This window comes from Spodoptera frugiperda, chromosome 24, assembly GCF_023101765.2.
Source record: "Spodoptera frugiperda isolate SF20-4 chromosome 24, AGI-APGP_CSIRO_Sfru_2.0, whole genome shotgun sequence".
NCBI classification, from domain to species: Eukaryota; Metazoa; Arthropoda; class Insecta; order Lepidoptera; family Noctuidae; genus Spodoptera; species Spodoptera frugiperda.
This window is the reverse complement of record NC_064235.1, coordinates 1,716,586-2,260,591: the sequence shown is the minus strand read 5'-3', so window position 1 is coordinate 2,260,591 and position 544,006 is coordinate 1,716,586. Positions and strand designations below refer to the sequence as shown.

Here is a 544,006-nt window from a genome sequence, read left to right as displayed (position 1 = left end):
AACTGAGTTGGGTTCAAAAGACTTTGAACACTAAAATTGAGTCGCAGTCGTACAAAACCGTATTTAATACTTAAGTATGTGCCTATAACTTTCTACTTATAACTACTGGCCAGTCAATCAGTCCGATATAATAAGTCAAGTAGAGTTCCTACAAATCGTTGTACGAGCAATAAATAGCAAATATCTTCATAAATACAGACGGACCGAGTCCCCGGGGGCCGCGGGCCGGGGCGCGCAGTAACCAATGTACCGGTATTAGGGTACATATGTCGGGAGAATTCATTTATAAATCGTAAAATAGTTACTTATAAACGTATTACCTATGTTTATAACGTATCAGTATAAGGTCGTGGCCCGGGTATAAGACGCCCGCTTCTCATGCATGAGGATGCTCAAGTTCGAAACTTAGCAAGTACCAATGTGACTTTTTCCAAGCTATATGTACTTTCTAAGATTATTTACACACCACTGACAAACGGTGAAGGAAAACATCGTGAGGAAACCTGGGCTTATAATTTCTAATTATAAGTTTGAAATCACCAATCAGCATTGAGCAATCGTGGTGATTCATGTTGAAATCTTCTCCGTATGAGAAGAGGCCTTTGGTTAGCAGTGGCCACTTATAGTCTGATGGATCACACCATCAGGTGTGATGTGAAGTCAATTTTATTTGCAGAATAATTCGGTAGAGGTTATCACATGCAATATCCCCTTGTATAGTTTTCATATTAGGTACTTGTAATGTTATCTTGTTTAAACACGAAAATCCATTGAAAAAATACGATTCAGAATTGGGTAGTATCCCCAATCAAACATAATTAATTATTTTGACTTTTCAATACAGTAAAATATTAAAAAATAGTCACACTATGTTTTGTTACAAACAAAAGTTACTTGTTGGAGCGCCTGCGTGATTAGCGTTAGCAACCAGTTTCGTTCACCCCAGTTGTTACTATTACTTTAGCTATGTGCTTAGTGCATACGATATAGCCATCCTTGTCATTTCCTTCTCTGGAGTGATGTTCTACGCAAGCTATGTCTTTACTTAGTTTCACATTTACGACATTTAATGACGACAGCGGTTAAAAAATTCTAAATAAAGCAAGAACAGTAATTAATACGTAACTTAAAACTTTGAACCGGAAAAAATAATTAAAGACGATTGAGCAATAACTGCTTGTGTTTGGCTTCTCTACGTAACGAAAAAAATAATAAAATAAAATAAAAACAATGAAAGTACGACCCTCCTTGGTAATGTCGCAAATAGTACCTACACAGTAACACATCAACCTATACAATACCAGTATAAACTGACTGTCGAATGTACGGGAATGTCATAAAAAAACACATGAGGTTTGTCTAGTGTAATAGGGTAGACGACCATTTTTTTATTTCAATATCCGTCTTGTAGATTATTTAAAAACGTTAAACAAGTATTTTTTATCTTCTTACGGAAACAAATACTTTCGAAGATCGATTTGATATATCATGTGAGGTCACTTTTAGGTACATTTTATACGTATTTGCTTCCACTCCCAAACTTTGATTCGTTTTATCTAAGTATTGTTATCTTATATGACCAAATAAAAATACGTGTCTAATATTGTTTCATTACCTAACTGACGGACTAAATAGGTTTTTAATTTTCATACCCCGTCATCATCCCTATTGTTTACTTACAAAAGTTTCAAATGCCAGAAATAATTTTATTAGGAACACGATTGAGCAACACTCGTATTGTTGTCAGCAAGTAACAGGGGCCTACTCCGGTTCTCGAATCCGAAGTTTCGTTTAATCTTCAGCCGTAGGTTTTATTGATTTACTAATAAAATTACTTAAAATAACGTTTTATTTTTAATTTCAAATCAAAACCTATTTATTTATCTTCATTTCATTCGTTCATTTTTGTTCAGAAAAGTTCGCTATAAATGGAATTGTAGTACAAAATTTGTGAAGTCTCGGACGAAACTTCGTTCTTTGTTGAATTAGAGTAGACCCCCAGGCTTCATCACGTAACAAATTAAAATTAAAAAAGTACAAATAAAGTTGATGTAACTACGACCCCCTCCGTCTACGGCTGGAGTATTACAAATAGTATCCGTGTCGACACGGGGCCGGCAAACACAGGAACTTAGTTTGGGAAGATGTCGTAAGATGGCGCGTCATACTTCTTACGTAGTATTCCGATTTCGTTCACATTCACAGTTAATACTGCGATAATACCTCACTTCTTGGTTTTTACAGTTATGTGTAATTTTGTCCACCCATTCGGTAAATAAAACGTGAAATATGAAAAAGGAATATATTTATAGAGCTACTAGCTTCTGCCAGCGACTTCGCCTGCGTTCCCGTAAGATAAAAAGCGTCCTATCATCGAAGTCTGCTCATATCCTGTCTGTATACCAAATTTCATCAAAATCCGTTCAGTAGTTTCAGTGTGATTGATAGACAAACATCCTAACATCTAAACAAACAAACTTTCACATTAATATAATATTAGGGTGATTGAGCCCACGATATGCAAGCCTACGCGATATACCTGGAAAACGCTGCTATGCACTACGAGCTACGTACTACGTGCTACGAGTTACATACTACTAGCTACGCGCTACAAGCTACGCGCTACGAGTTATACGCTACGAGACACGCACTACAAGCTACGCACTACGAGCTACGCGCTACGAGCTACGTGCTACGAGCTACGCGCTACGAGCTACGCGCTACGAGTTATGCGCTACGAGATACGCACTACAAACTACGCGCTACAAGCTACGAGGCACGCACTACGGATACACTTACGAACTACGCACCATGAGCTACGTGCGACGTGCTACGCTCTATGAGGTACGTGCTACGCACTACGAGCTACGCGCTACAAGCTACGCACTGTGAGCTATGCACTACGAGTCACGCGCAACAAGCTACGAGCTACACACTACGCGCTACGAGCCACGCACTACGGACTATTATCTACGAACACGAACAGTGCGCTACGAACTGGGAGTTACGGACTACGCGCCACAAGCTACGCGCTACGAATTACGAGCTATGACTGTAGTATTTCACCGCTACATTACTGTACAATTAGGTCTTATAGATTTATAGTTGGACATATAGAGTTAGACTCTTGGCTCTGCATGGGATCCAATTACTTATTGACTGCGTGAGTTATATTGCATTGACAACACTTTATATGACAATGTATGTTATGACATACAGACCTGCTTTCTGACTCGTTAATCACCTGAGGGTACTTGACTAACAGGACAGCAGTAAATCTATACTTAAATATTATAAAGATAAAGAGTTTGTATGTTTAGATGCGCTGATCTCCGAAAGTGTTAGTTCAAATTTTTTTTGTGTTGTGCCACTCCTTGAAAGGCCGGCAACGCAGTAACGCCTCTGGTGTTTCGGGTTTCCAAGGGCGGCGGAGATTGTTTACCATGAGGTGATTTGACGGCTTATGAATCACCTGATGGTAAGCAATCGCCGCGATTACGATCATACCATAAAAAATATGTCGAAAAGGGCTATAAACCATGACGCTAGCATTAATAGGCAGTTATACAATGGTTAACATCAACTGCACAGTGCCGTGACATCGCGACAGTGTGCCCCGGGCATTAAGTTATCGATTGTCACTAAACGTACTGACTATACTTTATACTATACTATTGTACTTCACAGTGGTCGCCTTGTACTCGAACATGCAGATTTAAGGAAAGCATCACGGCCTGTACAGACGAGGGACTTTTCTTCGACTGATTTGATACAACCTCATTACAGGGGAATATACTCGTACCTATAGGTTTCCTCGCTAAGTTACACTAGTTACGTAAGTGAGCTGTGAAACTTAACTACTTAATTTAGTTTTCTTCTTGAGTTACATATTTAGGTTATAAGTCACTTAAATTATTTTAAACTTATAGAAAAACTTACAAATAACAAATTTTACATAATAAAAATATATTTAAAGGTTGGTTAAAGTAATTTAGAGACGGCGTGTGACTCAAATATAATTGATATTACCAAAAATGTTTTATACTCAATACTCAATACTTTATTGCTTACCATCAGGTGATTCGACGTTCGTTTTAAGTATGACAGTGAGGCGAGAGGGTGTGTCAGACTCTTACTGACTAAAAACCACACCGTTCCTACTCCTGCTTTTGAGCCGGAGCTCCGGTGACCCTCTATGTAGTCCGTAGCTTCTGGTCCAGTATCAGCCCTACTATGCGGTGCTATGCTGTTACTTACTACTGTGGTGATCTGATGGATCTTTGACGTGCATGGGTCTGGTTCTGGTCGGACAGTGAGCTACTCTTGCTCGCCGTCCGCAAAAGTAAGTGAGTTGAGTCAAACTATCTATATCAATATATCTCAGAATTTTCTTCACAAACCTGAATTGTATTTTACCCTCACTGGACGAAAGTCCCTCGTCTGCACAGTCCCATAAATGACGATGATTTGTTAGCAATATAAACTCGTGCCGCTGGTACAGGCAACTACACACGATACACCAGTATATCATGGACCCGCTTTGTATGACCTTTCCGAACATTCGCCGGTCAGTTTATACTGGTTGTGTGTAGCTTGATGTGCCTACGCAGCGTTGGCTTATTCGGTTGCCGGGCAACGCGAGGACGCAACATGGAATCTGAAGTATTTATCCTAATGGTTTATGAGCGCCTGGTACTCGCTCCGAATTAAAATTTAAATTCGTACAGGATGCTTGCATATTGGAAAAGTTTCGCGTGTTTCTTTTTTTATACAATACTCGTACATTGTACAAGCGTTGGGTACAGGGACTGTCTCGTTACTTGGTGAATTGTATCATGTTTATACAGACATAGGCTGGCTACGAATTATATTTTCAAACACTATGTAATTGAGTCCTTTGCTGCTTTCTGGGTTCGATTCTCGGTTTGGACAAAGTATTACTGGGATTTTTTTGGCTTTTCGAAGAAAATCTCGGTAGTAGCATAGTTATTGTTGTTAGATAGTTCATTTATCGAGGCAGTCTATAGGCTACAAAATATCACGCTACAATCAATAGGAACCGAATAGACCGGATAGAACCGCGCAAAAGTAGCGTTGTAGCGTTGTATAGTAAAAACCGAGCCCAGCAATATTTTGCCCGACCCGGGAATCGAATCCGAGACCCCTTGCCCAGCAGTCGCACTTGCAACCACTGTGGACTAGTATTTAATTGGAATATTATACTCAAAGGGTCATTAGGAATTGACTGTCACTTTGGTTCATCTTTTTTAATAATTGACAGCTTCAAAGCCTTGAACACAGGCGCAAGCCTTTCTGTTTTTTACCGGATACATTTCGGAGAGTGTGCGGGGGAACTGCACAACTTGATTCCCCCTAGTCCTTTCCATCATCGAACCACAAGACAATCGGCGAGGCGTCACCGCTTCATGGTAGATATCCCACCTACTCGTACGAAGCGCTTCGCTTCAAGCTTCCTTGTGCGAACTGCTAGGGAGTGGAACTCCTTGCCGGAGTCTGTGTTTCCTGATGGGTATAACCTGGGTGTCTTCAAAGCCCGAGTGAATAGGTTGCTTATGGGCAGACGTGCTCCATCGTAGGCCCCATCATCACTTACCACCAGGCGAGATAGCGGCCAAACGTCGGCCCATTTAACATAAAAAAAGGTATGTGGATCTTAATAATAATTTAAGTGTGTGCCACGTTTGCCCATGTGTGGAAAAAATAGAGCGCTGGTAAGCGCTCTGGATTCGCTACTTAAAACATATTTTGAAAGTAGCGAAAACCTCTATGATACACACTCGATCCTGTACTGTGGGGCGGTAGCAGCTTGTCGAGTGGCTAACGTCAGATTCTCGAATCTTGACGCAGCAGTCCGACCAAAACCAGCAGTACCAGCCTGGCAGTGCAGGATTGAGCGTCGTATCAGTGAGGCCAGGGTGCTTATCGGCAAACTATCCTGCTTCAGGGAGGGCAATACTCGTCCTAGAGTGATGCGCTTTGTAAGACGTGCATTTGTAGGGACTGAAACCAGTCCTCATGAATACATGTCGCGTGTTACAGAGCGCATCGACTTCCTGAAGCAGAAAGTCTACGCATGGGCAAATCGTATCAGGCGGTACAAAAAACGAGTTGAGCGATATACTCAGAATCGCATGTTCCAAAGAGATCAGAGGTGGGTATATAGAAATTGGGAACGATCCAACCAAGATGTGACTGATGGGCGGCGACCGGATGATGAAGCCACTAACACATTTTGGCGCAACATCTGGTCGGTGCCTGTTAGCCACACAGAGGATGACTGGATCTGTGATGTTGAGCGAAGGTGTGAAACTGTGCCAGAGATGGAGGAGGTGATAATCACCTCCTCTGATGTGAGCAGTGCAGCCTGTTCGGTCCCAAATTGGAAATCACCGGGGCCAGACGGGCTGCACAACTTCTGGCTCAAATGGTTCACCAGTTCACACTCTCGCTTAGCATCGCAATTCCAGGCAGCTTTAGAAGCTGGATCGTTGCCCCAATTTCTAACAACAGGCGTTACCCATCTGCTCCATAAATCAGGTAGTTCCACTGAACCCAAAAATTATAGACCAATAACATGTTTACCAACGGTCTATAAACTTCTTACATCTATTTTGAGAACAAAAATAACAAAACATATTGAAAAACATTCCATTATGTCTGTATCTCAAAATGGATGTAGGAAGGGGTCTCGTGGAACTAAGGAGCTACTCCTCATTGATATGGTTGTAAGCCAACAGGTTCGTCGGTCCCGAAAGAATTTGTCTACATGCTGGATAGATTATAAAAAGGCATATGACTCTGTGCCACATACATGGCTCATGAGGGTGCTGGAGTTGTATAAGATAGATGCAACTCTACGCGCCTTCTTGCAGTCATGTATGAGGCAATGGAGTACTGTGCTTTGCTATCCGGGATGTAGACAAATCCAAGGGAGTGAAGAACCTGTAAGGATAGTGCGAGGAATATTCCAGGGTGACAGTCTGAGCCCACTATGGTTCTGCTTGGCCTTGAATCCTCTCAGTACTTTATTAGAGGCTTCAGGGCTAGGCTATCCTTTGCGGAGAAGGGGTCTAGTCATATCCCACTTGCTTTACATGGATGACCTCAAGTTGTTTGCTCCAAATAACAAACAACTGATGGAACTACTGAAAATAACTGAAAAATTTAGTAGTTCCATCAGAATGGAATTTGGAGTAGATAAATGTGCTGTCATGCATGTGAAGCGAGGAGGATTGTGGAATCTGAGGGTCTAGAACTCTCAGATTTCACAAAACTAAGAGCGCTCTCCGCAAATGATACTTACAAGTACCTGGGTATGTCAGAGGGATTAGGCATTAATGGACCGGACATGAAACAATCGTTACGGGAACGCTTCTTTGGCCGCCTGAATAAAGTGCTGAAAAGTTCATTATCAGGCGGAAACAAGGTGCGAGCCTATAACGGTTGGGTCATGCCGGTTCTAATGTATTCTTTTGGTATACTCAAGTGGACTCAGACTGAACTTGACACTCTGGATAGGCGAGTCCGAACACTGCTGACTGCAAATCGTATGCATCACCCTCGTTCATCGATCATGAGGTTGTACATTCCGCGGAAGTGTGGGGGTCGAGGCTTGTTAAATGCTAAGACCCTTCATAACCGTGAGGTGTGCAACCTCAGGGAATATTTCCTGAAAGTAAACGAGGGTATGCATCGAGAAGTAGCAGCAGTGGACAATGGATTCACTCCACTATCTCTAGCAAAAGAGAACTGGCGCAAACCTGTGGTACTAAGCGTCAATGACCGCAAGGAGGTATGGCATAGCAAGGAGCTCCATGGACGCTTCTTCCGGGCCCTTCATGGACCCAGTGTAGATTTTCTGGCGTCCGTATCTTGGCTACGATTCAGTAATCTCTTTGGAGAAACTGAAGGATTTGTCTGTGCAATTATGGACGAAGTTATCCTTACGAATAACTACCGGAAATATATTATTAAGGATGGGACCGTTGACATATGTCGGGCATGTCGTAGTCCTGGTGAATCCATAAGACATATAATTTCTGGTTGTGGTCGTTTGGCTAATGGTGAATATTTGCATAGACATAATCAGGTGGCCAAGATTATCCACCAGCAACTTGCTTTGCACTACCAACTTGTTGAGTTTGAGGTTCCATACTACAAGTATGCGCCCGATCCAGTTCTCGAAAACGGCCATATCACGTTGTACTGGGATCGATCTATCATCACTGACAGGACCATTGTAGCCAACAAACCTGATATAGTGGTGATAGACCGACAAGCGCGCCGCACGATGATAATCGATATTACCATCCCTCATGATGAGAACCTCGTGAAAGCTGAAAAAGATCATCATCAGCCGAGAGACGTCCACTGCTGAACAAAGGCCTCCCCCTTGGTCCTCCACGTAGAACGACAAGCCGCCACCTGCATCCACTGGCTCCCCGCCACTCTGACGATGTCGTCGGTCCACCTAGTGGGAGGTCTGCCCACGCTGCGTCTTCCGGTCCGCGGTCGCCACTCAGTCACCTTCCTGGCCCAGCGGCCATCAGTCCTCCGAGCGACGTGGCCTGCCCATTGCCACTTCAGCCTGCATATTTTGAGAGCTATGTCTGTAACTCTTGTTCTTTGGCGAATTTCCATATTTCGGATTTTGTCGCGCAAAGATACTCCGAGCATAGCTCTCTCCATCGCGCGCTGGGCGACTCTGAGCCTTTCTAAAAGGCCAGCAGTTAGGGACCATGTCTCGGTACCGTACGTCATCACTGGCAACACACACTGGTTGTACATCCTGGTCTTCAGACACTGCGGGATTTTTGACGAGAAGACTTCATGCAACTTCCCAAATGCTGCCCATCCGAGTTGGATTCTTCGAGCGACCTCTTTCTCGAAGTTGGACCTACCTAGCTGGATGATCTGACCCAGGTATGTGTAGTGGTCTACAACTTCGAGTATATCGTTCCCAACGACAACCGGTATAGGTGCAACATGGACATTTGACATGATTTTCGTCTTGTCCATGTTCATTTTAAGGCCCACCTGTTGGGAAACGGTATTGAGGTCGCTGAGCATGGTGTTCAGCTCTTCCAGCGACTCTGCCATTACGACTATGTCATCGGCGAAACGGAGATGAGTGATGTATTCGCCATTAATGTTGATGCCGCGTCCGCTCCAGTCCAAGAGCTTAAAAACGTCCTCCAGTGCGTTCGTGAACAGTTTCGGAGATATAACGTCTCCCTGTCTCACGCCCTTCCGCAACTGGATTGGCCTCGTAGTCTCTTCCTGGAGTCGGATGCGCATGGTGGCGTTGTTATACAAACACTTCAAAACCTCGATGTATCTATAGTCGATGTGGCACCGCTGGAGAGACTGCAGCACCGCCCAGGTTTCGATTGAATCGAAGGCTTTCTCATAGTCCACAAACGCCAAGCATAGTGGCAAGTTATACTCCTCGGTCTTCTGTATAATCTGCCGCAGCGTATGAATGTGGTCTATGGTACTGAAACCTTTTCGGAATCCGGCTTGTTCGGGAGGCTGGAAGTCATCAAGCCTGCGTTCGAGACGGTTCGTGATGACCCTCGAAAACAGCTTATACACATGGCTCAGAAGTGAGATAGGTCTGTAGTTCTTTAGCAGACAGTTGTCGCCTTTTTAAAGAACAGAACCACCACACTCCGTTGCCATGCTACCGGCGTGGTTCCCTCGAGTATGACGGAATTGAATAGCTTCTGGAGGACTAAAAGTATCGGTTTTCCACCCGCTCGCAGAAGTTCCGACGTGATTCCGTCATCGCCCGGCGCCTTGTTGTTTTTAAGCTGTTTGAGAGCCATCCTAATCTCGTACAGGCTGATGTCTGGGATATCCTCAGTGTAGTGCCGCGTCAGTTTAGCTCTTGGGTCCCGAGCTGTACCGACGATGGGTTGCCGTGTTGAGGTGTATAACTGTCCGTAAAACCTCTCGAGCTCTCCGAGGATCTCGGACTTCGACGAGATGACGCTGCCATCCTCGGTCTTCAGCCTCGTCATTTGGCTTTGCCCAACAGACGAATTCTTTGCGAAGACTTTTGAGCCCTTGTTTCGCTCAATTAAGTCTCTGACTCTTGCGGCGTTATAGGCCCGCAGGTCACGTCGCATGTATTTCGAGATTCGTCTATTGAGCTTGCCGTATTCAGACATATCGTCTGAAGACTGCAGCCTCATCTCGCTACGATCCTTAAGAAGTTTTAAGGTTCCGTCGGAGAGCTTTTGGGGCCTGTTTCGGCGGGGGTCTTGAAGAAGTCTGACCCCACTGCTCGGACAGTTTCCACCAACCCATTATTTATCTCGTCCACGTTTCCACAATCAGCTAGACACTGGAAGCGATTTTGCAGTTGGAGTTGGAACTGCTCGGGGTTTTGGATCTGGGCACGTCCAGGGCGGAGCGTGGACTTCACCAGGCGTGACCGCTCTAGTTTTACATTGATGTTCAGTGTGCCCCTGACAATACGGTGATCGCTACCGGTTTTCACCTTCGCTATCACAGAGACATCACTGAATATACGTCTTTCGGTCGCCATGATGAAGTCGATCTCATTTTTGGTAGAACCATCAGGGCTTATCCATGTCCACTTCTTGGCCGGTCGCTTCTGGAAGAAGGAGTTCATCAAATAGAGTCTCTCCCTCTCCATAAAGTCGACCAGCCGCTGGCCCCGATGGTTTCGCTGCCCATATCCAAATGGCCCTATTCTCAACTCATCGCTATTCCGTGTGCCCACCTTTGCATTGAAATCCCCCATCACAACGGTGAAGTGTGTTTCGGAGGAGTGTATGGCTTTTGAAATTTCCTCATACAGAGCCTCTACTTCGTCGTCACAATGTGTCGAGGTCGGCGCATATACCTGTATGACCTTCAGCGAATACCGGTTAGATATTCTGAGTATAAGGTACGCTACCCTGTTCGACACACTGTCGACCTCACACACGTTGTTGACGAGAGACTTGCGGACGAGAAATCCGACACCACCCTGGGATTTACGGTCTCCTTCCCGGAAGAAGAGCAAGTTGCCGGAATCTAGGATTATCGTATCCTGACCCTCTCTTCGGATTTCAGATAGTCCCAAGATGTCCCACCGCATTTTGCTCAATTCTTCCTCCAGCTCGACAATCTTCTCATCAGTCCGCAGTGTGCGGATGTTGTGCGTTGCCAGGGCCAAAGTTCGTCGGGGGTGGTAGCGCTTTCTCTGCCGGGGATTCTTAGCACCCCTGCTCCGCCGTTACCTGATCCGCTACCTAGATCAGGAATAGCGGAGCTGCCGGGGACTGGGGGCCGTGTAATTTTGTTGTCGCTCATAGTGAAAGGGGGGGTTGCCATAATCCCCACGCTTGGCAGGCGGCTTGGGGATCGCAGTTAGGTCACCGATAAATTTTGAGAATGCTGCTGCCCATTCCTCGGTGGCTGGTCGCAGTTTTAGGACGTACCCGGGTCCTGAAAAAGATAAACAAATAAAATATCTTGATTTGGCTCACGAGGTTGTCGACATGTGGAATGTGGATTCGGCTATCGTTGTGCCGATAGTCGTGTCGGCCAACGGTTTAATACCCAACAGCCTCGACAACCACCTTAGAAGGCTGGGGTTGGGCGGATGGATCAAGGGCCTGATGCAGAAGGCAGTACTTCTCGAAACGGCACGTATTGTGAGGAGGTTTCTGTCTTTGGAGCCCTAACCACCGGTAGCTTGGACCATGCTCCCGCTACTGGTTGGCTCCTATTTTTATATTTTTAAATGTTATTTTGTTTTTTATTTTTATAAGTAATGTTTAAAAATATAATTTTAGAGTGTTTTAAATAAATATATGGAAATTTAAGTGTAATATAATACATACCTGAGTACATAGGTAACTAGCTACACCTACGTGTCAGAGTGCTTTGCCCGCGCGCCGCGTGGGCTCCGTACACTGTACTGACAGTATCCTGACCTGTCAGGCTGTGCTGTGATTGTCCATTCGACACATTCGAAGCGAGCTTGATCGCGGTCCGCCATGTCATTGGTTGTGAGAATAATCTCAACCAATGACGAGTGAAAATACGATCGAACTCACTTCCAATGTTTCAAATTGACAATTACAAAATACTCGTAGTTTTTTTGAGGGGGAAAATCACCCAATTACTTCTCCCACCTTGGGCGAGGCGAAAGGGAGTGTTAGACTTACCGACTAAACACCACCCCGCTCCTACTCCTGCTTGTCGAGCCAGAGCCCCGGTAACCCGCTAGGTAGTCCGCAGTCCCAGCGATATAGCCATGTTACTTGCTGGCTTGCTAAGACAAGTTTTTAATAAATCATATAAAATCAGGTAAACATGTAACATTTACTTGTCCTCATTGAGGAAAACATGTCTCCGTAATATTGAAAACCCTAATTATTATTCGTATCGTCACGCTTTTTATCCCCGAAGGAGTAGGTAGAGTTGCACATTACGGCACGTAATGCCGCTATACAATGTACACCCACTTTTCACCATTTGTGTTATAAGTCCCATGTAATAAAGGGTGAGTCTATTGCCATATACCGAGAATCGAAAATTCGGGTCTTGTCAAAACTTGGGTCGGAGACCCCTTGCCTTGAGTATGACTGCCGATACTTGCGACTACTCAACCAACGAGGCAGTCTTAATTTTTTCATTCGTACCTGAGATTCCTTACATAACTGTAATATTGCAATTAATATTTTTCAAAACAATACAGACTGCAATATTCAACTAAAAACAATAGGGTAACTGCACCTATAGCCGGCACACGTCACAACAGAAATATTCCAACATTAAATATTTTAAAACATTTTTTTTTATAACTTCACGCCTTTTAATCCCCGAAGGGGTAGGCAGAAGTGCACATAATGCCAATGTACACCCACATTTCACAATTTTATATTGTACGTCTCATGTAATAGGTGGTGAGTCTAATAGCCATATACCGGGCACATTTCCAGACTCCGTGCTACCACTGAGAAATTTTCGAAAATCCAAAAAAAGCCCAGTAATCCTTCGCTCGAGCCGGGAATTGAACCCGAGACCCGTTGCTCGGCAGTCGTACTTGCAACCACTCGACCAACGAGACAGGCATTACATACATACATATCATCACGCCTTTAATCCTCGAAGGGGTAGGCAGAGGTGCACATTACGACACATAATGCCACTGTGTACAACCCACTTTTCACAATTTATAAGTCCCATGTAATAGGTGGTGAGCCTATTGCCATATACTGGACACATATCATATACGAGGCAGGCATTTTAAAACAAATAATAATATGTGTAATAATTGAATGTTTGCAGAAACGCGTGCAGTTTGCGGAGTCGTTGACACAGTGTTGTATAGTTTCACACGGAGGTCGCGTCACTCCGACACAGCTATAGCTTTGTTTACCTCGCCGAGCCGATAGATAAATTGGAAACAATCATCTGTCATTAGCCGCGAGCCTTCACATCGCAGGTACTTGCAGCCGCGGGCACTTCCTGGTGTAGACGTATGTATTTCTAGTTGTCTAGTAAATGTACTGCGATGGTAGACAACAGATATTATTATGCTCCTAATGAACTTATGATGAATTATTTGGGACCATATAGAATATAACGACAACGCACTCGTTACCCCCATTCCCAATCTTTCCAATCCCCGATTCCCCAACAATCCTTAAATTCTTAACCCCCAAAAAGCCGGCAACGCACTTGGAACGCCTCTGGTGTTTAGGGTGTCCATGGGCGGCGCTGATCGCTTACCATCAGGTAACATGTCTGTTCGTTTGCCCCTATTCCATAAAAAATACTTACTTAGGACGTGTATGCAATTGTATTCTTCACACTAAAACTCTCGAATTAGTTTAAAAATACTTTTTTTAAGAGAATCCAAGAGACAAAGTACGGAGTTGATGCAAAAAATTTGATTGTTCTCCATATAAAGTAGTTTTTGTCCTAGCTGTGTGTACTCGCTTCTTGTTTTGGTTCCATCGCAGCCGTTTGGCCGTGACTCGTACGCGCGTGATTCTTCCATCGCCTCATGTAATACAAGCTGGCCGCGCGGCTCTGTCCGTGAGTACCCTCGACCTTGCGGCGGGCGCTGCACTCCTCACAGCTGATCCGCAGCACCCTACGGCCGAGGCACGTCCATATTTCATAAGCTGCGAGCAGAGACTCGTGGAGGTCACTGATGAATAAACAGTGGGCTGCTGCCTGCCTGCCTGGCGGCGCTCCGCGTCCGGCGCGAAGCCCTACCGCGGAGGGGCTGCGAGCCCGACCGAGCTGCTAATACGCATCGACGCAATATCCTTTGTAAGACATGCTGCGTCCCGCTCGGCCACGGCGCGCGCGACAGGGACGGGGCGCTACGGTTGACACGAAGAAGCCTAGCTTAGCGTTCCGGGCGTGACGTCACGGGGGCGCGGGGTACCGCGGCGCGGCGGGCGGGGGGCGCGGGGTGGCGCGGGGTGGCGCGGCGCAGCGCCGGCAGTGTACGGCCGGCCGCTACATCGCGCGGACGGGTGCACGATGCGCGCGCGGTGAAACAAACAATCGCGATGCTGTTCGAGAGTCCCAACGCGAAACTGTACCCGGCGTTCAACATCCCGCCGCCCGTGAGGCTCAGGTGAGCAGTGTGTGCCGGCGTCGCATGTAGTGCCAGTGTCAGTGTTCTTAGTTCTGCCGAAGCCATAAAAAATGCGTATAAAGTGTTGTTATGTCGGCGGGCGCGCCGCAGCCGCGACAGTGCGTCTGTCCAGTAACGCTCCAGCGCCCGACGAATGAAACGTCGATACGCCGCGCTCTTATTGTTTCTCACAGCGACCATTATCGTGTTCCGAGTGATGTTGTTGTGCCCGTGTCCACAGCGCACCTGCTGAACTATGGCGCACGAACATGTCCGCTGGCGCCCGCTTCCAGCGCGAGATCCATTGCATCGGAAGCTCCGTCGCTTCTACTATAAATAGTATTCAATTCCGTTCAATTGCCGACTGATCGAGACAATCGATTCGAGTCGCGGCCGAGGTTGGTTCCAATCGAGAATCGTTCCTGATCGCTTTGTCTCCACTGAGAGCCTGGAGCCTGGAGACGGAACTGTTGCTTCAGCTCGCCTTGTGTGGAGGAGTTTCTGTCAACAAATCGATCGATGTCTGGTGTAGTGTGGCTGGACGTGTGCCGGCTGGTTCTGGGAACGTGTCGCGTCGTCGCCGTGTCGGTCACGTCGCGGCGCTGTAAACACGGCGGCTTCCTGTTGCGCCGGCCGCATAGCTCAGCTATACACTATACAGGGCTTCACTCACTCGAGCTAGAACAAATCGTTAGTCCACTGCGGTGGGGCAATGCTTCGTGCGGCCTGACTATAATTTGTGTTGCCCGTCAGTTTTGCTCGGCGAAGTTAATCCGACAGTAAGTAGTAGTTTCGGGCTCTTTACGGGCCATTTGGCAACGTGATGCCATGTTTGGCACTGAAACGAAGCGTTTAGGGAGTTGTTAACTTTGCTACAAGATCAACTGTGCACCAATGAAGGAAACACTAGTAATTGCCCTTGTACACGGCATGTAATCCACAGTTTGTGTCAAATAGTCTGCATGACAACACTCCGGTCCTGTGTGGACAGCTCGGAGTGTTTACCGCGACATTCAAGGGGTCGTTTACCCATGCAGACTGTATCTGGTGTAGCGATCAGGCTCCGAGCCACAATACTAACTACGTAACTACGGTTGGTCCCTCCTCCCTCGTCCTCTACAACCCAATTCCCTCATTTGGCCAAACAAAGCCCTCTGAACCACTTTTTTATTGTTTCGTTTTGTGAACAATCGTTTGTTCGTTTTGTTGTGGCCCTCCTGCCTCTCTCCTCTACTCGTAACTACACACAGGACGATGCATAGCGCCCTCTCTCGGGAGAATATCTTCGAAACGTTTGCTATTTACGTTTGTTGTATCTTTGAAACTTCCGTTTACTAGAAACCACTTACGCCAGCATTACAATCGCCAATGTATGACCGATGTGGATCTCTCTCAGGATAAAAATAGATTTTAAGAGCACTTCACTAGAGAACAAGTCTTTTAAACTGACGGAAGAAAATCTAATTGAGTTTTCACAACTGTCGAGTACAGTTTGGAAATAGACAACTTCTTGTTTGTTAAACATAATTTAACCGCATCTTTGATGCACTTCAAAAGACCTATTAGTGAAAATCAAAAGTATTTATTTCAAATACACCAAGAAGGCACTTTTGAACGTCAAAGCAAATATTATAACAACATTAAAAATGTCAGCCTGTCGGTCAGTCCTCTAGTTACTCTATTTGCTCGTTCCAAAGTGTAGATTCCTATGGAGAAGAACGAGCAAGAAACTCCATAGGTTACTGTTTTCCAATCAGGTTCACAATACAATACTTGGTTGGTTGGTTCAACCACGTCTGTTGGAGGAGACTGACTTCCCGAATCGAATTGGGTAGTATCCTCGGTCCAAAATAAATTACAATGAAATATCCAAAAACAATCACACTCTCATTCATACATTTGATGAACTACTTAATTTTCCATTTTTTCTTGCTTAATTTCTAGAAATAAGTCTGCTACTTGACGTCAAAATCTGACGACGTCATAATAGAGTATTTCACACAAAGTTCATAGAAAATATCGTTTTTGACGTTTCGAAAAAAGTATTGAATTTGACTAGTAGGAAACTAGCGTATTGGAATGATGTCGTGTGAGTGTGTGTGTGTCGATAATTGAGTTGCGTTTGATTGTGAATCACTTTAACGCCAAATGTTAACAAATGAGGTTCCCTTTGTGCGACATAATCCGACACTCGGAACATGTATCCTCGACTTGTTACGGAAAGCGCCACAAAAGGCCAAATTACCTTATTTTTGAATACGGTCACGATTCCTATTATACGCCGGTTATTACGACAGCGTGTTTTTCTATCAAAAATTGACGAAAACTGTATTTAAAAGGAAATGTACTACAGTTTCGTTGTGAGTTTCAAGCTAAGTGCTTATAATTGCGGCACGTTTACGATAATTGTATTGCAATCCGTTATTTTTAAATTGGAAATACTTCTCACGGCGAGTAAAACGACATGTTACTAATAACTTACTATTTTCTACTAAAAAGACATGAAAAATCTTTCGGTTTGTCGAAAATTTCTCAGTAGTAGCACGGAGTCTGGAATTGTGCCCAGTATATGGCAATAGGCTCACTCCCTATTACATGGGACTTATAACACAAATGGTGAAAAGTGGGTGTACATTGTACAGTGGCTTTACGTGCCGTAATGTGCACCTCTGCTTACCCCTTCAGGGATAAAAAGCGTGACGATACATAGAAAATTCTTATTGGGAAATCAACTACAAAAAACGAAAAATATCAAATGACAGTTACAAGGCCTTTTACCCTAAAACATTGGTGTCACGAAAAAAAAACACATTACAGTATTATTTCCCGTTAAATACGTTGACACGGACATCTGATTTATTGCAAAGACAATTTTATATAATTCCTATAAACATATACATAAAATATATGTAAAGTATCATATCGACGGTTAAAAGGAAATAGGGTATAAGCGACATTTTGGTCAAAAATGAGTTTATTATGCTATTCTACGTAAAATTTCTCATGGCTCTACGATGACATTTTTGGCGTTTATACCCTAGCAAAAAAAAAAAAAAAAATCCTAGTATTCTTTCGACGACCGACGAGTTTAAACGACTTTCCTGAACATTTCATTTTTTGTCGCTTATACCACCCTAAAGTCAAAGTCAAAATTATTTATTTCAATTAGACCAGGAAGGCACTTTTGAACGTCAAAGCAAATATAATAATAATAATAACGTCTGTCTGTCGGTCAGTCCTCCAGTGAAGCTATTTGCTCGTTCCGAAGTGTAGATTCCTATGGAGAAGAACGAGCAAGAAACTCCATAGGTTACTCTTTTCCAATCAGATTCACAATACAATTCTTGGTTACATTGTTTTGATTGCTTCAACTATGTGAGAATTATTTCCTTTTAAACGTCGTTATGTAAATACTATCTAGCTAGACACTTTGTACCGCGCACTGGACAACTAGCTAAATTAATTCGACCGATATATGCGATGCGATTGCTATTGATGGTAAATCATTGGAAACTGACACGTGTTTAACATACATACATACAAACATACATACAGGTAATACTAGCCATTTGTATATAATGTATTTATGTTCAGAAGTAGCAGGAGTAAGAAACAGTATTTATTTTCAAGTACCAGGATAACAGAAATTAGCAGTAGGTCTTCTACTAACGTAGTAATTTCTACGTGAATCAGGATAAGTACTAAATAACCTATTACATATTTCTATGTCAACTTTCATTAAAATATTTGTGACTAGCGACCTGCTAGCTTCGCATGGGTGCAATGGTGATATATTATGCATGTATTATACATATAAACCTTCCTCTTGAATCACTCTATCTATTAAAAAAAACCGTATCAAAATCCGTTGCGTAGTTTTAAAGATTTAAGCATACAAAGGGACATAGGGACAGATATAGCGACTTTGTTTTATACTATGTAGTGATAATTGTACGTAACAGAATATATTTATGTCAGTGTATCCGCGAGCGAGGTACCAGGAGCGCATAACATCCAGGATGTGTGCCGCAAACATCAGTTTCATTAGAAAATACATTACGAGAGCATTAAGGTTCTACGTTTTAAACAAATGGTGTAGCAAGCATTAAACATCGCGTGCCTACCGCGATACACTCAATGTTGCCGGATTCATAAAATGAAATAATATTATAAACGAGAAAGTTTGTCAACATAACAACGATTGTTTATTAAACACTGACATGCTAAATAGCTGAACAGGTTTTGATGAAACTTGATTTACTAATACAGATTGATTTTAAAAGAATTTAGCGAAAATCACTACACAGTATAAAACAAAGTCGCTTTCTCTGTCCCTATGTCCCTTTGTATGCTTAAATCTTTAAAACTACGCAACGGATTTTGATGCGGTTTTTTTAATACATGCATAATATATCACCATTGCACCCATGCGAAGCTGGGGCGGGTCGCTAGTGGTACTGTAATTACTTAGTGTATTTACATAGAAACAAGATCCAATTTTCATTGAAAACTAGAATCCATTAATCAATGGGCAGATTGTGAAGAAAAATAATAAAAAAAAATCTCACAATAATGACTACCGCAAACTTCCGCAGATACCAGGCGATCATAGACGCCAAGAATGTTATGCTTCATCTACGCGTACAATAGAGAAAAGTGTTAAATAAAGCCGAGGGTTTCATAAACAATAGGAGTTGCTCGTCCAATGGGCAATTGTTGTAGAAATGTGGAGGACCGCGCGGCTGACATCAGCGCGTGGAAGCCGAGCGCTTGTTATTGCAAACATCGTAATTATTGAGATTCACAAACGACGTGAGAATTATTAGGAAAATAAACAAACACTGTTATTGAAATAATTCTTTATTAATACGATGCTGCGACGGAGCGAGCCACTGCTGAGAAAGAATGCTTTAATCACAGGCTTTATTTCATAGCATCGATGAATGAATGGTATTAGGTCCACCTTCCACCAAAATCATGTCTTATAGGCATAATAACGGGGTATAAAAATTAAAAATCTATTTAGTCCGTCAGTTAGGTAATGGAAAAATATTAGACACGTATTTTTTTATTTTGTCATATAAGATAACAATACTTAGATGAAACGAATAAGTTTAGGAGTGGGAGCAAATACGTCATTTCTACGTATATAACGTACCTAGAAGTGACGTCACGCGATATTTGAAATCGATATATCTTCGAAAGTATTTGTTTCCGCAAAATAATACGTGTCTAATGTTTTAAAATAATCTACAAGACGGACATTAAAATAAAAAATAGTCAGCCCTTTTGCTGTATTCAGATACATTTAATGTTTACTTAAACTATTCCTTAGTAACGATGACCTCACCCAAATTTAAAAGAACCTCTAAGCTTATTTTTTCACCACTGACACCTAACAGTAGAAATAAGGGGTTAGTTTAGGTGCTACATCACTTTAAGTAGCTTCTAGTTAAGTGTCAGTTTAGGAGTGAAAACGGACACAAATTAAATAGTTAGACATAATCTACCCCGATAAATAAAGTATTAAAACCATAATCCAGTATTACTAAGTAAAATCCAAAGCCTTTCTTACACAAAGTACCAGGACAACAGAAGTTAACAGGCAGTTAGCAGCGATCCCTCAGTATTCAATTATGCAAACTGGAGCTAATACCCCGCGCCCACTATTCCTTATAATTTGATTTGATCATAATTTCGCTTGACGACTGGCTGTGGCTCTACGTACTCATGTGTTCCTGGTACCTGCAATGTAAACAATTATGGTGTCATCTGACTTTTCTTAGAAATTCAACATTATTTTCTGTGCGAGCGACAAGTAGACAGAAGGTTCCATATAAATGAAATGATGTACTTTTAACCGATTTAAAAAAAGGAGTATCTCAGTTTGATCTCTATGTATGTTTGTAAAGTATTGTTCCGTACGGGAATCGAACCCGCGGCAGTTGGTCGTCCAGCCACACAACGTGGAGGCATAAAATACGAATAAACATACGTTACATACACCAAAATGTCATTTTTGTTCAATATTTGTCTGTCTGTCTCGCTTGTTCTAGCTTATCTCTGAAATGGCTAGACCGATTTTGACGAGACTTTTACTGGGAGGTAGCTAATACTAAGGAGCAACTTAGGCTACTTTTTACTTTAGAAAACATATTTTATTCCGTAGGTTACAAACGCGAGTAAAACCGCACGCATCAGCCAGTCCGTCATATAAGCCAATAACATAATAGCCAAGTGACTAGGAGCTCATAAAATGTAAGCGTACACCCAGTGACTCCCGGGCGGCAGGCGACGGGCCGGCGACGATTCCTTACTCGTAAAATCGGAACGGTTCCCGGCACCGTTTACGACTGCGTTTATGTTTATTTACGCGGTATCAATATTGGGGGCGGGGGTGGGGGGTGGTCCCAGCGCTGGGACCTTGTCGCGGCTACTGAGGAGCTACGGACTGCTCAGTGGGCGTAAAAGAATATAAATCGCGTACAAATCTGTTCTATCTATATATTGTGTGGGAGAGCCATGCTTCGGCACTGCTGGGCCGGCTCGACCGGAGTGATACCACGGCCGAGCAGTACACCGACGTGGAACAACGCTTGCGTTGTGTGAGTGAGGTTACTGGAGGCCCAATTACCTCATGAATATCAATTCCCCAACAACCCTTAAATTCGTAACCTCTAAAATGCCGGCAACGCACTTGTAACGTCTCTGGTGTTTCAAGTGTCCATGGGCGGCGGCGATTGCTTACCATCAGGTGATCCGTCTGCTCGTTTACCAGCTTCACTACATAGTATAAAACAAAGTCGCTTTTTCTGTCCCTATGTCCCTTTGTATGCGAGGTTTCGTAGTTTATCCACTACCTACTAGTAGGTTTACACCAATTAATGTTTACTATAAGGCTCGCTTCAGTAAACACCGGCGTATGTACTATGTATATATAAAACAATTTGTAAAACAAAATACGCATCGTATGTTGTCATAGTGTTGTTTACGGCAAGCTAACACGTGCTCGCGGCATACTGTCATACTATATGTGTGTACATATAGTGTAGATATAGTGTAGAGATGTGTAGAGAGCGCCCAATCAATACAATCTGTGTAATTGTATCGCGCATCCAAATAGTACACTGCACAGGTGCATTGCAGAATGTCAACTTTACACAGACATTGGTTTGTTATTTGTAATCCCTTATACTGGTAACGCTTTTGTAATTCCTCTGGTGTTGTGGGTGTAACGGTGTCCATTTTCTTTACAATCCATGCTCCTCTATATTGTAGTAGATTCTTAATATTTTTTTTTTAAATCGTTGCCCTACTTTAGTATTTTCTCCTGTGTCGTGGGTGCATACAATACACATTACACCCAGACCCAAAACAAAAATTTGTGGATCACACAATAAGTTGCTCCGTGCGGGAATTGAACCCGCTATACGTTGCGTGGCATCCGATTACCCTGCCTCCTGTGGTATATGAATATGAAGTCTTAAATCGTGCCCGGTATAAGGCAATAGGCTCACCCCCTGTTATATGAAACAGCTGATAATAGTACTTCTGTTATCAATCTGTGCTATTGGCTGCAGGTGTGCACACACACACACACACACACGTGGCGTAGTTTACAACCAGCTCCGAATTAAATACACGCACACATGTTATCATAATACATTCATACATCTGATGGTATACAGAAACTACAGAGCGCCACCTACTACGCTCCTTACATACTTCTTTAGCTTCCATCACATTCATACATCTGATGGTATACAGAAACTACAGAGCGCCACCTACTACGCTCCTTACATACTTCTTTAGCTTCCATCACATTCATACATCTGATGGTATTCAGAAACTACAGAGCGCCACCTACTACGCTCCTTACATACTTCTTTAGCTTCCATCACATTCATACATCTGATGGTATACAGAAACTACAGAGCGCCACCTACTACGCTCCTTACATACTTCTTTAGCTTCCATCACATTCATACATCTGATGGTATACAGAAACTACAGAGCGCCACCTACTACGCTCCTTGCATACTTCTTTAGCTTCCACCAATTTTATATCAAAACTAGCTACTTCCGCGCGGTTTCACCCGCTCTGCTCGGCTCCTACTGGTCATAGCGTGATGTTTTATAGCCTATATAGCCTTCCTCGATAAATGCACTATCCAACACAAAAATAATTATTCAATTCGGACCAGTAGCTCCGGAGATTAGCGCGTTCAAACAAACAAACAAACTCTTCAGCTTTATAATATTAGTAAGTATACATAGATTAAACTCATAAAATCTATCAATAAATGCAATTATGATTTATGCGCGCCGCTTGGCGTTTAACATAAACAACATTACAAGTCGCAATGACAATAATTCACAGACCAAGTACCAGGGTACCATAACCAGATGGAGTATAAATACTACAGTTTCGTGTAAACCGACTGTCGAGTGCCAATGCGGCGTCCGTCAGAACATCTGCCTGCTCCTTCGCAGCCGTAATTAATGGACGCGCTAAAATTATGCAGCATTTTGGCAAAATAATATGTTTGGATCATTATAACTGATGGCTCCAATAGATAACACGTCAGATCTAATCAAAGTTATTAATTATTTGCGTTCTACTGCAGTGGAAGCTAAACGCTTCTTGACTGGACAATCTCCTACACTACATGAGCTCCTGGTACTGACGATACCAGCGTACGTGTGTCACTGGACAGTGAACCTCGCTACCATTAGTTGACTGGACAATCTTTACACTACATGAGCTGCTGTTTACAATAATGTCTGTCTGCGATAATCTCTAAAACTGCTGAATGATTTTTTGTATGATTTTTACTAGTGGATAGAGTGATTCTTGGCAAAAAATTAAGTGGGAGAGTCATGCTTCAGCACGAATGGGTCGGCTCGACCGGAGTGATACCACGGCCGAGCAGAAAACCAGGCAGAAACTACCAAAGCGTTGTGTTTCGTTGTATAAGTGAAGTTACTGGAGCCCCAATTCCCCAATCCCCGATTCACCAACAACCCTTAAGTTCCTAACCCCCAAAAGGCCTGCAACGCACTTGTAACGCCTCTAGTGTTTCAAGTGTCCATGGGCGGCGGCGATTACTTACCATCAAGTGATTCGTCTGCTCGTTTACCGGCTTATAACATGTGTATAAAATGCATCAGTTTTCGAGGCACTGTAGACGGAAAATTTAGTGTTAAATAAAGTATGTATGACACATTTAAGGTCATAAAAAAGTTTAAATTGTCAATGCGTCACTTGCATTAAAACTTATTAAAACCCCGCGCACGCAGAATCGAAGATTTCGTCGGAAGGTCTTGTATTTCGCATAATGTACTTATTTCCCCGATACACGGCCATTGTCCTGCCACAAAGGAAAACAAAATGATATTTTTTGTTAAAACCGCGCTTCATTTTGTAAGATATTGTAACAACGCACAAAGCGACGCTGTGTCGATACAATACTGGGACATTATTCATAACTTGAGGCTGGAAGTCATCGGAGACTGCGCGTCCATCGTCTACCAAACATTTAATATATACCTACATACATACATAACCTCACGCCTGTCTCCTATAGGGGTAGGCAGAGACAATGGAACGCCAATTGCTACGAATCTTACACACCTCTTTCGCTTCATCAACAGTCATCAGTCTTTCCATGCATGCTCGTCGGTTAAGGTTACTTTTAATTTGGCCCTTCTTTAATATATCGCCAATCTGGTCGCTATAATTTATGCAATTTAAAAATATAATTCACTAGCTTGTTTTCAAGGCTTCGTCCGTGTTCTCGGGATAAATAGTAGCATATTTGTTTCTGAGCCGTCTCGACCGGAGTGATACCACGGCCTCACTGAAAGCCGACGTGAAACAACGCTTGCGATGGGTGAATGCGGTTTCCGGATGCCTAATGACCTCCCTTCCCAATCTTTCTTATCCCCAATATCCAAACAACCATTAAATTCCTAACCCCCAAAAGGCAACGCACTTGTAACACCTCTGGTGTCCATGGGCGACGGCGTTTGCTTACCATCAGGTGACCCATCTGCTCGTTTACCGGCTTATACCATAAAAAAAACCATTACAAATGTTTAAAAATTCGCGAAATCGTTTATGTTAAAACCGGTCGAGTAGCGTCCGTACTCCGTAGCGTCGGATACACAAAAAATATAAACCTCATTGGGTTTCGTCCGCAACGCGCGAGACACTGTATGGGACAAAAAATATTCGCACTAATTTAGTTCTATTCTTATAAACTGATACACTATCACCACGCTGCTTTATATATAGAGCGAGAGAGACACATATAGAGAAACTGTATCTTCTGTCTTCTTTCTTTTTAACCAACTGACTGACTGGACGGTGGCTAGGCAACTGGCTGTCCTACAACGGGTAGTAGGTTCTTCCCGCGCGAAGCAACTCTTTGTGATCCACAAATTGTTGTTTCGGGTCTGAGTGTCATGTGTATGTGAACTTGTATGTTTGTAAACGCACACACGACACAGGAGACAAGCCTAGTGTGGGGAAATATATTTAAAAAACAACAAAAAAGAATAGAGTGAGCGAGACACCCCATGAGAAACTGTATCATCTGTCTTCTTTCTTTTTTACTGACTTGAAAAATAGGTAGGTTCTCAGTTTTACCTATGTATGTATGTATGTATGTATGTCCAACATTATCTCACGATTAGCTAAACCGATTTCGGTAACGTTTTCATAAACGTGTTTGTTACACTTAGGAGCAGGTTTTTAGATATTGGCTAACTGACTTTATTATTAACCGAGGTTCAAAAAAGTCAGATCTTTTAAATATAATTTAAACTACATTGATTCTTTAAAATGAAAAGGTTTTATAAGATTTGTTGGAGATCGCAGTATAAAAGGTTCAGGTTTATCAGAGAGCGCTGCTGCCACGGTGTCTGTCTAATGTGTAGTCTGTTATTCGGCTTATAATACCCGCTGTACGAGTAGCGCTAGATGTACAAAGTTACCAATATTTGAAAATTATACAAATATGATTTACTTTCAAACCGATTTAGTTTTAGTGTATCCAATATTTTATGCAGAGGTAGGCAGGAGTGAAGGAATGTGATATTTTAAATGTCAGAGAAGCAAGCATAGTGTTCATTCCTTCTCTGTGTGAGAAGAGGCCTTTGATCAGCAGTGGTCACTTATAGGCTGTTGATGATGATGATTTAAACCATATAGATGATCTTCTTATTGCCAAAATCAATCTCTCTCTCAATCGAAGAATCTGATCATAAAGAAATGATCTCTGCCTACCCCCAAACCTCGCTATTAATCAAAAACCGACCAAGTGTAACAAAAAACCTCAATGCAATTCTGCACCAAAGTACTAGGCGCGCAGAAACGCGAGCAGGTCGAACGTAATCACAACAATATTACTAGAGCAACGGCAACGCGGCGACGGTTTAGAAAGTCCAATTCAATATCGATTTCGCGAATTGGTTTTGATGTAAAAAAACAAGTAAAACAAAACGCCGGTCAAGCACGAAACGAGAGCAATTTATAGACGCATTGTGTTTTATATTCAGGTTACTTTCCTAGCAACCATCGCGGTTACATTGGAAGTAGGTAATCGGCAGAGAACACGCTATTTGACACGTGTCTCTTGAATACATTGAAACCATCCAATGACTTCTCTCGCCTTGGGCGAGGCAAGAGCGAGTGTCAGACTCTTACTGACTAAATACAACCCTGAAACTACCGGTCCGATTTGAATAATTCTTTTTGTTTTGAATATTTCGTTTATCGAGGAAGGCAAAAAGGTATAAAAAAAATTACGCTACGACTAAATTAGGAGCCGAGCAGTGAGTGAAAAAATGTGTAGTAAATACGAAAGTAACTGATGTTTCTGTCTATTCTTTACTACTAAACAACTGTACCGATTTGGATAAAATTGTGCATATTAGATAGTCCATTTATTGAGGAAGGTTATAGGCTATATAACATCAAGCTACGCACAATAGGAGTCGAGCAGAGCAAGTGAAACCGCGCGGAAGTAACAAGTTAATTTCATAAACTAGGTAGTGTTTCATCGCCGAGGTACTAGGAGTTCATATTGTAAAGGCGATAGAAAGTGGAGTCCATTGTGGTGGCCACTTTAATTACCGGCAGAAACTCTATTAAAGGCTGAATAACTTGTGTAGTCTCGAGACTCGTTTGTGGAACAATCGGCGATTCTTTCATTTTCATTGAATACACTTCGTTTATTATTTATAGGAAACAATAGGATAGCATAGGTATGAAGAGGTAAACACTTTATACTATGACTAATAGAAAATTTCTAGCTTTTTCTATGCGTCTTTAGTTGTTTTAGAAATCATCGTTTGTCCTTATACGCGATGTATGTATGTTTGCTGCTCTTTCACACCAAAAATACTGAATCGATTTTGATGAAACTTGTAGTCTGAAACAAGTATGACGTAACAGTATGGAGATCACTCATATGACTTAAATGAAACTACAAGTAGTCCACAGAAACATAATACAAATAAATATTTCAACGAAAATAATAAAAAAAAAACATGCGGCGCGGCTGTTATAATGCCGTATTTGTAAAGAGTATTCAAATTAGCTCAAAGAGAATAATGCACCTTTTGGCTTACCTACTGGGCCTATTTCGCTCATTTTTCGTATATCGTCAGCCAAGATGATAACAAAAATGTGGTTTAAATTAAGTCATAAGAGGTTTCCCCATACGGTATAGCCTACTTTTAGCTTGATAATGCGAGCGGAGTCGTTGGCAGAAGCTAGTGCAAGGGACCTTACCCAAACCACATAAAATTCTCTCCTTTTCTTACAATTTCGAAGCTTCTAAGGACAAAAACACCATTAGTTTTAGCGTTATCTTCTAAAAATGCACTTAAGTACACACTTATCCCATGTTCCTTTATCTAAAACCAACTTCCTCACTACTCCTGTTATCCTGGTACTTTGTACTACACAACACACGCGTGTTCTACACTCGACTCAATTAGACCACTAACCGAGCGCCGATTACTTCACAATCGACTACTAATCGATCGTAATCGATTCTAAGAATTAGTCAGTCGATTAGGAAACGTTGTTACTGACATATGGTTCCGTAGATTTAATGAGTAGGTAGCGAGTCAAAGGTGTTGTTGGGTGAAAAAACTAAAATTGTGTGAAAAAACTTCGCGTTTTTTACTTATTATAAGTACCTAGTATTGTTTTTGAATACTTATTATTGTCATTATGATCAAACACGTCATTGAAAGATACTAAATTTAGTACTACAATAAAACTAAAAGAAAATAAAGTATAGCTCACTGTTCACATATTTTATATGTCTGTCTGTTACTTCCGCCTAATCTCCGAAATGGCTGGACCGATTTTGACTGGACATCTATTGGCAGGTAGCTAATATACTAAGAAGTGACTTATGAGAAAAATATTAAAAACTAGCGACCCACCCCAGCTTCGCATGGGTGCAATGGTGATACATTACGCATGTATTATACATATAAACCTTCCTCTTGAATCACTATACCCAACTAACAATTTTGCCCTATAACCAAACCTTATATCTCAAAAAAGCTGGGTAAATGATGTATAAAGGTTTTGGTGGTGACTGATTGTTGTGTAAAAGCGTTTGACAACACAGTTTGGCTCTATAAGTTTATATAGCAAAAACGACCTATTAATAGTTGATGTAAAGGTTTACTTCACGACTTTATATAGCTGTTATAGTCAGGCGTTATAGCAACCTCCATTGTTACTAGTATACAACTATTGAACTTCATAACAGTTTTGACTGTCACCCTAATGCGCCCAATTTGTGCAATAAAGGTTCGAAACGAACTCCTATGTGTCGTTTGTTAAAGTAGAGATGACAACTCAGGAATAGGACGATATTACGATATTGAGGGTTTTAAGATCATCGTTACAGTACACAGTAATATAGTGGGCACAAAAAGTCTACATCGGAGTGATTTGGTGATACAGCTGAGTTTCAAATTATATTTATATAGCTTAATTGTCTTATAAAGGGTTGTTAATGCCCATTATAGCTGTAGTGATAAACTTATATCACAAATACACTTTTTAGAAGCAGATTGTTTTTTTATAACTATTATAGTTCCTCTATTACGCAACAGTACTATAACGGAGATCTTATGTGTTTTAAAACATTATTATTGTGTATAAAGTTAGGCTAGCAATGCTTTTAAATGATAATTCCGTTTTGTAAAAGCACTTCTATCGCTCTTCTACAACAATATTGACATTTTGATTCAGTGTAATTAATGCGACAATATTTTTATCTATACTAATATTATAAAGCTGAAGAGTTTGTTTGTTTGTTTGTTTGTTTGAACGCGCTAATCTCCGGAACTACTGGTCCGATTTGAATAATTCTTTTTGAAGACCCAATTATAGAAAATGGTTCCGTACAAAATACAGTTCACGTCTGTGATGAAATGGAGAATAATTCATTTGTGGACAGCGATTCCAGGTGTGACAGTTTTTCAGATTGTTTGATTGATTCAACTGAAAAAAAAACCAGCAACTACGAGATGGTTTGAAGCATTGGGCTATTAATTATAATATTTCACACGAAGCAATAAAAAGTCTGCCTCGTTGGTCGAGTGGTTGCAAGTGCGACTGCCGGGCAAGGGGTCTCTGGTTCGATTCCCGGGTCGGGCGAAGTATTGCTGAGCCTTTTTCGGTTTTTCGAAAATTTCTCAGTAGTAGCACGGAGTCTGGAAATGTGCCCGGTATATGGCAATAGGCTCACCACCTATTACATGGGACTTACAATATAAATAATTGTGAAATGTGGGTGTACACAGTGGCATTACGTGCCATAATGTGCACCTCTGCCTACCCCTTCGGGGATTAAAGGTGTGACGATATGTATGTATGTAGTTATACTTCTCTGACGTCATACGTAGTACCTACACAGATTTATAAACCATAACATTTATTCATTAACAAAAGTAATCATCATATTTATGGAATAAGGACAAAAAATAAAACAAAAATAACAAACAAGCTCAAAAGGAACCCTAATTTCATGTAATGGTGGATGTAATCTATCATAATGAGTACTATAGTAGAGTTAAGGAAGCTGGAACTATGTTTATAACTTAAAATAAGAAATTATTTTAGTAAAAGCTCATTAATTCGAAGGGGGCATTCAAATATGTCGTAAATCCATACATAGTTTATCAGTAAAATTACAGTCGCACAACATTTTCCTCGTAAGAGACGAATAATTCGATTAAGTACAAAATAATATCTTAGTCACCACGATACCCTGTCACTTTTCTTATTTTTTTATTTCTCTTCTAAAACACTGAGACACTGCAGCGACGTGAACGAATGTAAAATGAATGAATGATGAATTTTAGTGATGTAATGGAATCATGAACTCTTTTACAGTACCCAAAAACACTTTAGTAGTGCTGCGGTGGCTTATATATCACAAAATTGTCATGCCTGATACCCTTATAGTTCTACTTTAACACTGAATGGAGATATAATTGCGCCACTTTCTTTGTAGATGCACCTTCTTTGGCCTTTTATTTGACCACCGTTTAGTTTTTACAAAACGTTCTATGGCCTTCTATAAAACTAACTTTTGTTGGTTGGGTATCTATTAAAAAAACCGCATCAAAATCCGTTGCGTAGTTTTAAAGATTTAAGCATACAAAGGGACATAGGGACAGAGAAAGCGACTTTGTTTTATACTATGTAGTGATACGCGGACGAAGTTTTGATATAAAAATGTTACAAAATGAGTAAAATCTGTCAGTAAACACAGTCTGTAATAAGTGAGTGTCGCTAGCGTGGCCTTGGTCCTCACTAGCGAGCGTTAGTCAGCACATTCCTCGCACAACGTGGGTAAGCACGACTGTACTACTTACCGGCAGTTGCTTTTTTAAGGGGGGAAAATCATCCAATGACTTCTCCCGCCTTGTGTGAGGCGAGGAGTGTCAGACTCTTACTGACTAAAACCACCCCGTTCCTACTCCTGCTTTTCGAGCCGGAGCCCCGGTTTGTGCTTGAGGGTGGTGTTTAGTCAGTAAGAGTCTGACACTCCCTCTTGCCTCACCCAATTTTAGTGTGGGAGAGCCATGCTTCGACACTGCTGGGCCGGCTCGACCGGAGTGATACCACGGCCGAGCAGTACACCGACGTGAAACAACACTAGCGTTGTTTGAGTGACCTTACCGGAGGCCCAATAACCCCCTTCCCAATCTCCGATTCCCCAATACCCTCAAAGGGGTAGATTATGGTCTGGAATAAAATATAGGCTACGTTTTGTCCCACGGCAATGAGGACGGAGCCACTAGCAAAAGCTAATCGATTCTTATAATATCACCTATTAAACATATTAAGGTTTAAATACTCAAGCTGAAGCGAGCAATAATACTTTAACCGACTTTGTACAAAAATCACGTGATTTTTCGAAGTAATCGCGCTAACGAGAGGTATTCAGAAACAATGAATTATTGCAAACTACACAATAATAATGAGTGGCCAATCAAAATAAATAATAATATGTATTATCATAATATAATAATACACAATGCGAGCGTGTGCGTGTGTATTATTGTAAATATTTATGTGTGTGTGTGTTGTGTAGTAAACAGCTTTCATGGAGATTATGTAAACAGCTGTAATTAATAAATATTATTATTATATTAGCCTTGAGTGGCTCAGTGGTTAGTAACGCGATACTCAGACGTCCCGAGGTCGATGCCTGACGCGGACAAATGTGTTTTTATATCATTTTTCATGATTTATCTATACATTCATCATTTATAAATCAAAAATATCATAAAATTTATTATATTTTTTTCTTAAATCTATCATTTCTGAAGGGGGCGTACCAGGGCGTCAGTTTATTGAGGAGTTAGTTTGAAATGATCACACGACATGTATCTATGTGTAATATATGTCAGTCTGTATGTATGTATGTACGATCGATCAAAATAATCCGACCTAAATATTATTCCGGTATAATTTTAGTTCTGAAATTAATTTACGCAAGCAAGCGAAGGAACGTTTTATGAATATTTATTAAGAAACTGTTTCTAGTATAGACGGCAGATCAACCTATACTAAATAGGCCTTCGATTAATAGATTTTCAACTTTAACTGTTAAGTAATAAAATTGAAATTGTATTGACAGTTTCGAGTGAAACCTTTAATGAAAAAGTATGACCTGAAAATCGCTTGCATTGTAAAACTACAACCTGACTGAGGAAACTTATAATTGAAATTTTATTCCTAAATATCTTAAAAAAAACCGCTTCGAAACCTACCAACGGCAAGTACCAATGTGACTTTTTCCAAGTTATATGTACTTTCTAAGATTATTTAGACACCACTGACAAACGGTGAAGGAAAACATCGTGAGGAAACCTGGGCTTATAATTTCTTATTATAAGTTTGAAATCGCCAACCCGCATTGAGCAAGCGTGGTGATTAATGCTCAAACCTTCTTCGTGTGAGAAGAGGCCTTTGGTCAGCAGTGGCCACTTATAGGCTGTTGATGTGATGTGATCTTAAAAATAGCCATGCCAAATTTTCATCCCAATCTCTTCAGCCGTTTTGACGTGATTGAGTAACAAACATACACACAAACTCACATTTTTAATATAGATGATCTGCTAAAACGCACGGCACGCGTCCCATACAAGAAATTAAAAAGTAAAATTAAAAATAAACTACTGACCACCCCCTTTTGACGTTCAATGCAAAACGTCAGCCGGTCGGCTCCCCTCACCTGCGCGCTGTTGCCGCTGCGTGCACGCCGCGCGGAGCGGCAACCGCGCAGGTGTCAGGTTCCCTGTGTGTAGTTGTGTACAGGGATCTCCTGTGCCCTCTGCGGCCCTGGTACTTGTTGTGGTAATTTTAAAGCCAATCTATACTAATATTATAAAGCTGAAGAGTTTGTTTGTTTGATTGTTTGTTTGAACGCGCTAATCTCCAGAACTACTGGTCCGATTTGAATCATTATTTTTGTGTTGAATAGTGCATTTATCGAGGAAGGCTATAGGCTATAAAACATCACGCTATGACCAATAGGAGCCAAGCAGAGCGGGTGACACCGCGCGGAAGTAGCTAGTTGTAGTTATATGGAACGAAATAGTGACGGTATTTTGTATGAGGTAATTAATAATTACGTAGATAAAGTCTAATTCATTAATTAGGTAATCTAGATTCTAGATTATTTTAGTTCTAAGGTTTCTAACAGTTTTATAATTTAGCTTGCTCTGTTTGTTTGTTTTGGTCAAATTAGTGTGCTTTTCTACCAGAGATGTGATATGTAGCTATGCTACGAAGATTTAATAGCTAAGCTGTGAAACTATGTGACCGTTTCCACTGATACTAAGCTACGTAGCTGTGCGAGGAAGATGCGCAGCTCGAGTATGCGATGTATCGATAGTAGGGAAGCCATCCATAGCACGCATCTTTCCATATAAAAAAACATAGCTTAACTGAGTCCGTTTCCACCAGTGCTAAGCTATGTATGTGTACCAATGAATATGATTGGTGGAAGCCAAACGCATTGACAGCAACGTAGCATAGCATATCTCTGGTGGAAAAGCGTCCAGTATATGGCAATATGTTCACCCCCTATTACATGGGACTTATAACACAAATGGTGAAAAGTGTGTGTACATTGTATAGCGGCACTTCTGCCTACCCCTTCGGGGATAAAAGGCGTGTCAACCTAAGATAAACCTAAGATTCCAACACACACAATACATTTTACCGACAATCGCCACACGTCTCACGATTGTGACCGACACAATCGGACACGAGTGCATATTTATTTATTTCTTTCCAAACATGCATTCAGCAGGAATGCTCTCAACTGCAGTGACAATGCGTGGGGAAGTGAGTCAGCCGGCCAGGTCGCAGTATGCACCCGGTGTAAACAAATACTTCACCGAATATTTCAGGTCACAGCACCTCAAGATATACTTTAAATGTGTAATACATGCCTGATCCGGAGCTGCGGACTACCTAACGGATTTACCAGGGCTCCGGCTTGAAAAGCAGGAGTAGGAACGGGGTGGTTTTTAGTTAGTAAGAGTCTGACACTCCCTCTCGCCTCGCCCAAGGCGGGAGAAGTCATTGGATGATTTTCCCCCTTAAAAAAAAAGTGTTTCTTATTGGTTGTTGCCAACCAAAATGTCACCTATATTAGCTTAGGAGTTTCTTAAATTTAAAAGAGGTTGGTGAAATCAATTACTCATAAACCTACCCCAAAACATTTAAACCCTGCATTCAACTTTCAACCTTAACGACAAGAATATAAGATTAAAACCTGCTTTTCGAGCCGGAGCCCCGGTAAACCCGCTAGGTAGTCCGCAGCTCCGGAATAAGTGACACTAAGAGTACAAATAAGTTAAGATAGTTTAAGGGCAGATTGGTGAAAACAGCCATTGGTAGCGTATTTCACGAGAATAGTAATTTCAATACCATACTATATTAATTCGTAGAATCCTTCGGTTCGATTACCCGGTCCGCCACGGAGGTCAATCGATACTCCTCAGATTTCCGATGCGACCGTAATTGACGGGTCAAGGTCTGATATAACAGATATACATATAATTTCGATTTATTTACAAAACTAGATGTTCCTGTATTATTTCACTCGCTGCTCGGCTCCTATTGATCGTAGCGTGATGTTTTATAGCTTATAACCTTCCTTGTTAAATGGACTATCCAACACAAAAATAATTATTTCAAAAAGAATTGCACCTGGCTGCCGTGCAACGTGTAGCGCTTTCGATTCCCGTACGGAGCAACTCTTTGTGTGATCCACAAATTGTTGTTTCGGGTCTGGGTGTCATGTGTATGTGAACTTGTATGTTTGTAAACGCACACACGACACAGGAGATAATATTACAGTTTACGTCCATATAAAGTTTTTCTAAAAAATAAAATATTACGTATTTATAACAAATTATATTTTGTATACAGTTTTTCTTTAAAAAAAAAAGTAATCGGTCCAGTAGTTTCGGAGATTAAGCCTTTGAAATAACCCTCCTTCTGGCGCAGTCGGGTAAAAAACAAACGAATTCTTCAGTATTATAATATTACAGTAAATTATATTAGAATGTAGAGTTCCCGAGAGAGATCCGTCAGTTAGAAATAGATTTTATGACATATGCGCAGTTAATTTAATGACAAGTGACAATTTCGTGGTTTTCATTACAATCACTACAACGAGCTCTCTTTTCTCGTCTCCTCACCGTAATGAAGTAATGAAGTACTCCACAAACAGCGTGACCCACAAAAACCCCCAATTACTGAAAAACCCCTTTGTTACCGAAAATTAATTAGCGACGGGAGCGACCAGCGCCGCGCTCGCAATCTCAACAAGAAAGTAACAACACGACGAAACAAACGCTTTACCAAAACAACCCTTTTCAAACTTTTACAATGTATAAAGTGGCCCAAGAATCGTACCCTGGGGGACGCCCAACAGGTATCTCTATCCCTTTCATTCTCGACTTGAAATTTCTTTTGTATAACACCGTGCGAGCGAGAAGGAAGACAATGGGATAGTTGCGCGAGGTGTGTAGTTGAACAGATGTGTCTGACACGACGATAGGTGGCGTTGCCGTGTCGAAGGCTGGCGACGGAACTGAGATGTAGTACAACGATTGCGTCGGATGCGATAGCAGAGCGCTCCATATCAATTCCTATAGAAATTATTACAATATATATCGGAAATGTTTGAAGACGGTAAATATTTGTAAGAAATGATGTGTGTGAGTGAGAGGTGAGGTGTGAGAGGGACAGGTGTAGTGCAAGTGGTTGGTCGAGGGGTGGTGTACCGGGGTAGTGTCAAGGGCAGTCGGCCTGAATATAAGTGATGGCTACTAGCAGGAGTTATGACATAAATACAATGTCACTTTAAGTTGCGGGCAGTTGAGTTAAACTGAAGTAATGGATGGTGGTTAGTTACAATTGATTTATACGACAGACGGACAGAGTTGTTTAGATATTTTATTGATTGTATTTTTTATTAGTATGTTTATACTTTTTTACCGAATTATAGAAAAGTGGTTTTCAGTGTGACCCGTATGTATGTATGTATGTTTGTGTGCGATTATCTCCCGTTTGGCTGAACCGATTTTGATGCGGTTTTCTGCATAGTGTTTTTCGGATTTAGGTAGGTTTTAGGGATATTTATAATCTGACTTTTAAAAAAATTGAGCCGGTAAAGAAAATTAAAGGCGTTTCCTATTTTTTTTATACTATGTTATTTCAGACCCCTTGTTCCAAATTTCATCTCGATCCCTTCAGCAGTTTTGACGTGATTGCGTAACAAACATACACACAAACACACAAACTATCGCATTTATAATATTATAGTAAGACTAGCCTTTACCGCAGCTTCGCTCACTTTTCCGTAGGACACAAAGTAGCCATGTCTTATACCAGACCACAATCTACCCCTGTTCCAAATTTCATCCCAATCCCTTCAGCAGTTTCGAAGTGATTGCGTAACAAACATACATACACATAAACTAATACATTAGATACAGCTATATACCCCACATTTACCATGAATGTGCCACTATCGAAGTAGGGCAAGCCAGCCAGCATGGTGTTTGGACTGTTTGGCAGCGCGCCCGTCAGATAGCTAGCCTATGTTCGGGCAACCACCGCCGGCTGATCGACTGAAATAAACCTAATTTCCTCTGTAATTAGGTCGGTATTTACTATCCAGTATAGATAGGTCACAGTATATAGATTTTAGGTATACAGTATTTTGACTTTTTTCAAATTGAAGTAATCGAAGTTTGACACCACTTCTAGTCTTTCCGTGGGTTCAAACAAGCTTATTAAGCGATTCCACATATTTGATAGAGACTCCGCTTTTTTTAAGGGGGAAAATCATCCAATGCCTTCTCTTGCCTTGGGCGAGACGAGAGGGAGTGTCAGACTCTTACTGACTAAATACCACCCCGTTTCTATTCCTGCTTTTCGAGCCGGTAAACATGTTAAGTAGTCCGCAGCTGCGGATCAGACATCAGTCTTATTAGGCCTCATCTGTGGTGGTCTGATGGCTCTTTGAAGCGCTCGCGGAACGCGACGGGTGCCACGCATGGGTCTCTGGTTGGGTCTCCACGCTTGGCAAGCGAATTGGAGATCGCAGTATAAAAGGCATAGGTTTATCAGAGAGCGCTGCTGCCCGGTCTCTGTCAATAATTTGTATAAAAAGCAACCGAAACCAGGTTACAAAACTAGTTTTCTTGTGTATAATAAATAAAAGAAAATATAATAGGAAACTTAATTTTAATCAGTTTGGTCGAAGTAAAAATGTAATCAAAGTTACCAGGGCCGCAGCAACAGTAAAGAGTTCGCTCGCCAAGTTTAATGGGAATTATGATAACTAGGCGACTCGGTTTTATTACGTTTGTTTGAGTGGACGCGACGCTGCGCCGTCTGTACTGTTGGATGATAGCTCTTTATAACTTCTGCGGTACTGGTACTTAGTGTTACACTTCTTTGTCAATTAGGGGGTAGGCAGAAGAGTAAGAAAGGGTAACAAAAATAAAGAGAGTCATGCTTCGGCACTGGTGGGCCGGCTCGACCGGAATGACACCACGGCTTCACAGTACACCGACGTGAAACAACGTTTCGTTGTGTGAGTGAGGCTACTGGAGGCACAATTACCCCTCTTCCCAATCTTCTCTATCCGCAACAACCCTTTAATTTCTAACCCCCAAAAGGCCCCGTAACGCACTTGTAACGCTTCTGGTGTTTCGAGTGTCTATGGGCGGCGGCAATTGCTTACCATCAGGTGATCCGTCTGCTCGTTTACCGGCTTATACCATTAAAATGTGGACAATTGGCAACGTGTGTGTAGTATGGGACCGCTAGATGGAACATAGAGAGGGGCGCGGTTTGTAACGTCCCGCGCTCCCCGTAAAGTGTCACGCGTTATGTTAAAGGGACATCCAGTTATGACATCTCCTCTTTGTATTTGCTTCAGAGTGCTTTCCACCAGAGATGTGCTATGCTACGTTGCTGTGGATGCGTTTGGCTTCCACCAATTATATTCATTGGTAAACATAGCTTAGCACTGGTGGAAACGGACTCAGCTAAACTATGTTTTTTATATGGAAAGGTGTGTGCTATGGATGGCTTCCCTACTATCGATACATCGCATTGTCCCAAAAAAAAAAAAAATGATGAAACATGAAAAGTATTTGTCACAAATAAAAGTTTATCAGCCGGGAATCAAACACCGCGGGTGTGTACCAGGGCATCATGTTTAACGAGCGCTATAATTTATGTGTGTCGTTTGAAATACTAGTCTGTCTGTCTGTCTGTCACGCTGTAGTTAGGATGGTTTTATAGTCCGTCCTTTGATGATCTATCTACACTAACTAATGAATAAAATTTGAGTGTTTGGTTTTAATATTGAAATAACTGCGTGTATGAATATACATACGATTATATACCAAAATTTTTTGTCTGTCTGTCTGTTAGTTTCGGCTAATCTCTAAAATGGCTGGACCAATTTTGACGGGACTTTTATTGGCAGGTAGCTGATGTATTAAGGAGTAACTTAGGCTAGTTTTGTTTTAGAAAACGTATTTTATTTCGTAGGTTTAAAAAATCCTTTTTATTATTGTTTTTTCCTGTATGTTCTTTGAGTTGTTGTAAACTGTGACTGTCAAGCAAGAGGTGTTGGATTCAACTTTTGGTTTGTATAAAGTACAATTAAGTATGTCACTTATTCGGAAGTGTTAGGTCGAGTGTAAAACAAGAGTGTCAAGTTTTGGCTTCGATGCCCGAGTCGGGTAGGAATTTTACGATTTGTCAATTTCTCACTAATAAATAGCATGGAATTTAAAATTGTACCTGATATAAAAGAAGTAGATATATTTATCACCACATTTACTCTTCCCATGGGTGTCACAAACCCGACCAAAGAACTACACAATTGACAGAGACTGAACAACAGCACTCTATTATAAACCTGAACCTTTTAAACTGCAATCTCCAACCCATTTACCAAGCGTGGAGATTATAAAAAAAAAATCGTGGAGATACGTCCAGTAGTGGACTATCAACTAACTCACGATCAAACATAACATTACTTCTATCAACATACATCTCTGCTCACCCCATTTCTCATATAAACAGTATAATTATAACAATCAATCAATTGTGAAAAAGCGTGCGAGATCAATAAAGTGTACTGTTTACATTGCTGGCTCGCAATATAAACAGATACAGCGATTGTTTGTATAGCGCGCAATGTATATCGAACGCGCAATGTATGTCGAAGCGGGCGTTTTTATTAATATTAACTTGTTAATGAACTGCGCTTCGGAGAACGCTTGTTGATCACTTGTTTATTGGATTTTAAACTCTATTTCTTAGTGTAAATAGGTTGTATTTTCGCTTGATTGATTATATTTTTTTTGTTAGTAGTTTAGGTTTTTGGATTTTAAACTCTAATTCTTATGTAAATAGGTTTTATATTCGCTTGATCGGTAATTTTTTTTTCGATATTGGTTTAGTGGTTTCCTATTTAAAACTCTATTTATTATTGATATAGGTTATATTTTTGTTTGGTTATTTTGTTAATGGTAGTACTTAATAATTTTCTTTAGTGGTTTGTTCCTAAGAGTAATGGGATGATGATAGATGTTTTAAAAACATTTTTAAAATAAGACTAGCTCGTTAGTTTTGTGGTCGCGGGTTTGATTCCTAGGTCAAGGATGGACACTCAAAACATGGTTAGGAATTTAAGGGTTATTGGGGAATGGGAAGATTGGGAAGGGGGGTAATTGGGCCTCCGGTAACCTCACTCACACAACACAAGCGTTGTTTCACGTCGGTGTACTGCTCGGCCGTGGTATCACTCCGGTCGAGCCGGCCCAGAAGTGCCGAAGCATGGCTCTCCCACACAAATAGGTATTATAACTAACCCTGGACTCAAACCCAGCCTACACTATAGCAGTAAAACTTTACAACCGACAAAACTCATTAAATAAATTTGTCCGAGCCGGGAATCGAATCAGAAACACATGTCCAGCTCGTTCCACAGCTCACTAATGTGGTGGGAACATGAAAGCGAATTCATTTATTTATATAACTCTAGTGTTGGGAAAAGATGTTTTATCTGGATCCGTAATTGTAACCGAAACTATCGGATATCTCTTTGCACATATAGGAATAGCTAAAAGAGCTGCGATCCGAATCAAAGTCAATGTCAAAAGTTAAAATCATTATATTTAGACAAGAAAGGCACTTTTGAACGTCAAACTAAAAAATTAACATGGACACAATAGATTCTCATGGAAATATAATAAATAACTAGGAAAAAAATTGTGGTAATCCATATCTGTGGAATATTCAAAGCAGACGAAGTCATGCGAACAAGTAGTCCGAAAGTCCAAAATAAAAAACCTATCCGTTTATTCGGTTCAAACTTTCGGATTCGGTATAAAACTATCTAAACAATTAAAAATAATATTGGACTCTCGACAATCATCAGAATAATAATATTCTTTAACAAAATATCTTTTTCGAACTATTAGATATTAACACATCGAACGCCGTGGCGGTCACCGGTGACCGAATATTAAACACAAAACAATTTTACACGCGAAACCAAAAGTGTTAAGCTTTATCTACATCCATATCCAGATCCGAACCCCCATACAATATCCGCAACATCCCTAGCCCGTAGTATGTGACCGTGCGGCCAGCTGTAACGCGATGCAAACCGCGACCGTCGCGACACGCGGGATCGTCTTTACTGACTGACTAGTATCTACTGTCACACCGAAGCTGAGCATTAAATCGTTGTTTTACATTTAATTATGTATAACTAGTTACTTCCTCGCGGTTTCACCCGCTCTGCTTGGCTGCTATTGGTCATAGCGTGATATTTTATAGCCTTTGGCCTTCCTCGATAAATGCACTATTGAACACAAAAAGAATTATTCAAATCGGACCAGTAGTTCCGGAGAATAGCGCGCTCAAACAAAATCTTCAGCTTTATAATATTAAGTACTAGCTAACTACCTAGCGGATTTACCGGGGCTCCGGCTCGAAAAGCAGGAGCAGGAACGGGGTGGTTTTATAGTCATATAGAGTCTGACACTCCACTCGAATCTCGCTCAAGGTGGGAGAAGTAGTGGATGATTTTCCGCCCTCAAAAAAAAAACGATATCTATTTTGCCAAAAAACTAAATAGCCATAACTTTTAACACACACTTAAAAAAACCATTTAACACAAAATTACTGTGTATATCTCCGAATTAGCATAAACATACAACATTTTATTATACCTACGGAATAACATGCATACATTAAAGCGCTCGTCCGTTGCGCTACGGTGTGACAGGCGGACTGGGCGCTATTAAATGGGTCAGGGCTACGGTCTGACATCGGGACTGTTGTTGTAGGACAAATGCAGGAATATTACATTAATACTGTCATAGTATTTTATGACATATTTGATTGTCTAGCAAAGGATCTAGTGTTTGATTCTCGGGTTGAGTAGTGTCTTATTTTTGTATTTTCGAATATTGCTGCAATTTTAGTGCAATTGACGCTTCTAATATTCATAATCCGCGATATCTTTAAAAGATCGCAAACGCTTTTCTAACGCACTCGTAACACTATTTTTCCGGAGCTGCGGCGATTGCTACCATCAGGTTTACCGGGGATTCCGGCTATACCATAAAGCATGCGAGTAGGAACGGTGGGTTTAGTCAGTAAGAGTCTGACACTCCCGGGCCTCACCCAATGTTGAGGGTAGAAGCATTGGCTTTCGAAAATTTCCCCCTGCACTATTTTAGAAACTAGATCGATTTGTGCCCGGTATATGGCAATAGGTTCACACCACACTTACATAAACCATTTAGACTTACTATGTATATCATCAGAATTAGCATAAACATCCAACAGTTTATTATACCTACGAATAATGTTAATACATTAAAGCGCTCGTCCGTTCATTACGCTACGGTGTGACAGGCCTGGGTTACTAGATGGGTCAGGGCTACGGTCTGACATCGGGACGGCTGTTGTATTGCAAATGCAGGAAAATTACATACAATGACTGTTATAGTATTGGTATTTTATGACATTATGTGACTGTCTAGTGACTCTACTGACTCATCACTCCGTTGAGTACTATCTGCTTTTCAAGCCGGAGCCCCGGTAAACCCGCTAGGTAGTCCGCAGCTCCGGATCAGTAACAAAGTCCCCTACAAACGTTTTGAACCACTAAATCAAAGATCAGTAACATGGGAACCGGGTCAGTAGCGCATTGATATCCGCCGGATATCTGTCGAATATCTGACGGATGGGTGACAGATAGCTGACAGACCAGAGATGTCAGCTTAGCTAGTGATACTGAACGGGTATATTAAAGGACTTTGAAATTAATGCTCCTTTCTGTATGTGACCTTCTCTGTATGAGAAGTAACTTTCGTTTAGCAGTGGCTACTTTTATAGGCTGTTGTAATGGACATGTACGAATTTAAGTTTTTAACCGACTTCAAAAAAGAGGCTATTCTCTGTTTGACTTGTATACATATATGTATGTGTGTCAGCGATTATCTCGCGTTTGGCCGAACCGATTTTGATGCGGTTTTTAGCATAGCTTTCTTCAGACTTAAGAGAAGGTTTTTAGGTTATCCGACTTAAAAATAAATAAAGGTTTGGCTACGAACCGGGTCACTAGCGCATTGATATCCGCCGGATATCTGACGGATGGGTGACAGATAGCTGACAGACCAGAAATGTCAGCTGGCACGAGGAATAGGGATAGCAACTTAAAAGGTTTAGGTTTATCCAAGAACGTCTATGTTTCTGTTTTCTGTCAATTGTGTAGTCCGTCAGTCAGTTTTTACCCAGGAGAAGAGTAGCAGTGGATTTTTTCTGGTATACGCCTGCAAATAAGCAGACGGATCACCTGATGGTAAGCAATCATATGCATACCCACAATACCAGAGATGGTGGGTGACAAATTCCAAAGAAAGCCTATACAAGGAAGAGTTACCAGGAGCTCATAAGATAGTAAGAAGTTGCCACAACGGGTCGATGTGGCTTGCATTATTGAGGAGCAGCCGTGTTGTGTCGCGCGGTGAAGGTCGCCGGCGACGCAGTTCACTGGAAACTGAAGCGCTTCGGGAAATATTGATGATGCCCTAGTACACACGAAGCTATACAGAACCAGTATAACCTGACCTTCGAATGTATTGAAGTATCATACAAAGCGAGGCCAGGATATACTGGTTGTTATAGCTCGATGGGGACTTATGTTTAATATTTACTTGGAAGATCATTTCTACGTCAGTTCTAACCTTGGCAGCGTCTTTATTTCGTAGGCAATAAGGGTCAGTTTGTAGTTCCGTGAATTTGTAATGATGAATTGTTGTCGTGTTATGTCTACCTGGTAGGAGACCTTGCTATGTTATGTTTATGATATATTTGACTGGGTAGCGCTTATTACTTTATACTTAGCTTCTGCTAGCGGCTTTGCCCGTGTTTCTGTGGGATAAAAAGTATTCTATCACCCAAGTCAGCTCATACCCTATCTGTATACCAAATTTCATCAACATCCGTTCAGTAGTTTCAGCGTGATTGTCGGACAAACATCTAAACAAACAAACTTTCACATTATTTTAAGTGTGGTTTGCAAATCTCTCCTTTTTTCTTAGAGAGCTCGGCTTGCAAGAAACTTGTAATTCCTCTAGGGATTTGGGTGTCCATGCGTGATTGCTTACCATCAGGTGATCCGATGACATGGACACCCGAAACACCAGGGGCGTTACAAGTGCGTTGCCGGCCTTTTGGGGGTTAGGAATTTAAGGGGATTGGAAAGATTGGGGGGAGGCGTAAGGGGGCTCCGGTAACCTCACTCACACAACGAAACACAACGCTTCGGTTGTTTCACGTCGGTGTACTGCTCGGCCGTGGTATCACTCCGGTCGAGCCGGCCCAGCAGTGTCGAAGCATGACTCTCCTAGATATTTCGCACATTCTCAAGTAAATTCTTTCGAAATAAAAATAACAATTTTCTATATAAGTATTATTGAGTAAAAGTAGTAGAAGCCTAAAATTTATAGCCAATATTTAATGCTGTACTTACTGAAGTGGGTCACATAGCGGCTCGGCCGGCCAATGAAGTATCGAGCTTACATCGAGTATTGTTTAGATTTATGCTGCCCTAGTACATCGGTTATTGAACATATTTCTTATTGGATGGAAATTCACACAAAAATAGACCTTATTTAGAAGATAATTCGACATTCTTGTCAAACCTTCATGAAAAGAGGGCGTTCCAGCAACGTACTTGTGACGCCTCTGGTGTTGCGGGTGTCCATGGACGGCACTGATCGCTTACCGTCAGGCGATACGTCTTCTTGTTTTCCTAATAGAAATTGAACGATTTTTTTTAAAGAAATAAGATTTTGTACTAACCTTTTAAAATTGTTTAAAAAACTTAGTGACCTGTATGTATGTATGTATGTATGTTTGTATGCGATTATCTCGCGTTTAACTGAACCGATTTTGATGCGGTTTTACATGTATGTGTGTTTGTACGCAATTATCTCGCGTTTAACTGAACCGATTTTGATGCGGTTTCATATCATAAGTTAAGTTTAAAAGATCAGCTGTTTGATTCATGTTAACCGATCGTCGATCTATACCCGCGCAAAGAATTAGGCTGCTAAAATTCTACTTTGCCGTCTCTAGTTTATGAAAGTAGTCACTTGGAAAGTACTAGCAATTAAAATAATACTAATTAAATATTATATCATTAAAACTATAAGTAACTACAAATCATTATTTTCGCACTAAGTACAGTCAGCTAAGTTATTTTGTATGCAAGTATCATATAAAATCTGCCGGTCGATCTGTCTAACTAGACTAGTCCACTACGCAGGAGATATTATAGTGCACAAGTGTGTGCGCAAACAGAGGTGCATTCTCTATTCTCGCACTCTCTGAACCCGATAGAACGGCACACGGACACGACCGGGGGGACAGGTGACAGGCGGGACAAACGGTTTTACGTACGGGCTTTTTTTTTTTTTTTTTTTTTAAGGGTGGAAAATCATCCGATGACTTCTCCCGCCTTGGGCGAGGCGAGAGGGAGTGTCAGACTCTTACTGACTAAAAACCTCCCCGTTCCTACTCCTGCCCGTCGAGCCGGAGCCCCGGTAAACCCGCTAGGTAGTCCGCAGCTCCGGATTAGGCATCAGCCCTACTGGGCCCCATCTGTGGTGGTCTGATGGCTCTTTGAGGCGCGCGCAGAACGCGACGCGCCGCACGCACGGGTCTGGTTCTGGTCGGGCGGCGAGCTACCCTTGCTCGCCGTCCGCAGACCCGCACTTACGGTGGCCGGAGATCGTCGCGCGATCCCCGACGCCCGGAGTGTCTCTCGCGACGGCTGGGGCGTGAAGAGGTTCGTTCTCTCACGCGCCCCGCCTCCTCCTTAGCTAGCATGACTGCTTCGCAGAAGGAGGAGACGGCATCCCAGTCCCCCTCGCTCCGCACCATGGCTTGTATCAGTGCCGGACGCGAGAGGGCGCCGTCGCCGACCACATCCCTGAGGACATGTGCTCAGCCCACGCAGGGCAGACCGCAAGCGTATGTTCCACCGTGTCCTCCGGGCGGTCTTCGCAGTGATGACACCCGGGCGTTTCCTCCCGCCCAATCAGAAACAGGAACCTACCGAAGCTTCCATGTCCGGTAAGCACCTGCGTCAGGCGGTAGGTGAGGACGCCGTGGCGCCTCTCTAGCCACTCCTCAAAGAGGGGACTTACCGCTGCAATGACAGCGAGCCCAGCCCTCGGTTGCGACAGTCGCTGTTCCATTCCGCCATGAGATCGCGCCGGAGCTCATCCCGCCACGCACTAATCTGGCGCGGCAGTGGAGTTTCGCCCCGGCGACGCGCGTCGGCGCGCAAACTAAAGACGCGCGCGAGCACCTTCGCCTCCAAATCCCACGGCGGGAGTCCGGCAAGGAGGTTAGCCGCCTCTCCGGAGATCGTGCGATATCCGCGGATCACCCGGATGGCCCTCTGAGACGTGAGCAGCGTCCGAGCTGGTCGCCGCATCAGGGTCGGCGCCCACACAGGGGCGCCGTAGAGGGCCATGGACCGCACGACCCCCGCATACAACCTCCGGCAGGAGGCATTTGGCCCCCGAGGTTGGGCAGGAGCCGCTTAAGTGCAGCCCCCGTCCGTTCCAACTTAGGAGCCAAACGTCGGAATTACGTACGGGCTAATTTTCACTTTTGGCCAGCGCGGGAATCGAACCCTTGCACAGCAGCCTGACATACAATCACTGTTCTGTTCCAACCGTGCAGACACTAGAGACAGTAACCATTGGTTCTCTAGAGCCGACCAAAAGACTTAAGTTACGTTAAAAAGTAGATACAATATTTTATATAAAAAACCAAAGCCATATGTTTCGCGCTGTAAGTCATCGAAGGCCCAATTATCCCCATCCCCAAACCCCAAAAAGTTGGCAACGCAATTGTAACTCCTCTGGTGTTGCAGGTCTTCATATACAGCGCCGACTGCTTAGCATAAAGACTAGGGAGTGTGGGATTTTTACCTCACTTAAAACCACCCCGGTGGCCACCTTCAGCACCGATAAGGGGCACCGAGACCTCTAACTAGACCTGCTCCGGAGCCCCTATGGTGCAACGCCTGTTACGGCACATCCCTAGGGAGACGTGTACCTCCCATAAGCCTCGCTGTGCAAGTTACACGGCAGCACGTGACCACTGTGCTACCGTCTTCCCTGAGGTTGGGCCTTTACCGACCCATCCTAGAAAAAATCGCAATACCTACTACTATCGCTTGTATTAAATCAATCGTTTATTTTCTTACCTGTTATACTAAATAAAGTGGCTGACTGTACATGACGTCGGTCGCGTTCACAGCGCTATGCACTCGAAACGGAAAGTTAGTGAATTAACATAAAATTCATCCGAACATACTCATTATTATGTAGAGGTATTTACAATCATATCTTTGTAGTAACTTTTTTATAGTATAAGTCGGTAAACGAGTAGACGGATCACCTGATGGTAAGCAATCGCCGCCGCCCATGGACACTTGAAACACCAGAGGCGGTATAAGTGCGTTGGCGGCCTTTTGGGGGATAGGAATTTAAGGGGAATAATCGGGGATGGGAAGATTGGGAAGGGGGAGTCATTGGGGCTCCGGTAATTTCACTCACACAATGCAAGCGTTGTTTCACGTCGGTGTACTGCTCAGCCGTGGTATCACTCCGGTCGAGTCGGCTCATTCGTGCTGAAGCATGGCTCTCCTACTATCTATAATAGCCTTCCTCGATAAATGGACTATCCAACAACAAACACAATATTCAATTTAGACTAGTAGTTCCGGAGATTAGCTCGTTTAAACATATAAACTCTGCTTTGAATAGCTTATTTTCTCTCTCTTTATTTTACTTGAATAAAATTTCATCAAAATCGATGCAGCAGTTTCTGAGTACAATTGTAACAAACAACTGAGTGTAATGTTACCTAGCGTAATATCACTGTAATATATGTAATGTTATGTTATTTATTAAATTAAATCACCAGGATCACATGACTGCTTGACATTAGAACCATATTTACCGCTCTGCTTCCCTGGTACTTACTGAGATTCTCATCTTACTGACAAAACGGTAACATAACACAGCTACCAGGCGCACATAATTGCCTAGCTGTTAACTAAATTATAAAGAAAATTAACACAAATTATCTTTATTTTATTTTACCAGATTTTTCTGTGTAATTCCAAGAGTACCAAAAAGGCGGCCGGCAACGCGTCTGTGACACCTCTGGTGTTGCGGGTGTCCATAGGCGGCGCTGATAGCTTACCATCAGGTGACCCGTCTGCTCGTTTGCCCCCTATTCCATTGCAAGTCCGCCACAACCCTCCAAAACTGCTACAACTCCTGTGTACCAGGATCTACAGTAGATACAACTATGAAAACAACAGAATACTGAAGTCCTATGCGTCTCAGGGTCCCTAGGTCTTACTTAGGTCTTTGTAATAATACCTTTTATACCAACGTCACGCCTTTTATCCCCGAAGGGGTAGGCAGAGGTGCACATTACGGCACGTAATGCCGATATACAATGTACACCCACTTTTCACAATTTGTGTTATAAGTCCCATGTAATAGGGGTGAGCCTATTGTCATATACTGGGTACAATTCCAGACTCCGTGCTAATACTGAGGAATTTTCGGAAAACCGAAAAAAGCCCAGTAATAATTTACCTAATCGGGAATCGAACCCAAGACCCCATTGTCTGTTACCACTCACACTTTTAACAATTGAAAAGTCAACGAACAAACAAAATATGTATGTATGTATGTCCATCATTCCAAGATCAAGTACTAGGCGCCCATAACAACGTAAGAGCCTCACTCCTGACCTTACAAGTTTTTGCTACATTTTTTCTCGAGCCATTGTTGCACGGCAGCCGCGTGTGAATCCTACGTCGTCACTCGACGTAAGCCGATAAACCAGTATAACTTGACCTTCGAATGTGTAGACATCTCATACAGAAAGAGGTCAGGATAAATTGGTTGTGAATAGCTTGAGTTGTGTACGCCTATGTACAGCTACACATCCAGTGTAACTTGACCCGTTGAATGTATAGACATCTCATACAGAGAGAGGTCAGGATATATTGGTTATGTATAGCTTGAGTTGTTGTGTATGTTTCGATAAATAAATTCATGTAATACTAATCAAGGACGGTAATTAATAAATAACAGATCTAATTACGACGAGTGTCCGTTTGTGAGCGTGTTCCTAGAAAAACATTGTCTTGTTGATAAAAACATCTCATGTTTATGCTCGCCTAGTACAATTTTAGGTAAATAAGGAAATTATTTTTATTTTTTTACATAACAAATGTTGAAGTCAAACTTATTTTTGATTATGGTAACGGTATTTTTATCCCTGAAGGGGTAGGCAGAGGTGCACATTACGACACGTAATGCCGCTATACAATGTACACACACTTTTCATTTCACAATTTGTGTTATAAGTCCTATGTAATAGGGGATGAGCCTATTGCCATATACTGGACACAATTCCAGACTCCGTGCTACTACTGAGACATAAAGCTGAAAAAAGTCCAATAATACTTGGCCTGCCACGGGAATTGAACCCGAGATCCCTTGCCCGGCAGTCATAATTACGTCATAATTATCTACTCGACCAACGAGGTAGTACGCATCTCATCGAATTATTTTCATAGATCCCAGAATTTCACGTAAGAATTCCAATCAGTACATAGAAAATACAAATGCTACAAAGGAAATAATTATAAAAAAAACAATAAAATAATTTAATTATTCGTCGCGCATAGGACACGCTTGTTGGAATAATTACATTAAACGCTACGGCGCATGCGTAGCGATTAAAAATTACGATTTACGCTTATTACAAACGAAAATATGCGTGGCACATGGAAATGTGTTATACCTATATACCTAACATATATATGTAGGAAACATGCGTAAGAAAGTATAAACTATAGGATATATCTATACTAATATTATAAAGCTGAAGAGTTTGTTTGATTGTTTGTTTGAACGCGCTAATATCCGGAACTACTGGTCCGATTTGATAAATTCTTTTTGTGTTGTATAGTGCATTTTTTAAGGAAAGCTATAAAACATCACGCTATGGCTAATAGAAGCCGAGCAGAGCGGGTGAAACCGCGCGGAAGTAGCTAGTAACTAATAATATAAATGCGAAAGTTGTATGTTTGTTCCACAATCACGTCAAAACGGCTGAAGATATCATGAAGAATGTAGATTATGGTCTGGAAAAACACATACCTAGAGTATTTTTTTACAAAGGTGGAACATACGGTGGCGGTGTGCCCTGCATGGGCTGAGCACCGCCGTGTCCTCAGGGATGGTGACCTCTCGCTCCGGCATTGGTACAAGCCATGGTGCGGAGCGAGGGGGACTGGGATGCCTCCTCCTTCTACGAAGCAGTCAGGCTAGCTAAGGAGGAGGTGGGGCGCGTGAGAGAACAAACCTCCTCACGCCCTAGTCGATGCGAGGGACACTCCGGGTGTAGGGGATCCCGAGACGATCTCCGGCCACCGTAAGTGCGGGCCTGCGGACGGCGAGCAAGGGTAGCTCACCGCCCGAACAGAACCAGACCCGTGCGTACGGCGCCAAGCGTCGCGGGCATCTCAAAGAGCCATCAGACCACCACAGATGGGGCCCAGTAGGGCTGATGCCTCATCCGGAGCTGCGGACAACCTAGCGGGTTTACCGGGGCTCCGGCTCGAAGGGCAGAAGTAGGAACGGGCTGATTTTAGTCAGTAAGAGTCTGACACTCCCTCTCGCCTCGCCCAAGGCGGGAGAAGTCATTGTATGATTTTCCCCACTAAAAAAGGCTACTTTTTACATAGGATACTAGTAAGGACATGATTTTCAATTACCAGGGCATCAGAAACCTACAGCATATTCTTTTGACTCGCCTCTACTGATCGTGTGACAAACATACCATCCGCGTGCACTGCTCACAATATTTATGACTGGGCCCAATCATTCGGGAGATTTATTGCGCAATATAAAATAATTCGCAGCAAAACATCTGTTTAGTCGAGCGGACAGCTTCGATTCACTATTATTAGCAAACGGCTTGACTGACTGAATTAAATCATTTGAGACACGAGATGCGTGGATGCACATAGAGCTATACACATACTGTCATTTATTTTTCAATCTTATCACCTTTGGTATAGAATTGAAAGTCATTTGACAAAATGTGGTAGGTTTACGTGCTGTAGTAGTAGAATAAATATAAAAAAAAATGCACTCAAAAGTTTTCAAACATGAGGAAAATTAAAGTTGCAATGTTTCATTCGTCGATAGGGTAAACCCCAAGGTCGATTTTTTCGTCGAAAACCTTGACTTATGATTGTAATTATTACCAAATTACCTACGCAGATTATTATATACTTACTTCAAGAGAGACTTCTAACTAATAGCACCTTCTTGCATTTTCTGTTATCCTGGTACTAATTTTCAGGATCCCTCGAATTGCCATACTTAAGAGTAATTTAAAAGTTACTTAACCCAGTCCTTAGCAATTGTTTTCAGAACAAAATGTCGTTACTAAGGAATAGTTTAAGTAATCATTAAATGTCTCCAAGTAACTGTCTTAAAATACTACCAACCATTACAATTTATAAATTTTAAAATCGCAAAAGACAGAACATTACCTAAGTAGAACTAGCAACTCCCACTGCTCGGCTCCTATTGTTCATAGCGTGATGTTCCTTGATAAATAGACTGTTCAACAAAATATATAAAAAAAAAACCATTTTCTTTACCGCCTCTATTTTTTTTAAGTCAGTTAATATCCCTAAACTCTTCTCCTAAGTTTCAAAAACTATTACGCTGAAAACCGCACTCAAAAACGGTTCAGCGAAACGCTTCAGATAATCCCGTACACAAACATACATACATACAGGTCAAACTGAGCACCACAATTTTTTTGAAGTCGGTTAAAAATAATCATTAAATTCGGACTAGTAGTTCCGGAGATTAGCGCGTACAAACAAAAAACTCGATACATGATCTACAATACTAGCTACTTCCGCGCGGTTTCACCCACTCTACTCGGCTCCTATTAGTCCTAGCGTAATATTTAATAGTCTACAGCCTTCCTCAATAAAAAAGCCTATCCAACACAAAAATAATCATCCAATTCGGCCCAGCAGTTCCGGAGATTAGCGCGTACAAACAGATCTCCTATATTAGTAGGGTTGACCTTCTGAATCGCAGCGTACATTGTATCTGCCTCGCGTTGGCTTCATTTAAATTACTGCCAAGGTCGCGGCCGTCGGTCGCACATTCGTAGCTCGCAGCCTCTCGCCGTGTCAGTCAAGTCGAGACACACATTTCTTTTTTAAGGGGGGAAATCATCCAATGACTTCTCCTGCCAGGGCGAGGCGAGAGGGAGTATCAGACCCTTCACTACATAGTATAAAACAAAGTCGCTTTCTTTGTCCCTATGTCCCTTTGTACGCTTAAATCTTTAAAACTACGCAACAGATTTTGATGCGGTTTTTTTAATAGATAGAGTGATTCAAGAGGAAGGTTAATATGTATAATACATGCATAATATATCACCATTGTAGCCATGCGAAGCTATCCGGAGCTACGGACTACCTAGCGGGTTTACCGGGGCTCCGGCTCGAAAAGCAGGAGTAGGAACGGAGTGGTTTTTAGTTAGTAAGAGTCTGCCACTCCTCGCCTCGCCCAAGGCGTGAGAAGTAATCAGATGATTCCCCCCCAAAATCCATGCGAAGCTGGACGGTCAGACGACGGTCGACGGGTCATGTAGTGAGAACTAGTCATTGTCGCCATGTTCACTAGTAAATGTGAGCTGAACATTAGTAGCAGTAATGACGTGTTAAATTACATCATTAGCATTTCATTATAGAGGTATTTTTTTAGTAGGATTTTGTTTCTGGTAATTTAAAGTTTGGGCTATTGTGCGTATGTCATGTGGAATGGTCCCAAATGTGACTATTTAGCTAAGATTTTCGATCGTTATCACCTCATGGTAAGCAATCGCCGCCGCCCATAAACACCCGAAACACCAGAGGGGTTACAAGTGCGTTGCCGGCCGTTTGGAGGTTAGAAATTTAAGGGTTGTTGGGGAATCAGGGATTGGGAAGATTGGGAAAGAAGGTAGTTGGGCCTCCGGTAACCTCATTCACACAACGCAAGCGTTGTTTCACGTCGGTGTACTGCTCGGCCGTTGTATCACTCCGGTCGAGCCGGCTCTCCCACACTTAAATGACTAAAATTTTTTTCTGAATTTCCAAGTCAATTTAAATCTTAGAGATGGTCGATCAGTTCAGTACTAGGCAAGCATACATGAAACTTTCCACGGAAACTACTAGGAGCCCATAAACCTACACTAGTCACTAGACGTAATTACAATAATTTTAGTCAATAAATATCGCGCCTCGAAGGACTGAACGTTCATTGTAGGTGAGAGAGGCTAATGACTCTTCCTACTCATGCTACCCTGGTGACCTTAATGTGGAGACCTAAGTTTGTTCACCTAGGTCCTTACTTTATTACCTAGGACGAAATCTGGTTTCATTTTTGTAAAGACTTTTTTGTCTTGAGTTTGTGTGTATGTTTGTTACTCAATCAATTCAAAACTGCTGAAGGGATTGGGATGAAATTTGGAACAGGGGTAGATTATGGTCTGGAATAACACATAGGATACTTTTTATCCCACGGGAATATTGGCAAAGCCGTTGACAGTAGTTAGTTCAAAATATATTTTGATCAGATTGAAAGCAACAAAAGAAAATTTAAAACCCAGTTTGATGGTTAAGGCAGCCATTTTTAAAGGCTTTAGTCGTGTGAGATAATGCCATCACAATCCTGTCTATCCCTTACTAGGCGCACAGACGTGCAAACAGCTAAGACAATACAAAGATCGCAATCAGCGCGATCTCTACCGACCTCAGTACTCCGTCGCCAGCGCGCTCGAGTCGACAATGAACTCGAGGGTCATCGACCTCGCTCACGGTCGACCGGTCCTCTCGCGTCGCTGCGGCCCTGGTAGGACATTGCACGTTATTGCATATTTTTATCACTTATCATCATGCAACAAAGCCTTTGAACGTAGAGTTTGGTTTGGAAGCCAACCTTGACTTATGACAACTTAGTTCCTTCTTCCTACTTCTGAAGTCCTGGTAGATTAGTCATAAACTTGCTTTAATAAATTGTGATCTTAAAGTAGCTTCTGGACTACAGAAGTCATAAATAACGTTACAGTGTGTGGTGACTGCAAAAGGTCAGAGTAGCACCAACCTCACTCTTCCCGCGGGTATAATAAGACTTAAGAGTCTACCAAGGGACCCATGATACATAAACAGAGAAAGGATAGCAGCGCTCTCTAATAAATCTGATGCTTTTAAAATCTCCAGGTTACTTGCTAGGCATGGCGATTATGGCAAACCCCTGTTTTGTATAGAAAGCCCATCATAGTCCAGCAGTGGACTCATATAATGTACTTGCGGGATAAAATATTAGCTATCAAAAGTAGCTGCGGACTACCTAGCGAGTTTACCGGGGCTCCGGCTCGGAAAGCAGGAGTAGGAACGGGGTGGTGTTTAGTCAGTAAGAGTCTGACACTCCCTCTCGCCTCGCGCAAGGAAGAAGTCATTGCTTGCTTGCACTGCTGGGCCGACTCGACCGGAGTGATATCACGGCCTCACAGAAAACCGACGTGAAACAACGCTTGCGTTGTGTAAGTGAGGTTACCGGAGACCCAATTACCCCAATTCCTGATTCTCCAACAACCCTTAAATTCCTAACTCCCAAAGGGCCAGCAACGCTCTCGTAACGCCTCTGGTATTTCGAGTGTCCGTCAGCGGCGGCGATTGCTTACTATCAAGTGATCCGTCTGCTCATTTACCGGCTTATTCCATAAAAACATCGAATAGCGTTTACCGAAATACATACAACTATGTAGGCCCAACAGTTTCGGAAATAAATGGCTGTGACATACGGACGGACAGACAGACAGGCTCCGTTATTTGCTATTTGGCTACGGAGCCTTAAAAAACCAATAAGGTATGACTATCAAAAGTCATTTTCAATACCAACCTACCTCGTCCAGGTGACAGAAAGTTCAACCCTACGAAATAATGCATAACCTCTTGTACCCGGCTGCTTGCCTGGTACCCAGCTAATCGATCGCTCCTGACTTCGACGGGGTTCATCTATTTATACCACCAAGGCTCTGCGACCAGACGGCTCGCTTGCATTATGCACGCTGCAACACTACTGCATTCATTGCCATTGATTTTGAAGTGCAAAGATGTTGCAGTTTATGCCTTATTTGGGTCTAATTATGTTTGTTTTTACTATACATAAACAATGGTTTTAATGACAAATAATAGTTGTTTACTCACGTCTTTTATCCCCGAAGGGGTAGGCAGAGATGCACATTACGGCACATAATGCTGCTATACAATGTACACACATTTTTTATAATTAGTGTTATATGTCCGATGTAATAGGGTGAGCCTATTGTCATATACCGGACACAATTCTAGACTCCGTGCTACTACTGAGAAATTTTCGAAAATACAAAAAAAGCAATACTTTGTCCGACTCGGGAATCGAACCCCATATACCCCTTGTCCGGCAGTCGCACTTGCGACCACTCGACCAACGAGGCAGTCAAATTGTTTCCTAGGAGTATTAAAAAGGTGATGCATTTTACACTCTCATAAATTATGCATTCCTGGTATGCCAAAAGTTATTCTGGTAGATTTTCTTATTTAAAGAAAAGATATTACTCCTATTTAAAAGGTAACAACGCATTAGTGACTCCTCTGGTGTTACGGGTGTCCACTGACAGCGCTGTTCGCTAAACATAAAACATTTTTTTTTATCAAAAACTCCACAAACAAAATCGAACCCTTGACCTCAACCAGGTCACAGTATGACACAAAAGCACGGAAGTGCACGGCTCGTGCTTACCCCGGCACACGTAGCGTGGCGTGACGATACAGGTCAATGACCTGTCACTCGTCACATGTGATCCTAGTAACATTGATGATAATCATTAATATCCATTGATTTCATTAACGAAGAGCGCGTTCGATACCTACCAACGGCAAGTACCAATGTGACGTTTTCCGAGTTATATGTACTTTCTAAGATTATTTAGACACCACTGACAAACGGTGAAGGAAAACATCGTGAGGAAACCTGGGCTAATAATTTCTTATTATAAGTTTGAAATCACCAACCCGCATTGAGCAAGCGTGGTGATTAATGCTCAAACCTTCTCCGTGTGCGAAGAGGTTTTTGGTTACCTAGCGAGTTTACCGGGGCTCCGGCTCGAAAAACAGAAATAGGAACGGGGTGGTTTTTAGTCAGTAAGAGTCTGACACTCCCTCTCGCCTCGCCTCGAGAGAAGTCATTGGATGATTTTCCCCCCTCAAAAAAGGCGTGGTGATTATGGCAAACCCCTCTTATGTAGAGGAGGCTCATAGTCCAGCAGTGGACTAGGGCTATAGATGTTTTCTATATAAAAAGGCATATTATGGCAGAAATAACTGGCACTGGCTGGCAAAAATGTATTTTAAACCTCCTGATTGATTCTGGACTCCTAGTACCTAACTATTGAATGTATGTATTAATATTTGTATTTATATTGTTTCAGGTAAGCATCCCTCCCATTTAATAAGGCGTGATGGTATGAGCAGAAGTGTCTGCAGCTCAGACAACGAAATAATTAGTATGTATTATGAGTGTTTATGTCTACATATCTCCTAAATAGCTTGACTGGATCGGACCAAATGCTTGCGAATGTCAAATCTTCTTTCATTCTTTGATCTCCTAATAAATAAACATCACACTTAGAGGAACAACAATTTTGTGAATCACACAAAGATTTGTTCCGTGCGGGAATTGAACCCGCTACACGTTGCACAGCAGTCAATTTCTATATCAATAAAAGGTTTCACTATTATTAGCTCAGTAGCTTACTGACTGGCTGCTGTACAACGTATAGCAGGTTCGATTCTCGTACATAACAAACAAGATATCTGACTCACACAACTATAACTAATTGATATGCAAGAAGCATTCACTGTTTACATTATGTTTAACCGACTGTGACAAAGGAAGAGGTGTTGTGTTTACTTTGTATGTGTGTTAAGGACATATTGATGACTCATAGTCGGTCGTTAATCCTTTTATGTATATGCGAAAGTTTCTTTATTTATGTTTGTTTGTCTTTCTTGACTAACTGTTGCCCGCGACTTCTTCCGCGTCAAATAATGATTTCAGATAGCATTTGGGTCTTTGATTTTTTTCGGAAATTAAATATTATGTTTTCTAAAATAAATGTAGCTTAAGTTACTCCTTAGTACATCAGCTACCTACCAATAAAATTGCCGTCAAAATCGGTCCAGCCATTTCAGAGATTAGCCGGAATAAACAGACAGACAGACAAAAACTATACAAAATGTTATTTTGATAAATGTATCGTATGTATATTCATATGTATGTAGTAAAAAGCGGTTATGTCAATATTACAAATAGACACTCCAATTTTATTTATTAGTCTAGATATACTAAATACTAGACTAGATTTTTAAGGGGGCTATTGGGCAACAGTTCTTTGGCTAATAATGGTGAAGTAGTCAGCACTATCCTATCTCTACATCACTCATGTTTGCCTAGTACATGCAAATGAGCAGATGGATCACCTGATGATAAGAAATCAGCGCCGCCTATGGACACCCCGCAACACCAAAGGAGTTACAAGTGCGTTGATCTCTTGGGGATTAGGTTAGGTTTTTGGGGGATGGTGATTTGGAGGAGAGGGATAGGGGATGAGGAAGGATTGTGTCTCTGATACGTGGTGAACCTTACTCACGTTGAGAAACGCTTTAGTAGTTTCACGTCGGTTTTCTGCTCGGCCGTGGTATAACTCCGGTCGAGCCGGCCCATTGCGGAGGAATTGCACAACTTGATTCCTCCTAGTCCTTTCTATCATCGAATCACAAGACAATCGGCGAGGCGTCACCGCTTCATGGTAGATATCCCACCCACTCGCACGAAGCGCTTCGCTTCAAGCTTCCTTGTGCGAACTGCAAGGGAGTGGAACTCCTTGCCGGAGTCTGTGTTTCCTGATGGGTATAACCTGGGTGTCTTCAAGGCCCGAGTGAATAGGTTGCTTATGGGCAGACGTGCTCCATCGTAGGCCGCATCATCACTTACCAGCAGGCGAGATAGCGGCCAAACGTCGACCCATTTGACATAAAAAAAAATTCGTGCCGAAGCATGACTCTCCCACATAATTTGTACAGCTGATAATTTGCCACCTCTTTCCCATTCATGATAGCCTGGTACCTACTACCTAGTAGCACAGTGGCGCGTGCCGTGGCTCGCGAAGGAAAGCCGTCACGCTCCAATCGGGCGTGACTTCGGTTCCTGATTCCGGTACACTATAACATCGTGGTATCGGTACACATGTTAGTTTTTTTTTAATAATCACTGTACGTAAACTAGATTTGAATGGGGCTGTCGGTAGAGGGCGCTTTAGACGGACAAAAGACGACCAGATTGACGATATATTAAAGAAGGTCCGAATTAAAAGTACCCTTAACAAGTATTGTATTGTAAATCTGATTGAAAAAGAGTAACCTATGGAGTTTCTTGTTCGTTCTTCTCCATAGGAATCTACACTTTGGAACGAGCAAATAGAGCAACTAGAGGACTGACCGACAGACAGTCGTTAATAATATTATTATATTTGCTTTGACGTTCAAAAGTACCTTATTGGTGGTGGTTTGTCACTCAATTACGTCAAAACGGCTGAAGGGATCGGGATGAAATTTAGAACAGAGGTAGATTATGGTCTGGAATAACACATAGGCTAGGCTACTAGGCGAGTGCAGCCGCAGACAGAAGTTAGTTTAGTATACCAATAGCTATTGTCTCTGTACTGAATCAATTCTTCTTCTTTATTTTCTTACCTGCGTAATTATTGATGTGGGTGTAAATTAACTAGTGTTATGTATGCAACGGTTCACGTAATGAGAGCGACGGAGCGCGCCCGTCTGTCTGTCTGTCACGCCGTTGCGCAGGCGCACCCTCGTCTTACATCACTAGGTATTTCAAGGAAGCAGACGTATATGGGTAGACAAAATATCCAATACTAACTGTCCGGAGCTGCGGACTACCTAGCGGGTTACCGGGGCTCCGGTTCGAAAAGCAGGAGTAGGAACGGAGTGGTTTTTAGTCAGTAAGAGTCTGACACTCCCTCTCGCCTCGCACAAGGTGAGAAAAGTCATTGGATGATTTTCCCCCTTAAAAAAAAAAAAAAAAAAAAATTGTAACTGTACAGGCAAATTGGTCGAGTGGTCGCAAGTGCGACTACCAGGCAAGGGGTCTCGGGTTCGATTCCTGGGTCGGGTAAAGTACTACTGATCTTTTTTCAGTTTTACACATCTATGACTGCCTCGTTGGCTGAGTGGTTGCAATTGCGACTACCGTACAAGGGGTCTCGGGTTAAATTTCCGGGTCGAGCATAATATTACTGAACTTTTTTCGGTTTTTCGAAAATTTCTCAGTAGTAGCACGGAGTCTGGAATTATGCCCAGTATATGACAATAGGCTTACCCCCTATTACATGGGACTTATAACACAAATAGTGAAAAGTGGGTGTACATTGTACAGTGTGCCTCCTGTATCTACCCCTTCGGGGATAAAACGAATGCTTACCATCAGGTGATCCGTCTGCTCGTTTACCATCCTACCACAAATATTCACTTTATTTACTCAACCATACATATCTATAATAGGGATATACATAATAATACATTAGCTACCTTTTTACCACGAACAAACCCACATACAAAAACTAGTTTACCTCCATATTGGCACATACAAATTGAACGAGACTATCCCAATAAGATGACAGAGCATTACTAGTGTGGAGGGTGTCTGATTAAAACGGCCCCTACAATGTATGTCACCCTGGTACCCGCGGGTCATTTATACCCGCCGCGTCAGGGTTACAGGGTCAATTAATTTGGGGGTCCACACGTACCTAGTAGTAACACAGATGGTAGATTAAGGGTCGGAGAGTTACCGAGATTTTTTGGTACAAATTAATAGGCTAATTTCCTAACTAGTACGAAAGCTACTCAATTTTAAGTTGTACATACTTAAATATCGTGCCATATCTCTCATTTTATAAAGAACTAGCTACTTCCGCGCAGTTTCACCCGCTCTGCTTGGCTCCTATTGGTCATAGCTTAATGTATGATATCCTATAGCCTTTCTTGATTAATGCACGATTCATCACAAAAAGAATTATTAAAATCGGACCAGTAGTTCTGGAGATTAGCGCGTTCAAACAAACATGCAAACAAACAAACTCTTCAGCTGTATATTATTAGTATAGATATTTAATTTAATTTAATTAATAGATTAGTATAGACGGATAGAGACAGAACTATGAATGAGAGTGTGATTATTTTTGAATATTTTATTGTATTGAAAAGTTGTAATAATAATTTATTTTGACCCAGTCATCATCCCTATTTTTATTTCAATGTCCGTCTTGTAGATTATTTTAAAACATTACATACGTATTTTTTATTTTCTTACGGAAACAAATACTTTCGAAGATATATCGATTTGAAATATCGCACGAACAATAAATTGGAGAGGAAAAATTCGGGAAATCGGGTTATAAATGTGAAAGTTGGTTTGTTTGTATGTTTGTCCGTCAATCACGCTGAAACTACTGCACAGATTTTGATTAATTTGGTTATATAGACAAGGTATATGAGCTAAGAGAAGTAAAAAAGTGGCTTTTTAAAAAAAAATACTATATATCTATATAAGAAATTCCCCCCCCCATTTTTAATACCGAAATACCCCAAATTCGGACAAAACCGAAAACCGATAGTCCCTCTCACAATGTAATATGTGAACTGATTAAGAGACCTTAGGAGGTCAATCCTCAATCCCGCTGACTGGGAGGGAGTGAGGGAGGCGCTAATTAGAACATTGATTAGCTACTAGCTACCAGGCGCCCATGACACAATGGAGCTAGCGGGTAGCGGGAGCATGGTGACATATTAAATGTTCATTGGGAAATTTATTAACTCTTCGCATGTATGCTGCCTTGGTAGAATAGTTGGAATAGTATTTTTTTATTGGAATAATATCTAGCTTTTTACTTTGCAATTATTGATTATTATTCAGAAATGCCTGTCCCAGGAATCGAACTCGAGACCCCTTGCTCAGCACATCTTTTTTTAAACTTGTGACATTTGATCAATGAAATATTTTATAACGAGGTTCTCAATTTGATTGGTATGTATGTATGTTTGTGTGCAATTACCTCGTTCGACCAAAATGCCGGCAACGCACTTAAAACGCCTGGTGTTTCGAGTGTCCTTGGGCGACGGCGATTGCTTACCATCAGGTGATCCGTCTGCTCGTTTACCGGTTTATACCATAGAAAAATGCACCTCTGCCTACCCCTTCGCGACACATGACAAGTCAAACTGAACGTCCTAAGTTTCCTAACTTGTAAGAGCATAGTTAGTAAGTTATCAAGTTTCGGTTAAATATAACCGAGTGGCAACTAACTGACTGCTGACTAGTTATGCGCGCCTGGTAATTGCACCGCTAATTCAATATAGAAGCTATGTCGCTCTTGATAGCTACTGCTCTCCTAGTCACTGGTAAAAGGGGATGGTGTTTTTTAATGGAATAAGCAGACGAAACATCTGATGGTAAGCAATTAGCGTCGCCCATGGTCACCCGCAACACAGAGGCGTTACAAGTGCATTGCAGGCCTTTGTGAAATGATTCGGAGCTGCGGACTCCCTGAGCTTTTACCCGGGCTCCGGCTCGAAAAGCAAGTAGGAACGGGGTGGTTTTTAGTCAGTAAAAGTCTGATTTCATTTCGCCTCGCCCAAGGCGGGAGGAGAAGACATAAGATGATTTTCCCCTTATAAAAAAAAGCATGGAGATTTAGGTAAACCCCTCTTATGTAGAGGAGACCTATATAGCCTTTTTTTTCAGTGGGGGAAATCACCCAATGACATTTTCCGCCTTCGGCGAGGCGAGAGGGAGTGTCAGACTCTTACTGACTAAACACCACCCCGTTCCTACTCCTGCTTGTCGAGCCGGAGCCCCGGTAAACCCGCTAGGTAGTCCACAGCTCCAAATCATCCCACAAAGGCTTGCAATGCACTTGTAACGCCTCTGGTGTTGCGGGTGATCATGGGCCGCTGATCCGTATAGCCTAAAAGTGGAATCATAAATAGATGATGATGAATGATGAGGTAAATCATAGAAGTAATAATCAAACATTTTACTTACCAAGTACCAGGGCAGCATAACCCATAAGTAGCTACATAGCTACACATAGTTACCGCGACCCACTTCCCGTACTAGGCAGCTCGCAGGAGAAAGCCCTGCCCAGACGGGTCTGTGAGATTACATGCTATGCCCGTGACCACTTTCTTACTACCAGGGCACCAGAGCAAGGTTAGAGTATGTATGTAATGTCAACCAACTTATCTATACCAATATTATAAAGATGAAGAATTTGTTTGTTTGTTTGTTTGTTTGTTTGAACGCGCTAATCTCCAGAACTATTGGTCCGATTTGAATAATTCTATTTGTGTTGAATAGTGCATTTATCGAGAAAGGCTATAGGCTATAAAACATCACGCTATGGCCAATATGAGCCGAGCAGGGTGGGTGTAACCGCGCGGAAGTAGTTTAGTATATAGGTAAGAAATTAAAGATTGGTTCAGTACAGAGATAGTTCCTCTACATATAGTCTCACATGCACAGTTGGCGCGGTGACTGATGGTAGCGGGTTCGTTTTCCACATAGAGCAACTCCTTGTGTGATCCACAAATTGTTGTTTCGGGTCTGGTGTCATGTGTATGTGAACTTGTATGTTTGTAAACGCACACACGACACAGGAGAAAATCTTAGAGTGTAGCAAAGGTTTTGAAAAAAAAAAATTAAACATAGTAGAGATTTACTATAATCTCCACGTTTAGCTAGCGAGTTGGAGATTGCAGTTTTAAAGATTCAGATCAAGAGTGCTTTTCCACCAGAGATGTGCTGTGCTACGTTGCTGTGGATGCGTTTGGCTTCCACCTATCATATTCATTGGTACACATAGCTTAGCATTGGTAGAAACGGACTTAGTTAAGCTATGTTTTTTCAATGCAAAGATGCGTGCTATAGATAGCTTCCTTACTATCGATACATCGCCTACCCGTGCATCTTCCTCACACAGCTACATAGCTTAGTATCAGTGGAAACGGTCACATAGTTTAACAGCTTAACTATTACATCTTCGTAGCATAGCTACATAGCACATCTTTAGTGGAAAAGCACCCTGTAGTTAGTCGGGTCTGACATACCCGCGGCAAGATTAAGAGTGGTGATAAAGATTGTTTTTTTTTTCACACACACACACACATACATAGATACGTACATTAGTGGATAATTCCACAGAGGCAATGCTTTCCGCTTCCGGTTGGCGTTCAAGGTGAAATATTTCGGCTCAAATGATTATTATTTTACATCGCAATAACTATTACAGCACTATTCGTAATAATATACTATTACATGAGCCGAATCATAAGCGTGACCTACTACTGGGTTCGATTACCGAGTACGGTAATTTTATTTGAACATTTTCAAGTTTACATTATAATATTAGTAAGATGTGTTAAATAACTGCTTCGTTGGTCGAGTGGTTGAATGTGCGACTGCCGGGCAAGGGGTCTCGGTCTCGGGCTCGATTCTCGAGCCGGACAAAGTATTGCTGGGCTTTGAAAATTTCTCAGTAGTAGCACGGAATCTAGAATTTTACCCAGTATATGGCAATAGACTCACCCCCTATTACATGGGACTTATAACACAAATGGTGAAAAGTGGATGTACATTGTATAGCGGCATTACGTTCCGTTATATGCACCTCTGCCTACCCCTTCGGGGATAAAAGGCGTGACGTCGCTTTTTACGACCAAACGTCATTCTATACATATAATATAATATTTATTATGACAATAAGTAAGTCGACGTACTACCCACCATAGAACGGAGCTGCGGACTACCTAGCGGGTTTACCGGGGCTCCGGCTCGACGGGCAGGAGTAGGAACGGGGTGGTTTTTAGTCAGTAAGAGTCTGACACTCCCTCTCGCCTCGCCCAAGGCGGGAGAAGTCATTGGATGATTTTCCACCCTGAAAAAAAAAAAAAAAAAAAAAAAAAAAAAAAAAAAAAATTTCCACCATAGAACACACAGCCAAAGTAAATACAGCCATGTCACAAATACGCACAATTTATTTATAAAAACCAGTTAATTTATATCATTAGTCGAGGGCCGGGAACACAGAGAATCGATACCGTATCGATATATAATCCGTTCATTTCAATAAACGTTTTTTAATCAGTTCCATGTATGGAGTGCCCCCCTTAAATTTTTGGTCAAAATTTGAATAGCGGTTACCAGAATACATCAACCTACAAAGTTTCAACTATGTAGGCCCAACAGTTTCAGAAATAAATGGCTGTGACATACGGACGGACAGACAGACATGACGAATCTGTAAGGGTTCCGTTTTTTGCCATTTGGCTACGGAACCCTAAAAACGATGAAGGAAAACATCGTGAGGAAACCTGGACTTATAATTTCTAATTATAAGTTTGAAATCGCCAACCCGCATTGAGCAAGCGTGGTGATTAATGATCAAACCTTCTCCATGTGAGAAGAGGCCTTTGGTCAGCAGTGGACACTTATAGGCTGATGGCGAATATAGAAAAACAATCGATATATATCTGTCTCTATTAATATTCTCCACATTTTCCCATCACTCAGTTTGGAACGCAGCCAATTCGATATTCGAATAAATAAAAACAATTTGACAGCAGATAGTGATGTCTGTACTGTCTGACTCCGGGAACGTCTAGCAATGTCCGGGACTCCGGGACAAGTGTCCCGGGGTTGGTGGAAATTATTTTAAAATGTTATCTTTTAGTTTGCAAGTATTTGATAGTGTCAGTAACGGATGCTGTCATCATATATCTTTTTTATATTTTTTTTATTAGTTTTTCTTGATTTTTCTATCTAGTATTTAGTGTTTTAACTGTTGATTCTGTTCTGTGTAGGTTTTTGAATTACCTGTAATGACAAGGAGTCTGGAATTAATTATTATGTTATCGGCTTACTCACGTAATGTTTTGACGAGAAACTCGACTAGTTTCAAGCCATGCTAGCGGCTCATATTCATGAGCAGCATTCCGCGACACATAAATATGCAATTGTGAGTAAGTCGATAACATAATAATTAATTTAGTATGTCTCACGAAAGTGACAATAGAGTCTGGAATTATGTAAGGTGTATGAAAATAAAACATTAGTTACAGGAAATCTTAGTTTAATTAGCGAAAATAGGGAAGATGACTCATTTTTATTTCAATGTCCGTCTTGTAGATTATTTTAAAACATTAGACACGTATTTTTAATTTTCTTAGGGAAACAAAATTAAATACTTTCGAAGATATATCGATTTGAAATATCACGTGACGTCGCTTCTAGGTACGTTTTATACGTAGAAATGACGTATTTGCTCCCATTTCTACTAAACTTTGATTCGTTTTATCTAAGTATTGTTATCTTATATGACAAAATAAAAAAAAAATACGTGTCTAATATTTTTTCATTACGTAACTGACGGACTAAATAGATTTTTAATTTTCATACCCCGTCATCATCCCTATTCAATATTGCGTGCTATGGATTAGTTTAAATATATGCTTTATCTTAGAAAACAATACAGACAGACTGCCTCGTTAGTCGAGTGGTTGCAAGTGCGACTGCCGGGCAAGGGGTCTCGGGTTCAAGTCTGGCGAAGTATTGCCGGGCCTTTTTCGGTATTTCGAAAATTTTTCAGTGGTAGCACGGAGTCTGGAAATGTGCCCAGTATATGGCAATAGGCTCACCCCCTATTACATGGGACTTACAGCATAAATTGTGAAAAGTGGGAGTACAGTGTATATTGTACGTGCCATTATGTGCACCTCTGCCTACCCCTTCGGGGATAAAAGGCGTGACGATAAAACAATACATTAAAACTAAAATTAAACATAAGTATTAAAACGCAAATTCACAAACTACATCACAACCCACCAACAGACAACACCATCTCATTAGTAGCGAACAATATTTTTCTAAACCGCCTCACTCACCGTAATCCCGTTTCCCGGGACCCCGGGACTGAGCGGCGGAAGTGAAGTCCCGCGCAGTTCCGCAGCGGGGCAGCCGTAATGAGCCGGCGGTCGATGGAGCGCTGCAGCGCTGTACAGCGGCTGACCTTCGCTGAAAGCGCTGAAATATCGGATGTATGAGAATGTTTCATAGTTATACACTATGAAATGTATATGTATTATAGATTTTTATTTTATTCTGAAAGGATGGATTCAAGCAGATTTACGTAAGAAAAATATAACGCGAATATTAATGGGGCCCGACCAGATTGGCGATATATTAAAGAAGAGCCAAATTAAAAGTACTCTTAACCGACGAGCATGCATGGAAAGACTGATGACTGTTGATGAAGCGAAAGAGGTGTGTAAGATTCGTAGCAATTGGCGTTCCATTGTCTCTGCCTACCCACATGGGAGACAGGCGTGAGGTTATGTATGTATGTATGTTTAGTTTGATGAGCATTAAAGACAAGAATACAATGTCTTTTAATTTCCGAAACGATAGACGTCAATGAGATAGGCGAGAGGGATAGACGGTTAAGTGTTGGAGAGCCATGCTTCGGCACTGCTGGGCCGGCTCGACCGGAGTGATACCACGGCCGAGCAGAAAACTAACATGGAACAACGCTTGCGTTGTGTTTCGTTGTGTGAGTGAGGTTACCGGAGGCCCAATTATCCCCCTTCTCATTTTCCAAATCCAATTGTTCAACAACTCTTAAATTATTCACCCCTAAAAGACCGGCAACGCATTTGTAACGCCAACGACAATGCTTCGGGTGTCCATGGGCGGCGACGATTGCTTACCATCAAGTCGTCCGTTTATACCATAAAAAATCTACAATTCATAACAGAAATGTAATAAAAAAACTGAATTAAAATACCAGGACAACATCAACATGAAAGCATTTAATTAATACAAAGTTTCATTAAAACAACAGCAACTCCAATCGTTTCATGGACGCCTAGTACTTTTGTGTAAAAACGTACCTTTTTAAACACAACACTCACACATACAAAGATAGTTTTTGAAAAAAATATCCGCAGGACATGGGAATATTCGAGTCCATAGTGCGGAGCTGAGATCGCGAGCTGATGGAGTAGGGATGTGACACGTGGCGGATATCCGCCGGCTTGAATATCCGCCCTTGTTCCACTTTTATGTCGCGTTGTTGAGTTTTTCTTTTCAAATATGAAGTGTGTATTGTATTGAAAATGTTTTTTTTTGCTTCCTTGCAACGTCACGCCTTTTATCCCCGAAGGGGTAGACAGAGGTGCACATTACGGCACGTAATGCCGCTATACAATGTACACCCACTTTTCACCAATAAGTGTCTTATAGGTCCAATTCCCAATCTTCTCAATCCTCGATTTCCCAATAACCCTTAAATTCCTAACTCCCAAAAGGCCTGCAACGCACTTGTAACGCCTCTGGTGTTACGGGTGTCCATAGGCGGGTGCGATTGCTTACCATCAGGTGATACGTCTTCCTGAGACCCCTTATGTAGAGAAGGCCTAGTGGAAAGTTAAAGTCAAGTTAAAAGTCAAAGTCAAAATTATTTATTTCAAATAGACCAGGAAGGCACTTTTGAACGTCAAAAGGACTATTACCCATTGTTATATCAACAATGATATCGGATTAATATTTTTTAAATGGACAAGCTAACTCTATATTTACTAAAGAAATAAAATAACATACAATTAGCTCAGCTAATTCCCGACGTGAGAAACAACCGCATGGCCGCAATTAATGACAATTTATTAATAACAGCATAAACACAATCGTAAACATTACGAACTAACTACTTGTAATAAAAAAATGACATTAAATAATATAAATTGTACTTAGTTGGAGCTTTCTCTACAAAACACTATACTTGTTAACATCACGTCTTTTATCCCTAAAAGAGCAGGCAGAGGTGTACATTACGGCACGTAATGCCTGCTGTGGTATGGTATTTTTTCAAATGGAAAATATCAATGATATGATAATTTTATGATACCGTGAAACCGACGTTGTTTCGACTACTAAGTGAGTTATCGGAGGCCCAATTCTCCTCATACATACATACATAACCTCACGCCTGTCTCCCATGGAGGTAGGCAGAGACTATCCCAATTCTCCTCCTCCATCCTTAATCCCCGAATCCCTAACTTCAAAAGGTCGACACTTATAACTCCTTTGGTGTTGAGGGCAACTTTTTTATCAAATTGACAGACGGGTCACCTGATGATAAGTAATCAGTGCCACCTATGGATACCCAAAACACCAGCGGAGTCACAGGTGCGTTGCCGGCCTTTTAAAAAGAGTACGCTCCATGTCGTATCCATGGTCGTCAGCTCATGTACCGCTACAACCTTTAAAACCAAATAAACTAAATGGTATGCCGGGAACATAGATCTACGTGAGACACAATGTGTTATGCAATGTGTCTCAAATATAGGGAGACAAGAGGTTAAGCAATTCAAAAAATGTGGGCGAGCCATGCTTCGGCACTGCTGGAAACGGCTCGACCGGAGTGATACCACGGCCGAGCAGAAAACAACGTGAAACATCGCTTGCGTTGTGTTTCGTTGTGTGAGGTTACCGTAAAAAAAATTGTATCTTTCATCCGCGCGAATATCCGCACTTATTACCCGAATATCCGCGCCCACCCCGTCCCTAGTTCACAGTGGCTGAGTCCGCAATATATTTACTGGCCTTTTAGCCTCGATTTTATTTTCATTCCGTGAAAATAGCCGGCTCCGGCTCCGGCTCGGTAGCCGGTTGACCTGAATCGGCTATGAAACTGATGTTACAAGCCACCTTTATATCCGGACGGGGAGGGGGGAGGGGTGGCAGGGTATATTCTAGCCTATATTTAGTTATTGAACTAATGTTTGTGCTTGCATTTTGAGAATAATTATTAGAGAGAGTTTAGGATTAGTGTGCTTTTCCACCAGAGATGTGCTATGGTACGTTGCTGTGGATGCGTTTGGCTTTCACCAATCATATTCATTGGTACACATAGCTTAGCACTGGTGGAAACGCACTTGCGGGTTAGGAATTTAAGGGTTGTTGGGGAACCGGGGGTTGGGAAGATTGGGAAAGTAGGTAATTGCTCACTCACATAACGAAACATAACACACGCGTTGTTTCGCGTTGGTTCTCTGTGGACCAGGCTTCAGCTTGCCAGGCAAACTTTTATTTTAGAAAAAGTACTGTATTAAAAAAAATAAGTATCAAATTCTGTCAGTTGTCACTATTCTACGCGGACGAAGTCGCGGGCAACAGCTAGTTGTATACAAATTCTATAACTTTAGGCTTCTGAGGGGCACTAGGGATTCGAGTTTGATGCCCGTGACGAGCATATACTTAAAGCTTGAGTCGTGTGTAATTAATTATTGAATTTGTATTGTTTCAGGTAAGCGCTCCGATCTCTTTACATGAGGCGTGAAGGTGGCATCAGTACCCCTAGTATGAGTTAGCTTTGAATGCGCCCGGCGCTCTGATTGGTTGGTTTATTCGAGCCGGCCCAATCAAAACGCCGAACGTGCTCTCGTTTCAATTACTTTAAACGTAAAGTAAACTTGTACTAAGGGTACAGGGATTTCAGGAGTGTCTCTTGCAGCTCACTTCAGGCACTATGTAGTAAGTGTACCTACTTCTTTCTTATTACTCCTATTGCCATTAGCAGTAGGTAGCGCGGACTACCTAACGGGTTTACCGGGGCTCCGGCTCGAAAAGCAGGAGAAGGAACGAGGTGGTTTTTAGTCAGTAAGAGTTTGATACTCCCTCTCGCTTACGATACGATTTACATACGATTTAACTTTGAATCATATTATTACCGAAACTGTTCACCTCACCCTTTCTTAGCCAGCACATAAAAACATTCAATCAAATCTCAACCGTACCACTAACGAAATAAGTTACAAAATCACTTAACATAAGTAGTATAGCTTTACATACTGTGAACACAAGAGAGTGCCACACACACACATGTAAAGCACTGCACCCACACAGACACAGTGATGGATGTGTAGTTACGTAGGTACGTTAATTTCACGGTCGCCAACTGATGTATTAGTTCATCAAGAAGACATTATGTATGTATGTATTCAGAAGTACCACTTTGGACAAACTCGCGAGTAAGTACTGGTAAATAATACTATACAATATTATATAGCAAGCGACTGAAACAGCAAGGGCCGAGCAAGGGTCTCAGGTTCGATTCCTAGCATTTTGTTATTTGTGGTCTCCGAGTATGATAATTATGCTAATATCTGTGGTCTACAAACATGAATGATATGATAATTTTATTATCCTCATAAATAGTTACAAAACTTTTTATTAAGGAAAGCCGCCTTCTATTTTATTTGCAACCTCCATCTTTTACAGTCAGGTAATATCGTTTAACCCTTCTCCTAAGTCTGAAACGTGCTGAAAACTGCATCAAAATCGGTTCAGCCAAACACGAGATAATCGCGCACATACATACACACAGACATACAGTTCAAACTGAAAACCTATTTTTTTTTAAGTCGGTTAAAAATATAGAATTCCAACTCGTTACCTTGAACTAGCCAGTCACACTTATACCCACTTAACCATTGCTAACTATAACTTATAAAACTGTGTACCTTCTGCATATACATACAATGTGACTAGTACTTGGCCGCGGATTCACTCGGGATTTGCTAAATGTCATTAATTGTCCATACGTCATTGTGGGTGAGAGATTGCTAACAGGTGGGAATCGAACCGCAGTACTACAGCACTCGCCATGCAAATATAGCTCTTATTTCAATAGAGCTAAGGTCGCTTTTAGTAATTAGATCGTTGCACGTGTCAACCGCAGAGTTACCGATTAATAGTTGTACGAAAATAACTCTTATGTGTATTAAAATAGAGTCGCTTTTTGTATATATATATTTTGCTATGTTTAAATCTGTTTGTCAATAATGTTGTCATATTTATATGAAACTCTGTTATCGGCGCTTTTCAGTTGAAAATTTAATATTTTTATATTAAAACTAGCTTCTGCACGCGGTTTTGCCTGCGTTCTGGAGTGATAAAAAGTACCCTATGTGTTATTCCAGACCATAATCTACTCCTGTTCCAAATTTCATCCCGATCCCTTCAGCCGTTTTGACGTGATTGAGTAACAAACAAACTCACAAATTTTCTTTTATATCTCCTAATAGTTTATGCTTTCCTGGTACTTCTAAGACTCCCCTTCCCAATCTTCCCAATCCCCGATTCCCCAACAACCTTTAAATTCCTAACCCACAAAAGGCCGGCAACGCACTTGTAACGCCTCTGGTGTTTCAAGTGTCCATGGGCGGCGACGATTGCTTACCATCAGGTGATCCGTCTGCTCGTTTACCGGCTTGTTACATAAAAATCATCGTCATGAAGAGATAGTTCAGTTGTCATAGAAGTAATTAATTGACGTGCATCGTCACGCCTTTTATCCCCGAAGGGGTAGGCACTTTTCACAATTTGTGTTATAAGTCCCATGTAATAGAGGGTGAGCTATTGCCATATACTGGACACAATTCCAGACTCCGTGCTACTACTGAGAAATTTTTGAAAAAAGCCCAGTAGGACTTTGAATATCGGCCTATGTCCAGCAGTGGACGAGATAGTAATTAATACTTTGCCCGACCCGGGAATCGAATTAAAACACCGCCGTACTTGCGACCACTTGACCAATTAATAAAATTTGATGTTCATAATATATTTGTATGTTATTTAATGTGGAGAGTCCCACTGGAGGAGTGCCAAAACCCTCTTTGATATATGAAAAGCACATCAAAGTATACTTTATTACAAAATCCATAATCAGATTTCAACTTTAATCTGTTGTAATAGGGATGAATATCCATTGACAGTTTTGGGTTAGTTTTATATGCGACCGCAAATCTAGGTATCCGTAGTTGCAAAATTAATTATTTGCAACTTTAAATGTTAATAATTAGGATTGAATATCTTTTGACATCTTCTTACTAGAATAATAAATGCAAAAGTTTGTATGTATGTTTGTTACTCAATCACATCAAAACGGCTGAAGGGATCGGGATGAAATTTGGAACAGGGGTAGATTATGGTCTGGAATAACACGTAGACTACTTTTTATACCACGGAAACGCGGGCGGAGGCGCTGAAAAAAGCTAGTTATTGTATATTGTATGATTTATATAAAACAATATTTCATAACAATTACCCAACTAAAACCACTAAATCATACATCTATCTCTTTCTAACCCACAATAAAACAGTCACGTGCGATAGAGACAGCATGCATAACTAATGGATTTTACATTTACACGCCTATCTCTCTCAAACCTAGAGATTAGTGTAGCGTGCGAGCGAGACAGAGAACACGTGCGCAAGAGTTTAATAATAGCTGCAGAAAGATCAATGATCTATAAAATTGATGTTGTTTTATAATAGTGTTGTGACTGGACTCATTTGTTGTGTGTGTGTGAGTATGTGTGTGTGTGTGTGTCAATATTTTAGCACAATATAATATTAATACTAGCTTTCTGTCTGTGGTTTCGCCTGCGTGGTCAAAGAAAAATATTCATTGGTACACATAGCTTAGTACTGGTGGAAACGGACTCAGCTAATCTATGTTTTTTATATGGAAAGATGCGTGCTATAGACGGCTTCCCTACTATCGATACATCGCATACTCGAGCTGCGCATTCTCGCACAGCTACATAGCTTAGTATCAGTGGAAACGGTCACATAGTTTTACAGCTTAATTATTACATCTTCGTAGCATAGTTACATAGCACATCTCTGGTGGAAAAGCACAAATTATCCATTCATAGCTGCCCTTGACATAGAAAAATCCGTAAACGACAAAACGGATCACCTGATGGTAAGCAATCAACGCCGCCTATCTAAACGAGGATGGGGTAGATTGGGAAGGGGTGTAATTGGGCCTCCGGTAACCTCACTCACACAATGCAAGCGTTGTTTCACGTCGGTGTACTGCTCGGCCGTGGTATCACTCCGGTCGAGCCGGCCCAGCAGTGCCGAAGCATGGCTCTCCCACACTTAAATAAATAAATCCGCGCTTCACATGACCACATCCCTAGCACAACTGCTATCAAGCCGTGAGTCGCGGATGTAGCCGGGTATAAATCGCGTGCATCACTAAAATAGACCAGATCTGGCGGATAACACGACATTGCTTGCGTCATACGTTCACTGGTACACAGTAATATTACTATCAGTTTTCTTATTATAAACATTTCCTTTTAAACTGCAATATCTAGCTACAGCTAGTTTGTTCGATTCCCGGGTCGGGAGGTTCGAAAATAGGTTCGAAAATGTCTCAGTAGTAGCACAGAGTCTGGAATTGTGCCCAGTATAAGGCAATCTCACCCCCTATTACATGGGACATATTTTTTTTTCTTTTAATATTAAACTCTAAAAATATAACTCAAATGATGAAAAGTGAGTGTATATTGTATAGCGGCTTTACGTGCCGTAATGAGCACCTCTGCCTAACCCTTCAGGTATAAAAGGCGCGATGAATATAAATAAATACTTTTTCAAATGTAAAATATTTGGTACTTTTCTAATACATAAGCTTCAATACATAAGTGCTATGTACTCGTCTGGTGGAGTGCTCACGCTATGCGCCGAGTGGGCTCAGCAGAGCGTGTGCTCGCATTGTCATACAACCACTTCGCAATATCTTAAGGCAGACAAGCTTCCACGACATATTTCGAGAAAGTACGCCTAAATGCCTAGATGCCTACATGAACATCGCGCTAGACAATCGTAGCTAGACCTCACACTTGCAACCATTGGATAACTCGGGAAGTATCGTGAACAATGTATACTTAATCTAAATATTAACTCAAATGTGACTGACTGACTGTCGTAGTGATCTATCAACGCATAGCCCAAACTACTAGCTAGATGAATCGGGCTAAAATTTGGCATGCAGGTAGATGTTATAACGTAGGCATCCGCTAAGAAAGGATTTTGATCAACTCTACTGCCAAGGGGATAAAGTAGGGGATGAAAGATTGTATGGAAACTATGTCAATTTTAAACCGATAGGTGTTTCGGATATCCGTGGGTGGCGGTGATTGCTTACCATTAGGTGATCCATTGCCACGTTTACTGGCATATACCATAAAAAAGTGCAGATTATACATAGACTTAAAAACATCACTATAGCCTATAGCTAGTATATGAGACCGGGCGTCACTTGCACCGGAGTGGCGCTCGAAAAACTCGAACCCGACTACTACAAGTGAAGTGGCCACACTTTGCTTGTCGTGGGAGACTGTTGGCTCTACACATAGTGATATTTGTTGATAAACAGACTGACTTAATGATGTATTTATTATACAATGTGATAAGCGTGGGACTTCTAACCCGTTAAGGCTGAGTACTACATCTAATTTTATCGACAAAAAAAATAATATGGGGAGTTGAACCCCTAATGGAAAATATTGGAAAATAGTGATTTTTTCGGTAAGAATAATTCACAAATTATTTTTTTTCTCACCAAAACATTTTCAAACGTATGAAAAAAGTAATGAATTAGATAGCCAAGGTTATTAGCTACCGTTTGCCGTTTTTTTTTGTTTCTACGACGCATACAACCTTTGATATCAAAAAAAGTAAAAAAAATAATTTTTAGGGGGAAGGGATTCGACCCCTTCGACCCCCGACTTTTGTCGATAAAATTAGACGTAGAACTCAGCCTTAACGGGTTAGAAGTCTCACCCCTATCACATTGACTGGTATTAATTACTGGCTACTTGCGCACGGTTTCTTGGTAAACACAAAAATAATTTTTAAATCAAACCCAATCAGTTCGAGAGATTAGCGCGTCCAAACAAACAAACACCAATTTTAAAAAGGCGCACACAGCGCCCTCTTCCTATAAGTTCAACATTAAATAATGTTTTGTTATCATGATAAAAATAAAACGAATGAGTATATAACAAAAGTTTCTTTGTGAAAGTTGTTTGTAATCACGAGTACAATCACGTGTTTAAATATCGTTCACTAATTACCTGTCACCCTATATACCCAAAAAAATCAAAATTTTCTGTGACCGGGCTTTTAAAAAGACCTACTAAAGCCTACGCTTTTTTCTTTTTTTTCCATTCATCTAGAACTCTACACAATTGCTACTAAGTCGGCTCTACGTAGAGTCTTTAAGTATCAATAGTAGTGTAGACTCGATCGAATGCTTTCTTGCTCTATACGTCGAGAGTTTGCACAATAGTGACTGGCATCTAATGGTGGTCCGTCTCAGTGTTTCATAGAGACCCGGACTGAAGTAGGGCGGGGTATTGAAAGCTGAACTATTCTTATTGGTTTTCTGCATTTTAATACTCTCCAAACTAGAGTCGCCATTGCTACGGCAATTGCCGTGTTCTAAGGTAATACGCTAGTTTCCTACTAGTTAGTCAAATTCAATACATTTTTCGAAACGTCAAAAACGATATTTTCTATGACCTTTGTATGAAATACTCTATTATGACGTCATTTAGCAGATTTATTTCTAGAAATTTTGTTAGAAAAAAAACTAAAATTAAGTAGTTCATCAAATTTATATGAATGAGAGTGTGATTATTTTTGAGTATTTTATTGTATTGAAAGGTTGCAATAATTTATTTTTGACCGATGATAGGTACTACCCAATTAGACCATGTTCTTGAATAATCTACGGTCTACGGCAACAAATGTTTTGCCGAAGTAAATTTTACGGTAATTTCCTACTAAAATAAGGAATACATTAAGTAAGAACATCCACAGTGAGGGTGTATTTAAAAGTAACCTTGGCCTACTAGTCCGGTCAAATTAGACCAAAAATTAGGGTGAAATTACATAAATTCGCAACAAGCTGAATTTTGGTACAATTGTTCAAAACACGATTATAAACAATAGCTGAAAGTTCCCCATCATTCCCGTGTGTGGAAAAAAAGTTATTCAAGGTCAAATGTCAAAAAAATGAGCTTTTCGCGATTTTCAGCAAAACGGTAAGTTTTATCAGAAAAATACCTCAGACTAAAATTGTAGATCATTAAATTATCTATAAAAAATATATCAATACTTTTTTCTTCATTGTTCCAAAGTGGAAAAATGAGTGTCACCCCGACACTAATTTTTCCACTTTGGAAGCGTCTAACTTTCAAACGGTTGATTTCGACGAAAAATGGTTTTAGGAACCTTAATGTCTTTTTTAAAGACCTATCCATAGACATCCATAACGGATACGTTAGCTGAAAAAAAATTTTTTTTGAAACAGTTCCATGTATGGAGTGCCCCCTTTAATTTTTAAATTTATGAATTTTTATTCAAAATTCGAATAGCGGTTATTGAAATACATCAACCTACAGAGTTTCAACTATGTACACCCAACAGTTTCGGAAATAAATGGCTGTGACATACGGACGGACGGACGGACAGACAGACAGACATGATGAATCTATAAGGGTACCGTTTTTTGCCATTTGGCTACGGAACCCTAAAAAACGCGCTAAGTACACTACCTCATAGGTGGCGTGGAAACGTGTGCATTTTATGATAATTGCAACTGTTACAACTTTTTACACTGCGATATCTCCGAAACGGTGTCTCGTGAGAAAAAAGTATTATATATTTTTTATAGATAATTTAATGATCTACAATTTTAGTCTGAGGTATTTTTCTGATAAAACTTACCGTTTTGCTGAAAATCGCGAAAAACTCATTTTTTTGACATTTGACCTTGAATAACTTTTTTCCACACACGGGAATGATGGGGAACTTTCAGCTATTGTTTATAATCGTGTTTTGAACAATTGTACCAAAATTCAGCTTGTTGCGAATTTATGTAGCACCGAATGTCTAATTTGACCGGACTATACATCAAGAATCTTTTAATTTGGCCCTTCTTTAATATATCGCCAATCTGGTCGCTATATGTCCGTCTAAGGCGCCCTCTACCGACGGCCCCATTAATATCCGCCTTGTATATTTCTTTCGTAAATCTGCTTTCATCCATCCTTTCTACATTTATGTATACATAATATAAATTATCCTGTCTGTCTGTCTGTCCGTATATGAATGAAGCTACCCGATATTACATTACCGCCGTGGTAAATGCAGGAAATTCATGTTTCCTTATTAGTAGGTACTGGGTCTTAGGTTCGATAAATAATGCATTAAGTTATGCAATTATCTTCATAATTTACTTAAAACCATGTTTATTATAGAGAGGCATTGATACCTTCTGATTATAAGTTTGAAATCGCCACGCATTGAGCAAGCGTGGTGATTAATGCTCAAACCTTCTCTGTGTGAGAAGAGGCTTTTGGTCAGCAGTGGACACTTATAAGTTGTTGATGATGATTATGGGAACACGGCCATGTCCCTGGCAGAAACTGAGAGTAAACTCCAATACAATAGGCTAGTTTCCTACTAGTCAAATTCAATACTTTTTTCGAAACGTCAAAAACGATATTTTCTATGAACTTTGTATGAAATAGTGCGTTATGACGTCATAAGTTTTTGACGTCAAATAGCAGACTTATTTCTAGAAATTTAGCTAGAAAAAATAGAAACTTAAATAGTTCATCAAGGAATGAGAGTGTGATTATTTTTTAATATTTTATTGTATTGAAAAGTTGTAATAATTTATTTTTGACCTAGGAAACTACCCAATTATGTGCGCCTGGTACTTCCAAATAGTAAATGGGTACTAGGAGTGGATGAGTTGTACGGAGCTAAATAAATACAAATTCGTACGTGTTTCGGTTGCCGTTCCATTAGTCACGTTCCGGCATTTCGAATAGGATTTCCAACGTATTTTCGACAATAATTAATTTTATTGGGTTATTGTTCTACTGTAGGCTGTAGGTACAGTCGAAGAGATTTCTCGTTAATGTAGGCGACCTACTTTTTGTTTATGAAACCCTGGTACCTCTGTAGATATTTATTGATTTGGTTTTTATACTACGTAATAACAGAAATTCTAGATTATAAAGTTATGTTCTTAAAGATAGATTTCCACAATCTTTTCCTTTTTTTTTTGTGGGAGGATTATCATCCAATGACTTACTCCCGCCTTGGGCGAGGCGAGAGGGAGTGTCAGACTCTTAATGACTAAACACCACCCCGTTCCTACTCCTGCTTTTCAATCTGGTAATACATCTGGTCTTCCACGCTTGATCTTGCTTTACCTGTATGAAACTTTTATGATTTAAGCCGGTAAACGAGCAGACGGATCATCTGATGGTAAGCAATCGCCGCCGCCCATGGACACTTGAAACACCAGAGGCGTTACAAGTGCGTTGCTGGCTTTTGGGGGTTAGGAACTTAAGGGTTATTGGGAAATCAGGGATTGGAAAAAATGAGAAGAGGGGTAATTGAGTCTCCGGTAACCTCACTCACACAACGCAAGCGTTGTTTCACGTCGGTGTACTGCTCGGCCGTGGTATCACTCCGGTCGAGCCGGCCCAGCAGTGCCGAAGCATGACTCTCCCACACTTAAAATAATTCACGATGAGATTATTTCTACAAAATTAATGCACATCTACTCGTCTGCTAGATGCTGGTAAATATTTTGGTCGCTACCTCGAGATGTAATCTTGTCGTATAACTCAGTCGGTCGCGTCTCATAACCTCAATCTTAGAGATGAATTTGTACTTCGTATCATTAAATGTACGTAATTTCTCATTTCCGTTGCAGATACGCTATTTTATTTCTGAAAAACATGAAATACTAACGTTTTAACATCTATACTAATAATATAAAGCTGAAGAGTTTGTTTGTTTGAACGCGCTAATCTCCGGAACTACTGGTCCGATTTGAATAATTCTATTTGTGTTGGGTAGTGCATTTATTGAGGAAGGCTATAGGCTATAAAACATCACGCTATGACCAATAGGAGCCATGCCGGTTGCCCAGTCACCGTGCAGTCAAATGATTGAGTAACAAACATACTCACAAAATTTCTTACATTTCATTAATTTAATAAAGAGATTCTTAAATTCCTAAATACATACTTGAACTTCACTCACCTACAGGCAAATTTCAAAATGTACTAAGCCTAAATCTTTATGCCTAGCATACCTAACAAGACCTAGGTATAAAGTACTACCCATACCGTGTGGTCACACCTGTGCCCTGACAATTTGACAAATGGCTACTGGCCGGCTCCTAACGACGCGGTCGTGAACATATAGGTATAGATACGAGTATCTACGCTTGAAGTACTAGGCGCCCATAATCGTTAAGGAGGTGTGTGTTACCGCAGTATAGGAGGTGGTAAGGCACTTTATGAAATGAATCCCTATTTGCTTTGGTCACGCGTGAAAAGAGCTTTGTAGATTATTTTTATAATAAAGAAATGTTGAGAAAGGAACTTAAAATACGGCAAGCAAAGACAAATAACACTTCAGGTGCCTACACAATACGTAGTCCCAATGTGTCTTTTATGTTTATATTACACTGTATTCACTTTAAAAATCTTATAAAAACAAAATTAGTAAAGCTTGATGATCGACTGCTGACCAAAGGCTTCTTCTCACACGGAAAAGGTTTGAGCATTAATCACCACGCTTGCTCAATGCGGATTGGTGAATTCAAACTTATAATTAGAAATTATAAGCCCAGGTTTCCTCACGATGTTTTCCTTCACCGTTTGTCAGTGGTGTCTTAATAATCTTAGAAAGTACATATAACTCAAAATCAACGGTAAAATATTTTGCACATATCTTTACTTACTTTATTCTTAATAAATTATATATTTCTTCGCTATGTGGCACCTACCTATATATACTTACTATGTAACGGTTCCTATGTAAGTAGTGATACATCAATATACTTTACACAAAGAAAGCCGATGACTATAAGTTACTGTCAACACTTAACCTCAATTCTAAAACAATACAATTAAACTAACTTGTACAAGGTACAGTTAAAAGAGAATACTAGTTAAAAGTACCTATTGTTTTTTATAGAACAACGCCATCTATCGGCAGATACTTGTAAACTAACGTTGTTTTATGAGCGAGTGTGATGATTTATTGGATAATAATTATTAATGCATACGGTGTAGAGTATAAATTCCTGTTACATTCCAACCGTGTCTAGGTTAAGTATTTCTTCAGTCATTCATTATTTATATTTATTTGCATAAAATGTGGTACAGCGTTGTTTCTTGTTTTACAATTCAATTTTCTTCGCGTCTCTCTTCCATTACTTATTTTATTATGCAAATCGTTTACATCCCGCTATTTGAATTTACAATTAAACTAAAAAAGAAAGACACAAAAACGTTACATTTTGACGAAAACACTTACCATAATTTGCGGTACTAATTCAATCATAATGATTCACGGTGTCAACTAACAGATGTCGCTAATTCACAAATGGAATACAAATTAGCGAGCTTACATCAACGCGACCGCGTGTATCGACAAGTCGTTCATCACCGAACACATGCGACTAGTCGCGCGGTTGTCGCAGGCTGTTGATCGATCGGTTTTACATTTTAAATTAATTATCGAAGAGTGTAGCTTCCGACATGTAGCGCCGATGTGCGGCTGTTGCAAAATTGTGGGATAATTGAGTTGGCGCGGGCGCGGCGGCGGATGTGTGCGATCATCGCTCGAGACTTTTCCGACACCAGTTTACGTAAAATTACTTTTGTGGAAGCTGTCCGTTTTGTTTGATTCGATATTCGTGTAATGACCGCTCGGTATTCGTGATTTATTTATTTATTACTTTGTTTGTATTTTCCTTTTTAAGACGGAGGCTTATAAAGTTGTCGTTCATGTTTACGTTGAATGTAAATTGTCTTCCTGCTTCGTTGTTGGAGTGGTTACAAGTATGGCTATAGAGCTCGAAATTTCAGTAATATGGTCGATCAAAAGAATGCTGTATATATAATGTATTGACTTAAGTTGTAAATGATTTTGACTATTCGTTGGTCGAGTGGTCACAACTGCGACTGCTAGACAAAGGTTCTCAGGTCCGATTCTCAGGTTCAAGCAAAGTATTACTGGGTTTATTTCGGTCTTTCGCAAATTTCTCAGTAGTAGCACGGAGTCTGGAATTGTGCACTGTGCTGTGTTAACCTGATTGGAAAAGAGTAAACTATGGAGTATCTTGCTCGTTCTTCTCCATAGGAATCTACACTTTGGAACGAGCAAATAGAACAATTAGAGGACTGACCGATAGACAGACATTTTTAATATTATTATATTTGCTTTGACGTTCAAAAGTGCCTTCCTGGGGCCTTAGTCTGCTATTACAATTGTGTCAGAATGGTTGATCATTGAGCAGTGCAAGAGGGACGGAGCTATGTAGGTTGTATAGCTGCCATTCTGACACAATTGTAATAGCAGACTAAGGTCCCTGGTCTATTTAAAATAAATAATTTTGACTTTGACAATATACATCTCCACCAAATCTATACCTTATTCATATGCACACAATATCCATACTACCTATATATTATACCTACGTACCTACGTCCCACGGGCGTCTACATTAGCTCATTAATTTAGTGACGAGGTATCGCGCAAGGAGCGTTTACTTGCACCCGCTGCACCGGAGTTATTGGCTACACACACATACACATATACACGGTGTAACAAAGAGGGGGTATACATATCAAGTGCACGGTTTCTAGACAACATAACAAACGATACGGGAAGGGTTTTTTAAACTCATGTTTTCATGGAACGAAGTTATGAATTTTTCCAATACATAAAATTCCAGAAACCGAACATCAAAATTAGGTAGATACTGGTACTAGGCGATCAGATTTACAGAAGAAATGTTTCGTAATATTAGCGAGTGATCCCTGTAGTGTTGTGATACGTTTGTATGATTTATAAAATCAAGAACCATGCGACACCAAGTATTTGGTACCAATTTTTTTAAACGTATTTTAAGCTGAAACTTTGTGTAGAGATTCTATTCAACCTGTATTCTTCAGTGCTTCTTGATGTATATGGGTATTATGTTACACGCTGTATACACATATACACACACACATACTGCTGTTCGCCTTAGTTGCAATAATAGCCATTAATAGTGAACTAGTAACAAGTTGAAGTTGTAAAGTGCTTTACTCGGGAGTAGTTTAGTGTTTTTCGTTGATTACAGTTCGGACGTCAGGTTTATTGGTATCATAGTAAAGTGGTAGCAGCTTTAATATTATAATATGTAGTATATTCCTTTTTAAAAGGCCCGCAACGCACCCCTGACTCTTTTGGTGTTGCGGGTGTCCATGAGTGGCGCTGCTTGCTTACCATCAGGTGACGCGTCTGCTTGTTTGTCCTCTATTCAATAAAAAAGTATTGGTCCATTATCTACCTATGACTGTGACATTCATTAGTCACACAAAATTTCATAATTAGAAAAAACTATGTATTTTTTATATTATATATAGTTTGTTGTCCACAACCGTGAGTTGGTACTCTTGCCATAAAATTAAAGAATTTCATTTTAAAGAGTTTAGGTTTAGGCTTAAACTCTGAAGTTGTTTGGGTAGGATACACCCACGGGAAGAGTAGAGGTTGTGAACTGGTTACAGATATTTCTACACTACTGTCATCACACAACTAAAACTACAGCGACACTATTAAAACGAAATGACAAATATTCACATTTCCCCATATACCTAGTACTGAACTACTCATAATGTAAATATTGCAGGGAGGCGTTGTTTGTCGTGCATTAGAGGAGTACCTCCACAGAGGATCGGACACTGGCACTCCGCCAGAATATTGTATGACGAAGAAACGGCTCTTTGATTTGTTGCCACTTTACTGGGTGGCTTTCATGTTTTACGTGTTACATATCTTGTATGAAGTCTCTTTTGTTGATTTGAGTAATTGCTGTAGTTATAGTTTTAACTGATGATGAACAGACATTCACTAAAGAGCCGTTTGATTCTCTTTTTTTCTGAGGAGGAAAAAATATCTAATGACTTCTCCCGCCATAGACGAAGAGGATCAAAAGAATATGCTGTAGGTTTCTGATGCCCTGGTTATTAGAAATTATGTCCTTAGTAAAAACATCTACCTGTATTAGCAATGTAAAAATGAAGTCTTTTAGGGAGAAAATCATCCAATGACTTCTCCCGCCTTGGGTGAGACGAGAGGGAGTGTCAGACTCTTACTGACTAAAAACCACCCTGTTCCTACTCCTGCTTTGAACCGGAGCCCCGGTAACCTGTTACGTTGTCCGCAGCTCCGGATCGGGCATCAGCCCTATCTGTACAGTTTTAAATTTTTGTTTTCGATTTTCAATCCTCACAAAAATGTGAGTCATTTCACATAGTGGTTACTAACCGATGCCCGCGGCTTCGCTCGTATGAATTTGTTTAACAACCTATATCTACTAACGGCTGGGAATAATATATGCTTCTCCTTTCTTTTATAGCGCGCCCTTTACTATAATATTTTTATCCAAAGAAAAATTCCAACCCGAATCAAATTGCTTTACATCCGATCGCTTAGTTAGTATACCGTATCTTACAGTCGATCCTACATAAACGAGTTAACCGGCAGCCAATCCAAACAACTTTGTCGAACTATGGCTTATCCAACCTCTTTCATTATAAAGTCCAGTTACCGAGCGATACTGAGTAGCTATTATAAAAGTAGCTAGCTTTACTGTAGAGTTCCTGAGATATAGTTTAGGTTAATTGATTTCTAAATATTAGCTCAACAGTGTTTTATTTAATTTGAACCAGCGAAACAATGTTGACTGTACGGTTGACGCGGTGACTGGGGAACTGGTTGCCGCGTAACGTGTAGCGGACTCGATTCCCGCACACTAGGAGTTTCTCCTGTGTCGTGGGTGCGTTTACAGACATACAAGTTCACATACACATGACACTCAGACCCGAAACAACAATTTGTGGATCACACAAAGAGTCGCTCCGTGCGGGAATCGAACCCGCTAAACGTTGCCTGGCTGCCGGTTACCCAGCCACCGCGCCCGCATTCAAACTGTTGCATCATTTGTGTTGATTTTCATTCGTTCACATCAACCCGAAAATATCGTTTTAACAGAACCACTTTAGTACTTAAATAAACAATACAAGTTTTGCTTAACACTCGAATCGTGAACGACTTACAAAGATTAGAGTTCAGCTCAAGATAATCAAATCAATTGTGTCTCAGCTTCCGACCGACGGCCGAGGCTTACATCGCTTGTGTTTTAACTTTTCAATCACAATCTATTAAAGGCGCTAAGTGGCGGACTTTGTTTTATGTTTACTGGTGTCAGATACTAGATGGCGTTGTTTTAAATGGGAATTGTTTTAAGTGGGATTTGTTTGGTGAATGGCTTTTATAGCCTTTTATTGAATGATTTAGATAAATTTTGAGATTAGTAGCTTTAAGCACAATTGCCCGGTCAAGGTAAAGGTTCCAGTTTTGATTCCTACACGGGCCTGATTGACTATTTTGATATTTTAGTTTACTTAATGTTAATCTGGGAATAGACGGTGTATCATAGGTGTATATGGTAGATCTGTAGGTAGCCTATAAGTGGCTACTATTGACCAAAGGCCTCTTCTCACACGGAGAAGGTTTGAGCATTAATCACCACGCTTGCTCAATTCGGGTTGGCGATTTCAAACTTATAATTAGAAATTATAAGCCCAGGTTTCCTCACGATGTTTTCCTTCACCGTTTTTCAGTGGTGTCTAAATAATCTTAGAAAGTACATATAACTTGGGAAAATCACATTGGTACTTGCCTGTACTCTCATGCATGAGAAGCAAACGTCTTAAACCTCCAGACCTTTCACAATTTGACCAAAAATTTCTCTGTGTAAAATACTCTGCCAAAAATAACCTCCAAAAGCTTTCAAACAATGAATATTAACCGCCGATTCCCTCAGCCTCCTACATGACGTCACACCTCGGAACAGCCAAGTCTAGCCTGACCCATATCCACGTGCTATTGATCTAGTCAAGTTATTCATAGCTCCAGCCTCGCGGCGAGCCATCTACTTCCTAACTTGGAGGCAAGTTATCGGAGAGATGGCAGTCAGAGAAATGCATCGCGGAGTTTGTCGTCGGCGGTATATTATGATGTTTATGTCAGTCTAAGCGTGTGATAGAGACAGGTATATATTTGTTCACTACCGTTGCTATTTCCGCGGGTTTCGTAAGATTAGGAGAAAGAGACGTGTTTTTTTTTTTTTTTTTTTTGAGGGGAAAATCGTCAATGTCTTCTCCCAACTTGGGTGAGGCGAGAGGGAGTGTTAGACTTTTACTGACTAAAAACCACCTCGTTACTACTCCTGCTTTTTAAACCAAAGCCTCGGTAACCCGCTAGGTAGTCCGCAGCTCCGGTTTATATGGGTTCTCTTGGGCCCCATCTGTGGTAGTCTGATGGCTCTTGACACGAACGTATTCGCAGACCCGTATTTACGCAGGCCGAAGAATGTCAGGCGATCCCCGACGCCCGGAGTGTCTCTCGCGATGGCTTGGGGCGTGAGGAGGTTTGTTCTCTCACCCTTCTAATGTCAGCAATGCTTTAATAACACCTCTAGTGTTGCGAATATCCATAGGCTGCGTTGATTGCTTACCGTTAGCTTCCTATTCTATTATAATTCTCACTAAAATAACTCACACTACACCCGGTTTAAGTATGAGACGTTATTGTTTCTCAAAATTCTTAACAAACGAACTATGCCACTATATCATACTACTTAATACCCCGTCACATGGTGCCAGTTCGAGTCCCGGGCGAGGCATGCCTCACTAAATAGAAAAGCCTAGAATTTCGCACAATATTCGTGAAGTAGTGTGCCATGCAAGAGGTTGGCGTCTTGCCAGGCATCGCTCGTAAATAATACTTTACGAGGGCCGTCGGTTCGGTTTCCGGCCGAAGCAAACTTGGGTATTAAGTTATTTTATTAATTTTCTTAGTGGAAGTAAATTAAAATTGTGTTTTAAGACTTTTAGTGGAGAGGTGCAGGTGAATGGAATTTGGAACTTAATTTAATATGTTTATGGTGCGAAATTGAATAACTTAGCGTTTAGTGCTTGGACTTAATACTCATTTAACAATGAAATATGAAGTCACCTCTGGAATGTCAACTATACCATTTTATTTATATTTTGAGTGAAAATGGTAATTAATGTTGAAATGTACACATTGTATATGTGTATAAATAAGTGTAACTTTTCGCCAGACATTATTATACGAGTCCTATAGTATTTTTATGGTATAAGCCGGTAAACCAGCAGCCGGATCACCTGATGGTAAGCAATCGCCGCCGCCCGTGGACAATTGAAACACTAGAGGCGTTACAAGTGCGTTGCCGGCTTTTTGGGGATTGGGAATTTATAGATGGTTAGATCGGGGAATGTGAAGATTTCGAAGGACCCCCTTCTCCCGCAATTGGGCCTCTGGCCTCACTCACCCAACGCAAGCGTTGTTCGACGTCGGTGTCACTCCAGTCGAGTAGGCCCAGCAGTGCCGAAACATGACTCTCCCACACTTACACACCTACTGCGCTCCTTAAATACTTCTTTAGCTTCTATCCATTAGGCACGCATTAAATATTTAAAAAAGGTTTTTAAAATAACTACGTTTTTAAACAACTACTTTAACACAATGTATGTATATACGTTTGTATGTATGTATATACAAGCAGTCCACATTACATTTTATCGCGTCTATCGCCTTCATTATGTACTTAATGAGAATTTTAATTGAAACTCATGTTCCTATACTTGCTACATGTGTTTTCAGACTAATGTGTAATGCCTTACAATTGCTAGCTAGTTAAATGATTAGAGTTCCATTCTCGAGTTTAACGTAGAAATTACTTCTTTAAAAAAGGTTTAGAATTGTTCAAGTTTAAGTGTGGGAGAGCCATGCTTCGGCACTGCTGGGCTGGCTCGACCGGAGTGATACCACGGCCGAGCAGTACACCGACGTGAAACAACGCTTGTGTTGTGTGAGTGTGGTTACCGGAGACCCAATCACCCTCCGGTTCAATCTTCCCAATCCCCGATTCCCTAACAACCCTTAAATTCTTAACCCCTTAAAAGGCAGGCAACGCACTTGTAACGCCTCTGGTGTTTCAAGTGTTCATGGGCGGCGGCGATTGCTTACCATCAGGTGATACGTCTGCTCGTTTAACGGCTTATACCATAAAAAAGAAGCGTAGTAGGTGGCGCTCTGTAATTTCTACCAACCATTGTATGTAGGGCTCTAGCTATAATAATATATAAGCCTCTCTAACCGCCCCATAAAACAATTACACAACCGTAGACAATGAGCGAAATACTTCAGCTCTATAAATCAAACCCAGAGCCAAACCATTAAAATTATTGAGTTTGACTACAATACAGGGTGATCGCCGACCGCTGTTATACAGGGGGCGCACAATACACCGACTATTAATTAGTTATAAATGCGAGTGACGTATGGACTTGGGTACCGGGCTTTTTAGCCGGGAATGGAGGGGGCGACCTCTAGTGAGTCATTTTGTAATTACATGATAATGTATAGCACAGATTTATTGGTGTAGTTATACCTATTGCACGGTTGGTGCGGTGTAGCGGGTTCGATTCCCGCACGGAGCAACTCTTTGTGTGATCCAAAAATTGTTTTTTCGAGTTTGAGTGTGATGTGTATGTGAACTTGTATGTTTGTAAACGCACTCACGACACAGGAGACAATCCTAGTGTGGGGCAATGTTTTTATATAAAAAAAAAACTCACTTATTTAGCTACTACAAGCGGCTTGGATCGATCTACTATGTGCGACCTCTGTCATGTAGCATTGATTGTCATATATTGCCACAATACATAATAATGAACACTAAATAACATGTCAATATCTAAGAAAGCCTAAATAGTGTCAGTAATCCCTATCTAACTACGCTGAAACGAAACACTGACACTACCACACACACACAACACTGACATGGCAACACACCTATGACTCCTCTGGTGTTGCGGGTGTCCATGGGCGGCGCTGATAGCTTACCATCAGGTGAATCGTCTGCTCGTTTGCCAACCATTCTTTAACACATTGAACGCCGTGGTGGTCACCGGTGACCGACGTTAGCGGAGGATTTGCCTTCAACAGTTTTCTATTGGCTGTCAAAGACTTAAAAAAGAAACTATTTTAGGGAACAGAGAGTAAAGTTCCCTAAGAAAAGGAGGATCCTCCGACCAGGCGAGGTGATCATGCCTGGCGGGCTTTCTGCCCAACGGTTGTTCGTTGGGATTTTCTATCCGTGTTAATTCGCATGTAAACATCGTATGTGCGATGCAGGGTATTTGTGACGTCATCCATTGATTTGCTCGTCGATAGTCTATGTGCGACTACTGTCATCTGTCACTTGTCAGAGTGTCGCCACATCACTCCCCCGACCGGAGGTCGATCCTGTTGAGACGGCTGTCGATGCTTGAGATGAGCGGTGCCAGAGCCAGTGAAGAATGTCCCTAGTTCCAGTGAGTCGGAACTGTGCCGCTAAATGCCCAGTGAGTCGGGTGCGCGGTGCAGGGTGATACTCCAGTTAGTCGGAGTAGTGAGGCTCGCAGTGTCCCACGGTGAGTCGGGGAATTAATGCTGCGAGGGTAGGTGCGTAGTGGCTGGCGTCTGCGTTGACGGGAGGAAGACGTCCTCAGACCGTGTGCAGAGTGCTGTGCCTAGACGCTGATGAGGCCGTAGGGAAGAACCAGGCTGCATATCTTCGATGTAGCGTGTGGTGGTCCCTGATGAGGCCGAGGATGCTGATTGGCTGCGATTTGATAACTGCTCAGCGGAGAAGTGATGGGTGAGGTAGATGGCGACGAGGATGACGGTGCTGATCTGCTCTGTGAAGGTTGGTTTCACTCACGTCGGGGGTCACCACTTTAGGGAACAGAGAGTAAAGTTCCCTAAGAAAAGGAGGATCCTCCGACCAGGCGAGGTGATCATGCCTGGCGGGCTTTCTGCCCAACGGTTGTTCGTTGGGATTTTCTATCCGTGTTAATTCGCATGTAAACATCGTATGTGCGATGCAGGGTATTTGTGACGTCATCCATTGATTTGCTCGTCGATAGTCTATGTGCGACTACTGTCATCTGTCACTTGTCAGAGTGTCGCCACACTATCACAGAAATATCAGTCTTTTCAAATACGAACAAAATAAAAAACCTAACTTTGCATCCATTTCAAAATGTATTTTCCGGAAACACACGAAAATAGCCGAAGTGACGGCGAATTGGTTTTGCCCTGCCATTATTACGGTTTGCCCAAATGCCAGGCATACCCACCCCCCATAGATCATCCCCGTACGGGGCGCGGCGGACAATAGGCGGTGTATTCATAAACAGCGGGAAAGATGGATGGTATCGGTTATAGTGCAGCAGTTTTTGAGAAATGGGCACCAAATAGAGTCAGTTTATTGAGCAACTGCATCTAGGCGGAATAAAGGATCGATTTATGTGTATTTTTTCGTTTTTATAAAAAGTAAAATATGCATTTTTGTAATATCAAGTCAGTTAGTCATATACATATAATATCAATAGCCTATTAGTGGCTACTATTGACCAAAAGTCTCTTCTCACACGGAGAAGGTTTGAGCATTAACCACCACGCTTGCTCAATGTAGGTTGGCGATTTCAAACTTATAAATTAGAAATTATAAGCCCAGGTTTCCTCACAATGTTTTCCTTCACCGTTTGTCAGTGGTGTCTAAATAATCTTAGAAAGTACATGTAACTCGGAAAAAGACACATTGGTAGTTGCCCAACGAACCTTAAATTCCTAACTCCCAAAAGGCCGGCAACGCACTTGTAACGCCTCTAGTGTTTCGGGTGTCCTTCAGCGGCGGCGATTGCTTACCATCAGTTGATCTCTGCTCATTTACCGGCTTATACCATAAAAAAAGAAATAAATCACAAAGGCGATAAAATAAATAAAATCTTCACATTACATTCTTTGTCACACAATAAAATTAGACATTCCCCGCGCCCCAATCTAATGAAACACAGCACCCTCTTTACTTGCACAGTTGACACCAAAGATTTACATCCAATCTCCAGTTTACGGGTTGCAAATAAGAGATGGCGCCACGGGTACAATGGTTAGGAAAATTTATCACTTTTTACTTTACAGTGGGATTGGCCCGTTGAAGTGAATTACCTGAATTATTGCCTATCCCCCCTACTCCCCTATTGTACGAACGGTGTGTGTGTATGTGTAAGTTATTCGCGTTCCAAGGGGCGTCTATTGAACTCTTTGAGAGTTATGGGCGCCTGGTACCTAGTTTGGTATAATGAGCGAGTTTCAGGTATAATTTTGTGGATGGTTGGATAAAAATACGTGTTAAAAAGAATTATTTAATTAAAATACCTAATTCCGGTACAACGTGTAGCGGGTTCGATTCCCGCACGGAGCAACTCTTTGTGCGATCCACAAATTGTTGTTCCGGGTCTGGGTGTCATGTGTATGTGAACTTGTATGTTTGTAAACGCAAACACGACACAGGAGGATATCCTAGTGTAGAGCAACGTTAAAAAAAGTGCTGTTTACTTTTCAAATAAATAAAAAATCTGAAACAATAATTTAAGTATTTAACCCAACCTAGTAATCGAACCTGAGATACATAGTTTACCAGTCGTCTTTATGACCACTACACCAACTTGGCACTTACATCAAATAAATAAATATACTTACAACTATCAACACAATAAGTAAATACATTAATTTTCCAGTAAGTTATTTAAAAACATCGTCCCATCCATTTCGCAACCTTCACTACATACGCTGTACTTCATACTAATCTATCAGTAACGCGCATTAGCCAAAGTTTCATGTAAACATTATTCCCATATTATAAACTACCGACCCGCTAGCTTCGCATGGGTGCAATGGTGATATATTATGCATGTATTATACATATAAACCTTCCTCTTGAATCACTCTATCTATTAAAAAAACCGCATCAAAATCCGTTGCGTAGTTTTAAAGATTGAAGCGTACAAAGGGACATAGGGACAGAGTAAGCGACTTTGTTTTATACTATGTAGTGATACGTATGTACTGAAATTTCATTCACTGATCAGCTCCTATTTATCAGCTCTGATTTTTTATGTCATCAGCCTATAAGTGGCCACTGCTGACCAAAGGCCTCTTCTCTCACGGAGAAGGTTTGAGCATTAATCACCACGCTTGCTCAATGCGTGGCGATTTCAAACTTATAATAAGAAATTATGAGCCCAGGTTTCCTCACACTGTTTCCTTCACCGTTTGTCAGTAGTGTCTAAATAATCTTAGAAAGTACATGTAACTCGGAAAATGTCATATTGGTACTTGCTGTTGGTAGGTTATCAAAAATCTCCGGGCGACTGAGTGTGAACCTAGGTTATTGCCGTTTCATTGAACACAACCGCGGTGATAAGGACAAAAACAGAGCTCATGTGAGCGTACTGTACGCTGTATCAGCTGTTCCGCGCGACTGAGCGGCGTGGCGCCTTGTTCAGTATTTTGTTCACAAATCTAGGTATCCTAGGTCGTACATACGTAGGTAGATACTATGAGTATATAATGATGTGCTTTATAAAGCCATCGACTGCCTCGTTGGTCGAGTGGTCGCAAGTGCTACTGCCGAGCAAGAGGTCTCTGGTTCGATTCCCAGGTCGGGCAAAGTATTACTGGGCTTTTTTCGACTTTTCGAAAATATCTCAGTAGTAGCACGGAGTTTGGAATTGTGCCCAGTATATGGCAATAGGCTCACCACCTATTACATGGGACTTATAAAATAAATGGTGAAAAGTACATAGTACATTGTATAACGGCATTAAGGGCCATAATGTGCAGCTCTGCCTACCCCTTCGGGGATAAAAGGCGTGACGTTGCGTTGCGTATAAAGCCATAAATTGAATAATTTTAAAGGATTATTAGAGCTGCGGACTACCTAGCGGGTTTACCGGGGCTCCGGCTCGAAAAGCAGGAGTAGAAACGGAGTGGTTTTCAGTTAGTAAGAGTCTGACACTCTCTCGCCTCGCCCAAGGCGGGAGAAGTCATTGGATGATTTTCGCCCCTCAAAAAAAAAGCATGGCTTGAAACTAGTCGAGTTCCTCGTCAAACAGTTACGTGAGTAAGCCGATAACATAATAATTAAAATAGTCTAACCACAAAATATAAACGTATTTCTAATTAGAGTAGCTAGCTAGCGGCCAATCTGACAGCTTTACCGTCTACTCGTCAATTACTCGGCGATGAGACAAGGACGTTGTATTTATAGACAGACAGCGAAATTATATTCATGTGTGTTGTGTACTATATGGGCCAATATGAGTTACATAAATTATGATTTTATGAAGTGTGGGAGAGCCATGCTTTGGCATGAATGGACCGGCTCGACCGGAGTGATACCACGGCCGCACAGAAAACCGACGTGAAACAACGCTTGCGTTGTGTGAGTGAGGTTACCGGAGGCCCAATTCCTTACCTCTACAATCCTTCTAAAATGGCCAGCAACGAACTTGTAACGCCTCTGGTGTTGCGGGTCTCCATGAGCTGCGGCGATTGCTTACCATCAGGTGATCCGTCTGCTCGATTGTCATAAACAATACATTTGCAACTCCAGAAGGTTTTCAGAACATGTAGGAAAGTGTGCAACTGCAACTACAACCGAATTCGATAAGCTCCAAACCAGGAGATTACGGCCAAGTGTGGAGATTATAGGAAATCACCATGTTTAGAGAGGGACTATTATAGTCCAGTAAAAGACTGTCACTGACAGACTGACTGGCAGTTTAAAAAACTTTTACAGAAAATACTGACAGACAGATTACCAGGGATTCATCACGGGCGAAGAGTTAGCCGTAGTCATTATAATTAGAGGCAGCCAATTAGTCGAATACGTCGGCCGTGGTACATTAGTGACCACCTGTCGCCTCATGTCAGCCTGGTACATTAAGATGTGGCGGCTTGCTATATTCGTACCGGCGACTTCGCTCGCTCCATCTAATTAATTAATATTTGCATTTCCTGGATTATTCTGAAAGATATAATATTTCTGTATGTATGTTCATACTTATAAGTTTGTATGTTTGTTTATTTTTTATGGAATAAGCCGGTAAACGAGTAGACGGATCACCTGATGGTAAGCAATCACCGCCGCCCATGGACACTTGAAACACCAGAGAAGAGCCATGCTTCGGCACTGCTGATCGGAGTGATACCACGGCCTCACAGAAAACCGACGTGAAACATCGCTTGCGTTGTGTAAGTGAGGTTACCGGAGGCCCAATTACCCCCCTTCCCAATCCCCGATTTCCCAACAACCCTTAAATTCCTAACCCCCAAAAGGCAGGCAACGCACTTGTAACGCCTCTGGTGTTTAGGTGTCCATGGGCGGCGGCGATTGCTTACCATCAGGTGATACGTCTGCTTGTTTACCGGCTTATACCATAAAAAAATGGTGGATATTTTCCCAAAATTCCTTCAGGCATGTCAAGAACCAGGAGTTTTTCATACGTAAACGAAGTCGCGCGCAAATACTAACTCTCTAGTGATCCACATGTTAATTAAATGCGTCGATATCGATCGTCGGATCGACTCCCGCGCATGTATTTATAGCTGCCTATGACGCCATTGCGTCGTTACATGAAATCGCCAGACAGTGGCACGGAGACGTGTTTTTTTACTAAAACTAACTTCTACACGCTACTTCGCTCGCGTTCTCGACTCTGCGGACTACCTAGCGGGTTTACCGGGGCTCCGGCTCGAAAAGCAGGAGTAGGAACGGGGTGGTTTTTAGTCAGTAAGAGTCTGACACTCCCTCTCGCCCTGGCGGGGGAAGTCATTGGACGACTTTCCCCACTCTGCCGACTTCTGTCATCTGTCATGTGTCGCCACATACTGAATTTCATCCCGATCCGTTCAGCCGTTTTGACGTGATTGAGTAACAAACATACACACAAACTTTCACATTTATAATTATTATTTTACTAATAAAATATATTTCTACTTGTTTCAGGTACATTTTAAACAATCTTCAGACTACATGCATCTCCGTAACAGTTGCCTGAGTCGGGAATCGAACCCGTTACCCCTAGCTCAGTAGTGACCGTTGCCAAGTACTCGTGAGTCGTATATAAGAATAATATATAAATTGAAAGATATATATTTCCTTCAAATAATTTAATTATTTTCAAACGAGCTGTCATCACCGTTTCATATAAATATCTTGAAGATTTTTTTTTCTAATTGTAGGAAACACGTGGAAAGCTATCTCTAGACTACTAAATTAAAATTGGGAGTGTCTGTTTGTAATATTGAAATAACCATCCAATGACTTCTCCCGCCTTGGGCGAGGCGAGAGAGAGTGTCAGAATCTTACTGACTAAACACCACCCCGTTCCTACTCCTGCTTTTCGAGCCGGAGCCCCGGTCAACCCGCTAGGTAGTCCGCAGCTCCGGGCTTTTTACTACATATACCTAAATCGATTTTTTTACAAATGTTTGTCTATCTGTTTGTTTCGGCTAATCTTTGAAATGGCTAGACCGATTTTGTCGGGAGTTTTATTGGCAGATAGCTGATAAACTGAGAAGTAACATAGACTACTCTTATTTTAGAAAAAATAAATAATAAAAAATGAACTCAAATTCTTACTATTTATTATTCGATATTCTATGCTACGGACGAAGTCGCGGGCAAGAGCTAGTAAACATATAAAAATAGTAGACTATGTCTGTTTGTAATACTCAAATTAAAATAATAACAAACTTGAGTGGGAAGCTCATAAAATACTACATCGCGTTGGAACATAAATCAATTTTATTTTTAGAATTTATTATGTTTTGTGTAAATCTCCGAAATTGTTGGACTGATTTTCATGTAGTTTTTATAGGGAGATAGATTATAATCAGGAGCAAAATATAGACATGCATACATAACCGTAAGTACCGAAGCAGGAGTAGGAACGGGGTGGTTTTTAGTAAGTAAGGGTCTGACTCTCGCCTCGCCCAAGGCGGGAGTAGCCATTAGATGATTTCCTCTCTCAAATAAACGGGTGACCTCAAACAGCTAAAATAGAAATACATACTAACTACTCCATTCGAAACTACAGTTTGGAATCTAGCTTCACTGACTGACAGACTGATGGACAATTCAATTTGACGTTTCAAAAGTGCCTAATTTAGAATTAATTGAAATAAATGCTTTGTCTTTGATTATTTTTAACATTATGTGTGAGCAAAACTATCTTAAAAAATATAAAATACATGACGAGAGAAGCCACAGCAATAGCTAGTATACGATAATATATTTAATGAGGATAAATAAATAAGATTATATTGACGCAATCAGAGTCGGAGCGACGTCGCGTCACGAGTCTGATATATTTAGATACATACATACATACATACATAACCTCACGACTATCTCCCATGGGGGTAGGCAGAGACAATGGAACGCCAATTGCTACGAATCTTACACACCTCTTTCGCTTCATCAACAGTCATCAGTCTTTCCATGCTCGTCGGTTAAAGGTACTTTTTATTTAGATATATTATGTTATATGTCTGCCTCGTTGGTCGAGTGGTCGCAAGTGCGACTGCCGGACAAGGGGTCTCGGTCTCAGGTCGGGCAGTGATACTTATTACTGGGCATTTTTCGGTTTTTCGAAAATTTCTCAGTAGTAGCACGGAGTCTGGAATTGTGTCCAGTATGGCAATAGGCTCACCCCCTATAACATGGGACTTATAACACAAATGGTGAAAAGTGAGTGTACATTGTATAGTGGCATTACGTGCAATGTGTACCTCTGCACACCCCTTCGGGGATAAAAAGCGTGATGTTCCTTTTTTTTCTGTTATCTACTGACAAATGGTGAAGGAAAATATTGTGAAGAAACCTGGGCTTATAATTTCTAATTATAAGATTCAAATCGCCAACCCGCATTGAGCAAGCGTGGTGATTAATGCTCAAACCTTCTCCGTGTGAGAAGAGGCCTTTGGTCAGCAGTGGACACTTATAGACTGTTGATGTGATAGATATAATATGTTTATAGCACTTAACCTCACGTAAGGAGTTTGTTTAGGTGCTAAATCATATTTTTTTAAGGGGGTAAAATCATCCAATGACTTCTCTCGCCTTGGGGGCTAAATCGCACTAAGAAACTCCTATTTAAAAAGTATTTTAGGGGTGGTTGACTCATGATAATGGCTATAAAAGTTATTTCAACTCGTCACGTCAAGTACCAGGCGCGCATAACGACAAAGAAGCAATTCTTTCATTAAGTACGTTACATACATACGTGTAACTCGCGAGGTGAGACTGCCTCGTAATTTCTGCGCGCCTAATGAAATACCTCATTACGCTCGCTTCGTACCCGGCGTCAGCAGTCGTGTGATAGAATTACACACGAATTGAATTTATATTGTGATTGTTTGAGCTTTATGGGAGAAGGGGGGCGTTGATAGTTTAATTGTTATCTACGTATTTATAAAGAGAAGTAGGGTAGACGAAAGTATTATACTGCTTTTAACCGAATTCAGAGACGAAAAGTGTAACTATGCTTTTACATCATTTAAATAGAGTTATGCAGTTTTTGTTTTGAGCGAGGTAAATCATGCAATTACTTCTCCCGCCTTGGGTGAGGCGAGAGGGAGTTTCAGACTCTTACTGACTAAAAACCACCCCGTTCCTACTCCTGCTTTTCGAGCCAATACTTTTCCACCATAGATCTGCTATGTAGCTATGCTACGAAGATGTAATAGCTAAGCTGTGAAACTATGTGACCGTTTCCACTGATACATACTAAGCTATGTAGTTGAGCGAAAAAGATGCGCAGCTCGAGTATGCAATATATCGATAGTAGGGAAACCATCCATAGCACGCATCATTCCATATAAAAAACATAGCTTAACTGAGTCCGTTTCCACAAGTGCTAAGCTATGTATACCAATAAATATGATTGGTGGAAGCCAAACGCATTCACAGCGACGACGTAGCATAGCACTTCTCTATAGAAAAGCTTACCCCTTAAGGGTTTAAAAAGGGGAAACGGTAACTACATCATCTCTAATCAGAAATCTGCGAACGTGCTCAAACAGCTATAACAAAATCTTCCAATATTATAATGCATTCTAAGCACTTGCTTTATCGCGATTTAAAAGTTAAGAAAGTGCCTAGGTACATAAGATAGGGCATGCTCAGCTACCCTGAGGCACTAGACTGGTACTAGAGTGGCACTAGAGCGTCTTATGGTACTTTTAGCCCCACTGGACTGAAGTGGTGTTCGATTCTTCGCGCGGGATTAGTCGCGATAAGGGTCGCTACACACTCGTAGTTGTCGCGTCGACGCGCGGGCGACAAGCGGTTTTTGTCGCTCAAGTGTGCTGTGAAAAGATTGTATTAAGTATTTTAGCAAATTTTGTGAGTGGTTTTAGGATATTGAGAGTTCCTGTATTGATTTTTCTTTTGTGATTTATGTGTGGGGAATTGTTTTATAATAGCTTGGTCGCGCGCGTTTTGCTCGCTGCTCGGCTCTTATTAATAATAGCGTGATGTTATATAGTCTATAATCTTCCTCGATAAATGGACTATCTAACACAAAAATAATTATTCAAATTGGTACAGTGGTTTAGGCGCTAATTTTTCACCCACTGTTCGGCTACTATTGGTCAAAGCGTGATGTCTTTTAGCCTATAGCCTTCTTTAGTAAATGGCCCATCTAACAACATAAGAATTATTCAAATCAGATCAGTAGTTTTTTTTAGCTAGCGGGTTACCGCGGCTCCGGCTCGAAAAGCAGGAGTAGGAACGGGGTGGTTTTTAGTCAGTAAGACTCTGACACTCCCTCTCGCCTTGGCCAAGGCGGGACAATAAAAAATCGTGCATATTTTTATTTTATTTTGTAAGTCTGTTACCAAGATCGCTTACATAAATCTAATTAAAATAAATACAATAGAAAATCACACATTACCGACATCACTCGCAAAACTTACATAAACCATGAAAATACAATAATAACAGCGAAAGTAATTACTCGTCTACTAATATATAACAAACGACGTACGTACGACATACGTACGACGTATGTGCGTACGCCTTGTTGCTAATTAGCGCGAACTACTTGTTGTGTCTACAAACACACACACAACAGGTCTCTGAAATTATGTGGCTAAGTTAAAAGGTACACTTTGTAGTACAAGTAGGTTTTACATGTGGATTTACTTGCGTGAGTTATGTCTGTGTTCTTGTTACTAGTAATACATAAAAAAATATGTTAAACGGTTCTAATGAGCCCTATTCTGCTAATCAAGCCCTTTCATTTGATATCCATAATGGAAGTAGTTTTTTTATGGTATAAGTCGGTAAACGAGGAGACCGATTACCTGATGGCAAGCAATCGCCGCCGCCCATGGAAACACTAAAGGCGTTACAAGTGCGTTGCCGGCCTTTTGGAGGTTAGGAATTTAAGGGTTGTTGGGGAATCGGGGATTGGGTAATTGGACCTCCGGTAACCTCACTTACACAACGAAATACAACGCAAGCGTTGTTTCACATCGGTTTTCTGCTCGGCCGTGGTATCACTCTGGTCAAGCCGGCCCAACAGCTGAAGCATCGCTTTCCCACACTTAAAAACACACAAGTGTAAAAAAAATAGATTAAAGCTATTTATAGTCATCAAGATTAAGAATGTGTACCAAATATAAGATCATTCTGTCGTCAGGAAAGAGGTGGAATTCCTAGGAACAAACTAGGCAAGCGTAATTAAACCATTTCTATATATCTGTCTATTAGTCTCGCTAAAACTCGAGAACGGCTGGGCCGATGTGGCTAATTTTGACTTTAAATTACTTGTGAAATTTAGGGCAGGGGCAGGTTTAAAAGGCGAGACAAAAAAATGTTTGAAGCGGTACGAAGTTTGTCGAGTCAGATAGTTTAATAATAAAAAACCGCGCGTCTTCTAGCCGCGAGATTCAGTGTATGCGAACCTTAACTAATAATAAAACGCCAGCTTATATTTGATGGTATCAGCAGGGAGGGTGTCTAGTGTTGCACTTGAATATATTACCGCATAGCTGACTAAGATCTTACAGAATCAAGTTATCTGATGTGAATCCTAATAGGGATGATGACGGGGTATGAAAATTAAAAATCTATTCAGTCCGTCAGTTAGGTAATGAAAAAATATTAGACACGTATGTTTTTATTTTGTCATATAAAATAACAATACTTAGATAAAACGAAACAAAGTTTAGGAGTGGGAGCAAATACGTCATTTCTACGTATAAAACGTACCTAGAAACGACATCACCTGATATTTCAAATCAATATATCTTCGAAAGTATTATTTTCCCTAAGAAAATAAAAAATGATGAAATTCGAAACAAAACCTTCCCATTGTGAGAAGAGGCCTTTGGTCAGCAGTGGACACTTATAGGCTGTTGATGTGAAACCAGTTTAAAGTATTAAAATAAGTAGTAGGTAAGTAAGTAGGGCGGTAGGTTGTTAACTTGATATACCAGTGGGTAGGGCTTCGCGCAGTTGTAGGGCTTCGCCCCACCTGCCTAAGGCCGGCCGGCTTACTGGGTAGGAAGTATTTTATTTCACATTGAAAACCAATTTCGAATCAAGTGATATTTTATTTACAAAACTAGCTTCTGAACGCAGCTTTGCCCGTGTTCCCGTAGGATAAAAAGTAGCCTATGTGTTATTCCAGACCATACTATCTCTGTTGCAAATTTCATCTCAATCGCTTCAGCTGTTTTCGACGTGAAAGAGTTACAAACATACATATTAACTTTCGCATTAATAATATTAGTAAGATGTGTTATATTTATCACAACCGCTATTCTTCTCGCGGGTATATTGTGACAATGCAAAACTTGAATTCAATTCCTTGCCCTGTACTAGCGACCCGCCCCAGCTTCGCATGGGTGCAATGGTGATAAATTATGCATGTATTATACATATAAAACTTCCTCTTGAATCACTCTATCTATTAAAAAAACCGCATCAAAATCCGTTGCGTAGTTTTAAAGATTTAAGCATACAAAGGGACATAGGGACAGAGAAAGCGACTTTGTTTTATACTATGTAGTGATGTCACAACCGCTATTCTTCCCGCGGGTATATATTTACACAATGCAAAACATATAATGTCTAATTCCTTGCTCTATACAAGAAGCAAAAACAAATCCTATAACTATTACAAGACTTGTAAATCTATTCGCGTTAAAAATTACATCTAAATACGTGCAGCTATTTTAGAACAATGATCTAACAAACATACATACATACATTCACAAAGATTCTATATATATTTTACTTGAAATGTATCATACGAACAATATACAGGTACTAGGAGGCCACGACACACAAAGAGTCACCCGACTCTCGCGGTCTACAATAGTAACGCGATACTCTTCGCAAGGTCTGCGCGCCTGGTACCTCGCATTGTTTCAATACTATTCATACTAACTTTATTCACAGTAATAAATGCTGGACTATGAGCCTCTTCTACATAAGAGGGGGGTTTTTTAAGGGGGAGAAATCATCCAATGGCTTCTCCCGCCTTGGGCGAGGCGAGAGGGAGTGTCAGACTCTTACTGACTAAAAACCACCCCGTTCCTACTTCTGCCTTTCGAGCCGGAGTCCCGGTAAATCCGTTAGGTAGTTCGCAGCTCCGGATCAGGCATCAGCCCTACTGGCTGCGATAATCTCCGCTCTTGATAAGCGAGCTGGAGATTGCAGTTTAAAAAGGATCCAGGTTTATCAGAAAACGCTGCTGTTCAGTCTCTGTTAAAGAATAGTTGGGTGGGTATATGACACCCGCGGGAAGATTAGAGGTGGTGACAATTATGTATACGACTCTGCTAAACATTGTTTTTCTTATTTAAAGTCAAATATTTACTTACTGTGGAGCCACACTAACGTTTATTTAATATTAATGGCATTTCCCGTTAATGTGGCCCCAACATTACAAGTATTTCTGTTCAAATTTTCTAAATTCCAATACAAAATTTTCTAACAAACTTAATTCTCAGTTATGCCAATGAATTTTCACATCTATTGCTTTGAAAATAAGAGATACAGAAACTGCAAAATTAAGTTAGCAGTAATCAATACGCATTTTCTTTTTCAAATAACAATCTTATTTTCTAGGGAATAGAACTCAAAATTGATTGGCTGCTAAAATACTATTATGAATTGATTGGTATTTGTTAAATATTTATTACTAAACATATTCATGTCGCGTGCTACGACGCTACGGCGTAGCAGTGGCCATGTCTACGCATCTGCTACGCTGCTACGAGGCTTGCAATAATGATGATTTATAAATTGATAGGCTCTTGTGTGTTTCTGGCGCCCTGGTACTTTGTGGTCTAAAGGGGGGTAAGCAGAGAGGTATTGGGTATTATAAGAGAGGTATTGGGTATATATAAGATTTGTATACTAGCATTTTTTTTAAAGTAAATGTTATTCTGATCCGTCTACTGTAATCTCCAATCCATCAGCCAAGTGTGGAGATTATAGCAAACCCTCTTATACTTAGAGGAGGCTCATAGTCAAGTCCGTAATAGGTTGGAGATTTATGAAATAAGCCCAGTAGGTAAGCCAAAAAGTGCATTATTCTCTTTGAGCTAATTTGAACACTCTTTACAAATACGGCATTATAACAGCCGCGCCACATGTCCGTAACATTCCTAGACAACCTACAACATTACAGCTCTTCTGTGGTCAAGGAACATGGAGCTGTTTACACAGAATTTATTTTATTTTTTCATTTTCGTTGAAATATTTAGTTGTATTATGCTTCTGTGGACGAGTACTACTTGTAGTTTCATTTAAGTCATATGTGTGATCTCCATACTGTATTTCTTACTCAATCACGTCAAAACGGCTGAAGGGATCGGTATGAAATTTAGAACAGGGGTAGATTATGGTCTGGAATAACACATAGGCTACATTTTATCCCACTGGACCGCAGGCAAAGCCGTTGGCAGTGGCTAGTATATATATATGTCAACAGAACGCATTACGGCGCGCATATACGCGTCTCCAAATTGCACACATCACTCAACCACGGCTGCCGCTGACGTGGACGTCACCCGGGCAATTTAGACAAATGTTACATGGGCACATGGGTATATGACCACATAGCTTGTGGTCGCATGGCGATACATGTAATAATTGCTATGCGTGCTATGTGATGAACAGGTAGGTAGAATTAAAAAATTAAGAATTAAGAAGTTGTAAATAAAACTTTCTTTTTTAAAAGGGAACCGCCTTCAATATACTTTTAAAATCTTGCAATATACTTAAATTTTTCTCTTAAAGCTGAAAAATACTGTGCTGAAAACCGCATCGAAATTGGTTTGGCCAATTGTGGGATAATCGCGCACATACAGATAGGTCGAACTGAGTCTTTCCTTTTTTTTTAAATCGGTTAAAAACAGCTCGGCATTTTATGGTCATAATAAATAGAACATTCTGTCTTATGGTCAATTAATCGCAATTATATTGAACAAGAAGTGTCAGGTTCGATTCCCGGTTCGAGCAAAGTATGATTCAGATTTTTTTGTTTTTTTGAGCCCAGTGTATGACAATATGCTCCCTATTACATGGAACTCATAACATTACTGCTGAAACGTGAGTGTTATATTGTATGAGCACCTCTGCCTACCCTCTTTTGGGAATAAAGCGTGACATGCTCAAAATTCAAAGCACGTAATCAAAGTTACGCAATTTACTCGACCATTCCATTTTAAAACTTAATTAGAGTTGTATTATAGCTTATAACACCTCGTTAGTACATACATTCATATACGCGTCGGCGATTTATTACCATTTCGCTAATGGTACTGTTAGGCGTGTATCATAATGTCACAAATTATACTTAACATGTCATCTATGTAATTCGTTACACCTTAATTAAGTAACGAATATTATAAAATTGCTAATTGCTTGCTCAAACATAAATAATCGTTGTTCCAATAAATACAATGTGAGAGTTTTATTGAATTTTAAACTTTACGTATAAAGGAATAAGGTTGTAAATTGTTTGACATTGTTTTGTATGGAGTAATTAGGTGGGTAAATTAAGTTAAATTGTTTAATAAATTAAAGCTTTGTAAAGTCGACCGCATTGGAACACGTGGCTTTGCGAAAAGATACCTTATTTATTAGTGGTTAAAGTCTAAATTGCCGTGTGAAACTCTGTCTTTTATTTACGCTACTTTTTCTTTTAAAATGGGATAGGCAGTAATGTACGTATAGTAAGTGTTTAGTCATTATAGTATTAGAAAATTAAATTATCGCATATTGTCATGTTTATGTACCTCAAAGGGATAGGCAGAATAGTGCTTAATTAAATAAGACACCTACTTTTGCCTGAACCGGGAATCGAACCTGATAAACTCATACCAGACAATGACATCTTTATCAACACTAAAGACAGAATGTTTAATTACAACACCCACATTTACCTGACCCGGGCATCGAACCCAAAACCCAAAATAATTTACGCTTCACCAAAATCCCCTACGCGAATAAAAAACAGACAGCCATCAGGAACAGACGCTACGTTCAATTAATCAAAAGTTACGCAGCCGAGCATCGAACCTGTCACCGGCAGGGAGGCGTGTCTAGGACCTATCAATAATAACCACTGAGTCGGACAGTAGTCGCCCGAGGGTGGACATTGGCCGCAAATCAAGGTATACTGAATTAATTTAGGCAATTTTGGGCTGTATTTTAAAGATTATAGAGTTGAAATTGATTTAAAGCTTATCGTGTATTTTAAGCAATAATGACAGTAGGTCACGGTATACCAAATAATGTAGGCAATTTTGGGCTGTATTTTAAAGACAATAGAGTTGAAATTCATTTAAAGCTTATCATGTACTATGAATAATTATGTCCGCATATGAAGGAATACTGAAGTCATTCTTGGATTCTGAACTCTATTGTATTAGAGAATACGATTGAAATAAGGATGATGACGGGGTATGAAAATTAAAAATCTATTTAGTCCGTCAGTTAGGTAATGTAAAAATATTAGACACGGTTTTTTTATTTTGTAATACCGAGATAAAACTAATCAAATTTTAGTAGTGGGAGCAAATACGTCATTTCTACGTATAAAACGTACCTAGAAGTGACGTCACGCGATATTTCAAATCAATATAATATATCTTCGAAAGTATTTGTTTCCGTAAGAAAATAAAAAATACGTGTGTAATGTTTTAAAATCTCTCGATCTGTCTGATTGGCCGGTGCGAATGAACGAACCAATCAGAGCACCGAACGAACTCATTTCTTTTAAGTTAAACGTAAAATAATGGAGTCTGTGTTTCCTGATGGGTATAACCTGGGTGTCTTCAAGGCCCGAGTGAATAGGTTGCTTATGGGCAGACGTGCTCCACCGTAGGCCGCATCATCACTTACCATCAGGTGAGATAGCGGCCAAACGTCGACCCATTAAATGTAAAAAAAAAATTATACTAAGGGTAGTGAACAAAACGGTCACCATAGCAACAGCATCGTTATTTCGATATCTTGAAGTATAAAGTATTGATTTCCCGGGAGGTGAGCTACACAGTACACGGGATTATTTTTGTAGATCTACCTTATAGCTGCTTAAAAAGCGTGTTTTTCCACCAGAGATGTGCTATGCTACGTTGCTGTGAATGCGTTTGGCTTCCACCGATCATATTCATTGGTACACATAGCTAAGCACTGGTGGAAACGAACTCAGCTAAGCTTTGTTTTTTGTATATGGAAAGATGCGTGCTGTAATGGCTTCCCTACTATCGATACATCGCATACTTGAGCTGCGCATCTTCCTCGCACAGCTACATAGCTTAGTGTCAGTGGAAACGGTCACATAGTTTTACAGCTTAGCTATTACATCTTAGTAGCATAGCTACATAGCACATCTCTGGTGAAAAAGCACTTTAAGGAAAAAGACTTTAAATAAAGACTGGGCACTAAGCGGCAGCGCTCTCTGATAAACCTGAACCTTTTACACTGCGATCTCCAACCCGCCTGCCTGCGGAGATTATGGCAAACCTCTCTTATGTAGAGGAGGCTCATAGTCCAGGAGTGGACTATATAGGGCTTATTAAACAAATACTGCAACAATACTTATGATGATCTGCCAATGGCCTTATAGCCAAAAGCCTCGACCAACACCTGAGTAAGCTAACGTTAGATGGTTGGATCAAGAGCCTGATGCAGAAGGCAGTACTTCTGGACACGGCGCGTATTGTCCGGAGATTCCTCTCTCTTGAGCCCTGACCGCCGGTAGCTTGGATTTATCCCGTTAACAGTGGGCTACTGCTTTTTATATTTTTAAATGTTATTTTTTTTCTAATTAAATATTTAAAAATGTAATCAACAAGTAAGGTAAATAAATAAATGATTGTAATTAACTTATAATATAACTGATCGCTATTATATAAAAAAAAACGGTAAAAATAAATGCGACAGCGACAACAACGAATGCACTCAAATAACTGTTTTAAAATTAACTAACGTATGTATAACTGTTATCGCAACGCATAACGTGACAATCCCGTTGTCCAACCGTTATTGCAAGTTGTCAATAACGTTTAATAACTGTATCGGTGAAATAAAATTATTGTGATGTGATGTGATGACGTGGGTGGTCGCGGTTATTGGTTGTAAAAGTCCGTGTTTTGTAGTGAAAAGTAGTGGAGTGTAGGAGGTTTTTTTATGTTATAAGTCGGTAAACGAGCAGACGTATCACCTGATGGTAAGCAATCGCCGCCGTTCATGGACACTTGAAACACCAGAGGCGTTACAAGTGCGTTGCCGGCGTTTTGATGGTTAAGAATTGAAAGGTTGTTGGGGAATAGGGGATTGAGAAAATTAGGAAGGGGGAGGGGGTAATTGGGCCTCTGTCAAATGAGTAATCCCTTATTCGGGTATAACACACCCGCGAGAAGAGTAGAGGTATATGCAAATGTATTCAACCGTATCTACACGACAAAACAAAGAAATACTGCAGTATACTTTAAAAAAAAATCTCATTAATATAAAAATATTTAAATATAAACAAAAAGAAACGCAACTTACAGCAAATTACCAAGTCTGTTCTCAAGTCTCCGCCGACAGATGGCGCTGTAATTAATTTAGCATTGCGCGCCGATTAGCGACGCCTTCGCGAGTTTTTATCTAACATTAGCATATTACGAGAGTGTCTTACTTCTGTCGGCTCATTTATAAATATTCAAACAAGATGCTGGAGCAACGAGGAACTAGGTTGGGTAATAGGTTATTAGGATTTTTTACTACCTAAGATTATTAAGACACCACTGACAAACGATGAAGGAAAACATCGTGAGAAAACCTGGCCTTATAATTTCTAATTATAAGTTTGAAATCGCCAACCCGCATTGAGCAAGCGTGGTGATTAATGCTAAAACCTTCTCCGTGTGAGAAGAGGGCTTTGGTCAGCAGTGGCCACTTATAGGCTATTGATGTGATGTTTAGGCACGTCGAAACTACCTATCAGTGTTCTTTTCGCATAAAATTATAATAATATGATTAAAGTATTGTACTTAGGTTTGCTTGAAACAGGTATTAAACCCAGTACTTCATACTTAAAAATCACATTTATAACTTATAACGACTACACCAAATTTACCCCGACTGTAGAAAGAGTATTATTACGTGTTTTTTTGTCAGATCAAATCCGAAAACAACACCATCTATCGGCCTAAACTTTCATAAAAATTCCATTCCCACATTTTCATTTAACGAACAAAATACAACACCTTAGAATCAAACTCCATATACTTTCACCCCCAAATAACCCATCATTCTCCCCCACTCATGGGGATATAAAGTCTATGAAGGTACTAGGGCGACATAACATTGAGGAGGTATCAACATAAAGCAGGATTTGTTCCCGAAATAGCAAATAGGCAACATACATGGAAACAATATGGGATTTTACATAAAAGCAACGAGAATGGCAACTCTTGATGTTTATGTGTTCCTGATCTGGGTGATAGGAATGCCAAATGTTTTTTGTTTTTATAGAAGTGTAAGGTTTATTTGTTTCAACGCTAATCTACGGAACTACTGGTCCGAATTGAATAATTATTTTTGTGTTGGATAGACAATTTATCGAGGAAGGATATAAATATATGAAACATCACACTACCATTAATAGGTGCCGTTGAGAACGGGAGAAACTGCAGGTATAGCTAGTTTGATAGACCTATTTGACTATTTCTTTTGAGGGGTGTAACTCGATTAAGATCAACCTATGACTTCTCCCACCTTGCGAGGCGAGAAGGAATGGCAGACTCTTGCTGACTAAACACCACCCCGTTCCTACTCCTGGTTTTCGAGCCGGAGCCCCGGTAAACCCGCTAGGTAGTCAGCAGCTCCGGATAGACCTATTTGACTAGGGTTTAAAAGTCATGCATTAGAAAAGATACGAGCTAAAAACTAAAGCTTTTTTCATTTCCCACTATTATCGCTTCGCTATCCATAACAGATATGCAGTTTACTACTAACTTTCCCAACAAACCTGTGTCGATAATGTGTCAGTATGAATGCATACATGTCTACACATGTAGCTAAAAACCAATATAACATGGTCTTGCTATATACTACCTTTCCACCCATTCAGGGGTCAGTTTACACTGGTTCTGCATAACTTGATGTGTCGCGAACATAAATCGCAGCTATCTCATTACACACGAGCGGGGCCCGTTAATCTGCACCGCTGTTTATCTACGCGACACTATCTGTGTGGATTTGTGATGCGATCTCTGTGTTTGTTCTGCTGCCCTGGTACTTCGGAATATTGGTCTTTCAAAGCTAGATGCTAAGCGTGACGAAATAAAAGCCCGACCACCAGCGGCAATCAATTACAATTATGTTAATGGTGCTCTCACGTGTCCACTCTGCGGAAGAACATTTGTAAACAAAGGTGGATTTGCCAGCCACATGAGAGCCCATGATAAACGCCAGTAGTCAAGAAACGGTCGCCGTAGCCGAAACCGGCATGGAAGGATTTATTATTATTACTTCGGAATAGTACTAGCGAAAATATGCAGGATTTTGGAAAAAAAAAGTTCTTAACTTTATTATATGTATTTGACTGCTCGGATGCACCTGATGGTAAGCAATCGCCACCGCCCATGGACACTCGAGACACCAGAAGCGTTACAAGTGCATTGCGGGCTTATTGGGGCTAAGGAATTTAAGGTTAGTTGAGGAATCGGCGATTGGGAAGGAGGGTAATTGGACATCCGGTAAACTCCGTGAAAAGCGGAAAGTAAACCTACTCTACCTATCTACCCCTTCTATTAATAAGAAGCGTGATACACACTAAAAAATAGTACACTAAACTTAATACTAACACATTTTCATAATTTCTGAAAAGTAATTTTACACTTTAAGGCCCCATTTCATCCCCCTTTTGGGAACCTATTGTAATGAATAAAGTATAAAGTATGTTTACAACACCTTGTTAGTGGGCCTCAGCCGGGAATGCAACCCTGTACCTTCCACATTCAGTATTAACTCGCGAGCTCATCGCATATTTATTGGACCCCTGAAGAATTGTGTTCAGGAGGCAGGAGTTTCAGAATTTCAGTTTTCTTACTTGTAAGCAGTGAGTAGGTAATATTTTTGTTATGAAGCTGAAAATTTCAGTCGAAAACTGCAATTTTTCCTCGAAAATTATTTTTGCATTTTATAGCAGTTGTAATATTTTCAACTAGCCTGATTTTCTTCTAGTTATATTTTTGCCAATTTTAGACTAAATTGGAAACCTAAGCCTAGGAAAAAATGCTGCGGACTACCTAGCGGGTTTACCGGGACTTCAGCTTGATAGCAGGAGTAGGAACGGGGTGGTTTTTAGTCAGTAAGAGTCTGACACTCCCTCTCGCCTCGCCCAAGGCAAGAGAAGTCATTGAATGATATTTCCCCCTTAAAAAAAAGGCTAGAAAAGAATGCATTTTATCACCAACTTAACCACATTTAACTTTTTGCTTTTGATTCTTTGAAGTCGGTTTTTAAATGCATCTCATAATTTTTATACTATTCACTTTTAATAAATTCTTATACATACATATTTCATTAGCATAAATGAATAATAATTTAAAGAAAAAAAATCATCCAATTCCAATGCTGCATTGCACGATAAAACTAATCAACTTATAACATTGGCTACGATCGTGTCTCTGCCGGCAGTAACTTTGTAAATAGCGTGATGGTACAGATACAGATTACTGTTGGAACCGACACGCCAAGCCGCGATATCTCCGCGTATCGACTTAACTACGGTTCCCATTAACTGGCAGTTTATTTAAACGTGTATCGTGAGTTTGAAGGTTAGATAATATGTCGGTAACTTTTATTGTATAGTGGTATTCTTGATCGCCTTTTCACCGTCTTTATTTTAGGGCGGAAAATCTTCTAATATCTTCTCCCACCTTAGGCGAGGTGAAAGAGAGTGTCAAATCTTATTGACTAAAAACCACCCCGTTCTTACTCCTGCTTGTCGAGCCGGAGCCCCGGTAAACCCGATAGGTAGTCCGCAGCTCCGGATCAGGCATCAGCCCTACTGGGCCCCATCTGTGGTGGTCTGATGGCTCTTCACCAACTGTCTAGCTATTAGATTACCTATCTAACTTATATCTCACTAATATTATAATAGGGTTGATGACGGGGTATGAAAATTAAAAATCTATTTAGTCCGTCAGTTAAGTAATGAAAAAATTTTAGACACGTATTTTTTTTATTTTGTCATATAAGATAACAATACTTAGATAAAATGAATCAAAGTTTAGAAGTGGGAGCAAATACGTCATTTCTACGTATAAAACTTACCTAGAAGTGACGTCACGCGATATTTCAAATCGATATATCTTCGAAAGTATTTGTTACCGTAAGAAAATAAAAAATACGTGTGTAATGTTTTAAAATAATCTACAAGACGGACATTGAAATAAAAATTTGTCATCTATCTTAATAAGTGTATATTTGTTACTTAATCACGTCAAAACAGCTAAAGGGATCGAGATGAAAGGAGATGGCTAAATGACTGACCCAGGCATAATAACAAGAATACGAATTTCACGCTAACCCGTATCATTTAAATATTCACTTATGAATTATTTTGTGTTTAACTAATTCTTATAACTTGGTGAACAAAAATTAACAAAAAATAAGTTTCATAATTGATTTTTTTCTGTTGTGGTTTGACATGACAACACGGAAGTAGGTACTGCAAGCTATTATTAGGACATTAGTTTCCCCGAAAATCAAATCGAAATAATTAAACGAACATCAATTTTTAATAACGGCGTTTTGATGTACCTGAGCCGAAAGTTATTTATATATGATAGATAGGTAAACAATTCTGCTTATACTAGATAATGAACACAAAGTAACCATTATATAATGACTTTTTTCTGAAACCAAATAATTGTAAATGTTTTGATCGACACAAAATATATATTTTGTATAAGATTGCACAATCTTACTATATATTTTGTGTCTGTCCTTGGTTACTTTGTGTTCATTATCTAGTATAAGCAGAATTGTTTACCTATCTACCTCATATATAAATAACTTTCGGCTCAGGTACATCAAAACGCCTTGGTAAAAGTTCAGAGCAATGTTATATTTTGAAGTTTTTGTAACGTTGTTTGACGTAGGAGCGCTACTTTATTTTCAGGATTGCGCAGATATGCCAAGTTTCTGGACCTTCTTAACTACAAAATATCAATCTTTAATTATGCGGCTTTATTTATTGCTAGGTACCATATTTATACAATATTTATTTGTACGGGTTACGACGTCCATACTTTGGTTTAGCCATGTCCTTTGGAACACTGGTAGATTATGGCCTGGAATAACACATAGGCTACTTTTTATCCCTTGGAAACGCCGGCGAAGCTAGTAGCATATTTGAATGATAAAAGGTGCGAGTTCATTACCCAGCTTTGCAAACACGTTTCCAAACCACATTTTAACGTTTAAATTCGGTCCAAAAGCATGGATAACACGGCCACTGATTTATAGATCGAATCGGAACATCTATTTCCTATGAAAATGGATGCCGAGCGAGATAAACTGCATTTGTAGACATAGCATCAAATCAGTTACGAACACCAGTATAACCTGACCTCCGAATGTGTCGCAGAATCGTAGAATGCGAGACCATAATATACTGGTCGTTGTACACCAGTACATTGGATCAGGCTGTTCATATACTTGCTGCGACTTTATGCTAGCCTGGTATTTGGTGAGGAAATTGTATGTTTAGGTCGCAATGAGATACCTTTCTTCTTTTGGTCATCAAAAGGCGTATCAGTAGTTGTTTGTCCACTAGAGAATTAGCTAGTGTCAAACCATAGATTTTTTTATAGCTTCTGTTATTGGATGAACTGACTATGCGTCACATTCACTCCATTTTGTGGGCAGAAGATGGAAACGCCAATTTTAAGAAATTCGAGTTGAAATATCAACACAATATATTTTAGACCTAACGTTATTTTCAATAGGAATCGAAAATGTTAACAACTAACCTTCCATGGTTTTTTTAAAGGGGGGGGGAAATCATAAAATGACTTCTCCCGCCTTGGGCGAGGCGAGAGGGAGTGTCAGACTCTTACTGACTAAAAACCACGTCGTTCCTACTCCTGCTTTTCGAGGCTCGGAACACCGGGTTTCGGGCTAGGTAGTCCGCAGCTCCGAATCAGGCATCAGCCCTAATAGGCCACACTTAAGGTGGTCTGATGGCTACCCATCTTTAGTAAAAGCACTCGCTATTATACACTATAAAAAATATTTCAAAGGCACTATTAACACTAAACCAATACCTAGACCAAACCACATGGTTTCCACAGGGGAACCAGTAAACCAGGTGATACATTACGTTATGTATGTATGTTTATATATATATATGTGGGCGACCCTTGAATCAGTGCGGTTGCTAACCCCGGCCCCCCAATTACCAGGATCGCATAAATACGAACAACTTACAAACATTTCATCTGGTACTTAGTAGGGAAGGCAAAAGGTTCACTGTTTTATTTTTCGAGGAAAGAATAAGTTTTCCTACAATTTCGTCTCGTCCGTGGAACGCAAATTTAACTGGGAGAGCCATGCTTCGGCACTGCTGGGTCGGCTCGACCGGAGTGATACCACGGCCGAGCAGTACACCGACGTGAAACAACGCTTGCGTTGTGTGAGTGAGGTTACCGGAGGCCCAATTACCACCCTTCCCAATCTTCCCAATCCCCGATTCTCCAACAACTCTTTAATTCCAACCCCCTGCAACGCACTTGTAACACCTCTAGTGTTTCAAATGTCTATAGGCGGCGGCTATTGCTTACCATCAGGTGATCCGTCTGCTCGTTTATCGGCTTATACCATAAAAAAAAACAACCAATCAGAGCGCAGAACACGAGAAACTTTATAAACACTGAAACTTACCAGTACTTTCCAGTAAGAAATCTTTCCATCAACTACTCCTTAAAAAAATATCTCCTGACCAATGACAAGGCAGTATATTTATGTATGAATCCGGAGCTGCGGACTACCTAGCGGGTTACCGGGGCTCCGGCTCGAAAAGCAGGAGTAGGAACGGGGTGGTTTTTAGTCAGTAAGAGTCTGACACTCCCTCTCGCCTCGCCCAAGGCGAGAGAAGTCATTGGATGACTTTCCTACCTCAAAAAAAAAAAATGTATGAGTAGATAGATATCGCCCAGAAAACAGACATAAACCAATGTCATTATACCAAGTACACATAAATGTAAGGAGCACGAAAAACTCCAAAACTTTTTCTATAACAACTTTAGTTTCCATACAAGTTCTCAAGGACGGTCCCGAATGGTATTACTCCCTACACTTCCTGCTGCCCTGGTACCGGCGCCCGACTGTCTGGCTATATTGATTGCGTACTCCCGCGTAGTCGCGTACTACGCGTCTCGGCGTACCGTACGTGTGTAGCTAGCTTGCGTTTTGAAAGATTGGAGTATTGATTAATGTTTTTTTCTATTTTTAGTTATTTGAAAGAGCTGGTAAATGTGTATTGAATTGATTTTTATATATTGGATAGTAAATAAATAGCATTTTTTGAGAAATGAATCATTACATATATAGATAACCTCACGCCTGTCTCCCATGGGGGTAGGCAGTGACAATGGAACGCCAATTGCTACGAATCTTACACACCTCTTTCGCTTCATCATTAGTCTTGAGGAAATAAATCATTCTTTCCTCTATTAGTATTTTTTTTTATAAAACGAAACTGGCTAAAGTTCGCGACTTCACTAGCGTTCCAGTGCGATAAAAAGTAGTCTATATATTATTCCAAACCATAATTTACTCCTATTCTAAATTCCATCCCAATCCCTTCAGCTGTTTTGATGTGGTTAAGTAACAAACATAATCACCATCCTAGTGATGGTGATTATTTTTTGTTAATGTATGGCATTAGAAAAAAAAATCAACGAAAGAATGAATAACACACACAACGTCATTCTTTTTATCCCCGAAGGGGTAGGCAGAGGTGCACATTGCGAGACGTAATGCCGCTATACAATGTACACATACTTGTGCTACTACTGAGAAATTTTCGAAAAGCCAAAAAAAGCTCAGTAATATTTTGTCCGATCCGTGAATCGAACCCGAGACCCCTTGCGAGTGCAAGTGCAACTGCAATGAAATATGTCTGAGAAAAAAAACCATATTTTTATGTAAAACGAAGTAGTTTTCGAGTTAGTAGCATAAACACGACACAACTTTGTTTTGTCTACAAGTACCAGGCAAACATAACAGTCTAGGAGACAGTTTCCATTAACGCCTATCAATAAACAATCAGTAGCAGCGCAATGTGTGAGCAATATGCAGTAATGTAGTCGCCACGGTCGCATCGACACGTGCGCTCGTAAACATCGCCTGCGAAGGTGGTATGTTAGCGACCTCCTGACAGGTCGTGATCTCCTGGTACTTTATGTGCGTAGATAGTCAATATTGTTTGGTTTGGATTTGAAATTATTGCATTCCATGTTTAATGAGATGTTTGTGATTAAGTAGAGATGACTGCCTCGCTGGTCTAGTGGTCGCAAGTGCGACTGCCGGACAATCGGGCTCGGGTTTGATACCCGGGTCGCGCAAAGTATTACTGTAAATATTTCAACTTTACTATATAATAAACAAATAATGAAATGAATCAAGTATTAAATTCTGTGTGAACAGCTCCATGTTCCTTGACCACAGAAGAGCTGTAATGTTGTAGGTTGTCTAGGAATGTTACGGACATGTGGCGCGGCTGTTATAATGCCGTATTTGTAAAGAGTGTTCAAATAAGCTCAAAGAGAATAATGCACTTTTTGGCTTACTTGGGTCTATTTCGCTCATTTTTCGTATATTGTCAGCCAAGATGATAACAAATATGTGGTTTAAATTAAGTCATAAGCAGTCTCCCTATACGGTATTATATGCTTTGATTTAAAAAAAAAATGAAACCAGTCCTTACACATAAATAAATAAATAAAAAAAAAATCCTTGACAACCCAAAAATATATTTAAACCAAATCAACCCACATCACATCAGGGACCTTACATTAAAAATTGATCCAAAAAAAAGGTGACATTTTAAAAATAAATATAAAAATAAAATGTCACGATGTGATGTCCAAAATACCGATAGCATCGTGTGGGCAAGTGTGGGCAATGTGTGGGCAATGTGTGGACATGTATCGGGGAACGATTTGCGACAGCTGAATCAAATTAGCTAACGGTAGAGAAAGGTGAGGCCGTGAATGTAACGTGGATATACTCGCTAGATGCGGCAAGGAAAATAGCGACAAGTAAATTTTATTGTTGCAGATTGAGCTTTTAGTAACTATTTTGGAATACGGATGATGACGGGGTATGAGAATTAAAAATCTATTTAGTTCGTCAGTTAGGTAATGAAACAATATTAGACACTTATTTTTTTTTATTATTTTGTCATATAAGATAAACAAAACTACGAATATTTTTTGAATGGGAATTAACTACGTCATTTGTATATAAATAACGTACCTGGTAGTGACGTCACACGATATTTTTTCACACCCGCTTCACGAATCGCTTCGCTCCAAGTTTCCTTGTGCGAACTGCTAGGGAGTGGAATTCTTTGCCGGAGTCTCCACACAGAATAAAATAACCTCAAGGCTCACGTGAATAGGTTGCTTATGGGCAGACGTGCTCCATCGTAGGCCGCATCATCACTTACCATCAGGCGAGATAGCGGCCAAACGTCGACCCATCAAATGTAAAAAAAAAATACGAAATGAATTTTATTCTTTCTATCGATACATATTACATGAAATAATTATGCTATATTTATATGTGACTTCTATGTATATTGAAAACAAATCAAGAGACAGCAAAGATGGCCATATTTACATTTCTTTTTTAATTTCAATATTTCTCTTGTAATTTTTATTTAATGTTTTAGTAGTGTAATTGGTTTTTTGTACCGTTCTTTATAATTAAATAAATAAATATATTTCCCACAGCACTTCGCGTACCCCATCTAGTATCTATACATCACCCCCCTGACCGCTGACCGGTCCGGGTCGGATCGGATCGGATTAGAATATCCCCCCATTACCGCACACGTGTCGGTAATCACGCCGGTAATGGTATACTTTTTACGGTCAATTACCTATACCATAACCAAACACCATGCTTCGGCACTGCTGGGCCGGCTCGACCGGAGTGATACCACGGCCGAGCAGTACACCGACGTGAAACAACCGAAGCGTTGTGTGAGTGAGGTTATCGGAGGCTAATTACCCCCTTCCAAATCCCCGATTTCCCAACAATTCTTAAATTCCTAACCCCCAAAAGCCCGGTAATGCACTTGTAACGCCTCTGGTGTTTCAAGTGTCCATGGGCGGCGGCGATTGCTTACCGTCAGGTGATCCGTCTGCTCGTTTACCGACTTATACCATAAAAAACCATGATAATAAAATATTCTAAATTGTTAAAAATAGTGATCAACTTTCAACTGTAAACTTTAACAAATAAAGCTCAAAATCAATTGACTGACCGCTGGTTATAATTTTAACGACGGCAAATCAAGGTATCCTACGCATTCAATAGAATTTCAACTTTAATTTTGAACGTTTAAGGTTTAAAATTCTATAACATAATTTAGGGTAGTTTAATGTGCGACCTCTGTGTATGATAGAGTAGCGAATAGGTCAAAATGGTACACGAATATTGAATATTTTGATCACAATTTGCATCTATTTAATACATAAACAGCACATAAAAATACCCCTAACATCTTCAATGGATTTTCAACTCTTTTACCTTCAACATAAAGTCGATATTCTCTCGAAAGTTAAGAGTACTTTGATGTGCGTAGCATGTAAAGACACCCCGAGTATGTTTAATGAATTTTCAACTCTATTTTCTTAGAAATAAATGCGAGAATCTATTGACAGTTTGAGGTCAGCTTGATGTGCTGTTCTGCACGTGTGGGGTCTTGAGTCTGTAATGAAGTAGACAGAGGTCCAAAGGTGGTACTATTAAAGGAATATGAGATCGCTATAAAATACACCCGCGGTTTTACCTGTGTCGTGGGTGCGTTTACAAATATACAAGTTCACATACACATGACACCCAGACCCGAAACAACAACGTCAAGGCATTTATTTCAATTAATCCTTAATTAGGCACTTTTGAAACGTCCAATTGAATTGACCGTCAGTCCGTGCGTCAATGAACCTAGGTGCTCGTTCCAAAGTGTAGCATCGAATGGAGAAGAACGAGCAAGAAATTCCATTCGTTACTCTTTTTAATCCATCAATTTATGGATCACACAAAGAGTTGCTCCGTGCGGGAATCGAAGTCGCTACACGTTGCACGGCAGCCAGTTGCCAAGCCACCGCGCCAACCGTGCAGTCAAACTCTTCACCTAACTATAAAAATATAACTCACACTTTATACTACCAAGCACATCACTACATAGTATAAAACAAAGTCGCTTTCTCTGTCTCTATGTCCCTTTGTACGCTTAAATCTTTAAAACTATGCAACGGATTTTGATGCGGTTTTTTTAATAGATAGAGTGATTCAAGAGGAAGGTTTATATGTATAATACATGCATAATATATCACCATTGCACCCATGCGATGTTACCTTTTAAAACTCATAAAACTGTAAATAACGTAGATAAAATAAGCTACAACGATTTAAAACCGTAAACGGCAACCGTTTACAAGTTATCTCAGTAATTGTACCGGACCGGGCCGTATCCGAGCCGGAAAGGGCGCCGGACGGTCTGCAGACGGCAAATAGGTTAGATACGTGTCCAAATAATTGGGTGATGTGGTTAGAAGGTAGTTAAAATTGTTTTAAAATATATTTTTGAGTAAATTCTACTGGGATTTTATAGGTTTTTAGAAAATGTCTCAGTAGTAGCACGGAGTCTGGAATTGTGTCCAGTATATGGCAATAGACTCAACCCCTATTACATGGGACTTATAACACAAATGGTGGAAAGTGGGTGTACATTGTATAGCGGCATTACGTGCCGTAATGTGTAGTTGCACCTCTGCCTACCCCTTCGGGGATAAAAGGCGTGACGTTGCTTTATAGTATATACATGTTTTGGTATATAATATTCTAAGATAAAAAGGTTGGGAAAATGTGTTAGATTTTTCTATTTAGATCAAAAATTACTGGACTATGAGCTTCCTCTACAAAAAGGGATATGCCATAATCTCCAGACTTGACAAACTGATTGGAGATCGCAGTTTGAAATGTTCAGACTTCACCAGACAACACTGCTGTCTAAATTTTGTCTAATGTGTAAAGTCGGGTGTATAACACCCGCGGGAAGAGTAGAGATGGTGGCTAAAGTATTTGTACTCGCATTTTAGAGAAAAGGGGGATCATCTAATGCCCCCTTTTGAAGTCATTTGAATACGCTGTCACGGTATTTCATGACTTAAAACAATATACATAAAATTTAAGTTAAAATATTTATCGAAATATTATTTTTAAGTACCAGGAGTCCATGAACGACCAGTAGTAAGTTGTAAACAAGTAATTCACATGAAAACAAAATGCATTCAGTTTTCTGCATAGAGCACTTTGCTACGATTATACTACGGCGTAGTACGCTACGATTATCCGTAGCACTGCGTCTACGAGGCGTAGCAAAATAAAAAAATAAATTTTTAAAATATGTTTTCTTAATACTGTAATGCGATATTTTGAAAGCAACATTAAGTCAAATGAAGTAACGCGCCTGATCAATATCATTCACGGGATAACTGCGCGACGAAAATTCAATATTATAATACAGAAAATATTTGCGAGTAAAATCAATATAGTATCATGTCAATGGGGGAATCCGTTTTGTACATTATACGATTCGTGTCAACAGTAAATTTCGCACAGGAACATATAAATAGTCTGCGAAACGAAACGCTTTCACCCACCCCCTCGGCCAAAGGCGTAAATCAATATTTCCATTGTTCAACCAAACTTGCGTTCTGCGCCATCTAGTTGTGACTACATGTACTATTGTGGAGTGTTGGCTACGTGACCGGAAACTTTTTGTTCGGAAGTTTTAGCCGATAGATGGCAGTGTACTCAATATTTTGTTTTGTTTTGTTTCAGGTATGGTTCGAGTATTTGTTTGGTTTGAGGCTGCGTCTGAAGGCTTTGTACAAGATAAGTCTTTAGTAAATATGGCAGAGAAACATTTTATACAACTTTTGTTGAACGAAGTTTGTAAAGGATTCTCTTTATTTAATTTCCTTGCTTCAATTATTTTGTAATCTGTTGTATTTCAACTGTACTGCCTCGTTGATAGAATAATAGGAAGCTAAACCGTCGACTTAAGTATCTTCGGTTTAATTCCCAATTTATTCAAAATATATTGCCGATATTTTCGTAGTGATATTGTGATGAAAATCAAAAAGTCAACATTATTTATTTCAAATAGACCAAGAAGGCACTTTTGAACGTCAATGCTAATATTATAATATTAACAAAGTCTGTCTTTACGTCAGTTCTTTAGTGAGACGATGGAACGAGCAACTACATAAATAAAAAAATATTATAATTGTAGTTGTGAGTTGTTACAAGTCCGACTGCCGGTCAATGGGTCTTGGGTTCGATTCCCAGGTCGGGCAAAATATTACTGGTTTTTTTTTTCGGTATTCCAATAATTTTTCAGTAGAAGCACTTAGTCTGAAATTGTGCCCAGTATACGGCAATAGGCTCACCCCATGGGACTTATAACATAAATTGTGAAAAGTGGGTGTCCATTGTACAATGGCATTACATTCCATAATGTGCACCTCTGCCTACGCCTTCGAGAATTAAAGGCGTGACGATATGTATGTATATGTATTATAATTGTTAAATTTTGGACGTATTGATAAGTTTCAATGTATATTCTCAACCGTGCCCAAACACAGCCCTGTAGCACGCACTCTGCAGCTAATTCGAATTCGATTTCCCATCAGCAACTCGTAAATAAATGGAATCAACCGTTTATACGTATAACGCGATTCCCATTCTAATTTGACCCTAATTGGATAATGATAGATCTTATTTTGATATATTTTGTATCTGTGGTATATTTCCAGTAGATAATTTTGAATTAGATAATAGGAATGATGACGGGGTATAAAAATTAAAAATCTATTTAGTCCGTCAGTTAGGTAATGAAACAATATTAGACACGTATTTTTTTATTTTGTCATATTATAAGATACTTAGATAAAACGAATCAAAGTTTAGGAGTGGGAGCAAATACGTCATTTCTACGTATAAAATATACCTAGAAGAGACGTCACGCGATATTTCAAATCAATATTTCTTCGAAAGTATTAGTTTCACCATCTAACTCAAAAATAATTATACGATTTAGACCAGTAGTATCGGAAATCTCTGGAGCTATTTTAACGGGACTGTCATTAGCAGCTGATGTACTAAGGAGTAACTTGAGCTACATTTACTGTAGAAAAATAATTTTATTTTGAAAATAAAATGCATTTTCTGTCAGGAATCGTTATTGTTTGTGTATATAGTTAAAAAAATAAATAGAACATACATTCATTTCCCATTACAATATTTCACAAAACTTTCAGTCACTAAATACTCCCCCGACCCCATAACAAATCACCATCTAATACTTTCATATACCTAAAGTATTACTGAAAATGAAATATTCGAGACATTACCATCGCGGACCGCTGTAAACAGGCTGAAACCAATCGTAATGGCTCATTAACCGGGTCGTCACAATCACAGCGGACTGAAATATAATTTCAGTGATATTAGGAACACATTACAGGAGAATTTACAGGGAAACGTAATGGTTATGTCATTTTGATATAAACGAACATTTATTTATTATAGAAGCCGTAATTTACAGGTTTTAAAAATAAATATGACTGCCTCGTTGGTCGAGTGGTCGCTAGTGCGACTGCCGGACAAGGGGTCTCGGGTTCGAGTATTACTCAGTTTTTTTCGAAAATTTCTCAGTAATAGTACGGTGTCTGAAATTGTGTCCAGTATATGGCAATAGACTCATCCCCTATTACGTGGGATTTATTACACAAATGGTAAAAAGTGGATGTACATTGTATAGCGGCATTACGTGCCGTAAATTGCACCTCTGCCTACCCCTTCGGGGATAAAAGGCGTGAAAATTAATAGAGAAAGACTCTACTAGTTTCGAGTCACAGAGGGACTCTTTATCATGAGTAACTTGCTCAGAGTTTAGTAGAGCTTTTCTCCATTAATGTACGTGAGTAAACCGTGATATTTAGTTAATTTAGTATCTTACGATAGTTATTATAGAAAAATACACCAGTTACATTATTTGTAGGTATAGCGGCATTACATGCTGTAATGTGCACCTCTGCCTACCTCTTCGGGGATAAAAGGCGTGACGTTGCTTTTTAACATTATTTGTTTACAAAAAAAAAAAGCTTGGAACCTCATCTTCATCCAATGACTTCTCCCACCTTAGGCGAGGCGAGAGGGAGTGTCAGACTCTCATCTTCATACCCCTAAAACAAGACTTAATAATTATCTATCCACAAACACACAAAAACTAACTCCCCACCCTGCCTATAAAAAGCGCAGTCATCTCACTAACTTTACAGATCCGCCCTCTACTTCATAAAGAGGTCCCTCCCTCCCTGGCCGCCTGTACCCTCCCCCCTCTCATATCATTAAGCACAGATAAGGTACGTTATGAAAAATGACCTCGCACCCTTTAATGTCAGGCTGGCATTGTCTCTGACACTTCGACGCGACATAATCTGTGGCCAAACTTGGTGGGTGGGGGGAGTAGTGGGAGCGATGCTATAAATATACTAATAATATTATATATGCGAAAGTTTTTATGTTTATTTGTTAGTTTCGATTCGAAACCTACCACCGGCAAAGTGTCAATGTGACTTTTCCCATTTATACGTACGGTACTTTCTAAGATGATTTAGACACCACTGACAAAGGGTGAAGGAAAACATCGTGAGGAAACCTGGGCTTATAATTTCTAATTATAAGTTTGAAATCGCCAACCCGCATTGAGCAAGCGCGGTGATTAATGCTCAAACCTTCTCCGTGTGAGAAGAGGGTTTTGGTCAGCAGTGGCCACTTACAGGCTGTTGATGTGATGTGATGATGAATAGAAACAAACTTATAAACATACATAGCACCTAATATATCTAACCTATCTCTGCCAGCCTCCTCTAATAATAATATCTTCCGATTTATTTCGTTGCGGGATCCAAGACAATCATTCATGTCCCTGGGACGCGGGACTTCAATGTGCCGGTGTTTGCATGGTTGTATCTACTGTAGATCCTGGCTTACAGGAGTGGTAGCGGTTTTGGGAGGCCAAAAAAAAAACAATGTAGTTGACTGCACGATGGGCGTGGTGGCTGGGCAACTGGCTGCCGTGCAACGTGTTTGATTCCCGCACGGAGCAACTCTTTGGGTGATCCACAAATTGTTATTTCGGGTCTGGGTGTCATGTGTATGTGAACTTGTATGTTTGTAAACGCACCCACGACACAGGAGAAAATCCTAATATGGGGCAACGTTTTTTTTTAAAGAAAAATACAATGTGTATAGCCTATTATAGCTGAGCATAGCTCGCCGCAGCCACATGCCGCTGTGTGCCGAGCCCTCGCTGCCCGTCACCCACAGACAGGGGCGTGTGAAACAAACGACCATCGCTCATGGTAGAACGAAACTGGACGATGTCTAATGTCTGTTTTAAATAATAATCTGTCTGTCTGTAGATTTGGTTGTCAGAGACAGAATTTCGATATGTTTTGTGTGGAGTTTGTGTTGAAATTATATTGCTAGTATGCAAATGTTTAAGTGTGGGTGAGCCATGCTCCGGCACGAATGAGTTGGTTCGACTGCAACGATACCACGCCCTCAAAGAAAACTGACGTGAAACAACGCTTGCGTTGTATAAGTGAGGTTACCGGAGGCCCAATTACTATCCTTCCTAATCACTGATTCCCCAACAACCCTTAAGTTCCTAACCCTGAAAAGGCCGGCAACGCACTTGTAACGCCTCTGGTGTCCATGGGCAGCGATGGTTTTTTTATGGGACAAGCCCGCCACAACCTCCCATACCGCTGCAACTCCTGTAAGCCAGAATCTACAGTAGATACAACCATGAAAACACCTGAACACTGAAGTCCGGCGCGTCCCAGGGAAATGAATGACTGTCTTGGATCCCGCAACGAAACAAATCAGAAGATGTTATTAGAGGAGAAGAAAAAAGGGCAGCGATTGCTTACCATCAGATGATTTACCGGGTTATATCATAAAAAAATAATAACTTTAATACACATAACTAAGATTCACTCCTCTATACCAGTCCACTTGTACTCAAGAGGTCCTCAAAGATCTGTGTGAACAATAAAATCTGGAGGGCGTCACGGAATATATTAATAACAGATCCCTGATTATGGAACCTGCTGACGACGGCGGGTTTATGGCGCGGAAGAGAACAGCGATGGGGCGGCGATGGGTGAAGCTATTGAGTTCAATCGTTAAGGAGCAAACGATGATTTAGGGCAGATTTTAGGAGTATGCCGTTTATATCTATAGCAGTGATTTGGGAGAGACTTGTAGTGTCACAGACGTATATTTATAAGTTACTAGCAAACTCGGTGAACTCCGTTTCGCCACCAATGATTTTCCCTGTTTTCCTGCGTTTCTCTTGATTTTTTCCTAATTTTTGTTTGCTATAAACCTCACGGAGCCCGTGACCTTTCCAACGAATGCAAAACCGTGCAAATCGGTTCGTGCGTTCTGAAGTTAGGTATAGTGTTAGGAAGGAAAACCCGACTTATTTTTATATTACTTAATACTAGCTCCTGTCCGCGGCTTCGCCCTCGTTCCTGTGGTATAAAAAGTATCTTATCACCTAAGTCAGCTCATACCCTGTCCGTATTATACCAAATAAACACCCAAAACACCAGAGGCGTTAGAATTGTGTTGCTGGCCTTTTGACGGCTAGGAATTTAATCGCTGTTGGAGAATTGGGGATTGGGAAGAGGGGTAATGGGGTCTACGGTAACCTCAAACACACAACGCAAGCATTGTTTCACGTCGGTGTACTGCTCGGCCGTGGTATCACTCCGGTCGAGCCGGCCCGGCAGTGCTGAAGTAATTTCAGAATGCTCTAGCACACATTAACCTGTACTCTCTTCATTGAACAATTTCTAAAGACTCGAATTACAATAAAAACTGCACAATAATCAAACAATCATAAAAACTATTTCTACACCCAGCAACTCGTTTAAATTCTCAGCAATTTCATAGCGAAATATCTCCAGATACTAACCAAACTAGATCGGAAATAAAATACAATTTCCTTGCATCGGATCGTCCTAGATACGATACCCGCGCGATCATTTCCCATCCCTCGTTACTCCCAACAAACTTTTTTTTAAGAAATATCCTCCATTTAGTCTTTTCTCACTTCATTTACTTGAGAACCAACTTCAATTTGCCGTCGAACAACTTAGATGTCGACTCTAAATCAAAAGTATTAAGGTTGGTTTTTCAATGCATTGTTACTTTATTAACAGCAGATATAAGTTTGCAAAGATTACTCGGTAACAAACTTTGATTTGCCGTTGAAAAACTTAGATTATCGACTCTAAATCAAACGTTTTAAGGTTGAATTTCCAATGCAATGTTACGTTATCGACAGCAGATTATAAATTTGTAGAAACGTCACTTGACAATTTGACATGACGCAGCGGTTTTGTTTTTTTTTTTCTAAAATGGAGTTTGGATCACGGTGATTTGGCCACAATGGAATTAAGTTACACTGAGGGCTTGTTCGAGCTGTTTTTTGCAATTTTCTCCGACTTAATGACGCAGTAGCTACTGCTAGTAAGTGAAAATAGTTTTTGTGAAAAAAACAAAATGGTTGTGTGGTGACATTAAGTTTTTTTTCTCGTTCATTTGATAAAAGACGATGTATAGGAGGCGTTATTTCGTCTAGTTTCTACTTGTTATCCATTTATCAGTCTGAGTGCTACTATCTACTTGGAAACTATTTCTTTTTTTTTTGATGACGTGTATTTTCGTGATTGTCTCATTGGTCGAATGGTCGCAAGTGCGACTGCAGGACAAAGTATTGCTAAGTTTTTTTCGGTTTTTCGAAAATGTCTCAGTAGTAGCACGGAGTCTGGAATTGTGTCCAGTATATATGGCAATAGACTCACCCCCTATTACATGGGATTTATAACACAAACGGTGAAAAGTGGGTGTACATTATATAGCGGCATTTCATGCTATAATGTGTACCTCTGCTTACCCCTTCGGGGATAAAAGGCGTGACGATATGTTGTGTGTATTTTCGTGTGAGGTAGGGGAAGGTCTTTCTAAATAAATTATAAATATTATACATCACGGTACTTGTTGACAAAAGTTAGCTTAGTACATTTTTTTTTTCTTAAAAAAACGTTGCCCCCTCTTTAAGCTTTTCTCCTGTGTTGTGAGTGTACGTTTACAAACATACAAGTTCACATGCACATGACACCCAGACCCAAAACAACAATTTGTGGATCATACAAAGAGTTGCTCCGTGCGGGAATTGAAACTGCTACAGGTTACAGCACCAGTTTCCCAGCCACCGTGCCTACCGTGCAGTCAATATGGAGCATTAATTCCGATAAATAAAATATATTAGAAAGGTCTCAGGTTCGATTCTCGGGCGGGGAATCATTGAAACCAACTTTGAAACTAATTGAATGATTTTATCTTTTGATTTCGAATAGCTACGGATTTCTAGATATTTATTTTCAGTAACTTTAAAATCATGTCCGTCGTTAGCTATACAGAATAATTATGTGTAAATATTTGCACCTCTGCCTACCCCTTCAAGATATTTATTGATATTAACGTGATGTTATACAATTACCAGCCTTGAACTAAATAATACTCACAAACAAAAAAATAAATTATTACATTCATACAACTATAACCACTATTTTCACACAAATAAAGTCTACTTTTCTATGACAACCAAACATCCACATCTACCACTCACACACATATAAACAAAATTAGCACCTATCACTTAAGCAATAAGGTCGATTTTCGCTTATCAAGACAAAAATATAATACTAGTAAAGAAAAAAATATCTAATTTGTACAGGGATAGTTTTTGTGTCCCAGATTCGAATCCGTGCCGTTAACCTAGTAATGTGATGTCATCTACCAGAGATAGGGTCTTGTATCGAAATGGAAGGCTTTACTTAGTAATGGAAAAAGTTATCTTCATGCTTTATATTCCCTGAAGGGGTGAGCAGAGGTATTTGAAGAATAGTATAATTTGGTATAGATGAAACATCGCTTGCGTTGTGTTTCGTTGTGTGAGTGAGGTTACTGGAGTATCAATTACCCCCTTCCTTATCTTCCCAATCCCCAACAAGCCTTAAATTCCTAACCCCTAAAAGCCGGCAACGCACTTGTAACACCTCTGGTGTTTCGGGTGTCCATGGGCGGCGGCGATTGCTTACCATCAGGTGATCCGTCTGCTCGTTTACCGGCTTATTACAATGCAAGATTAGCAAACATTTATACAATGCAACATTAGTCTTAAACACTTTCTGACAACTAATATAACATAGAATAAACATTTGAATTCCTTTTGTTTTGCTATAAATAGTTTTTTACCTTCACCCGTTTGCGGCTGTATTTGTTAAGGACATCAGAACCCCAATACTCTAGGATTTAGCAATTATAACCTCTCGACTAATCAAACACTTACTTTTTAAACACTATTTAAAAATATATGATCTTAATTAAAAACTTTAAAAACATATTTTCTCAACACATATTAGTGCTACGCCATGTACTACGTCACGTCATCCTGCGTAGGCATCGTAGCCGACGTAGCGCGGCTACGAGCTGTTGCTACGGGCTACGACGCGTAGCACTAATTCATTTCATTTGATTTTAGTACGCTAGGTTTTAATTATTATCTTAATAGCTGTTTGTAATATTTTATTTCATATATTTATTTTAAATCCTCTAAGATCACATTTCTAAATACTGCTTATAAAAAAACAAAATAAAATAATATTTAAAAAATATAAATAGGAGCCGACCAGTAGCAGGAGCATGATCCAAGCTAACGGTGCTTAGGGCTCCAGAGACAGAAACCTCCTCACAATACGTGCGACACCTCGAGGAGTACTGCCTCCTGCATCAGGTCCTTGATTGATCCGCCCAACCCCAGCTTCCTAAGGTGGCTGTCGAGGCTGTTGTTTGTCATTATATTTTTTTACTACCTTAATTTAAAATTGTTAGCCCCTAAGAGGCCGGCAACGCACTTTAACGCCTCTGGTGTTTCAAGTGTCCATGGGCGGCGGCGATTGCTTACCATCAGGTGATCCGTCAGCTCGTTTACCGGCTTATACCATGAAAAAAACAACCCATAATCTAGGAATTCTCCTGTATGGTGTGTGCGTTTACGAACATACAACGTGGGAATCGAACCCGCAACCCGCTATGTAGTAGCCAATCGCCCAACTACAGTGCCAAACGTGTTATATTGGAGACAATTATAATAATTCAAATTGAATTGAATTTAAACTGCACAGTTTTCTGCCTCGTTGGTCGAGTGGTTGTAAGTGCGACTGCCTAACAAGGGGTCTGGGGATCGAACCCAAGACTTTAAGTTAATAATTATTTTGCTTTGATTCAATATGTGTCGCTCTGTTTAACTTCCTAACAGGAATAAAGCGTGCAAAGAAAAAATAATATTTGTTTAAAATAAAATAATTTATTATTGAACGCCTAACCGCTGTACTCAGAGTAATTTAACGGTTACTTAAACCAGTCCTTAGTAATTGTTTTCGGAACAAAATGTCGTTACTAAGGAATAGTTTCAGTAATCATTAAATGTCTCTGAGTGCAGTATTCACTATATAAACTAACTCTACTGAAACTAACCTACTATTTCTTTGACATCTCAACCTAATATTTCACACCCATATACTAAAAAATACACACCATTCACCATTAACATTCACATATCAATATAAAAATACAACATAATGATATAAACTATATACATATAGCAACGTTACACGTTTTATCCCCGAAGAGGTAGGCAGAGGTGCACATTACGGCACGCAATGCCGCTATACAATGTACACTCACTTCACACTATTTGTGTTATAAGTCCCATATAATAGTAGTCCCATTAATTATGTATGTACCACCAACATATAGTAAGGAGTGGTATAAAATATAGTCGTGAAGATTCAAGCGACGTGTCTTCCCCGTCGCTTAAGAGCGCCATGGCAACGCCCATGTCGCTTTCCCATAGAATTTTAGTATAAAGAAATCTATATATGGGTTACTGGGTATAATTTTAACTATAACAAAAACAAAATTAGTAATAAAATCTATGAATTTCACATCACTATTTAATAAAAAATAAAATTAAATGTTGTCTATGACTACGACACATCTCTACACTACACAACACTAAACAATAAACAAAAAAAAATCGACTAAAAAATAACTAAACAAATCGACTAAAATAAAATAAACATCGAATCCCAGCCCTAAAATGAAATAAAGCCAATCGATTACTATATTTACTTATCGTACAACGCCCCCTAAAGTACATAAAGACGTTTGTTCCTACTTTGGGAATATAGTGCAGAATATTGTCCCATGTCGTCTACCCAGCGGGATGTCGTCATCGCGCCTTGACAACGCCTCACCCCACACTAAAAGCTTTCTAACCTATTAAAAAAGCTAGTAAAAGCTGTATAAAAAGTCTAAATTAATTATTTCAGGCTGTATTGACCCGCTGAGGGCAAGGACCTCTCCCCCGCCCCTAGCTTTGTTTATGCGAAATGAAATAATAAACGGAGTGCTATACACTACTCTACTGTGTGCGTATAGTTATTAAACTAATTTATACATGTGTGTGTGTGTGTGTAGCTCCTGTGTGCCTCTCTCGGTATCTGTGGGATTACTTAAGGAAAACAGTACAGAGATTAGATATAACACAAGTATATTGGTCTGCCTGCTACAGGCGATGCTGGCACCATATTGAGACAGTTTTCTTGAGCCCAGATCACTCGCCCGCCGTCTCTGCCCGGGTAGAGGGCCCTTACAAATCAATGAAACGAAAACAATACATATAGGATAGGAAAAACAACCTAAACATAACACATACAAGATACAATTTCCCCTAAAATCGAATAGACCACGATTCGCGTAGAAAATGGCCGGAGTTTGGAGATGCAGCGAAAAAATGTGGCGCGCATGCGCAGTGCGCCGCTCGATATATGCACCCTCCGGTGATCATGTGTTGAACCACTAGCGCGGGCGACACGGCGACACGGCGACAAGGCGACAAGGCGACACTGACACTACACACGACACTAAACACAGGTGCAGGGTACTAGGCTGACATAACCTGCAAGAGACATGTTAGTACAGTTTACACAAGGTGCGGCTCGCTGGTGGTGGCTCCATGATGCCATGATGTGAGTGCGACGCCACGGCCCGTTTGTCCGGACGCAGCAGTAACAGTGCACGTACTGCTGTGACAGGACAATATGGTCGTGGCGCGCGAGCGGGGCGGCGTCGCGCGGCCGAGTGAGGCAGCGTGGCTCGCCGCGCCGCCGCGCCCCGCCGCGCCCCGCCGCCCGCCGCCCCGCGCACGCGCCAACCCCCCCCGCAGCCGCCACGACACCCTCAATGAACGCCCACAATCAACTATCGATTTTCCAGTAAAAAAAATGCTTTAATTCATCAGCACGCATCTTTAGGGGTTGTCTGTGTTCCTTTCTGATAAACTTTCGAATCACTTAGTCGATTTTTTTAGTGACATCACTAGTGACGAAGCTTTTAACGTCTAGATTCCCTAAAAACATAACGCCCTGCGTCCACCGCCTAACCAGCCCAAAATCCCTACAAATTATCTAAGAAAAACACCAAAAATCATCATCATCTGAGCACCTATACAACCATCCATAACCAATCAGCTACTACATATAAAGTAGACAGAGAAATAACCTACAAACTTGTATACAACTTGAACAATGAAACAGCTACAGTACCAGTATCGTTCTACTTCTATTTCCCATCGAGTATTCGAAGCTAGCATTGTGAACAACTGGCATTTTATATTAAAACTTCCATGTCTAACTGCCGTACTCAGATTCATCTAATGGTTAGGTACTTAACCCAGTCCTTAGCAATAAGCTAGTTTCCTACTAGTCAAATTCAATACTTTTTTCGAAACGTCAGAAACGATATTTTCTATGAACTTTGTATGAAATACTCTATTATGACGTCATCAGATTTTCACGTCAAATAGCAGACTTATTTCTAGAAATTCAGCTAATAAATCAAATTTATGAATGAGAGTGTGATTATTTTTGAATATTTTATTGTATTGAAAAGTTGTAATAATTTATTTTTGACCCAGTCATCATCCCTATTGTTTTCTATACAAAATCGTTACTAAGGAATAGTTTAAGTAATCATTAAATGTCTCTGAGTACGGCAGTAAGCTCTCACACTTCGCTGACCATTTCTTAACTGTACGCAAGAGAATGAGATATTAAATAAATTTTCAAACAAAAAAGATTTATTTCTGTCAAGATTCTGCTCGGATAATATAATCTACGACTAGAGATGGGTCCTGACTTCGTCTGGTCTCGAAATGCTTAATAAAATATAAAGTCAAAGTCAAAGCATTTATTTCAATTAATACTAAATAAGGCACTTTTGAAACGTCAAATTGAATTGTCCGTCAGTCTGTCTGTCAGTGAAGCTAGGCGCTCGTTCCAAAGTGTAGCTTCGAATGGAGTAGAACGAGCAAGAAACTCCATAATATAGTCTTTAATATATAAAGAACTGATGAATACTGTATGTTAATACATTACTTAGGTATCTGTGCTAACCTAAGATCAATGGTGACGGTCAAGTCATTCTTCGTCTGTTTTTTTTTTAATGGCAAATTGAGCCGATGTCGACTATTCTGCCAATGTCAAAAGTAAATTGGAATAGCAAGAGTGAACACAATTATGATTCAAAAGGAACTAAAATTGTAATAACTGCATGTAAGCATAATACTCTTCAATTGATACAGTTGAAAGGTCTGAAATTAAAATACGTGAATAGTTTATGACTTTGACATCAACAATAGAGGATTCTACGTTGCTGGGTTGTGCCAAATACTGACGATGATAAAATATCTTATTGAGAGGCTTATTGCCCTTTTTTTGATGGTGGAAAATCATCCAATGTCTTCTCTCGCCTTGGGCGAGGCGAGAGGGAGTGTCAGACTCTTACTGACTAAACACCACCCCGTTCCTACTCCTGCTTTCAGAGCCGGAGCCCCGGTCACCTGCTAGGCGAACGTCTAGGCTTTAGGCTAAATAAAATGCATGTAGTTGTAAACGCGAGTTTTAATAACGCTTGCAATGCTAACAGTTAGAAAATTACATTTAGCATTAGTTCATGCATATATACTAGTTTCCTACTAGTTAAATCCAATACTTTTTTATAAACGTCCAAAACGATATTTTTTATGAATTTTGTCATCAGATTTTTACATCAAATAGCAGACTTATTTCTAGAAAATTTGCTAGAAAAATTGGAAAATTAAGTAGATCATCAAATCTATGAATGAAAATGTGATTATTTTTGAATATTTTATTGCATTGAGAAGTCGAAATTATTAATTTTTGACTGAGGAAACTACCCATACTCTTGCCTACACGTTTGTCAAATAGAAGTCACTGTACCTACATATTTTTAAATAGTCTTACATTTTTCCCTAACATCTACCATTCTTATAAAACACCAACACAACCACATCAACATACACCAACCTATCAATTAAAATTCGACTTTTTACCAATAGAATAAAATAGAAAATCTATTACCACAGCGGTGTAGCTTGACCTGCTGTTGTGTGCAGTAACTCCCGAGAGTTGGTAGCTATGGAAAGTAGGTTAGCAAGGGGCTCGCGTTGCTATGGCAACCGACCCGACTATGGTACTACGTACAGAGAGACGTCTCATCTGTGCTGATACTGTGATACAAAGATGTGTTATTGATAACAAAGATAAGATTTTCTTTGTGATAATAAGTAGTAATGTCTCGTTAATTAAATTGATTGAAAGGGTATTGGATTTAATTGCTGGTAGGACTTAGGTTTTTATTTATACGCTGAACAGTCGAACTGCACAGTTTTATTTTATTGTGCAGTTTTACGTTCAATACACTGTACAGTAAATACATACGATACATACACCAAAATGGATTTTTTTGCAATTTTTGTTCTGTCTTTTATTTTTTTGAGGGGGATAATAAAATTACTCCAAAGAATTCTCCCGCCTGGGCGAGGCGAGACTAGAGTGCTACCGACTTTTGTCTGACTTCAGTTAAACTGTATCCGGTTCCTAGTCCTACTTTCGAGCCGGAGTACCCCGGTAAATCCGCTAGGTAGTCTACATTCTTCGGACTTTGTTTGTCATCAGCCTGCAGCCTGTGGTGTCTGGTGGCTTAATGAAATAGCGTACTTTATTGGCAGGTAACTGATGTACTAAGGAGTAACGTAGGCTACACTTATTGCTCATACAGTCCATTTTATTAGTCACCCACGTGACCAAAGCCGCGAGCATTAGCTAGTATGACCTGTGGTATGACTTATAAAAATATTAGAGTTCATCCACATTGGGAGCACCTAGTGTATGATTATAAGTATCTATCTATTATTGCAATATCTCATAGCGTTATGAAGATAAATAAACACGTAATTTCGTCTCCAGCCCACGCAGCACGCTCTCTATTCAGAAATACGTCAATGTTTCTCAGAAATATGTTCGTGCACAAACAGCAAGTCTGCCTGTCTTTGGAGACTGTCTTGTTTTATATTGCTATCGGTAGGAATAAAACTTACTGTAAGTCTGTCTGGTAAGCGGTTCAGATCACCACAATAGGGCTAGGGCCGATGCCTGACCGGAGCTTTTGACTGCCTAGCAGGTTTACCGGGGCTCATGTAAAAGCAGGAGTTAGGAACGGGGTGGTTTTTAGTCACAAGAGTCTAACACCCCTCTCGCCTTGCCCAGGCGAGAGAAGTTATTGGATGATTTTACCCCTGAAAAATAAAAAGCGGACATACCGTAGTCTTAAGTATACCTACAACACTAGATGTATCGCGATTACGTTGTCGACTATGAAGGAAATGGTTTATTGTCGCTTTTTATGGTATAAGGCGATAAACAAGCAGACGGATCAACTGATGGTAAGCAATCGCCGCCGCTCATGGACACCCGAAACACCAGAGGAGTTACAAAGTGCGTTGCCTGTCTTTTGGGGGTTAGGAATTTAAGGGTTGTTGGGGAATCGAGGTTTGGGTTAATCGGGAAAATCCACATGATCACAACGAAACACAACGCAAGCGTTGTTTCACGTCGGTGTTTCTGCTCGGCCGTGGTATCACTCCGGTAGAGCCGGCCCAGCAGTGCCGAAGCATGGCTCTCCCACACTAAAAAGACGAAGGCTTCCTAAATATGATGGTGTTCAGATGGTAATTCGGAACATTTGCTTACCAGGTACACTAAACCTGAAACGCACTTGTAACTTAATTATGGATGTTAACGGCTTACTCACGTAACTGTTTGACGAGGAAAGCTCGAGAGAGCAGCGCGACTACTGCTGATGAATATGAATTCCTGCTAGCATGCCTTGAAACTAGTCGAGTTCCTTCACACAGTTACGTGAGTGCCGATAACATAATAATTAATTTAGTAGGCCCTTGTAACTGGAATGAGCGACGGGAATTGCTTACCATCTGCTACCATTCTCATTTACCCTATAAAAAATGTGTTGAGAAAATGCAAAATTTTTCTAGCACATACAAAATTGCATGTAGAATATTTGAAGTCCCTGCATTACTATGTGCGGTCACGGACTCGTCCGCTTGACCTGCTCCGGATGGGAGTGAGAATAAAATCATCACGCTTGTGTTGTGACAAGTGGAGAGGTAGGCAGGGAATAGGCTACTTTCCTACTAGTCAAATTCAATACTTTTTTCGAAACGTCGAAAATAATATTTTCTATGTAACTTTGTATGAAATAGTGCGTTATGACGTCACAAGTTTTTACGTCAAATAGCAGACTTATTTGCTAGAAATTTAGCTAGAAAATATCGAAAATTAAGTAGTTCATCAAAACAAAAATGAATGAGAGTGTAGATTATTTTTTAATATTTTATTACTATTGAAAAGTTGTAATAATTTATTTTTGACCGAGGATAATACCCATCATCACGGTCCACGTTATGATAAGAAAAGCCTATTATCATTCGGTACTGCGGACTACCTAGCGGGTAACCGGGGCTCCTGCTCAAAAAGCAGGAGTAGGAACGAGAGGTTTTTAGTCAGTATGATTCTGACACTCCCTCTCGCCTCACCCAAGGCGAGAAAAGTCATTGGACGACTTACCCCACTCAAAAAAAGCCTATTGTCATACAAAAGTCAGCGTTACTACTTGAGTTTTCGAATCCAACCAAAATAACGCCTTACCCGACCCGGGAATTGTTCCCAAACCTCTTATTAAGATAGATTTAACTAAAAAATCAAAACTAAAACAAACAAAAGTAGCAACCCTTTTAAGTCATACCGCCGTACTTCAGAGTCATTTAATAACAGTTACTTAATCCAGTCCTTAGTAATAGGGATGATGACTGAGTCAAAAATAAATTATTACAACTTTTCAATACAATAAAATATTCAAAAATAATCACACTCTCATTCATAAATTTGATGAACTACTTCATTTTCGATTTTTTCTAGCTAAATTTCTAGAAATAAGTCTGCTATTTGACGTAAAAATCTGATGACGTCATAATAGAGTATTTTATACAAAGTTCATAGAAAATATCGTTTTTGACGTTTCGAAAAAAGTATTGAATTTGACTAGTAGGAAACTAGCCTATTATTTTCGATACAAAATCGTTACTAAGGAATAGTTTAAGTAATCATTAAATTTTAATGTCTCTGAGTATGGCAAATAGACAATAATCCAAATTAATCACGTGCCTGTATTCTCGTTGCGCGGAACGATCGCGTTTAGTTTCGTCACTCATCCCCGCGATGGCGGCGGGGTCATTGACCCGGCAGGACAGCGGACAGATATTTGCAAATACAAGGGGTAGCTCCGGCTATAGTTGCCAAACTCGTATTTTGGAATAATGTGTTGTAATATGATAGATAGTGCATGTTGTTTGTTTGTTTCTTTCAAAATGGAGCGTTATAATGGTGTATTTTTTATGACAAAAGATATTTCGTCGGCTTATTGCAAGAAATCATTAACTGCAAAAAATATAGTGGACTTATTTTGACAATTTAAGATAATATTACTTCATATTTTTACGTTTGTAAACTTTATTTTTACCGGTCGTATTGGAATTCTTACTAATTTTAAGCGGTATTGTTTCAAAAAATAATATACTGGGCGCACTGTCTTTATAATAAGAAAAAAAACGTAACAACTAAACGTTATGTTGCGAAAACTTTTAAACATTACTAAATAATCTTGCTTTTATCATTCAGTTTTTTTCAAGTCCGAATAAAAAAAGGCTACAAATATAAATAAATAAATCATATTGCTTAGACATTTAATAATAAATTTAAGAATACAATGCTCAGTAGTAAGTTCGCACAAAGTAATTATTTTTTATTATACATACTTAGAATTTCATCGACCATGAATAAATAAATAATATAATTTTAAATAGGTATTTATAGTAATGCCCTAAAGTAATATAAAAATACTTTTCCCACTCACCGATCATAGTAAACATTTTGACACTTCAATGGCGTAAACTATTGAAATATTGACTAACTATAGAATGTAACAGTTTACGTAACCTTATTTATTTTATTTTTTCCCGTTCTGTAATATTTTCTTTTTATTTTAGGAATAGCTGAAAATATTACTCGTTAATTTTGTCGATTTAGTCACAGAAATAATAATTTTCATTGTAATTAACGTGACTAACAGTCGTACTCAGAGACATTATTTTAATGGTTACTTCACCCAGTCCTTATTAATTGTTTTGGAAACAAAATTGTTACTAAGGAATAGTTTAAGTTCTTATTAAATGTCTCTCAGTAAGTAAAGTAAATCATCAATTATAGATAAAACCACAAGCCCCACTCGCAAATCGTAGAAACAAATCTTGGAAAACGATTTAAATGCATGAATGATTCGTTCGGTCCCACTATTGACACTGCGTAACAAACTGCTGCCCGCCTCGCCTCTGACCCGAACGCAAATTAAAGAAACTATTTGTCAGCGTTGACGTTTTTCTCACTTTACGGCGTCTTAATTTATCGAAATTGAATCTATTGTAGTAAAACTATGCGTCATTCGGATGAAAGAAGTAGGTGTGTAAGTAGATAGTATTTTTTGCATGAAATTTGTCAGCGCTTGACAACTATTTTGAGAAAAAGACGTTGCTATGACCTGTATTGTAACAACGAATTGAAATTGGATTTTATAACCCAAGTACGATTACTAATATGTGTGATGAATTCAACCTTCAACAAATAATTATACTAATTTAATGAATTTCAACCTTCAACAAATAGTTATACTCATTAATGAAGATTAAAACCCATGTAAGTAATTAGTAATTTAACAATAAAAGCATTTCCAGTGAACTAGAGCTCTCACACGTCATAAATCAGACATGATATATGTATTTCTAACGACTAGATTTTACGTGACATTTTTATTACCGCACAGAAAGGTTCTCGAGTTCTATTATTTAGTGAATTGTGTGAGGATGTGAGGAATGGACCCTACATAGTGATCATACGAGATAAATTGCCAGATTCCTCCCTGATTTATAGCAGGACAGGGGCTTTCTTAAAAGATTCCTGGGGAAAGGCGCGCATCTATCAAAGTTGGCGAACAAGATTATGCCACTTAGCATTTCTTAATTTGTATAAAAGTGGGGATTTAAAAGTTTCCGAGGCAGATGTGATTAATTTATGCTTAGTATGAAAAATGTAAGCTTAAAGTTTGTATGAAGAGAAAGACGAGTACTAATGGTTAAAAATAACTTAACTTAGCACAAAACTGTATCTGTTTACTTCGATAACAGACGTTGCAAATTGTATTCATACGCGGTCATTAGGGAAACTACTATACTTAGCATTCCATTACTTACTGGACACGAAGCGTGTCCGCCTGTTGCCAACTGCCCCCGAGCCTCGAGGACTTGCCCTCCACTCCATACCACACCCTCAAACTGTGAGTGGGACAGTACACTCTATGGCTATAACCGATAGCAATAGCTATATTAGTTTCAGAGCGAGACAGCGACACATTTATTACGACCAAACTCTGAGTTGAAAAGAGATAGCGATATCCTCGTGGAGATGAAATGCGCAACTCGTAGGAGGGCAATTTTTGTGGAGCAGCTGTACGGATAAGTTCATTTTCAATAAAATAAAAGCTTTTCCGGCGGCGGCGTGGCGTGCGCTTTTCTATTAGACTACAGTTTTAACGTCTAGAATTTTTTAAAGGATATTATATTACTTGGAAAGCGATTTTAAATTTATTATTTTATTTTGTAATGGAACAAGGAGTTGTACACTTATGATATTATGTCAGTTTCTTGGTAACTTACACAGTAATTACGATTAATAAAACTATTATGCAAAAAAGGGATGACATTAGAAAGTTTTCTTCTACAAAACCCCAAAAATAACCTCGCACAGCAAAACTGTGGAATGAGCTGTCGTCCGTGATATTTCCGAACCGATACGACCTTCAAACCTTCAAGAAAAGAGCATACTCCTTTTTAAAACGCCGACAACGCACCTGTGAATCCTCTGGTGTTGACATCAGGTGACTAGTCTGCTCGTTTGCAACCTAATACATAAAAAAACAGGAATACCTATGTCATTAAATTACACATTGAAAAAACATATGTATGAAATATATGTAAATGCCTCTAAGGTATCTCTAATTAAAATACACATTTTATCATACACTTAAGTATACGAGATTGAAGTTGTATAAATTTTCCTACAAAATGGATAAATCTCAAACGAGGCGTCGGATATCAAATTTGCCTTCTGTTTCATCTCTTATTCAAATATTTGCGTTTGGCTCCCTCGCTCGGAGATTCTAAATCGAATAGAAAAGACGCGACGTTTCATCACTGAAGTAATTAAGTATTAAACATGTGAGGCAACATTTTCAAGTTACGCAAACATTTACATTCTCTCGCAAAATTTTGACATTTCTTTTCTTTACTGTCATTGTCACAATAATGACAGTAATTATCATCAATTTAAAAAAAAGCGTTGGTGGTAAACAATAGATTTTCGAATTACAACCTCCTTTGATTAAAATCTAATAATTACAAATGCTAGAAATGTTCGCTATTTGTGAAATGTAAATAATTATTACAGTAATTATGTCGTACGCAGTAATTCAATGAATATCAATTTATTTGCCAATAATTAGCTTCGAAACTTAATTCGTTATAACATTGGCGGGAAATTCGGATGAATGTAAACAGATCGTGTTTTGTTTTTTTTTGTCGTCGCCACAAAAGTGAAAGCGTCGTTGGACCGAATCCGACTCGTGATTCGGCCATCGATATTTACGTAAATTTAACGTAAATAATTTAGTTGTTAGCCGTGTACTGTTTGGTGCGGTAGTGACAATGATGGGGTTGTATTCTAGTGGGGCGCTGGGCGGTGTGGAGGTGCTGGATGGAGGGCTGGTGGGCGGCGAGCTGACGGCTCACGTGCTGAGCGCGCAGGCGGCCGCGCACGCCGCCGCCACGGCCGCCGCGGCCGCGCACCAGCAACACCAGCAACAGCAGATTGCTGTGCAGCAAATCAGTGAGTACCTATTTAGATTCCATTTCTCTATTTCTCATTTCTATGCCTCAAACACGGAACAGAAATACAGTTCTATGGACAAGAATAACATGGAAAAAAAAACAAATGAATGCCTTCAAAGCCATTTTATGCTTGTAAATGCATTGTGATGAATATTTCATGTATGCAGATTGCTTTTCCATACACAAATATACTGTAGAAACATCAGTTTTCTTGTTCCAACCAAGTTTGCATCTCTTGCAGTGCTTTACTTGAAGTTGTTTAGAGTTTTAAACTGTTTAAATTTGTTTTTCATAGTGGTATTGGAATTTTAAATAATGCTTATAGATATTGTAGGTCTTTTTCATTGTTTTTTCTTTTGAGAAACTAAGTAAAAGTGTTGCAAAAAGTGATTGAGATCACATTTAAATCATGACTAAAAACTAGGTTGAATGATTTTAAGTGGTTTTTGTTCTGAAATTGTGGAAAGCAGACATATTGGGTAATAAACCAAGAAAAAGACATTACAATGCATTCTACTACAGTAGAACTCCAATTATCCGAACTCCGACTATCCGAATCGCCGATTATCCGAATCACAAAAATTGTCCAAAAAAAGTCTAAGTGCGCTATTATTCTCCCCCGCGAAGCCAGTGTTTGCGCGTCAAGTCTTGACTTGACTTGTCTTAACTTGCCGTTGTGCCTACACAGACTTCCCCACAATTTAATTCAATAAAAAAATAGTGCAATATCAAAACATAGCTTTTATTCTCTTCAAAGGCATTTTTTTTTAAAAAATCCGATTATCCGAATATTTGATTATCCGAATGGGTCTCCCCATTAATTCGGATAATTGGAGTTCTACTGTATTATAATTTTATTATAACTTGTTATTTTGATAAGTATATTATATTACTGTATAAAATTATAGTCCACAATGTACACTATGGATGCAATAAAGGATTTGATTTGATTTAAATAGGTTACAAAACAATAACCTAATATTTATTCAAACATTATTATAGCATTGTAATAATTTCAATCAGACAATTCTCTTGTTCCATCACTTTTAATTATTAACTTTAGTTTGATAGACAATAAAAGAATAATCATTTAATATTTCAACTAATGATAAAAGACATACATAATTAAGTTGTTAAAACCTTTTTTTCTTATTGTAATAGTTACCTACCTTTCTCAGTTACATCTTTCTTACAACAATACCAAACACCGAAGCCCTAACCAAAGACCATCACAACATTGACCCCAGACCCCTATTTCCCAACAGAAACATCCCCGTCATCTGGGCGGTCTACCCCAGTGACGTCACAAGCCAATGGCACAGCCCCCGCACCCACGGGGAGCACCTCACCGTCGCCGAGCAAGCTGTTTGTGGGCGGGCTCAGCTGGCAGACTAGCTCGGAGAAGCTAAGAGAGTATTTTGCCATGTTCGGACCAGTTACCGATGTGCTGATCATGAAAGATCCTGTGACACAGGTGCGTTTGTAGATTGCTTGGTTTCCTTGTGTGATGTAAAGGTTTTGTATTGGTGTTGTGTGGATTGTGGAAGCCTTATTAATATGGGTTGAAGAGATTATAGTTTTAAAAATAATGTATTAATGTTCTTTTGAAGATACCTGTTAGTTGTACTATCAAGTAAATTGTATTATTCAATGAATTTTAAATTGATAATAATGTTATGTTTCCTTTTTTGGTCACAAATGCAACTGCTAGACAAGGGGCTCAGGTTTAATTCCCGAATCAGGCAAATAATTGCTGGGGTCTTTTCGGATTTTAAAAATTTTGTTTTAATTTGGCTTTTTTTATGAAATTTTAATAATCTTTATTCTTTTAAACTAAGTTATCAATTCTAAGTAACTAAATAGATATATTGTTTAGGTATTTTTATTACATAAACTGTCCACACAATACCAATACAAAAGTTTTGCATCTATCCTTAATATTATGCCATTATTTATGTAGATTTGAACTTAATTTAAACAAGAATGGTCCTAGCAACATGCCTATATGTACAAATATACTAAGTAGGTTTTATGTAGATAAAAAACTAATTCTATTTATACTTATTATAAAGAACTAGGTTTAAATCAAAGTCAAAGCATTTATTGCAATTAATCCTTAATTAGGCATGTCAAATTGAATTGTCCATCAGTCTGTCTGTCAGTGAAGCTAGGTGCTCGTTTCAAAGTGTAGCTTCGAATGGAGAAGTACGAGCAAGAAACTCAATGCGTGTTGGCGATTTCAAACTTATAATTAGAAATTATAAGCCCAGGTTTCCTCACGATGTTTTCCTTCACCGTTTGAGTAAAAAGTTCCTTCAAAGTATGTACATATAACTCGGATAAAGTCACATTGGTGCTTGCCGTTGGTAGGTTTCGAAGCCGTCCCTTATGCATGAGAAGTGTCTTAGACCACCGGACCATCTAAATTTTTTTTTATGAATATAATTTTTATAAACGGTCGACGTATCACCTGATGGTAAGTAATCGCCGCCGCCCATGGACACTTGAAACACCAGAAGCGTTACAAGTGCGTTGCCGGCTTTTTGGGGGTTAGGAATTTAAGGGTTCGGGAATTGGGGATTGGGAAGATTCGACAACGAAACACAACGCTTCGGTTGTTTCACGTCGATTTTCTGTGAGACCGTGGTATCACTCCGGTCGAGCCGGCCTATTCAAGCCGAAGCATGGCTCTCCCACACTTAAAAATAATAATACAATATTAAAACCTATTAATAACAGATTGAATTTAACACAGAATCGATGCTAAGCGCCGTAATGGCGGATCGAAAGCGTGACGGAGGCGATTTTTTACCAAGCATGAGATTTTCGACACTTGCCTCGGTCACTGTTGCCGCCGACATCTAGTCGTTGGTACTTAGTTGACCCATTGACTTTCTATAAGTTACTTCGATTCTTGTGTTGAGAACATTGATATTTTTTCTTATGGTATAAGCCGGTAAACGAGCAGTCGGATCACCTGATGGTAAGCAATCACAGCCGCCCATGGACACTTAAAACACCAGATGCGTTACAAGTGCGTTGCTGGCCTTTACAACGTAACACAACGGGGGTTTGGAATTTAAGGGTTGTTGGGGAATCTGACAAGGGTAAAGTTAAACTGTGATTGTACTCATTTTCGGTAACCTCGCTCACAGTTTTGTCAACGCTTCGGTTGTTTCACGTCGGTGTACTGCTCGGCCGTGGTATCACTCCGATTCAGCCGGCCCAGCAATGCCTCTGCACCCTGAAAAAACAGTACCTTTACTACTAACGGGCTCTTTAAAACTCATATTAATAAATGCTTAGCATTCCTTCGAATAATATGAAGACGTGATGTTATTCCAAACAAAATGCACAATACAATGTGACCGCAAAATATTTATTATAAGTAATCTATCGGCAAAAATGTTCATTGACTCTGCGGGTGATTGATCGCGCCGAATGCTGAATTAAGCAAAAACTATCCGCTTGCCAATCTGTGTTTATTGCGTAACTCGATAATAGTGTCGTCACCAACTAGGTATTTGTTGATTTTGTGAATTTTTAACCTTTTTTGGAGCGATTACGTGATCGCAGTCTATGAAATAGAAGTCGCAAGATCGACTGTTTAGCTTAGCTTCGTTGCTTAATTAGTTTATTGAGAAAATACTTACTATTTTCAGGTTTTTCATTGAAAATCACTACATAGTATAAAACAAAGTCGTTTTTTCTGTCCCTATGTCCCTTTGTATGATTAAATCTTTAAAACTACGCAACGGATTTTGATGCGTTTTTTAATAGATAGAGTGATTCAAGAGGAAGGTTTATATGTATAATTCATGCATAATATATCACCATTGCACCCATGCGAAGTTGGTGCGGGTCGCTAAGTTTTACTTGTAATACTTCTACAAAAGAGTTGTTTCAATTTGTCAAAAAGACGGTCTTTGATTGTACATAAAAATATGTAAATATAACATTACTGTTTCTCAAATTAACTATATGATAACATATTATTTAATTTTATACCTAAACTAAGGCATGTTGCTAAGACCAATATAACAAGGTTTCTTTAGTCGATAACTTTATATATTTTAAATTAACTTTGACCAATAAAAGTTTAAAGTTACCATAAAATAATGGTGCGTTTTATACGAAAATAGTAATCAGTTACTCAGAGTCATTTAATGATTACTTAACCCAGTCCTTAGCAATCGTTTTTGGAATAAAATAGTTACTAAGGAATAGTTTAGGCTATCTTTAAATGTATCTGAGTGTGGCAATAAGTTATATTAATAATTATTCGCTGTACTCAGAGTCATTTAATGGTTACTTAACCCAGTCCTTAGTAATTGTTTTCAATACAAAATCGTTGCTAAGGAATAGTTTAAGTAATCATTAAATGACTCTGAGTGCGGTAGTAAGTGAAGTTACCAGAGGCCCATGACCCTGCATTTGTAACTCCAGTATTGCCCAAAGCCGGCTATTGCTTACCATCAAGTGATCCGTCCACTCTTTTACCAACCCATCCTATAGGTATAAAATCTCGTATAAAACCACCATGCTTTCACTAGCCATTAAATTTGTAATATTTGTACAATTTAACTCACTAAATGAAAGTTATCGACTAAAGTGAAACATGAAAAATATAATATGATTACTATAATAAAGCTAATTTAGTTTTTAAGAATATAATAACGCAATTTTTTCAAGACAGCGGTAGGCTGAAGAAGGAGCGATATCGGTCAGTTTTAGTAATTTTGTATAGGTTGATTTGGTCTAGGTAGATCGTAGGTTCGTGCCGAGGTACCACAGGCCATATGCAAAAAATTAATAGTACGTTTTTCATTTTATTACGTTGGCAACATTTTATTTTCTACCGTTTTTTTTTTGGTCTGGCAATACATTTTTTGTTATTGTTTTTTTTTTGTAGCACCCTATTTCTATTAATTTAATAATATTAATATTCCCTATGTTATTTATTATGCAGGTAAGAAAATATATTGATTTAGTACAGAGACAGTAACCATTGGTCGGCTCGGTATCCAAACAATGGTTACGAAATATAATACTTTGTTATAAAGCAATTATTTTTAAGGGGGGAAATCATTCAATGACTTCTCCGGCCTTGGGTGAGAGGGAGTGTCAGACTCTTAATGAAATAAAGACCACCGTGTTTCTCTCTTGCTTTGGGATCCGGCTAGCCCCGGTAGTCCGCAGCTCCGGATCAGGCATCAGCCCTACTGGGCCCCATCTGTGGTTGTTACAAAGCATACAATTTAGTATAACAATAGCTACTGTCTCTGTACTGAATCAATCTTTATTTTCTTACATGTATACTAATTGGCTAACTCTTCACAAGTTTATGTTAATAGCCTTCTTTGTACATTTTATTTAACACAAATGTCTTTAGGAACTCCTCATATTTTAACAAACTAGAGAGTTTTGTAGTATGATTAAATAAATAGTAGGTAGAACTCATATCCCTTTGTATTATAACTTGTAATCTAATTCATTCTGTGTTTAATCTAACTTTTCTATACAAATGTTTAACTTTTCTCAAGTATATTTTTCCTTAATTCAGTAGATTTTTATATTATACTTACCTTAGATTGACAAATTAACTTTAACTATGTAGGTAATAGCTTACTCAGGTTTATCTATTTTAAAACTATTGGAATCTTTTAAACGAATGGTATAAGCTGTATTCAGCATTAAAACCCATAGTATGCTTTTTTAACATTGTCCCACACTAGGATTTTCTCCTGTGTCGTAGGTGCATTTACAAACATACAAGTTCACATATACACTCCTGTAGGTTATACCCAGACTCCTATTTTTTGCATATGGACCAAAATCTCGGCACATAGTTGGGCTATGGTTGATCCAAAGTAACCTATGAACACTAATAAAAGTATATCCATTAATATAACATAGACAACCGGCATGCTAGACTCACTAACATAGAGTTAGGTCTAGATTATCTATGGATTTGATAAAATACTCCTTCTATATTGTCTTCTATTATTTGATCTGGTAGTTCCCCCTCAGTCGGTGTTGCCATGCTTTTGATTTTTCTACTGAATTGGTAGTTTTTTTTGTGTAGTGTTTTAATTAATTCGGTTTTTGGTTTTTTAATTGGTCACAGTTGATATAAATACTTGGTGTATATTTTTAAATTGATTATATTATTCGTGTAGACTCAATTCGTAGGAAATTTTGTAGTTTGCTGTAATTTGGCCTAAAAGTACTAAATTATGTAAAATTTATCTTATTCTATCATATTAAGTTATTGATAAAAGTTGTAAAAATCTGTTTATACAGTATAATTATAAAAATAATGTGCATTCTCCAAACTGTAGATATTTTCTTTTAGACAGCTATGTATGATTCAAATATATACAGTAGTTTGATTATATTCATGATATTATTATGTGGCCACACCCCAAAATTAATAGTTTTTAAACATAGCAACACTGACTTCACCCCTTAATTATCTGCAAAACCTTTACAAACTTGATATTTCTACTAATTAATTAATTAATAGTTTTAGCTAAGATCACAGAATAGATAAAATAATACTGTTTTTTGGTAGAAAACAAAGTAAATAGTATTGTCACTGAGGTAACACTGATGCTCAGATGAGATTGGTAGAAATTTGGTTCACGTTGAGGGTAACATTGCTCGGTTAGACAGATTCGTGCTAATATTAAGATTATATAGTTGTCTGACTTGTAATATTTATTATTATTAGTATGTATTACTGTGGCCATTTTGATTTTCTTCTTTTTTACTAAAAATGCCTTGATACACTAAAGCCTCGTCCCCACTAGGAACATTGTCGCCGGAGACATTTGCCCCAGAGACATCGGCCGATGTCAGACGACATCGCCGCGACATTGTTGAAACTGTTCCTTGTCGCACAGTCAACATTGTCGCCCGACATCGTCCGATGTCTCTGGCGACACATGTCGCTCGACAAATGTTCCTAGTGAGGACGAGGCTTTACTAAATTAAGTAAGTAATATTCATGTGGATTACTCGAAAATCTGTGTTACGGGTATGCTCGACTAGTTTCGAGCTTGACCGGAGCTCTTAAACTTTAGAGTAAGTCACATGAATACATTAAAATGTACATTTAACTTATAATTATAACTTTAAATGGTAAATAAGTCGAAATGGTGACAGATTGATCACTAATTCCAATTAGTGTACCAGTGACGGACGCATGAAGTACGTAGGCCGACCCGTAGGCGTACCTAGTGTACTCAGTAACGTACGTGTACTACCCTCATTTTATATAACAATGTTTGTGATTTGCGAATATAGCTCTTGTTTGCGGGGCCATAGTGTCTGTATTGTCGTGTTGGGCCGGTGTGGAGATGAAGTACTTTACCTATATTATTTTTTGTCTTAATACTCGGTTGTGGCTTGGGTCTTGGGAGCGTTTAAAAATGATTGATATCATAAGATTCAGAAGTTCATCGCACACAGATTCCGATTAATTTTTAGATCATTAAATTCCACAAATGCAACGATTCTATGCAGTGCAGACTGTACAGATTAAATAGATCCATTTTTTTTATTTTTTTTTATTTAGTAGTCATTATTTCCAATCAGTTTCCATGAACAAAACAGTATTGTATAGAAGCAATATATTGATCAAAATTGATTTAATCATCTATAAATTGTTGCAAATTAATTTTTGTTGCTATGTCTAATTGGCTTCAAAATTAATGATTTAGTTTGACTTCATCTCCGCACCGAGTGGACACTGACGGAATCTAACAGCGCCAGTCAAGAGCGTATATATTATACCCTGCGTAGTGTATTATATACTGAGTCTACTAACTAAAGCATAGCCTAGTCACTATGTACCTCACTCTCTACCGTACTACTAGACATCTAGCGTTCATTGGCAACACATCAATCTATTCTCTACTGTAGCAACACTTGTATACGCTCTTGATGAAGTAAACTTATAACATTAACAGTTGATGTCGAGTTTGTTTGCGACTCGTAGTCCTCGTGTCACGTAGGCATAGGTGTAAGTCACTAAACCCCCGCTCACCCACACTACAGCGCCGGGACACAGCTCCATCACACTGTCCGTGCTTCTGTTGTGTAAGCATGGAGCTGTGCCCCGGCGCTGCGCCCCGCGTCCGTGAGCCCCGCAGTAACAGTGGCCGCGCGCAGAGATCGCGCGGCTTCGGCTTCATCACGTTCCAGGAGGCGTCCTCCGTGGACAAAGTGCTGGCCGTGCCGGTGCACACGCTGGACGGCAAGCGCATCGACCCCAAGCACGCCACGCCCAAGTCCGCGCCGCGCCCCGCCAAGACCAAGAAGATATTCGTCGGCGGCGTCGGCCAGGACACGTCCGCCGAGGAGGTCAGGTCTTACTTCTCACAGTTCGGGCTCGTCGAGGACGCCGTCATGCTCATGGACCAGCAGACCAAGCGCCACCGCGGCTTCGGCTTCGTCACCTTCCACTCGGAGGAGGCGGTGGAGCGCGTCTGCGACATCCACTTCCACACGATCAAGAACAAGAAGGTGGAGTGCAAGCGCGCGCAGCCCAAGGAGGCCGTCGCGGCCGCGCCGCTCGCGCTCGGCAAGCGGCTCGTGCTGCGGCCCGGCCGCGGGCTCGTGTACGCCGCCAGCGGCGTGGGCGCCGTGCCCGCCGTGGGCGCCGCGCACGCCTACCGCTACGCGCCGTACGCGCTGCCCACGGCCGCCACGGCGGCGACGGCGCTGGTGGCGCCCCCGCAGCCGGCGCCGGCGCCCGCGCTGCCGCAGTTCGGCGCCGCGTACTCGCTGGCCGGCGTGGACATGTCGTCGTTCCAGGGCGTGGACTGGGGCGCCATGTACGGCCTGCCCATGTACATCTAAACGGTAACGAGCAATATTCACATGAAAACCCCACCCGCCTACAGAGGTTAGGTTCTTAGCTCGGCTATTTTATTTCTTACGATAGAGTTCCTACGTACTATTTTTGTTTAATTAAGGTGTTTGTCTTGCCGCGTACTCGCAGTGGCCACAAGAGGGAATGATCAGTATTCGAACGTAGTTAAGATGTTTATTGGCTCATTAAACTTAGTGTAAGGCAGTTACAAGCAATACTTTGCCCGCTACGGGCGTCAAAGAGAACGCATTTCATTTTTTTTTTATTAAAAAGTTAATTTATTAAGGCGACTCCCAACGGAGACGCTGCAGTAGGAGACACGGCCCACGTTGTGTCGTACCCGAGTCACTCTGTCTAGTAGACGCGTGTGACTCGCAGCTACACTAGTGCAGGCGTCGTGCTCTGTCCGACAGCTCGCGTCGTTGCGTGTCCCCTTAACTTTTAAATATTAAGGCGAAGATCTCAAATAATTTAGTTGCGATAAAAAAAAACTAATTTTTTTCTTATATTTTGTCTTTGATATTTTGTAATTTAGTGTAGACGTAGTGCACGATTGTTTGGCGATACATTAACCGTTTGATATTATTTATGATGACTCGACTGTATTTTATGAATCTCATACGCAGCTGTATTTTTATGGTAAACGATATAGGATTTAATATATACCTCTCTATATATACATTCGCGGCGAGAATGACGCTGTGTGACTGCGCTAACTCTCAATTATAATTATTCTAAAATAATATTTAAACATCTACCCTCAAATTTAAAACAAAATTAGGCAATTCTATTGGATTACTCTCATCCCGCACTCAGGCGCGGGACTGTAGATAAATTAAATTAAAAAAATATATAAATAAAATTAGGCTAAAAAAAAAGTATTAAAAACTCAAATGATTAAAAAGGAAATGGTAGAAAATGTCAGTATTATTATTAACGGTGCCATTTCGCTAGGAACATACGTTTGTGCCAAATTTCGCTCAGTTTTGTGTTTAGAGAACTCTTTTTTAATTAAGCTTCTATCATGACGAATGACAACTACTGTCAGCTGTCAGCTGTCAACTTGACATGTGTCAAAAGCTGGTTTGTGACGTCACAAGGCAGTCCCGCCAAGCGCTACGTCACACGGCGTCGGCCGCTCTGCTCACGACTCTCATACATATCGGACGAGCGGAAAAGCAATCTCATTCTACAATAGTATTATAAATTGACATACGTAGATATAGTACTCGCGCTATCCTGGTACATTTTGCCCTTTAAAAAGGCAGCTCTACTTAATAAAAGGCAATATATCATATACTTGATACTGATATCCAAAATTAAGCAATATTTTCTTCAAAAATTTTGGATGGAAAAGGCGAAAATGTACCAGGATAGCAGAGGTTTAGTTTACATACAATTAATTTAGTTTAGCGTGTATGAGTGTGCGACTAACACCTGTGTAACGTGACAATAAGCTAAGTATATAAGCCGCCGTAGATTGTCATGGCCGCGCGACTTCGCCCCCACTGTCCTATGTTTACATTAGAAAGTAAATAACTTTGGTTTTTTCAAGCCTACTGAGCTGGGCCCGCGTTGGGCGCCAATTTGTTGGGTGTTGTCTTTGAAGATTTTAATATTGTTAGAAAAGTATCTGAATCTTTTTAAATGTGACAGAGATGAAAATGTCTTTAATATTAGTCCAAATATAAAATCTGAACTATCTGAGCTATTGAATATGCAAGTAAGAAAAGAAAGAATGTTTCAGTACAGAGACAGTAGCTATTGTTATACTAAATTATTATGGTTTTTGATGAAGCCATCGCCCGAATACTCAAACGCTACTCAATTTTAAGTAGTACTAAAATATCGTGCTGTCTCTGTCATTTTATAAAGAATTGAAGCCATCGCCCGAATACTCAAACGCTACTCAATTTTAAGTAGTACTTAAATATCGTGCTGTCTCTGTCATTTTATGAAGATAGTGACAGAACTACATTTGAAAGCGTCTTTAAATTGAGTAGTGTTTGAGTATTCGGGCACATATCTTTTGAAGTAACCAAACAGTGGTTACTGTCTCTGTACTAAATCATGTTTATTTTCTTACCTGCATTCTAAACTAAAAACTATTGAAATATATATTGAGAAAAGCTCAACTAGTTTTGAGTCACAAAGGGACTCTTCTACACGAACATTGAGCACAGACTTCCAAAAGAGTGCTAAATCTCTTCCTTTTTTAACCCCCTATTACATGGGACTTATAACACAAATGTTGAAAAGTCGACTGTAAATTGTACAGTGGCATTACGTGCCGTAATGTGCACCTCTGCCTACCCCTGACGTTGCTCATCTTTCTTCTAAGGCAATATCCAACAAAATGTCCTCAGGAAGCATGTTTACGTCCTTATTATAGAGAGTACTTAATTTATCAAAACGTAGCTTTAGACTCAAAAGCAATATAATGTGATTAGTGTGTGTAAAAGACAAAGATGGTTGTGTTTGTGCAATTCCTAGGTTTAAGCGGTGATCTGGACTTAGTCCTAAGACCAGCAGTATTAAAAACCCGGACGTGACTTTTCCAAAATTTTTTGGTCCCCCCCCTAACTCTAAAATCTATAAAGTTTCCTAAATGTGATCTTGTACTTAAAATATTTACTCAAAAATCTCAATAAGTTACATTAAAATATCTCATACTTATTACTTGGGACTATCCCAAAAGATATCACAATAAAAAACGGAGAATTTCGTGTAACGTCTATTACTAAAGTACTTAAATTCCCTATACATATTTATATTAGCGTATATTTTGGACGCAGGCGAGGCCGCGCGGCAGGCGTAGTGCAGTATGCATGGTAGCTTGGTCGGCTATATTCCTTACCAGCCGACGCACTTGTAACCGGAGCGTGTGGAAATTTTAAGATAAAACAAAATGAGGGTAGTTGGGTGTGTAGTGGTCCCATGCTGGGCGCCAACAGCCAATATGTAGACTGCACTCTTCATACAGGCTAAACTGTTCTATTTATTGTTGCGGTGAGTGATATTATGTATCTGTTATTTATTTATTTTACTCTGTGTTGTATTACGTGTCGTATCGAGACAGTTTCCACACGCCACGGCTACCGTATGCTATGATATTCACATTATGTATACACATACCTATCCTTACTATATAGCAGTATTCTAGCATAAGTAGGATTAGAAACCTCCTGAGATTAATCGGCACGGCACGCGCTCTCTCCTTATATACTATATAACCAGATTGTGTAGACTCGAATGTTTTATTGTGAATAAACTCAGTAACTAACATGGTCAGGAATTGATTTTGATACTTGTAATGATTGTTTAACGGTAGTCTGACAGCGCGTGCCTGCGTCACCCGACAGATACACCTCTTGTACATTAGCGGTCGATTCCTGAGACACCAGTAGAGTGGTTGACTGTGTCATGTGACAGCCGCGTGCTTCGTATCTTGCCAAATTAGATAGAGGGCGGCCAGTGTGGGGACGCGAAGGAGCGACCAACGAGACTGCGGCCTGTCGCCCGTAACTCTGTGTACATTGTAGTAGTCGCCACTAACGCATGCGCAGACCATCCTCTACATCTCTGCCTGTCACACGTTGCGTCCACTTCCCCCGCGCCCTCACACGAACGTTGTAATGTACTTAACTTTGTTTTCATATATTGTACTGTTCCGACTTCCCTACGGGTGGAGCCAGCACCCTTTGGTTACTGGTGGCCGGCCCCCCGCGGCCGAGTGACGGCGCCCCCCCCCGTGCAGTGTGCCGTGCCGTGCTTGGGTAGAGGAGCACGGAGCCGACGTCACTCGGCCGCGCCCGCCGGCTGTAGGCTTAGTGTAGAGTTAGAAGGAGTTTGCCCGCTGTAAGATGGAGCACTTAGTAAACCTGATGTGTCATTACATGGATATAATATTAGAAATTAAAATTGTGTGTTTTATTTAGCGTGGGACTTCCTGCTGGGTTTGGTTTGTTGTATTTTACACTACTTTTTTTATCTTTCTAGATAGTTTGCACGTTGAACTTGTAGTATTTAGTTATGGGGTTGCCATCTACACTTGGCTTTAAAACTGTGATTAATTACATTTTAATGTTAGGGCGATCCCGACAGGCACTCGATGGAAGTTGTAAGCTATCTACTAATAAGTTGGCAACCCTAGTGCGATATCGCTCGGTATAGGAGGGTGGGACTCCTGGATGGTAAGTGCCGCGAGTCGCGACCAGCATGCGCGTACCAAATGTGATGTACTCGTGACTAACTCAAGACTTGACGAGAGAGAGACAGCATGGTCGGCATGAGGCGATGAATGATACGTAATCAATTGTAATCTTCCATACAATATACTTCACTGTCAATTTACTAAGGCAAATGCCACACGTTGGTTGTGATGCGTGCTATTAAAATATTCCTTTTAAAGCGTAACTTTAAAAGGAATATTGTATACGTAGACACGTAGTTTAGACCTATAGACGCTTCGCTTCGGGCCCACAGGTCTTCCTGATGTGACGATTGTTTTGCCAAACGAAACAGGCCAAACTTTAGCCAAACGTTAATTTTGCTCAACGTTGCGAGGTCGCAGTCGTGTGTACATGTGCGAGGACTCGCGACACGGGATATTTTGCCAAACTAAACAAACGGACATACGCCAGAGTAGCTTAAGGACGTGACAATAATAGTACGGGATGTTGCCAACTCGACGCTGGTACTGTTTATCTCTCGGTTGCCATATTCGTCAATACATTCCTCTCTAGTCATTTTTTTTTATTTATTTTTCTTAAAATTTGGCGGGAAACTGATATACAGAGTCTTATCTTGCTCAATACTTATTCTTGCCTAGTTGTAGTTAATTTCTATCGATAATAAGCTTGACGCAGTAGTGATGTGCCATACACCAGATATGCCATAGCACGCAAACGATAAACTAGTGATGTGCTTGTTCGCTCCAGGCTCACTGGACCAAATGTAAACAGCATTGGAAAAAAATATATTATATATTCTTAATTATGTAAGATTACTAAGATATACATAAATATACAATTTTTGGATTGGTATAATGTTAAATTGAAGATAAAAATACTATGTTGTGTGTTTTTAATGTATGGCAATGCTAGAGTAGTGTTGTAGCGTAGACATTTTGAAGTTTTACATAACATATGGTAAATATGACTAACCGAAAGCAATAACATTTAATATTACTACAGCACGCGCGCGCTGCGGCTTGCACGAGGACTAGTGGAAATAACGATAAGTTGGACGTGTGTCGGTTGATGTTGCCAGACTAAAATATTCAAAAACTACTAACATTCAACTAAAACTATGGAAAAAATGCATTTTTATACACAAACGGAATCTCTAAAAGAGTTTTGAACGTCAATGCGACACACAGTAAAATAGAAAATTAAAGATTTAAGTATAATGCACTTGGCTAAGTATCGACTGGGCACGGCAGCGCGCGCATCGTTAGAGTTATTATAATTATACACACATGCATACAAATACAAATATTTTTGTATAATTAGGTATCTGTGTAACGTAGAGTGTTGATTAAACTTGTACTTTTTAATGGTAAGCGATACAAGACGAGTTGCTTGTGTTCGCCGATAGATGTCACTGTTATATAGTACTGTTGTTGTGGTCTTGAATTCTTAGCCTTTTTTTAAGAGGGAAAATCATCCAATGTCTTCTCCCGCCTTGGGCGAGGCGAGAGGGAGTGTCAAACTCTTACTGACTAAACACCACCCCGTTCCTTCGAGCCGGATCCCAGGTAATCCCGCCCTACTGGGCTCCATCTGTGGTGGTCTGATGGCTCTTTGAGGCGCCCGCAGAACGCGACGCGCCGTACGCATGAATTCATAGCCTAAATCAATTATATCAATGAATGGTTCCTAAGCCCCCGAAAGAGCGGCACAGCTTTTGTAACCAGAGAAGTCTGGTTATGCGGTCCGTACGATGCGGATCAGTGGACGCAGTTGTATGAGTTTCTATACAAGACAAACTAAAATCCGTTGCGTGCGATGCGTACGATGCGGGCATGTGGACGCTTACCTTTAGATTGTGCGGACTGTAATATTAAACTCATTTATAGTTTCGTCTTTAGAGTAAAAGTTTCTCGATTCTTTGAAATCCATTTCCTATAACATGGATAGCCAATTACTGAGAGTTGAACATAAAAAGACTCCTCAAGTCCGCAAATTACGGTTTCTAAGATTGCGTCTCCTAATTGGAATTTTCTAATTAAATCCCAACGTTTTGTTTCTGTACCCTTAGTATGAGTTTGTTTTACGTTTTAAAGTAAGCTCTGATTGGTTGGTTCATTCGAGCTGGCCAATCAAAGCGCCGAACGCGCGGTTTTCGTTCAACGTAAAGAAAACTCTTACTAAGGCTACAGAACACCTTTTCCTGCAAATTTTCTATAAATAGTTTGGCCTACTTGTCATGTTTTGATGACTTTTTTGATAGAAATAACTTATGCCAAACTCCATAATTTAGAGCGTTCATATACACCCATGCAGACAAAAAGCCTAAAGCGCCACCTATAACTCTTTCGCAACAAGTACGTACTATAATATTTAGTCAGTTTTTCGGCTTTCACGTAACTGTTTGACGAGGAACTCGACTAGTATCAAGCCATGCTAGAGGCTCATATTCTTAAGCAACATACTTCTTTAGCTTCCAACGTATCTAGGCAAACTTCCTTGTGCGAACTGCTAGGGAGTGAAATTCTTTGCCGGAGTCTGTATTTCCTGATGGGTATAACCTGGGTGTCTTCAAAGCCCGAGTGAATAGGTTGCTTATGGGCAGACGTGCTCCATCGTAGGCCGCATCATTGCTTACCATTTGGCAAGATAGCGGCCAAACGTCGACCCATCAAATGTATAATTTTCCGAATTCAAGATCACTCGAGAATTCTATAACAGTGACATCATCACGACACAGGCGACGCGTAAATGTCGTCGAGCCGATATTATTACATTTTACATTGTTGAATAAGCGACAGAGTGTGGCGCAATGTTTATTGTGTAGGGCGCTCGCGCCGACGCTTGAGCGCGTGCGGCCATGTTTCTTTTAATGTCAAAGTTTTCTTTTTAAATCGCGTCGCGGCACGTTGCCCTTTAGCTATGCGGTATTAGACTTTCAATTTTATATGATTATGATTATTAAATGGTTTTTTTTTTGTTGTTGGGAAATCGTGTGTTAAAATATTCAATCGCACGATTTCTAATTTTTTTTTTTTATTGGTGTTCGGAGTCGGAGGGACTGTTTTTTTAGTTTTGATTTTGAATGATCTTTCAAAATTCTGTGATAAATGCCGGACAGAGTCTGGCTATGTACTTGTAGTATTGTTATTTATTTTAGTTTTAGTATTGTTAGCGCAACCTGCCGCGACGTGATCGTTATTTCCTTCAGAAACTTGGTGGCACTATGGATTTGCGTCCAAACTCCGCGTAGTCATGTCTACATTCCTTTTATGTATATTTTTAACGGATTACTGCATTTTATTTATTATGGTAGTTATAAAAATTATAGTTTATCATAGACAATTTAGTGATGGGCTGTTTTTTTATTTACGTATTATCCACCGGCTATAATAGAGGTTTCCTTGTTTCTGTTACTAGATGGCGCTAGTGTGACCCGAGTTTTCATTGTTAGGTGTACTTAGTTGTAAAATACAGTTTGAAATAAAAATATTATTGTGTACTCTGACAAAGTTGTAAACATGTTTGGCCTAATTTTTCTATTTAGGATAAACGAATGAGCAATAAATAAAGTAAGTTTGGATGTTCCGCTGTCGGCTTGCGGTCACGTGGCGCCATCTAGTGGCCACACTATGGAAGTACTCAGTTTGTGCAATTGAACAGAGTTACTGTATGTATATGTTGCGGTACCGCGGTACCCCGTAGTTACGGTTGGGACGGGCGCGTAGCTGCGTAGACACATTCGACTACGCCAGACTACGCGCCCCAAGCATAGTGTGGTGTAATGTCTATGCGCAGGGAGTAAGCTTTGCCGCAAGGAGTATTATTAATGAATGTTTTGTATAATTAATGTAGAATATTATTTTACAACGTTACTAGGCATAGTCGGGCTCTCTAGCCCCCTAGCTAGTGGACGCAGTAGTGCGCCGGCCGCGCGCCTCCTTCAGCCATTAACAATAATATGGTTCATCTTCACTTAGAGACAAGTATTAGAAAAAATAATAAAATGGTAACACAACACAGCTGTTCTTTCATTTATCCGCTTCTTCGTTAGTTTTCGTACCTCTTCGTTAGTTAAAACCATTAGTTTGGAAAAGAATTGACATTATTTTTTTATTGAGAATCGTAGTATTAGAGCTTTCGGCCCCACGTTGGGCGGCAGTAAGAGTTTTCTTAGTCGATCGACCCCAAGTCAGTAGTTTTAGTAATGTTTGGAGATTCGACACTGTGGTTGGACATAGATGCATGACGTCATAAGGAGCTGAGTAGCGGTGGAGTGTGCATGCCTCGGTGTCGCCGCGCTGTGCTGCCCCGGACCGAAGACGAAGACTTTCATTTTTATACGGTGAGACAATACTGAAACTGGTTCCTATTGTCTAATCTCTTGTCATTTTCGAGCCTCGTTCCCTCTAGGAACATTTGTTGAGCGACATGTGGCCTTGGAGACACAAGCGACAAGGAACAATTTGCCCGATGTCTCTGGAAACACATGTCTCTCAACAATTAATGTTCTTGATGGCGACGAGGCTTCATATTGGCTCCATTTGCTAACATATCACAAGCTAATAAGAATTGTAAATGAAAATATTAACGTTTGAACAGTTGACAAGACATTAGATGATAGTACAATGAATAAATACTGAGGGCATGGTTTTAAAAATTGTAGAATGGTGAAACAGATGGTTGGTTTACGTGTTTGACAGGCATATATTTAATTTTGAAAGTTATAATCACCATTTTGTCGCGACGGCCATTTTAACTCGCTTCCCCCGCGTTTCCGTGGCACAAAAAGTAGGTACCAACACATCAATAGCCTATAAGTGTCCACTGCTGACCAAAGGCCTTTTCTCACACGGAGAAGGTTTGAGCACCACGCTTGCTCAATGCGGGTTGGCGATTTCAAACTTATAATCAGAAATTATAAGCCTCTAGCATGGCTTGAACTAGTCGAGTTCCTCGTCAAAACATTACGTGAGTAAGCCGATAACATAATAATTAATTTAGTATGTCTCACGAAAGTTACAATAAAGTCAAGCAATATTATTGAAAGGGCATTTACATACATAACCTCAATCCTGTCTTCCACGGGGGTAGGCAGAGACAATGAATAGAATGAATGGAAGAGTTAATGGCTTTAACATAAATGATTAAGACAAGTCGTTGTGCATGTCAGGAGGGAAGGGATTGACGAAATCATCTGTTGGGGAGCATTTTAGAGGCTGATTTTAAACTTAGAGAGCGCAAACTCCTCTTGGAGGGGCCTATAATATAATTCGTTTTGGCACTCAGAGTTCCTCGTCAAAACCGCTGCCGTAAGAGTTCGTTATGACGTCTTCAGATTTTTATGTCGAATAGCAGACTTATTTCTAGAAAATTTATAAATCATTAAATCTATGAATGAAAGTGTGATTATTTTAAATATTGTATTATTTTGAAGAGTTGATATAATTTATTTTTGACCGAATTCCGCAAACAACCAACTGTTTCGCCATGAATAAACGAGAAAGATCAGTATTGTCATTCACATTACCAAATCTGCTGTTGAAAATATCGCTTAGTTTTTATCTCTAGTACCCATCTCCAGTAAAGTGCATCCCAGTAATTAGTCAAGTAGATTATAGACAGATACCGGTGCTGGGTTCAATTCAAGTCGTAGCTTAGTTGAATGGTCGAGTCGATTAGTTGGACATACAAGAATAATAATTGTGATGTATAAAACTCCATGGGAGACGCTTTTAACATTTTTTTCAATTTTAAATAAGTAGACTAGAGTTTTTTAGTAGCATTAGATGGAGGAACCATATCGACAGAAAGACACAATCGTATTGTGCCTTAATAGTTTGTTTTATTACGATCTTGCTTTGGAAACTAGAATCTCTTAGAATACGGACCAAAAGTTCAATTAGTTTGGAAATATAAAGAAGAAATAACATATTTTTTGTACAATTTACTTTTCCGTTGAACGATGTTGAGAAAATTTTTCAAAGTGACTTAGCTGTCTCGGTAGTGTTTATCGAATAGTGGCGATATGTAATCGAGTTTACAATGAACGTAGGTGACCCGTTTTGTAGTAGTACAAAGTAATTTAAGTATTTTGTATCTGCATATTGTTAAAAAGTCTTCCTTAAATACTTAAAAATAGACTGAGATATTAGTGACCCATGTAATTTGCGTTTGATATCCCGTTTCGCTGGGATGCACTAGATTTTACAAACAATTATTTTGTAAAGGGCACTTATTTAGATCTCTTACTTTAACTTTTGACATTGACAGTCATTTACCCGCGGTTTTATCTGTCACTCCGTTTTTTTATTAATCTGTAACTTGTTTGCCAAAGTAAACTAATCAAACAGCCTAACATGAAAGGGTCTGAAAAAGTGCTGCTTTGTAATTCCGAGAGTATTTGATAGTCCTCTCACTGTAGTTGAAGTGTTCAGTAGAAATAAAGCCCAGTACAATGAGTCTGTGTACGGAGAGTGCCTACGTGTGACAATATTCTTATCACACTTATTTTCATTCTAGTAAATGGTCACTCGAGTTAGATAAGTAAACTGACGGGTGATTCGATAGAGTAATGGTTTTGCTCGAGAAATTGACAGTTTGTTCAGCTGTGATACTGGTTTTTGGGACAATAAAGTTAGTGGCGAGGAGACAAACTTGTTAGCTGTGGTTACTGATGCATTATTGAGATAGAAATGTTGGAACTAGAATTCAAATATGGCTGAAGATAGAACGAGAATTTTAGACAAAGCGTTCTCTTTCTCGTGTGAATCAATCCATTCAAGAGTAAATCTCCAAAACGGGCGTATTCGTGTGATCACTCTGGCGCTTTGCAGATGTAAATATTAAACGAAAATTATGCATCTCATTGAAAATAACAAAAAAGATTATTATTTTCATTGAGATACATAATTATCATTAAACATCTTTATCTGAAAAACGCTAGAGAATTCAATGCATATTTCTGGTACTGGGATCCATTCTATTTGTCGAATCTTGGTACATAAACTCATATGACAATTGTCTTTCTATTAAATCTTTAATCTTGTATGCTTTAAAATATGCATCAAAGCATTACTGATAGTACAATCAATGCATTTAGGTAGTACCTTAATAAATCCTTCAATTTCTCGAGTAAACCCGCAGTGACCAAATATATAAAGTCAGAAGTAACGTTTGGTAAATAACCGCATTTAGTTTGATCTAACTACATAGTAATATCTAGTCAGACGAGAAATTGTTAACTTTCTGTTTTAAACCATCGATAGTTTATTGTTTTCTTTTAATATTATAATCTGTCGCACTTTTATCACTCCGAACGTTGTTTTTGAATATTCAAGATGGCGATTTGACATTAGAAAAACTGAAAAAGCATTTTTAAGTTTAATTTTAACGTAAAAGTGTGTTGGGAGTGATAAAAGTGTGAAACAAAATAGTTGTTTCTACAAACTTTGTACATAAATTAGTGTAAGATTGTTATTGAAATAATATTGTGTGGTGTATTTTATTCGTGTATTGAACGTTACTCGTCTAGGGTGGTTAGTAATTAGGTATATGTATCTTTCTCTCGTTTTAATATTTCCATTTGAAAGTAGCTCTCCTTAATTATGAGGGGATTAGTGGACGAAAATATTGACAAATAAGCGTAAAAATGAGCGATTTGTTTGAAGTAAACTTTGGAAAATAAATCTTTAACTGTTTTAAAAGAAATCTCCACTAGTCCCTATCGGTATTGAATCTCTATATAAATAAAGTGCCCCACGAATTTGTAAAACGTAAGTTCATTGTTCTATTTACAGTCTTTAGGCCGTAGTTCGTGATTTGTAATTAATCCTTTGGACGGAATGTATAGATTTTTTACTATATCTTACATTTTGAGAGGTTGCAGTGTCGTGGTCCGCTATGGTCACTTTGATGACAGTTTTTCACAAATTATCAACTAAATTTGAAGCGAAAATGCTACTAATAAGTCTGTAATTAGACTTTCATATGCTCAAAGTTACATTAAATTTTAAATACTTGAAAAATAAAACGTTTGCTAAAAAAATATCAATGTAATAAAGTATTAAATTGTTGAAATACCCTCAAAGCGACCATAGCGCCACCTATAATCGTAAATATACTAGTCAGTGTAGTTTTTTAATTGTGAAGAAAAATGATATAATAATTATGTACGAGAGTTTCATGCTTCTTATATATTTATTCTAATTATTTACGGGCGGTGGCAGTATGCCGGCGCCGCAGTTTGAACGAAACAATAAATGGTTTACATTCATCCCTTCGTTTTATTATCTGTTGTTGTATTTTTGTATTTGTTGTTGCTGTTTTGTGTATTAGTTTCACGTCAAACGAACCTAGTTTTAAGTTAAACCATGATCAGCAGTAACTGGACTGAAACTCTTAAATTTTAAGGGTAAATACAAATTAATATCGCCGACAGTAGATAGATAACTCATAATACTGACCAGAAATAGTTTGAAATAATCTTACAAATACTTGATTAAAGATATCGCTTTCGTTTAGTTTAAAATATACCATATAATATCACATCAACAGCCTATTAGTGGGTGACCACTACTGACCAAAACCTCTACCCGCAATAATCACCACGCTTGCTCAATGCGGGTTGGCGATTTCAAACTTATAATCAGAAATTATAAGCCCAGGTTTCCTCACGATGTTTTCCTTCACCATTTGTCAGTAGTGTCTAAATAATGTTCAGAACTATATAAAATATATTACATGTATTTGATAGGTACTCGCACACATTACAAAAAGAAAAATATGTGTAAAAACTCACAGCAGAACCCTCTAAACAAATGGCCCTCAAACGCAAAAAGTCAATGGGATTGACACAACCATTCGACAAATGATGTCAAACATTCCCCTCTCAAAAAAAAAACAGCGGTGTTCCTGTCACCGGCGGCCGTTCGAGATGCTGTGCAGTATATGGTGAAACCTGTATTAGTCTACAAGCGTGAGTATATAAAACTAGCAGCCCATTCTGGCTTCGCACGGGTATAATTATATAGGTAGTAAAAGAAATTACACAATGTTTTACAGTGGGTTTCTTAAAAATTACTTACATTCATAGAAAACTAAACAACTAAGATAGATAGTATGTAGTTTTGGAGCCTATTCTTTTCACACAAAAACAAAATATTAAACCTTTCCTCTTTATAATATTAGTATAGATAGATGTATCTGTGTACATATCTATGTATGTTATCTACTTAACTGCCGCACTCTAGAGACATTTAATGATTACTTAAACTATTCCTTAGCAACGATTTTGTATCGAAAACAATTGCTAAGGACAGGGTTAAGTAACCATTAAATTACTCTGAGTACGGTAGTAAGTCGCAAAAAGAAGAGCTATATAAGTATACATACATATCTGCCTCGTTGGTCGAATGGTCGCAAATGTGACTGTGACGTCGCTAGGATCAATTATTGATGTCACTGGCCAACCGGCAGCTGCGTAACGTGTAGCGGGTTCGATTCCCGCACGGAACAACTCTTTGTGTGATCCACAAATTGTTGTTTCCAAATATTTCGAAAATCGGAAAAAAATTACAACAAAGCTTAAGTTGTCGTCATTTTTATTAAGAAATATCTATACTATAATATTATAAAGCTGAAGAGTTTGTTTGTTTGATTGTTTGTTTGTTTGAACGCGCTAATCTCAGGAACTACTGGTCCGATTTAAATAATTCTTTTTGTGTAGGATAGCGCATTTATCGAGGAAGGTTATAGGCTATAAATCATCACGCTACGATCAATAAGAACCGAGCAGAGCGGGTGAAACCGCGCGGAAGTAGCTAGTATTACAATACAATTGAGAAACTTTAGTGAAATAAATCTGTAAGGGTGCTTTTTCATCAGAGCTGCGTATCTACCTCGCACAGCTACATAGCTTAGTATCAGTGGAAACAGTCACATAGTTTCACAGTTTAAGCTATTACATCTTCGTAGCACAGCTACATAGCACATCTCTGGTGGAAAAGCATAAGCTTCGAGTTCGCTTCGTCAAAATCTTCTGAATGCTACAAATGACTACGCCGCCGTAGCTCGTAGCAAGCGTAGCAAATGCTACGTCCGCTACGTTACTACGCCGTAGTACGCGTGTAGCATGTAAATATGAGCCAATGGACACACGATTGGAGGAGAGGGTGCTATGACTACACAGTTGGTGCAGTGTTTTAGTAACTAAGTAACAGCTACGTGTCGCGGGTTCGATTCCTGCACAAGGCAAAACTTGCGTGTTTAATCTTAAGATTAAGATTAGTGTTGTCGTTACACCTTTTGTAGTACTTTTTGTAGTTATAATTTGAGAGTTGTGGTTAATTGTAGTGTGTAAGGTAAATACCACATTGATAAGATTTATTGTAAAAAGAAAAACAAATTGTATGACAAGGGCACGGACCAAGAGTCCGTGGAGAACAAATGTAAATAAACATATAAAAAAAAAGTAGTACTTTTCCTTGTAGGGGTAGGTAGAGGTGCACATTACGGCACGTAATGCCAATAATTGTACAATATAATATACACCCACTTTTTACAACTCCCATGTAATAGGGGGTGAGCCATTATACCGGGCACATTTCCAGACTCCGTGCTACTACTAAGAATTTTTCAAAAAACCGAGTGAAACTCAGTAATACTTCGTTCGACTCGGGAATCGAACCCGGCACCCTTGCCCGGCAGTAGCACTTGCAACCACCCGTTGCAAAAAAATAAATTTGAACTAGTATACCTACTCCTCACTGACCCACATAAACAAAATACTTTACCAAACGTTAAAACCAAATCAAAACAACACGACAAACGGAAAATCTCTTCAGAAATATGTGAACAATGACATTCCCGCCGTCAGCACGCGCGTCACGTGTCACAGCAGACATGTTTGTTATACTTTTTCTAAACAATGCGAGCAGTGGTCGTTACTGGGGGAGCCAGCGACGACAACTTTTTTTAATTAGATTTTAATGTTACGATTTATGTATTTGACATGGCAAAGTTGAATACATTTCATTACCTCTGCTTTTGGCGTGGGTATCAAGCAGATACCGAGTAGCAGTGCTTTCTGATTAACCTGAACTTTTTAAACTGTCTTTTTTATGGTATAAGCCGATAAAACTAGTAGACGGGTCACTTGATGGTAAGCAACCGCCGCCCATGGACACTTGAAACACCAAAAGCGTTACAAGTGCGTTACCGACTTTTTGGGGGTTAGGAATTTAATGGTTGTTGGGGAATCGGGGATTGGGAAAATTAGGAAGTGATAGGGGTAATTAGGTCTACGGTAATTAATCTCAAACTTACCTGCCAAACGTGGAGATTATGACAAACCCGTTAATGTAGAGAGTTGGTAGGTTTCGAACCCGCACTCTCATGCATGGAAAGCGCTCGGTTTTCTGCTCTCAAACCTCCGGGCAACCGCGACAAGCCAAACGCACACGCTTGAACTCACACAAACAAAATCACAACTACAACTCAAAAATAAAAACAAACATTTTTCCATTCGTGTTTATGGCGGCGACATTGTATTTCACGGCTGGCAACACTTCAGTTGTGGCGGGAAACATTGCTCAAATGTCAAAGACAGCTGTTAGCAGTCGCAATGGCGGACTGTGATGAAATCGAGCGACATTCATTGACTAGCCGTGTAGAAACATCACGCTAACATGCTTATATAGGGACAATATTTTTGCCTGCCTCGTTGGTCGAGTGGTCGCAAGTGCGACTGCCGAACAAGGGGTCTCGGGTTCGAGTTGCCGGGCAAAGTATTACTGGGTATTTTTTGAAAATTTCTCAGTAGTAGCACGGAGTCTGGAATTGTGTCCAGTACTTATATGGCAATAGGCTCACCCCCTATTACATGGGACTTACAACATGAATTGTGAAAAGAGGGTGTAAAAGTCAAGTCAAAATTATTTATTTTAAAATAGACCAGGAAGGCACTTTTGAACGTCAAAGCAAATATTACAATATTAATAACGTCTGTCTGTCAGTCAGTCCTCTAGTGAAGCTATTTGCTCGAACCAAAGTGTAGATTCCTATGGAGAAGAACGAGCAAGAAACTCCATGTTCATTGTGTAATTGCATTCCGTAACCTGGGTATCTTCAAGCCCCGAGTGAATAGGTTGCTTATGGGCAGACGTGCTCCATCGTAGGCCGCATCATCACTTACCGTCAGGTGAGATAGCGGCCAAACGTCGACCCATCAAATACCTATTTTTAAAAATACCTACAATACAGTAGAAAATCCTAGTACGGGGCAACGTTTAAAAAAATATATAAAATTAATATCTTTTTTGCAAACAAATCACAGACTAGAAGCACGCAGCACCCAGCGCCCAGCGCGACCCATTAGAATTCCCCACACATTACTCTTTAATACCCGCCCCACCGGGCAACAATAAAAATATGCTCCAAAACTCACAAATTACCAAACAGAATGGCCACAAAAGGCAGGTGCCGTCATCAAAATATAATAATTAAAATGAATCGCATTTTTCCTTTCAGAAAAATGTAAAAGTTTGTCCTTACGCAGGGACGTAACTAGGTAACCTCAACTAGGGCCCTGGAGCAAGATGGGGCCCAGTAGGGCTGATGCCTGATTCGGAGCTGCGGACTACCTAGCGGGTTTACCGGGGCGTACCGACTCGGAAGGCAGGATTAGGGGTGGTTTTTAGTCAGTAAGAGTCTCCCAGTGTCCCATGAGGGTAGGCAGAGACAATGGAACGCCAATTGCTACGAATCTTACACTTCTTTCGCTTCATCGACAGTCATCAGTCTTTTCATGCATGCTCGTCGGTAGGATAGTGCATTAGTTTTAAATATTTCTCTTCACATTGTAATACTATGATCACCAGGTATTTCAGCGAAATCAAATGAATTAAGTTTATTTTGCCTTTATTCTTGAAAATGGGTATGTACCTATACCACATTTCCTTACAGTTTGACAGGGTTTACACTTAAAATCTCTGCTAAAGCATGAATTTGAGGGCCCCTGAGCTAGAGGGCCCCGGGGCCCTGCCCCACCCGGCCCCTGACTAGCCGCGCCACTGTCCGTACGTACGTGGAAATAATTTAAATGGCCGGCTATTAGTCTCTGGTCGCGTTTTGCCGCCAAACAAGAGAAGTTTCGTAATCTGTGGCCGCTGAGCTGTCATCTGCGGGACCGAGAATGTTTTGGAACTTTTTTTTTGTTTGTTTGATCATTTGATGCGATTTTACATTTTTACGGCTTGTGTTTTGATTTTTTGGGAGCGGTTTGATAAATCTAACATCATTTATCCATTGGTGGATGGTGGATGATCCAATATTAAACGTTTTATTTAATATTGTGTATTATTTTCTACTTCATTGATCAAGTGGTCGGAAACAAGTGCGACTACCGTGCAAAGGGTCTCGATCCAAATTCGATCAAAGTGAAATTTTTTTTTTGGTTTTGTTGTCACATGTAATGTTCTTCACTCTTTTTTTGTCAAACTTTACAGATTATCACATCAACTGTCTATTTAAGTGGATTTGTTATAATCTCCACGTTTGGTACGCGATTGGAGTTTAAAAACGTCGAGGTTTATCAGAAGTAACAAGTCTACAAGAAGTGGACTTTTACTATACCCGATAAGCAGACGTTTCCTTTTTATATAAAACAACTTCTGCCGCCGGTAAACGAGCAGACGGATTACTAGATGAGAAGCAATCGCCGTTGCCCATGGACACCCGAAACACCAGAGGCGTTACAAATGCATTACCGACCTTTTGGGGGTTAGGAATTTAAGAGTTGTTGGGGAATCGGGGATTAGAAAGATTGGGAAGGGGGGTAATTGGGCCTCCAGTAACTTCACTGACAAAACGCAAGCGTTGTTTCACGTCGGTTTTCTACTCGGCCGTGGTATCACTCCGGTCGAGCCGAAGCATGGCTCTCCCACACAAGTGCCAATAAATGTAAATATTCTACTCTACAACAACCCGAATAAGCTAATTATTATGTTATCGGCTTACTCACGTATTTGTTTGACGAGGAACTCGACTAGTTTCAAGCCATGCTAGTGGCTATAACATAATAATTAATTTAGTATGTCTCACGAAAGTTACAATAAAACCCGAATATACCATTACAAACCAACACCCCGCCAGCCGCTGGTCTGTACGTAACGCAATGAGTAATGCGCGCGAGATGGCGCAACAAATGACGTGTGATGAGATAATCCGCGCACCGAGTTGTGGCGCGTTATGAGTTATGGCGGTAGCTGTAGCTGTAGCTGTATGTACACTGGAGTAGTACTGGAGTCTGCAGTTACAATATACGGGGTGACTGGTGAGATACCTTCAATACTTATGGAGAGTACCCGGTACTCGATTCTCGTTAACTTTACTTAATTTTTTATCGAAATACCTCTAAAAATAAGTGAAATTTGGATAGGTCTCGATGTAGGTAGGCAACAGCTGTACAGTGTAGGTACCTATGTATTCTGTGTTGATAGCGCGTGTCCAAGTATTCCGCAGTTAAATAAATAAATAAATACTGGACTCTCGGTGTACTGTGTACGAAGTTAAATATTTCATTTTTTGTTATTTTATTTCATGATATATGTTCGCATACTATCACGTCCTCAAATATTGAAGGTATCTCACCAGTCACCCAGTATAGCTGCTTGTAAGCTTTTACTGGTAATGGTAGAATTTCAGCTTTTTAAAAAAGTCTGCGACAATTTCAGGCAACGATAATTTTAGGCTTCCCAAACCTGAATGAACAAGGTGATACGATATACGATACGACGGTGGTAATACGATGATAATTCATTATGTTTTTGCTTGATCTTGAAACCAGATTTAAATTTTGTTTGATTTTATTTAACTTTTAGATATAACGGTTGGAAATCAATTGCAATTTTTTGACGACGAAATTCGTCGAATGACTTTTCCTGCCTTCGGAGAGGCGAGAGGGAGTGTTAGACTCTTACTGACTAAAAATCAAAACGTTCCTACTTCTAACCTTCGAGCCGAAGCCTCTGTAAACCCGCTAGGTAATCCGTAGCTCCGGAATAGATATACATATCTGTACTACCATGAACATAACGAATACAGGATTACTAACTATACAATTTCACATCAAGTAAGCTTACATCACACTAGGTACTACTTAGCTAGGTGCCCCACACCTGCTAAACGGGCCACTAATCCACCACCTTACCTGCCGGCCCCAGGTGTGGTGTCCAGCACGAAGCTCCTACTATTAATCATAGGGCAACACAACAACTATACAAACCAGTATAACCTGACCTTCGAGTGGGTGAAAGGGTCATAGAAGTCGAGGCCAAGATACACTGGTGTATCTAATAAAACCAGTATAACTTGACCGTCGGATGTGTGAAAGGGTCATAGGACGCGAGGTCCTGATACACTGGTTATGTGTAGGTTGATGTGTTTGCCGTGTACAGCGTGATGGATGGGTAGCTGCTTAGGTACGTGTATTAATTACTATCCTTCTTATTTTGGGGTTAGGTCCATTAAGTGGGATGAAGAGTGAATTATTCTTGTTTTTTTTGTAATTAAATGTTGTGTAAGGAGTATTTTTTTTTTAATTAAGACGTTGCCCCCGCTCTAGGATTTTTTCCTGTGTCGTGAGTGCGTTTACAAACATACACATGACACCCAGACCCGAAATAATAATTTGTGGATCACTTAAAGAGTTTGCTCAATGCGGAAATCGAACCCTCTACACGTTTCGCGGCAGCTGGTTGTCCAGCCACCGCACCAACAGTATACTTTTATTTTTTATTACCAAAACTGAAGAGTTCGTTTGTTTCTATCATCACTTAAGAATTCACATTCACAAGCGAAGTCACGGGCATCAGCTAATCACTACATAGTATAAAATAAAGTCGCTTTCTCTGTCCCTATGTCCCTTTGTACAAGTTGGTGATTCAAGAGAAAGGTTTATATGTATAATACATGCGTAATATATCACCATTGCACCCATGCGAAGCTGGGGCGGGTCGCTAGTATATAATACAAATAAGTTTTGCGGAAACCAAAAATACTCATAATAAAAGGGGATAGATACATGTCATCATTTTTCATCCCATTATACGTTATCAGTAATGTAGTTGAATGCATCCGGTGGACCCACAAACTGTTGTCACCCTTTGCTGTAATAAAACAAGGGTTGATAATGTAATGGAGCTTATTAGCTATGTTTTTCAGTTACCTATCTGATAAAGTACTATACAACTTCTAAGATAATAAAAAAAGTAAAGTATTTTTATCTCGTTTAGGTACCCACACGTTTAAGACAAACTACGTCACGTCTTTTGTCGGTTAGCGGGGCTCTAGCTCAAAGCAGGAGTAGGAACGGGGTGGTTTTTAGTCAGTAAGAGTCTGACACTCCCTCTCGCCTCATCCAAAGCGGGAAAAGTCATTTGATGATTTCTACCCTCAAACAAAAAAAGGGACTTGAATAACTGTTTTGGATCCGCAACGAAATATATCAGAAGATATTATTAAAGGAGAAGAAAAAGAAACATAGTTACTTGTAACTCTTTAGATATTGCGACCACCAAGAGCGACCCATCACTTATCTACCATCGACACCATTCTGCCATTTACCCATTAAAAAACCCACTTTATATCCAGCCACACATTATTATATCCCCGTTTCCACATTTACCTATTCGCATCCAAACCCGAAACACCACATCATGCAGCCCAGCATCCTGAATGAATGAATAAAAACATAATAAACGAACAAAATGGCGGTGTTTGGTCGCCTCGCTGTATTCCATTAGTGAGCGCGCGACGCCGCAGAATGGCCGCTGGTAAATGAGCTGTGAACTTGATAAGTGCAGGGTGCTGTTACAGTGGGGAGCGGCGCGAGTTAGTTGTGATAACATAATGATTAGACAATTGTTAGCTTATTAATAATTCTGTTAGAAGTCAAGACTTCTGACTTCTTCTTCTGCCCATGACGTGGTGGCCCGGAGGTTTAAAACGTCTGCTTTTCATGCATGAGAGCGCGGGTTTGAAGCATGCAAGTACCAAATGTGACTTTTTCCGAGTTATACGAAGATTAATCAGTAGTGTGTGATAAACGCTGAGCGGAAACATCGTGGGGAAACCTTTTTTTGGGGGGCAAAATCATCCAAATACTTAGAGTTAGACTCTTACTGACTTAAAACCACCCCGTTCCTTCTCCTGCTTTGAGCCGGAGCCCCGGTAACCTGTTACATTGTCCGCAGCTCCGGAATCGTGAGCAAAACCTTTTTTTTTTTTTTTGAGGGGCGAAAATCATCCAATGACTTCTCCCACCTTGGACGAGGCGAGAGGGAGTGTCAGACTCTTACTGACTAAAACCAACGTGAGAAAACCTGGACTTATAATTTCTAATTATAAATTTGAAATCGCCAACCCGCATTAAGCAAGCATGGTGATTAATGCTCAAACCTTCTCCGTGTGAGAAGAGGCCTTTGGTCAACAGTGGCCACTTATAGGCTGATGATGTGATGTTTTCTCATCTTATTAAGAAGAGTCATAGCCCAAGCTGTAACCTATCACTGAATCTAAACTAGGCTCTACCGCTCCCGCTCCCGCTCCCGCTCCCGCTACCTCCCACCACTGCACCCGAGCCGTCACCAAACGGAGATGATCCGCAGCACGCGTCACTTGCTGCGAGGTTAAACGGTCCGAACCTGCTGATACAAAGATATATAAGGATATAAAGATATAATGGTGTAATGGTGATGCCGCGGTTAAATACCGCTTCATTAAAATCACTGCGCAGTGGACGCATCGAGGGGGGATCGGTGATGTTTATTGTGATAGGATTATTGTAGCAGTATTTGTTGGAAATTACCGTGATAAATGAAAAATACTGTGGATATTTCAGCAGATTTAATTATTCTTCAAGCGATCATAGAAAATCTCACACGAGAGACACGAGAGCGAACAAAAGAAGAGAACCGGCTGTCAAAGATGACAGTAGACTTTTTCTTCATAGTGACCAGTGATACTTTATAATAAACTAGCAAACCCGGCGAACTCCGTTTCGCCACCATGATCTTTTTTCCCAAATTTTCTTTGCTATAAACCTCACGGAGCCCGAGACCTTACCAACGAATGCTAAACCGTGGAAATCGGTTCGTGTGTTCTGGAGTTATAGCGTCAGGAAGGAAAACCCGACTTATTTTTATATTATAGATTTAGGTTGTGTTTACAAACCAGAAACAATATTTCCAACAGTATTTTGGTGGATGATGTTTATTATAGAAGATAGGTACCTACATTCACCTAGCTGCACTGACAGACAGACTGACGGACAATTCAATTTGACGTTTCAAAAGTGCCAAATTTAGGATTAATTGAAATAAATGCTTTGACTTTGACTTTCAAGCGGTGTCACCCGCTCTGCTCGGCTTCTATTGATTAAAGCGTGATATTTTATAGCCTTTCTCAATATATAGACTACCCAAAACAAAAACAATTATTCAAATCGGACTAGTAGCACCCGAGATTAGCGCGTTCAAACAAACTTTATTTTCTGCCTCACACAGCAAAACCGTTGAATGAGGTGTCGTCTAAAAGAAAAGAGCATACTCCTTTTTAAAAAAGGCCGGCAACGCACCTGTTACTCCTCTGGTGTTGCGGGTGTCCATGGGCGGCGCTGATCGCTTACCATCAGGTGACTCGTTTGCTCGTTTGCCCTATTCCATTAAAAAAGCAGAGTGCTCTCTGATGAACCTGAGCCTATTAAATTGCAATCTCAAAACTATCTGCCAAGCGTGGAGATTATGATAAAATCTCTTATATAGGCTCCAGAAGGAAGGTCCTGCAGTAAGCTATCACATGTTATTGATACTTATCCTACTGGGAATTGAATCCACTACCACTGTACAGTCGAACACACAAAATCATCAAGTAAAACAAAGTAGGTATCAAAATAAAAACAACAAAACTACAGTAAGGCCCATATTCCCTCACAACAAAAACACAAACCAAACCAAAAAGACTCTGCAGCTAGCTACTTCGGACAAAGAATAATGAACTTTAAGAGCACATTCAACAATGCACAGTTGCCAAAAGACACTTTGTCTTTAGGCTGGCTTTTAATTAGCTAACAGCTTCGTGGCAGCATTTCATGCTATACCTTAAAGCCAAACTGAATTTCAACTCTAATACCTAAGTCATAAAGACCAATATCGATTGAAGGGTTTTGTTAGTCATGGGTATGTTGATGTGCTTGCGATTGTACCTAGATTATGGTACCTAATTAGGTAAGTAGGAACACAAAATGGAGTGCTAATGCTAATTACAGTTGGTTTACTTTATTTTGTACTAGTTTTGGCTTGCGGCTTTGATCGTAATACGAAATAACGTAATGCAACGTCACGCCTTTTATCCCCGAAGGTGTAGACAGAGGTGCACATTACTTCAAAGAGCCATCAGACCACCACAGATGGCCGGCCCAGTACCGGAGCTGATACCTGATCCGGAGCTGCGGACAACGTAAAAGGTTACCGACTGCTCCGGCTCAAAGCAGGACGCTTGAACGGGGTGGTTCGTTGTAGTCAGTAAGAGTCTGACACTCCCTCACGCCTAACCCAAGGCGGCAGAAGTCATTGGACTGATTTACCCCTCTCAAAAAAAAAAGAGGTGCTCGATTACCACACGTAATGCCACTGTACAATGTACAAACACTTTTCACTATTTGTATTATAAGTCCCATGTAATAGGAGGTGAGCCTATTGTCATATACTGGACACAATTCCAGACTCCGTGCTACTACTGAGAAATGTTTGGGAAATCCGAAAAAAGCCCAGTAATACTTTGCCCGACCCGGGAATCGGACCTGAGACCCCTTGTACGGCAGTCGCAATTGCGACAACTCGACCAATGAGGCATAATACGAAATATGTTAAACTTCTAGGATAAAGTTGCATAAATATGTTAACGAAATATGTTAAACTTCTAGTGATAAACTTCTAGGATAAAGTGCGTGTTTATCTCTAAGATAGGGCAAAGTAAAATTGTGTTTTAAATCATCAGAAACTGAGAAATGATATGCCCGCTGATCTGTGTATGACAAAATCGCAATAGACTCGCTAAGCTAGATATACTTATTTAATTAGATTTTGATGCAGTTTTTATCATAGTATGTATTTAAAAAATAAGAGAAAGTTTTAGTTTCATCATCATCATCAGCCGAGAGACGTCCACTGCTGACCAAAGGCCTCCCCCTTAGTCCTCCACGTAGACCAGACCTCCCAATAGGTGGACCGACGACATCGTCAGAGTGGCGGGGATGCAGGTGGCGGCTTGTCGTTCTGACATAGAGGACTAGGTATATTACCTGACTTAAAAAATGAAGGTCGTAAAGAAAACTGATGGCTTCACCTTTTGAAAAAATAACATGTATTATTATTAACTAAAATTAATATTTTTTTTTTATTTTATTCATCAATTTTAAATCTCTATTAAACCTACTACACACAACGCACTTACTAAACGCAACATCAGTTTGACAACTTTGACATTTCATAAACAGCTGACTTCGGTAACCTAAAAATCCTGCTCAAAGCGAAATATAAACAATAAAAAATCTGCAAATATATAACAGAATGCGATACTTATCCAAGTTGTTTCAGCCTGTCATCACTATACCAAAGAATGCTAAGATTAAAAACACAGAAATTACATGTAAAAGTCAAAAGGTAAGTTATTATACGTAACTTTTATTTGGTCGAACTTTTTTACATGTTTTGAAAGATATTATGAACAGTTTTAATGCTTAATTAGCATATATAGATAATTGTTATTGTGTTTTATGTTATTAAGTGTGTTAAACATATGAATATTCACGTTATAAGACGATTATTACATCCAATCTAGCTACTACTTTGAAATTATTTAAGCTCTAGATATTTGTGTTTTCAAACTTGCTTTTGCATCATTTTAGCAACATCACGGTACCTATATCTAACAGAAATACTCACCTAACCTTTTCACTGAACATCTCTTCACTAAAATCATAATAACTCTAACCTAAAATATAATAAATTAACTAAAAATCACGGTTTACTCACGTATGTACATTAAAACACGGCGACGTCGCGCAGCCTACTCAGTAGGCTCATGCGCACCCTACTTATGATGAAGAGTCCCTCTATTACTCGAAACAGATAGTAGTTTTCTCCATTAATGTATGTGAGTAAACCATTGTTTTTAGTTAATTTAGTACCACTATAATAATTATTATAAAATACTAGCAGTTACCCGCGACTTCGTCCGCATACAATAATTACTTGTGGCAGAATTTGGGCTTATGAATTATATGAATTTTCTTTGCTATAAACATGAGAGACTGAGACCTTTCCAACGAATGCAATACTGTGGAAATTGGTTCATGTATTCTGAAGTTATAGTGTCAGGAAGGAAAACCCGACTTATTTTTATATAATAGATAAAATATAAAAACAATCTCATAATCCATTCCAGCTACTCCTAGAATGCGGCCTCATCCGTCCGACAGGGCCCGGCCTCTTCACCATCCTCCCACTAGCTCGGAGATCACTGGACAAGCTAGAGAACCTCATCAGATCATGTATAGAAGCTGCCGGTGGTCAGAGGATGGCCGTACCATCCCTCACTTCTGCCACTCTATGGGACAAGACTGGCAGGTTGCAGGAGATCGGTCCCGAGCTGATTAAGATGGAAGATAGACATGGGAAGAAGTATTTGTTGGCACCGGTTTGTTTTATTTGTTATTTGAGTAATTATTTAGTAGTCATTCCAAATGGCATTTGGCTTTATATATTTTTTAAATAGTCACAAGTTATAACGATAGTCTTTTGGCTTTCAACAAACTCACTCATAGTCTGACAACTGAAAAATCTTTTGAACACTGTTGAGGATTTTGCTTCATGATGAAATGTAACACCCAATTTTTCCAGTTTTGTTTTTAAATTTTAATTATTGAATGTTACAGTGTCACTTACGTTGTACCAGTTATGTTGCGATTGATATAGAAGGCCTATTTATAACGCTAAGCAGATTATATTGCAATAACTGAGAAATATTGATGACAATGAATCCTCAGAAATTCTATTGACTTGGAGTGGATTAAAATAGTGCATTTTAGTTACTTAGCTTCTATTATATACAAACTATGAGTTTTCATCCTTTTATTTGTCTTAATAGACACAATTAAACAGAATGAGAACCAATCTAACCCATAAAATTATATCTTATATCAACTTTCTTGTATTCCAGACACATGAAGAAGCGATAGCAGACTTATTAGCAGATGTGGGGCCACTGTCATATAAACAACTACCACTGTTACTCTACCAGGTATATTAAAATCAAATCATTTATATATAGTAACTAGACACCACTGACAAACGGTGAAGGAAAACATCGTGAGGAAACCTGGGCTTATAATTTCTAATTATAAGTTTGAAATCGCCACGCATTGAGCAAGCGTGGTGATTAATGCTCAAACCTTCTCCGTGTGAGAAGAGGCCTTTGGTCAGCAGTAGACACTTATAGGCTGATGATGTATGATGGTCAATCTTCAATCTTCAGATTGGCAACAAATACCGCGACGAAGCTCGCCCCAAGCACGGGTTACTGCGCGCACGAGAGTTCTCCATGTTGGACGCGTACGGCGTGCACGAACACGAGCAGTGCGCACGAGAAGTGTACAGTGCAGTCACTGATGCATACTATACGCTGTTTCAAACGTTGGATTTGCCTGTGCATAGAGGTAAAAATTTACGCATTAATCTGATTTTCATACTGATTAAATGTATTTTCTTTTTATATGACGGATCACCTGATGGTAAGCAATCGCCGCCGTCCATGGACACCCACAACAATGTCAAAATCAAAATCAAAGCATTTATTTTAAATTAACCCTTAATTAGGCTCTTTTGAAATGTCAAATTGAATTTTCCATCAATCTGTCCGTCAGTGAAGCTAGATGCTCGTTCCAAAGTGTAGATTCCTATGAAGACTGTTATAGTATTAGACACTACAATGTATGTACTTATTAAAACACTGAAAGAGGAGTTACAAGTGCGTTGCCGGCGACTAGAGAGATTGGGATTGTAACGGCGCATTCCAATAAACTACGGATCGGTAGATGTGCCTACGAGCCGTAGAATTTTGACACATTTTGTATGGAGCTTATGTCAAAATTCTACGGCTCGTAAGCAAATTTACCGATCGGTAGTTTATTGGAACGCGCCGTAAATGATCCAAATAATAAAATAATACATAATATAGCTTATAGCTTTATATATTATAGTTGTAACTTAAGACCCCCATTTAAAACCATCTTCTCCCCCTTCAGTGGAAGCCCCCTCAGGCGACATGGGTGGTCCCCTATCACACGAGTGGCAACTCCCGGCCCCCGCCGGGGAGGACAGCGTGTATGTGTGCAATACTTGCGCACGCGCAGCCTTACAGGAGGGACCGTGTCCCAAGTGCGGGGGGGAAACTAAGGAGGTTCAGAGTATTGAGGTAAGTGGTTATTGGATGATATACAATACAATACACACAGTATGGAGATCACTCATATGATTTAAATGAAACTACAAGTAGTACTCGTCCACAGAAGTATAATACAACTCAATATGTGAATGAAAATTTTCAAACAAAATAAGTAATATAAATAATAATAAAAATTTATTCAAAAATAATGTTTACAAAAAATGTTTAAAATTTGTCCAACAGAAACAAGGTTTCCTATTACAATAATGATACAGTTATAGTGCTAAAATATACTAGAACTAAAATATTAATAACAGTATAAAACAGTAATTTGGAAATGCATTATTTGATAGTGGACCGCCCGATCTAGGTTTAAAAAAAATATAAATGAATCAAGTATTAAATTCTGTGTGAACAGCTCCATGTACCTTGACCACAGAAGAGCTGTAATGTTGTAGGTTGTATAGGAATGTTACGGACATGCGGCGCGGCTGTTATAATGCCGTATTTGTAAAGAGTGTTCAAATTAGCTCAAAGAGAATAATGCACTTTTTTACTTACCTACTGGGCCTATTTCGCTCATTTTTCGTATATCGTCAGCTAAGATGATAACAAATATGTGGTTTAAATTTAAATTAAGTCATAAGAGGTGTTACGGTATGCACATACCTATAAATATCGCGGCGCGAATTCCGCTTTGATTATGAATTAGAATCAATGCACGATTTGGTCCCCTGGACCGTCATAGCGCGTCCACACAATGGGCTCAACTACGCCCCCTTCAGTGATCTAACCGAACTATTGACTCAAGGATATTATGACGTTATCGTCTTTAATGGGGGAGTACTGTAGGACGCCGTGGCTAGAGGGGGGCTGATATGCTGCATAAGATGTGCATGCAAGAACATGTGTTATACATACAGAAAGCATCGTTTGTGGAAACTATCGTTTTCTTTTTCTTCTCTTCTAATAACATATTCTGATTTGTTTCGTTGCGGGATCCAAGACAGTCATTCATGTCCCTGGGACGTTGGACTTCAGTGTTCCGGTGTTTTCATGGTTGTATCTACTGTAGATCCTGGTGCACAGGAGTTGCAGCGGTATGGGAGGTTGTGGCGGGCTTGTCCCAATAAAGATACTGTATGTATGTAGTGTATGTACAATTACGGATTGGAAAAAAAGAATCAGAGAAATTGTAAACATGTATTTGTTAAAAGAGTAACGAATGGAGTTTCTTGTTCTCTCAAAGAGAATAATGCAAAGTCAAAGTCAAAATTATTTATTTCAATTAGACCAGGAAGGCACTTTTAAACGTCAAAGCAAATATAATAACGTCTAATAATATTAATAACGTCTGTCTGTCGGTCAGTCCTCTAGTTGCTCTATTTGCTCGTTCCAAAGTGTAGATTCCTATGGAGAAGAACGAGCAAGAAACTCCATAGGTTACTCTTTTCCAATCAGATTCACAATACAATTCATGGTTACATTGGCTATTTGGCTTACCTACTTCGCATTATTATAGCATGTAATATGTTATTATATGGTTGCTATCTCCCCTGCAGGTGGGTCACACGTTCCTACTCGGCAGTAAGTACAGCGCGGCGCTGTCGGCGCACTGCACGCCATCTAGCGGCCCGCCCGCGCCGCTCTACATGTCCTGCTACGGGATTGGTATTACTAGGTATGTATCTATGTAGCGTATGTATTTTTTTAAGTTGGGAAAATCATCCAATGACTTCTTCCGCCTTGGGCGAGGCGAGAGGGAGTGTCAGACTCTTACTGACTAAAAACCACCCCGTTCCTAATCCTGCTTTTCAAGCCGGAGCCCCGGTAAACCCGCTAGGTAGTCCGCAGCTCCGGATCGGGCATCAGCCTTACTGGGCTCTATCTGTGACTTCTTACTGTCTTACTTATAATATTATAAACGCGAATGTTTGTTTTGGATCGGAATGAAATTTAGAACAGTCTCGATAGTCGCATTAAAACTGATATCACTACATAGTATAAAACAAAGTCGATATTTTTGTCTGTTTGTCTGTACGCTTAAATCTTTAAAATTACGCAACGGATTTTTAATGCGGTTTTTTTAATAGATAGAGTGATTCAAGAGGAAGGTTTATATGTATAGTACATGCATAATATATCACCATTGCACCCGTGCGAAGGTGGGGCGGGTCGCTAGTAATTAATAAATTGAATGTATGAACATTTCCAGACTACTATCGGCGAGTATAGAAGCGTTGTCGAGCGACAAGTGCCTGCGTTGGCCGGACACCATCGCGCCGTACAGTGTCTGCATCATCGGGCCCAAGGTAAACACAACCTTATTCAATTGTAATACAGTACAAAATTCTATGAAAATACTATTTATTTTATGTGTCTGTGTCGCTTTAAAGAAAATCAAGGTTTTTAAGGTATAAGCCGGTAAACGAGCAGACGGATAACCTGATGGTAAGCAATCGCCGCTGCCTATGGACACTTGAAACACCATTAGGCGTTACAAGTGACGTTGCCGGCTTTTTGGGGGTTAGGAGTAACAAGGATTGTTGGCGAATCGGAGAGTTGGGAAGATTGGGAAGGGGGCTAATTAGGCCTCCGGTAACCTCACTCTCACAACGCAAGCGTTGTTTCACGTCGGTGTACTGTGAAGCCGTGGTATCACTCCGGTCGAGCCGGCCCAGCAGTGGCGAAGCATGGCTCTCCCAGCTTCCATACTTAGAAATAATTATGGATTACACAATTCTAGTTTGATTTCACTTTTTTTTTTAAGGTGGGAAAATCATCCAATGACTTCTCCCGCCTTGGGCGAGGCGAGAGGGAGTGTCAGACTCTTACTGACTAAATACCACCCCGTTCCTACTCTTGCTTTTCGAGCCGGAGCCCCGGTAACCCGCTAGGTAGTCCGCAGCTCCGGATCAGTTTGATTTCACTTAGAAAACCTTGTCACCTTTACAGGAAGGTTCCCGAGAGTGGCAGACGCACGGTATCGGCGCCATATCGCAGCTGTACCAGACACTGGAGCCGGCCCGACCTGGTGACGTCATTGTAGATGACAGACACCAGCTCACTATTGGGAAACGACTCATGATGGCGGACAGGTATACAGACTTATTACATACATGTTACTCATGTTATAAATGCGAAAGTTTGTGTGTGTGCTTGTTACTCATTGACGTCAAAACTAGGGCTTCCAATCTCGATATACCGAGATCTCGGTATTGCGGGATCCCGCGTCCTTTTCCACTCCCGCGTGATGCGGGATTACGGGTGCGGGATCCGCGAGATTTGCGGGACTGAAAAAAGCGTGCATGCGACCTCTCGCGAGCGCGATCGCGCTAATACACTTGAGTCCATTATAAAAAAAGAAATGACTGTCTATGAATCTGGGGGGTCAATGGGAAAATTTCTTACATTTACATATAAAGCCTTAAAAGGAATACCGCCGACAAGTGTGGAAGCCGCAAGGGCATTTTCTACTGCTGGCTATATTGCTTCTAAAATACGCAGCAGTTTGGCAGATGACAGTTTAGATATGTTGTGTTTCCTTCGCAAACATTTTCAATTACTTACCTAAAAGCTTTAGAGCTAGATTATGGTCTACAATAATGCATAGGCTACTTTTTATCCTACAGAAACGTGGGTAAAGCCACGGGCAGTCCTATCTGTTACTCCAAACCATAGTCTATCGTTATTTCAAATTCCATCCAGATCTCTTCAGCCGTTTTGATGTAATTGAGTAACAAACACAAACACACAAACTCTCGTATTTATCACCTTCTATCTCCGAAGCGGTAGGCAGAGGTGCACATTATGTCACTGTACAATATACACCCACTTTTCACAATTTGTGTTATAAGTCCCATGTAATAGGGGGTGAGCCTATTGCCATATACAGGACACAATTCCAGACTCCGTGCTACTACTGAGAAATTTTCGAAAAACCGAAAAAAGCCCAGTAATTCTTTGACCGAATCGGGAATCAAACCGGAGACCTCTTGCCCAGTAGTCGTGTTTATACCCTAGCAAAAAGAAATAACATTTTCCTAGTATTCTTTCGACGACCGACGAGTTTAAACGGCTCTCCTGTACATTTCTTTTTTTTTATGAAACACGCCGGTAATCAAGCAGACGTATTACCTGATGGTAAGCAATCGTCGCCGCCCATGGACACTTGAAACACCAGAGGCGTTACAAGTGCGTTGCCGGCTTTTTGGGAGTTAGGAATTTAAGGGTTGTTGTTCGGGAATCGGGATGGGGAAGATTGGGAAGGGGGGAATTGGGCCTCCGGTAACCTCACTCACACAACGAAACATAACGCAAGCGTTGTTTCACGTCGGTTTTCTGCTCGGCCGTGGTATCACTCCGGTCGAGCCGACCCAGCAGTGCCGAAGCATGACTCTCCCACACTTGTCTCTTGATAATACCTGTTTTTTTATCCCCCCAGAATGGGCTACCCCTACATAGTGGTGATAGGCAAGGCGGCCCTGTCCGACCCGGCGCGGTACGAGGTGTATCGAAGCTGCGCCGCCACCGCCAGCGTGCAGCTACTCACAGCCACTGAGCTACTGGGGCTACTCACTCATACACACACGCAGAGAATTCAAATAAATAATGTGGCTTAAGAAATGTGTTTGTTTTATTATTTTAAAATGCTTTTATCAGGTCGACGTGTAACGAACTGTTATAAAATCTAAGTGTGGGAGAGCCATGCTTGGGCCCTGCTGGGCCGGCTCGACCGAAGTCCCAGTCCAGTCCGGTAACCTCACGTTATGTGGATGAGGTTACCGGAGGCCCAATTCTCCCCTTCCCAATTTTCCCAATCCCCAATTCCCCATCAACCCTTAAATTCCTAACCCCAAAAGGCCGGCAACGCACTTGTGATGCCTCTGGTGTTCCAAGTGTCTATGGGCGCCGGCGATTGCTTACCATCAGGTGACAATACGTCTGCTCGTTTAAAAAAAAAAGAATCTGAATGACACACACTTGTAATTGTTGTATCGTCGGGAAACTTGGTAGTTGTGTGTAGATTGGATGACAATACACTGTTATGGGGCCGTCGAGCTGGTCTGATGGTGGAATTGGAAGGTCGCTGATGGAACCTTTAGCTACTATATAGTAAAAACACTAACAATTAAATAAATGGTTAGTTTCTATTCCCTATAAATGCTCACGCAACACAACACTCACGACACGTAACAAGACACCACTCCACGGAGCATCTTCAGGAGTTTTCGACTCGGCGGCTCCCGCAGCTCGAAACTCGAATCCAAGCTGCTATTGCTACTGAAAATACATCTACAAGCGGAATTAAAACTAAAAATCTAATGTATTGTTAGTGTGGCATGGATTTCCGCAAAGTAACGCCTGATTCTATTCCATATACTAGAAGATCATCAAGACATCTAGTTGGGGCTCGTTAGATAGGTTCATTTCTCCTGATGACGAGAACATAGTCTGAATAATAGCGTGTTTTTAGTTTTCTAACTTCTTGCTCCAAGTTCATCCGTCCATGACTTCAACGGCCATGACAGTCCACTGCACTGCTAGACTACCGGCCTCATTTACATAATAGGCCCAATTTCTCCTCTTCATTCCCAAAACCCAACTCCTACAATTCTTAAACCTTAAAAGATCACCAGTGGACTTGTAACTCCTTTAGTGTTGTTCACAAGCGGCGGTGATTGCTTACCATCAGGTGATTCGTCTGCTCGTTTACCGACTTATAAGTACCATAAAAGAGGAGTTTCTCATAATCTTCTCGCTTGACAAACAGGTTGGAGATCGTATGACACCCACATGAAGTGTAACGGTGGTAGTTAACAAAAATTTCTACTTTGCCGACAAAATACAACCGTAATATTACATAGATCATTACAATGCATAAAATCATAGCAGTCTTGAATAACTTATTCATAAAAACAACGGCTTTTTTATGAAAATTCGTTTTATTTAAGAAACCCCCGTTATGTTATTGTACTACCTTCTACTGACAGTTATATAGTTGTCGGTGAGAGTTACCGCTATCTGTGTTTACTTTATTTCTATTTATTTTTGTAATTATTATTGAAGTAGCCACGGGTTTAGCGATTAGATCGAGGTTAAGCTACCGTATTTGAAACGCCATCTGAATTTTTAATCCGATTTGTTTATTATCAAGTTCTACAGATAAATCCTAAATGTTGTGTTCTTTTAAAAAAACATTACAAAACGACGAAAACATTATAAAAACATAGTTTCACAGCTTAGCTATTACATCTTCGTATCATAACTACATAGCACATCTCTGATGGAAAAGAACTCTAAATCCACAAACCTAGACAGTTTTTTAATGCAAAGTTCTTAATACCCAATCATCGTTTACGATACGATGCAAACTCAATATGTCATTACTATGCTACTGCGATGTTTCAATTGATTTATTTCGTCATCACATGCGTGGGTCACAATCGATTAAATTGATGAATATATTATATTGTGTATACATGATTAAATTAAATCGATTATATATAATATACCTGCATCAACCGTAGATACATAAACTCATGATTTTAAGGACGTAATAGACTTATAAAGGATTTTTATGGTATAAGCCGGTAAACGAGCAGACGGATCACCTGGTAAACAATCGCCGCCGCCCATGGACACTTGAAACACCAGAGGCGTTACAAGTGTGTTACCGGGGTAAAGAATTTAAGGGTTGTTTTACGCGTTGCCGGCCTTTTGGGGATATGGAATTTAAGGGTTGTTAGGGGAATCGGGGATTAGGGTGATTGGGAAGGAGCCCAATTACCCAATTGGGCCCCGGTAACCTCAATCACACAAGGAAACATAACGAAAGTGTTGTTTCACGACAGTTTTCTGCTCGGCCGTGGTATCACTCCGGTCCAGCCGGCCCAGCAGTGCCGAAGCATGGCTTAATCTTTGGTAAGAGCGGTCTAGTCGGCGGCTCGAACTCGCTTGTCCTCCCTAAAAGTGTGCAAGTGAGACGTATTCATTCAATAGCATATGAAAATATTTTTCTCCGCGGGACAAAAAACGACAAGCGTTATACATTGAATATGCCGCGAGTCCCGCTAATTATAATGACACTCCCGCTTTGGGTGAGACGAGAGGGAGTGTCAGACTCTTACTAAACCAGCCCGTTCCTACTCCTGCTTTTAGTCGGAGCCGCGATGACCTGTAGGTAGGCTACTCCGGTTCTCGAATGCGAAGTATCGTTTAATCTTCGGCCGTAGAAAAAGTATGTATGTTAGGTCCCTATCAACAGCCTATAAGTGTCCACTGCTGACCAAAGGTCTCTTCTCACACGGAGAAGGTTTGAGCATTAATCACCACGCTTGCTCTTAGAAATTATAAGCCCAGGTTTCCTTCACCGTTTATCAGTGGTATCTAAAGCCGGGTCCAGACGAGTGTAACGTGTAATGTAATCCACCGTGTAATGTAACACGAATTCTTCAGCGCGAGTGTTACATGTAATGCTTGTACTACCGTCCACACGTAGAATTCGTGTTACATTACACGGTGGATTACATTACACGTTACACTCGTCTGGACCCGGCTTAAATAATCTTAGAAAGTACATATAACTCGGATAAAGTCACATTGGTACTTGCCGTTGGTAGGTATCGAACCCTCATGCATGAGGAAAGGGCGACATTTTTTTATTTTTAACCTTTTTTTTTAATCCTTACCCTGCATTAGGATTCCTGTGTCGTGGGTGCGTTTACAAACATACATGTTCACATACACATGACACCCAGACCCGAAAGAACAATTTGTGGATCACACAAAGAGTTGTTCTGTGCGGGAATCGAACCCGCAACACGTTGCACGGCAGCCACCGCGCCAACTGTGCAGATTTAAACCTCCGGGCCACAACAACAACCATAAATAACTCTTGTCATATTTTCGCCCGAATCGAACCTAAAATCCCTCAGGTACACTGCAGTACCTCGACCAACGAGCCGGTCCTGCAATTAACACAAAGTAAAAAACAATTTGCTAACAACAATCTCTGTAATTGTTGCATATAATCCTGCCAAGTTAGGAAGGCGAGTGAACAATGAGACGTTGGTAAAACGATGGTATTCGTAATTTGGTCGGGTTGTACTTGTTGAGAGTATAAGGAAAGTTGCAGACGAACGACTTTTTGCTGTAAGAACCTGCTTGTACGATGTAAGTTAGGGCTTGTCTATAGTTTGTTTGTTTAATTGACGTATAATTTGGAGTATTTTCCATAAGAAGTGTGTCAATCGACTGCATGGTTGGTGCGGTGGCTGGACAGCCGGCTGCCGCGCAGCGTGTGGCGAGTTCAATTCCCATACGGAGCAACCCTTTGTGTGATCCATAAGAGTGGGGCAACGTTTAAAATATCTTCAGTAGCAACTATGTCAGATATTGCGTAACAAATCTTGTGATAAAGAAAGGAAAATTGTAAGTTGTTCCTCGAAAGACAACCGAGAAGTGCTCATATGTCACTTTAGGGCAGTTAAGTTTTGAATCTCGTGTAAATATAGGTAGGACCATTGCCTATATTACACCAGGCACACTTTTTGATATGGACATTACTGATTATCAACAAAAATACCTATGTCCCAATTACCCGAGATCTTTCTTGGCTGTCGCACTTGCAACCAGTCATCCAAGGACTAACAATATTTTTTATATAATAACTATCGTGAGACATATTAAATTAACTAAAAATCACAGTTTACTCACGTACATTAATGGAGAAAAGCTTTACTAGTTTGAAGTCACAGAGGGACTCTTCATCATGAGCAGTGTGCACAGACACGACGACGACGCGACGGCTTAAAGCTGAAAGTAACGTCACTGTTAAGCCGTCGTCTGCTTTAAGTTAATCGTATTTTTTTAGTTGACTGAATCAAAAATCTTAATCCACAGTCTTCAGCTTAATATCGTATTTAGATTTTTATTTTTATTTTTGAGTCTCTATTACAAATCAAGACCTTACATTACAATCAATTTGACCGTAGATACTAACAAATAATATACTTCACAATATTTATTAGACTCACGACACAATCGCAGCGACAAATCGTCAGTCTACAAACAGCCTTACATTAAAGAGAGGGGATACAAGACCAGTCGCAGTTTTTTTCTCCGCTCGGTCGCCAGTCGTTGCCCGCGATCATACAGTGCGCGCGTCCAAACCGTTGTTTTAAATTCATTTCAAGGTTACAAGATATTTAACAAAAGGTAAGTTTTTTTTATTTTGCAACACCATTGTAATTCTGTTTTTTTTTTAATGGCTTTTAATTGGTAATTGAATTGTGTATAGAGATTCTCTGATTGTGTGTGTTTTTTTTTTCTTTTATATTTTTTTTGTTGATTCGATTTTGCTTCGGGTATGTACGTACGGTACTTATATGCTTTGTTTTTTTGGGGTTTGAGGGGGGAAAATCAATTTTAAATGCTGAACTTTGTTAAGACTTATAAGCTTTGTTTTTTTTTTTTTTTTTGAGGGGGAAAATTAATTAAATTTCTGAACTTTGTTAAGTAAAATATATAGGTAATGTGTGGTTATATTTCTTACGTATGACTTAAAGGGGCTGGCATATTCTATGAATAAAAGCCCTTAAAATAAAAGATTTTTAAAAAAATAAATAAAGTGGGGGCAAATCATCCAATACCTTCTCCCGCCTTGAGCGAGAGGGAGTGTCAGACTCTTACTGACTAAAAACCACCCCGTTCCTACTCCTGCTTTTCGAGCCGGAGCCCCGGTAAATTCACTTGGTATTCCGCAGCTCCGAATGAATACCTATATCCTGGATTTAGAATTTGATGTTTTTTTTTTTGTTTTACGTATCTTGGCCTGATAATTACGTAAATAATTATTCAATAAATATATATTTTTTTTTAATAAAATAAAGAATGAACGTTGTCCCACACTAGGATTTTTACCTGCGTCGTGGGTGCGTTTACAAACATACAAGTTCACATACACATGACACCCAGACCCGGAACAACAATTTGTGGATCACACAGAGAGTTGCAAATATCGCGAATTTTTTTTTCTGATTGAAATCAAAATAAAATTATACTATTTTGGTTCATTATCCAATGACTTAGGCTGGCTAGAACACAAAGAACTTAAAGGAGCAGATGATTTCACTGAAAATGGACATGTTGGTTCCAATAATCTCTCTTGAGACCTGGAGGTCTACTCTAATTCAACGAAAAACAAAGTTTCGTCTGAAACTTCGCAGATTTCATATTACGGTCTATTTATTGCGAACTTTTGTGAACAAAAATTAACTAATGAACTGATGATGAATATTTATTCATCAAAACCTATTTAGTTTTTGATTTGAAATTTAAAATTTTCCGTTTCCGTTATTTCAAGTAATTCTATTAGTAAATCAATAAAACCTACGGCCGAAGATTAAACGAAACTTCGGATTCGAGAACCGGAGTAGCCCTGCTGATCTCTCTTGATGATGCGTATGATTCTCAATGGACTGAATTAGAGTAGATATTCTTTTTTTAATTGCAATAGCGACGATTTAATTATTCTATTGTTAATAATTTTTATTTCACTTTAGTATAATAACTCTCAGCAATATAGTTTTTTCTTTATACAATAACAATCCAACACACGTTAACTTACATAAGATACTTACATAAAAAAAAAATCTCACGTGAGTTTGGGGGAAGGGGGAGGGGGATAAAAGGAAATCTCACGACATCTCGCCAAGGGGGGAGGGAGGGACAGAAAATTAAAAAAAAAAACCTCACGTAATTTATGGATGCCTAATTGCCCCCTAAGCAAGCCCCCTTTTAAGTATGGGAGAACCATGCTTCGGCACTGCTGGGCCGGCTCGACCGGAGTGATACCACGGCCTCACCGAAAACCGACGTGAAACAACTCTTACGTTATGTGAGTGAGGTTACCGGAGGCCAAATTCCCCCTTCCCAATCCCCGATTCCCCAACAACCCTTAAATTCCTAACCCCCAAAAGGCCGGCAACTTGTAACGCCTCTGGTGTTTCAAGTGTCCATGGGCAGCGGCGATTGCTTACCATCAGGTGATACGTCTGCTCGTGTTCCATAAAAAAAAGCAATCGGCGTCAACACTACAGGAGTTACAAATACATTACCTGTGTATTACCATGCGAGACCTAACTTTTCCGCAAACTTTCTAGCACAACGTGATCGAAACAAAATTGCTAGACTGCTTAAGCCATTAACGGACGTCTGGGATGAGCTTCTAATTGAATGGCAGTGCAGATGGGAATTTTCTACCAAGGGCCGTCACCTTTACCAGTTCTTTCCATCCGTGCATGAGCGACTGGAGAGGACATGGTTGGAGGTGGATCACTGTGTTGCCCAGTTTCTTACTGGCCATGGCAACTTTAAAAGCAAATTGTTCTCATTTAAACTCGTTGATTCACCATGGTGCCAATGTTCGACAGCGGAGTTGCAACATGAGCAATCCGCCCATCACATACTCTGGGAGTGTGGTCTCTGGCAATCTGAGCGTAACACTATGTTAGATAATTTAATTGTTTCATCAGGTGTAGTCTATTATACGGTATTTTGACTCAAGTCTCATCGCCTCTTATTAATAACTGGTCGAAAACTGGGGTCGTACTGTATATAATTTTATATATGCATTTTAAGTGTGGGCTCGCCATGCTTCGGCACTGCTGGGCCGGCTCGACCGGAGTGATACCACGGCCGAGCAGTACACCGACGTGAAACAACGCTTGCGTTGTGTTTCGTTATGTGTGTCAAACTTACCATACCTGAATCCCCTATATGATATTAAATTCCTAAAAAGCCGGCAACGTACTTGTAACGCCTCTGGTGTTTCGGGTGTTTCAAGTGGTGGCGATTGCTTACCATCAGGTGATCCGTCAGCTCGTCTACCGCCTTGTACCATAAAAAAAATGCCTATCCCTTTGGGGGATTCTAAAAGCATAACGCAGTGTTATATGACTAGTGAACGAGGAAAAAATACTTATCAATTATTAGTTTTTTAATTTATGATGTGCTATGTTGCTATGCTACGAAGATGTAAATAGCAAACCTTGGAAACTATGTGACCATTTCCACTGATACTAAGCTATGTAGCTGTATGAGGAAGATGCGTAGCTCGAGTATGCGATGTATCGATAGTAGGGAAGCCATCCATAGCACGTATATTTCCATATAAAATACATAGCTTAGCTGAGCCAACGTTTCCACCAGTTCTAAGCTATGTGCACCAATGAATATAATTGGCGGAAGTCAAACGCATCCACAGCAACGTAGCATAGCACATATACATATAAAGCATATAGGTATACATTTTTTTTTTGAGGGGGCTGTGAACATCATCCAATGGCTTCTCTCGCCTTAGGTGAGACGAGAGGGAGTGTCAGACTCTTACTGACTAAAAATCACCCCGTTCCTACTCCTGCTTTTCGAACCGGAGCTCCGGTAAACCGGCTAGGTAGTCCGCAACTTATACATAGGTCCTTACAGACTCCTAGCATCTTGATTCTAGACCATTAGCCATTTAGTAATTACTTAGTACCTAGACCTCCTGACATATGACCTGTACCTAATTGCGAGCTAACCTGAGATGAGCAGATCTGTAATCATGTCACGTCGTTATCGTTTGAGGGGTAGGCAAAGACCATTTAATTTAATGTTACAACATCACTATCAAGTATCAACAGTTCGTGTATTTTATTCTGCCCTTGATGCCTCATAGAAAATTTACCTAATCTCCCGTAAATCGCTGTATTGTATTTTAAAGGTAAGCGTCCACAGGCCCGCATCGTACGCATTCCATATGACGCCATCAGTACGCATCGCATGTAGGCATTGCCGATGATGCGGTCCGTACGATGCGGATCAGTGGACGCAGTTGTATGAGTTTCTATACAAGACAAACTAAGATCCGTTGCGTGCGATGCGTACGATGCGGGCCTGTGGACGCGTACCCTAAACTAGCTGTTGCCCGCGACTTCGTCCGCGTAAAATATTATAATGACTTCTGTCAGAATTTGAGTACCTATTTGATTGCTTTCTAAAATAAAAGTAGCCTAAGTTACTCCTTAGTACTTTAGCTGCATGCCAATAATTGTCCCATCAAAGTCGGTTCTGCCGTTTCAGAATTAACCATTTCAAACAGACAGACAAACAAAATAAAAATATGTAATTTAGGTGTATGTATCGTATGTATATTCATATGCAAACAGACACACCAATTTTATTTATTAATCTAGATCTAAACTATTCATTAGTATAAATCTAGTCTAGATTACCTACTAAAATTCAATGCTGTGTCCGACACTGGAATCGAATGAGACCTCCTTACGACCGACTTAATAACCAGCTTTTAGAAAGCAAACCAAAAACTTTAAATTCATTATTTTAAATTCTGGTTTCGTCCACATCCTATCACTATAGGAATCGCGGTCACTATAACAAATGTTGGCACACAAAATACTTGTATTTATATACCATGTATCGTCACACCTTTTATCCCAGAAGGGGTAGGCAGAGGTGCACATTACGGCACGTAATGCCGCTATACAATGTACACCTACTTTTCACCATTTGTATTTTAACTCCCATGTAATAAGGGGTGAGCCTATTGCCATATACTGGGCACAATTACAGACTCCGTGCTACTACTGAGAAATTTTCGAAATACCGAAAAAAGCCCAGTAATTCTTTTAACGAGCCCGGCAGTCGCACTTGCAACCACTCGACCAATGAGGTATTTATATACCGTATGATAAAAAATCATAATACGACTTAATTTAAACCACATATTTGTTATCATCTTGGCTGACAATATACAAAAAGTAATCGAAATAGGTTAAGCCAATGCACTTGCATTTATCTCTTTGAGCTAATTTGAACACTCTTTACAAATACGGCATTATAACAGCCGCGCCGCATGTCCGTAACATTCCTAGACAACCTACAACATTACAGCTCTTCTGTGGTCAAGGAACATGGAGCTGTTCATACAGAATTTAATACTTGATTAATTTTATTATTTTGTTTGAAAATTTTCGTTGAAATATTTAGTTGTATTATGCTTCTGTGGACGAGTACTTACTACTTGTAGTTTCATTTAAATCATATGAGTGATCTCCATACTGTATATATGTATGTATATTAACTGTTATGTTACAAAACTGTTATATATGTATAATAACTATTAATTGTTATCTCCATTGGTGTTGTTATATTAATCTGGGTTACTGAGGTCACTGGAAAATTAATTGACCCCTATTTTTATTGGCATGTGTATAAAGTAAAATAATAATAAAGCTTATAGCATATATATATAGCATATAGCGACCAGATTGGCGATATATTAAAGAAGGGCCAAATTAAAAGTACCCTTAACCGACGAGCATGCATGAAAAGACTGATGACTGTTGATGAAGCGAAAGAGGTGTGTAAGATTCGTAGCAATTGGCGTTCCATTGTCTCTGCCTACCACCATGGGAGACAGGCGTGAGGTTATGTATGTATGTATGTAATAATAAAGCTGGCATGTCTGCCAATCACAATCACGCTTGAGTAGAAAATCTATAATAGGGATGATGACGGGGTATGAAAATTAAAAATCTATTTAGTCCGTCAGTTAGGTAATGAAACAATATTAATTTATTTAATATTTGGTCGTATAAGATAACAATACTTAGATAAAATGAATCAATGTTTAGTAGAGGGAGCAAATACGTCATTTCTACGTATAAAATGTACCTAGAAGTGACGATATTTCAAATCGATATATCTTCGAAAGTATTTGTTTCCGTAAGAAAATAAAAAATACGTGTGTAATGTTTTAAAATAATCTACAAGACGGACATTGAAATAAAATATTATATTTTTTTTACTAAATTGTTTTAAAACATCTTAGATTACGCGTTGTAACCAAAATAATTCCTTTTTAAACACTACCATTATAACTAGACCTGTCTATTCTACTAGTCTCTTTTATACCATAGGTCTTACTAGCCTGGTTAGTTTCCGAGATATGATCACAAACACAATGTCATTCACCTTAAACAGATAACCGTAATGACCCTTACATCAATAATTACCCTCTGTCTGACCCGGGAATTGAACTCAACACTGCACGGGATAGCTGCAACTATTTGAGTAGCAATTTTCCTGTCAGACGATAAAATTGATTTTGTCTGACTCGGGATTTGAACTGGTGACCTCAGGTCATGATGACGGGGAGATTTAATGATCATCTTCCTATGGAAGGGTGGATAGAGAGCTTCATCATCATCAGCCTATAAGTGTCCACTGCTGACCAAAGCCCTCTTCTCACACGGAGAAGGTTTGAGCATTAATCACCACGCTTGCTCAATGCGGGTTGGTGATTTCAAACTTATAATTAGAAATTATAAGCCAAGGTTTCCTCACGATGTTTTCCTTCACCGTTTGTCAGTGGTGTCTAAATAATCTTAAAGAATGTACTTATAACTTGGTAAAAGTCACATTGGTACTTTATCGTTGGTAGGTATCGAACCTACCTCCCCATGAATGAGGAACTTAAACCTCCGAGCCTGAATTTACCTCTCACTACATGGCAGAGAGTGTCCGCTTGGTTGCACAACCAATATGGCGGCGCGATCAGCTCGGACGGCAGCACAATACTGTGTCACATATATACACATGTCTCTAGTCTCCCATTGGGGTAGGCAGAGACCATACAACACCAAGTACCACGACTGTGACATACTTCTTTCGCTTCATCAACATTTATCAATCTTTTCATACATGCTCGTTAATTGAAGATGCTTTTAATTTAAATATGACAATAGATTTTTTGAAGAGCCATGCTTCGGCACTGCTAGGCCGGCTCGACCGGAGTGATACCACGGCCTCACAGTACACCGACGTGAAACAACGCTTGCGTCGTGTGAGTGAGGTTACCGGAGGCCCAATTACCCCCCTTCCCAATCCCTGATTCCCCAATAACCCTTAAATTCCTTGGGCCGGCAACGCACTTGTAACGCCTCTGGTGTTTCAAATGTCCATAGGCGGCGGCGATTGCTTACCATCAGGTGATCCATCGGCTAGTTTACCGGCTTATAACAATAAAAACAAAAGATTATCAACTTTAAACATTCAGATTTAAAGTACAAATTAGGTTACTCGATGTGCCTATACCTTTACACCTTTGGTCAGCTGATGGCAGTGACGTCACGGCACAATAGGCACCAATTGGCGATGTGGGTCATTCGCCTGCCCGACCTCGCGCCGGTCTGACCCTACACTGACTATTGTGTCAGGAGGTACAAACGTACATACATACATACATAGCTAGCTATACGTATGTCTTCTGCGCACTTAACTGCTTCTTTTTATGGTATAAGCCGGTAAACGAGCAGACGGATCACCTGATAATAAGCAATCGTCGCCGCCCATGGACACTTGAAACACCAGAGGCGTTACCAACCTTTAAGGAGATTAAGACTTTGGGTATTTGGGTATTAGGGTAATTAGGACTTGTTGATCAAGTGGTCGGAAATGGGACTACTGAGCAAGTGGTCTGTTTTATATAATAATCATTACGGATTTTCTAAAATTCAGAAATAAAACGGCTTCTTTTGTATTTCCATTTGCGTAACTTTTAAAGGTATGTTTTATGTCTGAGTGAAAATTTCAAAACCTACACACGGGTGCAACGCCAGTTACAGCTCTAGAGATCCTTATTTACTTATTTATTTTTGAGGGGTGAATCATCCAATGTCTTCCACCTTGAATGAGGCGATGAAGACTCTCAGACTTTTACTGACATTACCTACTCCTCCTTTGAGCCAGAACCCCGGTAACCCATCAGGTAGTCCAAAACTCCGGATCGGGCATCAGCCCAACTGAGCAGCATCCGTGGTGGTTTGCTGGCCCTTTGGGAAAATTATTTACTTCAAAAAGACCAGGAAGGCACTTTTGAACGTCAAAGCAAATATAAAAATATCAACAATGTCTGCGCCGTATCCTATATATTACCCCCTTTTTCTTTTTTTCTTTTTTTTGAGGTGGGAAAATCACCATATGTCTTCTCCCGCCCTAGGCGAGGCGAGAGGGAGTATCAGACTCTAACTGACTAAAAACCACCCCGTTCCTACTCCTGCTTGTCGAGCCGGAGCCCCGGTAAAACCGCACGCAATGTTTTGAAACAGATTCTTTATTTCGTCTCTTTAATAGATAAGCGAGGCGCCACTGCCTGTATCAGTGGTTGCCAACCGAAGATAAAATACTGTTCGTGTAATGAAAACAAAAATACACAAGACAACACTTATGTCCAATAAGTGTGAAAGTGTGGGAGAGCCATACTTCGGCACTGCTGGGCCGGCTCGACCGGAGTGATACCACGGCCGAGCAGTACACCGACGTGAAACAACCGAAGCGTTGTGTGAGTGAGGTTACCGGAGGCCCAATTACCCCCTTCTCTATTTTCCCCAACAACCCTTAAATTCCTAACCCCCAAAAGGCCGGCACTTGTAACGCCTCTGGTATTTCGGGTGTCCATAGACGGCGGTGATTGCTTACCATCAGGTGATCCGTCTGCTAGTTTACCGGCTTAAAAGCAACGTCACGACTTTTATCCCCGAAGGGGTAAGCAGAGGTACACATTACGGCACGTAATGCCGCTATACAATGTACACACACTTTTCACCATTTGTGTTATAAGTCCCATGTAATAGGGGGTGAGTGAGTTTACCGGCTTATACCATAAAAAAGATACCATTATCACAATATCCTAAGTGTCAAAAATACTATGCTGAAAACCGCATCAAAATCAGTTTAGCCAAACGCGAAAAACATACATACATACATACTTCTTTTTTTTACAGTCGGGTAAAAAGTAGTCACTGACCAAAGCAAAGGTTGGGAAACCATGGTCCATACTACCTATTACATATATACTCTTATTATTCACACTTTAAACTGTGATAACCTCGTAGATAACACGAGAGGTCAGCTGTTATCTTAAAACTGTACCAAAATAGTCAGTGACAAGCTCTCGATCACACCAGTGGGATTCATTGTGTTAATAGCTCATAATAGGGTAGATGACCAATTTCTATTTCAATGTCCGTCTTGTAGATTATTTTAAAACATTACACACGTATTTTTTATTTTCTCACGGAAACAAATACTTTCCAAGATAATATCGATTTGAAATATCGCGTGACGTCACTTCTAGGTACGTTTTATACGTAGAAATGACGTATTTACTCTCACTCTTAAACTTTTGAGTCATCACTCGACATCTTAAAGAACCCCAAAGTTACCCATCGTTTGGCCAAAGAAATAAAGCAGTGTGTGGAGACCGTGGAGGAACAGGGAAGAGAAATCCGGTTCTACTGGCTGAGGGCCCATGTCGGAACGGCCGGGAATGAGAGGGCAGACGAATTAGCTAAAATTGCTGCCAAAAAGAAAAATAACACCACGGCAGACTACTGTATGGTACCCATGTCCTACGTCAAAAAGAAAATCAGAGACGAAACCATCCGAAAGTGGCAGGACAGGTATACCACCTCCACTACTGGGCAGGTCACTAAGACGTTTCTCCCGGATGTCAATGAGGCATATCGTTTAGTGAGATCGACAAAGTTGACACCTGCCCAAGTACAAGCGTTGACTGGACATGGAGGGATCGCTGAGTACCTGCATCGATTCAAATTAAAAGAAAATGCAGGTTGCGAATGCGACTTAACCATCAGTGAGTCAGTATGGCACATTATTCTCGACTGTCCCCGTTTTCTGGCCGCCAGATCCAGCTTAGAGGCTCAAATAGATACAAATCTGGATACCTCCAATCTGAGTGCCATTCTAGCTGATAAAGTCAAAAGACCGCACTTCCTGAGCTACATAGACACTATCTTTAGCAGGGCAGCTGAAAGAAACAGCACATTAAATAATAGACACCAAATAGCCACCTTGGAGAATCAATTAACAACTGCCACGGCAGTACCCGAGACCCTCGTACTAATGAGCCGCTCATAATCAATGAGAAGCAAATACTCCTACATGGAGAACGCGGCACCAAAGGAATACGGTTGCGAGGTGTGGCCCTATTCATGAACACCAGCAGCGAAAGACTAGGGATAGCCTTCTGCGAAAAAAGGAATAGCAAATGGCTCACTATTTCACCGGGCCTAGCCTCCCTGATCAATGGCAGCACATCCAGAACAAGCATGCGACGCAAAGTCTATGACGCACTACCAGACATGAAACTGTTGGGTCGAAGCTGTCGATTGTTGCGAACACGCAATAAAACAATCGCAATGTTTTCCAGCGTCGACTCTATAACTTGTTTTGCACAAGCATGTGGGGTGCTGTCAGGCGTGGGTGAGTGGGGAGACGTAGAAGGCATACATTCCAGAATAATTAGCGTAGACGCTGCAGTGGTGGCTTATGAAAAAGGGAAAACGGCAGACCTTATGGGCTGTATTAGGGCCTCAGAACATCATGAGGTCATCGTGTACGAGGACAGGGGGGAAGATTTGAGCTTCCTCAAGAGGTCAGTTCAGCGCCAGCTAAGGGTGGATTCTCCAAGCGGCTCAGAGCGTTTACAGCAACAATATTTGCAACAGAGCGCTCTGCAACAACAACAGCGGGCCACCGAAAGGGAAAATAAAAAACTACAGTCCCGAGGCAGAATGTGGGCAATAACAACATCCATATGCTCAGTAACCGGACTCATTGCGTCACCTTTCAGGAAAAATGCATCCAAGTCCACTCATAGATCGGAGAGCTGTCCCGCTCAAATACAGTCTGCTCATTCTAGGTCATCCCCAACAAGAGCAGCTATGGGCCACGTTTGTCCACCGAAGCTTCGACAAGCCACCACTCCCAGAGACCATCTCATAAACGCTTTTCTCGAGTTTGTCGCAGTAATAGAAGCAACTAAACAGGTTAACTTGCGGAATTGCGAAGCCATCCTGCAGACTTATCTGCAGGGTAACGAGCTGATACTGGACGATAGACTCGAAGCAGCAGAAGCAGTCATATACGACAATAATACATCGAGAGTGCTGAGAGGAACCTCTATAAGTCGTAGTATGGCAGCTTACAACGCCACTGCAGGATTTGTGTCTCTCGACGAGAAGGAATCAAATCGATGCGGAGTAGTGAAGTTTAAAACTCCCCCCAACGATTCCCTAGTGGTGGTTGCCAAGTGTACCAGGATTATGCTAGACGATGGGATATTAGAAATGGCAAAATCCATATCGGAATCCGGACCGGACGGCATAACCTTTGAGAGCTGGTGCACTCCGAGGTTTCACTGGACGAACGGGGTCCCTGGATGCGGTAAAACGACTTGGATAGTGGATCAATTTGATGCGGACAAAGATTTAATTGTCACCACAACAACTGAAGCAGCAAATGACCTCAGAGGCAAACTATCTTGCCGATTTGGGGGACTACTAGTCAAATCTAGGGTTCGAACAATGGCGTCCATCTTAGTAAACGGCTTGAAGGGGCGAGAGAGCTGCACTCGACTAATGGTAGACGAGGCTCTTATGAACCACTTTGGAGCGGTGGTGATGGCTGCCCGAATAACTTTAGCCAAGGAGGTCCTGCTAATTGGTGACATTAATCAGCTCCCGTTCATTGATCGTGACAACCTCTTCCCTCTCCACTACGGCCGCCCTACACATATCACACCCATAAGTCAGGAGTTGCTGTGTACCCACAGGAATCCAATGGACGTGGCCTATGCCCTCAACACAGTTTACAGTGGCATATACTCGTCCAGGTCGGGCGTGAGATCCCTGGAGACAAAAAGATTCTCGGGAGCGATGATCCCAAAATCACTCCCCGACACCTTATACCTGGTACACACCCAGGCAGAAAAGGAATCCCTTAAGAACCAGGGATACGGGTCGGGCGAGGGATCACGCATTCTCACTATACACGAGGCTCAGGGGCTTTCGTCCGCGAAGGTGGTAGTTGTGAACACAGCAACAAAGAGGCAGAAAATTCATGACAGCGTACCACATGCAGTAGTTGCAATATCGCGTCACACACATAGTTGCATCTACTACACGGACAACTGTGATGACGCGATAAGCAAATTGATCAGAAGGGCTGCTGAAGAGAGCGACCATAGGATAATGGACTACAACCTGAAAATGGCCATCAAACACAGAGACGCGGCAGTTCTGGGGGCGCTTTTGGGTGAGAAATGTTCCTTGGACTAAAATAAAAATGTATATAGTGGGAGGTAATGTGTATGCGGAAATCGTAAATAAGTACATAACTGCTATATACATAATTATATAATTGTAAACTCTTTGACTTCTGTAAGCTCTGTTGAAGTCAGCCCACCCGACAGGGGTTGAGGCGTCATGCACACATAAATGTCCTACAGTCGGTGGCGCTGTGTGTTAGGTTGTTCCGTTCCCAACAAAATGGTTGACCGGATCAATTGCTGACACACACGTCATACCCGTGAACGAGTGCCTTCTGCTGGGGCAGGTCGGCTCTCCCAGCGCGCCGGTGGACTGACTTGGCAGAGCCGCCGGTAAATTTAATTTAGTGGATAAAAAAAAACAAATATGTTAATCATAAGTATTTTTGTAGTTATAATCTAATAGTTGTGTTTAATTGTAGTGCGTAAGGTACAGAGGCGGCCTTAGGGGTGGCGAACAGGGCAATCGCCCGGGGCCTCGCTCTTGCAAGGGCCTCGCGCTACACAACCCAAGCAAATTTAAAAAAATATAGATTTTTTTAAACTTTTTTTTGACCCTTAATTACTTATTCAGGTTATAACATAGCGGTAAAATAAAATAAAGTTAGTTACTTAACTAATTTCATTAAAATTACTAAAACAGCTTTAATTTTACAATAATGTCTTGGCAGTGTACTTCCAACGCATTTGTTGCAAAATTACAGTTCATGAATTGAATGCGGAAAATAAACTATTTTTATGTTATTGTCGACAACGTGCGCGGAAGCTGTCATCCTAGGTTTGAGGCACTTAACACGTTCACTGCGGCTGCCCAAGATTAAGACTTACTTCCAGTGCTGTACAAGTCACATACTTCCCGTATCAAGATTGCCTGATGTGCGTTACGACGTCTATGTTCCCGTATGTAGTCCAGACTTCAACCCTCCACAGAGACATGGAAAGTCCTCAGCAGATATTTTTTTCTGTACCAATACATAGTTAACATCCTTGTGTATGCACAGCTGCAGTAGCACAGAGTTCTTAGTAATATCTTAAAAGTTACAGGTATTTTTGAAAATGGTTGATTTTACGGGAAAATTCTTGTCGTGGCGCATACAACAGTCGTATTGCTAGGGATGGGGTGTCATAAAAACATTATTTTGTTTTAGATTCATTATTTTTTATTAGAGTATTACACTATCAACAAAACCTTTTTTGTAATGGGATGAGGATCAGTCTTTTTATTTTTATTAATTACTATTTTTTCTCATATACAAAATTCGCTTGATGGACTTAAAAAAATTTAACTGTTTTTTTTTTGTACTAGAACTGGAAACTGGAACCACTACTCTGCACAATAATGTTTCTAGCCTCTTCACCTTCTGTTTTAACACCATTCCTCATAATAAGTTTTTGCTTGAACGTTTCATTGTTCATGTACCTACAATTTACCTACTTACGCGTGAAAGATAAAATATCGCGTTCTGTAACAACGTATCGACTAGACACAGCACTATGACTAAATGAAGCTCCGCGTACGCGCACGTTCAGTGCGGTACGGGGTTTAGGATACGGCCAAATAGTTTCCGTACCGCACTATTGTACAATAATTACCTTTCTGTGCGTTACGACAAAATAATTCCCGTACATTTTTATTCTTAAATTTGAATACACTATAAGCAAGCACATCGGGAATATAGGTGTCTCTAATGTCTCTTTTTTACTTGAACGAATACTTGAATAAATCACCTCCGCACGGAGAGCAAAACCAGGACAACTAGCTGCTGCACAGAGCAAGACTCAATTACAACCAAATACTTCCCGTAACGCAGTGAACGTGTTAAACACCATGAGAGCATATTTGGTTTCATGTACCTATAATACAAAAAGATTAAAGGAAATTAGTGATAGTGAACTTTTGAAACGATGCAGCGACTTGCAAATATCTATGTAGTCCAGTCAATTTAGGAATTCACCTCGGAATTCGAGATACCCAGCTGTAATTTTGTATATACTACTTGTATTTTGACCCCCTAAAACTTGTCTCAAAACCTACATATGGTAGGGTGTAAGCAACCCTTAAAATTCAGGGTCAAAGGGCCCAAAAATCGTTTTTTTGCGGTTTTTTCGAAATATCTCATTTCCTATGGGTTTTTGGTAATTGTATTCAATAGCAATATTGTAGCATACAAAATTTTCTACAACTTTTGTGTAAACTTTTTTTTTATACGGTGAACCGTTTTCGAGATAGAGGGCGGAGAGCGCGCGGTCACTGCATCTCTTCAAAAAATAATTTTTTCGTCTAACCTATCCGTGATGGTTGTCTATGGATAGGACATAAAAAAATACGTCATGGTTCCTAAAACCATTTTTCGTCAAAATCAATCGTTTGAAAGATAGACGCTTCCAAAGTGGAAAAATGAGGTCTATCGAATGTGTCCTGCCCCTAACTTTTAAAATAAGTTAGTAAGAAAACTAAACAAAATATATGCTGTAGATTTTAATGAAAACTTTCAATGAAAATTGGTTTGAACGAGATATCATAATTAGTTTTTAAGAATTGATACATTTTTAATAAAAACACACTTAATTTTCCACTTTCTCAATTCTTTTAATCAATTTTGTATGCTACAATATTGCTATTGAATACAATTACCAAAAACCCATAGGAAATGAGATATTTAAAAAAAAACGCAAAAAAACGATTTAAGGGCCCTTTGACCCTGAATTTTAAGGGTTGCTTACACCCTACCATATGTAGGTTTTGAGACAAGTTTTAGGGGGTCAATATACAAGTATATACAAAATTACAGCTGGGTATCTCGCATTCCGAGATTCTTACCTAATTTAACCTTATTTGACTGGACTATGACAGTAGGAGAATCATGTGATATTGATGGATATGAATTGTACGAAGAACTGAATATGTTCATTCGTAAGAAGGAAACGACGACATTATCTCGGTGCTGAAATACATAATAGAAAAAAAATTAACCGAATTTTACTATCGAAATAGTCCTGAGAATTATTGCCACCACACCTGTTACAGTTGCGTCTGCTGAAAGGAGTTTTTCCGAGGCTTAAAATCATTAAAACATATTTGAGGAATTCGATAACACAAGATCGGCTTTCAGCCCTTGCTATTCTTTCCATCGAAAATGACGTAGCTCATTCGTTAGATTATTCTGTTTTAATTAAAAATTTTAGTCTTAGGAAAAGTCGCAAACATCTATTTTAAAATGTATCATCTCTGTATTTGTTAATTTTGCAAATCTTTCAAAGTAAAATCTTTTAAAACTCAAATTTTATTTATTTGTATAACTTTAGTATTTCTCGTCAAACATAACAAGTACTTAAACCAAACAAACAGACCTACTTTCGCATCACATACTTTTTACGAAGGACAAAGGGCCTCGCAAAGACCTGCCGCCCGGAGCCTCGCAATGGGTAAGGCCGCCGCTGGTAAGGTAGATACCATATTGATAAAATTTATTGTAAAAAGAAACACAAATTGTATGACAAGGGCACGGACCAAGAGTCCGTGGAGAACAAATGTAAATAAACATATAAAAAAAAAAAAAAACCTTTGATTCGTTTTTATCTAAGTATTGTTATCTTATATGACAAAATAAAAAAAATACGTGTCTAATATTTTTTTATTACCTAACTGACGGACTAAATAGATTTTTAATTTTCATACCCCGTCATCTTTCCTATTGTGTTGATATTTTTTTGTGATTTGAAAAGAAGTGTTAAATGAATTAACAAATAACTGGTCATCGAGTGATGCGAAGTATTTATATTGTGTTTATCAATTTATTGAAAAAGGTAAATGTTTCATTCTTTATTTTTTAGATCAAAAAACAGTAGGTTCAATCTTGAACAAAAGGCCTAAAAGTCTATTCAATTCAAGTATTGTATTGTGAACCTGATTGAAAAAGAGTAACCTATAGAGTTTCTTGCTCGTTCTTCTCCATAGGAATCTACACTTTGGAACGAGCAAATAGAGCAACTAGAGGACTGACCGACAGACAGGCGTTATTAATATTATTATATTTGCTTTGACGTTCAAAAGTGCCTTCCCGGTCTATTTGAAATAATTAATTTTGACTTTGACTTTAATTCATTAATATCGAATAGAATGTGATTGAATTGAACTTATTGTGTCACAAATATAAAATAAGAGTGCTTTTCCACCAGAGATGTGCTATGCTACGTTGCTGTGGATGCGTTTGGCTTCCACCAATCATATTCATTGGTACACATAGCTTAGCACTGGTGGAATTGGACTCAGCTAAGCTATGTTTTTTTATGGATTGATGCATGCAATGGCTAGTCCCTACTATCAATACATCGCATACTTGAGCTGTGTAGTGTGCATCTTCCTCGCACCGCTACAGCTTAGTATTGGAAGAGTTTAGGAACAGGTGTAGATTAAGTCTTTGACTGCCAATAGAAAATTGTTGAAGGCAAATCCTCCGCTAACGTCGGCCACCGGTGACCACCACGGCGTTCAATACGTTTCATCATAACAGCCACAAGACGTCCACTGCTGAACTTAGGCCTCCCCCAATAACTTCCAGATAGGCCGGTAGGAAGCGACCTGCATCCAACGGATCCCTGCGACCTTAATCAGGACGTCTGTCTACTTGGACGTCTTACACTACACTTGCCACTACGCGTCTCCACTCGAGAACCTTCATAACAAAAAAACACATTGGCTACTTTTCATCCCTTGGGAACGCGAGCGAAGGGTGTAATAATTTACTAATAACCATCCACAAAGACACATTACCACGGGCGTTGCGCCGGCGCTATACAACTATTTGTTACTCTGTATCTGACATTGATACGGAGCCCGCGGACTGCCCCACTTCCACTCATTATGCAAGCCGACCACCGACCAGTTGGCTCACACAGTCGTTGTAATCTAAGTGTCTTTACTTTGGTTATTACCGACCTGTTTCTTTCTCATCTTGCCAATCTATACTGTCTATCTATACTAATATATAAAGCTGAGCAGTTTGTTTGTTTGTTTAATCTCCGGAACTACCGGTCCGATTAGAAAAAAACTGTTTGTGTTGTATAGTGCATTTCTCGAGGAAGGCTATAGGCTATAAAACATCACGCTATGACTAATAGGAGCCAAGCAGAGCGGGTGAAACCGCGCGGAAATAGTTAGTATTATAAATGTGAGTTTGTGTGTATGTTTGTTACTCAATCACGTCATAATGGCTGAAGGGATCGGGATGAAATTTTGGAACAGGGGTAGATTATGGTCTGGAATAAGACATAGACTTTTTGTCCCACGGGAACGCCAGGGAAGACGCTTGCAGAAGTTAATTCTTCATAAATATCTACAAATCGGTCGACGTATTGAACAGTATGAAGGCAGAAATGGTCGATTCAATAGATTTTCCCCCGCTTCGCTTGGCTACTATTAGTCCTATAATCTTCCATGATATATGTACTAAGCATTTAGTAGATCCGGAGATTAGCGCGTTTAAACAAACAAACAAACGTTTTGTATTAGTGTAGATGAAACTTGGTGGTCGCCCCTTTCTTATTATCTGGGGGCACGGCAGTGCCCCCGCCAAGTCGAGCAAAAAAAAGCGGCACGGCCGTACCATCCTTTTCTCGAAGCAATTCGGGCCTTTTTCGACCCCCTATAATTCGGTTGTGGATAAAGCAAGAAACCTGAATCTTCAGTAACTAATCCGGCATTGTATAAACACGGAATATTTAAAATTTCAGTCAATTTGAACCAATAGTTTAAGAATGACAACTTGTTAAAGTTTCTAAATTTTGTCACTCACTGACTCACCGATCATCAAAAGTCCAAGGCACTTCTAGCAGACTTAGAAGCTTCATATTTGGAATACATATAGAGTTTAGTGTCTTAATCATGGGAAAACTTAAATATTTTGTAATTTCGGTCCAGTTTTCCAAATATACCAACTGCATCAATAACTTTGTAATCCCATATAAATATATGGGATTACAAAGTTATTTATGCAGTTGGTGGTTGGTGGTGGTTATAATTTTAATAGGTGTAGATAGGTACCTACCATATGAGGCAAGGGAGGGGGTATAGGGTGGGTAAGGGTGTGTTTAGCCCATGAAACTGAACAACAGAGAGAACTTGTCAAAAATTGAGACATCAAAGCCTCCGAGAAAAGCCCATAGAGACAGGGAGTGGGCTTTGAGAAAAACTGTGGCTGAAGCTCAAGAAGTAGTACCGGAAAAGAAAAAGAGGAAGACTACATATAAAAATAAGAAAATATCATAAGACCTTTAACAAAATTCGTTAGAAGTAGATGGTATCAAAAAGAAAGGCTCTACAAAAAGAAGTGAGATCCCATCAAAAACATCCTGTAAAAAACCCAAGTCTCGCAGCTCAGTCTTTCTACCGTCAAAAGTTGTGAGATCCATGTAATACCAAGTCGGTTAATCTATTTAGTGTCTACTTGAAGGACCTTCTGTCTTAAGTTATTACATAAGTTATTATCATGCCAATATTAAAAATATTTAACGTTTTAAACAAATAGATCGACTTGGACATCGCATGAAAACAAAATGAATATTACAATATTATATTAGATACTTTAGTCTCTCGCGCCTCACGCGATTGAAACTCTCGTTCCTGTTGGTCGCTGGCCCGTCGTGCTGTGTAGTGTGATACATACTAATAATCAAATCAAGCGATGTCCAAGTCGATCTATTTGTTTAAAACGTTAAATATTTTTAATATTGGCATGATAATAACTTATGTAATAACTTAAGACAGAAGGTCCTTCAAGTAGACACTAAATAGATTAACCGACTTGGTATTACATGGATCTCACAACTTTTGACGGTAGAAAGACTGAGCTGCGAGACTTGGGTTTTTTACAGGATGTTTTTGATGGGATATTATATTACTTTACCTTGTCAAATTCTCATCATCTTTCCCTAATATCAAAATATTTTTACAATGACTACTACTATTACTATCGTGAGACATACTAAATTAACTAAAAACTGACTAAAAACAACAGTTTCTTGTGACACGTTTAAAAAATTAGAGTTATTTTCCACCAGAGATGTGCTATGCTACGTTGCTGTGGATGCGTTTGGCTTCCACCAATCATTTTCATTGGTACACATAGCTTAGCACTGCTGGAAATGGACTCAGCTAAGCTACCAACGGTTTATCCACTTAAATATATTGAGAAAACCTCAACAAATTTCGAATCAAAGAGGAACTCTTCATCATGAGCAGCGTACTCAAAGCAAAATGTGATTGAAACTGGCCATCAACCATCAACCCAAAACATCTGATACAACAACAGCAACAAGACAATAAACGCTACTAGCGCCCTCTACACACAGCAAAAACCGTTGTCAAAACAGGAATACCGCAGAAAGTGTGACAATACAGTGTCTCTAGCGGTGTTTGTATACAGACAGACATGCTGTGTGCATTATGTATGTATGTATACATACATAATGCACACAGCAGGTCAGTGCACAGCAGGTGGAACAAAATACCCATATAACGGGTGTCCAGTGGCAGATTTCAAACTTTGGAAAATTGAAAAAAAAAATACAGCTCTAATTCAACGTACGTTTATTTTAATTTAATAATAACTAATGCGGATTTTTTTTTTAAACTACACTCTCCAAATGTCGGCCTTCGAGTCTTAAACACCCTTCGAGTCTAGCACGCATGTTTTCAAAAACGCGTTTACAGAGCGACTGGGGAATTCTGCTTACTTCGGCTCGAATATTTTCTTTAAGTTGTGTCACAGTGCTCGGATTTGTCTTGTAAACCATGGATCTTAAGTATCCCCATAAGAAAAAATCATATGGGCTTAAATTGGGTGACCTAGATGACCACGGTATGGTACCGTTTCGGGATATGATTTTTTCAGAGAATAACTGCTGCACTGCATTCATGGACACGTTAGCAGTATGAGCTGTGGCCCCGTCCTGCTGAAACCATGTGTTTCGGTTGACAGAAGGACTATTCTGAAGTTCTAGTCTGAAAAAGTCATTTAACATCTGGGCATATCTCTCTGAATTTACAGTTACAGTTTGGCCATGTTCATTTTCAAAAAAATAAGGCCCTACGATTGCAGATGCAGACATGGCACACCAGACTGTTACTTTAGGCTTCCCAGTAACGGAAATTCTGCTTATTAACATATCCTCCGATGTGAAAATGGGCTTCATCACTAAAGAATGTGTACCGACACGATTATTTAATTAGATGGCGAGCTTCAGTCACCGAAAATCGACTCGAAATGTACGCCTCGACGGCAAAACCGCGGTGCCCTCCACTCTACTTTTCCATAGTTACAAAAAAATCCGCAGTATTTGCGTTTCTAAACACGTCTTTTGCAGTCCTCTAACGTATTGCATTTAGAAACTATGTTTGTTCAAAGTTTGAAATCTGCCGCTGGACACCCTGTACATCAAGAAGCCCTGAAGAATACAGGGTGAATAGAATATCTACACAAAGTTTCAGTTTAAAATACGTTTAAAAAAAATTGCTACCAAATACTTGGTGTCGCATGGTTCTTGAGTTTAAATCATACAAACATATCACAACACTACAGGGGTCGTTTGCTAATATTACGAAACATTTCTTCTGTAAATCTGATCGCCTGGTACCTATCTACCTAATTATGATGTTCGGTTTCGTGAATTTTATGTATTAAAAAAAATATTACTTCTTTCCATGAAAACATGAGTTTAAAAACCCTTCCCGTATCGTTTGTTATGTTATCTAGAAACCGTGCACTTGGTATGTATACCCCCTTTTTGTTACACCGTGTATATGTGTGTGTGTGTGTGTACATTAGTTACGGAGAAAGTCGGTAGGAGAGTAGTGATGTACTGTTGACAATAGATGTTGCTTCGCGACATATGTGTGGTGCAAGGTATGAGCGAAAGTGACTGTAGGTAATTTGGTACCGATCCGGAGCTGCGGACAACGTAAAAGGTTACCGGGGCTCCGGCTCAAAGCAAGAGTAGGAACGGGGTTGTTTTTAGTCAGTAAGAGTCTGACACTCCCTCTTGCCTCTCCGAGGCGGGAGATCTCATTCGATGATTTTCCCCCTCAAAAAAAGGTCTATTTGAATAAATAATTTTGATTTGAAATATGTAAATATTTTGCCCGACCAGAGACTTGAAGTCGAAATCTCTTGATTGGTGATTGCACTAGTGACCACTCGACCAGCGAGGAGGTTGGATAGTGTGAATCAGGTAACGATCCCTAAACAGCGTCCAACACGCTTATAAAGCCTCTGGTGCTGCGGGTGTCCATGGGCGGCGGCGATTGCTTACCATCAGGTGATCCGTAAAAACGCTTAACTCGCTCTCGCTTATGCCTTAAACCAGCAGGTCACATGTTGACCCAGTGGCGTTAGAAAGCACAGTTACCGTCCTCAGTGTTACTGAGGAGCCTTCACTTTACCGTTCATCAGTACACACTGGTCAGTCGCGACATACATACAAACATACATCTTCATTTTATATGTACATATTTAGACGGCAGATCAAAGTATACTCCACTGTTATAGTAATTTGTACCTTATCTCTTAGGCAATAAAGGTGCTAATAGATTGATTGATGGGTTGAGTTTGATGTGCTGTTTGTTTTTATTGTTAGTGCTAATGGCTGACATGTTACCATGACCAGTCGAGTGCTTTCAATGGATTTTCGTCTTTATACCCATTAGTATAAGGTTGAAAATCAAATACGGTTTAGAATTTTCACAGATTGATTTGTTTGTAAACTGTCAACTTTCTACAATAGATTCTGGACTTTACTACGAAGATATAAAGAAACAAATTGATTGACTAATAACAGCTTCATAATAATTATATTGGCATCAATAGTTTGTTCAATAAATTTTCACTTTTATTACAAACTATTAAAGAATTATTTAGTAATTTCATACTTTGCTTCATTTAACACACTGAGCTACACATAACTAGTTTACCTTGGTCTCACTTTGTATGAATTTTTCTCACATTCGACGGTCAGTTTATACTGGTCGACTTAGAGCAATAGAAAACCAGTTTACCATGACCTCGCTTTATATGATGTTGCCGTACATTCGACGGTCAGTTTATACTGGTTATGATTTCGGACTGCCTAGCGGGTTACCGGGGCTCCAGCTCGAAAAAGCAGGAGTAGGAACGGTGTGGTGTTTAGTCAGTAAGAGTCTGACACTCCCTCTCGCCTCGCCCAAGACGGGAGAAGACATTGGATGATTTTCCTTTAAAAAATAAGTCGTGTCTACATATGTATGTATGTAATGTCTTTATGTAATTTGATTATTTAAGCACATAGTACAATGTAAATGTCAGGTATTTTGTGGTTGGCCGCAGATTTGAAGGAAAATTCCGACTTTGCAACGTAACTAATGTTTACATGACGTAATTTAAACATCACTTTAAGTGTGGGACCACGCTTCGGCACGACTGGGCCCGTCCCCGATTCCCCTACAACCCTTTAAATTCCTTATCCCCAAAAGGCTGGCAACGCACTTGTGACTCCTCCGGTGTTACGGGTGTCCATAGGAGATGTGTACAAGGAAGTGTATCGCCAATCTGGTCGCTATATGTCCGTCTAGGGCGCCCTCTACCGACGGCCCTATTCATATCCGCCTTGTATATTTCTTTCATAAAAGCTGTAGCTACTTATATAACAAGAATTATGTACTACATCTGTGTAGGTATATAAGCTAAGTATATAAGCTACTATGTAACATTTGTACCGGTTCCCACGAGTCATTGTTTCAATAAGTAGCTCACGCAACTTTATAACTACAAGCTGTTTGCTTACACAGGAGTCACAGCATTCTTACACCGTATGGAGAAACCTCTTATGACTTAATTTAAACCACATATTTGTTATCATCTTGGCTGACGATATACGAAAAATGAGCGAAATAGGCCCAGTAGGCCTCACAGAAAACCGACGTGAAACAGCTTGCGTTGTGTTTCGTTGTGTGAGTGAGGTTACAATAACCTCCCTTCCCAATCTACGCAATCACCGATTCCCCAACAACCCTTAAATTCCTAACCCCCAAAAGACCTGTAACGCACTTGTAACGCCTCTGGTGTTTCAAGTGTCCATGGGCGGCGGCGATTGCTTACCATCAGATGATACGTATGCTCGATTACCGGCGTGTTACATAAATAAAACCACATATTTGTTATCATCTTGGCTGACGATATACGAAAAATGAGCGAAATACGCCCAGTAGGTAAGCCAAAAAGTGCATTATTCTCTTTGAGCTAATTCGAACACTCTTTACAAATACGGCATTATAACAGCCGCGCCGCATGTCCGTAACATTCCTAGACAACCTACAACATTACAGCTCTTCTGTGGTCAAGGAATATGGAGCTGTTCACCAGAGGAGTTACAAATGCGTTACTCAGTTCTTAGGGATTCGGGATGAGGGGAGACGAAACCTCTAGCCTTCCAGTAACTTACCTGACATAGTCACATGTAGTTCCTTAGTCGGGTATATTATACCCACGGGAAGAGTAGCGGTGCTGACAAAATGTATTCGACTCTGCAGTCACCACACAGTATTACGAACTATGATTGCCTCGTGGCTTTGATTACATAGCTCGTTTACACTGTACATTGTGTATATACATAGTACATTATGTATCAATGTATGTACGTATGTATGTATTGTAAAATGTACATTGTTCTACTTTCTTAGGTTTTGTTCGTAAAATCGATGTGAACGTTACGTTTTTATGGTTAGGTTTTGTTTTAATGCAAACTAAGCTATGTGTTACAAGCAACGTCACGCCTTTTAATCCCCACAGGAGTAGGCAGAGGTGCACATTACGCAAGCCGCTATACAATGTACACCCATTTTTTCGAAAATTCGAAAAAAGCCCAGTAGTACTTTGCTCGACCCGGGTATCGAACCCGAGACCTCTTGTATTACTGGGCCTTTTTCATCAATGTTGCTACTACTGCTTATACTGCTTTTTATATATTTAAATGTTTTATTTTTTCTTCTTTTTAATTTAATATTTAAAAATGTAATAAACAAGTACAAGAAATTAATGAAAATAAATGATCGATAATATAAAAACACTGTTGTTTACCGACTAAATAGTTATCTGCTTTGTTACAGAACAGAATGAGGACCCTGGCAGTGTTGTGTCTGCTGGCGCTGGTGTGCGGAGCGCTCGCCAAGAACAAGAAGGGAGACGACCATAAGGTAACTTGATCACATTATTTATATGGAACTCTAAAACAGGATACATTTTATATTTTCCATACCATGGACCCATCTAGTATTTCAGTTTTAAGTGAAATTCGCGTGGTGCTTGGCGACTGGGCTTCTCCCGTGTCGTGCAGTCTCTTCTGTGCCCTAAGGCTTAAGTCATTCTGTCTCCTGCATTAAATTCACCGAGGCAAGTGGAAACTATCGTTTTCTTTTTCTTCTCCTCTAATAACATCTTCTGATTTGTTTCGTTGCGGGATCCAAGACAGTCATTCATTTTCCTGGGACGCGCCGGACTTTAGTGTTCCGGTGTTTTCATGTTTGTATCTACTGTAGATCCTGGCTTACAGGAGTTGCAGCGGTATGGGAGGTTGTGGCGGGCTTGTCCCAAAAAAATACCATCTACCATCACTACATAGTATAAAACAAAGTCGCTATCTCTGTCCCTATGTCCCTTTGTATGCTTAAATCTTTAAAACTACGCAACGGATTTTGATGCGGTTTTTTTTTAATAGATAGAGTGATTTAAGAGGAAGGTTTATATGTATAATACATGCATAATATATCACCATTGCACCCATGCGAAGCTAGCGGGTCGCTAGTTATTTATAAGAAAATAGTTGACCCGGCAAACTTTGTACTGCTTCAAACATTATTTTTCAATTTTTAAAACCTTCCCTGGATTTCTACAAATAATTCAAGACCAAATTTTGCCAAATCTATCTAGCCGTTCTCGAGTTTTAACGAGACTAATGAACATTGATTTTGAAGAAAATTATTAAAAAGCAATAAATGCAAATTCACTATTTTCTACTCTTCGATCAATTATGTTTGTAATGTGTCTAAACATACAATAAAAAGGATGAATAGATAACAATCAACTCAATTAATTATGATGGTGGGAACAAAACATAGAGGGCGCTGTACGATTTCACTCTCATCGCCACACGCGTCATACACAGCACGTTTTTTTTTTTATGAGGTTGGACAACTAACGAGTAGACAGATCACCTGATAGTAAGCTATTGGTGCCGCTCTGATCATGAATAACGTTGGAGTTGTAAGTGCTTTGAGGAAAAGGAGGGATTGGGCCTCCGGTAACATACCCAATGCAAGCACTTTGACTGCACGGTTGGCGCGGTGGCTAGGTAACCGGCTGCCGCGCAACGTATAGCGGGTTCGATTCCCGCACGGAGCAACTCTTTGTGTGATCCACAAATTGTCGTTTCGGGTCTGGATGTCATGTGTATGTGAACTTGTATGTTTGTAAACGCACCCACGACACAGGAGAAAATCCTAGTGTGAGGCAACGTTTCAAAAACAACAATATGAATAGGTTGCTTATGGGCAGACGTGCTCCACCGTAGGCCGCATCATCACTTACCATCAAGCGAGTTAGTGGACAAACGTCGACCCATTAAATATACATACATACATATCGTCACGCCTTTAATCCCCGAAGGGGTAGGCAGAGGTGCACATCATGGCACGTAATGCCACTGTGTACACCCACTTTTCACAATTTATGTTGTAAGTCCCATGTAATAGGTGGTGAGCTTATTGCCATATATCGGGCACATTTCCAGACTCCGTGCTACCTGAACTGAGAAATTTTCGAAAATCCGAAAAAAGCCCAGTAATACTTTGCCCGACCCGGGGATCGAACCCGAGACCCCTTGTTCAGCAGTCGCAATTGCGACCACTCGACCAACGAGGCATCACTTACCATCAAGCGAGATAATGGACAAACGTCGACCCACCAAATATATATAAAATATATTTAAAAAAGCGTATAAAACAAATAATGCTTTCCCTCCCAGGTGAAGATTGCTGTCTACTACGAGTCGCTGTGCCCCGACAGCAAGAGGTTCATCACCACGCAGCTGGCGCCCGTCTGGAGGGACTTCCGAGGGGTCGTCAAGGTCAAGATGGTGCCGTACGGCAAGAGCACGGTAACGTTATTTATTTATTACAAAACTACTGAATACAACTATCATCATTGATGCTACATATTTTTGTACAAAACCAGAGTCGCTCTCTCTGTCCCTATGTCCCAAGGACCTACGCTAATAGGAATCTTTAAAACTACGCAACGGATTTTGATGCAAAGTTGTTTTTTTTAATAGATTGAGTGATTCCCTAGAGAAGAAGGTTTATATGTATAATCATAACATATCACCACACACGCCACAACCGGCAAATTTGTACTGCCTCAAACATTTTTTCTTACCTTTTAAACCTTCCCTGGACTTTAATTCAAGACCAAAATTTGCCAAATCGGTCAAAATCTGCTTAAACGCTATGGTCAAGCATGCAGGCGGAATACTCGCTTCAACACGAGCAAGTTGGTTGGTCAGTGGTCCCGTCAATCAGTGCGCATTTCGGAGAGTTTGATACCTAAACAGACAGTTGTTCTGCTGCGGCAAAATGCAATCCCAATCCAATAAATAAAATCAAAATTTCCATCTGTCAATTTTCAGCATTTTATGCCCAAGGTAACCTATTAACCCGTAATTTACGTATTTCAAAAATAATCTCTTTTGGATAGTCTCTGCTTTTTTAAACGGACTAATGAAAGTTTACATATTATATTATTAGACGCATTTCAGCTTTTTGGGTGATAGGAATAATTAATTGCGTACGAGTGTTACTCGCATAAAATATTATTCAAATACCGTACTTCTGATTTGTTTGCAGCACGACAAAGTGAACGGAAAGTGGCAGTTCCAATGTCACCATGGACCTGATGAGTGCTACGGTAACAAGGTATGTATGACGTCATCATCATGAACAGACCGTGATAGCCCTGGCGAGACGAGATCGAGACAGTGTCAGGCTGCTTAGAGTCACACACACACACACACACACAACGTCCCGCCTTTTATCCCCGAAGGGGTAGGCAGAGGTGCACATTACGGCATGTAATGCCGCTAAACAATGTACACCAACTGCCTCGTTGGTCGAGTCGTCGCAAGTGCGACTGCCGAACAAGGGGTCTCGGGTTCGATTCCCTGGTCGGGCAAAGTATTACTGGGCTTTTTTTTCGAAAATTTCTCAGTAGTAGCACGGAGTCTTCACAATATTTTTTTTTTAGTTTGCCCCACACTAGTATTTTCTCCTGTGTACAAACAAACAAATTCACATACACAGTCAGACCCGAAACAACAATTTGTGGATCACACAAAGAGTTGTTCCGTGCGTCGAACCTTCTACACGTTGCACGGCAGTCGGTTGCCCAGCCAAAATTTGGTAAATATTCGTTGGAATTGGAAAGGAAAGATGTCCCATTGTAATACATTGTGTACTTTATGTGTGTAAGCAGCTTTCGTGGTACAATTATGTTTACAAACAACTGCGAAGATATACGCGTAGACTGATTTCCCACGGTCAATCGATATCACTATGTGAGAAAACAAGTTTCTGTTAAGGTATTTGTCAAATCAGATCAAATCAAATCATAATACAGGTCTTAAGTTATTAAAAACGTCTTAAGTAATGTCGTCGTTTGCGGACTTATAAGAAACCTATTTACTCCATTCTTGAAGAACCCCTTATTATAGCCTACTGGGAAAAGAGGGCAGGGAGTTCATTCCACAATCGAATGATTCGATTACTGATAAAATTTGTAGGTGTAGACCACAGAAAGACTTGGCACTAAACAATGTAACCGAGTATTGTATTGTGAACCTGATTGGAAAAGAGTAACCTTTGGTGTTTCTTGCTCGTTCTTCTCCATAGGAATCTACACTTTGGAATGAACAAATAGAGCAACTAGAGGACTGACCGACAGACAGACGTTTTTAATATTGTTTGACGTCCAAAAATGCCTTTTACTGATCTGATTTTAATTATTATGTTATCGGCTTACTCACGTAACTGTTTGACGAGGAACTCGACTAGTAAAGGAGTAGCAGCGCGACAATCGCCGCGTCGTGTGTCGCGGAATGCTGCTCATGAATATGAGCCTCTAGCGTGGCTTGAAACTAGTCGAGTTCCTCGTCAAACAGTTACGCGAATAAACCGATAACATAATAATTAATTTAGTAGGTCTCACAAAACTGATTTTGTCTTAACTTGATTTGGTAATAAATGTATTCTTTTTTGCCATCACCACACATAAACATACGGATCAGTTGACACTATTCACGTGTTCAATACCAACGTGGTTACAATCAAGTGGAGGCAGGTATCAAATAACTGCGTCGTTGCCTCATACAGTTAATTACTTTATCTGATCCCAGCAATGAATCACCGCACGCGAGGCCTTACCTCTACTTACGCAACGAAGGTACCTACTAGTGCCACTAGTCACTAGTTACTGCTGTTGTACATGGTCGTAATGTAACCATATCTGGGGTTATTACACCTACCAATATATTCGCACACCTAGTAATATGTATATTGGCTCAGTCACGGTTTTCATAGTTTACCTGACTTGTTTAGTTTTTACTTTACTGACCAATGAACCGTTGTTTTACGTGCGTGAAGGGGGAAACTACAATAATGGTATATTGATACTTACGACCTCTCTCGATGAATATGGAAATAAATAGATAAATATACACTTTTAAACAAGTAAACCATATAAAGTCAATTTCGCATTTTTTGCAGATGTGCCAATATATTACTAGGTGAGCGAAAGGTTATCATTAGAACTTGAGACGGGATATTTACCATGTTTATGAGTTTCCGATATTGCGGCACTGTTGCAAGCGCCATGACCTCTAAACATGAAACAAGATCAACAAACATAGTAAATATCCCGCCCCAAGTTCTAATGATAGTGTTAGTGACCATGTCAGTTAAGTTATGTAAGGTGTTCTAAAAGTATCTGCTACAGCTTTAATGGGAGGAAGTGAAAAAAATTTACGTGTGAGTTTGTTACGAAAGAGTATCAAGTCTAATTCGCAAGCAAGCTTTAACTTGTATAATTGTTATTCTATTACGACACAGAAGACAATCCTACGTATCCTAGAATCCATGTGGGGCAAAGTTTTCACAAAGAAAATTAGGACTTCACTAAACTTGATCATCTTTGCTAAGCGCCATCTGTTATATTACCCCCGAACTACCTTCAAATGATGTATTTACTCATAAAAAGAAAAAGGACTGGACTTGGTTATATTTGCTAAGCGCCATCTATTATATTACCCCCGAACTACCTTCAATGTGTTTACCAGTCGCCACAATATAAAACATGTCCTATCTTATTTACAGATCCAGGCGTGTATCCTGAAGGACCGCAGCCTCCAGGACACGGAGAAGATGGAGCTGGTCATCTGCCTCATGAGCCAGACCAACCCTGACAAGTCTCTGGACACGGTAAGATGGAATTTCAGTTATTTATAAACGAGCAGACGTATCACCTGATGGTAAGCAATCGCCGCCGTCCATGGATGCTTGAAACACCAGAGGCATTACAAGTGCGTTGCCGGCCTTTTGGGGATTAGGAATTTAAGGATTGTTGGGGAATCGGTAATTGGGGAAATTAAATCTCCGGTAACCTCACTCACACAACGCAAGCGTTGTTTCACGTCGGTTTTCGGTGAAGCCGGCCCAGCAGTGCCGAAGCATGGCTCTCCCACACTTGTTTTGAGTACACTTTTTAATACTACACTGTTTTACACTTAACAACAAACTATAATGATTTTGCTATATTGAAACATTAAATGTCCTCATCAGCTCGAGTACGCGCTATATCGATAGTAGGAAAACTATCCAAAGCATATAAGAAACCAAAACTTACCTGAGTCCCTTTCCACCAGTGCTAAGCTATGTGTACCAATGAATATGATTGGTGGAAGTCAAACACATCCACAGCAACGTAGCATAGCACATCTCTGGTGGAAAAGCATCCTATGGCATAAAAATCAAATAACCTTAGTCTAGTCTAGACTTGAAATAAAATAATACAAATGAAAATAAGTACTTACTTAATTGTGAGGCTTTACTACAATAACTAAATACCTGAATTCTCTTCCAGTGCCTCACCCAAATCAACAAGGACTCTGAATCAGTGAAGTTGAAGCGCTGCGCCTCCTCCGACCAGGGAGACAACTTGCTGGCAGCTTACGGGGACAAGAGCGACGCCGTGCAGCGCCCTCTAGGCTTTGTTCCCACCATCATCGTTAATGAGGTACGTTATTCATAAGTGTCTACTATATTTTTAGAAATGTTTAACATAAAGATTCAGCGACCCCACAGTCAAACCATTACAACGGTTTTGTGGGGCTTAGAATATAAAAATGTAATCTGTGGGGAAATGAAATAAATAAATGAATGTAAATGAAATAATTTCCTAGCTCTACTGCTGAGTAATTCCTTGTTTCGAAAACTAAATGTTATCGGCTTCCTCGATTTTCAAATTATCTTAGTCTGAAAATCAGACCAGAAACTGCCATATACCAGATAGCCATAGTTTGCGTGAGACATCGGTGAACGCAAACATGCTAGGCGTTAACATGTTGCGGCCCCAGGAACGCAGTTCTGGTCCTGGTCCATGACTGGCAGCGGGCACAGTCGGTTGAATGCTCGTCGAAGAGTGCCCGAACTGGTGAGCACGTCGGCCACGCGGGTCATATATCACTACATAGTATAAAACAAAGTCGCTTTCTCTGTCCCTATGTCCCTTTGTATGCATAAATCTTTAAAACTACGCAACGGATATCGATGCGTTTTTTTTTTAATAGATAGAGTGATTCAAGAGGAAGGTTTATATGTATAATACATGCATAATATATCACCATTGCATACAAGCTGGGGCGGGTCGCTAGTATACATATATGGCATTTCACATGGGACCCATAACATACTGGCAAAAAGCGAGTGTTAAATCTAATTGCCAATACGTAGGTATGTATATTTTAAATTGTATGTTATTTGTTGCAGAGATACGACCAAGCAGTACAAGACGAAGCCTTCACCGACTTGAAATCGGTCGTGTGTCGCGTCGCACCGAACAAACCTTCCATCTGTTAAACAAAACACACTTTTACACATAAATTAATTAAACACACTACCTACCGCACTCAGAGACATTTAATGATTACTTAAACTATTACTTTGTAACGATTTTGTATCGAAAACAATAGGGATGATGACTGGGTCAAAAATAAATTATTACAACTTTTCAATACAATAAAATATTCAAAAATAATCACATTCTCATTCATAAATTTGATGAACTACTTAATTTTCGATTTTTTCTAGCAAAATTTCTAGAAATAAGTCTACTATTTGATGTAAAAATCTGATGACGTCATAATAGAGTATTTCATACAAAGTTCATAGAAAATATCGTTTTTGACGTTTCGAAAAAAGTATTGAATTTGACTAGTAGGAAACATGCTTATTGCTAAGGACTGGGTTAAGTAACCATTAAATGACTGAGGCGGTAAAAAATCTCAAGTGAATAGCTAACTTTACATTTAAAAAAATAACCCGCCATATTGTCGACCATAAAAAAAAATAAAGTAATGGCGGCAATTTTGACGCACAAAGTATTTTTATGAAAAATAATGTTTTTCGAAAATTATTACATAAATTAATATACAGTATGGAGATCACTCATATGATTTAAATGAAACTACAAGTAGTACTCGTCCACAGAAGCATAATACAACTAAATATTTCAACGAATAAAATAATTAATCAAGTATTAAATTCTGTGTGAACAGCTCCATGTTCCTTGACCACAGAAGAGCTGTAATGTTGTAGGTTGTCTAGGAATGTTACGGACATGCGGCGCGGTTGTTATAATGCCGTATTTGTAAAGAGTGTTCAAATTAGCTCAAAGAGAATAATGCACTTTTTGGCTTACCTACTGGGCCTATTTCGCTCATTTTTCGTATATCGTCAGCCAAGATGATAATAAATATGTGGTTTAAATTAAGTCATAAGAGGTTTCTCCATACGGTATTATAATATTTGACTGACTGTCTCCTAGCCATTCTTTAAATTTGGTATTCTAAGTAATTTTTCAATCAAATGAAATGTTTTCTTATCAAAAAATAATTATTAGTTCGACATCGTCGGTCATTATTTCCAATTGCATTGTAATATATGGACAAAAAACTGCATAATTGTAGGTATTGTAATAACTAACACAGTATAAGTACAACTGCACACGAATTTAATACGTTCACTCACAAATGCAGTGAACATTAAGATTCCTTTTACACTCAGACACCAGTCGGCCGACTAATCGCCGACTAGTCGCGCAACCATAGTGTTTACAGAGAATTACCGACGTGAAACAACGCTTGCGTTGTGTGAGTGAGGTTACCGGAGACCCAATTACCCCCCAATCTTCCCAATCCCCGATTCCCCAACAACCCTTAAATTCCTAACCCCTAAAAGGCCGGCAACGCACTTGTAACGCCTCTAGTGTTTCGAGTGTCCATGGGCGGCGGCGATTGCTTACCATCAGGTGATCTGTTTGCTCGTTTACCGGCTTATAACATAAAAGAATTGATCAACTTGGCAGCCTCTTCTAAAACAAACACTAGGTAGAGTTGATTCAGTCGCCGGCAACTAGTTGCCCAACTAAGTTGACACTAGTTGCGCCATCTGTCGGTACGAATATGGTGTCTCAATGTAATTAGGTGTTAAAGGTAAGCGTCCACAGGCCCGCATCGTACGCATCACACGCATTCCGTATGACGTCATCAGTACGCATCACATGTAGGCATTGCCGATGATGCGGTCCGTACGATGCGGATCAGTGGACGCAGTTGTATGAGTTTCTATACAAGACAAACTAAAATCCGTTGCGTGCGATGCGTACGATGCGGGCTTGTGGACGCGTACCTTAATAATTCACTCGTAATTGTGGAGTGAATGTTAAGAGATTATTGTATAAGTTTAGGCTAATTTAATATAAGTTTTAGATTTAAGCAAAAGATCTTTCTATTGTACCTACGTTTTGTAATAAATTAAATAAGTACTTATTTTTATTTCTGTTGTTTTATTTCAAGTAAGGAACTAAGATTATTCGTTGTCGAAGTGTGGTTTTCCATCAGAGATGTGCTATGCTACGTTGCTGTGAATGCGTTTGGCTTCCACCAATCATATTCATTGGTACACATAGCTTAGGACTCGTGGCAAAGGACTCGGCTAAGCTGTTTTTTTATATGGAAAAATACGTGCTATGTATGGCTTCCTAAGGGGTAGTCAGAAGTGCACATAACAGCTGCTATACAATGTACGCTAGTGAAAAAAAGTCGAAATACCGAAAAAACACATAGTTTAGCATAATACTTTGTCCAACCCGGGAATCGAACCCGAGACCCCTTGCCTTGATTCGCACTAGCGACCACTCGACCAAATAAACTAAAATATATTGACTGGCTATGGAAGTCGACCCCAAAAACCGCTTACCTATCACCCACGCTTACGCCTACTCGACTAACTGTTTAACCAAAGTTTTTTAATCTGGGAATAAAATAAAACCACCCAATAAGACATCAGTATGAATATATTTACAACATTATTCATTATAATTAGTCACATCTTTTATCATAATTATATTTACAAATACATTAGGTACAAGTATACATTAGGTACTTAATATTCTATATATACAAATTTTCATTGTCATTAAAATTAACTTAAAATTATTTGTATGTAAAAAAATAATATTAAAAAAAATAAAATCATAATCAGTGTACTAATCATATTTACAAAAGGGCGACCTGCGCATAAAAAAATATATTAAAAAAATATATATTTACCGCCGTACTCAGTCATTTAATGGTTACTTAACCCAGTCCTTAGCAATTGTTTTCGGAACAAAATGTCGTTACTAAGGAATAGTTTAAGTAATCATTAAATGTCTCTGAGTACGGCAGTTAGACGGTTAAAATAACTATTGTATGGGACGAAAATATCTGTTATAGATACACACATCACATCAACAGCCTATAAGAGTCCACTGCTGACCAAAGGCCTCTTCTCACACGGAGAAGGTTTGAGCATTAATCACCACGCTTGCTCAATGCGGGTTGCTAGTATTTTGTTACACCTTCAAATTCCTATAAAATCACCCAGAATCTATAAATGCTTACATTCACACACAATCATGATTTTATACAATAATTCGTAACATATTATATACCATACATACATAATTCCTATTAGTTTCTTACATCTAAACATTATCAGAAATCGACTAAAAACTCTCAGTAATATACATCAATAATGGACATCGACTTTCAGTATCGATTAACATCGACTAATCACAAATTAATCGACTAATATGAAAATAAACACATTTACATGAAACATTATCGACTATCAGTATCGATGAATGCGACTTAGGTTCATCGATTAAATAGAAATTAATCGACCAATATGATTTAATTATTATGTTATCAGTTTACTCACGTTACTGTTAACTAGATTCCAAACAGAGAGCGTGATGGGCCCGAAACTCGAGTCGCCAGTAGCAGCGCGACAATCGCCGCGTCGTGTGTCGCGGAATGCTGCTCATGAATATGAGCCTCTAGTATGGCTTGAAACTAGTCGAGTTCCTCGTCAAACAGTTACGTGAGTAAGCCGATAACATAATTATTAATTTAGTATGTCTTAGGAAAACACAAATATTTAGTAGATTTATTTAAAAAATACTTTTAAAAATCCACATTATAATCGACTGGTATGAAATAAAAACAGTTTAGTCATTTTAGTTAAAATTCACATTTGTATTTTTTATGTAAAGAATCACCCAATATACAATTATATCTTAGTTAATACATACATAATATGATTACAGCCTTCTCCCATAGGGGTAGGCAGAGACCCGACAAACATCAATACATTCATACAATAATACTAACTATAGGCTTTCTTCCATAAACCTTGAATCTGATCTAAGTACATGAGCTTTTCATACAAACATTGGACAATTAATCATTATGTTATCGGCTTACTCACGTAACTGTTTGACGAGGAACTCGACTAGTTTCAAGCCATGCTAGAGGCTCATATTCATGAGCAGCATTCCGTCGTCAAACAGTTACGTGAGTAAGCCGATAACATAATAATTTAGTATGTCTCACGAAAGTTATAATAAAATTAAACATTGGACATTAAAACATAGTATAAAAATTAAACTTCAGTTAAATAATTAATAGAAAAAATATTACCGCTGTATTCAGAGTCATTTAATGGTTACTTAACCTAGTCCTTAGCAATAGTTTTCGGAACAAAATGTTTAATTAATCTTTAAATGTCTCTGAGTACGGCAGTTAGACACGCATTTTTTATTTGTTACAAAATAGCTAAAACGAATTAAAGTTTAGGAGCGGGAGCTTGCTAAGCAATCGGCGCTGCCCATGGACACCCGAAACACCAGAGGCGTTACAAGTGCGTTGCAGGCCTTTTAGGGGTTAGGAATTTCACGGTTGTTGAGGAATCGGGGATTGGGAAGATTGGGAAGGGAGATAAATGGGTGTCTGATAACCTAACACAATGAAACACAACGCAAGCGTTGTTTCGTAAGAGAATAAAAAATACGTGTCTAATGTTTTAAAATAATCTACAAGACGGACATTGAAAATCTCTATTATATTTAACTTTTTTACACCCTTCTCAAACTTTTTATTTCTACGTTCATTCTGATCAGTAATCATAAATCATAATACATACATACTATCTAATATTCTGTCTCTTTCTTTCATTTATTCATTACCTTCACACATAGTCTTTTCTCTTAATTCCAATTAATATCATTTGTCATTATAATACTTAAAAACACCAAAATGTTTGTACACTCATAACTCCTAAACAACTGCATCAAATACGATCATTCTTTCTTAGCTCGTTATTGTTAAAAGAAAACTTTAATGCATCAACCGGGAACATTGAAAAATGGTACCAGTTAGGAATGGCTTTGCCAGACCACCACAAATGGGGCCCAGTAGGACTGATGCCCAATCCGGAGCTGCGGACACGTAACAGATTACCGGGGCTCCGGCTCAAAGCAAGAGAAGGAACGGGGTGGTTTTTATTTAGTAAGAGTCTGACACTCCCTCTCGCGTGGCCCAAGGCGGGAGAGTCAAGAGATGATTTGCCTCCTCAAAAAAAAAGCTAGGACTAGCTTTGATGACTGCACGGTTAACGCTGTTGTTGGGCAACCAACTGCCGCGTAACGCGTAACAGGTTCGATTCCCGTAGGGAAGAACTGTTTGTGTGATCGACAAATTGTTGTTTCGGGTCTGGGTGTCATGGGCATACACAGGAGAAAATCCTAGTGTGTGACAAAGCTTAATATAAAAAAAATGGACTGCAAAGAAACACAACACAAATTACTGACACAGCAGAACAGCCGTGCAAATCATTAAGGAGTTTCTTGTTTGTTCTTCTCATTTAGGATTGAGCACCTAGCTTCATTGTCAGACTATTACATTTTGACGTATCAAAAGACTGACCCTTCGAAGCAGTGACAGACCGTGAGTAACTAACATACAAGTTGCAAATGACAACCCTATCAAAATAATAAACTCTGTATACAAAATATACAAGAAAACAGACAAAGAGATTACTGATGGTTGTGATCCCCACATAGATTTGTTGATAAAACCAAAGAATGAGGTCATTAGACCTACTTATGGTAAGTAAAGACTAAAGAGAATGATCTCCGGGAGAGATGAAAATGCTAATGATCCTAATGCTTATTTTACATTTAAGGCAACAAAATATTCCATCAGGACTTGATGATGGTACAGGGGCCTTAGTCTGCTATTACAATTGTGTCACAATGGTCGATCATCGATCAGTGCAAGAGGGACGGAGCTATGTAGGTTGTATAGCGCTGTCCCTCTTGCACTGATCGATGATCGACCATTCTGACACAATTGTAATAGCAGACTAAGGCCCCAGATCTCCGATTGGGAGAAACTGACGAAATTGTTCCTGCACTCTTCGTTCTAGCTTCAGTGGTATTTTGTTCCTTCGGGGGTATTTAATGCGTCAAAGACTGGAGTGAACAGATTGAATAGCAGAGTGACCATTCACAACATATGAACGAAAGGTATAGAAATATTTCAATACTTTTAACATCAGCTTCGATGAAGCCCAATTAAAAGGCGTCAAGGCCAAATTTGTCAATTATTTTGAGCATAAAAACTCTTCGATAATGTCCCTATATATTTGTTTCACACGTTGTCAAAGTCAGTCAGAAAGTATCGACGATTTTATCACTGATCAAATGCCAAGATTGCGAATTTGGGACCATGACAAGGGATATTTTTATCGGAAATCTGTATTTAGACCTGTCGCACATTCTATTAATTTAGAATGTCTCACGAACGGAGGAATAAATGATTATAAAGAGTTGATAAAAACAAAGGATGAGGTCATAAAACCTACATATTATGGTAACCGAAGAAAATGATCTCCGAAACCCATGAATGCGATGTAATTTTACATTTAAGGCAACAAAATATTCCACCAGGTAAGCAAAGACTAAGACTAACTACATAATACATATTATGGTAACCGAAGAAAATTATCTCCGAGAGAGATGAAGGTGTAATGAATGCCATGATATTTTACATTTAAGGCAAAGAATATTCCATCAAAACATGACGTCATGGAACAGGTCTCCGTACAATGCCATAACAATACCAAATAAATGGGTACTGCGTCGCTCCAGACAGACAGCCTGGACCACCACAGCTTGGAGGAGTCAACGGATTGGCTGCCGAGAATGAGAGAGAGAGAGAGAAAACAATGATGACAGAGACAGTATTAGTAAGCTATTAAGCTGGAGAAAGGAATTATCATTTCGAAGAAAATGATCTCCGGGAGAGATGAAGGTGCTCATTACCCAAATGCTTGCACATGGTATTTTACATTTAAGACAACAAAATATTCTATCAGGACATGATGACATGGTACAGGTCTCTGACCAATGGCATAACAATACCGAATAAATGCGTACTGCGTCACTCTAGAGAGAATACCGACAGACAAATGGTCAAACGCGGCAATCACAAGTTGAAGTCAGGACCTCGTCAGAGGTAAAGGTGGCGGTAAAACAGTTGCTAAATGCTTTATTCTACAGTTAGGACACCGAAGTATTGCATCGGGATGTGAAGCCGTAATATGAACGACTATAATGACTGGGACAGACGAGAAATTTGATGCTAGAGACTGACCCTTCGAAGCAGTAACGGACCGTGCGTAACTAACATAGATGTTGCAAATGACTAAACTATCAATTAATAAACTCTGTATACAAAATATACAAGAAAACAGACAAACAGATGTCTAATGGTGGTGATCCCCATGTAGATTTGTTGATAAAACCAAAGGATGATGTCATAAGGCCTACTTATGGTAAGTAAAGACTAAAGTGAATCTCCAGGAGAGATGAAGATACTAATGATCCTAATGCACATTTTACATTTAAGGCAACAAAATATGCCATCAGGACATGATGATGGTACAGTATAAGTTTTTAAACTGACATGGTCACTAACACTATTATTAGAACTTATAACGGGATATTTACCATGTTTATTCATTTTATCGAGTTTCCGATATTTCGGCACTCAACTGTCGAGGGCTTGGAATCCAGTGGTCCAACTATGTAAAACCCGCAAAACCGCCAAGAAAGAAGAAAGTTCGCGAGCGGACACAGTGAGTTTTGTGTGTCGAGAGTTAAGCCGAGTTACAAGTGACAATGGTAGTGGTATTACCGGTGTCAGCAAAAAACGAACGAGAAAGCGGGTAGACCGATTTGTCTGCTCGTAAACACCCACCCGCATTTACTCCAGTTAATCCGTGAACATGGCGCTTGCAACAATGCCGAAATATCGGAAACTCGATAAAATGAATAAACATGGTAAATATCCCGTTATAAGTTCTAATAATAATGATGATACAGGTCTCCGATTGGGAGAGACTGACGAAGCAGTTGCTGAACTCTTCGTTCTAGCTTCAATGCAATTTTGGTACTTCGAAGGCATTTAAGGCGTCAAAGACCGTAGTGAACAGATTGAATAGCAGAGTGACCATTCACAACATATGAACGAAAGGTATAGAAATATTTCAATACTTTTAACATCAGCTTCGATGAAGCCCAATTAAAAGATGCCAAGGGTAAATTTCGACAATTATTTTAAGCATAGAAACTTTTTGACAATGTACCAATATATTTTTTTCATACGTAGGCGGAGTCAGTCAGAAAGTATCGACGATTTTATTACTGATCAAATGCCAAGATTGCGAATTTGGGACCCTACGTGAATTCATGACAAGGGATATTTTTATCGCAAATCTCCAATTTACACGTCGCACATTCTATTAATTTAGAATGTCTAACGAACGGAAGAATAAATGATTATAAAGAGTTGATAAAAGCAAAGGATGAGGCCATAAAACCTACATATTATGGTAACCGAAGAAAATGATCTATGAAACCCATGAATGCGATGTAATTTTACATTTAAGGCTACAAAATATTCCACCAGGTAAGCAAAGACTAAAACTAACTACATATTATGGTAACCGAAGAAAATGATCTCCGAGGGAGATGAAGGAGTAATGAATGCCATGATATTTTACATTTAAGGCAAAGAATATTCTATCAGGACATGACGTCATGGTACAGGTCTTCGACCAATACCATAACAATACCGAATGAATAGGTACTGCGTCACTCCAGACAGCCTGAAGCACCAGCTTGAAGGAGTCAACGGATTGGCTGCTGAGAATGAGAGAGAGAAAACAATAATGACAGAGACAGACGAGAATGCTATTAAGCTGGAGAAAGGAATTATCATTTCGAAGAGAATGATCACCGGGAGAGATGAAGGTGCTCATTACCCAAATGCTTGCACATGATATTTTACATTTAAGGCAAAGAATATTCTATCAGGACATGACGTCATGGTACAGGTCTTCGACCAATACCATAACAATACCGAATGAATAGGTACTGCGTCACTCCAGACAGACAGCCTTGAGCACCACTGCCGAGAATGAAAGAGTGAGAGAGAGAAAACAATAATGACAGAGACAGACGAGAATGCTATTAAGCTGGAGAAAGGAATTATCATTTCGAAGAAAACGATCTCCAGGAGCGATGAAGGTGCTAATGACGCATCTCATAAATGCCATGGCATTTTACATTTAAGGCAAAAAAATATTGCATCAGGACATAACGTCATGGTACAGGTCTCCGACCAATGCCATAACAATACCGAATAAATGGGTACTGCGTCACTCTAGAGAGAATACCGACAGACAAATGGTCAAACACGGCAATCAAGTTGAAGTTAGGTTCTCGTTAGAAGTATAGATGGCAGTAAAACAGTTGTTAAATGCTTTATTCTACATTCAGGACACCGAAGTATTGCATCCGGACTTGAAGCCATAATATGAACGACTATAATGACTGGGACAGACGAGAAATTTGATGCTAGAGACTGACCCTTCGAAGCAGTAACGGACCGTGCGTAACTAACATAGATGTTGCAAATGACTAAACTATCAATTAATAAACTCTGTATACAAAATATACAAGAAAACAGACAAACAGATGTCTAATGGTGGTGATCCCCATGTAGATTTGTTGATAAAACCAAAGGATGAGGTCATAAGGCCTACTTATGGTAAGTAAAAAGTAAAGAGAATCTCCGGAAGAGATGAAGATACTAATGATCCTAATGCACATTTTACATTTAAGGCAACAAAATATTCCATCAGAACATGATGATGGTACAGGTCTCCGATTGGGAGAAACTGACGAAATAGTTGCTGAACTCTTTGTTCTAGCTTCAGTGGTATTTCGATACTTCGGGGGTATTTAATGCGTCAAAGACCGAAGTGAACAGATTGAATAGCAGAGTGACCATTCACAACATATGTACGAAAGGTATAGAAATATTTCAATACTTTTAACATCAGCTTCGGTGAAGGCCAATTAAAAGATGCCAAGGGTAAATTTCGACATTAATTTTGAGCATAGAAACTCTTTGACCATGTACCTATATATTTGTTTCACACGTTGTCAAAGTCAGTCAGAAAGTTTCGACGATTCTATCACTGATCAAATGCCAAGATTGCGAATTTGGGACCTTACGTGTTGGACACACGTAAGGTCCCAAATTCGCAAGGTATATTTTTATCGCAAATCTGTATATAGACCTGTCGCACATTTTATTAATTTAGAATGTCTCACGAATATAAAAGCAAAGGATGAGGTCCTAAAACCTACAGATGGTAAGCAAAGACTAAAACTAACTACATATTATGTTAACCGAAGAAAATTATCTCCGAGGGAGATGAAGGAGTAATGAATGCCATGATATTTTACATTTAAGGCAAAGAATATTCCACACATGATGTCATGGAACAGGTCTCCGACCAATGCCGTAACAATACCGAATAAATGGGTATTTTGACTCCAGACAGCCTGAAGCACCAGCTTGGAGGAGTCAACGGATTGGCTGCCGAGAATGAGAGAGAGAGAGAAAACAATAATGACAGAGACAGACGAGAATGCTACTAAGCTGGATTTAAGGAATAATTACTTCGAAGAGAATGATCACCGGGAGAGATGAAGGTGCTCATTACCCAAATGCTTGCACATGATATTTTACATTTAAGGCAAAGAATATTCCACACATGATGACATGGTACAGGTCTCCGACCAATGCCATAACAATACCGAATAAATAGGTACTGCGTCACTCTAGAGAGAATACCGACAGACAAATGGTCAAACGCAGCAATCACAAGTTGAAGTCAGGACCTCGTCAGACGTGAAGATGGCAATAAAACAGTTGCTAAAAGCTTTATTCTACATTCAGGACACCGAAGTATTGCATCGGGATGTGAAGCCATAATATGAACGACTATAACGATTGGGACCGACGAGAATGCTATTAAGCTGAAGAAAGGAATTATCATTTCGAAGAAAATTATCTCCGAAAGAGATGACGATGCTAATGACACAATTACTGAAAGCGGTATTTTACATTTAAGGCAAAGAATATTCCACACATGATGTCATGGAACAGGTCTCCGACCAATGCCATAACAATACCAAACAAATGGGTACCTCGTCTCTAGAGACAATACCGACAGACAAAGAGACAGAAGATTTCTTACATCATTATCACAGTCCTACATATGGTGAGCGAAGAAAATGATCTCCGGGAGAGATGAAGGTGCTAATGACGCATCTCATAAAAGCCATGGCATTTTACATTTAAGGCAACAAAATATTCCATCAGGAAATGAAGAATATGATGACATACCGACAGAAATTCCAACAATTCTAGACGAAGCAAAACGCTACTTGTCCAACTATAAGGATCGTCTAAATAGCCACCCAAACCCGCTATCTAGTGAGCTCCTACAAAGAAGACCGATTAAAAGACTCAAGAGAGCCGACGTGCTGAATAATCTGGGGGGATGGAGCAGTGGCCCCGTCTCGTCAAACGCCTACCTCTTACTCCTCACTTGATTATAGTCTAGCGACTGATCGCAGGTTTATAAAATAGTAAAAAAAAATACTGACAGACAAATGGTCAGGCGCGGCAAACACACTTACTTAAGTTAGGTCTACGTTAGAAGTAAAGATGGCGGTAAAACAGTTGCTGAATGCTTTATTTCAATCAATGTTTGATGAGGCCGTGGTACTCATATATCTTTTGGATTAAAGAATCTATCTCAGTAAAACATGTCTACGGAAGAGATGGGGACACGAGGTGCCATGGAAAAATGGTGGCAAAGGCTGGAGCTATACCTGCTGGTGTCTGGCTTGGATAAGTGTGATGAGAAGCGGAAGGTGGCAATTCTGCTGCACAACATAGGAACGAAAGGTATAGAAATAATTTAACACTTTCAATATCAGCTTCGATGAAGCCCAATTAAAAGATGTCAAGGCAAAAATCGACAATTATTTATCCTAGAAAAAAATTTAACAATATACCAATATTTTTTCAGGAGTCAGTCAGAAAGTATCGACGATTTTATCACCAATCAAATGGGTACTGCGTCTCCAGACAGAATACCGACAGACAGAGACAGAAGATGTCTCAATCACGGCGCTACGCGACATTAAGTGCAGTAACTTGCAACATGGACGCATCATGATCCACATCGAAGTGTGAAGACACTGAATGCTGCATCCTCTTCAGTCAGAGTATGATATCGTCGTGTTGTTAGCACTCTCAAGTCAGGCCCTCGGTAGAAGTAACGCTGGCAATAAAACAGTTGCTAAATGCTTTACTTTACATTCAGGACACCGAAGTATTTCATCGGGATGTGAAGCCATAACAGGTCCAGCGCAGAGAGAACGGTACATTGTAATAGGTTGACTGTATACAGCGCACCACAGCCTGGAGGAGTCAATAGCCAAAGAGAATAGTAGCACTCTGGGTACAGGCTCCCGGACCTGAGATATTTTATTTAATTGTAATTAATGGTAATTAATGGAGCAGACGTATCACCTGATGGTAAGCAATCGCCGCCGCCCATGGACACTTGAAACACCAGAGGCGTTACAAGTGCGTTGCCGGCTTTTGGGGGTTAGGAATTTAAGGGTTGTTGGGGAATCGGGGATTGAGAAGATTGGGAAGGGAGGAATTGGGCCTCCGGGAACCTCACTCACACAACGAAACACAACGCAAGCGTTGTTTCACGCCGGCCCATTCGTGCCGAAGCATGGCTCTCCCACACTTGAAATACTTTAACAAAACCTGAGATACTTTCGGGTAAGTTTCCCTTTGAACTAAGTCTACGCTCACTCTCAGTAGTCCGCTATTCCACCATTAAAGTGGTGAGGGCCACGGTGCAGCAAGAGATACAGATTTCCTTGTAATTAAACAATTGCGAATACAACAAAAATGACGGAGACAGACCAGAATGCTATTAAGCTAGAAGAAGGAATGATCACTTCGTAGCTCTGAAGAGAATCATGAACACATGAAGCTCATCGAGATTTGCAGTACTAGGCCTGCAGCGGCCAATGAGTATCAGGCAGAGTGTTACTTGGTGCTAAAGTACAGCGAGTATGATCTAGCTGGACTTCTGTCTCATACAAAAGTCAGATTTTCCTTATGTGAGACTAAAATGGTACTGAAACAGTTGCTGAACTCTTCTACGAGAGAGATCAGAGAAGATTCTCTTAGGCAGAACATAACTGCTGCAGTAGCAAATGCTGTGGAAGGAAAAGTGTTGTGTTTCACATCCCCTGGGGCCTTAGTCTGCTATTACAATTGTGTCAGAATGGTCGATCACTGAGCAGTGCGAGAGGGACGGAGCTATGTAGGTTGTATAGCTCCGTCCCTCTTGCACTGTAATAGCAGACTAAGGCCCCTGATTTTTCTTCTGTGAGACTATAACAGTTGCTGAACTCTTCTACGAGAGAGATCAGAGAAGATTCTCTGAAGCAGAACATGCCTGCTGCAGTAGCAAATGCTGTGGGAGCAAAAGTGTTGTTTCACATCCCCTGGTCACAACTTGCCTGAGCTTGCTCGATTGTTTTATTCGTTGGGTCATTTCGGGCAGAAGTATTAGAAGATCCATTTAATATTTCACATATATTTCTAGCTCTTCGGGAAATAATGTTTGTAAATACAGATTCGTGTCATATTGCTGAAATGCATGGACCCTTGCCGGATTCGTTACACACAGATATTTAATCTTATTGTGGCTGACTTTTAAGGGTCAGAAGATCTGAGAAGGAGGGTCCTCCGACCTAACAGGCGACCGTGCTTGGCGGGCTACTGCCCTTCATTTCTTCGGTCTATCTTCAGTGCAATTTTAGCATTTCGAAGACCGGAGTGAACAGATTGAATAACAGAATGACCATACTAAAGCATCGGACTCGGAGATACTTTTGGGTGAATTTCTCTTATTCACTGATCCACCTAATCAGCTGATGGTCAGCAATTACCGCCGCCCGTGTCCAAACATGACGCAAGTGTTGTTAACACCGGTTTCCAGAGAGACCGTGATATGCATATATCATAAACTGACAAAGAGAAGGCTGGTGGTGGTGATCCCCAAATAGATTTGTTGATAAAACCAAAGAATGAGGTCATAAGATCTACTTATGGTAAATAAAGGACTAAAGTGAATCTCCGGGAGAGATGAAGATACTAATGATCCTAATGCACATTTTACATTTAAGGCAACAAAATATGCCATCAGAACATGATGATGGTACAGTATAAGTTTTTAAACTGACATGGTCACTAACACTATTATTAGAAATTATAACGGGATATTTACCATGTTTATTCATTTTATCGAGTTTCCGATATTTCGGCACTCAACTGTCGAGGGCTTGGAATCCAGTGGTCCAACTATGTAAAACCCGCAAAACCGCCAAGAAAGAAGAAAGTTCGCGAGCGGACACAGTGAGTTTTGTGTGTCGAGAGTTAAGCCGAGTTACAAGTGACAATGGTAGTGGTATTACCGGTGTCAGCAAAAAACGAACAAGAAAGCGGGTAGACCGATTTGTCTGCTCGTAAACACCCACCCGCATTTACTCCAGTTAATCCGTGAACATGGCGCTTGCAACAGTGCCGAAATATCGGAAACTCGATAAAATGAATAAACATGGTAAATATCCCGTTATAAGTTCTAATAATAATGATGGTACAAGTCTCCGATTGAGAGAAACTGACGAAATAGTTGCTGAACTCTTTGTTCTATCTTCAGGTGGTATTTTGGTACTTCAAGGGCAATTAACGCGTCAAAGACTGGAGTGAACAGATTGAATAGCAGTGTGACCATTCACAACATAGGGGGCGAAAGGTATAGAAATATTCAATACTTTTAACATCAGCTTCGATGAAGCCCAATTAAAAGATGCCAAGGGTAAATTTCGACATTAATTTTAAGCCTAAAAACTCTTTGACAATGTACCAATATATTTGTTTCACGCGTAGATAAAGTCAGTCAGAAAGTATCGACGATTGTATCACTGATCAAATGCCAAGATTGCCAATTTTTGACCCTACAATGTGAATCCAAGGGATATTTTAATCGGAAATCTCCAATTTAGATCTGTCGCACATTCTATTAATTTAGAATGTCTAACGAACGGAAGAATAAATGATTATAAAGAGTTGATAAAAGCGAAGGATGAGGTCATAAAACCTACATATTATGGTAACCGAAGAAAATGATCTCCGAAACCAATGAATGCGATGTAATTTTACATTTAGGGCAACAAAATATTCCACCAGGTAAGCAAAGACTAAGACTAACTACATATTATGATAACCGAAGAAAATTATATCCGAGAGAGATGAAGGAGTAATGAATGCCATGATATTTTACATTTAAGGCAAAGAACATTCCCTCAGGACATGATGACATGGTCTCCGACTAATACCATAACAATACCGAATGAATGGGTACTGCGTCTCCAGACAGACAGCCTGGAGCACCAGCTTGGAGGAGTCAACGGATTGGCTGCCGAGAATGAGAGAGAGAAAACAATGATGACATAGACAGACGAGAATGCTATTAAGCTGGAGAAAGGAATTATCATTTCGAAGAAAATGATCTCCGGGAGAGATGAAGGTGCTAATGACGCATCTCATAAAAGCCATGGCATTTTACATTTAAGGCAAAGAATATTCAATCAGGAAACGAAGAATATGATGATATACTGACACGACAGACAAATGATCAGACGCGGAAAAGAAACTTACTTAAGTTAGGTCTTCGTTAGAAGTAAAGATGGCGGTAAAACAGTTGCTGAATGCTTTATTTCAATCAATGTTTAACACCGATTCCCTGAGAGGCCGTGGTACTCATATATCTTTTGGATTAGAGAATCCATCTCATTGACGAATCGTTTCATCAAAAACCTGCCTACGGAGGAGATGAGGACACGAGGTGCAATGGAAAAATGGTGGCAAAGGCTGGAGCTATACCTGCTGGCGCCCGGCTTTGATCTCTGATGAGAAGCGGAAGGTGGCAATTCTGCTGCACAACATAGGGGGCGAAAGGTATAGAAATAGTTCAATACTTTTAACATCAGCTTCGATGAAGCCCAATTTAAAGATGTCAAGGCCAAATTCGACAATTATTTTGAGCGTAGAAAAAAATTGATAATATACCAATATTTTTTCAGGAGTCAGTCAGAAAGTATCGACGATTTTATCACCAATCAAATGGGTACTGCGTCTCCAGACAGAATACCGACAGACAAAGAGACAGAAGACTTCCCAATCACGGCGCTACGCGACATTAAGACCGTGCAGTAACTTGCAACATGGACGCATCATGAACCACATCGAAGTGTGAAGACACTGAATGCTGCTTCCTCTTCAGTCAGAGTATGGTATCGTCGTGATGTTCGCACTCTCAAGTCAGGACCTCGTCAGAAGTAAGGATGGCGGTAAAACAGTTGCTAAATGCTTTACTTTACATTCAGGACACCGAAGTATTGCATCGGGATGTGAAGCCATAATATGAACGACTATAACGATTGGGACCGACGAGAATGCTATTAAGCTGAAGAAAGGAATTATCATTTCGAAGAAAATGTTCTCCGGGAGAGATGAAGGTGCTAATGACGCATCTCATAAAAGCCATGGCATTTTACATTTAAGGCAAAGAATATTCCATCAGTAAATGAAGAATATGATGATATACCGACAGAAATTCCAACAATTCTAGACGAAGCAAAACGCTACTTGTCCAACTATAAGGATCGTCTAAATAGCCATCCAAACCCGCTATCTAGTGAGCTCCTACAAAGAAGACCGATTCAAAGACTCAAGAGAGCCGACGTGCTGAATAATTAAGGGGGGATGGAGCAGTGGCCCCGTCTCGTCAAACGCCTACCTCTTCCACCTCACTTGATTATAGTCTAGCGACTGATCGCAGGTTTATAAAATAATAAAAAAAAATACCGACAGACAAATGGTCAGGCGCGGCAAACACACTTAAGTCAGATCCTCGTCAGAGGTAAAGATGTCGGTAAAACATTCAGGACACCGAAGTATTGCATCAGGACCTGAAGCCATAATAAGTCCAGCGCAGAGAGAACGGTACATTGTAATTGGTTGACTGTATACAGCGCACCACAGCCTGGAGGAGTCCACAGCTAATGAGGATAGTAACACTCTGGTACAAGCTCCCGGACCTGAGATACTTTCGGGTAAGTTTCCCTTTGAACTAAGTCTACGCTCACTCTCAGTAGTCCTGCCCGCTATACTCTCTCTCTACTCGACAGGAGTCCACCATAATTATGGAGAGGGTGACGGTGGACGGAGCAAGAGAGTCCTAAGATTTCTTAGTCGTAAAACAATTGGGAATTCAAACAATTACAACAGAGAGACAGACCAGAATGCTATTAGGTAAGCTGAAAAAAGGAATTATCATTTCGAAGAAATTGATCTCAGGGAGAGATGAAGGTGCTCATTACCCAAATGCTTGCACATGATATTTTACATTTAAGGCAAAGAATATTCCATCAGAACATGACGTCATGGAACAGGTCTCCGACCAATGCCGTAACAATACCGAATGAATGGGTACTGCGTCTCCAGACAGACAGCCTGAAGCATCACAGCTTGGAGGAGTCAACGGATTGGCTGCCGAGAATGAGAGAGAGAGAGAAAACAATAATGACAGAGACAGACGAGAATGCTACTAAGCTGGAGAAAGGAATTATCACTTCGAAGAAAATGATCTCCGGGAGAGATGAAGGTGCTAATGACGCATCTCATAAAAGCCATGGCATTTTACATTTAAGGCAACAAAATATTCCATCAGGAAATGAAGAATATGATGATATACCGACAGACAAATGGTCAGGCACAACATCCACACTTAAGTCAGGTCCTTGTCAGAAGTATAGATGGCAATAAAACAGTTGCTAAATGCTTTATTCTACATTCAGGACACCGAAGTATTGACGGACGTGAAGCCATAACATGTCCTGCGCAGAGAGAACTGTACATTGTAATTGGTTGATTGTATACAGCGCACCACAGCCTAGAGGAGTCCACAGCCAGCGAGGATAGTAGCACTCTGGTACAGGCTCCCGGACCTGAGATACTTTCGGGTAAGTTTCCCTTGAACTAAATCTGCTCTCACTCTGAGTAGTCCCGCCCACTATTCCACCGCTATAGTGGAGAGAGCGACGGTGCAGCAAGAGAGATACATTTCCTTGTAATTAAACAATTGCGAATACAACAAAAATGACGGAGACAGACCAGAATGCTATTAAGCTGGAAGAAGGAATAATCACTTCGTCGCTCTAAAGAGAATCATGAACACATGAAGCTCATCGAGATTTGCAGTACTAGGCCTGCAGCGGCCAATGAGTATCAGGCAGAGTGTTACTTGGTGCTGAAGTACTGAGAGTACGATCTGGCTGGACTTCTGTCCCACACAAAAGTCAGATTTTCCTTATGTGAGACTAAAATGGTACTGAAACAGTTGCTGAACTCCTCTACGAGAGAGATCAGAGAAGATTCTCTTAGGCAGAACATAACTGCTGCAGTAGCAAATGCTGTGGAAGGAAAAGTGTTGTGTTTCACATCCCCTGGGGCCTTAGTCTGCTATTACAATTGTGTCAGAATGGTCGATCACTGAGCAGTGCGAGAGGGACGGAGCTATGTAGGTTGTATAGCTCCGTCCCTCTTGCACTGTAATAGCAGACTAAGGCCCCTGGTTGGACTTCTGTCTCATACAAAAGTCAGATTTTCCTTATGTGAGACTAAAATGGTACTGAAACAGTTGCTGAACTCTTCTACGAGAGAGATCAGAGAAGATTCTCTCAAGCAGAACATGCCTACTGCAGTAGCAAATGCTGTGGGAGCAAAAGTGTTGTTTCACATCCCCTGGTCACAATTTACCTGAGCTTGCTCGATTGTTTCATTCTTTGAGTAATTTCGGGTAGAAGTATTAGAAGATCCATTTATTATTTCACATATATTTCTAGCTCTTCAGGAAATAATGAATAATGTTTGTTAACAGATCCGTTGGACATCGACTGGGTCATATTGCTAATGCATGTTTAGGGAACAGCGAGTAAAGTTCCCTAAGAAAAGGAGGATCCTCCGACCAGGCGAGGTGATCATGCCTGGCGGGCTTTCTGCCCAACTGTTGTTCGTTGGGATTTTCTATCCGTGTTAATTCGCATGTAAACTTCATATGTGTGATGTTGAGACGGCTGTCGATGCTTGAGATGAGCGGTGCCAGAGCCAGTGTAGAATGTCCCTTAGTTCCAGTGAGTCGGAACTGTGCCGCTGAATGCCCAGTGAGTCGGGTGAGCGGTGCAGGGTGATACTCCAGTGAGTCGGAGTAGTGAAGCTCGCAGTGTCCCACGGTGAGTCGGGGAATAGATGCTGCGAGGGTAGGTGCGTAGTGGCGGGCGTCTGCGTTGACGGGAGGAAGACGTCCTCAGACCGTGTGCAGAGTGCTGTGCCTAGACGCTGATGAGGCCGTAGGGAAGAACCAGGCTGCATATCTTCGATGTAGCGTGTGGTGGTCCCTGATGAGGCCGAGGATGCTGGTTGGCTGCGACTTGATTACAGCTCAGCGGAGAAGTGATGGGTAAGGGAGATGGCGATAAGGATGACGGTGCTGATCTGCTCCGTGAAGGTTGGTTTCAATCACGTCGGGGGTCACCACTTTAGGGAACAGCGAGTAAAGTTCCCTAAGAAAAGGAGGATCCTCCGACCAGGCGAGGTGATCATGCCTGGCGGGCTTTCTGCCCAACTGTTGTTCGTTGGGATTTTCTATCCGTGTTAATTCGCATGTAAACTTCATATGTGTGATGCAGGATATTTATGACGTCATCCATTGATTTGCTCGTCGATAGTCTATGTGCGACTTCTGTCATCTGTCATCTGTCACTTGTCAGAGTGTCGCCACACATGGACCCTTGTGCACAGATTCGTGACACACAGATATTTAATCTTATTGTGGGTGACTTTTAAGGCTCAGAAGATCTAAGAAGACCCTCCTTCTCAGATCTTCTGGCCCCTCTGACCTAACAGGCGACCGTGCTTGGCGGGCTACTGCCCTTCGTATCTTCGTTTTATCTTCAGTGCAACTTTAGCATTTCGAGGGTATTTAATGCGTCAAAGACCGGAGTGAACAGATTGAATAACAGAATGACCATTAGGGTGTCCCAGCCAAGTAGGGCGAAAAAAAAATTTTCGATTTTAAGTACGCATACCCTCTATATTTTTTCTATTTGACCATAATAACTAAAATAAAAAATATCATTGGTATCGGATAACGGGAACCCGTGCCGACTTGATGTCAAAGTTTCAAGAAAAAAATTGTATGGAGATTGTAAGGAAAATCACTTTATAGTCCGGTCAATATACGATATTGAAATATCAAAAATTCCGACAGAGCTGAATTTTGGTACAGACCTTTATTTTACTATAAAGATTAAAATATTAAAAGTCCCCATCTATCCCATATGTGCTTCAAAAGTTATTCGGGGTCAATGGTCAAGATTTTAGGTTTTTTGAGTTTTTCTCAAAAACCGTAAATTTTTTGAAAAAATACTTCAGACCAAATTTGTAGATCTCAAAATTCTCTACAAAATGGTCCTTATAAGTTTTTCTATAAGTATTACCGTTTCTAAGATAGATTCGTGTGTCCCCACACACATTTTTCCACTTTGGAAGCGTCTAACTTTCAAACGATTGATTTTGACGAAAAGTGGTTTTAGAAACCTTAATGTCTTTTTTAAAGACCTATCCATAGACACCCATCACGGATATGTAAGCTGAAAAAAATTTTTTTTTAATCAGCTCCATGTATGGAGTGCCCCCTTTACTTTTTAAATTTATGATTTTTTATTCAAAATTCGAATAGCGGTTACCGAAATACACCATCTTACAAAGTTTCAACTATGTAGGCCCAACAGTTTCGGAAATAAATGTCTGTCCGTCCGTCCGTCCGTCCGTCCGTATGTCACAGCCTGTTGGGCCACGAAACTGTTGGGCCTACATAGTTGAAACTTTGTAAGATGGTGTATTTCGGTAACCGCTATTCGAATTTTGAATTAAAATTTATAAATTTAAAAAGTAAAGGGGGCACCCCATACATGGAACTGATTAAAAAAAATTTTTTTTTCAGCTTACATATCCGTGATGGGTGTCTATGGATAGGTCTTTAAAAAAGACATTAAGGTTTCTAAAACCACTTTTCGTCAAAATCAATCGTTTGAAAGTTAGACGCTTCCAAAGTGGAAAAATGTGTGTGGGGACACACGAATCTATCTTAGAAACGGTAATACTTATAGAAAAACTTATAAGGACCATTTTGTAGAGAATTTTGAGATCTACAAATTTGGTCTGAGGTATTTTTTTGAAAAAACTTACAGTTTTTGAGAAAAACTCAAAAAACCTAAAATATTGAACTTTGACCTCGAATAACTTTTGAAGCATATATGGGATCGATGGGGACTTTTAAATTTTTAATCTTTATAGTAAAATAAAGGTCTGTACCAAAATTCAGCTCTGTCGGAATTTTTGATATTTCAATATCGTAAATTGACCGGACTATTTACGCTTTTACTGTGCAGTCCAACTTTACAGTTAAAACTGCGCAGTTAAAAGGTGTGTAGCGTGCTTTACATAAAACGAATTAAAGTTTTGGAGCTGGAGCCCGCTACGTCATTTCTTAGTAGTACTTAGAAGTGACGTCACACGATCCTTCAAATTGATATATCATCGAAAGTATTTGTTTCCGTGAAAAAGTAAAAAATACGCGTCTAATGTTTTAAAATAATCTACAAGACGGACATTGAAAATCTCTATTATATTTAACTTTTTTACACCCTTCTCAAACTTTTTAATTCTACGTTCATTCTGATCAAGTAATCATAAATCATAATACATATCTAATATTCTGTCACTTTCTTTTGTTTATCCATTACCTTTCACACATAGTCTTTTCTCTTAATTCCAATTAATATCATTTGTCATTATCATAATACTTAAAAACACACCACAATGTATATGTATGCTCATAACTCCTAAACAACTGCATCAAATAGGATCATTCTTTCTTAGCTCGTTATTGTTAAAAGAAAACTACAATACATTTACTGGGAACATTTAAAACAGGTACCAGTTAGAAATGGCTTTGTTAGACTACCACAGATGGGGCCCAGTAGATCTGATGCCCGATCCGGAGCTGCAGACTACCTAGCGGATTTACCGGGGCTCTCAAAGCAGGAGAAGGAACGGTTGGTTTTTACTCAGTCAAGAGTCTGATACTCCTTCTCGCCTCGTCTAAGGCAGGAGAAGTCATTGGATGATTTTCTCCCCTCAAAAAAAAAGCTAGGAATGACGCAGGGAAGAACTCTTTGTGTGATCGACAAATTGTTGTTTCGGGTCTGGGTGTCATGTATGTTTATAAACGCACACACGACACAGGATAAATCCTAGTGTGGGGCAACGTTTAATATAAACATAAAATAGACTGCAAAGAAACACAACAAAATGACTGACACGACAAAACAGCCCTGCAAACTATTAAGGAGTTTCTTGTTCGTTCATCTCATTTAGGAATGAGCACCTAGCTTCATTGTCAGACTATTACATTTTAACGTATCAAAAGACTGACCCTTCGAAGCAGTGACGGACCGTGGGTAACTAACATACAAGTTGCAAATGACAAAACTATCAAATAATAAACGCTGTATAAACAATGTACAAGAAAACAGACAAAAAGAAGGCTGGTGGTGGTGATCCCCAAATAGATTTGTTGACAAAACCAAAGAATGAGGTCATAAGATCTACTTATGGTAAGTAAAGACTAAAGTGAATCTCCAGGAGAGATGAAGATACTAATGATCCTAATGCACATTTTACATTTAAGGCAACAAAATATGCCATCAGGACATGATGATGGTACAGTATAAGTTTTTAAACTGACATGGTCACTAACACTATTATTAGAAATTATAACGGGATATTTACCATGTTTATTCATTTTATCGAGTTTCCGATATTTCGGCACTCAACTGTCTAGGGCTTGGAATCCAGTGGTCCAACTGTGTAAAACCCGCAAAACCGCCAAGAAAGAAGAAAGTTCGCGAGCGGACACAGTGAGTTTTGTGTGTCGAGAGTTAAGCCGAGTAACAAGTGACAATGGTAGTGGTATTACCGGTGTCAGCAAAAAACGAACGAGAAAGCGGGTAGACCGATTTGTCTGCTCGTAAACACCCACCCGCATTTACTCCAGTTAATCCGTGAACATGGCGCTTGCAACAGTGCCGAAATATCGGAAACTCGATAAAATGAATAAACATGGTAAATATCCCGTTATAAGTTCTAATAATAATGATGGTACAGGTCTCCGATTGGGAGAAACTGATGAAGTAGTTGCTGAACTCTTTGTCCTAGCTTCAGTGGTATTTTGGTACTTCAAGGGCAATTAACGCGTCAAAGACTGGAGTGAACAGATTGAATAGCAGTGTGACCATTCACAACATAGGGGGCGAAAGGTATAGAAATATTCAATACTTTTATTATCAACCCTTAATGAAGCCCAATTAAAAGATGCCAAGGGTAAATTTCGACAATTATTTTAAGCATAAAAACTCTTCGATAAATTCCCTATATATTTGTTTCACACGTAGTCAAAGTCAGTCAGAAAGTATCGACGATTTTATCACTGATCAAATGCCAAGTTTGCGAATTTGGGACCCTACGTGTGTCCATGGTAAGGTATATTTTTATAGCAAGTCTCTAATTTAGATCTGTCGTACATTTTATTAATTTGGAATATTTCACGAACGGAAGAATAAATGATTATAAAGAGTTGATAAAAGCAAAGGATGAGGCCATAAAACCTACATATGGTAAGCAAAAACTAAAACTAACTACATATTATAGTAACCGAAGAAAATTATCTCCGAGGGAGATGAAGGAGTAATGAATGCCATGATATTTTACATTTAAGGCAAAGAATATTCCACACATGATGACATGGAACAGGTCTCCGACCAATGCCGTAACAATACCGAATAAATGGGTACTGCGTCTCCAGACAGACAGCCTGGAACCACAGCTTGGAGGAATCAACGGATTGGCTGCCGAGAATGAAAGAGAGAAAACAATGATGACAGAGACAGACGAGAATGCTAAATTTAAACTGAAGAAAGGAATTATCACTTCGAAGAAAATGATCTCCGGGAGAGATGAAGGTGCTCATTACCCAAATGCTTGCACATGGTATTTTACATTGAAGGCAACATAATATTCCATCAGAACATGATGACATGGAACAGATCTCCGAGCAATGCCATAACAATACCAAACAAATGGGTACCTCATTATTTTATTATAACTTTCGTAAGACATACTAAATTAATTATTATGTTATCGGCTTACTCACGTACTGTTTTGACGAGGAACTCGACTCGCGGCGATTGTAGCAGCGCGACAATCGCCGCGTCGTGTGTCGCGGAATGCTGCTCATGAATATGAGCCTCTAGCATGGCTTGAAACTAGTCGAGTTCCTCGTCAAAACAGTACGTGAGTAAGCCGATAACATAATAATTAAATGGGTACCTCGTCTCTAGAGACAATACCGACAGACAAAGAGACAGAAGATTTCTTAATCACAGTCCTACATATGGTGAGCGAAGAAAATGATCTCCGGGAGAGATGAAGGTGCTAATGACGCATCTCATAAATGCCATGGCATTTTACATTTAAGGCAAACAATATTCTATCAGGACATGATGACATGGTACAGGGTCTCCGATTGGGAGAAACTGATGAAGTAGTTGCTGAACTCTTTGTGCTAGCTTCAGTGGTATTTTGTTACTTCGGTGGTATTTAATGCGTCAGAGACTGGAGTGAACAGATTGAATAGCAGAGTGACCATTCACAACATATGTACGAAAGGTATAGAAATATTTCAATACTTTTAACATCAGCTTCGGTGAAGGCCAATTAAAAGATGCCAAGGGTAAATTTCGACATTAATTTTGAGCATAGAAACTATTCGATAATGTCCCTATATATTTGTTTCACACGTAGTCAAAGTCAGTCAGAAAGTATCGACGATTTTATCACTGATCAAATGCCAAGTTTGCGAATTTGGGACCCTACGTGTGTCCATGGTAAGGTATATTTTAATCGGAAATCTCCAATTTAGATCTGTCGCACATTCTATTAATTTAGAATGTCTAACGAACGGAAGAATAAATGATTATAAAGAGTTGATAAAAGCGAAGGATGAGGTCATAAAACCTACATATGGTAAGCAAAGACTAAAACTAACTACATATTATGGTAACCGAAGAAAATGATCTCCGAGGGAGATGAAGGAGTAATGAATGCCATGATATTTTACATTTAAGGCAAAGAATATTCCACACATGATGACATGGCACAGGTCTCCGACCAATGCCATGACAATACCGAATGAATGGGTACTGCGTCTCCAGACAGACAGCCTGGAGCACCACAGCTTGAAGGAGTCAACGGATTGGCTGCTGAGAATGAGAGAGAGAAAACAATAATGACAGAGACAGACGAGAATGCTATTAAGCTGGAGAAAGGAATTATCATTTCGAAGAGAATGATCACCGGGAGAGATGAAGGTGCTCATTACCCAAATGCTTGCACATGATATTTTACATTTAAGGCAAAGAATATTCCACACATGATGACATGGTACAGGTCTCCGACCAATGCCATAACAATACCGAATAAATGGGTACTGCGTCACTCTAGAGAGAATACCGACAGACAAATGGTCAAACACGGCAATCAAGTTGAAGTTAGGTTCTCGTTAGAAGTAAAGATGGCAGTAAAACAGTTGCTAAATGCTTTATTCTACATTCAGAACACCGAAGTATTGCATCGGGACGCGAAGCCATAATATGAACGACTATAATGACTGGGACAGACGAGAAATTTGATGCTAGAGACTGACCCTTCGAAGCAGTAACGGACCGTGCGTAACTAACAAACTAATAGAAATTGCTAATGAAACAAAACTATCAAATAATAAACTCTGCATTCAAAATATACAAGAAAACAGACAAAGATATGACTGGTGGTGGTGATCCCTACATAGATTTGTTGATAAAACCAAAGGATGATGTCATAAGATCTACTTATGGTAAGCAAAGACAAAAACGAATGATCTCCGGGAGAGATGAAAATGCTAATGATCCTAATGCATAATTTACATTTAAGGCAACAAAATATTCCACCAAGACATGATGATGGTACAGGGGCCTTAGTCTGCTATTACAATTGTGTCAGAATGGTCGATCACTGAGCAGTGCAAGAGGGACGGAGCCATGTAGGTTGTATAGCTCTGTCCCTCTTGCACTGATCAATGATGGACCATTCTGACACAATTGTAATTAGCAGACTAACGCCCCTGGTCTCCGATTGGGAGAAACTGATGAAGTAGTTGCTGAAGTCTTTGTTCTAGCTTCAATGCAATTTTGGTACTTCGAGGGTATTTAACGCGTCAAAGACCGAAGTGAACAGATTGAATAGCAGAGTGACCATTTACAACATATGAACGAAAGGTATAGAAATATATAATACTATTAATATCAACTTCGATGAAGCCAATTAAAAGATGCCAAGGGTAAATTTCGACATTAATTTTGAGCATAGAAACTCTTCGATAATGTCCCTATATATTTGTTTCACACGTTGTCAAAGTCAGTCAGAAAGTATCGACGATTTTATTACTGATCAAATGCCAAGATTGCGAATTTGGGACCCTACGTGTGTCCATGGTAAGGTATATTTTTATAGCAAGTCTCTAATTTAGATCTGTCGCACATTTTATTAATTTAGAATATCTCACGAAAGCTATAATAAAGCTGGAAAAATAAATGATTGTAAAGAGTTGATAAAAGCAAAGGATGAGGTCATAAGACCTACATATTATGGTAACCGAAGAAAATGATCTATGAAACCCATGAATGCGATGTAATTTTACATTTAAGGCTACAAAATATTCCACCAGGTAAGCAAAGACTAAAACTAACTACATATTATGGTAACCGAAGAAAATTATCTCCGAGAGAGATGAAGGAGTAATGAATGCCATGATATTTTACATTTAAGGCAAAGAATATTCCACACATGATGTCATGGAACAGGTCTCCGACCAATGCCATAACAATACCAAACAAATGGGTACTGCGTTGCTCCAGACAGACAGCCTGGAGCACCAGCTTGGAGGAGTCAACGGATTGGCTGCCGAAAATGAGAGAGAGAAAACAATAATGACAGAGACAGACGAGAATGCTATTAAGCTGGAAAAAGGAATTATCAATTCGAAGAAAATGATCTCCGGAAGAGATGAAGGTGCTCATTACCCAAATGCTTGCACATGGTATTTTACAAGGCAACAAAATATTCCATCAGAACATGGTGACATGGAACAGGTCTCCGACCAATGCCATAACAATACCGAATAAATAGGTACTGCGTCACTCTAAAGAGAATACCGACAGACAAATGGTCAAACACGGCAATCAAGTTGAAGTCAGGTACTCGTTAGAAGTAAATATGGCGATAAAACAGTTGCTAAATGCTTTACTTTACATTCAGGACACCGAAGTATTTCATCGGGATGTGAAGCCATAATATGAACGACTATAACGATTGGGACAGACGAGAAAGCTATTAAGCTGAAGAAAGGAATTATCGCTTCGAAGAAAATTATCACCGGAAGAGATGACAATGCTAATGGCACAACTACTTAACGCAGTATTTTACATTTAAGGCAACAAAATATTCCATCAGGAAATGAAGAATATGATGACATACCGACAGAAATTCCAACAATTCTAGGTGAGGCAAAACGCTACTTGTCCAACTATAAGGATCGTCTAAATAGTCACCCAAACCCGCTATCTAGTGAGCTCCTACAAAGAAGACCGATTAAAAGACTCAAGAGAGCCGACGTGCTGAATAATTAAGGGGGGATGGAGCAGTGGCCCCGTCTCGTCAAACGCCTACCTCTTACACCTCAGTTAATTATAGTGTAGCGACTGATCGCAGGTTTATAAAATAATAAAAAAAAATACCGACAGACAAATGGTCAGGCGCGGCAAACACACTTACTTAAGTTAGGTCTACGTTAGAAGTAAAGATGGCGGTAAAACAGTTGCTGAATGCTTTATTTCAATCAATGTTTGATGAGGCCGTGGTACTCATATATCTTTTGGATTAAAGAATCTATCTCAGTAAAACATGTCTACGGAAGAGATGGGGACACGAGGTGCCATGGAAAAATGGTGGCAAAGGCTGGAGCTATACCTGCTGGCGTCCGGCTTGGATAAGTCTGATGAGAAGCGGAAGGTGGCAATTCTCCTGCACAACATAGGAGCGAAAAGTACAGAAATAATTCAATACTTTTAACATCAGCCTTGATGAAGCCCAATTAAAAGATGTCAAGGCAAAAATCGACAATTATTTATCCTAGAAAAAAATTTGACAATATACCAATATTTTTTCAGGAGTCAGTCAGAAAGTATCGACGATTTTATCACTAATCAAATGGGTACCTCGTCTCCAGACAGAATACCGACAGACAGAGACAGAAGACTTCCCAATCACGGCGCTACGCGACATTAAGATCGTCCAGTAACTTGCAACATGGACGCATCATGCACCACATCGAAGTGTGAAGACACTGAATGCTGCATCCTCTTCAGTCAGAGTATGGTATCGTCGTGATGTTCGCACTCTCAAGTCAGGTCTTCGTCAGAAGTAAAGATGTCGATAAAACAGTTGCTAAATGTTTTACTTTACATTCAAGACACCGGAGTACTGCATCGGGATGTGAAGCCATAATATAAACGACTATAACGATTGGGACCGACGAGAATGCTTTTAAGCTGAAGAAAGGAATTATCGTTTCGAAGAAAATTATTTCCGAAAGAGATGATGATGCTAATGGCACAACTGATGATATTTTACATTTAAGGCAACAAAATATTCCATCAGGAAATGAAGAATATGATGATCTACCGACAGAAATTCCTACAATTCTAGACGAAGCAAAACGCTACTTGTCCAACTATAAGGATCGTGTAAATATGGCTATTTTTTTTTTTTTTTTGTTTGGTTGGCCCTAAACCCGCTATCTAGTGAGCTCCTACAAAGAAGACCGATTAAAAGACTCAAGAGAGCCGACGTGCTGAATAATTAAGGGGGATGGAGCAGTGGCCCCGTCTCGTCAAACGCCTACCTCTTCCACCTCACTTGATTATAGTCTAGCGACTGATCGCAGGTTTATAAAATAATAAAAAAAAATACCGACAGACAAATGGTCAGGCGCGGCAAACACACTTACTTAAGTTAGGTCTACGTTAGAAGTAAAGATGGCGGTAAAACAGTTGCTGAATGCTTTATTTCAATCAATGTTTGATGAGGCCGTGGTACTCATATATCTTTTGGATTAGAGAATCCATCTCAGTAAAACATGTCTACGGAGGAGATGGTGACACGAGGTGCCTTGAAAAATGGTGGCAAAGGCTGGAGCTATACCTGCTGGCGTCCGGCTTGAATAAGTCTGATGAGAAGCGGAGGGTGGCAATTCTACTGCACAACATGAGAACGAAATGTATAGAAATAATTCAATACTTTCAATATCAGCCTTGATGAAGCCCAATTAAAAGATGTCAAGACAAAAATTCGACAAATATTTTGAGCGTAGAAAAACATTGGCTATATTTCCATATATTTTTTTCATATGTAGGAGTCAGTCAGAAAGTATCGACGATTTTATCACTAATCAAATGGGTACCGCGTCTCCAGAGAGAATACCGACAGACAAAGAGACAGAAGATCTCCCAATCACGGCGCTACGCGACATTAAGATCGTCCAGTAACTTGCAACATGGACGCATCATGAACCACATCGAAGTGTGAAGACACTGAATGCTGCATCCTCTTCAGTCAGAGTATGGTATCGTCGTGATGTTCGCACTCTCAAGTCAGGTCCTCGTCAGAAGTAAGGATGGCAGTAAAACAGTTGCTAAATGCTTTATTCTACATTCAGAACACCGAAGTATTGCATCGGGATGTGAAGCCGTAATATGAACGACTATAACGATTGGGACAGACGAGAATGCTATTAAGCTGAAGAAAGGAATTATCATTTCGAAGAAAATGATCTACGGAAGAGATGACAATGCTAATGGCACAACTGATTAACGCAGTATTTTACATTTAAGGCAACAGAATATTCCATCAGAACATGACGTCATGGAACAGGTCTCCGACCAATGCCGTAACAATACCGAATGAATGGGTACTGCGTCTCCAGACAGACAGCCTGAAGCATCACAGCTTGGAGGAGTCAACGGATTGGCTGCTGAGAATGAGAGAGAGAGAGAGAGAGAGAGAGAGAGAGAGAGAGAGAGAGAGAGAGAGAAAACAATAATGACAGAGACAGACGAGAATGCTACTAAGCTGGAGAAAGGAATTATCACTTCGAAGAAAATGATCTCCGAAAGAGATGAAGGTGCTAATGACGAAACTCATAAATTCCATGATATTTTACATTTAAGGCAAAGAATATTCCATCAGGAAACGAAGAATATGATGATATACTGACACGACAGACAAATGGTCAGGCGCGGCAAACACACTTAAGTCAGGTCTTCGTTAGAAGTAAAGATGGCGATAAAACAGTTGCTGAATGCTTTATTTCAATCAATGTTTAACACGGATTTCCAGAGAGGCCGTGGTACTCATATATCTTTTGGATTAGAGAATCTATCTCAGTAAAACATGTCTACGGAGGAGATGGTGACACGAGGTGCCATGGAAAAATGGTGGCAAAGGCTGGAGCTATACCTGCTGGTGTCCGGCTTGGATAAATCCGATGATAAACGGAAGGTGGCAATTCTGCTGCACAACAAAGGAATGAAAGGTATAGAAATATTTAATACTTTCAATATCAGTCTCGATGAAGCCCAATTAAAAGGCGTCAAGGCCAAATTCTACATTTATTTTGAGCGTAGAAAAAAATTGACAATGTACCAATATTCTTTCAGGAGTCAGTCAGAAAGTATCGACGATTTTATCACTAATCAAATGGGTACCTCGTCTCCAGACAGAATACCGACAGACAGAGACAGAAGATGTCTCAATCACGGCGCTACGCGACATTAAGTGCAGTAACTTGCAACATGGACGCGTCATGAACCACATCGAAGAGTGAAGACACAGAATGCTGAATCCTCTTCAGTCAGAGTATAATATCGTCGTGATGTTCGCACTCTCAAGTCAGGTCCTTGTCAGAAGTAAATATGGCAATAAAACAGTTGCTAAATGCTTTATTCTACATTCAGGACACCGAAGTATTGCATCGGGATGTGAAGCCATAATATAAACGACTATAACGATTGGGACCGACGAGAATGCTTTTAAGCTGAAGAAAGGAATTATCATTTCGAAGAAAATTATCTCCGGGGAGATGACGATGCTAATGACACAATTACTGAAAGCGGTATTTTACATTTAAGGCAACAAAATATTCCATCAGGAAATGAAGAATATGATGATATACCGACAGAAATTCCAACAATTCTAGACGAAGCAAAACGCTACTTGTCCAACTATAAGGATCGTCTAAATAGCCATCCAAACCCGCTATCTAGTGAGCTCCTACAAAGAAGACCGATTAAAACACTCAAGAGAGCCGACGTGCTGAATAATTAAGGGGAGATGGAGCAGTGGCCCCGTCTCGCCAAACGCCTACCTCTTACATCTTTTGATTATAGTCTATCAACTGATCGCAGGTTAATAAAATAATAAAAAAAATACCGACAGACAAATGGAAGAAACAGACAAAGACAAAAGAAGACAGAAAAAGATTCTCGCGTAGGTGTTGCAAGTGGACACACATCACTTGTGTTAACATAAATTAATTTAATAATATTAAATAAAATAAATTTAACTCACCAATTAAAATTCAATTAATTAAAGTAGTTATAGTGCAGTAAACTGCTTGAATAAAACAAAACGGCATCGGCAAAACGCAACATTCAGACCTTCCCTGTTCAATTTGCTTAGACGATCTCAATGACCACTTCGCTACAGTACCTACTATGGATCGTCTAGTAAAACAAAACACTTTAACATATATTGAAGGTCTGACGCGTCCTAACATCAGAAACCCCTTCTGCTTCGTTCCAGTTGACTTGTCGGAGGTTGGAAGGATTATCCTTTCAATAAAATCCAAAGCGGTAGGTTGTGACAACATTTCTCGTCACATGATTGTTACTGTATTAGATCACCTCCTACCTGCTTTAACCCATGTCATAAATTTTTCCCTTTTTTCCGGAACTTTCCCATCCCTTTGGCGTAGAGCCTTTGTCCGTCCGCTCCCTAAAGTCTCTAGTCCCACTCTTCCGTCCCAATTCCGTCCAATATCTATACTTCCCTTCCTGTCCAAGGTGCTCGAAGCCTGCGTACACAAACAACTTTCGAGTTTCGTATACAGAAATGGACTAATTAGTCCATTACAATCTGGCTTCAGACCAGGCCACAGCACTACTTCAGCCCTCCTTAAAGTGACTGGCGATATTAGAACCGGCTTCGAGAATACCAGAGCCACAGTCCTGGTTTTGGTTGACTTCTCGAATGCCTTCAATATGGTCAGTCACGACATCCTTTTAGCTATCCTATCCCACCTTACAGTCTCTGGCAAGTCACTAGAATGGTTCTCTTCTTATCTTCAGGAGCGTCAGCAGTCGGTCAAATGTGGTGACTCAACATCAAATTGGCGCGAATTAAAAGCTGGCGTTCCTCAAGGCGGTATACTTTCACCTCTCTTATTTTCTATCTTTATTAATCTAATCACCTCTGAACTTCAGTGTTCGTACCATCTGTATGCCGACGACTTGCAACTTTACTGTCAGGCCGGCTTTGATGACTTACCGAGCGCCATCTGTAAAATCAATGATGACTTGTCTGCTATCAGCAGCTGGTCGGCGAGGTTTGGTATTTCGGTGAACCCCAACAAATGCCAGGCGATCATCATTGGAAGCTCTAGGTCTCTGAATAAGGTTGACAATGCATCCCTACCGCCTGTTGTCTTCGACGGTGCGATCGTGCCGTTCAGTAGTGATGTCAAAGATCTCGGCTTACTCATTGACAGTAATTTGAACTGGCAGGCACAAGTCACAAATGTGTGCAAAACGGTCACCGGATCACTGCGGTCTCTTTATCGCGTTAAGAACTTGCTTCCGTCTACCACCAAGTCAATGCTAGTGCAGGCCTTATTGTTCCCTATTATTGATTATGCGGATGTTTGTTATTATGACCTGAATGCAGATCTCCTCAATAAACTGGACCGACTTCTGAATAACTGCATTCGATTCGTTTTCAACCTGCGTAAATATGATCACGTTTCTGCACATCGGTTGCAATTACAGTGGCTGCCCATACGCCAGCGCAGGGAGCAAAGGGCGCTTACCACACTTTTCTCCTTCCTCGATTCACCTTCTTCGCCTAGCTATCTTTCCTCTCTCTTTCAATACACTTGCGCCAACCACAGCAAATATCTACGCTCTTCTAATAACCGTCTCCTTCAGTGTCCTACACATCACACAAAATTTCTTCATTCTTCTTTTTTTATCCAATCTATCTTGCTGTGGAACGCGCTCCCCACCGATGTCAGGTTGCTGTCTGGTCGTTTGACGTTCAAGCGGAGAGTTCGGGAGCTTCTTCTGAAGAGGTTGTCAGAGTCTTCATCGTGATCTTCACTATAAGTAGTATATATGTATTATATGTAGATAGTATATGTAATGTTATTATGTAGGTATATTATGTTTCCATATTATTTAATATATATTGGTATATATTTGTGTAAGTATATTGTATTTCTTTTTTTCCACTTGAGCTTTCTTGATTTGCTTGCTCCGTGCACCTACCACTGGTTTCTCATTGCATCACCTGAAGGTTTGGCTGGTAGAAAATGCCTAAGGCATTAAGCCCACCTAATGTACAAATGTAATTCATGTGCATAAAGAATTAATAAAATAAAAATAAAAATGGTCAGGCGCGGCAAACACACTTAAGTCAGATCCTCGTCAGAAGCAAAGATTGCGGTAAAACATTCAGGACACCGAAGTATTGCATCAGGACCTGAAGCCATAATAAGTCCAGCGCAGAGAGAACGGTACATTGTAATAGGTTGACTGTATACAGCGCACCACAGCCTAGAGGAGTCCACAGCCAGCGAGGATAGTAGCACTCTGGTACAGGCTCCCGGACCTGAGATACTTTCGGGTAAGTTTCCCTTTGAACTAAGTCTACGCTCACTCTCAGTAGTCCTGCCCGCTATACTCTCTCTCTCTACTCGACAGGAGTCCACCATAATTATGGAGAGGGTGACGGTGGACGGAGCAAGAGAGTCCTAAGATTTCTTAGTCGTAAAACAATTGGGAATTCAAACAATTACAACAGAGAGACAGACCAGAATGCTATTAGGTAAGCTGGAAAAAGGAATTATCATTACGAAGAAAATTATCTCCGGGAGAGATGAAGGTGCTAATGATGTAACTCATGAATGCGATGTAATTTTACATTTAAGGCAAAGAATATTCCACACATGACGTCATGGAACAGGTCTCCGACCAATGCCGTAACAATACCGAATGAATGGGTACTGCGTCTCCAGACAGACAGCCTGAAGCATCACAGCTTGGAGGAGTCAACGGATTGGCTGCTGAGAATGAGAGAAAGTGATAGAGTGAACACTCTGGTACAGACTGCCCAATATTCCACCATTAAAGTGGAGAGGGCCACGGTGCAGCAAGAGAGACAGATTTCCTTGTAATTAAACAATTGCGAATACAACAAAAATGACGGAGACAGACCAGAATGCTATTAAGCTGGAAGAAGGAATAATCACTTCGTCGCTCTAAAGAGAATCATGAACACATGAAGCTCATCAAGATTCGCAGTACTAGGCTAGCAGCGGCCAATGAGTATCAGGCAGAGTGTTACTTGGTGCTGAAGTACTGAGAGTACGATCTGGCTGGACTTCTGTCCCACACAAAAGTCAGATTTTCCTTATGTGAGACTAAAATGGTACTGAAACAGTTGCTGAACTCTTCTACGAGAGAGATCAGAGAAGATTCTCTTAGGCAGAACATAACTGCTGCAGTAGCAAATGCTGTGGAAGGAAAAGTGTTGTGTTTCACATCCCCTGATCACAACTTACCTGAGCAGTGCGAGAGGGACGGAGCTATGTAGGTTGTATAGCTCCGTCCCTGCAGACTCGTTGTGTTTCACATCCCCTGGTCATTGTTTTATTCTTTGAGTAATTTCGGGTAGAAGTATTAGAAGATCCATTTATTATTTCACATATATTTCTAGCTCTTCAGGAAATAATGAATAATGTTTGTTAACAGATCCGTTGGACATCGACTGGGTCATATTGCTAATGCATGGACCCTTGTGCACAGATTCGTGACACACAGATATTTAATCTTATTGTGGGTGACTTTTAAGGCTCAGAAGATCTAAGAAGACCCTCCTTCTCAGATCTTCTGGCCCCTCTGACCTAACAGGCGACCGTGCTTGGCGGGCTACTGCCCTTCGTATCTTCGTTTTATCTTCAGTGCAATTTTAGCATTTCGAGGGTATTTAATGCGTCAAAGACCGGAGTGAACAGATTGAATAACAGAGTAACCATACTGAACTACCGGACTCGGGAGTAACTTTTGGGTGAATTGCTCTTATTCACTGATCCTCCTAATCAGCTGATGGTCAGCAATTAGAGCCGCCCATGGACACTCTCAAGTCAGGCCCTTGTTAGAAGTAAAGATGGGGGTAAAACTTATACCACAGAAAATAAGACCTACATAATAATATGGTAAGCGAAGAAAATAATCTCCGAGAGAGATGAAAATGCTAATGGCACAACTACTGAGCATAGTATTTTACATTTAAGGCAAAGAATATTTCATCAGGACATGATGATGGTACAGGTCTCCGACCAATACCGACTGTCTTTGGGAGAAACTGACGAAGCAGGAAGAATAAATGATTATAAAGAGTTGATTAAAGCAAAGGATGAGGTCATAAAACCTACATATGGTAAGCAAAGACAAAAACGAATGATCTCCGGTAGAGATAACAATGCTACTGTACTGTATTTTACATTTAAGGCAAAGAATATTCCCTCAAAACTTATAATATGTAAAGAAACTTATAACATAGAAAATAAGACCTACATAATATGGTAAGCGAAGAAAATGATCTCCGAGAGAGATGACAATGCTACTGGCACAAATGCCGACAACACTGTATTTTACATTTAAGGCAAAGAATATTTCATCAGGACTCTCAGGACTCAGACCTCCGACCAATACCAGTCCGTAGTTCAGACTGTCTTTGGGAGAAACTGATGAAGCAGTTGCTGAACTCATTGTTCTATCTTCAATGCAATTTTGGTACTTCGAGGGTATTTAACGCGTCAAAGACTGGAGTGAATATACTGAATAACAGATTGACGATACTGAGGTACGTGCCTCCGGAGTCACTTTTGGGTGAATTTCTCTTATTCACTGATCCTCTATAACAGCTGATGGTCAGCAATTGGCACCACCTATAGACAGCTTCCAAACAAGAGATGCTGCCGCGAAACATGACGCAAGCGTTTTTTCACACCGATTTCTAGTAAAGCCGGGTACGGTCGAGCCCACCTATTCTCCCACGTATTAAACTTGAACACTTGAATTTCAATATGATATGACTTTTCTGTTTCAGCGTTTTTTCTTGGTGTAGTCAGATAGGAAATGCCGGCTGCAACTAGCCGTGCAGTTACTGAATGCAGTATTTTATTTAGTCTTACTGCCATACTCAAGAGTAATTTAATGGTTACTTAACCCAGTCCTTAGAAATTGTTTTCGATACAAAATCGTTACTAAGGAACAGTTTAAGTGATCATTAAATGACTCTGAGTGCGGCAGTTAGAGTACGGTAACCATGATCTATGATGCTAGCTAGTCTTTTTTTTCTAAGGGCGGACAATCATCCAATGCCTTCTCAAGAGTGTCAGACTCTTACTGACTAGAAACCACCCCGTTCCTTCTCCTGCTTTGAGCCGGAGCCCCGGTAACCTTTTACGTTGTCCGCAGCTCTGGATCGGGCATCAGCCCTAATGCTAGCTAGTCTACTGTCGCATTCTAAAGTCAGATTTTCGTTAGCCACAGTAAGATGGCGGTAAAGCAGTCGCTATACGCTTTATTTTAAAAGGAAACCAAAGATACACGTCGGGACATGAAGCCATCAGATGTTCTGCTTAGAAAGAACAGTACATTAAAATTGGTTGACTCCATACAGCGTACCACACACAGCAGTGACACAAGATAAAAGGCTAGTTGAAATTGTCCAAGCAGACAGATCAAAGGTAGTAAGTCACACCTAATCCTATAAAATCCTAAAGTGGGGCAAGGTTTTTAAAGAAGAAAAAAGAAACACAGTGATACCAGAAGTGGTTTGGTGGTTTTACCAACAAATATTTTTTTATGGAATAGAGGGCAAACGAGCAGACGGAGCACCTGATGGTAAGCGATCAGCACCGCCTATGGACACTCGCAACACCAGAGGAGTCACAGGTGCATTGCCGGCCTTTTAAAAAGGAATACGCTCTTTTCTTGAAGATATCTTCTGGATTAGAGAATACCTCTGAATTCCCACCATGGAGCTGTCTCAATAAAAAGAACACTCCGGGAACGAAAGCAGCTACCAAGCTCTTAAACAATTAAATAACATGTTTCAACTTGATCCGTCGAAGACATGTGATATGGAAACAGCCTTAGACTAAAACAAAGAGTTTGTCACACACACACAACTTCACGCCTTTTATCCCCGAAGGGGTAGGCAGAGGTGCACATTACGGCACGTAATGCCGCTATACAATGTACACTCACTTTTCACCATTTTGTGTTAAAGTCCCATGTAATAGACGGTGAGCCCATTGCCATATCCTTAAACAAAGACTTGTTTGTTAAATCCCATTCCGTGTGACCTGGCGAATATGTTTGCTCAGCACAACTGGCAGAAATGAGAACCAGATCCTCAGACTGGGAAAAAGAAGTTGGAAAACAAATATTGCGCGGGATATTATCGAGCTATATAGTTAAGGCACAATTCCAGACGCCGTGCTTACTACACGTCTGACGTTTGGCTCCTAAGTTGGAACTGACAGGGGCGCTTAAACGGCTACTGCCAAACCTCGGGGGACCAAATGCCTCCTGCCGGAGGTTGTACGCGGGGATCGTGCGGTCCATGGCCCTCTACGGCGCGCCTGCTACCCCTGTGTAGGCGCCGAACCTGATGCGGCGGTCAGCTCGGGCGCTGCTCACGTCTCAGAGGGTCATGGCCATCCGGGTGATCCGAGGATATCGCACGATCTCCGGGGAGGCGGCGAACCTCCTTGCCGGATTACCGCCGTGGGATTTGGAGGCAAAGGTGCTTGCGCGCGGGGGCGAAACTCCACTGCCGCGCCAGACCAGTGCGGGGCGGGACGAGCTCCGAGCAAAAGCCGAAAAAATCTCAGTAGTACTTTGCGTGACCTGAGATTCGAACCACAGACCCCTTGCCCAGCAGTCGCACTTGCTACCACTCGGCCAACGAAGCAGTATTATTTGGTATTGTATTTGTATTTGTGTCGTGTTTTTTTTATATAATCTTTATATTTCTGTGCATGTCTTCTGTGGAATAAATGCATTTCTTTCTTTCCTATGTACAATGTCAATAAAATACTGCATCGGGACATGAAACCTTCGGATATCCTGATCACAAAGACAGTCACCGTCTTCACAATAACATTTGCCTAATCAAAAACATACAACTCCGTAGCACTGAAGGAAATACTGAGAGGAGACATAAGCTTACCGATCATAACATTACTAACATTACATGGTGAACCTCATCGTAGTATGCAGCACAAGACCATCACTCGAGAACAAATATAAAACGGTATGGAATGATAGACACTAACAACTTACTCCTAAATAACTTACTAAATAACAACTAAACAACTACTTACTAACTAACTACTAGGTAACTTAATTATTATGTTATCGGCTTACGACAAACGAGAGCGCGTTCGTCGCTCTGATTGGTTGCTTTATTCGAGCCAGCCAATTAGAACGCCGAACGCGCTATCGTTTCGATTACTTTAAACGTAAAGCAAACTCATACTAAAGTGTCTACAGGCCCGCATCGCACGCATTCCGTATGACGTCATCAGTACGCATCGCATGTAAGCATTGCCGATGATGCGGTCCGTACGATGCGGATCAGTGGACGCAGTTGTATGAGTTTCTATACAAGACAAACTAAAGTCCGTTGCGTGCGATGCGGGCCTTAAGGTATTACAGTATCTTCCATTAAGTAACGACCTCGCATGGTTACTCTAGTTTTAAGACTTTTCAAAATTCATCCTATTTTGATTTAAAACTGTTTAAACCAACGATTTCTTTTGCTTCACATGTGTCTTCGTTCACGTATTTCTATTTAAATATGTGATTTCCAGCATATTATGTAGATTTCATAACATTTAGTGTGTTTAATCGAAATCCTTTTATAATTATGAACATTTTTAACGAAATATCTGTATCACAGTCTCGTTTAAAGCCATCAAACGAGAGCGCGTTCGGCTCTCTAATTGGCCGGCTTGAATAAACCAACGTTTCGATTACTTTTAGGATACGGGTGAACATTGTGCAATAAAGGAATTAAATAAATAAATTCGGTAAATCGTATAACTAAAGTGGTCATGTTGTTAGTAATGCAGGTCTTCGAGGGTACCTATTATTTAATTTCAAATAACCCAGTTTACTGCCTAGCTGCCTATCCACCGGAGCGAGGTAGCGGAGCAGAGAAATGGACAAATAATAACCAATAGGACTACACAAAATCTTAGCTCCCCTTAAAGGTACGCATCGCACGCATCGGACGCAACAGATTTTAGTTAGTCTTGTATAGAAACTCATACAACAGCGTCTACTGATTCGCACCGTATGGATCGCTCATCGGCAATGCCTACATGCGATGCGTACCGATGACGTCATACGGAATGCGTACGAGACGGGCCTGTGAACAAATTCTTTCTCCGTTTCTCCGCTCTGATAGACAGGCACCATTGTGCCTTAAATGTAAAATAAAGCATTTAACAACTGTTTTATCATATCTTAACTTCATCTAACGAAAACCTAACTTTAGAGTGCGACACTAGACTAGCCAGAGAGCTTAGTACGAGTTCGTTTTACGTTTTAGACTGCGCTCGGCGCTCTGATTGGTTGGTTAATTAGAGCTGGCCAATCAGACACATAGAGCTCTAAACGCGGTCTGGTTAATCGTAAACTCGTACTAAGCCCTCAGATCATGGTCTCAGGACATTCTAATTTTTTTTTTTTTATAATTTGTAAGCCTGCGATCAGTCGGCTAGACTATAATCAGGTGAGCTGAATGATTATGAGGTTAGGCGAGGCAGAGCCATTTTACATGAAATTTATTTAGGACAGATGGTCTTGTACTGCAAACTTCATTGTTCCCACAATTGCTATGTTGGCTCAAGACAAAACTAGCAGCTTCATGTATTTCTGCTGCAAACTGCTCTAAAATGAAGAAATATGGCGCGGAGTGGCCTTAAATGGCGACTATTGACTGTTTCCATAACGCGTCACACAGAGATAGTGGCGATGTTGGCTCAAGACAAAACTAGCAGCTTCATGTATTTCTACTGCAAACTCCCTAACCGAAGGACGACATATGAGTTAGTCCTAACAGGGATTGAAACCAGAGCGAAACGAATACCTTGCATGTATGTTGGCTCAAGACAAAACTAGCAGGTTTATGGGTTAACCCAGGGCTTTAAGCACAGCTAAAATCTGCACAAGGCAGCGGACAGAGTAGAGGATACTTCTTCTGCGAAGCAATCATGCTAGCTAAGGAGGCAGGGCTCGTGAAGGAACCAGCCTCCTCACGCCCCAGCTGTTGTGGGAGACACTCCGAGACGATCTCCAGCCGTAAGACGGGTCTGCTGATGACGAGCAAGAGTAGATCGCCGTCTGAGAAAAGCCGGACCCAAGCGTACTTATAAAGGACTAAATACCGTAACAGAAATAAACGAGTACATGTGATACGAAAGTGGTATTAAATGGCGTTTGACTATTCCCATACTGTGTAACACTAAAGAATATTGCTCAAATGTTGGCTTTGGCATGAGGAGCCTCCTCACGCCCCAGCTGTTGCGGGAGACACTCCGAGACGATCTGGGGCCGTAAGACGGAGCAAGAGTAGCTAGCCACCCGACAAAAGCCGGACCCGATTTAAAACATCCTATAACGTTTAACATTAGTCAGTGTGGAACGATGTTGGCTCAAAACAAGATAGGTAGGACAAAGCAGAGTCTGCGGACGGCGAGCAATGGTAGCTCGCCGTCCGACCAGAACCAGACCTGAGCGTACCTATACGACCTGACAGTACATGTGATACAGAAGTTGTATTACACGTCTAGTATCGGAACACCCTATAACATTTAGCACTAGAGACCGTGGCGACTATGGTGGATCAAGACAAGAAAGGGGGGACAAAGCAGCGGGCACAAGATCCTAGTACAATTTGGGTGTGCACCTATCGATCGATAGTCCATCGATGCCATCGGTCGACATTGATCGATTGATATGGTAGCTTCAATTGATCAACGCTTACCTGTCGACTAACCAATCGATCGATTGCCAGTCGATAGCATCGGTCGACGTAGATGGATTAATCTCGGCTATATTCCGGCCAGTAACTATCGATCGACGTCGACCGATCCATTCTACAATCGATCGATGGCATCTATCGGCGATCGCTCGATTGGTGTGGTAACACCCTTAAAGATATTGCAAATATAGCTAAAGATATTATTGATAAAAAATCAAAAAGATTAGATTCAAAACCTTTTTTAAAGTCAGTCAATATCTGTCTTTATGCTTCTCATAAGAAAACTCAAAGTCGCGTGGCGTGGTATTAAAAGGAGTGCTGAGTATACCTTTTACGAGAGTGAATCAGAAATGAGGGGATCCACCAATGAACACATGTGGCTGACATAGACCAGTTTTTTTATTAGGGAGGGAGGGGTAATCATTCAACGATTGCTCTCGCCTTGGGTGAGGCGACAGAGAGTGTCAGACTCTTACTATCTGCAGCCCCTGATGGATTAACAAGCTGTGTTTTTTTTAAGGGGGAAAATCATCCAAATTCTTCTCCCGCCTTGGACGAGGCGAGAGGGAGTGTCAGATTCTTACTGGCTAAAAAATACTCCGTTCTTAATCCAGCGTTTCGAGCCAGAGCCCCGGTAAACCCGGGAGCAATCAAGCTACGTCCTCTCCCGCCTTGGATGAGGAAAGAGGGAGTGCCAGACTCTTACTGGCTAAAAATCACACTGTTCCTACTCCTGCTTTTCGAGACGGAGCCCCGGTAACCCTACGCTAAACAGTCCGCACCTCTGGAATGGACTTATAGCTTGGAGAACGTATTACAGCACAATGGCACAGTTACGTTATGGTATCTACAGGTTCTCGAGAAGTCTCACTTACCTGCAATCGCAGCGCAGAACTTCCACCCACAAGGTAGACAGACGACCTGATGATAGTCGCAGACAGTGAAGAAGTCCTAATTAAATGCTCCTTCAGCACCATACCACTTAATTGGATCCAGATGCATCATTTGATCCAATAAGTCTAGAGCTTCTGGGTTGTGTATGTAACGCTGCATGCGATCTAGCAGTGTCATTTTCTGGTTTTTGAGCAGCTCCAGCTTCGAGTATAAAAGGTAGGTTCTCCACTCCTAACCATACATGGAGTGATGGAACCACAAAGCTATGAGATGAGTGTCAGTAGCTAATCAAATCGTTCAGGAGTTAAACGCATACATACATTTTAGCGAAACACAATTTAACTTAATAAAATAGCTTAAAACTAAATTGGAATCGTATGTACCAGACATACATTAACATCATACTGTCCCACTCACACATTCATTCCATCTCTCTCTCTCTCTCTCTGTACATTACTCCACTAACCTAACAACAGTCTTATCCCCATTGGATTTAGGTTCACAATCAATGTCCCCATCCTCATCAGCACACTCTTCAGGATGCTTCCTCGACCGATGCCGTTTCAGATCACTCCGCTTCTTAGTAACATAGTCGCAATTATCACAGTAATGCCTTTTAATCCCGTCACAAGTTTGTAGATGCCTAAATATTTTAACTTTATCACTGGACCTATAGTTACAATTTTTGCAGATGAAATTTGCTAGCGTTGGGGCCGCGTTTAATTCTTGCGGATCGTGGCTTTTCAGGTGATAAATGAGGCTCATTTTATGCCTAGCTTTGTATTCACAAAGGTGACATTTAAATTTCTTTTCGACTTTATGATTGCGCGTATGTCTAGCGAAGTTGGACTTACTTGCGGACGTATAGCTGCAAATGGAACAGACTTGTAACACAGTAGAGTGTGTGGAGAGATGCTTGTTGTATTCCAAGCTATCGTTCGTGGAATAATGGCAATGTACGCAGTAGAAGTCACAGAGGCTCCAGCGAAATTTTCTTCTGCCATCTTTTGGCTTTTTCTTCAGAACCTTCATTTTTTTCGTGGGTTTATTCTTGACGAGGGTGACTAGTGGTTTGTCGTCCTCGTCTGTTTCGTCTGATACCTCGACCGTGTCTATGTGCGGCTCTTGGAGAATGACGTCATCTTCATCGCTGGAGGTCAGCAGGCTGATCGGATCGTCTTTCCTGTAAAGAATTGGTGTTATAAGTGTGGGAGAGGTATGCTTCGGTACGAATGTGTCGGCTCGACCAGGAATAATACCATGACCAAGCAGAAATCCGACAACAACGTGGAACAAGGTATTTCGTTGTGTGAGTGAGGTTACCGGAGGCCTAATTACACCCATTTCCCAATCTTCCCGATTCCCCAACAACAGGTGGTACGGGTGTTTGGTGTAAGTGTCCATGGGCGGCGGCGATTGCTTACCGCTTACCATCAGTTATCCGTCCACTCGTTTACCGGGTCATACCATAAAAAAATACGATTTTGTAAGTGGTTAAGTGGCTATTGATCAAATAATAGACTATCGATCTATGTGTTATTCCAGACCATGATCTAAGTACTCATGTAATGTATTGAGTTCATGTGTTCCAAATTTCATCCTGAACCCTTCAACCGTTTTGACGTGAATGAGTAACAAACAAACACACAAACGCATTTATAATATTAGTGAGATAAGATTATTATAGAAAAAATGGATACGTATATGAAAAAATATTTAATAATCATTGTAATTTGTTAATTTCGTGGGAGTTGAAGCGAGCCGCCGCTGTCTGTGAATCGATCACTGTGGTATTTAATAGGGACGATGGCAGGGTATGAAAATTAAAAAACATTTAGTCCGTCAGTTAGGTAATTAAAAAATATTATACATGTATTTTTTATTTTGTCATATAAGATAACAATACTTAAATAAAACGAATCAAAGTTTAGGAGTGAGAGCAAATACGTCATTTCTACGTAAATGTACCTAGAAGTGACGTCACGCGATATTTCAAATCGATATACTTATCTTCGAAAGTATTTGTTTCCGTAAGAAAATAAAAAATACGTGTGTAATGTTTTAAAATTATCTACAAGACGGACATTAAAATAAAAATTAGTCATCTACCCTATTTTCACAAGATCCCACTACTCTGTTATATTCGCTATCTCTAAACGGGTTTAAATGAAAAAATACCACATGTAGGTACCTGTTATATTTGGTAAGTAGTTCCAGGAAACATTACAAAGCCTACTTCCCATATTGGGTGTGTTAGGCGTTTCAATAGACAAAAGACGTGGGAATTTAGGAGAAATTGTTAAAAAATATTATACATATAATAATAATAAGATTTGAAAATATCTTGACTTGGCTCACGAGGTTGTCGATATGTGGAATGTGGATTCGGCTATCATTGTGCCGATAGTCGTGTCAGCCAATGGGTTGATCCCTAAAAGCCTCGACATCCATCTTAGGAGGCTGGCGTTGGGCGGATGGATCAAGGGCCTGATATAGAAGGCAGTTCTCCTGGAAACAGAACGTATTGTGAGGAGGTTACTGTATCTGGAGCCCTAACCACCGGTAGTCTGGACCATACTCCCACCACTGGTCGGCACCTATTTTATATTTTTAAATGTTAATTTGATTTTTGTATTTTATAAGTAATGTTTAAAAATATAATTTTAAATAAATATATAGAACAATAAGATTTGTAGCCATTACTCAATAACAATAGAACGTACGAGAGCACTGTTTGAATAATAGTATTTTTTTCATACGCGTGGTCTTAAAATTTTGGCCGGCAATGTGCGTCTTGAGGGAGTATCTTAGTACTATTAGTATAATACAAGTAGTTGTTTATTTATTTAGTATTTTTGTGTATTTCATGATAATTTACTTATAAGAACTATTTACAACTAATATTATCCTGATACTGAAATACCAAAGTTCTTTTAGATATTTTAAATAGTTGGCAACACTGATTTGCCGCCATCTCTGTCGATCGCCGCGTGCATCACTCAGTACACATCGCGCAGTCGACTTGGAAACACCTCAACATTGTGACGTGAAGATAGATATAGACATAAATAATCATTTAAACTAAAAAACAAAATAGTCTCGCGTGTGTTCCGAGTTAACAGAATAAAATACGTGATACATTAAAAGCTACAATTAAAATTTCAACAAGCAACAATGACGAAAAACACACAAACAAGAGAAGACATATACCAATACGTTGCAAATACCCACACATTGGAATGTGACGTGAATTATAAATACGAAAAACTTGCGAAGATCGGCCAGGGTACCTTCGGAGAGGTGTTCAAAGCACGAGCCAGGAGTAACAACACCAGCTACTTGGCTTTGAAGAGAATCCTGACACACAAGGAGACAGAAGGTTTCCCCATCACAGCTTTGAGAGAAATCAAGATCTTGCAACAGCTTCATCATGAGAACATAGTCAAGCTAATTGAGGTTATTTTTTATGTTATTAATTTTTTTTTTAAACTGACATGGTCACTAACACTATTATTAGAACTTATGACGGGATATTTACCATGTTAATCCGTGATCATGGCGCTTGCAACAGTGCCGAAATATCGGAAACTCATACACATAAATAAACATGGTAAATATCCCGTCATAAGTTCTAATAATTATTTTTTTTTTCTCATATTGTGTAGTAAATATTTTTTTCCTGTTTTTTATAAAATAATAATTATGAATGTTTTTATTAAGTACTTTTATATTGGTTCTAATTTTCGTTTTGTTTTTTATCTATTTTTCTTTTTTGATGCATCGTGCCCGGTGTAAAATAAACATTTTTTTCTTTCTTTTTTCTTAAGGTTTGCAGTACAAGACCTTCTGAGGCGAATAAGTATCAGGCAGAGTGTTACTTGGTACTGGAGTATTGCGAGCATGATCTGTCTGGACTTCTGTCCCATCCAACTGTCAGATTCTCTTTAGGAGAGACCAAAATGGTACTGAAACAGCTGCTAAACTCCTTATTCTACCTTCAATGCTGTAAGGTACTGCATAGAGATATGAAGCCCTCAAATGTCCTGATCACCAAAGAAGGGGTTCTGAAATTGGCTGATTTCGGTATTTCGAGGATGTTTGATGATTCAAAGACCGGAGTGAAGAGATTGACTAATGGAGTTACTACTTTGTGGTATAGGCCTCCCGAATTACTTTTGGGTAAGTTTTTCTTTATACTAGTAGCTGATGCCCGCGTGAATAGGGTAGATGACTAATTTCTATTTCAATGTCCATCTTGTAGATTATTTTAAAACATTACACACGTATTTTTTATTTTCTTACGGAAACAAGTACTTTCGAAAATTGTATTGATTTGAAATATCGCATGACGTCACTTCTAGGTACGTTTTATACGTAGAAATGACGTATTTGCTCCCACTACTAAACTTTGATTAGTTTTATCTAAGTATTGTTATCTTATATGACAAAATAAAAAAATACGTGTCTAATATTTTTTCATTACCTAACTGATGGACTAAATAGATTTTTAAATTTTCATACCTCGTCATCATCCCTATTGATTTTGACACAGATCATACAAAATAAGACCATGAAAAACTCGGTACTTAAAACACTTGTACTTAGTACTTTATTACCGTGACACTAAAACTAATTCTTCTCCAACAGGCGAGAGAAACTACGGCCCCTCAATCGACATATGGGGAGCAGGCTGCATCATGGCAGAGATGTGGACGCCCACCCCTCTCATGCAAGGATCCACGGAGCAACAGCAACTGGGACTGATCTCCCAGCTCTGTGGATCCATCACTCCTGAAGCATGGCCTGGAGTGGAAACCCTGCCTTTATACACGAAGCTGGAACTACCAAAAACCCAGAAAAGAACGCTAGTAGATCGCCTGCAGCGGTACATCAAAAACCCTGAAGCTCTGGACTTATTAGACCAAATGCTACAACTGGATCCTATGAAGAGGTGTGATGCTGAAAAGGCGTTGAATCATGAGTTCTTCTGGTCGGATCCCATGCCGTGTGACCTGGGGAAGCTGCTGGCTCAGCATAGGACCAGTATGTTTGATTACTTCCATCGCAGAAAGAAAGGAACTCACCATGATACTGGGTACCATGATCGGATATACTGAGTGTCGGTATTTTTTGAGAGGGGAAAATTATCCTATGACTTCTCTCGCCTTGGGCGAGGCGAGAGGGAGTGTCAGACTCTTACTGAGTAGACACCTCGTTCCTGCTCCTGCTTCGAGCCGGAGCTTCGGTAACACGCTAGGACTTCCACAGCTCCAGTCAGACATCAGCCCTACTGGGCCCCATCTGTGGTGGTCTGATGGCTCTTTGAGGCGGTGATGGTATACTGACTTAGTATATTTTCATGTTGAAACTAATCTTTTAATGTAATCTATGTACTTTGTACCTACACATGAATGCAATAAATGGTTTGAGTATGTGTATGAGTTTGAGTTTGATTTATCAATAGACTGTAACAGTCCACTGCTGGACAATGAGCCTCCTCTACATAAGAAGGGTTTGCCATAATCACCATGCTTGACATGCGAGGAGATCGCAGCTTTATAATGATCAGGTTTATCAGAGAACACTGCTGCACAGTCTCTGTTAATATATTAATAGTATTTATTTAGTCGGGTATATGGCACCCGCGGAAAGAGTGGACTTGGTGGCTGATTACCAAACATTGTTTGTAAAAGTTAACATTTCCGTGGTATTTTGTAATATAGGTTAGGTTAGAATATTTGTAAATAATAATTGTGGTTTTGTAATTGATCAGAGTATGAATAATTGAATAATTTAAAATAAAGCTTATTCATACCAGTTATTTAGATAAGTTTACGCAAAATTTTATATTTAATCGAGTAGTAAAATTTGTTGTAATTTGTACAAAAATTTTTTGTAATTTTTTTTGAGTCTACCCACACTTTCTTGATTTTCTCATATTACTTTTTATTAGGTACTTTATATTAGTTCACCCAGAAATCGTTGTTTTTTTAGTATACTAAACTCTGAGTTTACCCTACATTTGCTTGATTATTTTGTTAAAGTACAAAAATGCCACACCGTACTTGAAACCACCAAGACGAGGCGGGGAAGGGGGAATGCAGCGAAAGAGGTATGGAAGATTCGTAGCAATTGGCTTTCCGTTGTTTCTGCCTACCTCCCAAGGTGTTTCTGGCGTAAGGTTAGATATAAAATTATTCAAAAATATCAACCTAGTCCACTATAACAACTAATATGGAAATACCCTACACATTTAAAACAAATCTGCAACACATTTGTGTCTCCTCTAGTGCCGTGGGTATCTATGAATTGTGTCACTCGCTTATCATCAGGTAATCCATCCGCTTTTTGCGCCATAAAATATATTATGAGGCGGTACTAGAAAAAACTTTACCTCTCTTTTTTTACTCAACCTCCCAAAACCGCTAAAACTCATGTGCACCAGGATCTACAGTAGATTCAACCATGAACACTGGAACACTGAAATCTGACGCGTCACAAGTACATAAATGACTGTCTTGGATTCCGCAACGAAATATTGCTACCACCACAACGTCACGTCTTTTGTCCCCGAAGGGGTAGGCAGAGGTGCACATTACAGCACGTAATGCCGCTATACAATGTACACCCACTTTCCACCATTTGTGTTACAAGTGGTGAGAAATAAATATTGCTATCTTACTAATATTATAAATGCTAAAGTTTGTGTGTATGTTTGTTACTCAATCACATCAAAACAGCTAAAGGGATCGGGATGAAATTTGAAACAGGGGTAGATTATGGTCTGGAATAACACATAGGTCGGCTTTTACCCCACGAAAACCCAGGCGAAGCCTCTGGCAGAAGCTATTACTTAGCTTATCATAAGAACCTTACCTGTTATCATTCTTAGGTTCCTCTTCATCACGATAATATTCATCATCTTGCGCCAGGAGTAGTGTGCTGGGGTCCACGTCCACTTGGACGCTCTCCAGCACCATCAGACAGTCTTCGTTACCACCGCCTGTCGTGGTTCCATCTGCAACACACAATAATATTAATAATTTAGGTCGATGAATCGATTTTGAGGGTAGAGGTTTTTTCACCACCACGACTCTTCCCGTGGGTGTGGTATACCCGACTAAAAGACTACACATTAGACAGACACAATTTTGATGGTAGTAGAGGGTTTTTTTCACCACCCAAACTCTTCCCGCGGGTGTAGTATACCCGACTAAGGGACTACACATTAGACAGAGACCGGGCAGCAGCGCTCTCTGATAAACCTGAACCTTTTAGGCGGAGAGGGCTTAGCGGTGCACGAATTGACCAATCAGATTGGAGATTTGGAGCATAGTGATTGGTCAATTCGTGCATCGCTAAGCCCTCTAAGCCCGCTCCGCGTCAGTGGAACCGCAGCCTTATACTGTGATGTGATGCTAAGCCCTCTTATGTAAAGAAGGCTCATAGTCCAGTAAGTAAGGCGGGTATCCATCCCTACGTTGTCGAAACTTCTACGGTTCGGACTAAGCGTTTTGCTTCGTCGTTTATTCCGCGTACATCGAGGGACTGGAACAATCTGCCTGCTGCGGTTTTTCCATCGGACTACAATGTGGTGTCTTCAAGTCTAGAGTGAATAGGCTCCTAATAAACTAGTGCGCCTCACCATCAACGATTACATCACTACTTACCATCAGGTGGGACAGACTCCGTAGTCAAGCATTAGTTTTTGTCGAATAAAAAAAAAGGTTTTTTAATGAGGGTAGATTTTTTCCCCAATTTTTATATTACTGATTATTTTTAGTTTGTTTCATTAAAAATTAACCGCATAAATCACAACGCAATACTAATATATTTTTTTAAATCAATCAAGGAATACCTTTTTAACCGACTTAAGAAAAGGAGGTTCTCAGTTTGTCCTTTATGTATGTATGTACGTTATTATTTGCGTTAGGTTGAACCGATTTTGATGCAGGTTTCAGCTTATTTTCAGACTATAGAGAAAGTATATTACATGACTTAAAAAATTAGGACGGAAATGAATTTTTACGCATTTCGTTTTTTTTTACATTTTTATTATAATTGCATTTTTTCAATCGGTAGTATAGGGTAGTTTCAAACTATTCATTCATTTGGCAGAAAATCAATAATTTTACACGCACTATGTACGAAAAGATTCTTCATTTCAACACAATTACGAACAATATAAAAGACTCACCTTAGATGTATCACCAAAAATACTACAAAAAAATGCTACAAATACCACTTATACACGAAAATATCTTAATCGCCGACATTTTCTATCTGACTACACCGAGAAGAAACATCGATACAAACTCATATTTTTATAGTATTCACTACTAAAATTAACTTTAAAAACCTTTAGCCCCCGCCATGTCTATTATATTTGTTTAAAACAGCGGGTAACTTATAATAATATAGGTATATTCAAGAAAGCGTGTGTTCTGTATCAAAGCTAGATTGAAACTGGCTTATTATAAGTAAAGTGTGATGCGCCGGAGTCGATGCGTTAGAGTTAAACCAAGGACAGTGTGAGGGTATTGTGTGGTGTGGCCAGTGTAAAAAAAATGTTTTATAATCGATTTAATATAAAGATGTAATAATATTTGTTTTTATGTTTTGTTGTTTTTTTTAAATTGATTTTAGTGCTAATTTATTATATATTTGTTTTAATATATTTAGTTAAAACTGTCCCTAGCCATGCCGTGGCAACTTGTAAATGAAGCAACACCCAGCACGTTATTTATTGTAAACATGATTCTCAAATTTTATAAGTGTATGTTTTGTTAGTTGTCCTAAATAAATAAATGTATTGAAGGGCTTTGTCTCTCAGAGGCAACATCGCCGAGTGCCGTTAAAATCATAATTTATTAGTAGCTATTTAGCCATGGTCTGAACAGTATAGTCTACAAAATTATGGTCTACCATCAATTTGTAAGTATAACATTAAATATTGTATGTTCAAATTATTTATTTTTAGTACTTGTTCAATACATTTTTAAACGTTTAATGATAAAATTAAATAAATATTCAGAAATATAAAAAGCAGTAGTCCACTGTTAACACCGGCGGTTAGGGCTCAAGAGGGTATGTATATGTATGTATGTTTAACCACGATTATCTCGCCGCTAGCTGAACCGATTTCGATGCGGTTTTCATATGAGTTTGTTACACTTAGGAGCCGGTTTTAGTTTATTAACCGCCTTAAAAAAGGTAGTTAGAAAGTGGATTTTTTAAATGTTTTTGAAAAACACGAATAAATAATAATGTTCTTTAAACTGCGTTTAAAAACCGGTTTTTACCTCCTTTTTTGATGTCGAATATTAAATATTTTAAAACTTTTCTGAGAACCGCATTAAAATCGGTTCGGCTAATCATGATACAATCGCGCACAAACATACATGCATATACATAGGTCCAAAACAGAACCTTTCTTTTTTTAAAGTCGGTTTAAAATAAACAAGTTAGTACCTTTATCAACGGACAGCTCAATGAAGACAGGCTCCGCTTCCTTCATATCCTCGATCTCTATCGTCTCCGAGAGTGGTGGTGGCAGTGGGGGGCACCCCCCCGTCTCCGGCTGTGGGGGGGCCAGGTCCGCCAGGAGAGCGGGGTTGGGCACCTTGTTCTTAATGTGGTAGTTTGTTATCATATCTTCTATGTCTTCTTTTTGGTCTATAGGCGGCGCTGGTGGTGGTGGGGGGGCGCTGAAAGGTAAGGAGTGGGTTATTTTAGTTTATAGTGTTAAGTAGATGATGTTCGCGGTTTTGATCGCGTGGATTTCGGACTTTGTGACTAATACTTATGTCATCTAGATTTTTTTATAATGATTTTGACGTGTAAAGTGCTCTTTTGTGGCTCTTTTGTGTGTGTATATAAAAAATAAATTCATCGTTTCATTGATTCAATAAAAGTAGCCTAAGTTACTCCTTAGTTCATCAGCTACCTGCCAATAAAAGTCCCGTCAAAATCGGTCCAGCCATTTCAGAGATTAGCCAGAACAACAACCCTTAAATTCCTAACCCACCAAAAGGTCGGCAACGCATTTGTAACGCCTCTGGTGTTTCAAGTGTCCATGGATGGCGGCGATTGCTTACCATCAGGTGATTCGTCAGCTCGTTTACCGGCTTATACCATAAAAAGAAATGTACCAAACTAACCTCTGTACCAAAGGCACGCGTTCCCGGCTAACTCCATTGTGTTTCTTGCCAACCTTAGTTTTATTAGACAACGCCTCCTTTTGTAAATCATCTATAAGTTTCTCAGCATCCATCAGAGAGGGTACTTCTGTCGTTTCAGGCTTCGTAGGGGACGGGGATCTAGCTTTTGGGGGATGCACGGGTGATCTGTCCCGTTCCGTGGGTGATCTGTCCCGATTATTAGGTGATCTGTCCCGATTATTGGATGAACTGTCCCGTTCTTTGGATGATCTGTCCCGATTATTGGGTGACCTGTCCTGATTATTGGATGAACTGTCCGGTTCTTTGGGTGATCTGTCCCGTTCTTTGGATGAACTGTCCCGATCTTTGGATGAACTGTCCCGTTCTTTGGATGAACTGTTCCTTTCCTTGGATGATCGATCCCGTTCTTTGGACAATCGGTTCGGTTCTTTGGGTGACCTGTCCCGTTCACTAGGTAACCTATCCCGTTTTGTGGGTGATACGGCTTTATCTTGCTGTATGGATGATCTAGCCCGTTTCGTATGTGATCTGGCTTTTTCTGTGGGTGCAACTTCCTGTTCTGTGGGTGATTTGGCCTGTTCTTTTTCTGGTGATGGTGATTTAGCTGGTTTTGGTGGTGGTGATTTCTGTTTGTCTTCTTTTGTGGGTGCTGGTGACGTGGCTTCGTTGGGAGACGTGTCATTTGGTGGCGGTTTCTGAAAGGAACAATTTAAAATTGTGGAAAACTTAAAAAAACTATGCCAATCAACACCACGTCGTGGTAATCGTAACGAAGACAACAGTATTGTCTAGCTGGGCTTCCTTTTAACTTTAAGTTACGTAAACTAGCGGCTTTGCTTGAATATACATGTAAAAATATATTGCAGCTATAAGGTGTTCTAAAATTGTCTACCACGGCTTTAATAGGATACCTCCCATTAAAGCCTTGGTAGACAATTTCGTGGTAAACACAACACTATACCATCCATTAAAGTCAAGGCCGATAATTTTAGAACACTTTATATTTGAAAAGAATATTATATGCGGATTAATAAACAAACAGACGAAAAATAACCGTCTCATTAGTCTCTCACCTTAGCATCCAACAGCAGACTAGGTACCACCTTGCTCTTGAGCCGGACCTTCCCCCTCACATTCTCATAATCCGAGGTACTGAAGTGGCGGCTGCAGACCACGGTGCCCAGCAGCAGCTTGCCGGGGATAGGGATCAGCTCCAACCACTTCCTACGCAGCGTACGGCTTGTGGGGAACCTGGAAAGAGCGTAAAAGCGTCCATTAGTAACCACATTGAACGCCGTGGTGGTCACCGGTGACCGACGTTAGCGGAGGATTTATCTTTTTTTTTTAATAACGTTGCCCCACATTAGGATTTTCTCCTGTGTCGTGTGTACGTTTACAAACATACAATTTCACATGCACATGACACCCAGACCCGAAACAACAATTTGTGGATCACACAAAGACTTGCTCCGTGCGGGAATCGAACCCGCTACCCGTTGCACGGCAGCCTAGTTGCCCAGCCACCGCGCCAACCGTGCTGTCAAATCAATCATGCATGCAGTCAATCAGTCACCTGTGATGGTAAGCAATGAAGCAATCACAAGTGCAGTGTTTCGGTGTCGGCGTTACAAGTGCGTTGCCGGCCTATTGGAGTTTAAGGAGTTTAAGGGCTGTTGGAGAATCGGGGATTGGAAAATGGGGGGTAATTGGGCTTCCGGTAACCTCACTTACACAACGCAAACGTTGTTTCAAGTAAAAAATGTAGTAATATAACCATGTTATTTCGATGTGTTCTGTACTTTATACAATTATTGTAAATGTGAGAGCCCTGTAATTAACTGAAATCAAATTAGACTAGTAGAATGCATTTATGTCAGCTTGGAGTTGTCATGCTCACTCAAAAGTCTCATTGGCGGTGGCACGGGCATTGGATCGCTCGATTCCCTGCAACATGGTTGAGTTGGGCGGTGCTGGTGTACGTGTCATGTTCGTGAACGGGCGCTGTCAACTGGGACTGGTAAGCTCCGGACTGCATTAATTTTTATTGTCCTCAGGGTTATTTTCTTTTTCTGTCGCTTTGACTGTATATTAGTTTTACATTGTTCTCTCATAGCTGAAGTAATCGAAACAATGTAACCAAAAATTGTATTGTAAATCTGATTGAAAAAGAGTAACCTATGGAGTTTCTTGCTCGTTCTTCTCCATAGGAATCTACACTTTGGAACGAGCAAATAGCTTCACTAGAGGACTGACCGACAGACAGACGTTATTAATATTATTACATTTGCTTTGACGTTCAAAAGTGCCTTCCTGGTCTATTTGAAATAAATGATTTTGATTTGATTTGATTTGAAGTCTGTTTTCTGTAAGGCCGTAGTGCCACCTACTCCACTCACACGAAACTCCAGAAGCTATACAAGTGCGTTACCGGCCTTTTTGGGGTAGGAATTTAAGGGTTGTATAGGAATCAGGGATTGGGAAGATTGGGAAGGAGGGGTAATTGGGCCTCATTTCTCATTCTCACATTTGACAGAAACCGAGCAGTGGTGAACGTTCTTGTGATATAGGAAGCCTGTATTCCAACTGTGGACTATGAAATTCCCAGCAGTTGATGATTACAGGCTGATGCTGGTGATGATGGTGATGATGAGGTTTATAAAAATGATAAATTATAAATACTTACTCAAAATAGAATGTCTCCTCGGTGGTGAGTTCACAGCCTTCTACACAACAGGGACCCATGGTGACTGGCAGGGGGCTGGAACAAGCACAGTAACTTTATAGTTATATTGATATTATAACATTACTCAATAAATTATACAAAATCAAATCAATGTAATAACCACAACATTTTCCAAAGATTACCTATTGAGAAATAAGCTGTGATAAGGGCTAAAAATACGTATGTACTATTTATATTTGAAGAAACATAATAATAACAACAAACAATTACATCGCTCAGCAGTTATATTAACATTGACCTATAGTGTCTAATGATGTACACCACCTTCCCAATCTTCCCAATCCCTGATTCCCCAACAACCCATAAGTTCCCAACCCTCAAAAGGCTAGCAACCCAATTGTTACGCCTCTGGTGTTTCAAGTGTCTATGGGCGACAGCCATTGCTTACCATCAGGTTATATGACTGCTTGTTTACCAGCTTATACAAAAACCTATAAATTGGTCAACCAAACATAAGATTATCACAGAATTTAAAATTAAAGACAATTACAATTATAAGAGAGACATGACTACCCCCATGGGAGACAGGCGTGAGGCTATGTATGTATGTATGTACAATTATAAGGTATTTGCCCAACTCAAAAATTGAACCCTCTTGTTTTGCTATAATGTATACTGTTATGGTGTACCATCAAATAAATTAAATACTCCTTCTTTAATTAATTTAATTTTCCTTCTTTCAGCTTTATTTCAGTATTTTTGTTAGTTTAAATTACAATGACAGCCTCATTGGTCGAGTGGTTGCAAGTGTGACTGCTGGACAATGGGTTTGGGGTTCGATTCCCAGGTCGGGCAAAGTACCACTGGGTTCTTTCGGTTTTTTTAAAATAGTAGCACGGCAAATCTCAGTAGTAGCACGGCATCTAGAATCATGCCCTGTACTATAAGGCAACGAGCTTACCGCCTATTACATAGGACATATAAAACTAATGGTGGGTGTACATTGTACAGTGGTATTACATGCTGTAAAGTGCAAGTGCACTTCTGCCTACCCCTTCGGCTATAAAAGGTGTGAGCCCCCAAAAAATATCGGCGCGTAAATTAAATTTCAAACAAAATACACACAACTAAAATTTTAAATCCACAATCAATAAACTAAAACACTAAAATGAGTTACTAAACTAAAAAATAACAAATTAAAATTTTACCCATAATTAATGTAAATTACTCATAGATGGCAACCCTATCGAATAGGACCGAAAAGCAATAACCAGTCGCACAGCCGTATTCTGGAACCAACATCGCAACAACAACGTACACACAACATCGACCTTATTACTATGTGCCATAAAGCTCATATTACCATATCAACAACAACAAACTCGATCGAACTCACGAAGCGATCTCCAGAATAACACCGCGACGATAATTAATAAAATTCATTTTAAAATCATTATTTAAACATTAAAAAATGATAAATAATAGACAAGTATTGTTTGTAAACAGTTGTTATTAGATTTTACGCGCGAAAACACACACGGGAAGGTTAGAAATAGATTTACAAAACACTACGGCTTACCTTGGCTTGGGACGTTTTTATCTGATTATATCGCTCTTTCTGCTACAGCATAATTATTATTCAACACTTAATACACACATTTTCACATAAAATCCGCGTAAACCCGGTTTATTGTTGAATTTTTGTCTGAAAAATATTTACTCGATCTTTTTTTTTACACTTTTGACAAGTGATAGTGTTGTACCCGCAACAGACAGAAGTTACAGATTAAATATGCACTGCGCTTTAGTCGATTAACTATTCGTTTTATAAAATGAGCACCATCTTATTTTAATCATTTGTTGTTTTTCAAAGTTATTTAATTATTTAGAATGTAAAATTATCAGATGTTTAAACTTGTAAGATACATGCAGTTGTCTGTAGATTGTAGTTTGTAATGTAATAGTTGGTTCTGTAATTTCTGCCTATTCCTATGGGACAAATGCGTGAAGTGTGAGGATTTATTTTCCCTACTACGTTGTATATGGTATGTAATGTTTACTGTAATAACAATAACATAACTATTATTACTTTCCTGAACAAATCTTAACGGACCTCACCAACCTTAATAGTGATTAATATAACCCAAAACACACCCAAAGGTTATCGTAAACCTTTATTTCAGTACCATTAGTACGAGTTTGGTTGGTTCATTCGAACCGAAAGCGACGAACGCACACTCGTTTGGATCTTGTTAAACGTAATAGCTATAGCTTCACTGGAGGACTGACCGATATACAGACGTTATTAATATTATTATATTTGCTTTGACGTTCAAAAGTGCCTTCCTGGTCTATTTGAAATAAATGATTTTGACTTTTGACTTTTGTAACCACCATACTGAATCTGAACGAGAAAAAATTTAAATCTTGTATAAAGCGTGAACTGTGTAAACAGGCATATTATAAACTGTCAGATTATATTGAAGATAAAAATGTGTGGCAGCATGTTGGTCCGGCTCCACTGGACACTCGCTCACACTAGACAATGCTCTAAGACGATCACTAGTTACACGTTAAATTAAAGTAGTAATTTATTCCAATGTAGTCTAGGGATCCTGTGGCATCAAGCAGTTATTTATTATTTTTTTTATTTGAAAAATTAAATTAAAGATTATTTTTTATTTGTATAGAAGCATTATTTCAAAATTGTAAGTGTACATATGTGGGCACTATGTTTGAAACAACCCGCTTTTTTAATTTATATTCTTTACAAATTGGTTTTATTGTCCCATAGTTTTGACGTCGTATTGTCGTTACATTGTTCCTACATATATAGACAATAGGTAAATGATCAAATAATGTATCAGAGATATTGTAAAAAACATTTTTTGAAAAGAGTAACGATGGAGTTTCTTGCTCGTTCTTCTCCATTCGAAGCAACACTTTGGAACGAGCGCCTAGCTTCACTGACAGACAGACTGACGGACAATTCAATTTGACGTTTCAAAAGTGCCTAATTTAGGATTAATTGAAATAAATGCTTTGACTTTGACTTTGTAAAGCAAACTCATACTAAGCCCTCAGAGTGGTCGAATTACTTATTTAGGAACCCTCTTTTTCATCTAGTGACTTCTCCCGTCTTGGGCGAGGCGAGAGGGAGTGTCAGAGTCTTACTGACTAAAAACCACCCCGTTCCTACTCCTGCTTTTCTAGCCGATGCGCTGGTAAACCGGCTAGGTAGTGCAAAGCTGCAAAGTACATAGCTTGTTCATCCTGGGAATCGAACCCAACACTTGTATAGTAATCACTCTTGCGATCACAAGATCAACGAGAAGGCATTCAAAATAAAAGACATAAAATAGATTGTATTATTAACAAATATATTTTATTTAAACATAACAAACTTTGGTTCTAAAGAATAAGAAAAGTTTCAAAAATATTAATTAACTAACTAACTACAGTTGTATGAGTTTCTATACAAGACAAACTAAAATCCATTGCGTGCGATGCGTAGGACGATGCGGATGCGAACGCTTTCTTTTATTTAATAAACAATAGTAACATCAAAATAGAAAAATCTATTAAATAGCAATTAGTTTTGGTTTGGAAACATAAATAACATCTTAACATAGTAATTTAGTGTACTTAGATGTACTTTTATTTTTAAATGCGAATATCCTTGAACGGCTTCTCTCGCTAGGGTAAGGCGAGAGAGAGTATCAGGCTCTTACTTACTAAAAACCACTCCGTTCAGTCCTACTCCTGCTTTTCGAGCCGGAGCCCGTAAACTTGCTAAGTAGTTCGCAGCTCCGGAACTTAGATGTACTAGTTACTGCATTTACTAAATAATTTTAAACTTAAAATACTATCTCACTAATAAAATTTATTCTTTCTAGGAACAAAGTAATATATTGATTTTCTACTTAATAATAATGTTTACAGGCTTATGTAACTGTTTGACGAGGAACTCGACGAGTTTCAAGCCACGTTGGAAGTCATGAGAGACATTGCGCTATATTCGTCGCGAGGCGTCGTGTGTTATGTGAGTAAGCCGGTAAACATATTATTAACTACGTTCTGCCCGCGGCTTCGTTCGCGTTTCTGTGGGATAAAAAGTAGCCTATATGTTATTCCAGACCATAATCTACCCCTGTTCTTTAGCAATTGTATTCGATACAAAATAGTTAACTAAGGAATAGTTTAAGTACCTAATCATTAAATATCTCTGAGTACGGCAGTTAAATTCTCTTTTAAACATAAACCCATCATCACTGATCATCACAGCGATAATAACTATGCATATGATTAACTAAAAACCTTTTTTCAGGAAAATTTTTCTCACAACACGCACACATGTATCCTCTTTTCTCCAAATGACAATGTTTATGCCTGAACAAATCTTCATATTCATTAGTTTTATACCCACAAACATAACATATAAACCTAGAGTCACCTGTATGTGTCAACATATGTACAACTTTAGCTTTATTGGAACGGAACCCAATACCGCAGTATAAACACTGATATTTCTTCACACCGGTATGTCTACTTAAATGATAATTGTAAGCTCTCCTATTCTTAGACACCTTACCACATTCTACACATGGATAAGGAAAATCTGAGTCTATAGTCTTTACTTCACATTCTCCGTTCATCGGTTGCTGAAAATGTGTCAAGACATGTGTTTCAAACGAGTCTCGTTGCAAGAAAGCATCACATTCTAAACATTTGAAAATTAAATCGTTATTATGTGTATATGTATGTAGTAAATAATCACAGTAACTAGAGAATTCTATTCCACATTGCTTACAAGGGAAAATTTTTATATCATGTTTGTTACGATGTGTGATTAACCGTGAATTAGTTTTAAAATTCTTTGAACATAATGAGCAGGTGAACGTTTGTGTGCGTCGATGGTATCGTAGATGGCTCTTCAGACCCTGTAGTGTGACGAATTGCTGCATACATATGGGACATTTTAAAACATGGTCCTCGCTTTGGTCTGCTCGTTCTACTGCCAGTGAAAACGGATCCTCTGTTGATCTGGAAAAGGAGGTACTGTATGTTATTATTTTTATCTTTTACCAGAATGAATTGGGTAGTTTAAACGGTGCTCCGGCTCGAAAAGCAAGAAGAGATGACTGTCTCTTCTTGCTTTTCGAGCTGGAGCCTAAGATAAGATAAGATTCTTTTGTTTAGGGCAAAAATCATCCAATGATTTCTCCTGCCTTAGGTGAGGCGAGGACGAGTCGAGGAGGCGAGTCTGACACTCACTCTCGCCTCGCCTAAGGCAGGAGAAGACATTAGCTGATTTTCCCGCCTCAAAGAGAAAACTTTATTGTCTAGTACTAAAAATACAGGAGATAAACATGGGTCAATTTTTCCAATTGCCTAAATTATGACTAGATATGTTATCAGTTAATAAATATTAAACAATCATATCAATGAGTATTAAATAATTTGAAATTCAAAACAAGAAATACAAATTGAAAAACTTACGCTGGCCCAGGGTTCCTAAATTTATATTTCCTAAATATCTGATTTTCATCTCCGTACACATCATATTCAGCAGATGCACTGCTGTTGCTCACGTCTGCTCCAAGCCGTTCCAGTTCGGTCGGTCGCTTCCTTGTTTTTGATGCCTTACTATCATTAGAGCTTAAACTATCACCGATTATATTTTCCACTACATCTATCTTCTGTCCAATAAGTATTTGAGATCCATTACGGTCATCACCGTTGTCTTCACTATCAGAGATTCCATTAACTTTATGTCTTATATCAAAAATATTACGGTTTAAATTAGATCGCTTTGGTTTGTTTTGTCCTAAGATCAGGACGTTTACGTTGTTATATTCTAAATCTGAGTCTTCGTCACTAATTTCTATGTTATCGTTTATTATGACATCATCGTCTGAAGTTTCTATTTCTATAACAATGGGATCGCTTTTTATATCCTCTTCGAAATGTAATCTGCTTGCCATTTCTTATTGTATTCGGTTATTTTCTTTCTGAAATAAAACAAAAATAATGCTAAATATTTTGTATTGTGTACATTAAACATAAAATTAAATAAATAAATTACCTTATAAGAAGAAATCCTGATTAATTATTTTATGAATATAAATCAGTTGATCTAGAAGTCATTGCGAGGGTCCATTTAATTAGCAATGGACTGGTTTAAGCAGGAAATTATTCTTTTAGGAACTCTATAAAGAACTTACTTATCTAATAACGAGTTTCGGCTGTGCGTTGTCTGTTAACCACTTAATCATGGTAACTGGGAATCTTACATTTATTTATTTATTTATTTATTGATCGTTTAACAGAAGATGTAATTATGACCAAATAAATTTGCTGTATTAGCAAGATTACTGAATGGTAGCATTAACTTCTGTTACAAAATGTGGTACCGCGGTTAAATTACTACAATATTACACACAAAAACAATATTAAACTTGTATACTTACAGTTATTTTTTCAATCTGATTTCTAGTCGTAAAATTATGTTCACATTCAGCGAATATTTATAAAGATTTTAATAAATTATAGCAACAGTAACTTACAACGAATATGCTACTTTAGCCTAGAAGATATTAGGTACACGTGTTTCTTCAGTCATCAAATTACATTTTCTTTTGATTTATAATGAAAACAAACTGCTAACATCGCAGAAAAATATTATTTTGATTTCGACTTATTGACACAGCTAGTGTTGTTCAGCTGTACTATCTATGTCGTGTTTTAGTAACTTACTAAAACTGATTAAATACATTATATCGATTTAAATCGTTTACGAATTACCAAATTGTTTTTATGGAGGGGATCTCGGTTAAATGACGATCTTGTATTTAGGGATCATCCAGTGAATTCTTCCGCCTAGGGCTTGGAGAGAGGGAGTGTAGACTTTGCGCGTTTGAGGTCACCGTCATAGCCGAACACAACTCTGAGGACACGGCAGTGCTCAGTCTTTAAGCTTTCCGCCTTTGCCCTTTGATTTGAAAAACCTCGAATAAATCACGATCTTGTATTTAGGGTAATAGTTAACTTAAGACACTCCGTGTTGAAATCGAGTGGTAGGATAATCATTAACCATACACCATTTGTGTTATAAGTCCCATGTAATAAGTGGTGAGCCTATTACGTACGTACGTAAGGAGTCTGGGAATGTGCCCGGTATATGACCGGGCACAATTCCAGACTCCGTGCTACTACTGAGAAATTTTCGAAAAACCGAAAAAAGCCCAGTAGTACTTTGCCCGACCCGGGAATCGAACCCGAGACTCCTTGCCCGGCAGTCGCACTTGCAAGGTGAGTGGTGAGTGGTTACTCACCCAATGAGGGAGTCTATTCCATTTGTCAGTCAGTTTATTTCAGGATTGGGAGAAAAACAACAAATAACTGTTTTGGAAACTTTTTATTTTAATTAAATACAATTTAAAAAGTAATTATAATACCATAATATATTACGTGAGTTGACATAAAAAGGCACCTTTTTTTTGAACTTTTTAAATATTATGCAAATATTGTAAACAAATATGTAATATAGGATGACTGGTAATTAGTGAACGATATTTAAACACGGGATTGTACTCATGGTTACAAACAACTTTTCCAATGAAACTTTTTTGAGTACAATCACGTGTTTAAATATCGTTCACTAATTACCAGTCACCCTAATTAGAATACAAAACTAAATATTTTTGAACATTTCAGTTTTTTCACTTTTTTTTAAGTATGGTATCTATAAATCATTAATTTTATTATCATATAAGATATGATAAAATAACCCATTCACAATATTTGTTTTAAACATTCTAATTATAAATTACCACACTTTTTCTATAATTTTCGAGCAAAATTGCAATAACCCTTATAAAATTAACATCATAAAATAACAATATCACATTACATTAAAAATCTACATCACTACACTTTATTTCGGAGCATTTTAAATGCTATTAAAAATATCAGTCTTATAACTTGGAATAAATAAATACATTTTTTATATTTTTGAATTAGATTTTCTTAAATAAATACTTTCAAATATATTATGTCAATTTACAACAATGAATTATAATAAACTATAACTTATACTTACAGTATATAAAACATAAAATATTATTATAAACTACTTAAGGGCTAAATAAACTTCGGACTTGTCATACGCCTTCCAAAGGTCTTTGACCCTATAAATATATCTTTCAAGGGTAAAGAAAAATAACAAATGTATAATAAATTAAAATGTCACATTAATATTGTACATGTCAAGGCGCAAATCTAATCTCTATGATTTTTTATCAATAATATTTTTAACTATCTAAAAATATAAATCATTGACACATTATATTATTTACAATAGATCTACAACTAATACTACACTCTAATAAAATAAATGATTAACTTATACATATAAATAAATCTAATACTAAATACACATAGACCTCACAAATTAAATACTCGAACATAGTTTATAATTTGTTTGTCTTGAGCCAACATATTCGCCAGATCACACGGCATGGGATCCGAGAGAAATATTTTTAGCTATCTAAAAATCTAAATCATTGACACATTATTCAACAAAAGACCTACAACTAATACTAAACTATAGAAAAATAAATTAATTACTTAAACTAAAAAATAAAACTAATACTAAATACACATAGACATCACTAATTAAATACTTGAACATGCTCTATTTGTGCCTTATTCGCCAGATCACACGGCATGGGATCCGTACGGAAGAAATCATAAATTTTATCAATAATATTTTTAGCTATCTAAATCATTGACATATCATTAATTTACAATAAACCTACAACTAATACTACAGTCTAAAAAAAAGAAATATTTAACTTATATACATAAATAAAACTAAAAAAATAAAACTAATACTAAATACACTATAATAGGTTTAAATAAAACTCTTTTTTGGTCGGTTAAAATACTCGAACAAAACTCAGTTTGTCTTGAGCCAACATATTCGCCAGATCACACGGCATGGGATCCGTACGGAAGAAATCATAAATTTTATCAATAATATTTTTAGCTATCTAAATAATAGACACTTAAATTAACAAAAGACCTACAACTACATTCTAAAAAAATAATTAAATACTTAAAAACATAAATTAAAAAAGTAAAAAATAAAACTAATACTATATACTCTACACAGAGACGAGTGGAAGGAGGGTAGGGAGGCCTTTGCCCTGCAGTGGGACGACCATGGCTGAAAATTAAAAAAAAAATAATATATACTCTACACATCACTAATTATTCAATACACTCTGTCCTGATACCCAGTGTCCTGAGTAGGCTTAAACCTCTTCGCTTGAGCCTGACGCATATGTCCCTCATTCGGTCGCTTCCGGTGATAATACTCAAACATACTTTGCTTGTGTTGAGCCAACATGTTCGCCAGATCACACGGCATGGGATCTGTCCAGAAGAAGTCATGATTCAGAGCTGCCTCCGTACCACATCTCTTCGATGGATCCAGTTGAAGCATTTTGTCTAGCAGATCACATGCGTACGGGTCTCGGACGTAGGGCTTCAAGCGCTCCTTGACTTTTCTTTTCTGCCCTTTAGGGAGTTCCATCTTGGAGTATAGGGACAGGTTCTCCACTCCAGGCCATACGTCAGGAGTGATGGAGCCACAGAGCTGGGAGATCAGGGTCAGCTGTTGCTGCTCCGTAGCTCCTTGCATGATAGGGGTTGGGATCCACATTTCTGCCATGATGCATCCTACTCCCCACATATCGATCGGAGGGCCGTAGTTGCGTTCACCTGTTGAAGAGTTGATGATATTTTGTAAACTACTAGTTTACAATACCAACTACATACTGCAATTACTATTAAATTAAGTTTGTGTTCATAGGCCACGGTAACCACTTACCATCAGGTAGGCAGTGTGCTTTCTTGCCACCATAGTGGTTTAAAAAAGATTATATTAAATTACTATTTTTGAAAAGGCCAATGTAGGGTAGAATTTTTTTTTTCGTAATAATGCACGGTTCATTTCTTAAAATTGTTATTTCCAAATGAGCTACACTTATCATAATAAAGACATAATAAAAAAAAATACTTTTGATTATACATCTTACGAGTCCACTACCTCAAGTTGTGGACAAGCTATGAAAAACAACCTTCATAGACAACACAAGTACTTAGGAAGTCTAATTGTGTGGTCTGGGTGTAGAAGAAGATACCAGAGAATGTAATTGCATCACAGAAACAGACATGCGGTAACCAGTTTGAAAACAATCTTGACAAATAAGATACAGGCACATATCAGTTGTATCTACTGCCTGTCTGAATAAGATATGATTATAATAAAAATAAGGAAACATTGAATTAAATAACATTACTTGAGTCATTTTTATGCGAAATCATGTTACACAATGTGTTGATATTTCCAACAAGAGACATGTTTGAACCTGTCAATATTATGACTCATTCTAGGCTTACCATTCATATTTAAATCAATAATACCAAATCAAATTAATTTACTGACCAATTTAATTGACTAATTTGTGACTACACACACTATAAATTAGAAAAGAGGGTACCCTAAAAATCAAATACAAAATATTTCATCTTAGTACGAAAAATAGATAGCAAGTTTAGTATATTGGTGAAACTTATTTATTTGAAAACTGTTTATAATAATCAAAGAATTAATAGAAGCTTGCAATGAGATAATAAGTGAGATTTTTAATAAGATTACAAGAACTTTTAATGACTACCTTCAACTTACTTAGTGCAAAAAGTAGGTTACATAAAAACTTTTTTGTCGAGAACTCACCCAAAAGTAACTCCGGAGGCCTGTACCACAGCGTGACCACTCTATTTGTGTATCTGTTGGCTTTGCCAGTCTGTGGCGCGCTATACGCCCTCGATAGACCGAAGTCAGTCAGCTTCAAAGTACCATTCTTTGTGATCAACACGTTTGAAGGCTTCATGTCCCGATGCAGTATTTTATTGCAATGTATGTAGTATAATGCATTTAGTAACTGTTGCATCACCTTCTTGATCTCTCCCAGAGTAAATTTCACCTTCGGATTAGCTAGTAAACCAGCCAAATCGTGTTCACAAAACTCAAAAACTAAATAGAAGGTCGATCTGTATTTGTTCTCGATTCCAGGCTTCGTGCGGCAAACTTCGATCAAATTGACCACATTGTCGTGGTTAAGACATTGTAGAATCTTAATTTCACGCAGCGCAGTAATCGGGAACCCTTCTTTCTCGTTCTCCATAAGAACTTTCTTCATCGCAACGAAGTTGTTGGTGCTCGCTCGAGCTTTGAATACTTCTCCGAAGGTTCCTTGACCGATTTTTGTGAGTTTCTCATATTTAGAGGATAGGTCGCAGTGGGTAAATTGATAATCTTCGATGTAGCGACATGCTTCTACCTTCATTATTTTGTTTTTCACTTTAAAATCGTTGCAATATGATACACAACACAACACTGTTTCACAACTTGTTGACGTATGTCAATGACAATATTATGACATATTGACAGTATGTATGACTCGTTGGTACGTCAAATTTCAGTGCTGTCAAGTCTTGAAAACTATTTGTCCCTACATTCTTTCAAGATCCTATAAGGGAGGTAGGGGAGGGATGGGCACTTTTTCACAATTTAATGCATAAAAAGTCAGATTTTGTAGATAATCTACATTTATTGCCACTTCCTATTGCTCCATACTTTTGGCTAGATATCTTATAAAGAACTTTCTTATAATAATAATCAGTCTCCTAATTAGGAGGCAATTGAAAAATTAAGTCAAAAGTGCCCAAGGCTCCCTATGGTAGGGAGCATTGGGCACACCCTGAGGGAGGCTTGGGCATGGCCTGTTAAACACGTGATAACATCTATAATAGACTCCAAAAATAAACGCAATAACAACAAAAAATATATCACGACTTATCTTAAATTAGTTATAACCCATAAAGGCTTATATTTTTATTTATCAGCTGTTGTTTTTATTTTTGATCCTTTTGATACCTCTTCTATGGCTCGTAATATCAAATTTTTGGGAATTTCTCGTCGCAAACCTTTCTTTTTGAATTAAATCGGCATCTTTCTGTAATTAAAAATAGTTCAAATAGTTTAATTAAAGCAGGTAATTATAATTTTCAAAAGACCTCCTGTACGCAATATAAAGAAGAGAGCATTGGACATGCCCAAACCTCCCTCACATCCGAATGCCCATTGCTCCCTCTGTACACATTTTCAACACAATTTACCGGCATTTTTTTTTTTTTGTATAAGTATTGAAACGTGAATTTTAGTTTAATTTATTAGTTAGTAAATATACAATAGATATATATTAAAAAATACACATACCTTTCGTTACTTTTCTCTGTATTACGATCCGAATCCACATCAAAATATTTACTTTTACGAGCGCATAATCTTTAAATGTGTTTGTGTTTGACAACTGATGGAAATAACAGATAGTCTATGGATAACCAGTTTTGCCAGACGGTAAAGTAAACTACCAAATTAAGAAAAACGAAAAGCCTATGACAGGATCAGAATAAAAGGGGGGTGCCCATGTCTCCCGACTGCCCATCCCTCCCCTACCTCCCCTACGTCCCCTACTGATCTGAAGCTGCGAATTACCTAGCGGGTTTACCGGGGCTCTAGCTGGAAAAGTTGGAGTAGACACGGGGTGGTTTTTAGTCATTAAGAGTCCGACTCTCTCCCTTTAGCCTCGCCCAAGGCGAGAGAAGACATTGGATGATTTTCCCCCTCAAAAACAACTTAACAATTTGTTTGGTAATTTTATCGACAAAAGTATTTCAACTAGAAAGATTTGTTTATTTTTCTGTTAATAAGGCTCCGAAACAACTAGAATGATGAGAATAAATCTTTCACTGTTGGAAAACTCGTTATTTTGAGGGCTCTCGAGGAATCGAGACGATTAACTGTATAGCTTCACAACTTACTTTTTACTTTTCAATAGATTTTTATCTGTCAAGTCGTTTCCCCTAAATTTGGGTAAAGACCTTACGCTGGGTATCCGTATAAAGTGCTGTCATGGTTAGTCTTAGGGATAGATTTATTTAAAATACTATTTCATCGTTAGTAGAGTATTTGCAAGATTCGATAACCTCCTTACTTTCTAAACAGTTTCAATTCCCGGATCGGGCAAAGTATGTACATATTATTACGGATTTTTTGGTCTCAGCAAGCATGAATGGTTTGTTTCCTTTTACATGACGTTCACACACTGACACTTACCGATTTTTTGTCCTTTTTCTTTTATTTTAAAACGTTGCTTGCACTAGAATTTTCTTCTGTATCCTGGGTGCGTTTACAATATACAACATACAAACTTTCTTATTTCACATACACATGATACCCAGGCCCGGAACAACAATTTGTGGATCACACAAAGTTGTTCCGTGCGGGCATCGAACCCGCTAGACGTTGCGTGGCAGCCGTTTACCTAGTCACTGCGCCAGCCATGCAAACCAGGTGGACCCTGGTTTGCACGATTAGCGCCTTTTAAAAAAAAAAGAGAAGATAATACTTTACTAGCGACTCGCCCCAGCTTCGCATGGGTGCATGTATTATGCATACTTGAATCACTCTATCTGTTAAAAAAAACCGCATCAAAATCCGTTGCGTAGTTTTAAACATTTAAGCATACAAAGCGACATAGGGACAGAGATAACGAATTTGTTTTATACTGTACTGCCGAGAAAACTTCAGGAGGTAATAAAACAATTTAATTTTATAAAAAAATGTTTATATTTATACTGAAAATCCCTTAAACAATATTAAAGGCAGTGTTTATATTGATAACAAGTACCTAGGTATTTATATAACATTACAATCTTACAATACATATTACATAGGTGTAAATGTATGAGTGAGTTAGTAGTTACTCCGCGTCATTTTTTTCTTCTTTTTTAACCTCTATTATAATATTTACAAGCTTAGGAACTATAACTTATAGTCAATTAAGTATACAATGTATTCTGATGCTGATTTAATAATGACTAAATTAACTAAAAATCACGGTTGACTCAAATTAATTAATGGAGAAAAGCTCTACTAGTTTCAAGTCACAGAGGGACTTTTCTCTAGAGTCGCGTAGGCTGCGCGATGTCGCCGCGTCTGCGCACGCTGCTCATGATGAAGAGTCCCTCTGTGACTCGAAACTAGTAGAGCTTTTCTCCATTAATTTATCTGAGTAAACCGTGATTTTTAGTTGATTGAATACGTTTCTTTTTTAATTTGAACACGGATTTTTTCTATTTACTATTTTTTTAATTTTTTTATTTCAGGATATAGATTAATTAACTATTAGGAGAAATGTTCGAAAACAAGTATTTTAAACTGCAATGAAAGGAATAATACCATACATAGGTACCAAGTTTAGGATCCGTGTCTCACAAAGGAGCATGTTTGCATCTAATTTTGTATCATATTATCGTGTGAAATAATCCTTTAAGTGGAGAGAAACTAAATAAATTTCATATTTATTAGGTACAAAAACATATTTAAATCAAAATTAACTAAGTAATTTAATTATTTCACAACATATCAACATCATTCATTATCTAAACTATATTTTTTTATTTTGCTATCTACAATGCATACTGCATATACATACAACAATAGTACATATATTATATACACATGGTTACATAATATCAAGCTATGTATAACCAGTAGAAACTGACATACTGACTGACACTGATTAAAGGTAAGCGTCTACAGGCCCGCATCGCACGCATCGTACGCATTCCGTATGACGTCATCAGTACGCATCGCATGTAGGCTTCAAGCTTCCTTGTGCGAACTGCTAGGGAGTGGAATTCTTTGCCGGAGTCTGTGTTTCCTGATGGGTATAACCTGGGTGTCTTCAAGGCCCGAGTGAATAGATTGCTTATGGGCAGACGTGCTCCATCGTAGGCCGCATCATCACTTACCATCAGGCGAGATAGTGGCCAAACGTCGACCCATCAAATGTAAAAAAATTGCCGATGATGCGGTTCGTAACGATGCGGATCAGTGGACGCAGTTGTATGAGTTTCTATACAAGACAAACTAAAGTCCGTTGCGTGCAATGCGTACGATGCGGGCCTGTGGACGCGTACCTTTAGTAAGTTCTACCATTTGTGTTATGAGTTGTAATGATTCTGCATAATTCTCACATATGCACATTTAATTTATTATGCTTCTGTGGACGAGTACTACTTGTAGTCTCATTTAAGTCATATGAGTGATTTCTTTTACTTTACTTAGGCCACGGACTAATGAATACAATTATATGATAACAATGCTACAAAATTCGACTCACCGCTTTATAAATTCAGTCTCAGATTCATTTAATAATAGTCTAATACTAGGTCTTTAGCTGTGAAACTAAGATTTAGCACGATAGCTATTACATGACAAAATAATTTATGATTTGGTGTAGCAAAATCACATAGCTAAGAAGAAGGTTAAGAATTGAAAAAGAGTAACCTATGGAGTTTCTTGCTTGTTCTTCTCCATAGGAATCTACACTTTGGAACGAGCAAATAGAGCAACTAGAGGACTGTCCGACAGACATTTTGTTTTATCTATACTAATACTATAAAGCTAATATTATAAAGCTGAAGAGTTTGTTTGTTTATTTGGTTGAACGGGCTAATGTCCGAAACTACTGGTCTGATTTGAATAATTATTTTTGTGTTGGGTAGTGCATTTATCGGGGAAAGCTATAGGCTATAAAACATCACGCTATGACCAATAGGAGCCGAGCAGAGCGGGTGAAACCGCGCAGAAATAGCTAGTATTGTATATTTGCTTTGACATTCAAAAGTGAAATAATCAATTTTGACTTTAATTTTGAATATCAAGAAGACTAAATTCATTAAATTCACTAAAAACAGATAAAGACCTAATAATAAGACTGTCACATAACTTTCACACTTCAGAACACACGGTCTTGGTACCCAGAGTCCTGGACAGGCTGCGTTGGCTTCGCCTGAGCCCCAGCTACATGGTGGTGGTGACGGAGGTGGCCAGGCCTGCGCGGTGGAGCCAGGTACTCAAACATGCTCTGCGTGTGCTGAGCTAACATGTTAGCGAGGTCACACGGCATGGGGTCAGTCCAGAAGAAGTCATGGTTTAAGGCTGTATCTGCATCGTATCTGGAAGTGAATGATGCATTTAGTTACTAAGGTGTTGTTGTAAATTTTGGTAGTAAAAATTACTTTGAGTGTGGAAGACTGAATGATTTATGTGAAACCACGGTTTCGCAGATAACCGGTGTGAAACAACACTTGCGTTGTGTTTCGTTGTGTGAGTGAGGTTACCGGAGACCCAATTACTCCCCTTCCCAGTCTTTCCAATCCCCGATTTCACAACAAGCCTAAAATTTCTAACCCCCAAAAGGCCGGTAACGCACTTGTAACGCCTCTGGTGTTTCAGGAGTCCATGGGCGGCGGCGATTGCTTACCATCAATGTGACTTTTTCCGAGTATGTGTACTTTCCAAGGTAACTTAGACACCACCGATAAATGGTGAAGGAAAACATTGTAAAGAAACCTGAGCTTATAATTTCTATTTATAAGTTTGAAATCGCCAACCCGCATCAAGCAAGTGTGGTGATTAATGCTCAAAACTTCTCCAAAGCCACTTATAGGGTGTTAATGTGATCATGATGTGTCAATACCTCAAGAAACAGACCGAAAAACTACTATTCTTAGCTATGTATAACAAATTATGTAAAAATAATCTCACCTCTTCGCAGGATCCAACTGCAAAAGTTTATCCAGCAGATCACAGCCGTAAGGATCCTTAACATAAGGCTTCAACCGTTCCTTAACCTTCCGCTTCTGACCTTTAGGAAGCTCCATCTTATTGTACAGGTCTAGATTCTCAACTCCTGGCCACACATCAGGGGTGCAGGAGCCGCAGAGTTGAGAGATGAGGATCAGCTGCTGCTGTTCAGTCGGGCCTTGCATGATTGGGGACCGAGTCCACATTTCTGCCATGATACAACCTGCGCCCCACATGTCCACTGGCGGACCGTAGTTTCGATCACCTGGTGAAGAGAAGTTAATGATAAATGATATTTATTTTGCAAATAGTAGTATTAGTAATTTAGCTGGTATTGTACCGCGCCAATGGTGCGAATCAGACATTGTCCTTCTTTACAAAAAAGGCAACCCACTAGACATTGAGAATTACAGGCCAATAAGCCTTCTTCCCAGCACATACAAACTATTTGCTTCAGTGATACTGTCAAGAATCTCAGAAAAGATTGACAGCAAACAGCCAATCGAACAGGCAGGTTTCCGCTCAGGATATTCTACAATCGACCATATACATTCTCTAGAACAAGTTATTGAAAAATTTAAAGAGTATAACCAACCCCTATATCTTGGCTTCATCGATTACTCTAAAGCCTTCGATAGCATATCACATTCTTCCATATGGAAAGCACTACGCTCTTGCAATGTGGAGGAAAAATATATAACCATATTAAGAAATATATATACAAACAGCTCAAGCATAATAAAACTAGCAAGTAAGGGAGATAAGATATCTATAGAAAGAGGAGTCAGGCAAGGAGACCCTCTGTCTCCAAAATTGTTCATTGCAGTCCTGGAGGATATATTCCAAAACATCAGCTGGAGTAAACAAGGTATATGGATAACTGATAAACATTTAAGTCACCTCAGGTTCGCAGATGATATTGTTATCTTTGCAAAGTCAGCCTTAGAGCTACAACAGATGATTCAAAACCTAAGTAAAGAAAGCAATAAGGTCGGACTACAACTAAATACAAGCAAAACCAAAGTGATGACAAATGGCCCTAAAAAGACAATATGGATAGACAGCAATAACCAAATTGACTATGTCGAAGCATAATATACCTCGGCAAACAGATATCATTCAGCCAGTACAACAAAGAAAAAGAGGTGGAGTGAAGATTAAACTGCTCCTGGAAAAGTTTTTGGTCACAAAAAGAAATTATGAAAGGCAATTACAATATGGCTCTAAAAAAGATTGTAATGGATACACGCATTCCGCCTAGCTTAGTATATGGATGCCAAACATGGACCTTCACTAACAACATCAAAAATAAAATTACAACAACACAACGCGCTATGGAGAGAAATATGCTAAAATTTAAAAAACTTGATAAAATAAGAAGTGAAGTAATTAGAAAAAAGACACAAGTGACAGACGCGCGTCAACACGCCTTAAAGTTGAAATGGCAGTGGGCAGGCCACATTACCAGATACAAAGACAAAAGGTGGACTTCAAAAACAACATTATGGACAGGACCATTAGGGAAGAGAAATGTTGGAAGACCTAAGAAAAGATGGGTAGATGACATCATTGAAGTGGCAGGAAAAAGCTGGTGGCGACTCGGACTAGACAAGGAACAGTGGAAGAAAATGGAGGAGGCTTATACCCAAAAGGGATCCATTTAATTTAATATAGGACAAGATTACTAACTAAACTTAAATGTACTAATTAATGGAATTAAAAGCTTTATAAATAAATAAAAGTAGTAGTAATAGTTACAATGTAACTAATACAAAATAACTAGATGAGGTCGGCATTTCCTATCGGACTATTCTGAGAAGAAATGCCGAAACAAACTCAGAGGTCATAGTCTCTTTTAAAGTCCAGACAAAATCAATTAGAGATGTCGGAGAACCGTGCAAGTTGATTCTGTAGTGGTCTTTTGAGGAAAGAACCACAACAGCATGAGTGGACCTGTTAAGTAAGTAACATGATCATAGGGCCCATAGTTGGAACATATTACTGTATAAATTTATACTCAATACTCAATACTTTATTGCATTATAGAACACACTAGCTACTTCCGCGCGGTTTCACCCGCTCTGCTCGGCTCTTATTGGTCATAGCGTGACTTTTTATAGCCTATAGCTTTCCTCGATAAATGCACTATCCAACACAAAAAGAATTATTCAATTCGGACTAGTAGTTCCGGAGATTAGCGCGTTCAAACAAACAAACACTTCAGCTATATAATATTAGTATAGACACTATGGATGCATTAAAGTGATTTGATTTGATTTGATCATAGAGATATTAAAAATATGCCTTTTATCCCGGAAGGATTAGGTAGAGGTGCACTTAACGGCATGTAATGCTGGTATATAATATACACTCACTTTTTTACCATTTATGTTATAAGTACCATGTAATAGGGGTGAGCCTCTTGTTAAATATATGTAACAAAATAATATATGTATGTAGACCTATCAATTGTTAAACTCCTTATATGTGATAAGTAAACTCCTTGTATATTGTTTATTATAAAACGTCAGTTGATTGCAAACCATTTATAGCGTTTTATTAGGTTATGGGCCCAGATACGAAATAAAATTATATTTTCACGAACTTTTAACTTCGGTATGTTTACTAAGTAATTAGTCGACATTTTAAACTGACCAGCTATGTTAGCCAGCTATTTGAAACGGCACAGAAACTGAAAGGAACTGGTTTTGAAATTAACGACCAATGGATGGGATCGCTCATGTTAGTTGGATTACTGGAGAAGTTCGTGAGGCATCCGTGGTTCCAGGACGCTATGAAGATAAAAGTGTTGGATACGAGTTTTGCAGTTAAGTCGGAAGGTGCATTCATCGCTGAAAGAAGCATCATATAATATGGCAGCGGTTACAGAATTCAACAATCACAGTATCAATGACAGTACGGCGGTAGCAGCGGAAACGGAAACCGAAAATTCGTTGACGAGGACTGTCAGTGGTGGTGTTGGTAGCGCTACTACCAGTAGCCATAGTGATACAACAACAATTCCGGCGCAAGTACTCATATGGTTTCCAACAAGAATTTTTTGTCAGAATGTTTGTTATCAACTCAAGATTAAGGAGATTGATAAATGCTCAGGAGACTCTTACAGATTAAACAATGTTTTGTAACATGTGTCTAACCTCACCAGGAATTTACTATCAGTGAGTAGAATATGAATTTATTCAACATGGTTGTTTGATTTATAACTCACAGAATGATTGTATTGGCGAGCTAAAGATTGTGTGAAGAGTGAGCAAGTGTTGACGACAGCTGCAGTAAAAGTATTGAATAATACTTGGCATAGACGTTTCGGTGTGAGTTTTGATGAGAAGTGCGGCTCTAACAAAGCCAGTTGCACAGTTTGTTGCGAAAGGAAACAAACTAGGTTACCATTCCCTCAAAGTGTAAGCAAATGTCACTAGGTAAAGCCAGATATTACCTATTGTTTATAGATGACTTTAGCAGGATGTACACAGCCTATTTTCTGAGATGGAAAATTATTTGAGGAAATGTGGTATAGTTCATCAGAAAGAAACAGTTATACACCAGAGCAATATGGAGTAAGTGAAAGGTACAACAGATTGAGTTGAGAAAACTCGTTGTTTCCTATTCGATGCTCAGTTTGAGAAATGTCTATGGGCAGAGCCTGTAAACACAGTCAACAGCAGGTATTAAAGAGAATACAACTCTTTATGAATTATGGACGGGCAGAAAGCCAAAGTTGCAAATATTTGGCAGTCCAGTTATGGTCCACGTAAAAAAGAAAAATAAAAAATGAGATAAAAAAGCGAAGAAGAAGTTCCTAGTTGGATATTGTGAAAATATCAAGGGCTATCTTTTGTGAAGGTGAAGTACATTATAGAGTCGGGCTTGCGACTAAGGGATTTACCCAGTTAATGAGACTTTTTCACCAGTTTTACCAGAGTTTTGTTAAATAATATTATGTTTTTTAAAACAGATTATAATATTGTTTTAGAGAGAATTTAGATTATTTTGTTAGGTCAGGGTGTTAAATATATGTAACAAAATAATATATGTATGTAGACCTATCAATTGTTAAACTCCTTATATGTGATAAGTAAACTCCTTGTATATTGTTTATTATAAAACGTCAGTTGATTGCAAACCATTTATAGCGTTTTATTACCTATTGCCATATACTGGGCACAGTTCCAGACTCCATGCTACTAATAAGAAATTTTCAGGGAACAAGAGACACTGACTGCCACACTCAGAGTCATTTAATGCTTACTTAAAGTATTCTTTAGTAACGATTTTGTATGGAAAACAATTGCTAAGGACTGGGTTAAATAACCATTAAATGACTCTGAGTGCAATGCAGGCTTCTAATTAGCCTATCTGGAAGTCATTGGGGAGGCCTATGTACAGCAGTGGACGGATATAATCCCATACTATTCCTTGATATAATGCCATAATATACCATGAGATAATCCCATAAAATAAAATGATATAATCCCACAATATCCCATGAAATAAATCCATGATATCCCATGAAATAAATCCATAATATCCCATGACATAAACCCATAAAATACCATGATATAATCCCAAGTTTTGAGTGAGGGAAAAGAGGGTGCAGCTGTGTTTGCGCACACACTTGTGCACTAAATATCTCTTACATAGAAGGTTATTGTAGTTAGACTGGTCTCCATGATTAAAATCAATCAGGAGATTAATTTGTAATAATGATAACAAGAAACTTCATTATTCAATAACATTAGTATGAGTTTGCACTGATTGTTTATTGTTAGAGGGCTTATTATGAGCTTATTTTACATATAACGAGATCACATCTAGCACTCTGATTGGTTGGTTTATTCGAGCCGGCCAATCAGAGCACTGAACACACTCTCATTTCGATTACTTTAAACGTAAAGCAAACTCATACTAAGGGTACGCTTTTAATATCAAGTAAAAAATACATACCCAAAAGTAGTTCAGGAGGTCTGTACCACAGAGTGACCACTCTGTTTGTGTATTTATTGACTTGTCCGGACTTCGCCAGGCTGAATGCTCTAGCTAGACCGAAGTCAGCCAGTTTTAGGATGCCATTCTTGGTGATCAATACATTGGCTGCCTTCATGTCTCTGTGCAAGATCTTATTACTATGTATGTAGTATAAACCATTCAGTAACTGCTGCATAACCTTCTTAATCTCACCCAAACTGAATTTCACGTTCACATTGGACAGTAAACCAGCTAAATCGTGCTCACAGAAGTCGAAAACTAAGTAAAATGTTGATCGGTATTTATTATGCAATGTCGCCTTCGTACGGCATATTTCTATCAAGTTTACTACGTTCTCGTGTTTTAGAAGCTGAAGGATCTTGATTTCTCGCAATGCTGTGATAGGAAAACCTTCTTTTTCATTGTCCATGAGCACTTTTTTCATAGCGACGAATTTTTTGTTGCTGTTCCTCGCGCGAGCTTTGAACACTTCTCCGAACGTTCCTTGACCGATTTTCGCGACTTTTTCGTACTTTGAAGACTCGTCACAGAAGGGAAAGTCGAAATCTTCGATGTATTTCTCCTTTTCTCTCATATTTAGGATTGTAGAGCTAGTGCTCATCACGGGTTGCGTAGGCTCCCGCGGAGCGCTAACGCCTTGCATTTTGGACGCAATCTTGCCGCCTTTTTATTGCACTTTAACAAAAATAATAATGTCCGATGCTATTTTTGATAATGAACGTATTTTCTAAACAAATTCAAGCTAAATCTCCACGCACTCTCATCACCAAATGACTCCTTTTTGCAACTGTCAGAAACAGAAATGAAACGGGACCTGTCACTGTCAACGACAATTTTGACATAGAGACGAATAGGGATGTTTTCTCTGTCCCTTTCTTTATACGAAAAGAACTGATTTTAGTGTTATTCGTTATTAGATCTATTACCATTAAAATAAGCTTAATTTGCTGTAGAATTACATTCAAATGTAATAAAACTGTAATATTATTGTCCTAAATAAAGTAAATAGGGACGAATATTTAAAAAATATCAATTATTGTAATTGGCTAAATCGATTATTTTAAATCGACTAATAAAATTATGTTTGATTAGTAAGATATTCTCTACGTTCCGTTCCACGCATCATACCGCCAAGATGATCTAAAAGCGTTCACACATCATCAATTTGTTCTAGTTTCCATAAATGGAACGTCACTTGTTGTCTGTCACGATTTAATATACAATTTTATTATTTTTAGAAGAAATTATCGTATTTACAGGAAAAATAATCAACAAACAGGTAAATAATAATCCAATATTAATTTTATATAGCGCAGTTTATCTCAGAATGGTGTAAATAAAGTGATATTTACAATTTCATTTGACGTCAATATCGATCCGTATAAAAATAAATGGGCCAAACATTTTTGCAAGTTTTCGCAATCAAAACTATATTTGAGTGTCCGATAACGGTTGTTAATAAGCCAATGGAGTGTCTACGATAATATAGGACGCCGATAACAGCTCTCAAAGCGTTGAGTATGGAGTAAATTGAAAATTAGTACGCCCCCTTTTCGTGTGATAAATTTAATATATTAAACAGGTAAACAAACAATAAAATGCAAATTTTACGATAAATTATACTTAAAATATTACTATTTTACATTACATATCTGTTTTATAGAGCTATGACAATTTTATAGTATAAAATTTACATTTTAACTCAAAGAATCTGTATTTTAGCATTATTTTCTTAAACTGGTAAAATTTCATTGTTTCTCTCATTATACTTACGACAATACTATTTATACATCATCTCTTTTAATATTACAAGTCATTGTTTACATTCATATTTGCCAAAATGTACAGTAATTCAGAAAATATATTATAATGCTTTAAAAACATTTATTTTTACTCGCGCCTACACTCACGTCCTCAAAGGAATAAAAATAGGAGGTTTGAGAATGATAAAATGATCCTTTATCTAACTATCTCTAAAAACAAGAAATTTGTGTATATGTTTGTTACTAAGTCACGTTAAAAACGGCTGAAGGGATCAGGATTAAATTAAGAACAGGGTAGAAAAAACACACATATCAGCTTGCAGCACCATAAAAACTCTTCATTGTGACTAGAAAGACAGACAAACAAACGCATTTGCATTAATTTTATAATATTAGTAAGAATTCTTTCTTCATACATATAAAATTGAATTAGCATATTATGAGTCATACACTCAGACAGATATTATAATTTAAATGACTTTGTGTTAATTGTATTAGTAGACATAGTCAGGTGTCCGTGAATGAGTCATATGTAAAACTACTTTATTTATGGTTTCATTGTGATACAACATATTTTTGTTATTAATATTATAAATTGTTTGAAGGAATTTGGATGTCCATTGTACTGTTTCCTTTATTTGTTTATTACAATTTGTGGATTACACAAGCGGGAATCAAACCCACTACACATTGTGCGGCAGCCAGTTGCCCAGCCACCGCGTCCACAACACCTTCATTTCTCTCGAATCGAACGAATAGGCCGGCTCGACCGGAATGATACCACGGCCTCACAGAAAACCGACGTGAAACAACGCTTGTGTTGTGTTTCGTTGTGTGAGTGAGGTTACCGGAGGCCCAATTCCTCCCTTCCCAATCCCCGATTCCCGAACAATAATCCTAAAATTCCTAATCCCCAAAAAGCCGGCAACGCACTTGTAACGCCTCTGGTGTTTCAAGTGTCCATGGGCGGCGGCGATTGCTTACCATCAGGTGATACGTCTGCTCGTCTACCGGCGTGATTCATAAAAAAATCTAATTATTGTCCTTTCAAATATTAATTTCTGAAAATCCTCTCATAATTCCAGCATCATGGCGAGTGAGAGCAGCTCAGCGGTGCTGGAGCTGAACGATGCTGATGCCGAGGACACGGAGGCTACCACGGTGACAGACGACGCTCACGAGGGAGTGCCTCTTATAATGGAACATGGATATGATATCGCTGTTAAGGTAGGATATTATATGTCCCCACCATAGGCGTAGCTAGGTTTTAGTTTCGGGAGGGGTTCAAGAAAGTCGACCCATTAAATGTGTGACCAAAAAAAAACCTTCCTTCGTACATGAGAAAAAAAAACAACAGATTCATAGGTAGTCATAGAGACCTTTGCCAAACAGGGGATGTACTATGCTAACTAGAAAAATAACGCTCTGTAATGTCTAGGTACGCATTTTTACGCATTTTTTATTTAAACACGTGATTGTACTCATGATTACAAACAACTTTCCCGAAGAAACTTGTTTTGTAAAGTCATTAGTTTTATTTTTATCACAATAACAAAACAACAAAATTTCATTAGCACGCGCGCGTAATGTTCCAAAATACCTACTAGTCTTCCGACAACGCGGGCGCGGGCGCCTCGCTGCTAACAGCTGATCATGCAAAAGCACGCACGCGCGTAATTTTGTCTCGTATGCCAAATGGTCGCAAGTTCAACTGCCGGGCAGGGGTTTCGGATTCGATTCTCGGGTCGGCAAAATACACTAGTGATACTTGGTTAAGTGGGACCTGGATAAGTGAGAAACCTTCACAACTGGAACTCATACTGAGGTCCCAACACATTGGCACTGAATTACCTCTATTAGTGGGACAAACAACCCTCTTTATCGGGGATTCGTTCTTTCTATTTATTATCTTAGTTACCTCTATAACTGAGACAGCAAGTGAATATTAAATACATAAACCTCAGTAACTGAGATACATCGTTTTGTTTGCCGACTTACTCATTCTTATTCAATAGTGTTATTTAAGAATCACACCTCTTTATCTGAAATAACCTGTATTTTCACCTATATTAATGGAACCCTCTGTAAATGAGACAAATATTTATTTATACCTGGTTTTCTGAGACACTGGGTTAGTGGAATATTTCTATAAGTGATACCAATTTGAAGACCCCCTTGATGTCTCACTTAACAAGGTTTCACTGTATTTACTGGGTCTTTTAGGGTCGAAAATTTCTCAGTAGTAGTACCTAAAGTGTTTGGAAATATCTTCAAACACAAAACTACCTCCCATCAAAGCCGTAGCAGATACTTTTAATACTCCTTGTATAATGATTGACTTATGTATGACCCTTGCAGGTGGACGCCCCAATGAAACAGTTGTCGACGCTAGAGACGTATGTGACGTACAGGGTGCGCTGCGTGTGCGCACGGTGGCCCACTCCCACCTACGTGAGGAGGCGGTATAACCATTTCAAGGTAAAACATATTCATATATCATATTTAGAGTGCTTTTCCACCAGAGATGTGCTATGCTACTAAATATCTACTTTTATCTATTATTACAAAATATGTACTATATACGTATATCGTCAAAATTATTTATTTTATATAGACCGGGAAGGCACTTTTGAACGTCAAAGCCAATATTACAATATTGAAAAAAAAAAAAATGTCTTTCTGTCAGTTAATCCTGTGGTTACTCTATTTGCTCGTTCCTAAGTGTAGAGTTCTATGAAGACGAACGAGCAAGAAACTACGTTGCTGTGGATGCGTTTGGCGTCCATCAATCATATTCTTTGGTACACATAGCTTAGCACTGGTAGAAACGGACTCAGCTAAGACATGCGTGCTATGGATGGCTTCCCTACTATCGATACATCGCATACTCAAGCTGCGCATCTTCCTCGCACAGCTACATAGCTTAGTATCAGTGGAAACGGTCACATAGTTTCACAGCTTTTACAGCAGGAAGGGTATGAAACCGCATTGAGCAAGCGTGGCGATTAATGGTCAAACCTTCTCCGTTTGAGAAGGGGCCTTTGGTCAGCAGTGGACACTTATTTATAGGCTGTTTTTTTTTATATATTAAATGGGTTGACGTTTGGCCGCTATCTCGCCTGATGGTAAGTGATGATGCGGCCTACGATGGAGCACGTCTGCCCATAAGCAACCTATTCAGTCGGGCTTTGAAGACACCCAGGTTATACCCATCAGGAAACACAGACTCCGGCAAGGAGTTCCACTCCCTAGCAGTTCGCACCCTGTTGATGTCATTAAAATGATAAAATCCCCCAGGTGCTCCACCGCCGGCTGAGTACGTCGCACCCCCTGCTGGCCCCCCCTCCGCTCCCCCCACTCCACTCGGCGCGACAACAGCTCGACAGGTACTCGCCATCCTTCGTCGCTCTACGGACGTGTGCGCTCAATGCTTTTCTGGGTAAGTTTGATATAAATTGTTATATTTGACTAATATTAACAACATTATGTCCTAGGAACCCTAGGTTACATTAAAACCAGGAGCTGCTGATTGCCTAGTGAGTTTCCAGGACTCTAGTTAGAAAAGCAGGAGTAGGAACGGGATGGTTTTTAGTCAGTAAGAGTCTGACATTCCCACTTCTATACGATTCACGATTTTCCCCCATTTAAAAAAAAATAGATTGGAAAAATGTCGACCAATATTTATAACATATTTTTAATGTATAAGCCGGTAAACGATCAGAGAGATCACCTGATGGTAAGCAATGGTGCGTTGGCGGCCTTGTGGGAGTTAAAGGTTTGAAAATTGTTGGGATATCGGGGATTGGGAGATTCGGGAGTAGGGTAATTGAGCCTTCAGTCCGCCTTACACACCGAAACACAACGCAAGCGTTGTTTCACGTCGGTGTACTGCTCGGCCGTGGTATCACTCCGGTCGAGCCGGCCCAGCAGTGCCGAAGCATGACTCTCCCACATGTTGATTTATAAACCTTAATTTTTGTTTTGATATTTTCAGAACGAGTAGCGAAGCACCCGATTCTGACACACAGTGAGGATTTCAGAATATTTCTGACCACACCCGATGATGAATTGGAAAAGGTAAGGTACCTTTAATATAATTAAGAGAACCTTATTGTAATAGGGGGTAAACTTATTTCCATACATTAAGTGTAAATTTGGAAATCTAAAACCTATTCCTTTTCGTTTCAATGCCTTTTTTTTGACGGGGGAAAATCATCCAATGACTTCTCCGCCCTGAGCGAGGCGAGAGGGAGTGTCAGACTTTTACTGACTAAAAACCATCCCGTTCCTACTCCTGCTTGTCGAGCCGGAGCCTCGGTAAACCCGCTAGGTAGTCCGCAGCTTCGGATCAGGCAACGGCTTTATTGGGCCCCATCTGTGTCGTTCCAATGCCTGGGATAACTTTTTATATTTTAAACTTTGCCCCACACTGGGATATCCTCTTTTGTCGTGATTTCATGACACCCAGACCAGTAAAAACAATTTGTGGAACAAACAAAGAATTACTGCGTGCAGGAATCGAACCTGGTATATGGTGAATTGACCGTAAATTTTCTGCAACATGGTACATTATAAATGTTACAATGTCAATATATTTTTTCCTTGTAGGTATTTAAGAGTGAAAACAGCGCGCTAAACCTTTGGGGGTTCAGCAGCGCCCTCTACGGCTCCGGGGAAGCGAAAACTACGAATGGACCGAGGTAAATATCATTTTATCGTCACGCCTTTTATCCCTAAAGGGGTAGGCAGAGGTGCACATTACGGCACGTAATGCCGCTATACAATGTACACTTACTTTTCACCATTTATGTTATAAGTCCCATGTAATAGGGGGTGAGCCTATTGCCATATACTGGGCACAATTCCAGACTCCGTGCTACTACTGACCAGCTACTAGACAACATGCGACCGCGCGTGTGCTAATGAAATTTAGTTGTTTTGTTATTGTGATAAAAAATTGTTTAACACATTGAACGCCGCGGTGGTCACCGGTGACCGACGTTAGCGGAGGATTTGCGTTCAACAGTTTTCTATTGGCAGCCGAAGACTTAATGAGTATACAAAAAAAGCAGTCGGGTTAGACAACCAATAGCAACTGTCTCTGTACTGAATCTATTTTTATTTTCTTACCTACATAGGTACCAAATAACTTAGCTGACGCTATTATTCAAAATTCTTCTATTTCTATCATTAGAAGTTCCAAGTTTCCAAAATAAACATGGTAAATATCCCGTCTCAAGTTCTAATGATAGTGTTAGTGACCATGTCAGTTTAACAACTTATGTTCTTCTATTTACTTATCTTTCAGAGTAAAGGACCCCGAATTCACGTCAGCGGCGGACTACCTGCAGTCCCTCCAACAGAAACTATCCACGCTGTGTTCCCTCACCACCAAGCTACACAAGAGCTCTGTCGCCCTCGGCACGGAGTACACGGCGTGAGTATACACCATCGTCATTATCATCATCAGGCCGTGACAGTCCATTGCTGGACATTTAGGGTCCTGAATAACGTGCTATTGGGTGAGATCTGTAAGCTATCGTCAAATGTCGAGCTGAATTCCAAACTCTGTCTTCAGTATGTGATGCTGATAGGAAATCAGACAAAAATCATTAAATTAATTATTATGTTATCGACTTATGCCCGAATACTCGAACGCTACACAATTTTAAGACGCTCTCAAATGTAGTTCTGTCACTATCAATTCTTTATAAAATGACAGAGATAGCACGATATTTAAGTACAACTTAAAATTAAGTAGCGTTTGAGTATTCGGGCATTACTCCTTTATGGAACAGAGAGTAAAGTTCCCTAAGTAAAGCAGTATCCTCCGACCAGGCGGTGATCGTGTCTGGCGGGCTTTCTGCCCAACTGTTGTTCGTTGGGATTTTCTATCCGTGTTTATTCGCATGTAAACTTCATGTAGGATTTATGACGTCATCCGTTGATTTGCTCGTCGATAGTCTTTTTTTTTTTGAGGGGGAAAATCATCCAATGACTTCTCCTGCCTTGGGCGAGGCGAGAGGGAGTGTCAGACTCTTACTGACTAAAAACCATTCCGTTCCTACTCCTGCTTATCGAGCCGGAGCCTCGGTAAACCCGCTAGGTAGTCCGCAGCTCCGGCTCGTCGATAGTCTATGTGCGACTTCTGTTCTGTCATCTGTCACTTGTCTGAGTGTCGCCACAACACCATCATCAGGTTGTGACAGTCCACTGCTGGGTGTCTACTCCGGTTCTCGAATCCGAAGTTTCGTTTAATCTTCGGCCATAGGTTTTATTGATTTACTAATAGAATTACTTGAAATAACGTTTTATTTTTAATTTCATATCAAAACCTATTTATTTATCTTCATTTCATTCGTTCATTTTTGTTTTTACGAAAGTTCGCAATTAATAGAATTGTAGTATGCAATTTGAGAAGTTTCTTCCGAAACTTCGTTTTTCGTTGAATTAAAGCAGGCCCCCTGGTCATTTAGGATCTTTCAATAACGTGCTACTGAGTGAGATCAGCGTCAAAATATCAAGCTGAATTCCAGACTTAAGAATGTCATGCTGATAGAAAACTAGACAAAACTCATTAAATTGCTGTCGTCGGCGGTATATCCGAACCGATACGACCTTCAAACCTTCAAGAAAAGAGCATACTCTTTTTTATAAGGTCGGCAATCCAATTCCATAAAAAAATCGTCATGACGAAGAGTCCCTATATGACTCGAAACTTGTAGAGCTTTTCTTCTTTTTGTGTATTAGGTTTTTTATGGTATAAGCCGGTAAACGAGCAGACGGTAGACCTGATGGTAAGCAATCGCCGCCGCCCATGGACACTTGAAACACCAGAGGCGTTACAAGTGCGTTGCCGGCCTTTTGGGGGTTGGGAATTTAAGGGTTGTTGGTGAATCGGGGATTGGGAAGATTGAGAAGGGGGAAATGGGGGAAATTAATTATTATGTCGGCTTATTCACGTAACTGTTTGACGAAGAACTTTCCTAGTTTCAAGCCATGCTAGAGGTTCATAATTTATAATTAAAAAAATATTAGTTTTTAATAATAATAATCACAAATATTATTTGTCAGTATGAAACGCGCTTGCGACGCTTGGACGTCTCAAAGCTCGGGTCTAACAGCGCGGGGCACGGCGGGCTGTGCGGCGGGGGCGGCCCGGGCCGGGGGCGCGGGCGCGGGGGCGGGGGCGCGGCCCCCACTACAGTCGAGAGCACTACTACCTCTACTAGCTGCCTACGCAGCCGCCCATGTACAGAAGATATCGCAAAGAGATCAGATACATGGTGAGTCTATAAGACGCTTTTATTTGGTCTGCAACATTTGTTTGAGTCAAATTATTGTACCTAATTTGCGTTTGTCGCGGTGGCTGGGCAACCGGCTGCCGCGTGACATGTAGCGGGTTCGATTCCCGCACGGAGCAACTCTTTGTGTGATTCACAAGTTGTTGTTTCGGGTCTGGGTGTCATGTGTACGTGAACTTGTATGTTTGTAAACGCACACACGACACAGGAGGAATTGATCGCTGTGCGAGAGAGCACAGCTTGAGTATGCGATGTATCGATAGTAGGGAAGCCATCCATAGCACGCATCTTTCTATATAAAAAACATAGCTTAGCTGAGTCCGTTTTCACCAGTACTAAGCTATGTGTACCAATGAATATGATTAGTGGAAGCCAAACGCATCCACAGCAACGTAGCATAGCACATCTCTGATGGAAAATGTACCCTAATAGTTGTATCATCGTGAAACTTGGCAGTTGTGTGTAGATTGAATGACAGTACAATGTTGTGGGCCATCGAGCTGGTCTGATGGTGGAATTGGAAAGTCGCTGATCTTTGATGGATTCTTATGACGTAAACGACCGGGCGTATTATCTAATGGTAAGCAATCGCCGGCGCCCATCGACACTTGAAACACCAGAGGCGTTACAAGTGCGTTGCCGGCATTTTGGGGTTAGGAATTTAAGGGTTGTTGGGGAATCGGGGATTGGGAAGAGGGGAATAGGACCTCCGGTAACCTCACTCACACAATGAAACACAACGCAAGCGTTGTTTCACGTCGGTTTTCTGTGAGGCCGTGGTATCACTCCGGTCGAGCCGGCCCAGCAGTGGCGAAGCATGGCTCTCCCACACTTAAAACACTGTCTACTAGTAAACATAGTATGATAATAATATTATGTTTAATTATTTCAGCTGCATACGTTGCGGGGACCAATACGACAGACGATCTTCATAATAGGTAAGGACATAATCATGCAATATTACTTTTTTACCAATTATCAAAAAATACATTAATTAACATTTTATAAAATCAATGAATTTATTTTTGTAAATGGGCTACAAAAGAGCACTTTTACACGTTAAAGTTATTGTAATAAAATTAAATACAAAATCTAGATGAAGTTAATATTTCCTATCCGACTTCTCTGAGAAGAAATGCCGAAATAAACTCGGAGGTCCCTTTTAAAGGCCAGACAAATTTGTCTATTGTTAAATAATATAAAATGTCAATAATTTATTATTTCTATCGAAATATATAGCAAATAAAAAACCAATTTGATGACGTAAAATACCATGAATGTAACAAATAAAAAAACAAAATTTTGAATCCATCATCCATTTTCTAAATCTTTAATCAAATCTGATCTCCAAATTGACCAACAGGTTAGAACAAGCATCAGAAGCTCTCCGTTCCGAACTATCAGACTGGATACCGAAAACCAGATCGGAAATCAAAGCCCTACTCCTGGATTTAGCAGACAGACAAGTCAACCACTACACCCAGGCGGTGCACGGCTGGGAACAAGGGCTTAAGCTAGCAACAGAAACGAATATAGATGAAATATTCAAAACTGTTTCAAAAACTGCCGTGCAAAACCTATCTCCTTCGCGCTGTCTATCTGAAATGACACCGACAGAGACAGAAAGAGATTTAGATGACTACAGTGAAGAATTTGATCCAACCAGCCATGAAGACTTTGAAAACCATGTTTTAGATGATCCAAGTGAGAAGATTGGATCAGAGAATCACATCGATGGTAAGTCTGATTTCGAAAGTACTGTTAATAATAGTGATGATGTGTTGAAGGAGATTTTGCAAGATTCTAAGGTTGATGATGAACAGGTTTTGGAGACCAGGACTGATGGTATTTCTGATCCCTTAAGAGATTTCACGGATGTTGATCTTTCATGATTCTGTGATTCTATTTTGTATAGTGTTATCAAAGAGTTTTAGCAAATGGGACTGGTTGTGTAGATAGGATGAAAATTGTAGGTGTACCCCAAGGTAATATGCTTGGACCAACTCGAATTTTTAGTTGTTTGTGAATGCAGAAGATTGTATTGATATGTTGTTTAGTAAATTATGGTAAAGAAAATTTTTGTTTTGTCAAATGATTTTTACTTGATTGACTATAAATTTACGGTTTAGTCACGTACATTAATGGAGGAAAGCTATACTAGTTTTGATATTGCCAGAGTCTGTGTTTCCTGATGGGTATAACCTGGGTGTCTTCAAAGCCCGAGTGTATAGGTTGCTTATGGGCAGACGTGCTCCATCGTAGGCCGCATCATCACTTACCATCAGGTGAGATAGCGGCCAAACGTCGACCCATTAAATGTAAAAAAAAATGTCACAGAGGCTTCTTATCGTCGCTACGTTTGCACACGCTGCTCATGATGAAGAGTCCCTCTGTGACTCGAAACTAGTAGAGCTTTTCTCCATTAATGTACGTGAGTAAACCGTGATTTTTTAGTTAATTTAGTATGTCTCATGATAGTTATTTTACTTGATTTTCACTGTTAACATACTGATAGACTGCAGCTTGGGAATGTCTTCCCCTATTACATAGTGCCTGAACCCACCAGTCCCGGTGTATTTAATTCTGTAACTAAATATATAAGGAGCTTTAAAAGTATCTGCCACGGCTTTAATGGGAGGTAGTGTTGTGTTTGAAGATTACAATAGTAGATATAAATTATTGATTATGAGTTTTTTTTTTCATACAAAAGTCAAAGTCAAAGTTATTTATTTCAAATAGACCAGGAAGGCACTTTTGAACGTCAAAGCAAATATAATAATATTAATAGTCTGTCTGTCGGTCAGTCCTCTAGTGAAGCTATTTACTCGTTCCAAAGTGTAGATTCCTATGGAGAAGAAAAATGTCTACGTATGAGTTTGTTATGAAAGAGCTATCTCTTTCACTGTCTCTGTCTTCATCGTGCGTATTTGTGAACCACTTTATGCAGAGTAGAGTCAATGTTTATTTAACTTCTTTACGTTCTCAAATTGAGTTAACTGGTCCGGGGTACGAAATGTCTTCACTATTGTAATCTTCAAACACAACACTACCTCCCATTAAAGCCGTGGCAGATACTTTTAGAACAACTTGTGTAATAGTTTAACCAAAACGTAATGTGTATTTTTCGAATATTGGATGATAAAGTTGTGAGGTCTATGGAGTGCCGTAGACTAGACTAGGACAATATAATCTATGGAGGGAGAGGTAAGGTGTATCTTGATGGAAGCCAAAGTAGCCATAATCTATACATATAATAAATCTGTAGAAGGGTCAATTCTGTACATTGAAAATATTGAAAAAATATGTAAATAGCAGGGGGTGTTACTGGATCGACACCAAACCAAAATATGTGTATTTTTTTGTCTGTCTGTCTGTATGTTCAGGCATCACGTGAAAACTAACGGTTCGATTTCGATGAAACTTGGTATAATTATATTTTATTATCTTGGGCATAAAATAGGGTACTGTTTATCTATATTATAGATAAACAGTATCCTATTTTATTATAGATTCTATAATCTATTATATAAAAATAAGTCAGGTTTTCCTTCCTGATGCTATAACTCCAGAACAAACGAACCGATTTCCACGGTTTTGCATTCGTTGGACTGCCACGTTGGTCGTGTGGTCGCAAGTGCGATTGCCGAACAAGGGGTCTCGGGTTCGATTTCTGGGTCGGGCAAAGTATTAATGGGGTGTTTTCGGTTTTTCTAAAATTTCTCAATAGTAGCACGGAGTCTGGAATTGTGTCCAGTATATGGCAATAGGCTTACCTCCTATTACATGGGACTTATAACACAAATGGTGAAAAGTGGGTGTACATTGTATAGTGGCATTACGTGTCGTAATGAGCACCTCTGCCTACCTCTTTAGGGATAAAAGTCGTGACGTCAACGTTGCTTACATTCGTTGGAAAGGTCTCGGGCTCCGTGAGGTTTATAGCAAAGGAAATTCTAAAAAAAAATTCAAGAGAAAAGCAGGAAAACGTTCGATGACGATGTGACATAAAAAATATTTATTATGTGTTTATGGCCCTAAACTCTATAGTTAGACCTTACCTCTCTCTACATAATGAGACGTGTACCCAAAGCAATTATATTTGTAATCATATCATAATACATAGTCTTATATACCTACTGTTAATAAATTATTTACTCATATTCTTGTATATAGGGTGACTGGTAATTAGTGAACGATATTTAAACACGTGATTGTACTCATGATTACAAACAACTTTCCCAAAGAAACTTTTTTGTATACTCATTAGTTTTATTTTTATCACAATAACAAAGTAAAGTAAGTAAAGTTCCAAAATACCTACCTAGTTACTAGTCTTCTGATAACGCGGGCGCGGGCGCCTCGCTGCTAACAGCTGATCATGCGAAAGCACGCGCGCGCGATTTGTTTTGTTATTGTGATAAAAATAAAACTAATGAGTATACAAAAAAAGTTTCTTTGGGAAAGTTGTTTGTAATCATGAGTACAATCACGTGTTTAAATATCGTTCACTAATTACCAGTCACCCTATATAGGTACCTACCGTTTGTTAAATTATTTACTCATATTCTTCTATGTACAGTTTAGGTTCTATATGTTCTAATTATGAATGGTATGTCACTTTTTAATCATCATTTAGGGAATCAAATACCATCCGGACTACCTAACGGGTTACCGGGGCTCCGGCTCGAAAAGCAGGAGTAGGAACGGGTTGGTTTTTAGTCAGTAAGAGTCTGACACTCCCTCTCGCCTCGCCCAAGGCGGGAGAAGTCATTGGATGATTTTCCCCCCTTAAAAAAGGGAATCAAATACCAGTAAGAAAAGTGATATACCATTCTTAATTGTAACTTAAATACTTATTTAAATATAATACAGTTGCAATAATTTCGTAAAAAGATGCATATCGGAATTGTTTGACTGAAATTCAGCATTTTGTATTTTGTCTTAGTTTATTTAAATCTTGTTGTATTTAAAGGATTGATACTGAATTATATGTGTTTTAAGTATTCTATATTATGTGGATAGTCTCATAATTGTATTTTTTTATCATTGCCCCATACTAGGATTTCCTCCTGTGTCGTGTGTGCGTTTACAAACATACAAGTTCACATACACATGACACCCAGACCCGAAACAACAATTTGTGGTTCACACAGAGTTGCTCCGTGCGGGAATTAAATCAGCTACACAAATACTACAGCTTTATAACCGTTGTAACTTGAAATCGTTAAAACTACGCAACGGATTTCGATGCGGTTTTTTTAATAGATAGAGTGATTCAATAGGAAGTTTTATATGTATTATACATATAAACCTTCCTCTTGAATCACTCTATCTATGCGAAGCTGGGGCGAGTCGCTAGTTTGTAATATTAGTAAGATAGGATTTCAAACGCATGCATACAATTATGAGACTTATCGACATAGTTAATAAAACTCAGTTTGATTTGTATTATTATTTACTTGTACTACAAACATACAATAATAAATTAATGACCAAATGTTAATTTAATTAATTTCTAACGAAGAACAAATTCTGTTTCGCCCGGGATTCGAACCCGTTACACGGGACAGTAACAAATGTTTTAGTTACTGTGTTGTTTAAAATGTAAAACTTTGTTTAGATTTTTTTTTTTGGAAATAGCTGTTTTGCAGCAATTTTATATTAATTGTGTCAATATACAGTGACTCGTGTAGTGTAGACTGACTTTCCTAAATAGGGATGATATGGAAATTAAAAATCTATTTAGTCCGTCAGTTAGGTAATGAAACAATATTAGACACGTATTTTTTTATTTTGTCATATAAGACAACAATACTTAGATAAAACGAATCAAAGTTTAGGAGTGGGAGCAAATACGTCATTTCTACGTATAAAATGTACCTAGAAGTGACGTCACGCGATATTTCAAATCGATATATCTTCGAAAGTATTGGTTTCCGTAAGAAAATAAAAAATACGTGTGTAATGTTTTAAAATAATCTACAAGACGGACATTGAAATAAAAATTAGTCATCTACCCTATTAAATAATTATTTTGTGTTGGATAGTCCATTTATCAAGGCTATAAAACATCACGCTACCATCAATAGGAGCCGAGCAGCGATTGAAACAGTGACTTGTGTAGTGTAGATGTCCAGTCAACTGATGGTAGCGAGGTTCACTGTCCAGTGACACACGTACGCTGGTATTGTCATGAGCTAATGTTCACATGTAAACAGTGACTCGTGTAGTGTAGATGTCCAGTCAACTGATTGACACAGTCAGTATAAAATAATTTTGTAAATAACTTGATGCAATAATAACTTTGTATATAAAGAAGTATTTATTAAAATAATGGCGGTTTTATTTACCTTTCCACATTGCCAGGCAATTGTTGGACTATGGGCCCTATCTACATAAGGTATTTGTGTGCTTTTCCACCAGAGATGTGCTATGCTACGTTGTTGTGTATGCGTTTTGGCTTCCACCAATCATATTATTTTTTTATTTTTTTATTTTTGTTTATTGGCCAACCAACAATTGTTTACACTGATAACAATTAAAGTAATTATGTAATATCTTAGGTTAGTGTAACAATTTATTACAGGTTAGCACCGCATGCCCCATGAACAAATAAGATGTGCCACAAGCACATACAAATAAAGTCTAATATACTGACATAGAGATGTAAAACATACAAAAACCATAATTTATCTACAATAGGAAAATAATTAGAGTCACATCGAAACATTAAAAAAAAATAAAAACCAAAACAAAATCGAATTTAAAATCACAATCTAAACAACAATCATGAATCAAAATTAAAATCAAAACAAGGCAACAATCAAAAATTAAAATCGAAATAATTAGTCAAATAAAAATTACTATCAATATTACAATCCAGATTAATTAATTAAAGATTTTATTTTATTTTTATTTTATTTATTTGGCTCACCAACAATTGAGTACACCGATACAAATTTAGCTGACAGTATAAGGAATACAAATTTAGTGCCTCAATCCCTTACAGGTAAGCACAGCATGCAATATATATCTGTTAATTGACTTAAATACCAATAAGACAAAACTTAAGACAATGTAAATATCAAAGAATAACAATAATCAAGGACACAATGCAATGAAATCGCTATCAAAAATTAAGACTGAAATTGACTCGAACAAAATTACATTGAAAATAATATAACATATAAATCATAATTAACATTACATTACAATAAACAATTATGAATTAAATAAAAAAAATATAATAATCAACGGACAAATTTGTATAAATCATAACATATTACAGACAAAAGTCATGATCAGACTAAATATTGCCAGCGAAATCAATCAGGAGTAAAACAATTACGTTGAACATAACATAAAAATCACAATGAAAATCACACCATCATAAAAATTTTAATTATAAATCAAAATAAACAAAAATTATAATCCTAATTAAATAAAAAAAAAAATTAATATTATTAAAAAAATATATATAAATAATCAAATGTAAAACCGCAATCAACTTGAAAATTATCAACAATCACAACCCAACATAATATCACAACATTACAAAACTGAAGTCAAAATCAAAGTAAAAAATTAAATTAGATTAGATTATAACAGAATAATTAAATAACGAAGATCTTAACAAAACTAAGCAAAAATCAATAAATAAATAAGATCAGAAACAATAAACATTAAACATTAATTTTGACTAGATCAAAAAAGTATCACATGTTTTTGCACATAATACTTCTTCTGAACCTAGTAAGTGAGTCAAAGTGCACATCAACAAGATCACTGCAGCTGTTTAACAATGTACACAGGCAAGATTAATATTAATTTTAATCCAAATCAAAATCAAAAGTCAGATCATAATCACAATCAAAAGCACGAAATTCCAAATTTAATTAAAATTAGAATAAATGTAACAAAACAAACAAATCAATCAAAATTTAGAAAAAACATAGAAATAAACGTAAAAAACATACAAATACAATAAAAAATAAATTACACTATATTAAAATCAAAATTCAAATTAAATTAAATCAAATAAAATTAAATCAAATTAAATTAAATCAAATTAAATTAAATCAAATTAAATTAAAATAAACCAAATCAAATTAAATCAAATTAAATCAAATTAAATCAAAAAATTAAATTAATTGATAAAATTGTTCTATGAAACTTGGCATATGAGTCAAAATTCACGTCAATAAGATCACTAGAGCCATTTAACAATTTAGAAAGACGAGGAACGACAGAGTTCGCACCAAGTACAGTTCTGCGGGGTGGGGGGTGTAAGGGAGTAACAGGAGCACGAGGGATTCTAGCTGGAGCACGAAACCGAAACTTTGAAAGCAGTAGAGGACAATCAAGTTTGCCTCGGAGTAGCTTGAAAACGAAAGAAGAGTCAATGATTGTTCTACGTTTCTCAAGCGAGACCATCTTAAAATAAGAAAGTCGAGATTCATAGGATCGTATCCTTTTAGCTTTTCCGTCAGCATAGGCTAGATGCCAGAGGAATCTCTTTTGTATTCGTTCCAGTCGAAGAATGTGCGTAGAGTAGTGAGGTCTCCAAATTGTACTGCAATATTCTAAGATACTACGAACGATGCAGTTGTACAGTAAGATCTTTGTCCGTTTACGCTTAAAACCAGCAACATTCCTTATGACAAAGCCCAGCATTCTAGAAGCCTTTTTGATGACGCCCTCTACATGAGGTACAAATGTCAAGGCGCTGTCGAAAACAACTCCCAAGTCCCTAGTTTGATCGACTTCCTGGATAACTTCAGGGCCCACGCGATACACACTAGCAGTTCCTTTTTTTTTCGGGTGTATTTCACGTGGAAGCACTTTTTTACGTTTAAGCACATTCCATTATTATTACACCATTTAACCAACGAGTCTACGTCCCTCTGAAGTAATATACAATCGTTTTCAGATTCGATTATCCGTGAGAATTTAAGATCATCTGCATACATAAAACATTCTGAGAATCTTAGGCAGTACGGGATGTCATTAACAAAAATAATAAATAGAACCGGTCCAACATGTGAGCCCTGGGGGACCCCTGATGATGATCTGTAGGTTCCCGATTGAAAACCATTAACCGCGACAAAGAAGGAACGATTTTCGAGATAGGACTTAAGCCAGTCGTAAAGTGTACCGGTGATTCCATACGCAGATAACTTCGACAGAAGTATATGATGAGGCACACGGTCAAAGGCTTTGCTAAAGTCTGTGTAAATCACGTCAACTTGTTTGCCGCAGTCAATGGCATCCGATAACATTTCTGTGAAAGTCGCTAGATTCGTGCACGTAGACCTAGACCCTACGAAACCATGCTGAGAAGAACACAAATACAATTTGAAGTGTGTCTGAATGTATGGACAAACTAAGGATTCGAAAACCTTAGCAAAGGTTGATAAGATAGAGATAGGTCTATAATTCTTAATGTTGTCCTTTTGACCACTCTTATAAATTGGAATAACTTTTGCCTTCTTCCATAAATCAGGGAAAACACCTGAGCTAAGAGACCTGTTAAATATTAGTGTCAAAGGAGACACCAGAGCAGGAGCACATTTATAAATAAATATAGGCGGAATACCATCAGGGCCAGCGCCTTTATGAATATCCAATAATTTGAGCCTGTTCAACAGGTTATCGCGATCGATCACAGGTGCTGTTAGTGGTAGACTGTTATTTTTCATATTATGTAGAAAACCGGACTCGGGTTCACTATGTATAACTGTAGCACTACTAAAAGCGGAGGAAAAGTTTGACGCGAACATTTCGCAAATCTCAGGACCATCTGATGTTAACACTGTCCCATTAGTCATTGTGGCTGGATAAGAGCTAGAGCCACCTTTTTTATCTTTAATGTATCCCCAGAAGCGGGTCGGATTTTTGGGTATCTCATTTTCAATGTCTCTAATATACTCATTATAACTATCAGTAGCTAATTTAGAACACCGTTTACCTAATAATTTGAGCTCGATTTCATCTCTGGGGTTCATATATACTTTGAAGCGTGATCTTATTTTTTCCTTTTCCTTTAAAGCTCTAATTAAACCTTTGTTAAACCAAGGCGGATACTTTCTATACTTAAAAGTAGGTTTAGAGGGTTCATACATATGTATAATATGCAGGAGCCTATCATAAAAAGTACGAAGCATTTCGTTAACATCGGCCATTTTTTCAAATAGCAGTTCCCAGTTTATATCGTTTAGGCTCTCGCAAATTTTCGTGTAATCAAGTTTATAATAATTGGTTTTTATAGTCTGAGGATTGTATGGAAGTCGAGTGTCTTCACTTGCTGTAATAAGGATTTCGATTGGGGGGTGATGGACGTCAATAGTGCTGAGGGAATTTAGGGCCGCATTAACTCTACAGGCAGGCACATTCGTTAAAACAAGGTCTAATATTCGGCCAGACTTATTCAGGATGCCATTAAGCTGTGACAATTTATGCATGTGAATTAAGTCAGTCAGTACATCCAATGCCAGGAGGCGTATAACTATTATCTGTTTCATATACCAAGTTCCATTGTATATTACCTAAATTAAAGTCACCGACAATACAGGCGCAAAAGTTTGTCTGTTCAAGAACGAAGTTACAACTGTCCAGTAATTTGTCCAAACCACTACGCAACACAGGGGGTGGTAAATAAACTGCGCACAGAGCTATTTGACGGATAGATTTTAAAAACGGTACCTCTATAGTTATCCAGAGATCCTCACATTGACTTTCCCACTGAGCCATACGTTTTGAGCTAATTGTTTTTAATACTGCGATCAATACGCCACCACCGTCCCTTTTCCCACCATCTCTATCTCTTCTATACACTATATATCGATTGTCAAAGAGCTCCGCGCTGAGAATACTATTATTAAGCCATGTGTACGAGTTTAGTGGGCCCGTACATTACCGTTAGTTGATTTGAGTTAGTTGAGTTGAGTTGATTGTTGAGTGTGGTGATGAATGAATACCCTTTACTTAGTTATGTAAGGTTTATTATCCACCAGATACAGTTAATAGTAGGTTTTAATGATTCTCACAGATACGACCGTTTTACGTTGGCTGTTATACCCACACTGAAGCTAGTTTCAATAATTGTTACGAACTAAGTGAATCGACCGATATGCTTACTCAGCTCGATGACGCGTCACAAATGTACGTAAACCGTACACCATGTTTCTGTTAAAATCACAATATCATAGTTCTCTAAAGACAGTTGACGACAGAAATTGTGAGTCTTCGTGCGTAGACCTCTTGTGTTTTGGTAGTAAATACAAATATTATGAGCTGAGAATTTCAACTACAATTAATACCAAAGCTACTACAACAAATTAAGTTAATGAAAGTCTAAAATTATTTTAACTTATTTAAAGTGTCCATATTTCTAACCATGATATGATCCGAGTCTTCCACTTTAAATATTCATTGGTACACATAGCTTAGCACTGTTGGAAACGGACTTAACTAAGTTATGTTTTTTATATGGAAAGATGCGTGCTATGGATGGTTTCCCTACTATCGATACTGCGCATCTTCCTCGCACAGCTACATAGCTGGGTGTTATGTTTATGTGAACTTGTATGTTTGTAAACGCACCTACGACACAGGAGAAAATCCTAGTGTGGGGCAAAGTCTAAAAAAAAAGAAAAGAAAACTACATAGCTTAGAATCGGTGGAAACGATCACTTACTTCCACAGCTTAGCTATTGCATCTTCGTAGCATACCTACATAGCACTTCTTTAGTGGAAAAGCACCCTGATACGAAAAAAGTTATTGTGAGTTAGTGAAGACTAATATATTTATTACTTCAAGTTCATCTATAATATAAAAAATAAGTCGGGTTTTTCTTCCTGACCCTATAACATCCAGAACGCACGAACCGATTTCCACAGTTTTGCATTCGTTGGAAAGGTCTCGGGCTCCGTGGGGTTTATAGTAAAGAAAATTCAAGAGTAAAGCAGGAAAACAACGAAAATCATTGGTGGCCAAACGAAGTTCGCCGGGTTTGCTAGTTAAGAATAAAACAACAAAATTCATCTTACGCATTATTTAATATTCCACATAAGCCGACCGGTCGGGGACCCGACATGTGTACCTTACATTGTCATCAGTTAGGCATTCGTACAAAATTTCCAAAATATTTGCTCTTTTCAAACAACAGATACAGGAGCCAAGGACTGCTTACACTGTAATGGAGTGGACAAGCTTGAAGATAGACAAAACATTGTCATTATGCCCAGGTACGCGTCCACAGGCCCGCATCGTACGCATCGCACGCAACGGATTTTAGTTTGTCTTGTATAGAAACTCATACAACTGCGTCCACTGATCCGCATCGTACGGACCGCATCATCGGCAATGTCTACATGCGATGCGTACTGATGACGTCATACGGAATGCGTGCGATGCGGGCCTGTGGACGCTTACCTTAAGGTAAACTAGGCAAGTTCCTAGGACGCTAGGTTACAGAGTGCGTGTCTAGCTACCCAGTAACCGACGCCAAATGAATTTAGGAGCTGCTATGAAGTGTTTACCTATTCGCTTCTAACAGCGTATCGATGCCTTCCGACCAAAACAGGGTAAAGCGACATTTATTTCGATTTTCTCCATCAACTAATGTGTATAACTCAATATCCGCTCTTTTGGCCGAAAGCAATCGATATTAACGTATACTCATTTGAAAAAATATAATAGATTTGTCACAAAAGGCCAAAATCTAAATGTTTTGACATCAACATCTCAATCACAAATAATTATAAACCAAATTAACAAATTAATTTTGACAAACACAGTTTTATTTGACACGAATATCTAACATCACATTGTTCTTATTAATTCAATATCAATATGTATGCCAAAAAAATCAACAAATAATTTGCTCAAATAACAAAACCATCATTATTTTTAACATAAATAATACCAAATAGATGTTTATGTAAGTTTGTCCACTCCAATACAAGTTATTTTGCTTTCATCGAGAAGTCTAAGGCCCAAATGTGTTTACATACAAGTTTATAAACTGACATGGTCACTAACACTATCATTAGAACTTGACACGGGATATTTACCATGTTTATTTATGTCTATGGATGAACTAGAGTTCATCCGTGATCATGGCGCTTGCAACAGTGCCGAAATATCGGAAACTCATAGAAATTTATATTATTTTTATATCATCACGCCTTTAATCCCCGAAGGGGTAGACAGAGGTGCACATTATGGCACGTAATGCCGCTATGCAATGTACACCCACTTTTCACCATTTGTGTTATAAGTCCCATGTAATAGGGGTGAGCCTATTGCGATATACTGGTCACAATCCCAGACACCGTGCTACTACTGAGTAATACCCGAAAAAAACCCAGCAATACTTCGACCGACCCGGGAATCGAACCCGAAACCACTTGTCCGGCAGTCGCACTTGCGACCACTCGACCAACGAGGCAGTCTATGAAAAATTTAATAAACATGGTAACTATCCCGTCTCAAGTTCTAATGATAGTGTTTACATAATACAATTATGTATAATCTTAATACATTATATACCGAAGCGGGTACTCTATACAGTGAATACTTATCTTCATGACAACTTTACGAGAGATGCATTCAAATTAATATACCTTGTTTTATAATTGCAACTTATTTTTGATCTTATATATTAAACATTCCACTCAAAAGCTAGTTGCCTGATTAATTTTAACCGACAGATAGTCTCTAGCTGGTCAAACTACTTTAATTACAATACATAGTTTTAGAAAAACACGCTTTTAATAATCGTCTGGAGAAATAAACATATCTCACATCACATCAACAGCCTATACTCCACTGCTGACCAAAGGCCTCTTCTCACACGGAGAAGGTTTGAGCATTAATCACCACGCTTGCTCAATGCGGGTTGGCGATTTCAAACTTATAATTAGAAATTATAAGCCCAGGTTTCCTCACGATGTTTTCCTTCACCGTTTGTCAGTGGTGTCTAAATAAACTTAGAAAGTACATATAACTCGGAAAAAGTCACACTGGACTTAGTAAAAGCGTGTTCATAATTAGAGTAGTTTGACCAACTTTACAAAACAAATTATCATTCATTTTTATAGAAATCATAATTGAATTAATACGAAAACAAAATATGCTTTTAAAATCTATTTTTTTCATACGCAAACTACTTTTAAAGCTTTAGTTGTTTATTACTAAACAAGTTTACATAATGCAGTATTCCCTGAGGGGTAGGCAGAGGTGCACGGATTAGCAAACACCTTAGTGTGCTTTTCCACCAGAGATGTGCTATGCTACGTTGTTGTGGATGCGTTTGGCTTCCACCAATCATATTCATTGGTACACATAGCTTAGCACTGGTGGAAACGGACTCAGATAAGCTATGTTTTTTATATGGAAAGATGCGTGCTACCGATACATCGCATACTCGAGCTGCGCATCTTCCTCGCACAGCTACATAGCTTAGTATAAGTGGAAACGGTCACATAGTTTCACAGCTTAGCTATTACATCTTCGTAGCATAGCTACATAGCACATCTCTGCTTAAAAAGCACCCTAATAGAGGTGAATATTTGAAAATACTCGGGAATCGAACTTTAGACCAGCTCGGCAGTATCGAGAGCTCAAATAATACTTTGCTCAGCTCGGTAATCAAACTCCTTAATAATGTGTATTTGAATAAAAAGGTTAGCTTAACTTATGTTCACTAAACCTAACTGTATTGTTGTCATTAACTAGCTGTGTCTAACTTTTAAACAACTATTTCAATTTAACACCACCGCTACTCTTCGCGCGGGTGTCATATACCGAAGGTTTAGGTTTATCAGAGAGCGCTGCTGCCCGGTCTCTGTCTAATGTATGTTTGTAAACGCACCCACGACACAGGAGAAGTTCCTAGTGTGGGACAACATGGTTTTTTGTCGGGTATAATACACCCACGTGAAGAGTAGTGGTGGTGGAAAATGTATACTACTCTGCCGCGGCACACGGCTCATGTCAATTACAATAATATGACTGATTGTATTTTGATCCCCGCTACTATAAAACACGGACTTTTCACTGCCAAAACAATGCTATAGGAATATGACTCTTATAAGTATATAGTCATTAAGGTTATTTTCTTTTTCGATCACTTTAACTGAATATTAGTGTTACATTGTTCTCACATAGTTGTACCAACGAAACAATGTAACCAAGTATTGTATTGTGAATCTGATTGGAAAACAGTAACCTATGGAGTTTCTTGCTCGTTCTTCTCCATAGGAATCTACACTTTGGAACGAGCAAATAGACCAACTAGAGGACTGACCGACAGACAGACAATTTTAACATACATACATAACTTCACGCCTGTCTCCCATGGGGGTAGGCAGAGACAATGGACCGCCAATTGCTACGAATCTTTATTTGACAATTTTAATATTTGCTTTTGATGTTCAAAAGTGCCTTCCCGGTCTATTTGAAATAAATAATTTTGACTTTGACTTTGCAAATAAATATTTATTTTTAGACTTATATTTTTTTATATCGTCACGCCCTTTATCCCCGAAGGGGTAGGCAGAGGTGCACATTATGACACGTAATGCCGCTGTACAATGTACACCCACTTTTTTAGACTATACCATTGGTATCTATAAGTAATTTTTACATACTTAAAAATGTTCCTGGGTTATATTCCCGGTTACAACACTTTGGAACGAGCAAATATCTTCACTAGACAACTAACCGACAGACAGAGACACATTTTATTATGTTTAACATTCAATACTTAACAAATACTTTGATCAGTTTGCAAAATCACCTTTATTTGTATATAAGTATAAGAGTTATATTCCCAAAGCTTATAGCAAGTTATATAAAGTCCATTTTCACTTGTATTTAGACAAACCATGTCATTCATTACTACACGAAGATATTTTGAAATGCATCTATCAATGTGATGGAAGCTAAAGAAGTATGTAAGGAGCGTGGTAGGTGGCGCTGTGGAGCCGTTCAAATATTACTGAAGCATATTTATTACAATTATTTACCCCCATCCCCCTTGTCAGCAAAAGTAAGCCAATCTCTTACCCCCTCCCTCCATACTTACGTAAACATTATGTGAAATGAAGCTATTACAATATAAATAAGATTTTATATGGTATAAGCCGGTAAACGAGCAGACGGATCACCTGATGGTAAGCAATCGCCGCCGCCCATGGACACTTGAAACACCAGAAGCATTACAAGTGCGTTACCGGCCTTTTGGGGGTTAGGAATTAAAGGGTTGTTGGGGAATCAGGGATTGGGGTGGGTTATTAGGCTTCTGGTAACCTCACTCACACTAAAAGAGTTTGCCGGCATTTTGGGGGTATGGGGATAGGGGATTGGTACCGTAACTCACACCAACAAAAGCGTGTATTTCACAATATATTCGTGTAGTAACAACATAATACGGTGTACAGTCTGTGTGTGTCAGGTTGTGGTCTAGAAACCTTCCTGGTAGGCTTTGGAGTCGAGCCTGGCCTGCAGCAGCTCCAGCTGCCGCCGCGCCTCGCATTGTGGGAAGTTGTTTAACTCGTAGTACTGCGGCGCTATCTTCAGTAGCCATTCCGCTGTAAAAGATAATTTAACACGTTAGTATACAACTTAAAAATACCTAAAAAAGAATAAAAACTAACTTAAAACTAAAATAAATAAGAAAAAAAATTACTAAATAGAATTATGCGACTGCCGGACAAGGGGGCCCGGCAAGCGAACCCGAGACCCCTTGCCCGGTAGCCGCACTTGCAACCACTTGGCCAACGAGGCAGTCCGCACTACATACAAATTCCTCCAGAATATTAGCAGTTACAAATACATAAATGTTTTTTAAGCTTATTTTTAAACGAGTTTGTTATTACAATGTTTAATATCATCCGGCAATTCATTGTACAGCTGTGCTGCTTCATATAATAGTGTCTTTCTACCGTAGTTAGTGCGTACGCTGATAATTTCGAGTTTGTTTTCGTATCTATTTCTCAGGTTATAATTTTATTGTAACTTTCGTGAGACATACTAAATAAATTATTATGTTATCGGCTTAATCACGTAATGTTTTGACGAGCAACTCGACTAGTTTCAAGCCATGATAGAGGCTCATATTCAAAAGGCTTGAAACTAGTCGAGTTCCTCGTCAAAACATTACGTGAGTAAGCCGATAACATAATAATTATTTCTCAGGATATGTGACATAAAGAGCGTGTGCTCACGTTTGATGTCGGTGACGGTGCGGATGTAGTTCTTGGTGGTGAGCACGAACTCGTTGTAGATGACCCAGTCGGGCTTGTGGTCCAGGCACGTGCTGGGGTGCAGCTGCACCACCTGGTTGTCCTTCACCGTCAGGTAGTGGCCCGTGCGCTCCAAGTGGGCTACCTGCAACACATTCACATGCATTTTTAGAAGAAAAAACTAATCTTTAATCGTATTTCCTACTTTTTAGGGAACAGAGAGTAAAGTTCCCTAACGGCCCATTCCAATAACCCATCTATCGGTAGATTTGCTTACTAGAGATAGTTTTTTGACATAAGCTCCATACAAAATGTGTCAAAATTCTACGTTTGGTAGGCAAATCTACCGATAGGTAGGTTATTGGAATGCGCCGTAAGTAAAGCAGTATCCTCGGACCAGGCGGTGATCGTGCCTGGCGGACTTTCTGCCCAACTGTTGTTCGTTGGGAGTTTCTATCCATGTTTATTCGCATGTATACTTTATTCTGTTTTATCCACAACGAAGTTATAGGCAGTCGAAATTGGTAGAATTCTACGAAGGCTACGAGAAAAGGATGGTAGGCCGTGTCGCTTTTAGGCTCGTCTTGGCTAAGGCACTGCCGTGCCCCCAGATATGTGCGACTTCTGTCATCTATCGCCAGTTTAATATAATTTTTTCAGCATTTATGAATGTACGTTTGAAATACTTTCAAGATAAAATTAAATTATGGACCGACTTAAAAAATATTTCACCATTGGTGAGCTATTTCTTAACAAATCGACATATAAACGACCCGAAACAACAATTTGTGGATCACACAAAGAGTTGCTCAAATGGAACCCCAGAACATGCAGGATAGCACGGTATCCAAAAAAAAAGGAGCGTCATACGTCCATGGATACTATAGTATCCAAAGCGACTAGTTCTGTTTAACTCCCTCTAGTTTAAAATACGGTCTTGTTTGGTGAGTTTTGACTGATTATCTATACAGCTGAATAAATTATTCGACGAAAAAATAAGACATGGCGTTGTAATATGCTTTGACAAACAAAATATAATTTTTTAAAGTTAGTTGACTCGTTTTTGAAGTGTTTTTGTGAGTTCCAACAATTATGTCGTAAATACTACAGTTTTGTTTAATTTATCTTGCAAGTGTTATACATCAAAATAAACTAGAAGATTTGTGCTTTACGATGATGTATAAATATCACAGTTTTAGCTGATAAATCTAGTCTAATTTTAACTTCAAACGATTGTTTCGAAAAAAATGGCCGGTCGTATGGTGTTGGCCACTTTTAGTTTTGTTTATACATATTTTACATACTTTGCATTACAATAGTATATAAAATATCGAAATACATTTCGTAATAAGCAAAATAATACATTTTTCAAAGAGAAATATACTAAATTCATTGAAGATTCCATAATAATGTCAATGTGTTCCTCAGGTTTTTTGATGTGTAAAATTACGAGTAGTGTTTTCTTTCGATTTAATTACAATACTTAGAGTTAACCGAATATAATCATATATACATCAAAAGAAAGGGTAATGGGTCTAGTTTGTTGTTAAAAATATTTTATTGATAAAATATGCAATAGTTGTGCCGTATATTCTAAAAAGGTAGAAATAATTCTGTTTTTTTTTCTGTGTTTCATGTTTAACCCCTTTTATTGTATTTTAAAGATTAACTAAAGATTTAAAAAAATCGTTAAGATTGTAGAGTATTTTTCTATCTTTTTTTTGGTATTCTTTTCTTTATTCTAGGCATTACGGTTCAGTAGCTATATAGGTTTTTTGTTACGACGAACTTGCGAGTCGCGCGCGGTTCGGATGCCGTGCGCGGCTGGACGTTAGAGAGATAAACGGTCGCGCGGGCCGGACGTTAGAGTGGTTAGTAAATGGTGTACATTACCTGCATGAAGAATCCATTGACTAATGCTTTCCTTATATTTATGTAGTAGTCCTTGCTCGTGAACTCCGTACTCGTCCTCTTCAAGTTAAACCTGGAACATACAACATTCACACATTACAAAGAGGAAAATGTTAGAGAGCCATGCTTCGGCACTGCTGGGCCGGCTCGATCGGAGTGACGTGAAACAACGCTTGCGTTGTATAAGTGAGATTACCAGAGGCCCAATTCCCTTCTTCCTAATCTTCCCAATCCCCGATTCCCCAACAATCCTTAAATTCCTAACCCCCAAACGCACTTGTAACGCCTCTGGTGTTTCGGATGTCCATAGTGGTCGGCGATTGCTTTCCATCAGGTCTGCTCGTTTACCGGATTATACTATTAAAAGGTGTCATTATAAGCTTGATTTCCACTAGATAAACTAGAAAGCATTTGGTACGCGCTAATTTTGAAAAAAATTTTGCTGAACATCAACAGTTGTCAGTCTTTCCATGCATGCTCGTCGGTTAAAGGTACTTTTAATTTGACCCTTCTTTAATATATCGCCAATCTGGTCGCTATATGTCCGTCTAGGGCGCCCTCTACCGACGGTCCCATTCATATCCGCCTTGTATATTTCTTTCGTAAATATGCTTTAATTTTTTTTCCATTTGATGGGTAGACGTTTCTCCGCTATCTCGCCTGATGGTAAGCGATGATGCGGCCTACGATGGAGCACGTCTGCCCATTACCAACCTATTCACTCGGGCCTTGAAGAGACCCAGGTTATACCCATCAGGAAACACAGACTCCGGCAAAGAATTCCACTCCCTAGCAGTTCGGAAAGGATGGATGAAAGCAGAAAGCATTGTAATTAATTTAGTATAATGTAGTTACGGACCTATCCATGATCCTGCTGAGTTGCTGGCGGACGTTGTCTCCGGACTTGAGCGAGCGGTAGTTGATGAAGTTGTCGTAGCACCAGTGTGGGTCTTCCATATCTGGGAACATACGCATTAATATTATAGTCATTCACTATCTTTTATAACTAGACGGCTCAGTACGAGTTTGTTTTACGTGAAACGAGATCGAAATGAGAGCGCGTTTGGCGCTGTGATTGGTTGGCGTGAACGAACCAACTAATGAGAGCGTTAAACGTAATCGTTTGGCATCTGATGGATCACCTGTTAATAGCTTTCGTAAGCAATCAGCGCTGCCCATTGACCACAACATCAGGGATATAGGGGCATTGACCCTCCAAAACATTCACATAAAAGGATTTGTTTTAATAGGATTTTGTTTTAAAAACGTTGCCACGCACTTGATTTTCTTCTGTGTCGTTGGTGCGTTTAAAAACATACAGGTTCACATACACAGACCCAGAACAATAATGAATCGAAAAAGCAACACATTGCACGGCACCCAGTTTTGCAAAGCCACCGCACCAACCAGGAGTCATAAGCGATCAGATGTAATTTTTTAAATGTTATGAGCTATGTATGCAGATACTGACTCTGTTTGAAGGCGTGGTAGACGTTGAGCAGCGTGAGGTGGTCTCCGTCGATGTGCGCGAACCGCATCTTGGCCTCGTCCGCCGCCTTGCGCGCCTCGTTCGGCCGCACGAAGCACTGTTGGACTGGAAACATACAACAATACAGTTAAAACTATTACTGTTTTATGGTATAAGCCGGTAAACGAGTAGATGGGTCGTCGCCGCCCGTGGACACCCGCAACACCAAAGGCGTTACAAGAGTTTTTTTATTTTTTATGGTATAGGTAGCAAACGAGCAGGCGGGTCACCTGATGGTAAGCGATCAGCGCCGCCCATGGACACTTAAAACACCAGAGGCGTTACAATTGCGTTGCCGGCTTTTTGGGGGTTAAGAATTGTTGGTGAATCAAGGATTAGCAATCGGGATTTTTGGGCCTCCAGTAACCTCACTCACACAACGAAACACAATGCAAGCGTTGTTTCACGTCGGTGTACTGCTCGGCCGTGGTATCACTCCGGTCGAGCCGGCCCAGCAGTGCCGAAGCATGGCTCTCCCACACTTAGGGTAAGTAGTGTATGTAATGCGAAGACCTTACCTGACAGCATAGCAGTGATGGAGAGGATCTCATTGGAACAGTTGTGGTTGCAGCTGGCGATCAACATCTTGGCGAGCTGAGGGTCCAGCGGGAACTCCGCCATCACCGCGCCCAGGTCCGTTAGGTTGCCGTCGTCATCTGGAATGGAAACATTTGAACTGAACCAACGAAACAATGTAACCAAGTATTGTATTGTGAACCTGATTGGAAAAGAGTAACCTATGGAGTTTCTCGCTCGTTCTTCTCCATAGGAATCTACACTTTGGAACGAGCAAATAGACCAACTAGAGGACTGACTTTTAATATTATTACATTTGCTTTGATGTTGAAAAGTATCTTTCTGGTCTATATAAAATAAATAATCTAGACACACGGCAGTGTGTCCGCCAAGTTCGAGCAAAAAAACCGACACACCGGCCGTGGGTTATATTACACGAACCATTTCGGGCCAAGTTCGACCCACCTATAACTCAAAATCTATTTTATCTACGCAGATGAAATTTCTAGTATCTATCGAGATCTACTTACTTATCTAAAATACAAAATTTCATTTATGTACCTATTGTAGGTCTTGAGATATTGACGTCAGAAAATCGCTATTTTTACTATACACTCACTGACTGACTGACTCACTCACTCATCAAAAACCTAGACCACTTCCAATGATCGTATTGACTTGAAATTTGGCATGGAGGTAGGTCTTTAGGTCAAGGTAAAGGAAAAAATCTGAAAATGGCCAAGTGTGAGTCGGTTTTAAAAATAATGAAGGTGTAAATTCATACCCCTAAGGAACTAAAACAAAAAAAATATCTATATCTTCCAATGGTCGTACCGACCTAAAATTCGTTACGAAGGTTTGTATTTAGTCAAAGTAAAGTAAAATAAGAAATAAAGAAAATAAACCTTACAAAAATAAATGAAATCCCACCCAAAACATAAATGTGAAAGGCTGCCAAGTTCGATAATATTGGAATGCTTCGCCTATAAAAGAAGTGAGATCTAAATAAGTACCAAGTTCCATACACAGACCTCAGTTAAAAATGATATAACTTGGCAAGTTTTAATAGAAAATTATATACTTGACTCATTGCGTTTAGTAGGTTTATAACAAAGTGTGTGAAAACTTGCCAACTTGTTATATCATTTTTAACTGAGGTCTGTGTATGGAACTTGGTACTTATTTAGATATCACTTCTTTTATAGGCGAAGCATTCCAATATTATCGAACTTGGCAGCCTTTCACATTTATGTTTTGGGTGGGATTTCATTTATTTTATGTTTTGGGTGGGTTTTGACTTTGGCTTAGACTAATAATGTCCCTGTAAAATAAATGTTGTAAGGGCCTGGAGGCTTTGAAACCTGACAAAAATTATTATAAATGTGAAAGTTTGTATGTTTGTTACTTCTTCACGTCAAAACGGCTGAAGGGGTCGAGATGAAATTTGGAACAGGGGTAAATTATAGACTGGAAATGTCCATTTTTATCCCGCGGGAACGTGAGCGATGCAATAGCTCTTAGCTCGTCACAGGAGTTGAACTCTACATCTATAACCTTATTCACATGCTGCTAAAAAATTAGTTGATTGGGGTCTTCCCCGAAACATGTCTAAATATAAGGATAAGCGCAACCATTATGTTATTTCCCGAACTGTATAAAGTCACAAATGAACAAATATTAAAACTACTTCACGCGTTATCTAAAATGATGAGTACACGAAGCGCAACAATGATGACACACAATTACTTTGTTTTTATTTTACAATAGGATAACAAATTGGAAAATCAGAAATGTTTCAAATGCAATCAAATATATATTTTTTTTAACTCTAGGTTTTCTCCTGTGTCGTGTGTACGTTTACAAACATACACATGACACACAGACCCGGAACAACAATTTGTGGATCACACAAAGAGTTGTCTCGTGCAGGAAAAAACCCGCGCCCCGATACACGGCAGCCAGATGCCCAGCACTCGCGCTAATTGACTTTCAGTAAATACTAAAATTCGATTACTTGTACTCTGCCAATACAAGCTCAAATTTTTACTTTCACATTATGAAAATAGTCTTATGTCCGAATACTCAAACGCTACTGAATTTTAAGACGCTCTTAAATGTACTATCTCTGTCATTTTATAAAGAATTAATTTACTGTCACTATTAATTCTTTATAAAATGACAGAGATAGAACGATATTTAAGTACAACTTAAAATTGACTAGCGTTTTAGTATTCGGGCGTTAGTAAACCAACATACCCAGTGCAGCCAAGTAGTTGAGCAGTTCCAGTGCCCTCATCAACGTCTCCGGGGCGGGCGGGTCCATGAAATCGAAGTGCACCAGGTCGTCAATCCCCAGTTTTTTCAACTGCAAAACTACAGACCCTAAGTTTGATCTGCAACGGCAATTGGGTGTGATGTTAGCGTGATGTGACTTCCCGGGGTCTTGCATGGGCTCATTTCATCTCTATAAACATATTGCTGTTAAAGGAACGCTGTTTTTCAAACAATTTTGTGTTAAAGAAAGTGTTTAGAGACTTGTTTGGGGGGTCTATAGACATGTAGACATGTTTTTGGGGTCATTTTTTTATTTTATGAGATATTGTTGAAGCTGTATTTAGTTATTTTATAGCAATTGCTTTTGAATAAAGTTGTTACTAAGGAATAGTTTAAATAATCTCTGAGTATGGCAATAAATATTCAATTTCAAAACAAGAATTACAAACTAGGGGTCATTAGTCACCAAAACAAAACAGAATGACCCCCGAAGGAAAAAATAAGTAAAAGAAATCGTATACCACCAATCACCTTAAAATTTCCGGATAAGTATTGTCCTGCATTTCATTTTTGTATGCTTTCTCCGTGTACAGCCTGAAGCATTTACCCGGTCGCGTCCGACCGGCGCGGCCCGCCCTCTGCTGGGCCGACGCCTTACTAATCGGAGACACTAGGAGCGACTCCACACGAATACGAGGATTATACACTTTCTGCTTAGCAAAACCAGGGTCTATGACGAACACCACGCCGTCTATAGTCAGCGACGTCTCAGCAATGTTAGTGGAAACTACAACTTTACGTCCGATGGCTCCATTAGCTCGATTAGGCGGCGCCGGCTCGAAAATCCTCTGTTGCAAGTTCGGTGGCAGCGTGGAATATAACGGTATACACTTCAACTCCCCAGCATCAGGGCCCAAGTTATCAATTTCCCTCTTAATCCTCTTACAAGCATCCTCAATTTCCTCCTGACCAGTTAAAAATAGTAGAATGTCTCCGGCGATTTCTTCGCAAATGTGAATTTGTATGACAGTGCGGATAGCGGCTTCTAAGTAATCTCTCTCCGGCTGTGGCGTGTAGAATATCTCTACAGGATGTGTTCTACCGGGGACATTCATTAGCGGCGCATTGTCGAAGTACTGCTGGAACTTGCCGGCGTCTAGTGTAGCGGACATAATGACTAATTTGAGATCGGCTCTCTGTTTTATAACTTCTTTTAGGACACCCATTAGAATATCCGTGGCCAACGTCCTCTCGTGGGCCTCATCGAGGAGGATCACTCTGTACTGTTCCAGCATGGGGTCCGACATGGCTTCCCTCAGCAACATACCGTCTGTCATGTACTTCAGTATGGTCTGGGGCCCGGAACAGTCCTCAAAACGGATGCTGTAACCGACTTGCTGGCCCAACGCTACATCCATTTCCTCAGCAACTCTTTGAGCTACTGACATGGCGGCCACCCTTCTCGGTTGTGTACAAGCTACGCCTTTGGATTTGCCTGCTGTGACGGCAGCGAATTCTACCGACCATTGTGGTATTTGTGTGGTTTTGCCCGAGCCGGTCTCACCGACTAGGACAACGCACTGGTGGGTGTTTAGAAGTCTCATGAAATCGTTTTTGTATTCCCATACTGGGAGGCCGAGACGTCGGCGTAGGAGTTCGTGGTAGCGCTGGGAGTGGGGTAAACCTGGAACAAAGAAAGATGAGATGATTCTTTAAGCTGAAGTCGCATTCTTGTCATAATGGTAAACTTATCTTCAATTTTAGGATGTTCGACACTTCAAGAGACTCGAGAATTCCAATTCTATTTCAAGTTGGTAATGTTATTAGGTTTGTCGATTTTTATACTCTCAGTAATAGTTTGAATACTGCTTAAAATGCAATACATACATTCAATTAAATACGTTGACTTACGACAGATTTTTGACACAAGCTGTAGAGGTCTATGAAAAACTATAATCTTTAAAATTGTCAATTACTGATGTTAAATACAAAATATTAGCATTTTCTATTATTAATTTCAGCCGAAATACAGTCTCCCATCAGTACCCTTAGTATGAGTTTGCTTTACGTTTAAAGAATTCGAAACGAGAGCGCGTTCGGCGCTCTGATTGGTTGGTTTATTTGATACTAAGGGTACAGGTCAATAGAAAAAATCACACAACATAATAAAAATAAACTCACCAGTGAAAGGGTTGACACCAGGCGTGCTGGTGGCAGTGGGAGGCATGCTGGTGCCTAGTGTAGCTAGTGCAGACTCTGAGGACTCGCCGCTACTGCCCGACTTGGCTGCCGCGGCTGCTTTCTCTTCCCTGGAGACAAAACATTATGATAAATAACAGCAACTTTTATTTATTTTTTTGAGGGTGCAAAATCATCCTTTTACTTCTCCCGCCTTGGGCGAGAGGGAGTGTCCAATTCTTACTGACTAATAACCACCCCGTTCCTACTCCTGCTTTTCGAGCCCCGGTAAACCTAGGTAGTCCACAGCTAATAATAGCAACTCGTGTATAAAACAAAATTTTAATTCATCATCATCAACAGCTTGTAAATGGCTACTGCTGACCAAAGGCCTCTTCTCACAAGGTTTGAGCATTAATCATCGCACTTGCTCAATGCGGGTTGGCGATTTCAAACTTATAATTAGTCACAAGCCCAGGTTTCCTCACGATGTTTTCCTTCACCGTTTGTCAGTGGTGTCTAAATAATCTTAGATCACTCGACCAATGAGGCAGTAAATCTTAAGTTAAATATTTCAGAAACTCATTTACAATTTGACCTCTCCCCACAGGAGTGGAAAGCAAAAGTTTCAGTAATTTTTATGTTTTCAGTAGCACTTGTACAGTTTCAGTTGCGACGAGTTATTTTAATTACATTTCTTTTGTAACTGTTTCTTGTTTTGTTAGCGAACCAGTGGGTAGGTGGGTAGGACTAGCTATCGTACTTACCGCAGTACGCAGAGTAATTTACATAAAGTTACTTAACCCAGTACTTATGCAATTGTTTTCGATACAAAATCGTTACTAAGGAATAGTTTTAAGTTCTAGCGACCATGTCAGTTTAACAAACTTATTTAATGATCTACTTAAAACTATTCCTTAGTAACGATTTTGTTCCGAAAACAGGCTAAGAACCAGGTTAAGTAACCTTTAGATGACTGTGAGTATGGCAGGTAGCATCATAGTAGGTTGAGTAAATATTAGCTTCTGCCAGTGTCTTTGCCTGCGTTTTTGTGTGATATAAAGTAACTTATGTGTTATTTCATAAGCTACCCCTGTCCCAAATTTCATTCCGATCCCTTTAGCTGTTTTGAAGTGATTGAGTGACAAACATACACATCAAGCATCAAACACAAACTTTCCCATTTATAACATTAGTAGGATAGCACGATCTGTTGACTTGACAAGACCCCAATATTATGTATTTTTGACCCCCGAGAATAAAGTTAATTCCGACCTTAACAAACATCACATCTCTAAACACTGAATAACTTAAAAACTTTATATTTATTTTACTTGACTATGGGAATATACAAATACAGTGGACCCCTGATAATCCGGCCCCTGTATGATCCGGCGCCCTTGTAATCCGACATGACTTTGATATGTATTTGAAAATCTTAAACAAAAAAATTGATGAATACATATTTCAAAACTTCATAATTTGATAAATTCATTACATGATTTTGTTTAATTTCTTGATTATTTTGGTGTGTAACATGCATTTGCATTTATGCTTAATTTTATGTTTAACTTTACTAAATTCTACATACATAAGTATGATTTGTACTTCAAATAATTATATAGAATCTTATCATTGGATATGTAATAGGTCGAATTACAAGGTACTCTTTTGTAAAAAAATCCGGACTATAGGGGGTTTCAGGCAGTGCTCTATAATCCGACAAATTCGATAGTCCGACACCTGTCCTGCAGAATGTTTGTCGGATTACTGGAAGTCCACTGTACTATATTTCATTTCTGTACACCATTTATACATACAATATACACAGTATAATCAAATCAAACCAAATCAAATATCTTTCATGATATTATTATTATAATAAAATTGAATGGTCTTGTTGAGTTTATTATCAAAATCATCACACATTTGTAAGCTCGGGCTGAAACAATAGCCAAGTACTTTGGTTTTGTCAACATTGCGCCTTTTATCCCTGAAGGGGTAGGCAGCAGTGCACATTATGCCTTTGGTTTTGTGTAAATTGGTTAACTGGGCTGCAAGCACCTGAGGGTAAGCAATCTGTGATGCTTGACATGCATAACACAAGAGGATTTACACATGTGTTGCTGGCTTAAAAGATTGGAAATATGGCACTGTAGAAGAGAGTGAACTTTTTGCATATAGGATCAGAATCTACTTAAGAGAAACTTTGGATTTAATATTTCAAAATATTGTATTTGCTGAAGAAAACTCATTGATGGCAATATTAACAAATATGAAGCAATGTTACTCAACAAAGTGGTTTAGTAATAAATTTTATAAAATTCATTCATCAATTGATGTAAATATAAAGATTATTTGTAGTAAAAGGCTGCTAAGTCTAAAGCACTATAATAATCCTGTGACCATCATCTGTATGTACACTTGGTTGCAATAAACACTTTGACTTTGACCAATAAGATATTTAATTATTGATTTTCTGTCTATATGTACGACATTAATGAAAAATGGAAAATTTCACTCAAACCTGTTGATCAATATTTGTGTATTAGCCTGTTTGATGAGAACCAAAACATATTCGATTTCATTAATATTCCAAAAATGTTACACACACTGTCACACACACAACACACATTGATTATTGATATTTTAACTGTTATTAATGTTATTTTTCACAGAAACGTGATTTATATTTGATATTTACGATGTTAATGGCGTTTTTATTAAAAAAAGGTCGTCGGGCGATGGTATCTCATTGAAAACTATTCCAGGCATGCGCTTTACAAAATACGTCGATACGTAGCTAACTACTGAAGTCCTGAATTATTGAGTGCATAACCAACGTATATTTTATAGCCATTTATAGCTTTATAGTGTTTAAAACGGGAGAATAGCGAGGGGAACGCGTTAAACACATGTATACAGACCGGTATAGTCAAAAAAATATGTGCAACTTTGCGAAAACTCTAGGGAGTTTTTACTGCAGTGATTTTTGGGATTTATTTTTATATTATAGGTAATTCAAATACCATGATACGTGTACTGTTTAGTATTGGGATTAATTTAATTAATTATTTGATCAGAATGAAACAAACAAAGGCATGTAAACGCAAATTAAAGCATGGCACAACAAATGTGTAAAAACGTGCTACTAACCTTTTCTTTTTGATAAAGGGATCCATCACTTCAATACGACGTTTAGACATTTCTAATTACAACACATAAAACACGAAAATAAATAAAATTAACAGAAAATTCTTCCAATTTTCCAATAATTTTCAACATCCAACAAGATGGCGACTTCGCAGCTTTTGAAACAAAAAAAGTTGGATGATTTGTTTATGGATGTAATTTTCTGGGTTGCAAGTTAAAAGTTATATTTTTTGATGCCTTATTTATAATGCTTCTAAATATTTTTTATTTATTTTAATGAAAATTCAGAAGATTATAATTTTCGAAATTTTTATATCAATTTTCTGAGTTCTTGACTAGTTGATGATGTTGAAAACTTAATGTTTTGTTTCGGCATAATGTTGATTTCCTTAGCTTACCGTGACATTTCCTTTGAAAAAAGAAATTCCGATTCGTTTCACGCAAAGTATGAGTACATCATTAAAGTTTAATCTACTGATAAATTCATGTTTAACAAATATTATGAGACCTCTATTTAAGTCACCTTAACCTTCCGAAATTTTCTACATAAAATCTTGATCGGTATAAAGTCTTACATTTTTATTTCATCTTGCTAAAGTTCAAAGACACGTTTGGAACAAATCGTGCGAAACGGAATGGAGTTAAACAAAAATGTCAGAATGTCAGACAAAATGCACGAACTGCGTATTTTGTTGTGCTAATTTCAGTCTATAATTAAAAATTATGTTTGTAAATGTGTAAATAATTAACGAATCCCTTTTTGTTTTATTTTTTGAACAAATTCTGTGATTTTGATCGAACATTTTGGTGTGGATGTGAAGTGTAAATATAATGTACGAACGGGCATCGATTCTTTGTGATTTGTTTTAGAAATATTTCACAAAAGATTACAAACATCGGAGTTAACCCACCAAACAAACATAGACGTGAGTATTTCATGCTGTATTCAAAGAAAATCACACGTTTAATTTTGTATTGTTGTCAAATTTCAAGATGGCGGAAGGATTACCTTTTATTTTGATTATTTTGTTTATTTCTCCGTGTACCAGTCATACGATGCGATGTACACGTTATGTTGGTCCTTTAAATAGCTACAATAAGTCTTGGAGATTAATTTTAACCGACTTTGAAAAGAGGTCGTGTAAGGTTAATGAACTTGTTGAAACCTGTCCAAGTTTGCGACAAGTTTAGAAAAAAAATATATATCAGAAAAAGGTTTTGTGCCACTTTTTGTGGAGTAAAAAAAACGTTAATTAGCATTCTGAAGTACTTAATTAATTTAATTAGCTTCTAATTGATTGATTTGGTAACAAAAAAAGTAGCTAACTAATTTAAAATAAAATCAATGGATGATTAATAATATTTCTTGTAATTAGGTACGTGTTCTAGGTATGTACTGAGTCAACTTGCACTTAACTTACATACAAGAGTGTATTTCCTATAGGTACTCTAAGTATTGTTATTTTAAAGTACCAAAGAAAATTTATCTGACTCATCCTTTGAATATATAGAATAAGTGGTATTTAGAATTTTAGGGTTTTTCCATCAAATATATTTCGATATTCCTGTACATTTTATTTATGTTGTTCCACACTGGAATTTTCTCCTGTGTCATGTGTGTGCTTAGAAACATACAAGTTCACATACATATAACACACAGACATGAAACAACAATTTGTGGATCACACAAAGAGTTGTTCCATGCAGCAATCAAACCCACTACACATTTTATGACAGCTGGTTGCCCAGCCATTTATCAACAATGTGGAACTTCACTTTATTTGATGTACTCCTGGGGGCCTATCCGGTTCTCGAATCTGAAGTGTCATTTAATCTTCGACCATAGGTTTTTTTGATTTACTAATAGAATTACTTAAAATAACGTTTTATTTTTAATTTCATATCAAAACCTATTTATTTATCTTCATTTCATTTGTTCATTTTTGTTCACAAAAGTTTGCATTAAATAGAATATGAATAGTATGCAATCTATGAATTTCTGATGAAACTTGTTTTTCATTGAATTAGAGTAGGCCCCCTGGCACGGTTACACTCACTCCTCAGAGATGGCTCCTATTGATCAAAGCAGGGTACTTTATAGTCTTCCTTCATAAATTGACTATCCAACACAGGAATAATTATTCAAATCAGCCCATTCAAACAAACAGTCTTCAGATTTATGTAACAAGTAGTAGAAAATAAGATGTGATACCTACTTAATTGCATATTAAAGAAATCTCAAAAATACTTTTTTAATAAGTTATTTATAAAAATTATTACAAAGATAACAAATTCTATTTATGGCTCTTACAATAATTGATTAGGATATTAAAAATAAATCAGATATGTTTTATTGATAGTAGAAGGTGCATATTAGTCACTACCTACACCTTATCACATAAGAGGTGTGATTATACTCTTACATGTTGTAAAATACAGCTTATTTCTGTGTGTGTTTGTTGGTGATAATCTCAGAACCTACTGAACAGATTTGTATGCGGTTTTTACAACTGGATGGAGTAGAGTTTTCTGTGGATTATGTATATCAATTAATATCGCAAAATCTGTCGCTTAGATCAATTAGTCTTTCAACCATCGATATGTTTTATATCCTTCATCAATTCTGGAACTGCAAACTAGCTAGTGGGTTTACTGGGGCACCAGCTCGAAACGCAAGAGTAGGTACGGGGTGGTTTTTAGTCAGTAAGAGTCTGACACTCTCTCTCTCCTCCCCTGGCGAGAGCAAGGACTTCATTGGATGATATTGCCCCCGTAAAAAAAGCCTTCCTCAATTAATGCAAGACTAGCACATTCAAACAAACAAACTCTTCAGCTTTATAAATATTAGTATAGATATGTGTCCCATAATCCAACCTGTTGATGTGTAATGGACTTAATCTGCCTAAACCACATGTGACACATATTTGCTTGGTTAATTCTGTTGCGCTGACAACAAATTGTGGCAATTAAAATCAATTGAAGCGTCTCATATTAATTTTAATGGCTGATTCAGACGAGCTAAGAATACACTTGCATGCAAGCTGATTAATTTGAGTGTGAGTTTGTATGTAACACAATATCACGGCTTTTAATCCCAAAGGGATAAGCATTGAGGTAGCTAAGTGGCAGCGTCAGACTCTTACTTACTAAAAACCACCCCATTCCTACTTCTGCTTTTCGAGCATTATTTTCTGCATTACATGGTTTGTGACAGCTGGTTGCCCAGTAACGTGGTTTGTATGATTCCATTCCACGAATAATAAACTTTATTTTACTAAAAGATAAAGTTCTAAATCGATAAATTGATGTTACCTATCTATTTCGCAAAATGCACCTAGTTATTGTAAAGTGCAAATTCTTTACCCGCCACACCTATGTGACCTCTATTTCTTATCGACATATCTATACTAATAATAAGAATGTACTACACATGTTTATCGAACATCTGTTCGTCTGTTTGCACGTGTGACGTAAACAGCATGTAACAGGTGACAGGTCCACTCCTGGACTATACTCCTCCTCTACTTAAAAGGGTATTCATTCTTGGCAGGTAAGGTGGAGATCGCAGTTTATGGGTGTTTTTCAACAGAGATGTGCTATGCTACGTTGCTGTGGATGCGTTTGGCTTCCACCAATCATATTCGTTGGTACACATAGTTTAGCACTGGTGGAAACGGACTCAGCTATGTTTTTTTATATGGAAAGATGCGTGGTTTGAATGTGTCCTACTTACTTATTTCTACTTAGGTCCTACCTACTTAGTTATCGATACATCTACTCGAGGTTACATAGTTTCACAGCCTAGCCATTACATCTTCGTAGCACAACTACATCCCGAAGCTGAGGACTGCTTTGCTGGTTATCGGGGATCCGGCCGGGGATCGCCAACCCTCATTGAGCAAGTTTGGTGATTAATGCTCAAACCTTCTCCATGTAAGAAGAGGCTTTGGTCAGCAGATCTATGTATAGGCTGTTGATGATGCACAAAGCCATTTACAGAGCTAGTATTAAGTACATTGTATGTTATATGACATTTATTCAGCTACTGTAAATGTATGCCATTATGCTGCATAACATATTAAAATTGCAAATGTTGCAGGATGTCAATTTGTAAGTTAAAATTTCAATCTTGTTTTGTAACATTATGCAGCGGGGACCGGATATCGTATACGCAGTGAATTGATTTGTCTGTCTGTTTGCTGAAATAGGGATTAAATATGGGTATGTTCGTAAATGGCAATCTAATCGCTATGTGTATGAGATTGAACGCTAAAGAACAATAATAAACTGAGTTCGTTTTCATATTTACCTTTTATAAAAAACAAACGTGGGGCAACTCTAAGATATTCTGTCACGATCAACATTGTTGTTGTTGTTTGTTGTTCATCGATCAACGATTGTAGAACCATCATGTCATGGGTATGTTTACAAACATACAAGTTCACATACACATGACACCCAGACCCGGAACAACAAAATGTTAAATACACAAAGAGTTGTTCCGTGCGGGAATCCAACCCGCTACACGTTGCGTGGCAGCCGGTTGCCAGTATTCAGCCTCCGGTAACCTCATTCACACAACGAAACACAATGCAAGCGTTGTTTCACGTCGGTTTTCTGTGAGCCCGTGGTATCACTCCGGTCGAGCCGGCCCAGCAGTGCCGAAGCATAATCCTAGCAACACATTCCTAGTCATACAAGCACATTAGTTTAAAATACTTGATACTAAGATTAGTTTCTAATCTACATGACCTATATTCTAAGTAGGTACATCTAGGGTCTCCTCCGATAGCCTAAGACCTTCCTGTTTGACAGCTATAACTATCAGCTAACATAGTGTTTTAATCTGTTCGCTATTCCTAGGTTAATTGGCTGGAACAAACACATGTTTCAGAGTCAACGCGTTTATTTCAATGAATCCTTAATTAGGCACTTTTGAAACGTCAAATTTAATTGTCCGTCAGTAAAGCTAGGTGCTCGTTCCAAAGTGTAGCTTCGAATGGAAAAGAACGAATAAATAAGCAGAAGATCGGAGCTGCGGACTATCTAGCGGGTTACCGGGGCTCCGGCTCGTAAATCAGGAGTAGGAACGGGGCGGTTTTTAGTCAGTAAGAGTCTGACGCTCCCTCTCGCTTCGCCCAAGGCGGGAGAAGTCATTGGATGATTTTCCCCCATTAAACAAAAAACGTATAGTTACAATCATTAGTTTCTATTCTATAAGAGCTGATTAAAGGACTACATATTTGACAGAGACCGGGCAACAGCGCTCTCTGATAAACCTGAACCTTTTATACTGCGATTTCCAACCCGCCTGCCTGCGGAGATTATGGCAAACCCCTCTTATGTAGAGGAGGCTTATAGTCCAGCAGTGGACTGTCTCCTGCTACGACGTGTATAGGCAAAGCCGCTGGCTAAACCTAGTATTAAAGAAGATAGAAATCTAGAGAATCCTTAACATATTTTCTATCTTAATTTACATACAAGAAAGTATCATACAAAAAGTATTTAGTGCATTGTGTAGATTTGCAATTCATGTAATAATACTAGCGACTCATCCCGGCTTCGCACGGTTATTATTAGTATTTCTCTATTTTTAGTGTTTTTCAACCAGAGATGTGCTATGTAGCTAGATACGAAGATGTTATTTTGTGATTAGCTTCAGCTAGCAGCTTCACCCGCATCTCTGTGGGATAAAAAGTAGCCTCTATGTTATTCCAGACCATAATCTACCCCTGTTCCAAACTTCATCCCGATCCCTTCAGCCGTTTTGACGTGATTGAGTAACAAACATACACACAAACAGTATTTATATGTTAAGATGTAGTGATTAATGTATGTTGTATGATTGTCCCACAGATGGTAGTTCGCCGGTCGAACCTTACATGTGCAAGTTGATACAACGAGACGATGGGACAACAGACGTCTAGGAAGAGTGAGTAACATATTTCTTTTTATTATTATTTTTTCTTTCATCTGTCTTTTCAATAGTATAAGTCGGTAAATGAGCAAAAGTTAAAAAGTCAAATCATTTATTCCTATATTAAATCATAAATAGTTACTTTTGAAACGTCAACAAATAAAGAAATAAAATAATAGTATGGGGAATGAACAAAAAACTCCATTCGGAGTAGACGGATCACCTGATGGTAAGCAATCGCGGCCACCCATGGACACCCGAAACACCAGAGGCATTACAAATGCGTTACCGACCTTTTGAGTGTTAGGAATTTAAAGGTTGTTGGGGAATCGGGGATTGGGAATCTGTGAGGTCATGGTATCACTCCGCTCGAGCCCGCCCAGCAGTGGCGAAACATGGTTCTCCTACACATAAACTGTCTTTAAAAATGATGTAGAGGATCAGGATCATATGACTAATCGGTATACTCGTTCGTTTTAGGCGGGGAGTGCACTTGCGGGTGCGGTGCGTGGGAGCGGCGCCGGTACGCGGAGTCTCCCAGTAGCGTGCACAGATACGTCAGCGCGGTCACTGACAGGTATGTGTAATATTACCTTTAAACGTAAGCGTCTACAAGCTCGCATCATAAGCATCGCATGTAGGCAACTAGGTATTGCCGATGATGTGGTCCATACGATGCGGATCAGTGGACGCAGTTGTATGAGTTTCTATACAAGACAAACTAAAATCCGTTGCGTACGATGCGGACCTGTGGACGCTTACCTTAATACGCTTTTATCAGGTCCACCTAGGGTTGCTAACCAAACTATTGCGAAGATGAATGAAACTGCGTGTTCAAACAAACAAATAAACTCTTCAGAGTAGAAGTATAGATAAAAATGTGCGAACTGCAAAAAAATAGGTATAACTCGTATAAAAATCATGAAAAAATTTAATGAAAATGAAAATGATGAAAAAACTTGTGGCGACACCTGACAAGTGACAGATGACAGAAGTCGCACATAGACTATCGACGAGCAAATCAACGGATGACGTCACAAATATCCTGCATCGCACATATGAAGTTTACATGCGAATAAACATGGCAGAAAGCCCGCCAGACACGATCACCTCGCCTGGTCGGAGGATACTGCTTTACTTAGGGAACTTTACTCTCTGTTCCGTAAAAACTAATGAGTATACAAAAAGTGTCTTTAGGAAAGTGGTTTGTAATCATGACTACCAGGCACCCTATATATGATCAGAAGCAAATATTTAGCTTGTAGTATGTGTGTTATAGAACATAATTGTTGTATAATTTCCCCCTACAACAGATGGAGCGGGCGCGAGTGCGCGTGTCGCCGGCGACGGTGGCGCCGCCCCGCGTGTGTGTGCACGGCCTACAGACGCGTCAGTGACGATAGGTATGTGTTACCTCATGCATACCTACATACATTTGTGTATTATAATTTAACAGACTACACATACACGCACCCACTTCACACATGCACTCATTACACTTTTCACTCACTCTCACACTCACTTAGCTTAGTAAAGTGTACTGTATTTTCTGCATGCTCTAAAAATTATATTATAAACACTCAGTAAAACTTAGTCTGACATAACATTAAGTATAAAAAATGGGAGAGGGCGCTGATTCCTGACATACAGGTTTTTACTAGTTTCAGAGGCTTCATATTATTTTGTAACATTATTTTTATGTCTAAAAAGATTATTATTTATTTATTATTTATTATCTATTGTCCTCACTGTCAGATATCACTTCTAGCTTCTGCCCGCGACTTCGTCCGCCGAAAATTATAAAATTTAAGGTTGTACTACTAGGGTGGAGTGAAAAAATCTTTTTCTTAATTTGAAGTTTCCTGTGTTTTCAAACATTGACCCATAGTAATAGAAATGTTCATGCAAGATTACAGCTTTCTAACTCAACATCTTGAGGTGGCGCATTAGGTATGAAATTTGAAAAAAATAACAAAAGTAGAGTTACAAGCAAATATTTATTTCTAACTATATTACCATACATTTAAATGAATTTAAACTTTAAACCACTAGAATAATAAAATACTATATGAAATTACCATAAAAATAAAATTTTGATGTCCAGTATCAGAGGTTCCAGTGTCTTCATTTTTGGCAAAAATACTGAGATTTAGTGTCAAAAATAGGTATTTCTTGCCTGGATTTTATTTTAGTACGGATGAAACCATTTCTATCATCGGGTCCACAAACAGATATCGAAGCCTCCGTTATACGTTTGACACACCTTTCTACTGTTTGAGTAGACTCGACTAATTATTATGATTTGATAGAATTGGCGAAAAAAAGATAACTTGTAAACCTCCTCTAACAATGAAATACAGCGACTCGGAAAAATCACTACAATGATTGCACCTGGAGGTAAATTGTTTGAAATTGAGAAGTATGCTTGCCACACTCAAGTAGTAGAAAGGTGTGCTAAACGTATAGCAGAGGCTTCGGCATCTGTTTGTGGACCCGATATATTTTGCAGCAAACTCATCATATTATCGCTTCTTAAATTCATGACATCGCATAGATTGAGTTGTCATCTTATCTACAGAACCAATGTACATTTTGCGCTCATTTCGTTGACTTTTTAAGAAGTTTTCCTCAGCAGCAGGTGCTTTATTCACACATTTGCTTACTTCTCGGGATAAATAGTTACGTGGCGCGATATAAAAAAAAAAAAATGTAGAATATCTGCTTTTTGGCGTCATTGCGTAACATTTTACATATTTGTACTTTTGAAAGTACAAAATAGACAACCTAGACACGACTTGTTGATGGATAATTGTAGAGATAGATGCCTTATTCTATATCGCTTTACTATAGAAAGTCAAAGTCAAAATTATTTATTACAAATAGACCGGGAAGGCACTTTTGAACGCCAAAGCAAATATTACAATGTAAAGAAAACAAAATGTCTGTCTGTCGGTCAGTTCGTTCCAAAGTGTAGATTCGTATGGAGAAGAACGAGCAAGAAACTCCATAGGTCTTTTACAGTCAGGTTCACAATACAATAGTTGGCTAAAAGCAATCATTTCACATATTTCTTCTAAGGATCCTTTCCATTATTCAACTCTAACATATTGTTTTTTATCTATAAGTAGTGTTTTATCACATCACAATATGTAGGTAACATAAATTATCAATTAATTTGATTGGATCGCCAAGTAAAGGACATCGCAAGTCTTTGTCCGTTTTAGGCATTTTTTAATAAAATTTACTTAACTTTGGCACTATTTTACAACTATATATTAAAGTTTTATAAGAAAATACTGAATTTGCATACACATAGTAGTAGTTAAAAACAATAAATTTGTAAGCAAAACATATAAGCACAACTCTATTTTGTGGGTAGTCTTATAAGTAAAAATCATGATTTTCTAGAAACTATTCCCTCGATGCGCCACCTGAAGATAATGTCCTAGAGCTGTGATTTTTTTATAAACTAAGCTTCATATGGTCACGCGATTCGAATACAGGACAAATTAGAGAAAAATTTTTTTTTGGTATGTTTCACTACCCCTATTGTACTATTTAACATTTAGGGGGATGAAAAATAGATGTTGGCCGATTCTCATAGATACCGGATAAGCACAAAAAATTTCATCAAAATCGGTCAAGCCGTTTCGGAGGAGTATGGCAACAAAAACTGTGACACGAGAATTTTATATATTTAGATTTATTGGCGACAATTACGAAATACCGTCCAGTAGTTTTTGAGTATCTCACGTTCATGAACATGACGATGGGAACATTTTTCCTAACCTGCCTACCTCATTGACCGAATGGTCGCAAGTGCCATTGCCAGGCAAGAGGTCTCGGGTTCGATTCCCAGGGCGGGTAAAGTATCACTGGTCTTTTTCGCTTTTCGAACTGGTAACACTGAGTCTGGAACTGTGTCCAGTATATTGACAATGAGCTTTCTGCCTACCCCTGAGGGGACAAGAGGCGCGACGTTGCATGTATTAATTGACTTTGTGTATATGTTCCAGACTGGCGGCAGTACTGACACTTGGTGCTAGAGACCTGAGGCGGGAGCTGGACGCGATTGTCATAAATACAGGTATATTTCATACATATTTATGTGGGAAAATAGGGCTGCAGAAGAGAACGCGTGATAATTTTTAGAAATCTTTATTAGTCTAGGCAAAACGTCTTATATAAAATCGTCTAACTATCATCTGACACAAACTAGTTGCTAGGTAAACTTTTTCACGTTCTAAATATAAATTAGATACTCTAAAACGTTCCCATACCTACATTTATTTCATAACTAGCTACTCCTGTGCGGTTTCACTTGCTTTGCTCGGCTCCTATTGGTCGTAGCGTGATGTTTTATAACCTATAGCCTTCCTCGATAAATGGACTATCAAACACAAAAAGAATTTTCAAAATTCCGCAAATAGTGCGCAACGTGTAACGGGTTCGATTCCCGCACTGAGCAATTTTTTGTGTGATCCACAAATTGTTGTTTCGGGTCTGGGTGTCATGTGTATGTGAACTTGTATGTTTGTAAACGCACACACGACACAGAAGAAAATCCTAGTGTGGGGCAACGTTTAAAAAATTAAATCGCACTAGTAGTTTCAGAGATTAGCGCGTTCAAACAGCGTTTAACGCGTTCAGTATAAATAAAATTGTGATAATTCTTTACCCTATATTACTTAATACTAGCTACTTCCGCGCGGTTTCACCCGCTCTGCTCGGCTCCTATTTGTCATAGCGTGAGTTTTATAGCCTATAGCCTTCCTCGATATGCATTATCCAACACAAAAAGAATTATTCAATTCGGACCAGTAGTTTCGGAGATTATCGTGTTCAAACAAACAAACAAACTCTTCAGCTTTATAATATTAGTATAGATTTAGTGTTTTAACCCCCTTGTATTTGCAGATGGTGACACGAGCAGAGAGAGCGGTGAGCCCACCGCGGAAGTATATGTGTTATCCGTTGCACCCAGGACGTGAGTACTAACTATTGATCTATTAAAATAATTAAGTCTATTGTTTTGCTTTTAATCGAAATGTGTTCAGTAGTTTTTGAACTGTGTTAAAAATTATTTGACTCTGGGCGTTTTAAGATGCCCCGCTTCTCATGCACAAGGGTGTTGGTTCGAAATCTACCGACGATCTCTAAACTTCTCTTTTCAATATGGTATAAGCCGGTAAACGAGCAGACGGATCACCTGATAGTTAGCAATCACCGCCGCCCATGGACACCCGAAACACTAGGGTTGTTATAAGTGCGTTGCTGGCCTTTTGGGGGAATCGGGGATTGGGAAAATTGGGAAAGGAGAATTGGGCGTTCGGTGACTTCAGTTACACTACACAAGCGTTGTTACACGTCGGTGTACTGCTCAACCGCGGTATCACTCCAGTCGAGCCGACCCGGCAATAGTGCCGAAGCATGGTTCTAGAAACACACTTAAGTGAGTTTAATTTATTTATTAAATAAAATATGATCGCTTCTATTTGCAGAGCGGAAGGAGAGAGTTCCCAAGAGAGGAGGACGGAGTTGACGCAGACTAACGATGCCATACGGCTGCACCCGCACTTCCAGGTACATTTATATTATTAAATAGTTTATTTAGCATGTTTGTTTTGAGTTAAATTATAGTATTTGGAATTTTACGACAGATCGATATGATATTTGGTACACACTCTCAAGCCATAGAGTCATTTAATAGTTACTTAACCTAATCCTTAGTAATTGTTTTCGTAACCAAATCGTTTCTAAGGAATAGTTTAAGTACTTTAAGTAATTGTTAAATGTATCCGAAATGTTCAAATAAATAAATAAAATCTAACTTTTACTACAACTACCTCTATAGGGTATTATCCTACTAGTCAAATTCAATATTTTTATCGAAATGTCAAAAACGTTACTTTTCTATGAATTTTGTATGGCATTGCAAATTATGACGTCATAATTTTTTGCGTCAAATAGCATACTTATTACGCAAAAAATAGTAAGAAAACTTAAATAAATAAGTATATCGTCAAATGAATGAATGAAAGTACGATTATTTTGGGATATTTTATTATATTGAAATATCAAAATAATTTATTTTTGACCTAAGAAACTACCCAATTATGGATATCAAACCAAAGAGCATTGATTGGTGGAATAGAGTTTATTAAATCCGTTTAACGTAAACAATATTAGTAAATATTGTATGTTTATTAGTTTCAGTTAGTTTTAAGCGTTAGTTAGAGTTCAAGTTGTACTAGTATGTGTATGTGTCCAAAACAGTGCCAAATACCAACGCAATGCATCGTTCATGTCTTACACACACATATAAACATCTAATACAGTCCACTTATTTTCTACCCATTTGTAAAAAACTTAGTATTAAATCAGCTGTTAAAGAAACGACACGTCTTCTCATTCGCAAAACAACCCTCAACCAAAAGTGCACCTTATTGCCGTGAACAGTATGTCTGTAATATATAATTATGTATGTCTGTTCCCCGCAGGTGGTGTGTGGCGGCGAGCTGCGTGCACTACTACTGCGCGGCGCGGCGCTGCCCAACGTGCAGCCCCCACCCGCCGCCAGGGTACACACGCAGGTACACATACGCCATACCTTCTTTATGAATCGAGCACAACTGTTAGGGAGTGGAACTCCTTGCCGGAGTCTGTGTTTCCTGATGGGTATAACCTGGGTGTCTTCAAAGCCCGAGTGAATAGGTTGCTTATGGGCAGACGTGCTCCATCGTAGGCCGCATCATTGCTTACCATCAGGCGAGATAGCGGCCAAACGTCGACCCATTAAATATAAAAAAAGACGTATTACCTGATGGTAAGCTATCACCGCCGCCCATGGATAATTGAAACACCAGAGGCTTTACAATTGCGTTGTCGACATTATGGGAGTTAGGAATTTAAGACTTGTTGTTCAAGAATGGGGATGGGGAAGATTGGGAAGGGGGGAATTGGGCCTCCGGTAACCTCACTCACACAACGAAACACAACGCAAGCGTTGTTTCACGTCGGTTTTCTGTGAGCGAGTCGAGCCGGCCTAGCAGTGCCGAAGCATGGCTCTCCCACCTTCCCTATAATTTCACAACTAATGCAACACCTTCTGGACTTCAGTATTCCGGGGTTTTCATCGTTGTATCTACTGTAGATCCTGGTACACAGGAATTGTAGCAGTATGGGACGTTGTGACGGGCTTGTCCCATAAAAAGCTAATGTAAGACCACAATCTGCCAAATCGGTCCAGCCGTTTTCGAGTTTTAGCGAGATTAACGAGCAATTTTTAGATTTAATGCAATTGACTTTTATATATAAAGATTGTTATATTTCTTATTTATGTTTTCTCTGATAATTTTAATTATTATCAGAATAGTCCTTAGCTGAACTCTGTATTCTCAACAACCATGATATCAGCTGAGCCAAATGTGGTTGTCGCTATGTAAACTGAAACATGTATACATTGAGCTGGTAATAAAGAATCATATTTATTTATTATTTATGTGCATGATATCAACAAATGTCAAAATGTATATCAATTCTCTATAATTTAGTTTTCTACTCTATTTGTAGACAAGCACTAAAGTGGCATTTGGCTACAAGCTCAAACTATCCTGGTTTTCCTTCGAAGCTAATGATGATCATACATCATTTTAGTTGCTTTCGTGTACTGTGCAATAGTATATTATTGATTGTCTTTTTTGTTTTTGTTTTACCAATTTTATTGTGATGTATTTTTTTTATGTTTTTCTTCCTTTTATTTCAATTTTGTTTTTATAATTCTATATTTTGTATGTGTTATGTGTTAATGTAATTGGTTCGTTGAACCGTGTTAACATATTAATAATGTATACATACATGATGGTTGTGTTCCAGGTGGACTACATCCACTGCCTGGTGCCGGACCTGAAGGAGATCACGGCGTGCTCCTTCTACTGGGGCAAGATGGACCGCTACGAGGCCGAGCGCCTGCTCGACAACAAGCCCGAAGGTAATTTCTTTTATTTTTTTTTTATTTATCTATAAACATTTACCATTACAGGCTAACCCAATTCGATAAATGCACCTTATTATATAATTTATACTTATACCATAACTAATCTATCTATAACTAATGATGAACAATGCATTCCTTGTGAATTCACTCAGAGAACAATAAAATATATGCGTATCACTCGCTATGAGGTTGAGCGTGCGGAGCGCACGCGTCAGCGGCGCCTCCCCTAACATTTCTAACAACCACCATCAGTAATACCATTACACATTTAGGGAACAGAGAGTAAAGTTCCCTAAGTAAAGCAGTATCCTCCGACCAGGCGAGGTGATCGTGTCTGGCGGGCTTTCTGCCCAACTGTTGTTCGTTGGGATTTTCTATCCGTGTTTATTCGCATGTAAACTTCATAATATATTATGTGTGATGCGGATATTTATGACGTCATCCGTTGATTTGCTCGTCGATAGTCTATGTGCGACTTCTGTCATCTATCACTTGTAGAGTGTCGCTACACACAATACTAGGGAGTTTACAGTACAACCATCCGCTAAGTAACTATTTGTGAAGTATTTTTTTAAGGAACCCCTAAATTAGGTGACACATAACGACATTTTGATTTTTGCTAACCTGTAAGTGACCTAACAATACAGGTCTGAGGTTAGTTTAGAGTTCCTTAAGTAGCTTTTATTTAAGATATAGTTTAAGAATAGTTGGTAAAAACGGGCATAAGTGACCATAATTACTGACAATATTAGCATCAACCAAATTACGAAATTAATTATTATGTTATCGGTTTACTCGGAGGCTGAGTCACCCTCGTCCGTAGGAGAGCACCCTTAAAAATAAACCCCTACACGTGGCCTCTGGGTGGTGCTAACCTGGTGACATTTTGGTGGTAGGCTTCGGCCGACGGCATTATGACCACCCACCGAGCAAAACCGTGTCGCCAAGCGGCCTAGCCGTGTTCCGCCACGATGCTCGGTGCCGCCGTATGAGAGGATGGGTCGAAATGTTTGTTCCACTATGGGTAGACCGATCTGGCGCGCGCTGGTGTAGCTTCATCGGGTGACCAGTCGCGGAGGGTAGCGGGATCCGAGGCAGATAGTTGGGGGCCCAATAGGCTAGTTTCCTACTAGTCAAATTCAATAAATTTGTTCGAAACGTCAAAAACTATATTTTCTATGAACTTTGTATGAAATAGTGCGTTATGACGTCATAAGTTTTTGACGTCAAATAGCAGACTTATTTCTAGAAATTTAGCTAGAAAAAAAAAGAAAATTAAATAGTTCATCAAATTTATGAATGAGAGTGTGATTATTTTTTAATATTTTATTGTATTGAAAAGTTGTAATAATTTATTTTTTTACCGAGGATACTACCCAATTAGCGTGCTAGCCACACGTGAAAGGCTGCCCCGCCATCTAGCGAAAAATCCCACGTATACGCCATCGTGCCGGTTGGCGACCGGACGAGAGGGCCCGATGGATATTCATGGGGGGTCGGGCGTCCCCGCAGTCTCCAGGCTGGTTTCCCAATGATGTAGCTAACTGCAGTGCGCGTCTGGGGTCGCCTGTGTGGAGGAACATTTCACTGCCATCCTCTCAGCAACCTCACACTCCTTTATGAAGACAAGAGCAAAGAAAAGGGTTAAACAGCGGCTGCACTCCCTCTCCCTCAAAGTGCACCTCTCTAACATCCGAGGCTTGCACTCAAATCTCAATGCGGTCCATCACCATCTAGAGACCGAGAACCCTACGCTCTTGTTTCTCTCGGAGACCCAGATCAGATGTCCGTCCGACGCTTCGTACCTAAACTACCCAGGTTTTACCCTGGAGCACAATTTTGTTGCCCGTGCAGGCGTATGCCTGTACGTCCAAGACGGCGTCTGTTACCGGCGTCTCCGAAACTTTGAGGACCCCAGTTTTTCAACCTTGTGGATACTGGTGGACACAGGCATGGAGAAAATTATCTATGCCTGTGTCTACCGGTCGCACAGCGGAGATTTGGAGACGACCAGATTAGCGCAACACCTTGTGGAGGCGGCGGATGCGGCTCGGCAGAGATACTCTTCGGCCCAGTTGGTGTTACTGGGGGACTTTAACGCTCATCACCAGGAGTGGCTGTTCCCATACCAGTGCACTGACCATGCTGGGAGGGAAATGCGTAAGCTTGCGCTGACGCTTGGCCTGACCCAGCTGGTCCAGGAGGCCACAAGGGTGCCCGATGTCGACTCGCACACTGCCAACTGCTTAGACCTTCTGCTGACAACTGATCCAGACAGCTACTCGGTGTCAGTATCTTCACCCTTGGGTAGTTCTGACCACTGTCTGGTGAAATCTGTATCCACACACTCGCCGCAGGATCCTAGTCCCAGGGGATCTCGGCGGATGTGGCGGTAAAGTCAGCAGATTGGGATGGGATGCAATCTTTCTTTGCATCCTATCCTTGGCTGCCTGTTTGCTTCTCATCCAGTGACCCGTCAGCTTGTGCGGATGCCGTAGCGGGGGCTGCGTCAGGGCATGGAATACTACATCCCATTCTCGGAAGCAGCATCTTTCGGTGGCACTCGTCAATGGTTTGACGCCGACTGCGGACGTGCTGAAGCGCGAAAGCATGCGGCATACTTGGCATGGACGGATGCCAGGCGTCGTAGGGCTGGCGACACTCCTCAGAAGAAGAGAGCCTTCAACCGGGCTGCCAAGTCATGCAAAAAGGCACTGCGGATGGCTCGGTTCAACCACATTGGCCGAATAGGGAACAAACTGGCTTCCTACCCAGCGGGCAGTAAAGCGTTCTGGTCCCTGGCCAAGGCGGTTGAATCGAACTTCTGCCGCCCCTCACTACCGCCTCTCCTGGGGTCTGACGGGACGCTGGCTCACACCGCAGTAGAGAAAGCGAACTTGTCCTGACACGTCTGTTTCGACTTTCCTAAGAGACGGGTCAAGTGCCGGTTGCATGGAAGCTGGACAACGTGCAGCCTGTGCCCAAAAAGGTAGTCGTGCCGACCCTAATAATTACCGACCTATCTCGGTCTTAACAACAGGCTCCTGGCATACCTTGAAGGTAACGACCTCCTCAGCGATCAGCAGTATGGGTTTCGGGGACCTTCTTGCGTATGCCACCCACATTTGGAGCGAGGCCATCGAGAAGCACGGGGAGGCAATAGCGGTCTCTCTCGATATATCGAAGGCTTTTGACAGGGTTTGGCACGACAGCCTTATCGGCAAGCTTCCTGCATATGGACTTCCCGCTGATCTGTGCAGATGGATTGCAGATTTCCTGAGGGATCGGTCAATTCGAGTAGTCATTGAAGGCTGCTCGTCTGACCAATTTGGTATCAACGCCGGAGTCCCTCAGGGGTCAGTACTTTCAGCAACGCTCTTTTTGCTGCACATCAACGACCTGCTTAAGCCCGGTATCTTTGGGTATGCAGATGACAGCACAGTTGTTGAAAGGTATGTGTCCGATGCGCGGACTAGCGGAACACAGATCCAGTCTCTAAGAGAATCCATGGTCGAACGGTTGAACTCCTCCTTGAAGGCGGTCTCCGATTGGGGTGACGCCAACTTGGTCAACTTCAACGCTACCAAAACCCAGGCGTGTCTATTCTCTGCCAAACGGAGTCAATTTCCGCTGGCTCCTACTTTCCGAAATGTATCTGTTCCAATATCGGATCATCTAGAGCTTCTGGGCGTAACTCTATCGCCAACGCTAAACTTCGGCTCTTATATAGAGTCGAAGGCGCATCTGGCTGGTAGGAAGTTGGGTATCCTCTCGAAGGTGAGACGGTACTTCACACCGAAACAACTGCTGAGCCTGTACCAAGCGCAGGTTCGGTCATGTATGGAGTACTGTTCTCACCTTTGGGACGGCTCGGCTAAATGCCAGCTAGATGCGCTCGAACACATTGAAAGGCGTGCCAAGAAGCTCATCAATGATGATGCGCTTGTGGAGGCCCGGCTTCAAAGCCTTGAACACAGGCGCAAGGTCGCAAGTCTTTCCGTTTTTTACCGGATACATTTCGGAGAGTGTGCGGGGGAATTGCACAACTTGATTCCTCCTAGTCCTTTCCATCATCGAACCACAAGACAATCGGCGAGGCGTCACCGTTTCATGGTAGGGATATCCCACCCACTCGCACGAAACGCTTCGCTTCAAGTTTCCTTGTGCGAACTCCTAGGGAGTGGAACTCCTTGCCGGAGTCTGTGTTTCCTGATGGATACCCATCAACCTGGGTGTCGTCAAATCCCGAGTGAATAGGTTGCTTATGGGCAGACGTGCTCCATCGTAGACCGCATCATCATTTACCATCAGGTGAGATAGCGGCTAAACGTCGGCCCATTTAACATAAAAAACTCACGTGACTGTTTGACGAGGAACTCGATTAGTTTCAAGCCATGCTAAAGGCATGAATGAATATGATGATGCATGAATGTGATCATGAGCAGCCTTTGGCGACTCGCGACGCGGCGACGGTCACTGCTACTGAGTAGTACAGTACCAGAGCGATTACATAATAATTAATTTACTATGTCTCACGATAATTATAATAAAACAAATCTACCGTTTTCTGCTAACCATTTTATTTTATTTTATACTTTCGGAAAACTTACAGCTAACAACTTAAGATAATTAAAAAACAATAACTTAATGATGGCCAATTACAAGCTTTCATACATAAATACTAAAAAACAATGGACAAGTAATCGATTACAGTAATTACCTAAAATGAAATTAAAAACAAATCTAATGTATACAGAGTGTAGTGAATTAACATAGGCTAAACATTGTCAAAGTACTTTTTGCACAGTGCCACTTTAATCTTTGCAACGCTAGTACAGTTAATGTCGATGTCAACCTCCCGGCTAGCAGCATTAAACGCGCGACTAGCTCTTAACAAAAATGAGTTTTGTCTGTATATGCATTTAGCATTCGATGTGTGAAGTAAATCAAACCTACAACACAACGTCACGCCTTTTCATCCCCGAAGGGGTAGGCAGAGGTGCACATTACGGCACGTAATGCCGCTATACAATGTACACCCATTTTTCACCATTTGTGTTATAAGTCCAATGTAATAGGGGGTGAGCCTATTGCCATATCCTGGACACAATTCCAGACTCCGTGCTACTACCGAGAAATTTTCGAAAATCTGAAAAAAGCCCAGTATTACTTTGCCCGACACGGGAAACGAACCCGAGACCCCTTGTCCGGCAGTCGCACTTGCGACCACTCGACCAACGAGGCAGTCATAAATCAAACCTATATAGCGTTAATGTGGCGTGAAGTTATGTATGTACCTTTAACATAATGTGTATAATTACTCCCTCCTCAGGTACGTTCCTCCTCCGAGACTCCGCCCAGGAGGAGCACCTGTTCAGCGTGTCGTTCCGCAAGTACGGGCGCTCGCTGCACGCGCGCATCGAGCACTACCAGCACACCTTCAGCTTCGACTCGCACGACCCCGCCGTCTTCGCCGCGCCCACCGTCACCAAGCTCATCGAGCATTACAAGGTAATATACTACATTTTATGATTTATAATATTATCAGGTGATTACACCGCCTTAGTTTTTTCGGGTCTAGATGTGATGTGTATGTGAACTTGTATGTTTGTTACACAATACAGGAGAAAAAATAGCATTAGGAAAGGTTTTATTAAAGGAAAATGTTCAAAATTGGAGCCATAATAAATGTTTGACAGAAAATCAATGTAAAATGCTGGTTTTCTATGAAACTAAGGTATTTTCGAACTCTGAAATCTTAACAAAAGTACCCAAAATTCACACCTTTTTACACACCAAACATTCCTTTATATATTCTATCCCCCTTCTAATGTTCCAATGTGCCCCCTCCCCAGGACCCCGCGTGCGTGATGTTCTTCGAGCCGATGCTGACGGCGCCGCTGCCGCGCAGCGAGCCGTTCTCGCTGCAGCAACTGGCGCGGGCAGTCATCGTCTCGCACACTAGCTACGACGGTACGTACATACTACATACGTTATATTCTTACTGCCGCGCAGCAGCCGTTCTCGCTGCAGCAACTGGCGCGGGCAGTCATCGTCTCGCACACTAGCTACGACGGTACGTACATACTACATACGTTATATTCTTACTGCCGCGCAGCGAGCCGTTCTCGCTGCAGCAACTGGCGCGGGCAGTCATCGTCTCGCACACTAGCTACGACGGTACGTACATACTACATACGTTATATTCTTACTGCCGCGCAGCAGCCGTTCTCGCTGCAGCAACTGGCGCGGGCAGTCATCGTCTCGCACACTAGCTACGACGGTACGTACATACTACATACGTTATATTCTTACTGCCGCGCAGCGAGCCGTTCTCGCTGCAGCAACTGGCGCGGGCAGTCATCGTCTCGCACACTAGCTACGACGGTACGTACATACTACATACGTTATATTCTTACTGCCGCGCAGCGAGCCGTTCTCGCTGCAGCAACTGGCGCGGGCAGTCATCGTCTCGCACACTAGCTACGACGGTACGTACATACTACATACGTTATATTCTTACTGCCGCGCAGCAGCCGTTCTCGCTGCAGCAACTGGCGCGGGCAGTCATCGTCTCGCACACTAGCTACGACGGTACGTACATACTACATACGTTATATTCTTACTGCCGCGCAGCGAGCCGTTCTCGCTGCAGCAACTGGCGCGGGCAGTCATCGTCTCGCACACTAGCTACGACGGTACGTACATACTACATACGTTATATTCTTACTGCCGCGCAGCGAGCCGTTCTCGCTGCAGCAACTGGCGCGGGCAGTCATCGTCTCGCACACTAGCTACGACGGTACGTACATACTACATACGTTATATTCTTACTGCCGCGCAGCGAGCCGTTCTCGCTGCAGCAACTGGCGCGGGCAGTCATCGTCTCGCACACTAGCTACGACGGTACGTACATACTACATACGTTATATTCTTACTGCCGCGCAGCGAGCCGTTCTCGCTGCAGCAACTGGCGCGGGCAGTCATCGTCTCGCACACTAGCTACGACGGTACGTACATACTACATACGTTATATTCTTACTGCCGCGCAGCGAGCCGTTCTCGCTGCAGCAACTGGCGCGGGCAGTCATCGTCTCGCACACTAGCTACGACGGTACGTACATACTACATACGTTATATTCTTACTGCCGCGCAGCGAGCCGTTCTCGCTGCAGCAACTGGCGCGGGCAGTCATCGTCTCGCACACTAGCTACGACGGTACGTACATACTACATACGTTATATTCTTACTGCCGCGCAGCGAGCCGTTCTCGCTGCAGCAACTGGCGCGGGCAGTCATCGTCTCGCACACTAGCTACGACGGTACGTACATACTACATACGTTATATTCTTACTGCCGCGCAGCGAGCCGTTCTCGCTGCAGCAACTGGCGCGGGCAGTCATCGTCTCGCACACTAGCTACGACGGTACGTACATACTACATACGTTATATTCTTACTGCCGCGCAGCGAGCCGTTCTCGCTGCAGCAACTGGCGCGGGCAGTCATCGTCTCGCACACTAGCTACGACGGTACGTACATACTACATACGTTATATTCTTACTGCCGCGCAGCGAGCCGTTCTCGCTGCAGCAACTGGCGCGGGCAGTCATCGTCTCGCACACTAGCTACGACGGTACGTACATACTACATACGTTATATTCTTACTGCCGCGCAGCGAGCCGTTCTCGCTGCAGCAACTGGCGCGGGCAGTCATCGTCTCGCACACTAGCTACGACGGTACGTACATACTACATACGTTATATTCTTACTGCCGCGCAGCGAGCCGTTCTCGCTGCAGCAACTGGCGCGGGCAGTCATCGTCTCGCACACTAGCTACGACGGTACGTACATACTACATACGTTATATTCTTACTGCCGCGCAGCGAGCCGTTCTCGCTGCAGCAACTGGCGCGGGCAGTCATCGTCTCGCACACTAGCTACGACGGTACGTACATACTACATACGTTATATTCTTACTGCCGCGCAGCAGCCGTTCTCGCTGCAGCAACTGGCGCGGGCAGTCATCGTCTCGCACACTAGCTACGACGGTACGTACATACTACATACGTTATATTCTTACTGCCGCGCAGCAGCCGTTCTCGCTGCAGCAACTGGCGCGGGCAGTCATCGTCTCGCACACTAGCTACGACGGTACGTACATACTACATACGTTATATTCTTACTGCCGCGCAGCGAGCCGTTCTCGCTGCAGCAACTGGCGCGGGCAGTCATCGTCTCGCACACTAGCTACGACGGTACGTACATACTACATACGTTATATTCTTACTGCCGCGCAGCAGCCGTTCTCGCTGCAGCAACTGGCGCGGGCAGTCATCGTCTCGCACACTAGCTACGACGGTACGTACATACTACATACGTTATATTCTTACTGCCGCGCAGCGAGCCGTTCTCGCTGCAGCAACTGGCGCGGGCAGTCATCGTCTCGCACACTAGCTACGACGGTACGTACATACTACATACGTTATATTCTTACTGCCGCGCAGCGAGCCGTTCTCGCTGCAGCAACTGGCGCGGGCAGTCATCGTCTCGCACACTAGCTACGACGGTACGTACATACTACATACGTTATATTCTTACTGCCGCGCAGCGAGCCGTTCTCGCTGCAGCAACTGGCGCGGGCAGTCATCGTCTCGCACACTAGCTACGACGGTACGTACATACTACATACGTTATATTCTTACTGCCGCGCAGCGAGCCGTTCTCGCTGCAGCAACTGGCGCGGGCAGTCATCGTCTCGCACACTAGCTACGACGGTACGTACATACTACATACGTTATATTCTTACTGCCGCGCAGCGAGCCGTTCTCGCTGCAGCAACTGGCGCGGGCAGTCATCGTCTCGCACACTAGCTACGACGGTACGTACATACTACATACGTTATATTCTTACTGCCGCGCAGCGAGCCGTTCTCGCTGCAGCAACTGGCGCGGGCAGTCATCGTCTCGCACACTAGCTACGACGGTACGTACATACTACATACGTTATATTCTTACTGCCGCGCAGCGAGCCGTTCTCGCTGCAGCAACTGGCGCGGGCAGTCATCGTCTCGCACACTAGCTACGACGGTACGTACATACTACATACGTTATATTCTTACTGCCGCGCAGCGAGCCGTTCTCGCTGCAGCAACTGGCGCGGGCAGTCATCGTCTCGCACACTAGCTACGACGGTACGTACATACTACATACGTTATATTCTTACTGCCGCGCAGCGAGCCGTTCTCGCTGCAGCAACTGGCGCGGGCAGTCATCGTCTCGCACACTAGCTACGACGGTACGTACATACTACATACGTTATATTCTTACTGCCGCGCAGCGAGCCGTTCTCGCTGCAGCAACTGGCGCGGGCAGTCATCGTCTCGCACACTAGCTACGACGGTACGTACATACTACATACGTTATATTCTTACTGCCGCGCAGCGAGCCGTTCTCGCTGCAGCAACTGGCGCGGGCAGTCATCGTCTCGCACACTAGCTACGACGGTACGTACATACTACATACGTTATATTCTTACTGCCGCGCAGCGAGCCGTTCTCGCTGCAGCAACTGGCGCGGGCAGTCATCGTCTCGCACACTAGCTACGACGGTACGTACATACTACATACGTTATATTCTTACTGCCGCGCAGCGAGCCGTTCTCGCTGCAGCAACTGGCGCGGGCAGTCATCGTCTCGCACACTAGCTACGACGGTACGTACATACTACATACGTTATATTCTTACTGCCGCGCAGCGAGCCGTTCTCGCTGCAGCAACTGGCGCGGGCAGTCATCGTCTCGCACACTAGCTACGACGGTACGTACATACTACATACGTTATATTCTTACTGGTTTATCATAGTATAGGGTGACTGGTATTTAGTAAAGGATATTTAAACATGTGAAAAAAAACATAAAAACATAATTTTTTTGTATACTAATTACTTATATTTTTAACACGATAACAAAGTAAAGTAAGTAAAGATCCAAAATACCTACCTAGTTAGTAGTGTTCCAATAACACCAAAAATATAATAGTTTTTAAAATGTTTGTCTGTCTGTCTGTTTGTTCTGGCTAATCTCTAAAATGGCTGGACCGATTTTGACGGGACTTTTATTGGCATGTAGCTGATGTACTAAGGAGTAACTTAGGCTACTTTTATTAGTCACAAAGTAATTTATCAGCCAGTATTTATTAACAACGTATATAAACCTAGTTCTCTCTCCCCCACAGGAGTGGAGAAGCTCCCCCTCCCGCCCCGCCTGCGGCTGTACCTCAAGGAGTACCACTACAGACAAAGGGTCCGCATTCGACGCCTGGAGCCGGACCTGTACGAGCACCACCACTGCTAGCGCCCGCTGGTATATATACCGATATGTTATACATATATATGTGTTACACAACGCCCCAGATTATATAATAATGGTCGAATAGTCATGTTTTGAAAGTCAAATATTCCTTAAAAAAGCCGACTTTATCTCTTAATTTTTTGTTTCTAAAATTGTTGATTTATGTACTAAATTCTGTCCCTAAGTGTAATAGATACGTTTCTGAAAATCATATCAAAATGGGTTCAGCTGATCGTGAGATAATCGCAGACATACATACAAGTTAAACTGAGAAACTCCTACTTTTGTTGAAGTCGGTCAAAAATTTGGCTAATTTTAGTTCAAGTTATGAAAGATTCTATGTGTTTTGTTATAAGGCCTATAGTTGCCTGAAATATAGAATAAAATAAATATTAAAAATGTTCCATTATAGACAGTTTTTTAAAACTAAATTGACCTATCGAAGCATGACTATAAAAAATTACATGTCGCAAACCTATTTTGAAACCTATATCTATTGGAATAGGTGTTAAAATGTCTTGTTTTACATCTTGACGTGTAATACGGGGGCACATTGGCTTTAGTTTGAAATGACAAGTTTATTGAAACATCGAGGTATTGTTATGGTAAAGAAAATTGATCAAAAATATCTGTAATATCCATGAACTTATTTTCGATGATATTTTATACATAAATACTTGGTAATAAAAACATGAAATACATGAATGCAGGGCGTAGCTAGCTCCGTAACAATTACTAGCTACTTCCGTGCTGTTTTACCCGCTCTGCTCGGTTCCTATTGATCGTAGCGTGATGATTAATAACCTATAACCTTCCTCAATAAATACGCTATGCAGCACAAAAAGAATTATTCAAATCGGACCAGTAGTTCCTGAGATTAACGCGTTCAAACAAACAAACAAACAAACAAACAAACAAACAAACTTTTCAGCTTTATAATATTATCAATTATATTATCAATTATACGGGCCCCAAGCCACAGGGGATCCAATGTGCGTAAGCAAAACAAAGAGTTCCCAATTTTTTTAATACATTTCAGAAATTACTAAAGTCCAAATATGTAATCAATTTCTGTTTGCAAGCATGCGTTCAAAAGTTAGCAGCAACTTTAGGCAAATTAACGTCATCATAAGGCCCCCAAATATGAGCTCGCTGTTATAGCATCGGTAAGTCCCCTCTTTGAGGCCTGAGAGACAGAGCGGGAAGAGAAATTGGTGCATAATAGATGATGTTCCTCCCTAAAAAAAGAGAAAAGGGGGCCCAAATAAATTTTTCTACGGGGCCCCGCCAAGACAGGCTATGCCACTGCATTAATGTATCAGTTATTCGATCCCGAAACGGATTTTAGAAAGTTTAAATGTGACGAAAATTAGATTATTCGGAAAATATTTAAATAATCTTGTTATTTCAAACTTAAGTATTATTTAAAAAAATCTCTTTTTTTATAAACAAGAAAGTCCTACAAAATTGTATCTCAACCGGGAACGAACTCGGTACAAAACGGATTTGATGGTTTAAACCCCTATAGGGGTGTTTGATAGTGAAATCACTAAATAAATAATGCCTTGTTATATTAATTAATTAATTATAAAATATAATGTAGGGTAACGTTAAAGTTATATACAATTAGAGAAACAAATGTATATTTTTTGGTATAACGGAGATGTTTTTTATATTCATATGATTTAAGGTAAGCGTCCACAGGCCATCGCACGCATCGCACGCATTCCGTATGACGTCATCAGCACGCATCGCATGTAGGCATTGCCGGTGATGCGGTCCGTACGATGCGGATCAGTGGACGCAGTTGTATGAGTTTCTATACAAGACAAACTAAAGTCCGTTGCGTGCGATGCGTACGATGCGGGCCTGTGGACGCGTACCTTTAGTTGTCAGTCAGTGTTGTTTCGTTTTTATATTTGACTAGTGGGAGACTAGCCTCACCATCGTCATGCAATCAGCCACGTACTGTCCCCCCCCCCCCAATGACTACACATCGCGAGGGTGGAAGCGACCTGCATACAGCGACGCTCTGCGACCCTTATCAGGGGCCTTAGTCTGCTATTACAATTGTGTCAGAATGGTCGATCACTGAGCAGTGCGAGAGGGACGGAGCTATACAACCTACATAGCTCCGTCCCTCTCGCACTACAACCTACATGGCTCAGTGATCGACCATTCTGACACAATTATAACAGCAGACTAAGGCCCCAGGTCGGAAAAGGGAACTTGCCTTCAATTTTCTTTACCACCTCCATTTTTTAAGTCAGGTAATATACCTAAAGCCTTCTTCTAAGTCTGAAAAATACTATGCTGCAAACCATCAAAATCGGTTCAGCCAAACGTGAGATAATCGCGCACTAACATACATACATACAGGTCAAACTGAGAACCTTCTTTTTCTTTGAAGTCGGTTAAAAAAACGTAATCAAGTTTGTTTGAAATATTTTTTATATCAATGAAATTCTTAAACTACTATCAAGCTATTTGTCTGCCTACCCCGTTTTAATAGTAGAGACGAAACGAAATAACATTGATGTAACAATTGGCTCCCTTTTCAAAGGAAGCGTTATTTGCCATTATTGTTTCTGTAATTGAGACGGCAGCATAACTAAATATCTTAACATTTCAACACGCTTGTATTAGGTGCAACACAACAACGCTTGCGTTGTGTGAGTGAGGTTACCGGAGGCCCAATTACCCCCCTTCCCAATCTTCCCAATCCCCGATTCCCCAACAACTCTTAAATTCCTAACCCCCAAAAGGCCGGTAACGCACTTGTAACGCCTCTGGTGTTTCAAGTGTCCATGGGCGGCGACGATTGCTTACCATCAGGTGATCCGTCTGCTCGTTTGCCGGGGTCTATGCCATAATAAATATAACTTCGTTGTGCTGCCGTCTTATGTACTAGTTTTTACTAAATACAGTGTTTATATAACTCCCAAGTGTAGATTCCTATGGAGAAGAACGAGCAAGAAACTCCATAGGTTACTCTTTTTATTTTATAAAAATCTGTTCACTGTGTTAAGTAAAATGATGGTGCGTATTATTAGAAAAATTTCAAAAAAATATGTCTGAAATTAATGATAAATAATTTGGCAATATTACTTGCGTGTATCTACCTCTACTCTTCCCGCGGGTGTCGTATACCCGACTAAGACACTACACATTAGACAGAGACCGGGCAGCAGCGCTCTCTGATAAACCTGAACCTTTTATACTGCGATCTCCAACCCCTCCACGCTTGGTAGATGAGTTGGAGATCGCAGTTTAAAAGGCTCAGTACCACTGCTGTCCAGTTTCTGTCAAATGTGTAGATCCTCAGTCGGGTATACTACACCCACGGTAAGATTAGCGGTGGTGTTAAATGGAAATCGTGTAATATTGTCATTAGAAGTTAAACAGTCGGTTTTATATTTAATACTTATTATTATTTATAAATTATGTTTTTTTATAGTATTTTGATATTAATATAATATGTGACGAACATACATACATACATTGATTATTTTATTTTTATAGCTTTGTTCAGTGAAATATGTTCTCGTAAGAGTGAAAAAGAAAAGGTTTAGCTAATTTATCTTGAATAGGAATCGAACTACAGACCTTTTGCTAGACAACTCGAGTAATGAGGCAGGTAGTACGAAGCATGGTTTGATTCCCAGCTCGAGAAGAGAATATCTGAACATGCAGGCTTCTTGTTTTATCCACAACGAAGTTATAGGCGGTCGAAATTGGCCTGAATGGCTTCGAGAAAAGGATGGTACGGCCGTACCGCTTTTTTTTTGCTCCACTTGGCGGTTGCACTACCGTACACCCAGATTTTACTTACAAGAACACAGGTCTTTTATAAAAAAAACTAACGTTTTTTTTAACACAAAAATTGCTAATGAAATTTCATATTCACTGTTTTATATTTGACTAGCGACCCGCCCCAGCTTCGCATGGGTGCAATGGTGATATATTATGCATGTATTATACATATAAACCTTCCTCTTGAATCACTCTATCTATTTAAGAAAACTGCATCAAAATCCGTTGCGTAGTTTTAAAGATTTAAGCCTTTACAGGACAGAGAAAGCGACTTTGTTTTATACTATGTAGTGATTATATTTTTGTATATAAATTACGGAGTTATTATAGCTAATATTAATATCAAAATATTGTATTATTAACAATTATAATTTTACATTTTACTACTGTACATTGTAAATTACTGTAATATAGTTTATAAATAAATATAATAAAAGTTTAAATTTAAGTTTTTATGGGGAAGCAATCGGTGTGAGCTATTTATGTCTGAAGCAATGGTAGTTTTTCACTAAATGTCTGCTATGAACATTAAAAACTTAATAATAGTAGTTTATTTTCATGATCTATTAAAATCAGCTGTGTAACGAGTAAGTTATTTAAATAAAGGTTGTTTCAGTACAAAATATATAGCTTCGTTAAAAGAAAATACTACTAGCTACCCTCGCGCAGTTTCACCCGCTCTGCTCGGTCCCTATTGGTCGTAGCATGATGTTTTATAGCCTATAACCTTCCTCGATAAATGCACTATCCAACACAAAAATAATTATTCAAATCGGACCAGTAGTTCTAGAGGTAAGCGCGTTCAAACAAACTCTTCAGTTTTATATAATAATATATACATATAATATTTAGTATAACAATAGCTACTGTCTCTGTACTGAATCAGTCTTTATTTTCTTACCTGTGATTAATGAACGGCCCCGAGGCTATTTGTTATACCGCGGGGATACAGGCGAAGCCGCCGGCAGAAGCTAGTATACCAGAACAGTGGACACTACCTTTGAAGTAAGACAGTTGCTCGCACCGATTGCTCCGCCGGCCAAACGTTATGACAAAATGTATTATTAGCACTCCGTGCGTACAAAGATAATGAAATATAAAATAAATATATTTTAAAATACATTCGCTTTGTTTTCTTTCAACACAGTTTCAGAATAAAGACCCTTTTTTAAATCATTTTGACGACTTTACAGGAATATTACCAATCTCCAGTACCCTTAGTACGAGTTAGCTTTACGTTGAACGAAAGCGAAACGAGAGCGTTCGACACTGGAATGAACCAACCAATCAGAGCCCAGAACCTCTCGGCACTCACCGAAACCCAATGCACGAGACATATGCTCTTGGTGCCGTGTACTGTAGCATTTACTCGGCTAGCTCGAGTGTGGGATGTCTTGGGTTAAAGCTCTTCAGGAGCGCAGATTCCAAAATCTTCCCCCAACACGTTATTATACCTCTGATCCGGAGCTGCGGACTACCTAGCTGGTTTACCGGGGCTCCGGCTCGAAAAGCGGGAGAAGGAACGGGGTGGTTTTCAGTCAGTAAGAGTCTGACACTCCCTCTCGCCTCGCCCAAGGCGGGAGAACTCATTAAATGATTTTCCCCCCTCAAAAAAAAAAAAAACATGTTATACCTGGTATATACTCAGGTAGGAAAGGAATCCCTCAAAAAGCGAGCTGAGCAGAGGGGGGGGGGGGTAAAGGTATAAAAATAAAACTCATTATGTAACAATAACCGCCTATATTTGGAACAACTACCACCTCACACACACAGTTGTGATCAGACTATAGTTACACACACATACATACATATTACATATAAACTATATATTTATGGAATCTACTGGAAATTGAGGGAGAAATGTCAATATACTGGTCATCCCTGCCTATCCTTCGAGAATTAAGAGTCAGTTTGTACTAGCGTCGATAAGTAGCGCGTAGAGTCGAAGCGCATCGAAGCGTCTTTCCAAAACTGAGCATAATAAATTCAACCTTAACTCCACAGCGTAACGCACACATTACTTCAGGTGCGCGCATTCTTCGTAGTTCGCGCGTCTGCGTGAGCAACGGCAACTGGTGCGCGGCGCGGTAATGTGTGTATGGATGTCATTGCGTGTAGATATCGGTGTGGTTCCACAATCGTTGCTTGTATCCGCCGTGTCCCCGGCGGTAGATATGTGTGTTGTTCCACAATGGTTGCTTGTATCCGCCGTGTCCCGGCGGCACGGTCTCGTTGCGCGACTCGGCCAGGAGGAGCACCTGTTCAGCGTGTCGTTCCGCAAGTACGGGCGCTCGCTGCACGCGCGCATCGAGCACTACCAGCACACCTTCAGCTTCGACTCGCACGACCCCGCCGTCTTCGCCGCGCCCACCGTCACCAAGCTCATCGAGCATTACAAGGTAATATACTACATTTTATGATTTATAATATTATCAGGTGATTACACCGCCTTAGTTTTTTCGGGTCTAGATGTGATGTGTATGTGAACTTGTATGTTTGTTACACAATACAGGAGAAAAAATAGCATTAGGAAAGGTTTTATTAAAGGAAAATGTTCAAAATTGGAGCCATAATAAATGTTTGACAGAAAATCAATGTAAAATTCTGGTTTTCTATGAAATTAAAGGTAATTTCAAAGTCTAAAACCTTTACAAAACTACCCAAAATTCACTTGTTACACACCAAACATACCTGTATATATTCTAACCCCGTTATAATGTGCCCCCCTCCCCCCCAGGACCCCGCGTGCGTGATGTTCTTCGAGCCGATGCTGACGGCGCCGCTGCCGCGCAGCGAGCCGTTCTCGCTGCAGCAACTGGCGCGGGCAGTCATCGTCTCGCACACTAGCTACGACGGTACGTACATACTACATACGTTATATTCTTACTGCCGCGCAGCGAGCCGTTCTCGCTGCAGCAACTGGCGCGGGCAGTCATCGTCTCGCACACTAGCTACGACGGTACGTACATACTACATACGTTATATTCTTACTGCCGCGCAGCGAGCCGTTCTCGCTGCAGCAACTGGCGCGGGCAGTCATCGTCTCGCACACTAGCTACGACGGTACGTACATACTACATACGTTATATTCTTACTGCCGCGCAGCGAGCCGTTCTCGCTGCAGCAACTGGCGCGGGCAGTCATCGTCTCGCACACTAGCTACGACGGTACGTACATACTACATACGTTATATTCTTACTGCCGCGCAGCGAGCCGTTCTCGCTGCAGCAACTGGCGCGGGCAGTCATCGTCTCGCACACTAGCTACGACGGTACGTACATACTACATACGTTATATTCTTACTGCCGCGCAGCGAGCCGTTCTCGCTGCAGCAACTGGCGCGGGCAGTCATCGTCTCGCACACTAGCTACGACGGTACGTACATACTACATACGTTATATTCTTACTGCCGCGCAGCGAGCCGTTCTCGCTGCAGCAACTGGCGCGGGCAGTCATCGTCTCGCACACTAGCTACGACGGTACGTACATACTACATACGTTATATTCTTACTGCCGCGCAGCGAGCCGTTCTCGCTGCAGCAACTGGCGCGGGCAGTCATCGTCTCGCACACTAGCTACGACGGTACGTACATACTACATACGTTATATTCTTACTGCCGCGCAGCGAGCCGTTCTCGCTGCAGCAACTGGCGCGGGCAGTCATCGTCTCGCACACTAGCTACGACGGTACGTACATACTACATACGTTATATTCTTACTGCCGCGCAGCGAGCCGTTCTCGCTGCAGCAACTGGCGCGGGCAGTCATCGTCTCGCACACTAGCTACGACGGTACGTACATACTACATACGTTATATTCTTACTGCCGCGCAGCGAGCCGTTCTCGCTGCAGCAACTGGCGCGGGCAGTCATCGTCTCGCACACTAGCTACGACGGTACGTACATACTACATACGTTATATTCTTACTGCCGCGCAGCGAGCCGTTCTCGCTGCAGCAACTGGCGCGGGCAGTCATCGTCTCGCACACTAGCTACGACGGTACGTACATACTACATACGTTATATTCTTACTGCCGCGCAGCGAGCCGTTCTCGCTGCAGCAACTGGCGCGGGCAGTCATCGTCTCGCACACTAGCTACGACGGTACGTACATACTACATACGTTATATTCTTACTGCCGCGCAGCGAGCCGTTCTCGCTGCAGCAACTGGCGCGGGCAGTCATCGTCTCGCACACTAGCTACGACGGTACGTACATACTACATACGTTATATTCTTACTGGTTTATCATAGTATAGGGTGACTGGTATTTAGTAAAGGATATTTAAACATGTGAAAAAAAACATAAAAACATAATTTTTTTGTATACTAATTACTTATATTTTTAACACGATAACAAAGTAAAGTAAGTAAAGATCCAAAATACCTACCTAGTTAGTAGTGTTCCAATAACACCAAAAAAATAATAGATTTTACAATTTTTGTCTGTCTGTCTGTTTATTGTGGCTAATCTCTGAAATGGCTGTAACGATTTTGACGGGACTTTTATTGGCATGTAGCTGATGTACTAAGAAGTAACTGAGGCTACTTTTATTAGTCACAAAGTAATTTATCAGCTAGTATGTATTAACAACGTATATAAACCTAGTTCTCTCTCCCCCACAGGAGTGGAGAAGCTCCCCTCCCGCCCCGCCTGCGGCTGTACCTCAAGGAGTACCACTACAGACAAAGGGTCCGCATTCGACGCCTGGAGCCGGACCTGTACGAGCACCACCACTGCTAGCGCCGCTGGTATATATACCGATATGTTATACATATATATGTGTTACACAACGCCCCAGATTATGTAGTAATGGTCGAATAGTCATGTTTTGAAAGTCAAATATTCCTTAAAAAAGCCGACTTTATCTCTTAATTTTTTGTTTCTAAAATTGTTGATTTATGTACTAAATTCTGTTCCTAAGTGTAATAGACACGTTTCTGAAAATCACATTCAAAATGGGTTCAGCTGATCGTGAGATAATCGCAGACATACATACAAGTTAAACTGAGAAACTCCTACTTTTGTTGAAGTCGGTCAAAAATTTGGCTAATTTTAGTTCAAGTTATGAAAGATTCTATGTGTTTTGTTATAAGGCCTATAGTTGCCTGAAATATAGAATAAAATAAATATTAAAAATGTTCCATTATAGACAGTTTTTGTAAAACTAAATTGACCTATCGAAGCATGACTATAAACAAATACATGTCGCAAACCTATTTTGAAACCTATATCTATTGGAATAGGTGTTAAAATGTCTTGTTTTACATCTTGACGTGTAATACGGGGGCACATTGGCTTTAGTTTGAAATGACAAGTTTATTGAAACATCGAGGTATTGTTATGGTAAAGAAAATTGATCAAAAATATCTGTAATATCCATGAACTTATTTTCGATGATATTTTATACATAAATACTTGGTAATAAAAACATGAAATACATGAATGCAGGGCGTAGCTAGCTCCGTAACAATTACTAGCTACTTCCGTGCTGTTTTACCCGCTCTGCTCGGGTCCTATTGATCGTAGCGTGATGATTAATAACCTATAACCTTCCTCAATAAATACGCTATGCAGCACAAAAAGAATTATTCAAATCGGACCAGTAGTTCCTGAGATTAACGCGTTCAAACAAACAAACAAACAAACAAACAAACAAACTTTTCAGCTTTATAATATTATCAATTATATTATCAATTATACGGGCCCCAAGCCACAGGGGATCCAATGTGCGTAAGCAAAACAAAGAGTTCCCAATTTTTTTAATACATTTCAGAAATTACTAAAGTCCAAATAATCAATTTCTGTTTGCAAGCATGCGTTCAAATGTTAGCAGCAACTTTAGGTAAATTAACGTCATCATAAGGCCCCCAAATATGAGCTCGCTGTTATAGCATCGGTAAGTCCCCTCTTTGAGGCCTGAGAGACAGAGCGGGAAGAGAAATTGGTGCATAATAGATGATGTTCCTCCCTAAAAAAGAGAAAAGGGGGCCCAAATAAATTTTTCTACGGGGCCCCGCCAAGACAGGCTATGCCACTGCATTAATGTATCAGTTATTCGATCCCGAAACGGATTTTAGAAAGTTTAAATGTGACGAAAATTAGATTATTCGGAAAATATTTAAATAATCTTGTTATTTCAAACTTAAGTATTATTTAAAAAAATCTCTTTTTTTATAAACAAGAAAGTCCTACAAAATTGTATCTCAACCGGGAACGAACTCGGTACAAAACGGATTTGATGGTTTAAACCCCTATAGGGGTGTTTGATAGTGAAATCACTAAATAAATAATGCCTTGTTATATTAATTAATTAATTATAAAATATAATGTAGGGTAACGTTAAAGTTATATACAATTAGAGAAACAAATGTATATTTTTTGGTATAACGGAGATGTTTTTTATATTCATATGATTTAAGGTAAGCGTCCACAGGCCCGCATCGCACGCATTCCGTATGACGTCATCAGCACGCATCGCATGTAGGCATTGCCGATGATGCGGTCCGTACGATGCGGATCAGTGGACGCAGTTGTATGAGTTTCTATACAAGACAAACTAAAGTCCGTTGCGTGCGATGCGTACGATGCGGGCCTGTGGACGCGTGCCTTTAGTTGTCAGTCAGTGTTGTTTCGTTTTTATATTTGACTAGTGGGAGACTAGCCTCACCATCGTCATGCAATCAGCCACGTACTGTCCCCCCCCCCCAATGACTACACATCGCGAGGTTGGAAGCGACCTGCATACAGCGACGCTCTGCGACCCTTATCAGGGGCCTTAGTCTGCTATTACAATTGTGTCAGAATGGTCGATCACTGAGCAGTGCGAGAGGGACGGAGCTATACAACCTACATAGCTCCGTCCCTCTCGCACTACAACCTACATGGCTCAGTGATCGACCATTCTGACACAATTATAATAGCAGACTAAGGCCCCAGGTCGCAAAAAGGGAACTTGCCTTCAATTTTCTTTACCGCCTCCATTTTTTAAAGTCAGGTAATATACCTAAAACCTTCTCCTAAGTCTGACAAATACTATGCTGTATTCAACATCAAAATCGGTTCAGCCAAACGCGAGATAATCGCGCACTAACATACATACATACAGGTCAAACTGAGAACCTCCTTTTTCATTGAAGTCGGTTAAAAAAACGTAATCAAGTTTGTTTGAAATATTTTTTATATCAATGAAATTCCTAAACTACTATCAAGCTATTTGTCTACCTACCCCGTTTGAATAGTAGAGACGAAACGAAATAACATTGATGTAACAATTGGCTCCCTTTTCAAAGGAAGCGTTATTTGCCATTATTGTTTCTGTAATTGAGACGGCAGCATAACTAAATATCTTAACATTTCAACACGCTTGTATTAGGTGCAACACAACAACGCTTGCGTTGTGTGAGTGAGGTTACCGGAGGCCCAATTACCCCCTTCCCAATCCCCAACAACCCTTAAATTCCTAACCCCCAAAAGGCAACGCACTTGTAACGCCTCTGGTGTTTCAAGTGTCCATGGGCGGCGGCGATTGCTTACCATCAGGTGATCCGTCTGCTCGTTTGCCGGGGTCTATGCCATAATAAATATAATTTCGTTGTGCTGCCGTCTTATGTACTAGTTTTTACTAAATACAGTGTTTATATAACTCCAAGTGTAGATTCCTATGGAGAAGAACGAGCAAGAAACTCCATAGGTTACTCTTTTTATTATAAGAACCTGTTCACTGTGTTTAGTAAAATGACGGTACGTATTATTAGAAAAATTTCAAAAAGATATGTCTGAAATTAATGATAAATATTTTGGCAATATTACATGCGTGTATCTACCTCTACTCTTTCCGTGGGTGTGGTATACCCGACTAAGGAACTACACATTAGACAGAGACCGGGCAGCAGCGCTCTCTGATAAACCTGAACCTTTTATACTGCGATCTCCAACCCCTCCACGCTTGGCAGATAGGTTGGAGATCGCAGTTTAAAAGGTTCAGTACCACTGCTGTCCAGTTTCTGTCAAATGTGTTGTTCCTCAGTCGGGTGTACTACACCCGCGGTAAGAGTAGCGGTGGTGTTAAATGGAAATCGCGTAATATTGTCATTAGAAGTTAAACAAGTCGGTTTTATATTTAATACTTATTATTATTTATAAATTATGTTTTTTTATAGTATTTTGATATTAATATATATGTGACGAACATACATACATACATTGATTATTTTATTTTTATATCTTGTTCAGTGAAATATGTTCTCGTAAGATGAAAAAAAAAGATTTAGCAAATTTCTTGACTGAGAATCGAACTACAGACCTTTTGCTAGACAACTCGAGTAATGAGGCAGGTAGTACGAAGCATGGTTTGATTCCCAGCTCGAGAAGAGAATATCTGAACATTCAGGCTTCTTGTTTTATCCACAACGAAGTTATAGGCGGTCGAAATTGGCCTGAATGGCTTCGAGAAAAGGATGGTACGGCCGTGCCGCTTTTTTTTGCTCGACTTGGCGGAGGCACTACCGTACCCTCAGATTTTACTTACAAGAACACAGGTCTTTTATAAAAAAAAACAATTGTTTTTTTACACAAAAATTGCTAATGAAATTTCAAATTCACTGTTTTAAATTTGACTAGCGACCCGTCCCAGCTTCGCATGGGTGCAATGGTGATATATTATGCATGTATTACACATATAAACCTTCCTCTTGAATCACTCTATCTATTTAAGAAAACTGCATCAAAATCCGTTGCGTAGTTTTAAAGATTTAGGCGTACAAAGGGACAGAGAAAGCGACTTTGTTTTATAATATGTAGTGATTATATTTTTGTATATAAATTACGGAGTTATTATAGCTAATATTAATATCAAAATATTGTATTATTAATAATTATAATTTTACATTTTACTACTGTACATTGTAAATTACTGTAATATAGTTGATAAATAAATATAATAAAAGTTTAAATTTAAGTTTTTATGGAGAAGCAATCGGTGTGAGCTATTTATGTCTAAAACAATGGTAGTTTTTCACTAAATGGCTACTATGAACATTAAAACTTAATAATAGTAGTTTATTTTCATGATCTATTAAAATCAGCTGTGTAATGAGTAAGTTATTTAAATAAAGGTTGTTTCAGTACAAAATATATGGTCTCGTTAAAAGAAAATACTACTAGCTACCCTCGCGCAGTTTCAACCGCTCTGCTCGGTCCCTATTAGTCGTAGCGTGATGTTTTATAGCATATAACCTTCCTCGATAAATGGACTATTCAACACAAAAATTATTATTCAAATCGGACCAGTAGTTCTGGAGCTTAGCGCGTTCAAACAAACTCTTCAGTTTTATATATTTAATACATATAATACAATGTGATATGGGTGAGACTTCTAACCCGTTAAGGCTGAGTACTACAACTAATTTTATCGATAAAAGTCGGGGTCGAAGGGGTCGAATCCCCTCCCCTAAAAATTATGGCTATTTTAATATTTTTTTTACTTTTTTTGATATCAAAGGCTCTATGCGTCGTAGAAACAAAAAAAAACGACAAACGGTAGCTAATAACCTTGGCTAACTAATTCATTACTTTTTTCATATGTTTGATAATGTTTTGGTGAGAAAAAAAATCATTTGTGAATTATTTTTACCGAAAAAAACACTATTTTCAATATTTTCAATTAGGGGTTCAACCCCCATATTATTTTTTTGTCGATAAAATTAGATGTAGTACTCAGCCTTAACAGGTTAGAAGTCCCACCCCTATCACATTGTATAATATTTAGTATAACAACAGCTACTGTCTCTGTACTGAATCAATGTTTATTTTCTAACCTGTGATTAATGAACGGCCCCGAGGCTATTTGTTATACCGCGGGGATACAGGCGAAGCCGCCGGCAGAAGCTAGTATACCAGAACAGTGGACACTACCTTTGAAGTAAGACAGTCGCTCGCACCGATTGCTCCGCCAACCAAACGTTATGACAAAATGTATTATTAGCACTCCGTGCGTACAAAGATAATGAAATATAAAATAAATATATTTTAAAATACATTCGCTTTGTTTTCTTTCAACACAGTTTCAGAATTACGACCCTTTTTTATCATATTGACGACTTTAAAGGAAAAACAGAAAACCGACATGAAACAACGCTTGCGTTGTGTTTCGTTGTGTGAGTGAGGTTACCGGAGGCCCAATTCCCCCATCCCAATCTTCACCATCCCCATTCCTGAACAACAACCCTTAAATTCCTAACTCCCAAAAAGCCGGTAACGCACTTGTAAAGCCTCTGGTGTTTCAAGTGTCCATGGGCGGCAGCGATTGCTTACCATCAGGTAATACGTCTGCTCGATTACCGGCATGTCTCATAAAAAAAAATCCAGTCTTCAGTACCCTTAGTACGAGTTAGTTTTACGTTGAACGAAAGCGAAACGAGCGCGTCCGACACTGGAATGAACCAACCAATCAGAGCCCAGAACCTCTCGGCACTCACAGAAACCCAATGCACGCGACATATACTCTTGGTGCCGTGTACTGCGGCATTTACTCGGCTAGCTCGAGTGTGGGATGTCTTGGGTTAAAGCTTTTCAGGAGCGCAGATACCAAAATGTTCCCCCAACACGTTATACCTCTGATCCGGAGCTGCGGACTACCTAGCGGGTTTTCCGGGGCTCCGGCTCGAAAAGCAGGAGAAGGAACGGGGTGGTTTTTAGTCAGTAAGAGTCTGACACTCCCTCTCGCCTCGCCCAAGGCGGGAGAAGACATTGGATGATTTTCCCCCTCAAAAAAAAAAAACACGTTATACCTGGTACATACTCAGGTAGGAATGGAATCCCTCAAAAAGCGAGCAGAGGGGGGACGGGGTAAAGGTCGCATTCTTCGTATTTGTGAGCAGCGCCCACTGGTGCGCGGCGCGGTAATGTGTGTATGGATGTCATTGCGTGTAGATATCGGTGTGGTTCCACAATCGTTGCTTGTATCCGCCGTGTCCCGGCGGCACGTTCCCGTTGCGCGACTCGGCCAGGAGGAGCACCTGTTCAGCGTGTCGTTCCGCAAGTACGGGCGCTCGCTGCACGCGCGCATCGAGCACTACCAGCACACCTTCAGCTTCGACTCGCACGACCCCGCCGTCTTCGCCGCGCCCACCGTCACCAAGCTCATCGAGCATTACAAGGTAATATACCAAATTTTATACAATTTTTATACACTGGCAACGCACCTGTGATTCCACTGGTTTAGTGGGTTTCTATGGACGGCACTGTATACTCTTTTTGTGTTTCACAAACTGTTGTTCCGGGTCTGGATGTCATGTGTATGTGAAGTTGTTTGTTTGTTACACAATACAGGAGAAAGAATAGCATAAGTAAAGGTTTTAATGTTCAAAATTGGAGCCATAATAAATGTTTGACAGAAAATCAATGTAAAAATCCATCTTAATACAAAGATGTAGGATAAAAATTTAATAAAAATCTCGGTCAAAAAATTCTGGTTTTCTATGGAACTAGAGTATTTTTGAGGACTGAAATCTTAACAAAAGTACCCAAAATTCCCTTATATATTCTATCCACATTATAATGTCCCAATGTGCCCCCCTCCCCCCAGGACCCCGCGTGCGTGATGTTCTTCGAGCCGATGCTGACGGCGCCGCTGCCGCGCAGCGAGCCGTTCTCGCTGCAGCAACTGGCGCGGGCAGTCATCGTCTCGCACACTAGCTACGACGGTACGTACATACTACATACGTTATATTCTTACTGCCGCGCAGCGAGCCGTTCTCGCTGCAGCAACTGGCGCGGGCAGTCATCGTCTCGCACACTAGCTACGACGGTACGTACATACTACATACGTTATATTCTTACTGCCGCGCAGCGAGCCGTTCTCGCTGCAGCAACTGGCGCGGGCAGTCATCGTCTCGCACACTAGCTACGACGGTACGTACATACTACATACGTTATATTCTTACTGCCGCGCAGCGAGCCGTTCTCGCTGCAGCAACTGGCGCGGGCAGTCATCGTCTCGCACACTAGCTACGACGGTACGTACATACTACATACGTTATATTCTTACTGCCGCGCAGCGAGCCGTTCTCGCTGCAGCAACTGGCGCGGGCAGTCATCGTCTCGCACACTAGCTACGACGGTACGTACATACTACATACGTTATATTCTTACTGCCGCGCAGCGAGCCGTTCTCGCTGCAGCAACTGGCGCGGGCAGTCATCGTCTCGCACACTAGCTACGACGGTACGTACATACTACATACGTTATATTCTTACTGCCGCGCAGCGAGCCGTTCTCGCTGCAGCAACTGGCGCGGGCAGTCATCGTCTCGCACACTAGCTACGACGGTACGTACATACTACATACGTTATATTCTTACTGCCGCGCAGCGAGCCGTTCTCGCTGCAGCAACTGGCGCGGGCAGTCATCGTCTCGCACACTAGCTACGACGGTACGTACATACTACATACGTTATATTCTTACTGCCGCGCAGCGAGCCGTTCTCGCTGCAGCAACTGGCGCGGGCAGTCATCGTCTCGCACACTAGCTACGACGGTACGTACATACTACATACGTTATATTCTTACTGCCGCGCAGCGAGCCGTTCTCGCTGCAGCAACTGGCGCGGGCAGTCATCGTCTCGCACACTAGCTACGACGGTACGTACATACTACATACGTTATATTCTTACTGCCGCGCAGCGAGCCGTTCTCGCTGCAGCAACTGGCGCGGGCAGTCATCGTCTCGCACACTAGCTACGACGGTACGTACATACTACATACGTTATATTCTTACTGGTTTATTATATAGGGTGACTGGTAATTTGTATACTTATTAGTTTTATTTTTATCACAATAACAAAGTAAAGTAAAGTAAGTAATGTTCCAAAATACCTACCTAATTACTAGTCTTCCGATAAGACGGCTCAGGTGCGTCGTTGCTTACAGCTTGTGAAAGCGAGCGCACGCTTTTTTTTTTTTTTTGAAGGGGGAAAATCATCTAATGACTTCAATTTTGTTGTTTCGTTATTGTGAGAAAAATAAAACTAATGAGTATTTCAATGATACATACACCAAAATCACATTTTTAACCATTTTTGTCTGTCTGTCTGTTTGTTTCGGCTAATCTCAGAAATGGCTGTACCGATTTTGACGGAACTTTTATTGGCAGGTAGCTGATGTACTAAGGAGTAATTTAGGCTACTTTTATAAGCCACAAAGTACTTCATCCACGCGGACATCAGCTAATATCTATTAACAGCGTATATAAACCTAGTTCTCTCTCCCCCCCCACAGGAGTGGAGAAGCTCCCCCTCCCGCCCCGCCTGCGGCTGTACCTCAAGGAGTACCACTACAGACAAAGGGTCCGCATTCGACGCCTGGAGCCGGACCTGTACGAGCACCACCACTGCTAGCGCCGCTGGTATATACACCGATATGTTATACATATATATGTGTTACACAACGCCCCAGATTATGTAATAATGGTCGAATAGTCATGTTTTGAAAGTCAAATATTCATTTAACATTGCTTTAAAAAAGCCGACTTCAATTCACTGATATTTTTATTGAAAGTTGATTAGTAATGATGTCGGTTAATATACTAAATTCTGTCCTAAAGTGTAATAGACATGTTTCTGAAAACCACATTAAAAATGGGTTCAGCTGATCGCGAGATAATTGTAGACATACATACATACAAGTCAAACTGAGAACCTCCTAATTTTGTTGAAGTCGGTCAAAAATTTGGCTAATTTTAGTTCAAGTTATGAAAGATTCTATGTGTTTTGTTATAAGGCCTATAGTTGCCTGAAATATTGAATGAAATAAATATTAAAATGATCCTTTATAGGCAGATTTTATTAAACTAATTTGACTTATTTAAGCATGACTATAAACAAATACATGTCGCAAACCTATTTTGAAACCTATATCTATTGGAATAGGTGTTAAAATATTTTGATTTACATCTTGACGTGTAATACGGGGGCACATTGGCTTTAGTTTGAAATGACAAGTTTATTGAAATATCGAGGTATTGTTATAGTAAAGAAAGTGGATCAAAAACTGTCTGTAATATCCGTGAACTTATTTTCGATGATATTTTATACATAAATACTTGGTAATACAAACATGAAATATATGAATGCAGGGCGTAGCTAGCTCCGTATCAATTATACGGGGCCCAAGCCACAGGGGATCCAACGTGCGTAAGCAAAACATAAACATAAAATTTTAATTCATTTCAGAAATTACAAAAGTCTAAATAATCAATTTCTGTTTGCAAACATGCTTTCAAAAGTTGGCAGCAACATTAGGGAAATTAACGTCATCATAAGAGCCCCCAAATAAATGAGCTCGATGTTATAGCATCGGTAAGTCCCCTCTTTGAGGCCTGAGAGATGGGCGGGAAAAGAAATTGGTGCATAATAGATGATTTTCCCCCCTCAAAAAAACAAACTATTTTTTATACGGGGTCCCGCCAAGACAGGCTATGCCACTGCATTAATGTATCAGTTATTCGATCCCGAAACGGATTTTAGAAAGTTTTAATGTGACGAAAATATAAAAAAAAACCTTATTTAAATAATCATGTTATTTCAAACTAAAGTTTTATTACAAAAAGAAAATCTCTTTTTTTATAAACAAGAAAGTCCTACAAAATTGTATCTCAACCGGGAATGAACTCGGTACAAAACGGATTTGATGGTTTAAACCCCTATAGGGGTGTTTGATAGTGAAATCACTAAATAAATAATGCCTTGTTATATTAATTAATTAATTATAAAATATAATGTAGGGTAACGTTAAAGTTATATACAATTAGAGAAACAAATGTATATTTTTTGGTATAACGGAGATGTTTTTTATATTCATATGATTTAAGGTAAGCGTCCACAGGCCATCGCACGCATCGCACGCATTCCGTATGACGTCATCAGTACGCATCGCATGTAGGCATTGCCGATGATGCGGTCCGTACGATGCGGATCAGTGGACGCAGTTGTATGAGTTTCTATACAAGACAAACTAAAGTCCGTTGCGTGCGATGCGTACGATGCGGGCCTGTGGACGCTTACCTTTAGTTGTCAGTCAGTGTTGTTTCGTTTGTATAAATGTGACTAGTAGGAGACTAGCCTCACCATCGTCTTGCAATCAGCCACGTACTGCCCCCCCCCCCCAATGACTACACATCGCGAGGTTGGAAGCGACCTGCATACAGCGACGCTCTGTGACCCTTATCAGGTCGTAAAAAGAGAACTGCCTTCAATTTTCTTTAACACATTTTATAAGTCAGGTAATATACCTAAAACCTTCTCCTAAGTCTGACAAATACTATGCTGAATTCTGCATCAAAATCGGTTCAGTCAAACGCGAGATAATCGCGCACAAACATACATACATACAGGTCAACTTGAGAACCTCCTTTTTCATTGAAGTCGGTTAAAAAAACGTAATCAAGTTTGTTTGAAATATTTTTTATATCAATGAAATTCTTAAACTACTATCAAGCTATTTGTCTGCCTACCCCGTTTTAATAGTAGAGACGAAACGAAATAACATTGATGTAACAATTGGCTCCCTTTTCAAAGGAAGCGTTATTTGCCATTATTGTTTCTGTAATAGAGACGGCAGCATAACTAAATATCTTAACATTTCAACTCGCTTGTATTAGGTGCAACACAACAACGCTTGCGTTGTGTGAGTGAGGTTACCGGAGGCCCAATTACCCCCTTCCCAATCTTCCCAATCCCCGATTCCCCAACAACCCTTAAATTCCTAACCCCCAAAAGTCCGGCAACGCACTTGTAACGCCTCTGGTGTTTCAAGTGTCCATGGGCGGCGGCGATTGCTTACCATCAGGTGATCCGTCTGCTCGTTTGCCGGGGTCTATGCCATAATAAATATAATTTCGTTGTGCTGCCGTCTTATGTACTAGTTTTTACTAAATACAGTGTTTATATAACTCCAAGTGTAGATTCCTATGGAGAAGAACGAGCAAGAAACTCCATAGGTTACTCCTTTTATTGAAAAAAAAACCTGTTCACTGTGTTTAGTAAAATGATGGTACGTATTATTAGAAAAAATTCAAAAAAATATGTCTGAAATTAATGATAAATATTTTGGGAATATTACATGCGTGTATCTACTCTACTCTTTCCGTGGGTGTGGTATACCCGACTAAGACACTACACATTAGACAGAGACCGTGCAGCAGCGCTCTCTGATAAACCTGAACCTTTTATACTGCGATCTCCAACCCCCACGCTTGTTAGATCGCAGTATAAAAGGCTCAGTACCACTGCTGTCCAGTTTCTGTCAAATGTGTAGATCCTCAGTTGGGTATACTACACCCGCGGTAAGAGTAGCGGTGGTGTTAAATGGAAATCGCGTAATATTGTCATTAGAAGTTAAACACGTCGGTTTTTATATTTAATACTTATTATTATTTATAAATTATGTTTTTTATAGTATTTTGATATTAATATAATATGTGACGAACATACATACATACATACATACATTGATTATTTTATTTTTATATCTTGTTCACTGAAATATGTTCTCGTAAGAGTGAAAAAAAAGGATTGCGTAATTTCTTGACTGAGAATCGAACTACAGACCTTTTGCTAGACAACTCGAGTAATGAGGCATGTAGTACGAAGCATGGTTTGATTCCCAGCTCGAGTAGAGAATATTTGAAAATGCAGGCTTCTTGTTTTATCCACAACGAAGTTATAGGCGGTCGAAATTGGCCTGAATGGCTTCGAGAAAAGGATGGTACGGCCGTACCGCTTGTTTTTACTCGACTTGGCAGATTTTACTTACAAGAACACAGGTCTTTTATAAAAAAAAAAAAAACAATTTTTTTTAACACAAAAATTGCTAATGAAATTTCGAAATCACTGTTTTATATTTGACTAGCGACCCGCCCCAGCTTCGCATGGGTGCAATGGTGATATATTATGCATGTATTATACATATAAACCTTCCTCTTGAATTACTCTATCTATTAATCTATTGCGTAGTTTTAAAGATTTAAGGAATACAGAGAAAGCGACTTTGTTTTATACTATGTAGTGATATATTTTTGTATATAAATTACGGAGTTATTATAGCTAATATTAATATCAAAATATTGTATTATTAACAATTATAATTTTACATTTTACTACTGTACATTGTAAATTACTGTAATATAGTTTATAAATAAATATAATAAAAGTTTTAATTTAAGTTTTTATGGAGAAGCAATCGGTGTGAGCTATTTATGTCTGAAGCAATGGTAGTTGTTCACTAAATGTCTACTATGAACATTAAAAACTTAATAATATTAGTTTATTTTCATGATCTATTAAAATCAGCTGTGTAACGAGTAAGTTATTTAAATAAAGGTTGTTTCAGTACAAAATATATAGCTTCGTTAAAAGAAAATACTACTAGCTACCCTCGCGCAGTTTCACCCGCTCTGCTCGGTCCCTATTGGTCATAGCGTGATGTTTTATAGCCTATATTTTATAACCTTCCTCGATGAATGGACTATCCAACACAAAAATAATTATTCAAATCAGACCAGTAGGAGATTAGCGCGTTATCAAACAAACTCTTCAGCTTTATATAATATTTAGTATAACAATAGCTACTGTCTCTGTACTGAATCAATGTTTATTTTCTTACCTGTGATTAATGAACGGCCCCGAGGCTATTTGTTATACCGCGGGGATGCAGGCGAAGCCGCCGGCAGAAGCTAGTATACCAGAACAGTGGAGACTACCATTGAAGTAAGACAGTCGCTCGCACCGATTGTTCCGCCAGTTAAACGTTATGACAAAATGTATTATTAGCACTCCGTGCGTACAAAGATAATGAAATATAAAATAAATATATTTTAAAATACATTCGCTTTGTTTTCTTTCTTCATAGTTTCAGAATAAAGACCGTTTTTATCATTTTGACGACTTTAAAGGAAATTTTCCAATCTTCAGTACCCTTAGTACGAGTTAGCTTTACGTTGAACGAAAGCGAAACGAGAGCGCGTTCGACACTGGAATGAACCAACCAATCAGAGCCCAGAACCTCTCGGCACTCACAGAAACCCAATGCACGTGACATATGCTCTTGTACTGTGTACTGCGGCATTTACTCGGCTGCTAGCTCGAGTGTGGGATGTCTTGGGTTAAAGCTTTTCAGGAGCGCAGATTCCAAAATCTTCCCCCAACACGTTATACCTGGTACATACTCAGGTAGAAAAGGAATCCCTCAAAGCGAGATTCGAGATTGTTCTCACATAGTTGAAGCAATCAAAACAATGTAACCAAGAATTGTATTGTGAATCTGATTGAAAAAGAGTAACCTATGGAGTTTCTTGCTCGTCCTTCTCCATAGGAATCTACACTTTGGAACGAGCAAATAGCTTCACTAGAGGACTGACCGACAGACTGACGTTATTAATATTATTATATTTGCTTTGACGTTCGAAAGTGCCTTCCTGGTCTAATTGAAATAAATAATTTTGACTTTGACTTCGAGCTGAGCAGAGGGGGGAGGGGGTAAAGGTAATAAAATAAAACTCATTTGTTAACAATAACCGCCTATATTTGGAACAACTACCACCACACACACACAGTTGTGATCAGACTACAGTTATACACACATACATATTACATATAAACTATATATTTATGGAATCTACTGGAAATTGAGGGAGAAATGTCAATATACTGGTCATCCCTGCCTATCCTTCGAGGATTAAGGGTCAGTTTGTACTAGCGCAGAGTCGAAGCGTGAGCAACGCCGACTGGTGCGCGGCGCGGTAGTGTGTGTATGGATGTCATTGCGTGTAGATATCGGTGTGGTTCCACAATGGTTGCTTGTATCCGCCGTGTCCGGCGGCACGTTCCCGTTGCGCGACTCGGCCAGGAGGAGCACCTGTTCAGCGTGTCGTTCCGCAAGTACGGGCGCTCGCTGCACGCGCGCATCGAGCACTACCAGCACACCTTCAGCTTCGACTCGCACGACCCCGCCGTCTTCGCCGCGCCCACCGTCACCAAGCTCATCGAGCATTACAAGGTAATATACACAATTTTATACACTCTATTCCATTTTTATAGACTGGCAACGCGTCTGTGGCTCCTTTAATGTTGTGGGTGTCAATAAGCAGCGCTGGTTGCTTAATATCAGGCGATAGGACTGCTCGTTTGCCGACCTACTCCATATAAAAAAATTACACCGCTTTAGTTTTTACAGCGAGTACCTTAAAATTATTGTTACTTGTATGTTTGTTACACAACACAGGAGAAAAAATAGCATTAGGAAAATGTTCAAAATTGGAGTCATAATAAATGTTTGACAGAAAATCAATGTAAAAATCCATCTTAATACAAAGATCTGGGATAATTTTTTTACAAAAATGCTGGTTTTCTATGAAACTAAGGTATTTTCGAACTCAGAAATCTTAACAAAAGTACCCAAAATTCCCTTATATATTCTATCCACGTTATAATGTTTCTATTTGCTGATTGCTCCCCCCCAGGACCCCGCGTGCGTGATGTTCTTCGAGCCGATGCTGACGGCGCCGCTGCCGCGCAGCGAGCCGTTCTCGCTGCAGCAACTGGCGCGGGCAGTCATCGTCTCGCACACTAGCTACGACGGTACGTACATACTACATACGTTATATTCTTACTGCCGCGCAGCGAGCCGTTCTCGCTGCAGCAACTGGCGCGGGCAGTCATCGTCTCGCACACTAGCTACGACGGTACGTACATACTACATACGTTATATTCTTACTGCCGCGCAGCGAGCCGTTCTCGCTGCAGCAACTGGCGCGGGCAGTCATCGTCTCGCACACTAGCTACGACGGTACGTACATACTACATACGTTATATTCTTACTGCCGCGCAGCGAGCCGTTCTCGCTGCAGCAACTGGCGCGGGCAGTCATCGTCTCGCACACTAGCTACGACGGTACGTACATACTACATACGTTATATTCTTACTGCCGCGCAGCGAGCCGTTCTCGCTGCAGCAACTGGCGCGGGCAGTCATCGTCTCGCACACTAGCTACGACGGTACGTACATACTACATACGTTATATTCTTACTGCCGCGCAGCGAGCCGTTCTCGCTGCAGCAACTGGCGCGGGCAGTCATCGTCTCGCACACTAGCTACGACGGTACGTACATACTACATACGTTATATTCTTACTGCCGCGCAGCGAGCCGTTCTCGCTGCAGCAACTGGCGCGGGCAGTCATCGTCTCGCACACTAGCTACGACGGTACGTACATACTACATACGTTATATTCTTACTGCCGCGCAGCGAGCCGTTCTCGCTGCAGCAACTGGCGCGGGCAGTCATCGTCTCGCACACTAGCTACGACGGTACGTACATACTACATACGTTATATTCTTACTGCCGCGCAGCGAGCCGTTCTCGCTGCAGCAACTGGCGCGGGCAGTCATCGTCTCGCACACTAGCTACGACGGTACGTACATACTACATACGTTATATTCTTACTGCCGCGCAGCGAGCCGTTCTCGCTGCAGCAACTGGCGCGGGCAGTCATCGTCTCGCACACTAGCTACGACGGTACGTACATACTACATACGTTATATTCTTACTGCCGCGCAGCGAGCCGTTCTCGCTGCAGCAACTGGCGCGGGCAGTCATCGTCTCGCACACTAGCTACGACGGTACGTACATACTACATACGTTATATTCTTACTGCCGCGCAGCGAGCCGTTCTCGCTGCAGCAACTGGCGCGGGCAGTCATCGTCTCGCACACTAGCTACGACGGTACGTACATACTACATACGTTATATTCTTACTGCCGCGCAGCGAGCCGTTCTCGCTGCAGCAACTGGCGCGGGCAGTCATCGTCTCGCACACTAGCTACGACGGTACGTACATACTACATACGTTATATTCTTACTGCCGCGCAGCGAGCCGTTCTCGCTGCAGCAACTGGCGCGGGCAGTCATCGTCTCGCACACTAGCTACGACGGTACGTACATACTACATACGTTATATTCTTACTGGTTTGTTATACATATAGGGTATAACAAACCAGTAAGAAAAAGACTGGTAATTTGTATAGTCATTAGTTTTGTTTTTATCACAATAACAAAGTAAAATTCCAAAATACTAGTGTTCCGATAACACCAAAATAATAGATTTTACAATTTTTGTCTGTCTGTCTGTTTGTTTCGGCTAATCTCAGAAACAGCTATTCCGATTGTGACTAGACTTTTATTCGTAGGTAGCTGATGTACTAAGGAGTAACTGAGGCTACTTTTATTAGTCACAAAGTCCGTAATCAGCCAGTATTTATTAACAACGTATATAAACCTAGTTCTCTCTCCCCCCCACAGGAGTGGAGAAGCTCCCCCTCCCGCCCCGCCTGCGGCTGTACCTCAAGGAGTACCACTACAGACAAAGGGTCCGCATTCGACGCCTGGAGCCGGACCTGTACGAGCACCACCACTGCTAGCGCCCGCTGGTATATATACCGATATGTTATACATATATATGTGTTACACAACGCCCCAGATTATGTAATTATGGTCGAATAGTCATGTTTTGTAGGTCAAATTTTCATTTAACATTGCTTTAAAAATGCCGACTTCTATTTAAAAAAGTTGATTTCTATACTAAATACTGTTCCTAAGTGTAATAGATACGTTTCTGAAAATCATATCAAAATGGGTTCAGCTGATCGTGAGATAATCGCAGACATACATACAAGTTAAACTGAGAAACTCCTACTTTTGTTGAAGTCGGTCAAAATTATATCAATTACAGTTTAAGTTAAAAAGAAAATTCTATGTGTTTTGTTATATGGCTTATAGTTGCCCGCAATAAAGAATAAAATAAATATTAAAAATGTTCCATTATAGATAGTTTTTGTGAAACAAAATTGACCTATCGAAGCATGACTATAAACAAATACATGTCGCAAACCTATTTTGAAACCTATATCTATTGGAATAGGTGTTAAAATGTTTTGATTTACATCTTGACGTGTAATACGGGGGCACATTGGCTTTAGTTTGAAATGACAAGTTTATTGAAATATCGAGGTATTGTTATAGTAAAGAAAGTGGATCAAAAACTGTCTGTAATATCCGTGAACTTATTTCCGATGATATTTTATACATAAATACCTGGTAATACAAACGTGAAATACATGAATGCAGGGGTGTAGCTAGCTCCGTATCAATTATACGGGGCCCAAGCCACAGGGGATCCAACGTGCGTAAGCAAAACATAAAGACTTCCTAATTTTTTAATTCATTTCAGAAATTACAAAAGTCCAAATAATCAATTTCTGTTTGCAAGCATGCGTTCAAAAGTTAGCAGCAACTTTAGGTAAATTAACGTCATCATAAGGCCTCCAAATATGGGCTCGCTGTTATAGCATCGGTAAGTCCCCTCTTTGAGGCTTGAGAGACAGGGCGGGAAAAGAAATTGGTGCATAATAGATGATGTTCCCCCTAAAAAAAGAGAAAAGGGGGAAACAAACTAATTTTTATACGGGGTCCCGCCAAGACATGCTATGCCACTGCATTAATGTATCAGATATTCGATCCCGAAACGGATTTTACAAAGTTTAAATGTAAAAATCAGATTACTCGGAAAATATTAAAAAAAAACCTATTTAAGTAATCTTGTTATTTCAAACTAAAGTTTTATTACAAAAAAATCTCTTTTTTATAAACAAGAAAGTCCTACAAAATTGTATCTCAACCGGGAACGAACTCGGTACAAAACGGATTTGATGGTTTAAACCCCTATAGGGGTGTTTGATAGTGAAATCACTAAATAAATAATGCCTTGTTATATTAATTAATTAATTATAAAATATAATGTAGGGTAACGTTAAAGTTATATACAATTAGAGAAACAAATGTATATTTTTTGGTATAACGGAGATGTTTTTTATATTCATATGATTTAAGGTGAGCGTCCACAGGCCATCGCACGCATCGCACGCATTCCGTATGACGTCATCAGTACGCATCGCATGTAGACATTGCCGATGATGCGGTCCGTACGATGCGGATCAGTGGACGCAGTTGTATGAGTTTCTATACAAGACAAACTAAAGTCCGTTGCGTGCGATGCGTACGATGCGGGCCTGTGGACGCGTACCTTTAGTTGTCAGTCAGTGTTGTTTCGTTTGTATAAATGTGACCAGTAGGAGACTAGCCTCACCATCGTCATGCAATCAGCCACGTACTGTCCCCCCCCCCCCCCAATGACTACACATCGCGGGGTTGGAAGCGACCTGCATACAGCGACGCTCTGCGACCCTTATCAGGTCGTAAAAGAATGGAACTGCCTTCAATTTTCTTTACCGCCTCCATTTTTTTAAGTCAGGTAATATACCTAAAACCTTCTCCTAAGTCTGAAAAATACTCAATATCAAAATCGGTTCAGCCAAACGTGAGATAATCGCGCACAAACATACATACATACAGGTCAAATTGAGAACCTTCTTTTTCTTTGAAGTCGGTTAAAAAAACGTAATCAAGTTTGTTTGAAATATTTTTGTATATCAATGAAATTCCTAAACTACTATCAAGCTATTTGTCTGCCTACCCCGTTTTAATAGTAGAGACGAAACGAAATAACATTGATGTAACAATTGGCTCCCTTTTCAAAGGAAGCGTTATTTGCCATTATTGTTTCTATAATAGAGACGGCAGCATAACTAAATATCTTAACATTTCAACACGCTTGTATTAGTTGCAACACAACAACGCTTGCGTTGTGTGAGTGAGGTTACCGGAGGCCCAATTCCCCCCTTCCCAATCTCCAACAACCCTTAAATTCCTAACCCCCAAAAGGCCGGCAACGCACTTGTAACGCCTCTGGTGTTTCAAGTGTCCATGGGCGGCGGCGATTGCTTACCATCAGGTGATCCGTCTGCTCGTTTGCCGGGGTCTATGCCATAATAAATATAATTTCGTTGTGCTGCCGTCTTATGTACTAGTTTTTTACTAAATACAGTGTTTATATAACTCCAAGTGTAGATTCCTATGGAGAAGAACGAGCAAGAAACTCCATAGGTTACTCTTTTTATTTTATAAGAATCTGTTCACTGTGTTTAGTAAAATGAAAGTACGTATTATTAGAAAATTTTCAAAAAAAATATGTCTGAAATTAATGATAAATAAATATTTTGGCAATATTACATCGCGTGTATCTATCTCTACTCTTCCAGTGGGTGTGGTATACCCGACTAAGGGACTATACATTAGACAGAGACCGTGCAGCAGCGCTCTCTGATAAACCTGAACCTTTTATACTGCGATCTCCAATCCCCCCACGCTTGGTAGATCCCAGTTTAAAAGGTTCAGTACCGATGATGCCCGGTCTCTGTCAAATGTGTAGATCCTCAGTTGGGTGTACTACACCCGCGGTAAGAGTAGCGGTGGTGTTAAATGGAAATCGCGTAATATTGTCATTAGAAGTTAAACAGTCGGTTTTATATTTAATACTTATTATTATTTATAAATTATGTTTTTTTATAGTATTTTGATATTAATATAATATGTGACGAACATACATACATTGATTATTTTATTTTTATAGCTTTGTTCAGTGAAATATGTTCTCGTAAGAGTGAAAATAAAAAAGGATTGCGTAATTTTTTGACTGAGAATCGAACTACAGACCTTTTGCTAGACAACTCTATTAATGAGGCAGGTAGTAAGAAGCATGGTTTGATTCCCAGCTCAAGTAGAGAATATCTGAAAATTTAGGCTTCTTGTTTTATCCACAACGAAGTTATAGGCGGTCGAAATTGGCCTGAATGGCTTCGAGAAAAGGATGGTATGGCCGTGCCGCTTTTTTTCCTCGACTTGGCAGGAGCACTACCGTGCCCCCAGATTTTACTTACACTACCGGCAAAAAGTTTGAAAGCAGCAGTAATTTTCGATCTAAAGTATTGCAAATTGATAAAATCTATATTAATTAATGTCGTAATACAATAAAATATAATTTTAAATCACAAAAATTGCTAATGAAATTTACGAAATCACTGTTTTATATTTGAATAGCGACCCGCCCCAGCTTCGCATGGGTTTAATGGTGATATATTAAGAATGTATTATACATATAAACCTTCCTCTTAAATCACTCTATGTAGTTTTAAAAAACTAATCATTTTAATCCGTTGCGTAGTTTTAAAGAAAAAGTTAACAGTTGAAAGCGACTTTGTTTTATACTATGTAGTGATTATATTTTTGTATATAAATTACGGAGTTATTATAGAAAACGGAGTATTAATATCAAAATATTGTATTATTAACAATTATAATTTTACATTTTACTACTGTACATTGTAAATTACTGTAATATAGTTTATAAATAAATATAATAAAAGTTTAAATTTAAGTTTTTATGGACAAGCAATCGGTGTGAGCTATTTATGTCTGAAGCAATGGTAGTTTTTCACTAAATGTCTGCTATGAACATTAAAAACTTAATAATAGTAGTTTATTTTCATGATCTATTAAAACTACATGTGTAATGAGTAAGTTATTTAAATAAAGGTTGTTTCGGTACAAAATATATGGCTTCGTTAAAAGAAAATACTACTAGCTACCCTCGCGCAGTTTCACCCGCTGTGCTCGGTCCCTATCGGTCATAGCGTGATATTTTATAGACTATAATGAATAAGATCGAAAAGCCTTCCTGAGCATAGGGAACTGGACTATCCAACACAAAAATTATTATTCAAATCGGACCAGAATCTGCCAAGTTCTATAAAGGTAAGCGCGTTCAATTACAAACTCTTCAGTGCTTTATACATAATACATTTTATAGTAATATTGTAGTTAAATACCTAACAATAGCTACTGTCTCTGTACTGAATCAATTAACATTATTTCCTTACCTGTGATTAATGAACGGCCCCGAGGCTATTTGTTATACCGCGGGGATACAGGCGAAGCCGCCGGCAGAAGCTAGTATGTCAGAACAGTGGAGACTACCGTTGAAGTAAGACAGTCGCTCGCACCGATTGCTCCGCCAGCTAAACGTTATGACAAAATGTATTATTAGCACTCCGTGCGTACAAAGATAATGAAATATAAAATAAATATATTTTAAAATACATTTTACTTTGTTTGTACATTGTAAATTACTGTAATATAGTTTATAAATAAATATAATACCGTTTAAATTTAAGTTTTTATGGAGAAGCAATTTGAGCAGTCTGAAGCAATGGTAGATTTTCACTAAATGTCTACAGTGAACATTAAAAACTTAATAATAGTAGTTTATTTTCATGATCTATTAAAATCATTTAACGAGTAAGTTATTTAAATAAAGGTTGTTTCGGTACAAAATATATGGCTTCGACAAAAGAAAATACTTAGCTACCCTCGCGCAGTTTCACCCGCTCTGCTCGGTCCCTTATTGGTCGTAGCGTGATGTTATAGCTTATATTATATAACCTTCCTACGAATTATGCACTATCCAACACAAAAATTATTATTCAAATCGGACGCAATTCTAAAGGTAAGCGCGTTCAAACAAACTCTTCAGTATATATAGCATATAATAGGTATTTAATATTACAATAGCTACTGTCTCTGTACTGAATCAATATTTATTTACCAACCAATCAGAGCCCAGAACCTCTCGGCACTCACAGAAACCCAATGCACGTGACATATGTTTGTACTGTGTACTGCGGCATTTACTCGCTAGCTCGAGTGTATGTCTTGGGTTAAAGCTTTTCAACAGCGCAGATTTAAAATACATCTTTGTTCCCTTTCAACACAGTTATCAGAATAAAGACCTCATTTTAATCTCCAGACCCTTAGTCCGGAGCTGCTTTACGGAACGACCTAGCGGGTTACCGAGAGCGCGTCCGTACTGCAATGAACCAAGCAATCAGAAGCCCAGAACGGGGTCGGCACTTTGTCAGTGACATATACTCTTGGTGCCGTGTACTGCGGCATTTACTCGGCTAGCTCGAGTGTGGGATGTCTTGGGTTAAAGCTTTTCAGGAGCGCAGATACCAAAATGTTCCCCCAACACGTTATACCTGGTACATACTCAGGTAGGAATGGAATCCCTCAAAAAGCGAGCAGAGGGGGGACGGGGTAAAGGTATAAAAATAAAACTCATTATGTAACAATAACCGCCTATATTTGGAACAACTACCACCTCACACACACAGTTGTGATCAGACTACAGTTATACACACATACATACACATTACATACAAATAATATTATAATGGAATCTACTGGAAATTGAGGGAGAAATGTCGATATACTGGTCATCTCTGCCTATCCCTCAAGGATCTACAGGTATGATGTTATTTAACAAAAATTAAGGCACTGTAGTATTTACAAACATACATACATTATAATTATTAAATGATAAAGAAAAAACAATTTTATATTAGTGTGCTTCCCCCAGAGATGTGCTATGTAGCTATGCTACGAAGATGTAATAGCTAAGCTGTGAAACTATGTGACCGTTTCCACTGATACTAAGCTATGTAGCTGTGCGAGGAAGATGCTCATCGATAGTAGGGAAGCCATCCTTAGTACGCATCTTTCCATATAAAAACATAGGTTAGCTGAGCTCATTTCCATTAGTACTAAGCTATGTGTACCAATGAATATGATTGGTGGAAGCCAAACGCATCCACAGCAACGTAGCATGATGAAGAGTCCCTCTGTGACTCGAAACTAGTAGAGCTTTTCTCCATTAATTTATGTGAGTAAACCGTAAAAATAATTTGTTTTATATTTTATAAATGCTAACATCCCTCCCTCATAAATCGACTTAATAAAAAATAAAATAAACAAAAAATGAAATGAAATTAGTTTTAGTTTCAACATTATTTTAATGGATATTACATTTATATAAATAGAAATTATTTTAACAAGGACTCCAAGTACAGCAGTTCAACAATTTGAAACCATTATAGTCTTTTACCCAACTAGGCACTGAGAGTTACCTAGTTAGTGTATATCCAGTATTTAACTACCAAGTCATTCAGTATGTAGATAAGAAAATAAAGATAGATTTAGTACAGAGACAATAGCTATTGTTATACACCGGAGCTGCGGACTACCTAGCGGGTTTACCGGGGCTCCGGCTCGAAAAGCAGGAGTAGGAACGGGGTGGTTTTTAGTTAGTAAGAGTCTGACACTCCCTCTCGTCTCGCCTAAGGCGGGAGAAGTCATTGGATGATTTTCCCCCATAAAAAAGTTATGTTATACTAAATTATATGCTTCAAAAAAAATATTCCTATACAAAACTACGCCGCACTAAATCGCATCGCAGAAATTCGCATCGCAAGTTCCTACGATGCTAATTCGCATCGCATCGCAGTTTTGTGTGGAAGCCCTAAGCTCCATACAAAATATGTCAAAATTCTTCCTCTGGTAGGAAAATCTACCGATCGGTAGGTGATGCGCCGTACATATTACTCGGAAAAAGTCACATTGGTACTTGCCGTTGGTAGGTTTTAACAAATCAATATTGGTCGAACAGTAGCTACTGTCTCTATACTAAATTTATCCTTATTATTTTACCTGTATACTGAATGACTTGACATAATTATATGTGTAAACTATTTTATTTCATGTAACAAATGCATATCTTTTTACAATGTTAAGAATTTAACTAGTATTATGGAAATTATGTTCAATCCAAGCATCCAGTAAACCTAGGTTCCACTATTTAAAACCTAAAAATGATATGTTAGCATACAGAATATTTTCAAAACTGTTTCAACCAAAATATTGCATTTATTTAAAAAAATATCCGAATAAACATATTTGTTTCATTTACCACACACCCTGTATAATGACAGTGACAGTTTTAAAAACACCCTGTATACGGAAAATTAAAAAATGGAAAACACTACGTGAGTAACATAGGTCCTTTACAATACAGTAATTGATGTTACTCAAAAATAACCTTTATGACTAAGGCATAATGTTTAAAATCATTCATACTAAGCGAGGGTTTTGGCTGAAAACTATCGCTGTCTCTCTCTTTCACACAGACAAGAAAGAGATAGCAATACACCTAGACTACAGTCTTAGTTAAAAAAATATGAGTCGCAAATATCGGTGTTAAATAAAAATCGACTTTATTCATATCGTTTTACAGTTCATTTTAGGGTAGTTTCATAAGTACGTGTGTCACTGGACAGTGAACCTCGCTACCATCAGTTGACTGGACATCTACACTACACGAGTCACTGTTTACATGTGAACATTAGCTCATGACTCACATAATAAAATTTGGCATAATTTTATTTGATATAATGACACTTTCGTATAATCTGTTTTGGCATAATAAATATGTTAAAATCCCATTTAACCTTTCAATTCGACTAATAATCAAACATTATACGAAATAAAATTATACCAAATTCACAGTTCTCTTTGGCATAATCGTTGTTGGTTTTAATTCACTTTTTTATGGAATTAGGGGGCAAACGAGCAGACGTGTCACCTGATGGTAAGCGATCATCGCCGCCCATGGACACCCGTAACACCAGAGGAGTCACAGGTGCGTTGCCGGCCTTAAACTATCGAATATCATGCCAAAACCATTATGCTAAAGCATTATTATACCAAAACGAATTATGCTAAAGCATTATTATACCAAAACGAATTATGCCAAAGTTTTACAGCAATATCAATTATACCAGACCCAATTATACCAACACAAACGCTACCATCAGGTGACCGGACTATTTACAACTAAGCTACTTACAATCAACCAAATTATTTAGTATATAGGTAAGAAAATAAAGATTTGATTCAGTACAGAGACAGTAGCTATTGTTATACTAAATTATAGATACATATACTCATTTAAACCACATATTTGTTATCATCTTGGCTGACGATATAAAAAAAAATGAGCGAAATACGCCCAGTAGGTAAACCAAAAAGTGCATTATTCTCTTTGAGCTAATTTGAACACTGCCTTTTATCCCCCAAAGGGGTAAGCAGAGGTACATTATAACAGCCGCGCCGCATGTCCGTAACATTCCTAGACAACCTACAACATTACAGCTCTTCTGTGGTCAAGGAACATGGAGCTGTTCATAGAGGACCCGAAATATGAACCAGAGACCTCTTGCTCGGCAGTCACACTTGCGACCACTCGACAAACGAGACAGAATTATACTAAATAGTACGCTTTGTACCAAATCCACGTCTTTTATAACTCAGTAGGTGCTAGACAACCAAGGCCTCATCTAGTTATTTAAGAGATTGACGTGTAAAAGAGTTATATTGTAACCTATTTGCAAAATAAATATCATTTATCATAATAGCTACTGTCTCAGTACTGAATCTATCTTTATTTTCTTACCTATATACTGAATAGTTGGCTGAGTGTACAAACAAACATACATTACATATATATCATGTTGTGTGTATGTCCATCACTTGGCGACGCCCACTAGCGCCGGTCGCACGCACCGCTCGTGCAGTTTGTAGCCGACTTTACTGACCGCCACCACTGTGCCGGGCTCCGCGCCTTCTACCTCCTGCAATAAAATAATGAGTAATCTATTATATAAAAATAAGTCGGGTTTTTCTTCCTGACGCTATAACTCCAGAACGCACGAACCGATTTGCACGGTTTTGCATTTGTTGGAAAGGTATCGTAGCTCCGTAAGGTTATATAGCATAAGAAAAATCTTCGATAAATAGACTATACAACATAGGATTTATTCAAATCGACCGAGTCATTCCGGATATTAGCGTGTACTAACAAACAAATAAATAAATTCTTAAGCTTTATATATTAGTTTAGATATCCCGCAAAAGGCCAGCAACGCACTTCTGACTCCTGTCATGTTGAGGGTGTCCATGGGCGGTGCTGATTGCTTACCATCAGGCAAGAATTGTCTACTCGTTTAGCAATGTTTTTAAAAAAAAAGAAGTAAAGAGCCTTTTTTGACGGTTGGAAAATTTCCAAATGCGGCTAGGGTTTGGGCAGAAAAACTAGGGAAATTAATTATATTTTGGGGACATCCATTAATCACGTGGGGCTCCATTAGCGGATGGGTTACATGGGACTTAATGAAATATCATTAATTGTGGAACACTTTCCACAATGTATGTTGTGTACAGTGGCATTACGTGCAATAATGTGTACCTCTGCCTACCCCTTCCGGGGTAAAAGGCGATGTCGATTTTTTTTCGACAGTTTGTATAACTTCTGACAATGGTTTCATCCTTATTTAATCTTTTTTATTACCTTACATATAGTATAATGGATTCCTTCCTCTCTTTCTAACTGATAATTAGTATAAAGTAAGTTATACATAATAATACATTACCTGCTGGAATAGTGCTTCGTGTAGGTTGGGGTCGAACTTCTCCCGGAGGGGCGACACTGACACCAGCCCGTGTCTGCTGAACACCTGCAAATACAATCATTAAATATTAGTATAATTTATTTTTTGTCTTCCACGAATAACAATTAATCAAATAATACTCTAATCTAGAGTAATGAAATTTAAAAAGGGTAAAAATGGTACGATAGTGCTGACATGTATTTGATAAAAGCCCTAAAAATAATTGGATTAAAGATAAAAATTAATCATTAAATATTAATATACAATACAGGTATATAACGAATAAAACATTGAAAGAAAACTAGAACAGATTCTGTAAAGAATGAAATGATACAAGAGGGTTTAGAGAATAGAAGTAGAAGATTTGCATTGTTGGCAACTGATTATAGTGTTCAAACACGAATTGAAAACATGACACCTGGAGTATACTTTTTTAAACGTAACAATACATAAGCTGCCTAAACGTGAACGTACCTGTGTGAGCTGCGCCCTGGTGAGGCGCACCCCGTCGTGCAGCGAGCGCAGCGCGGCCGCGGCGCCGGCCTCCGTGCCCGCCGCGCCGCCCTCCGACACCTCGCTCTCCGGGACGCTCTCCGCCGCCGCCGCCAGCGTGTCCGCTACCTAAGGCGGACATATACAGCTTACTCATGTGAAATAATACTTAATAGAAAAAACATTCGTTGTACATAATATGTTTGACAAATAAACAAATTCATATACATAACTGAACCAAACAATGTAAATGTATAAGCCGGTAAACGAGCTGACTGATTGTCTGATGGTAAGCAATCGCCGCGCCTGTAAACACCCGAAACACAAGCCCGTTGCCAGCCTTTTGGTGGTTAGGAATTTAAGAGTTGTTGGAGAATCGAGGATTGGAAAGATTGGGAGTAATCGGGCCTCCGGTAACCTAAGTCATCCAACGCAAGTGATATTCCACGTCGATTTTCTGCTAGGCCGTGGGATCACCCCAGTCGAGCCGACCCAGCAGCGCGCAAGCATGGCTCTCCCACATTTAGATTTATTGATTAGATACTTAGAGGTAGCTGTCTAGCCCTACCCGGGAATCCTACCAGGGACCCAAAGCCCTGGCCAAAAGTATAAATTACTGAGCTAAAGCTAGCACAAGTACTTACATCCAGCAGGTCTTTGCAGAAGCTCTGTATGGCGAAGGACTTGGCATCGTCCACCTGCTTCATCATGCGGCGCCGCACGTTCTCCCCGTCGGCTAGCGCGCGCTTGTACTTGTCCTGGAAATATATCATCATCAGATTAGTTGGTGCTGCTGGATGCAAGCCTCGCCCCCCCTTTTTTTATACGCAACACCAGAGGAGTCATAGGTGCGTTGCTGGGCTTTTCAAAAGGAATACGCATTTTTCTTGAAGGTCGTGTCGGTTAGAAAATGCCACCGATCTCCTAATGTCTTTGACAAAACGAGTGACCACTCATTCTTCACACTCCTCATATTAATGAATTTGGGTTGAGTTACATACATCATACTAATATTATAAATTGTGAAAGTTTGTGTGTTTGTAATGGCTTAAGGGAATGATATGAAATTTGATTCCCCAACAGCCCTTAAACTCCTAACCTCCAAACAGCCGGTAACACACTTGTAACGCCTTAGGTGTTTCGGGTGTCCATGGGCGGCGGCGATTGCTTACTATGCGATAGATAAACGCTTAGGCGCTTAGCTTAGCTTACTTTTATCCTAAGGGGACGCGGGCGAAGCCACTTGCAGAAGCTAATAATATAAGTCGAGTTTTCCTTCCTGACGCTACAACTCCAGAATGCACGAAATGATGTGATTTATAGCAATGAAAATTTAGGAAAATTTCAAAAGAAAAGCAGGAAAAATCATTGGCGAAACGGAGTTCGCCGGGTTTGCTAGTATAATATAAATAATTCTCACTTCATAATCTCTGGCCTGAGCCCGTACTGTGTTGAGGTCATTGGTGAGAGTCTCGATCTGCTTGTGGCACTCCTCGATGGAGCCCGGCAGCTTGCTATCTGCCTCCGGCTCAGCTTTGCTCTTTTCCTCTGTGCTGTAACCTTGGACTGTGGTTCTGTAGACAACATTATTTAAAGGTTTAGTTTGGTCATTTGATTAAATTGTACATAATCAATGAATAAGAAAAATGGCACAGTGGCCTGGTTATTTAAGGTCTCTCATGCATGAGAGTGCTTAAGGCTTGCTTTTTATGCATGAGGGTTTGAAATCTACCAATGGCAAATACTAATGTGTGTACCATTTTTTGAATTATATCTACTTTATAAAATTATTTAGTAAAGGTAAGCTAAACTAAATTTTGAGATTCTATTCAATATCACATAGTTCAAAAGTACTTGAAGATTTAGGATGCTTTTCCACCAGAGTTGTAGTACTAGGCTATGCGTTTGGCTTCCAACAATCATTGACCTTGGTACACACAGCTTAGTAGGTACTGGTGGAAATGGATTCAGCTAAGCTAAGTTTTTTATATGGAAAGATGCATGCTATAGATGTGTGCTATGGATGGCTTCCCTACTATCCATACATCGCATACTCGAGCTGCGCATCTTCCTCGCACAGCTACATAGCTTAGTATCAGTGGAAACGGTCACATAGTTTTACAACTTAGCTATAACATCATCGTAGCATAGCTACATAGCACATTACTGGTGGAAAACCACGCTTAACTACTAGATTTATTAGCTAGTCAGCCATATCAAATAATAACTGGTTTCTTTGATAAATTGTTCAAATTTGCAAAAGTATAAGATGTGTACTATGTTATCTGTAGAGATAAGGATGTGGGAGAGATTGTACTTTGAACACATGGCTATAATGTGTGAATAGGACTTTTTAGACACAGTTTTCTTACAAAGGAGAGAAGTTATATGTAGAATCATACTTGTGGAAAGACTAAGATGTTTTATATGTATTTAAATATGATACTCTTATATTTAAAGGTGATCTAAGTGTGGTACTATGTAGTTTACTTATTAAAATAATGATCTACAACAAGAAATAAGTGGATTCCATTAAGAATCTTATAATAAATGCATTTTAAACAACTCCTCTAAATATTACATCAGCTTTTAAATAAACGCTATAACCTCAAATGCTTAGCGGAAACAAAACAAATAAACTTCGATTCCGCTGTCTTTTACTAATTTTGACATTTTCATTTAGTAATTTTTCCAAAATTTGAAAATCATTTCTGTTCATAACCTCAAAATTGGTTGCGCAATTTTACCTGTATACATTGGCACGGAGAGACTTCAATGTCGGTCCAGTAATGAATTTCGTTAGTTTACCCACTGAATACACGGTTAACGAAGCCATTGCGATGCGTGTTATGTAATTATTTATAACAATTTCTAAAATAAATTCTCATAAAAAGAGGTTAGGCTGCAATTCTGACTGAATTCTTTATCTGTCAAGTTTTTTTTTAATTCCTCTATGACTATGACTGACAGACGGTCAAGGTGATGACAGATGAGTTTGGATATCATTAGTTTGGAGTTCAAAAATTATGATTATGAAATAATACGATTAAGTAATTTAATTAATATTAAAAGTCACATACAAATTGATTAATAACATTTTTTTAATAAAACCAGCATAGTATTACGAAAAATGTTAATGAACTTCAGAAACTATGAATAACGACAGCAGCAATGCAACTTAATAATTATAACACCAATTGAATACAATTTCGTTCATTACTTTCGTATGTAGCTATTTACAAAAGAACTAACAATATTCTTAGAAATCCCAAAAAATATTCTTGCAATGTATCCAAACTACAAAGTCAAGGTTACGTCAAACTCGAATCGATACGTCAAATCAGCTGTTATCTGTCAAAATTTACAAGTATTTTGTGTCTTTACAAAAAGCACATGAACATGATTGCATCATCTATAAAACCACAATCCCATGTCTCTGTGTCCGTTGACGTCATAAAGCGTGTCTCTCATCCACGAGACATTGCTTAGAAACTTTGGAAAATTCACATTTTTCGCTATCAGTGTGTTTCGGGCGGCGGTCGAGTGCGCGCGTAAAATTTAAACATGGCGAATTTAGCCGTATTTGATTTCGATCGTACAATTGTTGATGATGACTCGGACGCGACAATAATAAATAGATTGAGGGAAAAGAAGCCGCCGCCTGAGTGGGAAGCTGGGAACCACGACTGGACTCCATACATGAGCGATGTAAGGGCTTTTCTAAACATCCGCACTTTGCCGTATATTTTGTTGCCTTTGCACCTAGCTTTTGCATGTTTGGGTAAAAAAAGTTGTTTAGATGTCTATGCAAGTATCTTTTTTAATTTTTTTTTTTTATAGTTACTTTCATTTTATTCGTAATTTATATTTATTTTGATATTTATTTCATTAAATTGTAGATTTATTAAATTTCCAAGAACTTTGTGATACTTGGCATGAGTTTATTTGTTGATATTGGCACTGTTTTATGGAAAGATACTTTGAATAGTATTTCGTTAATGTTTCCGTCATATTATTATCATGTTACTAACAAAGATGTCAAAAGTTTGTAATAAAATATTACTACTCGCACGAAGCGCTTCGCTTCAAGTTTCCTTGTGCGAACTGCTAGGGAGTGGAACTCCTTGCCGGAGTCTGTGTTTCCTGATTGGTATAACCTGGGTGTCTTCAAAGCCCGAGTGAATAGGTTGCTTATGGGCAGACGTGCTCCATCGGAGGCCGCATCATCTGGCAAAAATATCTGTAATATAAAAATAAATCGGGTTTTCCTTCCTGACACTAACTCCCAGAACACGAACCGGTTTCCACGGTTTTGCATTCGTTGGAAAGGTCTCGGGCTTCGTGAGGTTTATAACAAAGAAACTTCAGGTAAAATTCTGAAAATTAAAAGGAAAACAGGGGAAATCGTTGGTGGCGAAACGGAGTTCGCCTGGTTTGCTAGTTATTTATGTAATCAAGAGAAGGTTGAGATGCTTTCACTTAAAAAAGCTATAAACACGTTATATAAAAGTTGTCACAGATGCCGCTAGTATTTATAAAGCTAGTGGCATGCAGAAAATATAAGTTACAATCGACTTTTTTATTGCAAAGCTTTTCACAAGTTTAGCCGCGAATTTAAAAGAATAATCCAGTTAATTAAAGATCAAAGCAAAAATATGATTAGTATAAGTATTGATAGGTATAAGTTTTTAAATTGAAATGGACACTAACACCTAACACTATCATTAGAACTACACAGAACTAAAGACGGGATATTTACCATGTTTATTTATGTCGATGAGTTTTCGATATTTTGGCACTGTTGCAAGCGCCATGATCACGGAAAAACAGAACAGTCCATAGTTCTAATGATATTGATATTAGATACGAAGAAAAAGTACCTTTGTTTTCTGAAATAACTCGCAAAACAAACTTTACGAATAGAAGTAGCCACATCGAGACATATCGCGATTGTGACTAAACGCAGTTCTATTGACGATAAAAAATAATAATTAACAAAAATAAACGTGTGTTAAGTTTGGGAGAGTCATGTTTCGGCACTACTGGGAGTGAAATAACTTTGTGTTGTGTGAGTGAGGTTACTGGTGGCCCAATTACCCCCAATCTTCCCAACCCGATTCCCCAACAATCGTTAAATTCCTATCCCCAAAAAGGACCCCGACAATACACTTCTAATGCCTCTGGTGTTTCTGGTGTCCATGGGCGGCGATTGGCTAGCATTAGGTGATCCGTCTGTACGTTTACCGGTTTATAGTTACCTTAAAAAAATAAACAGAGTACATATAGCCACACAGACACATGCGTCATTCATTCAGTAATATTCCGACTGAAATTGAAACGAAACCTTACAACTGCAACCAATTAATAAACCATTTCAGGAATCCTGTAACATTTCATGATTAAACGCTGAACTCCTGAAGGTTATGTGTTTACGTAAGAACTAATAATATAATTGTTATCGAAAATAGCGTCCTTTTTAAAACGGCAGCAACGCACTTGTTCCTTTTATTTCGCCGGTATCCAACTATCCATGGGTGGCGTCGACTGCTTACCATCAGGTGATTCGTCTGTTCGTTTGCTTCCTGGTTAATCAGCAGTGATAGGAATAGGCACTGTTTATAAGCCTAAGCTTTGAACAGAGAAAAGCACCGAAGACTTCCTTAGTACTTACTATATTTCTTCCGTTTCTGACCTTTCCAAAAAAATCGTGGAAATCGGTTCCTGCATTCTGGAGGTATAGCACCAGGAAGGAAAACCCGGCTTATTTTTATATTATGATGTACATACACAGTCCTTTATTTTCGTGGAAAAGTCCAGAGACTCCATGGCCATTGAATATGAGTCATGGTGATTGATTCATTACTTCGGTGACGGTTTTCATACTCTTCCGTCATATATGTATTTATAGGTGCCATAAATAGCTGTTGGACTGAATTTGTTTAGTGAGAATGACTCAAAAAGTCGCATATTGGTTTATAGAGATTTTTTTTTCTTTTTTTTTTAAATAAACTTTGCCCCACATTAGGATTTTCTCCTGTGTCGTGGGTGCGTTTACAAACATACGATTTCACATGCACATGACACCCAGACCCGGAACAACAATTAGTGGATCACACAAAGAGTTGTTCCGTGCGGGAATCGAACCCGCGTCACGTTGCACGGCAGCCAGTTGTCCAGCCACCGCGCCAACTGTGCAGTCAAAAGTGCAGTGATGTGAGCCATTTTTTTGTAACACGATGGAAATCCTCGTGGCCACCGCCGCGGTGTTCCTTCCCTGCCTGTGGCCGTGACTCGGATTGTCTGTGTGGATCCACAGCACCTATCCGATATGAGCCTATTGCGCATATCACTGGCAAAAATATAGATTGAGTGTGCGGGGGAATTGTACAACTTGATTCCCTCTAGTCGTTTTCATCATCGAACCACAAGACAATCGGCGAGGCGTCACCGCTTCATGGTAGATATCCCACCCACTCGCACGAAGCACTTCGCTTCAAGCTTCCTTGTGCGAACTGCTAGGGAGTGGAACTCTTTGCCGGAGTCTGTGTTTCCTGATGGGTATAACCTGGGTGTCTTCAAAGCCCGAGTGAATAGGTTGCTTATGGGCAGACGGGCTCCACCTTTATTAGCAGGTAGCTAATGTATTAAGGAGTAACTAAGGCTACTTTTATTTTAGACAATGAAGTCACAAAGTCCGTAATCAACACGAGCGAAGCATCTGCGGGCATCAGCTAGTAGTTTATGTAAATTAAAGGAAGGAATAACAATAATAATACTAATTCCCCAGCGTCCATATTGTTGAATAGTATTAATTGATGTCCTTGCTGTCCTCGCCTGTTTGTTTTAGTCTCAAGACATTTGATTTATTTCCTGCTTAGTTATCCTTACTAATTAATAGCTTTTCCTGCGACTTCTTCCGCTTGAAATAATGCGTTTTGGTGGAATTTGCGTTTATAAATTAGTCTTTTCCATTTTTTAAAGGAGGTTCTCAGTTTGACATGTATGAATGTGTGTATGTATGTTTGTGCTATTATCTTGCGTCAGGCTGTATGGATTTTGATGCAATTTTTTTTTTTTCACTTTTTTTTGAAGTGGGCAAATCATCCAATGCCTTCTCTTGGGCGAAACGAAAGGGAGTGTCAGACTCTTAACTAAACTTACTTAAATTACTCGACTTAAAAGAAAATGGTGGGTCGCATTTTCACACGTCTATTGAAGTCGTTTTTGGAACGTAGGTGTAGAATTATCTACCAATTAACTCTATTAATACATTCACATCGATAATTACAAAATAACCAATTAGTGTTTTGGCAAACCTCCGAAAATATCCCCTTAGGTACAGCAATCGATCCGGAACTACGGACAACGTAACGGGTTGCCGGGGCTCTGGTTCAAACCAGTTGAGACGGGCTGGTTTTTAGTTTTTAGTCAGTAAGAGTCTGACACTCCCACTTACCTCGCCCTGGCGAGAGAAGTCATTAGATGATTTCCCCCTTAAAAAAAGCGCTCCCATGCATGTGAAAAATGTGACTTTATGAATTAATCTGTTTCAAGTTATATTCCATGTTTGTAGCAAAATCTATTCAGGCACCATCATCATCACCAATCACAGAAATCGAAAGTATGTCTTTAAATAGACAAAGGGCAAGGTTAGCAGGTTCGATTCTATGTATAAAACATACGATAGTCCTAAATATACGTGTGTCTAGTCGGTTTTGGCAACCGATCAATTTGCCGGCCTTGGGGCGAGGTGTATGTACTTGCCAGTGAAATTTTTGCAGTTCAAATTGGAAGAGGAAGCGGTTTCTTTTGAAAAAAATGTTTATATCATAATATTTATTACATAATTAATTATTTTTTCTATCATATTCAGGTGTCGATTCTATGTATACCTACATAAGCCAGTCCTTAATCATACGTGTGTCTAGTCGGTTTTGGCAAGCCGATCAATTTGCCGGCCTAGGGGCGAGGTGTATGTACTTGGTCAGTGAAATTTTTGACACTTCAAATTGCTCAGAGGAAGCGGTTTACTTTGAAAATCAATTGGAATCATAATATTGATTTATTACTAGCTGTTGGTCGCGACTTCGTCCTTGTAAATAATGACTTCAAACAGAATTAAGGTTTTTGATAGGTATTCTTATAAATCATTATTTTATTTCTAAAATAAAAGCAACCTAAGTTACTTCTTAGAACATTAGCTATATAGCTATTAATCTGCCATATCAAAAACGTCAATGTGGTTAAGCAGGCAGTCTTAACCAATTATGCTAATGATTTAATCGCACCAAACAGACTTACCAAAACTTTTCCAAAGTTAGCTTGTTAGTTTGTTTGAACGCACCGATCTCCAGAACTACTGGTTCTAATTCAATAATTATTTTGTTCCTTATTTACTGCTTCCGCTTATCCAGTTATCCCTTCCTTGTTCAAATATCAGAAATATCAGGCAGAGACTTGGACCACCGTCTCTAGAATACTGGTGAGAGTCGTCCCAGGTAGACAGCAGAACTGAAATTCTAGATTCTAGAGGTCTTTTAGAGGTCATGTATTATATCCATACATTATAACATACACGCACCGACAATCGGATTGTATTAGTTCCTACTCCTGCTTTTCGAGCCGGAGCCCTGGTAAACCCACTAAGCAGTCCTCAGCTCCGGAATATTCCTACGCTGTTTTTCCACCTTCTATAGTCTATTTCATTGTCTGGACTTTAAAAGAGACTATGACCTCTGAGTTTGTTTCGGCATTTCTTCTCAGAGTAGTCGGATAGGAAATGCCGGCTTCATCTAGCTATTTGAAATATTGACGTGTAAAAGTGTTATTTTATGACCTATTTACAGAAATAAATATCATTTATCATTTATTTATATTTATCATTTATTTATATTTATCATTTATCACCTGCTGCTTTGAACATGTTTTAGAAGGTTCCTCTCGATCCTGTAGAAATAACAATATAAATAAAATCAATAAAAACATGGGACTTGAATGAGACATAATTTACGGAAATCAATTTGTTAATGTAAAGTGTAAACCATATTAGGAGTTATATCTTAGAAGGTCGAGCTACATGCTTACTACACTACATAGTATAAAACAAAGTCGCCTTCCGCTGTCCGTCTCTATGTATGCATAGATCCGTAAAACTACGTAACAGGTTTCGATGCAGTTTTTTAACAGATAGGGAGATTCACAAGTGTAATAACTCCGAATTTCATAGTGCGTAACAAAGTCATATCAGTCTGTCTGTCAGTGAAGCAAGGTGCTCGTTCCAAAGTGTAGCTTCGAATGGAGAAGAACGAGCAAGAAAATCCATAGGTTACTCTTTGCAAAACCGCAGGCAAGAGCGTAACTTTATGAATGTGAAACTGTTTGTTTGTTCTTTTGTCCTCTTTATATTAGAGGGCTTGTACACTTATTCCACTAAGTACTACTTTGCCTTTGCCTTTGCCCTGCAGTGGGACGATCATGGCTGAAATCTAATCTAATCTAATCTACTACTTTACCACTCAATTTAAAACTCCCAAGTGAAACAATTTTTTTTTAAAACTGCATCAAAATCAGTCCAGCTAATTGCGAGACAATCGCGAACATACATACATACATACAGACCACACTGAGAAACTCCTGCTTTTCTTGAAATCGGTTAAAAAGATAGATTTTTATACACCTTGCAAGTCGCGTGCGTGTTACGTTTTATTTATAAAAGTAAATAAAAACTGTAGTATATGCTACAGACTATAAATACACAGTCCACACGCGATGTCTTCCGGCAACTTTGTAGTGGGTACTTACGATAGTAACGAGTGACGTCTATGGCTAATTTCGTAAATCTTACGTTTAAAATTCTTAGAAAATATAATTGGGTATTAGGTATATAAATAAATATTTATTTATTTATTTAACTCTTCATGCACATAAATGTGTACACAAGGTAGGCTTAATGCCGTAGGCATTTTCTACCAGCCAAACCTTTAGGTGATGCAGTGAAAAACCAGTGGTAGGTGCATGGAGCAAGTAAATACGGAAAAGCTCAGATGGAAAAATAGAATATGCTTACTTACACAAATATATACCAATATATATTTAAATAACATAAATAATAATAATCCTACATAATAACATTATATACAAATAGTATTACAGATATTATTTTTTGATAAATAAGTAAGGATCAGTCTATAGAAAAAGAGCCACCTGACCACCATAGATCTATGGTGGTCAGGTGGCTCTTTGAAGCGCGGAACGCGACGCGCTGTACGCACGAGTCTTGTTCTGGTCGGGTGGCGAGCTACCCTTGTTCGCCATCCTAAGACCCGCACTTACGGTAGTTGGATATCGTCGCGCAATCCCCGACGCCCGCAGTGTCGGGGCGTGAGGTAGTTCGTTCAATCACGCGCCCCGTCTCCTCCTTAGCTAGCATGACTGCTTCGCAGAAGGAGGAGACGGCTTCCCATCCCCCCTCGCTCCGCACCATGGTCTGAACCAATGCCGGACGCGAGAGGTCGCCGTCGCCGACATCTCTGTATATGGTCCTGTGGGGAAAACATTTCACTGTGTTTTGTTAAAGCAAGTGGTCATAATTATGAATGAAAATTATTTTTAAAGAGATGAGTGTGTTTGTGACCTGTTAACCTATGAAACAAACGAATCGATTGAAATAATACTCAGCGATAAGATAGAGAATGTTTCCAAGAGTGAGCTTATATAATATTGAGCCTATTTCTGTGCGGTAGTTTAATTTGGTGATTAAACTACCGCTTTTTTCCTTTCACAATGATAAAACTGTTACAATCACAACTTTCTTATTATGTTATTTGACTATCTGCTCACAATCCACAACATCACCATAATATACAAATACTTACTCCTTTTTCTTTACTCACCAGGTATTCGAACACGCGTACTCAGCAGGTCTCAGCCAGGAGGACATCCTGGACAGCATAGCGTCCATGCGGCCGACTCCAGGAGTCGAGAAGCTGATCACCTCCCTAGCAGCTGAAGGATGGGACATAGTGCTGATCACTGATGCGAACACAGTCTTTGTTCAGCATTGGCTGAAGGTCCATGGGTTACTGGTGAGTTTAAACCTCTATTTTTTTTATAAAAAAGCAATGTCATGCCTTTTATCCCCGAAGGGGTAGGCAGAGGTGCACATTACGACACATAATGCCGCTATACAATGTACTTTTCACCATTTGTGTTATAAGTCCCATGTAATAGGGGCGAGCCTATTGCCATATACTGGACACAATTCCAGACTCCGGGTTACTACTGAGAAATTTTCGAAAAACCGAAAATACCTCAGTAATACTTTGCCCGATCCGGGAATCGAACCCGAGACCCCTTGTCTGGCAGTCGCACTTGCGACCACTCGACCAACGAGGCAGTCATTTATTATCTCTTTTAAAATTTCACAGAGGGAAGTGGAAACTATCGTTTTCTTTTTCTTCTCCTCAATTTCGTAGTGGGATCCAAGACAGTCATTCATGTCTCTGAGACGTTGGACTTCAGTGTTCCGGTATTTTCATGTTTGTATCTACTTTAGATCCTGGTGCACAAGAGTTGTAGCGGATTTGAGAGGTTTTGGTGCAGTTGTTCCATAAAAATATCTCTCTTTTATAGTTACTAGTAAATTAGCTTCTCTCAGCAGCTTCGCCCGTGTTCCCCTGAGATAAATAGTGGCCTATGTGTTATTCCAGACCATAATCTACCTCTGTTCCAAATTTCATACCGATCCTTTCAGCAGTTTTTGTGTGAAGGAGTAACAAACAAATAAACATAGAAACTTTCGCATTTATAATGAAAGTGTGGGAGAGCCATGCTTCAGCACGAATGGGCCGGCTCGACTGGAGTGATACTACGGCCTCACGGAAAACCGACGTGAAACAATGCTTGCATTGTGTAAGTGAGGTTACTGGAGGCCCAATTATCCCCCTCCGCAATCCCTAATGCTCAAATTCCTAACCCCCAAAACACCGGCAACGCAATTCTAACGCTTCTAGTGTTGCAGGTGTCCATTGTTGGCACTGATTGCTTACCATCAGGTGATCTGTCTGCTCGTTTGCTGCACTATACTATAAAGCCAAATCACGTCACTACATCAGCTGATCTCCTCAGTAAAATCCAGTTCTATCCGGTCTAACATTCGTGACTGGACCATTCCATAAACCTCACATCTCTATGTGAATGTGTTTAGAACAATTCACTGCAAATTGCACCCAATTATCGTACGTATAAGGTAAACAATGGAACTACCGTAAGTGTCCACGTGACACAAAAATGGCACCTTTGATATTATAGCTTGGTGACTGGGCTTCTCCCAGTTGTGTAGTCTCTTTTGTGCCTTTAGTTCTTTAATAATTGTCGCCCATGGGCAGTCGAAACATTAGCGTTACAAGTGCGTTGCCGGCCTTTTGCGAGTTAGGAATTTAAGGGTTGTTGGGGAATCGGGGATTGAGAAGATTGGGAAGGGGAGTAATTGGGCCTCCGGTAACTTCACTTATACAACGAAACACAACGCAAGCGTTGTTTCACGTCAGTTTTCTGTGAGGCCGTGGTATCACTCCGGTCGAGCCGCCCCATTCGTACCGAAGCAAGACTCTCCGCGTACCTCTTTATGTTCCATTTAGCTGTCCCATACTACACACAATTGCCAATTGTTCACTTATTGAACGTTTATAACCTATCTACACATTTTTACTTATAATATCATTGGACAGAACCGATTTGTTTTTCGCACTACAAATCACATTATGGCATCTCCTTTTTCTACATGGGTATACCCGTAGGAAAGTGCTAGTATGTAGGTAATACTCTGAAACTTTTATTACGTGAAGTAATTTCGTAAGTGAATCCTTGATAGTTAGTAGTCACATACGTGCGTCATCACGCTGCGGCTAAACAAGGCCGGGCAGTACTAATCATAATTAGATACTTTGTTTGTTTGTAAGAGTATCTGGTTTTTTTTTATGGTATTAGACGCTAAACGAGCTTGCGGATCACCTGATGGTAAGCGATCAGCGCCGCCCATGGACACCCGAAACATCAGAGGCGATAAAAGTGCGTTGTCGGCCTTTTGGGCGTTAGGTAATTAAGGGTTGTTGGAGAATCGGGGACTGGTAAGGGGGTAATTAAGTCTCCAGTAACCTCACTCACACAACGCAAGCGTTGTTTCACGTCGCTTGCCTGTGAGGCCGTGGTATCACTCTGATCGAGCCGGTCCATTCGTGCCGAAGCATGGCTCTCCCACGCTTGAAAGCTGCTATGCTGAGTCCGTTTCCACCAATACTAAGCTATGTGTACCAATGAATATGATTGGTGGAAGCCAAACGCATCTGCAACGTAACATAGCACATCTCAATCGGGGCCCAATTCCCCCTTCTCAATCTTCTTAATCCCTGATTCCCGAACAACGACCCTTAAATTCCTAACCCAAAAAAAAGCCGCCAACGCCCTTGTAACGCGTCTGGTGTTTCAAGTGTCCATGGGCGGCGGCGATTGCTTACCATCAGGTGATACGTAAGCTCGTTTAACCCGTTGTTTGTTAGAACGCAGATCTACGCGAGACACAATGTGTTTTCTATTGTGTCTTATATACTGACAGACAAGTGTTTAAAGAGCTCGGCGTGTTTCATAAAATCCAAAAATCTGTTGAAAAAGCTCGCTTAAAAAGTAAAAATCTTTGTTACAGAATAAAATAACAAAAATTATAACGAACAGAGCGTTCTGGCAAGGAGACCGTCTCTTCATCGAGCCGTGTATGCGGCAGACGAGTTGTCCCCGGTGTCCCAGCAACCTGTGCAAGTCGCGCGCGCTGGCGGAGTGGTGCGGAGGACACTCGTATGTCAGGATCGTGTACTGCGGCGATGGGAGGAATGATTTCTGTCCTGCTACCTTCTTGCCGGCTAATGTGAGTATATTATTTTACTAGCCACTTCCGCGCGGTTTCACCCGCTCTGCTCGGTACCTATTAATCGTAGCGTGATGTTTTATAGCCTATAGCCTTCCTCGATAAATGCACTATTCAACACAAAAAGAATTATTCAAATCGGACCAGTAGTTCCGGAGATTAGCGCGTTCAAACAAACAAACAAACAAACAATCAAACAAACTCTTCAGCTTTATAATATTATATAGTATATAGTATAGATAATATTAGTATAGATATATTGTGGTATTTATTTATTTAATTCAAAAGTTACAACGGTAGACAACCAATTAAAGCAACTTACATACATAATTAAAACGCTCGCAGTAATTAAAACGCTCGAGTTCGCCTCGCAGTACATTCAGTGTAATTCAGTACTTTAGTATTGTCTTTTTATATGGGACTAGCTGATGCGTGCGAGTTCGCTCGCATGGATTTCGGGGCTTGTGATTACTACTTTTATTAAAGTTACTCCATAGTACATTAGTAGTTACGTTAGAAGTTACTCTTTAGAACATCAGCTACCTGCCGCAGTAAGTCCCGTCAAAATTGGTTCAGCCATTTCAGAGATTAGCCCGAACAGACAGACAGACAGACATACCTACATATATACAGACAGACAGACAAAATTTAAAAACTATTAAGTGTAGGTATCGTGGGTATATCCATATGCCTGCAGCAAAAAACGGATATTTCAATGCTACAAACAGACAATCTAATTTTATTTATTAATCTAGAAGTCTACACCTTCAAAAGGCGCCTAGCTTTTTGGGGATAAACCACTAGAGAGTGTGGGATTTTTACCTCACTAAAACCACCCCGGTGGCCACCCTCAGCACCTGTAAGGGGCACCGGGTTTTCTAATAGACCTGCTCCGGAGCCATCACGGAGCGACACCAATAGGGTATTATCCTACTAGTCAAATTCAATACTTTTATCGAAATGTCAAAAACGTTACTTTTCTATGAATTTTGTATAACATTGCAAATTATGACGTCATATTTTTTTGCGTCAAATAGCATACTTATTACGCAAAAAATAGCAAGAAAAATTAAATAAATAAGTATATCGTCAAACGAATGAATGAAAATACGATTATTTTGGGATATTTTATTATATTGAAATATCAAAAAGCGCAAGGGCAAGGGCACTAATTTATTTTTGACCTAGGAAACTACCAAATTATAGCAAATCGCTAAGGAGACGATGGTTATGATTTCTTCCTACCTACATTTTAAACGTGTTACTAGTGAGAATCTTCATAAATACCCATCAGACAGTGGAACGTGGTGGAACGCCAAATGCCAAGATTCTGGCATACCTCTTTCGCTTCATCTACATTCATCAATCTCTTCGTGCATACTTGTCCATTGGAGTGCTTCTACTATTGGCCCTTTTCCAATTATCACCTGTATTGGTAAACGAGTAGATGGATCACCTGATGGTAAGCAATTGCCGCCGCCCATGGATACCCGATACACCCGACTGGGGTGACTCGAGGCGTTACAGATGTGTTGCCGGCCTTTTGGGGGTTAGGAATTTAAGGGTTATTTGGGAATCGGGGATAATTGGGCCTCTGGTAACATCACTCACACAACAAAATACAAGGTAAGCGTTGTTTCACGTCGGTGTATCTGCTCGGCCGTGGTATCACTCCGGTCGAACCGGCCCAGTAGTGCCGAAGCATGGCTCTCCCACACTTACGGTCGGTCATGTGGTCGATTTATTAGAAACTAACCTCTCCGACGCGTTGCGAACATCTTAGCAGGTTTCCGGGGCTTCGGCTTAAAGAACAGGAGTAGTAACGGGTGGTTTTTTAGTCAGTAAGTTTCTAACACTCCTTCTCGCCTAACCCGAGGCGGGAAAAGGCTATGGATGATTTTCTGCCCTCTGACGCGGATTCATCCACTGCTCAGCTCTTTTTGATCATGATGATTTATAGCCTATAGCCTACCTCGATAATTGGCTATCCAACATTGACAGAATTATCAAATTCAAACCAGTAGTCCCGGAGATTAGCGCGATCAAACAACCTCTCAGCTTCATATGTGTTAGTAATATAGATACAGTTTACATTTTCTTAAAATATTTTTTCCATATTTCCAGGCAATAGTCTTCCCCCGCCGTGGCTACCCGCTAGATGACCTGATCAAGAAGACCATGGCTTCTTCAGCTCCTCAAGTCAAGGCGAGGGTCGTTCCCTGGACGGATTGTCACTCCATCCTGCAGACTATCTTCCCTGGACAGTATGTGGAGACAAACGCAGTTACAACGCAACAAATGTGATATTATTTCTTAAGGTTTTATTTATAGAGGGCGCTGAGGTCGGATTAAAGCCAGTGATAGGATTGGTAGTGCTTATTAGCCTAAACTTTGACGAACAGAGAAAAGAAACGGAGACTTCCTTAGTACTATATTTTTTTTCAGGGACAACACTTAAATACATTAAAAGATTATGTTGTTTGGAATTAGTTCGTGTTGTTTATCTAAAGTTTGCGAATAGACATAACTAGTTTAAATAAAAAAAACTAAAATGGTAAAAGAAAAATAAAGCGCAGTGAATAATGTTGTAAGAAACATGATTTAAGCAGATAAAGAAAAAATACAGTACTAAGGAAGTCTCCGTTTCTATTCTTTGTTCGTCAAAGTTTAGGCTAATAAGCACTACCTATTCCTAACACTGCTTATAACCTATAAAGCGCACTAGGCAAGTACCTGAGGGCTTACTCTTTGAATCCAATTCCGATTGATCGACATTGATATTGTGTCATACTCTTGAGTAGCAACACTAGCGCCCATTGCATACCACCACAGATGGGCCCAGTAGGGCTGATGCCTAATCAGGAGCTGCGGACTACCTAGCGGGTTTACCGGGGTTTCGGCTCGAAGAGCAAAAGTAGGAACGGGGTGGTTTTTAGTCAGTAAGAGTCTGACACTCCCTCTCGCCTCGCATAAAGCGGGAGAAGTCATTGGATGATGTTCCTTCCTTAAAAAAAGCGACTATTGCATCCGTATTGCGCTGATATTGAATGAACTAAATAGTATTGAGTTTGGCTTTATATTCCGTACTCTGAATGCTATTGTAACAGCTACGATTGTGGTTGTATAGTTTTGATATTGAATAATAGGGATGATGACGGGGTATGAATATTAAAAATGTAATTAGTCCGTCAGTCAATTAATGAAAAAATATTAGACACGTATTTTTTTATTTTGTCATATAAGATAACAATACTTAGATAAAACGAATCAAAGTTTAGGAATAGGAGCAAATACGTCATTTCTACGTATAAAACGTACCTAAAAGTGACGTCACGCGATATTTCAAATCGATATATCTTCGAAAGTATTTGTTTCAGTAAGAAAATAAAAAATACGTGTGTAATGTTTTAAAATAATCTACAAGACGGACATTGAAATAAGAATTAGTCATCTACCCTATTATTGAGATTATATTGGATTGAAATTGCATTGATATTGAGATTGGTTTCAAGAGTAAGTGCGTTAATAGGCGTCCATAATTTTATTTGGCGTTGCTGTCATTCTATGGGCAGTTGGGCACGCGTGTCTTGTGGCGCCCTCTGTAACCTGGCGCCCTAGGGACTTGCTTAGTAAGAGCGAGGGCACACGATGCGTTGCGGCTCCGCTCCGCAAAGATTTCACCGTGTCAGTGGGCACACGAGCGGTGCGGCGCCGTAGCAGCGTTGCACACTATTTTCTTTTATAACGCTACGCCTTTAATCGCCGAAGGGGTAGGCAGAGATGCACATTACGGCACATAATGCCAATGTACACCCATATTTCACAATTTCTGTGTAAGTTCCATGTAATAGGGGGTGAGTCGCACAGTCGCGCCGCAACGCATCGTATGGCCCTGCTCTTAGGGATTATACGGCTTTGGGATTGGGAGGGAGGGGTTTAAGGGGGACCTTTGTAGCCAATGACGACGACGATGATTTATTTATAATTAAATATTTAAATAATTATTTTTCTGTCGACTTACTTAAATGTTTACTACGGTTGTTATTTCAACTTTAATTATTAATTATAATATAGATTTTTAAATGTGAATTTTGTTTTATTTGTCGTGTTTAGCAGAATAGAATACGCTTGTCACCATGAAGCAAATACAAAGAGGAGATGTCATAACTGGATGTCCCTTTAACATAATGCGTGACACTTTACGGGGAGCGCGGGACGTTACAAACCGCGCCCCTCTCTATGTTCCATCTAGCGGTCACATACTACATACGTTGCCGATTGTTCACATTTTCAAAGGTAAGCATTCACACACCTGGATTGTACGCATCGTACGCATTCCGTATGACGTCATCAGTACGCATCGCATGTAGGCATTGCCGATGATGCGGTCCGTACGATGCGGATCAGTGGACGCAGTTGTATGAGTTTCTATACAAGACAAACTAAAGTCCGTTGTTACGATGCGGGCATGAGGACGCTTAAGTTTCGGTTGGATTTTACTCAAGAATTGCCTGAAAATCCTAAGGAAAGGAAGTCGCGGGTAGAACCTAGTCTTCTATAATATAAAAATAAGTCGGGTTTTCCTTCCTGACTCCAGAACGAACGAACCGATTTCCACGATTTTGCTTTCGTTGGAAAGGGCTTGGGCTCCGTGAGGTGTATAGCAAAAAATTAGGAAAAATTTAAGAGAAAAACAGGGAAATCCATTGATGGTGAACGGAGTTCGCTAGGTTTGCTAATTATAAATTAAAACAATCACAAATTTATTACTAACATCATTTATTTACCACATATAACTAATAAAGTGTATAGACAATATTTCTTAAACTTTAATAAAAAGCGCATACGACGCCCTGTAGCGTCTTATTAAGCAACACAGTTTTAATAGGTACATTAATCTTAGCCTACGAGAAATCTACCAAGAAAGCCTGTTTTGGTAGAAATTTTGAGTTTTCTACATAGCAACATTTTATTTAATTGGTATGGCAACTTTAAATAATGGCAGTGTTGTCAGGCTTCATGGTAGATTCTCAAATTCTAACATTATTTTGTTATTTTAATACTGATGATTATAATTAGGTCGTAAATGCGTTGATAAGTGTTACCATTTTATGAAATTCCTACCTTTTCGGTAGTCAATAAATAGGGAATGCTTTAAATTACATTTTGTTTTCTTATTATTAATTATATTTAGACATGTGTTAGCGTGTTAGTTACATTTTAAAATAATGATGGATTCTTTTACAAAGTAAGATAAAAGATTTGTAGGTTTTATTAATTTTATTAATTTTGAATTGGTATTTGCACATAAAATGTTCGTCTTAGCTAGGTAAATGACCGCTAGACAACTTAAATAGATGTCAGATGCAAGCTGAGGGCTTAAGACGAGATCGAAACAAGAGCGCGTTCGGCGCTGTGATTGGTTGGTTCATTCGTGCCGGCTAATCAGAGTGCCGAACGCGCTCTCGTTTCATTTTTGTTCAACGTAAAGCAAACTCGTACTAAGGGTACAGTATTTTTCATAAGAAAAATTACTGTATTAAAAATACGACGGTGGCAAGAAAGCACACGGCCCACCTGATGGTAAGTGGTTACAGTGGCCTATGAACGCTTGCAACACTTAGGGCATTACATACGCTTTGCCGACCCTTAAGAAACCTATTTACTTCCCTCTTGAAGTGTCCCATATTGTATTACCCCAGATTTTGAACAAATATGAATATTGATAACATTTTTTATGCCTCAAAGGGACAGTAAATTTTTCAAAGAGATGCCAATTATGTTAAATTATAACTAACACGCTAACATATCTGTATAATACTTAAAACTACTTTACAAGCTGGTTCAGCGAAATAATTATAAATAATTAATGCTTTAATTAGGTACTATACGTAATAATATATTACAAATAATCTAAAAAGAAAGATATGAGGCTCAAACTACAAGTTGCAGAAACGAATTATGTATTTTTATAATAACTATCGTGGGTAGGCTATTAGTGTGTCAGTAGGCTGCGTGACGTCCGGAGCTGCGGACTACCTCGCGGGTTACCGAGGCTCCAGCTCAAAAAGCACGATGAGGAACGGGGTGGTTTTTAGTCAGTAAGAGTCTGACGGAGTGTCAGACTCTTTTCTCTATTAATGTAAGTAAGTAAACCGCGATTTTTAGTTGAATTCTTCGACTGCAGGGTTGGTGCGGTAGCTGGGCAACTGGTTTCCGCGCAACGTGTAGCGGGTTCGATTCCCGCACGGAGCAACTCTTTGTGTGATCCACAAATTGTTGTTTTTGGTTTGGGTGTGATGTGCATGTTCAATTGTATGTTTGTAAACTTACCCATGACGTATGAGGATATCCCAGAGTGGGGGGAAATGTTTTTTTGATAAAGATAAAATAAGAATAATATTATTACATAATTCGTTTCTATAACTTAAGTTATTTGCTTAAAGCTAAGTTACATTAAATAAGTAAGGTTTCAAAATTAATTTGTTTACATGGCAAGATAAATAATAAGACCAGGCTTTCTAGTACCACAAATAATAATAGGCAAGATATTGTTTTGATAAAAAATAGTCTTGAAAAAATATAAACTATTCTAAGTCTACTCATAAATATTTGTGTTTTTTTATAATAAACTTAAAACGTTAATTCTTTTACAATACTTTTTTCATTAGTATTATAGAATACATTTAGTTTCGGCCTATTTAATGGATTTTGAATTCTATTCATTCATTAATAAGACACATAAAAACTGTGTAAGAAAAATATTCAAGAAATTTCTAGACGGACTATTGATGTAATTAATAAAAAAATACAATTAAATTTTTATAAGCCATACATAATACAATAATACTTAAAAAACTAACTTAATTATTAATTTATTTATATAAAAAATAAACAACATACAAAATAATTAGTTTAATTTTAATAATAAATAGCAATAATTACAAGAAATGAACACATGGATATCGAAATTATTTTTTTCTTATTAAAATTAAAAAAGAAATTGCTACACGCATCTTGTGTCATGGATTAAAATTATAAAATAATTTTTAAATTAATTCAACAATTTATTATTTATATAATTTTTAACTTAAATTCTTTCATACAAATATGTATTTCGTAAATCGAAAAGCCTCATTACATTTTTTTTGTATTTATCAATCTTTCAATCGTTAAATAGAATTGATTGATAAATCGTTTAGTTGATAACGTAACAATAATTGAGATTATTGCTGTAATAAATATTAAGAATAGCTTCTTATATAGGGAATTGGTATTTTAAAACCAAATATAATGTTTTTTGCAATTACATATTGAATTTGACCAATTCCCTAATAAATTGTCAATCATTTCTTTCAAAAGAATTGATTTAAAGTATCAATCATAAAATTGCAAGCTTAGTTCATGCAAGAAAACCAATGAACAAGATAATAACTATCATGAGACATACTAAATTAACTAAAAATCACAGTTTACTCACATACATTAATGGTGAAAAGCTCTACTAGTTTCATCGCCTCGTCTGCGCACGCTGCTCATGATGAAGAGTCCCTCTGTGACTCGAAACTAGCAGAGATTTTCTTCATTAATTTACTCGATTAACTGCCGCACACAGAGACATTTAATGATTACTTAAACTATTTCTTAGTAACGATTTTGTTTCGAAAACAATTGCTAAGGACTGGGTTAAGTAGTCATTAAAAGACTCTGAGTACGTCGGTAAACCGGGATTTTTAGTTAGTTTAGTGAACAAGATTTTGGAATATATTCCATAGGTGTTAATAAGTAGGTATATAATCGATGGTATATAATTGTCAGTGTTTATCCTAAACCCTATTTTATAATATTAAGTATAATTATTTACTTTTACTTTAATATTACGACTGGGTAAGCCTATATAGGTACTAATTTATAAAAGGTTAGATTACCAAAAGAATTAGGTTTTGTTTGCGGAGAACTGTCAAAGTTTTTTATAGTTATTCTTTCGAAATTCATTGAAAAACTTCTTTTGGAATATACTTTCATCACTTGGTCAAAAGTCCACCAGAGTGGATTGAAGAAACCAAGTTTAGCAGCTCGGGAATATTAACAAAATTGTTTGCAGATCTCGCAACGAAATTAATCAAGATTTAAGTGCTTGTATAAAAAATAGGTCTGTAGCGACAAATCTGTACTGGTGGGTACCGAACGGCACAGGTATAATATTTCAGAATAATCTATGCCAGGCGGCACCTGTTTCTTTATAAGTGAGTGTAGGCCTCTTGTAATCGACCCGTATAATACCTGTTTCTTAACGGACCCGAAATTAACACACTGAACGCCGTGGTGGTCACCGGTGACCGACGTTAGCGGAGGATTTGCCAATAGTTTTCTATTGGCAGTCAAAGACTAAATAACAAATTTCATCCGGAATTTAGAGAAAGCAGAGATATTTTAAGCCAAATTATGATAAAAGACAGTTCAACGCTTTTACAAGATATTAAAAACATGGATATACGTTGCCTACTCTACACATTTAGGCCGATACTACTTTTATTTTGAAAACTTATTTCCAAATCGGGGTATAAATTCGTTTCCTTAATATTGACAATTTATTTTAATAAACTACATTATTTTTTGATTGATCAATCTTTACGGAGATTTTAATTATTTGATTGATAGATTGATGACTTGATTTTATTGTTTAAAATAATGTAGTTTATTTAAATAAATATGTATGTATGTGATGTTTATTTGATTTATTGAATCAACTTTACAAAATATGTTTTTTTTTCTATAATATTTAGAAGATCAAGAGTTATTTTTGTATACAAGGTGTTCTAAAAGTATCTACGATTTTAATTTTAAGTAGTGTTGTGTTTGAAGATTACAATGTCTCATATATTATTATGTAGCTTCACTGACGGACAATTCAATTTGACGTTTCAGAAGTGCCTAATTTAGGAATAATTGAAATAAATGCTTTGACTTTGACTAAGTTATTTGTTTTTGTAAAGTTGATACCAATATGCTACTTATATCAACACTACCATACTAATACAATATGTAGAGATGTATGTCTGTGTGTATATTAATAAAAAACATTGATTTATTGTCTATTGCCTGGGGAGAGCTCGTTGTTGGTGTTGCCATGTATAATATTCTTATTTTGGTAGTTTTTTTATTGAGTTGGTAACTACCTTTTTTTAGCATGACAACATTGTTGATTTTAAAACAATAATTTTAATACATTGTTAAAATGTAAATACCTATCTGTGTGTAGTATTTAAAATGTATTTTTCAGGATCTGACATGTGGTTTGTATATATTATTGAATGCTTACCCTACAGTAGTATAGTTCATTTATTCATTACCATTATTTCAAGGTAATTTATTTTATATTATGGCCATTATTTTTCATCATATAGTAGGTATGTTGCCAATATTTCATAAGGTGATTAGCAACTTGCCCTGGGGTAATTATGACTATTGCAGTATTTAGGGTAACGATGACATACCAGTTATTTAGAGGGTGGTAATAATGACTTTTGAGTTTCTAGGGTAAAAGTGACATCGGTTTCATAAGTAGGGTAATTACGAGTATTCATATTTGGGTGGTAAAACTGACATGGGTATTTTAGATGGTGGTAATAATGACTGTTGAAAGGTTTTAGGGTAAAAATGACATTGTGGTAATAGATGGTCAGTCTTGTTCAGTGGAACGGGGTGGTTCTCGCGCATTTCTTCCCACAAGCACACTTTCTGACTATTTCTATATCTTTGGTGTATCTCGTGCCGTCCGAGCAGACTAATCTTATCTGGAAACAAAAGTATTGTGGTTAAATTAAATTCTGACCATGTAATCACAGAGTACCTATGTAAATATGTAAGTGTGGGAGAGCCATGCTTCGGCGTGAATGGGCCGGCTCGACCGGAGTGATACTACGGCCGAGCAGTACACCGACGTGAAACAACGCTTGCGTTGGTTTTAGGGCGGCGGCGATTGCTTACCATCAGATGATCCGTCTGCTAGTTTACCCTCTTATTCCATAAAAATTAAGTTGTGTGGTGATGGCACTGTAGAATAATCACCACTGTTACTTTTCTCGTGGGTATCGTAGGAGACAACTAATCCATATTTAACGGAGGTCAGACAGCAGTGTTCTTTGATAAACAACCTGCCTGTTAAGGTAATATGGTAGATGATGCCCATATGGTAGAAAGTCCATTTGTGGACTACCAAAGGCTGCTGATGTTTATTGATCGTAATTTTCACAATCGTATTTTCATCGCGCGAGTTATGTTATTGATGACCCAAATTCCTTTTTCTAAAAGGCTGGTTCGTGCAAGTAAGTGCAGTGTAAGCAGTGCAAGATTGCAATAAGTGCAGTTAGTAGTGCAAGAGGGACGGAGATATACAACCTACATAGCTCCGTCCCTCTTGCACTTGCACGCATGATCGACCATTCTGACACAATTGTTATAGCAGACTAAGGCCCCTGGCTGACGATGGCAATGGTAAGCATACCATCTCGTTTTATCATCCTATCCTATAAAAAGCATCCCAAGTAGCACAAAGACATACCTTTCTCTTCTTAGTCTTCCGTGGCGCACAGCAGTGTCCCTTGCCACAGGTGGCGCGCGCGTCCCTCGACACACAGCGCGCCCCCCGCACTGCGCGCCGAGACCGACAGGATCCTTCGGTTATAATCTCGCGAGTCGCCTCCTGTAGATATTAAAACCATTTATAATGTTTTTTTTTTATGTTAAATGGGCCGACGTTTGGCCGCTATCTCGCCTGATGGTAAGTGATGATGCGGCCTACGATGGAGCACGTCTGCCCATAAGCAACCTATTCACTCGGGCTTTGAAGACACCCACCTTTTGTTTTGCCAGTAAACCTTATTTCCTTATAAAAATGATGTCGTTTTAGGGAATAGAGAGTAAAGTTCCCCTTTTTTTTTGAAGGGGGAAAATCATCCAATGACTTCTCTCGCCCTGGGCGAGGCGAGAGGGAGTGTCAGACTCTTACTGACTAAAAACCACCCCGTTCCTACTCCTGCTTTTCGAACCAAAGCCCCCGGTAAACCCGCTAGGCAGCTCCGGATCAGGCGAGTAAAGTTCCCTAAAGGTACGCGTCCACAGGCTCGCATCGTACGCATCGCACGCGACGGATTTTAGTTTGTCTTGTATAGAAACTCATACAACTGCGTCCACTGATCCGCATCGTACGGACCGCATCATCGGCAATGCCTACATGCCATGCGTACTGATGATTACACAGAATGCCGATGTTAAAAATCCGAGTGAAAGTGGTATCGGCAATCCAATTGCTAATTCTCACGTTGGCAATCCGAAAGCTGCCGATACAATGGACGCAGTCTAAAAAAATAATCCGTTTGATGCGATCCGTCCGATGCGTACGATGCGGGCCTGTAGACGTTTACCTTAAGAAAAAGCGGATATAATTTTTACAGTTAAGTAATTGGAAATTCTAGAAGGAAAGAAACATCATTTATTTGGCACCGGCCACGATGCACCAAAAACAAACATAAAAAAGAAAAGAAAGAAAAAATTAAATATGTAAAATTAATTTAAACACTCATAGTAAAAACGTTTTTAATTTTTTTTTACATTTTTCTTTATAAAAACGGGGAAAGAAAAAAATTGTGCACAATTTAAATAATATAAAAGTAAAAACATAACCGGTAAAAACAAGGTGGCAACGTGCCCAAGCCAAAAGGGTTGCCACCTCAGTATGAGCTGGGCACCGAAAGTACCCAGCACTGATTTTCAGTTGGCACCCTTTGCAGTGACCCACGGACATCAATAAACATTCAAACTTATATAAAATAAGGCGTCTTCTAGTTTGTTTAAAACCTACCTTCCTGCAAGCTCCCGTGGCCGGAGTGGGTTGTGAGGGCGCGTGCTCCGAGGGCATCTGCTGCTTGTGCGACGGTGCCGCTGTAAGCAAAAAAAGTGTTACGGTCATTAATTTGTCCATAGTAGAGTCATCGGTCTATACAACGTAGAATTTTAAGCAGTCAAGGGGCCATCTTTTCATCTCCTCTAATAATATCTTCTGATTTATTTCGTTGCGGGATCCAAGACTCTAGAAGAATTCATGTCTCTGGGACGTTGGACTTCAGTGTTCCGGTGTTTTCATGGTTGTATCTACTGTAGATCCTGGTGCACAGGAGTTGCAGTGGTATGGGAGGTTGGGGCGGGCTTATCCCAATAAAAAAAGTCAATGGGCCATTTTCCCACTTGATTTTTTTTTTGAATTTTTTCCTGAGGTTTCTTTGCTGAATTTTTAAACCTTACGGAACCCGAGAATGCAAAACCGTGGAAATCGGTTCGTGCGTTCTGGAGTTATAGCGTCAGGAAGGAAAACCCGAATTATTTATATTATAGAGATAGTGTGAAAGTTTATAAATATTGTCTGAATGAGTGGACTTACCTGGAGAAGCCTGCACGTTGCTGATGCCTTGTTTTCGTTGGGGCATCTTACTGCCTTGTGTGATAACTGGAGCGCCACCTGTGGATAGCAGTAACTTGTATCATTATGTGTTAAATATAGTGAGGTACACTAGGCAATCGGGATGATGACGGGGTATGAAAATTAATAAATCTATTTAGTCCGTCAGTTAGGCAATGAACAAATATTAGACACGTATTTTTTTATTTTGTCATTGAAGATAACAATACTTAGATAAAAGGAATCGAAAGTTTAGGAGTGGGATCAAATATGTTATTTCTACACATAAAATGTACCTAGAAGTGACGTCGCGTAATGTTTTAAATTAATATTATGTTCTAAAGCATCATCATCAGCCTGTTCTCGTCCACTGCTGAATACATATATGCCTCTCCAATGGCACGCCACTGAGCTCGATCTTCAGCTCTACGCATCCAACCACTACCAGCCACCTTGCGGATATCGTCACTCCACCTAGCTGGAGGGCGCCCTACACTATGCTTGCCTAGACGCGCATACGAGAGGTTAAAAAAATACTTACTAATAGAAGCCCTCAGTTCACACTGCGGCCCAGCAGTCCCGGCCCTGCAGCGACACGTGTAGTCGGAGGGCGAGCCCTCCTCCCGCACGCAGCGCCCGCCGCGGGCGCACGGATTGGGCACGCATGGGTCCTGGACATATTAAAGTGTTGAGTATTATAGAAAGAGAGAAAAGTATTTATTCGTCAAGCAATACACGAAATTGAGATTTCTAATACGCACTGCATCGGATTTACGATACAGTACGCAGCTACGGTATCGGAAATTCGTTATGTACATGGGTAAAGTATCGAAAATTCGTTACTAAACACATTTTATATAGAAAAGGAATATTTCTCTTCATGATTTCCTGTAACTATTTTTAAATTTAGTTGCTAGTTCCTCTAAAATGTTTTGGAGGCTGTATCGGTTTCGAAATAACACTGGAGACAGTTCATCTCAGTTTTGCTGGTAGAAATTTAAATAAATAAGTTTATAACTTTTTCATGGCATAAGCCGGTAAACGAGCAGACGGATTACCTGATGGTAAGCAATCGCCGCCGCCCATGGACAACCGAAACACCAGAGGTGTTACAAGTGCGTTGCCGGCCTTTTGGGGTTAGAAATTTAAGGATTGTTGAAGAATCGGGGATTGGGAAGATTGGGGTAAGTAATTGGACCTCCGATAACCTCACTCACACAACGCAAGTTTTTCATTGTATCACGTCTGGTTTTCTGCTCGGCCGTGGTATCACCCCGGTCGAGCCACCCCAGCAGTGCCGAAGCATGGCTCTCCCACACTTACACACATACCCAACTAACCTGGTTGTGTCTCCCGGCATCCTCCTGCACGAAGACAGTAGCAGCCATGGAACTGGTGGGCTCGTCCTCTCCACACCCTGCCGAGGTCCTCTGGACCCTCACTGCGTTCACATAGTCTACCCGCTTGTGGTTTATCCACGCGGCTTTCATGCAACCTGAGGAACGAGATAAAAAAAATATTCAAAAAAATAAAATTTACCTTATTAATACAGACATTGGTCTTAGGCTAGCCGCACACACTCAATAATATTGTCAATAAAGTACGTATTGTCAATAATATTGTGTGTGTGCGACCTGTATTGTGGTATTGTTCAATAATATTGTAGATTATCCAGAAATTCTGATTTTGTCACGTCAATATCGGGGGGAGGCAGGGGTATTGTCAATCATATTGACGTGTGCGGGCGCGCGGCAATATTTTAGTTGAGGAAAAGATTTCAAGGCAGGCGGACGTTCTTGTTATTTGTTCAAAATGGAAGACGGAAACAGTATCCAAAGCGAAAATAGTGTTGATACTGTTGATAATAGTACCCTTACGGAAAAACACTATTTGTCAGTATTTATTAAAACATGGGAAACTTATCCAGAATTATGGAATACATCCTGCAAAGCATATCGTGATACAGTTAAGAAAAATAATGCGCTTGATAAGTTGCCCGAGATTTATTAAAAAATCAAACCAAATAGTACCAGAGAAGACGTAAAGAAAAAAATTAATTCCCTACGAACAAATTTTCGGAAAGAATTAAAGAAGATTCACAAATCGAAAAAAAAATAAAAAAAATCACAAATTCACTCGTAGTTCATTTATTAGATTAAAGTGATTTAACTCAGCTTTTTTTCTCATCCAGTCCTTAATCCATCGTTTCTTTCTTGATTGCCTTTTTTTAGTTAGTAAAATTAATGCAATACTCAATGCAACGACTTTTTTCTTTCTTTCCATTATGTTCAACGTGCGCACATGAATCTAGCTGCGGATCGACTGAGTCAGGTTTTACAATGAAAAATTGACAATAATATTGTGTAGTGTGCGGGGACCATTTTATTGATGAAGATATTGACAATCTTGCATTGACAATATTATTGAGTGTGTGCGGCTAGCCTTAAAACTAAGCTTATTTAATAATTAATAATATAATAAATTCTGTAGCAAGTTACACGACCAGGTTTAAAACAATTGAAATAACAAGTGGTGGGATTCAGGAACCCAAACTAGGTAAACCTGTACTATGGGCTATTTTCTAAAATGTGCAAGGAACAATAAATTTATGTGAATATAACTTCAATAAACTTCAATAAACAAAACTAAAACTTCTTCAAAAAAAAAAAAAAAATTTGTGAGGGATGTTAATTTCAACTTAATTTTTAGGTAGCTAAAGTTGATAGTTCAATGAAGAGATTTGAGTGATTAGGGTAGGTTGATGTGCTGGTGTCTAGTTATTGAAATTGTTAAATACGTCATTGAATCATCAGCCTATAAGTGGCCACTGCTGACCAAAAGCCTCTTGTTACACGAAGAATCTTTGAGCATTAATCACCACGCTTATTCAATGCGGGTTGGTGATTTCAAACTTATAATTAGAAATTATAAGCCCAGGTTTCCTCACGATGTTTTCCTTCACCGTTTGTCAGTGGTGTCTAAATCATCTTAGTAAAGGTTTACGCATGAAGCAAGTACAAAGAGGAGATGACTGCTTATTTATAATTTGGAAAAGAAGATCGCTATTTAACCGATTTCCGGTGTTATAACCTAAACTAAAATAACAAGCTTACCTTTAAAGCTGGTGATGTTTCGTAGATGCCACTTGCTGAAGGCCTCCTTGGCGATGTCCTCCGGCACTCCTCCGAGGTACATCGGCCTCTCCAGGCGGAGGTATTCCTTGGCACCTGAAATATTAAAGTTTGGTCACCAGTTGTTCTTGTTACCAAAGGCTTTTTTAAGGGGGAAAATCATCCAAAGACTTCTCCCGCCTTGGGCGAGGCGAGAGGGGGTGTCAGACTCTTATTGACTAAAAACCACCCCTACTGTTGCTGTTGTTCATGCACCCCTGCTGTTGTTCCTTCTCCTGCTTTTCGAGCAGGAGCCCCGGTAACCCGCTAGGTAGTCCGCAGCTTGTTACCAAACGCTGGACATAATTTGCATCAGTTTTTTCAGAAATGGCTTATTTTTTTTTATAAAACTTAACGCTGTATTGTCGTTACATTGTTTTCACAAATACATTGTATACAATAGGTAAAGGATCAAATAATGTATCAGAGATACTGTTAATTTTTTTTTTTTTAAAGAGTAACGAATGGATTTTCTTTCTCGTTCTTCTCCATTCTAAGTTACGCTTTTGAACGTGCACCTAGTTTCATTGACAGATTGACGGACAAATCAATTTGACGTTTTTAAAGTGCTTAATTAGGGATTAATTGAAATAAATGCTATGACTTAATATCAAGTGATAAGTCTTGAGAATTAAGTTCGTCCTTATTTTCGGCAAATTATCAACGAAATGTATTTATATACATACATACATAACCTCACGCCTGTCTCCTATGGGGGTAGGCAGAGACAATGGACCGCCAATTGCTACGAATCTTACACACCTCTTTCGCTTCATCAACAGTCATCAGTCTTTCCATGCATGCTCGTCGGTTAAGGGTACTTTTAATTTGGCCCTTCTATACTATACTAATATTATAAAGCTGAAGAGTTTGTTTGTTTGTTTGAACGCGCTAATCTCAGGAACTACTGGTCCGATTTGAATAATTCTTTATGTGTTGGATAGCGCATTTATCGAGGAAGGTTATAGGCTATAAATCACCAAGCTAAGATTAATAGGAACCGAGCAGAGCGGGTGAAACCGCGCGGAAGTAGCTAGTCTTTAATATATCGCATCTTTTTACTTACCTTCATTAATAATAGACCGCGCCGGTCCCCCATCCACCTTCAGCGTGAAGTTCTTCTTGATGGCAATCAGCTCCGCCTTATGGTAGTTACCGTCGGATACCATCTCGAAACTGGAAACATACATTCAATGTAAACTATTATCCTTCCAATGATTGTAGTAACGGTAGATTGAGTGTGGGAGAGCCATGCTTCGGCACTGCTGAGCCGGCTCGACCGAGCAGAAAACCGAGTGAGATTATCGGAGGATCAATTACCCCCTCCCCCCAATCTTCCCAATCCCCGATTCCCCTCCTCAAATTCTTAACCCTTAGAAGGCCCGCACTTGTAACGCCTCAGTGTTTTAGGTGTCCATGGGCGGTGGAGATTGCTTGCCATCAGGTGATCCGTCTGCTCGTTTACCGGCTTATACCATAAAAAAAAAATAGATTTTATAGTGTTGTTTTACGTCGTCGGATTTCTATGAGGCCGTTGTATCACTCCGGCCGAGCAGCAATTTTTTTCTGGATTCCGTTTTAGTGCACAATACTGTAACACCTGAAATTCCAAGCCAGTATCATCTCCCAAAACAGACCAGTTCACCTAACTCACCTGTACATGGTAGAAGTGGGGTGGTTCCCAATATCGTAGCTGATGCGGATCCTCCCGTTGAAGAGTTCCACCGCCAGGTGCTCGTTCTCGCCGAAGTACATCAGCACTCCGTGGAGCTGCGTGGTACTGAATACTGGGGAGAGATAATGGAAGTATAGTAATTAGGAAATGCCTTTTAATCCTTAGGATAACCCTTTAAACCTCTGTTTTTAGGGAGGGAAATCGTCAAATGACTCCTTACACCCTGGGTGAAGTGAGAGGGAGTGTCAGGGAGGGGGGAAAAATCTTTAAAAATTGCGTTACGTAATACTTGAACGAGCACATTACACTTTAACCGACTTTGGGAGGTGGTGAGAAATGTCTTTTTTTATTACAAAACTATGGTCTGTCTGCCCAACAATGAAGCTACCTAGTCATTACAAAATGTATATTCGAATGGAAAGCTCCCGGGTCGGGCAAAGTATTACTGGGCTTTTTTCGGTTTATCGAAAATTTCTCAGTAGTAGCAAGGAGTCTGTAATTGTGTCCAGTATATGGCAATAGGCTCACCTCCTATTACATGGGACTTATAACACAAATGGTGAAAAGTGGATGTACATTTTACAGCGGCATTACGTGCCGTAATGTGCACCTCTGCCTACCTCTTCGGGAATAAAAGGCGTGACGTTGCATGTGTATACTTACTCAGTGTGACATTGGCTTGTGGTGTGGTCCTCAGCGGCTCCAGTTCCACCAGGGAGTCATTGTGGCTGAACGTCAGAGAGGTCAGGTACTCGCAGAGACGACCTGGGAGGGATGAGGAATGTTTTATGTAGGTACTAGCGGACCCGACAGACGTTGTCCTGTCTACACGTCTTTAATTAAAAATTTGTCGATCCAATGTCAAACATTCCAAAATCAACAACTACTAATAAATTAAAAATTTATTAAAAAAAACATTGTCCATCTGACAAAATTGTGAATCTAAACCATTCTCAGATTGACCCCTTGAACAAACACAAAAAATTTCATCAAAATCGGTCCAGTCGTTTAAGAGAAGTTCAGTGACATACACACTTATAAAGATATATAATCAAGTAGGTATGTAATTTGTTATATATAAAGAACTTTAAAAGTATCTGCCACGGCTTTAATGGGAGGGGAGTGTTGTGTTTGTAGATTACAATAGTGAACATTAATTATTATGATTATGAGTATTCTTTGTCATACAAAAAAATCTACGTATGCGTTTGTTATGAAAGATTTTTTATACAAAAATATCTTCGTATGAATTTGTTATGAAATAACTATCTCTTTCACTATCTCTGTCGCTTCGTCAATAGCAATTGTTTTCATTGACGAAGCGACGCATCGTGTGTATTTGTAAACCACTTTATGCATAGTAGAGTCAATGTTTATTTTACTTTTTATGTTCTCAAATTATGTGATAAAGATAAAACTAATGAGTATACAAATATAGTTTCTTCGGGAAAGTAGTTTGTAATCATGAGTACAATCACGTGTTTAAATATCGTTCACTAATTACCAGTCACCCTATATAGAAAAGGATATATTTTATAAATACCTGAGTAGCCAGGCGCGCACTTGCAGAGATAGTCGTTGGCGGTGCTCAGTAGAGGGCGCTCCAATATTATATCGTCCTGAAACATAGAGTCAAGGTAAGCAAAACTGTTTCATAAGGAAATATGGATAAAATTATGAAAATTATTCTGAAAATATTGTCTTCTCATGCATCGAATCTTAGCAAGTATCAATGTGAGTTTATCGTTTTATAAGTACTTTCTAAGATTATTTAGACACCACTGACAAACGGTGAAGGTAAACATCGTGAGGAAACCTGGGCTTATAATTTCGAAACACCAGAGGCGTTACAAGTGCGTTGCCGGCTTTTTGGGGGTTACGAATTTAAGGGTTGTTGGAGAATCGAGGATTGGGAAGATTGGCATTGTGAATATTGGGAAGGGGCGTAATTGGGCCTCGGTTAACACACGGTCCGGTCACACAACGAAACACAACGCAAGTGTTGTTTCACGTCGGTGTACTGCTCGGCCGTGGTATCACTCTGGTCGAACCGGCCCAGCAGTGCCGAAGCATGGCTTTCCCACAACTATAACACTACATCGGAACATTTTTTATGGGTTCCATTTTCTGTGAGGCAATGGTTCTCCTACGTGATAAACTGGATGAGTTTAAGTGTGGGAGAGCCATACTTCGCCACGAATGGGCCAGCTTGACCGCAATGATACCATGGCCTCATAAAAAACCGACGTGAAACAACGCTTGCGTTGTGTTTCGTTGTATGAGTAAGGTTACCGGAGGCCCAATTCCCCCCTTCCCAATCTTCCCAATCCCCGATTCCCCAACAACGCTTAAATTCCTAACTCCGTCTTGCCGCACTTGTATCTCGTCCATGGGCAGCGGCGATTGCTTACCATCAGGTGATACGTCTGCTCGTTTACTGGCGTGTTCCATAAACAAAAAGCATGGCTTTCTCACACCTATAACACTATATCTTCGGAACATTTTTTTATGGAATGCACTTTCTGTGAGGCCATGGCTCTCTAGTGTTTCAAGTGCTCATGGGCGGCGGCGATTGCTTACCATCAAGTGATCCGTCTGTCATAAAAAAAACATGGCTTTTTCACGCCTATAACACTATATCTTTGGTTTTTTTTGTGGGTTCCGTTTTCTGTGAGGCCATGGCTCTCTTTCATGATACTTATGATGAGTTATAGTTACCTGCAAAGGCCTCGGTTGTGGCAGGTAGCAGACTCCATGCACACAGTCGTGGTGTGCGCAGGGCGAGGTCCCCAGCGCGGCGTGTGGCGCAGCCTCGCAGTAGCGGCCCGCGTACCCGGCTGCGCATGCGCAGCGGTACTCGTCCAGACCGTCCACGCAGGACGCACCGTTCTGGGTAATGGAAATAAGATATGTAAGAACATAAATTCATTTTGAAATGACATGAAATGAAATGAAATGAAATGAGATGAAATGAAATGAAACGACATGAAATGAAAATGATGAAATGAAATGACATGACAAGAAATGAAATGACATGAAATAAATTAAATTTATTTTGCAAATAGGCTTACAAGTCAAAATTATTATAAAAACAAAATCTAAATGAGGTCGACATTTCCTAACGGACAACTCTGAGAAGAAATGCTGAAACGAACTCAGATGTCCATAGTCCAGACATATTTAAAAGTAAAAAAAATATGAGCATACATAACCTCACGCCCCTTCTAAACCATGGGCTTAAAATTTCTAATTTTATAAATTTGAAATCGCCAACCCGCAATGAGCAAGCGTGGAATTAATGCTCAAATCTTCTCAAACCTCTTTCGCTTCATCAACAGTCATCAGTCTTTCCATGCATGCTTGGCGGTTAAGCGCAGGTGTAGTGGCTGTGGTGGTCCGTGCACACCGCTCCGTTGGCACACTTGAATTCCTTCGTGCATATAATCTTCTTCAAATTCTCCTGAAAAAGTCGAAGTTTGGATAGCATGATGACCGTCACCATTCTTCCCGTGGGTGCGTATACCTGATTAGGTTACAATGAAACCCTTTTACACGTCAATAGGAATTTCAAATAGCTAGATGAGGCCGGCATTTCCTATCGGACTACTCTGAGAAGAAATGCCGACACAAACTCAGAGGTCATAGTCTCTTTTAAAGTCCAGATTCATATCCGTCTTGTATATATTTCATTCCTGCTTGGACTAATTAGAAAAACTAAGACAAAATTGGCACATACCTGGCACATATGATTGATGCAATCATCAGCATTCACAGTGCAGTTCTGTCCGGAGTATCCCTTGGGACACGCGCAGGTGTAGTGGCTGTGGTGGTCAGTGCACACCGCTCCGTTCTCACACGGGTTGAATTCCTTCGTGCAGTACGGGATCTTCTTCTCGCAGAATTCTCCTGAAAAAGAAAAAGTGAAGTTTGGATTTAGCATGATTGACCACCATTATTCTTCCCGTGGGTGTTGTAGACCCGACTAAGGGTCTAATTTGATTGAGACTGGGCAGCAGTGCTGTCTGATAAACTTGAACTTTTATAACTGAGAAATAAATATAGATTCAGTACAGATACAGTAGCTATTGGTTGTCTAGAGCCGACTGAGTTACAAGAAATATGGCTTCGTTACAAAGCGTACTATTTAGTATAACAATAGCTACTGGCTCTGTACTGAATCAACCTTTATGTTCTTGGATACTGAATAACTTAAATTAAAAACACCAAGATCTTAGGTTATATTTTAAAATCTTTTTATAGTAATTCATCATCATCATCACCCTGTTCTCGTCCACTGCTGGACATAGGCCTCTCCAATGGCACATTTGCAGGAGTACCCTTCGAGGTGGTCAACGCAGGTGGCATTGTTCTGGCACTTGTTTGCCACGCAGTCATCAATGTTGACCGTCACTCCACCTAGTATAGCACCACAGATGGGGCCCAATAGGGCTGATGCCTGATCCGGAGCTGCGGACTACCTGCGGGTTTACCGGGGCTCCGGCTCGAAAAGCAGGAGAAGGAACGGGGTGGTTTTTAGTCAGTAAGAGTCTGACACTCCCTCTCGCATTGCCCAAGGCGAGAAAAGTCATTGGATGATTTTCCCCCCTCAAAAAAAAAACCTAGTATAGCACATATATAGTAGTTCTTACCCATAAACCCAGGTGCACATTTGCAGGAGTACCCTTCGAGGTGATCAACGCAGGTGGCATTGTTCTGGCACTTGTTTGCCACGCAGTCATCAATGTTGACTTCACAGCGCGCGCCTGTGTAGCCTGCCTGGCAGGAACAGCTGGGGAGATGATATATTATTATTATGTAGGGGTCTCTAATAACCCTGATTCTTTTAAACTGTGATCAAGTGTGGAGATTATGGCCAACTTCTATTTGATTTAATGTTATAAGCCCCCCAAAATCTGCGTGATGTTTTATAGCATATAGCCTTCCTCGATAAATGCGTTACCCAACACAAAAAGAATTATTCAAATCGGACTAGTAGTTCCGCAGATTAGCGCGTTCAAACAAATAACTGCTTTATAATATTAGTATAGTATAGTATAGTATAGATATAAAGTGACTCACTGAAACCGCCCCTCCTCAAGCACTCGACACATTCCGTGCGCGCACGGGGAGCCGTAGCACGCGTCGATCTGGTGTTGGCACTCGTCGCCATGGTAACCGCGCGCGCACAGACACTCGTGCCCGCCCGCACCGCGCGCACGGCACGAGCCCCCATTGCGGCACGGGTTGCTGTAGCAGCTGTCGCATTTTGATATTATTTCTGCTGGGGGTTTGCCTGGAAACATGTTTTGAAGTTGAAATGGTATAATTAAGTATGTTTAAGTGTGATTATTTTCAATAAAATATCGTAAGTTTTGATGATTTTTTGTTACTTTTAATGGTCATTATTTTAGTCTATATCAAATACTTTACTTGAAATACTTTTGTGGTGTCCCAAAGGGCCCATAGTTGGAACATATTACTGTATTAAATTTTAGACCACACTGTAGACTACGAATACATTAAAATGATTTTTGATTTGATTTAGATATTTTTCTTACAAAATGTTTCGATAAGTTGTGATATTCAGAACTAAATCTTGAAAGCTGTTACCAAATTAACGATCCCATTGATAGTGAAAAATGGGTGTATATTTTTTTTAAATAGAATAGTCTTTCATCTTGTTTATAGGCATTGAACTCAAACTTTTGTTCACTTTTATTAATCCAAAAATAAGGGTGTTTTTGCACCCAGAGATGTGCTATACTACGTTGCTGTGGTTGCGTTATGCTTCCACTAATCATATTCATTGCTACGTATAGTTTAGTTCTGGTGGAAACGGGTTCAACTAAGATAAGTTTTTATACAGAGATATACGTGCTTTGGCTGCGTGCTGATGGCTTGTCTACTATGGATACATGGCATACTCATTGCATCTTCCTCGCACAGCTACTAAGCTTAGTATACTGATACTATACTATTTCCACTGGGAAATGGAACATAGTTTCACAGCTTAGCTATTACATCCTTACAGCATAGCTACATAGCACATCTCTGGTCAAATAAATGCTTTTCCTCTCTTAAACGGATGTTTAAAAGAACCCTTACCTTTACAAACAAAAGCACTGGACTGGGTGCTGAGTATCAGCTTGTCTCTCATGGCGGCAGGCTCCGAGCACCGCGCGATGCCAGGCTCCACGTACTCTCCGGCAGACTTCACCCATTCCGACAGCCAGCGGGAGTTGCAGTCGCAGTATAGCGGGTTCGAACCTAGGGCACTGAAAAATGAAATTGATTAGGGAATTTGAAGCTTAATGTTGAGATTGGAAGGTTTGTTTTTGAGTGTGATGTAGTGTTTGGGCATTTTTGACAGCGGAGAAGGTATAAGGTGTTAAGGTTTTAAGTGTGGGAGAGCCATGCTTCGGCACTGCTGGGTCGGCTCGACCGGAGTGATACCACGGCCGAGCAGGACACCGACCTGAAACAATCATAGGCGTTGTGATTCGGTGTGTGAGTAAAGTTACCGGAGGCCCAATTACCCCCTTCCCAATCCCCGATTCCTCAACAACCCTTAAATTCCTAATCCCTAAAAGGCCGGCAACACAATTTTAACGCCTCTGGTGTTTCGGGTGTACATGGGCGGTGGCTATTGCTCAGTCGATGGTGCCCTGTCCAGCAGGGCTTTTATTTCTCTCTGCGGGGCTTAATGTGAACTAATTAAACAACAGAGGTCTTTTTTTATGTTGAATGGGCCGACGTTTGGCCGCTATCTCGCCTGATGGTAAGTGATGATGCGGCCTACGATGGAGCACGTCTGCCCATAAGCAACCTATTCACTCGGGCTTTGAAGACACCCGGGTTATACCCATCAGGAAACACAGGTCTGTTGTCGACAAAACTTCAGTTTGGTCTGTATGTATGTATGTTATTAAGCAGTTCTTCTACTTACACATGGGAGATAGACTCCAGGTCCCTGAACACTCCATCAGCGAGCATGGAGATGTTGTTCCCGTGCAGTGACAGGACACGGAGCTGGGTCAGACCCTTGAGGGCATCGCGCTGGAAGCAAACACTTAATATTAGTATCATTAAATTTTTTATGACTTGCGGCAAACCTAGAAGGGGATAGGCAGAGGACGTACATTATGGCACATAGATGCCAATGATACACCCACATTGGTCACAGATTTATGCTCTGTAAGTCCCACGTAAGACTATATAACATACTAGCAAACCCGGCGAACTCCGTTTCGCCACCAATGATTTTCCCTGTTTTTCTCTTAATTTTTCCCGAATTTTCTTTGCTATAAACCTCACGGAGCCCGAGACCTTTCCAACGAATACAAAACCGTGGAAATCGGTTCGTGCGTTCTGGAGTTATAGCGTCAGGAAGGAAAACACGACTTATTTTTATATAATAGATATTACTAAGTACATTATATCTCTGTAAACATGTATTTAATATCTTGTCTTAATAAAATTAAAGGCAGTATCGTCTCAGAATTCGAAAGTTTCATTTCTCTCTTAACTCGAACTTTAGAGCTCTGATTTTTTTTTTAATAAACGTTGCCCCACTTTAGGATTTTCTCCTGTGTCGTGGGTGCGTTTACAAACATATCACACAAAGAGTTGCTCCGTGCGGGAACGATTACCATTCTACCTGTTGCACTTTATGCAGCCAGTTGCCCAGCCACCGCACCAACCGTGCAGTCAAATGATAAATGATATTTATTTTTACAAATAGGTTACAAGATAACACTTTAACACGTGAATCTCTTGAATAACTAGATGACGCCGAAATGATGGTCCTGAAAAGTTGGATTGGATGTTTCCGATTTAAGATTTTGTTTGTATCGATAGTCGAGACCCCAGTGGTTGACTTTATACTAACGAGCTAAGAATTGAGGTTTGATTCCTGGATAGGGCAACGTTTTTCTGTTTCCAAAATGCTACTTCTTGATATATATATTGGTATTTGAACGTCTGGAACAACTGGGATCAGTAATATTCCAGTAAACAAATCAAAAATCGAACCAATCCTTGACCGATAAATAAATCATCATCAACAAAGGAATTACAAGTTTATGCACCTCGAAATAGAGTAACAAAATCCCCTGCCGCTTACACCTTCCAAGAAACAAGAGACGTCACGTCAAACAAAAAACAACTTTATACACCAAGAAATTAAGCACAAAATCCCCTGCCGCTTACACCTTCCAAGAAACAAGAGACGTCACGTCAAACAAAAAACAACTTTATGTCCCTCGAAATTAAGTCCAAAATCCCCTGCCGCTTACACCTTCCAAGAAACAAGACACGTCACGTCAAACAAAAAACAACTTTATGTCCCTCGAAATTAAGTCCAAAATTACCTGAACACATCTCAGCTTGTTGTAACTGACGATTAGAGTGGATAGTTTGGTGAGTCCCTCAAAGGTGTTGTTTGTGATCACGCTGATCTTGTTGTTGGAGAGATCCAGGCGCGTCAACTGCGTCAGGTGGCGGATCTGGTCCGGCAGGATCGTCGCTATGTCGTTGGATTCCAGGTAGCTGGGGAGAGAAAGGTGGATTTTTGGGGGTGTTTGTTTGAAGTGGAAATTAGTAAAAGAGTGGGTGAGTCATGCTTCGGTACGAATGGGTCGGCTCGACCGGAGTGATAGTATGGCCGAGCAGTACACCGTCGTGAAACAACGCTTGCGTTGCGTGAGTGAGGTTAGTGAAGGCTTAATTATTCCTAATCTTCCCAATCCCCGACTCCCCAGTAACCCTTAAATTCCTGACCCCAAAAGGCCGCCAACGCACTTGCAACGCCTATGGCGTTTCAAGTGTCTATGGACGGCGGCGATTGCTTACCATCATGTGATCTGTCTGCTCGTTTACCGACTTGATGATGATGATGATGATGATCAAAGGTCGAAGTCACAAATTCACAATTTAAGACCCGAAAGTCAAAAATCAAAAGTCAGCTCAATACTTACTCCGAAGCTGCGGACAACGTAAAAGGTTACCGGGTCTCCGGCTCAAAGCAGGAGTAGGAACGGGGTGGTTTTTAGTCAGTAAGAGTCTGACACTCCCTCTCGCCTCGCCCAAGGCGGGAGAAGTCATTGCATGATATTCTCCCTCAAAAAAGCTCAGTACTTACAGTTCAGTAGTCTGCTTGGGAATGTTGAGTGGCACAGTGGTCAGCTGTGCGCGGGAACATCGCACCACCGTGCCCGTGCAGGCACATTGCGCCGGGCAGTAGTCCGGGGATAGGCAGCCTTTGTCTTCCGCTAGAGAAATATTAATATTATATGAGCAGATGTATGAGTGTGATGGAAGGCTAAAGAAGTATTTTTCCACGTAGAAAAGCGACGCTTCGCTTACAGTGGGCCGGCTCGACCGCAGTGATATCACGGCCTCACAGAATACTGGGTTGATAATATAGCAAAAGCGAATTATAAGACAAAAGACAATTGTATGCAGCCGTGGGACTGAGAGGAGTCTGCGGATAACATAACGGGTTACCGGGGCTCTGGCTCAAAACAGGAGTAGGAACGGTGTGGTTTTTAGTCAGTAAGAGTCTGACACTCTCTCTCTCTATCAAGGTGGGAGAAGTCTATGGATGAGAGTCACCCCTAAAAATCCCGATCCGTTCCACTATCCCTACATCCCCAAATCGCTAAACCCCAATGTCCAAATCCCGAATTACTACAAAGCAGGCAATGCACTTGTAACTCCTCTGGTGTTGCGGGTGTCTATAGGTGTCACTGATTGCTTACCATCAGGTGATCCGTCTGCTCGTTTTCTCCTATATCCTAAAAGTTTCGATTGTAAGTAACTTACCAGTACACTTGAAATCAGAAACTTCCAGATGATGCAAGTTAGCGTCTCTCAGCGCGGCTGGTGATCGGCAGGTAGCTGATGGAGACAGGCGGCGGCTGCGGAGCCAGTTCGGCAGCCAGGATATATGGCAGGTGCAGTCCAGGGGATTAGATTCCAGATTCCTGTTGGAAAAGACCAGTAGACTGAGAAGACTGAGTAGACCAAGAAGACTCTTTTTCTTCTCCTCTAATAATATCTTCTGATTAATATCGTTGCGGGATCCAAGACAGTCATTCATGTCTCTGGGACGTTGGACTTCAGTGTTCCGAAGTTTTTATGGTTGTATCTACTGTAGATCTTGGCTTACAGGAGTTGCAGCGGCAAGAAAGATTGTGGCGGCAAAAAAAGACCTAGTAGACTGAACAGACCGTTGATTAAGTGGTCTTTAAAGCGGTTGTTTATTTGTATGAGCAGCTGCTATACAAGCAACACACATAAGCGTGTGAACAGCTCCATGTTCCTTGACCACAGAAGAGCTGTAATTGTAGGTTGTTTAGGAACGTTACGGACATGTGGCGCCGCTGTTATAATGCCGTATTTGTAAAGAGTGTTCAAATTAGCTCAAAGAGAATAATGCACTTTTTGGCTAATTGCTAGGTCTATTTCGCTCATTTTTTTTATATGTTTTCAGCTCCATACGGTATATGTAAGATAGAGAATATTATATAGTAGGTACTTACAAAGTGGACAGCATGGTGAGATGGTCGAAGGCCCCTGGAGTGATGCACTTGATCTTATTATCCGTGAGCGACCTGTGAATAAAAGTAAGTTATAACGAAAAGAAAATAAGGAAGATGATTTAAGTGTGGGATCGCCATACTTCGGCATGAATGACCGGCTCGACCGGAGTGATACCACGGTCTCGCAGAACTCCGACGGGAAATTTGTATGCGCGTGAAATTGAGGTTACCATCTCCGATTCCCCAACAACCTTTAAATTCATAATCCCCAAAATTTGGCCGGCAACGCATTTGTAACGCCTTTGGTGTTCAAGAGCAAAGATCAACTAGACTGACCGACAAACAGACGTTATTAATATAATATATTTGCGTTGACGTCCAAAAGTGCCTTCCTGGTCTATTTGAAATAAATAATTTTGACGTTAACTTTGGCTGTGATAGTCCACTGTCAGACTATGGGCCTCACCTACATATTTTTATGAAAAGGAGGCTCATAATCCTAGGATTTGCTATAATATCCACGCTTGACAAATGGAGATCGCAGTATAAAAGGTTCAGGTTTATCAGAGAGCGCTGCTGCCCGGTCTCTATCAAATGTGCATTTCTGTCTATCTTCTTTCTTAACAAAAAATATACTCACAGCACACTCAGACTATGCAGCCCGAAGAACATCTTATCAGTGACAGTCTGCAGCAGGTTCCCATCTAGCAGCAACTCCTGGATGTTGGCAGCTCCATCGAATGCGTTATCTTCTATCAGAGTTATGCCTGTACAGAAGAATGTAATTATAAGGGGATAGAAGAAACAAATGTAAGTTCTGGTTCACGTAAATAATAGTTGAGAGCGGAACTGTTAAGTGTGGGAGAGCCATGCTTCGGCACTGCTGGGCCGGTTCGACCGGAGTGATACTGCAAGGTGTGAGTTCGGGAGCGTAATAAGGAGACGTGTTGATCTTATGAATACCTTTAATTGACTAAACTTATACGACTAACTTACACTACTTATAGGGACGAGGTGTCACACACTACACCTCTTTCCGTTTTTGGAAAAAAACCCTTAATACATTTTTTTTGAAAAATAAAATAAATATAGGGACGAGGTGTCACACACTACACTACCGCGGCCGAGCAGTACACCGACGTAAAATAACGCTTGCGTTGTGTGAGTGAGGCCCACTTCCCAATCTTCCCAATCCCCGATTCCCAAACAATCCTTAAATTCCTAACCCCCATAAGGCCGAAAACGCATGGTAATGCCTCTGAAGTTTCGGGTGTCCTAACTGGGCGGCGGCGATTGCTTACCATCAGGTGATCCGTCTGATCCTTTACCGGCTTATACCATAAAAAATGTATCCACAATACGTTGTTCAACAGTTGTACTTACCATTATTCCGAAGGTCCAGCTTGGTGAGGTCTGGTAGGCGTCCAAACAGACCGTCTGACTTGATCTGCCCAAGACTGTTGTCTGACATCAACCTGTAATGAAAAATATTCATAAATATTATAATCAACCATCAGGGAGCTTTTCCACCAGAGATGTGCTATGCTATGTTGCTGTGAATGCGTTTGGCTTCCACCAATCATATTCATTGGTACACATAGCTTAGTACTGGTGGAAACGGACTTAACTAAGCTATGTTTTTATATGGAAAGATATGTGCTATGGATGGCTTCCCTACTATCGATACATCGCATACTCGAGCTGCAAATCTTCCTCGCACAGCTACATAGCTTAGTATCAGTGGAAACGGTCACATAGTTTCACAGCTTAGATATAACATCTTCGTAGCATAGCTACATAGCACATCTCTGGTGGAAAAGAAAGGTTGCTTTTTTAGATATAGGAAATTTAAAAAGTATTTGACGTTGGTCATAAAGCAAGCTTGAAGTGGAATTGGGTTGGTCACGTCTGCCGCATGTCGGACGAGCGGTGAGCAAAACTCACTACTGAGTGGAGTCCGCTCAACGTCCACAGACGTCGCGGCAGGCCCAGAAGGAGATGGCGGGACGAACTCGACAGCTATGACAAGGATTGGCCGCAAAAAGCTTTAAACAGAGAGGAGTGGAAGGAGGGTAGGGAGGCTTCTGAACGCAGTTTTTTTTTCTTATTTCTTATTTTTTTTCTTAAAAAAATGGTTGCCTCTAGCATTATTCTCCTGTGTCGTGGGTGCGTTTACAAACATACAAGTTCACATGCACATGACATCCAGACCCGAAACCACAATTTGTGGATCACACAAAGAGTTGCTCCGTGCGGGAATCGAACCCGCTACCCGTTGCGCGGCAGCCAGATGCCCAGCCACCGCACCAACCGTGCAGTGGGACGATCATGGCTGAAATCTAAATCTTATTTAATCTAAAAAGTATTTGGACAAGAATCCAAACAATAAGTATTATTAGATAGTATAAAACAACTCACAGCGCATCAGTATTAACAGGCAGGTCCCTCGGCACCTCAGTGAGCGCTGCGCGGGCGCACGCGACACTGACTGCGCGCGCGCCGTACTCGCACGCGCACGCCGCTGGGCACGCTGCCGCCGAGCCACACGCGTTGGTTGACTCTTCTCCAGCTGTGGACGGTGGAAATAGACTAACACTTGAATACTGAGATGCTACTCAATTAATAAAAATACAACAAACAACAAATATCGTGCTATCTTTGTCATTTACAAAGAAATTGTAGTTACAGAACTATTCTTAAGAGCGTCTTAAAATTAAGTGGCGTTTGAGTATTTGACCATTAGTACCTTATTATTTTTTATGGTATAAGCCGGTAAACGAGCAGATGGATCACCTAATGGTAAGCAATCGCCGCCGTCTATGGACACTTGAAACACCAGAGGCGTTACAAGTGCGTTGCCGGCGTTTTGGGGGTTAGGAATTTGGTTGGGGATTCGGGGATTTGGAAGGTTGGGAAGGGGGAAGTGGGGTTCCGGTAACCTCACTCACACCACGAAACACGTCTCAACGCCTCTGGTGTTTCGGGTGTCTATGGACGGCGGCGATTACTTACCATCAGATGATACGTCTGCTCCTAAAACACTCAAAACGTTGTTCCGTGCGGCAATCGAATACACAACCCATAACAGCACAGCAACCAACTATAGATCATAAGTACACGACAACAGTCAAAGCAAAATACACTCTATCACAATAAAAATAAGACTTACGTTTGCACTTAAAGTTCTCTTCCCTTAAGGCATCAATTCTCTTCCTGCTCATACGTTTGGGAGAGTCACACTTGGCTCCAGAAGTCTCTATTGGGTTCTTTCTTAAATACGCTGCAAGCCAACGCAAGGAACAGTCGCAGGCGAAGGGATTCCGACCTAAATGCCTGTGGAATAAGGTTGGTTTTTGAATGTGTAAGAGTTAGGGATAGAAATCTAATAATAGTAGGTGTTTGAAAAATGTTTTTTTTTTTTTAAAATATAACTGATTGATTTAATTTTTGATTCGAAAGTTCAGTTCTGTGTATCTTTTAAAATGAAAAAAAAAAGATTTTGTTGATACTTTACTGTTCGGAATTGCGACTGTTAAGTTAGGAGTTTGAGGTTTGAGTCTCAGTTCGAGCAAATAATATTTTTGATTATCGAAATTCTTGGTGAATTGTGTATGTCTTCAAAAGTTCCAAAAAATTGTGTATAATGTTTTTTTTGGATGTAAAATAACTTACAAGGTTTGAATCCCGGTTAGCGCATCGAATGTTCCATTTGGTAGCGATCTGATATTGTTGTCGTATAGAGAACTGAAAAAATAAACAAAGAATAAGATTATCTACTGAATAAAAAACACTATACATACATACATAACCTCACGCCTGTCTCCCATGGGATAGGCAGAGACAATGGAACGCCTCACTTCATCAACAGTCATCAGTCTTTTCATGCATACTCGTCAGTTAAGGGTACTTTTAATTTAAATTATTTAAAAATTCACTATAATATTAACATTTCTTTTAAACTTCAGAATGGTTTGTATTAAACTCCCTACTGTAACGCACACTTATCAGAATAATAACGTAATCGCCTCGCCTCGGAACAGGCTCCGAACTTGAATTCCCGCGCTTACGGCTCATCGTCCCCGCGCATACGTATCTCCGTCCCCGCGCTTTCTCTCCGTCCCGAGCTCACATCTTTCGTCCACCCTTTCCCCTTTCCCCTCCCGCGACGGGACGGCGAGGCGTAAGCGTTTTGTCACCTAGCCGTAGAGTTGACGTACAGGCGCAGCTGATACGTATAATTACGTGCATAATGTAGGTTGACGCCTGGTTGACAGCGAGGCAAAAGGCGTTACGTTACGATCCCTATCCGATCCCATATGTGTGCTGAGACCTTAAAGGTACTTTTAATACATTTAATTACGCCGACGGTATTTCTTTTTTGACCTCATATGGTTTTGCCTTTAACAGTAATTTCATTCTGTAAATCCCTGAAAGATCCTTCAAAACGCAAGTGATTTCATTGTTCAGCAACCTGAATAAAATAACATAATGCATTTATAGAGGAACACTCTGGGTCATAAATCTGAAGTAGCTAGTAGAATATATAATAATATAATGAGTTCTTTAATTGTCTGCCATGGCTATAACAGGTAGTGCGTGTAAGAAATAAAAATATTGTGATAAAAATAAAACTATCTAGAGTATACAAAAAAGTTTTTCGGGAAAGTTGTTTGTAATCATGAGTTTCAATCATGTGCAAATATCGTTCAATTACCAGTCACCTTAGGCAGTTGTTACCAACGGCGAGTGAACGAAAACTATCGGCTATTTTTCGCTCAAGAAACGTACATAGATATACTTTCCGTGTAAACAAATAGAGATGCATAACAAATAGTTGATTGCTGCCTGTTCATGATGCCGGGAGTGCTCCTTCACTAGTTTGTCGCTGAGCGACAACATACAGACAAAACTCCTCGGCGACACTCGCCAAGCGATTAAAACAAACGCCGAGCGAGCAACCAGTGGTCAAAATTCTCTACATGCGTTTCGTAGTGCGAGTAATCGCCCGCCTCACTCGCACACTCGCCTTATAGCCGCGCTACACAAATATCAGAACTACAAACTCGCTCGCCACGTCTCGCTTAACTCGTTTCGTTCTAGCTCTACTCGTTACTCGTTATAGTCGTTGCCGGTGGGAAAACTGGCTTACATTGTTGTGGATGAGCTACGAATACTTACAGTAACTGCAGGGAAGAGAGCCCGTGGAATATCCCCGAAGGTAGGTCCTTTATTTTGTTACCGTATAGCACTCTGAAATCAGAAAAACATTGTATAAATGTATGATGTAAAGGATCTCCCATCTCCAACCCGCTTGCCAAGGGTGGAGATTGAGAAAATATTCTTTTATAGTGGAGAGAGATTATAGTAGAGAGAGAGAGAGATTTGGAAGAGACCAGAGTGTGTGATAAAATCTTTACGTTTTTGTTCAGGGGGTGTAATCATCCAATGCGTTCTCCCGCCTAGGGCGAGGCCAGAGGGAGTGTCAGACTCTTACTGACTGAAACCACCCCGTTCCCCCTGTTTTTCGAATCAGAGCCCTAGTAACCCGCTAGGTGGTCCGCAGCTCCGGGTCGCGAAAATCTTTACGCTTTTCTAAGTGGTGGAGATCGCAGTATAAAAGGTTCAGGTTTATCAGAGAGCGCTGCTGCACAGTATCTGAACTTATTCGAGTATACGATACCCTCGGGAACAAGGGCTTGTAATATTGAATATTAACGGTGTTATTGTATAACCTATTTACAGAAATAAATATCATTGATCATTTAATAAATGTGTCGTAAACTATATCGCGTACATTTCCGCAAGATTTCTTGGGAACTCAGTTTCTCAAAACATTGGTTTTCTGTGAATGTGTACATTGTAACTTTCTACGTAATGTTATAACAATACCATGTTTAGTTGCTGGGTTAGTAGTCTCAGTACCAGGTGGTCTTTTTTTTTGAAAAAAAACGTTGCCCCACTCTAGGATTTTCTCCTGTGTCGTGGGTGCGTTTACAAATATACAAGTTCACATACACATGACACCCAGACCCGAAACAACAATTTGTGGATCACACACAGAGTTGCTCCGTGGTCTACCTTTAGATTCGATCCCTAGGTGATTTCGATGTCACACCCACTTTAAGTGTGGGAGAGCCATGCTTCGGCACTACTGGGCCGGCTCGACCGGAGTGATACCACGGTTTAGCAGTAAACCGATATGAAACAACGCGTTACTGTTTCGTTTTGAGTGATTTACCGGAGGCCCAATTTCCCAATGGTGTAAATGTCGATTCCCCATAAATTTCTAACCCCCAAAAGCCGGCAATGCACTGTAATAAGCCTCCCATGTTATAGGGTGTCCATTGGCGGCGGCATATTGACTTATGCTTACCATCAAAAACTGTGATAAACCTGAGATCATTTGTCCGGCGGTTCACATGCAAGCAAATATGCCGGTGCGTTTCATCAAGCACCGCTGAACATGGGCCTCCCCCAATGCCTTCATGGGTACGCAACAAATATACAAGTTCACATACACATGACACCCAGACCCGAAACAATGATTTGTAAATTACACTAAAGAATCACGGTCCTGCGGGAATCGAATAAGTATTAAAATTATAACAATCTTCTTCCAAGGATACTTACAATGAAGTTAGGTGCACAAGACCAGTGAAGGCGTCTGCGGCTAACTTCGTGATCTTGTTATTTGACAGGTCTATGCGCGCTACTCGCTTCACTGACGCGAATGCGCCGGCTCCCACTTCTGTTATCTCGTTCTGTTCTAGGCGGCTGGAAAGAGATGGAGATATTAGTTTAGTTATAAAGTCATATGATTACTGCCGTACACCAAGTGTATGTCGCATGATTTTTCCATTTTAAATCAACAAAATGTCACTACACAAGTACAGGCGTCACTCGCTAGATTACAGAAAAATTTTTCTGTAAATCTGATCGCCTAGTACCTATCTACCTAATTTTAATTCGCATGAAAAATAAAAAAATAAAATATTGGAAAAATTCATAACTTCGTTCCATGAAAACGTTTGTATGATTTGAAATCAAGAACCATGCGATACCAAGTATTTGGTACAATTGTTTTGTTATTTCAAGCTGAAACTTTATGTAGAGATTCTATTGAACCTGTAATCATCAGGGCTTCTTGATGCATATGGGTATTTTGTTACACGTTGTATATATTTTTTTATAATGTGACTCACATTTCAGTAGCCCTATGAGGTATAGTGGCTGGTAGTTCAGAGAGCAGCTTCTCCCTGCAGTCCACGGTGCCTTCGGGAGTGCAGCGGCATGGAGGAGGGCAGCGAGGTTCCGCTGAGCATTCCACCGTGGTAGTTGTGGTGGGACCTGGAGAATTAAGATGATTTTTTTAAAACGTTGCCCCACATTAGGATTTTCTCCTGTGTCGTGTGTGCGTTTACAAACATACAAGTTCACATACACATGACACCCACACCGACACAACAATTTATGGATCACATAAAAATTTGCACCGTGTGGGAATCGAACCCGCTACATGTTGCGCGGCAGCCAGTTGCAAAGGCAACGCACCAACCGTGCAGTCAGTCAGGATTGAGAAGGAATATTTTAAATTGGTTTTATTGAGTTTGCCCCGTTTCAAATTCAGTAAATTAAGTTTTATTAGGGCCAAACTTAAATGTTTTAATGTAATGATTTTTTATGACTTTCGATGCTAAAGTGTGGGAGAACCATGCTTCGGCACTGCCGGCTCGGCCGGAGTGATACCACGGCCTCACAGAAAACCGACGTGAAACAACGCTTGCGTTGTGTGAGTGAGGTTACCGGAGGACCAATTACCCTTTCCAATAATCCTCGATTCCTCAACCACCCCTAAATTTTGAACCCTCAAATGGCGCAGCAGCTGGTTGCCCAGCCACCGCACCATTTATTCGACCAGGATATCCGTCTAGTTTCAAACCAACTTTGAGAGCCCACAAACTAGTCGAGAAACCTATTAACTACCTTTGATGTTCCCACGACAACCGAAATGAAATCAAGTTCATCCGTGATCATGGCGCTTGCAACAGTGCCGAAATATCGGAAACTCATACAAATAGAAAAACATGGTAAATATCCCGTTTCGAGTTCTAATACTAGAGATGAAATCGAATTTATGACTCATGAAGCTACTTACCGCTGCAGATCAGCTCATGCGGCTCCAACTCGGTGAGGAGTGCGCCCCTCAATGCTGCTGGTGCCTGGCATCTGGACATACACACATCATTCGGTATAATGGTTGCTTTGTTTAACACATTAAACGCCAAGGGGGGCAAAAGTGACCGGCACTAGCGGAGGATTTGCCTTCAACAGTTTTCTGTTGGCAGTCAAAGTCTTAATGGATATGTATCGTATTCTTCTTATTTCATAAAACATTGCCCCACACTAGGATTTTCTCCTGTGTCGTGGGTACGTTTACAAACATACAAGTTCACATACACATGACACCCAGACCCGAAACAACAATTTGTGGATCACACAAAGAATTGCTCCGTGCGGGAATCGAACCCGCTACACGTTTCGCGGGAGCCAGTTGCTCAGCCATCGCACCAACCGTGCAGTCAAATTATATGGTATCGTCACGTCTTTTATCCCCGCAGGGGTAGGCAGAGGTGCACATTACGGCACGTAATCGCTGTACAATGTACACCTACTTTTCACCATTTGTGTTATAAGTCCCATGTAATAGGGGGTAACTGGGCAGACGACAGATGTCGCAAATAGACCATCGACAATCAAATCAACGAAAGACGCCATAAATCATACATCGCACATATGAAGTGTACATGCGAATAAACATGGATAGAAAATCCCAACGAACAACAGTTGGGCAGAAAGCCCGCCAGACACGATCACCGCCTCGCGGAGGATACTGCTTTACTTAGGGAACTTTACTCGCTGTTCCCTAAAGTAGTTCATTTATTTTGTTTTTCTACATACCTGGCACCAACTCCTAAGATCCCAGCAGCTCGGACAGTGGTAGCCAGTCTTGCGACTCTACAGTCGCATACGACAGGATTGTCGGTCAGTCGCAACGTGTTCAGGCGACTAATCGCAACTGGTTCCAGTGAGAGGTACGTCAAGTTATTGTTGTTTAGTGTCCTGAAAACAAAATTGAAATTAAAACAAGTGAATACATATTTTTATTTTATGTTAAACGCTTTTAATGAGCTCTGTTCTACCAATCAAGTTTTTTTTGTGGATGTAACGAGCAGACGTATCACCTGATGGTAAGCAATCGCCGCCGCCCATGGACACCCGAAACACCAGAGGTGTTACAAGTGCGTTGCCGGTCTTTTGGGAGTTAGGAATTTAAGGGTTGTTGGGGAATCGGGGATTGAGAAGATTGGGAAAGGCAGAATTGGGCCTCCGGTAACCTCACTCACACAACGAAACACAACGCTTCGGTTGTTTCACGTCGGTTTTCTGTGAGGCCGTGGTATCACTCCGGTCGAGCCGAAGCATGGCTCTCCCATAATTCTGTTTTAAACAATAGCAGCTGTCACCCAACACCCCTATAGGGGGACACAATTAAAGGAAATTAATTTATTCTTGAACTGGCAATTGGGTCAAACTATTTAAAGCGAGGTCAAATCAATAGACAGGAGGTCAAAGCGGTCAATTGATGACTTATCGACTGGTGGAGTCTTGTTAAGGCGAGCTGTTAATACATTTGGCACCAGCACTCTTCCAGTGGGTGTCGTATACCCGACCAAGGGACTACAGACAGAGACCGGGCAGCAGCGCTCTCTGATAAACCTGAACCTTTTATAGTGCGATGTTTCTACCTGTCTGCTAGACGAGGAGATTATAGTAAATCCCTCTAATTAAGTGGAGGCTCATTGTTCAGCAGTGGAATACCACGGTTAAGAGGTGATGCGAATGTAAGTGAGGTTACCGGAGGCCCGCTTCCCAATCTTTCCATACCTGATTCCCCAACAACCCTTAAATTCCTAACCTCCAAAATGTAACGTAGGTACTTGTAACGCCTCTGGTGTTTCAAGTGTCCAAGGGCGACGCCGATTGCTTACCATCAGGTGATCCGTCAGCTCGTTTACCAAAAAACATACCTATATTAAAGTTAGTTATACTCACAGTACTTCCAAACTCTTCAGGTTTTCAAAAGCCTTCTCGTCGATGCATTTGAGGTGGTTCCCATCCAGGTGTAGACTCTTCAATGCCGTCAGACCCCTGAACGTCCTCCGACTGATAGCAGTCAGCTCGTTCCGACTTAAATCTCTAGAATACGAACAAGAAATGTCAAACAATATTGTAGATGACTTATTTTTATTTTAAAGTCCGTCTTGTAGATTATTTTAAAATATTAAACACATATTTTTTAATTTTCTACGGAAATAAATACTTTCGAAGATATATCGATTTGAAATATCGCATGACATCACTTCTAGGTACATTTTATACGTAGAAATGACGGACTAAATAGATTTTTAATTTTTATACCCCGTCCTCATCTCTTTTATGTCAAAATACATGTGTAGAGGATGAAAATAATTAATTACAAATTGGATAGTTTTCTCAGTCAAAAATATGTTATTTTTACTTTACAATATTTATTTATTTATTTAACACATTGAACGCCGCGGTGGTCACCGGTGACCGACGTTAGCGGAGGATTTGTCTTCAACAGTTTTCTATTAGCAGTCAAAGACTCACTGCCGCACTCAGAAACATTTAATGATTACTTAAACTATTACTTAGTAACGAATTTGTATCGAAAACAATTGCTAAGGACTGGGTTAAGTAACCATTAAATGACTCTGAGTGCGGCAGTTAATCTTTAATTTACACAATACAATAGTGGTACATAAGGCGAACTCAATGCCGTATGGCACAATTTAATAAAATATCTCAAAATAGACGTAGTTTCATTCGTTAATTTCATGATTATACTACATTTTTTGCTGTGTCATACAATGTTCACATTGTGTGGCAAAGACGTATGATGCTATTTTATCTATGCCACTTAACGTGAACACTTATGTATGTTTAAAAACAAGTGCGCACATGTCTGGCGCTAGCGTTAGACCAATGTGGTACTTTTGAAAGTTAAATAAAATATATTTTAAAGATAAAAGAGTCTGTTTATCACTTGTTCTTAAGTTTAGTTGAACTGCTAATTACGTTAATTGGCTGAGAAATTGCAAATTGCTTATGTTTATTTTTTTTTTCTAAGCTTATATTGTGATATTACGAATATTATGACACAATTTGATTTCGATTTTAATGGTTAGTGTTAGAAAAACGATGATAATCATAAAATACGGTAGATGACTAATTTTAATTTCAATGTCCGTCTTGTAGATTATTTTAAAACATTAGACACGTATTTTTTATTTTCTTACGGAAACAAATACTTTCGAAGATATATCGATTTCAAATATCGCGTGACGTCACTTCTAGGTACGTTTTATACGTAGAAATGACGTATTTGCTCCCACTCCTAAACTTTGATATCTTATATGACAAAATAAAAAAATACGTGTCTAATATTTTTTCATTACCTAACTGACGGACTAATTAGATTTTTAATTTCCATACCCCGTCATCATCCCTATTAAAACCATTAATGGCTATAAAAGTTTCAACACAAAAGTTAAACAATTCCAGTATTAATGAAATTAGTTGAGAGTTCTCTGCCCGCACCCTCGAGTCAACAGCTTGAAGGCATAGCGTTAGGGGTGTACACAGCAGTTATTGCAGAATAAAGCGTCTTCGCACGCCATCGGCGATGTTAAATATTAAACTTTGATGAGGCAGCCCTAGGTGCGTAAGAATTGTGTGGATCAGTTTTGAAATTTAAAGATATGTTTTGTTAATAAAATATGCATTTTGTATTATATTTTAACTGTTAGTTAGTTTGTTAAGTCAATGAAAACTAATCACTACATAGTATAAAACAAAGTTGCTTTTTCTGCCCCTATGTCCCTTTGTATTCCTAAATCTTTAAAACTACGCAACGGATTTTGATGCGGTTTCTTAATAGATAGAGTGATTCAAGAGGAAGATTTATATGTATAATATATGCATAATATTATGTCGCTAGTATTATATTATAAATGTGAAAGTTTATTTGTTTGGATGTTTGTTCGTCAATCACGCTGAAACTACTGAACGGATTTTGATGAAATTTGGTATACAGACAGCTTACTTGGGTGATAGGATACTTTTTATTCCATGGAAAGACGGCCGAAGCCGGCAGAAGCTAGTAAAGTATAATGAGATATGAACCACTGTCGAATTCGAATTCTCTTCTTCGTCTCGACAATTGAAATAAGATTACGATCTTATTTTTTAAAGATGAGTAGACGTTTGGCTTCTATCTCGCCTGATGGTAAGTGATGATGCGGCCTACGATGGAGCACGTCTGCCCTTGGATTAATTTATTGGAATACTTATACGTAATGCAAGTAAATCCTATATTGAACATTATTGAGATTCTTATTTAATAAAACCCGCAAGTAAAAATGTAACTTAAGATACCAACACGAATAAAAACACAATAAAAAGACTAGAGAATTCCCCAAACAACAATAAGCATCGCGTGACATCCAACAACGAGAAAGACCTAAATAAAACCTTTATTTTTCCTAAAATAACCCAAAAAGGTTTCAACTGGTAGAAACTACGTAAGACCATAAGTCCACGTATCTCTCATTTCAGTACATAAATAAAAGAAACAGTACGACACTAATAAAGGCTCATGAATAAAGGTCCTTACTAAGCAGCGGCACGTGAATAAAGGCGCTTTATGTCTTGTTCGCACTACTCTCTAGTATTTTAGTTCTAGCGAGTATTTACTCAATATTTTTATATCATCACGCCTTTTATCCCTTAAAGGGAAAGCAGAGGTGCACATTAAGACACGTAATGCCACTGTGCGGCGTTACAAGTGTGTTGCCTTTTTGGGGTTATGAATTTAAGGGTTGTTGGGGAAATGGGGGTTGGGAAGATTAGGGAGGGGGAATTGGCCTCCAGTAACCTCTCTCACACAACGAAAGCGTAATTTCACGTCAGTTTTCTGCTCGGCCGTGGTATCACTCCGGTCGAGCCGGCCTATTCGTGCCGAAGCATGGCGAGCCCACACTTAATACAATACCATATAACTATTGAAATATATGATTTTGACTTATACTCTCTTCTTGCAAATGCAATCTGCGATCTCTCCAATGTAGATTGCATTTTATAATCTTGCGACATCTCGCTTGGGCTGTAATCTAGCAAGATTTACATTACGTTACAAGAGTTTTAAGTAATTAAAATTATTATACTATTTTATTTTATCTTTAACTGTATAATGTATTGGCTTAAGCTGTAAAATTATGCATGTTTTTTGTAATAAATAAATAAATAAATTACCTATACTCACTACTAGACTAAAATTCTACCGTAGTGCAAACAAGGCATTGTAAACGAGATGGGTGATCCACACTAATACAACGGTTGATCCAGGGTTGGGCAACCGTCTTCTATCTGTTGCTGCTGAATTATTAATGGAGGATCCCAATTGGGTGTGCTCACGAAATACTTACGAGTAGATATAGGCACAATTTAGGTGCGACTTCTGTCATCGTGTGATGTCTCTATTTCGATTCTTGGATCGAGGTAAGTGTTTTTGGATGGGCATGGACCATGTCAGCGTTGGTCAATATTCTTACATATATACATATCGACACGTTTTTTATCCTCGAAGGGGTATGTAATACCGGCAAACAGTGCCACATTACTATACACAATCATCTTTCACTATTTGTGTTATAAGTACCATAAAATAGAATGTAAGCCTGTTGCTATACGTATACTGGGTACAATTCTAGACACCCTGCTACTTACTGAGACATTTTGGAAAATCCGAAAAATGAGACCCCTTGCAATGAAAATAATAAACATGGTAAATATCCCATTTTGAGTTCTAATATTACTAGTGACCATGTCAGTTTAAAAACTTATTTCTCTTTCTTTCAATCATAATGAAATGTTACATAGCGAAATAAGTTAAAAAAATACGAATAGTACCTCACCACTAAAAATATATGAACCTACTACAGCACAGTTGCAAAGTCTTTGTAAGAGTCTCAAGAGCTCATTAAGCAGTTCCAAGTTCCGGTTGCGGGCAAGATGGCGGCCGCGACGTTATTTCCGGTGGCGCTCAGTCGACGTCTGACTGCCATCCGGAGCGGACGTGCGCAACTTTGTAATGATATTGCTATTATATTGCATTCTGTTCCTCTATTACAGTTTTGTTTATTGATTTTGTTATATTTTAGTGTTAGTTGTTGTTTTATTGAATAAGTAAGAAGGTCTCAGGTTCGATTAGTTTCAAGTTTGGTAGTTATGAACTTTTCGATTTAAGAACCGGTGGCGCTCATGTATAGTATATAATTGTTAATGTTTAAGTATGGGGCCGGCTCAACCGGAGTGATACGACGTCCTCACCGAAAACCGACGTGAAACAACGCTTGCGTTGTGTGAGTGAGGTTAGCAGAGGCCCAGTTACCCCCTTCCCAATCCCCGATTCCCCGATAACCTTTAAATACCTAAGTAACTAACCATAAAAAGGCCGGCAACGTACTTGTCACGCCTCTAGTGTTTCGAGTGTCCATGGGCAGCAGCGATTGCTTACCATCAGGTGATTCGTCCGTCCGTAAGTGTAACAAACCGCATCAAAATCTACACTATACAGGTCAAACTGAGAACCTAATATTTTTGAAGTCGGTTAAAAATGTGTCAAACGGCCCGTGTATTAAAAAATTAAATTGAAGTGTCTGTTTGTAATATTGAAATAACCGCTTTTTACTACATGCATACGAATATACATACGATACATACACCGAAGCTTCCGAATACAGCCGACTGCGTCCTTGACGAGTCGAGTGGTCGCAAGGGGGCTCAGGTTCGATTCCCGGGTCGGGCCAAATATTATTGGTCTATTTTCTAAAATTTCTCAGTAGTAGCAAGGAGACTGGAATTGTGTCCAGTATATGGCAATAGGCTCACTTCCTATTACATGGGACTTATAACACAAATGTTGAAAAGTAGTTGTACATTGTATAGCGGCATTACGTGCCGTAATGTATAATACTATGCATATGACATTCTCCCTCAAAATTCCCTGACACATTTAAAGCCTCCGCATGAGAAGGCTGAATTAATTAGTTTTAAGTAATTACATCAAAGAGACGCCGCCGGAAGTGCAGCCATCTTGTTTGGGCCACGTAATGGCGGGCGGAAGTCGGGAATGGAGCCCTAATTGGGGGTATATTGTTGGAAGGTTAATGTAAAGTAGGATGGTGTTGGAATTATGTGTTTTAGGGGTAGGTAGAGGGCCCAGTAGGGCTGATGCCTGATCCGGAGCTGTGGACTACCTAGCGGGTTTACCGGGGCTCCGGCTCGAAAAGCAGGAAAAGGAACGGGGTGGTTTTTAGTCAGTAAGAGTCTGACACTCCCTCTCGCCTCGCCCAAGGCGGGAGAAGCCATTGGTTGATTTCCCCCCTCAAAAAAAGGGGTAGGTAGAGGTGAAATGACGTAACTGGGTGATGAAGTCACCTAGCTTCACTGACGGACAGACTGACAGATTTATTATTTATTTCTTTAATTGTTGACATTCCAAAATTATCTATTTATGGTTTAATTGGATTAAATGATTTGCCTTCGACTTTTCAAGTCGTCTTGTGACAGCAGAGTGGAATACTTTTACAATAACTATCATGAGACATACTACAATTATTATTATTTATTATATTAACTAAAACAACGGTTTACTCACATAAATATTCTGAGAAATTTTTAGTTAGTTAGTTAGAGTAGAATACGTTTTCAACACCCTGCCTACGAGTTATTTTTTATGGGTTAGGGCGGCAAACGATCTTACGCATCATCTGATATAAGCGATTGCTGCCGCCCATGGACATTCGAAACACCAGAGGAGTTAAAAGTGCGTTGCCGGCCTTTTGGGGCTTAGCACTGGTGAAAACGGACTCAACTAAGCTATGTTTTTTATATGAAAAGATGCGTGCTATGGATGGCTTCCCTACTATCGATACATCGCATACTCGAGCTACGCATCTTCCTCGTACAGCTACATAGCTTAGTATCAGTGGAAACGGTCACATAGTTTCACAGCTTAGCTATTACATCTTCGTAGCATAGCTACATAGTACATCTCTGGTGGAAAAGCATTCTTACCCTGTTTTTACTGAGCTCAGCTGCACAAAGAACGACTCAACCACTTTATATTTCAACTCCTTATAAAAGTCGACGCCATTTGCAATTTTTCCCGCGCTGCTGTTTACAAGATGGCTGACTTTGCTTTAGTTTGTATTTTTTCTTATTTACATTTAATGGGTTGACGTTTGGCCGCTATCTCGCCTGATGGTAAGTGATGATGCGGCCTACGATGGAGCACGTCTGCCCATGAGCAACCTATTCACTCGGGCTTTGAAGACACCCAGGTTATATCCATCAGGAAACATAGACTCCGGTAAGGAGTTCCACACCCTAGCAGTTCACCCGTTCAGTTCAGTGTGGGTGGGATATCCACCATGAAGCAGTGGCGCTTCGCCGATTGTCTTGTGGTTCGATGATGGAAAGGTGTAGGGGGAATCAAGTTGTACAATTCCCCTATTTGACGGAGTGCTTGGTCGCATATATATTGAATTGCAGTAGGAATATTGAAAGGTTTTATTAATGTATTAATATGTAATTTTACAGCCTCATTAGTCGAGTGGTTGCAAGTGCGACTGCCGGGCAAGAGGTTTCGGGTTCAATTCCCGGGTCGGGCAAAGTATTACTGGATTTTTTCGGTTTTTCGGAAATTTCTCAGTGGTAGCACGGAGTCTGGAATTGATAGTAGGTATATGGCCTAGTATATGACAATAGACTCACCTCCTATTACATGGGATTTATAACATAAATGGTGGAAAGTGGGTAAGTTGGTCGACGCGAATTTCCACCACAATATCTCATCTTAAGTTCAATTCACTCGATCAACAAAAAAAGTAACTTTGCAACGTCCCTCCCCCTCAATTTATATGAAATAAGGTCTTGACACTGTGAATGTCAGTTTCTTATATCCCTCCCTTCCTCAGAGGGCTCCCATGGGACGATTCAATGACAAGCAAGATGGTGGCACTCCTCTAGAGGGTGTATTAAGTATCACACTTCACACTCAAAGTCAAAGTCAAAGTCAAAATTATTTATTTGAAATAGACCGGGAAGGCACTTTTGAACGTCAAAGCAAATATTACAATATTAAAATACAATTGTCTGTCTGTCGGTCAGTCCTCTAGTGAAGCTATTTGCTCGTTCCAAAGTATAGATTCCTATGGAGAAGAACGAGTAAGAAACTCCATAGGTTACTCTTTTCCAATCAGGTTCACAATACAATACTTGGTTACATTGTTTCGTTGGTTCAACTATGTGAGAACAATGTAACACTAATATTCAGTCAAAGAGATCGAAATAACCTTAAGGACAATAAAATAATACAGTCTGGAGCTGACCACTAGTATTCTACACTAGAAACTTCGCTCGCTCCTCATGCATGAGGGTACGGGTTCGAAACCTACCAACGGCAAGTACCAATGTGACTTTTTCCAAGTTATATGTACTTTCTAAGATTATTTAGACACTGACAAACGGTGAAGGAAAACATCGTGAGGAAACCTGAGCTTATAATTTCTGATTATAAGTTTGAAATCGCCAACCCGCATTAAGCAAGCGTGGTGATTAATGCTCAAACCTTCTCCGTGTGAGAAGAGGCATTTGGTCAGCAGTGGACACTTATAGGCTGTTTATGTATAATTGTAACACATTTGTAAATTAAGTCTGAGACCGCTTGCTCGGCAGTCGTTCTTGCGTCCACTGAACTAACGATACAGTCTACTTACTTATAAAATCTACATAATATAATTTAAGTAAAAGCATTGTATTCATAAACTTTAGGGGTGAAACTTCTGTCAGAGGGAGAAAGAATATGCTAGAAAGGGATGGTGAGACCCTTTTTAAATTTGCATATACTTAGATAACGAAGAAATATGCGTGATTTTGCGACGTGATACTGAAAACTGTTTATGTGTATTTTACTAATATAAAAAATGCGAAAGAGTTTGTGTGTTTTGATTTATGTATGTATAAATGAATTAGACGCATCGTTACGTGCATATTACGGCACGTAATGCCGCTGTACAAAGTACATCCACTTTTCACTTTCCTTAAATATATAAGGTGTTCTAAAAATGTCTACCACAGCTTTAATGGGATGTAGTGTTGTGTTTGAAGATTACAATAGTGAAGAAATTTCGTACCCCGGACCAGTTAACTCAATTTGAGAACATAAAGAAGTTAAATAAACATTAACCCTTAAATTCTTAACCCACAAAAAGCCGTCAACGCACTTGTAACATGTCTGGTGTTTCGGGTGTCCATGGGCGGCTAGGATGGCTTACCATCAGGTGATACGACTGCTCGTTTACCGGCTTATACCATAAAAAAAACTTTCTACCTATAATTTTCCCCAAATGGTGGTAATTCCATGGCGTTTAAAAAGCATTTCTGTGTTTTTGGCAATACAGTAGTAGGTATAAAAATGAATGCTATGGTTTTTCGAGGGGAGGGGAGAAATGTCATCGTCCGTATTTCATGGTATTTTGCACCCCCATAGTATTGTTGTGACTTTTTCCATGGTTTACAAAATTAGCTATGGGGTTTTTCTTGGGTATTTTTTGTTTCCAAAATGTTTATTCAGTTGAGTGGTTCCGATAATGCTTTCTATTGGGATGCTTCGATTAGGTTGGTTAAATAAAGTGGTGTTATTGTTTTTTAAATTCTGATGAAAGAAAGACGTAAAATTCTTATTTTTTATTATGTTTGTGTCATTTTAAACTAGATTACTTTAAGTTAAAGTTCAATTATTTATTACAAATCGACCAGGAAGGCACTTTTTAACGTCAGAGCAATATTAAAATTGTCGTCTGTCGGTCAGTCCTCTAGTTGTTTTGTTTGCCCGTTTCAAGGTGTAGATTCCTATGGAGAAGATCGAACAAGAAGCATTGTCGGTCAAAAAAAAGTCAAAAAGTCAAAATCATTTATTTCAAATAGACCAGAAAGGCACTTTTGAACGTCAAATCTTTTTGGTCTTTTGTGTATTAGGAATTTAAGGGCTGTTAAGGAATCGAGGATTGGGAAGGGGACTAATTAGGCCTTCGGTAACCTCGCTCACACAACGCAAGCGTTGTTTCACGTCGGTGTACTGCTCGGCCGTGGTATCACTCCGGTCGAGTTGGCCCAGCAGTGCCGAAGCATGGCTCTCCCACACTCATGGGAATATGAGTTTTCAAAAATACAGAAATGTTATTGGAAGTATTCCATAATGATGGGAACTGTGATTGTGTCATTATTTTGACCGTTATTATGAGTTCCCAGGTGTAAATTATGTTGTTCGAGTTCCTAACTTGCTCGGTTGAGTGAATTCATGAGTTTGATTACGAATAATGTGATGGGAATAGTATTTTTAGAAATTTTGGACCCTTTTTTAAGTTTCCAATGACTTCTTCCATCTTGGGTGAGGCGAGAAGGAGTGTCAGACTATTACTGACTAAAAACCACCCCGTTCCTACTCCTGCTTGTCGAGCCGGAGCCCCGGTAACCCGCTATGTAGTCCGCAGCTCTGTAGTGTCTGTCTAACTACTATGTGTCGGCGCATCTTTCTCGCACAACTACATACCTTAGTATCAGTGGAAACGGTATTACATCTTCGTAGCATAGCTACATAGCACATCTCTGATAGAAAAGCACCCTAAAAGGTTCATAGATATGTAATTATGAATATACTGCTCAGTTTCCGTGACCATCTTTCACGACACCCACGACAAGAGCAGCGGTGGTGAGAACTACATTCTACTCTGCTATCACCGCGTCGTAAGTTAATGAAGATTTATGGCATCTATAACCAAAATTGGACCCTCTAGTTCAGGGCTTCCCAACTTTTTCTTGGTCAAGCAGTAGTCACGTCACGTCTTTTATCTTCGAAGAGGTAGGCAGAGGTGCATATTACGACACGTAATGCCGCTATACAATGTACACCCACTTTTCACCATTTGTGTTATAAGTCCCATGTAATAGGGGGTGAGCCTATTGCCATATACCGGGCACAATTCCAGACTCCGTGCTACTACTGAGAAATTTTTAAAAAGTGAAAAAAGCCAAGCAATACTTTGCCCAACCCGGGAATCGATCGACCCCTTGCCTGGCAGTTGCACTTGCGACCAATTTGTGGTATACTGACGGACAATTCAATTTGACGTTTCAAAAGTGCCTTAATTAAGGATTAATTGAAATAAATACTTTGGCTGTGACTTTGAATTTAATTATTATGTTATCGGTTTACTCACGTAGCTGTTTGACGAGGAACTCGACTAGTGTTAAGCCATGCTAGAGGCTCATATTCATGAGCAGCATTCCGCGACACACGACGTGGCGATTGTCGCTGCTTCTACTACGAAACTAGTCGAGTTCCTCGTCAAACAGTTACGTGAGTAAGCCGATAACATAATAATTAAATTCATAGGCAAAGCATTTATTTCAATTAATCCTTAATTAGGCACTTTTTGAAACATCAAATTGAATTGTTGAAACATAATAATCAATTTAGTATGTCTCACGAAAGTTATAATCTGAATTTGAGTATTTTGTCTTCTGCAGACCATTGATGGTCCACGGACCCCTGATTGAGAACCACTGCTCTAGTCCATAGGTCAAAGCCTATGGCCAAGGGACCTTTAAGTGGGGCAATGGTCGATGAAAAAAATTCGGTAATAATATCCGTTGGGAGAGTCACATAGAAATAAATCATTTGCTGTCAGGACGGTAAGAAACGTGCGCGCGCGGCGGTCTAGTGATGCGGTTGGGTTTATCGATAAAGTAGTTTTTATTAAACAATAGACTCATTCCCTATTACATGGGAATTATAACACAAATGGTAAAAAGTGGGTGTACATTGTATAGTGGCATTACGTGCCGTAATGTGCACCTCTGCCTATCCCTTTATTTATAAAACCACTTTTTCTTAGCAAAGTTCTCTATAAAATACTAGCTCCTCCCAGTGACTTCGCTCACATTTCCGTGTGATAAATAGTAACCTATTCGTTATTCCAGACCATAATCTAAGGGTTATTGGGAAAACTGAGAAGGGGAGTAATTGGGCCTCCGGTAACCTCACTCACACAACGAAACACAACGCAAGCGTTGTTTCACGTTTTCTGTGAGGCCGTAGTATCACTCCGGTCGAACCGAAGCATGACTCACACTTAAAAATAAAAAAAAATTTTAAGTAATCATTAAATGTCTCCAAGTACAACAGTTAGTCACGTTTAATAGCTAAAGAGACACGTGTTTTACAAACAGTAGCAAACCTTTAAAATAACTAACCAAACCTTTTCAACCAATACACACTATACTTATACATACATAGAAATTAACAAACAAACAAAAAAAAACTGACCATTACACTCACACACACACATACACAAAACACATAAATCACACACACAATTTAAACAAACACAAATCCGATTAACTTCATTATCAAAAGACCGAACGTGCTCACACATAGAGAAACGAAATCATTCAATGAATGGATCAATGGAACCATTCATCTTTTCTTTTTATTTTTATCGATAGAATAATATCGAGCTAATCCCCTCACTAGTTGAGTGAACACGCTCATTGGAGCATTGTCGGTATAAGAGGTATAAGGAATGCATCCGGTTTTGCTTGTTGTGTTGTTAAAGATTATTATTGAATTTGTAGATTTTTGTGACATAGGTACTGTTTAGGAGTATGTGTAATGTATGTTTGTATGTATGGAAACTTGGACATTGGCAAGGGGTGTCGGGTTTGATTACTGGGTCGGGTCTTTTTTCGGTTTTTCGAAAAATTTCTCAGTTTTCCAGACTCGTCGACAGTCTCACATTTCCAGACTCCGTAGCTACCGGAGTCTGGAAATGTGCCCAGTGTATGGCAATAGGCTCACCACTCTATTGGGATGGGATGGGATTTACAACGTAAAATTGTGAAAAGTGGGTGTACATTGTATAGTGGCATTACGTGCCATAATGTGCACCTCTGCCTACCCCTTCGGGGATAAAAAAGACGTGACGATATAAAAAAAAAAAACGATGACGTATGAGGAAACCTCTTAAATGACTTAATTTTAATTTAAATCACATATTTGTCATCTTGGCTGACGATATACGAAAAATGAGCGAAATGAGCGTAAAAATCGTTTGACATAATAGTTAAAGTGTGGGAGAGCCATGCTTCGGCACTGCTGGGCCGGCTCGACCGGAGTGTTACCACGGCCGAGCAGTACACCGACGTGAAACAACGCTTGCGTTGTGTGAGTGAGGTTACCGGAGGCCCAATTACCCCATCTTCAATCTTTCCTATCCCCGATTCCCCAATCATCCTTAAATTCCTAACCCCCAAAAGGCCAGCAACGTATTTCTAACGCTTCTGGTGTTTCGGGTATCCTTAGGCTACCGCGATTGCTTACCATCAGGTGATCCGTCTGCTCGTTTACCGGCTTATACCATAAAAACTGTTGCAGTTGATCACGGATGAACTGCAGTATATGCGGGTGGATGTTTATGAGCAGACAAATCGGTCTACCCTCTATTTAGTTCGTTGAAATATCTCACAAAATCTAATAAACATGATAAATATCCCGTTTTAAGTTCTAATGATACAACTAAACATGAGCAAACATTTTATCAATATCCCAATTCTCATATCTATGACACAAACATACATATAGCATATAGTATATTATTTGAAAATCGTTTGATATCGCGAGGGAAGCCATTTACTCCGCGAGGCGACGGAGGACGGAGGACGGAGGACGGAGGAAACCTTATAATCCACGCATGACTGGTGCGAAGACGCCTTTGTGTTTCTTACAGTGGGGGACAGTGGTATTGGGAGCCGCGGTGAGGATGAGTTTGCTTGAAAGAAAAGTAAAAAGATACGTCTTGTTGATGTAGACACATACAATGTAATAAAATTCTGAAAAATATTATGTATAGAGAGAAAAAGAATGAGATAAAATTGAGAGCAAATTAAATTAGTGATAAGGTTAAATGTCGTGGTGGCCAAAGGTTTAAGACGCTCGCTTCTCATGCATCAGGGTGCGGGTTTGAAACCTACCAACGGCAAGTACCAATGTGACTTTTCCCGAGTTATATGTACTTTCTAAGATTATTTAGACTCCACTGAGAAACGGCGAAGGAAAACATTGTGAGGAAACGTGCAGATTATAAGTGACCACAAAAGACCAAAGGCCTCTTCTCACTCGAAGAAGGTTTGAGCATTAATCACCACGCTTGCTAAGTGCAGGTTGAGGATTTCGAACTTATAATTGGAAATTATAAGCCCAGGCTTCCTAACGGTGTTTTCTTTCACCGTTTGGTCAGTGGTGTCTAAATAATCTTAGAAGGTACATTTATAACACACATTCACATATACCTAAAACTGCTACATATTAGACCGAATTCTTGATTCCTTTTATTATTACAGCACATTTTTTAAGTTGTAAACTTTACACAGCAGTTCCTTTAACAGCGAATTTACAATTCAATTCAAATTAAAATTACTCAAAGTTTTCAACCACCGCACACATTTCTTTTTATACAATTCTCACCTCTATACACATCACTCTTTTACTACTCCCAAATAAATGCTAGAAAACCAGTGTGCGCCATTTAGTTTGGCCCGCAGTGTAGCATGCATGTTTTATCCCTCGCACGCTCGACTTACATTCAAAGCTTTCATAGTTGCACTTTTCTAAAGAAACGTAAAAAAGATACGGTTGGTTACTCCTTCCTTTTATTTCTGAAGCTTCAATAGAAAATAGAATAAGTAGAGGAAGGATTTTTGTGTAAATATTTTATAGTTTTAAAGGAGGTAAGTGTGTTTGAATGTTTTTTGGGGTGATTGGATGTTTAGGGATGGTAATATTATAAGGTGTAGTGTAAAGTGTAAGAGAGCCATGCTTCGGCACTGCTGGGCCGGCTCGACCGGAGTGATACCACGGCCTCACAGTACACCGACGTGAAACAACCGAAGCGTTGTGTTTTGTTGTGTGAGTGAGGTTACCGGAGGCCCAATTACCCAATCTCCGATTCCCAAACAATCCCTAAAATCCTAACCCCTAAATGACCGGCAACGCACTTGTAACACCTCTGGTGCCTCTACCTTCCCCTTCGGGAGTAAAACATATGATATTACCATAATAATGTAGATACGTACATAAGTAATGTATGCCATGTTGTAATTAATTCCGAATCACGCCGTTGCTACGTAATCTCGCATAAATTCCATCATAATGTGAACTGAAAACTGTGACAGAGGAAGTTATCTTGTCTTGTTATTGTTCTATTTTAATTTCACAAGATATATCTTTAGATATACAAGTACAACTATACAACATAATATATACAACGTGTAACAAAATACCCATATACATCAAGAAGCACTGAAGAATACAGGTTGAATAGAATCTCTACACAAAGTTTCAGCTTAAAATACGTTTAAAAAAATTGGTACCAAATACTTGGTGTCGCATGGTTCTTGATTTTATAAATCATACAAACGTGTCACAACACTACAGGGGTCACTCGCTAATTACGAAACATTTCTTCTGTAAATCTGATCGCCTAGTACCTGTCTACCTAATTTTGATTCGCGCGGCGGCGCGATTGGAAAAATTCATAACTTGGTACCATGAAAACATGAGTTTAAAATAAAAATCCCTTCCCGTATACTTAGTTTGTTATGTTATCTAGAAACCGTGCAACTGATATGTATTCCCTCCTTTTTGTTACACCTTTTGTATATATAAATATATAACACAACTTAATGTAAACAGTTTAATATTAGGTATCTTTAGGTTTTATAATGAACTAGCAAACCCGGCGAACTCCGTTTCGCCACCAATGATTATCCCTGTTTTCCAGCTTTTCTTGCCTTGAATTTTCTTTGCCCACAATATCCGTATTGTTAATTAATTATACCTTAGTTTTTTTAAGATTATACGTATCGAAATCCAAAATATAGGATTTAATCTTATTAGCCTAGTTTTTTACCGTAAATGAAAACGTAGGTCCCAAAAAAATCTATAAAAAATATTAGGTAATCCACAAAATCAATTTGTTAAAAGTAAATTAAGTTAAAAATCATGTTAAAAATGACTTAATTATAATTACAATTAATTCACATTTTCCATTGTTAAATATTCTTTTTTTGTTTGTTAAAATTAAAATAAAATCATTGTTAATTTCACTTATGTTAAAATTCTCTTAATTAATTCCATATTTTCAGCTGTTAATTTTTCTTTTTTTTTTTTGTTAAAATTAAAATATTGTCGTTGTTAATTTCAATTTTTTGTTGTTAATATTAATTTTCGTTTCTTTTTTTTGCTTTTATTTCTGTACAAAGCGTAAAAATGTTACGGGGGTGGGTTAGCCCTATTGGTGGGGGGGTCACACCGTAGCAGCCAAGCCATGAAATGGGTGAAGCGAGTACTGTTAGCTATGGGACTATTTTATGGCGGTTTTAACAACATTTTTATGTGATTTTTTATTTTAACATCATGTTTTATTGTTTTTGTGAAGCTGTTGTTGATTTGTTTTTTGTTTTATTATTTATTGGGGTGTTTTATTTGGTGTATAAACGTTAAATGAAAGGTTTATGAGGATTTTTTTTCATTCACTAATATAAAGTATTGTTTCGTTGTGTCATGTGTGCGTTTACAAACATACAAGTTTACATACACATGACACCTAGACCCGAATCGAATCGAACCCGCTATACGTTGCACGGCAGTTAGATGCCTAGCTACCGCGCCAACTGTGCACTTAGTATTAGATTCGGCGTTGGGTTTTAGTCAGCTAAAAAAATTCATAATTTAATTTTATTATTCTTTTATAATATTTTTATTTTTCTTTTAAATAAATAAATTGCTTTACGTTAAACGAAAACGTAAAGCAAACTCGTACTAAGAGTACAGTTAACAATATTAATTAACAAATTGTTTTTGTAAAAAAAAAACACATAAAAATGCTCCCAAAAAATCGCCATAAAATAAAAACAAAATGTAGAAAACGTATTGTTTTTCGTATTTTTTCCTGTTATTATGTAATGTATGGGGGTATTATAAAGGTATAAATGCTAGCGGCGCTGGGTGGAAAATTAAAAAGAATTGATTAAAAAAATAGGTTTATATAGACATCGAAGAACCCGGTTTAGGCAGAAGCTTATGGGTGGGGGGAGATGTGTGCTGTGACGTCATACGGCCGAAATAAATCACCGATCCTGATCCAAAATGTTTGGTTAAGATCGCTTTTTGACATTATTTTGTACGGGGTTTCTGTCAAATGTTTGGATCGATCCAAATACTTTGGATTAGGATCGGTTATTTATTTTGGCTTTTAAATGGTGATGACAAATATCTCTGAGATGTCTTTTAATTTAATTTTTCCTATGTAGTGGACTAGTGACTTATAATTATTGTAAGGAAATGGGTCTCTTTTACAGTGCTGTTATTTATCTGCTGTGTTTATACTTTTAATACGTGTGACAATATAAGTATTTGTCGGGGTTTGGCTGTTTACTTTTAGCATTCAAAGACTTAAAAAAACATACTTTTGTAATTTTAACAAACAATGGTTTATGTTTTAATCCCTTTAACTGCCGTACTCAGAGTCAAAGTCAAAGTAAAAAATATTTATTTCAAATAGACCGGAAAGGCACTTTTGAACGTCAAAGCAAATATTATAATATTAAAAAATGTCTATCTTTCGGTCAGTCCTCTAGTAAAGCTAGAGGTCGGAACATTTAATGATTACTTAAACTATTCCTTAGTAACGATTTTGTTTCAAAAAACAATTGCTAAGGACTGGGTTAAGTAACCATTAAATGACACTGAGTACAGCGGTAAGTAGGTTGTTATTACTTGAAGTTTAACTCAGCTATGGCCCCCTCTTTAAAGTTTTTAATCCCTTAGGAGTTGACCCATAAGTTTTGGAGTCACTGTCCTTTGTTAAAGGACAAAATATGACTTCGTATATGTTTTAAGGCACACCTATTTTGGCAAAAAAAAAAAATGTAATGGAAGTGTGAATGTAAATTGGAAAAAATAAGTTATATACTTGGGGAGTTTATAAGATTTTTGGGAGTTTATGGGACATGGTTTTAGTGAAAATAAAACGTGAAAAATTGAGAAATAGCGCCTTTATATGCGAAGTTCAAACAATATTTTCCATCTTTTTTTGGAAATTCACCATTGAATTTGTAAGTTCAAGATTAATTACAAAAAGTTAGATAAAGAAAATTTATTTTTGAAACTTTTCTGGGAATAAAAATATATATTTTAATTAATAGATATTTTGACATCACCACTCAACGCACAGCACAATCCGGGGTAAGAACACCAATACCGAAGGACCAACAGGGACCACACCATTGGCCTTACAAGGCCAACTACTCACAATCTCTGAAGGTGCCTCAATCTCAAAAATATCCCCTCTGGCAAATGGCCCAGCCGATTATTGTTCAGTCTCCTGTAAGTAAATGTAAATATACACCAGCGTCTCTTAACCTCAGTTGACATTTGACAGTTGACAGGTCGCCATATTGGATTTTTTGACAGCTCAAATTTTATTTTACTGAGAAAAATCTTTTGATTTACTAAAAAAATATTTTATTTTCTTATAAAAATGGTTGGGTGTGATTCTCATTAATACTTCTACTAAAGAATTTATCTTGTAAAAAATATCTAATTTTTTAAGAGTCTATTAAATAAATGTTTAGTAATAAAACAATGCTAAATAAAAATTTATTACAAAATTATTAACATTACAAATTTACTTTTTTTAAATTAAAATTAATAACATTACAATTACAAAATTAACAAAATAATTAAAAACAAAATTAACTTTTTCTTTAATGAAATGCTATAAAAGGTTTCTTTTAACTAATGTCATAAAATAAAAGGTTAAGAAACGCTGTTACGTCGCTTCAAAGTCACAGCGAACGGTGCGAACGCAATCAGCTATACTGATTGGTTCGTTTGAAATTGGAACCTCACGTTCTGCGGGACGACGTAACTTTGTAATGAGGTACTTAATTGCATTCTTTTTAAGATTGTTTTTTCTTCAATTTAGGTGAACTTAGTATTATTTTATATTAGTTTTTAGTATTGTAATTGTACTTACAGTCGTTCCAAAGCGTTCAGCTCCAAGAAGGCATCTCTCTCGATCGTGTGGATAAGATTTTCTGACAGTTGTCTGTAAAACAAAATAAAGGTTATTTTCAAAAATATTCACAACAAATAAATTGTTTAAAATCAGAGCAAGCCAATAAAGGCCTTATGTAAGTTGTATGTAGACTCTATTTAAGTTGTATATAAACTCCGAGAATAATATAAAGTTAAAAAGAAATTGTGATATCTGAAAAATACCGTATGAAGAAACCTCTTATGACTTAATTTAAACCACATATTTGTTATCATCTTGGCTGACGATATACGAAAAATGAGCGAAATACGCCCAGTAGGTAAGCCAAAATGTGCATTATTCTCTTTGAGCTAATTTGAACACTCTTTACAAATACGGCATTATAACAGCCGCGCCGCATGTTCGTAATATTCCTAGACAACCTACAACATTACAGCTCTTCTATGGTCAAATATTTAATACTTGATTAATTTCAATATTTATTTTGTTTGAAATTTCAATATTTAATAGGTAAAGGTTTTTGTTGAAATATTTAGTTGTATTATGCTTCTGTGGACGAGTACTACTTGTAGTTTCATTTAAGTCATATGAGTGATCTCCATACTGTATAATGCCTTTTATTGCTTATGAATAATATATTTACTGTATCTTGGCTTTATGTAGTGGCAGGCACTTTAAGGTACGCGTCCTCAGGCCCGCATCGTACGCATCACACGCAACGGATTTTAGTTTGTGTTGTATAGAAACTCATACAACTGCGTCCACTGATCCGCATCGTACGGCCCGCATCATCGGCAATGCCTACATGCGATGCGTACTGATGACGTCATACGGAATGCGTACGATGCGGGCTTGTGGAACATTAAACGCTTTTCCGAAAATGTTGAAAAATAGCTTTTCTCCAGAGCTTATTGCCTCAGCACCAGGGGTGGATTTAGAACAGCTCCACCCCTGAAAACTATTTCACTGTGTAGAAACTGTGTAGAAAGGGATACTCACAATGTTTTCAAATCCTTCAGGTTTTGGAAGTCGCTCTGAAAGATTATTGTGATGTTGTTGCCTTGTAGGTCTCTGAAACAAAAGAGAAATAACATATTAAACATTATTATGTATGACATAAAATTTACTAAAGGGGAGGCCTTTGTTCAACTGTGGAAGTCTTCCGACTGATGATGATGATAAAATTTACTTAGTTGATTTTTTAATCGACTTCAAAAGAAGAGACTGTTTGACTTATATGTATGTTAGTGCGCGATTATCTCGCGTTTGGCTAAACCAATTTTGATGCCGTTTTCAGTATACCGCATCAAAACCGGTTTAGCCAAATCGATGTATGATGTAGCCATGTCGATGAAAAAAATCTAAGTCGATTAAAAATTTGATGCGGTATGCGGAAAACCGCATAAAAATCGGTAATTTTCAGACTTTTTTTTGAGGAGGGAAAATCATTCTAAGACCACACTCGCCTTGGGCGAGGCGAGAGAGAGTGTCAGACTCTTACAGACTAAAAACTACCCCGTTCCTACTCCTGCTTTGAGCCGGAGTCCCGGTTTAATGTCCAAATATCTCATCTTACTTATATTATAAATGCGAAAGTTGAATTTGTATGTATGTTTGTTACTCAACCACGCCAAAACAGCTGAAGGGATCAGGATGGAATTTGGAATAGGGGTAGATTATGGTCTAAAATATCACACATTAATAACTTTTCAACCAACAGACACGCGAGCAAAGCCGCTGGCAGAATCTAGTACACAGTAAGACATTACACACCCCTTTCTACCCACAAAACGGAGAAAATCAAACGCGACTCCCATCTCAGTAAAGGAGCACTTAAGTCATTACCCAAGTGTGCCACATTTAGTGCCATTTAGTGCCACTTAGTGCCATATAAGTGAGGCACATCAAAGTGCCACGCTGTGACCGCGGGGCGTCGCACTTACCTATATTTCAGCGGTACTAATTAATTATATTAACAAGATGTTTAATTTTTTGAAGGTTAGACGGAAGTGTGTCTTATTTACTTAAACAATGTAATAGTTTTTGGTTTATATTTTGAGTTATAGGCAAAAAAGGCGGTCGCTAATCAGGGAGTTCAACTCAAAACTTTTTATGGGACAAGCCCGCCACATCCTTTCATACCGCTGCAACTCCTGTGCACCAGGATCTACAGTAGACACAACCATGAAAACGCCGGTACACTGAAGTCCGGCGCGTCCCAGGGACATGAATGACTGTCTTGGATCCCGCAACGAAATAAATCAGTTTATTAGAAAAGAAAAAGAAAACGATAGTTTCCACTTCCCTAAGTGAATTTAATTCAATTCAAAAGTCACTTAAAAACTGCCAATTTTAATAAAAATCTCCTTAGTTTAAAATCAAACCATTGACCAGACCTATTCCGGAGCTGCGGACTACCTAGCAGGTTACCGGGGCTCTGGTTTGAAAAGCAGGAGTAAGGAACGGGTAGGTTTATAGTCAGTTGCTGGCCTTTTAGGGGTTAGGAATTTAAATTGGGGCATCGGGGATTGGGAAGGAGTAATTCCAAATTACTCCTTCCGTAAGGTAAGTAGTAAGGTTAAGTAGGAGTAAGGTTATCGTGGCCCCCACGATAACCTTACTCACACAACGAAACACAACGCAAGCGTTGTTTCACGTCAGTTTTCTACTCGGCCGTGGTATCACTCCGGACGAGCCGGCCCAGCAGTGCCGAAGCATGGCTCTCCCACACTTGAATACTTCTGCTTACTCCTCTGACGAGTTATTAAGTCAAAACACACCCATTATCACATAAACTCATAAAAACCTTAATTTAGCCATAAAATTACATTAGTAATGTAACATTTACAACCGATAATAAACCTTTAATCGCTACTAATAGTGTTCAGATTTTATTGCACTTTATAAGTGATAATTATCGTCTGTTTTATTGTCACGCCTTTTATCCCCGAAGGGGTAGGCAGAAGTGCACATTACGGCACATAATGCCGCTACACAATGTACACTCACTTTTAACCATTTGTGTTATAAGTCTCATGTAATAGGAGGTGAGCCTATTGCCATATACTGGGCACAATTCCAGACTCCGTGCTACTACTGAGAACTTTTCGAAATGCCGGAAAGATGCCTAGTAATGTAAATGTTATGAATGGATTTTGATGAAATGTAGTATACAGATAGGGTATGAGTTGACTTGAGTACTTTTTATCTCATGGGAACGTGGGCAAAATCGCTGGCAAAAGCTTGTATTAGTATAAACAGTTCTTCCCTGAAAAGTAAACTTTTCAATAGTGAAAGAATTTTTCAAATCGGTCCAGTAGTTTCGAAGCCTATTCAATGTAAAGAAACTAATTTAATTATCATAATCGAACCAGCCGTTTTCGAGGTTTGCGCTTACAAACATTACGAGGCATTTCTTATTAAAATATTCAATTATATTATGTGTGTGTGTGATAATAAAATTAATAACAGTTATAAACGGAAATTTAATTAACACATAGTTACAAAATCCAATAAAGATTTATTATAATTGACTAGCTTTCTGCCCGTGGCTTCACTTGTGTGTAGGTAATTTATCATGCAGGTTTCTATCATGTAGGAATCTAAACTAATAAACAAAGTTGAAGTCTGTTTGTTTAAACCAAAGAACCATCAGACCACCACAGATGGGGCCCAGTAGGACTGATGCCTGATCCGGAGCTGCGGACTACCTAGCGGGTTTACCGGGGCTCCGGCTCGAAAAGTAGGAGTAGGAACGGTGTGGTTTTTAGTCAGTAAAAGTCTGAAAAACCATCTTGCCTCGCCTAAGGCGGGAGAAGCCATTGGAAGACTTTCCGTCCTTAATAAAAATGTTTGTTTAATCACGGTAATTTCAGGAACTACCAAGATAATTTGAATAGTCCATTTATCAAGAAAGGCTATAGGATATAAAACTTCACGCTACGATCAATAGGAGCCGAGTAGCGAGAGAAGTCGCGCGGCTTACCTGGTTATTATAAAGTTTCTGTAAAATTTTTGGATTGAGATCGTTTATCTAGGAGTAACTCTAAGATAAAAAGTAGTCTATGTGTTATTCCAGACCATAATCTACCTCTGTTCCAAGTTTCATACCGATCCCTTCAGCCGTTTTGACGTGATTGAGTGACAAACATACACACAAACATTCGTATTTATAATATTAGTATCTAAGACTAAAGAAAGTAACAGTTTCTCATGAGGAAACGAAGCGATTGCTTCAATAGTACTTTATCAATTAATCTATCGATAATTGGTTGGTTTCGATAATTATAATTATATGTTTCTTTTATAGATGCAAGCGTGTTTGAACGTGAGGCGTTCGATTCTTGTTTTGAGTAGTTTGACTGCACGGTTGGCGCGTGTAGATGGGTTCAATTCCCGCATGGAGCAACTCTATGTTTTTTATTTTGGTGGGTCGACGTTTGGCCGCTATCTCGCCTGATGGTAAGTGATGATGCGGCCTACGATGGAGCACGTCTGCCCATAAGCAATCTATTCACTCGGGCTTTGAAGACACCCAGGTTATACCCATCAGGAAACACAGACTCCGGCAAGGAGTTCCACTCCCTAGCAGTTCGCACAAGGAAGATTTCACATCAACAGCCTATAAGTGGCCACTGCTGACCAAAGGCCTCTTCTCACACGGAGAAGGTTTGAGCTTTAATCACCACGCTTGCTCAATGCGGGTTGGCGATTTCAAAATTATAAAAAAATAAATAGCACACATCTATAGCACACATCTTTTCATATAAAAAACATAGCTTAGTTGATTCCGTTTCCAGTGCTAAGCTATGTGTACCAATGAATATGATTGGTGAAAGCCAAACGCATCCACAGCAACGTAGCATAGCACATCTCTGGTGGAAAACATCATAAATATTGAAATTAAACACATTATACAATAAGATTAATTGTGTTTCATAACGATATACAATATTAGTAAACACAGCACCTCGCTTTGATGTCGAGTCGGTTAAATAGATCAAAGCGTGCGTTTTATTGTATTGTGTGTGTGTTTGTCATGTATTTATATATGTATATATGTATGTATATTGGATTCTGGTTCGTGTTAGCGTCGTTTGTTAAGTAGGAAAGATTATGATAGACGAAAAACATTTCTTATGGCCTTAGAGGTAATAGAATTTATACAACATACAAAAATGTGTCGAAATTCTGATAGGGCTTTTTTAACGGGTGAAAATCATCCAATTACTTCTCCCGCCTTGCGCGAGGTGAGAGAGAGTGTCAGACTCTTACTGACTAAAAACCACCCCACTCCTGCTTTTCGAGTGACAAATATATTTTTTAACTTGCTGATGCCCGCGGCTTAGCTCGCGTATATTACGGACTTTGTGACAAATAAAAGTAGCCTAAGTTACGCCTTAGTATCGGCTACCTGCCAATAAAGAAAGAAGCCATTGAGATAATTTTCCCCCTTAAAAGTACTGCATGTAGTAAAAAGCAGTTATTTCAATATTACAAACAGACACTACAATTTTATTTATTAGTCTAGTTAACACTAGATTTCATACATGTCGGCTCATTATTACCAACTTTACAAATCTCCACGACATTTTCACACATCAAAAACAAAAGACGCCCGCGTTCCTTTCGCAAAGGACATACGACACATCAGGCTAAAAAAACCAGTATAAACTGACCTCTCAATGTGTAGAAAGATCGTATAAAGCGAGACCAAGATATACTGGTTGTATCGTAGTACTGCCTTCTCAGATTACTGGCTACCCCCCTTAGATATATAGCGTTATAGGAGCCGGGCTGTGTGAGGATCATTTGCAGGATTCCTTTCTAAGACAGTTTATGAATGTAGGGGGCCGCGGGGGAAGTGGGGTGACTAGGATTGTGGTATAATGTGGGACAGTCTTGGAGAAATTGTTGTACACGGTGTAACAAAAAGGGGGTATACATATCAATTGCACGGTTTCTAGATAACATAACAAACGATACGGGAAGGGTTTTTAAACTCATGTTTTCATGGAACGAAGTTATGAATTTTTCCAATATTTTTAATTTTTATTTTTTATGCGAATTAAAATTAGGTAGATAGGTACTAGGCGATCAGATTTACAGAAGAAATGTTTCGTAATTAGCGAGTGACCCCTGTAGTGTTGTGACACGTTTGTATGATTTATAAAATCAAAAACCATACGACACCAAGTATTTGGTACCATTTTTTTTAAACGTATTTTAAGCGGAAGGGAGTGTGAGTGTCTTTATGTAGAGATTCTATTGAACCTGTATTCTTCAGTGCTTCTTGATGTATGTGGGTATTTTGTTACACGCTGTATATTATAGTCATTTCTTTTTTTTTTAAAGAACGTTACCCTACACTTGTATTTTCTCCTGTGTCGTATGTGCGTTTACAAACATACAAATTCACATACACATGACACCCAGACCCGAAACAACAATTTGTGGATCACACAATTAGTTCCGTGCGAGAATTTAACTCGCTATACGTTGCGCGGCAGTCGGTTACCCAGCCATCGAAGCAAACCGTGCATTCATTTTTCAAACTTCACACATCATTAAATTGCTTATCTACATTTTAGGTCAAGGTAAATAAATTAGAAATAAAAACAAAATATTTTAAACCGATATCAAAATGAAAGAATAAAAAAATATTAAACAAAAAATTGGTACCAAATTCAACCCGAAAACCATATTGCCTCAAAAACAAAACCTAAATCCCAGGACAGTCCTTATTCTCCCGAACTGAGAGTCCCCCTATTCCCCCAAAGGGCATATTTCTTCATAGCGACGTACCTCACTCGATACTCGACTATATTACATCCTGTTACTCGACTGAGGACAAAGATTCGAATAATTGAACGTTTACCGGTCTTGGCTTTTAGCTATGTACAATTTTAGATGGATATGTAGCTGTGCTACGAAGATGTAATAGCTAAGCTGTGAAACTATGTGACCGTTTCCACTTATACTAAGCTATGTAGCTGTGCGAGGAAGATATGTATCGATAGTAGGGAAGCCATCCATAGTACGCATCTTTCCATATAAAAAACATAGCTGAGTCCGTTTCCACCAGTACTAAGCTATGAATATGATTGGTGGAAGTCACACGTATTCACAGCAACGTAGCGTAGCACATCTCTGGTGGAAAAGCGGCCTTAGGGAACCACCTAAATAACCAAGATTTAAAAATGCTGAGATTCTTCTAGTTTAGTCATATTATTTTAGACCACACAGAGTACCTAAATAAAGTTCCCTAAGTAAAGCAGGATCCTCCGACTAGGTGAGGTGATCGTGTCTGGTGGGCTTTCTCCCCAACTGTTGTTCGTTGGGATTTTCTATCCATGTTTATTCGAATGTAAACTTCATATGTGCGATGTAAGATTTAGGACGTCATCCGTTGATTTGTTCGTCAATCGTCTGTGTGCAATATCATGTTGTGTTGCTACTGTATGTATTTTTCTAACACTTCTAATTAGAGAGTTTGGATTAAAAAAGCCCAAGTCTTGCATATCAGTTTTTCTACCGTAAAATGTTGTAAGATCCAAGTAATACCAAGTCGGTTATTTTATTTAGTCCCTACTTAAGGGACCTTCTGTCTTAAGTTATTATGTAAATTGTTGTCATATTACATTAGTTAACGGCCATTAATTAATTAATATTGAATGAACCTATTGCCAACTATAGATTTCAGACTATTAAGTACTGAAAAAAAAAAAAAACACATTTAAATGGCCTAGAAATCGAACCCAAAAGCCCTAATTCGGTAGTCAATCTCTAAAAATAAGTAACAGGTGTGCAAAATCTCCTAAAAGTAAAAAGTAAGCAATAGAAAAGTCTTCCAAAATATATTATCTTCCCCCATTATAGCAAAATGGTGCCGACACAGCACTTGCCTCCCCGCAAGATAAATCGCAGAAATAATAATTCCGAGCAAACGTTTACAAATGATAATTGATATTAATGGCTTTGGGGGGTAAGCAGAGATGGTCGGCTCGTAATGTCTTACTTATTATCACTTTGGGAGTTATTTGTCGGATTGGGATGGCAGTTTGGAGTCTGGATGGGAGTAAGCAATCTAAATTTAAAGTTAATTATTATGTTATCGGCTTACTCACGTAACCGTTTGACAAGGAACTCGACTAGTTTCAAGCCATGCTAGAGTCTCATCTTTATAAGCAGCATTCCGCGATACACGACGCGGCGACTGTCGAGTTCCTCGTCAAACAGTTACGTGCGTAAGCCGATAACATAATAATTAATTTAGTATGTCTCACGAAAGTTACAATAAAATTAAATACAAGTTATTTCAGTTTGATCAAAATGACACGTTTCACATAGCTTGGCAATGGTGGAAACGGACTCCTCTAATCTTTATTTTTATACAGAAACATGCATGCAAGGGATGCGTGCTGTGGATGGTTTCCCTACTATCGATACATCGCATACTCGAACTGCGCATCATCCTCTTGCAGCTATTTTGCGGTGGCATATCTCGATAGCATAATATCTTACTCACAAAGCTACATAGCTTAGAATCAGTCACTATTACATCTTCGCAGCATAGCTACATAGCACGTCTCTGGTGGAAAACTACCCTGAAGTTTATAGTCCCAACAAAATATTTTCTTCTCCTCTTATAATATCTTCTGATTTATTTCGTAGCGGAATCCAAGACAGTCATTCATATCCCTGAGACGCGCTGGACTTCAGTGTTCCGGTGTTTTCATTGTTGTATCTACTGTAGATTCTGGTGCACAGGAGTTGCAGCGGTATGAGAGGTTGTGGCGGGCTTGTTCCATAAAAAAAGTCCCAACGAAAAATATTTTCCAAAAAATAATTTTGCCTCCCACAAATTTTGTCCAGTAAATCAAGTGGGAGAGCAGTTTCAATAAAGTTGATCAATTATCTGCATAGCGCCAGTGGCTGGCTCCCTGCCAAGCCTGCATTCGACGCACTGCACTCACAAAGAGAATTAAACGGCCCATTCTGGGCGAAAATTAAAATGGCCGATTTACTACGTGTTTGTGCGGATAAGATTGATATTATGGGCGAAAATTTTAGAATTGAATATATTCACAGTTAAAATGTGGGAGAGCCATGCTTCGGCACTGCTGGGCCGGCTCGAATACCACGGCCTCACAGAAAACCGACGTGAAACAACGCTTGCGTTGTGTGAGTGAGGTTACTGAAGGCCTAATTACCCCCCTTCCCAATTTTCATAATCATCCCAATCCCTGATTCTGCAACTACCATTAAATTCCTAACCCCCAAAAGGCCGACAACGCACTTGTAACGCCTTGGTGTTTCGGGTGTCTATAGGCGGCGGCGATTTCTTACCATCAGGTGATCCGTCTGCTCCGTTTACCGGCTTATACTATAAAAAGAAACCATTCATCGGGTATTGCACTGTTAGTATTCATTCACACTAATCCGTGTTCCTATCACAAGACTCGGTTCAGCCAAACCGGAATATGGGGCAAACGAGGAAACGAGTCACCTGATGGTAAACGGTCAGCGCCGCCCATGGACATCCGCAACACCAAAGAAGTCACAGGTGCGTTGTCCTTTAAAAAGGAGTATGCTCTTTTCTTGAAGGTTATCGGTTCGGAAATACCGCAGACGACAGCTCATTCCACATTCATATTATTATATTATACAGGTCAAACTGAATACTCCTTCTTTTTGAAGTCGGTTAAAAAACAAATGTAATCGATCTAAAAACCAAAGTCAACGTACCTTTGTACCTTCAAAGATCGACAACCCAAACACAATGACCAAAGTTCGATTCCCGTTTTCAATTTCACCCCTCACAAGCGAGATGGAGTAAAATAAATGAGAAATACTTCGCGCCACTTGCAAATTGTTCAAGTTGTGAAACTTAGGAGCTGCGAATAGTTTCTGCTGAACACACGAGACGGTACAGTCGCTTGCAGCAGTGATTTTAACTTAAGATTGGATGATATCTTCACTACATAGTATAACAAAGTCGCTTTTTCTGTCGTTATGTCCCTTTGTATGCTTAAATGTTTAAAACTACGCAACGGATTTTGATGCTGATTTTTTAATAGATAGAGTGATTCAAGAGGAGGGTTTATAATTATGTATAATACATAACACAGTGAATGGAAATGCCTTTGACCAAGGATAGAAGAGAAACAAGAATTGGATGATATTTTAATCTATAGTATGTTAATAACTAACTAGTTTCTGCCAGCGAGCGACTTTGCCTGCGTTCCCGTGGAATAAAAAGTGTCCTATGGGTTTTTCCAAACCATAATCTACCCCTGTTCCAAATTTCAATCACATAATGGCTACTCTCGCCTTGGGCGAGGCGAGAGGGAGTGTCAGACTCTTACTGACTAAAAACCACCCCGTTCCTACTCCTGCTTTTCGAGCCGGAGCCTCGGTAAACCCGCTAGGTAGTCCGCAGCTCCGGATCTTTACACTTCATTTTAAGCTGTTGTTTAAAAGTAACTTAAGTATTATTTTCGCTAACCTATAAATGGATTATAGTTAGTCTTAGTTTAATTTAACTGTAACATAATAAAGTTAGCAGTTAAGATCGATTTAACTAAGTAATAACAGTAACTTGATATCAAGGAAACTGAAATAAACGAGCGAACGTAATGAACCAATGAACGAATGAATTTATTTGAACGAGTGTGAATGAATTGAAGAATGAGAATTGGCAGTTGTTCCCTGATTGTTACACAAACTCTGTAGCTTTATATTTAAAGCTACAGAGTTTGTTTGAACGCACTAATCTCCGTAACTACTAGTTCCAATTAAATAATATAATAGGGATGATGACGGTAATGAAAATTGAAAATCTATTTAGTGCGTTAGTTAGGTAATGAAAAAAAAACACGTATTTTTTAGATAACAATACTTAGATAGAACGAATCAAAATTTAGGAGTGGGAGCAAATACGTTATTTCTACGTATAAAATTTACCTAATAGTGACGTGATGCGATATTTCAAATTAATATATCTTCGCAATAAAAAATACGATGTTTTAGAATAATGTACAAGACAGGCATTAAAATAAAAAATTAGTCATCTACTACGTGTGGAATAACATATATGTATAGTCACATAAAGTCTGACACTCCCTCTCGCCTCGCCCAAGGCGGGACAAGTTATTGGATGATTTTCCTCCCTTAAAAAAGCGAAGCGAGTGAAACCGAGGGAGCTAGCTAGTGTAAAAAATATTTGGAAACAACTCTCCGCCTCCCTGTACCCTGTAGACGAAGATAAATCAATGCAAATACTAAGTTTAATTAAAACTGAGTTCAGAACCGTTTCAGGCAACGACACGATACGATACGGCGCCGACTTTCTATGGAAATTGAAAATAAATATTAGATTGTAACTGCCTTTAGACTGCCTCGTTGGTCGAGTGGTCGCAAGTGCGACTGCCGACGATCGGGCTAAGTATTACCGAGCTGGTTCCTCGTCAAACAAATACGTGAGTAAGCCGATAACATATTAATATTAATTACTGGGCATTTTTCGGGTTTTCTAAGATTTCTCAGTAGTAGCACGGAGTCTGGAATTGTGTCCAGTATATGGCAATAGGCTCACCCCCTATTACATGGGGCTTATAACACAAATGGTGAAAAGTGGGTGTAGACGTTGTATAATATAGCGCAGTGGTTGAGGGATGGGTTGCTAGATAAAGTATTTTCGGATCCCCGACACGGAAGAATTTCTTTTATGTTTTTCTAGTAAAACATTGTCACGCTTTAAGTTTTACATCAGTGTCCAATTAACAAATAATAATAAGTGAATTCATATTATATTCCTCAGACCCCAGAATGTATATGGATCTATATGTGGAATGTGGATCACATAACTCGAACCAGTGGTCAAATGACTCGGAAGAATTTGTTTCGTGTGAGAATCGAACCCGCGACACGTACTGTCGCAGCTAGTAGTCCAGGCTCTGCGCAACTAATGTCATGAAGTGCATTGCCGGCTTTTTGGGGGTTAGGAGTTTAAGGGTTGTTGGGGAATCGGGGATTGAGAAGGGAGGTTATTGGGCCTCCGGTAACCTCACTTACACAACGCAAGCGCTGTTTCACGTCGGTGTACTGCTCGGCCGTAGTATCACTCCGGTCGAGCCGGCCCAGCAGTGCCGAAGCATGGCTCTCCTACACACTAGTATGATAATAAGCATGTTGTATACAAATCAAATAAATTATATTTTAAATCTCAATCTAAGCATACTTAATACAGAATATATAAACGTATTCATAGACACGATTCGAACATTTTAAACGATCTATAATCTATGGTATATAGACATAATCCTCTTTTGATAATTCACAGATGTGTCTATTTAATCTGTGCCGTGTCTATGTCTATGGTATACTTGTAAGTTTATTTATGGTACTTTGAATAAACAATAAGATTAGTTTTTGAGTTGTATGGTCTTTGATACTGTGGATAAAGTCGTGGGTTCGATGCGCGGATCAAGTAAATTATCTAGCTATTATTAAGCTTAGTATTGGATTGTACCTCTGACTGCCTCGTTGGTCGAGTGGTCGCAAGTGCGACTTCTGGGCAAGGGATTTCGGGTTCGATTCCCGTGTCAGACAAACTAATACTGGACTTTTTTCGGTTTTTTCGAAAATTTCTCAATAGTAAGCACGGAGTCTGGAATTGTGCCCAGTATATGGCAATAGGCTCACCCGCTATTACATAGGATTTATAACACAAATTGTGTAAAGTGGGTGTACATTGTATAGCGGCATTACGTGCCGTAATGTGCACCTCTGCCTACCACTTCGGGGATAAAGGCATGACGTTGTATATTTGGTAGACTTTCATTAAGAAAGTGTAACAATGTGGGTACAATAAACTGGGACTAACTCGGCTAAAATAAACTGCATTGCGTAAGCAATTACTGCTCGTTCGCACACGTCACTGTACAGGGAGATGGGCAGAAGTGTTATTCAGAGCCAATTTTACAATCAACTCATAATTCTGGTCTGTAGAATACAATTAAGTGTGGGAGAGCCATGCTTCGGTACTGCTGGGCCGGCTCGACCGGAGTGATACTACGGCCGAGCAGAAAACCGACGTGAAACAACGTTTGCGTTGTGTTTTGGTTGTGTGAGTGAGGTTACCATCTCCCCCAATCCCCAAATCCCTAACAATCTCAAATTCCTAACACCGAAAAACCGACAACGCACTTGTAACGCCTCTGATGTTTCAAATGTCCATGGGCGGCGGCGATTGCTTACCATCAAGTGATCCGTCTGCTTATTTACCCGTATATCTCATTAAAAAGGGCTTAGTCGGGTCTTACACACCCGCAGAAAGAATGGAGATGGTGACAAACGTATTCTATTCTACCATAATCAAACAGCTTTAAGTAATCTACCTACAAAAAATAAGGGGTGTGAAGTTATGTTTACGTTATCCGCTTTACTTGCCCATAATTCTACCGAACTTTCAATCTGTTATAAGCAGAGAAGTATTTGTTTTGAGCAACTAACTTAAATAACTTACGTTTTCTGTATTTTGTTACAAAACACGTGGCCGTATTGTGTAAACTTTGAAATTAAAACAAAAGTCGACACAACTAAGTATAGCCGCAGATGAAGCTATACTAGACTGTGTTTGGGAATTTCTACTTTATTGAGAAAGAGATAAGATTGAAATTCTATTAAAGAGATCAGTTTATTAGGTAGGTTGATATGCTGGAGTGAATTATGAAGCAAGTACAAAGAGGAGATGCCATAATGTGGTTGTGCACTGTGACAAAACAAATTGGTCCTGCCCAATTTGGGAGTGCAATCCGGTCCGGCGGATCCGGTTATCCGGCGGATCCAGTGCGATTTTGTTGCCTACCACGGTTGCCTACCGGATCCGAAAGAGCAAACAGACAAACTATTATTTATTTCTTTATTTGTTGACATCCCCGATTCTCCAACAAGCTTTAAACTCCCAACCCCCAAAAGACCGGCAACGCACTTGTAACGCCTCTGATGTTTTAACTGTCCATGGGCGGCGGCGATTGCTTACCATCAGGTGATACGTCTGCTCGTTTACCTGCTTGTTCCATAAAAGAAATCATTTTAAAAGTACCTATTTATGGTTTAATTGGAATAAATGATTTGACTGTGACTTTGAAAAGTCTTTTATTGATTTTCTGCAAGTTATCTGTATATTGGCACAACGTAATAATGATGAATGCGCTCCATGAAGTGCAGTAAGCGGATGATATATGCGGCTATACGTTCTCGGGTGTCGAAACATATCGCGCCAGGGATATGACACCACTGACTTCTCGGTATACCAGTATGTTGTATACAATACATATATTATATGCACTTTTTTATATTAAAATAGTTTGCTTTCCACGGGTTCGAGTCCATGGCATTCGTTACAGTTTTATAGTCAACTAGCTGACCAGGCAAACATTGTTTTGCCTTATAAATTATTTAGTAAAAACATAAAATAAATTAAAGGCGAATACCCTTATCACTGTCAGATAGTAGCCGATTAAATACGGATATGAAATTCGGTAAAAATCGGTAAAGCCGTTTCGCAGGAGTACTGTAACTAACATTGTGACATGGACATTTTATATATCAGATAATACTTATTATAAAGAACTAAAATTACTATACAAAGCACTTAATGATACCACCTATATACAATATATAATATCTTATTACATTACACTGGTCCAATTAGTCTTTATTACACTGGCTCAAAAAGCAGGAGTAGGAACGGGGTGGTTTTTAGTCAGTAAGAGTCTGACACTCCCTGTCGCCTTGCCCTCATATATGATTTTCCACCTTTAAAAAAGTCCCCGTACAGAAACAACAACTTTCCGTAAAAAATGACTCTAAATATACTTTGTCCAACCCGGTAATCGAACACCAGAATACTCGTCAGTTGCACAACATGCTAACCAAACGATTAATCCGGCAATCAATATATAGAACACCAACATAGATTAACTATGATTGAGTCTATAAAGATAATCTATCGTATTGTTTGTTCGCCTCTAATCTCAGAAACTAGTTGTCTTATAATAATAAAATTCTTACTCTGTTTCGTAAGCCAATTCTTGAAAGAAATTAGGATTAAAATAGAAGTTTAGAATAGGAATGACGACGGGGTATTAAAATTAAAAATCTATTTAGTCCGTCAGTTATTGGGAGAGCCGAATGGGCCGGCTCGACCGAGTGATACTACGGCCTCAAAGTACACCGACGTGAAACTACCGAAGCGTTGTTTTTCGTTGTGTGAGTGAGGTTAATGGAGGTCCAATCACCTATTCTTCCCAATTCCCGATTTCCCAACAACCCTTAAATTCCTAATCTCCCAAAAGGCCGGCAACGCAGTTGTAACGTCTCTGGTGTTTCAAGTATCTATGGGCGGCGGCGATTGCTTACCATCAGGTGATGTTTGTCCGTCTGCTCGTTTACCGATTTATACCATAAAAAACCGCGTATAGAATCTACCTTCTATAAGTCATAGCCTCTACTTATTAAACGACGCTAACACGAACCAGAATCCAATATACATACATACATAGATACACATATATACATATATAATTACATGACAAACATACACACAACACAATAAAACGAACGCTTTGATCTATTTAACCGACTCGACATCAAAGCGAGGTGCTGTGTTTACTAATATTGTATTTCGTTATGAAACACAATTAATCTTATTATTATTTATGATTTGGTTTGTTATTTTTATGATATAAGTCGGTAAACGAGCAGACGGATCACCTGATGGTAAGCAATCGCCGCCGCCCATGGACACTTGGAACACCAGAGGCGTTACTAGTGTGTTAGCCGATATTTTGGGAATGCGAGGATTTGAGTATAAGATGAGAAGACTGTTGGTCGTATTGTTGCAAGCAGCTGCTGAACAAGGGATCTCGGATTCGATACCTGGGTCGGGCAAACTATTACTGGCCTTTTTTTTGGTTTTTCGAAAACTTCTCAGTAGTAGCACGGAGTCTAAAATTGTGCCCAGTAAGTTGTGGCATATGGCATGTGTCTTGACTACAGAGTTGACACGGGGGCTGTATAGCCGGTATACAATGTGTAGCGGATTCGATTCACGCATGGAGTAACTCCACAAATTGTTGTTTCGGGTCTGGTTGTCATGTGTATGTGAACTTGTATGTTTGTAAACGCACTTACGATACAGAAGAAACTCCTAGACTTCATGCTACTACTGAGCCCAGTAATACCTTGCCCGACCCGGAAACCAAACCTAAGTCCCCTTGTCCGTCAGTCGTACTTCCGACCACTCGACCGACTTGGGAATCGAACCCGAGACCCCTTGTCCGGCAGTCGCTCTTGCGAACACTCAACCAATGGGACAGTCAAAGTAAACCAAAAATGAGTATTACATTGTACAAATGCACCTCTGCCTATCCCCTCCAAAAAAAACCCTTTTCCCTCCATTTACATACGCTCCGATTGTACCGGAAATGTAAATTCAGCCATTTTTATCGCAACAGGAAGCAGCTACGGTGGCGGCCTCTACATATCTCCCTTTGTGCAATTTGAGGGGCGAGGCTTTCAAAAGATATGAATATGCATTTCTTTATGATGAGGCTTTGAAAAAAAGAAATTTACAAAAAAAGTATGGAATAAATTTTGTTTTTTTGTTTGTTTTTTCAGTAATTTTTCAGTAAAAAAATAATAGGTGTTGTGTAGATTATAGAAAGGTATGGTTTGGTGCAGTGGTTAAAAGTTTAATTTCTTTGCGTAAGATTCGGAGTTTGATGTCAGGTTTAAGTAGTATTAGTAAGTTTTTGGATTAGGTATTTTTTTATTATATATCGGATATTGGAATATTCATCGAGTTTAATGCATGGTACACAACACACCTTAAGAATATGCGATACTGTACAGTTAAAATTGCACAGTTAAACCGTAAGGTGTGAAGGCTGTATGTCATATGTCAAAATCAGTCCAACCAGAACAAAAAGACTGACAGACAGACACGCGCTTGCTTTCGCATGATCAGCTATTAGCAGCTAAAGTTCCGAAATACCTACCTAGTTACTACAGTTTCCGATAACGGGGTCTCGCCTCGTGAAATTTTATAATCACAATAACAATAATTTACAATAAGAAAACAAGAAAATTTCCTTCGGGAAAGTTGTTTGTAATCATGAGTACAATCACGTGTTTAAATATCGTTCACTAATTAACAGTCACACTATATATTTCCCTAGCAAGACCCTACCCTTATAATAGAGAAACTATTTTGACCAATCTATAAAAAAAATACCAACTTATTTTCATGTTCACAAGATACCTGCTTATTGCCTACCCCCGTAAACTAATAAAATGTTAAAATCAATATCAATTTGTGTGAACCACAATATTAAGGCACTGCGCACACACGGAGACATATTGTCGGCACGTGTGCGACCAATATGATGCTAATATGAACCCGCCCTTAGGTACAGTCGCGGGCAATGGTGTTTTGCAGAAAAATATTAAAAACTAAAAAAAAAAAAAAATTCTTCACCGCGTTCAACAAAAAGGACCTGTATATGGGTATATGTATGTACGTAATGTTTGTGCGCGATTATCTCGCGTTCGATTCGATCGATTTTGATACTGTAGTCAACATAGTATTTTTCAAACTTTTGAGAAAGGTTTAGGAATATTAGCTGACTTAAAAAACAGGGGGCGAAATTCTAGGGAGGTTTTAGTGATATTTTAACTATTTTTTTTTTGAAGTCTGTTAAAAAGGATTTAAATCCGTATAGAGATATTAAGATAATGTGATGTTTGTATACGAGCACTTAACTTCACTGACGGGCAGACTGACAGACTATTTAATTATTGACGTTTCAAAAGTTTTTTACAATGGTTTAATTGAAATAAATGCTTTGACATTGAAATTGAAAAATTGTTTACAGAGTCAAATTATGAACTAATTATGAACAAATTATGAACAATTTTTCTTCAACAATTTTTCTTCTACAATTTTTTTCTTAGCACTTATCTTCCCGATTATACTCGCGTCCGCCCCTACCCAGTGATATGTCATAGAGCTATGTAACTGTAGACTGGACAGAAAATGCGGAAAATCAAAGCAAGATTTAAAAAAAAGAAATAAGAAAGACTACAATAAAAGATTAGATTGAGGTAATGACTGCCTCGTTGGTCGAGTGGTCGCAAGTGATGCTGCCGGACAAAGGGTTTCGGGTTCGATTCCCGGGTCAGGCAAAGTAATACTAGGCTTTTTCGGATTTTCGAAAATTTCTCGGTAGTAGTACAGAGTCTGGAATTGTTCCCAGTATATGGTAATAGGCTCACCCCCTATTACATGGGACTTATAACACAAATGTATAGTGGGTGTACATTGTATAGTGGCATTACGTGCCGTAATGTAAAGGGATGAAATTTGGAATAGGATAAGGATAGGGAAGTCCCTCTATAATTCAAAACTAGTAGAGCTTTCCTCCATTAACATTCGTGAATAAACCGTGATTTTTAGTTAATTTTGTATGTCTCATTCACGATAGGTATTATAAAAATATTTAAATAAGAAGTAACACGCAAATGAAACACAGAAGTAAATGATCCAAATTCACCACTGCCTACATCTAATCTCCACATAGCTCTACAACAAATTTCATGGCATTATTCCCTAAGGAAAATATCGATGGAGTTTTTCCCATAGCATGTAACATGGGGGTACGTTTCTATGGGACCCCGTCCATCTATGGGGTGTTTATGGGGTATTCAGATAGTTTTATACAGTTTCATGTAAAACGCAAAAAAAATCATGTAAATTTTCTTTTTATGTGAGGTGTCTGTAAAACGTTTCATATACGGACAGACATTTACATAATTTATTTAGTATGCAGATAAGAAAATGGCGCTGATCGCTTACCATCAGGTGATTCGTCGGCTCGTTTGCCACATATTCCATAAAAAAATAAATAAAGATTAATTCAGTATAATCAGTGACAAAATTTCGAATCTTTGGCATGTTATAAATACTTAAACAACTACTACTTAGTTCAAAAATTCAAATATATCATGCTTGTACAATGCCTGCTTAGTATCTGCAAAACTCAGGATTCTTGTTTAATCCACAACTAAGTTATAGGCGGTCGAAATTGGCCTGAATAGCTTCGAGAATTAGAGAGATATAAATAAAAAACTACTCACAATCGATGCGAATCGGTGGGCAATCGCTTGGGCACATGCAACAGCCCTCGGTGGGCACAATCAGCCGCTGCAGCCCTGCAGGAGCACGCCCACGGGCATGAGGCACCCCGCGTCAACGATGCTGCAGCTATCACCACGGCGCATATGAACAGCAGACGGAGGTAAGTAGACATCTCGGCGAGCGAGTGTCGGTCCGACAGTGGTACGCGAATGGTGATTACGTCATCTTAGAAACCTGAAACAAAATAATTATTGGTTTTAAAAAAGTTGGTACAAAGTTTTTAGAGTGGTTTTCCACCAGAGATGTGCTATGCTTTTTTTTTGAGGGGGGTAATCATCCAATGACTTTTCAGGCCTTAGGCGAGGGAGGTTCAGATTCTTACTGACTAACAACCACCCCGTTCCTACTCCTGCTTTTCGAGTCGGAGCCCGGTACCCCGTTTTTATATGGAAAGATATGTGCTATGGATGGCTTCCCTACTATCAATACATCGCATACTCAAGCTACGCATCTTCCTCGCACAGCTACATAGCTTAATATCAGTGGAAATGGTCACATAGTTTCACAGCTTAGCTTAGCTTGTGAAGGGGGGTAATTGGGCCTCCGGTAACCTCACTCAGACAACGAAACACAACGCTTCGGTTGTTTCACGTCGGTGTACTGCTCGGCTGTGGTATCACTCCGGTCGACCCGGCCCAGCATGGCTCTCACATACTTAAATTATTATTACAGATGACTGCGCATTTTGAAAGAAAAACCTTAATTTTTACCTTTTAAAAAGTTCTTAAAAAAAGGGGGTCCGATCAATAGGACTTTAAATAATTCACACTAGAAAGACAATGCGCCGATTGTACGGGTTCGATTCCCGCGTCGTTTCAAGTGTGAAATTATTACTTGTAGTGGCTTTTTTAGTGTTTTTCAAAATGGTGGTTGGTTGAGGGGTGAGATCCCCCTGCTTATTCCCATAGTTGTAAACGTGGAGAAATTCAAAATCACACTAATATTATAAATGTGAAAGTTTGTTTGTTTCGATGTTTGTCCGTCAATTACGCTGAAACTATTTTTTTTTAATTTCACGCCTTTAGTCCCCGAAAGGACAGGCAAAGGTGCACATTAATTAATGTTATTAATTGTGTAATGCCACTGGACACCTACATTTTATGTCACCCACAGTCTGCCTCGTTGGCCGAGTGGTCGGAAGTGCGACGTTGAAACTACTGAACAGATTTTGATAAAATTTGATATACAGACAGGGTGTGAGCTGATTTTGGGTATTTTTATCACAGGGGAACGCGATCGAAGACACTGGCAGAAGTTAGTCTTACAAATATTATAAATGCGAAAGTTTGTGTGTATGTTTGTTACTCAATCATGTCAAAACGGCTGAAGGGATCAGGATGAAATTTGGAACAGGAGTAGATTATGATCTGCAATAAGACATAGAACACTTTTTACCCCATAGCAACGTGGGCGAATCCGTTGGCAGGAACTAGTATTCAATTTAAGTCGTAATATAACAAAGTATTCCGGAGCTGCGGACTGCCTAGCGGGTTTACCGGGGCTCCGGCTCGAAAGGAGGAGTAGGAACGGGGTGGTTTTTGGTCAGTAAGAGTCTGACACTCCCTCTCACCTCGCCCAAGGCGGGAGAAGTCATTGGATGATTTTCCACCTTTGAAAAAAAGCGTTGTTTCACGTCAGTTTTTTGTGAGGCCGTGGGGTCACTCCGGTCGAGCCGGCCTAGCAGTGCCGAAGCACAGCTCTCCCACACTTTCCCCTCTTCTCAAAACAAAGTATTCAAGAAACTACAAGTCCTGCTTACCACTTAAAAGTAAACATAAACTTAAATGAAGCGAGGTCCAACGGTTCAATTGTTAGGCATCGGAATTAAATTTATGGGTTCGATGCCCGGCACTGTAACATTGAAGTTATTGGTCACAGTCATTTGCTTTTGAAATTAAAGTTCTTTATTTTATTGTTATAAACACACATACATACGTAAAGATTTTATTTATTGAAAGAAGTCACTTAGTGGGGTATACAATACCCGCGGCAAGAATAGAGCAAGTCAGTAAATGTGCTCTACTCGATCGATATTTATCTTCGAAAGAATTTAATTTGGTTTCCGTATGAAAATAAAAAATACGTGTGTAATGTTTTAAAATAATCTTCAAGACGACATTGAAATAGAAATTAGTTATTATTTTTTGAGAATGTATCTTAAGTAAAGTAAAGTATCTTAGTTATTATATTATAATTATGGTATATCGTCACGCTTTTAATCCCCAAAGGGGTAGATGCACATTACAGCATGTAATGCCGCTATACAATGTACACCCACATTTCACAATTTATGTTGTAAGACTTAATCGCTCGACCCGGGAATCGAACCCTAGATGCTTTGCCCGGCAGAAGCACTTGCAACCACTCGGCCAACGAGCCAGTAATAATAAAAATGAGTCACAATGGATTAATACCCAACAGCCTCAACAATCACCTTAGGAGGCTGGGGTTGGGCGGATGGATCAAGGGCCTGATGCAGAAGGCAGTACTCCTCGAAACGGCACGTATTGTGAGGAGGTTTCTGTCTCTGGAGCCCTAACCTCCGGTAGCTTGGACAATGCTCCTGCTACTAGTCGGTTCCTATTTTTATATTTTTAAATATTATTTTATTTTGTATTTTGTAGTATTTAAGAACGTAATTTTAGAGAATTTTAATTAAATAACTTCAAAACAAAAAAAGTGGGTCATCTACCCCATTCTGACATTCTATAATAGTTATGAATATTGACACCTCCATTTCTGTCTGCTCCCGTAAATATGAGCGCGCGATACTAAAGTCCCACCGATACAGTTTAACGATGCCCGACTCCCATCTTATGTGTCGTAATGATAAAAACGTTGAGTTCTTCAGATATTACGCGGGTAGGGCTGCCATGCGTAATAAAAATAATAAATGTTAGATTTGGTTTAAAAATCATGAGAGAGAGCCATGCTTCGGCACTGCTGGGCCGGCTCGACCGGAGTGATACCACGGCCGAGCAGTACACTGACGTGAAACAACTTTGTGTTGCCATGTTCTTTATTTGAGGATTGAAAATGATCCAATGACTTCTCCCACCTTGGGCGAAGCGTGAGGGAGTCTCAAACTCTTACTAACTAAAAACCACTTCATTCCTTCTCCTGCCTGTCGAGCCGGAGCCCCTGTAAACCCGCTACGAAAGAACCCGCTTTGTGTGATTGAGTAATAAACAAACAAACAAACTTTCGCATTTATAATATTAACAAGATAGTATGAAATAAGTCTAATCGCCGCACTCGCCGCATTTAATAGTTATTTAACACAGTCCTTAGCAATTGTTTAAGTATGCATTCATTAGATGTCTCTGAGTGCGGTTGTAAGTCAAATCATTTATTCCAATTAAACCATAAATAGGTACTTTGGAAATGTCAACAATGAAAGAAATAAACAATAGTCTGTCAGTCTGTCCGTTAGTGAAGACTTAAGTAAGATTTAGATTCCATGGCAGCCCTACATCGCATGCACTTTATATTATCATGCCCGGCTCTAATGGAGCCTGCTTGTAATGCACATGTAAGCTAAATATACACTACTGCTGACCTCTGGCGTCGCTCGCACTGACTTACTCGTCTTACAACGCGATTGTGCGCCAAAATTGTTAGTTTTAAGTCTTTGACTGTCAATAGAAAACTGTTGAAGGCAAATCCTCCGCTAACGTCGGTCACCGGTGACCACCACGGCGATTAAAGTGTTAAAATATCGTAAAATCTATAGGAGGTATATAAAAATCAATTGCTGTTCGTTAGTCTGGCTAAAACTCGAGTTCGGCTGGACCGATTTGGCAAATTTTGATCTTGAATTATTTTTGGAAGTCTAGGAAATGTTTGAGGCGGTACGAAGTTTGCCGGGCCAACTAGTATGTATATAATAAAATATTTTATTTATGTTAAATGTATATATTTAAAATTAAATATCATTTTTAAAACACCATATCATATCTTAGAAACTCCGTAGGTTACTCTTAGATAATGCTTGGTTATATAGCAAAGACATTGGATGGGACAAGTCCGTCACAACCTCCCATACCGCAGCAATTCCTGTAGAGTAGAGGCCATAGATATATGAAAGAAGGTAGAGGCTTACCACCTATTTCGTAAGAGTAAAAATCTGAAAATAAATAACTAAATATCTGGTGATAAGTGGTAACTACATTTTTGCACCTCTGCTTACCCCTTTTCCCAATAAAAGGCGTGATATTCCACACAGTTCAATCTCAAGCTTAACACTTGAAATCGATTAATTCTAAAATCGTACCGATTATTTCCGTCTGACCGCTCGAGTGACTAATCGGGTAGCGATTAATCGGTTTAAGTCGATTATATTGTTTAAAAATAAAACGATTAATCGGATGCCAATGATTGTTAGGTTAACTGTTGTTTTTTTAGGCTTGTGAAATTATTTGGGCTGTGAGATTTTTTTTCTTTAAATGAGTATTTCTAATATACATGGATGCATAAAATAAGTGGTGAAAACCACTAACACATACATAAGTATACCCACGCCTGTCCCCAAGGGGGTAAGCAGAGCCTATCGATATCCCGGGTCGGGCAAGGTACCTACTGCTGGATTTTTTTCGGTAATTCGAAAATTTCTCAGTAGTAGGACGGAGTCTGGAATTGTGCTCAATATATGGCAATAGGCTCACCCCCTATTACATGGGACTTATAACACATAGTGAAAAGTGGGTGTACATTGTATAGCGGCATTACGTAGTGTAATGTGCACCTCTGCCTACACCTTCGGGGATAAAAGGCGTAACGTTATGATAACAACTGGTCGATATACTATGTCCGTCTAGAGCGCCCCCTGTCTATGTATGTACATACATACATACATATCGTCACGCCTTTAATCCCCCAAGGGGTAGGCAGAGATGTACATTACGCCGCGTAATGCCACTGTATGTACAATGGACACCCATTTTTCACCAATAGTTTTTTAAGTCCGATGTAATAGGAGGTGAGCTTATTACCATACACTGGATACAATTCCAGACTCCGTGCTACTACTGAGAAATTCTCGAAAATAGAAAAAAGCCTAGTAATACTTTACGCTACATGGGATTCGCACCCGAGACCCCTTGCCCATTGCAGTCAAATGTTCTCTACCTATGTATGTACCTATGTTTGTTATATGAATTAATACCACCTCTGTCTGTCTCAAGGGGATCAAAACGTGTTGAATGCCATTATAATGCATATTTGAAAGGTTAAATGCTTTAGGTTATAAATCAAAGTTAACATTCTTGTTAGTTGCAGCTTAACTGTGACTCATTGGACTTTAACTGGGAACGATCGATTACTACTACATTGGTTTAAAAGTAAACTCGCTACCGTACTCAAAGACATTTTATGATTCCTTAAACTATTCCTTAAAAATGATAGGGTCTTATAAATTATTTTAAAACATTATATTTTTCATTTTATTTTTTAAAAACACGTTGCCCTACTTGAGAAATTTCTCCTGTGTCATGGATGTGTTTAAAAACATAAAATTACACACATACATGACACCCAGACCCTGGATCAAATAAAAGCTTCGTGCGGGAATCGGTCCCGCTACACGTAGCACGGCAGTCAATTACCCAGCTACCGAGCCAACCCTTTTTCGCCTATCTCATAAAAAATCAACACGAAATTGACCCATGAATCACAATACTAAAAGTAACCTCAAAAAAAAAAAAAACGAAAGAATGCGAACACGCGAAAAATAATAATTCAATTAAGTAAAAATAAATTAATAACCACACCACATAGCTCTTTGACCTCACATAAACCAGTTACCTACTATACTACTACTGAATTGCTAAAACTTCTAAATAACACAGAATCATAAATCATATTTTTTTCAACACTTTAATTAAAATGGCTGAATGGTGATGCTACCTCGGCTCACTCTGTCTGTTGTTATAAAAAAAAGCACGGACAATAGAAACGTCAAACTCTTTTGTCATAGTTTGACACTTCGAAGAATGAGCTGTTTAAGTTGTTGACATCAATATTGTATGGGGTTCCGTATAATTTAATCTATTATATTTATTTAGATATTCATTTTTGTGATTTCATTGGTTTTTTGAGAATTCGTTATTGAATCTATTAAGAATTGAGTCTTAGATTCTATTCCAAAATTAGATAAAGTGTTATAGAATGTTGTAATAAAGCGTGGGAGAGCCATGCTTCGGCACTGCTGGGCCGGCTCGACCGGAGTGATACCACGGCCGAGCAGAAAACCGACGTGAAACAACGCTTGCGTTGTGTGAGTGAGGTTACGTTTACCGGCTTATATCATAAAAAGTCCTCCGATAACGATGGCTTTTACAAACAAAAACCGGTCGTAATATTGCAATTTTTGAAAACCGGTATTGAAACGCAAAATTGTTATTACCTCCGGTTTTTTGTTATTGGTTTCCAATTTTGAGCATTCAAAGCCGGAATTTAGAGCCGGTTTTGAAGGCTTTCCGGTTTTGCACACCACAACAGACATGGTATTAGTGACTGAGTGAGTGACAGACAGACAGACGGCATGTAGTTTGTGTGACATGTAGGGTGTCCTCTACACGTGGTGAGAGGGAGAACTGGTAGAGACAGGAATTCTTTGCAAAATATTGGATTTTATGCGTATATACTAAGACGTAGGTTAGTCAGTTTGTAATACAGGCACATTGGTTCTGCTCTTTTAAAATGTCGGAGAATAAATAAGAATTGAATAGTCATTCGTTTATTAGCAAAAACCGGTCACAATCGGCCGCCCTTGGACACCTGAAACACCAGAGGCGTTACAAGTGCGTTGCCAACCTTTGGGTGTTAGGAATTTAATGGTTGTTGGGGTAAATACCCGATTGGTATTGGATACTTGGGAACTGGGACTAACCGCCGGTAACCTCACTCACACAAAGAAACACAACGCAAGCGTTGTTTCACGTCGGTTTTCTGTGAGGCCGTGGTATTACTCCGGTCGAGCCGGCACATTCGTGCCAAAGCATGGCTCTCCCAGATTAGTCAAATCAGAAGAAATTATTATGGAACAAAAGACAAAAAATATAGTTTCCAAAATCAGACTTATATTAAACGGTACAGTAGTATCTATCATAATTGAAACCTTTTGTCCAAGACATACGAGCTATTTTCCCGTATCAAGCATACTCAGACATTCTTGACCTATGTCACTATTCAGATATTCAAACAACGACCTTATTATAAATACACATAAAGCTATTTTCCTTCATCAAACGCTACTTAGACACTCTTGACCGTAGACTCAATTCAGACATTAAAATAATGACCTTACTCCAAACACATAAGAGCTCTTTTCGCATATCAAGTGTCATTTGCGTTTGACCGTCCGACTTTTGTCTTTTAAAAAGGGGTTTTTCTTCAACTGGACCCATATTCTAAATATGAAGACTAAGTGAGGGCACATACGGCTGGCTTTCTAGAATGGGTCCCGACTGCTTCAATTTTACGATGACTTTCTTGTTTTAGGGTTTATTTTTATATTTTGATATATCCAATGTCACTCTTACAGTAAATACAAATCAAACGACCTCTATCAAGTTGAAATCCATTGAGTCGTTCAGGCTAGAGAGTGAGCAATATTCGAATTTGGCGTCAAAAATCCGCCATTTTGTTTTTTTTTATATATCCAGTGTCACTCTCACAGTAAATACGAATCTAACGACACCTCTCAAGCCAAAATCCATCACGCCCTTTAGGCTGCAGAGCATGCCAAACAATTACACATACATACATAAATACATATTCTCGAAAAACATAACTCTCCTTCTGGCGCAGTCGGGTAAAAAGGGGTTTTTCTTCAACTGGACCCTAAAGTGTCGCTGTCAAAAGCTACCTGTCAAAGTAGCTGTCAAAAGTGACGTTTTAATTAATTTTTTTTTTCGTAGTAGTGTTTTTTTTTTAATATTTGTGTCAGTAAACAATACAATGAAACAGAATTTGTGAAAGCTACTGTTTTTCCTTTGTTCGCAGTTCAAAGATTCGATTCTCGTGTTGGACAAAATCGTGTTAGGTTTATTGTTTGGTTAATTTTAAAGTAGCGTTTTTGGGTTTTTCGGTGTTTGTGTTTTTTTTTTGAGTTATTTTTGACTTACTGGTGAAATTTTGGCTTCAAATGTATTGTTGTGATTTTCCAAAATTCACCGTAAAAGCACGGAGGTTGGTTTGGCTTGGCATGGGGTAATTGTGTCGGTAATTTAACAATGGGACTAAAGTTAAAAGCTGTGAAATGACTGGTTCTTTAGTGGCTGTTGAGTAAAGGGTTATTAGGGGTTCGATGCCCGAGTTAGCCAAAAAAAGAAGTTTTGGAAATTCTAATTTGAAGTTTCAAAGGGTGGAAAGGAAATGGCATACATTTTTAGCCTATAAGTGGCCACTGCTGGGCAAAGGACTCTTCTCACATGTAGAAGGTTTGAGCAATAATCACCACGCTTGCTCAATGCGTGGCGATTTAAAACTTATAATTAGAAATTATCAGTGGTATCTAAATCATCTTAGAAAGTATGTATAACTTGGAAAAAGACTCATTGGTACTTGTCGTTGGTAGATTTTGAACCAGCACCATCATGCATGAGAAGGGGGCGTATTAAACCTCCGGGCCACCACGACATGAATGGTATTACTACACACTAGTTGACTCAATCCGGGATTCGAACCACAACACTAACAAGTCTAAAAAACAGAAACCAAAACATGACTCAAACTCATTTTGTATTTATTTTTCCAAAATGTATAAAAAAAATTTAGAAATGTATAAGTATCACATTCTCTGTGAGATACTTAAAACTATTGAACCAATAAAAAAAATTCTTGGAATGTCCAAATCGGATTAGAACCCTGTACCCTTGTCGAGAGACAGACAGAGAGGACGTGCCCCGTCAGTATCGATGTAGTTATTTGTCATTTTGTAATTATTCATGTGTTACATTTATTGTTAACATTATTACTAATCACTGCTCAGCTCCTATTAGTCATAGCGTGATGTTATATAGCCTATAATAGCTTTTAAGTGTGGGAGAGCCATGCTTCGGCACGAATGGGCCGGCTCGACCGGAGTGATACCACGGCCACACAGAAAACCGACGTGAAACAACGCTTGCGTTGTGTGAGTGAGATTACCGGAGGCCCAAGCCATAAGCCCGAGCCTATAGCCATATACACAATTCCAGATTCCGTGCTACTACTGACACTACTGAGTCTAAAAGCCGAAAAAGCACAGTAATACTTCGCCCGACCCGGGATTCGAACCGGATACCCCTTGTCCAGTCGCACTTGCGACCGCTCGGCTAATCAGGCAGTCTATGATTTTCGTTAAACTATATTTAAAAAAAAATGACTTCAATCTTTTTTTTTCAATCTAAAATTTGCTCTTAAGTTTTATAAACACATTTCTTAAAATCACATCGACACTTTTCTTAAGTCCGTTCCGTCAATCGCGATATATTTGCAGACAAATATACATTATATACTATGTCAATCTCAGAATATCCTTTTTTTGAAGTTGGGTAAAATGAGATATTCACGGACAAACACTATTTTTTGAACTCGGCTAAAATGCACCCGCGTGAAGACTAGAGCTGGTACCAAATGCATAATACTCGACACTCTGCAGTGTCCAAGCTATAATATAATGCAAGTACAGTGCAGTGCGCGCGTGTCATCCGTCCATCTTACTTAGTTCCCCCCCATCGGGGAACGTGCGCCAATTTGCGAGACATGTCCGTTGCGCATAGATTTATTATACCGGCGTTTGTAACCGGTGGTTTGATATATACCGTATGGAGAAACCTCTTATGACTTAATTTAAACCACATATTTGTTATCATCTTGCCTGACGAAGTCAGTAAGAGTCTCGAGAGTCGCCCAAGAAGAGAGGTCACTGGATGATTTTCCCTCTTAAAAAAACCATAGCTACATATTATATACACATCTGGTGGAAAGTCACCCTAAATCCGAGCTGTCCGTATAGGGGGGGGGTGCTCGGTGATATGTCATAATTATATTATGTACTAACGGTCCTGTTAGGCTGCCTATGTAATAGATACTGAATGTAATAGAGACTGCCTCGTTGGTCGAATGGTCGCAAATGCGACTGTCGGACAAGAGGTCTAAAGTTGGTCCTAATTTTCTCAGTACTAGCAAGAAGTCTGTCTCAGTACTAGCAATAGACTCACCCCCTATAACATGGAACTTATAACACAAATGATGAAAAGTGAGCGACGGGTGTACATTGTATAGCGGCTTTACGAACCGTAATGTGCACCTCTGCCTACCTCTTCGGGGATTAAAGGCGTGGTGTTACAAAAAATATTTATAGATAACGTGACATTACACATGACATCACACATGCTTACTCTGGGATTATGGTCTATGGCAATATGAACGTACCTCTATGTTGATTGTTTCATCAGGTGTAGTTTATTATACGGACCTTGTGGAAACCTATCATTAGAAGCAAGTATAACAGTTCATACATAGGACCAACTTCGTTTTAAGTCAAATTTCCGGTGTGCTTAGCGAATAAAATAAAAATTCTTTATTTTCTCAAGCTTTTTTACAATTTCGCGTTTATATAGTTCTACAGCTATGAGACTGGTGTCTGTTAAAGGTTGAACCTGTGTTGTAGATCATCAGAATCCGGTAATAAAAATTGCATAGAAAACTGTTCAGTTGTTTTCGAGTTTTTATATTGAACAGACAGATTTCTATAATGAGATATTTGGGATAAGCCCGCCACAACCTCCCATACCGCTGCAACTCCTGTAAGCCAGGATCTACAGTAGATACAACCATGAAAACACCGGTACACTGAAGTCCAACGTCCCAGGGACATGAATGACTGTCTTGGATCCCGTAACGAAACAAATCAGAAGATATTATTAGAGGAGAAGAAAAAGAAAACGATAGTTTCCACTTCCCTCGGTGAATTTAATGCAGGAGACAGAATGACTTAAGCCTTAAGGCACAAAAGAGACTGCACAACTGGGAGAAGCCCAGTCGCCAAGCACCACGGAAATTTGACTTAAAACTAAGTGGGTCCTATGTGTAAGCTGTTATATTCCTTGTCTAATTGTATAAATTATTTATTTATGCAGGAGACAGAATGACATAAGCCTTTTTTTAGGGGAGGGATAATCATCCAACGACTTCTCCCACCCTGGGCGAGGCTAGAGGAAGTGTCAGACTCTTACTGACTAAAATCCACCCCGCACCTACTCCTGCTTTTTGAGCCGGAGCCGCGGTAAGCCCGCTAGGTAGTACGCAGCTCCGGATGACTTAAGCTTAGAGGCACATATAATGAGATGATGAATGATAATAGGATGAGTTTAAAATCTATGACGTCATTGTCGTATCAAAGTTATGACATGGCATGTTTGAACGAGATTCGACTCTGACATGTTGATTAGATAATTATGATACTGCCTTAACAAGATGAGGTAAGCAGAGCTAGTAGTTAATTATAGGGATCGAACATGGCTTGTTAGTTTAGATCGATGGGTTATTATATTATCAACGCAACGTCACACCTTTTATCCCCGAAGGGGTAGGCAGAGGTGCACATTACGACACGTAATGCCGCTATACAATGTATAATCACTTTTCACTATTTGTGTCGTAAGTCACATGTAATGGGGGATGAGTAGAGAGTATTATATCATCATCCTTGTTGTTACCCGAAGGGGTAGGTAGAGGTGTCAGTAAAGTACAGTTCTTGTCAACCCTGTTATAAGTACTATTTCGATGTACTTCAGTGATAAAATACGACTTATATTGAGTTTTTTTATGGTATAAGTCGGTAAACGATCATACGTATCACCTGATGGTAAGCAATCGCCGCCGCCCATGACCACCCGAAACACTAGAGTCGTTACAAGTGCGTTGCTGGCCTTTTGCGCATTAGGAATTTAAGTGTTTATTGGTACTTGCTATGCTTAAGAAGCGGACGTCTTAAACCTCCTGGCCACCACGATTTCAGGACTAAATAGTTTTTATTACCTGAAACAAATGAAATTAGTATTATTAGCATTAGAACTTGAAGTATTTAATATGAATCTATACATATGGCATTGATCAAGAACTTATAACGTGTTTATGACAGACAGACAAACAAGTAAGTTTTGAAACTTACTTGTTTGTGTGGGAGAGTGATGCTTCGGCACGGATGTGCCGGCCCGAATCTCGGCCGAGCAGAAAACCGACGTGAAACAACGCTTGCGTTGTGTTTTTTAGTTGTGTAAGTGAGGTTACCGGTACAAACGGTGAAGGAAAACATCGTGAAGAAACATGGGCTTATAATTTCTAATTTTAAGTCTGAAATCGCCAACCCGCATTGAGCAAGCGTGGTGATTAATGCTCAAACCTTCTCCGTGTGAGAAGAGGCCTTTGTCAGCTGTAGCCACTTATAGGCTGGTGATATTATTATGCGTGTGTATCTAGAAACCCACAAACGAAAAGTTTATCATAATTTCTGCATAAATTTGATTTATGTACACGTACAATGTCGCGGGTTAAACCTAGTTTTAAATATCCTTAATCTACTTTAAGTTTAGCAAACAGTTTCAGTTAAAAATGTGGGTTAAATCCCAGTAACTGATATATGGAGTGTGGACTGATAACGGTAACTGTGTCGATCTTAGCATTACGCCTTATTCTACAGAGGTAGGGCAGAGGTGTTCTAATGAAATAAATTATTTGAAACTTAATTAAAAAAACTGCCGACTGCCTCGTTGGTCGAGTGGTTGCAAGTGCGACTGCCGGGCAAGGGGTCTCGGGTTCGATTCCCGGGTCGGGCGAAGTATTACTGGGCTTTTTTAGGTTTTTCGAAAATTTCTCAGTGGTAGAACGGAGTCTGGAAATGTGCCCAGTATATGGCAATAGGCTCACCTCCTAGTACATGTGACTTATAACACAAATGGTGAAAAGTGGGTGTACATTGTACAGCGGCATTACATGCCGTAATGTGCACCTCTGCCTACCCCTTCGGGGATAAAAAGGCGTGACGTTATGTTGTTATTATTATAACCTTTCGAGGAATATAACAGTGTTACATTGCACATTATAACATTGTTTCATTAGTTTCTGAGAAATTAACAAACAAAAGACACATACAGGTATGTGCTATGTAAGGGCAATTGATATGATTAGTTAATTTGAACTTTATTTTAAGGGTTATAGAGTTTATTTTTCATTGGAGATTGGTTAAAGATTCTATGGGAAAATAATTCTTGAAGAGTGTTTTTAAGCCGGTAAACGAGCAGACGGATCACCTGATGGTAAGCAATCGCTGCCGCCCATGGACACTTGAAACACCAGAGGCGTTACAAGTTGCCGTCCTTTTGGGAGTTAAGAATTTAAGAGTTGTTGGGGAATCGGAGATTGGGAAGTGGGGTAATTGGGCCTTCGGTAACCTCATTCACACAACGAAACACAACGCTTAGTTTGTTTCACGTCAGTGTACTGCTCGGCCGTGGTATCACTCCGGTCGAGCCGGCCCAGCAGTGCCGAAGCATGGCACTCCCACACTTATTTTGATTGTATAAAAAAATATTACACAAAAAAAGGAGTATTATACAAGTGAGAATTGAACCTATGACTGTTCATTGTTTTGCAAACTTGGTAATTTCCTTCACATTGACTGAACAAACTCGTAAAATTTATCTTAAAATTTGCTAAAACCGGGAATCGAACTAACACCCATCACTCAACCAACCAACGTACCAAAACACATTTACAAAACTATTTCAAAAATCTTCGAAATCCAAATACTATTGCTATCTCTTTCTATCCACGTACAAATACGTAGAAAAGAGCGAGACAGACATATGAGAGGAATGTTACGCATGTCAGTAAATCACTCGACAGCTAGTGATGTGCTTTTGTCGATATAAGTGTTGTCATAATTAATGTTTCCTTTGTTCGTATCGATATTTTTAGAAACCACGCTTTCGAGCTTAAAATAGATTTTTTGTTTACATACAGTATGGAGATCACTCTTATGACTTAAATGAAACTACAAGTAGTATTCGTCCACAGAAGCATAATACAACGAAATATTTCAAAATAAATAATGAAATTAATCAAGTATTAAATTCTGTGTGAACAGCTCCATGTTCCTTGACCACAGAAGAGCTGTAATGTTGTAGGTTGTCTAGGAATGTTACGGACATGCGGCGCGGCTGTTATAATGCCGTATTTGTCAAGAGTGTTTAAATTAGCTCAAAGAAAATAATGCACTTTTTGGCTTACCTACTGGGCATATTTCGCTCATTTTTCGTATATCGTCAGCCAAGATGATAACAAATATGTGGTTTATATTAAGTCATAAGAGGTTTCTCCATACGGTATCAAGCAGACGTTTTTAAATTTGTGATAGTCCATGAGTCCATTGTCCACTGCTGGACTATGAGCGAGGAGGCTCATAGTCCAGCAGTGGACTACATAAAAGGGGTTTGCCATAACCCACAGGCAGATTGGAGATCGCAGTATAAAAGGTTCAGGTTTATCAGAGAGCGCTGCTGCACGGTCTCTGTCTAATGTGTAGTAACTTAGTCGGGTATATGACACCCGTGACGAGACTAAGGGTGTTTTTCCACCAGATATTATGCTATGTTACGAATATATAATAGCTAAGCTGGGGAAACTATGTGATCGTTTCCACTGATACTAAGCTATGTAGCTGTGTGACGAAGTCTATACAGCCAAAACTAATTTTAAATTGGCACATTATCAAAATCATTACCCGACTGCCAAGGAAGGGTTATGTTTTTCGCGCGTATCTTGTATGTATGAGCCTAATATTCTTTATTACCTCATTTCTTCGAAACGGCTTGATGGATTTCGACAATCGGGGTATCGTTGGATTCGTCTTAATTACCCAAGTGTTCTTAGATATGTGACGTAAAACAAAAACCAAGATGGCGGCCGTGAGGCGCCCTAGAAAGAAGTAAAAAAAAAAAATTTTTTTTATTTGCTACAATATGGGTATCAAATTAAAGAGCTCATCATGAGGATTCCAAAATGGTATATCACTGACATATAGAAAAAAAATACTATGTGCAATTATGTTCTTTATTATCCAAACTAAATACTCGTATAGGTACTATGCGACGCGATTGACTAGCGGTTTCTAAACTTAAAAGTGAAAAGTGATAATAAAAGTACGTCTAAACTAAATTATTTACAATGAATTTATTTATAAATAAAGGACTAGCGACCCGCCCTCGCTTTGCTGAACGTTAAATAAGGAATCATAGCCCATGCAACGCGTCAACTGTAAATACCGTTTTTTGTCTAAAACTAGTAGAAATTTTGAAACAGTGTAAAGAGCAAATTTTATCTTCATTTAATGTAGAAAATTAATAGACTATTTAAAAGGATAAGGATTAATACTATTACGGACAAAAACCCCTCACAATAAAAAATATATTGAAATTACAACATTTTTAGACAGAACACATAGCCGTATTATAACTAACTAAAAAGTGTTAAATAAAAATAAATTAATTAAAAAAATTAAAAAACCCGACTGCATAAAAAACACTTTAAATAAAAACTGAAAATTAAAAAACAAGCTTAGTCTAAAAGTGTAGATAGCAATACACAAAAAATAATAATCTTATGCGAAACATAATTGAGTGCAACAGTCGGGACCCATATTGAATGATTTTAGTCTAGTTTATTTAATGGGTCCCGACTGTTACACTCAATTATGTTTCGTATAAGATTATTATTTTTTGTGTATTGCTATCTACACTTTTAGACTAAGCTTGTTTTTTAATTTTCAGTTTTTATTTAAAGTGTTTTTTATGCAGTCGGGTTTTTTAATTTTTTTAATTAATTTATTTTTATATTTTAGCTTTCTATATCTAAACACAAAACAATTACTAATATTATAAATGCGAAAGTTTGTATGTATATTTGTTACTCAATCACGTCAAAACGGCTGAAGAGATTGGAATGAAATTTGGAACAGGGGTAGATTATGGTCTGGAATAAAACATAGGCATAGTTTTATCCCACGAAAACGCGCGAAGGCCCAATTACCTTCCTTTCCAATCTTCCATACCCCTGATGCCCCAACAACCTTTAAATTCTTAACCCCCAAAAGGTCGGCAACGCACTTGTAACGCCTCTGGTGTTTCAGGTATCCATGGGTAGCGGCGATTGCTTACCATCAGGTGATCCGTCTGCTCGTTTACCGGCTTATTACATAACAAAATTCAAACAAACACACTTTCACATTTTACAATAATAAGTACGGATAAGTCTATAATAGTTGTTCCCAAGTGACATCACTAGTGTATGCGCCTGCGCGGCCTGCGTGTGCTTGCTGTAGGAGCCTAACGAACGACTGATATAATCTGTGGTGCTCGCAGAGGCTGGCAACATTTTGACACAGACTGTCTTATGATTCGACTGTCAACATTTTTGATGGTATAAGCCGGTACACGAGCAGACGGATCACCTGATGGTAAGCAATCGCCGCCGTCCTTAGATACTTCAAACACTGAATTTACAAAAAATATTTATGGTATAAGTCGGTAAACGAGCAGACAGATCACCTGATGGTAAGCAATCGTCGCCAACACAACGAATTTTTAACATGAGTGACATAATATGTCCAGCTGTGTATGGGCCTGATACTGATGATATGTAGTATGTTTTCTGTGGGAAACCAGCTCACGGATCACCAGATGGTAAGCAAACACACAAAGCAGACTGCATGGTTGGTGCCATGGCTGCTATGCAGAGGACGGCGGAATCCCTGATTCTCCAACAACCCTATATATACTCGATATTCCTAACCCCCAAAAGGCGGTAACGCACTTTTAACGCACGCTGGTGTTTCAACTCTCCATGGGCGGCGCCGATTGCTTACCATCAAGTGATCCGTATAACCGAAAAAACAGTTTTAACTTAAAACGTGTTTTAAAACCAAAATGTTTTAGATCTCTGTCTGTAACCTGATCTACAGATGTTATCGTGATTGTATGGGTACTTAGTTTATTATTACGACCTCATGCCTTAAAAGGGTAAGGCAGAATTGTAGGTGACATACCAACATCGTACTGGGATGCCATAGATTTTTTGTTAGTTATGAAAATATCATTTTTTTGTTTAACCGATCTCAAAAAATAACGAGGTTCTTAGTTTTGAACTGTATGTATGTATGTTTGTGCGCAATTATCTCGCGTTTGGCTGAACTGATTTTGATGCGGTGTTCAGCATAGTATTTTTCAGACTTAGGAAAAGGTTTTAGGTATATTACTCGACTTAAAAAGTGGAGTTCGCACTATAATGCGTGTTTAAGTCTGCTTTTCCACCAGAGATGTGCTATGCTACGTTGCTGTGGATGTATTTGGCTTCCACCAATCATATTCATTGGTACACATAGCTTAGCACTCGTAGAAACGAGCTCAACTAAACTATTTTTTTTTTATATGAAAACTTGCGCGCTATGGATGGCTTCCCTACTATCGATACATCGCATACTCAAACTGCGCATCTTCCTCGCGCAGTTACATACCTTAGTATCTGTGGAAACGGTCACATAGTTTCACAGCGTAGCTATGACATTTACGTAGCATAGCTACATAGCACATCTCTGGTGGCAAAGCAATCTATTATAAGGGACTCATAACACAACTGACGAAATTTCATCTTTAAAATAGATGAAACGTAACACAATATTTTACAAAAATTCTTTAACTTTAACGAATTATATTTCGGAAAGACAAAAAAAATAAATTTTGGGTCTATAGATCCCAAAAATGTAACATAACCGCAAGATTAGATCGGGGCCCATCCATCATCGGCGCTTGGGTCAAAAGGACCTCAGGTAGTTACATCTGTTGATTCTGGGGTAGGCAGAAACCATAGCTTAATTGGCTATTAAATATTTATTACGATATCGAATGATTTGTGGCTAGTATTTGGTAATAGGACCATCTCCTATTGTTATAACACTGATAATGGAAATTGCAATTTGTTGTATTTTTTTAAGAAACACACGAGCCGGTACATGAGCAGACGTATCACCTGATGGTAAGCAATCGCCGCCGTTTGAAAAATTGAAACACCAAAGCCGTTACAAGTGCTTTGCCGGCTTTTTTCAATTTACGAATTTAAGGGTTGTTGTTCGGGAATCGGGGATTGGGAAGATTAGAAAGAGGGGAATTGGGCCTCCGGTAACCTCACTCACACAACGAAACACAACGCAAGCGTTGTTTCACGCCGGTTTTCTGTGAGACCGTGGTATCACTCCGGTCGAGCTGGCCCAGCAGTGCCGAAGCATGGCTCTCCCATACTTTACACTCGATTATTTCAATAGTATTTATATCATTCGTTAGAAGGCAACGTATAAAATGCAGCTCTGCTTACCTCTCTGGGGACATGTAGGCGTGATGTTACGTAGATAATGTTATTAAAAACTTAATAAATTAATTTTGTAACTTGATATTTGTCATTCATGAATTATTCATATAATTATTAAATATAGTCTAATTGACTTCTTGGCTACTTTTATATTAATAATATATTATATTTTGACACCTAATCTATTATATATTATACCAATAGGTATAATAATTAAGTGTGGGAGAGCCATGCTTCGGCACTGCTGGGCCAGCTCGACCGGAGTGATACCACGGCCTCACAGAAAACCGACGTGAAACAACGCTTGCGTTCTGTGAATGAGGTTACTGGAGGCCCAATTCCCCCTTTCCAATCTTCCCAATCCCCGATTCCCCAACAACCCTTAAATTCCTAACCCCTAAAAAGCCGGCAACGCATTTATAACGCCTCTGGTGTTTCAAGTGTCCATGGGCGGCGGCGATTGCTTACCATCAGGTGATCCGTCTACTCGTTTACCGGCTTATACCATAAAGAAAACTTGCTTACCGCCGCACCCAGAGTCATGTAATGGTTACCTAGTCATTACATAGTTCTTAGCAATTGCTTTCGATACAAAATCATTACTAATGAGTCATTTAAGTAATCATTAAATGTCTCTGAGTGCTGCAGTATTTTTTAAGTTAATTCCTTTTTTTTCTCATAATTTTTTCTTGTATTTTTTATTGAATTTGGTATTTGGTTTTTGGTTCATTTGTATTATTTAGTCTTGGTTATCTTAACTACTCGTATGTATAATTTTGCGGGTATGTTAATATTGTTTTGTTTGTTTGTAAGTATGTGTTTTATTTTATTTTCACAGTTTTTTTTATTAATATTTTTTTTCTTATTAACTGAGAACAGTGTCACCATTATGTTGTCCTACAGTGCATGTTGTGACACCTTAAAATGTTGTGCATTTAAATTTATTATTATGTAAGTGTTTAGATATAAGTTCTAATGTAACAACTACTGGTTGTCCTAATAAATAAATACTTCATCAATACTAAATGAACAAGATAATGTAATCAATTCCTTAATAATAGAGTCTTGACTCCCTCCGTGCTGTATTAGGTTTGATTCCCAGGAGATGCTATTGTATCGCTCACCCCACGGCGCTGTCGATTATTAAATTTTATTAAAATGGGGGCGATGACCTCTCAATTGACGTAACTTTACGTTCATTCATGAATAGTATCGATACATGCAAGGATTCGTTGGGTGCAAGTATAGGCACCAAGCACCATCGCTTCTCTTCTCGTGGGTATCCTATACCTAACTATGGGTCTAAATTTTAATACTGCAATCTCTGTAATGAGCCGTTTAGTGCTGAATAATATAGTTACCAACGCCTTTCTTTCCGCGGGTATCCTATTCCGATATACCCGACGTCTGGAGATTTGTTTTAATGCCTCCCACTAGGATTTGCGAAACAACAATTTGTGAATCACACACACAAACGGGAATCGCACCCGATCCGCTAAGATTGCAACCTATCTCATTAATACAAAAAAAAAAACTGCAAATCCAAACCAAAAAACTACTTAAGTTAAAAACATTTTTTTTTAAACAACATTTCACGTTTACCCCAACTAAGAATCGAACGTGCTCAGCTGCGCAAACCGGTTACCCCTGAATAATACGATTATGTATGCAAAACAGTAGATGTGAAATACCAATGGTCAGACTCTGGTCATCCCCCTCATTTAGTAAAACCCTTTAATGAATGAACAAACTATTGGTAGGGGTGACTAGGAATCGTGAGTGAGAATGGATAGTATTTTTTTGATGGGCGATTTTTCTGCTACATAAATTTTATCGGTGGAATAATTTTGGATTTTTGACAATTCCTCCATAAAATCAAAGTCAAATCATTTATTCCAATTAAACAATAAATATGTACTTTTGAAATGTCAACAAATAAAGAAATAAATAATAGGCTGTCAGTCTGTGAATTGCTCGTTCCAAAGTGTAACTTCGAATGGAGAAGAACGAGCAAGAAACTCCATCGTAAAGAACTGTTTTATTCTCTAAAAAGATAAAGGGGTGGTTTTTAGTAAGGAACTGAGAGTAAATTTCCCTAAGAAAAGCAGTATCCTCCGACCAGGCGAGGTGATCGTGTCTGGCGGGCTTTCTGCCCAACTGTTGTTCGTTGGGATTTTCTATCCATGTTTATTCGCATGTCAACTTCATACGATGTAGAATTTATGACGTCATCCGTTGATTTGTTCAATGTGCGACATCTGTCATCTGTCACTTGTCATGTGTCGGTAATCGGTATAACACCAAACCCAAAACCCATAGCTTTTGGGCGCAAGCCCACCAGGTTATTGAAGAAAAACCTAGCTTAGCCTAGTATAGCTTATTCAACAATAACCTGGTCGGAGAAAGCTTCCGCATCCCCTATGGGGGGCTTAATAAGGTTCGTTCACAAGGATCGGCGCACCATCCTCATCACCATCCATCATGTTCCTACTGGGACCAGGGTTTCTAGATTTCAAAGCCATATCGAGCCACCTTCTAGCCTAAATATCTTCATCTATCTTGTACACCCATAGCTAATAGCATAATTCTCCACTCATTCGTGCATTGATGATGATCAATACTCTCTTGACCGCACCAGAGTGTGATTTGTTCGCAGCGAGATGGAAGGATGTATGTCGTGAATGTTTAAGGTTTTGTGAGAAGATGGATGGCTGATGAATTAGTTTTAAGTAATTAAAAATATTGTATTTATTTTTTTCTTTGTTGTAAATTTTCAACATTTTAATTGTATAATGTATTGGCTTAAGCTGTAAAATTATGCATGTTTTTCTAAATAAATAAATAGCTTTTCTTGGTAAATCTACTATAAGTTACTAATCTAAAATATCACAGGTAGCCACATAAAATAAAAGCCTTTAAATCAATAGATAACCCGCTGAGTTCAAATCACATAAAACCTTAAAACTAAAATACAACCAAAACAGTTGTTTTTAAGCACCCGCCCATTAATATTTCAAATTAATTTCTTTTCACATAAATATGACAAAAAAAGACAAAAGAATCTTGCTTGATTGAATTTATTATAATTTATTATTCATATAAAACAATAAAGTGTTGTTGTGTGGTTGAACGATATGTTCTCGGATTTGAAAAAAAAATAGTAGCTATTCGTTGATCTAGTTCTGGCAAAAGAAAATGATAATGATAAATGATATTTATTTTTGCAAGTTGGTTACAAGATAACACTTTAACACGTCTGTCTTTGAAATAACTAGATGAAGCCGATTAAAGCAGTGTGTTAGGTTATACAGTCCTTAGTATGAGTTTGCTTTACGTTTAACGAGAGCATGTTCAGCGCTCTGATTGGTTGGTTTATTCACGCCGGCCGCGCTAAGATCAAGTAGAGCTCCAAACGAGCTAATATAGCTACTACGCGCTATACGAAATTGCGCGAATACAGATGTCAAATAGTTTTTTAGTGAATTTTCCAAATAATTCAATATTTTCTTTGGCATTTCCTATCATTAAGATAGGTTTTAAGACTATCTAACGGGACTATCGTACAAAATAAAAGCCAAAAAAACCGACCAAAAAAACTTGATTCATTTTTACAAAAAAAATTACATCCGACCAAAAAAAAAAGACATTATTTTCTTTTTTCAAAAAACGAGTAATATAATATTTTTATGGTCACCCCAGTTACCCCTAATCTTTTTTACAAGGGACCGTAGAATAGAACAATTTGCTAAGCGCGCCCCCCGACGGCGCTCGCCTTTTTTATGTTTTATTGTTACACACTATGCATAATTTTGGTGGTGGTAGTAATTAAGAATTTTTATTGTTAAAAATAATTTAACTATTTAATTAACATTTTTTATTGTTTAAACTAATTTACGGATTCGAAACCTACCAACGGCAAGTACCAGTGAGACATTTTCCGAGTTATATGTACTTTCTAAGATTATTTAGACACCACTGACAAACGGTGAAGGAAAACATTGTGAGGAAACCTGGGCTTATAATTTCTAATTATAAGTTTGAAATCGCAAACTCGAATGGAGCAAGCGTGGTGATTAATGCTCAAACCTTATCCGTGTGAGAAGAGACCTTTGGTCAGCAGTGGACACTTATAGGCTGTTGATGTGATGTGAAACTAATTAAAATTTCATTAGTTTGTTTTTTACAAGTTTTCCTTAAGACTTAGAGAAAGTCCTAGAGTGGGGCAAAGTTTATTTAAAAAAAGAATATCTCTATCTAGAAACGTAACATTTTTACGCAACTCAAGAATCAAACCTAGTTAATAAAAAGAGTTAAACTAAACCATTTTTTATCTACAGAACAGTAAAATGAACTTAGATACCTATACATGCACAACAATCTCATTACAAGGGGTGATAACGACCCCCGGGTAGTTTCGACCCAAGGGGGTAGTTTCGACCCCATCAATTAAGATCTAATGCAAATATGTTATACAGGGGTTCACAATGTGACGGTATGCGAATTGGAAACGCCCTGTATAGTGCTGATATTGTCGTTGATCTTATGATTTAGTAATTGACTTCCTTGTTAATGATTATTAGGTTCGATTCCGGGGTTAGGTAAAATTGTTATGGGTTTGTCGGTTATCTAATGTTTTAACAAGTAGTTACCTAGTGTTATTAGTGTAGACTAAGAACTAGATACTTAGTAGTAGTCTAGAATAATAAAAAAAATGAGTATTGAAATAAATTTAACAGCTTAGCTATTACATCTTCGTACCATAGTTACATAGCACATTTTTGGTGGAAAAGCGGTAACCGTCGAAAAGCTTAAACACTTTTATACTTAGATCTCTGCTACTTAGACCACTTAAAATAATAAGCTATAAGTGAAGTGAACACAAAATTTATTTTTATCCCCGAAGGAGTAGGCAGAGCTTCGCATTATGGCACGTAATGCCGCTATACTATGTACACCCACTTTTCACCATTTGTGTTATAAGTCCCATGTAATAGGGAGTGAGCCTATTGCCATATACTGGGCACAATTCCAGGCTCCGTGCTACTACTGAGAAATTTTCGAAAAGACCCCAATAATACTTTGCCCGATCCGGGAATCTATCCCAAGACCCCTTGTCCGGCAGCCGCACTTGCGACCACTCGACCAACGAGGCACTACCACTTGCAATAATAAGCCATAAATGAAGTGACCACGGAATTCTCTAGTGAATGTATACTTCAAATTAGCGGCACTTAGATAATTAGCTAAGCATATTTGAGATGAATCTCGTTGATTACAACAGTTCTGTTTAAACGATGCACCTGTTTGTGTGAATTCTTATTTTCTCACACTCTATGAAGTTATCTTATGATGTTTTTATGGTACAAGCCGGGAAACGAGCTGACGGATCACCTGATGGTAAGCAATCGCCGCCGGCCATGGACACCCCAAACACCGGAGCTAACATTTGTTTCACACAAGTGCGTTGCCGGCCTTTTAGAGGTTGGGAATTTTATACCCTGTTTGTATACCAAATTTCATCAAAATCCGTTCAGTTGACCGACAAACACACAAACATCCATCAGTAGTTTCAGCATCATTAACCGATGATTAACAAACAAATTTTCACATTTATAATAATTATATAGCCTGATTATATCTACGTTGCTCACAGATAACAATTTTAATTACTCCAGAGCAAGAAAAATTGGGCAAAACCTACAGAAAATGTCCTTTTAACACGAACAAAGCCGTTGGCAAATACTAGTCATTTGAAAAGGCTCTTTCAATTCGAAGGGTTCTCTATGTAACCAGCTGTTTTTACCCAGGGTCTGGAGGGACGCTTGTTTAATCCCATCACGCCTGTCGACTATGGGGTTAAGCAGACACTTCGCACTTCGTTAATCCCTATAGCATTAATGGTTTAATTGGAATCTGAGTACTTTTCCAAGTATCCATTTCATAATATAGTATAAGACAAAGTCGCTTTCTCTGTCCCTATGTCCCTTTGTATGCTTAAATCTTTAAAACTACGCAACGGATTTTGATGCGGTTTTTTTAATAGATAGAGTGATTCAAGAGGAAGGTTTATGTGTATAATACAGGCATAATATATCACCATTGGAGGTCGCTAGTCATTTAATAAAGCATGTTTTGAAGTGTGGGAGAGCCATGCTTCAACACTGCAGGGCCGAGCGGAGAGATACCACGGCCGAGCAGAAAACCGACGTGAAACAACGCTTGCGTTGTGTGAGTGAGGTTACTGGAGGCCCAATTACAGCAGCGGCGGCGGCAGCGGATTTTACTCACTTACCCACCAGAGATGTGCTATGCTACGTTGCTGTGGATGTGTTTAGCTTCCACCAATCATATTCATTGCTACACACAGCTTAGCACTGGTGGAAACGGACTCAGCTATGCTATATTTTATATATGGAAAGATGTGTGCTATGATTGGCTTCCCTACTATCGATACATCGCATACTCGATCAACGCATTTTACTCGTACAGTTACATAACTTAGTATCAATATAGAAACGCTCACATAGTTTCACAGTTTAGTTATTATATCTTCGTAGCATAGCTGCATAGCACATCTCTTTTGGAAAAGCACCGTTCCTATTCCATAAAGAAAATTCTATTTTAAATTCCAATGACAGACAGATAGACACAGTAAACCATACCATAAGGTATCCATTTCCGAAAAATAACTAAAAAGTAAAAATTAAAAGTTTAACGAAAGAATTGGTCAATCGTCGCTAACCTTTTCGGTGATATTTATAAATTATGTGCCAAAATAAACATTCGTTCCGTTGCGTTTCCGATTGTCTGTCATCTCGGCGTTTTTAGGTTAGAACGGGGATAAGTTAAAAATGGAGAGTTAAGATGTGGATTAACATTGGTATTTTAACAAGCTATTGTAGGACAGAAAAGACTGGCTAGCAAGGAATAAAGAGTAACTTTTGTTTCATTCTAGTTTAAAAAGAACCTCCCATGTCGAAATTAATTTAGATTGCTAGTGTTTCCGTGAAAGAGTAATAAAAATACATCATTATAATTATTATTTTCACAAACTTACTCAGCCTCATGCTATATCTACTAAGTACTATTTAAAAATCTGACTATAGGTCTAAGGGTTCAATCAAAAATATTTGACATATATTTTGCAAATTGGGTTGGTTTAATACTAGAATCAATCTATTTACAGTTTGAAAAGAGCATCTCAATGATTATATGCGAACATAAGTTTATTTAAGTGCAAAGAAGATGTTTATCAACTCAACCAATCTTTTTGAAGTTTCAAATACAAGAATACATTGAAAGTACGGAAAAGGAGAAATAAAATTCTTATTAAAAATAAAACAGTAGTTTAGTCATTTAATGATTACTTAAACTATTCCTTAGTAACGATTTTGCATTGAAAACAATTGCTAAGGACTGGGCTAAGTAACCATTAAATACCTTTAAGTATGGCAGTCAATATCTATTAATTTATACCATAGTAGCAAACACAAGAGTGAGCGCTCCATTTCAAACATACTCCGCCCCACACCTGTGTCTAAAATCTTGGTAAAGATGTTACCAATCAGAGGACGGAAGTTTATTCAATCCACCAGTGTGGTGGATTGGACACGGCCGTATTCTTAGCAATATTGTTTTAAACAGGTAGCTCTTTTATTTATACCTAGAGAGTTTGGGGAATTGAGGATGTTTCTATTATGATTTTTGGTATTAATTGAATGGTGGTGGTTAGTTTTATTTATGGTATAATCATTCATTTTTTAATGTTAGCCGGTAAACGAGCCACCTAATGGTAAGCAATCGCCGCTCGAAACACAAGAGGAGTTACAAGTGCGTTGCCGGCCTTTTGGGGGTTAGGAATTTAAGGGTTGTTTGGGATTGGGAAGGGGGGTAATTGGACCCACGATAACCTCACTCACACAACGAAACACGTTGTTTGACGTCGGTTTTCTATGGGGTCAACTTAACGAATTAAGACTTTAAGGATGATTCAATTATGATTTATTTTGGTATTTAATTATGATGATTACTTTTATTTAGGAGGTGAAAATGATCGATCTTAGGTTTGCGTTGCTTTTCCACGAGAGATGTGCTATGCTACGTTGCTGTGGATGCGTTTGGCTTCCACCAATCATATTCATTGGTACACATAGCTTAGCAGTGGTGGAAATGAACGCAACTAAACTATGTTTTTAGATGGAAAGATTGGTACTATGGATGTGTACTATGGATGGCTTCCCTAATATCCATACATCGCAAACTCGAGCTGCGCATCTTCCTCGCACAGCTACATAGCTTAGTATCAGTGGAAACGGTCACATAGTTTCACAGCTCAGTTATTAGCGTTATCTTCGTAGAATAGCACATTAAAATTTATGGTGGAAAAGTACCCTTATTCGGGTATACGATACCCGCGGGAAGAATAGCGCTGGTGTCGAAGATATCCTACTCTGTCACATCATGTTTAAAATAGCAAAAATACGAAACCTCTTTTGTATGCGAAGTCGGTTAAGAAAAACATGTTATTTTATAATCAAGTAATAAAACGTTTGATTCATATCGGTTGCAGAGAAACGCGCGCACATACATACATACATACAATGAGATGACAACGAGACATGCAGTTTAGGAGTTGCGTGGGCGAAAACGGATAAACATGTTGTGTTAAGACGAAGGTCTTATTTTGAAAGTTTTACATCGTTGTAGGTAGTGGGTTCGATTTCCGTATTAACTATATTAGTATAACAAGTACTGTGTATTTGTGAACTTGTATGTTTGTAAACATACCCATGACACAGGAGAAAATTCTAGTGTGGGGCAACGGCTCGATCGGAGTGATACTAAGCCCTCACAGTATACCGACGTGAAACAACGCTTGCGTTGTGTGAGTGAGGTTATCAGAGACCCAATTACCGCCTTCTCCAATCTTCCCAATCTCTGATTCCCCAACAACCCTTCCTAATTCCTAACTTAAACTACCTTAAAAATTCCTAACCCCCAAAATGTCGGTAACGCACTTGTAACGCTTCTGGTGTTTCAAGTTTCCATGGGCGGCGGCGACTGCTTACCATCAAGTGCGTTGCCGGTCTTTTGGGGTTTAGGAATTTAAGGGTTATTGGGGAATCGGGGATTGGGAAGATTGGGAAGGGGGGAATTCCCTCCGGTAACCTCACTCACACAACGAAACACAACGCTGGCGTTGTTTCACGTCGGTTTTTTGTGAAACCGTGGTATCACTCCAGTCGAGCTGGCACATTAGTTCCGAAGCATGGCTCTCCCACACTGTCCTTAGTCTTTTAAAGGATATTTATTTAAGTTGTCGACGCTTCTCCTTAACAGTAAGGCCTGCGGTAACAAAACTGTGGATAAATAACTTAATCCCAGCTTCATTGAGATCTTTACAAGCACATCAAGCTTGTTGTACTTGGCACAACCTGTTTATATACATTATAGCAGGGGTGGCCAACTTGATTAGACATAAGATCTACTGTTTACTAACGAAACCCTGTGCGATCTACCACTTACATACTTCTTGAAATCTTCAAGACTTACTGCGTAGAATAGAGAATAAATACGGTGACGGAACAGCGATTGAAAAATGATATATTATATAAGATAAATTATATAAGAATTACGTTGCGCAATATGGACTATTAACTAATATTATTTGCCTTGCCCGATCGACTGGAGTAATGGTCGCGATCGACCGGTTGGCCACCCCTGATATATACGGTATAAGCTGGTAAGCGAGCAGACGGATCACCTGATGGTAAGCAATCGCCGCCGCCCATGGACATTCGAAACACTAGAGGCGTTACATGTGCGTTACCGGTCTTTTAGGGGTTAGGAATTTAAGGGTTGTTGGGGATTGGGAAGATTGGAAAAGCGGTAATTGGGCCTCCGGTAATATCACTCACACAACGCAAGCGTTGTTTCATGTCGGTTTTGACACATCACTAGTGACATATTATGTATTTTTTTATGGAATGGGGGTCTATCAGAGTCGCCCATGGATACCCGTAACACCAGAGGAGACACAGGTGCGTTGCAGGCCTCTTAAAAAGGAGTACGCTCTTTTCTTGAAGGTTTGAAGGTCGTATCGGTTCGGAAATACCGCCGACGACAGCCCAAACCTACCAACGGCAAGTACCAATGTGACTTTTTCCAAGTCACATGTACTTTCTAAGATTATTTAGACACCACTGACAAACGGTGAAGGAAAACATCGTGAGGAAACCTGGGCTTATAATTTCTAATAATTATAAGTTTGAAATCGCCACTCATTGAGCAAGCGTGGTGATTAATGCTCAAACCTTCTCCGTGTGAGTAGAGTCCTTTAGTCAGCAGTGGACACTTATAGGCTGTTTATGTGTTGCGAAGCTATCTGCTCGTTCCAAAGTGTAGATTCCTATGGAGAAGAACGAGCAACAAACTCCATGATTTATAATAACCCATTAAAATCAAGTTATAAATCTTTCTGATTAGTTTTTATTGATGTGGCCTGATTGTATTCGGGTTCGATTCTCGGATGGGAAACAGGTTGTTGATATATTGTTGTGACAGTATTTTATATATATGGCTGTTTTATTAGTTCTTAATGATGGGACTTTTTAAATATTGCGGTATTTTTTAAATTAATATATTATTATAATTGCGAAAGTTTAAATGTATGTTTGTTACTCAATCAAATGGGATGAAATTTGGAACAGGGGTAGATTATGATTTGGAATAACACATAGGCTATGTACTTTTTAGGGTTCCGTAGCCAAATGGCAAAAAACGGAACCCTTATTTATCTCAAGGTATGACAATTATTATAAAATTTGAGCGAAATTGGAATAAATGAGAAATTTACCATAATCTCCACACTTGGCCAACGGATTGGAGATTGCGATTTAAAAACGTTCATGCTTAATAGAAAGCTCTGCTACTCAATTTATGTCATTAGTCTCTTAGTCACGAGTAGCGGTGGTGGCGCCTATACATATACTACTCTGCTGTTACTACAATATTGAAACAGTCGTTATGATATGAGTATAATTAATTAACGAGTCCAATTAATTAGTGTTTAATGCGTTGCCTTGTTCCAGCTTATCAATGTGACATTTGTTTTAATGTAACGTTCTGTACACACTTGCGATTGAGCGACGAATTTTGTTTTAATTGGTGTTGCTACTGGTTTTTTGTGCGGTTTTTTGTCGTGCGTTTGCATAGATTACTTTAGTTTGCGATTTGGTAAAATTAACAAATAGGTAGTACAAATGTTTTTATATGTAATGAGTGATGGGATTATTTTTTGTTTTGTTTGATTATAATAGGTATATTTATGTAGTATGTATATCGACGGTTAAAAGAAAATAGGGTATAAGCGACATTTTGGTCAAAAATTAGTTTATTACGCTATCCTACGTGAAATTTTCCGCTCTTTCGAATGCGCTTACTCTCATGGCTCTACGATGACATTTTTGGCATTTATACCCTAGCAAAAAAAAAACATTTTCCTAGTATTCTTTCGACGACGGACGAGTTTAAACGGCTCTCCTGAACATTTAATTTTTTGTCGCTTATACCCTATTTCCTTTTAACCGTCGATATGGAGTATAAATAGGTTTCTAAAATATTTAATAGAACTAGTAGCACCTTCCTATATGTCAAAAAATGTGTTGTTACATAACAAAATACTCCTATTAACATGTCTAACACCTTAAAACAGGTGTGATGTTATGTTAATTGTGTTCAAAAAGCATGATAATTAAACTGTCTACTTGGTGAAAGGTTACAAGTGCGTTCACATTGGGAATTTCTGTCTCTTGAAAATTCTTAATGGTGTCTCACATACTTTCCCTAATATAAAGACTCCGGCTCAGCTCTAATTCATACTTTGATACCTAGAGCTGCTAACTGTCTAGCGCGATACCGGGGCTCCGGCTCGAAAAATAGGAGTAGGAACGGGGTGGTGGTCAGTAAAAGATTTCCTTTTGCCTCAATCAGAAGTCATTGAATGATTTTCCATCTTCAAAAAAAAAGAGACATTAACTAATTCTACACTTTTTAATGAATGTACCTCTATCTACCCCCTCAGCATTTAACACGCATAACATATAAATATATATCTTACAACAACAAACACCAAAAATACTATGTTAACCATAATTTCATCAACAACCACGACAAAATAATCGCAAATATCGTCGTAAAATCGCACAGTCTGCACCAGTCCTTACACAGCCGACCTCCAGTTACCGTGCCATACATTGTCATGTGAAATGTAAACAGCGGCTGAGTAATTAACAATATGATTTATATATACTAACATGTATGTACATTCATACATATATGTAGTATATAAGTAATGTAACTTAAATTGTGTTAGTCAGACTCGCTCAAACTCAGGAATGTGTATTTGGGGAACACAGAGAGAACCCGCCCCAGCTTCGCATGGGTGCAATGGTGATATATTATGCGTGTATTATACATATAAACCTTCCTCTTGAATCACTCTATCTATTAAAAAAAACCGCATCAAAATCCGTAGCGTAGTTTTAAAGATTTAAGCGTACAAAGGGACATAGGGACAGAGAAAGCGACTTTGTTTTATGCTATGTAGTGAAGCCGGTAAACGAACAGACGGATCGCCTGATGGTAAGCAATCCGTACCGCCTATGGACACCTGAAACACCAGAGGCGTTACAATATAGTCGATATAGTCCCTTAGTCGGGGATACTATACCCGTGGGAAGTGTAGGAATGGTCATAATGGGGCCACAGGCGCATAGAATGGGGCCTCTAGGCGCCCACCCAGTGATCAGGGAAGATGGTGGCACAGTGGTCACGTGCTGCCTTGCACAGTGAGGCTCATGGGCTGGCATCTTAGGGCTGTGTCGTAACAGGCGTTGCACCGTGGGGGCTCCGGAGCAGATTTATTAAAGTCAAAATTATTTACTTCAAATAGACTAGGAAAGGACTTTTGAACGTCAAAGCAAATATAAAAAAAAAAATTGTCTGTCGGTCAGTCCTCTAGTGGAGCTATTTGATAATTAAGAAGACTCGGTGCCCCTTACAGGTGTTAAGGACCACCAGGGTTTTAGTGAGGTAAAAATCTCACACTCTCTAGTCTTTTATCCCCAAAAAGCTAGGCGCTTTTTGAAGGTTTCTCCCCGTCATTAAAAAAAAGGGTAGTCACTAACGTATTCTAACTCAACCATCACCCCAAGTTATATTTCTATTTAACTATAATATTGACTAGCTTCCGCCCGCGACTCCGTCCGCGCGGATGTCGGTCTTCGCGTGGAAGTTTTATTTCTCAATTTTGAGTAACTTATAAATATCTATTGGACCCAAATACAGCGAGGCCCATAATAATTAAGGAGATCCCTCTATTGAGCTACTGCTGTTGAGCTCGCGTTCTGTAGAATAAAACTGAAAAATAAAGATTTTTTTTACGTATTTTTCAAGGATAAAAAGTATCCTATTTTATGCCTAGGATAGTAAGGTATAATTATACCAAGTTTCATCGAAATCGAACCGTTAGTTTTCACGTGATGCCTGAACATACAGACAGACAGACAAAAAAAATCACATATTTGGGTTTGGTATCGATCCAGTAACACCCCCTGCTATTTATTCTTTCAATATTTTCAATGTACAGAATTGACCCTTCTACAGATTTATTCTAATATGAATGAATGAATGAATGAATGTGTTATAAACGTAAGAGTAGACAAATATAATCAGAAAGCTCCGAACTGCTAAGCTATCGGGAGTTATACGTGTTATTGTGAGTCAACCATAAGAGATAGACATTTGCTGTCGGGGAATATTTTTTAAATAATTTTAAGGAGAACATTTCCGTCATACATTATTTCTGTGTAGCTTTAACCATTAAGGCTGCGCGCGCGACGGAAGCTTAAAAAATGGAGTAAGTTCTCCTGTTTTTCCAACATTTCCCTTCACTGCTCGGCTCCTATTGATCGTAGCGTGATGAAAAGTATACTATAACCTGCCCAGGAGTATGAAGAACAATTGTACCAAGTTTCGTTGAAATCTGTCGAGTGGTTTTTATTTCTATAAAGAACATACAGACAGACAGACAGAGACAGACAGACAAAAATTTTTCTGATTGCATTTTTGGCGTCAGTATCGATCACTAATCACCCGCTGATAGTTATTTTGGAAATATATTTCATGTACAGAATTGACCTCTCTACAGATTTATTATAAGTATAGCTTCCGCCCGCGACTCCGTCCGCGCGGATGTCGGTCTTCGCGTGGAAGTTTTATTTCTCCATTTTGAGTAACTCTGACAATGACATCTTATAAATATCTGTTGGACCCAAATACGGCGAAGCCCATAATAATTAAGGAGATCCCTCTATTGAGCTACTGCTGTTGAGCTCGCGTTCTGTAGAATATAACTGAAAAATAAAGATTTTTTTATTATTACCTATTTTATGCCCAGGATAATGAGGTATAATTATACCAAGTTTCATCGAAATCGAACCGTTAGTTTTCACGTGATGCCATAACATACATACAGACAGACAAAAAAAAATTAATCACATATTTGGGTTTGGTATCGATCCAGTAACACCCCCTGCTATTTATTTTTTCAATATTTTCAATGTACAGAATTGACCCTTCTACAGATTTATTATAATATGAATGAATGAATGAATGAATGAGAGTGTTATAAACGTAAGAGTAGACAAATATAATAATCAGAAAGCTCCGACCTGCTAAGCTATCGGAAAAAAATCAAAAATGGAGTAAGTTCTCCTGTTTTCCCAATATTTCCCTTCACTGCTCTGCTCCTATTGATCGTAGCGTGATGAAAAGTTAAGCTATCGGGAGTTATACGTGTTATTGTGAGTCAACCATAAGAGATAGACATTTGCTGTCGGGGAATATTTTTTAAACAATTTTAAGGAGAACATTTCCGTCATACATTATTTCTGTGTAGCTTTAACCATTAGGGCTGCACGCGCGACGGAAGCTTAAAAAATGGAGTAAGTTCTCCTGTTTTTCCAACATTTCCCTTCACTGCTCGGCTCCTATTGATCGTAGCGTGATGAAAAGTATACTATAACCTGCTCAGGAGTATGAAGAACAATTGTACCAAGTTTCGTTGAAATCTGTCGAGTGGTTTTTATTTCTATAAAGAACATACAGACAGACAGACAGACAGACAAAAATTTTTCTGATTGCATTTTTGGCGTCAGTATCGATCACTAATCACCCGCTGATAGTTATTTTGGAAATATATTTCATGTACAGAATTGACCTCTCTACAGATTTATTATAAGTAACTATTACAACCTATCCTCTATGCTATAATAACCAAGCTTAAACTAAATAATTTAAAAGAAACGACTTATATCTAATCTATCTAATTAATTAATAAATTAGACTTACAATTTTATTAAAAAACTAACTACAGTAACTACTAATAAATAATCGATATCAAACTAAACCTACGTTAAATAGTTTAACCAAAAAACCAGGAAAACCCAACAAATAAACTTATTAATTGACAAATACAACGAAACCAATTTAGAAACTACGAAACAGCAGGACCACTACAGAATAATAATCGTACGACTGATAATACACTTTTTCTACGATAGTACTGAAGCGCTCGGCCGATACCCAACCAAATGAATGTAACGAAACCATAGCGCGATCTATTTCTATTTTTATTTTTTGATTTTTGAAATAAAACTATCCTATGTCCTTTCTAAGGTTCTAAACTATATCTGTACCAAATTTCAACCAAATCCGTCAAATAGTGGCGGAGATTAATGGTATAAGCATAGAATAGTGTTCGACGTGATTCTTTAATTTGACATAACTTTTTTATTTATGAACCGATTGACATGAAACAAACACTAAATGTAAATTGAAGCATACCACAATATATTCGTGAAAACCGCATCCAACTCGGATCTGCCGTTTCTGAGATTAGCGCGCATAGACACACAGACAAACAGACAAACAGACAAACAGACAAACAGACAAACAGACAAACAGACAAAAAAAAAGTTAATTATATTTTTGGGTTCGACATCGACATAACAATAACCCATGCTATTTTTTTTATTTTTATTTTCAATGTACAGACAGCACTTTTCTACGATTTTATTATATGTATAGATATTGAACACATTGCCTCACCAAACGCCTGATTAGATGTTGTTATCAATAACATCCATTTGACAGCCGGAACCAACGGCTTAACATAGCTCAACGGAGGGGTCTTTTGACATGACCCTAAGGTGTTAAAGGCCATTTAAAATTCAACCACGATATCGGTTAAGCACACATTTTTATATATGTAATCTACTAGCTTTCCCCCGTGGCACTGTCCGTGTTCTTGGAATAAAAATACCCCCATGTGTTATATTTTTTTAATGGTATAAGCCGGTAAACGAGCAGATGGATCACCTGATGGTAAGCGATTGGCGTCGCCCATGGATATCTGAAACACCAGAGGTGTTACAAGTGCGTTGTCGGCCTTTTGGGGGTTAGGAATTTAAGGGTTATTTGGGCATTGAGAAGATTGGCAAGAGGGATAATAATTGGGCCTCCGGTATCCTCACTCACACAACGCAAGTTGTTTCACGTCGGTTTTCTGCTCGGCCGTGGTATCACTCCGGTCGAGCCGGCCCAGCAGTGCCGAAGCATGGCTCTCCCACACTTTAGTTACTCTCCTACACTGTTATTCCAGGCTATAATCTGTACCAAATTTCACACAAATGTTCGTGAAAGAGTAACAAACATACAACCAACCATCCAGAATCACAAAAATAAAAAATTGTAACTAGCTGGCCCGGCAAACTTCGTACCGCTTCAAAAATTTATTTCTCATCTTTTAAACCTTCCCTGGACTTGCCAAATCGGTCCAGCCGTTCTCGAGTTTTAGCGAGACTAACGAACAGCAATTGATTTTTATTTATAAAGATTACTAGCAGAATAAAGCATACTGCATTAAGGAGTTACTGCCGAGCTCAGTGATTCACGTTTGATTCCCAATTGGGTCAAATCAATCATTCAATTAATTAATTAATCACATCCGCTTTACTTTAATTTTCATTTCATTCAGAATCATTAAAAGAATATTTTTATTCTTGTTGGGACAAGCCTGTGACAACCATCCAAAACCGTTGCAACTCCTGTAAGCCAGGATCTACAAGAGACAAGAGATACTTACAAACTATTATCGGAGGCAAACAAAATCCTTATTAAATACTAGTTTCTATCAGTGGCTTCGCTCGCGTTCCAGTGGGATAAAAAAACAGCCTTCGTGTTATTTCAGACCATAATCTACCTAAGTTCCAAATTTCATCACGATCCCTTCAGCTGTGTTGACGTGATTGAATAACTAACATACATTCACAAACTTTCGCATTTATATGAAAGTAAGATGTAGCCAACATTATTGAAATAAAACTTTACACAATATTCAATTACTAAATATACTTGAAAAAACAATACATACATACATAACCTCACGCCTGTCTCCCATGGAGGTAGACAGAGACAATGGAATGCCAATTCTTACGAATCTTACACACCTCTTTCGCTTCATCAACAGTCATCAGTCTTTTCATGCATGCTCGACGGCTTAGGGTACTTTTATTAAATATCGCCAGTCTGGTCGCTCAGAAAAAACTCTAGTAAAAAATCAACACAACATTATTTCACAAACAAAAAAAAAAAAGGCGAGCAAGGAACTATCGATAACACCAATCTATCGTCGATAACACCAATCTATCGACACACACCACATCCCTATCACGTCAATATTGACACTAGTCACTGTCATGTCATTTGTAAACAGTACAGACTACAGACTGACCTGTCAATGTGTGCGTGTCGTGTCACACTGCGATCCTGGACGGGCTCAATCAGTTCAACTATTATTGCTATGGAATTTTGGGTATTACCCTTTCCTAGAAAAGCAGGAGTAGGAACGGATTGGTTTTTAGTCAGTAAGAATCTGACACTCCTTTTCGCCCATGACAGGAGAAGACATTGGTTGTTATACCTACTCAAAAAAAGGTTATACCTTTAAATCTTAAACGAGTTAAGCAGAGATAACTGATGACTGTTGTTGAAGCGTAAAAGATATGTAAGACTCGTAGCAATTGGCGTTCTATTGTCTCTGGCTACCCCCATGGGAGACAGGCGTGAGGTTTATGACTGCACGGTTGACGCGGTGGCTGGGCCACCGTCTGCCGCCGCAACGTTTAGCGAGTATTATTCCCGCACATAGCAACTATTTGTGTGATCCTGAAATTGTTGTTCCGGGTCTGGGTGTCATGTGTATGTGAACTTGTATGTTTGTAAACGCACACACGACACAGGACATAGGAGAAAATTATAGTGTGGGGCAACGCTTAAAAAAATGAGCAGACGGATCACCTGATGGTAAGCAATCGTCATCGCCTATGGACACCCACGACACCAGCGGAGTTACAAGCGCATTGCTAGCCATTTGGGAGTCGAGTTTACAAAAAAAGGAGCATACGGATCACCTGATGGTAAGCAATCGGTGTCGCCTATGGACACCCACGACATCAACGGAGTTACAAGCGCATTAACTGCCCTTTGGGGCTAGATAACTGGTGAAATGAGGGTGTTAAGTACATTGTATTATGTACTTTTCTACTTACCCCTTTGACAATCGAAAGGCATGACGATATGTTACAATTGAACATAGCTTTCATCACATATCCACGACTTCACCATAGTGGAAACTAGGTACGGAGTATTGATTTTTTACCACACAGCTCGGCGAATAGATTTTTTATTCATAGCCTTAATTAATTGCTTTGCCGAGGTCATGGGTCTTCGTATATCGGTCGTGTTTTTGTCCAATACTTGCTTGTGTGATGTGATGTGATGTGTGGCTGATTCGAGTTTGTGACTTTCCAAATTCTTGGTAGTGGCATAGTGTTGGCTGTAGAATAGAATATACTGTTTGTTAGTATCTCTAGTCTTGTGGCGGGTATTGTAAGAGCCAGCTGAAGGATTATTTAAGTGTGGGAGAGCCATGCTTCGGCACTGCTGGGCTGGCTCAACCGGAGTGATACCACGGACTCACAGAAAACCGACGTGAATACAACGCTTGCTTTGTGTGAGTGAGCTTATCTGAGGCCCAATTACCCCCTTTCCCAATCTTCCCAAATATCCCAATCGCCCATTCCCCAACAACCCTTAAATTCCTAACCCTCAAAAAGCTGGCAACGCATTTGTAATACCTTTGGTGTTTCGGGTATCCATGGGCGGCGGCAATTGCTTACCATGAGGATCACCTCAGACGCGCAGACGGATCATCGTCTGCTCGTTTACCAGTTTATACCATAAAAATGCAAAAGTTTGAGAGTCTTATATAAAACGTGTTATGCTGTGTAAGAATCTTAGCAATTGGCGTTCCATTGTCTCTGCCTACCCCCATGGGAGACAGGCGTGAGTTTATGTATGTATGTTTTGTTCTCTTATAAACTGGAACTGTAGTGTCCATCAGTTATTAGCTTTCTACAGCGCGGGGCACGAATTGTGATGTTCCGCACTCCACTGCACGGTCGATACGTCAATATTTGGAGTGCTAGTGTTGGGATCATGTATCGATGTTTGTTCAGTGGCTAGTTTAGAGTTTGATGCAATGCAGTAAGGATTACTTAGTGAGCGTTCTTTATTTTCACTTTTTGTTATTTGAGTTTTACAATTAATGTTAAGGGGTCACAAGGGGTTCGATTCCCGGGTCGGGCAAAGCTTTACTGGGCTTTTTTCGGTAAAATTCTCAGTGATAGCACGGAGTCTGGAATTGTGCCCAGTGTATGGCAATAGGCTCACCCCTATTACATGGGACTTATAACACAAATAGTGAAAAGTGCGTGTACATTGTATAGCGGTATTACGTGTCGTAATATGCTCCTCTGTCTACCTTTTCGGGGTTAAAAAGCGAGACGTTGCGTTGAATTATAAATGCAAAAGTTTATGAGTTTATTCACATAATCACGTCAAAACGGCTAAAGGAACGGAAATTTGGAACAGAGGTAGATTATGGTCTGGAATAACACATAAGACACTTCTTAGCCCACGGAAAGGCAGGCAAACCCGCTGGCAGAAGCTAGTAGCTAATAAAAAGACGGTCTCACGGCAACGTAAGACCTATTTCCCATATCAATTTAGACATAGTAACCTTATATAACAGCCGACCACATGACTAAGACCATTCTAGCCTGGAGTCTAGCCACTATGTCTACCAATTACTACACTAGCTAATTAGTGTACATCACCAGAGCCGTATTATCTCTGAGGCAAAGCATTTGCAGCCAACCAGCAGTAGGGATCATCATTTCAGCAGTAATACAACATTCATGCAATAGGAATGATGACTGGGTATGAAAATTAAAAATCTATTTAGTCCGTCAGTTAGGTAATTAAAAAATATAAGACACGTATTTTTTTATTTTGTCATATAAGTTAACAATACTTAGATAAAACGAATCAAACTTTAGGAGTGGGAGCAAATACGTCATTTCTACGTATAAAAAATATACCTAGAAGTGACATCACGCGATGTCACTTCGATGACTGATGATGAAATACTTTTGACGATATATCGATTTCATCACGCGATGAAATCGATATATCGTCAAAAGTATTTGTTTCCGAAAGAAAATAAAAAATACGTGTGTAATGTTTTAAAATAATCTACAAGACGGACATTGAAATAAAAACTAGTCATCTACCCTATGACTGACCGACAGATTGACACTTAACGTTCAAAAGTGCCTTTTTTATGAAATACATCCGGTAAACGAGCAGACGTATCACCTGATGGTAAGCAATCGCCGCCGCCCATGGACACTTGAAACACCAGAGGCGTTACAAGTGCGTTACCGGCTTTTTGGGGGTTAGGAATTTAAGGGTTGTTGTTCGGGAATCGGGAATGGGGAAGATTGGGAAGGGGGAATTGGGCCTCCGGTAACCGCACTCACACAACGAAACACAACGCAAGCGTTGTTTCACGTCGGTTTTCTCTGAGGCCGTGGTATCACTCCGTTCGAACCGGCTCATTCGTGCCGAAGCATGGCTCTCCCACACTTATCTTAAATTCGGCTCTGTCCACCATACGGCTCTAGGAATGGGATCTACCCAAACGCCAGCAATTAAAGGCACTTGACATCAGACCACACATAACGACATAAACATTAAACACGTGTTTACGATACGTTTTAGAAGGAGATTTTAGTAAAAGTTTTCTGTGTTGGATTTCGATTTAAAAAAAGGGATATTTTCGGTTTGACCTGTATGTATGTATGTATGATGTTTGTTGGCGAAAATAATATTGTCATTGGCGAAACCGATTTCGATGCGGTTTTTAAAAAAGTGTTTGTTGCACTTATGATAAATGATATTTATTTCTGCAAGTTGGTTACAAAATAACACTTTTACACGTCAATCTTTGAAATAACTAGATGAGGCCGGCATTTCCTATCCGACTACTCTGAGAAGAAATGCCGAAACAAACTCAGAGGTTAGTCTCTTTTAAAGTCCAGACAATCAAATAAATAGAGGATAATGTGAGAGTATGTATATAAACCACGACACAGGAGAAAATCTTAGTGTCGGGCAACGTATTATTAGAAAAAAAAGTTAAATTAAAAATTTATTATTATGTTATCGGCTTACTCAGGTAACTGTTTGACGAGAAACTCGACTAGTTTCAAGCCATGCTAGAGTAGTAGAGTAGCAGCGCGACAATCGCCGCGTCGTGTGTCGCGGAATGCTGCTCATGAATATAAGCCTCTAGCGTGGTGAGTAAACCTATAACACAATAATTAATTTAGTATGTCACACGAAAGTTATAATATAATTAAAATTGTACATACAAACCTACGTTTATAATCAACAAACTGCAAAAAAGGAGATTGTAGTCAGTTTTTTTTGTGGTCAGATAGTTTTTTTTTTTTGTAGTTAGTCTGGTCATTTGAGGTAGAGGTGTCATGTTCGATTACTGTGGTGGGCACGGATATTGGATTTTTGGGTTACAAATTGTTGTAGTAATATTATGGTTTCAAGACTTGTGATTGGTGTTTTGTAATAGGTTCGTGTCTTATTACATGGGGCTCATTTTACACAAGTTAATGTAAGATAAAACCACAATGATGTTATATCAGGCAAATTTAAACTTTAAGGTTTAGAAACTAAAGCGTAAATAGGGATGATGACAGGGTATGAAAATTAAAAATCTATTTAGTCCGTCAGTTAGGCAATGAAACAATATTAGACACGTATTTTTTTTATTTTGTCGTATAAGATAACAATGCTTAGATAAAACGAATCAAAGTTTTAGAGTGGGAGCAAATATGTCATTTATACGTATAGAACGTACCTAATAAAGCGACATAATGCGATATTTTAAATCGCTATATCTTCGTAAGTACTTTTTTTTGGTAAGAAAATAAAAAATAAGTGATAGACTAGAGATAATGCAGAATATGTGAAAGTACGCTTTTCTTGATCCGGACATTGAACACTGAACTTCATATTCAGCTTTTGCTACCTTAAAAAAAAATTCCGCCTAACTTTACTAAAAACAATTTTAAACTACGCACATTCAAGAATTTCGAAAACAAATATCGATATAATTTCCAAAAAAACTATCGACACCACCCCAACACTATTGACACAAGAGCCAATAAGCGTTCGTGACACTCGCATTAACGCCACACGACATCTCCACACAACACTCGGGTTTCTTTTTTTTTAGTTTTTTTTTTTATTTCACCAACAATACGACCTCTAATGACTTCACCAGGAGTGACATTTTTGAAAATAGTGGAAGGAGTGACGGCGGCTAGCGGTCGTCTTGATTTTGTTTTGTTTTTCGAAAATTAACCGCATTTTTTTATAAACGAGCAGACGTATCACCTGATGGTAAGCAATCGCCGCCGCCCATGGACACTTGAAACACCAGAGGCGTTACAAGTGCGTTGCCGACTTTTTGGGGGTTGGGAATTTAAGGGTTGTTTGAGATTGGGAAGATTGGGAAGGGAGGAAATGGGTCTCCGGTAACCTCACTCACACAACGTAAGCGTTGTTTCACGTCGGTTTTCTGTGAGGCCATCGAGCCGGCCCAGCAGTGCCGAAGTATGGCTCTCCCACACTTGAGTTTAATAGGTCTTAGTCTTTATATAACCAAATGTGTGTATGTATCACAGAGAAGATTTTCAAACTAACGTTATTCTTTGCTTGGGTGTGATAAGACATAAAGACATAAAGAAGAATAAATAAAAAGAGAAAGGGAATTAACGTCACATCTTTTATCCCCGAAGGGGTAGGCAGAGGAGCACATTACGGCACGTAATGCCGCTGTACAATGTACACCAACTTTTCACCATATAAATCCCATGTAATAGGTGGTGAGCCTTTTGCGCACAATTCCAGACTCTGTGCTACTACTGAGAAATCCCCTCGACCAACGAGGCAGTCTAAAGAAGTATGTAAGGAGCGTAGTAGGTGGCGCTATGTATGTGCAGATCATTAAACTCTTTTCAAACCTCCTCTATATAAAGCGATTCACAATCCCAAGCACCCTGTTTATGGAATCACTTTAAAACATACATACAAATTGTTTATTTTAAATATATATGTAATAAATATCTATTCGCTGTCGTTTGAACGCGACACAGCGATTTCATTTAAATATTTTAATTAAAATACAGATGGTAGCATGTCATGGTATACTAAAAATAACTAAACTTCAAAGGGATTTCGAACTTATTACTAAAGAGGTAAGGTTGAGAATATATTGGAGTAATGTGACTGATTAGTGTAGGTTGATGTGCGGTGTATTAGATTTTTATAGCAAATCTTGTTTGTATACATTTTTTAGTTGGATTTTAACATCTTGTTAACTTGTTAGTAGCGTGGAGAGTATTGCGGCTGCTTAGATAAGGGTTTAGGGTTTGATTCCCGAGTCGTGAAATTACTATATGTTTTTTTAGGGGGGAAATCATCTTCTTGCTGACTAAAAACCACTCCGTTCCGACTCCCGCGTGTCGAGCCGGAGCCCCGGTAAACCCGCTAGGTAGTCCGTAGCTCTAGAGAAGAGACATTCGATGATTTTCGACGGTTGGCGCAAAAAAAACGTGTCGCGAGCACTAAACATATATTGAAACCAGGAACGGTGTGTTGTTAGTCAGTAAGAGTCTGACACTCCCTCCTGCCTTACCAAAGGCGGGAGAAGGCATTGGATTATTTTCGACAAAATACACTAACATTTATTGAAACCTTGAAAAAACCTCAATAATAGATTATGGTAAGAACTTTGCCCTATTCAGGAATTGAACCAGGGACCATTTTCTCAAAAACCGAAAAATATCAATATTACTTTGCCCAACCCGGCAATTAAATCCTTGCTACCATTCAACCAATGAGACACTCAAACACATTGACAGCTCAATAAAACACATTTTCAATTAGCAGTAACGTGCTTATACCATAAATTACAAACGCCTTGATGATATGGAAACTAACAAGGTGTTGTAAAAATAAGATTCAATTAAAATATTTAAATTTAACGATCGACTGACGGTTGTAAGGTTATTTTTAGGGTTCCGTAACTAAATGGTGAAAATGGAAGACTTTATAATATTTTAGAACGTCAGCGACGCACTTGTAACCACCTGCACCTCTGGTGTCGTGGGTGTCCATGGGCGGTGCCGATTGCTTTTTTTATGGTAGCGAGCGGAGACGGATCACCTGATGGTAAGCAATCGCCGCCGTCCAAGGACACCCGAAACACCAGAGGCGTTACAGGCAGAGGTTTTGCCTTTCATAGACAATTTTTGGCAGTTAAGGCACCCATAAAATTACCGGAACTGCGGACTACTTACCGGGGCTCCGGCTCGAAAAGGGGAAGTTTTTAGTCAGTAAAAGTCTGACACATCCTGCCGCCCAAGGCAAAAGAATTCTTAGTATGATTTTCCACCCTTAAAAAAGGGTTGTTTCACGTCGGTTTTCTGCGAGGCCGTGGTATTACTCCAGTCAAGTTCTCCCATTTGTGCCAAAGCAGAGCTCTTACACACTTAAAATTAACTTAAAATTTTTAGTACGGAACCATTCATACGCCAATTGACTCGCATTTGAACAGTTTTTTCAATATACGTATTTATAACAAGACATCATTTAATTTACTTATAAATAATTTGATTATAAGTTATATCAAGTGGGTTTTATTATGAAATTATTAATATTAACAGATATTTTAATGTAATACTCGTATAATAGAATAGGAGATATTTATATCTATTTTAAACACATAGTATAATCACATAATTCTTACTTCACGCAGGGTTTTCGAATTCAGATGGGGCCCAGTAGGGCTGATGCCTGATCCGGAGCTGCGGACTACCTAGCGGGTTTACCGGGGCTCCGGCTCGACAAGCAGGAGTAGGAACGGGGTGGTTTTTAGTTAGTAAGAGTCTGACACTCCCTCTCGCCTCGCCCAAGGTGGGAGAAGTCATTGGATAATTTTCCCTCCTCAAAAAAAATAAAAAAAGGTTCTCGAATTTCTTATGTTAAGAAACGGAGGATCCTCCGACCGAGTGATCGTGTCTGGCAGCTTTCTGCCCAACTGTTGTTCGTTGGGATTTTCTATCCATGTTTATTCGCATGTACACTTCATATGTGCGATGTAGGATTGGTTGATTTGTTGGTCGATTGGCCAACAAATTGACGATTATGTGACCGTTTCCACCGATACTAAAGTATGTAACTGTGCGAGGAAGATGCGCTGCTCGACTATGTCATATATCTATAGTAGGGAAGCCATCCATAATCCATAGCACGCATCTTTCCATATAAAAAACGTAGCATAGCTGAGTGCTTTTCTGTAATTGCCAAATTGAAACATTTTGTCCCGAATGACGCCATGGCTGTAACGTAATGATAAATTATATTTATTTTGCAAATAGGTTACAATATAACTCTTTTACACGTCAATCTCTAAAATAACTAGATGAGGCCGGCATTTTCAACAGACATAAAGCAGTATAAGAGTGCATTATAATGTCTGTAGTGAATTAGGTTGAATAATGTAATAAACATAGTGTACTATGCACTCATAGTACCCTGAGACAGACAGACAGACAGGCAGACGCTATTAATATTAGATAAGTGCGCGAAATGATTTATTTCAGCAAATAATCAACAAAGACAAACAGTGCCAGACTGTGTTAGTAGATAGTGCCTAATTATTCGACGGGGGACTAGGGAGGGGACGTTGTCGATAAAGCTGTAGTAGAATTGTCGATATTATAATTAAAATTAATGACGGTCCATAATTTTTATATTTTGTTAGACACAGTTTAGGTGTAATAAATAGGTGTCTCTTTAATAAATTTTGGAAGGATTAAATTAAGAATTAAGAACCGAAACTACAAATGTTTTTATCACTATTAACTTTTTCTTTATCAACAATGGAGTGTTTTTTTTTTTTATATTTGATGGGTCGACGTTTACTCTCTATCTCGCCTGATGGTAAGTGATGATGCGGCCTACGATGGAGCACGTCTGCCTATAAGCAACCTATTCACTCGGGCCTTCAAGATAGCCAGGTTATACCCATCAGGAAATACGGACTCCGGTAAAGAATTCCACTGCCTTACAATTCGCACTTGAAGTGAAGCGCTTCGTGCGAGTGGGTGGGCTATCTACCATGAAGCGGTGGCGCTTTGCCGATTGTCTTGTGGTTTGATGATGGAAAGGACTAGGGGGAATCAAGTTGTACAAGTCCAATGATGGAAAGGACTAGAGGGAATTAAGTTGTTCAAGTGTACAATTGGTTTAATTTTCTTAAAATAAATATCAGAATGTCTGATATTCTTATAGCTTTCAATTAGGTATTAAAAATACCAACTGTTAAAATCTTATTATTTATATTTTTCCCACGAAAAATAAACTATCGACAAAATACATCGACATTTTCCCACACACCCCATCACTACGATAGAGTAGCAGCGCTGCACTGAACCGATAGCGCGTTCAAATAGTGATGTGCATACCATCTGCATAATTATGACTACACAGACGAAGTGGGTGCCGCTACGGTTGTTTTAAGTTCGATTACCGTGTCGGTGTGAAAATTTTAGTTGTGAATCTGTTACCGTTTGCATAGCAATGGGTTTCGAGTTTGATTCCCTGGTTTGATAAAATCAAAATTATTTATTTTGAAATAGACCGGGAAGGTACTTTTAAATGTCAAAACAAATATTACAATTAAAAAAAAATGTCTGTCCGTCGGTCAGTCTTCTAGTGAAGCTATTTGCTCGTCGAGTCGTTTCGTCGTCAAGTGTTATAATTTGAATAATTTATCAGTAAGATTGTAAACAATTTTTTTTTCAAAAGAGTAACGAATAGAATTTCTTGCTCGTTTTTCCCCTTTCGAAGCTATACTTTGAAACGAGCACTTAGCTTCACTGAAGGACTTACAGACAAACTATTCAATTTGTGTACCCACAGGAATCCAATGGACGTGGCCTATGCTCTCAACACAGTTTACAGTGGCATATACTCGTCCAGGTCGGGCGTGAGATCCCTCGAGACAAAAAGATTCTCGGGAGCGATGATCCCAAAATCACTCCCCGACACCTTATACCTGGTACACACCCAGGCAGAAAAGGAAACCCTTAAGAACCAGGGATACGGGTCGGGCGATGGATCACGCATCCTCACTATACACGAGGCTCAGGGACTTTCGTCCGCGAATGTGGTAGTTGTGAACACAGCAACAAAGAGGCAGAAAATTCATGATAGCGTACCACATGCAGTAGTTGCAATATCGCGTCACACACATAGTTGCATCTACTACACGGACAACTGTGATGACGCGATAAGTAAATTGATCAGAAGGGCTGCTGAAGAGAGCGACCATAGGATTATGGACTACAACCTGAAAATGGCCATCAAACACAGAGACGCGGCAGTTGTGGGGGCGCTTTTGGGTGAGAAATGTTCCTTGGACTAAAATAAAAATTTATATAGCGGGGGAAAATGTGTATGCGGAAAGCGTAAATAAGTACATAACTGCTATATAGATAATTATATAATTGTTAACTCTTTGACTTCTGTAAGCTCTGTTGAAGTCAGCCCACCCGACAGGGTTTGAGGCGTCATGCACACATAAATGTCCTACAGTCGGTGGCGCTGTGTGTTGGGTTGTTCCGGTCCCAACAAAATGGTTGACTGGACCAATTGCTGACACACACGTCATACTCGTGAACGAGTGCCTTCTGCTGGGGCAGGTCGGCTCTCCCAGCGCGCCGGTGGACTGACTTGGCAGAGCCGCCGGTAAATTTAATTTAGTGGATTAAAAAAAACAAACAAATATGTTAATCTTAAGTATTTTTGTAGTTATAATTGAATAGTTGTGGTAAATTGTAGTGTGTAAGGTAGATACCATATTGATAAAATTTATTCTAAAAAGAAAAACAAATTGTATGACAAGGGCACGGACCAAGAGTCTGTGGAAAACAAATGTAAATAAACATATAAAAAAAAAAAAAAAAAAAAATTAAGATTTTTATAATAACTTAATGCAACGTCACGTCGTTTATCCCAAGAGGGGTAGGCAGAGGTGCACATTACAGCACGTAATGCCGCTATACAATGTACACCCACTTTTCGCCATTTGTGTTATAAGTCCCATGTAATAGGGGGTGAAATAGATTATTGTAACTATCGTAAGACATACAAAATAACATGCTGCTCGTGATGAAAAGTTCCTTTATGACTCAAAACTTTCTGCCTCGCACAGCAAAACTGTGGAATGAGCTGTCGTCGGCGGTATTTCCGAACCGATACGACCTTCAAACCTTCAAGAAAAGAGCTTATTCCTTTTTAAAAGGCCGACAACGGCTGACTCCTCTGGTGTTTCGGATATCCATGGGCGATTGCTTACCATCAGGTGACCAGTCTGCTCGTTTGCTTACTATTCCATAAAAAATACTAGTTGAAGCTTTACACGCCGTATTTGTATTACAATAAGGTTGAAAATCGTATGATTCTTGGAGTATAGCTTGATGTGCCTGTACTATATATAGATGTCTTGCCTGAAAAATTTGCATAAAACCTTTTTCAGCGTCAACCTTATCGTCTAGACAGGATGAGACTAACAGATCGAATTCAATTTCCTCCTGAAAAATTGTTTTTTGAAATAGTTAAGTAAAATTTTTCTTGCGGTGGTACCTTTTAAGTCGATATTTCGGTATCTTTTAAAAGGACAGGGTAGGCAGTGCATACGTACGGGGTAGGCAGTGTTTAAATGAACCCGCGTCCATTAGGCATACGTAGTTTTTTTAGCGTGAAGGGAATCAAGTGTGGGAGAGCCATGCTTCGGCACAAATGGGCGGCTCGACCGGAGTGATACCACGGCCTCATAGAGAACCGACGTGAAACAACGCTTGCGTTGTGTGAGTGAGGTTAACGGAAGCCCAATTACTAACCTTCCCAATTATCCTAATCCCCAACAACCCTTAAATTCCTAACTCCTAAAAGGCCGACAACGCCTCTGGTGTTTCGGGTGTCCATAGGCGGTGACGATTGCTTACCATCAGGTGATCCGTCTGCTCATTTACCATAAAAAACACGTTCAAAACTACCTTCCGACCAGGAAGATACTTGAAATAAAAGTTTCGACTTTGACTTTGACCTTCAAAAACATTTGACCTAAGATTAGACTCCACACACCTTCCAATGATTTCTATCTATATCTTATATCCTATCTACTCGAGCTATCGCGCTCGGGTCTCGGCATTTTAGCTGAGTACTGGCCTTTTTGCGCCGTGTATACTTTTATTTTTACATACATACATATCTTCACGCCTTTAATCCCCGAAGGGGTAGGCAGGGATGCTCATTATGGCATTTAATGCCAGTACAATGTAGACCCACTTTTCACAATTTATGTTGTAAGTCCCATGTAATAGGTGGTGAGCCTATTGCCACATACCGGGCACATTTCCAGACTCTGTGCTACTACTGAGAAATTTTCGAAAATCCGAAAAAATCCCAGTAATACTTTGCCCGACCCGGGAATCGAACCCGAGACCCCTTGTCCGGCAGTCGCACTTGCGACCACTCGACCAACGAGGCAGTCACTTTTATTTTATCAATTATTTATGTTTACAATTTTTGTAATCGGTGCAAATAAACTGGTTTCCTTTCTTTTCTTTTCTTTCCTTTTCTTGTCTTTTCTTTCTTTTCTTTCATTCCCAACAGTGGTGACCACGATGATTTCAATCTAAAATGACGCCGTCACGCGACACACCATCCGTGGGAAAGCAAATATTAGCCGATTGATGATTATGTTTAACTTGAATCGAAGCCAAATATTGGTCGGTTATCTTATTAAGCAAATATAAGCAGTCAGACGTCGATCAACGATAAACTTTGGTTCAGAAGGTTGTAGTAAGATTTGAATTTAACTGAATTTTTGTTCAAATTATCGGAACGTCACGCCTTTTATCCCTGAAGGGGTAGGCAGAGGTGCACATCACGGTACGTAATGCCGCTATTGTTTTTTTTATGGAATGGGTGGCAAACGAGTCACCTGATGGTAAGCGATCAGCGCCGCTCATGGACACCCGCAACACCAGAGGAGTCACAGGTGCGTTGCCGGCCTTTTAAAAGGAATACGCTGTTTTCTTGAATACAATATATACACCCAAATTTCACCATTTGTGTTATAAGTCCAGTCCAAGGCATTATAACATCCGCGCCGCATGTCCGTAACATTCCTAGACAACCTACAACATTACAGCTCTTCTGTGGTCAAGGAATATGGAGCTGTTCACACAGAATTTAATACTTGATTAATTTCATCATTACTATTAATTTTCGTCGTTGAAATATTTAGTTGTATTATGCTTCTGTGGACGAGTACTACTTGTAGTTTCATTTAAGTCATATGAGTGATCTCCATACTGTATGTATGGGTACATATTTACTAACCAGTGTAGTTAATAGGATTATATTTAGCAAACAAATTATACTGTATAAGTATCTACGCGTACTATTAGAAGGCTTCTTCAACTATGAGTGTACAAAAATATGACAACGTATCACATAAACTACATTAAATGTACATTAATGGAGAAAAGCTCTACTAGTTTCGACTCACAGAAGGACTCTTCATCATGAGAAACTAGTAGAGCTTTTCTCCATTAATTTAAATGAGTGAACCGTAATTATTTTTAGTTAGTTTTGAAGATAATATTGAATATTCGTTTAAAATTTGGCGTTACGTCATTTCTAGGTACGTTTTATACGTAGAAATGACGTATTTGCTCCCACTCCTAAACCTTGATTCGTTTTATCTAAGTATTGTTATCTTATATGACAAAATAAAAACCTAACTGACGGACTAAATAGATTTTTAATTTTCATACCCTGTCGTCCCCGTCATGGGTTACCGGGGCTTCAGCTCGAAAAGCAGAAGTAGGAACGGGGTGGTTTTTAGTCAGTAAGAGTCTGACAGCCAACAGACAAGTTAATGGATGATTTTCCCCTTAAAAAAAAAAGACTACGTGCAATTGTTAAAATTATTTTCAAAATTCTCTGGTCACTCCGTTTCCATGGGAACCATAGCTAAAGTTATTTGCACACATAGACAAGAAAGTCCTGTTTCTGAGACGCGAACAAGACAAACGGACGTACAGCAAATATTGTTTAGGTCGTAAAATCTCGCTAGATCTCACACTGACTCGAGAATTGTGAAAGATTTCCGATTCGATTGTCAATATTTAGTATTCGATTTTATTTGATTTGTTTTTGACTTGATTTGATATTGATGTGAACTGGGTATATTGGAGAAAAATATCAGAATTCTTTTATATTTTATTTAAAAAAAAGTAACGTCGCCCCACACTAGGATTTTCTCATGTGTCGTGGGTGCGTTTACAAACATACAAGTAAGCATACACATGATATTAAACTCGAAACAACAATAATTAGTGGATCACACAAAGAGTTGCTGCGTGCGGGAATCGAATCCGCTACACGTTGTGCGGCAGCCAGTTGCCCAGCCACCGCACCAACCGTGCAGTATATTCAAGCCATGCTAGAGGCTCATATTCATGAGCAGCATTCCGCAACACACGACACGGCGACTGTCGCGCTGCTACTGAAACTAGTCGAGTTCCTCGTCAAACAATTACGTGAGTAAGCCGATAACATAATAATTGAAAAATTTTATTACTAAAATGCGTGATGTGTTTTTTTTGGGACAAGCCCGCCACAACCTCCCATACCGCTGCAACTCCTGTGCACCAGGATCTACAGTAGATACAACCATGCAAACATCGGAACACTGAAGTCCGGCGCGTCCCAGGGACATGAATGACTGTCTTGGATCCCGCAACGAAACAAATCAGAAGATGTTATTAGAGGAGAAGAAAAAATGCGTGATGTATATGTTATTTATGTACTCTATCTCTCTCTAGTATACTCTATCTATGATGTTTATGTACTCTATTATCTATGATAAACTTTAAAGTAGACAAGCGATGATTTAGTGCGCAACAGGATGAGAGGTGAATGACCCGTCTCTTATCTCCGCGATACTGATAATGATCTATCTAGTGCAGGGATGGCGAATCTTTATGTATGAAATGAAAAATTATTAAGTGTGGGAGAGCCATGCTTCGGCACGAATGGGCCGGCTCGACCGGAGTAATACCACGGCCTCACAGAAAACCGACGTGAAACAACGCTTGCGTCGTGTTTCGTTGTGTGAGTGAGGTTACCGGAGGCCCAATTACCCCTCCCAATCTTCCCAATCCCAATTACAACAACACTTAAATTCCTAACCCCCAAAAGGCCGGCAACGCACGTGTAACGCCTTTGGTGTTTCAAGTGTCCATGAGCGGCGGCGATTGCTTACCATCAGGTAATACGTCTGCCCGATTACCGACATGTCTCATAAAAAAAAAAAATGGTTAACATTTTTTTATAATATAAGCCGGTAAACGAGCAGACGGATCACCTGATGGTAAGATATCGCCGCCGCCCATGGACACTTGAAACACCAGAGGCGTTAGAATTGCGTTGCCGGCCTTTTGGGGGTTAGGAATTTAAGGGTTGTTGTTGAATTGGGGATTTGGAAGGGGGGTAATTGGGCCTCCGGTAACCTCACTCACACACGTTTTGTTTGTTTCACGTCGGTGTACTGTGAGGCCGTGGTATCACTCCAGTCAAGTTTGGTGAGCTCATGGTGGCCCGGAGGTTTAAGACGCTCGGTTCTCATGTATACCTCATATAAACCTACCAACGGCAAATACCAATGTGACTTTTTCCGAGTTATACCTATGTACTTTCTAAGATTATTTGGACACCACTGACAAACGGTGAAGGAAAACATCGTGAGGAAACCTGGGCTTATAATTTCTAATTGTAAGTTTGAAATCGCCAGCCCGCATTGAGCAAGCGTGGTTATTAATGCTCAAAAATTCTCCGTGTGAGAAGAGGCCTTTGGTCAGCAGTGGCCACTTATAGGCTGATGATGAATGAATGGCACGTAGGCCAAAGGTTTACTATCTCTGATCTAGCACATACATAACAACAACAGTCTACTATCTGATTCACTTATCACATTGTCAAAATGAGTTTAAGCGATATCGCAGATGAATTAGATTGCGTGCTATCTGTGATATAAAGTGAGTCTGTTTTTTGTAGACAAACTAAATCTCTGTCAAGCAAGTCTCGTGCATATTTTTATCTTTTTTTATGAAATAGGGGGCAAAAGAGCAGACGTATCACCTGATGGTAAGCGATCAGATGGGGCCCAGTAGGACTGATGCCTGATCCGGAGCTGCGGACTACCTAGCGGGCTAACCGGGGCTCCTGCTCGAAAAGCAGGAGTAGGAACGGAGTGGTTTTTAGTCAGTAAGAGTCTGACATTCGGGTTTTTTTTGGTTTTTTGAAAATTTCTCATTAGTAGCACGGAGTCTGGAATTGTGCCCAGTATATGGCAATAGGCTCACCCCATATTACGTGGGACTTACAAGATAAATGGTAAAAAGTGGGTGTACATTGTATAGCGGCATTACGTGCCGTAATGTGCACCTCTGCCTACCCCTTCAGGGATAAAAGGCGTAACGATACATTTGTTAATTCTCAGAATTAAACGTTTTGTCCTTTAAAATGACATATTCGTTAAAACTATATCAATTATAAAGAGTCATCAACAGCTTACACTTGATATAACAATTAAAAAAATATGTGTAAATGTGTAACATAAATTATGAGAGTATTTTTATGGTATAAGCCGGTAAACGAGCAGACGTATCACCTGATGGTAAGCAATCGCCGCTGCCCATGGACACCCGAAACATCAGAGGCGTTGCAAGTGAGCTGCCGGTTTTTTGGGGGTTAGGAATTTAAGGGTTGTTGGGAAATCGAGGATTGAGAAGATTGGGGGATAATTAAGCCTGGTAGTAATGCGAATTTTGTAACATAACTTCGCTTCGCTATGGTATGCGATGTATCGATAGTAGAGAAGCCATCTATATCACGCATCTTTCCATATAAAAAACATAACTTAACTGAGTCCGTTTCCACCAATACTAAGCTATGTGCACCAATGAATATGATTGGTGGAAGCCAAACGCATCCACAGCAACGTAGCATAGCACATCTCTGGTGGAAAAGCACCCATATTAATCAGAAAAAGCACAAATTATTGAATGGTGTTGGCATCAAAACAAAATAAAGCCCTCCACAGCTAAAAATCCCTCCGTATTTTTACCAATCTCTAACAATGAACATCGAATTTGTCGTTTGCAGATTCCTAAAACAAAAATGGCTGCCGTCAGCGTCCATTCGAATCAATTTGTTCTTTTGTTTTAGTTATAAAAACAGCTGCGCTTAAAGCCGTTTTGTGGAGAAAAATCGCGTCGGTTTTTTTGTTTAGTGTTTAGTAAAGGTTTAATATGTGGATTTGTTTTTATAAATGGTTTTTTTTTTGGGAAAACCATCCAATGGCTTCTCCCGCCTTGGGGGAAGCCATTGGGAGGAAGAGAGTGTCAGACAGGGTGTCACTCGAGAGGGAGTGTCAGCCAGAGTGTCGCTCGAGAGAGAGTGTCAGACTCTTACTGACTAAAAACCACCCTGTTCCTACTCCTGCTTGTCGAGCCGAAGCCCCAGTAAACCCGCTGGGTAGACCGCAGCTCTTTCTGAAGGAATGGGGATGGTCTTTCAGTAATGTCACGCCTTTTTGTCACTAATGAGGTAGGTAGAGGTGTATTTTTTTACGTTTGATCGGTCGACTTTTGGCCGCTATCTCGCCTGATGGTAAGCGATGATGCGGCCTACGGTGGCAACCTATTCACTCGGGCTTTGAAGACACCCAGGTTATACCCATCAGGAAAAACAGACTCCGGCAAGGAGTTCCACTCCCTAGCAGTTCGTACAAGGAAGCTTGAAGCTAAGCACTTCGTGCGAGTGGGTGGGATATCTACCATGAAGCGGTGACGCCTCGCTGATTGTCTTGTAGTTCGATGAAGGAAAGCACTAGGGGGAATCAAGTTGTGCAACTTCCTCGCACAGCTACATAGCTTATTATCAGTGGAAACGGTTTCATAGTTTCACAGCTAAGCTATTACATCTTCGTAGAATAGCTACATAGCACATCTCTGGTGGAAAAGCGCACCAAAGATGGTCTAGTATACTTATAATATTTTTCTTCCAGTGAAGCTATTTGCTTGTTCCAAATTGTTGATTTGTATGAAGAAGAACGAGCAAGAAACTCCATGGTTGCTGCATGGCTTTATTCTTACGAAATATTATAAGTTCGTTTTGATACAAGTTTATAATATTGTGTTAAAGAGTCGTGATGGCCGGAAGGTTAAGTCCCTTATGTTATTTTGATTAAATGAGCATTAGATACTTGTTTATTTCAAAAGTACCTAAGTATATGGTTTAATTGGAATAAAATGATTCGACTTTGACTATTTTGGACGCCATTTTCTCAAAAACGACTGGGTCGGTTTTAATGCGATTTGTGATAAAGGGTTTGCTTTCAGTTGTGTATATAATAATTTTTTTTTGAATTTTAGAAAAACGTTGCCCCATACTAGAATTTTCTCCTGTGTCGTGGGTGCGTTTACAAACATACAAGTTACATAAATTATCTGTCGTACTCAGAGACATTTAATGATTGCTTAAACTATTCCTTAGTAACGACATTTTGTTCCGAAAACAATTGCTAAGGACTGGGTTAAGTAACCATTAAATGACTTGGTCTTGTAGAAACATGGGTTATGAAGCGTTTCCCATAATTTTCTTCAAAAAAAGAAGAATTTCACAGTTAGTCCCATGTTTTTTTAACCGACTTCAATAAAAGGAAGATCTCCATTAGACCTATAAGTATGTTTATGCGCGATTATCTCGCGTTTGACGAAACCGATTTTGATGCGGTTTTCAGCATAGTATGATGAAGTGATGTGCTGGAATGGGTGTAAACGGAACGTTCCCAACAAAACGTTAACGGACGATGTTAAAAACAGAGATTTATTTGAAAAAAATTAGTAATTCAATGTTTATTTTATGTAATAATAGTTGTAATCAACTGCTTAAGGCTGATGTTGCATGAATAACACGAATTTAAAAAAATATATTAAAATTATAAAAACAGAAAAAAAATACTGTATTTCGGGAGCGTTCTGTTTAAATCTATATTATAATTAATGCATTTACATAAGTCATAGGTAAGCTAGACCATATAATTTGGTGTTTAAGTCAAAAAATCGCTTAAAAATATGATTTTAAAGTAATAACTGAATCACCCTAGTCACACTAATATTATAAATGAGAAAGTTTGTTTGTTTGGATATTTGTCCGTCAAACACTCGGAAACTACTAAACGTATTTTGATGAAATTTGGTATACAGACAGGGTATGATCTGACTTGGGTGATAGGATACTTTTTATCACATAGTCAACTAAGAAAGTTTAGTTAAATAAAATATAATAGTCTATCTGTTAATCCAGACCATAATCTACCCCTGTCTCTATCATTCCGATCCCTTCAGCCGTTTTGACGTGATTGAATAACAAACATACATATATTATGAATCTGATTGAAAAAGAGTAACCTATGGAGTTTCTTGCTCGTTCTTCTCCATAGGAATCTACACTTAGGAACGAGCAAATAGAGCAACTAGAGGACTGACCGACAGACAGACGTTATTAATATTATTATATTTGTTTTGACGTTCAAAAGTGCCTTCCTGGTCTATTTGAAATAAATAATTTTGATTTTGACTTAATTTTGACTTTAACGTGATTAATAGACAAATATTCAAACAAACAAATTTTCACATTTATAATATTAGTGTGATTCAGTTTTTTCTTTCAAAATCATGTTTTTAAGAGATTTTTTATTATATAGTCTAGCTTACGTATAACTTAGGTACATGCATTCTTCAGATACATATATGTTATATTTACTTTGACGTTCAAAAGTGCTTTCCTGGTCTATTTGAAATAAATAATTTTGACTTTAACTTTGACACACAAACTGACAAACTTTCGCATTTATAATGTTATAGCAAGAATATAATTGCGTTATATCGTATGAAAGGCCCGCAAAGATATACATACTTCTTGAATCATTCACAATAATTTGGTATTTGACGGAGTCAGCCGTCGTTCGTATCAAAACACGTTTCTATACAAAGTAAAACTATCATTACACAATTTTACTTCTAGTAAAAACACTAATTACAGTCAGAAAACCAAACATAGATATGTAACAAACAAAAACAAGGTATTAAACCGAACAAAATATCGACACGAAAACAATTCTGATACTACCTATATCCAATTAAGATGTTTTTTAGTATTTTCTAAGTACTATTTCTATATTAAGACCTACCTTTTACTGGAAACGGTATGTCAAATTCTACACTTATGTTTATACACAAGACACTGTACACAGAACAATTAGAATGTATTATTATACACACAAAATACACAGGTTTTTTTAAACACACGCGTCGGTTCCTATCGGAGGGGGCAAAGAGACTGGCTATAAGACCGTGGTAGTTCAGTGTTGCAAGTTTAGGAGTCGAAAGCTCCTTTATTGAATGTGGAATTTTCGGGGAGAATTTTTTTGGTCAATTTTTTTTTTGGTGTTATGTTTTTTTTTTGGTAGGTGTTTATGTGGAGTTTACTTATTTGATTTTGTCGTTGTATAGATACCAAAAATTATGATTATTATTAAAAAAATTATATTGTATAACAAAAATGTCATTAGATTTTATGTCTAATATAAAATATATAAAAAAATGTTTTTACAATTCAACTACAAACCGGGATTTTATTTATTATCGACTTGTTAAGATGTTGATGAATATTTATTACATATTTGTAAATTCATTAATTAAGTATATACAATTTTCTATAGGTATAGGTAACGTGATTTATAATAATTTAACTATATTTATTCATCTTGAATTTAATAACGAATTACAAGATTTTTTTTCAATAATAACAAAATTACTAAACACCAACCCCATCAAATAATACTACAAACAATCATAAAATACACAATCCCAAAACAAAACAAAAAAAAAAAACCTAAAGCTCCCATCTCTACCAAAAATTACCCACAAAACCGGGTAATTTTTCCCCACGTCCACACTGCACTGGCTACCTGTATCACGCACACAGACGCGTCGCTTTCACACAATCCGTGTTCATACACAAGGGCGTCACTCACACATAGACGATAGAAAGAGACAACAATACTGAATTTTGTAAGAGTTAGAAAGAGATAGAGGTACAGGATTTGGAAGTAAGTTGTTTAAAGGGTAAGCAGTAGTGTAGGTTCGATGCTCGAGTCGTGTGTTTTAGAAGTGGTTAAAGTGGCTTATGGTTAAGTGCTTGCCATGCTTTCTAAGGTCGGGTTTTTGATGGGTGTTCAATTCCTTTTTATGGTATTTAGACAGTTATAGTGATTTTTCCAACATGACATGTTAAAACTATTTGACTGTCTCGTTGGTCGAGTGGTCGCAAGCGCGACTCAAGAGGTCTGGGTTCAATTGTGAAGTCAAGCAAAGTAACTTTTGGATTTAGGCTAAACAGAGCGTCGAACGCGCTCTCGTTTTGTTTTCGTTCAAATCAAACCAAGGGTACAAAGCTGCTCATGGTCACCCGTATCACCAAAGAAGTTATAAATGAGTTACCGTTCTTATAGAAAGGAGCTCTACCTTAAGTCCCACATTTAAAAAAAATAATTAAAGATTTTTCTTTTTAATTTTTTTTTTTTTATGGGACTTGCCGGTAATCGAGCAGACGTATTACCTGATGGTAAGCAATCGCCGGAGGCTTTACAAGTGCGTTACCGGCTTTTTGGGAGTTAGGAATTTAAGGGTTGTTGTTCGGGAATGGGGATGGGGAAGATTGGGAAGGGGGGAATTGGGCCTCCAGTAACCTCACTCACACAACGCAAGCGTTGTTTCACGTCGGTTTTCTGTGAGGCCGTGGTATCACTCCGGTCGAGCCGGCCCATTCGTGCCGAAGCATGGCTCTCCCACACTTAAATTGTCAGGGCAAAGGCCTCTCTAATCCCCTTCCATTTACTCCCTTCGTAGAGCTTTCTGTGGCCAATCCTTTACATAAACGACGATATCAATGACGATCGTTCGGAATTTGATTAGGTTCTGTGTAAACAGCTCCATGTTCCTTGACCACAGAAGAGCTGTAATGTTGTAGGTTGTCTAGGAATGTTACGGACATGCGGCGCGGCTGTTATAATGCCGTATTTGTAAACAGTGTTCAAATTAGCTCAAAGAGAATAATGCACTTTTTGGCTTACCTACGGCTTACCTACGCATTTCGCTCATTTTTCGTATATCTTAAAAAAAAACGTTGCCCCATACTAGAATTTCCTCCTGTATCGTGGGTGCATTTACAAACATACAAGTTCACATACACATGGCACCCAGACCCGAAACAACAATTTGTGACAAACACAAAGAGTTGCTCCGTGCGGAAATCGAACTCACTACTTGCCCGGCAGCCAGTTGCCCAGCCACCGCACCAACCGTGCAGTCAAAGTCAAATATCGTTAGCCAAGATGATAACAAATATGTGGTTTAAATAATTAATCTCTTATGAAAAGCTAGCATAACTGACATGACATAATACAAAGCTACACATCCTGAGGTCAAATTATGGATGGGTGACCACGAAGGTCACTCACGACGCACGACTACATATAATTAAATCTCGCGGTCATTGACCCTCAAATCAGCTGTGTGTGGTTTAATTGATAGAGGTCAAATTATTGCTCCTGCCTCGTTGGTCCAGTGGTTGCAAGCGTGACAGCCGAGCTGAGAGTCTTAAGATTAATTTTAAAGCCAGTATACATGTTGATGGACTGTACTGTACTACAATGTATACCCATTTTATCCCCGAAGGGGTAGGCAGAAGTGCACATTACAATACGTAATACCGCTATACAATGTTTTCACCATTTGTGTTATAAGTCCCATGTAATAGGGGGTGAGCCTTAGCCACAATTCCAGACTCCGTGCTACTATTGAGAAATTTTTGAACAGCTGAAAAAAACCCAATAATGTTTTGCCCGGCCCGGGAGTCGAACCCAAGACCTCTTGCCCAGCAGTCGCACATACGCCCACTTTACCAATGGGCCGTTCTTGTTGCTTTGCTTTACTTACTTTATCACTTTACCCAACTCGGAAATCCAACCCAAAACACATTATTGGACAGTATCACTTGTAAGCACTAATTACACTGTCAAATAAAATATCTTAAGATAAATTTATTTATTTTTACACAATTTAAATATACATATAAATAGGTATATAAGCTAAACTTATTACAATTTAAATATACACAGTTATAATATAAACTAAATAGAAATAATAACCAAGACTAAAATATTTAAAACATAAAAATACTTTACTTAAATAAAAAATACAGTTGAGTGAAAATTAAAAAAAAAACGTTGGCACTGCATTTAAACACAACGCATATTTATTTGACAGCTATAAATTTTCCAAAATGGCTGACTGGCTATCTGTCAAACGTCACAACCACAGCGCAGATCGTATTTATTTTATAGCTTAAAACAAAAACAAAACGATGCCATTTTCATTCAGTTTTTTTGAGCTTTGGTGTTGAAAGTTGGGTTTTTATTAGGGAGGAAAATCAAGTGTGGGAGAGCCATGCTTCGGCACGAATGGGCCGGCTTGATAGGAGTGATACCACGGCCTCACCGAAAACCGTCGTGAAACAACGTTTGCGTTGTGTGAGTGAGGTTACCGGAGGCCCAATTCCCCCTTTCCCAATCTCCGATTCCCCAACAATCCTTGAATGACTAGCACTAGTAAAGCCTCTGGTGTTTCAAGTGTCCACAGGCGGCGGCGATTGCTTACCACCAGGTGATCCGTCTACTCGAATACCATCGGCGTGTTAAAAAAAAATCATTCAGTAACTACTCCCGCCTTGGGCAAAGCGAGGTGAGATTTGATACGGTTTTAGCATGGTATTTTTCAGACATTTTTAAGGGGTTAAAATCATCCAATGACTTCTTCCACCTTGGGCGAGGCGGGACGGAGTATCAGACTTACAAACTAAACACCATCCCGTTCCTACTCCTGCTTTTCGAGCTGGAGCCCCGGTAACTCGCTAGGCAGTCCGCAGCTCCGGGTTGAAAGTTGGGTAATGTTATACGTATTTTAGGCTGAAACTTTGTGTAGAGATTCTATTAAATCTGTATTCTTCAGTGCTTCTTGATGTACTTATATGGGTAGGTATTTTGTTACACCCTGTATAGTTTAACTAACTACTTTCGCGCGATTTCACCCGCTCTGCTCGGCTCCTATAGGTCATAGCGTGATGTTTTATAGCCTATAGCCTTCCTCGATGCACAAAAATAATTCGTGCGTTCAAATAAATAAACTCTTTAGTTTTATATATTTATTTATTTTTATTTGAATACAATTAATCATAAAATTACATTTTTAATTTAACTAAAACAATCAGTCTGCGTACGCTGCTCATGATGAAGAGTCCCTCTATGACTCGAAACCGTGATTTTTAGTAGAATTATGTATTTATTTATTTAAAACCAGTATTGTTTTGTTTGTAATCTCCAAAACTTATGTAAAGCTTTAATATTTAACCAACAAACACTGAAATCGCTAATCTCAAAACTGTGAACAAAGAGATTCTACTGTACTCTTCAACTTGTCCTTCAATGGAGTTGTCCTCTAACAATTCCGATTCTGTCCTGTTCTTCACCGTCCTTGTCCATGTCGGACCGATTGTAGTCCCGAAATTGTCCTCTACTGTCCTATTCCGTCTTTCTCGATCTTTTGGGTACCAGCTTGCCATTAGACGTGTCCATTTTTCTTTTTTTTCTATTATACTGTGTGAAAAAAGAAATTATGGTAAAAGTAGAAGAGAGAGATCCACAATCATCACCATCAACAGTCGATAAGTGGCCACTGCTGACCAAAGGCCTCTTCTCAAACGGAGAAGGTTTGATCATTAATCACTACGCTTGCTCAATGAGGATTGGCGATTTAAAAAAAGTTCTTAGGCTGCACACAATTAGATACTTTTGTACGTTCGTTACTTTTTTTATATACTTTACTTTTTTTTTTACTTTGATATACTTTGCTTACTTTACTTTTTTACGTTACTATAATACACCGAGTGTCCCAATGAGATTTGCACTTTGTCCCAATGAGGTCACTCCCAGTATTAGGATATTTTTCCACCAGAGATGTGCTATGCTACGTTGCTGTGGATGCGTTTGGCTTCCACCAATCATATTCATTAGTACACATAGCTTAGCACCTACTTTTTTAAACGGATGAACTATTTTTTTTATATACGGAAAGATGTGTGCTATGGATGTGTGTTATGGATGGCTTCCCTACTATCGATACATCGCATACTCGAGCTGCGCATCATCATCCACTACTACTATCTAAGTTACACCTACGCACTAACCTCCTAGGGCTCAGACGTAGACCGCTTATGCAGATTGCTTCTGTCTCGACCAATTACAGAAAAAATACCTTTCTCTTGCGTGCGGCACATGCATTCAATAACATGCCAGAAGACTTAGATGTAGATCTTTTTTGTATGAAAGCTATCACAGTAAAGCGTTTATTAGCAAATAAATACTTTGAAGATAACTCCCGTATATGATGTCGAACTTTATAGTATAACGCATTACCTAAAATTCTATATATTATTTTTTAATTTTATAAGCATATATATGTTGTTGTGTATGGTCTGTATCATTTCCGAGGATACAAATAATATTTGGTTTCTTTACTTTATTCATAGTAATTTATGTTGAAACTAAAATTAATGTTTAACATGTATACTCAGTTAAGTTAAGAATAAGGAGCAGTGTTTTTATGGGTCAGTCTGTGACAGTAACATTATTTTTATATAAACGGTGGAAGCTTGTTGTTAGCAAATTAGATATAAATTAAGTTATTAAAATTGTTATTAGTCTGTAAGCTTTCCTAAGAATAAATAAATAAAAATAAATAAAATAAATAAATAAATCCGTCACAGCTTAGTATCAGTAGAAACGGTCACATAGTTTCACAGCTTAGCTATTACATCTTCGTAGCATAACTACATAGCACATCTCAGGTGGAAAAGCATACTTAGATGGGTCCAAAATATATGTTACCGATTTCTAAAGCTGAGAGGTCCACCGCTGTCTCCCTGAAAACAAAAAACAGAACGTAGTAGAGTTTAATATTCGAAAAAGCATGAAAAAAGTCACAAACTGGAATTTACGACGACATATTATGAATTAATGGAATTAATTACTAGTTTCAGGCCACATTGGGTAGTCATAATTTTATTAATCTTTGGCAAATAGTCCGGTCAATTTAGACCTGAAAACAGTAAAAAAAGAACAAAAATTCAAAATTTTTGATATTTCAATATCGTATATTGACCGGACTAAAATGGATTTTTTTGGGGGTAAATCATCTAATGCCTTCTCCTCCTTGGGCGAGGCGAGAGCAAGTTTCAGACTCTTACTGACTAAAAACCATCCCGTTCCTACTCCTACTATTCGAGCCGGAGCTCCGGTGACCCGCTAGGTAGTCCGTAACTCTGGGTCAGTATCACCGCACTGCCCCTCCCCCCAATTTTGGAAAACCGAAAACTTTTGTCCGACCCGAGAATCGAACCCAAGTCGCACTTACGAAAACGAGGCAGTAAAAATTACTTACTTTCAGTAATATGTCTGCATTCATCGTCCTATGTAACACTGCTCCCCAGCCAATGACAATTGCATTGTCGTCCAATATGTGCGCAACTTGTAAGCTTACTGGTCGTATAGACATGTTTATAACAACCCTGCAAATATTAAATGTTAATGTAGAAAGGATGGAAAAAAGAAAGACATCTGATATTAGCTACTTTTTATCCGACTGCGCAAGAAAGAGTTTGGCACGCTCTGCAGCCTAAACGGCTTGATGGATTTTGGCTTGAGAGATGTCGTTAGATTCGTATTGACTGTGAAAATGACACTCGATATATCAAATTAATAGAAAAAAACAAAATGGCGGAATTTTGGCGCCTAATTCGAATATTGCGCACTCTCTAGCCTGAACGACTTGATAGATTTCAGCTTCATAGAGGTCGTTAGATTCGTATTTACTGTGAGAGTGACACTATATACCTATAATTATCAAAATATAAAAATTATAAAACTTAAATAAAAGAAAAGAAAATAAAATAAGGTAATTTAAAAAACTAAAAACCCCGACTGCGTTTCTTCATAATATGAAAATGAAAAATCCCTAAAACAAGAAAGTCATCGCAAAATTGAAGCAGCAGAGCGAGACCCATTCTAGAAAGCAAGCCGTATGTGCCCTCACTAAGTCTTCACATTTAGAATGGGTCCCGAATGCTGCGATAATAGGAGAAGGAGCGCAGTCGGGTTTTTTTAGTTTTTTTAATTACCTTTTTTATAATAACTACTCACCTTACAGAAGTGGTGCTGCAGTGGGCAGCTGGTAGAACCAACTCCTCACTTATCAGAGAGCCTCCGCATTTGAGCTCCGATTTATTGAAAACCTTACCATTGGCTAGGAGAGCCTGAAATAAGAAACAAACAAACCGATATTTTTTATCACTTGATGGTAAGCAATCGCCTTTTGGGGGATAGGAATTTAAGGGGATGTTGGGTATACCTAGATCTTACTAAGCTGAACTACGCGTTGCTACACTGAATTGCTATACCACACAGCGTTCCTACACAGCGTAGCGTACTACGCTTTGCTACGCCATGCTACATAATATTACTACGCGGGGCTACGACAATCTACGCTGTTCTGCGACTTACTGCACCGTCCTACGTCAAAGTATTCTGTGCTACGTTTTACTACGCTGTGCTACGTCTTACTACGCCGTGCTACGTCTTACTACGCTCTGCTACGTCTTACTACGCCGTGCTACGTCTTACTACGCCGTGCTACGTCTTACTACGCCGTGCTACGTCTTACTACGCCTTGCTACGTCTTACTACGGTCTGCTACGTCTTACTACGCTCTGCTACGTCTTACTACGCCGTGCTACGTCTTACTACGCCGTGCTACGTCTTACTACGCCGTGCTACGTCTTACTACGCCGTGCTACGTCTTACTACGCCGTGCTACGTCTTACTACGCCGTGCTACGTCTTACTACGCTCTGCTACTTACCATATGCGAGAACACGTTTTCTTCAGCGTCTATACCTTCATGTTCATCAAAATAATCACCATATCTACGTGGTTTTAATGTTTGGCATTCTGTAAAATACGGAAACAAAAATTACATAATTTGGTAGATTTTTACAATACATGGTATCCAGACCCGAAACAACAATTTGTGGATCACTCACAAAATTGCTCCGTGCGGAAATCGAACCCGCTAAATGAAGCCACCGCGCCAACTGTGCAGTCAGTAATTTTGAATAATTATTTTTGTGTTGGATAGTCCATTTATTTAGAAATGGTTATAAGCTATAAAACATCACACTACGATTAATAGGAGGCAAGCAGCGGGTGAAACCGTGCGGAAGTAGCTAGTTATTAGTCATACGCGCATATTGCAAGTTAAATAATCTCTATTATATGAAATTAAGTCGGGTTTTCCTTCCTGACGCTATA

At 39.6% G+C, this 544,006-nt stretch overlaps 16 protein-coding genes and 3 long non-coding RNA genes across 40 annotated transcripts; 10 read left to right on the top strand and 9 right to left on the bottom strand.

The window, feature by feature from the left end:
• Positions 1-14,496: 14,496 nt before the first annotated feature.
• On the top strand, positions 14,497-155,067 carry LOC118278623 (RNA-binding protein Musashi homolog 2). Of its 3 annotated transcripts, none has more exons than XM_035597920.2 (4): positions 14,497-14,638; positions 137,817-137,977; positions 139,245-139,453; positions 146,155-155,067. In XM_035597920.2, exons 1-4 carry the CDS (start codon positions 14,571-14,573, stop codon positions 146,842-146,844), a joined length of 1,128 nt encoding a protein of 375 aa, XP_035453813.1. In that variant the 5' UTR covers positions 14,497-14,570; the 3' UTR covers positions 146,845-155,067. The 3 variants fall into 3 exon arrangements, with proteins under 3 accessions (XP_035453813.1, XP_035453812.1, XP_035453814.1); XM_035597919.2 differs by having other exon boundaries at positions 139,227-139,453; XM_035597921.2 differs by lacking the exon at positions 14,497-14,638 and adding an exon at positions 137,414-137,522 and having other exon boundaries at positions 139,227-139,453.
• Positions 103,830-114,826, top strand: LOC126912287 (uncharacterized). The gene is made up of 2 exons (XR_007706916.1): positions 103,830-103,886; positions 114,721-114,826. It is a non-coding gene; the product is annotated as an uncharacterized LOC126912287 (long non-coding RNA).
• Positions 155,068-171,597: 16,530 nt separating the features above from the next.
• On the top strand, positions 171,598-179,175 carry LOC118278845 (probable proline--tRNA ligase, mitochondrial). The gene is made up of 9 exons (XM_050703662.1): positions 171,598-171,767; positions 172,552-172,803; positions 173,326-173,406; positions 173,641-173,821; positions 174,410-174,579; positions 176,112-176,230; positions 176,765-176,861; positions 177,505-177,647; positions 178,994-179,175. The coding sequence occupies exons 1-9, from the start codon at positions 171,675-171,677 to the stop codon at positions 179,169-179,171; spliced, it is 1,314 nt and encodes a 437-aa protein (XP_050559619.1). The 5' UTR covers positions 171,598-171,674; the 3' UTR covers positions 179,172-179,175.
• A 4,458-nt stretch (positions 179,176-183,633) lies between these two features.
• On the top strand, positions 183,634-215,892 carry LOC118278869 (GILT-like protein 1). 2 transcript variants are annotated; one of them, XM_050703777.1, is made up of 8 exons: positions 192,545-192,613; positions 199,472-199,552; positions 207,882-207,968; positions 209,795-209,926; positions 210,672-210,740; positions 213,192-213,296; positions 213,958-214,110; positions 214,863-215,892. In XM_050703777.1, exons 2-8 carry the CDS (start codon positions 199,511-199,513, stop codon positions 214,950-214,952), a joined length of 678 nt encoding a protein of 225 aa, XP_050559734.1. In that variant the 5' UTR covers positions 192,545-192,613; positions 199,472-199,510; the 3' UTR covers positions 214,953-215,892. The 2 variants fall into 2 exon arrangements, with proteins under 2 accessions (XP_050559735.1, XP_050559734.1); XM_050703778.1 differs by lacking the exons at positions 192,545-192,613; positions 199,472-199,552 and adding an exon at positions 183,634-183,768.
• Positions 193,021-199,306, top strand: LOC126912226 (uncharacterized). Its single transcript, XM_050703360.1, has 3 exons — positions 193,021-193,076; positions 193,520-196,175; positions 199,192-199,306. The coding sequence occupies exons 1-2, from the start codon at positions 193,021-193,023 to the stop codon at positions 195,753-195,755; spliced, it is 2,292 nt and encodes a 763-aa protein (XP_050559317.1). The 3' UTR covers positions 195,756-196,175; positions 199,192-199,306.
• Positions 215,893-221,456: 5,564 nt separating the features above from the next.
• Positions 221,457-232,862, top strand: LOC126912259 (uncharacterized). 2 transcript variants are annotated; one of them, XR_007706867.1, is made up of 3 exons: positions 221,457-221,502; positions 225,272-225,339; positions 232,456-232,862. XR_007706867.1 is itself a non-coding variant. In XM_050703817.1 (2 exons), the coding sequence occupies exons 1-2, from the start codon at positions 225,323-225,325 to the stop codon at positions 232,826-232,828; spliced, it is 390 nt and encodes a 129-aa protein (XP_050559774.1). In that variant the 5' UTR covers positions 225,173-225,322; the 3' UTR covers positions 232,829-232,861. The 2 variants fall into 2 exon arrangements, 1 of the variants encoding a protein (XP_050559774.1); XM_050703817.1 differs by lacking the exon at positions 221,457-221,502 and having other exon boundaries at positions 225,173-225,339; positions 232,456-232,861.
• LOC126912280 (uncharacterized) lies at positions 222,720-250,154 on the top strand. Of its 4 annotated transcripts, none has more exons than XR_007706906.1 (5): positions 222,720-222,864; positions 224,706-224,856; positions 239,852-240,074; positions 241,719-242,082; positions 249,575-250,154. It is a non-coding gene; the product is annotated as an uncharacterized LOC126912280 (long non-coding RNA). The 4 variants fall into 4 exon arrangements; XR_007706907.1 differs by lacking the exon at positions 249,575-250,154 and adding an exon at positions 242,371-242,489; XR_007706905.1 differs by lacking the exon at positions 249,575-250,154 and having other exon boundaries at positions 241,719-242,273.
• A 7,448-nt stretch (positions 250,155-257,602) lies between these two features.
• LOC118278816 (neurofilament heavy polypeptide-like) lies at positions 257,603-272,176 on the bottom strand. The gene is made up of 7 exons (XM_050703359.1): positions 272,013-272,176; positions 270,434-270,508; positions 268,824-269,001; positions 267,730-268,445; positions 267,041-267,276; positions 264,446-264,587; positions 257,603-258,752 (listed from the first exon to the last, which is right to left on the bottom strand). Exons 2-7 carry the CDS (start codon positions 270,490-270,492, stop codon positions 258,023-258,025), a joined length of 2,061 nt encoding a protein of 686 aa, XP_050559316.1. The 5' UTR covers positions 270,493-270,508; positions 272,013-272,176; the 3' UTR covers positions 257,603-258,022.
• A 2,472-nt stretch (positions 272,177-274,648) lies between these two features.
• On the bottom strand, positions 274,649-276,450 carry LOC118278667 (zinc finger protein OZF-like). The gene is made up of 2 exons (XM_050703672.1): positions 275,933-276,450; positions 274,649-275,476 (listed from the first exon to the last, which is right to left on the bottom strand). Exons 1-2 carry the CDS (start codon positions 276,415-276,417, stop codon positions 274,702-274,704), a joined length of 1,260 nt encoding a protein of 419 aa, XP_050559629.1. The 5' UTR covers positions 276,418-276,450; the 3' UTR covers positions 274,649-274,701.
• A 2,842-nt stretch (positions 276,451-279,292) lies between these two features.
• On the bottom strand, positions 279,293-281,945 carry LOC118278885 (cyclin-dependent kinase 9). The gene is made up of 2 exons (XM_035598290.2): positions 281,238-281,945; positions 279,293-280,219 (listed from the first exon to the last, which is right to left on the bottom strand). Exons 1-2 carry the CDS (start codon positions 281,848-281,850, stop codon positions 279,711-279,713), a joined length of 1,122 nt encoding a protein of 373 aa, XP_035454183.2. The 5' UTR covers positions 281,851-281,945; the 3' UTR covers positions 279,293-279,710.
• A 2,226-nt stretch (positions 281,946-284,171) lies between these two features.
• On the bottom strand, positions 284,172-293,037 carry LOC118278811 (cyclin-dependent kinase 9). The gene is made up of 3 exons (XM_035598175.2): positions 292,188-293,037; positions 287,184-287,487; positions 284,172-286,591 (listed from the first exon to the last, which is right to left on the bottom strand). The coding sequence occupies exons 1-3, from the start codon at positions 292,870-292,872 to the stop codon at positions 286,372-286,374; spliced, it is 1,209 nt and encodes a 402-aa protein (XP_035454068.1). The 5' UTR covers positions 292,873-293,037; the 3' UTR covers positions 284,172-286,371.
• Positions 293,038-293,373: 336 nt separating this feature from the next.
• On the top strand, positions 293,374-303,229 carry LOC118278702 (sorting nexin-7). Of its 2 annotated transcripts, none has more exons than XM_035598024.2 (10): positions 293,374-293,508; positions 295,078-295,219; positions 296,351-296,470; positions 297,290-297,431; positions 297,987-298,069; positions 298,601-298,692; positions 299,301-299,429; positions 301,067-301,278; positions 302,189-302,234; positions 302,660-303,229. In XM_035598024.2, exons 2-10 carry the CDS (start codon positions 295,082-295,084, stop codon positions 303,186-303,188), a joined length of 1,491 nt encoding a protein of 496 aa, XP_035453917.2. In that variant the 5' UTR covers positions 293,374-293,508; positions 295,078-295,081; the 3' UTR covers positions 303,189-303,229. The 2 variants fall into 2 exon arrangements, with proteins under 2 accessions (XP_035453917.2, XP_035453918.2); XM_035598025.2 differs by lacking the exon at positions 293,374-293,508 and adding an exon at positions 293,545-293,811.
• On the bottom strand, positions 299,100-392,965 carry LOC118278704 (grpE protein homolog, mitochondrial). 2 transcript variants are annotated; one of them, XR_007706863.1, is made up of 7 exons: positions 392,763-392,965; positions 391,436-391,589; positions 390,660-390,773; positions 389,998-390,144; positions 389,506-389,589; positions 388,530-388,707; positions 299,100-299,122 (listed from the first exon to the last, which is right to left on the bottom strand). XR_007706863.1 is itself a non-coding variant. In XM_050703776.1 (6 exons), the coding sequence occupies exons 1-6, from the start codon at positions 392,849-392,851 to the stop codon at positions 388,603-388,605; spliced, it is 693 nt and encodes a 230-aa protein (XP_050559733.1). In that variant the 5' UTR covers positions 392,852-392,965; the 3' UTR covers positions 388,496-388,602. The 2 variants fall into 2 exon arrangements, 1 of the variants encoding a protein (XP_050559733.1); XM_050703776.1 differs by lacking the exon at positions 299,100-299,122 and having other exon boundaries at positions 388,496-388,707.
• Positions 313,335-330,278, bottom strand: LOC118278705 (putative pre-mRNA-splicing factor ATP-dependent RNA helicase PRP1). Its single transcript, XM_035598030.2, has 10 exons — positions 330,110-330,278; positions 326,957-327,084; positions 325,307-326,459; positions 324,758-324,894; positions 322,504-322,641; positions 321,929-322,051; positions 321,317-321,416; positions 320,440-320,530; positions 318,529-318,691; positions 313,335-317,892 (listed from the first exon to the last, which is right to left on the bottom strand). The coding sequence occupies exons 1-10, from the start codon at positions 330,157-330,159 to the stop codon at positions 317,765-317,767; spliced, it is 2,211 nt and encodes a 736-aa protein (XP_035453923.1). The 5' UTR covers positions 330,160-330,278; the 3' UTR covers positions 313,335-317,764.
• LOC118278706 (suppressor of cytokine signaling 5) lies at positions 330,741-380,281 on the top strand. 13 transcript variants are annotated; one of them, XR_007706851.1, is made up of 13 exons: positions 330,741-331,032; positions 335,963-336,038; positions 336,504-336,600; positions 337,337-337,426; positions 340,040-340,110; positions 340,941-341,010; positions 341,525-341,606; positions 342,524-342,616; positions 343,899-344,013; positions 349,352-349,530; positions 360,918-361,035; positions 362,805-363,425; positions 372,107-372,237. XR_007706851.1 is itself a non-coding variant. In XM_050703719.1 (12 exons), the coding sequence occupies exons 2-12, from the start codon at positions 336,014-336,016 to the stop codon at positions 371,573-371,575; spliced, it is 1,059 nt and encodes a 352-aa protein (XP_050559676.1). In that variant the 5' UTR covers positions 330,743-331,032; positions 335,963-336,013; the 3' UTR covers positions 371,576-371,709. The 13 variants fall into 13 exon arrangements, 8 of the variants coding, with proteins under 8 accessions (XP_050559676.1, XP_050559678.1, XP_050559672.1 ...); XR_007706853.1 differs by lacking the exon at positions 360,918-361,035 and adding an exon at positions 349,875-349,992 and having other exon boundaries at positions 336,504-336,601; positions 337,341-337,426; XR_007706852.1 differs by lacking the exons at positions 360,918-361,035; positions 372,107-372,237 and adding exons at positions 349,875-349,992; positions 380,240-380,281 and having other exon boundaries at positions 330,742-331,032; positions 362,805-363,514.
• Positions 385,304-523,328, bottom strand: LOC126912277 (uncharacterized). The gene is made up of 2 exons (XR_007706897.1): positions 523,197-523,328; positions 385,304-386,265 (listed from the first exon to the last, which is right to left on the bottom strand). It is a non-coding gene; the product is annotated as an uncharacterized LOC126912277 (long non-coding RNA).
• LOC118278703 (pyridoxal phosphate phosphatase PHOSPHO2) lies at positions 393,364-406,461 on the top strand. Its single transcript, XM_035598026.2, has 4 exons — positions 393,364-393,723; positions 400,911-401,099; positions 403,715-403,933; positions 406,058-406,461. The coding sequence occupies exons 1-4, from the start codon at positions 393,580-393,582 to the stop codon at positions 406,235-406,237; spliced, it is 732 nt and encodes a 243-aa protein (XP_035453919.2). The 5' UTR covers positions 393,364-393,579; the 3' UTR covers positions 406,238-406,461.
• LOC118278660 (protein slit) lies at positions 412,838-535,860 on the bottom strand. The gene is made up of 38 exons (XM_050703830.1): positions 535,716-535,860; positions 479,305-479,539; positions 461,101-461,172; positions 460,081-460,152; positions 459,355-459,426; positions 441,890-442,033; positions 440,735-440,896; positions 439,932-440,002; positions 438,979-439,123; positions 438,407-438,550; positions 436,955-437,026; positions 436,182-436,247; positions 435,449-435,520; positions 434,946-435,109; positions 434,195-434,345; positions 433,160-433,251; positions 432,417-432,543; positions 431,777-431,848; positions 431,058-431,218; positions 430,375-430,504; positions 429,605-429,782; positions 428,182-428,291; positions 427,341-427,510; positions 426,315-426,528; positions 425,885-426,024; positions 424,972-425,141; positions 423,954-424,124; positions 422,779-422,854; positions 421,899-422,000; positions 421,215-421,347; positions 420,627-420,736; positions 419,504-419,617; positions 417,731-417,885; positions 416,932-417,061; positions 416,373-416,450; positions 415,797-415,876; positions 414,498-414,638; positions 412,838-413,730 (listed from the first exon to the last, which is right to left on the bottom strand). The coding sequence occupies exons 2-38, from the start codon at positions 479,475-479,477 to the stop codon at positions 413,626-413,628; spliced, it is 4,539 nt and encodes a 1,512-aa protein (XP_050559787.1). The 5' UTR covers positions 479,478-479,539; positions 535,716-535,860; the 3' UTR covers positions 412,838-413,625.
• A 3,913-nt stretch (positions 535,861-539,773) lies between these two features.
• On the bottom strand, positions 539,774-543,094 carry LOC126912258 (uncharacterized). The gene is made up of 4 exons (XM_050703816.1): positions 542,841-543,094; positions 542,083-542,209; positions 541,530-541,564; positions 539,774-540,239 (listed from the first exon to the last, which is right to left on the bottom strand). Exons 2-4 carry the CDS (start codon positions 542,194-542,196, stop codon positions 539,990-539,992), a joined length of 399 nt encoding a protein of 132 aa, XP_050559773.1. The 5' UTR covers positions 542,197-542,209; positions 542,841-543,094; the 3' UTR covers positions 539,774-539,989.
• Between the last annotated feature and the right edge of the window lie 912 nt (positions 543,095-544,006).

What these genes read in the sequence shown, in the direction of transcription:
- LOC126912226 (XM_050703360.1), top strand. Translation starts at nt 193,021, where the DNA reads ATGTCCTACGTCAAAAAGAAAATCAGAGACGAAACCATCCGAAAGTGG. An exon ending in ATCCGAAAGTGGCAGGACAG is followed by an intron (nt 193,077 to 193,519) that starts GTATACCACCTC and finishes CTGCCACGGCAG; the next exon opens with TACCCGAGACCCTCGTACTA.
- LOC118278816 (XM_050703359.1), bottom strand. Translation starts at nt 270,492, where the DNA reads ATGGGTCCCTGTTGTGTAGAAGGCTGTGAACTCACCACCGAGGAGACA. An exon ending in GAGGAGACATTCTATTTTGA is followed by an intron (nt 269,002 to 270,433) that starts GTAAGTATTTAT and finishes CGCTCTTTCCAG; the next exon opens with GTTCCCCACAAGCCGTACGC. An exon ending in CGCGTGCCTTTGGTACAGAG is followed by an intron (nt 267,277 to 267,729) that starts GTTAGTTTGGTA and finishes CTTACCTTTCAG; the next exon opens with CGCCCCCCCACCACCACCAG.
- LOC118278706 (XM_050703715.1), top strand. Translation starts at nt 336,014, where the DNA reads ATGGGACAACAGACGTCTAGGAAGA. An exon ending in GCTCGACAACAAGCCCGAAG is followed by an intron (nt 344,014 to 349,351) that starts GTAATTTCTTTT and finishes CTCCCTCCTCAG; the next exon opens with GTACGTTCCTCCTCCGAGAC. An exon ending in CTCGCACACTAGCTACGACG is followed by an intron (nt 377,813 to 379,531) that starts GTACGTACATAC and finishes TCCCCCCCACAG; the next exon opens with GAGTGGAGAAGCTCCCCCTC.
- LOC118278885 (XM_035598290.2), bottom strand. Translation starts at nt 281,850, where the DNA reads ATGAAGGTAGAAGCATGTCGCTACATCGAAGATTATCAATTTACCCAC. An exon ending in GCCTCCGGAGTTACTTTTGG is followed by an intron (nt 280,220 to 281,237) that starts GTGAGTTCTCGA and finishes ACTCTTCAACAG; the next exon opens with GTGAACGCAACTACGGCCCT.
- LOC118278702 (XM_035598024.2), top strand. Translation starts at nt 295,082, where the DNA reads ATGGCGAGTGAGAGCAGCTCAGCGGTGCTGGAGCTGAACGATGCTGAT. An exon ending in GGCGGTATAACCATTTCAAG is followed by an intron (nt 296,471 to 297,289) that starts GTAAAACATATT and finishes AAAATCCCCCAG; the next exon opens with GTGCTCCACCGCCGGCTGAG. An exon ending in ACAGACGATCTTCATAATAG is followed by an intron (nt 302,235 to 302,659) that starts GTAAGGACATAA and finishes ATTGACCAACAG; the next exon opens with GTTAGAACAAGCATCAGAAG.
- LOC118278667 (XM_050703672.1), bottom strand. Translation starts at nt 276,417, where the DNA reads ATGGCAAGCAGATTACATTTCGAAGAGGATATAAAAAGCGATCCCATT. An exon ending in TTTAGGAACCCTGGGCCAGC is followed by an intron (nt 275,477 to 275,932) that starts GTAAGTTTTTCA and finishes CTCCTTTTCCAG; the next exon opens with ATCAACAGAGGATCCGTTTT.
- LOC118278705 (XM_035598030.2), bottom strand. Translation starts at nt 330,159, where the DNA reads ATGTCTAAACGTCGTATTGAAGTGATGGATCCCTTTATCAAAAAGAAA. An exon ending in CTACCACGCCTTCAAACAGA is followed by an intron (nt 321,417 to 321,928) that starts GTCAGTATCTGC and finishes GTATGTTCCCAG; the next exon opens with ATATGGAAGACCCACACTGG. An exon ending in TCAATGGATTCTTCATGCAG is followed by an intron (nt 318,692 to 320,439) that starts GTAATGTACACC and finishes AATGTGTTGCAG; the next exon opens with GTAGCCCACTTGGAGCGCAC.
- LOC118278704 (XM_050703776.1), bottom strand. Translation starts at nt 392,851, where the DNA reads ATGGCTTCGTTAACCGTGTATTCAGTGGGTAAACTAACGAAATTCATT. An exon ending in CTCAGGCCAGAGATTATGAA is followed by an intron (nt 390,774 to 391,435) that starts GTGAGAATTATT and finishes ATATATTTCCAG; the next exon opens with GACAAGTACAAGCGCGCGCT. An exon ending in ACGAAGCACTATTCCAGCAG is followed by an intron (nt 388,708 to 389,505) that starts GTAATGTATTAT and finishes ATTTTATTGCAG; the next exon opens with GAGGTAGAAGGCGCGGAGCC.
- LOC118278660 (XM_050703830.1), bottom strand. Translation starts at nt 479,477, where the DNA reads ATGTCTACTTACCTCCGTCTGCTGTTCATATGCGCCGTGGTGATAGCT. An exon ending in CTAACCGGGATTCAAACCTT is followed by an intron (nt 435,110 to 435,448) that starts GTAAGTTATTTT and finishes CTTATTCCACAG; the next exon opens with GCATTTAGGTCGGAATCCCT. An exon ending in CCACGGGAGCTTGCAGGAAG is followed by an intron (nt 414,639 to 415,796) that starts GTAGGTTTTAAA and finishes TAATATCTACAG; the next exon opens with GAGGCGACTCGCGAGATTAT.
- LOC118278811 (XM_035598175.2), bottom strand. Translation starts at nt 292,872, where the DNA reads ATGCAAGGCGTTAGCGCTCCGCGGGAGCCTACGCAACCCGTGATGAGC. An exon ending in ACCTCCTGAACTACTTTTGG is followed by an intron (nt 287,488 to 292,187) that starts GTATGTATTTTT and finishes TCTCTTCACCAG; the next exon opens with GTGATCGAAACTACGGTCCG. An exon ending in CAGTTGGATCCTGCGAAGAG is followed by an intron (nt 286,592 to 287,183) that starts GTGAGATTATTT and finishes ATTCACTTCCAG; the next exon opens with ATACGATGCAGATACAGCCT.
- LOC118278703 (XM_035598026.2), top strand. Translation starts at nt 393,580, where the DNA reads ATGGCGAATTTAGCCGTATTTGATTTCGATCGTACAATTGTTGATGAT. An exon ending in GGACTCCATACATGAGCGAT is followed by an intron (nt 393,724 to 400,910) that starts GTAAGGGCTTTT and finishes TTTACTCACCAG; the next exon opens with GTATTCGAACACGCGTACTC. An exon ending in TGAAGGTCCATGGGTTACTG is followed by an intron (nt 401,100 to 403,714) that starts GTGAGTTTAAAC and finishes TCTTTGTTACAG; the next exon opens with AATAAAATAACAAAAATTAT.
- LOC118278623 (XM_035597919.2), top strand. Translation starts at nt 14,571, where the DNA reads ATGCTGTTCGAGAGTCCCAACGCGAAACTGTACCCGGCGTTCAACATC. An exon ending in CCGCCGCCCGTGAGGCTCAG is followed by an intron (nt 14,639 to 137,816) that starts GTGAGCAGTGTG and finishes GTTGTATTCTAG; the next exon opens with TGGGGCGCTGGGCGGTGTGG. An exon ending in TGAAAGATCCTGTGACACAG is followed by an intron (nt 139,454 to 146,154) that starts GTGCGTTTGTAG and finishes GGCCGCGCGCAG; the next exon opens with AGATCGCGCGGCTTCGGCTT.
- LOC118278845 (XM_050703662.1), top strand. Translation starts at nt 171,675, where the DNA reads ATGCGATACTTATCCAAGTTGTTTCAGCCTGTCATCACTATACCAAAG. An exon ending in AGAAGTATTTGTTGGCACCG is followed by an intron (nt 172,804 to 173,325) that starts GTTTGTTTTATT and finishes CTTGTATTCCAG; the next exon opens with ACACATGAAGAAGCGATAGC. An exon ending in TACCACTGTTACTCTACCAG is followed by an intron (nt 173,407 to 173,640) that starts GTATATTAAAAT and finishes TTCAATCTTCAG; the next exon opens with ATTGGCAACAAATACCGCGA.
- LOC118278869 (XM_050703777.1), top strand. Translation starts at nt 199,511, where the DNA reads ATGCGAAGTATTTATATTGTGTTTATCAATTTATTGAAAAAG. An exon ending in ATGAGTGCTACGGTAACAAG is followed by an intron (nt 210,741 to 213,191) that starts GTATGTATGACG and finishes TCTTATTTACAG; the next exon opens with ATCCAGGCGTGTATCCTGAA. An exon ending in CTGACAAGTCTCTGGACACG is followed by an intron (nt 213,297 to 213,957) that starts GTAAGATGGAAT and finishes ATTCTCTTCCAG; the next exon opens with TGCCTCACCCAAATCAACAA.
- LOC126912258 (XM_050703816.1), bottom strand. Translation starts at nt 542,196, where the DNA reads ATGTCTATACGACCAGTAAGCTTACAAGTTGCGCACATATTGGACGAC. An exon ending in ATGCAGACATATTACTGAAA is followed by an intron (nt 541,565 to 542,082) that starts GTAAGTAATTTT and finishes TTTTGTTTTCAG; the next exon opens with GGAGACAGCGGTGGACCTCT. An exon ending in CCTCTCAGCTTTAGAAATCG is followed by an intron (nt 540,240 to 541,529) that starts GTAACATATATT and finishes TTTTTCACACAG; the next exon opens with TATAATAGAAAAAAAAGAAA.